Below are 576,716 nucleotides of genomic sequence, written 5' to 3'. Positions count from 1 at the left end.
GATGTTGTCGCCAGTGGTCGGCGGAAGGTGCACGTGCCCGTCGACCTGGGACCGGACCGCAGCGACGCACGGATGCACGCCAAGACCGTAGGATCCTACGCAGTGCCGTAGGGGACCGCACCGCCACTTCCCAGCAAATTAGGGACACTGTTGCTCCTGGGGTATCGGCGAGGACCATTCGCAACCGTCTCCATGAAGCTGGGCTACGGTCCCGCACACCGTTAGGCCGTCTTCCGCTCACGCCCCAACATCGTGCAGCCCGCCTCCAGTGGTGTCGCGACAGGCGTGAATGGAGGGACGAATGGAGACGTGTCGTCTTCAGCGATGAGAGTCGCTTCTGCCTTGGTGCCAATGATGGTCGTATGCGTGTTTGGCGCCGTGCAGGTGAGCGCCACAATCAGGACTGCATACGACCGAGGCACACAGGGCCAACACCCGGCATCATGGTGTGGGGAGCGATCTCCTACACTGGCCGTACACCACTGGTGATCGTCGAGGGGACACTGAATAGTGCACGGTACATCCAAACCGTCATCGAACCCATCGTTCTACCATTCCTAGACCGGCAAGGGAACTTGCTGTTCCAACAGGACAATGCACGTCCGCATGTATCCCGTGCCACCCAACGTGCTCTAGAAGGTGTAAGTCAACTACCCTGGCCAGCAAGATCTCCGGATCTGTCCCCCATTGAGCATGTTTGGGACTGGATAAAGCGTCGTCTCACGCGGTCTGCAAGTCCAGCACGAACGCTGGTCCAACTGAGGCGCCAGGTGGAAATGGCATGGCAAGCCGTTCCACAGGACTACATCCAGCATCTCTACGATCGTCTCCATGGGAGAATAGCAGCCTGCATTGCTGCGAAAGGTGGATATACACTGTACTAGTGCCGACATTGTGCATGCTCTGTTGCCTGTGTCTATGTGCCTGTGGTTCTGTCAGTGTGATCATGTGATGTATCTGACCCCAGGAATGTGTCAATAAAGTTTCACCTTCCTGGGACAATGAATTCACGGTGTTCTTATTTCAATTTCCAGGAGTGTATTTTGCCTCCCTTGTGGGAGAACACTTGTACGAAAAATACGCTCTATAACAAAAAAGACGCTCGACGAAGAAATGATCCGAATGGGACGGAAAGGAGTAGATGTGACGTACGTGTGCAAACAAATGATTACAGTTTCAGAAAGACTGGATGATTTATTTAGGAGAAAGAGTTTCCCAAATTGAGCAAAATAACGTGTTGATCCGCCTCTGGCTCTTATGCCAGCATTTACTCAGGTAGTCGCTGATTGATACAGTTGTTGGATGTCCCTCTGAAGGATATCGTGCCAAATTCTGTCAATTGCCACGTTGTGTAGTGAGAATCCCGAGATGGTTGGAGGGCCCTGCCCACAGTGCTCCGTACGTTCTCAACCGGGGAGAGATCCGGCGACCTTGCTGGCCAAGGTAGGATTTGGCAAGCACGAAGACAGACAATAGAAACTCTCACCATTCGATGTCGGGCATTATCGTGCTTAAACGTAAGCCTAGGATGGCTTGACATGAAGGGCAAGAAAACGGGGCGCAGAATATTGTCGACGTACAGCTGTGCTGTGAGGCGCCTCACATGCGAACCAAAGGGGTTCTGCCGCAGACCAGCACTCATGGTTGTCGGGCCGTATGGCGGGTGACAGTCAGGTTGGTATCCCGCCGTTGTCCGGGGCGTCTTAACTCGTCATCGGGGTTCAGTTCGAAATGGGACTCATCACTGAAGACAATTATATTCCAGTCAATGAAACTCCAGGCCTGACACTTGTCTGGAGAAGCACCTGACTGTAGCCCGTCATACGACCCGACAGCAAGGAGTGATGGTCTGGGGTACATTCTTCTTTTTTTTTTTTTTTTTTTTTCCTCCACGGCAGGTCCCCTTTGGCTACTATCCGTGGCACAGCGGTAAGTCGACGGTATTCTACGCCCCGTTTTGTTGCCCTCTAATTTCAGCGAGATAATGCACACCTGCACACGGCTGGAGTTTCTACTGCCTGTTTTCGTGCTTTTCAAACCCTAAATTTGCCAGCAAGTTTGCCGGATCTCTACCCAGTTGAGAAACGTTTGGAGAATTATACGCAGGGCCCTCGAAACTAGCTCCGGATTTTGATGACCTAACACACCAGTTGGACAGGATTCGACATTATATTCCCCAGGAGGATATCCGATCACTCTATCAGTCAATGACGAGTCGAATCATTGCTTGCGTAAGGGATACAGACTGATGAACGCGTTATTGACTTGCCCAATTTGTGAATATCTTTCTGTTGAATAAGTAATCAAATTTTTATGAAGTTGTAATCCTTTTTTTGTCTTAGAGTGTAATTGGTCCTCATGAAACATTTGCAATGTGCCATGACGTCAAACAAACAAATAAGACTTAAGAAGCCAAAAAACACAAAATCCATTCGGCCTGCTGTAACACGAGTGAGCGCGCCGATAGTAGATTAACTTACGATGTTAGGAGACGACGCCACAGCCCCCCCCCCCTTCTCCCCCTGCTCCCATGCACGCGGATTCAACAGCAACCGCAGGATTTTAGGCTCTACAGTAAGCACAGTCAGTCGATCATGACGTTACTCATGATGTGGCTATCGGCTAACTTACACGCAAACACTGGACACCCATCCACGACCAGTGGAGAATTTTGATCAGAAAGTTACACTTGTAAATCGAGCCTAAAACACTTTTAAAGAACGTTCTAATTTTTCTTATGAAACCAAGTCCATTATTCTTCTGTACTTTTTATTCTTACCCTGTTAAAGTTTATGAAAACTTTAATGCCTTGTATCCTCGTCATCGTTAGAAGCTAGTTAGTGGGATGGTCACTCATGTGGTCTGCTTTGACTGTAAGCGGTCAGATTACGAGACAAAATTCCTGGATTTTTCCGGCAACAGCGACCGCTGAACAGAATACGCCCTTACGTGGCTGATCATTTAAGAGTTTGGATTGGAAGACACATCGGAAAATCGTATTCTCGAGGATGTGTTCCTCACCACTGGGATACACTTACTATTTCATTTGCTACAGTCACTCAAGACTCGGAAACTTGGTGCTTCGTGTGTTTCTACGTGCTTGCCCTTTACTTAGGTCCATACATCTGCAGCTGTGAGCTGGTCGACTTCTCCTCTATTCTGATCTTGTTGGTAGTCCCACTTTATCGTCGGCGATGGCACTGCTGCCATAGCCAGTGACTTGGTTGACTGCCAGACTGTAAGTAAGGTGAAAAATTCCTTGCTTAAATAATACGACGAGACAATGTTACGAAAGTGTCGTGCTGGTTTAACAACATATTATCCTCAGCCCTAGTGGAACGTATGTTTACAGCTGTAAGTATTACCAAAAGCGCTACATGTTGTGATCGTCGATAACTGACCATTGCATTAGCGATTAAGTAGAGCGCAACGTCTTTTCGTTCTGGGAATATTTATTGTTACGCTAGATCGAAATCCTCTGCGATGTAACTGTTGGTAAGCTTCTCTTCTTATGACACCTTTTCTTTACGGCTACTCTCTACTGACATCACTCCTGATCTATACGTTTCGTTCCCTGATTTGGTGCAGACAACGGGCTGTATGAGACCTCGATCTATTGGCTCGGATCTTTTCAAACGGATCGCAGTAAACTGACTTTGTGTAGGGATAGGGAGGGTCAATTGGGAGATAATTTTTAATTCCGGTAGCCGGCCGGTGTGGACGAGCGGTTCTAGGCGCTACAGTCTGGAACCGCGTGACCGCTACGGTCGCAGGTTCGAATCCTGCCTCGGGCATGGATGTGTGTGATGTCCTTAGGTTAGTTAGGTTTAAGTAGTTCTAAGTTCTAGGGGACTGATGACCTCAGAAGTTAAGTCCCATAGTGCTCAGAGCCATTTGAACCATTTTAATTCAGGTATTTGTCCTTCTTTCAAGAAAAATCTCCTGGAAAGTTTACTTAGAAATAGGGGCTTGCTTCTGTTGCTAGTACAACGCTGTTCCAACAAAAGTACGTAATCCTAATAGAAGCATATCTAGCTGTTCGTATATTCAACACTTGAAGTGGATGACTTGCTGTGCATATGTTCAATGGTTTTTATTTAAATGCAAGAGAAAAGCAGACGCGGAGATAAACAGTAAGGAGGTTTTCGGACATAAAATCCGAGCCGAGATTTGAGAGAGACTATTTCGAACCGCACTACGTAAGAAAGTGCCCTCCAAAATGACGTAATCGAGCAGATTGCTGTCGTAGTTCGACGTAATCGACGTATCACAATCAGACACCTCGCTGCACAACTGGACGTCTCTGTTGGTAGTACTGTCACATTCGTCCACTGTTTGGGGTAATCAGAGGTTTCCCCCCCCCCCCCCCCCCCCCTATGTTCCTCGCCCCCTAACAAAGACGATCAAAAGGAACGGAGAACCATTTCTGCGGAATTGTTTGCGCATAACGAGGCCGATCGTGACAATTTTTTGTGGAACATGATCACGGGAGATGAAACAAGGGTTCATAACGTCGAACCGAAAACAAAACAACAATCCATTGGGTTATACCAAACCATCTCTCCTCCGAAGAAACAGTTCGAAGTAGCACCCTCAGCCGGTAAACTCATGCCGATGGTCCTTCCTCATGGTGGAACGAGCAACTCGGAAGTGTATTGCGCTACTCTCATGAAACTGAAGAGACGATTTCAACGCGTTCGTCGCCACAAAAAATGGAAACGAACTTCTCTTTCTTCGTATATCCACATTTAAACTGGATGAAGTGGGGCACAGCTGGTATAATTTTTATTAAAATGAAATTCCTTCAGCTGTACTTAAGATTTTTTATGTACTTCGCTACTAGTTTCGGCGTTGCGTCAATGCCATCTTCAGGCTGCCGATGTGGAGCACGTGTTGACCTCACCGCGGACTTCTAGACTGAGCCACACACAACTGATTTCATCAAAGTGTACGGACCTGAAGATGGCGTTGACGCAACGCCGAAACTAGTAGCGAAAAAAATAAAAAAACTTAAGTACAGCTGGAGGAATTTCATTTTAATAAAAATAACTTCTCTTTCTTCAAGACAATGCGAGGCTTCACACTAGTCTGCACACCCGAGAGGAGCTCATGAAACTACATTGGACTGTTTTTGGTCGTCCAACCTACAGGCTGGATCTCACATCTTCCATCTTTTTGGCCACTCCGCGGGAAGTAGTGTGTGGAATGATGGGGAGGTTACTGATACAGCAGAACGTTGGCTCCGACGTTGACCAGTAGAATGAGCAAACAGGCTCTCGCAGTAAGGTGACATAAGACCTTCTAATTGAACGGAGATTGTGAGGAAAAGTAGCGTCTGTGTAATGGGAAATAATATGGTGTAGTGGAATCCTGACCAAAACCAACATACTTTTGGAAAAAAAGTGCTACATTACATATTGAATCCCTTGTACAATAAGTAAGAGCGCTGATGGCCGTGCTGTTGAGTGGCCAAGTGTAACACCATCATCGTGGTTCAGGGAATGGGTCGAAGTGTACAGGTGAACGTAGTGGAGGTTGTGCTGGAGGTAGCAGCGACCGAGAGCACAACAAGGGAATTTTCCGGCATTTGCATGGCGGCGGCGGCGGCGGCGGGGGAATGAATCAGAGCAGGGGAGCCAGGCCGGCGGCCACCTGCAGCGGCGGCAGGAAGAGGAAGCGGCGGCGGCGCCCCCGGAAGCGGCGGCCGGCAGCCACGACCGGCGGCCCACAATTACGGCCCAGCAGAGCACGGCGGCCGCGCAGGCTCCGCGTCTCCCTGCAGTCGCCGCCGCCACCGCCGCCGCCACAGCTTACCTATGCAAATGCGTGTTGACTTTGAAATTAGCCGGTACGTACGTGCAAATGTGCTCAAGGTCTCGATCCTGACGGCTCGCCACTCCACTCCGTGCTCTCCCCGCTGAGTGTGGACACAGTAAAAAGCCGCTTTCAGTCCCATTTGCACACATACAAGTGTCGCGCACTCAGTCGAGACTCGATAAAACAAAACCAAAATGGTTTCGTAGACCGGAGAAGCCAGTATATCCTGCGAAGTTACACTGATATTAAAATTACATCATCCACTTACATACTGCGTAAGCCACGGTGTGGCCCATGGCGGAGGACACCTTCTACCACTACTACTCATTACCTTCCCTGTTCCATTCGCAAAAGGAACGAGGGACGGTCTTTATGCCTCCGCAAGAACTCCAATTTCTCTTATCTTCGCGGTCCTTAAGCGAAATGTACTTTGGCGGCAGTTGAATCGTTCTGCAGTCACCTACAAACGGCAATTCTCTAAATTTTCTAAATAGTATTTCGCGAAAGGATATCGCTTTAGTGATTCCCATTGACTTCACGAAGCATCTCCGTAGTACTCGCTTGCTTATCGTACCTGCCTGTTACTATTCCACGCCTCTGCATTGCTTCGATGTTTTCCGTTCATCCGACATGGTGGGGATCCCAAATACTCTAGCAGTACTCAAGAATGGATCGCACTTCTGTTCTGTTCGCCACCTCCTTTGCAGATGAGCAACAGTTTTTCTAAAATTCTCCTTATAAACCGGAGTTGCCCATCGACATCCTATGTGCTCGTTCCATTTCCTATTGCTTTGCAACGTTACGCCTAGATATTTAGCCGACGTCACTGTGTCACACAGGGCACCACTAATATTCTACTCGAACATTGTAGGATTTTGTTTTTCCTATTCATCTGCATTAACTTACAAATTTTGTGGTAAGGACTATGGGACCAAACTGCTGTGGTCATCCGCCCCTAGGCTTACTCAATAATTAAATTAACTTAAACTAACTTACGCTAACGACAACACACAAACACACCAATGCCCGAGGGAGGACTCGAACCTCCGCCGGGGGGCGCCGCACGAACTGTCACAAGAATTAACTTACATTTTTCTACATATATAGCAATCTGCCATTCATTATACCGAATAAAATTTCTGTCTAAGTCATCCTGTATCCTCCTAAGGTCACTCAGCTATTACACTTTTCAGGACACTCCAGCATCGTTAGTAATCAGATGGTGCCTACCTTGTCCGCTAGATCATTTGTGTATGTAAAGAACAAAATGGTTCAAATGGCTCTGAGCACTATGGGACTTGACTTCTGACGTCATCAGTCCCCTAGAACTTAGAACTACTTAAACCTAACTAACCTAAGGACATCACACACATCCATGCCCGAGGCAGGATTCGAACCTGCGACCGTGGCAGCCGCGTGGTTACGGACTGAAGCGCCTAGAACCGCTCCGCCACTTCGGCCGGCTGTAAAGAACACGATCGGTCCTGTCACACTTCCCTGGGTCACTCCGTACGATATTGCTGTCTCTATCACTCATCCATGCAGGGCAACGTACTGGGTTCTACACTTAAAAGGTCTTCTAGCCATTCACAAATCTGGTAACTTTTGTCAACATGTGTCAAAACCTTAACGGAAACGTATGTATGTGTAATCTACATATTGCCCTTCATCCATAGTGCACCAACTCGAGGAAGCATACCAAATAACTGTATTTTATTTATTGTATTGTGCATCTACAGTATAGTAGGAAGAACACTTTCTTAAATATGTAGGTGATTTGGGGCTATGTAAGATTCGAAATTCATTACAAATAACTGCTACCTCTGACAGCAACAGTACTCTTATTCAGACTGGAGATCGAATCGAACTGAACATGGGCAGCAGATACTTGTACGTCATACCATCCTGCTTCAACTCTACGCGCCGAGATAAGTAAGAGCATTTTAACTGCTTCAATTATTGATCGATGTCCTCTGAATGCGTCTCTAAACTTGGATCTTACGATAAGTGACTACTATAGTGAGAAATGTTTTTCCTGCACACCCACCGGCCGCTGTAACCATTTGAACCTGCACCCCCGGTGTAAGTTCTCCACAAAGATTGATCGCGACTCAGATACTCTAAAACAGAAAGTTCCAGAAGTCACGCTTGAAGATATCGTTTTAGTTCCGGTGTTTTTATTTCAGGATCATGCTTTTTTCGATACTGAATCATTGTTGGATCGATCTGAGACAAAGTTTTAGGTACAGTCTTTTTTGTTCCATATGATTGTAAAATTTATGAAATTAATTTAAATCTCGCAAAAAAGGCATAAGGATTTAACATCCTGTCCACAGCGAGACGGAGCTTAAAATCGGATTGGAGAAAGATGAGGAATGATATAGAAGCGAACTATCTCGGTATTTCTCTTAAAATATTTAGGAAAATACGGAGAATTTCAGCGCCGCTTCTCACGAATGTGGATCAAATGTTTTAACCATTGGGTTACTTGGTTATGTTTCAAATCTTATACGTTTGCGTACAAGAAACACAATATACAACCGGAAAACCAACGTCATTATTACTGGTATGTTAATGATCGATGGCTCTTCGTTGACCCGTAGGCTGTAAGCGCATGGGTATGGAAAGCTTATTGTTTAATACGCCTTCTCAGTCCATCAGTGTAAAACGTGGTTCACAATAACTGTTAGCCCCTAGTATAACTATTCTTATCAATCCTTGTAAAAGCATAGGTCAATGTTCCGTTATTTTTTTAACATTGAGGCAGTGTGAAATCTTATTTGCGCGGAGGAAATTGTCAAAGAAGAACATCGGAGCGTAAGTCGTTTTGAGCATACAGACCTTTACGTCTTGGTACTCGAAGCTGCCATAACACGATGTCATCCTTTCTGAAGGACAAAGTTTCTCATTATTCTAGTGAGAAACAGGGCAGTTGCAGGATATGTATTGTTTAATCACAGCGTATGCTACAGATTATTGGGCAGGTCAAAATCAGAAAAATTAAGAAAAATTATACCTAGACCCGAATAGAATTGAATCATGGTTCCTGTCACACATCTGATTTGAGTGTTGCTAAATAAATTGTCTTTCTTTGTCGTCCGTTGCCTACCAAAAACATGTACGGGATTAATTTTTTTCCGAGCCATTTTTGTGCTGTTAGTATGCCATGAGTCGAATAGGCTGTTTTTCTGCGGTAAAAACACGGTTCGTATTGTTGTTATTAGGAGTGATTATAACATTCAGACCCCATTTACGACCAATATTCTCACAAAATATCTATTATTTATATGTAATTAAAGCTTAAAAATTATTAAGTATCAAGACGTGGCCACGCGATCAAAAACGCTCTATTATTGGCTGAAGCTCTGGTGACGTCACAGACTGGGAGTAAGACGAAGCTATACGTGTGTTACAGGAGTGTTAGTTGAATTTATTAGGGTTTTAAGTAATTTTTCTTCAGATAGTTTAGGCTGTTTAGTGACGGAAAATTTACAACTTTTAAATAACAACAGAATGAAATTTTGTGAACTCTGACAGTGGAAACCTAACTAAAGCTGATGAGTTTATGCTCCACTCATGTAGAACGGCGGTATCTGCAATGACGGACATTCTTTTGTCTGCTCCATGCAACATTGTCAAATCCGCTCAAAAATAAGTAATTGTGGAACTTTCACAAATGGGTCTCTGTCTTACTTCTAGATTGTCGGCTGTCAGTCATGAAATACATCCCAAACGACAATAAAATTATTCTTGGCAAATCGTAGTGCTAATTTCCAGTTTACAAGATCCGTAGCAGAGGTATCAGATTCAGTACTTGCTCTGTGGCGCAACGGATTGTGTATGCGACTACGGGTACGAAGTAAATAGTTTCGAATCCTGCAGGGAGGTCACAAATTTTTTAAAGTTTTATACGAAGTATAAAAACTGCGTTAGCAAGAACTCATTGCAGCAGTTGTTTCGAAGGTGGGATGTGTTACATGCTTCACATTAGTCTTAGTTGAGAAATGGATAACTGAGGAAATATGCATATACTTCGCTTACAAAAAATTACCTTTGCTAGGAGTGAAGATATCACCATACACCCACAGTACAACGAGATGTAGGACGGTGAGGTTTTTGTATGTGGAGGGATACACTGGTGATCAAAAGTATTCGGACACCCCCAAAAACATACGTTTTTCATATTACGCGCATTGTGCTGCCACCTACTGACAGGTACTTCATATCAGCGACCTCAGTAGTCATTAGACATCGTGAGAAAGCAGAATGGGGTGCTCCGCGGAACTCAAGTTCTTCAAACGTGGTCAGGTGATTGGGTGTCACTTGTGTCATACGTCTGTACGCGAGATTTCCACACTCCCAAACATCCCTAGGTCCACTGTTTCCTACGTGATAGCGAACTGCAAACGTGAAAGGACACGCACAGCACAAAAGCGTAGAGGTTGACGTCATTTATTGACTGACAGAGACCGCCGACAGATGATAGTAATGTGTAATGGGCAGACATCCGCCCAGACCATCACACAGGAATTTCAGACTGCATCAGGATCTACTGACAGTTAGGCGGGAAGTGAGAAAACTTGGATTTCATGGTCGAGCAGCTGCTCATAAGCCACACGTCACGCCAGCAAATGCCAAACGACGCCTCGCTTGGTGTAAGGAGCGTAAATATTGGACTATTGAACTGTGAAAAAACGTGTAGAGTGACGAATCACGGCACACAATGTAGCGATCCGATGGCAGGGTGTGAGTATGGCGAATGTCCGGCGATCGTCATCTGCCAGCGTGTGTAGTGCCAACAGTAAAATTCGGAGGCGGTGGTGTTACGGTGTGGTCGTGTTTTTCATGGAGGGGGCTTGCACCCCTGGTTTTGCGTAGCACTATCATAGCACAGGCCTACATTGATGTTTTAAGCATCTTCTTGCTTCCCACTGTTGAAGACCAATTCGGGGATGGGGACTGCATCTTTCAACACAATCTAGCATCTGTTCATAATGCACGGCCTGTGTGTGTGTGGGGGGGGGGGGGGGTCACACGACAGTAACATCCCTGTAATGGACTGGGCTGCACAGAGCCCTGACCCTCAGTGCAGCACAACGTGAAGAATGGGCTGCCATTCCCCAAGAAATTTTGCAGCACCTGAATGAACGTATGCCTGCGAGAGTGGAAGCTGTCATCAATGTTAAGGGTGTGACAATACCATACTCAATTCCAACGTTGCCGATGGAAGGCGCCAAGAACTTGTAAGTTCAAAAATGGCTCTGAACACTATGGGACTTAACTGCTGAGGTCATCAGTCCCCTAGAACTTAGAACTAATTAAACCTAACTAACCTAAGGACATCACCCACATCCATGCCCGAGGCAGGATTCGAACCTGCGACCGTAGCGATCGCGCGGTTCCAGACTGTAGCGCCTAGAACCGCTCGGCCACTCTGGCCGACAACTTGTAAGTCATTTTCAGGCTGGTGTCCGGATGCGTGTGATCACGTAGTGTACGTAGATGGCTTGGCGGTCTTCGTACGGAGCATAAATGGAAAGCACGCTGGCGATATTGCCGAATGACCGTATGGCTTTCAGCGCAGACCAAAGTCAACCAATTATACACAAACGTCGGAACTGTGAAAAACAGTAACTGTCAACGTTCATCGAAGTGCACTGCGATGGAGCATAACAGCACGTTACGTTTTGAGTCACACTGGAGATTCAGTTAACGGAAAACAGCAAGTACAGGATTTGCGGAGGAATACTCTGCGTCGGCTCGAGGTCCTGTATACGTTTGTGATCCCTGAATCAACGTTAACAGCTCTTCTCGGTGTAATGCTGGACATGTCGCAGCTCCTAATGGTTCTGGGAAGCTATCATCGAGGCAAAGGCTGGGCCAACACCATATTGAATTCCAGCATTGTCAGTGGAGGGTGCCAAGAACTTGTCATTTTCAACCAGGTGTCCGATTACTTTGGATCACATAGTGTATAAGGCACGTACAACATGGAGGTAACACAAACGTGAGGACTGTGCTGAAGCAGACTTAATTTCAGTTTGTGTAACAGGATGAAACTTCAAAAACTTAAATAGTAAGGGTCGTAGCTAGACAGTACCTAGATGAAAAAAGACATTGTTTCTAGTAAAGTAAGAAGTATGTGGTCACAATAAATAGAAAATATATTTTTGAATGCGGCGTGTGTGAACAGGTATTGCAAATATAAGGGCATGTAAACGCCAAGAAAAACGCAGTAATTCTCTGTTTGTAATCGATGTGGTGAAGTTTTGTAATTGTGATTTGGTTTTCATATGAAAGGAGAGTCGATTTGTTTTATAAATCAGTTAAAATATCGTTTCACGCTAGATTCGAACCAGCAAGCTATGTATATCATCTTTTAATATTAGAGGGTCCATCGGTCGCCCAACCGAGCTACCAATGATGTGCAAGGAAACGGGTATAACCATAATTTTTACTAAGAGTTTAATTTCGCCGACTGACGCTATCCTTCTCTGTAACAGTGGGAAAGCGTATTTTGGAGGTAAATGAATGTTAACTTCAGAGTGTAAAACATTTTTATTTAAGTAAGGGAATTTGGACATCGACATGGTGGCATTTTTCCGGTGCAGTGCAATCAATGTTCACGCACCTTCTTATCCTCTGAAACATTTTTGTAGAGTTTTTATGGATTTATTTATAGAGTGTGGTACTACACACCATTTGGAGTCAATTTTTCGAAACATAAATTCCTAAACAAGACATCACTGCGAATTAGCTTTATGAAAGAAGCCAGTGACGTCACATGACTTGAATGGAGCGTTTTAGCAGAATTTCAAATTATTTGAATTTCTTTACCGCTTTTTTAAAAGAATACTGAAATTCAGGAAGGAAAAAAAGCATTTTATGTTCATAAATAACAATTTAAGACGATTTCCAGAAAACAGTAAAATACTCTATTCTAGCACGGAATGAGCGAATTTTGGTTCACCTTGTATCGACACTAGTGCGAAAAACGTAAGGACGAAAGTAACTTTCGCATGCTATGTCACTGATAAGTAGTGTAGCTATATAAAAGTTGGACCATACAAAGAAATAACTGCTACAGTATAGTACAGAAAGTAACTGTAAGAAATACGCGAAGAGACGAACAGAAATGAAGCTTTTATTCAAAGACAATATTTACGCTGAAGTCACTCAGATTCATGTTAGTCTCCGGCCCATTGTTGTTACTAGGGTGCATGATCATCACGGGCAGCAGTACACGCTCTGCAAAGTGCTCCGATGCTGGCCACAAGTTTGGTAAGGATTTCTTATAGTAGGGCTTTCCTATCGTCCACCAGCGTGGCTGACAACTGAGGACGGTCGTTGGTGCACGCCGACGTGCAGCAATACATCTCGCCAACGCGTCCCATCGTGGTTGATAGGATTTAAGTGCAGGGAACGGGCAGGTAGTCCATTCGCCGAAAACACTCCCGTTCCAAGAGCTCTTCCATCCTTCGCCGTATGAGGGTACGTAATGCACCGGAAACACGATAGAAGATGATCGTTTTGGTGGTCCAGGTTGTATTGTATGAGGACCCATCATGTTGCCTGGGTGTGCTGACCTTCATTCAGCTCAGACTTCCTTTTTATCGACGACAATGCGCAAGCGCATCAAAAAGTGCAGATGGAGGACCTCTTGAATGTGAGGATATTCCGTGAATATGGAATTTTTGGAAATTTGTGGTAAGTTACTGTGGGACCAAACTGCTAAGGTCATAGGGCCCTAGGTTTACACACTACTTAATCTAACTTAAACGCACTTACACTAAGGGCAACACACACACACACACACACACACAAAACACACACACACACACAGCACACACACACTCACACACACACATGCCCGAGGCAGGACTCAAACCTCCGACGGGGGGAGCCGCGCGAACCGTAGCAGGGCGTCTCAGACCGCGCGGGATTCCTGCCCGGTCACATGACTTAAATCATATCCGCCACGTGGGGGTTGCGTTGGGGAAACGTACTGCAGCACGTAGACATGCACGAACGACTATCAAGCAGTAGTCAACCCCGTTGGTGGGGTATTGGAATGTCCTACCGCAAGGACTCCTTACCGACCTTGTGCCCAGTACGGGAGCAGCACTTCTGTCTGTAGTGATCACACACCCTATTAAGAACCATATCTGGAGGATCATCGTAAATCGGAGTGACGTAAGTGTAATTGTTTCCTTTGAATAAACGAGTTGGCGGCCGGGTTGGCATAGCGGTTCTAGGCGCTCCAGTTTGGAACCGCGCGACCGCTACGGTCGCAGGTTCGAATCCTGCCACGGGCATGGATGTGTGTGATGTCCTTAGGTTAGTTAGGTTTAAGTAGTTCTAAGTTCTAGGGGACTGACGACCTCAGAAGATAAGACCCATAGTGCTCAGAGCCATTTTAAATTAACGAGTTGTTTCTGTCCAACTCATAAAGTATTTCTTTCAGTTATCTACTGTTCTAGCTATAGCAGTTCTTTCGATGAGAGTCCAAATTTCATCGAGTAGTGTAACTTAAGCAAGCAGTAAAGGAAACAAAAGAAAAATTTGGAGTAGGAATTTAAATCCATGGAGAAGAAATAAAAACTTATAGGTTCGCCGATGACATTGTAATTCTGTCAGAGACAGCAAAGGACCTGGAAGAGCAGCTGAACGGAATGGACAATGTCTTGAAAGGAGGATATAAGATGAACATCAATAAAAGCAAACCGAGGATAATGGAATGTAGTCGAATTAAATCGGGTGATGCTGCGAGAATTAGATTAGGGAATGAGACGCTTAAAGTAGTAAATGAGTTTTGCTATTTGGGGAGCAAAATATCTGATGATGGTCGAAATAGAGAGGATATAAAATGTAGACTGGCAATGGCAAGGAAAGCGTTTCTGAAGAAGAAAAATTTGTTAGCATCGAGTATAGATTTAAATGTCAGTAAGTCTTTTCTGAAGGTATTTGCAGGAGTGTAGCCATATATGGAAGTGAAACATGGACGATAAATAGTTTAGACAAGAAGAGATTAGAATCTTTCGAAATGTGGTGCCACAGAAGAATACTGAAAATTAGATGGGTAGATCACTAATGAGAGGATATTGAATAGAATTGGAGAGAAGAGAAATTTGTGGCACAACTTGACTAGAAGAAGGGATCGTTTGGTACGGCATATTCTGAGGCATCAAGGGATCACCAGTTTAGTATTGTAGGGCAGCGTGAAGGGTAAAAATCGTAGAGAGAGACCAAGAGATGAATACACTAAACGGATTCAGAAGGATGTAGGTTGCAGTAGGTACTGTGAGATGAAGAAGCTTGCACAGGACAGGATAGGGTAGCATGGAGAGCTGCATCAAACCAGTCTCTGGACTGAAGACCACAACAACAGTGTAATTTAACAGTAACACATCATGCGAAAGTTACTTTCGTGCTTATGTTTTGCACAGCAGTGTAGCATAAGTTGAGTGTTTCGATAACGGCAATCAATTATTCAAAATTGCGGGACCTGTGTTCCACATGATGCTTTTGATTTGTTTGCCCAAAGGCGGACGTATGTGGACGGATTTACTGTCTGGCCACTTGCAGAACACATTACAGCCACTTAAAGGCACCCACTCAGGAGTCCGCTACAAATGCGACACGATTCGTATGTGCGCTGGTAGAACTGATAAACCACAATACTGTGAGTGAGGCAAGAGGGAAAATTAACATAATGACTGACCTTCTCGACAGTAATCGGAAGGTACAGTATTCCCTCCATTTACAAGTTCGCATGTTGTCTGCGCACCTGTCTTCACAGTCATAGTGCTCATTTAAACAGTGAAGAGCGCATATTTCGATTTCACATCGTATAAATTACAAGGGTTAGTCATAAAGTCTTAATGATTAACTACAAAATTTAGAGTTACATAGTTAATGTTTTCTTCATCTGCTGGTACACACTGATATATTTGCGCCGCAGAACCGTACCATGCCATTAGACGAGCGGTGATTATGACGTAGCATACTGATAAAGCAGAGTGTTGCGGATTATTCGTTTTCGGTGGAAGCGAAAATGTTGCACCTGTATCAGAGCACTCAGATATCTTGTTTTTAATGTTACTGCAGGAAAAACTGTAACCAGCCACACTTTCTGAATGAATAATTTATTGCGCCGTAATCAGTTCCTGGCCTAAGTCTATCATGAGGTAGCATCGACGATTCTTCTCAACATTTCAAATTTTCGTCCTTAGGAAAGGTTTTGCTTTGTACAAGATGCGTCTGAAAAATTCGGTGAATGGTCTCAGAAAATAAAGGAAACAAGAGTTAGTAACAAAATACCTTTACTGGCCTTTGAAGTAGTCGCCATTACCTACAACACATTTCTGACATCGATTGTAAAAGCTGTTGGAGGCTGTCATCAAAAGCTTCTTTTGAAATCGCTCAAAGCACCGTGGTCACGAGTTTGTGATGTCCACATCGTTACAAGAGGTGAGACGTGGTGCCAGCGGTACGATACGGAGACCAAGCGACACTCAGTGGCATGGTGCTCATCGCCTTCCCCACCTCTCTCGGTTAGAAATTCATGATGGATCAAGTCCTTACCGTCGAAGAAGGCAATCGACATCGTCTTAGTCTTGCATTTTGTCAGGCGATAGTTTTGGGGGGTGGGGAAGAAGTTCGACACCATGCCACTTGCTGCAGCATGGTCTCTGGATCATATTGTTGGTACCAGGTCCCATGTTCTATTACGAAACGAATACCCAACAACGGCAGCTCACAGTGCTTCGAGTAGTTCTACAAGAGGCACTTATAGATAGTTTCGAACAGCTATGCAGCCTATGTCATAAGTGTGTTGTAGCTAGTGTTGATTACTTTGAAAACAATTAAGGGTATTTTGTTTGTAACTCCTTTCTTTTATTTCCTGAGAACAATGATCGAACTTTTCAGACGCGCATTTTACATAATAGAGATCCGCATGATTGATATGTTCTGAACTTCAGCTAGACTAATGACAAGATGGAAGTATAAAGCAAAACCTTTGCTCGAGACAAAAATAATAAATTTGTACGAGTCTGACGAGGGAGCCCAGGCCAGAAAGTGTTACGATAAAATAAATCGTTCATTTAAAAAGTTTGTGGTATGATTAGGCGAAACTACTATCGCCCGGCCATAACTGTGGGTTCTTTCATTGCGCTGGGACGTGACTCATCGGAACTATAACATATGAAATATTAGTTCACTTTACTAGCTGAATGAAAAAAAGATTTATTTAACCTGATACAATCCTTTGACACAGGAGTGATTTATAATTTACAACTTTCATTGACTATGTAAAGCGGCACATGATGCACTAATTGACAGATAGTTCTCTTGAAGTACAATGTTCAGCATTTACAACAGTACCTTCCATCTGAGACTTGAATTACTATAGTCCTACTCGATGATGCTGACTACTTTAGCTGAGTTGACGAGTTAGGCTGAGCGCTTCCAGGCTTGGCTCCATATTGACTATTTTGTGAAGGTGCTACCGTGTTGAGAGAGAGCACATATCTTCTTCAACGTCTTCCATTTGTCGTTCCGGATTGCAGCGAGACATCGGTATGCCTGTGGCATCGATGCGCTTTGCCGGCTGCAGTGTGCCACCGCGATATTTGGACGATACCACAGTTTGCGTCGTTGCAGCTTCAATGATTTTTTCGGAAACGCCTGCGCTATTCTCAAACCATCACGGATTAGGTAATGAACTTATTGTTACTATCAAAATTCTAGGCATGAGAGTGACAATACTTTATACCTGGAGTGGGGGGAGACACTGTAACAATCTCTAACCCCTTACTAGAGGTCAGGAACGGAACGAGTACGAGTTTGCTCCTGAGGACTGCATACATTAGAAGTCAGGGCGCCGCTTTTACGTCAGTGCTACACTGGTTTCCTTCCTTCCTGCTGTAGTTCCGCGAGTCTGACGCGTCTGATAGTGCTGCGGTTACTTCGTCCCCTTAGACTCGTTCTCTCATACTGGAGCGTGCAGGAGTGTAAGGCTAGTCATGACTTAGTAATGAAGTTGAGTGCCCGACCTTGCTGTTGAAAAATTGGTCTGAAAGGACGAAAATGATCGATTCTCGGTGTCAGATGGTCTTTAACGAACCTGTGTTTTCTGAGCCTGTGGAGGATGTAAGAGGAAAATTAAGTGATGCATTTTGTACAATTGGAAATAAGCCTCATAAGAGGAAGGGCAATGTCTGGAAAAACTGTGATGCCGTAGTCCAGACTACAGACGAAAAACTTACGAGGTTCAACCAATGTGAACAAAAGGTTGTCTTTTTGTTCACTCGACTTCCACCACGAAGAAAAGTAAGTGCCTCGTGAACACAGAGCAACGTCACTTTTATGTCTCTGCAACCAAGAAGCGCTATTTTTGTATTCTTTTAGCTATGGCAACTACTGTTTATGGGTTAATAGCGAGATGTGTAGCTTATCATTCACTTCTTTAACTTTTTCGAAGTGAATGATAAGTTACACAACTTGCTATTAACCCATAATCAGACGTTATGACCAAAAATTACACAAATAGTGCTTTTCGGTCACAGAGGCATAAAAGTGACGTTGCTCACTGTTGTCTCTGCTGCAAAATGTGGCGCTACAGAACAATGCCGAAGATTAGATGGGTCAATCAGGTGACTAACGAGGAAGTACTGAATAGAACTGGAGAGACAAGAAATTTGAGGCACAACTTGAACAAAAGAACGGATCGGTTGATAGGACACGTTCTGAGACATCAAGGAATCACCAGTTTAGTACTGGAGGGAAGTGTGGGGGGTAAAAATCGTAGAGTGAGAGCAATAGATGAATACAGTAAACAGAATCAGAAATTTGTAGGTTGCAGTAGTTACTCGGATATGATGTGGCTCGCACAGGATAGAGTAGCATGGAGAGCAGTATCAAACCAATCTTCGGACTGAAGACCACAACAACTGCAGCAACTACTTCGAAGACTGCTGTAAATTTATTTTAATAATTACTCATCATTTGGAAAATATACTTCGTCCTCGTATTCGTTTTTCTCGCACTGTTACTACAGTGTTATTAAAGTGTCGAAAGTGAGTGTATGTCAACGTAACTCTTACACCCAAACCTTTAGATGTCAAACAGTCGGATGGATACCAAACGTTGTATTTCGATAGAGTATCAACGAAAAGTCCGATTTAGTTCGTACTACGACTGTCGTCCAACTGAACGGGTGTAAACGTTGATTAAAAGTAACACCAGAACAACCTGGACGTAGGAAAAGTGTAACTGTAAGTAATCAATACATATTGCAGCTGTCGGTGATTCAGTAGAGCAATGAGTCATCGTACGAGGGTACCGGGTTCAAATCCCAATGACAATAATTTCCTTTTACTGTATTATACGTTTTCTGAGCTTAATGTAATTATTACTACTATTAGTTTTATTATGTCTATTATTATTATTATTATTATTATTATTTTATTACTCCCGCACGTGTTATCCAATTGTTTCTTTATTTCTCTGTTCTGATTGTTATTCTGTGAGACTACAAATGCGCTCGGTAGATTTAATACTTTCAAAGAAACAAAGCGAAGCAGACTGTAGAGAATGACTTTGCTGTAAACTTCAAACAGCCCTTTTATATATGATAAATATGTTGCCCCCATATAACAGTTCCGCGCTTAATGCAGAAAAAAGAAGGAACGTTATGCCCTTTTCTTAACCAATGAAAACAACTAGGAACGATAAAGGTGTTCCGTCGTCCTCACTAACCATGTCAGTACGCAGTTCACCTGCGCATGGTGCACTTGTTTACCTCGTCTCAGTCCCACAGTGCTTGTCGTAATACACGGCACTGCAGTGTTTTTACGTGAACAACGAACACATGCCATGGATCTTCACACATGTAGAGTATGCTGACATGGTGTTTGTCTATGGCTTGTCCAATGGGAATTCCAGAGCTGCTGTGCGAGAATACCAACAACAATTTCCGAATCGCAGAGTGCCAGATAGCGGGGTGTTTAGCAGGGTGTTTCACGGACTACGTGAGCGTGGTACGTTTCCCAGCGTAAATGTTGCTCTGAACGTCCCGTACAACAATCTCTTAATGAAGTTGAGAACGTTCTTCAAATAGTGGAACGCAGCTCTACTACTAGCCCTAGAAGAATTGCTGCCCTACTTGATACTCCAGAAACACGAGTGACACGCACAGTACACGAGCACGGTCTGTATCCCTTTCATCGGCAGAGTGTACATCATCTGCATGCAGGAGATGCTGCCACCCGGCAAGAATTCTGTCAATGGATCGTTGCCAATGAGCGAATAATTCCACGTATTCTGTTCACTGATGAGTCAACATTTACCCGCAACGGAAACAACACGCGCAACTCTGATGTATGGGCAAATGAAAATGTGCACGCTACTGTGAAAACGAATTTTCAACATTTCTGTCACGTGAGGTACGGTATTATTGATCACCAGCTCATCGGTCCAGTTGTTTTAGATAACCGTCTTACTAGAACATGGTATCCTGAGTTTCTTCAAAATGTTTTACCAGAATACTTGGAGAATATCCCTTAGGCAACACGAGCTCGTTTGTACTTTCAGTTTAACGGAGCTCCTACACATTCCGTACGGCTAGTGACACAGTATCTCAACACAACGTCACAACGTACCCTGGTCGTTGGGTCGGTGGCCTTGGAGTCAGAGTGGGCACAAGAGAGGAACTTCTCGCTCGTATTTTACATTCTTGCGCCCAGGTAAAAGAATGAAAAACTGAGCTCCGATTGGCGACACAAGACCTCTCTATAAGAGCAGCAACATGCACTGAAGTTGACGGTGGACTGCTTGAGCATGTTCTGTGAGAAAACGTACACAATTAAACAAACCATAACATAGCAGCATCTTACCGTCATCTGTACCTTTCCCGTTCCTAGTTGTTTTGATTGGTTTACCCAGAGACAGTTAAGAAAAGGACATATGTTTATTAGGAGTTTTTTGTTCAGAACCACCAGTAGTATCACCCGTCAAAGCATGTAACCTTCTTCCTGACTCACCCTGTATATACACAGACAGAAATGCAGGTATGTGTGCGCGCGCACACACACGCACACGCACACGCACACACTAACACAAACACACAGATACATATATTATCGATATGTATCAACAGAAACAGTGAAACACGAAGAATAATCAGAATAACTAGTACTCGAGCAGCTATAGCGCTGTCCTGGCCCTTGCTGACTGCTACCGCCATGCAGCAGTGCTGCTCAGTCGCTGCTGGAGTACTGGTTATTCTTCCTGTTTGACTGTCTCTGTAAATACATATAGAGAGAACAAACATCAGACAAGACTAATTTCAAATGGCTCTGAGCACTATGGGACTTAACTACTGAGGTCATCAGTCCCAGCCGGCCGAAGTGGCCGTGCGGTTAAAGGCGCTGCAGTCTGGAACCGCAAGACCGCTACGGTCGCAGGTTCGAATCCTGCCTCGGGCATGGATGTTTGTGATGTCCGTAGGTTAGTTAGGTTTAACTAGTTCTAAGTTCTAGGGGACTAATGACCACAGAAGTTGAGTCCCATAGTGCTCAGAGCCATTTGAACCATCATCAGTCCCCTAGAACTTAGAACTACTTAAACCTAACTAACCTCAGGACATCACACACATCCATGCCCGAGGCAGGATTCGAACCTGCGACCGTAGCGGTCACGCGGTTCCTGACTGAATCGCTTAGAACCGCACGGCCACACCGGCCGGCCAAGACTAATTTGGGACCGCTCTATCGGATGGGCATGTAAAAATTTCACTTCGAAAATCATTTTGTTTCTGTCGACACTAGGCATAGTATGAAACACATGAAGAGCATTATTTGTCTGGGCTGGCTGCAGCTACACATTGCAAAAACGAAATTGAAGTTTGTGGCAAAACACCGGAGAAAATGCGCCTGACGACTCCTAGGTGGGATATCCAGTACATAGAGTGACACAGGGATATGACAGGAAAGATCAATTTAAGCAAAGAGTTTCGTGATCATGGATTGTAAAATAAATATGTTGAATGTTAGGGCACTTGTTCGTCTGTGAGACAAATCTCTACTACAAGCTCTTTGGTTTCCATATTTTCAGAGATGTTATTACGGAGCAAAACAAAGAAAAAATATCCAGTAAACACTAAGAGCTGTGAACACTTGTTGAGTGGTAGAGATGTGTTTGACGGTATCGAAGATGAACAAGTACACATAGCTCTTAAGAGAGGACTATTCATTTTAGGGCCCATGTTTGCAAGACAGTTTTTTCTTAAAAAATCAAATGGCTCTGAGCACTATGGGACTCAACTGCTGTGGTCATAAGTCCCCTAGAACTTAGAACTACTTAAACCTAACTAACCTAAGGACAGCACACAACACCCAGCCATCACGAGGCAGAGAAAATCCCTGACCCCGCCGGGAATCGAACCCGGGAACCCGGGCGTGGGAAGCGAGAACGCTACCGCACGACCACGAGATGCGGGCGTTTTTTCTTATTTTTGTCCTTCTGCCACCACTTAAAATGTGAATAGCAAAGTGCTTTCAGCGAAAGAGATGTGTCATACAATAGCGAAAATGGAGAAGTGCTCATAGCTGTTAAGATATGCATTTTAGGGCCCATGTTTACTAGATTTTTTTCTTCTTTTGTCCATACTACCACCTCTAAAAGTTTTTCGGTGGAGTTCTGATTCACGCCACAATATTTACTGGCAGTCATCGGTATACAGCAATTGTCGTGCCCAGTGGCAGTGTATGTCTTGGCAATGCCGCCAGTCCAAATGGTTCAAATGGCTCTGAGCACTATGGGACTCAACTTCTGAGGTCATTAGTCCCCTAGAACTTAGAACTAGTTAAACCTAACTAACCTAAGGACATCACAAATATCCATGCCCGAGGCAGGATTCGAACCTGCGACCGTAGCGGCCTTGCGGTTCCAGACTGCAGCGCCTTTAACCGCACGGCCACTTCGGCCGGCGCCGCCAGTCCACTGTTATACTTGCCAACTTGGGTACTCGCTTTCCTTCCTACACGAGTATATATAGTCCACTTGTATCCGAAAACAGACCAGTCAATAGAGTGCGCAGCAGCGGGAATAGGTGACTCGAGTCTGCGAGCGTACGGAGACGGCAAGTCGACGTCATACGGTCCGCTGAGGGACTCACGAGTAATACAGACCCTGCAGAAAACTTGTGACGTCACACTAGTTGGTCTGTCCGCTACACTTCGTGAAAGTTCGGTTCCATGCGGGACTCACAGCAAATCTATATGTAGCTGAAAAGGTACTCGCTAAAAGTCTCAACTTTGTCGTGTGCTATCGAATACTTGCATACATTTAAACGCGCAGCCAAGAATTATTCAACTCGTCTGAAATAGTCATTCGCTCCACGTAGGAGATGGCTGCTAGCAGTGTCATGTGCTGTGACGTACGCGCAACAGCCTGTCTTTCTCGTGAGCCTCTACCGCCTGACTAGTTTAAAGCGAGTACACAGAGGTCATTTGTGACCTCTTTCCCTCCCCCCTCCCCTCATCTTCTCCAGAAGCGGAACCGCGCCTGGCAAGACGGAAGGCGACTAGCAGGCCCTGAGCTGAGCTGCGGGCTAGCCGCTTCTCTTGGCCCGCCAGTCAGCCGCCTGCCGCTGGCCAGCTAGCAGCTGTGCGACCAGCCGGCGCCGTGGACGCCTCGCCCACGCCACGGGGCGATCGGCAGCCTTGCAGTTTCTCGGAGAGGAAAGCAGGGACATCTGTCGCATCCATTCCCTCCGCCCTCGTCTACGAGCCCAATTATATTTAATTGGCAACATCCAAGAGAACGAGCACCGAACAATATTCAAGGGAGGACCCTGTTTCATTCTTTTCCCTTTCTTCCCTCGCTGTTACCTTTTGTGTGACGCACGACAGCGCAATGTAACGTGAACCACATATGGATGAGCCTTATGGGTAAATACCACTATCGTGGTAGCCACAGTTCTCAGTTTTCATGCATAGTCCGCCGCGGCCGGCCACACAGTCCATGACTGCAGCGTCTCAGATCGCTCGGCTAATCCCGCGCGGCCACTGGAAAGAATTTCTTGTTAAACGAAAATATTGTGCGTGTCGTAGAAATATTCAGCTTCGTGAAGTATCTAATCTTATGTTATCAATAAATTGTTACATATATCCTTCGCTGCTGAAACCACAGATTAGTAGAAATTTCAAAAAATTATTCAATTTATCTATCCGTGACTGCACAATGAATTTCAACTCTCCATTATTGTCTAAACATTCCTGACCTCTTGAACGACGAAAAACGTTTTACGAACTTAGGAAGCGAAATGGGAGCTTGTGATGTTACAGATCTTAATTTTTAAACAACAGCGCGTGACTACTCGAAGGAAGTCGACTATCTGATGGTTTAGCACAACACAGTCACAGGAAAAGTCATGGCTTTTATTTGGGCTTGTTTCCTGCAGCTACTTCTTGCGAACAGGTAACACTGTTTATCGTTGTAATCTCTGTCAGAAAGTTTTTAACAGTAGGATAAATTGTTCCAGGTGCTTTCATTAATCACTTTCACTGAAGAGTCGTGTGATTTCACTATTTTTGCGTTGTCATTGTCGTATTGGGCGCACTGGGAATGGAAGCCTGGCAAGCATTATTCTCACTCATGCCCTACGGTTGTGCTGACGCTACTAACCCACTCGTTACGAGCAAAACGTTGTGCAATCCATCAGAATGACCTGGATATTCCCACAGGATCACACTGCGACCTCTCTGAAGTTCAGTTAATTATACGAATTGCCCTCGTCGACGCTGTTTTCTCACATCTTCAGCCGTAATCCCTTGAGATACTCCAAACGAACTACTCCAGTGCCAGTGGGGGATTACTCGTGCAGGGCCGGTGAGATCTTGCAAGGCGTTCAGAAAGGCCCCTCTGAACCCAGTCAATTCCGTATTCTACATCTACATGGATACTCTGCAAATCAGATTTAAGTACCCGGCAGAGGGTTCATCGAACCACCTATTCGTATGACAATCGTGTGATTCCGACCAACACGAACAGCAATAGCGCGGAGTGATAGTCTACGGTCCTGTTGCTGATGTATTTTTTTCTCTTTCTAGTAGTCGTTTCTCATTCTCAAACGAGGCGTAACACGTTCTTCTCACATACAGCCAACCGGCGTGCAGAAGTTGCCCGACACTAGTGCGTAGCTCCCAGAGAGATTGGAGGGATATATGGCCCTCAAACCGTGCCAGGCCAGGCCAGACGGGCGGAGTAACCGTCGTATCCGGGCAGCGGTGAAACTTTGATGCGGCCTCTGGCCAGGGACAGAGAGACAGGAAGAGCACGGGAAGAGCAGGGCTGACTGGTTCAGCGCCTGTTCGGCTGTCCGGCGCTCTGCGACTGCACCTGCAGAGCGTTTCTCTTGTTGGCAGAAGCGACTGCCAGTGTGAGGAAAATGAATCTCCTGCACATGTAGCTCTGTCATGTGAGCGGTACTGCCACTTATATAGAAACTTACGAGTACTAGAGATTACCACAGGCGCACTACAAGAAACTCTAATAGATGCAGACAAGTGGGAACTATTAAGGGGGTAGACAGGGTGACGCTCGATTTTGCAACCGATAGCCATGATTTTTTCAATAAAATAACAAATTATAAAACCTTACACTCTTAATATCGTATTATATAGTTTTTTAAATAACTAAAGACTTTCACCCTGAGGACAGTAAAAGACATCGTCGAATGGCTTTCGCGAAGTCTGAGGGCAGTTGGTGGGAGCTGTGAACGCCGCAATTCTCAGCCTAGAACTTAATTTCAAAAACTGCTTTGAAACTGATGATATTGTCTAACGTAGTACGTGGGAACATTTTGTTAAGAAATGGTTTCTAACAAAGAAGCACCACACTCAAATAAAATTCAAGTTTTTCGACCCAAAAGTCGTTAAAAAACTTACACAGAAACTGGAAATTAAAGTATACGTGCTACAGAAGAAAAAACAGCCGACTCACAAATTACAAAAAGGTATAGTGTAAGTGCATGTATATTTCGTTAGTTATAGAAAATGTTGTTTTGAGAAAACAAGCGTTTAAAGTTTCAACTTGCGTTTTTTAATACTGAAATTCAACAAATTTGTATAACTGGAATGCCAGCATCCTACAGTTGCCCTTTTTTCAGCGATGTCAACACACTCTCATTTTGACGAAATTATATCGATTAACTGGCTTCCGCTTACCAAAGAAGTGCATTTTGGACGACTGGGATTACTTTTAGGATCATATAAATACTTTTATTTGTCATTTTTCAACAATCACGTTTTAATTCTTATAAATAACAAGCGAAATGGCAGTTTAAGCAGACGCGAGACAAACACGTGCTTCCGGACTGTTTAACATAAACGAATTATATTATGAAAAGAAACCTTATTGATAATATTGTTTTAATTGAAACTAATGCCATCTGCGATACTATCCGAAACCAACCGACTCCTATTCCGTCGGTAACTATTCGGCGCACTGGAACGCTCGTATGCGCCACACCATCATGCAGTAAATCACGGTTTTAACATATTTACGGCATACTTTATATAAATGAACCTTAAAAGTAGACTCTCTAAGGAACATTTTAAGCCTATAAAAATTGGACTAAGAAAATTCTTTCCTGGCCTAACCATTTAAAAAAATACACAGATCAAATCTCCAACATTGAACACGCTATTTACAAAGTGATCAGACTGTAGACGACAGCGAGACGAGTGGGTTAGTTCAGATGAAACCTTCAACACAAACACAACGGACTCCTCCGACACTAACACCAACGACGGAACAAACTGAGAATAGTATGCGCATAACGCGTACACGATACTAAATAATTAAATAGTAACATACATTCAAATTAGAATGGAAAGCTCTTAATACATTAAGTAGAGCAGTTGATGGTCGGTTATTGTACCAGGCACCACGTAAAACATTTATGTAGACGTGTAATCAGACTAAATTAAGTTAAAAGAAATGCAACACATGTCCTGCAGCAAATTAACACAAATACAATTCAGAGCAAAAGCAACACTCAACAGACACAATAAACAATACTAAATGTAGAAGTAGTAACACACATATGAGGTTGAACAGAAACCTGTCAATAGACTGTGATATAAATCGTGACCAGTTATTGTACCAAGCGCCATGTTAAGCTCGTGAGTGAACTAAATTAGCATATAATAAGTGTAACACATATAATTTAGCTAATTAACACATGTATAGTATAAGAACGCTATCAGAACTTAATATTAGAACACTTATCCGTGAGATGAATCGAGTCGTAACATCCGAGACGTGAATTACCTCGCGTTATAAGCTAACATTGGGATGCACTGCCTAGGGACATAGGGCTCGAGCATACATTCCGAGACCACATCCCTGAGCAGCGCTGGTGAAGGAATAGCTATCTCCAGCACTAATCTGTTCAATCTTTTTATTCTCTTCTTAAAAATTAAAATTTGCATAATTTTGAATTTCAAAATTTCGTGTATTATAATTTCAAGAGGTAATCACAGCTGTATCTTATTGTACAAAACGAACAAAATACCTCCAAGTAGCCCCACTTCGACTTGGCGCTGCATGGGCGCCGGCCGGTGTGGCCGAGCGGTTCTAGGCGCTTTAGTCTAGAACCGTGCGACCGTTACGGTCTCAGGTTCGAATCCTGCCTCGGCCATTGATGTGAGGTGTCCTTAGGTGAGTTAGGTTTAAGTAGTTCTAAGTTCTAGGGGACTGATGACCTCAGATGTTAAGTCCCATAGTGCTCAGAGCCATTTTTTGAGCTGCGTGGGCAACGGTGTCTGCATGCCTCAACTCAGCAGTCAAATTTCGCTGCCCGGTGAGGGCCGTGGGTATCGGCTGAGTGGAGAACAATGGTCCGCGCAGAATTTATCAGGTGGCGGGCCCTAGTTATCTGTATGCCTTGCAGCCGTGCTGTACAGCTCTGGTCCAGCCAATCCACTGCTGCTCTTATAACCACATTGCTGGCCACCGAAGCGGCGACGCTGTGAAGGGCAGAAACTAGATAAGTTTTACTTGTTATTCTTATAGCAGAAAGAATACTTGATTAAATTTATAGTTGAGCTCGGGTTGTAGAGGGTGGAAAATTGAGTACAGAGCCAACACATCTGACAGCTATAACAGCTTAACTCAGCTGGACATCGAGTCTAACTGAGCTTGGATGACCGATTACGATTCGTCATCCCTTGATGCTTCAACTCCTTGCTCGCGTTAAAGAATCGTGGCGGATGGCGAGCGGTTGGAAGATAAAGTCTGGGAAGCCTCGAAAATAGGATGCTGCGACCGACCTTAATGGGTCAGAAATTTGACGGATACTGTCAAAGTTATCGACTATGCGACCCAATGGTAATTGTGTTGTGCACCCAGTGGCTCCCTCTCCACACCGTCACTGCAGGAGACGGGTCATTTCGACGAAGAAGAAAGAAGTCTGGTAAGGGTGCGGTCACAGTGGCACCGATATCTGTGGATTCCGCCGAGAAAGGACATCGGCCGAAGACGGCCGATCTTTTCAAAACAGTAAGCCACTTCGCCCACAGACACACTGTAGCCGATCTCATGGTCCGAACATATAGATTTGGATTGGATTGTTTGGGGGAGGAGACTAGACAGCGAGGTCATCAGTCTCATCGGATTAGGGAAGGACGGGGAAGGAAGTCGGCCGTGCCGTTTAAAAGAACCATCCCGCCATTTGCCTGGAGCGATTTTAGGGAAATCACGGAAAACCTAAATCAGGATGGCCGGACGCGGGATTGAACCGTCGTCCTCCCGAATGCGAGTCCAGTGTGCTAGCCACTGCGCCACCTCGCTCGGTCCGAACATATAGACTTCCGACGAAAATTAGTGAAGGTCAAGTCAGTTTGTTTTCTTCGATCAAGTCTGCCGACGTTCTCACACACGAAATATGGACTGTGAGAAGCTGATAAGTTTAGTCCAAGAAAGAGTGAGTTCATAGGAATCTGAGGATGAAGAATTTTGTTTTTGAGATACAATTTGGAATCTCTGGACTGAAATGGTGGGATTATTAAAAACCACAAGTAGGCAAAAATCTTCTTCGGATGTTTTATGCGTAAATTATAACCTCAAAAAATAATTTGTTCAAAGAAGAATGGCGTATCTTATGCTTATAGCTACTATTGTAGACTTTTTTTTGGTTTTGGTAGATCGGTATTAGCAGTCAAAAAATTATTGTTGCCGCTTACTGTCGTTTTTATGCCAGTACGGTGGCCATTCTGTTACATAAAGTGGTTTACAAATGGTTCAAATGGTTCTAAGCACTATAGGACTTAACATCTGAGGTCATCAGTCCCCTAGACTTAGAACTACTTAAACCTAACCAACCTAAGGACATCATACACATCCATGCCCGAGGCAGGATTCGAACCTGCGACCGTAGCAGCAGTGCGGTTCTGGACTGAAGCACCTAGAACCGCTCGGCCACAGAGGCCGGCGAAGTGGTTTGCAACCGTGCTGCATGTGTTCCCACTTTTCAGTGCTTTAGGTATTAATAGTATCTTATACTGAACTCTATGCTTGCCTGGCACATGTGTGCTGAATGACAGTGGTGAAGGTTAACCCTTTAATGGTTAATATTTATTTTGCACATAAATGATAAATGCTGTCTTCCTTTCTGAGAAACAATATGCTCCCACTAACAAAAAAATTTAAGCTGACCGATTTTGAAAGTCGGTGAAACGGGACACATGTGTCGCACGACCCTAACTGTATCCATGTTTTCATGTGAACCTAGGATTTTGAGAGTCACATTTTTAATTTTAGGACGATTTTATCATGTTGGGAAATATCGGAAACAAGTATAAGACATCAGTACAAAAGCGCATTTATTCTCCGGACAGTGAAAAAAACGAAATACTGCATGCAAGTTTTCAACATAACATTTCAAGACGGCTTTGACATAACACACACCTATATTTTTTACGTTGTGTGACATTTTCTGCTGCGTATACGTCCCACTACATACAAACCAACAGAATTACTGAGGTGTGTAACAAGGTTTCAAAACAAAGTCTGTGATGTATAACAGGACAGAGTTAGTTCCTTCGGACATTCTTGGAATGGAGAAGATTGTGATTCGGTCTGATTTTTGTGAAACAAATGCACAGTGCCACTTATAAAAATACGACCCCGCATTTGATTAATCACAGCCGTCTATATATCCATCACATCGTCTGTAGTATTCTTCTCCAAATTCCGAAAACATCTCGCTATATTCCATCACTAGACAGATACGAGATGTAGATATCCTAACTTTTAACACTCCATATTGCTCTAGCGTGTCATATGTATCCCATCAACCGAGAAAGGGTTAATTGACGCATGCCTGCACAACTTCAAATACACTGGGGTCCAAAACTAAGGTAACAAAAGGAAATTTTGCAAGGTTGCGCTTATTTTTCCACAAAACTGTATAAGCAGGGTGATAGTAAAGTAGAAACAGTGTAATGAATACATAACGTAAACAAATGCAACGTGCATATCGGTAAACAAAAATGTTTTTTATTTATTCTAACTTAACGGATTTGCACGCACATTCCGAGAAGTGCTCAGTACGGGGTGTGACTACCTCTGGCAGCATTACAGGCCTGAAAACGACGGGGAATGCTGTGAATGATGTCATTAGTCTCATGTTGAGGCAAAAACGTCCATTCTTCCTGCAGCTGTTCGCAAGTCTTGGAGAGTGTTTCGTGGATGCTGACACGGTGCAACTCGTCTCCCTAGTGCACTATGGAAAGCAAGCAGGCCACACCATATGTGCAATTTCTTTCCAAGAAAACATGAACCGGCATTGCTCTATGAGGTCGAGTATTATCGTCCATCAATGCAAAGTCTGAGCCCACCTCACAACAACTGCACTTGATGTCCCAAGATTTCGTCACAATACCTGACAGCAGTCAGACCTTGTCGATTCACCATACAATTTCGTGAAGAGGTGATCGAGTGGCCAACGTAATCCCTGCCCACGCCATTACGTTCAAATGGCTGTAAGAAGTATGGGACTTAATATCTGAGGTCATCAGTCCCCTAGACTTAGAACTGCTTAAGCCTAACTAACATAAGAACATCACACACATACATGCCCGAGGCAGGATTCGAACCTGCGACCGTAGCAGCAGCGCGGTTCCGGACTGGAGCACTTAGAACCGCTCGACCACAGTGACCGGCACGCCATTAGGGATCCTCCTCGATATCGGTCTCTTTCCACAACGTTTTGGACCCGAAATGGTGTTCACGTTCCCTGCAGATGCGAATCACTCGACGGCTCCACTGTAGAAGTTCCCTCCTGTGAAGATGCGGCAACAAAGGCCACTCTGCCGTAGCTTTATGTACACCATTTGCCTCGATTTAACAGGTCCAGTGGGAGCTGCGAGATCAGATGGCAGTTGCCGTGCAGTGCTATGGCGGTACCGACGCGCCCTTGTAGCCAAATAATGGTCCTCTCTTTCTGATGTCAGTCTTGGTGGGCACTGCCCAGGCCTTCGGAATACAGTTTCGGTCTCTCTAAACTGTCGCCACATCCGAATAGGGACTGAACGATTCACACTACACCATCGGTCCATATCAGTTGGTGACTGTCCTGCTACCATTCTTCCTATGGCCATCCGCCGTCTTCTTGTGCTGTACTGCGCCATCTGTGACTGTGTACATAGCGATTTTGGATATGACACTAAACGACAAATACCTCGTCTCTTAGATGCCGTGGCGTGGCTGTCCGTTGACCAGAATGCTATCTTCCGTACAAAACACGGTCGTACGGACATCTGTTGACAGTTTGTATAATTACTCGTACGTCGTGAATTAGACAAAGGACGGGGAAATAGCGGTTTATTGCTTGTTTTTGGACAGTGTAAATACAGCAAAAGAGTGTGTTTGTAATCTTGCATTTCAAGATGACCACGAATTTTCCCGAGTATGTAACAGAAAGTTTCTCCCTTCGTCTCGTATATTTGTAAACCCAATCTTATTATTCCGATAAGTCAGAGAGTACAGTACTCGCCTTATTCTTTTTGAGGCAGATATAGCTCATTCACTTGCATTTGCCAGGTGTTTAGTAGTAAAAGCCGCAATGCAGTACTCGTCTCGAAGCGCAGTGACGACGTGGTATCCATCTCTAGGTTAAAATCAAACCTACTTCGTTTCATAGAACAGATTCTAATCTAACATATCCTCCTTGACTCCTACAGAAACTGACGAAGGAGATGGAACGCAATGTGACCGAGTTGTCGGCTAATGTTACCGGGCGACTGATGTCCGTGCTACTATGACCGCAGCGCCGGTCGGAGTGGCCGAGTGGTTCTAGGCGCTTCAGTCTGGAACCGCGTGACCACTACGGTCGCAGGTTCGAATCCTGCCTCGGGCATGGATGTGTGTGATGTCCTTAGGTTAGTTGCGTTTAAGTAGCTCCAAGTTCTGGGGGACTGATGACCTCAGATGTTAAGTCCCGTATTGCTCAGAGCCATTTGTCAACGCAGCTTAACACGCTTCCCTGGAACACGCCTAAGGTTACCTATGCACCCTCCGCACGAAGGAATATTCAATCCGTCTCGAATGAAATTTGGTAGCCCATTCGATCGTGCTTTCGTACCTGCGGACACGAGGGTAGCGCTGGTGGGTGAACACTGGCGCCAGCAGTGTGGATACGGGCGCGGGGAGGCAGTGCGTGGGAGCGGGCCGATGCGGGCGGCGCACACCGCGAAGCCAGTGTGGGCCGCGCCGCCTCTCGCCGTATATTAAGTGTCGCTTCCGCCCCTACGGCGCGCGGCGCCGGCGCCCGGGGCTGGTTGCGTGCCGGCCGCTGTAGGCGAAATGGGATAGCCGGGGGCGCTGGCTGCGTTGTGTTATTACAGCGAGCCACACACACGCGTGCGCCACGGACGGCCTCGGGCTGCGGCGCGACCTTCTCAGGTTGACAACTGCGGCCAAATCCAGGGGACGGCGCCACAAGGAAGCTCGCCTCTGCGTGTGCCATGTGCTGCAGCCGGAATCTCTCAACTGCAGCCTTTCACCTGCACAGGAGCTTTAATCAGCGAAGCCACAAGTACGACTGAGTAAACAAATCCTACTAAAAAGGAAGGAATTTTCTGATTTTTCATGATCTTCTCTACTGCTTGTCAAGGAGAATATTACTCGCGGGAACGTAGCTGTTAAAAGTATTTGCATTTGAAGTAGAAGTTCCACAGTGCCGGGTCATCCTTGCTGTGTGTGGATAAAAATGAGAGCAGATACAGCCTCTGTGTGATATGAAAACCTTTAGCTAGACATCTCTGGATTCAACGTCGATTTTCACGGTTGCAGTGCCGGCCGTGTGTGGCCGAGCGGTTATAGGCGCTTCAGTCTGGAGCCGCGAGACCGCTACGGTCGCAGGTTCGAATCCTGCCTCGGGCATGGATGTGCGTGATGTCCTTAGGTTAGTTAGGTTTAAGTAGTTCTAAGTTCTAGGGGATGACCTCAGATGTTAAGTCCCATAGTGCTCAGAGCCATTTGAACCACGGTTGCTTGTTTCCAAAACAAATGGCTCTAAGCACTACAGAACTTAACATCTGAGGTCATTAATACCCTAGACTTAGAACTACTTAAACCTAACGTAAGAACATCACACACATCCATGCCCGAGGCAGGATTCGAACCTGCAACCGTAGCAGCAGCACGGTTCCAGACTGAAGCGCCTAGAACCGCATCGACCACTGCGGCCGGCTTGCTTGTTTCCAGCGCGACAGTTGTTAAAACGGAGTCTGCAGATGCAGTCCGTCACTAACAGTCTCTTTGAGGAAGCAGTCGTGTAATAATCGCCGCGCGGAGTGGCCGTGCGGTTTGAGGCGCCATGTCACAGACTGCGTGACCCCTCCCGCCGAAGGTTCGAGTCCTCCCTCGGGGATGGGTGTGTATGTTGTTCTTAGCATAAGTTATTTTAAGTAGTGTGTAAGTCTAGGGACCGATAACCTCAGCAGTTTACACGTTTGAACATTTTCGAATAATATTCGGGCACTGAATTTTTAGGTCGCGTGCCAGGAGGTGTGTAATAATATTACCGAACAGCAAGTTGCAAGTAAAGAAACAGTTCCATCCACGCAGAATTAATTGTTGCAGAAAACGAATTACAGTTTCATGCTTGACTTTTATGAATGGAGTGCGCCATTTTGTTTTAGCTTCTCTTGCGGCGTGCTATGACTCCGTGGGAAGGGGATTTGAATGCGTGTGACTTCAGACATGTACCTACAAACAAACAACAAATTAATTGCGTACTTTTACATTATCGAATTGATGATTAGAAACTTGTGGCTAATTCTGTTAACTATTTATACTAACAAAAACACTGTTTATTAAATCAACATAAATGTTGTTTCCCTGCAGTTGTTGCGGAAGTATTGGTTGGAATCTTGGACATTATGCCTTTCTAAATAGAGACTTCGAATAACGCGAGTGTTATCATACTTTGAGGACGAGTTCGACCATATCACCCAGGTACTGGAAATCCATATTCAACGGGACTACTCTGAGAGCCCAGTAATTAACAACAGTAATTTAGGCAGGCTTTTAGAACAATGGCCAATTGATGTTGGTATGTACACTGGTTCAAATGGCTCTGAGCACTATGAGACTTAACTGCTGAAATCATCAGTCCCCTAGAACTTAGAACTACTTAAACCTAACTGACCTAAGGACATCACACATACCCATGCCCGAGGCAGGATTCGAACCTGCGACCGTAGCGGTCGCGTGGTTCCAGACTGTAGCGTTAGAACCGCTCGGCCACTCGGGCCGGCTGTACACTGGTGGCCCTGAATACAAGAGCTCCGTCGCCCATGCGTATGTCTATATAAGAAAATTAAAACATTGAACTATCACTACGATACGGTATGATCATAGCAGCTAATCGCCTTCTAACACTCACGCACTCACTGTCCGTGGTGGAAACTACATCAGTTGGTAAGGAATAGGGGAGATGTTACCTATCATACTGAATTGCTGCTGCTGTATCAGAGATGTTCAGAATCGGTATCGGGTTATCGTTTGTGTGGATCAAGGAGCATGGTAGAATTCTCGGGAATGAAAAAGCCGACCAACCGGTCGAATCAGATGACATCAATGCTTTGGCTGGAGACTTGGGCAAAAGCGAATGGAATAATACATGGGGTCCTAAGATCTGCACAAAGCCACCTGGTACAAACAAACCAACTCGCAATTACCGAAGGACAAATGTTGGAAAGCGGGCCCTGAAATGCACCTCAACTGAGGTAGAGAACAAGATAAAGTTTGTGAAGCTCGTTGCTAGATTAAAATTCAAACCACGATTGCTACAGACAACACCTCTATAGAGCAATCTTCACACTACCGTCATACTGCGACTGTGGGCAGATATAGGATATATGCCGCATCAATTGGGTGGTTCTCTCCCAGGAGGCACCGCTTTATCGTAGCACTGTCCGTGCAGGCGGGAGAATTTGCGTGCTCCGGGGAAGCTGAGAGCTATGCCGGCGGTAGCGTAGTTACTGGCAGGTGTAACCTAGCCGGAAAGGTCTCAGCAGAGGAGCCAGATGAAGTGTGCCTCACAACGACCCATCTTATATCCTACATATGCCCTACACTACCTTTTCCTCAGTTACTATTCCTTTCCCCATCTTACATACCACTGCCTTGTGGTTAATCTCGGGAGTGATGAAGGCTAAGGGAGAAAACCCTGAAAGAAAATCTGGAGTGTGGCCCCAAAGGCGGTTGGAAGGCGTACTACGTTCCCTCCAGGCAGCTCCAGCAACCGGACGTATTGGCTTGCCTTTCCTCTCGACACTATCATTTAGGTCGAGAGCGAGACCATGATGCATGGGCGACTTTTGCGTCTTCATGTCTATAGCCCAGGCATGTAGCATCCTGGAGAGGACACTTTAGCGACGTCTAAAGACATCGGTACAACACGGGAAGAGGCTGTCACCGGTTATAAGCTCTGCCTGATTGGCGTAAGACTTGAGCGCCAGGGGCCACTTCCGACGTTGGGTGAGATCATCGCATCTCTTTGGACTTCTGCCGCCCGCCTCAAGCTGGGCAGCCCCCAGCCAATAATGTGCGGTCCCGCCACTACCCGCCTGCTTCATAGGGTGTGTGGAGCTTAGAAGTGATCTTCAACAAGCGGGTAGATAAAGTACACCTGCGAAAAACAAAAAGGAAATAACAAAGAAACCGCCATTTCGTATTAACACCTGCAATGTCAGGACCATGTGTCCAAGGTATGTTGACGATACCCAGGAGGTTGGTTTCATTCGTAAGACTGCAGTTACTAACAGGGAGCTCCATCACTTGAATTTGGACATTGTGGGGCTGCAGGAGATGCGGCTACCAGACACCGGCTCTATTAGAGATGCCAATTACACGTTCTTCTGGCAGCAAAGGTCACATGATAAGCCAAGACTTCACAGTGTAGGATTCGCGGTTAAAGATACCCACCTGAACAGTATTGTGGAACAGAGCGGATTCTTACTTTACAAGTATGCTGTTCAAGTGGAACTATCAACATCTTTAATGTGTACGCTCCCACCTTATCATCCAGCGTAGAAGAGGAGGATATGTTTTATGATTTACTCAGCGACAGAATAGCCAAAGTACCTGGCTCAGAGTCACTATATATTCTAGGCGACCTTAATGCTCTAGTTGGGTCAGATAACGACATGTGGCTGACTTTTCTGGGCCATAATGGAGTGGGAAAAATGAATGATAATGGCCAGAGACTGCTAGAAGTGTGCTTCTTTCAAGGTCTATGTATCACAAACACATATTTCCAACTTAAAGATCGACACTAGGTGACGTGGAGACATCCTCGCTCTCCTAACTGGCACCAACCTGATAATGTCAAAGCTAGGCGTACAGATCTAAAAAATGTCCTGCTGACACGAAGCTATTATCATGGCGCTGACTGCAACACTGACCATACTTTGGTGGTGAGCAGACTGAGGCTCACCCCTAAGAAATATCACGCTAAACAGAGGGGTCAACCACGGATCAACACATATCATGTTCATAGCTCGCAACGAAAACAAGAATTTACCAGTAGTTTTGGAAGTGTTTGATCAAGAAACGCACATACAGAAATGAATATTGATAAAAAATGGACACAACTTTCTGACGCCATCTACAACTCGTCAGTATTGGCTTATGGAATGAAAGAGAATAGAAACAAAGACTGGTACGAGCAAAATTTGGAGATGGAACCAGTCACTGAGGCAAAACGTAAAGCCCTGCTTGCTTATAAAAGAATGACTGGCGAGAAGCAAAGAATAGGGCAAAACAAACATCTTGGAGATGCGCAAATAACTACTGGCGAAATCTATGTGCAGATATAGAGAAAGCTGCCGATTCTGGGGACATTACGGCAATGTACGATGGTATTAAGAAAGCAGAAGGTCCAACTGTCAGGAAAACAGTTCCTCTGAAGACGAAGACAGGAGAAGTTGTTACTGATGAGGGGAAGCAGATGGAGCACTGGGTTGAACACTACCTCGAGCTGTAAGCAACTGAAAATGAAGTAAGCAAGAATGCACTTGATGCCATCAAACAAATGCCAGTTATGGAAGAGCTTGATGCAATGCCCACTATGGGAGAACTTGGCAGGGCGATAGATTGCCTAGCTAATGGAAAGGCTCCAGGTGAAGATGGGATCCCTGCAGAGATTATTAAGTATAACAAGCCTGACCTACAGCACCGACATTCACTTGTCACAACCATCTGGGAAGAAGGCTACGTCCCACTAAGTATGAGAAATTAAAAATATTGTTACTTTGTATAAACAGAAAGGAGACAGAAATGATTGCAAAAATTACCGAGGCATTTCACTGTTGAGTGTAGCTGGGAAGGCGTATGCAAGATTCATCCTAATGCGATTGCAATTCCTAACATCTAGAATTTACCCAGAATTTCAATGTGGCTTCAGACCTGGCCGAGCAACCGTGGACTTGACTTTTTTCTCTATGACAACTGCAAGAGAAGTGCCGTGAGCAGCAGAGGCCACTGTATATTGCTTTCGTTGACCTCGTCGAAGCATTTGATTTAGTGAGCAGAATTGGGCTCTTCAAGTGGCTGTAGAAGATTGGATGCACACCTAAACTACTACGAATAACTGTCTCTTTCCATGAGAAAATGCAAGCAGCAGTCTGTTTCAACGGCAAAACATCGGAATCATTCCCTGTAAATAGCGGTGTAAAGCAGGGGTGTGTGTTAGCTACTACTCTGTTTGGCATTTTCTTTTCCCTTCTGCTGAGTTTTGCTTTTGAAGACTGTGAGAAGGGAGTGTATTTACATACAAGGTCTGATGGAAATCTCTTCAATATTTCCCATCTCAAGGCCAAGACCAAAGTCAATACAATTGTTATTCGCCAGTTGTTATATGCAGACGATGCAGCTCTGGTAGCAAACTCAGAGGATGAGCTGCAGTATTTAATCAACAAGGTATCACATGCATGTGGAAAATTTGGTCTTGCCATCAGACTCCAAAAGACTAAGATCATGGCGCGGGCCACCACCAACCTCCCCTTCATCAGCACTGACGGCAATACTCTCCAGGTAGTTAATAATTTTACCTACTTGGGATGTACAATGTGTAGCAACTTGTCTGTGGACACTGAGATTACCAACAGGATTGCAAAAGCATCAGCTGTCATGGGTAGATAGAAAAACAGTGTATGGAAGAATGAACTACTCAGATTAAAAACTAAATTGCAAGTATAAAACGCTTGTGTTACCAGCACACTTTTGTAGAGCTGTGAGACAACTCTTGCTAAACACGAACCCCGACTGAACAGCTTCCATCTCCGTTGTCTCCGGACGATCCTTCAGATCTGTTGGAAGGATAGAGTACCCAACACCGAAGTATTACGGCTCGGAAGCACAACCAGCATTCATGCACTCCCGAGCCACCGACGTCTAAGGTGGCTGGGAAATGTCAGGCGCATGGATTCTGAGCGAATACCGAAAAAAGTGCTGTACGGAAAACTTCGGGAGGGTGTGAGGCCAATAGGAAGACCGCGCCTTCGCTTCAAGGATGTCTGCAAGAGAGATCTGACCAAAGCCAGCATCGATCCAAGTGGTGGCCGTGTCAAGTGGCGGCAAGCTGTGCGCAATGGCGTTGAGCTTGCAGAGAACGAACGCATGCAAGAATACATCAGGAAGAGGGCAAGGCGGAAGGAGAGAGCGGCCTCTGGTGGAAGTCCTTCACATTTCAAGTGCCCAAACTGCAGTAGAGACTGCCACTCTCGAGTGGGACTTTTCAGACATTGCAGATGTTGCAGAGTTTGAACCAATTATGCTACACCATCATCCTTCGAGGATGGACGGATGCATATTATAGGGTGGTTACGATTAAGCTTCCACTCCTTCAGCTACTTGAGAGGGTCCCCGTGAAAACGAGTAATCGTAGGACAATGATAATTTCTGGAAACGTTTGTGATGGCGTGCGGAAGAGAAATGACCAATAAATCATTGAAAGAAACCAATTTTAATTTCTGCATGAGAGTGCAACATTTGTTAGCTGCGCTCAGTCTGAAGACCATCTGCATCCACGATAGCGTGGAAGTTTGTACAGATAGAGTTTGACAGCTGTTCGTAGCACTTTTCAAACGGTGGATCGTCAAATATTCCACTATCATGACACTTTTCGCACACTGCACACATCGCGTCCAGGATTCTCAGCCATGCCAAACATAGCTTTCTCAACAATTTGTTACGCAATTGGCCGTCGGCCTCTCCCAGGAGCAACTGCCAAATCGAAAGTTAATTCTAACTTCCAAATCATGTTCAACACTGGTGGGGAAAGAGGACTTCTCCGTATTCCTTTAATTGGTCGATACTCGCGAAGAGCAGTGGCACTATTGCTGATGTTTTGATAAAATAGCTTTACGAAAAAAGCCCTGCTCAACTGGTCCAGATCCATGTTGACCGTCAGCAACTATAATGCACACCGCCGCTTCTGTTTCAATTCTCCATCACCAGCGCCTAACGGCAAGTTATGATACTAACACTAGTGACAACGTCAGTCCTGCAGCGCACAGTCTGAACATCATTCCTGGAAAGTTGGGTACCAACTGCGGTTAATACTTTGCCGCTTACACTGGCTCAAGGAGCGAAAGTTTAATGATAACTACCCTGAATAGGGGCAGCAGCCTTTTCAGTAGTTGCAGGGACAACAGTCTGGATGATTGACTGATCTGACTTTGTAACAATAACCAAAACGGCCTTGCTGTGCTGGTACTGCGAACGGCTGAAAGCAAGGGGAAACTACAGCCGTAATTTTTCGAGAGGGCATGCAGCTTTACTGTATGGTTAAATGATGATGGCGTCCTCTTGGGTAAAATATTCCGGAGGTAAAATAGTCCCCATTCGGATCTCCGGGCGGGGACTACTCAAGAGGACGTTGTTATCAGGAGAAAGAAAACTGGCGTTCTACGGATCGGAGCGTGGAATGTCAGATCCCTTAATCGGGCAGGTAGGTTAGAAAATTTAAAAATGGAAATGGATAAATTAAAGTTAGATATAGTGGGAATTAGTGAAGTTCGGTGGCAGGAGGAACAAGACTTTTGGTCAGGTGAATACAGGGTTATAAATACAAAATCGAATAGAGGTAATGCAGGAGTAGGTATAATAATGAATAAAAAAATAGGCGTGCGGGTAAGCTACTACAAACAACATAGTGAACGGATTATTGTGGCCAAGATAGACAGGAAGCCCACGCCTACTACAGTAGTACAAGTTTATATGCCAACTAGCTCTGCAGATGATGAAGAAATTGATGAAATGTATGATGAGATAAAAGAAATTATTCAGATAGTGAAGGGAGACGAAAATTTAATAGTCATGGGTGACTGGAATTCGAGTGTAGGAAAAGGGAGAGAAGGAAACATAGTAGGTGAATATGGATTGGGGCTAAGAAATGAAAGAGGAAGCCGTCTGGTAGAATTTTGCACAGAGCATAACTTAATCATAGCTAACACTTGGTTCAAGAATCATAAAAGAAGGTTGTATACACCGAAGAATCCCGGAGATACTAAAAGGTATCAGATTATATAATGGTAAGACAGAGATTTAGGAACCAGGTTTTAAATTGTAAGACATTTCCAGGGGCAGATGTGGATTCTGACCACAATCTATTGGTTATGAACTGCAGATTGAAACTGAAGAAACTGCAAAAAGGTGGGAATTTAACGAGATGGGACCTGGATAAGCTGACTAAACCAGAGGTAGTACAGAGTTTCAGGGAAAGCATAAGGGAACAATTGACAGTAGTGGGGGAAAGAAGTACAGTAGAAGAAGAATGGGTAGCTCTGAGGGATGAAGTAGTGAAGGCAGCAGAGGATCATGTAGGTAAAAAGACGAGGGCTAGTAGAAATCCTTGGGTAACAGAAGAAATATTGAATTTAATTGATGAAAGGAGAAAATATAAAAATGCAGTAAATGAAGCAGGCAAAAAGGTATACAAACGTCTCAAAAATGAGATCGACAGGAAGTTCAAAATGGCTAAGCAGGGCTGGCTAGAGGACAAATGTAAGGATGTAGAGGCTCATCTCACTAGGGGTAAGATAGATACTGCCTACAGGAAAATTAAAGAGACCTTCGGAGAGAATAGAACCACTTGTATGAATATCAAGAGCTCAGATGGCAACCCAGTTCTAAGCAAAGAAGGGAAGGCAGAAAGGTGGAAGGAGTATATAGAGGGTTTATACAAGGGCGATGTACTTGAGGACAATATTATGGAAATGGAAGAGCATGTAAATGAAGATGAAATGGGAGATGCGATACTGCGTGAAGACTTGGACAGAGCATTGAAAGACCTGAGCCGAAACAAGGCCCCAGGAGTAGACAACATTCCACTAGAACTACTGACTGCCTTGGGAGAGCCAGTCCTGACAAAACTCTACCATCTGGTGAGCAAGATTTATGAGACAGGTGAAATATCCTCAGACTTCAAGAAGAATATAATAATTCCAATCCCAAAGAAAGCAGGTGTTGACAGATGTGAAAATTACCGAACTATCAGTTTAATAAGTCACAGCTGCAAAATACTAACACGAATTCTTTACAGACGAATGGAAAAACTGGTAGAAGCGAACCTTGGGGAAGATCAGTTTGGATTCCATAGAAATATTGGAACACGTGAGGCAATACTGATCGTAAGACTTATCTTAGAAGAAAGATTAAGGAAAGGCAAACCTACGTTTCTAGCATTTGTAGACTTAGAGAAAGCTTTTGACAATGTTGACTGGAATACTCTCTTCCAAATTCTAAAGCTGGCCGGGGTAAAATACAGGGAGCGAAAGGCTATTTACAATTTGTACAGAAACCAGATGACAGTTGTAAGAGTCGAGGGGCATGAAAGGGAAGCAGTGGTTGGGAAGGGAGTGAGACAGGGTTGTAGCCTCTCCCCGATATTCAATCTGTATATTGAGCAAGCAGTAAAGAAAACAAAAGAAAAATTCGGAATAGGTATTAAAATCCATGGAGAAGAAATAAAAACTTTGCGGTTCGCCGATGACATTGTAATTCTGTCAGAGACAGCAAAGGACTTGGAAGAGCAGTTGAACGGAATGGACATTGTCTTGAAAGGAGAATATAAGATGAACATCAACAAAAGCAAAACGAGGATCATGGAATGTAGTCGAATTAAGTCGGGTGATGCTGAGGGAATTAGATTAGGGAATGAGACACTTAAAGTAGTAAAGGAGTTTTGCTATTTGGGGAGCAAAATAACTGATGATGGTCGAAGTAGAGAGGATATAAAATGTAGACTGGCAATGGCAAGGAAAGCGTTTCTGAAGAGAAATTTGTTAACATCGAGTATAGATTTAAGTATCAGGAAGTCGTTTCTGAAAGTATTTGTATGGAGTGTAGCCATGTATGGAAGTGAAACACGGACGATAAATAGTTCCGACAAGAAGAGAATAGAAGCTTTCGAAATGTGGTGCTACAGAAGAATGCTGAAGATTAGATGGGTAGATCACGTAATTAATGAGGAGGTATTGATTAGAATTGGGGAGAAGAGGAGTTTGTGGCACAACTTGACGAGAAGAAGGGATAGGTTGGTAGGACATGTTCTGAGGCATCAAGGGATCACAAATTTAGCATTGTAGGGCAGCGTGGAGGGTAAAAATCGTAGAGGGAGACCAAGAGATGAATACACTAAGCAGATTCAGAAGGATGTAGGCTGCAGTAAGTACTGGGAGATGAAGAAGCTTGCACAGGATAGGGTAGCATGGAGAGCTGCATCAAACCAGTCTCAGGACTGAAGACCACAACAACAACAACCCTGAACTTTGGTTGCCATATACACAGAGGGGAATGAGGCTGGCTGATTACGGAGCTAGTCCGCGTGCATCAAGCGCTTCCTCGTGTTTATAAAGAATGTAGACATTTATAGAGTATTTGTGGCATTCGTTTTAAAAGTAGAAACTAACTTGTAAGTGTTAAAAATTGTTCACATGGCTCTGAGCACTATGGAACTTAAGATCTGAGGTCATCAGTCCCCTATAACATAGAACTAATTAAAACTAAATAACCTAAGGACATCACACACATTCATGCCCGAGGCAGGATTCGAACCTGCGACCGTAACGGTCGCGCGGTTCCAGACTGAAGTGCCTAGAACCGCTCGGCCACAACGGCCGGCTGTAAGTGTTCAGTTTGGGTTTGTTTGTTTGTTGTGTGTGTGTGTGTGTGTGTGTGTGTGTGTGTGTGTGTGTGAGAGAGAGAGAGAGAGAGAGAGCGTGTGTAAGTGTTTATTTCGATCTGTTAAAAATATGATTAAACTAAGAGAACGCCGTGTTGTTAGCATCAGAGACCAACGTATTTATTTCTGTGTTTTTTCAGCGTGTACCTGGAATTTGTTTTAAATTTCCAAGAAATTCTATGTTTGGACCTGGTATATGAGCATCACCAAAGGCCAGTAAATAAATTTGAAAACAATAGAGACTCGAGCCGTCTGCCGGCCTACCTAGAAGGATTACTATGGAAGAGGAAGGCCACATTCATCTCGTAGCGCATGGACGAGCGGTGCGTGTTGATTAGCAGCGGCGGCGCCTTAGGAAGCCCTCGTGTTGCTGCCGACCGCAGGTGACAACCGGGGCGGAAGTGGAGCCCGCTGCGCGCTGCGCGGAAATAGCCGCGCGACGTAGCCTGCCACGCAGTACTGAAGTGAACGCTGCACGCCTTCTTCTTCTTCTGCGTCGAATTTGCCACCTGCGACTCTCCAATCAACTTCGTTAGCAGTTGAAAATAGAACTCGTGACTGCGATTACAAGAAAGAAAAATCGTCATGAATAAAAATAGCTGCGGAATTGCTTAAAGGGAGCGTTGTAGAACAGTTGCTGTCCGCGACTGTTGGAAAACATCCGCAGCTCCATTTTTCCCTTTATAGGCGGTGTTTACGGCTTAATACGGAGTCGCCACGGCAGAAGATTGTAGCAAATTGTATTGTGGGTAACATTGGAAGTTCACTGAGGCTGTTTGTGGATGATGCTGTGGTATTTCGAGAGGTTGTAACAATGGAAAATTGTACTGAAATGCAGGAAGATCTGCAACGAATTGACGCATGGTGTAGGGAATGACAATTGAATTTCAATGTAGACAAGTGTAATGTGCTGCGGATACATAGAAAGAAAGATCCTTTATCATTTAGCTATAATATAACAGGACAGCAACTGGAAGCAGTTAATTCCGTAAATTATCTGGGAGTACGCATTAGGAGTGATTTAAAATGGAATGATCATATAAAATTGATCGTCGGTAAATCAGATGCCAGACTGAGATTCTTTAGAAGAATCCTAAGGAAATGAAATCCGAAAACAAAGGAAGTAGGTTACAGTACACTTGTTCGCCCAATGCTTGAATATTGCTCACCAGTGTGTGATCCGTACCAGAGAGGATTGATAGAAGAAATAGAGAATATCCAACGGAGAGCAACGCGCTTCGTTACAGGATCATTTAGTAATCGCGAAAGCGTTACGGAGATGATAGATAAACTACAGTGGAAGAAGTTGCAGGAGAGAAGCTCAGTAGCTCGGTACGGGCTTTTGTTGAAGTTTCGAGAACATACCTTCACCGAAGAGTCCAGCAGTATATTGCTCCCTCCTACGTATATCTCGCGAAGAGACCATGAGGATAAAATCAGAGAGATTAGAGCCCACAAAGAGGCACACCGACAATCCTTCTTTCCACGAACAATACGAGACTGGAATAGAAGGGAGAACCGATAGAGGTACTCGAGGTACCCTCCGCCACACACCGTCAGGTGGCTTGCGGAGTATGGATGTAGATCTAGATGTAGAAAATATTAAGAAGACCTGCAGAAGACACACGCGTCGTGGAAGGAGTGGCAGGCGACGCTCATAAGTGAAACTAACACATTGTGAGTAAGAACCTGAAAAACTGCGTCATCTAGGATCTTCTTCTCCGGTCAGTTCCAGTTCCACACGGCCCAGTTACAGTAATGTAACCACCGCCAGTGTTCGATGGCAACGTGCAATATAACTACTCACAGACGGCTGTGGCAGAACGAGCAGTGGAGGATACATAAAACGCGTCAGGGGAACGCGGGAAAGCAGTAATCCTTGTCGTAAAGCGGAAACGGAGCGATTTATCTGACGTCCAAACTGGCATGATCGTTGGCCTTCTGGCCAATAGTCGAACACGGGTTCGCGTGCCCTGTGGTTAAACTATACCGTCCATGGCAAAATGGCTCTATCCAAAACCGGCACCGAGGGAACTGTGGTGCACCACAGATCATAGATACAGAGGTGAACAACGGTTGCGGAGATGTGCACGGGTGAATAGACGTGCAACTGTTGAACAGCTGACCGCCCAGGTGAACCAAGCGGCTACCAACGTGTCTCCTCAATGGCCGTTCAGCGAACGTTGCTGCGTATGGGCCTTTGCAGTAGGAGCCTTGTACGTGCAACCATAGTGACTGCTGGCGAAGAAGGTTCATATGGTTCAAATGGCTCTGAGCACTATGGGACTTAACTTCTGAGCTCATCAGTCCCCTAGAACTTAGAACTACTTAAACCTAACTAACCTAAGGACATCACACACATCCATGCCCGAGGCAGCATTCGAACCTGCGACCGTAGCGGTCGCTCGGTTCCAGACTGTAGCGCCTAGAACCGCTCGGCCATTCCGGCCGGCGGCGAAGAAGGCGTCCACTGAGTAGCGACAGGTGGCTTCTTCAGATGAAACACGTTTAATGTTCCATCGGACAGATGGCCGCTGGGCGTGTACGGCGTGAAACATCTGAAAGCAAATACCTTGCAACAATCGTCGGACGGCTGGAGACCAGAAGAGGAAGTGTTATGGTCGGAGGAATGTTTTCGTGGCATTTTCTGGGTGATCCTGTCATTCTGGAAGGCACAATGGATCAACACAGGTATCATCTATCCTTGGGGACCTTACCCTCAGCTGTATGCAGTTTGTTCTTCGCCGCCACGATAGCGTCTACCAGCAGGACAATGCAACGTGTCACACAACTCAGAGTGTACGTGCGTGGTTCAAAGAACACCAGGATGAGTTTACCGTACACTTCTGGCCACCCATCTCCCCCAGTTTAAACCTAATCGAGAATCTATGGGACCACGTGGATCGGGCTGTATGCGCCAGGGATCCTCGACCGAGAAACGTTTCTCGGTACCTTTCAGAATCTCGTTGGCTCTCTTCCTACCTGTCTCGCAGCGGTCCGTGCTCGAAAAGATGATTACTCAGGCTTTTGACAGGTCGTCACATTAATGTGGCCGAGCAGTGTAAAATGCATGTACAACAATTCATTTGTGGAACGATGATATAAAATTATTGTAGCAAAGGCAGATGCCGGACTGAAATTTATTGAATGAGTCCTTGAGGAGTGTAATGCGCAAACCAGATAGCTTGCTTGGCCAGTACTTGAAGACTGGTCCACAGTCTGGGGCCGTAACGAGATTTACATATTCTCTTGCTCGCTACGCTCAAACTATTAGTCCTACAGCAAAATGAGCAACCTTCTTATAGGACATTAAATGTAGTTAAATTCTGTTCTGGGATACGCTTTTGCTGGAGGCCACACGAAAGTGAAATTCTAGGGGCTCTTAAATGGGAATCCTTTGAAGAAATACGACGTAATTCTTCAGAAAACGTGTTACGTAAATTTAGAGCAAACTATTAGTCCTACAGCAAAATTAGAAACCTTCTTATAGGACGTTAAATGTAGTTAAATTTTGTTCTGGGATACATTTTCGCTGGAGGCCATAGTTTTCGAGTAAATCAAGAAAAACGTACAAAAGTGACCTTCAAACGTATCCCTACTCCTGCAGTCAGCCCCCACAGGTCAGGATTTGTAGTATGTTGTTCATGGCACTTCATTATACACTGTACAAATTTCTGCGACTCCTCGAATTCTTTCCCACAGTCGACTTTTTTGATCTCTATTGACTGGCCTTATTATGCCACCCGCTTAGCCTAGCACTTACGAGTTGTGTAATTTTTACGTAACAATTTTGTGAATTTTAACACCATAAAATAGTTACATCGTTGTATTGGTCTAGCTTTCTCACTACGAATCTTCTGAACTCGTAAGGGTTAACTTTAGATCGAAGTCAACGTAATTAGTTTTAACGTCACGTTTACAGAAGTCTATTTCCATTGCTTATCTACACGGCTACGTTTAAATTAATAATGTAACGCAGTAACCGACTATGCTGGTGGAGTAATAGCCCAATCAATAGAGACTAAAAAAGATCGAATATTGTTAATTGTTTGTGTAGACGGTAATTTTTGTACAGTGGTAAGAGGGTGTGCCACGGGCAATACACTAGAAATCCCGACTTTTGAGCGATGAGCATGGAGTGGAGGTCCATTTAAGGTCACTTTTGTACGTTTCTCTTGAATAACTCGAAAACTACAGCCTCTAGCGAGTAGAAAATTTAACTATATCAAATCCACAAAAAGGTACTGCTCATTTCGTCTGTAAGACTAATAGTTTATGCTCAACGAGCGAGAGAATATGAAAATCTCGTGCGTGGTTTATGGTGGTCAGCTATAGCATTGCGGGTTGTATAAAACGACAGCGGTAGGGACAGCTGTATAGTCCAGTACACAGGGCACCGGCACTATTGCCGGTACTGTTGTTGCCGAGATTGTAGGGTAGGTAACTTTCAGAAGCGACAGTATGGATCAAAACAAGGAACAAATGTCTGTTAAACATGGGCTCTAAAATGCATAAGTTACGTTAAGAGCTAGGAAACCTTCTCTAGTAGAAGATATGTGTTTCACAGTAGCGAAGGTTCACAAGTACTCAAAGCTCTTAAGGTACGTCCTTTTGAAGCCCATGGTTCCTGGTAATTTTTTTCGTGTTTTGGTCCATACTACGTCCTCCAGCAATGTGGAAACCAAAGAGCCCACAGTAGAAGAGGTGTGTCTCACAGTATCGAAGATGAACAAGAGCTCATAGCGCTTAAGATATGCATTTTAGAGGCCATATTTACTGGATTTTTTTCTTATTTTGGTCTATACTGCTACTTCTAAAAGTTGTCTACCCTACTGTCTTAGTAACAACAATATCGGTACGTGTATTCTACTGTCAGAGCTATCAGGACGATTTTGGCTTATAAATTTCAAATCGGTTATTTCCAGACTAGGGTTCCTTAACTCAAAGTGATACATCTATCCTTCTCCATCGTCGCACGAACTTTGTAACAGGGCACTCTATGTACGGATCTGCCACCAGAGAGTGTAAAGCGACTGGTGGAATAAAAATTTAGTATACATAGGTTTCATTAGATAGGTCAAGTGTATAAGTGTTCATTCTGATAAGATCTAAATGTTTCGGAGAATTTTCTCATAGTCTTTTTATAATACATAAATTTTCATTTGATCTAGATTACACCTGTGCATGCTAGGTTTTCTGTCCGTGCCTAAATACCTGTAATAAGTAGTACAAAGCATATACAAGTTATTAGGAATGCTTCGACAGCAATTAGTCCAAGTGTGCTTATTTCCAGTAAGTCTGTAATAAAAAACAAGTCGTCTCTTTCAGTATTAGTAGACACTAAGGTAGGCTGAGAACGTTGGATAGAAGAACGTAGAAGCGAGGGGTGATGTTTCCAGCTTCGAGCTGTCACAGGTTTGGTCTACATAACTCAATTCCGTCGGCACGCTCGCACAGGCGCTGCCGTCTGCTGGAATATTGCGTCCACATGTTCTCGCATGCTGTCGGAATCCCTATTTTCTTTATGTATCTGTAACTAGCAATCAGCCGACAGTAACCAATATTTCTGGAGCTTGTAATGTGCAGGATTAGTGTTTTAATGTCTTAGTTTTGAGTTTTCAGACAAATCTATTGGCTTTTCCTAATTCACATGCCTCTATTATCTTTGCGATAAATCTAAGAGGTGGATGATTTTACGTAGGTGTTTAGATTTAGAAAACTGAGTTTTCTTGCTTGATTCAGCCACTAAAATATAGTCGTCCATGTATCGTGAAGATTCTTTCATTTATTGTGCCTTCGTATATAAAATTTGGATATGAGTTCCAGTTGGAATTTGATTGGAATGTTGGAGGAAGTGGTTAACTTCTTGTCTGTCCTCGGAAAAGTTTAGCCATTTCTATACAGCTTCTCAGTCAACTATGAAGTTAGGTTATTGTAATGATATAGTCTCATATGGTGAATATTTTTACTACGATTCAGCACAGCTCATGCAAAGAGATGTAATTATAAGATAGGATCACGTGAAGTCGTTTATTTCTTTTTTTTTTTTTTCATTTCAGTAAATGTCACAAAGACAGTAGTAAATTCTTACAACAGATAGTAGTAAATTCGTATACCATGCGGCGCCAGCTCTACCCCACAGGAAGAACGTGCTTAAGCTGAGAAATCATTAGTAATAAAAATATATCTATTGCTAAACAACAGTTAACCGCCGGCCGGTGTGGCCGTGCGGTTCTAGGCGCTTCAGTCTGGAACCGCGTGACCGCTACGGTCGCAGTTTCGAATCCTGCATCGGGCATGGATGTGTGTGATGTCCTTAGGTTAGTTAGGTTTAAGTAGTTCTAAGTTCTAGGGGACTGATGACCACAGATGTTAATTCCGATAGTGCTCAGAGCCATTTTTTGAACAATTAACCGCCCCGACAGCCGCGCGGGTTAGCACGTCGCTTACTGGATACGGGGAGGAGCACCGGTCCGGGATCGAAGCCGCCCAGCGGACGAGGACCGGTGTGCCGGCAAACCTGGGAGTGGTTTTTAGGCGGTTTCCCACATCCCAATAGGTTAACACCGCATTTTCTACGCCTCGCCCCACTCGATTCGCAAACATTTTGAACGCGTCCATACGGGCTCACTATACGGCACGCGTGTTGAAAATCCATTCCGGGGAGAGGGGGGGGGGACGGGTGATGTAAGGAGGGGTATCTGGCCACCCTCTTCCGCTAACATTGTTAAATCCGTATTAATACGTTGACCCTCTGCAGATACGAGATAAGACCAAGAAAAAGAAGAAATTTCAAATGGTCGTAGCACTGAAACGGTACGTTTCTGGACATAGGCTGCAATTCATGTTATCATCTACTCACTCCCCTCTACAACCCCTAGAAGTTTGCAACAGGAATTTCCGAACAGCGTGTAGAAACTGGTCACGGCGCACACCGTCCATAACAATGATTACACTATGCAAATACATCGGCAAAACCCAATTAGGATATCAAAAATTCTGAAGATATCAGTTGACAGTAGTAGGAGGTTTTCAACTTTTTTTGATATGCTACATCTACATCTACATCTACATCCATACTCCACAAGCCACCTGACGGTGTGTGGCGGAGGGTACTTTCAGTACCTCTATCGGTTCTCCCTTCTATTCCAGTCTCGTATTGTTCGTGGAAAGGATTGTCGGTATGCCTCTGTGTGGACTCTAATCTCTCTGATTTTATCCTCGTGGTCTCATCGCGAGATATACGTAGGAGGGAGCAATATACTGCTTGACTCCTAGGTGAAGGTATGTTCTCGAAACTTCAACAAAAGCCCGTACCGAGCTACTGAGCGTCTCTCCTGCAGAGTCTTCCTCTGGAGTTTATCTATCATCTCCGTAACGCTTTCGCGATTACTAAATGATCCTGTAACGAAGCGCGCTGCTCTCCGTTGGATCTTCTCTATCTCTTCTATCAACCCTATCTGGTACGGATCCCACACTGCTGAGCAGTATTCAAGCAGTGGGCGAACAAGTGTACTGTAACCTACTTCCTTTGTTTTCGGATTGCATTTCCTTAGGATTCTTCCAATGAATCTCAGTCTGGCATCTGCTTTACCGAAGAACAACTTCATATGATCATTCCATTTTAAATCACTCCTAATGCGAACTCCCAGATAATTTATGGAATTAACTGCTTCCAGTTGCTGACCTGCTATATTGTAGCTAAACGATAAGGGATCAATCTTTCTATGTATTCGCAGCACATTACACTTGTCTACATTGAGATTCAATTGCCATTCCCTTCACCATGCGTCAATTCGTTGCAGATCTTCCTGCATTTCAGTACAATTTTCCATTGTTACAACCTCTCGATATACCACAGCATCATCCGCAAAAAGCCTCAGTGAACTTCCGATGTCATTCACAAGGTCATTTATGTATATTGTGAATAGCAACGCTCCTACGACACTCCCCTGCGACACACCTGAAATCACTCTTACTTCGGAAGACTTCTCTCCATTGAGAATGTCATGCTGCGTTCTGTTATCTAGGAAATCTTCAATCCAATCACACAATTGGTCTGATAGTCCATATGCTCTTACTTTGTTCATTAAACGACTGTGGGGAACTCTATCGAACGCTTTGCGGAAGTAAAGAAACACGGCATCTACCTGGGAACCCGTGTCTATGGCCCTCTGAGTCTCGTGGACGAATAACGCGAGCTGGGTTTCACACGATCGTCTTTTTCGAAACCCATGCTGATTCCTGCGGAGTATATTTCTAGCCTCCAGAAATGTCATTATACTCGAACATAATACGTGTTCCAAAATTCTACAACTAATAGACGTTAGAGATATAGGTCTATAGTTCTGCACATCTGCTGGACGTTCCTTCTCGAAAACGGAGATGACCTAGCCCTTTTCCAATCCTTTGGAACGCTACGCTCTTCTAGAGACCTACGGTGCACCGCTGCGAGGAGGGGGGCAAGTTCCTTCGCGGATTTTTGCCAGTAAACACGTATAGTGTAATCATTTTTACTGACGGGGTTCCTGTAATTAAAGATGTCTACCACAGGCAGAAATTGTCATTGAAATTTGTAAATAAATACACAACCACGAATGTGTTTTTATCTCCAGTTCGTATTCTTTTCTTCAACTTTGAACAACCGTTGTGAGATAGACACGTTTCGTCACGGGAGAATGAGGGATATTTTTAATTTTTTTGATGGTGGTAGATAGCTAGCACCTTGCACGAGCAAATGACTAGGCGGTGTTGCCGATGCGCACTGCCTGAGAGAAATACGCTAGAGGCGCCTGGGGCAGGTAGAGGCGGCAGGTGGCGCTGGGCAGGTGGTGCGGCTACGCTTGGCAACATCGCCGCGGTGCGGCTGCACCAGCTCCAGCTCCAGCTCCAGCTCCAGCCAGCACCGGCATTCCGGCGGACCCCACCAGAAAGGGAAGGCGAGGCAAGGGTTACTGCTCCAGCCGCGGCTGCGGCGCTTTTTACTGTCGCCGCCGCGCCGCCTGCAGCGCGGGATGGGGGCGCGCGGCCAGCTGGCTCCTCTCTCACCGTGCACCCCCCCCCCCCCCCCCCACCCCGGTCTGCTGTCGATTCCGCTGTCCTTGCTGTTAGCCGCCCTCACTACTCCTCGCCAGGCAGTGCGACAGCACGGCTGTTTGCATTTGCTCATCCCTGCGAACAGTGATCATTTTCCTCTGCACGGAAAACAAAATATTGAAACTTCCTGGCAGATTAAAACTGTGTGCCGTACTGGGACTCGAAGCTGGGACCTTTGCGTGTCGCGGACAAGTGCATTACCGAGTGAGCTATCCGAGCACGACCCACGACACACCCTCACAGCTTTACTTCCACCAGTACCTCATTTCCCACTTTCCAGACCGGATCGTGAGTTGTACTTGGGTAGTGGGATAGTTCAGTCGGTAGAGGACTTGTTCTTGGAAGGCAAGGGTGCCAGGTTCGAGTTACAGTCCGATGGACAGTTCTCACACGGTAGAAAGTATCTACTCGGCGCAAATTCCGCTGCAGAGTGAAAATTAACTCTGGAAATAATCTCCTCCCGCCCCTCTCCTCCGTGCCACGGCTAAGCCATGCCTCCGCAGTGTCCTTTCTTCCAGCAGTGCGAGTCCCGAAAGGTATGTACGAGAACTTCTGTGAAATTTGGAAGATAGGATGTGATGTACTGGCGGAATAAGAACTGTGAGGGCGGTTCGTGCGTCGTGCTTGGATATCTCAGGCAGTAGAGAACTTGCCGGCGAAAGGGAAAGGCCGCAGGTTTGAATCCCTGTCCATCGCACAATCGTACAGGAAGTTTGAGATCAGCGTACGCGGCGCTAGAGAGTGAAAATTCATTCTGGAAACAAAATTTTACTGTACCTGAGCTGCATGTAGTCGTTTTTGTTATCTCTTCTGACAACTAAACTAAAATATGTATGCCTACTATTAATGAGAGCGACAGAAGATTGAAAACATCTAGTCGAAAATATTTTTCTTCTTTCTGTATTTACAATGACACTAGACAACTACAGAAGGCCTTGAATAGCTAACATCCAGGTTAAGTAAGAACTGGGTTCTCATTTTATTTCCAAGATACGGTATGTGGAAGATCTGACGACAGAGGGCAGCGCTGGTGCAGGCACAAGAGTTTCGCAGCGCATTTTTTAAAATGCTGCTCCTCAGCTTACAACCTCTACTTCCAGATCCTAAGTCCTCGTCAGTTACGACTGCAGTGGACACGTACCACAAATCCAAGGAAACGCGCGGCGTGGTCGGTCGTATGATGTTTCTTGTTACGGATATGCCATAATCCAGTAGAACGGCTGCTCGGAACATGTACCGCCCCTCTGACGCAGGTAGTTGTGGAAAATATAAAGCCGTGGGGAACAGTAAACGAGGACTGTACGGGCCCTGTGGTAGTAACTGAAAATATCGTGAGAGCAATGGACTATATGAACATTATTGCGGCCCACCTGCATTCCATAATGCTTCCCCGATGAAGCTAGTATCTTTTAGCAACGCAACTGTCCATGTCACTTTCCCAAATGATGCTAGTGGTTTGAGGAGCATGGTACTGAGCTCTCGTTGATGTATATTGACCACTAAATTCATCTGATCTGAACCCGATGGCTTAAACCTGGAGTTATGTGGAGCTCCAGCTCCTCGTCTACAAACCACCGGGAAAATGTGTGACATGTCTGTAGACGCCTGGTGCCACACACCCCTAGAAATCTGTCAAGGACTTGCCGAAGTAATGCTATACCCAAATGTGGAGCAACGCGCTATCAATCAGGAGTCATAATGTAATGGCTTATCAGTGTATTTGTTATACAAAGGTATTTGTCCTTTGTAGAGTTCATCGAAGAGAGTCGAAATTCCTAATATGCTCCACTTAGTGGGCTTCTGACAGCCGTAAAACCCCAAAGATCTGCATGTAACTAAAATCTCTTCGGAGATGATTTCATTCCAAACCCAGATGGGGGCAGGGATGTGGAAGGAAGTTCGCCATGTTCTGTCCAAAGAAAACATCCTGTCAGTCATCTTCAATATCTTGCGAAAACATGGATTGCCAGTGACGATTGAAACACCGCTCTGTTCGAATCTCAGTCCAGTGTGCTACCCGCCATTCGACCTCAAGTCGTACCAATCGGAGAAGCGCGATGCCCATCACCACCAGAGTTTGCAACTTCCCTCCTCCCTAAGGCGTGCACTCCCAAAAATCTTCATTGTTTGCTAAAATTAAGGCTGTTGGTACGGCCGTATTATGCGTTTAGTAGTGAATTCCAGGGACTTATTTGGTGGTGTTGAAGATGTCGGTGGCACTCTATCGACAATGCCAATACACTTTCAGTTTCATTGGCCTTGTAAGTTTCTTCAGCGTTCTCTGACCGAGCGAGGTGGTGCAGTAGTAAGACGCTATACCGGAATACAGTATTATGGAGAACGGGGGTTCAGATCCCCGTCTTGCCCTCCAGATTAACGCTTGCCGTGACTTCGCTCTAGGTGAATACTGGGATGATTCCTCCGAAAAATCACGGCCGGTTTCCTCCCATATCCTTACTCAAACAGGACTTGTGTTCTAACTCTAACGACGTTAAATCGTTATCTTCCTTTCAGTGCCTCCTGCGAAGTCTGCAACAAACACATCTTGATGACAACAATATCCCGTTCACATCTTAATTTGCAGCGTTGCAAATCATTACAAAGTATGATATTAGTTACTTGATCAGGGCCAGCGGACATTAAGAGAATTTTTTAAATATTAAAGAAGATCACCATTACCATTGAAACCATCTCTTACATCGACGTTAAAAAACTGTGAATATCAGTAGACTTACATAATAAAATACGAAAAAACGGCTTTGTAACAGCGAACGAAAAACATCCATATCTGGGATCACTAACGTACATATGATGGCACTCCAACCAGAGGTTACTGGTTCTAATTTAGGGGAATCGAAGAAATTTTCTTTACTTTTCCTAAATAATGGTGGAAGCAGGTTTTTATAACTAGACTGAGCGAAGATCTCATTAAATGCAGCAGTACCTCAAGAACTAATGACATTGGAGAGTGCTGAAGCTGATACATCTGTCGGAAGGGGGCGTTTGCCTACGGCTCTCTTGTTTGGCGTTGTTCTAGAGGAGCAGGCAATAACTGCACTTCAGGCATCAACATTTTTCTCTTTCAAACTCAACTCAATGATATCATTGCTCTGTGATGAAAGTCACGTACGTTTGACAGTAACACTATCAAAAAACAAGATGCTAAAGTGTGAGGATACTATTACAATAATGCGGCTGAACCAGTCACAAGAAAACTTTCAAGCTTAAGCCACTGAACCTACGACAAAAAAGGCTATGTGATCAGGTGGCTGTACTTAACTCACGAACCGAAGGAGGTGACACAGTGGTAAGACACTGTACTGGCCATCGAGATAATGGTAGTTAAAATCAACGCCAATTCATCGAAATAGGTTTTCCATAACTACACACAATTTCGTCAGAGCGATGCTAGGATGGCTCCTTTGAAAAGGAAGCGGGTGACTCCCTTCCGTACCCTTCCACGACCCGAGCTTGTGTTACGTCTCTAATGGCCTCGTCGTAGTCAAGATTTTAAATCCCACGCTGCTTCCGTTTCTACATCTCAGTGTCTCTCATACAGTAGTCTTCAGAGCCCAAATTTAAAGTTTACACGTTCTTCTTGTCAGAATATAAAAGGCATCCTGAAGTAAGTACACCACACCTATTTCATATTGTTCTCCTGCTAGTGTAGTAAGCATTCATCAGCGGAAGTACCAAGGTCGGACCAAAATTACGTCATCAAATCAAAGCTTACAAGGAGGAGGTACGACGCTGGCAAATAGTGATGTCTCCGACTGAATCGACTAGTGCCTCACTTGTAGCCGTTATTGCTCTCACATTAAACGACACTCTGACTGAGCAGCTAGGTAGGAGATCAAGGTAGCGCTCTCTACTTTGATCTGTCACTAACAAGAGAAGCCTTCACTGCCTCTCAGCCTCCAAGATCCGGGCAATCACAGAGGGTGGGGTTATTGGTAGTTGGGAGCTCCAATGTTAGGCGTGTTATGGAGCCTCTTAAGGGAATGGCTGCCAAGAAGGGGAAGAAAGTCAATGTGCACTCCGTATACATACCGGGAGGAGTCTTTTCCAGACGTGGAACGGGTCCTCCCGGATGCAGCCCACTGCAGATGGTGGCTGACGTCGATATCAATGAAGTGCGTCGCTTTGGATCGGAAGAGATTCTCTCTGGTCTCGAGCGGCTAACGGAAGTGGTAAAGGCTGCCAGTCGTGCCTGCGAGATGAAAGCAGAGCTGACCTTTTGCAACATAGCCGACAGGACCGATTGCGTACCTCTGATGCAGAGCCGAGTGGAGGGTCTGAATCAGAGGCTCAGACAGTTCTGCAACCGTGTAGGTTGCAGATTTTCCGACTTGCGCCATAGGGTGGTTGGGTTTCGGGTTTCGCTGAATAGGTCAGGAGTCCCCTATACGCTGGAGGCGGCTATACGGCTAGCAGGGGCTATGTGGGGTGGACTCGATGGATTTTTAGGTTAGAGGGTCTCGTAGAAACATAGAAAGGGCTTCAGTCTCAATTGGTGCCGGCCGAACATAGGAAGAACGTAGAAATAGGATCTGTCTGTGTAACAGTTGTAAATTGTCGTAGGTGTGTTGGGTAAGTACCAGAGCTCCAAGCGCTGATAGAAAGCACTGTTGGTCAAATAGTTATAGACACTGAAAGCTGGTTGAAGCCGGAGATAAGCTCAGCCGCAATTCGAAGAACCTAACGGTGCTCCGAAAGGATAGGCTAAACACAGTTGGCAGTGGTGTGTTTGTTGCTGTTAAAAGTAGCTTATCTTTTCGCGAAATTGAAGTAGATAGTTCCTGTGATTTGGTATGGGCGGAGATCTGTTTTGGGAACCGGAATTAAATAATAATAGTATCATTTTACCGGCCTCCTAATCCAGATGATACAGTTGCTGAAAGGTTCAAAGAAAACTTGAGTTCAATTTCAAACACATACCCGACTCATACAATAATAATTGGTGGTGACCTTAACTTACCATCGATATGTTGGCGAAAATACATTTTTAATTCCGGAGGTACGCATAAAACATCACCCCCTAAATTGTGCTCCAAAAATTATTTCGAGCAGTTAGTTCATGAGCCCAAGCGAATAGTAAACAGTTGTGAAAACACACTTGACCTCTTAGCAATAAATAATGCTGAGCTAATAACAAACATCAAAATGGATACAGGAATTAGTGAACATGGGGTTGTCGCAGGGAGAGTGGATATTGTAATCCGTAGATCCTCCTAAAATAAACGAAAAATATACTTATTCAAAAAAGCAGATAAAAATTCACTTAACACCTTCCTCCACTCCTTCCAAATTAGCTATATAATTGTAGACCCGTTGTGGCTTGAATTAAAAAAATAGTATTGGCAGCAACTGAGACATTTATGCCAAATAAATTAACAAACGACGGAGCTGATCCCCCTTGGTACACAAAATGGATCAGAGCACTACTGCAGAGACAACGAAAAAAACATGCCAAATTTAAATGGACGCGAAATCTCCAAGAATTGCGTTCTTTTACAGAAGCTCGAAATTTGTAGGAAATTTGAAGGACGCTGTATTTAGAGCGAGCTGGCCACTGTTGGTTAGGTGCCGAGTACCGCTTGTGATGCGCGGCTGTGGCAGGCGCCTCCAGAGCTGGTCCAGCGGGCGAGGACTGCCTGTTGCCTGTTGCCTGCTGCCCGCCACGGCAGAGTCTCTGGCGAGCGGAGGGTTCCCGCCGCCTCCACCGCCGCCGCCGCCGCCTGGGCGGGAGTTTTTTTCTTACCATTATTATTTGTGTCTGAGGCGGTCGCCAGACGTACAGCGCGGCGCGCCTGGAATGCATCACACACCAGCTCACGCCGCCCTTTCCCTTTCGCTGGACCACACCACACCTCGCTGCACGAAAGTGATGTCCCAGCAGGGGGCTGTAACCCGCTGCAGTTTATCAGGGACTTCTCAAAGCTTCAGTCGCGAAACGCAAAGTACTGTCCTCTAGCGTTATTGTTGACTGTTCATTACGTGAGGAGTCCAAGAGCAGTGAAATTCGAAATGACCTGCTCCAATCAAATTAATTGCCACTGACACAACTACGGATGACATTACAACACTGAATTTAGCAGACTCCTCTCAATCACCAGTCGCAAATAACATCTTCGAAAACACACAATGAAGTATGCAGATAAGAAGAAATGAATAGTGATCTCCATAAAATGGTTCAAATGGCTCTGAGCACTATGCGACTTAACTTCTGAGGTCATCAGTCGCCTAGAACTTAGAAATAATTAAACCTAACTAACCTAAGGACAGCACACAACACCCAGTCCCCAGGCAAGATTCGAACCTGCGACTGTAGCGGACGCTCGGTTCCAGACTGGAGCGCCTAGAACCGCACGGCCACTTCGGCCGGCTGTAAAGAACAGGAGCGGTCCTGTCACACTTCCCTGGGTCACTCCGTACGATATCGTTGTCTCTATCCACTCCGGCCGGCAGTGATCTCCATACTTTCGCGGTGTATGAAATAGTGAAGGATAGGAATCTGTAAGAATCATATACAGCTTCTCATAGACGGTATTGTGCTGCAGCAGACAGGGGTGACTGGCTTTATTCTTTTACTGTAACATCCGCTTTCGGCGGACATAGGCCCTCTTCAGATACAAAATTTGAATAAACAATGAAGTATTGACTATTCTCTAAGTTGTTCAGACTGGAAGATCAAAATTGTGTGCTGGACCGGGAGTCGAAGCCGTGACCTTTGCATTAGCAGGCAAGTTTTGTTTCTAGACACGCCTCATTGTCAATTTTTTGTGTCTTTCGGTGTTTACTTAACTTGAGATTAAATAACTTTCTTTTGGTAAATCAAAAATAGTATAAAAAAAAGTTGCCTCTGAAGTACGTTGTAGGATCCTTCTTTGCCGCATTAAATTATAAAAATTGCGCCGGCCGGTGTCGCCGAGCGGTTCTAGGTGCTTCAAGTCTGGAACCGCGCTACCGCTACGGACGTAGGTTCGAATCCTGCCTCGGGCATGGATGTGTGTGATGTCCTTAGGTTAGTTAGGTTTAAGTAGTTCTAAGTTCTAGGGAACTGATAACCTCAGATGTTAAGTCCCATAGTGCTCAGAGCCATTTGAACCATTATAAAAATTGCAAAATAAAACAAAGGAAGTTGCTTCTCCTTAAATCATCTTTAGCGGCGTGATGCTTTTTTCTCATTATAAGAGAAAAAACGTCTTAGTATGACAGCCCTTGCTCGAAAGAATACTTCCTTCTTCGTTAAAGTAATTTGTTCTGTGTGTAGCAAAAATTGGTTCAAATGGCTCTGAGCACTATGGGACTAAACATCTGTGGTCATCAGTCCCCTAGAACTTAGAACTACTTAAACCTAACTAACCTAAGGACATCACACACATCCATGCCCGAGGCAGGATTCGAACCTGCGACCGCAGCGGTCGCGCGGTTCCGGACTGAGCGCCTAGAACCGCTAGACCACCGCGGCCGGCTGTGTGTAGCATTTTGAAGTTTTTCTCTCGCTTTAATCATACCTACGTCTCATTGAGTTAGTATCTCTGAGTTATTTAACCATCAGGTTTGTTAACAGCATTTCGCCATTCATGTCTGTCTTCGACCTTCCTCTGGAGAACGGTATAGGTGGTGCAGCTGGTATCGTCCATGATCTGGCCTACGTATTCTAGTCTCGGTCCACCTCTTGCATTTTTCTGTTCTACCGCCCCTTCCATGATACTTTTAATGATATCATCATGTGTCAGCAGATGGTCGACCCATGTCTCCTCTGTGTTCGGTTACTTTCAGGAAATAAGGCTACTGTTCCTCCACTCTTCTTTTGATATCTTGTCTACCCAGAAAATCTTCAGCATTCTGCGGTAACACCTTATCTAGGAGGCTGTTATTTTATGTTTTTCTGATTCTCCAAGTGTCCATGGTCCACTTCTGTACAGCAGCGCACTCCACACAAACGTTTTTATGACTTTTTTCCTGAGATGTTTATCTATGCTGCTGGATGTGAAAAGTCATATTCTCTTGTTAAAAGCAGCGTTTGCCTGGTGGACTCGGCTTACAGTATCCTCCCTTGACCTACCGTCTGATGTAATATTACTCCTTCGGTAGGCAAGGCATTCGACGGTCTCCAGTCGCTTATTGTTAAGTGAGCATTGGGTAAAGGTGTTTTGCCTGCTCACCAGTAAGATTTTTTTGCACCTTTATTAATTTTTTTACTACAGGAAGAGCTAAGGATGGTTTTCATCTGGGCCATTGTTCTGCATCTTCACTTAACACTGCGATATCATTAGGAAAGCCGGCCGCTACGGTCGCAGGTTCGAATCCTGCCTCACGCATGAATGTGTTAGTTAGGTTTAAGTGGTTCTAAGTTCTAGGGGACTGATGACCTCAAATCTTAAGTCCCATAATGCTCAGAGCCATTTGAACCATTTCATTAGCAAACCTCAACATGTTTATTTTCTTACCATTAATTTTGATTCCTCCTATGTCTCCTAGCTTCTACCCAACTTCATCTAGTGCCGTCTGAATGTATTTATTGAACAAGACAGGAGAGACTGAGCAATCCTGTCGCACACCCTGCTTAATTAAAGCTTCTTCTTGATGTTATCCACATTTCACCACAGCCAGCTCTTCTCTACACAGTGCTCTGCATTACTCTTCTGTCCTTATACTTTATGTCAATCTCTCTTAGCATCTTAAAAAACTGACTCCAGTTTATCCTGTCGAATGATTTCTCTAATTCGATGGAGGCAATATGTGTCCCTTGACCCTTCTTTTAGTCTTGTCTCAAGAACCGATCGTAAGATTACTGCTTCTCGTGTGCCTACAACTCTTCTAAAGCCAAACTGTTCGTCTGTGACCATCGCACCTTGTCCTGCCTTCTATCCGCCTTAGAATGATAGTGATCTCTGAGGCATTTGTAACCAAACTAAGGTCCTAAATTGTTCACATCTATTTGCAGGCCAGTTTTTTGATACTGGCACGGTGATACCTTTTTTTAAAGTCTGCTGGGAGCTCCACGATTTCGTATATAACTTGTATGAGACGGAACAGTTCTTCATGGTTCTTCATGTAACCGTTCTCCAGCAGCCTGGATGAATCTGCTGGTATATCATAAATTCCAGTCGCCTTTCCATGTTTTAACTGCCTGACTTAATTAGTACAGTAACGTTTATATTAGAAAATGGCTGAAATTTTCTGTGTATTCACTATTTTAAACTGTTTTGTGATGCTCCACAGTGGGAATGTACCAATAGTCATCGAAATGAAGGAAGATAGGTTAGGGTTTAATGTCCCACTGACATCAAGGTCATTAGAGACGGAGATCAAGTTCGGACTGTATCGAGGATGAGGTACTGTTACAAAGGAACCATCGGCATTTGCCTGGAGCAATCTAAATGGCTTGTCTTCAGGAATTCGAATGAGGTGTGCTAATTAATGCACCATCTCGTTCGGTAACAGTCATCGAGGCTTATGTCAGTTCGTTCGTTGATTACGTAGTGTGTCTAATTCGCTACTAGGCAGTAGTGCTTGCTCATTAGTTCCCGTTTCGGAAATAAAATGTCTTCTGGGCTGAATGTATTTCTCAAGGTTCATGTTATCTCGTCAGATTTTAGGTTGTATCGCAGTGCATTGGTTGGTAACGATGTGAAACCTACTGGCAGATCAAAAGAGTGTGCCAGACAGCGACACTAACTTTGGGCCCTTGACTCTTGCTCGATCTATCCAAGCATGGCTCACGAAGCCCCCCCCCCTCCCCCCTCTCAAGTTTACTTCCATCAGTGCCTCTTTCCGTGTCCTCCAGACTTCACAGAAGGTCACCTGTGCAACCTACAGAACTAGCTCTCCTGGAATGAAGGACACTGCGGAGACAAGGCTTAGCCACAGTCTGGGGTATTGTGTCTGGAATGAGTCTTCGTTCATCTGTCTATCCAATAAAGGGCACTTCCCGTGCAATCATATGAAACTTCCTGGAAATCAGGACCTTTTCCTTTCTCAAAGAATTCTTCGTACGTCATGTTCTGATCACTCAGTCGGCAGAGCACTTACCAGCGAAAGGCGAAGGTCCTGGGTTCGAGTCAAGTGTGACTTGCGAAGTAGTCATATACAGGCTTCTTTAAAGTTCTTGCGACAAATGTCTAGATGTGATCACGCCATGGGGGACAACTTTTGTTAGTGACTAAATGTCTACTTACACTTCCCAGCAACGCTAGTCGTATTTTAAGATTAGTTATGCCCCTGAGAGGCAGCAGCGTGTAGACACTCTGCCAGGTTTGTATGTAACATGTTTTGCCTATCTATTAGCCACCTGCTCTACGTGAAATGCGGTAGCCGAAAGAAAATTGAATTTCCCGATTCTCTTTTAAAATATCTTTCTCCGTTTAGGGACACTCATTGTCATGGTATTCTTGATCAAAACCACCCTGCCAATTTCCCGGGGTAGGTAGTAAGATGCCCACCTGGTTAGTAGATCCTGTTACTTCGGTGAAAATTCATCGTCCCATGGCTAGCGAATGCTAAAGGGTACTTAGTGTAGACCCTATTAGAGTTTATTCAACAAAGACTACGAGTAGAGGTAGTCATTCTGACTGAGAATCCGGAATTGGCATAGGAGAGAAGGAAAGGTATGTCCTAGCTAGACGAGGACCGCCAAGCAAGAGAGGAGGGAAGCCACCGGTTCCGCTCCCTGCCGCGACCGCGTCCCAGGCACCACGTTAACTTTCCGCCCACCCGTATTGGCCGAGAATCGTGAACAAGGTCCATCTCAAGGCGTCCTTTCTTCAGCATCCTATCGTGGGAGCAATGACAGCTCAGCAACACGTGCTGAAATCGTGGACCGTCTTTAACCGGTCTCTACAGCTTCTTAGCTCTCGACAAGTACTGGAAACCTAAAAGGAAACAAACTGTTCCCAACAAAAATGTTTAAAGAGTTAACGGTTTCTACCTCTTCCGAGCAGGTGTCGTCTTCCTCACTACATATTTCTGTGCGGGTTCTGATTTCTCTCGTTTGCTACCATGGACATTTCTCCTTATTTAGTTGGGAGCCAACAAAATATTCTGCCATTCGGAAATGAAAGTTTGGGATAGACATTTCATGAAAAGATCTCGCCACAGCGAAAAAAGCCTTTGTTTTAATTATTTCCAGCCCAGTCCGCTAATGGTAACCGTGACGCTTTTCTTCTTGCTTTGCTACAAAACATAACTGGATCCCCACCTTCGAACTTTTTGAATCCTATCTTGTAGGGATTCCATACGCTCAGCACTGTCTCCTGCAAGCTACATACATCTGAACTTGCTTACTGTAGTCAGGATTTGATCTGACTCTTAACATTTTACCCCCACCTCCACTTTCATTTATTACCAAATTTACATTTCCTTTATACCTCAGGATGTATCATGTCTACTGATATCTCTCTCTCTCTCATATCCCCTCTCCGATTCAGTATCTGTCCATTACTTATCCGATCTGCCGAAATAATCTTCAGAATTTTCTGTAGAGCCACGTTTCAAAATATTCCATTCCTCCGTGTCTGAAATGTTTATTGTTCACGTCTTACTTCCGTATAGGGCTATATTGGAGACAAATATCTTCAGAAATTTTTGAGTTTATATTCCATATTAACAAATTTCTCTTTATCAGAAACGCTTTTCTTGCTATTGTCAATCTCCGTTTTAGTTTCTCTCTGTCTCGACCACTGTCACTTATTTTACTGACCAAATAATAATACACATCTACTACTTTTAGTGTCTCATTTTCTAATGTAGTTCCACCAGCATTTCCTTATATGACTTAACCTCCTTTCACGAAGTTATCTATTTCATTCAAGTGATCTTCCAAATCCTTTGCCGTTTCTGCCTCACTTAAAATATCTTCAGCAAACTTCAGAGTCTTTATTTCTTCTCCTTGACTGTGAATTTCCTTTCCAAATTTCTCCTTGATCTCTTTCACAGCTTGTTCAAATCACTTACTGAATGACATGGGGGAATATAGTACAGTCCTGTCCCAGCCCCTTCCCAACTACTGCTCTCCTTTTATGTCGTTCGACTCGCATAATTGCAGTCTAATGTCCGTACAACGTGTAGATAACCTGTCACTCTCTGTATTTTATCAACTCATCTTCAGAATTTCAAAAAGTCCATTCCAGTCAGTATTGTGTCACGAAGAAAGATTTAAGCGCTGTCGGGTGTGGCCGGCACTTGGATGGGTGACTATAAGGACAGCCATGCGCTGTTGTCATTTCTCGGGGTGCACTCAGCCTCGCGATGCCAATTGTGGAGCTACTCGACCGAATAGTAGCGACTCCAGTCAAAGAAAATCATCGTAACGGCTGAGAGAGCGGTGTTCTGACCAGACGTCTCTGCTATCCGCATCCTCAGCTGAGGATGAAACGGCGGTCGGATGGTCCCAATTGGCCACTTGTGGTCTGAAGACGGAGTGCTCTTTTGTGTACATATGTTTATTGGGGTTACTGGTACATTTAAAACAAACGCTAAAATATCAATACAATACAGAGTGCAACAGGCATAAGTGCAAATATTTTTATATATGGTACCTTAATGTGTACAGATATCAGTGTGTTGGTTGCTTTTTCTCTGCGTCGAACAATCTTCCCACAAATACATCACAAACTTTAGAATCTAATACTTTCTGTTTGGTCCTAACTGCACAACTAAGTGGACTACTCCTTCAAGTATAGACTAACAGTTTTGACTAAATGTGTCCACATTTCAAAACCTGACCTCCTGCCCAGGGGACAATAAACATTAATGGCTTGCTATTCCCACATGTACTTCGAGGTACTGACGAACTTAAAACATGCGACATGTAATGGCTATAGTTTTTAGTCTGCAAATGACGTGAATACTGATATAACGTCATTCTCTACACTGTTCACAGTCACCAGTAGAATTATCTGAACTTACATCCGTTACATCTTACATATTAAACTGTATCAATTAAAAGACTAAGGCTAACACTCTACAAAACAGTACTGTAGTTATTACGACTCTCTGAGATGGCTATATTCAGTAAAATGTTAAATATACAGCTTAATTTGGTTGTAATGAGAATCTTCTAACGTCATTCAATATAAGACAGAGCTTCATGCTATGTTGTTGTTGTTGTTGTTGTTGCGATCTCCAGTCCGAAAGCTGGCCTGATGCAGCTCTCCGCACTACTCTATCCTGTCCGAGCCTCTTCATTCCCGAATAACTACTGCAAATTATATCTCTCTGAATCTGCTTACTGTATTCGTCGCTTGGTCTCCCTCTACGATTTGTAACACCCCCCCCCCCCCCCCTCACACTTCCTTCCAGTGCTAAATTGGTGATCAGTTGACGCCTCAAAATACACTCCTGGAAATTGAAATAAGAACACCGTGAATTCATTGTCCCAGGAAGGGGAAACTTTATTGACACATTCCTGGGGTCAGATACATCACATGATCACACTGACAGAACCACAGGCACATAGACACAGGCAACAGAGCATGCACAATGTCGGCACTAGTACAGTGTATATCCACCTTTCGCAGCAATGCAGGCTGCTATTCTCCCATGGAGACGATCGTAGAGATGCTGGATGTAGTCCTGTGGAACGGCTTGCCATGCCATTTCCACCTGGCGCCTCAGTTGGACCAGCGTTCATGCTGGACGTGCAGACCGCGTGAGACGACGCTTCATCCAGTCCCAAACATGCTCAATGGGGGACAGATCCGGAGATCTTGCTAGCCAGGGTAGTTGACTTACACCTTCTAGAGCACGTTGGGTGGCACGGGATACATGCGGACGCGCATTGTCCTGTTGGAACAGCAAGTGCCGGCCGAAGTGGCCGTGCGGTTAAAGGCGCTGCAGTCTGGAACCGCAAGACCGTTACGGTCGCAGGTTCGAATCCTGCCTCGGGCATGGATGTTTGTGATGTCCTTAGGTTAGTTAGGTTTAACTAGTTCTAAGTTCTAGGGGACTAATAACCTCAGCAGTTGAGTCCCATAGTGCTCAGAGCCATTTGAACCATTTGAACAGCAAGTTCCCTTGCCGGTCTAGGAATGGTAGAACGATGGGTTCGATGACGGTTTGGATGTACCGTGCACTATTCAGTGTCCCCTCGACGATCACCAGTGGTGTACGGCCAGTGTAGGAGATCGCTCCCCACACCATGATGCCGGGTGTTGGCCCTGTGTGCCTCGGTCGTATGCAGTCTTGATTGTGGCGCTCACCTGCACGGCGCCAAACACGCATACGACCATCATTGGCACCAAGGCAGAAGCGACTCTCATCGCTGAAGACGACACGTCTCCATTCGTCCCTCCATTCACGCCTGTCGCGACACCACTGGAGGCGGGCTGCACGATGTTTGGGCGTGAGCGGAAGACGGCCTAACGGTGTGCGGGACCGTAGCCCAGCTTCATGGAGACGGTTGCGAATGGTCCTCGCCGATACCCCAGGAGCAACAGTGTCCCTAATTTGCTGGGAAGTGGCGATGCGGTCCCCTACGGCACTGCGTAGGATCCTACGGTCTTGGCGTGCATCCGTGCGTCGCTGCGGTCCGGTCCCAGGTCGACGGGCACGTGCACCTTCCGCCGACCACTGGCGACAACATCGATGTACTGTGGAGACCTCACGCCCCACGTGTTGAGCAATTCGGCGGTACGTCCACCCAGCCTCCCGCATGCCCACTATACGCCCTCGCTCAAGGTCCGTCAACTGCACATACGGTTCACGTCCACGCTGTCGCGGCATGCTACCAGTGTGAAAGACTGCGATGGAGCTCCGTATGCCACGGCAAACTGGCTGACACTGACGGCGGCGGTGCACAAATGCTGCGCAGCTAGCGCCATTCGACGGCCAACACCGCGGTTCCTGGTGTGTCCGCTGTGCCGTGCGTGTGATCATTGCTTGTACAGCCCTCTCGCAGTGTCCGGAGCAAGTATGGTGGGTCTGACACACCGGTGTCAATGTGTTCTTTTTTCCATTTCCAGGAGTGTATGTCTTATCAACCGATCCCTCCATGTGGTCAAGTTGTGCCGCAAATTTCTAGTCTCCCCAATTCTGTTCAGTACTTTCTCATTAGTTACGTGGTCAACCCATCTAATCTTCAGCACTCTTCTGTAACACCACATTCTGAAAGCTTTTGTTCTATTTCTGCCAAAACTGTTTATGGTCCGTGTTTCATTTCCATACACAGGCCCTTCAGTCTGGAACCGCGCGACCGCTACGGTCGCAGGTTCGAATCCTGCCTCGGGCATGGATGTGTGTGATGTCCTTAGGTTAGTTAGGTTTAAGTAGTTCTGAGTTCTAGGGGACTGATGACCTCAGAAGTTGAGTTCCATAGTGATCAGAGTTATTTGAACCATACACGGCTACTCTCCAGACAAATATCTTCAGCAAAGACTTCCTAACACTTAAATCTACATTCGATGTTAGCAAGTTTCTCTTATTCAGAAATGATTTTCTTACCATTGCCAGTCTGCATTTTATTTCCCACCTCTTCAGACATCATTAGCTATCTTGCTGCAGAAATAACACACCTGATCAGCTACTTTAAGTGTCTCGTTTCCTAATTTGATTCCCTTAGCATCACCTGATTCAATTCGGCTTCATTCCATTATCCTTGTTTTGCCTTTGCTGATGTTCATCTTTTATCTTCCTTTCAAGACACTGTCCATTCCGTTCAACTGCTCTTCCAAGCCCTTTGTTGTCTCTGACAGAACAACGGAATTATAATGTCTTCGGCAAAATTAAAAGTTTTTGCTTCTTCTCCCTGAACTTCAATTCCTACTCCAAAGTTTTCTTTGGTTTCTTTTACTGCTTGTTCAGTGTACATATTGAATAACATCGCGGATAGGCTGCAACCCTGTCTCACTCCCTTCTCAGCCACTGCTTCCCTTTTGTGCCTCTCGACTCATAACTGCTGTCTGGTTCCTGTACAAGCTGTAAATAGCCTTTCGCTCCCTATGCTTTACCCCTGCTACCTTCATAATTTGAAAGAGAGTATTCCAGTCAGCATTGTCAAAAGCTTTCTCTAAGTCTACAAATGCTACAAATGTAAGTTTGCCTTTCCGTAACCTGTCTTCTAAGGTAAGCCGTAGCGTTAATATTGCCTCGCGTGTTCCTACATTTCTCCGGAATCCAAACTGATCTTCCCCGAGGTCGGCTTTTACCAGTTTTTCAATTCTTCTGTAAAGAATTCGTATTTGTATTTTGCAACCATGATTTATTACACTGATAGTTCAGTAATTTTCACAGCTGTCAGCAATTGCTTTCTTTGGAACTGGAATCACTACATTCTTCTCCAAATTCGAAGGTATTTCACCTGTCTCATACGTCTTTCACACCAGAAGGAGCAGTTTTGTCATGGCTAGTTCTCTCAAAGCTGTCAGCAGTTCTGACGGAATACCGTTTTGAGTTTGGGGAAAAAAAACAGTCTTTTGTATGCTAGCCAATACGCTATGGGATGGTATGCGCAGTAGAACAGACAGAGTTGGGCCATAATATAGGTCGAATCTGATATTTATTTACATAAATTCTTCATTTATACTAATTGTACAATTTTTCAACATAATACAGACTTATTCACATCAAGTACCACACAAACAAATCTTCGTCATTCGTCACATTACAAGAGTTTTCGGTTTTTTTTTTCATAGTAATTAGCAGTTCTTTCGTTTATAGTCTACCAACAACAGTCTGATCGCCTTCTTATTCTTTCTGTTCCTCTCCTTTTTGTACCTTTAGTTCGCAGAATGTTGTCAAAGCTTTCCATTTATTTGGCATATATCGTGATTTTTCACTGGTAATTTCCAGTTTATGATAAATAGTCGTAGTACCTTGCTACTCGGTGACGTGTTGGAGAGCTGTTACCTGGAACATGGGCATCAAAGTCCCTCAGCATGTTGAGAATATACTGATCAACACTGTCCAAGGTGGAATGGAGCAAAACATCAACAGAAGGGTTTGACGACCTGCGAACTTCGATATCATTGGATACAGCTGATTAGGCATTGGAGGTAACGTCGGCTATGGGCTACTTGACGGATACACATCAATGTGGGAACGAACAGCTGAAATACTGGAAAACCTATATGAAGATGAATCATTATGGATTTCAGCTGCTATTTAGTTAGTTACTGTGCCATTTAAACTAATTAAATGTTATACCAAACAAATATGAATTTCAGTTACTCTCGTTTTCATTCGTTTCTCTTATGTAAGTCCTATCTTATTTACCCATGCCCGCATCTCGTGGTCGTGCGGTAGCGTTCTCGCTTCCCACGTCCGGGTTCCCGGGTTCGATTCCCGGCGGGGTCAGGGATTTTCTCTGCCTCGTGATGGCTGAGTGTTGTGTGCTGTCCTTAGGTTAGTTAGGTTTAAGTAGTTCTAAGTTCTAGGGGACTGATGACCATAGATGTTAAGTCCCATAGTGCTCAGAGCCATTTCTTTTATTTACCCATATCCAAAAAAATGGTTCAAATGGCTCTGAGCACTATGGGACTTAACTTCTAAGGTCACCAGTCCCCTAGGACTTAGAACTACTTAAACCTAACTATCCTAAGGACATCACACACATCCATGCCCGAGGCAGGATTCGAACCTGCGACCGTAGCGGTCGCGCGGTTCCAGACTGCAGCGCCTTTAACCGCTTGGCCACCACGGCCGGCTACCCATATCCCTTCCGAATTCATTCAGTGAGCAAAATACGAGCTTACCATGTATCGGTCCATATTTGTGACTTGCTGAGTATTCGGCTTTGTTCTGGTATGTATTTATTTCACATCTTTTAGCCCATCTCTCTGTTTACCTCCTTCATACCGCAGTCGCTGTCCAACTCGCCCTACCCTCTGTCTGTACATCTGCTACTCCCCTCTGGCCGGCCGCTGTGGCCGAGCGGTTCTAGGCGTTTCAGTCCGGAACCGCGCTGCTGCTACGGTCACAGGTTCGAATCCCGCCTCGGGCACGGCTGTGTGTGATGGCCCTAGGTTAGCTAGGTTTACGTAGTTCTAAGTCTAGGGGACTGATGACCTGAGATGTTAAGTCCCATAGTGCTTAGAGCCATTTGAACCATTTTTTTACTTTCCTCTGTCTCCACCCACTACCTCCTCCTCCTCCTCCTCCTCCTCCTCTTTCCTCCACCTCTCCCTATGCATCTCCTCCTCTTTCCTCTGTCCATCTTCCTCCCCCCCCCCCTCCGTCCATCCCCTCCTTCCCTCATATCTCATGAACTATGTATCGTACAATGATGTAATTTGGTGGGTACAGTCAACGTCATATGTGGGAACTGGCTGCTAAACGTGTTGCGAATAGAGTTAGTAGAACAGTATAAATAAATTTAAATGTCATGACATCGTGCCTGATGATGCGACAGTCTTACTGCGTGAACAACAGAAATGAAGTAAGCGATGAAATTTTCTCCTTTCATCATTTTGTGGGGGTTGTCAGTGAAAAAATATTTCACAAGGGTTTGATATGATGCGTAAAGTTTGTTACAAGTGACTAAGTGCTCTCGTTCTCAGTTACTGGATTAATAAAATCTGGGTATTCGCGCGTCGTGACCTACACTTCTTTTTCACCCCCATCTCACCCATTTGGTAAGTAACTGGTTTTCACCGCCACAGCGGTTCTTTCCAGACAGAGAGTGATATGTGTACGCAGTTTCACTGAAATCGATCCAGTGGTCTCGGAGGAGGTGTGGAACACATACACACATTCGTAGTTGCACGATTACATTTTTGTAATATATATGAATATAGTTTGATGAAATAAGTCCTATACGGTGCCCCAGGCTATACTCAAGCTATCTACGGAAACCCCATGAAAATTCGTCTTGTGGTTTTGAAGATTAGCGTGTTCAAAGAGAGACAGACAGACAGACATGACGGTTCACGGATTTATTACGAGTGTAGATTGCACTGGTGCATACTACCGCAGTGCTGCGGTGTCACTCCAACGTCGAGTCGATGTGACAGTTGACGGTAAACAGTGAATCGGACGACAACGTATTTTTTAGATATTGTTTGCGTGGCTTGTTTAATCCACGATAGGGATCCTGCCTGTTTGTCAGAATAAAATAAGATCAGTAACACTACACACGGTATGTTTGGAATTTTTAACTAGTGTAGTTATGTATATCGACTCCAAACTAAGCTATTACCGACATTATCCTAAATCATTGGGTATAAAATGTCCCCTGCGTTGCTCCATTTCTGTAAATGGCTCTCCTACTACCTTAATAGTAGTTAACAACTTCAAATGTATCTGCATGCTCATATTTTCACATCTTCAGTGGACCGTCATTTTTCTACCGTGCAGCAGTGCCACACGTTAACAATGAGCCCCTCATTAGTGCAATTCTCTCTTAAACTGTTATCTGCACAAAAAATGTCTTTAGGGTTTTCCGTAGAATCCTTGGGGAGCTATTCGGAATTGCGGCCACAATTTTTTTTCACAAATTGCCAAATAATTTTTTACAATATAAAAATTTCCCCAAATGTATTGGATGTTTTTTCTTTTTTTTTTTCGCGAAATGTTGCATGCTGCAGAACTATTCAGATATTATACAGAGAACTCTAGAATTAAAACAAATATATAAAGAACTCTGAAAAAATCTGTATTTCTTGAAAGTCGGGCGCTAGTTCACCGTACTCAAAATATTCTGGAACAATGCCCAATGTAGACATCAGTCCATATAGTTCTGATATACTATAATCGAAGCTGCACCGTTGCCGATTGGTCGGCTGTCTGAGAATGCGCAGCAAACTCGGAATAAGGATACCAGATAACGTTGCATGTCGTATTCTATCGTCTTCTGGCTTGTTCGGATCCATCCATCTCGAGGGTCGAGAAAATGATAATTGAAGAAGATAAACAGATGCTACCTGAGGTAAAAGATCTGCTTTTCGAACTGTCTCTCAGTGGACAACCGAAAGGACCCTTCTGGAAGCAAAAATGACACAAGCGACGAATGTGACTGTGATCTCGACTAAAAATGTAAGATATCGAGTAAACCATTTAAATGCGGCAATTTCGATTTCTAATTCCATATCGCAATACTTTATCCCGAAATTTTTCTAGAATTCGCTAAATTTATAATTTTTGATCCGCCAAATTGTATCTGACATTTTGAATTTTGTAATCCCGACATCTGATTCTTAATCAGCGATCCAAAGAATCTAGGAAGTACACAGTTTTATAGGATTTTATATCACTTTTTCTGCTACATCCAAGTTTTGGAGCGAACTGTCCTGCTGTGCCCCGTACTAAATGGCTACAAGTGATACGCCATTTCTTGTAGAGGCGAGGCGGCGAGCAGTCTGCATTATCATACCAGCAAATTGGTGTGGTCATGGAAACGTCCATACACTACAATCCTTTCTGCCATTCTGTCTCATCTTCATGACAACCATCTTATTGTGCCGTTTCATAGAACCGACTGGCACAAATACACTGCCTTACTGCCATGACTGTCTTCAGCAGTGGAGGATCATGTGACTGCCTGGTACACTAAACTTTTTGCAGTCAGCTTACAGTGAGTCATGGGATACATCCCAAAAATCTTTCGGACCTCCTTTTCCCGGCGTAGTGCAGCAGCTCGGCGAGGCATAGACTCAACAAGTCGTTGGAAGTACCCTGCAGAAATACTGAGCCACATTGCATCCATAGCCGTCCATAGTTGGGAAAGTGTTGCCGGTGCACAAACTGACCTCTCCATTATGTACCATAAATGTTCGATGGGATTCATGTTGGGCGATCTGGGTGGCCAAATCGGATTGTCCAGAATGTTCTTCAAATCAGTCGTGAACAATCGTGCCCCGGTGACATGGCGCATCGTTGTTTGGGAACGTGAATTGCATGAATGGGTACAAATGGTGTCCAAGTAGCCGAACATAATCATTTTCAGCCAATGATCGGTTCAGTTGGTCCAGATCATCCAGTACATTCCCCGCAAACACAGCTCACACCATTATGAAGCCACCACCAGCTTGCTTAGTGTCTTGTTGACAACTTGGTTGTTTTGGCATCGTGGGATCTGCGCCACAGACGAAATCTACCATCAGCTCTTACGAACTGAAATCGGAACTCATCTGACCAGGTCACAGTTTTCCAGTCTTCTAGGGTACAATCGATATGGTCACGAGTCCAGAGAGTCTCTGTAGGCGATGTCGTGCTGTTAGCAAAGGCATTCGCGTTGTTCGTCTGCTACCATAGCCCATTAACGAGAAATTTCGCCGTATTGTCCTAACGGATGTGTTCATCATACGTCCCACAACGATTTCTGCAGTTATTTCACGCACCGTTGCTTGTTCAGATGGTTCAAATGGCTCTGAGCACTATGGAACTTAACATCTGAGGTCATCAGTCTCCTAGAACTTAGAACTACTTAAACCTAACTGACCTACGGACATCACACACATCCATGCCCGAGGCAGGATTCGAACCTGCAACCGGAGCGGTCGCGCGGTTCCAGACTGAAGTGCCTAGAACCGCTCGGCCACATTGGCCGACCCGTTGCTTGTCTGATAGCAACGACAACTATACGCAAATACCGCTGCTCTCGGTCGTTAAGTAAAGGTCGTCGGCCAGTGCATTGTCCATGATGGGAGGTAATGCCTGAAATTTGATATTCTGAGCACACTTTTGGCGCTGTAGCTATCGGAATATTGAATACCCTAACGATTTCTCAAATGGGATGTCCCATGTGTTTAGCTCCATCAACCATTTCACATGAATCACCTATGCAGAAATGACAGCACCACCAAAGCACTGTCCTTTTACACCTTGTGTACGTGATATTACCGCCTCCTGTATGTGGGCATATCGCTAACCCATTACTTTTGTCCCGTCAGTGTATATGGTAGTATGTAGGAGCGTAAATATTGCTTTACATTTCGAGAAACGGACGAGGAGAGGACGAGACGTGGTTGGGACGCAGTGAGCTCGGCGCCGTGGGAGGCAAACGGCAGTGCCAGCGGAGGCCGGCACCGCAAGCAGGTAACGGGACGTGAGGCCAGCTGAGTGGCGCCAGCTCGTTATGCGGCGTACATCTGCATTGCTAATGGCACTTCCCCAGCCCGCGAATACGTCAGGCACGCGCCGCCGCGCTAGGCACGCACAGGAATGTCCCGTGTCTCGCTCTGGACTGCTCCACGGCCCCGCCCTCCCAACGTGCAGACTGGACCTATCACATTCGTACGCCCACCAAAGAGCGTCAACACAGCGGATCGGAATCCTTGATTTTGTCTTTCGTACTTGCTTCACGGGAGTAGATCCTGAAATAGTTACTACATTTGATCGTCGGAAGGATTCGGAAATGACAGCTATAGAAACAAGTGAGTTAGGATGTGGAAAGCAGCTCCTTGATAGAGCACTGGACCTACATCTACATCTAAATGTACATCGATACTCTGCAAATCACGCGTAACCACGGTCACAATAATTCTTTATTATTTCACTCTCGAACAGCGCTCGGAACAATTAAACGCCTATAGCTTTCTGTGTGAGCTTTGATTTCCCCTATTTTATTATGATGATAGTTTCTCCTATATACACTCCTGGAAATTGAAATAAGAACACCGTGAATTCATTGTCCCAGGAAGGGGAAACTTTATTGACACATTCCTGGGGTCAGATACATCACATGATCACACTGACAGAACCCCAGGCACATAGACACAGGCAACAGAGCATGCACAATGTCGGCACTAGTACAGTGTATATCCACCTTTCGCAGCAATGCAGGCTGCTATTCTCCCATGGAGACGATCGTAGAGATGCTGGATGTAGTCCTGTGGAACGGCTTGCCATGCCATTTCCACCTGGCGCCTCAGTTGGACCAGCGTTCGTGCTGGACGTGCAGACCGCGTGAGACGACGCTTCATCCAGTCCCAAACATGCTCAATGGGGGACAGATCCGGAGATCTTGCTGGCCAGGGTAGTTGACTTACACCTTCTAGAGCACGTTGGGTGGCACGGGATACATGCGGACGTGCATTGTCCTGTTGGAACAGCAAGTTCCCTTGCCGGTCTAGGAATGGTAGAACGATGGGTTCGATGACGGTTTGGATGTACCGTGCACTATTCAGTGTCCCCTCGACGATCACCAGTGGTGTACGGCCAGTGTAGGAGATCGCTCCCCACACCATGATGCCGGGTGTTGGCCCTGTGTGCCTCGGTCGTATGCAGTCCTGATTGTGGCGCTCACCTGCACGGCGCCAAACACGCATACGACCATCATTGGCACCAAGGCAGAAGCGACTCTCATCGCTGAAGACGACACGTCTCCATTCGTCCCTCCATTCACGCCTGTCGCGACACCACTGGAGGCGGGCTGCACGATGTTGGGGCGTGAGCGGAAGACGGCCTAACGGTGTGCGGGACCGTAGCCCAGCTTCATGGAGACGGTTGCGAATGGTCCTCGCCGATACCCCAGGAGCAACAGTGTCCCTAATTTGCTGGGAAGTGGCGGTGCGGTCCCCTACGGCACTGCGTAGGATCCTACGGTCTTGGCGTGCATCCGTGCGTCGCTGCGGTCCGGTCCCAGGTCGACGGGCACGTGCACCTTCCGCCGACCACTGGCGACAACATCGATGTACTGTGGAGACCTCACGCCCCACGTGTTGAGCAATTCGGCGGTACGTCCACCCGGCCTCCCGCATGCCCACTATACGCCCTCGCTCAAAGTCCGTCAACTGCACATACGGTTCACGGCCACGCTGTCGCGGCATGCTACCAGTGTTAAAGACTGCGATGGAGCTCCGTATGCCACGGCAAACTGGCTGACACTGACGGCGGCGGTGCACAAATGCTGCGCAGCTAGCGCCATTCGACGGCCAACACCGCGGGTCCTGGTGTGTCCGCTGTGCCGTGCGTGTGATCATTGCTTGTACAGCCCTCTCGCAGTGTCCGGAGCAAGTATAGTGGGTCTGACACACCGGTGTCAATGTGTTCTTTTTTCCATTTCCAGGAGTGTAGATCGGCTTCAACAAAACATTTTCGCATTCGAAGGAGAAAGTTAGTGACTGAAATTTCGTGAGAAGATCCCGCCGCAACGAGAAACGCCTATGTTTCAATGATTTCCACCCCAAATCCTGTATCAAGTGCTTTATACTCTTTCCAATACTTCCTGAAAATACAAAACGTGGCGCCCTTCTTTGATCTTTCTCTATGTACTTCACATTTATATCTTGTAAGGATACCGCAACGAACAGCAACACTCCAAAAGAGTATACACAGCCGTAGTTCATGCTGTCTCTTTAGTAGATCTGTTGCGTCTTCTAAGTATTGCCGGCCGCGGTGGTCTAGCGGTTCTATGCGCTCAGTCAGGAACCGCGCGACTGCTACGGTCGCAGGTGCGAATCCTGCCTCGTGCATGGATGTGTGTGATGTCCTTAGGTTAGTTAGGTTTAAGTAGTTCTACGTGACTTATGACCACAGATGTTGAGTCCCATAGTGCTCAGAGCCATTTGAACCATTCTAAGTATTCTGCCAATAAAACGCAATCTTTGGTTCCCCTTCCCCCACAGCATTCTCTGTGTGTTCTTTCCAATTTAAGTTGTTCGTAGTTGTAATTACTAGCTACTTAGTTGATTTTACGGCCTATAGTTTTGATTGATTTATCATGTAAACGAAGTTTAACTGATACCTTTTAGCACTCATGAGGACTACCTGACACTTTTCATTATTTAGGGTGAATTGCCAGTTTTAGCATCAAACAGATATCTTTTCTAAATCGTTTTGCATTGGTTTTGATTAGTGCTGTTTTTCTGGCGGAACGCTGGGGGATGCGTACCCCTAAACTTTTTCGTCGACAAAGTAATTTTTTTACGATGTTGAGAACGTGGAAGAGTGCCAAAGATTTATTTCACGGACGTACATTTTTTGTTTAATTTTTTCGTGTTGGTAATTGCAATACGAACGATACCAGTGCAGGTTTTGGTGGGAAAATCGGTGTGATTGACTGTTTCAAGCATTTCGAAGCTGCAGCGATCGTTCTCGACAACTGAACCGCTGGCAGCCAGTTCGACCAGCATGTAATGCCTTCGCCCGCTAATAGTGAGCGATGGTAGTACTAAACGGATATGCGTACGCTCAAATCGCATGCTTCATTTGAGGTATGTAAACTGAAGCGTTCGATACCACTTTCTCTTGTATGTTTGTGTGTTTCTCGGTATCGCCTGCTTCATTTGAGCTGTAAAGTCAACTGAAGAGTTCGATACCATTTCTTTCGTAGTTAGACATGTTGATGACGTCATGGCTAAAAGCCGACGAGTGGTATCCCATGCTTCAGTTATAACTGATTTTCGTTGCATTATATCCCATTCGGAGTACCCCCAAACTTTTTTTTAGAAAAAAGCACTGGTTTTGATCTTCTGATGACTTTACTAGACGGTAAATGGCAGCATCATCTGCAAAAAAAGTAAGACATCTGCTAAGGTTTTCTCCTAAATAGTTTATATAGATAAGGAACAGCAGAGGCTCTGTAATACTACCTTGTGGAAAGCCAGAAATCACTTGCATTTTACTCAATAACCTCCCGTCATTAACTATGAACCGCGACCTCTCTAACAGGAAATAAGTAATCCAGTCGCATAACTGAGATGATATTTCATAAGCATGCAATCTGATTACAAGCCTCTTGTGAGATAGGGTATGAGAAGCCTCCTGGAAGTCTAGAAATGCGGAACAAATTTGAAATCCCTTGTCGATAGCACTCAGCACTTCGTGTGAGTAAAGAGTTAGTTGTGTTTTAAAAGAGCCTCATTGCGCAACTGTTAGGTTACAGCGGGAAACTCTCTTTCCTTTAAAGAATCTAACTTCCATGTACAAAGCAGCTTCAAACTTTTGTTGAATTAACGTGATAATATTTAACATTAAGGATCTGAGCGAAGAAAAGCTTAGAAAAGGTTTGAAATTATGTTTAGAATTTGTTAGAAGTGGCTAATGCTGTCATCATCAAAACTGGATGAGCATAGTCAGTGTAATTTGCTCTCTGTTTCAAGCAAAGCTAGTTTTCACGAATATCAGTGCTTATGACGTCATTTCTTTTCACTAAGAAAATCAAAGCGTTTCGTTACAGGTTCATTTAGCAATCACGAAAGATTCACGCTAATGTTCAATCAACTCCGGTGGCAGATTCTGCAAGAGAGGCGTTCGGCATCACACTGTGGTTTTCTGTTAAAGAGTTTCGAGAGCGTACGTTACTATAAGAGTCAACAGATGTATTACTTGCACACATATATCTCGCGAAAAGACGACGAACATAAAATCAGAGACATTCGAGCCAATGCAGAGGCTTACCGGCAATCGTTCTTCCCGCGAACCATTCGCGACTGGAACAGGAAAGGGGGGAAATGACAGTTGTACACAAAGACCCTCCACCACACACCGCAAGATGGCTTGCGCATAACAGACGTAGATTTGTCGTAGAATGATACAATTTTGCAAGTAAATTTGGCAGCATACTGTCTGCAAAATGTGTTGCAAACAGTTAGTAGTAAATTATTGATAAATTAGAACGTATTGCTTGATGCTGTAGTATTACTATATAAACAGCGAAAATGTAGTAAGCAATAAACTTTTTCCGTTTCTCTTTTTGCGGGTGGTGTTAGCGAGAAAAACGTTTCGCAAAGGTTTGAAATAATGTGTACAGTTGGCTGGAAGTAACTTATGTTCTCATTCTCAAAATATAGTGGTTAAATATAGTCTGGATATTTGCACTCCGTGAGTTACACAGAATTAAGACATATACACAGTTTCTTCGGTATTTATCTTACTGAGTTAAACCTTTAACGTAAGATTATAGCTCTTAATGAGATGCAAGACAACATTTTAATTTTTTACATTCACCAATAATTACATGAAATATCAAAAATCTTTTTTTTTTTTTGGCGCTGGGTGCCTTTACATAGGCAGCCAGTAACTAGAACCGTGCACCATGAACTATGAACCGTTGACTATGACACATGAACCGACCAACATATAACATGGGGATGTACTGTTCCCTCGGTAGTGCACCGTCAGATTGCGGAGGTTTGCCGGAGGAGCAACTGTTCTGTCCGAAGAGTAACTTTATCTGCCTGAATTGCGGTGCCACGGATCGCTGTTTTCTTTAACACAAGCGAAATTCCCAGCTGGACTGTTATCAGAAGGCGTCACGAACTGCAAGGAAGCTAGCTGCTCGGATATTCCTAAGGGGGGAGCTCTTTCCTCTAATCAGAGCGCAGTGGAGCCCTGGGGAATGCCTTCGTTGCACGGGCTACTCAGAGTGCTTCCTGTGACGACACAGGCTCTTTTATTGTCATTATTTTGCTAAATTTGGTCAAGAGTGAGGTTTCGTTGTTAGTTGTAGACGTGGCTTGACCAATGAGGACACCTGTAGAGGAGAAACAAGCCAAGCTGGTTAAGGAGCTTAATCGCTTAAAAATTCTCGAGTATTGAAATGAGCTAGTTCCAAATCGACAAGAGTATAAGAAGGGGACCTGAATACGAAATGCTATCAGCATTTCCAAGACACGTATAATTCTTAATAGTTTTAGTGAGGAAGCTCGTGCTTTTATCGCTGCAGCTGTGGGTGGAAATAGTGGTCCACTATGACTCAGTCCAAATTAGTATTACTATTTGATAGGAATTGTATGGTGGTGTAGGGACCTAATAGTTAATCGATCAGGAACTAGTCGAAGAAACAGACCCAATGTGGTTTATTCAGATATGAGAATTGAAGTGTTTGCTTTTGACATTGCTCTCTGACTTTTGTATATATAAACTATCATCCCTTGATCTTATTTGTTTGATAAGATTACTGGATAAGTTGCAAGTAGCTACCTGATGTTTATGTTCCCAGTCCTGATGCCAGACGTTTATCAGAGTGCAGTCAGATTTCTAGTGGCAGTTATCAGTGACCAGCACTCACCAGCGAAACAAAGACTATTCAGTTATATAGCAGTTTTAAAGGTACATTTGAGGCTCCTTCGCTGACACTGGTGCAGTTACGCTATGTAGCTGGATCGCGATTTCTCATTGTCAAAAGCCTAGGCTGAGAGGACAGTGGTACTGTCTTGCTTACCAGAGAAGAAGCGGATCATTGCATCTCTTCTGGTAAGTTTGTTGTAGGATGTTAAATCCACGAAGCAACTCACTTGATGGCAAGAACGTACAAGTCTTTCCAATCTTGAAGAGGGGCTGCAACATACACTCATGGAAATGGAAAAAAGAACACATTGACAGCGGTGTGTCAGACCCACCATACTTGCTCCGGACACTGCGAGAGGGCTGTACAAGCAATGATCACACGCACGGCACAGCGGACACACCAGGAACCGCGGTGTTGGCCGTCGAATGGCGCTAGCTGCGCAGCATTTGTGCACCGCCGCCGTCAGTGTCAGCCAGTTTGCCGTGGCATACGGAGCTCCATCGCAGTCTTTAACACTGGTAGCACGCCGCGACAGCGTGGACGTGAACCGTATGTGCAGTTGACGGACTTTGAGCGAGGGCGTATAGTGGGCATGCGGGAGGCCGGGTGGACGTACCGCCGAATTGCTCAACACGTGGGGCGTGAGGTCTCCACAGTACATCGATGTTGTCGCCAGTGGTCGGCGGAAGGTGCACGTGCCCGTCGACCTGGGACCGGACCGCAGCGACGCACGGATGCACGCCAAGACCGTAGGATCCTACGCAGTGCCGTAGGGGACCGCACCGCCACTTCCCAGCAAATTAGGGACACTGTTGCTCCTGGGGTATCGGCGAGGACCATTCGCAACCGTCTCCATGAAGCTGGGCTACGGTCCCGCACACCGTTAGGCCGTCTTCCGCTCACGCCCCAACATCGTGCAGCCCGCCTCCAGTGGTGTCGCGACAGGCGTGAATGGAGGGACGAATGGAGACGTGTCGTCTTCAGCGATGAGAGTCGCTTCTGCCTTGGTGCCAATGATGGTCGTATGCGTGTTTGGCGCCGTGCAGGTGAGCGCCACAATCAGGACTGCATACGACCGAGGCACACAGGGCCAACACCCGGCATCATGGTGTGGGGAGCGATCTCCTACACTGGCTGTACACCACTGGTGATCGTCGAGGGGACACTGAATAGTGCACGGTACATCCAAACCGTCATCGAACCCATCGTTCTACCATTCCTAGACCGGCAAGGGAACTTGCTGTTCCAACAGGACAATGCACGTCCGCATGTATCCCGTGCCACTCAACGTGCTCTAGAAGGTATAAGTCAACTACCCTGGCCAGCAAGATCTCCGGATCTCTCCCCCATTGAGCATGTTTGGGACTGGATGAAGCGTCGTCTCACGCGGTCTGCACGTCCAGCACGAACGCTGGTCCAACTGAGGCGCCAGGTGGAAATGGCATGGCAAGCCGTTCCACAGGACTACATCCAGCATCTCTACGATCGTCTCCATGGGAGAATAGCAGCCTGCATTGCTGCGAAAGGTGGATATACACTGTACTAGTGCCGACATTGTGCATGCTCTGTTGCCTGTGTCTATGTGCCTGTGGTTCTGTCAGTGTGATCATGTGATGTATCTGACCCCAGGAATGTGTCAATAAAGTTTCCCCTTCCTGGGACAATGAATTCACGGTGTTCTTATTTCAATTTCCAGGAGTGTAGATGCGCTGAACTTTTGATCAAACTGACTGAATTCAGAGAGCGAGAGAGCTGTGTTGTTAGGACACTGGACTCTTATTTGGGAGGGAAGCGGTTCAAATAGCATCCCAGCTACCTGATTCAGGCTCCAATTGGGTACACTGAATCGATTAAGCCAAATGCCGAAATGTTTTTTTCCTTTATTTTCTTTCTTTTTCGTCTCAAGAGAATGTGGCCAATTCCTTTCCTATCGCTCCCAATTCCGTGCTTGTTATCCATCTCTAATGATGGAACGTAAATCTGTAATGCTTCTTTTTCAGTGATGTCGATTTATTTTGGAATTGTGGAATAGGGCTGTAAAAGTAATGACTAAATTTTGTACCCTATGTATTGGGTATTGTCAAGAAACATATCCATTACAATCTATTTGTCACTCATTACTTTAATGTGTGAACATCATCACTGATGTAGCCGTTGCACATAAACATGTTTTCGATAATCTATCAAATTGTGTGGGAAGGGTATCGGCCTCCCAAATCGACCTGCTATGCAGGGCAGCCTATATTTCGGAGAGAAGAAATGCTTTACCAGCCCCGACTTGTTATCTGCCCTGTACGACGTAAGTGCTGTGGAGTAGTATTGGCCTGCTTTATTGAATTGTGCTGTAGAGGCTACATGTGCATTGAGTATGGCTGTGGACAGGATGATGTGGATAGAGGAGTGGCGAGACAGAGCGAGACGGAGGAGAAAGTGGACAGAGAGGTTGTGAGGGGGAGATGCATTAGGAAGGTGGAAAGTGTATAGGGGTGGTGGGCAGGTGGAATAGGAAGAGGGGGAGGAATATATGGTCAGAAGGGGGGAGGGGTGGGAGGTAGATAGGTGGTGGGCGAGTGGAAAAGGAAGAGAGGGAGGAATACATGGTCAGAGGCAGAGGGAAGGAAGATATGGTCAGAGGGTGTGGGGGAAAAGGACAAAGAGATGGGGGAAGGATATAAAGAGCAGAGAGAGTAAGGAAGAGGAGGAGATACACAAAAGGAAGAATAGTTGGACACACAGAGGGGAAGGAGCATGTGTGTTCAGTATGCATATCGAACGCATCCCTTGGTGAAGCCATAGGAAAGAATCTGGAATCAAAATAATTTCAAACTGAATCGGCACGCTACTGCCTCGCAGGCGTATCACGCTACGTAACAGGCAGAGACAGCAATCTGACGTACTGCGGCCGATCTCTGCAGCTGCCAGGCACGGCGGCGTAACACCGTCGGACGACACTATCCGTGTTCCGGTCCCTTACCGTAGCCTTGTTCAAATCCCCTTTTAAAGCTGTGGGATATTCAAATGCCGGCGATCTGCCGTACGACGGTAGGGTGAAAGATAGCGTGTAGAAGAGAGGAACAGGAGGATAACGGAAGTTTCTAACTCCGGATGAGTCAGATGCGAATTACATAAGGGGAAAGAAAACACGGCAAGTGACAAAATGTGTTAGATACTCCATCTCGCAAACAATTTGCTCTGCAGAGAATAAAAAAACTGGAGCAACGAGAAAACTACCGACTCTGCACGAAAGAAGGCAGGCGAGTTACGAAACGTTTACATTAGTATGAGTCCGTCGGAAATAACGAATTGGACGAATACGAGAAGTAGCGGTTTGGGCCGAGTGGGGCACGACCTGCGTTCGTGGAAGACAATACGCGAGTAACGAAGCGTTTCAGGCGGTAACGATGTGGTTCTTCGAGTCTCTCGTCATATACGTTATTCAGTGAGCAACACAAGGGGCAGTCAGATGACAACGAGACAGGTAGGCAGGTGGAAAAAATAATTAAACTGTTTATTATTTCACTAGTAACTGCCGTAACTGTTAATACAGTTATCCCATTGTGAGACAAGACGGTCAGTGTCTTGATTGAAATGTTTGTTGTTGCTTGCAGAACCGTGACTGAACCCAGGCGCGCACCTCTTCGCCCGAAGCAAATCAACGGCCACGAATGTCTTTCTTCAGAGCTCCAAAAATATAAAAATCACGTGGGGAGAGATCAGGACTGTTTGGAAGATGTCTAAGGGCTTCATAGTGAACGTTCGGCATTGTATTCGAAACGGCTTTGGCAACATGTGAGCGGGCACTACCCTGCAAAAGAATGATGCAGCCAGCCAACATTCCTGGGCGTTTGGACTTGATGACGTGCGTCAATTTTTAAAGTGTCCACTTTCCGCTGTGCGTTAAATTGTAGCGGCGCGTTCCAGAAAATCAGCGAGCATCGGGCCCTTGTAGTCAAAGAAAAAGTTTATCATGACTTTCCCGGAGCTGGCGTGCCTGTTCTTTCGACTTGGCTGCAGATGTTTCGCTGGGAAACCCTTACACATCCTCCATACAGTCCCGATCTGTAACCATGCGATTTCCATATTTTTGGAGCCCTGAAGAAAGACATTCGTGGTCGTCTATTTGCTTCCGTCGAAGAGGTGTACGCCTGTTTACAATCATGGTTCCGTAGACAAACAAACATTTTTCCATTTTTCCATTAAGACATTGACCTGCTTGTCTCTCAAAGTCGGATTATGTATTAACAGCTATGGCGATTATTTCTGAAATAATGGAGTATTTACTTACCTTTTTCCATCTGTCTAGCCGTCCGTTGTGGCCGAGCGGTTGTAGGCGCTTCAGTCCGGAACAGCGCTGCTGCTACGCTCGCAGGTTCGAATGCTGCCTCGGGCATGGATGTGTGTGATGTCCTTAGGGTAGTTAGGTTTAAGTAGTTCTAAGTCTAGGGGATTGATGACCTCAGATGTTTAGTCCCATAGTGCTTAGAGCCATTTGAACCATCTATCTAGTTTTCACTTGTCTGTGCCTTATACATAAAATATGTAACAACACAATTGTATCACATATTATGTGACTTCTATCAGGAATACTGACGCGACATTAAAGAAACCGGACAAGTGAGACTAGCACTTGCGTTTTCCGTACTTAATTATAAGTATAGATAGTTGATGTGTAGGTTTGGTGAGTGATATAAATAACCGTATCTTTGACTGCATTGGCTCAGAAGTTTAAACATTTTTACATCGCGAAGAGAACGTACTCTTTACTACTTGACATTAAGTTCAATTTGATACTTCAACCTATTCTGAGAAAAAATGAGTCTTAATAGGCGGATACACAGACAAGGGGGGAACAGAGTGAGCCTAAAAAGGATGTGTTTTTACCAATTGAGATACGAAACTATACGAAAGAAATACTTCACAGTGTGGCTGGAGTCGTACAATGAACACACTCGCACACACACGAATCATCTGAAAAAGAAGGGCAGACCAGTCGGCGACATACTATGCGCGGAAATGAAATCGCCAGATCGACTGGAACCCCATCACGTGACATCGACTCTGACATTACACTACTGGCTACACCAAGAAGAAATGCAGATGATCAATGGCTATTCATTGGACAAATATATTATACTAGAACTGACATGTGATTACATTTTCACGCAATTTGGGTGCATGGATCCTGAGAAATCAGTACCCAGAACAACCACCTCTGGCTGTAATAACGGCATTCATAATAACGTCATTCATACGCCTGGGCATTGAGTCAAACAGAGCTTGGATGGCGTGTACAGGTACAGCTGCCCAGGCAGCTTCAGTACGAAACCACAATTCTTCAAGAGTAGTGACTGGCGTATTGTGACGAGCCAGTTGCTCGGCCACCATTGACCAGACGTTTTCAATTGGTGAGAGATATGGAGAATGTGCTGGCCAGGGAAGCAGTCGAACATTTTCTGTATACAGAAAGGCCCGTACAGGACCTGCAACATGCGGTCGTGCATTATCCTGCTGAAATGCATTGTTTCGCAGGGATCGAATGAAGGGTAGAAATGTAACGTACACTGTTCAAAGTGCCGTCAATGCGAACGAGAGGTGACCGAGACGTGTAACCAATGGTACCTCATACCATCACGCCGGGTATACGCCAGTATGGCGACGACGAATACACGCTTCCAATGTGCGTTCACCGCGATGTCGGCAAACACGGATGCGACCATCATGATGCTGTGAACCGAACCTAGATTCATCCGATAAAATAACGTTTTGCATTCGTGCAACCAGGTTCGTCGTTGAGTACACCATCGCAGGCGCTCTGTCTGTGATGCGTCTTCACGGGTAACCGCAGCCATGGTCTCCGAGCTGGTAGTCCATGCTGCTGCAAACGTTGTCGAGCCGGCCGCAGTGGCCGAGCGGTTCTAGGCGTTTCAGTCCGGAACCGCTCGACTGCTACGGTCGCAGGTTCAAATCATGCCTCGGGCATGGATGTATGTGATGTCCTTAGGTTAGTTAGGTTTAAGTAGTTCTAAGTTCTAGGGGACTGATGACGTCAGATGTTAAGTCCCATAGTGCTCAGAGCCATTTGAACATTTTTTGAAACGTCGTCGAACTTGTTTGTGTAGATGGTTGTTGTCTTGCAAACGTAGCCATCTGTTGACTCAGGGATCGAGACGTGGCTGCATGATCCGTTACAGCCATGCAGATAAGACGCCTGCCACCTCGACTGCTAGTGATAGGAGGGCGTTGGGATCCAGCACGGCGTTCCGTATTGCCCTCCTGAACCCACCGATTCCATATTCTGCTAACAGTCATTGGATCTCGATCAACGCGAGCAGCAATGTCGCGATACGATAAACCGCAATCGCGATAGGCTACATTCCGACCTTTATCAAAGTCGTAAACGTGATGGTACGCATTTCTCCTCTTTACACGAGGCATCACAACAACGTTTCACCAGGCAACGCCGGTCAACTGCTGTTTGTGTATGAGAAATCGGTAGGAAACTTTCATGTCAGCACGTTGTAGGTGTCGCCACCGGCGCCAACCTTGTGTGAATGCTCTGAAAAGCTAATCATTTGCATATTACAGCATGTTCTTCCTGTCGGTTTAATTTCGCGTCTGTAGCACGTAATCTTCGTGGTGTAGCAGTTTTAATGGCCAGTAGCGTATAAGCGTGCTGCGAACACAGCGCTGCAGTTACCACGAACACTGGATGATGACGCTCGGTGACGTCAGGCATGTGGACACGTCGTCTGTCTCGGCGCCGTCGCCTGCTTTTGTGTGGCGGCGATGTCCACGCCTGGCGGGCGTGGCGGCCCCTGGGGACCGGCGGGAGTGCAGGCGTGCCGCACGCGACGCCGACGCCGAGTTGTCCAGGCGGCCGCCTCTCGTATGGGGCTGCGAGGGCGCGGCTCCTGCGGGAAACACGCGCCATACTGTGACACAGCACAGCACAGCACAGCACAGCACAGCACCAGGCGTTCCATTCTAGTGGCCATCACAACCACCTCTAATGCTAAAAGACAAAGTAACTGCTGCTGGTAGGGCACCATCACTGTTCAGTACCTGATAATTAATTGAAACCCTCAGCCGCCGACAGGTGTTGTTGACATACCTTGATGGGGACAGCTGCAAATGTGTGCCCCGACCGGGACTCGAACCCGAGATCTCCTGCTTACATGGCAGACGCTCTGTCCATCTGAGCCACCGAGGACACAGATGAATAGCGCGACTGAAGGGACTTATAACTTGCACGCTTCCCGGGATACCCACATTCTCATACCGAGCGAGGTGCCGCAGTGGTTAGCACACTGGACTCGCATTCGGGAGGACAGCGGTTCAATCACGCGTCCGGCCATCCTGATTTAGGTTTTCCGTGATTTCCCTGAATCGCTTCAAGCAAATGCTGGGATGGTTCCTTCGAAAGGGCACGGCCGACTTCCTTCCCCATCCTTCCCTAATCTGATGGGACCGATGACCTCGCAGCTTGGTCTCTTCCCCCCAAATCAACCCAACCAATCCAACCACATTCCCAACTGTACTCAATCTACATACGTAATCTTCCTAATAGATACTTTGCCCACCCACTCGTTACTCACAGCCACGTATGTTGACGATTCCCATAAGAGTTCGGGCAACTTGTGCTCACTCGCACAGACGAAGGTCAATGTCCGGATAGCCATTTAACTATACATGAAGATAGTAACTGTTCTCGAAAGAACGGATATCATTGATGACCGTGCAGCTTCTCTAGAATAAATGATCATTAATTGAAACCCTTAATTTATTCTAGAGAAGCTGCACGGTCATCAATGATATCTGTTCTTTCGAGAACAGTTACTATCTTCATATACTGTTCAATACGGTGCTCACTTTTTTAGACTCTGCCAGGGACAGGGGCCGGCTTAAGACACAAGCGACAGAAGCCGGCACTTTGGCCGCCGATCTGAGAGGGCGTCAGGGGACCAAGTGCAAGATTTGTATAGGCTGCGCATGACGGTTAGTTGCGAAAACTGGCACGCTGGATGTGCACAAGAAGGCGCCAAGTGCAGGTATTGTTATATGTGGTACCTTAATATGTACACACCTCAATGTCTTGTTTTTACTGTGTGTCGAACAGTCGTCCCACAAACACGTCACAAACTTTACGAACTGACCGTTTTCTGCACGGTCAAAACTGCATCACTAAGTGGACTACCCATGTCAGTATAGACTAACCACTTTGCGTCCATGCATGCACACTTCAGTCCATAACCTGCTGCGCAGGGAGAATTAAGCATTAATGGCCTGCTCTTGCCACAGGTTCTTGGAGATACCACCAATCAAAAAACATACGACTATAATAGCTGTAATTTTTAGTCTACGAATGACGCAGATACCGATGTAATGTTATCCTGTACATCGTCATCAATCTTCGATAAAAATGTCTGCACTTATACTCATTACATCCTGCAAACCACTGCGAAATACATGGCAGATAACTATATCACATGTTAGGGATTCCTCCCATTCCATTCTCCAGTGGATGAGATACTACTGGGTGGTTTCGTCACATGCATTATCTTACATTTATACGACACCTAGAATTAATAGGGGCAACTTTTACTCACAACGTGCACGAAACACGTACATCTTTCACAGTTTTACTGTCCTTCAGAGCTGTCACCACATTGTGAACAAACCGTTGCCACCGATGTGGAAGTCGTAGTATACACTTAGCATCGCAAGTAATAATGACAGCTCGAGTGCAGCGGTCTATTGCCCGGTGACTCTCTCTAACAGTTCTAAAGCAAATACTATAAAGAGCTTCCTCCAGTTTATAGTTCACTTTTTGGAACACAGCCAGCGACCAGCTTAGACAGAGCAGCAGCGGCTCTCTGCAAGACCAGCTCGTCATTTTGCAGGACGATGCTCGGGCGCATATGGCGTAAGTTGTGACTGATTTGTTCAGTCGGTGGGGCTGGGTATGCTGCATCACCCACAACACTCCTCGCGCTTAAACCCCTCTGACTTCAGCTCGATTCGTACACACTGCTGGTGACTACTTTGAAGGACGCAAAACTTTGAAACAAGCATCTATTTTGTATAATTTGTAAATAAATCACTAAACTCCGTCGGAACAGGTCTCGGAAGATTCTAACGGTCCTGACCGACCGCCATGTCATCCTCGGCCTATAGGCGTCACTGGGTGCGGATATTGAGCGGCATGAGGTCAGCACACCCCTCTCCGGCCGTTGTCAGTTTTCGTGACCGCAGCCGCTACTTCTCAAACAAGTAGCTCTTCAATTTGCCTCACGGGAGCTGAGTGCACCGCGTTTTCAAACAGCGCTCGGGAGAATGGATGGTCACCCATCCAAGTGTTAGCGAAGCCCGACAGCTCTTAATTTCGGTGATCTGACGGGGACCGGTGTTACCACTGCGGCAATGCCGCTGACGTGTAAATAAATAGTTGCCACTATGAAAGTTACAACCCTCATAGCCGGCCGTGGTGGCAGAGCGGTTCTAGGCGCTACAGTCGGGAACCGCGCGACCGCTACGGTCGCAGGTTCGAATCCTGCTTCGGGCATGGATGTGTGTGATGTCCTTAGGTTAGGTAGGTTTAAGTAGTTCTAAGTACTAGGAGACTGATGACCTCAGAAGTTGAGTCCCATAGTGCTCAGAGCCATTTGAACAACCCTCATATACAGGGTGTTACAAAAAGGTACGGCAAAACTTTCAGGAAACATTCCTCACACACAAAGAAGAAAATATGTTATCTGGACATGTGTCCGGAAACGCTTACTTTCCATGTTAGAGCTCATTTTATTACTTCTTTTCAAATCACATTAATCATGGAGTGGAAACACACAGCAACAGAACGTACCAGCGTGACTTCAAACACTTTGTTACAGGAAATGTTCAAAATGTCCTCCGTTAGCGAGGATACATGCATCCACCCTCCGTCGCATGGAATCCCTGATGTGCTGATGCAGCCCTGGAGAATGGCGTATTGTATCACAGCCGTCCACAATACGAGCACGAAGAGTCTCTACATTTGGTACCGGGGTTGCGTAGACAAGAGGTTTCAAATGCATCCATAAATGAAAGTCAAGAGGGTTGAGGTCAGGAGAGTGTGGAGGCCATGGAACTGGTCCGCCTCTACCAATCCATCGGTCACCGAACCTGTTGTTGAGAAGGGTACGAACACTTCGACTGAAATGTGCAGGAGCTCCATCGTGCATGAGCCACATGTTGTGTCGTACTTGTAAAGGCAGATGTTCTAGCAGCACAGGTAGAGTATCCCGTATGAAATCATGACAACGTGCTCCATTGAGCGTAGGTGGACGGAACTAAAATGAGCTCTAACATGGAAATTAAGCATTTCTGGACACATGTCCACATAACATCTTTTCTTTATTTGTATGTGAGGAATGTTTCCTGAAAGTTTGGCCGTACCTTTTTAACACCCTGTATATCTAAGTACGTCCAAGGTGTCAGAAGATGAATGTGCGAAAACTACAAGACATACAGAAGAATGACACACGTCAGTGATAGATCATGTCTCCCAACTTTCGATTCGTAATAAGCGCCGTAGCGTACTTGAAGAACATACCATTAGCGGGCAGGTATGTCAGAACAAGGCTTATAATAGAGCGATGCGTCGGCTTTGTGTCTTCGAATTCGGCAAATGTGATACAGTTGTGTCTGTTTATTGATAGTTTCGTACCGTGTAAACTTCAACAGACGAAACAATGAGTGGCTGGAACAACACATTTCGACAAACTGTGTGCGAAGAAAACAGCCCGGCGAGGATGATCAGCAGATAAAGAGGGGTGTCTGGGGAAATCATTCGTCAACAGCCCGAACAAGTCGACGACACGTGCGAGCAGAGAACTGCAGATGCCGCGATCAACTGTCTGGTGCGTTCTACTCAAACGACTGCAACTGAAACGACAGCAGCTGCAGTTGTTATGTGCGCTGATTATCTGGGACAGTGCGCTCCGTTCTGACTTTTGCAATCACTTGCAGCGGCTACAGGAGAAAGACGGTTTCTTACAGAGGTTGTATTTCAGTGACGAAACCAGGTTACATGTGTCTGGAAAGGAGAGTATTCATAGCGTGCGTGTTTGGGAAACACAACGTTTACACGATGTTGTCGAACACTCTCCAGATCCACCTAAAGTTAACGTATTTTGTGCCAAGTCCTCTTCAAAAGTTTATGGACCATTTTTCTTTGCGGAGAAGAGTGTGACTGGTCTCGTGAACGTGCATATGCTGCAGCAGTTTCGTATGCAACAATTACAGCAAGACAGTGGAGACTTCATATAGCAAGACGACGCTGTACCACCATATTTTCTTTCAGACGTTCGTGATTTCCTTGATGCCACTCGGCCTCAGCGCTGGATTGGACGTCGTGTCTCTCCTCTAGCTCAGTACCGCTCCACCCCCCCCACCCCCCACCCCCTCCTCGCTCTGGTTATCTGACTTAAATCGATGTTATTTCTTCTTAGACGGTTGCTTCCGCAGTCACTTAATTTGGAAGAGCTGCAAGGACGGATAATTAATTAACGTAGGCGCTGGTAAACACGATGGCATGTTTCATATGTATGGAGGACTTTGAAGTACTGGCGTTCGCTGCATCACAAACGGTGGCCACTTTGAGCACCTGTAATGTGAGTTAAAACTCAAAAAGCTACTATGTCCACTGATGTGTGACAATTTCCTGTATGTCTTGTAGTTTTTGCTCAGTCACCTCTGTTCAAACCGTGGAGGTACTTATCCACGACCTTTTGTTTAAAGAGAGCTCCCATTCAGTACTCCAAGTAAAAATTCTGTCCAAGTCTTTTTTACAATTCCTTACGGTCGTCCAACATTTATACTTTTCTTGACCGCAACATAATTGTCAGCGAAGACTTTTGTAATGCAGCTCTGCTATCAAACAAATTTCGTTTATCACACTCTTATGAACACTGTTACATGTTTCAGTGGAATTACTACCTGCAGTCCGTGTACCACTCTGTAATTTACTACATGAGGTCTGTAATTATGAGGTCTGTAATTACCCTTGTACCGAGACCACAGAAGCCGCCCTTTTAGTCACTTCCCTGTACTTACACCCAGCTGAAGAAGAAGAAGAAGAAGAAGAAGAAGAAGAAGAAAAGAGAATGCTTGAAGTATAACGTGTAAGGGATGATAAGCTTGTTGAATAAAACTTTAACTATCGCCTGAAGTTAAGTAGAATAGAGAGGGCATAGAAAATATAAATTTTTACTCAAGCAATTCCAGGTACGAGGCCAGTATGTTACCTATTCTGACATCTCGTTCAACGTCCGCTACCAACAGTACTGAGTCGCTGAAGAAAATAACGGCACTAGAACTCCTATTTACGAGAGCTCAAGCAAGAAGTCTTAATAATGTACCGTTGGTAACAGCTGATATATTATAAAACGTTCTTGCCGTTAGTTCTGCTACTTCGTCACAACTGCGAACTGTGGATTCACTTAAGCGGCAGAAGAGCTGCCGAGACTCATAAACACAGGATTTGAATGGACAGCGCCGGTATTTACATATAATTATTTAGCTGTAGCTGTCAGTACTGAGACGAAGAGCGTTTAATTATTCATTCGGCAGTCTGTGGGCGTGCGCACGAGTGGGAGAGCGGAGAGTGGCAAGGTGACGTGCCGTTCGCCGCCAGCGGCCGACATAAAGTGTGAAACGGCGTAATTCCATTAATATTTAATGAAGCGCCGCTTAGGCCACTCCGGGCGACAACAGCGCCCAGTAAATCTTGCACCGCTGACCGCTGTACCTGACACCGCCTCACCCTACCGACTTTCTGCTCGCCTCTGTCTCGAGACCAGTCACAGCCGGTCAGTGATTACAGCACTGAAGTCCCAGTCGGAAGGAGGAGGGCACAAGTCCCTGTCCGCAACACAAAACGCGTTTTCCCCCAACGACTTCAAGGAAGTGTGTAAGTCCTTTGTCCCACAACGCGTGAGTCAGTTTCACCTAGTCTGCATCTACATGACTACTTTGCACTCCACACTTAAGTTCCTGGCAAAGGGTTTATCGATCCACCTTCAGATTATTTCCCTACCTTTCCACTCTCGAACAACGCGCGGGAAAACTAACACTTAAATCTTTCCTTGGAAGCTATGATTCTCTTATTTTATTACGATGATCGTTTCTCCCTTTGCTGGTGGGCGTTAGCAAAACATTTTCACGTTCGGAGGAAAAAATTGGTATTTGAAATTTCGTGAAAAGATCTCGCCGCAACGGAAACGCCTTTAATTTAACGATTGACTCTCCAACTCGCGTATCATATCCGTAACACTCTCTCCTCTATGTCGTGATAATACAATACGAACTGCCCTTCTTTGATCTTCTTCGATGTACTCCGTCAGTCCCATTTGGCTAGGATCCCATTCTGCACATGAGTTCTCTCGAGGAGGAAGGACAAGCGTTGCGAAGGCAGTCTCTTTACTAGACCTGTTGCATCTTCTAAGTGCTCTGCCAATAAAACGCAGTTCTTGGTTCACCTTCCCCACAACATTAACTATGTGATCATTCCAGTCCACGTTGTTCAAATGGTTCAAATGGCTCTAAGTACTATGCGACGTAACATCTGAGGTCATCAGTCCCCTAGAACTTAGAACTACTTAAATCTAACTAACCTAAGGACATCACATACATCTATGCCCGAGGCAGGATTCGAACCTGCGACGATAGCGGTCGCGCGGTTCCGACTGTAGCGCCTACAACCGCTGGGCCACCCTGGACTGCCACATGTTGTTCGTTATTGTAATCCTTAGGTATTTTGTTGAACTGATAGCCTTGATTGATTCCGTTTATCGCTCATGTTGATGATCGCACACTTTTCATTATTTAGAGTCAATTGCCACTGTCCGCACCATACGGATATCTTGTCTAAATCATTCTGCAATTGACTCTAATCTTCTCATGTCTTTACTACACTTAAGTATCAGCACCATCTGCAGTGTAAAAGATCTGCTCAGATTGTCTCCTAAATACACTCCTGGAAATTGAAATAAAAACACCGTGAATTCATTGTCCCAGGAAGGGGAAACTTTATTGACACATTCCTGGGGTCAGATACATCACATGATCACACTGACAGAACCACAGGCACATAGACACAGGCAACAGAGCATGTACAATGTCGGCACTAGTACAGTGTATATCCACCTTTCGCAGCAATGCAGGCTGCTATTCTCCCATGGAGACGATCGTAGAGATGCTGGATGTAGTCCTGTGGAACGGCTTGCCATGCCATTTCCACCTGGCGCCTCAGTTGGACCAGCGTTCGTGCTGGACGTGCAGACCACGTGAGACGACGCTTCATCCAGTCCCAAACATGCTCAATGGGGGACAGATCCGGATATCTTGCTGGCCAGGGTAGTTGACTTACACCTTCTAGAGCACGTTGGGTGGCACGGGATACATGCGGACGTGCATTGTCCTGTTGGAACAGCAAGTTCCCTTGCCGGTCTAGGAATGGTAGAACGATGGGTTCGATGACGGTTTGGATGTACCGTGCACTATTCAGTGTCCCCTCGACGATCACCAGTAGTGTACGGCCAGTGTAGGTGATCGCTCCCCACACCATGATGCCGGGTGTTGGCCCTGTGTGCCTCGGTCGTATGCAGTCCTGATTGTGGCGCTCACCTGCACGGCGCCAAACACGCATACGACCATCATTGGCACCAAGGCAGAAGCGACTCTCATCGCTGAAGACGACACGTCTCCATTCGTCCCTCCATTCACGCCTGTCGCGACACCACTGGAGGCGGACTGCACGATGTTGGGGCGTGAGCGGAAGACGGCCTAACGGTGTGCGGGACCGTAGCCCAGCTTCATGGAGACGGTTGCGAATGGTCCTCGCCGATACCCCAGGAGCAACAGTGTCTCTAATTTGCTGGGAAGTGGCGGTGCGGTCCCCTACGGCACTGCGTAGGATCCTACGGTCTTGGCGTGCATCCGTGCGTCGCTGCGGTCCGGTCCCAGGTCGACGGGCACGTGCACCTTCCGCCGACCACTGGCGACAACATCGATGTACTGTGGAGACCTCACGCCCCACGTGTTGAGCAATTCGGCGGTACGTCCACCCGGCCTCCCGCATGCCCACTATACGCCCTCGCTCAAAGTCCGTCAACTGCACATACGGTTCACGTCCACGCTGTCGCGGCATGCTACCAGTGTTAAAGACTGCGATGGAGCTCCGTATGCCACGGCAAACTGGCTGACACTGACGGCGGCGGTGCACAAATACTGCGCAGCTAGCGCCATTCGACGGCCAACACCGCGGTTCCTGGTATGTCCGCTGTGCCGTGCGTGTGATCATTGCTTGTACAGCCCTCTCGCAGTGTCCGGAGCAAGTATGGTGGGTCTGACACACCGGTGTCAATGTGTTCTTTTTTCCATTTCCAGGAGTGTAGATTAGGAACGGCAGTGGGCCTATAACACTTCCTTGCGGAGCGCCAGATATCACTTCCGTTTCACTCGATGACTTTCCGTCACTTACTGCGAACTGTGCCCTTTATGATTGGAAATGACGAATGTAGTCGCATCCTTGTTTATATGGACTATATGGCATCATAAGCCCTCGCGATTATCGAATATCTGGTAATCATTCAATTCAGAAAAAAGCTTGAGAGTGATTGCCAACTCCGTTATCTAATCCATCATCATCATTGTCTTCATAGTCTACATACAAAAATGGCGAAAATTTTGCCATTAGAAATCATACTGCAGCCAGGATCATTGTCATTCCGTAGTTAGTCCGTTAAGCCATTAACACGTATGTCCTAGCATTCTAGATTGTTTGCAAATGCTTCGACAAACTCAGACGGGTTGACAATATCACCAATTTCTTTATTTACTTAGAAAACCGTTTCATCTGACTGACAAAAGGCAGAACACACTTTTCCAGTACTTCATGAGTACTTCCTCTGTAACGTGATTGCATTTGAGATAAATTACGTCTTTGACATTTACATATTTGGGAAATATTATATGTAATTCCACGATCCTACAAAAAGTTGTCACGAGTCGGAACACGCGCCTGGGTGTTCGTGATAGGTCATTAATAGAGAAAGATATCCCAGACGATTAAAAATCAATAATTATTTTGGCGGATTACGGATCCAAGTTTACTGTCTGGCTCACTGGTGAATTTGTTATCGCGTCATCAGTTTTGTTGGGAAGTTCCCCAAACATTAAATACAAGTTGGCACTTGATTAAAAATTGAGATGGAAGAAAGACTGTCATACTGAGAAAAGGTATGATGGAATCTAAATTCGGATGCGAATTTTAGATAGTTTTATTATTTGCTCAAGTTGGCAGAAACTATTAAATTCAGACAAAAATTCGAACGGCTCTCATTCTTCAAATAGGAGTCGCTGTTATGCAAAAACTCTGTGTTTCGACGGTATGAGACAAGGCAGGATGGGAAACCTCTGTGTACAAAAGACAATGTATGTTCTGTAAGTCCCAGCAGACAGTGGTTGACTACTATGCCTCGCTGTTGGTCCGAGCCCTATTATTTGATTTCGGAACCTCACCGAAATGATAGAGCAGATGACAGAATTAATATCGATCGCATATAGGCACTACTGTCTGAAATAATCAAGCGTTACTACGTTGCGTTGTCGCCTTGAGACAGTGCACCCCACTGTTGTGTGATCAGTCCTCGCAACCACACACTTCTGTCATATCGCTCGCTACCTCGTGGTTTCAGCTCTCTCTGTTATATGTTAACTCCTCTCAAATGAATTCAGCACTTTAAAATACGGGGGGCTTTTAAGTTCTTTTGATAAAAATGTATCTTGATTTCTTCATCCATTTATAACCATCTCTTTGGCTCTGTGGTTCATCTTGTCAGGGAATAAGCTTTCTGCAATATTTTTATAAACTTTAGAAGAAATGTTAAACTTCAACCTGTTTCTATTAGAATTGTACACTCCTGGAAATGGAAAAAAGAACACATTGACACCGGTGTGTCAGACCCACCATACTTGCTCCGGACACTGCGAGAGGGCTGTACAAGCAATGATCACACGCACGGCACAGCGGACACACCAGGAACCGCGGTGTTGGCCGTCGAATGGCGCTAGCTGCGCAGCATTTGTGCACCGCCGCCGTCAGTGTCAGCCAGTTTGCCGTGGCACACGGAGCTCCATCGCAGTCTTTAACACTGGTAGCATGCCGCGACAGCGTGGACGTGAACCGTATGTGCAGTTGACGGACTTTGAGCGAGGGCGTATAGTGGGCATGCGGGAGGCCGGGTGGACGTACCGCCGAATTGCTCAACATGTGGGGCGTGAGGTCTCCACAGTACATCGATGTTGTCGCCAGTGGTCGGCGGAAGGTGCACGTGCCCGTCGACCTGGGACCGGACCGCAGCGATGCACGGATGCACGCCACACTGTTGCTCCTGGGGTATCGGCGAGGACCATTCGCAACCGTCTCCATGAAGCTGGGCTACGGTCCCGCACACCGCTAGGCCGTCTTCCGCTCACGCCCCAACATCGTGCAGCCCGCCTCCAGTGGTGTCGCGACAGGCGTGAATGGAGGGACGAATGGAGACGTGTCGTCTTCAGCGATGAGAGTCGCTTCTGCCTTGGTGCCAATGATGGTCGTATGCGTGTTTGGCGCCGTGCAGGTGACCGCCACAATCAGGACTGCATACGACCGAGGCACACAGGGCCAACACCCGGCATCATGGTGTGGGGAGCGATCTCCTACACTGGCCGTACACCACTGGTGATCGTCGAGGGGACACTGAATAGTGCACGGTACATCCAAACCGTCATCGAACCCATCGTTCTACCATTCCTAGACCGGCAAGGGAACTTGCTGTTCCAACAGGACAATGCACGTCCGCATGTATCCCGTGCCACCCAACGTGCTCTAGAAGGTGTAAGTCAACTACCCTGGCCAGCAAGATCTCCGGATCTGTCCCCCATTGAGCATGTTTGGGACTGGATGAAGCGTCGTCTCACGCGGTCTGCACGTCCAGCACGAACGCTGGTCCAACTGAGGCGCCAGGTGGAAATGGCATGGCAAGCCGTTCCACAGGACTACATCCAGCATCTCTACGATCGTCTCCATGGGAGAATAGCAGCCTGCATTGCTGCGAAAGGTGGATATACACTGTACTAGTGCCGACATTGTGCATGCTCTGTTGCCTGTGTCATGTGCCTGTGGTTCTGTCAGTGTGATCATGTGATGTATCTGACCCCAGGAATGTGTCAATAAAGTTTCCCCTTCCTGGGACAATGAATTCACGGTGTTCTTATTTCAATTTCCAGAAGTGTATCTTCTGTCCAAGTTCCTCAGTCTCCTAATTAACTGAGGTCCCTTTCAGGTAGGAACTGTATGGATTGCCTTCGATGGTCGGAACTGAGTTAAATTCCGAAAGTTTGCAGATTTACAACCCGAGAGGCAGAGTTAGTTGCTACTAGAGCTAGAGAACTTTGTGGCGAGCTGTTTACGAGGACCTGCCTGGCGTTTTAAATGACACAGTAGGAATAGGTCGGGAGCCACAATCACATTCTTCAACAAGCTTGCTCAGCAGATGTGTCTTACACACACGCTTAATATTTTCTAGAACTCGTTGGTCTATTGGCTGCAACACAGCTGTCACATTAGACAGAAATTTCACTCTGGTTCTACTACTGACCTGTTCTACAGTCGACTGTGAGAGAGTATTGTGATCAACAGTATGGTGTTCAGAGCAGACCTCCTTCTTACAGATTCACTGTTACACTAGGCACAACTTCAGTGAACTATTTTTTAAAAAAACAAACTATTCAACAACGCCTTCTTTCGTGATGGTGAAGGAGATCAAATTTCTCGGCGCTGTAAACCGAAGTGGAGTCGTTAAAGAAAAACAGAACTTCGAATTTTTTCAAATGGTTCAAATGGCTCTGAGCACTATGGGACTCAACTGCTGAGGTCATTAGTCCCCTAGAACTTAGAACTAGTTAAACCTAACTAACCTAAGGACATCACAAACATCCATGCCCGAGGCAGGATTCGAACCTGCGACCGTAGCGGTCTTGCGGTTCCAGACTGCAGCGCCTTTAACCGCACGGCCACTTCGGCCAGCGTCGAATTTTTTGAAATTTTCAGCAGCTACTGACTCAACTGAGAGGCTTTAACCAGTCAGTAACATCTGACGCATTTTATGTCTATCTTTTCACCTTTGTAATGAAGTACATCTGGTTATGATGCTAGAATCACCATTAGAAAGCGTCTTGTTTAAATTCATCCTTTTTACTGCAGTATTGGGCCTGAAAGTGGCAGCCACCGTCCCTGTCTTCGCATTAAATCACACCATCGTCGTCTAGACATCCATTCTCCGCTGTTTTGTTTGTCCAGTGACTCCGTAAACCGTACTCCGTCAACATTTTAAAACGAAAGTCTTCCATTTCTATCCCGTTATTCTTCCAGCCTCACACTCTTGAAGTTCTAACACCGAAGTCAGTAGCAATGTTTTTCAACAATTGTTCCTTATGCATCCTATGCCGTGCAGATAACTTTTTGTCCATTGACACTACCATCTTCCTACTCTTTGATGTCATTTTACGCTCGCAACAAACATGGGCAATGCTCTACAATACAACTCAGTGTTAACTTGTTAACTGACCCCGTGGCCGGAAACGTGTGTAGCGATTGGCTAAAATTAGATTTAATGGTTGTCGTAGTCGTTCGCTGCCGCTGTTAATTCCGCGGAATCAAATACTGTAGAGTTACATTTTAAAAATAAATAAATAAATACACCAAAAGGTGCGGATACTAAAAGGGGGATCCGGATTACTGAGTGCTGGATATAGGAGATTTTGAGGTTTCAATGTGCTGCTGCTACGATATTTACATAAACCCACGAACAACAGTATTTTATTCTTCCGTCGGTGTGTTTTTCCACAGGATATAGTGCGTTCGTGATGCTTGTCGTATTTGTTACCTCGCTTCTGCTTGACAGTGCTCTCCAAATTTCAGCCAGCCTCATTATTACTGTCACTGTTAATATGCGGCACTTGTGCCTGTCATTATACACTCCTGGAAATGGAAAAAAGAACACATTGACACCGGTGTGTCAGACCCACCATACTTGCTCCGGACACTGCGAGAGGGCTGTACAAGCAATGATCACACGCACGGCACAGCGGACACACCAGGAATCGCGGTGTTGGCCGTCGAATGGCGCTAGCTGCGCAGCATTTGTGCACCGCCGCCGTCAGTGTCAGCCAGTTTGCCGTGGCATACGGAGCTCCATCGCAGTCTTTAACACTGGTAGCATGCCGCGACAGCGTGGACGTGAACCGTATGTGCAGTTGACGGATTTTGAGCGAGGGCGTATAGTGGGCATGCGGGAGGCCGGGTGGACGTACCGCCGAATTGCTCAACACGTGGGGCGTGAGGTCTCCACAGTACATCGATGTTGTCGCCAGTGGTCGGCGGAAGGTGCACGTGCCCGTCGACCTGGGACCGGACCGCAGCGACGCACGGATGCACGCCAAGACCGTAGGATCCTACGCAGTGCCGTAGGGGACCGCACCTCCACTTCCCAGCGAATTAGGGACACTGTTGCTCCTGGGGTATCGGCGAGGACCATTCGCAAACGTCTCCATGAAGCTGGGCTACGGTCCCGCTCACCGTTAGGCCGTCTTCCGCTCACGCCCCAACATCGTGCAGCCCGCCTCCAGTGGTGTCGGGACAGGCGTGAATGGAGGGACGAATGGAGACGTGTCGTCTTCAGCGATGAGAGTCGCTTCTTCCTTGGTGCCAATGATGGTCGTATGCGTGTTTGGCGCCGTGCAGGTGAGCGCCACAATCAGGACTGCATACGACCGAGGCACACAGGGCCAACATCCGGCATCATGGTGTGGGGAGCGATCTCCTACATTGGCCGTACACCACTGGTGATCGTCGAGGGGACACTGAATAGTGCACGTTACATCCAAACCGTCATCGAACCCATCGTTCTACCATTCCTCGACCGGCAAGGGAACTTGCTGTTCCAACAGGACAATGCACGTCCGCATGTATCCCGTGCCACCCAACGTGCTCTAGAAGGTGTAAGTCAACTACCCTGGCCAGCAAGATATCCGGATCTGTCCCCCATTGAGCATGTTTGGGACTGGATGAAGCGTCGTCTCACGCGGTCTGCACGTCCAGCACGAACGCTGGTCCAACTGAGGCGCCAGGTGGAAATGGCATGGCAAGCCGTTCCACAGGACTACATCCAGCATCTCTACGATCGTCTCCATGGGAGAATAGCAGCCTGCATTGCTGCGAAAGGTGGATATACACTGTACTAGTGCCGACATTGTGCATGCTCTGTTGCCTGTGTCTATGTGCCTGTGGTTCTGTCAGTGTGATCACGTGATGTATCTGACCCCAGGAATGTGTCAATAAAGTTTCCCCTTCCTGGGACAATGAATTCACGGTGTTCTTATTTCAATTTCCAGGAGTGTAAATTTATAGCGAAGCGTAACGGACAAGTCTATCTTGTAAGTTATGTGTAATAGTGTAGCACTGGAAACCAAATCTGTACAGCCACTCAGACTTTTTGACTGTTATTTTAATACATAAAAGCCAAAATGCACTTCAACACCGTTAATTGCACCATAAGTGAAATAATTTTGTCTCTGGTGATGGACAGTGTCATCGGGCAAGATGGCACTTCAAAATTCAAGCTCAGAGCGTTTTTATGAATTTAGTAATGCTCTTTGACTATTTCTTATAAACTAATAAAATGTCATTAAAAATTGTTCATGTGGTCGTTTCCCGCAAAATTTTATAAGCATTTGCTTAGAAGTTCAAAACGCCATTGTGTCGCTGCAGTTTATTTATTTGCCTTCGAGATGCATTTGCCTGTTATCTTAAAGACATATGCAGATGATGCTTTTGTATAAAATACTATTTTGTTTTTACGTGTGATACTTGTAGCTTTCAGACGTTTCGCCCTATTATTTTTCCACGAATAAATGTCGCTTACAGTCACTCGTCATTCTTACCAAAATCTGCGTTTTTTCTCATGTGTTCATGGGTTTGAGGGTACGCTTCCACTACACCCTTGAAAAATCGGTACAATTTTCATATTTCGTTTTTCGTAAGCTAAATGATTTGAACCAGTCGACATGAAAGTTTTCTGGGTGTGGTGTCGCGTCATATTGTGTACAACTACTGCTGGAGAAAACCAACGTTTCGGCCACCCAGAAGAAGGCTGCTGCAACCGTGTCCGAAACGTTGGTTTTCTCCAGCAATAGTTTTACACAATATGACGTGGCACCACACACACAGAACTTTTATGCCGACTGATTCTGGCCGCGGAAGCCTACGTAGCTACGATTTGAAACACTTCACAACTGATTTGGCGAGAATGATATTTTCTTGAACAGTTGGTTGTTGAGTTGTGTTGCTGTCGTGGATTCTCTGGTTGTGTATACAACAGCGGTTGACTTTTACCTAGATTCTGTGTTTGCTCTCTTTCTCATCACTTTTCTTTGCCTTTTTAAAGTGCGATATTAAGTAACGTACGCTGTTCGTCTTGCTACTTGGTCTGGATTTTCGATACTTAGTGCCTCCACAGGTTTGAGTACCGCGTCCTGTCCATTGTCTCCCTGTCTCCACACAATTTTGGAAATCCTCAACACGGTTTACCACGATAACTCTTGAGGCGATTTTGTAACTGATTTATTTATTAAGAAAAAGTTGTACACACTGAAATGACACGCCACTGGTGATGTAATCACGAAATGATCATCATCCTACGCACATGATGCTGACCGGTGAACTTTATCTGCATGACAGTAAAAGATGATTGAGTTTCACCTAGACAGCAAAGAAACCCATCAAGATAACTTGCCTTCTACTAGTGTTCGCTGTTCTTACCGGGACTGGTAATTTGTATAACCTGCATGAACAGCTTCGATGTCGAGTTATGACTGTGAAGTATACAGAGACGCCGCGTAGTCTTGTGTGGCAGCGTTATCAACACATGGCAGAACCAGTGTGGGTCTGCGTTTCGCCGGCTGGTCAGATCGTGTAATACCCAGATTTCAGGGGCATTCAGAAGGTAAAGTGGCCCGAAACTGGTCTAAATGAGAACGTGAGGGCAGGCTAACTTGTCATCAAGGAGGATCACCATAATGTGCAATAAGCACATAGTAAACTCTTTACACCTGCGCCTGCCATCCAAAAACAAGTAATGATTAACTGCAACATCCTGTGTCACTCTGTGGCATTGCTCAGAGGCCAGCAGCAGCCGAACTGTGCAATTACAGTGCCATGCGCAGGTTGCCTTAAAACCATAACACAAGCGTGTGCACTTGGAGCGATGCCGTGACCAGAAAGCATGGCAATGCTGATGAATGCCGTCGCATTGTATTCAGCGATGACTCAAGGTTCTGCACTACCCCGGATGACCATCGTCTCAGCGTCTGGTGACGACCCGCGGAAAGGTCCCTTTCTTGCAGTGTTTTGGAGAAGTACTGCGGTGCTATTCCTTGTGTCATGGCGTGGTGAGCCGTCGGATATGGCTTCAGATCATGGCTGTTGGTAACTGACGGAACACTGATGGGACAACGGTATGCCACTTCCATCCTGCTTCCTCACGTAAGACCTCTCATGCGACAGTTTCGTGGTACATTTTTCAGCAGCACTATGGTCGTTTACACAAGGCACTGTCTCCTCGAACCGTTGATGAATTACCTCCGTTGCTAGGAAGAGCTCCAGATAGACAAGAGTGAAACCGGTTCTGACGTCAACTCCGTCCCAGTGACAGTATGCGGGATACGAAGGACCAGTGAACAAAAGCTGTCAGCCAGCTTGTCTCAAGAGTAAATACGATGGCTTTCGGGGCACAGTACGCGACCGTATCAGAACATGCATCTAGGCAACAGGGAGTGCAACGCATTACTGATATATGGGCTCATTCTGCCTAGTTTTTTATAAACTTGACTCGATATTGTAATCACTGAAATAACTCTCTCGGAACTCATGAAGTTCACTTCGTTTCCTCAATCCCTTCTGGGTGCGTCATTTTTCTTGATGGTAGTGTATATCACATCGAACTACAGAAGACATTCAAAGGCGGCCGATGGCATCGCATATGGTCGCAGACTTGTCTAACTGATGATAAAGAATAACGAAAACACTTAAAAAGCTTAGTTGGCAGACATTCGAAGAAAGTCACTGTGTCACTAGAAAAATTGCTTGGAAAATTCCAACAACAGGAAACTAAAAATCTCCTGCCCAAGCCGGCCACGATGGCAGAGCGGTTCTAGGCGCTTCAGTCCGGAACCGCGTGGCTGCTACGGTCGCAGGTTCGAATCCTGCCTCGGGCATGGATGTTTGTGATGTCCTTATGTTACTTAGGTGTAAGTAGTTCTAAGTTCTAGGGGACTGATGACCTCAGACGTTAAGTTCCATAGTGCTCAGAGCCATTTGAACCATTTGAACATAAACAGTTATGAGAGATATTAAGAAGAACAGGCCCATTTCATGTCAATACCGTCGTAATCCACGTGAAAATTAAATTAAATTAACAAGCCGCAGAGATAAATACAAGGAATCGTTCTTCCTAAGCTCCTTCTTTGAACATATCGTCGAGAAGCTTTAATACATGATGCAATAATAAGTCTGTCTCACACTCTGTAGCGACTTGTTGAGTGTAGGTGTAGGTTTAACTTGTTCAGCGTTTAAGCTCTTATCCGAGTGGGCGAGCAGTGAGCGAGGTCGCCAAGTTGCTGATCTTTTACAAGAGAAACGCCAGAATGGATCTCGGGACGAATTAGTCTGACTGGACTAGCTCGCTATCTCTAACGAGAAGATCGCAGCAAGCGCCATAACCTGATTTCCCAGGGCTCAAAACAAGCGAACACGTATCTCGACTTATACATAGATACTTGACATTTTCTGAGAAAATGACGGAAAAGAGTTTTCGAGGCGCTTTATGTGCCTTTTAGAGAATAAACAGTACAACCGAAGGATTGGCGCAGAGGGTAGGGTGACGGCTTCACTTATACACTCCGTGTTCGAAACCCGATCATTATTTTTATTTTTGTTTTTCGTTTACCTACCCACATCCGTAGTAGATTACTACACAAATGTTGTCCAGTGTATACTGAAATAACGTTATTCTTATTTGTCTACGAATTGTATGTCTGCTGATTGAATTAAAGAAAAAAACAATAAATGAATGAGAAAATTATTTGAAATATTTTCCGGTGAAATTCCTGTAATGTATCTTGGTTCATAATTAATTGCAAGGGGCAGTTTTGGTTAAACTGGTCCGTCGTGTTTGGTTTGCTCCTAAATTAATGCCAACACGTGAAATGTTCTGCAGTGTTAACAACGTTCCTTTTTTGAATGTCACCAATGCGAGGAAACTTGACTGTGGTAAACTTGGCTTCGCTCGTAGTGTTGGAATTTCTCTGTTTCAAATGTTTCTGCGATCGGTATCATCCAAGAGAATGCACCAAATCTCCTTGAAGAATAAATGTATAAATTAAGAACTGATATAAAAATGAAATATAATAGTATAGGAAATTAAGAAGACTCTAAATCCTAAAAATACATAGTGTATCAAAAAGAATCATCCGACTTGGACCTTCTATATTTCTGAAACCATTAAATTTATACAATGAATTTTGTTTTTTGATGAGCGGAAAACTCAAAATGTTTTTTTTTTTCATATCTATTCTTAGGCGTTTAATATGCTCCCCTTCCTCCCGCCGGAGGTTCGAGTCCTCCCTCGGGCGTGTGTGTGTGTGTGTGTTGTTCTTAGAATAAGTTAGTTTAAGTAGTCTAGGAAACGATGACCTCAACAGTTGCAAGTAGGCTGTTTAGGTTTTTATGTTGGTAACGTCACGTAGCGCTCTGTATGAAAATCACTGACTGTGCTGTGTGCAGTCTGTGGCTGGTTGGACTCATTGTTGGAATATCCGGTTGTGTAGTGTTGGGCGGTTGGATGTGAACAGCGCGTAGCGTTGGGCAGTTGGAGATGAGCCGCCAGCAGTGGTGGATGTGGACAGAGAGATGGCAGAATTTTGAGAGGTTGCTATAAGTGGACGATCTAGACATGCGTCCGCCAGAAAAAGGAAATTTGTAAAGATGGATGTCATGAACTGATATATATATATATATATATATATATATATATATATATATATATATATATGTGGACTTTCGAACATTATTAAGGTAAATACATTGTTTGTTCTCCATCAAAATCTTTCATTTGCTAACTATGCCTATCAGCAGTTAGTGGCTTCAGTAGTTAGAAGCCAGCCGGTGTGGCCGAGCTGTTCTAGGCGCTTCATGTCTGGAACCGCGCGACCACTATGGTCGCAGGTTCGAATCCTGCCTCGGGCATGGATGTGTGTGATGTCCTTAGATTAGTTAGGTTTAAGTAGTTCTAAGTTCTAGGGGACTGATGACCTCAGTTGTTAAGTCCCATTGTGCTCAGAGCCATTTGAACCATTAGTAGTTAGAATCTTTTACTTAGCTGGCAGTATTGGCGCTCGCTGTATTGCAGTAGTTCGAGTAACGAAGATTTTTGTAAGATAAGTGATTCATGAAAGGTATAGGTTATTGTTAGTCAGGGCCATTCTTTTGTAGGGATTACTGAAAGTCAGATTGCGTTGCGCTAAGAAAATATTGTGTGTCAATTTAGTGATGATCAGAATAAGTAAGAGAATACTGTTTGAGTACGTTGAATTTTGCTTATCTGTTTGAAAATCATTAACGTAGAAGTTTACTAGCACAGTCATTTTTAAGTTTCAAAGGGGACTTTGAAAAGCAATGATCGAGTTTCCACCATTTCGGCGGAGCTCATCGCGCGCCAAATGGCTTCTAAATTATGTCGAAAAGCTGGACCATCGTCTTCTCAGAAAAGGACGAGTATCTACTGATAAGCCGAGATATGTATTCGTTTATTATGATTCCTCTTCGACCGAGTGAAGTTCCTGGGAGATCGCGTTATGGCACTTGCCGTGTTCTCCTCACGAGTTGTATATATTGTAACACCAATTGTATATATTGTAACACCCCAGCCGTCTCTTACCTGCTTTTGGCGTGTGTTCGCCCTAGCTAATTGAATGACAGTTCAACAGAGAGTCCAAAACTGCCGCAATATCGGATAACGCAAAATAAAGTAATAAGGCCCTGTGACTCCTGATTGAACTGCGGTCGCAGTGTTGACATTAATTGATTCAGAATTGATCACTTTTAATTAAAAAGTGGTGCACATTGATGTTATATTCAGCTATTGAACACCAGATGCAAATGTTGAACATAAAATTAATTAAGAAAGTGACTTGGGGTTTCAACTACTTGATTGAAAACAGATGCAGTCGATTAGCACAAATTTATTTTAACTCCCGACCTTCAATCATCACATTACAAGACTCTCCTATCAGGCAGCGGTAATAAATTGCGTGTGCGTGGAGTAAAGCGCGATAACTCAAAAGTAATTCCTATCGACTGACCCAGGTGTAATGCGAAGTGCGAGGAGAATTCTACAATACATGGCCCATGAAACCCTCGAGGAAACTTTGCCGACGTGATCCAACAAATTAATCAGTGGCCGGAGCGGGCGCAAATCACCGAATACAGCGTGGCGGAGCGGCGTCGTTGTGCAGACGTCGGCCGACCTCGTGGTGCTGCAAGGCTGCGCTCGTCTATTCACTCCTAGCTATCTTGCTCAGTACATAGCTGAACCAAAACTTCCTATCTCCAAGCTCAATCGTTCCATTTGCTAAGTCCTAAACTGCAGAGATGCTCACTCTTTCTCAGGCAAGCTGAGTAAAGAACGCCACGTCCGCATTCTAGGCAAGCTCGGAACGGAAGACTTCCACGGAGACTTCTCCCAGTCCGCTCTTCGCCTCGGTTTCCCCTCCAGCAAAATCACTTACGCCAATTGCAGCGCAAGTCGCGTTAATTATGCGTTGCTTCCCAGCGCCGACTAATGCCTGCTCTGGGAAATGAACAAATTTCCACAAAATTTCCTTTCCTATTCAGCTTCTCCCAGGCCACCCATCAAGGTTAGCGTCTGCACAAAACACCAATTTTTCCGGAATTCTGACTCCCTGGAGAGTACTTCAAATTCCTCGGTCTTAGTTCCCATCGGAGGCCGGCGTATTTCATTCTGTCGCTCTTCACCTGATTTACTTCAGACTCTGCGGACTGTGAATTCAGCGTGAATTTGCTATAGTCACGAACACGCATATTTTGGCCTCTGTTGGCCGCACCACCGTAGCTTTGCGCGGCTTTCCCGCACGTTTCACTGAAAACGGGACGACGGACATTTATCAACAGGCGTACAAGTTCTCCGTCTGCTTCACGGTACACCAGCATGGGGTCAACCACCCACTCACTATCACTCATCTTAAGGCAGCAGGAGGCCGCGCCCCGTTACCGCTTTCTCAGAGCTTTAGCCGCCCTATGCTTCCTATTGTCGCTTCCCTTCGGCGCTCCGCAGCCGGCCACGGTCAACTCGAATACTTCCCTGGGATAAAATAGCCTCCAGTAAATCGACGCGTTTCCACAGAGTTTTCATGTTGTGTGAATTACTTTAAAATTATCACCCGACATTAATTATTCCAATACGTCCATACTATACCCTCTACAAGATGTATTGTGCCTTGTCAGTCATTTTTGTTCAGCCCTACTGTTCGCTCAACGTGAGTTAGGTGATCTTTAATGACTTCATGTAAGGGGCATAGTTCTTGCCATCTTAAAATATATTTAAGCTTCCTTGCTTCCACCTGGCAAGCATGACAGAGAAGCGTCGAGGAGGTACGAACGACAGTCACCTAGTTTCGCCAACGGGTGAATCGGAGCTGGAGTCGCGGGAAGCGACCCAGTGCGCGGGGGTCGGCACGTATCGCGAGCGCCGGCCGCCTTCCAGGAAGCGGAGCGCCACAAGCGACGGAGAGCGCCGCTGCCTCTCGGCGGTATTTACGGAAGGAGCGGTTCCCACGACCCGCTTCCCAGTAGCGGCGGGAGGCGAGTCGCGGCCTTCCGCGAAGTGCTCGCCAATTTACGCGCTCTCGTTTTGTTACACCCTCTGCAGCCAGTCATTTGTTCATGTTCTCACAGGTAGCGCAGAAAATGAATGCCTTTAACGTTGCGAGCCCGAGAGAAAAGCTCGCCGCTGGCGGGGAAAAAGAATTCGTGCTTGTGCTGAAACTTCTAACAACGAACGGGTAATGAATATAATATTCGAGTCACCGTAGTCGCGAAGTTAAGGTAGCCATTACTGTTTCTCAGAGTTAAGACGGGTAGTGTTCATGTGGACACACTTTCTGCTTCACTTTTCTGAAGTATACCACGGCTTCTAGGGGGTTGGGTTGTTTGGGGGAGGAGACCAGACAGCAAGGTCATCGGTCTCATCGGATTAGGGAAGGCGGGGAAGGAAGTCGGCCGTGCCCTTTGAAAGGTACCATTCTGGCATTTGCCCTGAAGCGATTTAGGGAAATCACGGAAAACCTAAATCATGATGGCCGGACGCGGGATTGAACCGTCGTCCTCCCGAATGCGAGTCCAGTTCAAATGGTTCAAATGGCTCTGAGCACTATGGGACTCAACTGCTGAGGTCATTAGTCCCCTAGAACTTAGAACTAGTTAAACCTAACTAACCTAAGGGCATCACAAACATCCATGCCCGAGGCAGGATTCGAACCTGCGACCGTAGCGGTCTTGCGGTTCCAGACTGCAGCGCCTTTAACCGCACGGCCACTTCGGCCGGCCTGCGAGTCCAGTGTGCTAGCCACTGCGCCACCTCGCTTCGTACGGCATCTAGGGCTGGAGTTGTAGCAGATGTCGGAATCGTATGTTTTTTGTTTTTTTTTTTTTTTTTGTTTTGGCACATGCGCATGAACAAGATAGCTTGACAACTGCGTGGCAGAGTGTACCGGAAACGGTAGTGACTATACAAAATGAAAGTGTGACTGTTCTTTTCTTAACGGATCATTCTGCTAGACTCTTCTTCAGTTCATACTGTTCTGAGTTTATAAACTTATCAGCATTTCAACATAATTTTCCTGGAAACTTCAGCTATGCCAATTAATTACGCCAGTTATTTGTTATATTCGCTTGTAGCGTAGTTGCTATAATTTTTAAAAAACAATGAGCAGCTTCAGAAATGTTACAAGTACAGTAGAAATTATACGTATCCTGACGACCTATGTAAATTGGCATTGACCTCTAGATGTCACGAACAACAGACCCTCCAGTAAAAAAGGCGGTAAGCGCTGCTGCAGTCGTTAGAGAAGCAGTGACAGTAGAAAGAGTCGGTCTGGAGAGCTCAGTTGTTTCGGGGCATTGTCTTGTCACACGAGTATTACATCCACCAGGGACGTTTCAACCGTTCCACATTTGCCGAGGTCGGCTGTTGGTAGTGTGATTTTGAAGTGGAAACGCGAAGCAATGGTCACAGCTAAACCGATACCAGGTAGACTTCACTCATGTACTGATGACAGGGACAGTCAAGCATTGCGAAGGGTTTTTGTAGAAAAAATTAGGATGAAATCAGCGGAAGGAATCACTCGTGAGTTTCAAGTTACTACTAAGTGTCCAGGTAACTAATGGTTCTAATGGCTCTGAGCACTATGGGACTTAACATCTTAGGTCATCAGTCCCCTAGAACTTAGAACTACTTAAACCTAATTAACCTAAGGACATCACACACATCCATGCCCGAGGCAGGATTCGAACCTGCGACCGTAGCAGCCGCGCGGTTCCGGACTGCAGCGCTAGAACCGCACGGCCACCGCGGCCGGCCGTCCAGGTAACACTTTGACTGTGCGTGGAGAGTTAAAATGAATGGGTTACAATGGTCGAACAGCTCATCATTAGCCACAGATTTCGGTAGTCAGTGCTTAAGGTCCAGAATGAAATTTTCACTCTGCAGTGGAGTGTGCGCTTATATGAAACTCCGTGGCAGATTAAAACCGAGACTCAAATTATAGACCTTTGCCTTTCGCGGGCAAGTTCTCTGTCATTGACATACCCAAGAAGGACTCACGACCCCTCTTAACAGTTTCAGTTCTGCCAGTACCTCGTCTCCTACCTTCCAAACTTCACAGAAGCTTTTCTGCTGCAGAGTGAAAATTTCATTCTGGAAACACTCCCCAGGCTGTGGCTAAGCCAAGCCTCCGCAATATCGTCTCTTCCAGGTCTGCAGGAGAGCTTCTGTTAAGTTTGCAAGGTAGGAGACGAGTGCTGGCGGATATAAAGCTGTGAGGACGGGTCGTGCGCCGTGCTTGGATAGCCCAGATGCTAGAGCACTTGCCCGCGAAAAGCAAAGATCCCGAGTTCGAGTCTCGATTCGGCACATAGTGTTAAGAGCGACGCCGGTGGATACCCTATTGCAAACCGAAGGAAGCGTTTGGGTTTGACGAATGTATGGAGAAAGTTACCTACCATGAGGTGTAGTGTCACCAGTGACGTACGGCGGAGGTGCTCTTTTGGTAGGGAGTGTTTTGATGGTTAAAGTGCAGTCCTCTTATTGCGCCAAAGAAAATGCTAACTGTGAAATTATATGAATATATTGTACAGCACTGTGCACTGCGTACACTAGAAGAAGGATCCACAGACGATGATTGTCTCATCATGACAATGCACAGCGTTGTAAAACTACATCTTTGAGGCAATTGTGATTTGGGAATAATAAATTTCCTAGAAGGACTGACTTGCCCAGAGCCCCAAACGAAACCGAATGCAACAGCTTTGAAATGAATTAAGAACGTCGCCTTTGGTCCAAATCTCAGCGTTCAATGTGACAAGCTTCCCTGGTTTCGGCTATTAAGGAAGAATGGTCTGCCGTTCATCCATAGACATTCAGACACCACCTTGAAAGTGTTCCCAGAAGAATTCAATCCGACATAAAGGCGAAGGGCGGACACAGCCAATATTAATGTGCACTAACGGTTGTCCGAATATTTTCGATCAGATAATATAGATTGAAATCCTCGCTCCACAGTGGAACAGCAAACTGCTAGAGGAACCAAAGCACTGTGGCAGAGTCCTTCATAACGTTGAATATTGCGCTGTAATTCGTTGGAACGATCTGTGCTGAGTTATGGAAATGCACAGCAACAGTGCATTGTCCTCGGTAAGTGGCACAGACGCTTCTCCAGTTGTCAAACAGGTAGGAATGACGAAGAATGAAATGGCAGACCATCTCCCTGCGAGGACCCGGGAATCTCAAGAGAAGTGTTGGCCGTGGTGCTCGAAGAACGAACGATTACAATTTAGGAAAGAGATCATCCTTTGGGAACCATGTGCCGCAATGAAGGATGAATACATAGTGCAGGTTCATCAGATCACCATCTGATCCACAGTCGTTGTTTTTATTTGAGATGACAAAGCTATAGGGTAAAATATGTTACATGTTTTAGCGAAAGTTCACCATCATCAGTTTGTATCCTTCATGTTTCTTAATAGTTCAAAGTGTTGCTGTAAGGCAGCTTAAGTGCAGCCGATATTTCGGCACTATTTGTCGTATGCAGATGTGGTGTGCTCGATGTCATGCCTCTATGAAACTTCATTCGCAAACACAAACAGTTATTACTGATCGCGAAACATTAAACTGTTCAGCCATCTTGTTTTGTACTGCAGGTGACTGCTACATAAATATCGGTATATGCTATTAAAAGAAGCAAAAGGAACCCACCGATGATGTTCAGACGTCGTTGACACTTGTCTGGATGGAAAAAGAATAAAATTGTCGTTGATGAAGACAGAATCGTTCTCCAAAACGAATACAGGTATATTCTCAACATTTGCACTTGCTAAAACTAATATGTGTTTGTTTTAGTTTTGTACCACAACAGAAGTGCTGCTTTGAATATCACTACAAGAAACTTACACCAGTGGCTCACCAATAATAAACTGATAAATTGCTTGGTTTGGTAGCAACAAGGAACGTGAGACCAGTCCGTAAAGCCGTCTTCGGACGGTACACGTTTCTCATCGCGAAGCACTCCAAACGCGGTGCCTGTCCTGCTGCGCGCTCTGGAACGCCCTGCCACATCTCACGGAACGTAACGTGCTCCTCACCGTGAATTGCGACAGCAGCGCTCTCCAGCGGCGGTTGTCAGCCGCATCCGGCGCACAAACCACACGGTTTCTTTACGAAAATGAGCGCGCGTAAACTAGGTGCGCTAACTCTGTTAGTGATTGTTAAAGAAGAGCGGAGGACACTAAGACGAAAATTCTGGACTCGTTGCTGGCTTAAACAGCGAATTGGTTCAAAAATGGCTCTGAGCACTGTGGGACTTCACTTCTGAGGTCATCAGTCCCCTAGAACTTAGAACTACTTAAACCTAACTAACCTAAGGACATCACACACATCCATACCCGAGGCAGGATTCGAACCTGCGACCGCAGCAGTCGCGCGGTTCCATACTGTAGCGCCCAGAACCGCTCGGCGAGAAGGGCTGGAATTCGAACGCCAATACCGCAGTTGGACGTGACGACAGGTGGCCTTGCCTGTTGAATCACGTTTTATGCTCCACCTGTACGGCATGTAACGTGTGAAACCAAACACTGTGCATCAATTGTCGGGAGGCTCGTGGTCGGAGAGCATTCCCTGGCAGATCTCGTCATTCTGGAAGAGACAGTGAATTAACAGATGTAGACATCTATCCTTGAGGACCGTAAGGACCCCTTCTTGCACTTTGTTTCTCCTCGGCCTTATGGCATCTACCATCAGGATAATGCATCACGTCGCACTGCTTGCAGTGTATGTGCGCCGTTTGAAGAGCACACGGTGAGTTTACCGTATTCCCCGTGTTTAAACAGAATCGGGAATCACTGGGACCACCTGCATGCGGCTGTTCGCGCCACGGATCCTCAACTGACAAACGTAGCGCAGCTGCCCATGGCACTGAGGTCGGCATAGCTCCACATCCCTGTCCGTACCTTCCAGACTCTCTTCCCGCACGTCCCGCAGCTATCCGCGCTGCAAAATGTGATTATTCGGGCTTTTGACCGATCATGTGCTGAGGCTTTGAAACAACTTACTGTCTCTACTCTCTACAAAGAAATTAACACCGAACATGGAGTTTAACACCATACATGTGGCGTGTCCCCGGTTCTCTTGATGACGTAAAACTGGTCGCTTCTCATTGGCCACTTCGTCCGCACTAGGCACATATCTGAGATGACAGCTTGTTCCTTTCATACTTCGCGATGTGGTGGAACGTGTAATTTCACGCTTTGACGTCACCAGCTCCTCATACACATATGCTTTCACGTCCCGTGAGAGGACGGCTTGATGCGTGGTAAGGTAAGACCGTTAGAAAAAAAACCACTGCCCGTTGGAATTTAGAGATGCTAATACGACTGGTGATCGCGTTCAGAGTTTTAGCTAGTCGTGGATGTCTGCTTGCACCTAACACGGAGTCCTGCCGCCCAGCGCCTGCTTGAGCCGCGAGTTCTGGAAGACGCCTGGCGCAGGACCCTACAGCGTCGCGTCGCATCGCCCGGCCGTCCCCCGCGCCCGCTTCCTAACAGCTTGTTCTGGCGCTGCGCCGTCCCCTCGTTACGGCTGCTTTACAGCTGCCAGTTAATGACGGGCCATAAACCGGGGCCCCCACCACCCGCCCGCCGCCACCGCCCACGCACATGTTGTGCCGATTGAAGTAATGTGACACCGGCCCCGGGCCCCGGCGGCGGCTAGCGAGCCAGCAGTAACCCGCCGCCGCCGCCGCCGCCGCTGCCCCCCTCGCCCTTATGTAATGTGGCGCCATAAATTTCTTTTATACTGAGCGCCCCCGTGGCCCTGAGACGCTGCAGGTCGCCGCCCTGCACCGCAGCGACGAACTCTCGCCTCCGCTTCTCCGACAACTTCTACCCCAACTGGGCGACTCGGATACGCCCTCAGCGCGCTCGGCGATTTACATGTCGTGGTGGTGGCCTTTTCTGTGTAGCGTCTGCCTAAAGACAATGAATTAAAAAATTAGGAAACAAAAAATCAGCAATAACCCAGAAACCACAAAGCAACTGACAGAAAAACTTGTTAGCACTCACTTAATGCAGCACAAAATTAGCATACGGAGTAGTTCATTTTTACCAATCCTGTGTTTCACAACTCCAGTTTCAGACACTGCAAGAGAGGCTTTTTGCATCATGTTATAGTCTACTGTTAAACTTCCTGGAAGTGTCAACCTATTTATTGCTTCCTCCTACGTATATCCCGCTGAAAGACGACGAAGATAAAATTAGAGGGATTCACATCCACACGGAAGCTTACGAGCAATCGCGAACCATGCGCGACTGCAAACAGGAAATGAAGGAATTGACACTGATACACAAATTACCATCCGTGACACATCATAAAGTAGCTTGCCGATTATAGATGTAGATTTAGACAGATTTGACAAGGGGTGGCAGTTTGTGCTGCGAGGGTGAAAAATTTTACCTGGGGCATCCAATCGAGTCGATTCATTGTTTCCCGGGGCAGCTGCGAAGTGACAGTAGATGTCGAAAATACATTTCCCGTATTTGCCAAAGGGGAACATTGTGAAGTTTCACAATACTTCTCTGAAGGAACTGTCCCACATTTTCAAGTGCTTACAGTACTTATTGCTGCAAAATGCGACTTCCGTCTGTTGATGTAGAACAACAGTTGCTTTGGAAAAATACATCCCTTATGATCAGATAACAATTGCTGTGGAGGTGATATCCTCCTACCTGTTATAGTCAGGAGATATCACGTCATAAACAACGAGATGCTAGAAAAACTGCCGCACCATGCATGAAGTTTTAACACATTTATTCTTTACTACTAACCCACTCCTTCAGTTGAGCGAACTTAAGGAAATCTCTGACACCAGGTAGCACTTTTGACAACTTTTAACTGCGAAGCGCAAATGACTGCAGCCGAAGACATTAATCATCTATAGAGCTATGTAAAGACGTTGCCTGGGGCTACCGCATACCGAGTGTGCTGCATAATTTCAAAGATGTTTTCGCGAATACATGGAAATGAGATTTTTTTCGTTTTTTTTATATTACACTACAAACAAAGCTCATATTTGTTCTCGTTTCTAATATAAAACTGGCAAAATGAATACCTGGGTAATACCGTACGTATACGACAAAAATATGAAAGTGTGACAAAAGTCCATCGAAGTTTTGACGCAAGCGATGTTCAGAAACAGTGTTCAGATTGCCGTGTGATGAATATCATTTTAAAGGTGTTGTTGAAATTGTCATCCGTTTACATTAAAGCAGAAGTGGCATTAGCCTGCTGAATGAGCGTCTGCTGTACGAAATACCGATACATACTGATGTGGAAAAGCGGAGGACCAACTACAGCTAAACCAAAGCCTGGGAGACCGCAAGGCATGACGGATAGACACCGTCGAGCACTGCGGAAGGTGGCTGTAAATCCCGCATGGAATCACCTGAAGGCAACAATGGCGAATTCCAAAGTGCGACCAGTAGTACAGCTAGCGTAAGAAATGAAAATGAGAAGGGGTACAATGATGGAGCAGCTCCTCAACAACCACATAGTTCTGTTGTCACTGCTAAGGGACGCTTGCGTTTGTGTAAAAAGCGATGCCATTGGACAGAGCTTGATTGGAAACGAGTCGTTTGAAGTGGTGGAGCACGGTATATCTTGTAGCCATCCGTTGCAAGGGTTTGAGTTCGGCGAACATCGTCATCATGTATGGTGCCTTGCTTACTCGTCATCATGTATGGCGGTACCGTATCAGGGACGTCCAGAAGAGGTGGAGTTGCTGTATGGTGGTGTTTTCGTGGTTGGGCCTGGTCTCTTTACTGCGTTCAACAAAACGTTAAATACGGAATGATATGAACACATATTACAGAATTATGCAGTGCGTACGGCAGGGAAACAGTTCGTAGAAAATGACTGTATCAGCATAACAATACACGCTGTCACAAAACGGCATCTGTGAGGAAATATTTTGGACACAATAACTTTAAGGTAATTGAGTGGTCTGCCTAGAGTCCCGAGCCGAACCCGATGCGGCACCTTTGGGATGATTTACAACGTCTACTCTGTCTACAACTTAGCGTCCAAGATCGCTATCTTTTTTGGTTTCGGCTGTTGAGTTACCATTCCTCCACAGACATTCGAACACCTCATTGAGAGGCGTTATAAAGGCTAAGGAAGAACAGTTCTACATTAATGTCCAGTAATAGGCGTCCATATACTTTAGATCAGATGATATAGTTCAATGTAGTCGAATTAAGTCGGGTGATGCTGAGGGACTTAGATTAGGAAATGACACACTTAAAGTAGTAAAGGAGTTTTGCTATTTGGGGAGCAAAATAACTGATGATGGTCGTAGTAGAGACTGGCAATGTAGACTGGCAATGGAAGGAAAGAGTTTCTGAAGAAGATAAATTTGTTAACTTCGAGTATAGATTTAAGTGTCAGGAAGTCGTTTCTGAAAGTATTTGTATGGAGTGTAGCCATGTATGGAAGTGAAACATGGACGATAAATAGTTTGGACAAGAAGAGAATAGAAGCTTTCGAAATGTGGTGCTACAGAAGAATGATGAAGATTAGATGGGTAGATCACATAACTAATGAGGAGGTATTGAATAGAACTGGGGAGAAGAGGTGTTTGTGGCACAACTTGACAAAAAGAAGGGACCGGTTGGTAGGGCATGTTCTGAGGCATCAAGGGATCACAAATTTAGCATTGGAGGACAGCGTGGAGGGTAGAAATCGTAGAGGGAGACCAAGAGATGAATACACTAAGCAGATTCAGAAGGATGTAGGTTGCAGTAAGTACTGGGAGATGAAGAAGTTTGCACAGGACAGAGTAGCATGGAGAGCTGCATCAAACCAGTCTCAGAACTGAAGACAACAACAATATAGTTCAAATTCTATTTCCCTTTCTTGTCTGCCTTACTCATAATCCAGTGATATCGTTATTTACTTAATTTTTCTATTTTGTCATTTTTTTTGTTTTGGTCATTTAAAGAAAGGAGTTTCAGTTCTTTCACCCCGAGGTGTTGACGTAGTTACTCACTTCGGCGAGCGGCGTGTTTCTTCGCAGTGCCTTTTGCTAACCTGTTCGGTGTTTCGGACCCCAGGGTCGGTTTCGAGTAGTTGCAGGAAGGAGACTTTTGTTTTGCATGGAGTTGACGGATCGGTCTCTCCATGGCAGGTTTTGCAACGCCTGTTAAGCTGGATGAAGGACTTGTGAGCTTCCCATGAAAGCATGTGTTTCTCAGTACCCCTGGGAAAGAAATTTCGGAGAGTCCTGATACTAAGCATCATTTTACAGAGTATTGGTATGGGTGAGTGCAGGAAATGGCTAGATGAATTGAGCGTGTATTCGGCTCCTGAGACTGAATGGCCAAAGTGCTAAATTTTAACTGATTTCGTGGAAAGGGCTACAGGCAGGTACGAAGCAAGCATGCTGCCAAGTCCGGACTGTGTGGCGGATGCTCGATGACAGTGAGCCCAAGTCGTCGGATTGTCGCAGTGCTCCTGTGTCGTCTGGCATTCCCATGCTGAAGGAGAGGGTGCTCCATGTGTGGTCGAACTGTTCGAATTCGAAAATGTTTCTGTCATACCTACATAGTTACGTGAGACACCGCCATGATAGACGCTACAATTCGGATCCCTCTAACGGCAAACATGTAGATATGAAGCTTGAACAGTCTTCACATGTGCCCGATAAGACTACATGTGAAACTTCCTGACAGATTAAAACTGTGGGACAGATCAAGACGCGAATCTAGAACGTAGAAGGGAAGCTGTGAGAGCGGGTTGTAAGCCGTTCTTGGATTGCTCATTCGGTAGAACACTTTCTCGCGAAAGGCAAAGGTCCGGCACGCAATCGTATCTGCCAGGAAGTTTCAAATCATCGTACACTCCGTTGCAGAGTCAAAATTCGTTCTAGAAAACAATATACACTGAGGTGATAAAAGTCAGGGGATACTTCCTACTATATTGTCGGGCATCCTTTTTCCCGGCGTAGAGCAGAACACGACGTGGCATGGGCTCAACAAATCTTTGGAAGTCCCCTGCAGAAACACTGAGGCATGCTGCCTCTATACCTGTCCATAATTGCGATAGTGTTGCTGACGCAGGATTTTGTGCACAAACTGACCAATCCATTACGCCCCATAAATGCTCGATGGGATTCATGTCGGACGATCTGGATAGCCATATCTTTCGTTCGAATTGTCCAGAATGTTCTTCAAGAACCAATCGCAAACAGTTGTGGCCCAGTGATACGGCACAAACTGCCATTTATATATATACAGGGTGGTCAGAAAATGTGTGAAATGCTTGTAGGGATGTTACAGGGCAGGTTGTACTGAGACTACATCTACATTCTACATTTATACTCCGCAAGCCACCGAACGGTGTGTGGCGGAGGGCACTTTACGTGCCTCTGTCATTACCTCCCTTTCCTGTTCCAGTCGCGTATGGTTCGCGGGAAGAACGACTGCTGGAAAGCCTCCGTGCGCGCTCGAATCTCTCTAATTTTACATTCGTGGTCTCCTCGGGAGGTATAAGTAGGGGGAAGCAATATATTCGATACCTCTTCCAGAAACGCACCCTCTCGAAACCTGGCGAGCAAGCTACACCGCGATGCAGAGCGCCTCTCTTGCAGAGTCTGCCACTTGAGTTTGCTAAACATCTCCTTAACGCTATCACGCTTACCAAATAAACCTGTGACGAAACGCGCCGCTCTCCTTTGGATCTTCTCTATCTCCTCTGTCAACCCGACCTGGTACGGATCCCACACTGACGAGCAATACTCAAGTATAGGTCGAACGAGTGTTTTGTAAGCCACCTCCTTTGTTGATGGACTACATTTTCTAAGGACTCTCCCAATGAATCTCAACCTGGTACCCGCCTTACCAACAATTAATTTTATATGATCATTCCACTTCAAGTCGTTCCGCACGCATACTCCCAAATATTTTACAGAAGTAACTGCTACCAGTGTTTGTTCCGCTATCATATAATCATACAATAAAGGATCCTTCTTTCTATGTATTCGCAATACATTACATTTGTCTATGTTAAGGGTCAGTTGCCACTCCCTGCACCAAGTGCCTATCCGCTGCAGATCTTCCTGCATTTCGCTACAATTTTCTAATGCTGCAACTTCTCTGTATACTACAGAATCATCCGCGAAAAGCCGCATGGGACTTCCGACACTATCTACTAGGTCATTTATATATATTGCGAAAAGCAATGGTCCCATAACACTCCCCTGTGGCACGCCAGAGGTTACTTTAACGTCTGTAGATGTTAAGAAAGAAATTCTATACGTTGCTCCGTTTCCGAGTTATTTAGCATTGAAGTTAGCCAATCGGGGCGTCGCGCGCTCACATTCAAGCGGCCTGCCAGGGACGGTGTTGCCCAACGAGTGCTTTGACTCGTTAGCTGAAACTTGAATTTACGCGCGCGACGCCCTGATTAGCTAACTTCGATGCTAAATAACTCGGAAACGGCGCAACGTATCCAATTTCTTTCTTAACATGTATGTCTAAGTACAACCTGCCCTGTAACATCCCTACAAGCATTTCACACATTTTCTGACCACCCTGTATATAAAAATTCGTCGTTTTGGAACATGATGTCAAAGAATGATTGCAAATGGTCTCCAAGTACCTGAACACAACCATTTCCAGTCAATGATAGGTCCACTTGGACAAAAGGACCCAATCCACGCCATGTAAACACAGCCCACAAGCTTTCACAGTGTCTTGTTGACAATTTGGGCCCATGGCTTCGTAGAGTCTGCGCCACACGCGAACTCTGTCATCAGCTCTTATCACCATAAACCGGGACTCGTCTGACCAGCCCACGGTTTTACAGTAGTCTAGGGTACAACCGGAAAGGTCGCGAACCTAGGAGAGGCGCTGCAGGCGATCTCGTACTTTTAGCAAAGGCACTCGCGTTGGTAGTCTGCCAAATTTCGCTGTACTGTCCTACAGATTTCTGCGGTTATTTCACTCAGTGTTTCTTGTCTATTACGACTGACAAGTCTATGCCAACGCCGCTGCTCTCGGTCGTTAAGCAAAGGCCATCGACCACTGCGTTGTCCGTGGTGAGAGGTGATGCCTGAAATGTGGTATTACGGCACACTCATGACACTGTGGATCTCGGAATATTGAGTTCCCAGACGATTTCCGAAATGGAATGCCGCACTACCAGTCCCCGTTCAAAGTCTTTTAATACCCCTCACGCGGCGACAGTCACGTCGGAAACTTTTCACCATTAATCACCTGAGTACAAGTGACAGCTCCGCCTTTTATACCATGTGTGCATGATACTACCGCCGTCTGTATACGTTCATGTCGCTATCTCATGACATTTTCATCTTAGTGTATGTTTCCAGTCTCTGTGCTGAAGCCTGTATCGTGGTTCCTGTTACTTCTCGACTATCACATTGGATGACATGCTTTCTTCTGGCGTAGTTCGCGCGCGGAGAAGATCGCGAAGGCACCTTATCTCTGGGATGCGGTCGGTGTGGGAGACGTACGGACGGCTGTTTTCCGCAGTGAAGTGCGCGACCCGCCGCTGTTTGTGTGGCGCGGCCGTCTCCGTCATCGTTGATGGATGCCCGCCGGCAGCGCTTCCTAACGATGCGCCATCGATCTTGCGCCATCAGCGAACTGTGCCGTGCCGTGCAACACCCAGGGTGCTCTTCTTCTTTTCTTCTTCTTGTAACACGTCATCCCTGATGTCTGCACAATTTCCATTCTGGAGTGTCCAACACAACCAGGGTCCATATTTCCCACCTCCAGACAAAGTGCGATCAACAACTATTATTAAGAGGTACTCCCCACATAAAGTTTAAGTGTAGTGTCAGTAAGTTTAATGTGCTGCTGTTATGGATGGATGCCATAGACAGTTCCAGACAACTTTAAGCGACTTTCCAGAAATCATAGAACATTGGTAGCGAGGAAGAACCCACCCGGAAAGGCGCGCTTGTTAGTACGCCGATTCTGGAATCGGGGAGCCGCACCGCCACCGCAATGCCCGGTGGATAAACGACGAGGCTCGGTGTGCCGGCTAGCCTGCATGTGGTTTTTCGGCGGTTTCACACAACCCAGTAGGTGAACACTGGGCTGGAATACACGTCCCGCTTCAGTTACGTGATTCACAAACATTTAGAAAACGTTCCCACGTGGTATTACACTGGAGGCAAACAGTTAGGGTGCACAAATTCTGCCCTTGGAGGGGAAGGGGTGGCGACCAAATCCACTAATTAACTCGCCAACCCCGTGAGGATACGGGATAAAAGTCAGGAGCAAGAAGAAAAGAATACTAGTAGGGGCAATCTGAAACTGCTTCAACAACAAAAACGGATAAAAATATCGAAAAAGTACGTAATCTGATTGTACGTTATCACCGGTTGACTATTCGATCGATTGTTCAAGCTGCAGGAATTGACAAAGAATGCTAAAGGTAAGTATTACATAACCAGTTTAACATGAGAAAAATGTGTGCGGAACTGGCACCGAAAATTCTCACGATCGAACAAGAAGAAGCTTCTGAAAATGCCTGTACTGTCACTTTGAATACCATTGAAAGTGACCTTAATTTCCTGGAAAGGGTGATGATATGTGACGAAGCTTGGTTTTTCACTTACTATCCAGAAACTAAGCACCAATTCATGCACTGGAAGAGCCCAACTTCACGAAGAGCGAGAAAAGCTCCAATATGCAAATCAAGATTCAAAGCGATAATGGTTGTTTTAAGTCATGGGTTCTGCATCAAGAGAACGCATGTGCTCAAACTGCTTTGTTTGTTCAGAGGTTTATAGTGAAATACAGCGTTACAGTGTTAGATCGCCCACCTTTTCCGCCTGACGCAGAACGACGTGACTTTTACCTATTCTCCAAGGTCAATGCTGCATTAAGAGGAACAAGACTTCAATCATCAAAGAGCTCAAAGACTTTCAGCACTGTTTCCATCAATGGAAAATTCGCCTGGAGCGTTATAGGAGAAGGAGGGGAAAGTATGTTGAGGGGGGAAATAACTAAACATGTATGTTTCTGAAATAAAATATTTTACAGCGTTACTTTATAACCACACCTCTTACAGTGCCGTGCTCCAAACGTATTTTTTCAGCAATTTCTTACTCACGTTAAGGTCCGTGGCTGATATTAGTAAACTCATCTTGGCCAGGAATGCCCCTTTTTACCTGTGCTAGTCTGCTTCTTATGTCCTCCTTATTTCGTTCGTCATGGGTTTTGTGCTTCCAAGGAGGTAGAATTCCTCAACTTGGTCTATTTCCTGACCATCAAATCTGATGTTAAGTTTCTCGCCGTTCTCACTTCTTCTACTCCTACTTTTGTCTTTTTTCCGGTTTACTCTCAATCCATATTCTGTACTTAATAGACTGTTCATTCCATTCAACAGCTCCTCTACGCCTTGTTCACTTTCACTTTCACTGAGACTAGCAATGTCATTACTAACTCTTGTCATTGGTATTCTTTCGCCCTGAATTTTAATCCTGCTCTTGAACTTTTCCTTTTATTTCCGTCATCGCTTCTTCGACGTATAAATTCAACGGTAGTGACCAAAAACTGCATTCCTGTCTTACATCGTTTTTAGTGAAATCTTAAAAGTATGAAGAAAATCGAAGACGGCTGTAAGGTCTGCTTGCGAGGAGTGAAGTTGAAGCGGAAGAGGAGCCTCTGCGTGTGCAGTGGGGAAAGTTGTGAGTGGGCAGCAAAACGTGGTCCAGAGCGACGGTGGGAGCGCTATCTGGCGGCGTCACGAAGCAGTAAACACGCAGCGCTAGTGGTGTGGTCGCGGCTGATAGGGCAGCCGGCGTGTAGCGCTAATGGCGGCCGCGCTCTGCCCATTACTTACAGGTAGGCTCCGCCGAGCCGCGCCGTCGCTAACGACCTCTGCTGTGCATCTCGGCGCCCACCTCGGCCCAGTCGCAGCTCGCTCAACGAGAGCGGCATTGCCTCCCTGTCCCAGGGCACCGATCACTTGCACAGGCCACATCGTAATTGTCACAACAGACCTCCATTCCAGATACATTATCTGATGAAAAGTTCCCAGACGCTCCTATGTGATGCGGAATTGGCTACCAGACGTCACGATAGGCGGATACGCCAGTATAAAAAGAGGCGGAGGCTATTGTGTTGTCAGTAGCGAAGCAGTGACAGCACAAGAGATCAAAAGAGATTAATGACTTGCAATGTGGATTAGTCACTGGATGTCACCTGAGAAACAAATCCATCAGGGACATTTCAGCCCTTCTCAAGCTGCTCGTGTCGACTGTTGGTTATGTGATCGTAAACTGGAAACGTGCAAGAACGTCCACAGCTCGGCCAAGACTAGATAAATCTCGTGTACCGACGAATAGACAGCGTCGAGTATTGAGTATCGCATGAAATCATTGGAAAGAATCACTCATCTATTTGAAAGTGCTACCAGCAGTCCAGTTGGTATAACGACTTTGTGGGGACCGCACAGTATGTTGTTGAGCGAGAACGCCGCAGAGATTTGTATCACAGCCACCAGCTTTGAAATGCCAGAAATAAAACGCTGTTTGTCGAAGTTACCACCTATGGGATCAGTGGCGACCATGTTAGGTACCTAGTGGCACTCCTTACCATCACTCCAGACGCTATCTGGCAACAGTCGTTCCATTACATCCTCCACACAAGTGTATGATTACCGTAACGCCGTCGGGACGTAACTGGTTAGTCACATATTGCTAAGCGACCATGAATGTAATTAATACTGTTGTATTATCCGAAATTTTCTGGATGGAGAAACAGGACTTTAGAAGTTTAAATTCCCTGTTGTTGGAACGCAGTGATAAATTCCAACTGCAAGTCTAGGACGTCGGGTGGACGGGGAGCAGATCTTCAGGACCGCCAAGGACACTAGAGCCGCCTCAGAAAGCTGGCGGAGGTAAAGCCACCCGTTCCCAGGCCGAGTAGTTGGCCTATCCCCTCTGCTGAGCTGGTCTGCCCCAACGCGTTCGCCTTTGTACGTACGATTTTATAGTGGTCTGGTTCAGGTTCCGGATGCGTCGGCTCCACCAGCACACTGCTACCTCATGGCCCCAACATCAACCTGCCACCTGACACTCTGACCTCATCGCTCTTGTTTTGGCATGGTGAAAACTGCTACGCAACTGGAGGCAGGTAGCGTCCGCCATACAGTCGCAGTGTGCCCACGCACAGTCAGACTGCCGGCCGGAGTGGCCGTGCGGTTCTAGGCGCTACAGTCTGGAACCGAGCAGCCGCTACGGTCGCAGGTTCGAATCCTGCCTCGGGCATGGATGTGTGTGATGTCCTTAGGTTAGTTGGGTTTAATTAGTTCTAAGTTCTAGGCGACTCATGACCTCAGAAGTTAAGTCGCATAGTGCTCTAGTGCTCAGAGCCATTTGAACAGTCAGACTGGCTGGCTGATGGCACAGCGGAGGAGGGACTACGTGGCGGACTCGTCGACCTGGCCTACAGGATAGCATAAGGAACTGTAAACAATTGGTCTCTGAGGGGGAGGGGGTATATATGAAATGCCCTTGGTCTTTTCTTGAAGCATTTGCACAGAAAGACCCACCGTCATATTACGGTACACAGCGTGGGAACGAGCTGTATTTTGCGCTCAGGCGAATTTTCTGCCTATCAGGGTGAAAGCCCATCCAGTACCATCTTGTAGTCAGTTTGTGGAAATACAAGTAGCCTTTTTGGAGAAAATTCTGCAGGCTGTCCCTGAATCTTGAAATTGAGGGAAAATTCTCTGTTATCTCAATGGTAAAATTCGGGATTCCTCCCCTCCTCCAGGAACATAGACGAGCAGTGAGGAACATACGACAGGACAGTCAAACGGAGTCGAGTTAGAGGTCGTGGGATGTCTCATCGCCGAGATATCGCGAGGTTGCGGCGCAGGTGGCGCTTCTTTTGCTGTTACTTTTAAGTAAATGTCGCTGTTAGCATTTGCTCTACTTTCCCTCTGAGCAACTCACAATTTGCGTTCTTATTTCACGACATTAGTTTCTTTCCTGGAGTGGCTTTCTTGTACTGGGGTGGTGAATAGATCTTCTCCAGTATTATTGCATTTGCGAGATGCTCAGACTTTGAAAGGTTATTGGCCTGTCGACTAGCAGTCTTTCACAAAGCATTCAGGTGCCTTTAGCATTTATTCAGTGCAGTCAATCTAGACAGGAATTTTATATCATGGCTGGGTAATTTCTTTCTGTTTATGCCTCCATGGGCAGTAATATTGTTTTCCATGACATGGTGAATTGTTACATAGTTTCCCTTCATTTTTGAATCAATAAACTTTAACGAATGTAATTGTTCATTCAGACATTCAACCATCTGATGAGCTGATCATTTATTCTGTAAATACATATCATCATACAGGTCAATATATGTGAATTGTGCACTCTGTGACAACGTTCCGGAGTAAAAAAAAAAAAAAAAAAAAAAAAAAAAAAAAAAAGGCTATTAACTGGAACATTCTTTTATTAATCAGAAAACATAATTGTTTCATTCCCTTCGTTTATGGGTTTTTGGGGTGTGTTTATTGGTAGTTAAATATCACCTGCATCTGCACTGAGTAGCATCAGTGTTTAGCAATGCAAGTTCCGTTCTGTAGTGGTGTAAAGTTACAAGATTTCGAACATGTCCTACAATGAAAAGTGTTTTGAGTTAGCAAGTGTGGCAGGCAGATTTTATTGACTACTGCCGAACCCCAGATGGCTCACACCAACCTTGAAGCACTACACACACGCAGAGATCCCAACATTACACTGTACGTAGAACTAGGACTAGTCTGTAAAGATGATATGGTGCCAGTGCTGTGTCCAGTGTCACGGTTGGGCATACCACTGTTGGTACAACCCTCTGCGTCCAAGAAAGCCCTAAGAGTGCTCGCTGTTCTCCTGACACTGTCGCCATACTGTCCGTGCGGATAAGTGTCTTGCTGCAAACAAATCCATTTCCCGATACATAGTGCATGACGTGGCTGTACGATTCAGATGATCAAATGAACATTAGGTCTATCCTATCGGGCGCAAGTTCGGTGTGATCTTACTCGAACCCGTCGATTCGATATTCACACTACAGTCCTCAGCTCCCAACCAAAGCGACCAGAAATATCAGGAGCGATATACTCCAGTCTCCATAGGCCACGATTCTACTGCTGTCGAATTCCGACATGTGCTAGTAAACGTTTCTACACTGATGGAAAGAAATTAAGATATCAAAGAATTATTAATGTACAGTAATGAAATTTCGGGAATACGTTTCTCTAGGTAACATACGCATTTAAGTGATTAGCATTGTAAGATCACACGTTAATGGAACTATGTGATAAGCCATTGCAGATCTGAAACACTGGTACATTAATAACCGGTGTAGCAGACAGAATGATGAATGCAAGCACGTAAACTTGCATGCATTGTGTTGTACAGGTGCCGGATGTCAAGTTGTGAGACGTAGTTTCATGCTTGTTGGGCTTGGTCAGTCAATACAAGCATGGTTAATGCGATTTGTGGATGACGCAAGAGTTGTCGTTCGATGATGTCCCCTATGTGCTCGGTTGGACACAGATCTTGTGATCGAGCAGGCCAAGAAAACACCCCCTGGAATGCTGTTCACGAATGGTAGCACAACAGTTCCAATCACCACACTGATGAACATATTTGGATTCAGGGTGCGTGCGATAACGACAGTACTGCTGCTGTCATACAAAATCGCACCTCAGACCCTAACTCCAGATGCAGGTCCGGTGTGCCTAGCAAGTAGACAGGTTGTTTGCTGGCTCTCGACTGGCCGCCTTCTTACCAACATATAGCTATCACTGGCACCGTGGCAAAACCAACTTTCATAAAAAAAAAAAAACGCAATAGACCTCCACCATGTCCTCCAATGAGCTCTCGGCTGACACCGCTGAAGTCGCAAACGGCGGTGGTTTGGGGTCAGTGGAATGCACGCTACAGGACGTCTGTCTCACGTCTGTTGCTGAAGTAACCAATTTGTGACAACTCACTGTGTCATTGTGGTCCAACTGATGTTCCCATTGTTTCTGCAGATGCAGTACTATGCGCCAGAACCAATCACCGAGCACGGTGTTCTCTCCTCGCGGTAGCGTTTTTGGCCATCCGGAGCCCGGTCTTCCTGCGACCGTACATTCTCGTGACTACCACTACCAGCAGTCATCTACACTGCTTGCATTCCTGCCGAGTCTTTCTGCAGTATCGCAGAAGAAACATCCATCTTCTCGTAGCCCTATTACACGAGTCCTCTCAAACTCGGCGAGGCGTTGATAATGGCGGTTTTGTCGCCTTCAATGCATTCTTGACTAACATCAACTCACCACACCCGGTTACGAAGCTATCTAACGCGCACGACCGTTACAACATGTATTTAAAGCAAACCTGATACGCATCCTCGTAGCGGCGCTCCTAACGCCACTCTTACGCGACTGGCGTGAAATTTGAATAGACATCATCTTTCAGATGTAGAAACACGCCTACTATCGCACAACTTCTCCTTGGCTTTGCTATTTTTTTTCCGTCAGTGTAATTGTTGCAGGAGGCACAGCACAATCTTTTCGCAATCAGCCAACACTGAAATGCGATTTGTGAACGAGAAAGCCACTGCGTGATCTTTCCTTGTACAGAGAATGTAGATATCCATACCCTCCCCATCCCCGTCCACCCTACTTTGTGTGGTTGCGCATATATTATGTCACAGTAGGACAAAAAAATGGTTCAGATGGCTCTAAGCACTATGGGACTTAACATCGGGGAACTACTTAAACCTAACTAACCTAGGGACATCACAGACATCCATGCCCGAGGTAGGATTCGAACCTGCGACCGTAGCAGCAGCGCGGTTCCGGACTGAAGTGCCTAGAACCACTCGGTCACAGCGGCCGGCTACAGTAGGACATTATGCAAAAAATTGGTAGAGCAGCATGCTGCTTCATATTTTATGTTTTGGTTGGCAGGAGAGCCAAAACCGTGTTACTAGAGGAGGCCGAAAGGCACGCGTTTTAGCTCACGCAGGCTGGCGTGAGGTCTGGAACAGGACAAGGAAATTAGAATTTAGAAAAACGGACGTAGCTGGTGGAATACTTAACTTTAATCCGTTAATGGTGAACGTCGGTCTTGACGGTACATGCTTCAATATCAATAGTAACTGATAATGGCGCCTTGCTAGGTCGTAGCAAATGTAGCTGAAGGCTATGCTAAAGTATCGTCTCGGCAAATGAGAGCGTATTTTGTCAGTGAACCATCGCTAGCAAAGTCGGTTGTACAACTGGGGCGAGTGCTAGGAAGTCTCTCTAGACCGGCCGTGTGGCAGCGCTCGGTCTGCAATCACTGATAGTGGCGACACGCGGGTCCGACGTATACTAACGGACCGCGGCCGATTTAAAGGCTACCACCTAGCAAGTGTGGTGTCTGGCGGTGACACCACATTTTATTTTAGTATTTAAGTTTATTTCAGATTTATTGGCTTCATCAGTACATCTGCAAACAATCGAATTTACTTATAATCTACATAATATATAATTTATAAAGCTTTTGATGTTATATCCACGTTCTGACGTTGTAGATGGACATACGTCAACTTTGAGTAAACAATTGCTGTCTGTAGTTGTTCGACGTAATATTTCTTTCAGTGACGTTTTAAAGTTGTTCGACACTTTGATGTTGCATGTATGTTATAATATATTTTTATTATTAATTTATTAACCCAGGGTTATTGTGCGGTTCTGTCCCCGGTGGTCCCCCCAAGGGAACGTCTCACACCAGATGAGTGTAACACCTATGTTTGCCGGCCGGAGTGGCCGTGCGGTTCTAGGCGCTACAGTCTGGAACAGAGCGACCGCTACGGTCGCAGGTTCGAATCCTGCCTCGGGCATGGATGTGTGTGATGTCCTTAGGTTAATTAGGTTTAAGTAGTTCTAAGTTCTAGGGGCTGATAACCACAGCAGTTGAGTCCCATAGTGCTCAGAGCCATTTGAACCATTTTTTGCAGTACAGATCGTGCACAAAATCCCAAAAGGTCCAATTACATACACTATGGCGGAATTAGAAATATACACGCACACCAGGGATCATTCGTACTATATACAAAATGAACAAACCGACTTCAGTTACGCACAGTTTAAAAAAATTGAAATTTTGTTTATGGATAACGGGTAACCAAAACACCAGAGGTTAGAAACATATCAATAACATTTTTAAAGGTACACGACCGACATTAACATAAGCAACTCTGAGTAAACAACTAGCTGTCGAACTTGAATTTCTGCGACTATTAAATAATAAAAAGAAACATAACACAAATGCAACGGCAAGTTGTTGAACAAATGTAAAACACCGCTGAAAGAAATATTGCATCCAATAACTACAGTCAGCAACAGTTTACTCAAAGCTGACATAGGTCCATCTACACCGTCAGGACATGGGTACAATATCATATGTAAAAAATATTCATAAATTATAAAAAAACATATTATAATAGAAATGCAACGGCAATTTGTTGAACAATTGTAAAACATCGGTGAAAGAAATATTGCATCCAACAACTACAATCAGCAACAGTTTACTCAAATCTGACATAGGTACAACATCAAAAGCAAAAATCTTCATAAATTATATATTACGTAGCTTATAAATAAATGCTATTGTTTGCAGATGTACTTCTTCTTTCGTTTTGGCCTCCATAGGACCACGTTAATTCGCTTCAGCTTCGTTTCTTCTGGTCTTTCTTCTTTCCCAGTATTCTTTCATTCTCATACTTTGCAACCTTCTTCGTTCTTCTGTCCAAGATGATTTTGTTCTGGGTCTTGTTATGTCCTCGAAAACTTTGAAGGCTTGAATGTTTGATTTAAAAATCACTCTGTTGTATATCTCTGGTTCCTGTATTCTCATTTCCTCCAGATCTCTCTGTATCTCTTGCATTCATCGTACTTTGGTTGTCTTGTGCATCAGAAATTGTGCGATTCGCCGTCTTAACCTCCCGGTACTGTAGATGTACTGATGAAGGCAATACAGCCGAAATAAGTCTACATACTAAAATAAAATACGAAGTTGCATACTGTCTACCAATTCTTTGCTAATTACTTTATTTATTCTTTGTGTCCACCTCCGTAACTGAGCGGTCAAAGTGTCTGACTGTTACACGGAGGAACCAGTTTTATTTCTTGGTACTGCCAAGCATTTTTCGTTGGTGTGAGGCATTGAAAGGGGTTCACTCAGCCGCATTTGCTAACTGAGAAGCTGCGTGGATGAGATGTATCGTCCCCAAATTGCTGAGAAACCAGTGTGCTAATTCCATGTCTCTCCGTACGGCTTCAAGCTGATGTTGTTGGCATGGGATCTACATGGCGACAGATCAACATCACTTCGTTATCAGCGCCTGATCACGGAGTTACTTCTTTATCTGTTTCTTCTTATTGTTTAAAAAAAGATAAAAACAACTTTCATTTCCGTTCACCAGAGGAAATAAACCTCAAAGAATGAAACAAAATACAAAAACGAACAAAACTTTCTGTATAGTTGTAAATTTCATACAGACTGCCCATGCTGTAAGGTTAAGCATATCGCTTTTCCTCTTCGTACGGGTAGCTTATAATTAAACTTTTGCTTCTTGAGCCAGCGTGGACGAAGAGACCGTACGGGTACCTAATTTTGTAGGTGTGATGTTCAGACTGCGCAGAATTGGCGTTGATAGTAGTGGTAGTGTCATGATTGCCGCGAGGCGCCGGTACTGGTACGGCGACGTACGGTTGAAACACAAGTATCGGTGTTCGTTACAGTTGCAAACATTCAACATGGGTCTGGATAAGGTGAACAGGGATTTACTCCTAAAGCTGTTTTATTAAATAAAAGCAATACTTCTGCGGCTCTTAGCGAGTATCGACGAATAAAAGGAATACCAAGAGTTCTTCGTCCCCACCTGGGTTGAAGAACGTGATTCGGAAGTTCGAATTAACTGGCGATTTGGGAATTACTTCTGAGAGCGGCCGACAGCCATATACATGAGCCACAAGTAGTTGGAGAAAGTACTGTTTTCTTGGGTGAGAATGCTGGACGAAATGTGCGATCTTCAAGCAGTGAACGAGCTGTGACACGACACCTGAACATTCCATGGTCCACCAGTCGTAAAGTTCTACTGTGAAATGGTGTCTGTAGTGCGGTTCCAGGTCGTCGTGGATGGAGATGGTCGTCACATTGAGTGACGTTTGTAACGTGGATCGTAAATGTAGTATCCAATTAACAAATGTTACCTTATCGTGTGGAAATTGTTTCTTTCGGTGGTTGAATCGTCATTTCTCTTCCGCTTGCCGTTACAGATGTTTGCACAAAGTTTCATTGCTCTGCGATCATTCGTTTTTAATGGGGGGGGGGGGGCTCCCAAGGCGGGGACGGGGGGGGGGGGCTCCCAAGTAGCGAAAGTTTTGTTGTGACTACTCCGTACTACTCATTGTCAACTTTGACTTACCTTTGGCTACCCTTAAGAGGTTTTCTATCAAATATATAGTTATTCCACTCCATTCAGTTAGTGTAAGTCTTTCACTGCCACGAGGTCTGTGACATTAGGAATCTTGAGAATAATATTTGTCTCTAGTGACTTTCACCTTTCAGCGGTTAGAACGTGCAACGTCACTTTGCACCTTACTTAACACGGATTTGTGTTTCTCAGTATCTTCCTTCTGTTGCTTCCATTATGTATTGGAAGATGCTTTAGACTGCCCTGTTCCTCAAATTAAAGCCGATGTTTTGGTACTAACAGACTTCTTTTGGTCAGGAATGCCCCCCTTTGCTTGTATTAAACTTCCTGTGATGTCTTCCTTGCTTCGTCCGTCACGTGTTATTTTGCTTCCAATATAGCAGAATTCCTCCGTGTAATTCGTGGTCCCCAGTCCTGGTGTTGGGCTTATCGCTCATGCGTACTGTTCCTCATTACTTTGATCTTCCTTAGGCTCACTCTCAATCTATACAGTGTGCTCCTTAGACTGTTCATTCCATTCAACAGTTCCATCAGTTCTTCCACACTTTCTCTGAAGATAGCAGTGTTCTCAGCGACTTTCACCATTCATACGCTTTCACTCTGAATTTTAAAACTATTTCTATACCTTTCTTTTATTTCCATCATTGCTTCTTCGATGTATGGATTGAAGAACAGAGGCGAAATACTGCATCCCTGTCTTGTACTTTTTCTAATCTCAGCACTTGCTCTCGGTCTTCCATTCTCATTACTCACACGTGGTTCTTGTATAAATTGTATATTACCAGTCTTTCCCCATAGGCTGCACCTCTTTTCCTGAGTACATCCAACTTCTTGCACCATTTTACATTGCCGAAATCTTTTCTCAGGTCGACAGATCCTATGATCTTGTCTTGATTTTTCTTTAGTTTTGCTTCCATTATCAAGCGCAAAGTCATAATTGCTTCTCTTTTGCCTTTATCTTTCCTAAAGTGAAACTGATCGCTATCTAGCACGTATTCTTAGGAATCATGAAGAAAAAATTAGACTAGTTGTAGATAGCAGACAGGCGTTTATGCGATCACTCTTCTCGCGCTTCATATGCCACTGGAATGTGAAAAATCCCCAATTACTGTTGCTGTAGAAAGTACCTCTCATACGTTTCACAGTGATTGGTAGAATATGAATGTAGATGTAGAACCTCAATTTTCTTTTCCGTTCTTCTGCATTTTATTCTTACCAGCCACTTGGATGCATGAGCTGTTAAGCTGATCGTGCGATAGTTCTTGCACTTATTCGTCCTTGCTACATTGTGTACTGTATGGATGGTTTTCCGAAAGTCTGGCAGGCGCCGAAGCCTATAACATCGACGCTCTGTAGCGTCGCTGGATGGCATTTCCGGACACTGGTTCCTATCCTCAATTTATTCCGCAAGACACCCTCTACAACCCTTCGAATTTTGTCGATATAATTTTGTAACACCATGCATACTGTAAAAAGTAATGGGCCTATAACACTCCCTTTGTGTGCGTCCAAACTTAGTAATACGTCTGAATACTCCTCTCTCTTAAAAACTACATGTTGTATTCTGTCTGCTAGAAACTCCTCAGTCCAGTCACACAGCAGGGCTATTGGATACGCTAGTAAGTTATTCATTACGCCATAACGTGGAACTGTATCGAAGGCTTTCTGCAAATCGAGGAAACAAGATACATCGTAATATGAGAGTATAAAACATGTAGGAGGGTTTGGTAATGCAACAGGTTCTTCTCTGGGTCTAAGTCGAAGTCTCCGTTAATTTCAGTGCTGCTAATACCTTTCTGTGATGAGAAATAATGCTACACACCTTTGTCACTACGTACTGGACGATAATGAGTCTCAGGTCAAATGAGAGCCTTCCTACACTGAAGCGCCAAAGAAATTGGTACAGGCATGAATATTCAAGTAACAAACCTTTACGCCTCGCCTGGGAGCGTCAATACCGACATTGATGACGAGTCTCGTTTCGAATTGTATCGAGCGGAATGACGTGTACGGCTATGAAGACAACCTCACACCTCAACACCAAAAAAGGGTGCAAAAAAAGGCAGCTCGTTTTGTATTATCACGTAATAGGGGAGAGAGTGTGGCAGATATGATACGCGAGTTGGGATGGAAGTCATTACAGCAAAGACGTTTTTCGTCACGGCGAGATCTATTTACGAAATTTCAGTCATCAACTTTCTCTTCCGAATGTGAAAAATTTTGTTGAGCCCAACCTACATAGGTAGGAATGATCATCAAAATAAAATAAGAGAAATCAGAGCTCGAACAGAAAGGTTTAGGTGTTCGTTCTTCCCGCGCGCTGTTCGGGAGTGGAATGGTAGGGAGATAGTATGATTGTGGTTCGATGAGCCCTCTGCCAAGCACTTAAATGTGAATTGCAGAGTAATCATGTAGATGTAGATGTAGATGTAGATGACTCCATGGACCCTGCTTGTCAGCAGACGGCTGTTCAAGCTGGTGGAGCCTGTGTAATAGTGTGGGGCGTGTGCAGTTGGAGTGATATTGGACCCGTGATACGTCTAGATACGACTCTGACAGGTGACACGTAGGTAAGCATTCTGTCTGATCACCTGCATCCATTCATGTCCATTGTACATTCCGACGGATTTAGGCAATTCAAGCAGGACAATGCGACATCCCACACGTTCAGAAATTGCTACAGAGTGGCTTCAGGAACACTATTCTGAGTTTAAACGCTTCCGCTGGCCACCAGACTCCACGTACATAAACGTTGTTGAGCATAACTGGGATGCCTTGCAACGTGCTGCTCTGAAGCGATCCGCACCCCTCGTACTCTTTACGGATTTCTGGGCAGTCCTGCCGGATTCATGGTGTCATTTCCCTCCATCCTCGCTTCGGACATTGTACGATTCCATCCCACGTCCTATCGTGGCACTCCTGCGTGCTCGCGGAGAGGCCCTACACGATTTTAGGCAGGTGTACCAGTTTCTTTGGCTCTCCAGTGTAGAATAAGATAATGGGAAATCTGGGTTTCGTTCCCCGGCGAGCCACTTGGCGTATTTTAAGTCGTCACTGAAAACCTTGTCTCTCGTTGTGGCTGCTGAGGCTTCCAGTCACCGATGCTGGCATGCGGCTCTGCACGTGCAGACGTGCTTCGGGCTGCTGGGGGTCGGATTAACGGCGGCGGGCTGCAGCGGCTGCGCCAGCGCCAGTGCCTGCGCCTGTTGTCGGCGCTATCTCGACGCGGACGTCCCACAAATCGCGGGCGCGGCAGCTCGGCCTGCGGGGCGGCTAGCTACAAGCGACCGGCGCTGCGAACGTTGTACGCCTGCGAAACTCGTGTTGCGTACTGGCCAGCGGTATCGCGGCCGCTAATCCGCGACATGATCAGCCGCGTGTGTCTGGCTACCAGTTGCTACAGCTCAGGCAACAGGCCAGGAGGTCACGGGAGGGATCTCGAGTAGGGAGGCGATTTTTCTCGTCCAGACTGTGTGTACACGATACTGACCTATGCGCTATCTGATCAGAAGTATGCAGACGATTATTAGTGGACTTTAATATGGGATGAGTCCATCCTTCACCTTTATGGTGGCTCGAACTGTGGCTGGCTCAAATGGCTCTGAGCACTATGGGACTTAACATCTGAGGCCAACAGTCTCCTAGAACTTAGAACTACTTAAATCTAACTAACCTAAGGACACCACACACATCCATGCCCGAGGCAAGATTCGAACCTGCGACCGTAGCGGTCGCGCGGTTCCAGACTGAAGCGCCTAGAACCGCTCGGCCACACCGGCCGGCGCTCTAACTGTGCTGAGGACACTTTCAATGATGTGTTCTGAATGTCCTTGGCGGAATGGCTGCCCACACTTCAACAAGAACCGAAAGCAAAGAGGGCAGTGATGTCGGACGCTGCAATCTGGAGCAAAGGTGACGTTCTATCTCTTCCCAAAGGTTTCCCGTTGGATTCAGGAAGAAATTCTGGACAGGTCAGTCCATTTCGGGAGGAGAATCTGGCTGAATAGCGATTTGGAACACAGGCACAAGAGATGCAATAGGATTGCCAATTTTGGGTTGGGTTGTTTGGGGAAAGAGACCAGACAGCGAGGTCATTGGTCTCATCGGATTAGGGAAGGACGGGGAAGGAAGTCGGCCGTGCCCTTTCAAGGGAACCATCCCGGCATTTGCCTGGAGCGATTTAGGGAAATCACAGAAAATCTAAATCAGGATGGCCGGGATTGAACCGTCGTCCTCCCGAATGCGATTCCAGTGCGCCACCTCGCTCGATGCGAATTTTGGGAGAGAGTATTATTGAGAAGGGAGCAGACTTATAAAAGCGTTTCATACTCTGAAAAAGGCCTTTGATAATGTGGCATGGTGTAATCTTGCAATTATAATGAAGGAAAATAGGGTGGACTGAAAATCCAGACGACTTATCAACTTATTATATATAAACCAAAAAGCATCAATAAAAATGAGAGGGGAAAGTACTAACTGTCTAGAAAAGGAGTAAGACAAGGATAAGGACAAGCATAATGATAAGTCTCATTTTCAATCTGTACTTACAAAATGTGGTTGAGCACTGTGCACTAGATGATGAGGGGGTAAAAACTGGAAGAAGAAGAATATGGTGTGCGAGGCTTGGAGACGACATGGTCCTCCTAGCAACAGGATACAGTGAATACCACTGAAGCTAAAGACAAGATTTATGGAATGAAAATCAGTACAAAGAAAACAAAACGAATGTCAGTAGGAGGAAATAAAAAGTTTAACATAATGCTGAATGCAGAAGGGTTAGAACATTTGCAAAACTTTAGGTACCTCGCAAGCAGGATAGAAGCTGAATGGAAGAGCAGCACAGAAATTAAAAACTGAATAGCAGTGGCGAAGGAGGCGTTTTATAAGAAGAGGAGAATTTTCTGCAGCAATATGCACAAAGATTTAAAGAAAAGGCTAATAAAATATTTTGTAATGGCTTGTGCTCCAGTATGCTGCCGAAATGCGGACATTCAGAAAGAAGGATAGAGCAATGCTATGTGGACACGGTGGTGGATGGTAAGACAAAGTTGCATGGAGTGAAAAACGAAGATTTACGTAGAAGAGTGGGAGAGCAAAGAAAATTACTGGATGTAATAAAAAGAACGAAAAGAAGCTGGTTTGGAAATACGTCAGAGAGATGGAGGGGCCTTACGAAGAGAGACTTAGACGGGTATGTAGAAGGAAAGAGGAGAACTTTCTCCGAATGCTGAGACCAACTTTTAACAACCCGCTAGACTTTTTTCGCCCCCATATTGAAAAAGAAAATCTATTTCAATTGCTCAACGGTTATGTATAACGTTGAATGGCTAGCAACTGGAACAGTTTTTGAAAATGCCAAAATTTTGTTCTGCATTGTACAGTCAGTGACATTATTATGGAAACATGAGAAGTGATAAATGATTTATCAAACGATAAAATTTGTAAAATTTCAGTTCATTAAGGTATTACAACTTGGGAACATACAAATAATTGATGGAAGAACCGGACACACATGATCTCATAATTTCGTTGGACACCCACTTATACGTCATACGTAGAACGTTATTTTGATTCATTATGTCTTCCTTCTGTGATACATGTACCATTTTTGTAATGGCCTATTATCTTCTTTCCTTGTCGCATTGTTTTACTATTAGTTTCCACAACTGTGGGAAATTACGATACATCGATCTGAACTACAACACAAATACTTTCTCGCTCAAGCTGTGCGCCGAAACATCAACATGCGTACGGTCCGACTTCTCCGAAGTCTGACGAGCAACTGGCTTTTGTTTGACAAATGCAAGCGTAAGTTTTATTTGAAATCGGCCACTAACCATAATTTCTCCACCACACTCTTCGTTAGACGAACAAGTCAAACAGCAGCACATTGCCAGTTAATTTGATAAACAGGCGAAATTAAAAAAAAAAAATTGTTTGATCGTCTACATGGGCCTTTACACACTATACGAATGTGAGTGAGAAACGCTCTGTTACACTGGTTGTACTCTTTGTACGACCATAATCACCGTTTTTTATTCGTGTCACGAGCATCAACTTAAAGAAACACAAAAAAGAAATTACAGAATAGGTAAAAACAAGTAATTTAAGCATATCTGATATAATTGCATGGAAGATAACACCATGGATGATCGAAAGCATGCAGCCTAAAGAGCATTTTTTGGAACACAGCCTACGACCACCTTATAGAAGTGATGACACTTTCTGCAGGTCCTGACCATCATTTTGCAGGACAATGCTCAAGCACGTACAGTGCAAGCTGTTCCTGATTTGTTTGACTTATGGGGCTGCTAAGTACTATACCATCTACTGCACTCCCCTGACTCAAGCCCTCGTGAGTTCAACTCGAGTTCTAAACTAATGGAATCACTTCGCCGGCCGTGGTGGCCGAGCGGTTCTAGGCGCTTCAGTCTGGAACCGCGCGACCGGTACGGTCGCAGGTTCGAATCCTGCCTCGTGCATGGATGTGTGTGATGTCCTTAGGTTAGTTAGGTTTAAGTAGTTCTATGTTCTAGGGGACTGATGACCTCAGAAGTTAAGTCCCATAGTGCTCAGAGCTATTTGAACCATTTTTGAAAACTTTGAAACACGTGTCTGTTTTGTACGAGCTGTAAATAAATAGTTGCCACTATTAAAGTTCCAACCCTCCTCTATGTGCTTTTAGGAGAATACCGGCCGCACCACTGCGAATTATTCGAAGATTCTTCATGTCGGATAAAGTCCACGAGGAGAAACGCGGTTATTATTTTAATCGTTTCAGTACTAGAGACGGTAGTGGAGAGCGGGGCTGGCAGGGTATTCGATTCATTTTGAAATGGATTACGACACAAACGAATTACCGACATTTGCTGTGAGTGGGTGTTGATTGAAATCATCGGGGAAAGTTGAAAATTTGTGGCGGATCGGGATTCGAACCCAGGTCTCCAGCTTACTAGGCAGACGCTCTGACCACTAAGCCATCTGGACACAGCGGTCATTGCATCTGGACAGACTATTCTGTCACCCCTGCCGTCAGATCCAAACTCTGAACTTATCCACACGCTACTGACGTAGTACTCCTTGCCCATTATCGTAATTACTCGCAGCATTTTGCCGATTCCCGTAAGAGTTCGAGGCTGGCATACATCCGCAGAGATCAATGAATGTCCTCGTCTGAATTATATATATATATATATATATATATATATATATATATATATATATATATATATATATATATATATATCTTGAAATGGATTAAATATCCCCATGTTGATGTTTATGTGCCTATTTGTAGGCGTAATCGGGTCGTTTCTTGCATGATGCACTGCAATATCTACGTTTGTGTGCTGGTTGAATCAACATGTAATGAATGTTGTGTCGGGGCACGCCTTAGCCCGTGTGTACACAGTCTACGCGCTCCTACGATGCTAACTCACAAGTCAGTCACCTGTTCGGTCAAATCGCAGTTCACTCCAAGCACCACGACGTTGCGATTGCTTTTCTATTGATGTGATTGCATACTTATACACTAATCAGCCAGCACATTTCCTAACAGCCGGTATGTAAACCTTTGGCTCGGATAACAGTGGCGGCGCGTGTGGCTTGGGAGCAATGGAGGGAGTTGGAACGACATCTCCACACACAAAAATCCGGGCAGGGGGGCGTTGAGCTCTGCCGCCAGGTTCAGTCACATTCCTGTGTTCGATCGGGTTCACACCTAGCGAGTTGGGGGGCCAGCACATCAGTTGGAACTCGCCATTGTGTTCCTCGAACCATTCCATCACACTCCAGGCCTTGTCACATGGCGCATTATCTTGCTGAACAATGCCACTACCGTCAGGGATCAGCATCGTCATGAACGGGTGTACATGGTTTGCAACCAGTGCACGATATTCCTTGCCCGTCATGGTGTCTCGCACGAGCTCAACTGGACCCATCCATGGGATATTCCCCAGAGCATAATGGAGGCGCCGCCAGCTTGACTCCGTCCCGCAGTACAGCTGCCAAAGACTCCCGCCCTTCCATCGCAATGATGAAGAAGGTAGCGGGATTCTTCAGGTCATTCAACTCTCTGCCGTTGCACCAACGTCCACTGCCGATGGTCATGTGCCTATTTCAGCCATAGTTGCCCATCTTGTGGTGTTGACATTGGCACATGCCTGCTTCGTCGGTTGCGGAGGCCAATCGTTAGGAGTGTTCGGTACACTCTGTGTTCAGCACACTTGTACTCGCCCAGCATTAAAATCTAGTTCCGCCACAGTTCACCGCCTGTCCTGTTTTACCAGCCTGCCCAGTCTACGACGTCCGGCATCTATAATGAAGGGTGGGCGCCCAACCTCACGACGTCCGGAAGTGGTTTCGCCACATGTTGAAGACACTCATCACAGCATTCGTCGAACACGTAACAAGTCGTACAGTTTCCAACATGCCCGTGCCGAGCTTCAGAGCCATCACATTCTGCCCTCGGTCAAACTCAGATAGATCGCGCGCCTTCCACATTGTACAACGGACAGCATGCATGCTCACTGCTGGTACTACATGCATCGTGCGTGTGGCTGACAAGTTGCTATTCCTCACCAGGGGACGCTGCTATCGCTTCGACGGGTTTATTTCGATAGTAGGTCGGAGGTGATAATTTTCTGCTGATCAATGTACTTACTGCATCTGTAAACTTGCTCTTCACTTTGGAAATACCGAATCGTTACGGTATGCCAAAAATATGTTATTATCAAACAATGATGCAATGAAAAATTAAATCCCCGCTCTACACAAAAACGAGCGAAACAATTTATTCAACAATTACGGACGGATGTGCAGCTATGGCGATAGGCTCACAACTTAAAACTAATTGTGCTCCATTAATGGAACGCCCTTATATATGCCACACATAAATCTGTGTTTCAAGCTTCTTTAATGTGTGTCGTTGTTACTTTATCTTCCCAATTTCCTGCTCGATCTAGCACCCTACCCACATTCCATTAATGTTACTGCTAAATTGTCGGCTACAGCATGTGAAATCTGATGATATATAGCATCACATTGTTTCTGTAGTTCACGGTCGCAACGTTTCCTGCGTGAACGTAGAGCCTAGGGACAGGAAAAAAATAAAAAAATAAAATAAAAGCTGTTTCTGCCTTGGTGGCGTAGATAGCCATCTCCTTTTGTTTCTTAATGACTGACCTTTGTATGGCCAGCGATAGCTGTGGACTCGGCTGACGTCAACCTGGAATTTTCCTCGACACACTGGCTGAGCACACAGGCCCTGCGGCGCCTGCAGCGCATCACAAATGGCTGTCCCCAAGACACGCTACGTGGCACTCTGTTATGGGAAACTGACGCTCTCCGGGTACTCCCCTGCAAGGACGCTGGAGTAATACAACATTTTAGTCACATTACGAGGTAGTTCGAGGGCAAGTGTGGATCCAATATACGACAATGTACTAGCGCTTACACAAATATGGTGCGCTACGAGCAAATGAAAAATGACCATCTCTAAGACGACAACGAACTTTTGGAGATTTCGCTGGCTAGAAGGGCAATGATTACCTTGACAACACATCTTTAAAATACGCAACGGTAACTTTACCCCGTCAGTCCATAAATTTTCTATGCGGGATTAATAAAAAAGAGAAAAGTTAAGATGGTTCCCCCCGGCCCCCGTACTTGAGTACAACACACATGCAGTCCATACAATCACAAGAAACTGTCAGAAACGTCCTTCTTTGGGATAGTGTTCAACTCACGCGTAACATTTGTTTGAATGTTAGTTATGTCGTCGGAGTGTTGATCTTTCATGCAAATTTCTGTCTTCGATCGTTTTGCGGAAGCTTCATCTTGATGAAAACACCAAGTCTTCGTCCCCGTGACGAACTTTTCCAGAAAGGAATTATCCGGGTCTTCCATTTAAATCAAGCCGCTGAAGGCGTGTACACGTTGATGCTTTTGTTGGGGGCAAGGTGTACGGTGCAAGCTTTGGACACACTTTCCGTCTTCTCCAAAACATTCTGGAGTACGTCTTCAACACTCCATTTACAGATGTGGCTCCATAGTGACTTGTGACGCAACAACGCTGTCACGCGTCTGCCGCACGTACGCTACTTGACGTTGCCAGCTCGCAACTGATTGGTCGAATGCACATTTGTTGTTTGCAGTTGTTAATGGCTCTGAGCACTATGGGACTTAACAGCTGAGGTCATCAGTCCCATAGACCTTAGAACTACTTAAACCTAACTAACCTAAAGCCATCACACACACCCATGCCCGAGGCAGGATTCGAACCTGCGACCGTAGCGTTCGCGCGGTTCCACACTGTAGCGCCTAGAACCGCTCGGCCACTCTGGCCGGCTGCAGTTGTTAGTTCGAGCTGCCACCGTAGTGACTGCGCCAACTCATCTTATATGCCAGCAATAATAAAATCAGTCTCGGAACTTTCTTCATGGTCAGTATATTTTTAGCGCGGAGTAATGAGCTTATCATAACATGAGGGTCTTCTGAGGGCCTGCCTCGTTTTGTGGTGTCACTTGCTCTTTGAACGCATGAAAAATGGGTGAGTTTCATGATTTATTTTTCAAGCGGAATAAACAGTAACGGTGAATCTGATTACACAGTTCTATTCCTTACATGTTTGTCTTTAAGAAATCATTTTTGTATCCACATCGGACGCTTCCTGTAACCGATGCACCAGGTGGAAGGACCCATCGCAACCGGAACACTGGACACCGGCGGGAAATCCGGAAGCGCTCCTATCGCACGTGCATAAAAATATTTTTTTTCCCGTATATTTTCTATGAGCATACATACGGTAATTGAAAAATAGTAAGTTCTGACTAGATGGTGATGTGGTGAAAGAAACGTCATTTTAGGGTTATATTTTTGTAGGTAAGTTAAACATGCCTCTGGTTAGCGATTCCTAGATCATAAAGCAAACCTTCCAGATCCAAAAAGAGGTCCTTCTCCATCTTCTTTTACAAAGAACCCATTGAGTGCGAGGTCGCAAGTTTAATCTTTAGTAAGGCTGATTTGAAAGTGTTGTGTTAACAATTATGACATAAAAAAAATTAGCTGCTAACTCATCATGTGCTTGAGGAGGGCGACAGAAAATGAGTGTCCAGGAGGTGGAGAGGTCAACCTTCTACGCGATGTACGTATTACACTTCACAAAGTTGACATCGTCGACATTCAAGAAATGTTTTAAATAAACCATTAGCTTGCACCATGAATACCGAATGAAAAATGGCGCGGGGGTTGGTGGGATTAGTCATGGGAAAATTCCTGCAGTAATGGGTGTTAGAGCTGCACCTTTTTTAGATTGAAGTCAGCTGATAGGTATTCCTGCTTAAGGGAAGTCTCTCTAACAAGGGAATCACTTTTGACAAAGCTTAGGTATCCGAGTAATGAGGGAATTAGTATATTTCATCAAAATATACAAGGTATTAGAGATAAAGGTAGTGAACTGCTTATAGATGTTGACTCTGAAATTATTGGTATATCTGAACACTTCTTAAATAAGGAGATAATTCAGAGGCTTCCTTTACCAGGATACAGGTTGGCTGGCAGCTTTTCGAGGAGCTCTTTGCGGTGTGGGGGAGTAGCCATGTATGTGAAAAACGGCATCCCATTTGAGTCAATTGATGTTTCAAAGTACTGCACTGAAAAGCTGTTTGAATGTTGTGCAGGTGTGGTTAAATTTAGTGGAGCTAAACTTCTAACTGTTGTTATTTATAGATCCCCAGACTTCGATTTCACAAAATTTTTGCTAAAGCTAGAGGAGGTTCTTGGATCACTCTATAGGAAATACAAAAAGTTAGTTATATGTGGTGACTTCAATATTAATTGTGTAAGTGATTGTGCAAGGAAAAGGATGCTGGTAGACCTCCTTAATTCATATAATCTTATGCAAACCGTATTCTTTCCAACGAGAGTGCAAGGGAACAGTAGAACAACCATAGACAATATTTTTGTTCATTCCTCATTACTAGAACGGCATTCTGTTAGCAAAAAGGTGAATTGCCTTTCAGATCATGATGCACAGATTTTAACTCTACAAGATTTTTGTGCTGCAAAACATGTTAAATATAGTTATCAACTTTTTAGGAAAGCTGATCCAATTGCTGTAGAGACCTTTGTAAACCTCATCAAGGAACAAGAGTGGCAAGATGTTTATAGTGCTGATACACTAGACAATAAATATAATGCTTTCCTCAAGACTTTTCTCGTGCTCTTTGAACGTTGCTTTCCGTTAGAACGTTCAAAACAGGGTACTAGCACAAACAGTCAGCCTGGGTGGCTGACTAGAGGGATAAGAATATCCCGTAGAACATAGTGGCAATTATATCAAAACGTTAGAAATAGTCAAAATCTGAATGCAGCAGCCCATTACAAACGGTATTGTAAGGTGCTTAAAAAAGTTATTAGGAAGGTAAAAAGTATGTGGTATGCAGATAGAATAGCGAAGTCTCAGGATAAAATTAAAACCATATGGCCAGTCGTAAAGGAAGTGGCTGGTCTGCAGAGACAGGTCGAGGATATAGAATCAGTGCGTAGTGGGAATGTCCGTGTTACTGATAAGTCGCATATATGTACGGTATTTAATAATCACTTTCTGAATATAGCAGGTGAACTAAATAGAAACCTACTCCCAACAGGGAATCATATAGCGCTCTTAGAAAAAAGTTTTCCGACACTGTTACCTGAAATGCTGCTCCATGATACTGACAAGAGGGAGATTGAGTTAATAATTAAATCACTAAAGACCAAGAACTCTCATGGATATGACGGGGTATCTAGCAGAATACTGAAGTATTGTTCTATGTATGTTAGCCCAGTTCTCAGCCATATCTGTAACTTTTCCTTTAGGAGTGGTCGGTTTCCTGACCGATTAAAGTACTCGGTAGTGAAGCCACTTTATAAAAAGGGAGACATTGATAATGTTGACAATTTTAGACCTATTTCTATGCCATCGGTGTTTGCTAAAGTTATCGAGAAGGTTGTATGTACAAGGTTACTGGAGCATTTAAATTCACATAATTTGCTGTCAAATGTTCAGTTTGGTTTTAGAAATGGTTTAACAACTGAAAATGCTATATTCTCTTTTCTCTGTGAGGTTTTGGACGGATTAAATAGAAGGTTCCGAACGCTAGGTGTTTTCTTTGATTTAACGAAGGCTTTTGACTGTGTTGACCACAAAATATTACTGCAGAAGTTGGACCATTAGGGAGTAAGGGGAGTAGCTTACAATTGGTTCGCCTCTTACTTTAAGAACAGAAAGCAGAGGGTAATTCTCCGCAATATTGAGAGTGGTAGTGATGTTCAGTCCCAATGGGGCACTGTTAAGTGGGGCGTTCCCCAAGGGTCGGTGCTGGGGCCACTGCTGTTTCTTATTTATATAAATGATATGCCTTCTAGTATTACAGGTGATTCAAAAATATTTCTGTTTGCTGATGACACCAGCTTGATAGTGAAGGATCTTGTGTGTAATATTGAAACAGTAACAAATAATGTAGTTCATGAAATAGGTTCGTGGCTTGTGGAAAATAATTTGATGCTAAATCACAGTAAGACTCAGTTATTACAGTTTCTAACTCAAAATTCAACAAGAACCGATATTTTGATCAGACAGAATAGGCATATTATAAGCGAGACGGAACAGTTCAAGTTCCTAGGCGTTCGGATAGATAGTAAGCTGTTGTGGAAAGCCCATCTCCAGGATCTTGTTCAGAAGCTAAATGCTGCTTTATTTACCATTAGAACAGTATCTGAAATAAGTGACACTTCAACACGAAAAGTAGTCTACTTCGCATATTTTCATACGCTTATGTCGTATGGTATTATTTTTTGGGGTAATTCTTCTGATCCAAAAAGGGTATTTTTGGCTCAAAAACGGGCTGTTCGAGCTATATATGGTGTAAGTTCGAAAACCTCTTGTCGACCCCTATTCAAAAATCTGGGAATTCTGACATTGCCCTCACAGTATATATTTTCTTTAATGTCGTTTGTTGTTAGCAATATTAGCCTATTCCCAAGAGTTAGCAGCTTTCACTCAGTTAATACTAGGCAGAAATCAAATCTGCATGTAGAATGCACTTCCTTGACTCTTGTGCAGAAAGGAGTGCAGTATTCTGCTGCATCCATTTTCAATAAGCTACCACAAGAACTCAAAAATCTTAGCAGTAGCCCAAACACTTTTAAGTCTAAACTGAAGAGTTTCCTCATGGCTCACTCCTTCTATTCTGTCGAGGAGCTCCTGGAAGAGCTAAAAAATTAAGCAAATTTCAGTGTTACATTGTTGATTTTCTTCATTTAAACTTACGACTTGTCTCCTGAATATGTTTTTTTATATTTCATTTTATCTGTTTCTAATATCGTGTTATAATTTCATGTATTGACTCGTTCCATAACCATGGAGACTTCTCCTTAATTTGGTCCCACGGAACAATAAATAAATAAATAAACAATGATCACAAAATTCACACCATCAAGATCGAAGGCGAACTCTTTGGGAGTAACAAACCGGGCAGGACGTTCAACTAGGCGGCCACTCTTAAAAATTGCATATCGAATCATACTGGTGTTATGGGTTGATGAGAACTGATGGAATGTGACGGCATGCAACCAAATGCGAACAGTGTGTCTTGGAGCTTATAGTGAAAGTAGCTGCTGCCCTTTGAGGCATAGGTGCAGAAGCCACAGGCTAAATTTGTCCAGTGGTTCCAGGTGATAGGAACTGCAATGTGATACACTTTTCAGGACTATGATTTTTATAGGCAAATTAGAATTCAAGCAAAAGAAAGTTATTTTAACCAGCTGCTGGCCAAAAGCAGTGCTCATACGGTAGTTATAGTTCTCTGAAGCCTATTTTCCACTCTTGCTTGGTGCGATGTAAATATGCCCTACTGTTCTTGCAAGATCACGGACACGAGAAAGAATTGTAGGGGCAGAGCACCTCCAAAGTTTCACAGCACAATAAATAACTTTCCAGCCAGTATGACATCCAAATTAAGAGTCGTCATAATTGTATACGAAAGCGTTAAGGTATTGATATTAACTGATCTTGATAGAACTCTCTTGGTACATCTAATTTCCAGGTCTTCTTTCATATGAATTTCCTCTTTAAATCGCGAGTCCTTACAGAAAGATGATATAAGTTTGTTTATCTCATGTGCAAATTTTTCGACCGATTCCGCAGTTTTTTGTGCATCGTCAAGTTGGCGCTTTGTTTCAGATTTCGTTATCTTACGTCTTCCACTTCTGAAGCGCTGTTTGAAGTTACGCTTTCATCGACTCCTTGAAATCACTGTAATCTATGCCGCGTACAATTTGATGAGCATAACGTAGTAGCTCACTATCATGCACGTCGTGTAAATTGCATCGAGCATCCCTCAAATGCGCAGACATGAGTTTTTGTAACAAGTGGGCCTTGTCCTCCCGTGAATATCCGTACGTTTTTCTTATGCACAGCGCGGTCATATTGCTGCAGACCTATTCGAAATCTATTCATTATTGTTTTCTTCTATACTCTGGATGTTTGTCCATGTTCCTAATTATGTTTAATACCAATTTCTTGGACAACGGCTTTCCTTTAGTGCATTTCAGTGGAGACGGGATTTGTGGCTCCCTGTCTGACAAGGTTAATGAACTAAATGGCTCGACTCCTGTTACAGTACCACTGTAGTTCACTTGTTAAGCCGTGTCGTCATCATCGTACCCCTCATATACATTGTCCGCACAATCGAGCGTATGCGACACCTCACAGTCCACTGACTCATCTAGCAGAAACGCCAATATTTCATCTGCTACTTCCTTCTCAGTCAGCGAAATTCTTTGAGTGCCTTTCTGACGAAATGTGTACTTCGGAAACTGTTGTTATAGATATAATGCAATGTTTGCTATGTTTATCGTTGCCATTGCTCTGCTTTGTACCAACACCACTACCACTGTTGCATGTCGTGAGTTACTCGTCGACTAAGCTCCGTAGCCTCATGCTGTACCCACTATAGCTCCAGCCCCGCCCCCTGTTGCCTTTAGCAGCCAATATGGTGGCTGCATGGTAGACTCGGGGCGTCGATGCTGTAAACATCACTGGCCCTTTGCGACCTCGTTCTCAACGGGTTCCTTGTTAGTGAGCATGATGGTCGTGCGGGCCTCTTTGGCAGCTTCTATCATCCACTGCTTTGCTCGCTCGATGCGCATTCATCCGCTTTTGTACTGAAGAAGTGACAGGCTAGTCTGATCTCTAGTTCAAATGGTTCAAATGGCTCTGAGCATGATGGGACTTAACTTCTGAGGTCATCAGTCCCCTAGAACTTAGAACTACTTAAACCTAACTAACCTAAGGACATCACACACATCCATGCCCGAGGCAGGATTCGAACCTGCGACCGTAGCGGTCGCGCGGTTCCACACTGTAGCGCCTAGAACCGCTCGGCTACCTCGGATGGCGATCTCTAGTTCCAGGAAGCTCATAATTTCCATAATGTCTATTAGGGCGTCGCTGGAATTACATGTTGACTATTATTTTACCCGCTATATCGTTTTCGGAGACTGTTTTTCACAAATAACCTCGTAACTCGATAACAGACTACAATAAATTAGCCATCCTAGACATCGTTTTAAGCCAGAAATTAATAAAAATCAACGTTCTGAAATTTTCAAATAGGGCTACCCCCTTAAGCCCCGACAAATACATTCAGACACAGCTGCGCACGAAATGCAGCGGGAATAACTCCTAAGCCTCTCAGAGACAACATTCGAAGCACTTCTTGCGATTCTGTGATGCTATCATATTGTACTAGTAATCAGAAAGCGTTGAGTAAAGAACTGGCTGCCTGAAATAAAGAACTGCCTGCCAAGAAAGACACGGATATAGCGAAAGCAGTCTCTGGACAGAAACCCCACCGAAAACAGGAGTTGCCGACAATGATACACTTCATCGCTGTTCATGACCGACAATCCAACGCTCTTGCCTAAACTAAGTTGATTTTCGTTAAAGCGCTGACGTTGAAACATGAGAGAGCACGGTATTTCAGTGTAACGATCACAGTGTAACTAAAATGGCTCTGAGCACTATGGGACTCAACTGCTGAGGTCATTAGTCCCCTAGAACTTAGAACTAGTTAAACCTAACTAACCTAAGGACATCATAAACATCCATGCCCGAGGCAGGATTCGAACCTGCGACCGTAGCGGTCTTGCGGTTCCAGACTGCAGCGCCTTTAACCGCACGGCCACTTCGGCCGGCTCACAGTGTAACTGCTTTGACGGAGTAGGATTAGGAGTTCTTGAGAAGCAAAAGCTTATACAACATTCTGCGTCAGAGTGAATTATGCGAATTGTTAAGTGTTCTAAGAAACAGGAATTCAAATGAAGAGCTACAGCTGTGCTTGTTAGCCCACACAGCGACGGTAATGATTAACTACCGCAGCTGCGCGAATCGCAAATCACCCAAGAACCGACAGTCACAACCACGCCTCACGCAAGAATGCAACACTAGACAGCGACAGCGACGGAGGAAAGTCTCTTACATCAAGTGAAAAGTCAGTACCGCCGAAGTACTGTCTAACATATTTTATCAATTAAGCAAATAGGAAATGAACTAGGGCCTATGTAATTTTAAATTTAGGGCAAATTTAAGTTTTGTAGTGAATGTATGATGAAAATTAATTTAAGTATAATCCAATAAGCTGTGAAAAGACGCAAATGTGTCTCTCCTGATTGTAGGAGGGTTGGAACTTATATAGTGACAACTATTTATTCACAACCGACACAAAAGAGTTACATGTTTGCACCTGTTACTGTCCTTCAGAGAAGTCACCAGCGTTGTGTAGAACCAGTTGCCAGTAATGTGGAAGCAGTAGTATACCGTTAGCAGAGCGTATTCTGTTGATGGTGCGAATGGAGCGGTCTGCTACCTGTCGAATCTCTGGAACTATTATGAACCAAATGCAACGAAGTGGTTCCTTCAACTTCGGGTCCGCAGCTCGTGGTCTCGCGGTAGCGTTCTCGCTTCCCGAGCACAGGGTCCCGGGTTCGATTCCCGGCGGGGTTAGGGATTTTCTCTGCCTCGTGATGACTGGGTGTTGTGTGATGTCCTTAGGTTAGTTAGGTTTAAGTAGTTCTAAGTTCTAGGGGACTGATGACCATAGCTGTTAAGTCCCATAGTGCTCAGAGCCATTTGAACCATTTTTTTTTCAACTTCGGAATCAAATCAAAGTCACAAGAACTTAGGTCCGGGGAGTAGGTGGATGGTACAGTACTTCCCAGTCCCATCGACCGAACAGAGCAGCCACAGCTTGCGCTGTATGCGCCCGCGCATTGTCGTGCAAAATGATGGGTGGGTTGCGCTGAAAGTGTCGCCGCTTCTTTCACAAAGCTGGTCGCAGGTGATGCTCCTAATACGAACACTGATACTTTGCATTGACGGTCTGCCGTGGAGGAACTTAATGCGGTAGGGTAACAGCATCACAGTCGTACACGAGAATCACCATAACTTTAGACCGCTCCATTCGCACCATCAACAGAACAGTCTCTGATAACGGTATACTACGCCATGCACATCTCTGGCAACGGATTCTATACAACGCTGGTGACTACTTTGAAGGACTGTAACAGGTGCAAACATGTAACTCTTTTGTATCGGTTGTGAATAAATAGTTGCCACTATTTAAGTTTCAACCCTCGTAATTTTAATACCAGTCAGTGAAGAACTGTTCTTTAAGGAAGTGTCGTACTACATAATATTGAATAGATTGCCAGAAAACTGCTTCGAACAGCTAGTGTGACAGCTTATACGTGAAAGAAATATCTTAGACCTCCTGGCCACAAACAGACCCTACCTTTTCGAGAGCATCACCTGTCAAGAGAGACTGCTATTACGATAGTCGCCAGAAGCAAAAAGGTCGTCAGGAAAGGTCATCCATAACGACATACTTGTAAGAAGAACAGAAAACATTTTTGCTACAAAAGAGAATACAACGAAACTTATCTAGAAATGTTAACTGCAACTCGTGCGGCGGTAAGAGGGGCTGTGCACTAAATCTACAATAATTTATATGTTAATATTGTGGCGAAACATCTGTCCGAAAATCCTAAGCCGTTCTCGTCATATATAAAGCCCATGAAGGATTCCAAACCTTCTCTTCTATCCCGCTTGGATAAGACAGATACTGAAACTAAAGAAAGCTCCCCGAAAGCCCAAATACTAAATTTTATACATGATAATTTATTCGTATATGATGAATACTGCCATGCCCACATATAACGGGCAGTCAAAAGAAAACCGAACACCCGCCGCAAAGGGATCATGGAATTTTTCGATTCAAAAGTAATCACCACGCGCATTAAGATATTTATCCCACTGGGAGAAGAGAGGATCAATTCCTGTTTGAAGGTCGGCCGCGGTGGTCTAGCGGTTCTAGGCGCTCAGTCCGGAACCGCGCGACTGCTACGGTCGCAGGTTCGAATCCTGCCTCGGGCATGGATGTGTGTGATGTCCTTAGGTTAGTTAGGTTTAAGTAGTTCTAAGTTCTAGGGGACTGTGGCCACAGATGTTAAGTCCCATAGTGCTCAGAGCCATTTGAACCAACCTGTTTGAAGGCGGTCGGCTACTGACGAATCCACAATCGCACCCAGTCTTAAACAGTTCCTCGTCCAACAGAAACAGACATCTACGCCTGTCTTTCTTCAGGTCGCCAAAGACGTGGAAATCACACGGTGAATGATACGAGCTGTAGGGAGGATGTAGCAGTGTTTCCCAAACAAATTACCCAAGCCTGTACCGTTTATCCGACTGGCAGTGTGGGGCCGGGCATTATCGTGCAACAGGATGAATGCGTCCGACAGCATTCCTTTGCGCTTTGACTTTATGGCGCGTCACAGTTTCTGCAAAGTGTCTTCATTGCATTGCGCATTGATTGTGGTTCCACGAACGAGGAACAGGACGAGCAGAGTACTCCTGTCAGCGAATTGGTTGGGAGACACTGCAACGTCCTACGTACAGCTAGGATCTTAGTCCGTGTGGTTTTTACATCTTTGGCGACCAGAAGAAAGTCACGTGTGAACGCCGGTTTCAGTCGGACGAGGCGTGCAGAAGTGGTTGCGGTTGTGGATACGTCAGCGGCCGACTGCGGTCGTTCCAGGAATTGATTGTCTGTTGTCCCAGTGAGATAAATGTCTTAAGGCGTGTGGTGATTATTCTTGAATGGAACCATTCTATGGTCTCGTCGTGTCTCGGGTGTTCGGTTTTCATTTGACTGCACCTCATCCATGTAAGCAACCGTCCCCTCTCCAGTATTGAAAAACAGAGCGAGAGAGTCACTACTTGCTGATGGAATTCCTATAATAGTTCAGATGGAGTCCTTTTCGGCCCATAATATCGAGAATCTCTTGCGCAGCGTGATTCCAAAGAAGCACAGATCACTCGCATTTAAAAAAAAGGGTAGAAGAACGGATACAGAGAATAAAAGGCCAATATCGCTAAGTCCATCTGTTGCAAGATTTCAGAGCATATTCTGAGATCAAACATTGTTACATTCCCGGAGGGAAAAAAAATTTCAAAAATGAGCAGGAATACAGTACAGACCAGTCGCGTGAATAACAGCTTGGTTAATATATAAACGATGCCTTGAAACCAGTAGATTCGGGTGAATAAGTAGACTTCATCTTCCTAGATTCCCTAAGGTGTTCGATACTGTACTAGAAACTGAGATACGATCATATCGAACTATTTCAGATCTGTGCTATTGGCCTGATGAACTGCTGAATAACAGAACTGGACGGCGAATGTTCAGCAGAATCCAAAGCAATGAGGGATGTGCTCTATGCCTGACGGGATGTCTACTGCCCACAATACAATACAACTTCTGAAATACAGTCAGCGGGCAATAACATTGTCTGTAAGAAAGTACTGTCGTTGGGCGAGCACATGGAAATGCAGAAAAGACTTGCACAAAACTTTCACTTCGCGTAGCGAATGGCAACTGTCTTTAAAAGTAGATAATACAAGACAATGCCAATAAAAAAGAGACAGAACCCGATAGAATCGAATTATAAGATTAATGATGAATATCTTGAACATGTCACATTGCATAAGTATTAGTATTAAGGGTAACATGAAGAAACGATAAGAAATGTGACTTTTCATTCTTTCTTCTGGTCTTTATCCTCATCTTCACGTGATCGACTTGTTATTTATTGGATATGGCAATGGTAGTGGTAGAGAGAGGGTGATCGAATGTCCTTTGGCTCTGAGCACTATGGGACTCAACTGCTGAGGTCATTAGTCCCCTAGAACTTAGAACTAGTTAAACCTAACTAACCTAAGGACATCACACACATCCATGCCCGAGGCAGGATTCGAACCTGCGACCGTAGCGGTCTCGCGGTTCCAGACTGCAGCGCCAGAACCGCGCGGCCACTTCGGCCGGCGAATGTCCTTTCTGTCCCCCCCACCCCCACCCAAAAAAAATCCCCCTCACCCGCCAGGTGCAGGAATTTGTGGACCTTATGTCGCTGCAACTACTGTTGCGTCCCACGTGAAAGTGTGCGAACGTTCTCTAAATATTTGTTAATCGTGCAATTGAGACGGATCGTTTTTAGAAGCCGAGTATTCACCTATTACGATGTGGGGAAATCGTCTAAAATCCACATCCAGACTTGCCGGAACACCAGCCCTCGGTGTTATTCCGGTTGGCGGATTCAGTCCGTATCCGGTGCGACTCCCCGAAACCCGCAAGAGACGTGCTACCGCGCACGGTCATCCGGGCGGGTCCGATAAGAAATCGATCACGTCCAGATCAGAAGTAAGGAAGCCGAAAAAAAATTATTGGAAGAATGCACGGAAAGTGTAGTTAATCACTAAAAATAAAAAGGAAGGAAGATAAGAATTTAAGGTCTCGTTGGCAGCGGGGTCATTAGAGACGGAGAACAAACTCTGATTACAAAACGCTGTAGAAGGAAATTGGCCGCTCCCCACTGAAAGGAACCATCCCGTCGTTCCCCTCGAATGATATAGAGGAATCACAGAAAACGTGAATAATGCTGAACGGATGCGGATTTGAACCGTCGTCCTCCCGAACGCGAGTTCAGAGTGATAACCATTGCGCCACCTCCCTCGGTGTTTTCATATGTCAAGGAAATGTATAACACTCTAGTGCAACCAGTTCTGTAATATGTTCCAGGCTTCTAAGTCCTTATTAAGTAAGCGCGATAACACAACCCGAACAAATTAAGAGACGCGCTGACAGCATCATAACAGGTTTGCGTAACTAAATAAAAGTGTAAAATAAGACCCTCGGAGAACTTAAATAGGAATATTTGGAAGTAAGCCGACATGACTGTATCTAAACCCCTTATGTGGCAATATCCAGAACCGGTAATCATGGACTGTGTAGCACTTCTACTGATACCACCGTATATGTCGCTTACGGACTATGAGAGTACAGTAAGAGAGATTAGGGTTCAAAAATGGCTCTGAGCACTATGGGACTTAACTTCTGAGGTCATCAGTCCCCTAGAACATAGAACTACTTAAACGTAACTAACCTAAGGACATCACACGCATCCATGCCCGAGGCAGGATTCGAAACTGCGACCGTAACGGTGGCGCGGGTCCAGACTGTTGCGCCTAGAGCCGCTCGGCCACTGCGGCCGGCAGAGATTAGGGTGTTTACAGATGTACGCAGAGGTCACAGATATTTGCTCAGGTCACACATGGAATAGAACAGAAAGTAGAACAGAAAATCGATAATATTGGTACGAAGTACACACTACATTGACTTCAAAGTAGGTATGTACGCTTAGCTGTAGATGTAGAAGCGTCTATTTGCTGTAAATCACCAGCTTACGTCACTATAGCTTGTACAACGCGGTGCGGCATATCCCTAATGTGAACAGAGAAATGAAATAAAAAATGATATTAACTTGCTTATTTCATAACAAACTGGGAGAAAAAAATTCTTTAGCCTTGCGGAAAACTACGCAGACTTATAGGATTCATCTCTTTAATTTTTGAAAAACTAATGGTCGCTTTCATAGTATCGATGGTTTTTCTTCCTTGTGTGGGCTTGGGTATATAGTCTTATGTGGTCTACCCGTGCGGAGGGTGTGCTGGGCTTGTGGGAACGCAGGCGCCTGCGAAGCGCCGCTGCTGATGACCGGGTGCGCTTCTTCACAATAGCCACTCCACTGCGTCTAATTCCATTCCTGCGTTGCATGTCTTGCAAATAGGGAAATATCGCGCGGCGCCCATCCGTCTCGTCTCGGGGAGGCGTCCGCCGACAATGGGGCCCACCCCGTGGCGTTATATATGCGACCGCGGCCCCCGCGGCTCAGCCGGATAGGGAGGCTGGTGCCATACGGCGGCAGTCTACGCCAGATCATTACGGCGGGACAGTTGCAGTAAAAAAAAGTCTCGGGACCGTGATAGACTTGGCATTCTATGTGTGCTGCTGGCCATTGGAATAACAGCACCATGAAGATGGCGTGAGACGGACGTCACAGTGTCATGAAGTACATTTAGATTTAATGTATATACATATGGGCTGAAGCGACGAATGAAAATTTGTGCAAAGGCCGGGGTACGAATCTGAGTCTCCTGATCACTAGGCAGGTGCACTAAGCACTACGCCACCCTCGCTTGCCTAGTTCGTCGCTTTAGTAAGCACATGTATACATCACAAATGTTTGACACTTGAGAAACATCTCTGGAACAATATAGTTTCACTCATTTAGATTTACTTAATCTTACGTTATTTGCTCGCATTTTCATTTGACTTTGAATCTTGTGACTAAGACATGACCTGTTTTCGCAATATTAAATGGTACACGACCATAAAACGAAGATTATTTCGTTTCTCAGTGTTAAAAATGTTTTCCCAAAATTGTACATTTATATACTTGGAAACATAAAGCTAATTAAGAAACGTAAACGCTTAAAAATCAAGAATTTGGGTACTAAGCACACAGGAAAATAGGAAGAGAGGAAAGAGTGTAGACGTACGAAATGAGCGCAATCGAAAAGCGTAGGTATGAGAAACGCCATCTACATTCTGTATACAAGGGATGATTACGCTGCGGCGTTCTCATTCTAAAACCGCATTTGAATGTTGGTTGTTTTTGGGAATATCGAGGCAAGTTCGCGTAAGAAAGATAAACGTCTACTAGCACCCTACAGGTGTAGGATCGTGAACTACCGGGACTGCGACGTAAAGATCCGCGATGTTGCTGCTCGTGTTTCTCTGGATCCCACGACTGTTATGCAGCTATGCAACCGATGTGTCCAGGTGGGCGATACTCAACGCCATGCAGGATCCCGAGGGTCACACCAGCACCCACGAGGAGGGACTTATTGCTCACTCGGCCGAGCACGATCATACAGCCACTTGATGTGCCTGAATCAGGAAATTGGCTTGTTTGCAGCCAGATACGTCCGGAGTACAACGAACGGTCAGCACGGTAAACACTGTTGCAGTTTGTGACCAGGGGTTCTTACTGTCCTCGGGGTTAGCTGTTACGGTCACCAAATGGCCCACCAGAATCTGAGAACACTAAGACCACGTTATCGTCTCTGGAAGATGTCACGCGTTAGGATATTAATATACAGGGTGTCCCAGCTATCTTGTCCACCCAAAATGTCTCTGGAACAATAACAGCTAATGGAAAACGACTTTCACCGGTATCAATGTAGGGCTGGGGCCCATGAATGTACATATTTGGAAACATTCTAAAATGAAAGCATATGTGTTTTTTAACACAAACTTATGTTTTTTTTTTTTAAATGGACCTCCCATATTTTTTCTCCAGCAATCCATAGCATGACAAAGCACACACACAATTGCGTTGATTGCATCGCAATATTCCCATTACATCCCGAGATATTGATACGCGAAGTTGACGCTTGAAACACCCGACATGCGCTGCTAGCGCACGTCCTGAGGCTCAGGCGTGAACCCCATGCTGCCCGTAATCGCGATGTGATTGACAAGTAAGTGACCCTCTTGATAAGTATGGAGGTGTGATTACACATGTCAATCACATCGCGATTACCGGCAGCATGGGGTTCACGCCTGAGCCTCAGGGCGTGCGCTAGCAGCGCATGTCGGGTGTTTCAAGCGTCAACTTCGCGTCTCAATATCTCGGGATGTAATGGGAATATTGCGATGCAATCAACGCCATTGTGTATGTGCTTTGTCATGCTATGGATTGCTGAAGAAAAAATATAGGAGGTCCATTTAAAAAAACATAAGCTTGTGTTAAAAAAACATATGCTTTCGTTTTAGAATGTTTCCAAATATGTACATTCATGGGCCCCAGCCCTACATTGATACCGGTGAAAGACGTTTTCCAATAGCTGTTATTGTTCCAGAGATATTTTGGGTGGGCAAGATAGCTGGGACACCCTGTATACCATTTAAAAGTAGCTAGCGATACAGGAAAGCCGGCCGCGGTGGTCTAGCGGTTCTGGCGCTGCAATCCGGAACCGCGGGACTGCTACGGTTGCAGGTTCGAATCCTGCCTCGGGCATGGGTGTGTGTGATGTCCTTAGGTTAGTTAGGTTTAAGTAGTTCTAAGTTCTAGGGGACTTATGACCTAAGATGTTGAGTCCCATAGTGCTCAGAGCCATTTGAACCATTTTTTTGATACAGGAAAATCACGGGAAATATAAATCTGGATGGCCGTATGCGGATTTTAACCTTTGTTCTCCCGAATGCCAGTGTGTTAATCACTGCACTCCCTCGCTCGGTACATTTCAGGTATTTCGCTGTCGGAAACATATTTTTTTAATTTATTCGAGATGGTTATTTTTTGTGTTTATTACTTATTTAGTGGATGCTAAAAGCTCTTTACCATTAAAAAATGATTATAAATATGTATTACAAACACAGGATGTTTGCCTATGTTGTATTTCTGAAACGAAACATACATTCCATTTTTCACGTAATCAGCCTCTTCTACATATCACAGAAAAGTCTTGCATAAGGACCGATCAAAAAGGTTCCGTCTGGGCCGTTGCTGCAGCTTGTAAGCAACGTAGCGTAACTACGATGCTGGTATATAACCACTGACATTTAGGCAAGGAATTAGCGTTGAATTCGTATGTTTCCGGCATGCGGTAAATGCCGTTTTTCTTTTGTGTCAAAGGATAAACAACGGTAGACATGCATCGGAGAATAAAGAATGTGTACGAGCAGCATGTCTGCCGAAAATCACCGTTGAGGAATGGTGCGCCGTTCCAATGCCATTTTGACGGTGTCCTTAAATCCATATCGCTTCCAGTTCAAGTTCACCGGCACTTTAGACTGCAATGGCGCATCATAGACTGGGCAGTGTTCCGGGTTTGTGACGGCGGGGCGGGAGAGAGGCAGTTTTAGCAAGCTGTGGAATCCCGGCAAGTCATATTCGTCGTATCGGTGCACTGCACTGCCAGTTGAATCCATTGTTGCCAGACAGATATAGGTTGCCCGCGGCATCGACTACATGGCCATTTTTAAGACACGGGATTTTGACGTATTTATACTAATTTCGGGTATAAGACGCACCAGAATTTTAGAGGTAGTTTTTGGAAGAAAAAAAGTGTGTTCTACAGTCGTTAAAATACGGTATGCTAAAGCACGCCTTTAGTCGTACACGAGCCACAACACCGCAAGAGGATCGATACGTAGCCCTAGTGGCAAAAAGGATCAGATATCTCACTGCTAGGCCGATCGCGGTAGACCTTGCAACAGCTACCGGTAAACGTGCCTCTGCCGAAGCCATTTCGCGGTCATTGAATCAGGACAGTTTTTATGCTCGGAGGCCTGTTAAATGCTTCCCACTTCAAGCACACCATCGTCGAGAAAGAGTTCGTTGGTGAAGTGAACATGTTGGTTGAGGTCAGCAACATTGGTCTACAGTTATGTGGCAAGTGATTCTGAGCACGAGTTAATGTGAGAGGAGAAGTGAAAAATGTTACACACCACAGGACGTTCATAGATGTCACCGTTATGGCCTAGGCGTTATGGGTGGGCAGGCACTATTCACAATGGCCAAACAATGAAAAAATGTCCAAATGTGTCTGAATTCCTAAGGGACCAAACTTCTGAGGTCATCGGCCCTAGACTCACACACTACTTAAACTAACTTACACTAACTTGTCCTAAGAACTACACACACAATCATGCCCGTGGGAGGACTAGAACTTCCGGCGGGAGAGGCAGCGCAATCCGTGATATGGCGCCTCGAACCGCGCGGCCACTCCGCGCGGTGCCAAACAACGCTCCGTATCTTTGCACGACGTACCGTTACAGCAGAGCGGTATTACAGGGAAATTAATCCGGATCATGTCTGTCTGTTTAGCAGTACGGCAGGTCACCAATTTCTGTTTATGGACAACAATTCCCGCCCATTAAGGACCGCTGAGGTGCCGGACAGACTGGAAAATGGAGATATTGAAGGTATTTTGAGGACGTACACCCCGTAGAACAGGCCTAGGATGTTCTTGGCAGGTGTGTTTTTTAACAACTGAAAACAGTTTTGAGAGAGGAGGGGACAGTAATCCTCCAAAGATTCCTTAACACTTTGGTAGCCAGCATGAATAACAGATGCAAAATGTGCATCAGTGCCCGAGAACGCATGTTCCTTACGAAGAATGCGATGTCGACCTTTATGATGGGAGTCTGACCTGTGTCTAACATGAACTTTATTTATGTCTGCTCTCCTAATGTGTAACTTTCTCATTATAAACATACCACTCCACCTCTACTACCTATGTTCTGTGTTCCATGTCGTCCGTCATTGTCTGTGATTATTCCTGCCCAACAATGTCCCTGTTCGTTATCAGCGGTCAAGCAGTGTAGTTTGTCTTTAATGTTTCGACGTAAACGGAAGTTAAACACTGACCTCCATGCGTTGCCTTCCAGATATCTGCGGACCTGTAAAAGGATGTTATCTTTACTACGCGCAAATGTTATGTGTGGCCTTTTCTGCTTGCTTATTTGGTACAGCTGTTAATGTATTCAGGCCAGAACCATTACTGAACTTCGGAGAAACGCATCGGCAATCAGGGTTAACGTGGTCGCTGATGAATATGTTAGTTTAGGGTCTGCGCTGATTAGCTGGCCATTTCAGATGTAACATTTCACTTTGTGGTTTAACTTTAAAGCGTTGTGCGCCTTTTCTTCACTTCTGAATCAGAAGGAAATCGATTATAACGAAACGGCACACCAACTACTGCGGTCTCTCCCTTGCGCTAAACGCTGAATTTTTTACGGCCCTACTTTCGGCTTGTGGCGCGGTAACCTCTTGACGCCTGTCCAGCTAACTACCATCCACCGTCGGCAGATGAATACTGAGAAAGATCTGTTATACCTCGCATGCAATCGGACGCTTTTGGCACACGCGAGCCTCGCAGTGACCGTCACATTAGTTTGACTTGAAACGGCGGGGGAAAAAAAAGTGTTTGGGGAACCGACACCGTAATGAAGAATCTGGAAGAGTGGTAGTGAGAAGAGAACAAGCATGGAGAGAGGGAAAGAGATAACGATGAGGGACATGTCAGTGCTGCGACAGGAAGTGCGTGCCCAGATATGCGAGACAGGACGGGAAACGAAAACAGTGTTATGCAAATGAAGTTCTTTGTATAAGCCGAGAGGAGGTGTTTCAGGGATTTGGGAGGAGGGGGAAACGAAAACAAAAATAAAAAAAAGAAGCAGAGCGGAAGGTAGTGTAGGTGGAGGCAGCTCACCCGCCGTTAATGCTGGCGCCCGACATACTCGTATAATGTGCCTCTGCGTCTAATCACGGTAGCCAGGAGGCTGCATCGATAGTACATGTGAAACTCGAAGTTATTTACTAAAAGCCACTGGTGTAGCTTGTTTTAATAGACAGGATTTGTTGACAGTGAAGTACATGACATGAACTACGCTTAAAAGTGGAGTGTAAAATTTAATATTTACATGAAAATGGATTCGTCACATAAAAAGTGGGGGGAGACGGGAGGGGGGGGGGGGAGGGATGCATCTTCCATAATCGATGCTCCTACTCTGTGACGTCACATCACAAAAAGTGAGAAAGGTGTTAAATTTCAATTTGTACATATACGTAAGCTCCCATCCACGTCACATACACTGCCTGTTATGCTTGCATTTCAGAATGATTAATATTATCGAATATGGCCCGCCAAACAGGGCAATAATGATTTTGTAGGACGGATAACTCGAATGTAGCGGAAGGTAGCATGTAGGGAAGGTAACATACTGAAGCTTCATTATAACTGACTAGTCTGAATCTTGGTTTCTTTCAAGACACCTCTGCAGTTCGTATGCATCGATCTTTCGGGGTTAGGTATGTGTAAGTGGGTAGAAATCGCAATGGGTAGTTCAAATCTCGTTTGAAAAAGCGAAAAAATAATTTGATAATGAATGCTGACAATTTAAAAATGGTTCAAATGGCTCTGAAAACTATGGGACTTAACACCTGAGGTCATCAGTCCCCTAGATCTTAGAACTACTTAAACCTAACTAACCCAAGGACATCACAAACATCCATGCCCGAGGCAGGATTCGAACCTGCGTCCGTAGCGGTCGCGTGCTTCCGGACTGAAGCGCCTAGAACGCTGACAATTTATTTAAAACGATTACCATTGTCACCGAAAAACACATAAAAACTCATCTGTTGTACAAAATATTCAAGTCAATGGAACTACAAAGCCAACTCGACTTTGGAACTATATATTAAATTGAGAGTTCCTTAGCACATATAAAAATGGATATCAGAGAATACGTTCAAGTCGTGTGGTAAGACTCATTTAATCCCCAAGCATTCTCACAGTGAATAAATGGGCAACGTTTGATTCTACAATCTACTTACATTAATTCATGGAACGCGGAAACAGAGGGGACAGTGAGTGGTATCATATCAAGGACACATGGTCACCATAATTTAGTTAAAAATCAAGTAATCGTTAATAAAGAATGTTCCGTGCATATGTCGGTGCTCCTGGGTACATAATTTTACGCTCTAAAAATACATAGCGACTTTAACTTAACGTTATGATATCACGATCACGTGGGCGCTAACAGCCAAACGCAATGGCATCAGTTAAAATAACTATGATATTTACACGTTCTTTGCCATTTCATTCATGGGGTAGCACATAATGTAATTGGCACGAAGGGAGTTCACAATGTCTATTGTTACGGACAAAGTTTAAACGTACGTTACTGCAGTGCCTGTGTTACTCTGATTACGATGCAAAGCATGTTTGGACATGCATGTATGTCTAAAGGAGCAGGCACTGCGGCGACTACGGCCGTTATGAAATACATTTAATGCATTCTCAACTGCGAATTAGGACAACCATCAGCTGTAGAATGGAATGACGACAAAGAGAATTTGTGCCGGACCGGGACTCGAACCCAGATTTCCCGCTTATCGCGGGCGGTTGCCTCACCATTTGGCTATCCGTTCACGACACACGGTCAGACCCAAACTTCCATATGTCGTGAACCATGCGTCTATTACCTGTACTCGAAACATCTGTAACGCATGTTCCCGTACAGGTCAGACGTTGTACTGGAAGTCGCTTGCCCGGTATCGGAAGATAAATGCATGCATGTCCAAAGGAACACTTCGCATTGTAATCAGAATAACAGAGGGACTGCAATATGGTATTTATGTGCCGATATCGGACAAGCGACTTCCAGTACAACGTCAGACCTGTACGGGAATCTGCACAGTGGAAGTACGAGTACAGGTCATAGACGTATAGTTGACGACATATAGGAGTTTGGGTCTGTCCATGAATCGAGCACGAGTAGCCAAACGGTAAGGCGGCTGCTTGCTATAAGCGGGAAATACCACTTCGAGTCCCGGTCCGGCACAAATTTTCAGTGTCGTCATTCCATTCTACAGCTGACGGTTATCCTTATTCGCATTTCCGAATGCATTCAATGTAAGTTTATATGTAGTAGCAGTTTGTAAGGAACAAAGCGCGTCGGCCGCTGTGGCCGAGCTATTCTAGGCGCTTCAGTCTGGAACCGCGTGACCGCTATGGTCGCAGGTTCTAATCCTACCTCGGGCATGGGTGTGTGTGATGTCCTTAAATAGTTCTAAATTCTAGGGGACTGATGACCTCCGATGTTAAGTCCCATAGTGCTCAGAGCCATTTGATCCAATTTGATGAAAGCGCACAACGTCAAGCTAAACTTTATAAAATGGTTCAAATGGCTTTAAGCACTCTGGGATTTAACATCTGAGGTCAACAGTCCCCTAGACGTAGAACTACTTAAACCTAACTAACCTAAGGACATCACACACATCCATGTCCGAGGCAGGATTCGAACCTGCGACCGTAGCAGCAGCGCGGTTCCGGGCTGAAGGGCCTAGAACCGCTCGGCCACAGCGGCCGGCTAAACTTTATACGTGAAACTAAATTGATTATTGAGAAGAAGGGAATCATGAACGTTTCCCTAACGAAGCTGAAATGGAATGGATTAGGCACTTCTACTAATTCCGCTACCACATTCAAGTACTTGTTTAATTAACTATACAAGACTGGTCAGGAGAGCATCGTGAATTCAGCACCGTGAGCACGCTAGACGCTTTCCAGACGTGAAGTTAATGAAATGAAATTGACTGACCTGTTTCACACTGATACACAAATTTATTGGGGAGCCCGCTCAAGCATTTGGGATCCCCAGAAGCTTGGATTAAAGAAAGACATCGAAGCAATTCAGAGGACTGCTGCAATATTTGTTGCCGGTAGGTTCGATTAGCACGCGAATATTATGTAAATGCTCCGTTAACTCAAGTGGGAATCGCTAGAGGGAAGAAGACGTCCTTTTCGCAAAAGATTATTGAGAAAGTTTAGAGAAGCTGCATTTACCACTGATACATTTGGCGTGTGGAGCATGAAGACCAGATAAGAGATGGACAATCGTCTCTCCCTCGTTCATTTCCGAGTGGAATAGGGAAGGGAACGTCTAACGGTGGTCCAAGGTTGTCTCTGCCACGTGCCATATGGTACCTTGCCGAGTATGTATGTAGCTGTAGATGTAGAGAGTAGGGTCATCCATGGACTGAGAAAGTTTACAAATCGGAGTTCACGTCAGCGTCTTAAAAGACGAAAGAACTCTCTCGCACTGAACAAACGTTCTGTCACCTGTGGTATTCGTTCAAGGGAAAAGGAAGTAAAGAAGGCCGTTATCGTTATGTATTAGTGTGACGCCATTAGCTGCATTTTTTAGTCTTATTTTATTTTTAGCCAATTTCTGTATTACATTACAACATTTCTAGGCCCGTCTAAAATACCAATTGAGGATGTGGATACATGTATGCACATGATCAACAGATATCATTCAGGGATATGATGTAATTTAACGCTGAATTCGATTGCAAAGAAAATAAGAGCTATGAATGCAGCTGCAAGTGTTCTGCAACATCAATACATAGTACCAGCTGTCGATCATGATCTGTCGCAAACTGCATGTATGGAGGTTAGAGTAGCAGAAAAAGGAAGGTTGGTTAGAAGCTCTGTTGTCTTCGAGGTCATTACGAAAGGACTTTTTGCTGAATGTAGGGTTGCTCCCTTTGTGTCTCTAGTTCCGCTCAGGTACCCTTCAGGGACTCCTCTGCTCATAGCACCGTAAGAGCATCATTCTCTTTCAGTGCAATGGCTGTTGGTCAGGATTTACGTGAAGCACTAGGCGGGGTCTTTACCGGATCCGCATGAATCCTTTTTTACGAAGTTGTTACTCCATGCCCTCCTTTTTCGTACCTATATGATTAGTATTAGCTCTAAGAGTCACGGGAGTGACCTTCGATCAAAGGTTGAGCTTCCTTACCGACATAGATGAAGAATGTTCAGGATACTTCCGATCTACGACTAAAATGTACGTATTGCTTCGTTTATGTCGGAAGTTACTGGCAGCCTTCAGACATTCGTTCCAGCAGTGCATGCTAGTCTGTACTTGGTTTCTGTAAACGCCGCTACACACATTCCAGTATACCAGTCAAGAGTGTCTTAACTGGAGATAAGGCCTGCGTGTGCCAGGAAAACTGTGCAAGCGGGCGCGATTGTACAGTCGACCGGAAAAAAATCGAAACTCGAATCTTTCTACCTCTGCAGTTGTGCGGTCCACAGCCTGTGTTCGGGGGTCCATAGGGCAATGTTTGTTTTGAAATAATATGTTTATATACATACAAGTCAAACTGTAAGAGGAACAGGACCACTCAGGAATTCATTGAAATTTAGTAGTTACAATCTTGTTTCTGAAAAGTAAGACGCAAGAAGTACACGGAAACGAGAAAAGCGGGAGGCTACTTATACATAACTAAAAGAGTCAGAGGACGGCAAGTGCAGCATTGTTAAAACGGTAAAGAGTTTGAGAGGCAATAAATTCACACTAAGTAAAATTTAAAAATTTACAAAGCTTAACTGAAAATTGGAACACCTCCATACAAATATGTTGTCCATACTGGACTGTTCGTCAAGGGCTGCGAGTCATTAGTAATGTAAAAAAAAGGGATGCTGCATCAGTCACCATTATTTGTACTTCTAACCACACCACGCTCTTCGACTGTCACCCCAGCACTTTAAATTAAAAAAAATGAAATTGTTATGTAAGTTAGTAGTTTGAGTCTACTCACTTTGGAAGGTTTATGTTATTGCATCATGTACTTAACACATTATCTCGTGATCATTAGAAATAGAAGTGGCTGTTTTATCTTATCAGTCACGTGACAGGCAGTATATTATGAATGATATATTAAGGGATGGACCATGTGAGTCAACTAAAGACGCTGAGAGATATAAGTACTAGAAGCTGAATCTTTTTGAAATCATTGCGTAGAATAATTTGAACAAAGATTAACAAATGCATGGACAAATACCTTAGTAGATCAAAGTTAAAAATCACCCAGAACTCAAATTATGCCAACATAGTTCGTAAAAAGGTAGGGAAAGTGTGGTTAAATACAGAGATTTAAACACTATTAGGAAAAGAAACATACGCTGTATAGGTAATTGTACAATGAGACTGCAAAAAAAAAAAAAAAAAAAAAAAAAACTGCCTAGATATGCTTCTAATCATATCTTGCAAAAATAAGAAGTGAGATTAACTGACAGTATCTGAAAATTGTAAATAGGCAGGCAGACACATTTAGTACATTGAAATGTAAACACAGCAGACATATACACACATTCACTGATAGTGCTGTAAACTATACAAATACGTTTAAAAAGGAAGACTAAACTTACTCTGTACGGGACTAAAGTGCAGTCGAAAACATATCGGTAGTACTAGGCACGTAAAGTACTTAACAATTGCTACCAAACTGCAACAGATGACATCAGTTTAGAAAACAACACAAAGACTGAAAAAGTTGGTAATGAGAACGAAATTTTCACTCTGCAGCGGAGTGTGTATTACTGTGAAACTTCCTCGTGAATTAAAACTGGGTCTACGACAGCTTCTCTCCCACCACTCTTGCTACTGTAATTTCTGTCCGTAACGCGGGAGTGTTGAATCCAAGTATATCTAACCGACCATATGTTTCGCTACTGCTTCAATTTGACAGCGATATATTAGGCCACCAACGCCTAATTGACTATCGTTCTGACGTGAGCCTCCATCAGATGCGGACTTCAAATACCTGTTCCTGCAGCCAGATAGGCGATACAACCTGGCGCGCCGGGAACTTACTTATTAATCTACAATCGGTCATAAATCATGATAACATCGATATGAGGTCGAAATTGTTAATTAGCCGCTGAACGGCTGCTTGTCTGCTGTAAGAAACCCGAAGCCTATTGCGAAAAATAGCTTTCGCACATTTTCTACGCACCAGGCATTGATTATGGGGCAGGCGTAACAATTTTTTGTCAAGTTCTTCCTCAGCAACAGCCTTATAACAATTCTCCTGAATGTAGCAATCGATAACCAAAGCGTTCACCACTTCAAGGATATCCAGTATGTAGAACATACTCTAGCGTCTTTGAAATTAACTCGACAGAAATTTGTATAGCAGTTTCTTTATCGCAGCATCGTTAATATGAAAGTGAAATATGTTCTAAGTCAGACTGTCAAACTGCATCTGTCAGTTCAGCAGGAATATATATATATATATATATATATATAGAGAGAGAGAGAGAGAGAGAGAGAGAGAGAGAGAGAGAGATTAAAACTTTGAATTACGCTATAGTTCGTGTATGAACCTCAGTCGCGAATTGACTCTAGTCCCATTCCGAGATAAAGTAGTAAGGTGCTCAAAAATTTCCAGTTGCCGTTCTTCAGTAAGCTAATTTACCTACGTAGAGTACTTACATAATAGTCATTTAAGAATTCGCTGACATTCTAGCTCACCAGACCCTCCATTCTTCTTGATGCTATGGGCGTCGACTCTCATCAACATGTGTCATGCCCATTGCGGATTCAGTTGTTTTAGATCAGAACAGTCCGTCATTTACTCCTGTTTTGTTTCTTATGTTCTTATTTTAAATTTTATATTTACCATTCTTCTTTCCTTTGCTTTCTTACTTTTCCTTTTTTCCTTGCTCTGTGCTGACGCCTATTCCAGCGATCTGTTTAGGAGGTTCGGTTGATATAAGCACTAAACATTGTGTCTTTAATATGTGTTGGTCACCGTTTATGTAAGTTTCAGTTGTATACAGCTACTATATGTGTATTCAAGTGGTGTACTATTTAACTTTAATATCGGCTGTAGTAATTCTTGATAGTGCGGTTAATGCGAAGATCATCGTGTTTATTCATTTTGTTATGTTTCTTCAACGGTTCGCTTAATGCATCTACATTGCCTGCCAACAGGACAGTGTTACAAAATCTCTTCTTACGTCTTATTTCCAGTTTAGTATCAGGGGCTTGCAGAAATAATCGACAATGTGGCCAATTTTTCACATATAATTCAATAAATATTAATTTTATCGTTTATGGCTGTGATTTTTGTCAAAGATGCACAGTGTGTATCTACTTATGGAGGTGCGTAACATGTGTATTTTATCACTGCTTTAAACAGCATTTTTCACTTTTCCACTTACACGTTTACAAGCTAGTCACAAGACGATACGATTAAAACAAAATATAACTGATTTTGTAAAAGCTACTTAGTGGTTCGAGACGCAGTTGTACAAACTTGAGGCAAAGATAATCTCAATTTCAAAACAGAGGTGATACATATTACAGTGGACTGCTCGCACATGTAACGTGATAGAAAATGTAACCTTATCAGAGAATACCTTCACAGAAAACTATTTCTTTTCTGTATTAAGATGTTTTTATCGATAAGATGACAACATTCTGAAAACTCCAGTAGTCCCCGTGTGCTGTTCATGGTTGTTGTTGTTGTTGTTGTGGTCTTCTCCTGAGACGGGTTTGATACAGCTCTCCATGCCACTCTACCATGTGCAAGCTTCTTGATCTCCAAGTACCTACTGCAACCAACGTCCTTCTGAATCTGCTTAGTGTATTCATCTCTTGGTCCCCCTCTACGATTTTTACCCTCCACGCTGCCCTCCAATACTAAATTGGTGATCCCTTGTTGCCTCAGAACATATCCTACCAACTGATCCCTTTTTCTAGTCAAGTTGTGCGACAAATTCCTCTTCTCCCCAGTTCTATTCAGTACCTCCTCATTAGTAACGTGATCCACTTATCTAATCTCCAGCATTCTTCTGTAGCACCACATTTCGAAAGCTTCTATTCTCTTCTTGTCCAAACTGGTTATCGTCCATGTTTCACTTCCATACATGGCTACACTCCATACAAATACTTTCAGAAACGACTTCCTGACACTTAAATCTATACTTGATGTTAACAAATTTCTCTTCTTCAGAAACGCTTTCCTTGCCATTGCCAGTCTACATTTTATATCCTCTCTACTTCGACCATCATCAGTTATTTTGCCCCACAAATAGCAAACTTCATCTACTACTTTAAATGTCTCATTTCCTAACCTAATTCCCTCAGCATCACCGGATTTAATTCTACATTCCATTATCTTCGTTTCGCTTTTGCTGATGTTCATGTTGTATCCTCCTTTCAAGACACCGTCCATTCCGTTAAACTGCTCTTCCAGGTCCTTTGCTATCTCTGAGAGAATTACAATGTCATCGGCAAACGTCAAAGTTGTTATTTCTTATCCATTGTTTTTAATTCCTACTCCAAAGTTTTCTTTTGTTTCCTTTACTACTTGCTCAATATATCGATTGAATAACATCGGAGATAGGGTACAACCCTGTCTCACTCTCTTCCCAACCACTGCGTCCCTTTCGTGCCCCTCGACTCTTATAACTTCCATTTGGTTTCTGTACAAATTGTAAATAGCCTTTCACTCGCTGTATTTGACCCCTGCCACCTTCAGAATTTGAAAGAGAGTATACCAGTCAACATTGTCAAAAGCTTTCTCTAAGTCTACAAATGCTAGAAACGTATGTTTGCCTTTCCTTAATCTTTATTCTAAGATAAGTCGTAGGGTCAGTATTGCCTCACGTGTTCCAACATTTCCACGGAATCCAAAATGATCTTCCACGAGGTCGGTTTCTACCAGTTTTTCAATTGGTCTATAAGGAATTCGCGTTAGTGTTTGGCAGCCGCGACTTATTAAACTGATAGTTCGGTAATTTTCACACCTGTCAACACCTGCTCTCTTTGAGATTGGAATTATTATATTCTTGTTGAAATGTGCGAGTATTTCGCCTGTCTCATACATCTTGCCCACCAGATCGTAGAGTTTTGTCATGGCTGGTTCTCCCAAGACTATCAATATTTCTAATGGAATGTTGTCTACTCCCTGGGTCTTGTTTCGTCTTAGATCTTTCAGTGCTCTCTCAAACTCTTCACGCAATATCAAATATCCCATTTCATCTTCATCTACGTGCTCTTCCGCCTCCATAATATAGCCCTCAAGAACATCGCCCTTGTATAGACCCTTTCTGCTTTCCTTTCTTTGCTTAGCACTGGTATACCATTTGAGCTCCTGATATTCATACAAGTAGTTCTCTTTTCTCCAAAGGTCTTTTTAATTTTCCTGTAGGCAGTATGTATCTTACCCCTATGCCTCTACATCCTTACATTTTTCCTCCAGACATCCCTGCTTAGCCATTTTACGCTTCCTGTTGATCTCGTCTTTGAGACTTTTTATTCCTTTTTGCTTGCTTCATTTATGTCATTTTTATATTTTCTCCTTTCATCAATTAAATTCAGTATCTCTTTTGTTATCCAAGGATTTCTACTAGCCTTTGTCTCTTTACCTACTTGATCCTCTGCTGCCTTCACTATTTCATATCTCAAAGCTACCCATTCTTCTTCTGCTGTATTTCTTTCCCCCGTTCTTGTCAATTGTTCCCTAATGCCCCCTCTGAAACTCTCTACAACCTCTGGTTCTCTCCTTAAGTTCCTACCTTTTTGCAGTTTCTTCATTTTTAGTCTACAGTTCATAGCCATATAAATTGTGGTCATATTCCACATCTGCCCCTGGAAATGTCTTACAATTTAAAACCTGGTTCCTAAAGCTCTGTCTTACCATTATATAATAAGTCTGAAACCTTCCAGTGTCCCCAGGCTTCTTCCATGTATACAACCTTCTTTCATAATTCCTAAACAAAGTGTTAGCTGTGATTAAGTTATGCTCTGTGCACAATTCTACCAGGCGGCTTTCTCTTTCATTTCGTATCCCCATTTTCATATTCACCTATTACTTTTCCTTCTCTTCCTTTTCCTTCTATCGAATTCCAGTCCCCCATCACTATTAAATTTTAGTCTCCCTTCACTATCTGAATAATTTCTTTTATCTCGTCATACATTTTTTCAATCTCTGCGTTATCTGCAGAGCTATTTGACCTATAAACTTGTACTACTGTGGTAGGCGTGGGCATCGTTTCGATCTTGACTACAATAATGCGTTCACTATGCTATTCGTAGTAGCTTACCCGCGCTCCTATATGTTTATTCATTATTAAACTTACTCCTGCATTACCCCTATTTGATTTTGTATTTATAACGCTGTATTCACCTGACCAGAAGTCTTGTTCCTCCTGCCACTGAACTTCACTAATTCCCACCATATCTAACTTTAATCTATCCATTTCCCTTTTTAAATTTTCTAACCTACCTGCCAGATTAAGGGATCTGACATTCCACGCTCCGATCCGCAGAACGCCAGTTTTTTTTCTCCAGATAACGACGTCTTCTTGAGTCGTCCCCGCCCGTAGATCCGAATGGGGGACTATTTTACCTCCGGAATATTTTACCCAAGAGGATGCCATCGTCATTTAACTATACAGTAAATCTGCGTGCCCTCGGGAAAAATTACGGCTGTGATTTCCCCTTGCCTTCAGCCGTTCGCAGTTCCAGCACAGGAAGGCCGTTTTGGTTAATGTTAGAAGGCCAGATCAGTCAATCATCCAGACTGTTGCCCCTGCAACTACTGAAAAGGCTGTTGCCCCTCTTCAGGAACCACATGTTTGTCTGGCCTCTCAACAGATAACCCTCCATTGTGGTTGCACCTACGGTATGGCTATCTGTATCGCTGAGTCACTGAGACACGCAAGCCTCCCCACCAACGGCAAGGTCAATGGTTCATGGGGGTGGGGGCGTTCATGGTTAAACTCAATAAAATAATGGAAGAAACTGTGCACTTTCACTCATGTTTATTCTTTTAAAATCGTTTTGTAAATTTGTATTTTATGGAAAAGCATTTCAAGTTGTTCTAGGAAGTAAAGTTAATTTATGTTGTGGACGTTAATAACTACATTTGTGATACGTTATGCATGTTGAGTTATAAGAGACTGTACGTAGTGCTTAATCTTGAAAGCAACATTATTTTCTCTGCAGTTATTTGATAAGTTCTTGCCGTATATCACCTAGGAGGCATGATATAACTGTTGAGGTAAGTCAGAGTCCTTGTTGGCGTAGAATGGCGTTTTACATTAGTAATCTGAAAGAAGTTGATCTTTTTTGGGGCGTTTTGCCGGTCGTGAGCTAGTGCGGATCTGCGTTGTGCCTGCCATCTTTCGGTAGTGTTCTTCTTTACTCTTGTTGTCAGTGTTCCAGTTGAGTTTGTTGAGGACCCATTACTAATTTCAACTCTTAATATTCCGGCTTCCATGTGTCGATGCATCTGTTTTCAAGACAAAATATGTGACCTATCTAGCAATGACCCGAATGCAGCAAATTTGTGTTTCTTAGGATGGTGTGATTAATGTTGTATTATTATGTTGGTGTAGTTTGCTTTCCTGTATAAATAAAAGCTGTCTCCCCGCTATTCATTAAGAATTGCTAACCGTAGAAAACTTACGAATGACTATTCTTTTAACAAAGTTCTTTTCCTTTTTGTGAGAGCCGGACATACTGTTGTAGAATTTCCTTGATCTGAGCCAACTATCCGAGCAGGCTAGGAGTGAGGTAGACGGGTTCCCACATGGGAACACTTTGGACAGCATTTCCAGTTCCATCACTCGCCTAGTAACTAATTTCATGTACTTCAGGGTAACCGTTACCCATTGTCTCAGACGAAATTAGAATTTCATGTGTGTATGTGGAGGGGGGTGGGGGGATTATGTGCGTGCGTTGTGTCATTGTATTAAATGACCTGTTCCATTTTCTGCTACGAACCATCTGTTATTGTATGACAAATTGAATGTTGTGAGAATTTCATATATGTATTTCTCCTCCATTAAATATCGTCTCTAAGTTCAAGGAAAATGTCACCGCCAGGGAGAGCTTTTTGCTGATCCGATGTCCCTCTATGCCGCATCCAGTTACACTATTGGCAGAGAATGACACATGAGTTGGTCTATAATGATTGGTTCGTCAGGTCCAGAACACGGAGATTAAATATAAAAGAGATGTTATACGTCTTCTGTAATAGAAAATGTTTTTCGGTTATGTTTGTTGTTTCTTTGAAATTTGTTTTTATTATTGTTAATTAGTATATAAAACCTCACCATGCCAATGATCATTGTTACACTTTCTTCCTGATCCTACTCCTTATCTGTAAATTAGAAGTAACTGTGAGATAGAAACATTATAAATTCTGGAATCTCAGGGACTGTCTTCTGTGTTAAGTTAGGTTGCTTTATCTGGTAATATCTACTCTTTCGTTTATAGGGATATTTGTCAATAAAATAATACTGGATGTGACAAACCTTGCCTGTGTTGAAGTTTTGCACCCATTTGAATTCTGAAGCTAGGTTTATTGATTTTAAAGTGTTCCTGGAGTTTGGGGGCTGTGGGATCGTCATAGTTTCTTATCTATTAACTGGAAGCTACCCTGCCTTATCGTCTTCATTATTTTTACAGACTGTAGAGGATGGTAGTTTTTGGGATTTGTGATGTTCTTTGTGTTTCCATGTTTTTTTTTTTTTTTTTTTTGTTTTTTTTTTTTTTAGCAATGTGGCCATATTTGTATACAACTACAGTTCATTTCCCTTTGTCAGCTTTACCAATCACGTCATTATATTATTTGAATGTTTGGTTCAATTTCAAATACGAGATTGTTGTCTCATCTAAGTTTGAATTGGATGTCTGTTTCACATGTTATTCTTCTTGCAGGATTAACTCCGACAGTGCGTGCTAGACAATGTGTACGTTACCTGTAAGGGTGATCATCATAGCAGCTTACTTCGTGCGTATCATACTATGTGCTGTTCTCTCTGTGGTGGTATAGGTTTTGCTGATGTGTTTTATACCTTCGGTAAGGAGGACTATTAAATCCACCGCTCTTGTTGGAAAGTAAACAACTCAATGTATTTCTCTGAATCAATGTCGACAGCTCACATCCATCAAACTTTAAGAATGTGGTCAGTGTGCTGGTTGAAGTAGTAAATGTTGCATAGTATTCTTTCCCCTGCCTTCGTGAAGACTGAATCCCAGTAGGTTAAATGCATGTGACAAAATATTTGTTTTCTCTAACATAATTTTTTACCTGTTTCAAGAGTGTTCAGAGCAACTACTGATGTAGACCTAGAAGTAACATCAGATGTGCCCCAGTGTGTGGGACCCATGCTGCTCGTGTCCACAATATTAATAGTAACCTCAGACTTTTCACAGACGATACCTTTATCTGTATAATGAAATACTGTCTGAAAGAAACATAGCAAATATTCAGTCAGACCTTGATATGATTTCAAAATTCCAACAAAGATATGGCAACTTGCTCGCTTTTAAAATATCTGTGAGTCACAGATGGAATCGGCTGTTTCATACAAATACTTGGTTGTAACAATCGGTGGGGATGTAAAATGGAATGATCACATAGCTTGAGTCTTAAATAATGTTATCGACAGACTTCGACTGAAATATCCAAACAAGACTCACGACTCGTCCTCACAGCTTTACTTCCGCAAGTAGTCATATCGTACTGGCTGAAGTAAAGCTGAGATTACGGGTCGTGACTCGTGCTTACCGCGAACGGTAAAGGTCCCAGATTCCAGTCCATGTTCGGTATACAGTTTGAAAACTAGCCAGAAAGTTTCAAATCAGCACACACTCCTCTGCAGAGTTAGCACACTGGACTCGCATTCGGGAGGACGACGGTTCAATCCCGTCTCCGGCCATCCTGATTTAGGTTTTCCGTGATTTCCCTAAATCATTTCAGGCGAATGCCGAGATGGTTCCTTTGAAAGGGCACGGCCGATTTCCTTCCCAATCCTTCCCCAACCCGAGCTTGCGCTCCGTCTCTAATGACCTCGTTGTCGACGGGACGTTAAACACTAACCACCACCACCACCATCCTCTGCAGAGTGAAAGTTAATTCTAGAATGTTATTGGAAGTTTCATGGGTTTATTGGGCGTATTCAAGGAAAATGTAGCTCGTCTATAAAGGATATCGCGCACAGAACATTTGTGCGACCGATTCTTAGTTGTTGCTCGAGTGTTCGGGATCCCCATCAGGTCGGATTAAGGGAAGACATCGAAGCAATTCAGAGAGGTGCTGCTGGTAATTTCGATCAGCACCTTTGTCTTACGGAAATGCTACATGAACTCAAGTGGGACTTTCTAGTAGGACGATCACGTTTTTTTCACGAAACAATATTGATAAGTAGTGATTTTTGAAACAGAATTTGCGACAGACTGCAGAATGAGCCTAGTGCCACCAACATACATCCGTCATAATTATCGCGAATACAAGAAAAATGAGAGCTCATAATGAAGCATATAAATAGTCATTTTTCCATCGCTCCGTTTACGAGTAGAAAAATGAGTAGTAGTACTAAAAGATACCCTCCGACATTAAACGTATGGTGGCTTGCGGAGTATGTGTGCAGATGTAGACGTAGATGTGCACACTACTGTGCAGCACACTCTCTACTTTGTAATGAAACTTTGAAATGGAACGTAGAAAGTTATTTAGAAGACGAAAGCAGACGGACGCGTATTGCGCTTGTTTCGGTGCATATGGGAACTGGTGCATCCGTGGGTACTGCGTGACCGCAACTAGAGAGAACTGAGTGATGCACGCAGAAGATACGTAAAACGACGGCCAAGCTGCAGTTTCTCGAGGTCTACCCTATTAGATCGTGCCCAGATGACGCGTAAATGGTTGCAACACGCGTTTCTCCATACACACTGCTGTAAAAAAATTAGTACAAGTGAAGGACGACGTCGATTTTGATCCGATGACGTCATATGCCAGCTGGGGGGGGGGGGGGGGGTTAGTAGAAGTACCGATAACAGTTCCAAAGTTGCCCGCCAGCAAATATGCCCGAGCGCCATTTGCGAACGTGTGAAGCAAGGAGGCAAGCATGCTTCCTGCAGCCAAATGAGCGAGTCCCAGTGGCAGGGTGGTCCTTTCGAAGAATTATCACACAAGTTGGAAACATGAACATTTTTCACTCTCGTAGACAAACGTTCACTCAGCACAGACCCTCGTTGGCACCATCGTATTGTAAGGGCAGCAGCGGCATGTCGTACAGCTACCAAAGCACAGGTAAGAGGGCTTGTGAGCCGAGACGTGTCAACTTGAACTGTTGCGAACCGATTATTAACAGTGGGACTGAGGACACGCACACTTCTATTCCGCCTTCCACTTACAGTACACCATTGACGTGCGCGACTCAACTGGTGCCTTCAGAGGATCACTCGGAATGGCGCTCCCTTATGTTCAGCGAAGAAAGCAGATTCTGCTTGGATACTAGTGATAGTCCACTGGGGGCCGAACCGCGCAATAACTCAGTGTTTGACGTGGGGCGGCGGTGGGGTGAGTGGACTGCTGTAGCCTGATGTGGGGTTGTGTACCACTGAGGGCTACGGCGGGGACGACGCCTCTCCGTCGTTTCTAGGTCTCCAGTTCCACACAATACAATACAATACAATACGTATTGACAATGCTGAGAATATTTTGATGGCTACCAGTACCGGTCGTCAATATTTTAAGTGCCGACAAAACGTTGTGTTGACACTGGTTTGCCACATGCTGCTAACTGACTATATATATATAAGTAAGCAGCATGTGGCAAACCAGTGTCAACACAACGTTTTGTCGGCACTTAAAATATTGACAACCAGTATTGGTGGCCATAAAAATATTCTCAGAGTTGTCAATATTATACGAGAATATATTACGACAATACAACATAGAATTTTATAAAAAATGTTCAAATGTGTGTGAATTCCTAAGGGACCAAACTGCTGCGCTCATCGGTCCTAGGCTTACGCACTACTTAAACTAACTTATGCTAAGGACAACACACACACACACACACACACACGCCCGAGGGAGGACTCGATCCTCCGGCGGGCGGCGGGAAGGGCTCCGCAATCCATGACATAGCGCCCTAAACCACGCGGCAGCTTCGCGTTGCTAAAATTTTATGTATAATATTTTATGTTGTATTGTCCTAAAGTTTCTGAAGGGGAAAGCAGAGAATGTGAATTGAAGCATTCTATTTTGTGTTTTCCTCAGTTCACGGAACGCGTTGAGGTGTGGCACCTGCAAGTTTTCGGCAGTGGGTTGACAATAGCGGAATTCCGGGAGGTTTTCCAGCAGAAGTTCTCACAGGCAGTGGTTGCGCGAGTAAGCCCTGTGAATGTCTCTAGAGCCAGAGTGCTCATGCTCATAAATTAAGACTAATGCTGATACATGGTGAAACAACGCTCTCGTGGGCGGTTTGCGGGCTTTCACCTCGGGGTATGACGATGCGGTGCATTTGACGTGCGGTGGCGCTGGCAGCAGTCCACATACGCAGAGGTGTGTTGGTGCATGTCAGAGTGCGGTGCAGCGAGTAAGTGTGCAGACGTTTTCAGACGTGCTAATGGTGACTGTGTGTTGAAAATGGCTCATAGAACACATATTGATTACGTTATGAGGGGTAGAGTACTAGGGGTCAAATACAGCAGGTCGTGCCGGCCGAAGTGGCCGTGCGGTTAAAGGCGCTGCAGTCTGGAACCGCAAGATCGCTACGGTCGCAGGTTCGAATCCTGCCTCGGGCATGGATGTTTGTGATGTCCTTAGGTTAGTTAGGTTTAACTAGTTCTAAGTTCTAGGGGACTAATAACCTCAGCAGTTGAGTCCCATAGTGCTCAGAGCCATTTGAACCATTTTGAACAGCAGGTCGTAGCACGGGCCCTCCGTGTGCCACAAAGTGTGATCTGAACTTTATGGCAACGATTCCAGCAGACAGGAAACGAGTCCAGGCGCTACAGTACGGAACGTCCACAGTGTACAACACCACAAGAAGACCGATATCTCACCATCAGTGCCCGCAGACGGCCACGGAGCATTGCAGGTAGCCTTCCTTGGGACTTTACCGCAGCCACTGGAACAGTTGTCTCCAGACACACAGTCTGCAGACGACTGAACAGATATAGTTTATTCGCCCGGAGACCTGCAAGGTGCATTCCACTGACTCCTGGCCACAGGAGAGCCCGTAAAGCCTGGTGTCAAGAACACAGTACATGGTCATTGGAACAGTGGTCCCACATTATGTTCACGGACGAGTCCAGGTATAGTCTGAACAGTGATTCTCGCCGGTGAACCAGGAACCAGATACCAACCCCTTAATGTCCCTGAGAGGGACCTGTATGGAGGTCGTGGTTTGATGGTGTGGGGCGGGATTATGATTGGTGCACGTACACCCCTGCATGTCTTTGACAGAGGAACTGTAACAGGTCAGGTGTATCGGGACGTCATTTTGCACCAGTATGTCCACCTTTTCAGGGGTGCAGTGGGTCTCACCTTCCTCCTGATGGATGATAACGCACGGCCCCACCAAGCTGCCAACGTGGAGGAGTACCTTGAAACAGAAGATATCAGGCGAATGGAGTGGCCTGCCTGTTCTCCAGACCTAAACCCCATCGAGCACGTCTGGGATACTCTCGGTCGACGTTATCGCTGCACGTCTTCAAACCCCTACGACACTTCAGGAGCTCCGACAGGCACTGGTGCAAGAATGGGAGGCTACACACCAGCAGCTGCTCGACCACCTGATCGAAAGTATACCAACCCGTTGTGAGGCCTGTGTATGTGTGCATGCTGATCATATTCCATATTAATGTGGGGGTACATGCGCAGGAAACAGTGGCGTTTTGTAGCACATGTGTTTCGGGACGGTTTTCTCAACTTATCACTAATACCGTGTACTCACAAATCTGTGTCGTGTGTGTTCCCTATGTGCCTATGCTATTAGCGCCAGTTTTGTGTAGTACCACATTGTGTGACAACACATTCTGCAATTATCCTTAATTTATAAGTGTAGAAAAAATCCGTTCTAAGCTGTGCTAGCCGTGAGAGGTCCTTAGAGATTTCAACAAAGCCCGTAGATGGTCCGGAGGACGAAAGTAGAAAAGCAGGGCCATCGCTAAATTCCCATTAACAGCATGGAAAGTGAACTGCTTTTATCACCAATTGTAACTCGAGGGTAAATACACTGCCAAGTTGCCGGCCGCTGGTGGCCGAGCGGTTCTGGCGCTACAGTCTGGAACCGCGCGACCGCTACGGTCGCAGGTTCGAATCCTGCCTCGGGCATGGATGTGTGTGTGTTGTCCTTAGGTTAGTTAGGTTTAAGTAGTTCTAAGTTCTAGGGGACTTATGACCTCAGCAGTTGAGTCCCATAGTGCTCAGAGCCATTTGAACCATTTGAACACTGCCAAGTTCAGCTTGTTGACAGAGAATACAACAAATGCTGAATGAGAAAATTCTGCAGTGTTTCCTTGTATTCAGAAAGAGAAAAGGAGATTTTCAGTTCTCACTGGAACAAAGTTCACAGTTTCCTTCCCGCCTCAGATAATTTTGTGAAGTGTTTGGGAGACAGCGTCGTTGATGTTTGCTTGGTGCGAGGAGGTGTCGATTTCTGGGAGAGCACAAGGCAGCTGCTCAATTCCTCATTGTTGGAGAGTTGCTGTTTGATGCATGGCTGGAGTTTGGTGCGTCTTTAATAGTTTACGAGTAAGTGTCGTGTTTCGCGTTTGCGTTGTCTCGCTATTGCACAGCTCACGATTTGCGAGTCTGTTTCGCAGCTAGTGAGAGCGCTTGATCGTCATTTCTTTATCACACTGGGATCTAGAGTTGATGCTATCCAGTATATTCGCGTTTCATGAGTTGCACAGACTTTGGAAAATGATTTGGGTATCAATCTACAGTCTTCCAGAGAGGTATTATGTGCTTTCTGCTCAGATACTGTTTTCATTAATTTAAATATTACCATGTTGGTGATGCAGAGCAACCTAGGAATTGTTAACGTATTGCTATTACGTTTATGATGAATGTAATTACAACTTCAATTTAAATCAAAGTAATTGGAGACCGTATAAAGGAATATATCTTAAATAACTTTTCTCACTTCATTTTCTCCTCCCCCAAACATTTTGATGAGGCGAGCTATACAAACAAAAATCATCAGAAGATTATTGGTCACTGAACTGCAGTCTACGATAGTGTTTCCACTCTTATGCGAGTGCCATAACGAGAAACATATTGTTTTCTCTTAATATTCAAAGTTAGCTGGGCCATTTTTTAATTATATGAATTTAACTAAAGTTTTATTTCGTTGATAATGAACTTTCAGCTGCATTAGTACGTAACAGCTTGAACAGTTAACAACTTAATAGTTGTGCGATCGTGTTCGATTCTTCCTGAACACAGAATCGGTTGCTTGATCTTTTGCGTTTTAAGTTCGCGACTGTGGCAGGCAGCTTGCATTAACGACTGCTGATCCCATGTGGACTCGCACACGTACGTACAACATCAGAGGTATCTTGGTTCAAATGGCTCTGAGCACTATTGAACTTAACTTCTAAGGTCATCAGTCCCCTAGAACTTAGAACTACTTAAACCTAATTAACCTAAGGACATCACACACATCCATGCCCTCGGCAGGATTCGAACCTGCGACCGCAGCTGTCGCTCGTTTCCAGACTGTAGCGCCTAGAGCCGCTCGGCCACTCCGGCCGGTAGCAGAGGTAGCTGCCAGGTGTCAACGTCAATGCTCGTCCTCAGATAGTCAATATATTGAGGGTAAGACAATATTGTTGAGCCGGCTGGTGTGGCCGAGCGGTTCTAGGCGCTACAGTCTGGGAGTGCGCGACCGCTACGGTCGCAGGTTCGAATCCTGCCTCGGGCATGGATGTGTGTGATGTCCTTATGTTAGTTATGTTTAAGTAGTTCTAAGTTCTAGGGGACTGATGACTTCAGATGTTAAGTCCCATAGTGCTCAGAGCCATTTTTTGATATTGTTGAACGTGTGAGGGGCCCCCTTTGGGAGGGACATCCGGTATACGCACCCTCTGGGTAGTGTTGAGGATGGCCGCTGTAGAAGCGGAAAGCATTGCTGTGACTCGCGGCGCCAGCGGAGTGTGTCGTGGTGACCAGGAAGAGCAGCGGCGGCAGCGGCTGGTGCTGGCAGCCAGCAGCAGGAGCGGTCGTCCTTGGCGCCTCGCCGCCGCCGCCGCCGCCGCTTCCTGGTCTGCTGGGGGAATGCGCGTGGGCGCCGCACCGCCAGCCGCGCACGCCACTCTCCCCGGCCGCTCGCTCACTACTCGTGGCTCATCGCGCTTCGCGTTTTCTGCTGCGCCGGCTCGGCAAAATACAACGTACCTACACCGCGGTACGAGCAGCTCGTCTGCCTAATTAACTTGCAGCGCACTGCTCCCACCTCGCACTGCAGTATCTTCGGAATTCTTCTGACCCACCAGTGTGTCTGTGATTTCTCCTGTTCGACCTTGCCTGACTCCCAGCAAAAGCAGCCTGTCGCTCCACTCTTCACTGTTGCAGCCGCTGAGAAGCACAGTTTATCTTCTGTGGTTATGACGACCCCATACAGAGTTAATGGACAGACCACTCACTCTGAAGAGCCAAAGAAGCTGTCACACCTGCCTCATATCGTCCAGGGCCCCCCTGAGCACACAGAAGCGCCGCAGCACGACCTGGCATGGACTCGACTAATGTCTGAAGTAGCGCTGGAGGGAACTGACATCACGAATCCTGCAGGGATGTCGATAAACCCGTATGAGTACGAGGGGGAGGAGATCTCTTCTGAACAGCACGTTGCTAGCCATCCCAAATGTACTCAATAATAATCATATCTGGGCAGTTTCCTGGCCAGTGGAAGTGTTTAGCTCAGAAGAATGTTCCTGGAGCCACTCTGTAGCAATTCTGGACGTGGGGGGTGTCGCATTGTCCTGCTGGAATTGCCCAAGTCCGTCGGAATCCACAATGGACATTAATGGATGCAAGTGATCAGACAGGATGCTCACGTACGTGTCACCTGTCAGAGTCGTATCTAGATGCATCAGGAATCCCATATCACGCCACCTGCACACGCCTTACACCATTACTGAGTCTCCCCCAGCTTGAACAGTCCCCTGCTGACATGCAGGGTCCATGGGTTCATGAGGTTGTTTCCATATCCGTACACGTCCATCCGCTCGATACAATTTGAAATCAAACTCGTCCGAGCAGCCAACATGTTTCCAGTCATCAACAGTCCAGTGTAAGTGTTGACGGGTCCAGGCGAGGCGAAAACTTTGTGTCCTGCAGATATCAATGATATACGATTGGGCCTTCCGCTCCGAAAGCCTACATCGATGTTTCGTTGAATGGTTTGCACACTGACACTTGTTGATGATCCAGCATTGAAATTTCCAGCAATTTGCGCAAAGGTTGCAATTGTGTCACATTCAACGATTCTCTTTAGTCGCCGTTGGTCCTGTTCTCGTAGGATCTTTTTCCGGGCGCTACGATGACGGAGATATGAGGTTTTGCCGAATCCCTGATATTCATGATACACTCGAAAAATGGTCGTACCGGAAAATCCCCACTTGATTGCTACCTCGGAGACGCTGGGTCCAATCTCTCGCGCGCCGACAATAACACCACGTTCAAATTCACTTAAATCTCGATAATCTGCCACTGTAGCAGCAGTAACAGATCTAACAACTGCGCCAGACACGTGTTGCCCTATATATGCGTTGGCGACAGCAGCACTGTATTCTACCTGTTTACATATATCTGTATTTGAATACGCACGCCTATACCAGTTTCTTTGGCGCTTCAGTGTGTATTAAACACACTAAGGAAGGAAAACTCGTATAACCGAGAAAAATGCAACTAAAACTTATCCCTAGACCACTGCCAAGAAAGAAACTGAGCTTAAAACGCTCAATTTTCGCTGTTGTATTTACAGTCTATGCCTGAATCGATATTCCCAGCCCATCAATTTTTCAGAATATCTGTTGTTTATTTGAATGCTGCCTGTAGCTCGGCTGTTCTGATTTCGTAACCACCATGAGCTGAGGTTATCAGTAAGTAAGTACTATTTTTAATAAGAATATGTTACGACTTCCGAACAGATTTCAGTGAAGTGATCAGGAAGAGGGTACTGTACAAAAAGAGGTTTAAAAATCTTATTAACGTCATTTTGACGAGTACGAATCTTCTATTATACCCGTCTAGGTCACGCCCGTTGCTGAGAAAAGTGCGTAGTGATCACTAGTGGAACATTACAATACTACAACATTTTGGAGACTTTAAATAGATGTAAAACTTTCCGAATGGTCAGAGACACTTTTAAATGCCGCGGGGAGTGGCCGAGTGGTTTGAGGCGCCATGTGACGGACTGCGCGGCCCCTCCCGCCGGAGGTTTGAGTCCTCCCTCGGGCATGAGTGTGTGTGTTGGCTCAAATGGCTCTGAGCACTATGGGACTTAACATCTGAGGTCATCAGTCCCCTAGAACTACTTAAACCTAACTAACCTAAAGACACCACATACATCGATGCCCGAGGCAGGATTCGAACCTAAGACCGTAGCAGTCGCGTGGTTCCGGACTGAAGCGCCTAGAACCGCTCGGCCACCGCGGTCGGCTGTGTGTGTTGTTCTTAGCATAAGGTAGTTTAAGTAGTGTCTAAGACTAGGGACCGATGACCTCAGCAGTTTGGTCCCTTAGAAATTCACACACATTTGAAGATTTTTGAACACTTTCCGAATGGCCAGACACACATTCCCGCTCCTGTGCAGAGAATGTTTCGTCACCTACCGTTGATGATGTAGGAGACTCTTTGCCGCTACAAGAGAGAAAACAGAGTGTTAGTACATCTATGCCGAATATACCGCTGTTGCCAATCAGTTTGATTTTGCAAATTCGGCAAATGCTTCAAAAGTTAACTGTTTCGTCTAATAATGATAAAATGTTCTTCTGTTCAAATAAACAAATCGAAATGAACAGTATTCTGCAGATTTGATTAGTGCGAGCAGAAGTCCAGTAGGCATTTCCAGATTCGATATGGCCTGACCAACCTGAAGCGGTATTGTGTAATCTGCTTACGGAAAACAGAATTTTGGTCCAGTGTAATGGTTGTGATAGGGGTAAAAACACTACGACGGAAAATATAGAAACAGAACAGTTGTAGCTAAACCGTAGTTGCTAAGACTCATTTGAACCAGTTGAATGCACACGAGAGGATTCAATGGTACAAGCAACATCACATCTGGATTTCCTATCAACGGAAACTTGCGGAATGGTTTCAATAACTCACTCTGATGTTGTCTGAGTGTTTACGAATCTAGAAGATAGTATGAAGCGAGTCATTTAGAATTTCTTCTTCTAGCTACATAGCGTGACGGATGTTCTGCTATTCTTTAAACGAGTATATAGTCTAATTTCTGTGTTTCTGATCCCCAAAAACTAAAGATAAGTTAAGTATTGAGATTCATCACATTGCTTTAGCTGTGTTATCATGTGAGGCAAGCACTGGAGTCTGTAGTACATTACATCTACCAAGAGTAACAACAAATTTATAGTACGTCTAATTTGGTAGTTATATTTCCTAACCCTCGCAATGCCAGCTTATTATCCATAATGCACATTAGCAAGGGGAGGGGGGGGGGACTTTATTATAAGAACAATTCGTCATCTGCTGTTGACATATGATGAGAACATAGTTTTTACAGAGATACTGATGTGTAAACAGCGTCCAGAAACTGAAAATATCTTGTAGCACACTCTTAGCAAAAACAACGCAGTTTCTTTTACATGAACTATCGACGGATGGTCGGAGAGGGAGGGGGGGGGGGGGGCGAGGGACTTCATGCCCACCCTAAATATTGTGTTAGCTGTTCTTGACTTTTTACTCACAGCATAATTCTTAAGCAGAAACTGATGTGTAAGTGAGGATCTGAAACTGAAAATAATGAATATGCCATTCATCGGAAAAAGTGACATCTGCTACTAAACATAAATTTTTGGGTTAGATTTAACTGAAAAACTTAAAACATTTATGGAATCTGGCGGGATAATTCACTAAAAATACTAGTTTTTTTTTTAATTTTAGTATGTAAAGTATCATATTATATTCCAATATTTTCAAAAAGTGGGCATGAAGTTCAAACCCCGCCCCCATCACTTTGTTACTGCGAGGGTTTCTCTTCTTGCTGCTTACTGGGAAAGTAGAACGACGCCATCCTGTGAGATACAACACCTCGTACAACCTCTGAATTTTCTCGAACCTCGAGTGAACGCAGTTCTCATTACTTCATTTACAGACAGATAATTCTTTTTTCTTTGTCTTGACAATAACTCATTTTGTTGTGAGGTTTTAACTGATTGAGGTTCTGATATGTATACCACAGAGGTCGATAACGACCCTCCCTAAAATCATAATAACTATTAGCACATCTTATACCATTAGGCATAAACACATATTCTCTGTAGGCTTGCCTAAAATGTCTTAACAACTGTTACAAATTAGATCTGTAGTACCACAGTTCTTATAATACAATAACTGCCCTAGACGTATTTGTTTTGTTTCCATAAAACGTTTTTTTTAGGATGTCAATTCGTGTGTCCCTGTCGGGTACCAGGAATGCAAGCCAGAGCAAATCAGGATAGTGTCTGATGTGCTCCCAGTTTTTGTAAAAAATAAGAACGCCGACATCAACTGGAACAATACGCTTTTATTTGGAAAGATACATTTCGGTTTCATCGAACCGTTTCAGAATATTGGTGGAGGTGGTGCAGGAGATGATTGAGATAAATAAAAAGGTCCATGTCTGTACCAAGATGATTATAAGAGAGCCTTACTTGGATACATCTACAAGAGGATCTGGAAATCTGATTTCACGAGAAATCCTTTTAGGTACTCGCGGCTGTATATTCTGGACATTCATAATTCAGTACGCCGAGCTGCCGCCTCTGGCATCAACAACGGCTGCCAACCAGCTGAGCGTCGAATCGAACTGTACTTGGCAGACCGATACAGGTACATTCCAATGTGCTTCCCTTCTACGACAGAGTTCATGAATCGTGGTGGTTTGCTACCGGTGGCGAGCCATTCGCTCAACAACCGTTGACCGGGTGTTTTCAGCGCATGAGAGATCTGAACAACGTGATGGCCAGACTGATGGACGAACACCGTCTCTATCTCTGTCGAGGCAGGTTATGACAGTACAGTAAACACGCGGCCCTGCGTTGTATTGTTGAAAGATAACGCGACGGAGATCTCGGACGTAGCGTACCGCTACTAGCCTTAACAGTAAAAAAAGGGGGGAGGAAGTTGATGTGCAAATGAAGCTACATGATCGTGTTGCTTGCTCATAGGCACACGACACTGTTAGGTGCAGGTGCTTGCGTCTGTATGATGGCGATGAAAGCAGTCTGGCAACATTCTTTCTCCTCAGAACCCTCACACAGGAATGCGTCCATCATCACGCTGTTCACAGAACTGGAACTCTTCTGAATCAACGTAATGGTCCCATTCCTCTGTCCAATGTTGTCGTTGGTATCAACACTGCTACTGCGAGAAATGAAGCCACAACACAGGTCGTCGTGCTGACTGTTGTAAAGGAACACCTTCCTCCAGCGTTACTTTTCCTCCACAGAACTAGTCGACACCAGAAATACTGTATTTTAGAATTTTGAACAGGTTAACATTATCTCAGATGTTTTTTTAAAAAAATTCATATTATTTTGTACACGATGTGTTATATTTCAAGCTAAAATCTATAAAAAGAAATTACTTTATTTTCTTTGTTACAGTCGATTTGAACTATCTCTGAATGTACAGTTAAAATTATATTTTTTAGAGACATTTGAAATTATGAAATATTTGGCACACTTAAAATTTCTTTTATTGATTACGCATTTGGTGCTATTTATTATGTTAATGTTTGGAATCGGTTATAAAATAATAATAGAAATTCATTTGTCAAGAATATTTGTAAAGTCTTTGGAATATTATTATTACCGCAGAGTGAAGTAGTAGCGGGTATGCCTGTGATGTGACCGGACGTGTTTTTGTATTTTGTAAGAACAGTGTAATTTCGGCTTCGTTAATGTGAAAATTCAAAAGACAGTGTGATGTAGAAAAATGTGAGAGAATAAATTATAGTGAAAACAAAACATTTGCACAATCTTACTTCAAAATTATTTAAGTCGGTTGGAATCATGAGAACCGAAAATGTCAAAAATTTCAGCTTCAAGAATCGGCTTCTGGACATGAAGGACTGGAGCCATCTACAAGAAAAGAAGATAAGTAAAAAGTTTAACGTAAATCTTACTCCACTCGTATTTTTGAAAAAAAGATACTTTACCATCGAAAATAGTTGAGACACAACAACAAATTACGGGAGCGGGAGATTACACAGTCCACGCAGCCCCAGACTTCATCGCACTTGTGAAGCCATAACGGAATTAAATATGGAAGTGGCAAACAGGAGTGGAAGTCCTCCCATATGTGAAGGGAGAGTCATCACAATAATTAACGAACATGCGGTCAGGAATGTTAGGACCTTATAAACTGAAAGAGACCTCACCACGAATGAGCACAGCGTTATAATCTTTAGTTGACTCTTACAGAATTGAATTCACGGGAAACGTTGCATTAAAGACGTTAAATACGTGGTACTACATAAGGAAAGCCGATTGGAACCATCTGAACAGTATTATCCACTGTCCGGAGCCGATAGAAGCAGGTGGCAATATGGGCACAAATGCTCATGAACTCGTCACCGCAATACAAGACACCGTGAAAGGTGCAACATTAGTCAAAAGACTAAATGGCTGGAGTTCACAAGTACCATGGCACGGGAGTACCCAGACTGAGAATAGAAGCCAGACAGGCAACGAGATCCTACCAGAGAGGCTGCACTGCGGAAGAAAGAGCTCGCCGACTGGGGAGATACAGGGATCTTAAGTAGCTATTAAAAGGCCACCTGCGACAGGTAAGAATACAGAACTGGGACCGATTCGCCGCATCGAACCTCCATCTTGGCCGATGGGGTATGCCATATAAAATCGTCTGTCAAAAGACAAAATCTCTGACAATATTATAAACTGTAAAACGAGTAGACGTCAGCATGGCAGGGAAATGGCGAAAATCTGCACAATCACTGATGGACACTCACTTTCCAGGCGACACTGCAAAGGACGAATTTGATGAACCCAGTGAAATGCGGAAGAAAGGTGTAACCTCCCCCTCACTTATTGACCTTAACGACAGTAAAAATTAAACCTCGTGTACCTAATGGAAATTTGGGAAATGAAAGGAAAAATGCAAATGAAACTGGTGGAAATTAATTTTGGAAAGGGGTAAAGTTAATAAAGAAAGTAAATGTGCGGTCGTTACGTTAACAATTAACTGGCGTTAATTAGATATTTGAGATTTGGGGAAAATTACGGTGACCAGTCCTATGGACAACTACTATAATAACTAAAAAAGAAAGGTTATTGCACATATAATTAGCACTAAAAGCGTGGAAACTGAAGGTTGACACGTGTTGTGTGAAAACTGAATGTTTGTCAGAAGTAACAAATTTCGCTACACTCTGACTTTATTTAGCAAAAGAATTAATAAAACCGGAAAATTGAAAGTTAATTTAGTGACTGAAATTAATAGTGAACTTTGTTTCTGAAGCACTACGAAATTCAATAACATAAGGTTAGTCTTGGGCTACATCAACAATCATTTCAAAAGCTACTTGAATCTACGCAATTTAGAAATAAGAGATTTAACTTTTGAACTTGAATTAAATGATTCTGAACAATTAACAATAGAAAAATTTAGTACGCACCTAGCTGAGCTGCAGTCACAGGTAAGCTAAAATATGGTAACAAAATGCGCACTCTTAATTTGTGCTTGTGTAATCTAAATATTGTAGCCAGCTATGAATACTTTAACTGAACTCTGAAATTAAAACAGTGAAATGGAATGATATTACTTTAATGCTGGCGTTTGAATTTCAACAAAACTCGGGTTCATTCCGGAAAAGGAAGGGACCCTGCTTGGTAATGCACTTGGGACAATGAGCAACAAAGGTTAATGCTACGTTGCTGTAATTTTGTGAGGCAAATGGAACAGTTTGAAAAGCTGAGGTCAACTATACAGTTCTAAAACTGTGCGTGCTTCCAGTCTTCCTTGTTGGTTGATTGAAGGTTTGAAGTCGTCGATCGAGGAGGTGGCGACAGTCACTCATTGTCGGCCGTCGCTGTTGCAGAAGCTGGATGTTGGCGCGCCTTCTTCTCGACACGGTCACCAGGCGAAACGGGCTCTTGATGTGCGTCAGCTAATGCTTCCCGTCTGCGACACCGTGTCAGAAAACTATCATGGCAAGTCGAGCGCAATTACATGCTGCCAAACGCCGAAAGCGCGGCAACTCGCGGAAGCGTCACACAACACACCTGCTCCACCGCCTACTCTAACCAGACTCTCCTCCGCCCGCGCTCCACGCGGCCGAGTTCACACTACCAAAGATCCTAAACACTTTGGTTCTCCACACGACATATCGATGTATTCGTTCGATAGCATAGTTTTCCCTAGGCAAGACCCAGCGTAAAAATACAAATAATATTTACGAAACAAACCAATTATACATCGACATAAATGCATAAAGATAAAGATATATATATATATATATATATATATATATATATATATATATATATATATATATATATATATATACACAAATAGTAAAACAATTACAATATATAAAGACACAGAAATGTCATACCTTCAGGTAACAAAATAAGGAAAAAATTCATAGTACAATAGATGGAAATAAGAGGATATGCATTTCCAGCGTTACAAAGGTAATGAAGCATACGATGGAGACAGGATGGTTTTCCATTTTCGGAGGGGATCTGCGTAAAGTAATCCTGAAACAGAAAATAAATGAGTCACCTGGTAATGACGGAATCCTTGCTTAATTTCTACATGGCCGATATATGTACCTAAGGCTACATTTGTGCCAACTTTGTAACCTGTGTTTATTGCAGGGAACAATACGAGACACATCGAAGAAAGCAAATTTGAGGCTCACCTAGTTCCAAAGTCCTACATAATAATTTGCTTTCTCGATACCTTAGGTATAGAACAACAGAGAAAAAAACTGTTTATGGAGTGAACTCCCTACAGTATGCATACGTAAGTCATAGGTCAAGAGAAGACGCTGTAAAGGAGACGATAAGACTTGAAAGTAAGCTGGAACCTCCAGAAGTAACCTGGAAGAAGGATGTAACGTAGCACATCAACAATTACATTAGTGTCGACACCCGATCATGAAATTAAGCCAGCAGGTCCATAAAGAGAAAGGTAGCTACGCGACTTCTTGGACGAGCGACAAAACTGCAGTGCACATATTGAAGAGATGAACAAGAGGGGCAGGAAGATGATGAAAAAAAAATTATTAGTCTACGCAGCTACGATAATTAACTATCAATACCAAAAAATAAGTACGTATCATAACGCTATCCTAACGGCGATCATGGAATACTGTGCGAGTGCTTGGCCACAAAGGCTTCGGCACGTAACACTAGCGCGGGGAATTAACAGGCTGCAACGGTGAATACTTCTTCCGTTGATGGGAGCTTTAGGTATTGTGTCAGTCGAGGCGCTGCAGATAACAATTGGAATACGCCCACACGAAAAACAGAAGCAATGTATTGGCTGAAGAAAGAAGGACGTCAGGAAGTGCGTAACTTAGTAATACAGGTGACAAGCGAGCAGAAAGCGCATGAATTAGAACCGAAGTGCCATTGGCCGTCATGTGGCTACGCTACTGAATGGCAACAGATGGTTCAAATGGCTCTGAGCACTGTGGGACTTAACTTCTGAGGTCATCAGCCCCCTAGAACCTAGAACTACTTAAAACTAACTAACCTAAGGACATCACACACATCCATGTCCGTAGCGGTCGCGCGGTTCCAGACTGAAGCGCCTAGAACCGCTCGGCCACCCCGGCCGACTGAATGAATGGCAACAGCGATACTGTCCCGGAACAGAGTAGTCGCTCCGTGCAACAAGTGAACCGACAGAAAATGGAAGAGGCAGATGCAACTACGGCGCCTGTGGCAGCGTCCAAGGACCCGGAAGGGTGTACCTACGGTTAGGGGAGCGATTTGGATAAGGGGGGGGGGGGCGGAGTTGTAGAATGTGCAGCCAAAAACTGTGTTATTACTACATCTGCATCTGCATCATACTCCGCAAGCCACCTAAAGGTGTGAGGCACAGGGTACTTCCGGTACCACTAACTGATCCGAATCCCCCTATTCCACTCGAGAATGGCGCGTGAGAAGAATGATGGTCGGTAAGCCTCTGTATCAGCTCCAATTTGTCGAATTTTCTGGTAGTGGTCATTTCGCAAGATGTATGTGGGGGGAAAAATTATTTGCTATTTACGATCTGTTGTATAGTAGTAACAGATCAGAAAAGAAATTAAAGGGCAACAACAGTGGCAGACATACATATGGTAGCAGGTGGAGTCTTCATTAATAGTAGAAATAGTTACCGTAGTGGGAAGCAGTATTTTGTCGGATGTAATAACGCATACTGTTTGATTATTTGCGGATGTATAGGAAAAACATTGTTGTTGATTGTAATAATCGGCGTAAGAACGAATGCAGCCTGCGTTTAATTTGTAGGTAACAGACTACAATGTAACAACTAAAATAAAAATAAATGATTACCTTGCTGCAAATAAGCCTGTTTTTTTATTGTTTTTTTGTTTTTTTGTTTTTCTAAATTCAAGGTACACGTTCCTGCACTGCATAGCGAACAATATGCCTATCCTCTCGGGCGCTAGTCGTGAGAGGATGCTGAGGTCATACATGTTACTGACTAAAGGCCTCCTGAGACCATCGATTCTATGGGAGCCTTGGGATCTCGACCAATGCAACTAGCAGTTATCACAGATCGACGTATCACTGTCTCGCCAGGCTACGATTCTCCCACTACCGAATTCTGACACGTGCCGGTACGTCTGGAATGAAATCACAAAGTGTACAGGTTCTTTTTCACAATCGCGAAAGAGGTGTAGGAATTCTGTATGGGCTGAAAAGAAAATGTCCACATACATGACGAGTGACTAACTCTCGGCTGGCACAATGAGTAGACTTCTCTTGGCTTTTGAGTATTCCCCACACAGCCATCTACGTAAGTGAATATAATGACATATAACTGGGAGAGATAAAAAACCAAATTGATAAAAACAAACAGCAGTGACCCTTACGTAAAAAAAAATATAAAAGCAACTTGAAATAATATTCTAAGTTTACGCAAAGTTACTTAGTTTACGTGAGTTAGTTTCTATATCTCTTTAAGCTTCCATTGGAAAAAAAGTAAAGTTCTTTATACACTGCAAAGTCTGTGGTTGCCAGTAATGTTGGAACAGATGTTGGTAACTTGCATTTCTTGCTAAAAACATTCCTTAGCAAATTTGATGTGATGTCCCACCGACTGACCATCCAAATTTGTGCCTCTTGCTACAAGAGGCTCAAGATAATCTTCAGAGAAACAGCCAGTAGACTAAAGCGATTTCTCAACATAAATCCTCTCCAAAATCTTTATAAAAAATGAAATTCCTCCAGCTGTACTTAAGATTTTATATTTACTTCGCTACTAGTTTCGACTTTGCGTCAACGCCATCTTCAGGACCGTACACGTTGATGAAATCAGTTGTGTGTGGCTCAGTCTTGCATCCCGCGGTGAGAACAACACGTGCTCCACATGGATGGCTGGCAGTAAGTTTCCTCATATACAGAATGTCGATAGCGTTGCTGCTACCTACTGATGCTAGTCAGTTGCAAGTGCGAGCACGTCAGTTCGTCCCAAACCGCTTTCATGGTTTCGCAGTTTTAACGGCGAGCAGTGTACTAATGCGTAGGTGGAAATATCGGTCGTCTCGGTTGTCAGTTGGCAGACCTGTGTCCACCTGTCCATTCTTCGAGGCTACAGCAACCTCGCGCACGCGAGTACGCCTGAAGGAGTGGCTAGGCGCGGGCGGTTGCCCAACCCGCGGCGTCACGCAAAACAAATGTGCTTCCTTTCTCCTCTCCCGCAGGCGGCACGTGCGCTGCGCGCGGACGTACATGGAGGAGAGGCGAGCTTGCAACATGCCACGGGCCGCCCTGCCCACCCACACATGGCGACGCCCACGGCGAATGCCGTACTGCGCTTCACCCACTGCGGAGCGCCGTTTCTTCTGTTCCGTGACGTCTGCGGGTGCATTGACCGCTCCGGTGAAAACTGATATGAAGAACGAAGTGTCGGTGACATGAAATAACTACAATTTCTAATGTCTACTATACAGGTCATCCGTTGTCAAAAGACGACATCTTCTACATGAATGAAGACAGAAACTTGCGATGTATTTTAAATTACGCATCGAAACTTAATATTTACTTTGACCTGAATTGCAAGTTGTCGGTTCACATGATTACGGGCAAGGGTCTCCTTGGTGTAGCTAGCTCGTTGGTCGCGTTTAGGTTACGGTAGTACATTCTACGGAACCGTACTATAAAAACTTATACGATACTATACAAAGCGCGCAGAATTTGTCTTGGTACCAGGAATGCAACATCAACTTATTTGTGGAAAATAAAGAACCGCCCCTACACTTGTGGCGCAGATATTTAAGCATAAAATTTTCAATGTAGAGGGGCCGGCCGCTGTGGTCGAGCGGTTCTAGGCGCTTCAGTCTGGAACTGCGCTGCTGCTACGGTCGCAGGTTCGAATCCTGCCTCGGGCATGGATGTGTGTGATGTCCTTAGGTTAGTTAGGTTTAAGTAGTTCTAAGTTCTAGGAGACTGATGACCCGAGATGTTACGTCCCATAGTGCTCAGAGCCATTTGATCCATTTTGAACTATGTCCTGGACAACGAGATCCCAGGTAGTCTTGCTAAGGAAGCGGGGACCACCGGTATACGCAGATTCCGGCAGAGGATCTCTTACCGTCGTACAGGAAGAGAATTTGAAACGAGCGGAACAAAGAATGCCAAGCTTCCCAGACAACTACAGGAAAATACTATGTGCAAATAACTCAAGTGCTACCAAACAGGCGTCGGTGCAGTGGACTTAGGTGCCCACGTAAATTTGCATTACCACAACGCGGTTGAAATTCAGCCACTCTGTAGACATGCACAGCTCCTTCATCGCATACTCAATGAGCCATCTCTACTTTGTGGCGAAGTGGAGGGCAGAAATTGTATATTTTTTTGGATGGTCAGTCGGTGGCACATCACATCAAATTTGCTAAGGAATGTTGTGAGCAAGAAATGCAAGTTACCAAAATCTGTTCCAACATTATTGGCAACCACAGACTTTGCGGTGTATAAAGAACTTTACTTCTTTCCAGCGGAAGCTAAAAGAGATATATAAACTAACTCTCGTAAACTAAGTAACTTTGTGTAAACTTACAATATTATTTCAAGTAGCTTCTATGTTTATTTTACGTCATGATCACTGGTGTTTGTTTTTATCAATTTGGTTTTGTATCTGTCCCAGTTATATGTCATTGTCATTCACTTACGTAGATGGCTGTGTAGAGAATACTCTAATGCCAAGAGAAGTCTACTCATTGTGCCAGCCGACAGTTAACCACTCGTCATGTATGTGGGACATTTTCGTTTCAGCCCATACAGAATTCCTACACCTCTTTCGTGTTTGTGAAAAAGAACGTGCAGACTTTGTGATTTCATTCCGGACGTGGAGGTGTAACAAACAATTTCCTTTCATGTGTAATGTTTCGTGCTAGGGCAACGTTCCATTGAAGTGGATAAGGCCACCTTTACAACGTAAGAATTTGGGAAAGACAGCAGTCAGACACAACAGTTAAGCTTAGGGGAGACTCTCCAAAGCTTCGTGTTATTTTCGCCGTTGCCCGATGGAAAAAAAGGTAGTGCCGGGCTGTTCTCTTTTGCGGAAGCAAACTTTACATTTATCACTTATAGTTGCGATAAAATCCAGAAAAAGAAAAATAGTATTTCATGTGGCATTTGAGTGGAAGAGCATTTCTTAACAATGCTACGATTCAGTGATGGATCCGCGGTAACGGACATACGGACCTCGCATTTCGCCATTGACCTGTAAGGGCACCTCACGCTTCTTTTTTTAAATTTTATTATTTATTTATTTTTAGTTTTGGTAGTGACCGTGAAAGGCTCCATTTGTGTACCTTGCATGGGGGCTTAATTATATTAGAAGGCAAATAATTTTAATTTTTTGATTCAGTAGCTGTCTGTTCGGTTACGAAGTCTCGTAACGGTTGGCCCTGACTAGTATTATTACGCTATCTGACTGCATAGAACAACAACAAAGAATGAAATGGAAATTTTCATTAACACAATTAATTAATTAAGTCCCCAGCAACTATAAAACCTACGAAACCAAAGCACAAGTGTATCTGTTCTGTGTGTGGAAGTATGACTCAACGTACGCATCTGGCACGGTTCTTCTTCAACAACACAAGAAATTTTAAATATCATTTATACTGAATTAATTAAAGGAAATAGAAATACCATAATTACTCAAGAAAACCAGAATTACACTCTAATCCAAGAACACAAGCCAGATGCTTTGTTGACTGAACCTGTAATGACGTATTATTCAGGACATTGAAATAATGAGAAAGAAAAGAAAAGTAGTTTGTTACCTTAATTTATATTGATGAAAAGCAATCTAGACATTACAATCTCTCCACACCGACTCGCTACTATCACATCTCAACAAGAACTTTTCAGTATCACATCTCAGCAAGCACTGCCTACTAGCTCATCTCAACAAACACTCCTCACTACGACATCTCAGCACTGACTACCACGAGCTCTCCCCAACCACTGCCCACTACGAGTTCTCAATAATCACTGCCAGTGGAGGCGGCGGAACAATGCTCTCTAGCGCGATCTCTGGCGCTGTGGCTCAGTGTAGCCACCTTTCAACCTCCCCTTACAATTTTGAGCGAAACGCGACGCTGCGTAGCAACTATAGTGGATGCAGTAAGTTTTGTTGTGGTATGGGTAAGAAAAAATTCAACCAGTTTTATTCATATAGAAGATATAGTTTTTCGTAGCACCGCGCGTCGTCACAATATGACACACTCTACTGGTGATAAGGTCTATCAAATGCAAAGCAGAGATGGAATGATCGGGAAATGTCGCCATTCACACCCGGACGTTCCCACGGGAAAGTTCTGAGTTTTCGTGTCGTGTCCAGTATGATCATGAACTGTGGTCGGTCAGCGTTTGACGACTGTAGCGTGTACACACAGCGACCGGTGCACTGCAGAGATACACATCAGTTTCGACATCCTAGAGATTTTATAGAGATACACATCAGTTTCGACATCCTAGAGATTTTATAACTGAGACGCATGTCAGTTTACATGGACGTGTACAGTATACGCTACTGATCGTCTCTGTGCCGAATCGCCGCCTGGCAATTAAATATTTTACATGCAGCTTATTGCGTACAGCAAGACAGCTTTTAATACATTATTAAAAACTGCGGAACACCAGGCATACTAGATTTTCATAAGTCGAAACTTCGGCGTTGCCCTGGGAAGAGACGATTTCTTGTTGCGCGGAGAAGGCGGAATTTAGTTCCACCTCCATCTGACTATCCCATTCTTGCGTATATCATACATTACAACAAGCAAGCAGTTTACGTTGTCTAATATATGAACCAACTGACTGTGTTCTCAGTCATCTCTGCCTTCTTTAATGCTGTGTATCTGTGACAGATGGGAACCCCAGGGTGTTAACGTGAAATGTAGTGTAAGACTGCTGACAAGCCACACTCTGCTGCCCAGTTGAGCCAATGACTGAACGCTTTCTCTCCTTGCTTACATATTTATTTCGATTAGAATGGCTTAACGCAATATACTGCCAGAGAAAGTGCGACTGCTAACTAATGTGAGTGACGTAACTTCAAATTTCCTCGTCTGTCATATTCCCCATCAGGTTGTAGCTGAAAGGAAAAGTATTCCCAATTCTTGAATAACTGTGTATTAAGTGTGTTTTGCTGAACGAAATTAGAGAAAGGTTAGATTCTTGAATCGTCAACGGTATATCGTCCTCTCTTCACATTTGAGAAGAATAGGAAATCGTGAGATGAGCTGTTCTACAGCCATAATTGGTTTTTGCTACGTGACTGATTCTCAGATATCTCCGGAGTAAATTAATTCCACGTGAGAAAATCTCTCAGGAGAAATTCTGAATGTATAAGTAATCAATCTAGCACGCTAACCTTTGTTGATGCGAGGATGCGAATGGTTGTGCCTGTATGGCAATGAGATGACAGGGTCTGAACATCAGTATTTTACCATCTGATAGCTTCCAAAAAGCAACAGTCGGCATCCATGACTTCACCCCAGATGCGTCATTGAAATGCGCAGCGGTTCCGCTAATGTCTGTCTATTCGATTCTTTGAAGATACAAGGGCGTACTGAAAAGTAATTCCCAATTTTTTTATGTGAAGGCTCTTAAGACTTTTTGAATAAAACAAGCCTTATTAACATTCAAACATCTTTATTCTTCATATCTAAATATTTATTTCTCAACATAGCCACCCTGGCGACGAACACATTTCTCCCATGAAGAGACCGGTTTGTTGATACCGTAACTTTAGAATGTTTAACTTTGTTAACGGGGCCACCTCTGCTTACTCCGCTTCATCCCTATCAAAGTCCGCCCCGATAGCTGAGTGGTCTGCGTGACAGATTGTCGTCCTACGGGCCCGGGATCGATTCCCGGCTGTGTCGGGGATATTCTCCGCTCAGGGACTGGGTGTTGTGTTTCATCCCCATCCGGCGCGCAGGTCGCCCAATGTGGAGTCGAATGTAATAAGACCTGCACAAAGGCGGCCGGACCTGCCCCGCAAGGGGCCTCCCTGCCAATGACGCCAAACGCTCACCATCACTATCAAGGGAAGTCCTCGAAGGTGTTCGTTAAGATTTGGAAACAGATGAAAAGCAGATGGGACAAAGTCGCGACGGATAGAGGATGCTCGATACGAGAACCCACGGCGTTGGATTGTTGCAGATGACGTAGCGCTCATGTGTGTTTTGGCATTGTCATGCTGAAGGGCAGGGGCTCCATGTGTGGACGAACTCTTAGGTTTCGTGCTTTCAGTTAGAAACTCGATTACAGCACGCTGTTTCTCACGCAACGACAAAGGTACGTTACACACACCGCCATGTTACACGTTATAATTCGAAGGCTTATAGTGGCATAGGATTGCAACTTGCGTCGGCGAAGCAAGAAAGTCGTCCGTGTAATGTGCATGACATGTAATTCCTCAACCGATGCTGAGAACTGAATAGAAAATTCGGAGGTGTTACTTTTCAGCACGCTCTCCTAACATCACACAATTAGCTTGTAGTGCGCAAAGTAAACTGATTCATCTATCGGACCTAAATGAATGACGAACATGCGCTTCAACGCTTCCGTTACGTGCTTGAGACGTTTCTGAGCTCACAAGGACATACAGGTGCGTGCATTTCTGTCTCTGCCTATTTCTCCCCCCCCCCCCCCATCTCTGTCTCCTCTTTCTCCTTCCCTCCCTCCCTCCCCCCCTCTCTCTCCCTCTCTCTCTCTGTCTCTCTCTGTGTGTGTGTGTATGTGTGTGTGTGTGTGTGTGTGTGTCTGTGTGGGGTGGGTGCATGTGTAACAAAAAAAAGATATAAACGAAGCTGTGCAGTTATTTGTCCCGCACGTTAAAACAGCATTTGTCTAGAATAAACTCTTCAGTTGCAGATGCAATTATGACTACAAGAAGCAGAGGATCTTCCAGAAATGTCATGTGAATAGTGACTTGAGATAAAAAACTTGTTTAAGCGATTAGCTCAGTAATCGGTATTAAGAGCAGGAGAGAAAGGAACCAAGCAAGTAAAAAATAGCTAAATCAAGCACACACGTGACGTACGACAGGCAAATGCCGTTTTTGTTTCTGCGTAGACGTTGGTGAAAATTTTCTGAAAGTAGTTACTACCTGAGACGAATACGTCATTATGATACGATGGGGATCCGAGGACATAACGTTGTCGCGGTTCTGATTAAATGCTGATTAAATTCAGGCCGTGTTAGGAATGACACAATACACGTTATGTAAGTCTCAGCCATTCACTTACTTCGAGGTTCGCTTTTCTTGTCAATGCTTCTGTTGGATAAAACTGATTACTGACAAATGGAGATTGTGGTAGATTATTAGGGTACAATTTGCATCGTTAGTATTATACGCTTGTTCTTATGAATTCATTTTGCTTATAGTAAAATGTGTTATGCTTTTCCAGCATGTCTAATAACAGCTATTAATATAAAATAAGGCGAGATATATAAATGCTAATTAACTACTTGTCAGGAGACATCGGTTTTGCCATAATTTATCAGCAAATTGCGTTAATTACAAACTGATGTAGGACGATAATTATCGGAATGTGTGTTGCATATTTTTAAAAAAAGGCTTGCCTGCTAACAGCGTTTACGTCTGCATAAAATTATTCAGTGCTTACTAAGTACCGAGCGAGGTGGTGCAGTGGTTAGCACGCTGGACTCGCATTCAGGAGGACGACGGTTGAAACCCGCGTCCGGCCATCATGATTTTGGTTTTCCGTGATTTCTCTAAATCGCTTCCGGCAAATGCCGTGATGGTTCCTCTGAAAGGGCACGGCCGACTTCCTTCCCCATCCTTCCCTAATTCGATGGGACCGATGACCTCGTGTTTGGTCGCCTCCCCAAATAAACTAAACTTCTTATTAATGTCTTGGCGAAATGATGGTTACATATTAGTCGATGAATTGAAATACTTGATACATATGAAATGTAAAAACATTATCCCAAGTATTCGCATTCTCAAATCAGCAAAGTCCACATTCAGCCTGCTGTACGCGTAATTCGGTTCTACATCGACCCTACAGTCCCGCCGGCCGAAGTGGCCGTGCGGTTAAAGGCGCTGCAGTCTGGAACCGCAAGACCGCTACGTCGCAGGTTCGAATCCTGCCTCGGGCATGGATGTTTGTGATGTCCTTAGGTTAGTTAGGTTTAACTAGTTCTAAGTTCTAGGGGACTAATGACCTCAGCCGTTGAGTCCCATAGTGCTCAGAGCCATTTGAACCTACAGTCCCAGTTTGGGCAAATCCAGATAAGAGTGATATACAAAAAAATCTTCATTTCCCAAAGTAGTAATCTTAGAAGTAACGGTGACAAGGCGTATTATCGAACATTTCGTAAACACTCATATATTCTGAAGGAGTCAGTAGACTCACAGAAATACGCATCTCTCAAGAGTCTATAATATGGGAGAGCAAGCAAAGCAGTTCCCCTTGTAACGGGCACATTAACAACTTTAGTACAGTTCTTATTAAAGAGGACATCTTCCATAAACAGTGCAGTGGGTCAGGGATCTATAATATATAGATGATGTGTTGAAGCCTTATCTGAAGATCGGTTTGACGCAGCTCTGTACGCTACTCTATCACATGCATCTGTGTATATCTTTTGCAACATGCATCTTGCCGGCCGATGTGGCCGAGCGGTTCTTGGCGCTTCAGTCCGGAACAGCGCTGCTGCTACGGTCGCTAGTTCGAATCCTGCCTCGGGTATGGATGTATGTGATGTCCTTAGGTTAGTTAGGTTTAAGTAGTTCTAAGTTCTAGGGGACTGGTGACCTCAGATGTTAAGTCCCATAGTGCTCAGAGCCATTTGAACCATTTTGAACATACATCCTTTTGAACAAACTTACTAAAGTCAAGCTTTGATCTCCTTCAGCAGCCCCTTCCCTCTTCACAAATTCTCTTAAGTGACCAAACTGACTATTCCTTGATGACTCAGTGTGTGCCCCATCGGCCTGTCTCTTCCTTTAGTCAAGTTGAGCCATGAATTTCTGTTCTCTCCAATTCGTTTTAGGACCTCATTAGTTATCCGATCTGTACCTCTTATTTTAAGCTAGTACCACACTGGGACAACGGCCTTGCCGCGCTGGTTGACACTGGGTCCCATCAGATCACCGAAGTTAAGCGCTGTCGGTCCTGGCTAGCACTTGGATGGGTCGCGGTCCTGGTCTGTCGAGTTGGCAAGCGGGATGCACTCAGTACTTGTGAGGCCAATGGAGGAGCTACTTGATTGAGAAGTAGCGACACCGGCTACGGAAACTGACAACGGCCGGGAGAGCAGTGTGCTCACCACACGCCTCTCAGTTTCCTCATCCGGTGAAACCTAAGTGTGAGGAAGACAAGGCGGCCGGTCGGTACCGTTGGGCCTTTAAGGCCTGTTCAGACGGTGTTTGTTTGTAGCACCACATTTCAAAAACTTCTGGTCACTTGTTGTCTGAAATGTGTATAGTCCACATTCCACTTGCGAACATGGTTACAGTTCGCATAAAGACCTTCATAAAAGACTTCCTAACGCTTTAGATTATGTTTCACTTTAACAAATTTCTCTTGTCTGAACCGCTTTTATTGCTATTGACACTATTCCCTCCTCGGCCATCATAAATAATTTTACTGCCCACATAGCAAATGTCTAGTACTTTTAGTGTCTCATTTCCTAATCTACCTAACCATCGGCTGATGTAAGATACAGACGATACGTAATTATATATCAAAGATGGTAGTAATCGCGCTGATTATAACCTCACTTATATCCAGCCAAGTCTTGTGCAAAATATTAAAATGTTCAGCATTAACTGAAGGCCTGAAGTCGAGTAATACATTATGAACGGAATAAATGATATGCTTCGGAACATACAAAAATAACAGCCAACTTAATAAAACCCATACTGCCCCTTGAGGAGCTACGTAAACGAGCCGACAATGATGAAGAGAGAGTCATTCTACGTTCTCGTACATACTAGAGCGTACTAGACTAACACACGACGACTATACTGTTTGTTATTTCAAAAAGATATAAGGGGCGACGAAAAAGTTTCCGTTCTAAGGCCGTACAGCTCAGAATCGGTTTACCAATCAGGAAAAATCGCCTTGAGCTTTGAGGCAATCGTCCCGACAACGCCCCAGGTTGAAGATACCTGTCTGATAAAACACCTTGTCGTGCTGTGTGATCAAGTCCGCATATGCCTGCTGTACATCTTCACACGACAGGTATCGTCGACCCTTCAGGGCCTTTTTTAAGGATCCGAAGACATGATAATCGCATAGGGAGAGATCAGGAGTATAGGACGAGAGCTAGAGTTCTTCCACTTGAGTTAACTAACTTCTGCGTTACGATATTTGCGATACGGGGACGTGTGTTATTGTGAATCAGAAGCACCTCTTGTTGCACCATTCCACAAGAGTAGTTTTCAACAGACAGCTGCCCCATACACATTCTTCATAACAATGAAATGAACACCCCTCGCTGCATACAGGCGTTGATATAAGTCAACGAGGACAGTTGAAAATGTGTGCCCAGATCTGGACTCGAACCCGGGATCTCTTGCTTACATGGCAGACGCTCTATCCATCTTTTTTTTTTTTTTTTTTAAATCTCATTTTGTTCGCTATTGGTCGTTGCATGTTCTCGGGGCGGACGTCGTAAGACATCCATTTATGTTCGTTGTTGATCGATTGACTCAGTTTTTTTATTACAGAGAGCATGTAACCCACTGACCGAACACGCTGAGCTACCGTGCCGGCTGAAACGTCATCCACTGCACCTTTTTTTTTTTTTTTTCTTTTTTTTTTCTTATTGTTCATGATTGATCGTTGTGTTTGGTCGTTGCGGACGTCGCAGGACATCCTGTTCAAGTTCGGTGGTTGATCCTTCCACTCAGTTTTTTTATTACAGAGGCCAACCGGCTCTCTGACCGAACACGCTGAGCTACCGTGCCGGCTAAACCATCTGAGCCACCGAGGATGCAGAGGATAGTGCAACTGCAGGGACTTATCTCTGGTACGCCTCCCGTGAGACCCACATTCCCAACTTATTGTCCCGAACTATATTCATAGTGCCCCTGCCCTTTAGATTCATTACTCGCGGCTTTTGGCTGATTACCGTAAGAGTTCGTACACTGTTTGTGCATTCGCACAGAAGATGATGGTCAAATGGCCAATGAGTCTTAACTATATGTATATATGAAGATGGTATCTGTTCCTTCGGACATGTACGAAAGAACAGATACCATCTTCATATATACATTCTCCGATAGATATCTACTGGTGTTTGTCCTTAGGTAGCTAAGAGAAGAATAACAACGCGGCAGTCCTGTTCGGAAGCATTTGATAGTAATATCGCCATAGTTCACGTTTCCGCATTCACCGCATGCACGTCGGACAGACACGAATGCCAAACTAATCCCTTGCCTACATGTCGGTGCCTATATACCCACATCGGAGTCTTGCTACTTTCCATATACGCTGCAGCAACGCCCTCAAACCGCAACTTTTTGAGCAGTCTTTGTATTCCACATTAAAGCTACATTTTGCTTAGCTAGGGCAGCACTTATGACTTTTGTGTGTGTGTGTGTGTGTGTGTGTGTGTGTGTGTGTGTGTGTGTGCATGCGTGCGCGCACGTTTTATCTGAGGCAGTTTTTGTTCGAAATAATCACGGACAGGACACCGGGATGCACCTAGCTATGAATTTACTTTGTTTGATAGCGTACCTCGTTGTCAGCATCGCCTATCGCTACCAGAGCGTCAGTGTAAGCAGAACGGTTATTTTGCACCTTAAAATAGGCTTGTGGGTAGCCATTATGCACTGGAAAGTGCACCTACGGCAAGCATTAATTGTGTAACTGACCTGATTTTATCCTAGGAATAATATTTACTGCAATGTTCTAGTGGTCACTATTTACTACTCCTGTATTTTGTGCCTTGTCATGTAGGAATATGGGGCAATGAACAGGCCGATCGGTCTGCCAAGGAGGCCTGCAGAGAGCAGGATGTGGTCCAGTGTCCTATTCCCTTGCGGTCTGTCATTTCTGCACTCCACAAGAAGTGCATGGAGTTGTGGGAGGAAGAATGGCTGGCGGTGACGGCCAATAAACTGCGGTTGACTAAGTCAACAACTCGACCGTGGCGTTCCTCCTGCCGGGTGCTCAGGCGGGAAGAAGTGACCGTCATACGTCTTCGGATTGGGCACTGTCCTCTCACACGTAGCTTTCTATTACGGCGCGAGGATCGCCCGTTTTGTGATGCTTGTGGTGTGCACATCTCTGTCCGGCACATTTTAACGGACTGCATTTTATACCATGATGCAAGGGCAGAAGCACAAGTTGATGGGGATCTGCCCTGTGTTTTAGCTAATGATGAGACGTGTGTGTCTAGGGTTTTAAAGTTTTGTGATGTGTCTGGACTCTGGCCTAAACTTTTAGGCTGGAGGTTTTAGTGCATTGCAAAGTGGCTGGCTCCTCCTTCTTTTCCTTGCGGTCAGCCAGCCACTTACATCTGCTACATTGTTTTAGCTCCCTCTACAACTTTATTCCTGTGTTGTCCATGTTTTACTGCTGATGGCATGCTTCGTCCCACGTTTCGGTGTGAGTAGGCACATATTTTTCCAACCTTGTTACTTGTGTTTTACGATCTGTTTTATCTTAATGTTCTGAGTATTTTCTTGACACCTGTCTCAATCTGTTACTGACAAGGGAACATCCCCATCGCACCCCCTCAGATTTAGTTATACGTTGGCACAGTGGATAGGCCTTGAAAAACTGTACACAGATCAATCGAGAAAACCGGAAGAAGTTGTGTGGAACTATGAAGAAAAAAAAAGCAATATATATATATATATATATATATATATATATATATATATATATATATATACTGAGTAGTCCATGCGCAAGATAGGCAATATCAAGGATAGTGTGAGCTCAGTAGCGCCGTGGTACCGTGGTTAGCGTGAGCAGCTGCAGAACGACAGGTTTACTTTCTTTATTTTCTCAAAGTTATGATCTGTCCGTTCGTTCATTTACGTCTCTGTTCACTGTAATAAGTTTAGTGTCTGTGTTTTGCGACCGCACCGCAAACTTACAGTTCGGAAAATATTCATTGACCTCGTTATTGAAGTCGCGAGCTATAATTTCTGGATTCATATTTCCCACGTAATACATCTCACGTATTTAATGCACTCTCGTCCAAAGTAGCGAACAGTCAACTGCCAACCAGGGAGCCTCGTTTGCAGGAATACTCTCTCTTCCGTGTGCTGTAGTCGACTGACGTCATGCGTTTCGATGTTTGTTTAGATGTAGCGTCCCCATGCTACGGCGCAGTTAGCTCGCATCGGACGCACGGACGGACGGACAGATAATACTTGTCTGAAAATAAAAAATTAAAATTTTCACTCGAGGGAAGACTTGAAGCAAGGACCTCTCGTTCCGCAGCTGGTCACGCTAACAACGGCACCACGGCGCTCCTGAGCTCAGATTATCCTTGATGTTGCCTATGTTGCACATGGACTACTCACTTTGTATATTTTGCTTATTTGTTCATAGTTCCACACAACTTCTCCCTGTTTTCTCGATTATTCTGTGTTCAGTTTTTCAAGGCCTATCCACTGTGCCAACTTATAACTAAATCTGAGGGGGGTGCGATGGGGAGGTTCCCTTGTGAGTGGGCGCTGAAGACCTTGCCGTCGTGCGCCCATACAACCCTCTCGATCCATCCATCCATCCATCTTAGTATCTTCAAGTGACTATGGTTTTACTGTCCTCTTTCTTACTTTCCGCGGTCACGATACGTGCCACCTGCTCTGCCTTCCCGGCATGCGTGAACATTTGTTGGTTCGGTGTTTTGCAGGGTGACGAGCACGGAGCCGTACTTCGTGAGCGAGGCGCTGTTCTGCCCGGAGGCGCAGCTCGTCAACTCGCGACCAGTCCGCCTGCACGTCGCCACGCTCGGCCGCTGCCTCGAGCAGCCTCCAGAGGTAAGTCTCAGCTGCCGCCACGCGTCCGCGTCAGCGCAGCGCAGCCCGTCTCTGCCACTCTGTGAGGCCGGGTGGTACAATTATCGCGTGCTCTCGTTACCTTCAGTCCACCACTGGAGCTGACTGAGCATCACCTGGAACTAACTAAGTACCATGTCCCAATAAATGTGTTCTTGGTGTGTGACAACGTCAGATTAGATTATTAACGACAGTTATCTCTACTACAAGTGGTCGCAGTCAGGTTGGTAGTATATGCATTGTGTCCGGAACGTTGTCTAATGTTACAAAATGTCAGCGTCACTTACTGAAGAGGACTTTTTGACACTGGCAATGGTCGCAGATACACACCTCCTGCAAGGTGATATTTGTCAATTCTGGTCTATAAAATGTGGGGCCTTTCTCAATTCATTTCATCTACATACACATCTATACTTTGCAACGCATGTTACTGTCTTTGGCGGAGGGTACGTTGTGCACCATTGTCGCTTCTTCCTCTTTCCTGCTGCAGTCGCTAATGGTCCACGAGAAGAACTGTTGTGTTGGCAGAAGAGCCAAATCCGTGTTACCAGTGGAGGCCGAAATGCACGCGTTTTAGCTCACGCAGGCTGCCGTGAGGAGGGAAGAACTATATTGGCGTGAGGTCTGGAACATGACAAGGAATTAGAATTCAGAAAGCGGACGTAATTAGTTTGATGCTTAACTTTAATCCATTAATGATGAACGTCGCTCTTGACGGTACATGATTCACAATATTATCTGTTCAGAATACATTCATAGTAAGTGAATATGGCGCCTTGCTAGGTCGTAGCAAATGACTAGCTGTAGGCTATGCTAAACTGTCGTCTCTGCAAATGAGAGCGTATGTAGACAGTGAACCATCTCTAGCAAAATCGGCTGTACAACTGGGGCGAGTGCTAGGGAGTCTCTCTAGACTAGACCTGCCGTGTGGCGGCGCTCGGTCTGCAATCACTGATAGTGGCGACACGCGGGTCCGACGTATAGTAACGGACAGCGGCCGATTTAAGGCTACCACCTAGCAAGTGTGGTGTCTAGCGGTGACACCGCAAGAACTATTATTGAAACGCATTTCTGTCAGCTCGGATCTCTCTTAATTTTACCATCATGACCTTTTCGCGAGAATTACTTACGTGGAATCAATATATTAGGGCCTGTTCAATGAATTTAACGCTCTGGGAATTTTGACAGTAAACTACAGTGTAATGTACTATGCCTCTCTTGTAGCATCCATCACTGAATGAATTTGTCACAAAACGCGCTGCTCTTCTTTGGATATTCTCTATTTCGTTTACCAATTCTGTCTGCTACGGACTCTGAAGGACGACCAATATTGAATTACTGGTTGAACGAATATGGTATAAGCCACTTCCTTCCTGGTTGGACTCCACTTCATGTGGATTCTTCCCATAAACCGCATTCTGGCATCTGCCGTATCTGCGTATAGATGAATGTGGTCGTTCCACTTTAAACCACTCCGTCCGCTTACTCCCAGACATTTAATGTATGTGACTGAATCCAGTTACTGTTCCGCAATAGTGCAATCATGCAGTAATAGGTCTTTCTGCCTGTTTATGCGTAGTATGTCATATCTTATTATGTTAAGGATGAACTGCCCATCCCAGCTTAAAACGTCGATTCCTTCCAGGTCTTCCTACATTTCGCTACAATTTTCTGATATCGCGACTTCTTTCTATACAACAGCATCATCCATAAAAACCTTCAAGGAATTTCCGACGTTATCCACGTGGTCATATACACAAAAAGTTATGCTCTCACAGACGCTCTCATCACACCCAAAGGAGGAAGTACAGCAAGGAACTAGGAACTAGCTTTAGATTTCGTTCGCAGCAGTTTGGCTATCAAAATAGGGATGTGACGCGGGGGTGGGGGATTAGGGGTGGGGAGGGGGGTGGTCGGGGGGGGGGGGTTGGAGGGGAACAACTGAGAATGACACTTTACTTCAGAAATAAAATGACTTTCCACCCTTGGTATCGATCTCCCGTAGTCAGCTGGACTTGCTGCTTCACGAACCAAAAAGTTAGCTGTTTACCTAAGGCTTTTATACCCTGCAAGGCTGCAATTTGCATGGTGGTACATTCCTTACTCATTTACACATGCAGTGATGGAAAACTATTGGTCTACATATCTCGATCTATGTACCTAATTGTATCCTTACCGTTCATGGTAATGGCACAATCGTACTACTATCTGTCACAAACACTGTTTCCTTAGATATAGCGTACTGATTTTCGGGAGAAGAAAATTACCGTAGCCTGAATGTACATCAGTAGTTTCGGTATCAGTTTTCAAGACGTGTGAGAGGAGAATGGGCTATGTTTGATAAGCATGTACCAAATTTTTTCCAACGAAAATTGTTCTATTAGGACCTGGAATATCTTTGAGCATCTCACACCTGACCAATTTCATTAATATAGGCCTGTAATGTGTTGCATCTGTTCTTTCATCATCGTTACACACAGGAGGGATCAGCTTCGGTATCGTGTCTGATTGCCACATACAGTGAATGAAGCACAAATCAGCAGTCAGTCTGCATAGTGCCTTCAGCTGGAGGTGATCGCAGAGCTGGTAAGTTTATTTGGTTGGGAACAGCTTAATACCACGTCCCGTCACCCGAAGCAGGTCATTGTGAGATGAACTCAAACATCAGCTTTTAAGAGCTGACTTAAACGTGGATCGCCGGCCGCGGTGGTCTCGCGGTTCTAGGCGCGCAGTCCGGAACCGTGCGACTGCTACGGTCGCAGGTTCGAATCCTGCCTCGGGCATGGATGTGTGTGATGTCCTTAGGTTAGTTATGTTTAAGTAGTTCTAAGTTCTAGGGGACTGATGACCACAGATGTTAAGTCCCATAGTGCTCAGAGCCATTTGAACCATTTGAAACGTGGATCTTCTTATGATCTTGGTCTCTTACTCTTTCCAAGCAGCTTCGAGTACCTTCTTTGATTGAGATGCTTCACTTCTTCCTTTTTTCTGGCTGTCTCCCACTTATTTTTTGGGTTCATGAACAATTACTCTTTGATCACCACGGTACTTGCATTTGAGTCTAAGGTGGGATTTCCATCCTGAAACCACAGCCTCACTTTAACTTGAGAGGTACTTCAACTGAAAACCACACAATTTGGTGTATTATTCTTTGTGTATTTGTGTACCATATATGCGGAAATAGTCAGGCATTCACCTAAACAGGTTTGGAATACACCTAGTATCCATAACCTAATTGGCTCATGTATTGCTCATTTTAAACACTCATATGAAATTTTTTATTTTTAATTTTTTAAAATATTCGTTTGTGGCTACGAGTTTGTAGATAAATGTAGATCACAGGAGAACGCTGGTTTTACTGTATGCTGTCTGGTGAGTCGATTTTGGGCAATACCGTTAACAGTCGGAGTCAGACTGTCTTCAATCGGTTTTACAAGGCGGCCGCAGAGGTAATAAAAGACGTGACAGATCTAAGGTGGGAAACAACTATTATTTTCGTAAAATTCATATTATGTGGCACCAGTGTCTGTTATTTTTGTAGCGAGATGATGTGTGAAATCCTCAGTTGCTGAGAAGTTGGAAATCGTTGATCTGACTCCTCTAAGAGTGGGTACGGCTGATCATTTAAATTCTGTCTGTAAAAAGAATACTATGTGATTATACCGGCTTTTCACCAGCATAGTTGCTAGGGTTATTGACAACAGGTGAGCGTCACTTCAGTGAGTGCCAAGTTGGGCCACGGTCAACTAGTGCGGGGTGACAATAGTTCCCGCGGCAGCAAGGACGTCTTCCTTTCCTCGGCATGTTACCATCCCACGGGCATTGTGTGTTGAAGGACACACGATAAGCATACCTTAGATGTGCATCCACTCTGCATAAAACATGAGCAGGTTATATGTCATAAAGTGCTTTTCTACTGAAGTACGTTTCTTGCTTCAGTACTGTATAGTCATCTGTTTTGCTCACATTTTCTACTGTGTCTTCAACAGTTAGTCTCATCTTTACAGCTAAAAATTATCTGCGTCGTCTTTAGTTTATTCTTGAACCAAATTTACTACCTGCGCTATCTGAGTCTATTAACTTTTTTGGTTTAACATAAATACTGTTGAACATTTTTCGCCGTTTACTGTCTGAAAATAAAAGAACTGATGCATCTCTCAAAATTTTAAACATGACTGAAGCAGCAACTGTAGAAAATCTTCACGGTAAATCGTAACACCCAAACAGTTGCAGGATAAAGATTTATTGAAATCCTTGACCACGGTTTCAGTATATCTAAATATACCTTCATCAGAAGCAAAAATACAGTAAAATCACATCCTGCAGGGGAGATACATAAAACAATCGTGCCAAAGGCGTCCACTCCATTTATACAATTATACAGTGTTCAGCAGTCTGTAGCAACTGTTCGAGTTGCGCTGGTGTTATTATTTAATAACCCCAGATTAATTTAATAATTGCAAACTATCCTAAGTTTCTTAAGTCCATTTTCGTTTTTTCTTCCGAGTCTCTTCGCAAGGGTATCTTCTATTCAGTCTGATGTTTCATTTGCTATCACTTCTGTTTAAAATATCGCTAACCGCAGGTATTGTGAGATCCATCAATGATCTTCCATAGAAAAAAAAAAAGAAAAAGAAAAACTGCTGGTGTGAACTATGACCTTAACTTGAAAGTTGGCTGTTACATTGCAGCTTTCGTATTTCAATTCGCTATTTTTCACCTTTTAATTATTTCACTTACTTTAATCGCAGGGCTACAGCAAAGATGCCACATATAACAAGTGACGACTGCGAACAGCTTGGTCACCTATAGGCAAGTCTGCAAGGTTTACATAAACTAAGCTTTAGGTTTTTTGAATAATAAACTAATCACATCGCAACACAACATGCTAGGAACACTGGGCTTCAGTTTTCAATAGACTACGCCTGTGTTCCACTGGGTAGGTGAAGAACGTGTTTTGCGTGTCGAATGTCACGTGTCGCTGGTCGGTGAGGTGGTGAAATGTTGCTAGGCTGCGTGCACAAAATTCACACATGCGATATGATCTTGTTAATTACTTACGACGAACATGTGGTTCGTGCTTAACTATTTTCTTGACTCGTCTCGCGAAACCGCTTTAACTCTCACGTTTGGACTCGTAGTCACACCTCTTTTGTTCAGCTCTTAGTGTTTTGGTGAGGCCAGTTCATTTAGAGGCTCGATACAGAACCTGCATGTTATTAATTCATTGCGATGGTAATACGGTCAGTTTAGTCACTCTCTCTATCAACGAATCTTTGTAAATAGTTTCCGATGTATACTGGATCATACTTCGTTCACTTCTCTTGCACTTCGGCTAACTGTGTGCCACGCGTCCTCCAGTTACAAATAAAGCTGTATTGATGTGAATTATCCACTTCGCTGAGTCCAGTTCTATGAATTTACATGTAAAGACTCTCTACAATCATTCTCCTTGTAAGGCATTTTCCTTTTTAAACGAATTAGGCCTATTAGTATTCAACAGTTGATACACTACCACCTGATCTGAAAACATGTTGCTTGGCTACCTCCACTGATAGAACTTCATCTTTTTTTCATTGCAGTTTACGTTAACACCTATAGTAATAACTGCGAATATAATTATTTACAAGCCGGCCGCGGTGGTCTCGCGGTTCTAGGCGCGCAGTCCGGAACCGTGCGACTGCTACGGTCGCAGGTTCGAATCCTGCCTCGGGCATGGATGTGTGTGATGTCCTTAGGCTAGTTAGGTTTAAGTAGTTCTAAGTTCTAGGGGACTGATGACCACAGCAGTTGAGTCCCATAGTGCTCAGAGCCATTTGAACAATTTTTTAATTATTTACATTTATGTGTAAGTCTTTCAGCAAACAAAGTAGGTTGTAGAGCTGATGCAGGAAGCAGACATGGAGTGTCCGGACTACAGAAAGTGTGCTCATTTTATGTCTTCTGTTTTCTATGTTGTTAACATGCGGGAAAAACATTCCACTGCACCGCAAACGGCTATAAGCCACCTTGCTTAAACAGTTTTGTGCTTGTGAGATACACTGATGAGCCAAAACATTGTGACCACCTGTTTAGTATCTTGTTTGTCCGTCTTTGGAACGAAATACGTTCTGATTCAGCGTATCAGGGATCAGACAGTTTGATGGTATGTTTGTGGAGGTACGTGGCATTAGATGTCTATGCGCAGGCCATGTAATTCGCGTATATAACGGGCCGATGATCTGTGTACGCGATGATGGTACCCGAAAGCAGGCCAGATGGGTTCCATACCGTTTACATCACTCAAATTTGGTCGCTAAGACATCAATGCGAGTTCACCATAATTCTTCTGAAAGCACAGTAGCACGGTTTTGGCTCCGAGACACGGACGATTATACAGCTGAAAGATGACATGACCGTCGGGGAAGGTATTAAACATGAAAGAATAAAGGTATTCCGCAGCTGTCAGCGTGTCTTAGATCACTACCACAGCTCCCATATAAGTGCAGCATAATGTCTCCCATAGGATCGTGCAGCTCCCACCAGCTTGCGTACGTGACGCGCTGCGCGTTTCAAGCTGCCGTTCACTTCGGTTAGGACGTTTGTGGAGACGACTATTGACCTAGTGTAGCAGAAACGTGATTCGCCTGGAGACCCGACACGTTTCCATTGATTGACTGTCGATTCCCGATGATCCCGTGGCCACTGCAATCGTGACGGACTATGCCTTGGGTCAACATGTGAAAACGTAAGGGAGGTCTGCTGCGGACCTCCAGTGTTTTGACTATATACGATGAACGGAGTGCTCCGAAACACTTGTGCGTACACCAACATAGTGCTCTTTTGGCAGAAATGCCGCAGATCACCATCCTATTTTACAGAGCATACAAGCCTCTGTGAAGAGTCGTGGACGTCCAACAATTTAGCGCGTAGTGGTAGTTTCACTATCCTTCTACCTCTTTCTGTAGATGCTCACGACAGTAGCACATGACCATTCGACCAGCTTCGCCGTTTTCGAGATACTCGTTCACAGGCTTTGCGTAATAATAATCTCCCCTTTGTCAAAGTCGCTTATCTCAATAGATTTCCCTATTTGCAGCCCACATCTTCGCTAGGGTGATCCCCCCTCCGTGGCTGCTCCTCTTACACACTTTTGCTATCGCGTCACTGCCCACAACGCCAGCAGGCGGCATCCAACGTCGCGGTGGACCGTGGACATAATGTTTGGGCTTATCAATGTATTTGTTGTGACTGTTCATACCTGAATTCAGTTTTATTTTGCTAAGCCCAGTATAAATCGTTCACACTCGTAAGGTAGTGTTTACTCGCTAGGTACTTTTGCATAAACTCTTTCCGTCAAATTCCGATGTTAAACTTAATTCTTAGCTCAAAAATGTATATAGGAAGGGGCATAATTTTGAACTCGGTGCTTATGCAATTTACTCGCACTGGTAGTCACGTTATCTAACCTAGCAGTACCGTTACAAAATTAAGAAGACATTTTAACATTGTCAGTCGGGAATACAGTCTCATAAGTGGACGTGTTAGTCCCACGTATAAAGATCTTAGATAAATACTTCAAGTGAAAATGTTTGATAACCGCACTGTTTAGCGCTCACGTCAAAAACATTCTGGAGAAGACTAGGTGGATACCCCATACTTCCGCTTCCAAGAAAACCTGAACTCACAGTTGCAGCTGTAGCTATGAAGTGAAACGACAGAAAACTTAAATCAGAATGACTGAACGGGAATTTGAACATCACTCCTGCAGAATTTGAGTCCGGTGTCCAAACATCGACATTGCCACAACATACGATGCCAACAGAGAGACAAACCGGGAAAATTTCCGCTCCTCTTCGTACAGCAATATTGCTGATGAATTGGATGGGTTATTCTTGCAACCGAATTGTGTTCAGGTCTGAAGATAGTTCGTGTGGAACCAAAATCGTCCACAATTTTAAAAATACATGCTGTCCAGACGGACAATAAAATACGTTGTACAGCAACTGAATGCGGAGTTTCGGCGAAAAAAATATGCTAATTTTTGCTGTATTAAGAAGTGATAGGAAGAGCATTTTTCAGTTTTGTCACGTAAAATCAGGGTTAGGGAAGGCTAATAGAAGCCTTAGATTTAATAGAAGTGTTCTAAGAAAATGCAATACATTTTTAAAAGAAATCTACTAGTTTTAGAGTATTCCTCCAGTGTTTGGAGTCCTTATCAAACCGGCATGACAACAGACGTCTAACGAGTTTAGAGTTGTGCATCAAGGTGATGTAACAGATCGTTATAGCCAATGCTAAAGTATAACATAAATACTCGTGGAACTTAAACGGGAATCCGTGGAAGAAACACGACGTAGAATTCGCGAAACGCAGTTTAATACATGTACATAACCTTTGTTGGAATGACCCGCCCGGATAGTCGCACGTGTTAGAACGCCGCTTCCGGGATTCGGGGAGGAACGCCGCCCCGACCGAAGCGGCCCGGTGAATGAACGACGAGAGTCGATGTACCGGCCAGCCTGGATGTGGTTTTTAGGCTGTTTCCCACATACTATTAGGTGATACTGGGCTGGAACCCAAGTACCACCTCAGATACACGATCCATAGACGTTTACATACAGTCACACTCTTTCACGTGGGATAAAACTAGACATAGACAGATGATAGGGTACAAAAATTCCGGGGGGGGGGGGGGGGGGGGGGAGGGTGCGATGGCCAAACTTCACCACTAAAATTGCCAAATCTAATAATTAACATGCCGACCCTGTGGAGATACGGGATAAAAGGCAGGAAAAAGAATAAAGAAATAACCTGCACTCGAATATCACTTGTCGTCCATTATGCTTTCATCATCGTAAATACGGTGTTTCCGTAAGAGCGTGCAAAAATGTAACAAAAATGGTTCAAATGGCTCTAAGCACTATGGGACTGAACATCTGAGGTCATCAGTCCCCTAGAACTTAGAACTACGTAAACCTAACTAACCTAAGGATATCACACACATCCATGCCCGAGGTAGGATTCGAACCTGCGACCGTAGCAGGCGCGTGGTTCCGGACTGAAGCACCTAGAACCGCTCGGCAAAAATGTAACAGTACGTAGAGAATGCTCCACTGAACAATTTGAGGTAGGGAACCTGGAGTAGGAGAAGCCAGCTTAAGAAGATATGGAAGTAAACTTGTCTACCGCTTTGTCTAGCATTAAAGTTTTCCAACTGATTTACAACTAACATGCGTACAAGTTTACAAGTACTATGCTGTTAATTTACTTGAACATTCTTTATTTCCTCTAAGGAAACAAGGAGGACGAGCCTGACTACCAGGAAATCATGGTGCAGGCTTTTTTACTTTACTTGTCCATAAGATGGTTGTGTTGTATCGTATTAATATTGTCCCGTGACAGAACGTGCTATGAATCTACGACAGACCCATTCCTTATTCAGTGCAGCAGCACCGGTACAGTTTCGCTGAACTCACTGCATCTTGTATATGGGGAAGTACGTTGCAATGCTCTCGTTGCTGAAAGGCTGTAGAGGGTATTATTTCCTAACAGGCATCATCCGTAACGACGAGAGTTTATTTCTCTCGATCGACGAATGCGGGAGATTGGTTCATTGGAAAGAAGAAACAGTGACCTCTCAACATGAGGACCACTCTCACACCCGTTTTTGAAGAGTATTTGCTGGAACATGTAGCACCGGACCCCACTACATGTACTCGTCGTGTTGCACGTGAAATGGGCGCTGCTCGTACTAGCGTGTGACGAATACTCCTCGAACAACAATTATATTCATGTCATCCACAACGAGTCCATGCAGTGCTTGGACTGACTTTGCACCAAGGATCGCGTTGTGTCAGTGGATTGATCGACCACATTTACTCCAGATTGTGTTGTTTACTGACCAGGCCTCATTTGATTGTGTTAGTATTTCGAACAGCAGGAATAGCCATGTGTGGGATGAGGAAAAACCTCACGTTGTAGTAGTGTCATTCCATGAAGTCCATTTTGCTGTGAATATCTGGGCTGACATTATAGGCGGCAATCTCATTCTGAATAGCCACCTGTACTTGAGTCTCGTGAAAAAAGTTCTACCCGAGTTGGAGAACGAACCCTTGACTGTTCGTGAGAGCATGTGGATATAACATGACGGTGCAGCGCCTTACTTCCGTGCGAATGTTCGCAGCCATCTCAGTGCTGTATTTCTTGGTCGCTGGATTGGCAGTGGTGGACCTATTCCATGGCCTGCGAGGTCACATGACGTGAATCCCCTTGATTATTTTCTATGGCGATATTTACTGTCACTTGTGTATGAGACCGCAGTGGATACGGAGTTGGAATTAGTTGCCAGAGTTGTAGCTGTCTGTGATATGATTCGAAACACACTAGGGAGGTTGAGGTTAATGGCAGTCAATTTCTGCTCATTTTGTAAGGTAGAGTACAAATAGTACGTTCATTGTGTCATTGATGGTATTTGCAGTTAACTGTAACTAATGTAAATAAAAAATACACTAATGTGATTTTATTCCCATTACATCCTTAAGCGGGCTTCTCCGATCCCAGGTTCCCTACCTCAAATTGTTCAGTGGATCATCCTCTATGTCCAGTTAAATCTTTGCACGCTCTTATGGAAACACCTTTTATATCGATAGGGATCAAGACAATAAATAAGAGAGATATATGAAATCGATAATACTGATACAATGTTACCTTCACCGCGCACTTTACAGTGGTGCGCAGATTATGCCTGTAGAAGTAGGTGTTACGTAGCTGCAGATTTCGGGAAACGGGATGGTCACAAGGAGATTTGAATCCCGCTCTTGCCGAATATTTGCGAAGTCACATTTTCAGCAAAGTACACCCCTCGCTGGCCTTTCAGAGCTGCTTTCAGAAGCAGCCTGCTGAAATACGAACGTGCCGAGGAAGTCGCGTTCTTGTTTGGCGTGCGCTGGGGCGGTACGACGACGAGCGCGCATACCGGGAGGTCTGTACGCACGAAAAAACTCGCGCGGAAAACGCGCGGCTGGTGAAAGCCTCGCTTGTTAAGTTTCTCGGAGAATTCCAAGGAGACACCGGAGGAAACGGCATCTGGGAATGTCGGCTTCCGTGAATGGAAAGTGCTGACCTAATAAGGCTGGTTAGTGGCAGGGAACGCAACGCCTGGGTGAAGGGACAAGCTGCGGAGGCGCGCCGTAGCACCTAACCATATACGCCAGCGGACGTCTCGTGGGGGGCCGTGGAGTATCTCCACGAAACCGTGTACGCAGACACATCTACTTGTTGAATCATAAATGCTACTGCCGCATCACACAACTACATGCTTAACAAAAAAGTTAGTCACACCCTTAGCCTCCATATCATCCTCAGTTGGGTGAGGGAGAATGTCTACAAGTTTCGTCAAGTTTGTCATATCCAGCTGAAGGTAATCGTTGATTAGACCCCGCAGCGCTACCAAATTTCGAGCATGTGTTTTCTACGTTTTACCCGCTGTTCAAAATAGCCCCAGACACTTCCTGTAGTATTAATGGGGTGGTTTATTGGGTCAGTCGAGTTGCGACGTGGTACCTAAGTGATCATCAAACCAGAAACGTACGTCTGCAGCCCTGTGAACACGGCTGTAGAAATCTTAGAAGATGGTAGTGTCAAAGGCCTTCTCATCGTGAAGATGTAGTGATAGGGCAACACTTGGTCAATGAGAAAGATGAAATAAACTTTCTGGATCGTATTCTCGGTACTGTAAATGAACGAGTCCATGTCGTGTTAAGAAAAACCGCCGTAAAATACCAGAGAACCACCTCCGGCATGCCTCACTGGCCATTCGTGCTCTCTACGCCCTGCTTCATTTGAAGAGAGGCAAAATCACGACTCATCAGACGACGCTACACGCCTCCAGTCACCAACTGTCCACTTCTTGTGTTGTTTTGCCCACTGAAGAAGAGCAGCGTTATGTGCTGCTGTGAACAATGGCTTCTAAGTGGTACCAGAGTCCAAAACTCCGTTGCACTAACAAGGGGAGGCCACGACTTCAAACTTTGTACACCTTTAGGAGGCCATTAAAACAACATAATGCACAAGTAGTAAGGTGCACAACTCTGGCAGTTCCGAGAAAATCGCAAGAGAAGATTTACGCGTCTATAATGTCAGTGATGTATCTGTACGTAGGTGCCGGACGTTTGACTTCATGACGGTCAAGTTAGCATTCGAGCTAAGTATGACGAACGTGTATGAGGGGACGGTTCGAATCCCGCTGAAACTTAATTAATCTATTTTTTCATCACTGGTCATATTATTTAATTTATATGACATTTGAGAGGTAATATAATGAAAAAAAAACAGGTGGATTTGCATGAAGTTGCAATGTATGTTTTCCATGATGAAATTTTCACTCTACAGTGGAGTGGGCGCTGATATGAAACTTCCTGGCAGATTAAAACTGTGTGCCGGATTGAAACTCGAACTCGTGACCTTTGCCTTTCGCGGGTAAGTGCTCTACCAACTGAGCTACCCAAACACGACTCACGTCCTGTCCTCACAGCTTCGCTCGCGGAAGGCAAAGGTCCCGAGTTCGAGTCTCGGTCCGGCACACAGTTTTAATTTGCCAGGAAGTGGTTCAAATGGCTCTGAGCACTATGGGATTTAACTTCTAAGGTCATCAGTCCCCTAGAACTTAGAACTACTTAAACCTAACTGACCTAAGGACATCACACACATCCATGCCCAAGGCAGGATTCGAACCTGCGACCGTAGCGGTCGCGCGGTTCCAGACTGTAGCGCCTAGAACCGCTCGGCCACCACGGCCGGCAATTTGCCAGGAAGTTTCATATCAGCGCACACTCCGCTGTAGAGTGAAAATTTCTTTCTAGAAACATCCCCCAAGGCTGTGGCTAAGCCATGTCTCCGCAATAACCTTTCTTCCAGGAGTGCTAGTTGTGCAAGGTTCGCAGGAGAGCTTCTGTGAAGTTTGGAAGGTAGGAGACGAGGAACTGGCGGAATTAAAGCTGTGAGGACTGGGCGTGAGTCGTGCTTGGGTATCTCAGTTGGTAGAGCACTTGCCCGCGAAAGGCAAAGGTTCGTAGTTCGAGACTCGGTCCGCACACAGTTTCAATCTGCCAGGAAGTTTTATGTTTTCCATGTCTGTATGACAAATACCATCCTGCAACGTGTGATGTCGAGAGCTCACCCGAGGATTAATTGTACATTACTCTTGTTGTCTGACACATTGTGATTTACTATATTACTGATTGTGAATACCGTCATTCGCATAATTATTTATCGAGGTTTGAGTTGGGCTTTCCAGGCCTACCCTTCGTCCTTGAAAATTCAAATACAAATAGTAAATAGTCAAATGACATACGAGATTCGCTACAACTTCATGAAAATGCACGTGTTTTTTTTTTCGTTATATTACCTCTCAAGTGTCGTATAAATTAAATAATGTGTCCAGTGATGAAATAAATATGGATGAAAAGTAAGTGTCAACGGGATTCGAAGTGTTGCCTCGTCCACTGCCTTATTGTAAAACGTGAAAGCTAACGACGTAACCGCAACGACTTCTTGCAGCGAACACCTTCGCGCAGATACATCAGTTACATAATAGACGCGCAAAACTTATGTTGCAATTTTCTCGTTATTGACAGATTAGTGCAACTTACTTCTTGCACATTATGTTGTTTTCGTGGACCACTAGAGGTGTGCAAAGTTTGAAGTAAATCAGTGATCTCAACGTCGTTGCCGCCCCTTGTAAGTTATCCACGAAGCCGGCCGGTGTGGCCGAGCGGTTATAGTCGCTACAATCTGGAACCGCACGACCGCTACGGTCGCAGGTTCGAATCCTGCCTTTGGCATGGATGTGTGTGATGTCCTTAGGTTAGTTAGGTTTAAGTAGTTCTTAGTTCTAGGGGACTGATGACCTGAGGTGTTGAGTCCCATTGTGCTCAGATCCATTTGAACCATTTATCCACGAAGTGTTCGCTCGGAAACTGGTAGGGAAGGACCTGCATTTACTGACAAGAGTGGTTCCAGACGGATTTCCAAGCAGTTTTCACTGACAATGATGATGATGATCGATAAAGATGTCACTGACACGACGTGACACTCGTCTAGGGTTGGAGTCGGTTAGGATCATATCACGAAGAGCCCTTGTGCCATTCTGTCACGTGTCCACGCCGACCCAAGTTACTGCGCTAATTCGATACAGAAGACTCGCACACAGACGCGACTTCAATGCTATGAGGAACGTCAACTATGGAGGGCCAAACAACCGCGGAGTAGCACTTCTACACCATCTACAGCGCTCCAAAGCGTGCATGAGCTCATTACATTCATCACGGACAATCAATCACACATTTTTCGTGCGACGTACCGACCATCAGCGCCGCTTTGAATTTGTAAAGTTGGTTGACGTTTCTCAATTTGGAGCAGATACATGTCTCTCAATATGTGTTCATATTTCGGCCAAGCGTTCCTATCGCTTAATATGTTGGCTTGGAGTGCTCATATTTTTCCATCTTATCGCCTTTTTATGTAATTTTCCCCCCTGTAATACTCGTTCGAGCGTCAAGTTCTTTTTCTATAACGTCACTAACGAGTCGCCTCTTCTGGTATGGGCCTCCCACATACTTCTTTTCCCTAACTTTTGTTTTTAGTACTTTTTTATTTCGCACTGCAACTATCCACTTAATGTTCAATTTTCTACGATAGTATCAAATTTCAAACGATTCCAGTTTTTTCTTCTCTGCATTTCCATTGATCCACGTTCCACTTACATAGGGGATACCGGGGCGAAAAGACCCGCCTAGCATTTAGAGCAAATTTTCGAGGTCTCAGCGATGACAAAACTTCTTATAAAAATTAGGAACCGATTATTCAAACATTTTTGTCATCCAACATGCAAATGAAGACAACATAAAATAGTATATTTAGTTTGTTATGTCAATAAACTAGTAAAGTGTGGGTAAGTCCGTTCCGTTCCGTACACGTGGCAGAATTGACCCCGTTTTTTTCAATTTTTTTATTTCTTCGATGACACATCTTAAAAATAAGCTCGGCTTCATCGTTCTCACTGTCTATGCCAGCATACGAGTTATGATGCCACAACTTGAACTTCTGACATGAAATCAACCCTCAGTTGAAGTGGAATCTAATTTCTCGCGATGTATTCATGTCGCATCTTCGTCGTCTTCGGATGTTTCATTTTCTGTAGAGTCAGTTTCCTTTTCTTTTGTCTTTCTCTTCTTGGCTTGAAGACCTTTTCCTTTCTCTTTATTCTTCTTTTCTCGACATAGCACCTGACTTCACCTTATTCTCTTTAGCTTCCAGGAACTTTTTGACAGATTCTCGTAGTTCACTCATGTAGGGAGAGGATCTGAGAATAATAGTTTTATCTCTCTTGCTTGTCGCTCGTTTCAGCCCTGGTGTAACTTTGGGCATTGTTGTATTACTTTCCGGGCCAAAAGAAGGGGAGCTTGACCCAGTGGAGTTACTGATGGATGCATGTTTTTCGTGGACCAATTTTGTCTCTCTGTTTCCTGTACACAATGAAGTACGATCTGCAAACGAGAAAGACAAAACATACGGTTGAATCTGCCAATGTGGAATAAAAGGCGAACGAGGAGAAATGGCCTACATCAGTAGGCCATTCTGGCCCAAACGCATGTCTGTTCAGGAAATACTCAGTGACCACTATAAACAGTTTTTTTAATGCATTGTATGCAAAGGTACCTAAGAACATGCTGATTTAGGTGAACTGAACGTTGACTGTGAAGAAAAAGCTATGAGAGACTTACCTTAGTTGTAAACGGAACGGTAAATTATAACAGAACAGTGAATTTTATTGGAAGACTACGTAACTGACGCGCGACGACCGTAGCAACCTTACTAAACCCTAGCAGACATTCTATTGGTAAACGCTCGTCATACTGAACGCACTCTAACACCTCTAGACGAAATTGGAGGACCGCGACCGTCATGCCCCGTCATTCCCTACAATGCTGTGCTCCACACGCACATTCCGAGGAACCTCTTCGTCGAATTCACATCACCATCTGATACTAGTAGAACTCCTTTATTGAAGGAAGTTTTCTTCGTCTTTGCTAATGTGTTTCTGATGTCACTTTGGCTACGGCCATCCTGTGTACACGATGCTTCCTAGATAGGAGACTTCTCTCACTTCTTCCACTGTTGTATCATTCCTAATACAGATGTTCAGCAAGTCTTTGCTATGTTTATCCTTAATCCAAATCCTGTGGCAAATATTCGGTTCTGCTAGTCTTCTAAACCTTTCTTACATCGGGCCTGTGAGGCTATGTCATCTGCGAAGCTTCCCACCAAATTAGTCTATAATAAATACGGTTGTTTCGATACATTTAAACTTCCTAATTTGGCCAACTTAGAACATAAGTAGTAGGTTCTCTCGTTCACTGTGTGACTCAGTTGTCTCATGTAACATGCTGAAGGCCATAAACGCTAGTAGAGCACATTACATAAGCAGATTTATTATAATTTCAGATATGTATTTTATTTTTCACCTGCCTCAACTAACTGAAAGGCTTATTGACCAACGAAACACGGAAAGTTAAAATGGTCCCATCTCCTGCAGTACCAACTGACTCTCTGTTACTATGTGTGTGCACTCAGACTGGAAATTAAACACAGCAGAAAGTCTTCTCTTCCCTTCTCAACTTTTTCCTTGAAAAATCCTTGGAGTCATAAGAAAGACCAGGAAATGTATCTAAACGTATGAGAGCCGAACAATAACAAAAAACAAACTCTTCAATTATCACTGAAATTATACAGCCCATTTCCCCTTGAAACAATACATTCCATTTACATTTCATAAAAGTAGCAAAGTTCGTCTCTTCAACTGTAACCTTCTCCGGCGTGCAACTAGCCGTACAGACCGAAAGGGCCAGCTCTGAAAATTAGCACATGGCAGAAATGAATTACAGCTTTCGCCCTGCAGAACTCTAATCTGTGTTCTCCGTTAAACACGCGTATCTTGCTGACTACTCAAAATCCCCTGCCTGGAGAAACCCTGCAAAATTGCCTAAGTATTCTGCTTCTTGACCACTTTTTGCCTCTGCCCTTCATCCGCTAATTGCACTTCCCTTCGTTGCTGAACCTCTTCTTACTATTACTTACAGCTTAACTTTAAGAAAATATTGACACACACATCGGTTAGATCACGCGAGGAACGCGTGAAAACTTTACCATTCACCCAATCTGATTTGGGTGAAATACACTTATTTTAGAGTCAACCGCTCCATCTCTTAATGGAATCGCGACGAAGTAGATGAGATGTCCCTACAGACCAGTATCACTGACCCACCCCTCTAACGGTGATACAGGGTGTTTCAAAAATGACCGGTATATTTGAAACGGCATTAAAAACTAAACGAGCAGCGATAGAAATACACCGTTTGTTGCAATATGCTTGGGACAACAGTACATTTTCAGGCAGACAAACTTTCGAAATTACAGTAGTTAAAATTTTCAACAACAGATGGCGCTGCGGTCTGGGAAACTCTCTAGTACGATATTTTCCACATAACCACCATGCGTAGCAATAATATGGCGTAGTCTCTGAATGAAATTACCCGAAACCTTTGACAACGTGTCTGGCGGAATGGCTTCACATGCAGATGAGATGTACTGCTTCAGCTGTTCAATTGTTTCTGGATTCTGGCGGTACACCTGGTCTTTCAAGTGTCCCCACAGAAAGAAGTCACAGGGGTTCATGTCTGGCGAATAGGAAGGCCAATCCACACCGCCTCCTGTATGTTTCGGATAGCCCAAAGCAATCACACGATCATCGAAATATTCATTCAGGAAATTAAAGACGTCGGCCGTGCGATGTGGCCGGGCACCATCTTGCATAAACCACGAGGTGTTCGCAGTGTCGTCTAAGGCAGTTTGTACCGCCACATATTCACGAAGAATGTCCAGATAGCGTGATGCAGTAATCGTTTCGGATCTGAAAAATGGGCCAATGATTCCTTTGGAAGACATGGCGGCCCAGACCAGTACTTTTTGAGGATGCAGGGACGATGGGACTGCAACATGGGGCTTTTCGGTTCCCCATATGCGCCAGTTCTGTTTATTGACGAAGCCGTCCAGGTAAAAATAAGCTTCGTCAGTAAACCAAATGCTGCCCACATGCATATCGCCGTCATCAATCCTGTGCATTATATCGTTAGCGAATGTCTCTCGTGCAGCAATGGTAGCGGCGCTGAGGGGTTGCCGCGTTTGAATTTTGTATGGATAGAGGTGTAAACTCTGGCGCATGAGACGATACGTGGACGTTGGCGTCATTTGGACCGCAGCTGCAACACGGCGAACGGAAACCCGAGGCCGCTGTTGGATCACCTGCTGCACTAGCTGCGCGTTGCCCTCTGTGGTTGCCGTACGCGGTCGCCCTACCTTTCCAGCACGTTCATCCGTCACGTTCCCAGTCCGTTGAAATTTTTCAAACAGATCCTTTATTGTATCGCTTTTCGGTCCTTTGGTTACATTAAACCTCCGTTGAAAACTTCTTGTTGCAACAACACTGTGTTCTAGGCGGTGGAATTCCAACACCAGAAAAATCCTCTGTTCTAAGGAATAAACCATGTTGTCTACAGCACACTTGCACGTTGTGAACAGCACACGCTTACAGCAGAAAGACGACGTACAGAATGGCGCACCCACAGACTGCGTTGTCTTCTATATCTTTCACATCACTTGCAGCGCCATCTGTTGTTGAAAATTGTAACTACTGTAATTTCGAAAGTTTGTCCGCCTGAAAATGTACTGTTGTCCCAAGCATATTGCAACAAACGGTGTATTTCTATCGCTGCTCGTTTAGTTTTTATTGCCGTTTCAAATATACCGGTCATTTTTGAAACACCCTGTATGTGATGTATAGCGACGAGCACTACTCCAACTCAGCAATGGCCGAAAAAGTTACAGTATTATGCATGTAATCCTTTCCGACCTGATAGCTGGCAAAAAAAAGTACTGCTGATGTATCAGGTCAGGCGGATGGAACTCCTGCCCACGGTAATAACGGCAAAAAGATCCTACTTATCAACATATCAAAGACTGCTACATATAGACGCCTAGATTACGAAGAGCTCCCTCCCTACCCCTCATCCCCCACCCCCACCTCCATACCCCAAATAATGCAAGCCAAACGAGGCAAGTGAGGTGCCGGTAAGGTATGAAACTTACCGATCCGTCGCGGCCGGCACCGAATCCCTGGCCGCGAATGAGAGAGCTTCTCATGTCTGCCCAACCCAAAACCAGACCATTCCCCCTCCCCACCTCCCAGCTTGGTAAAGAAATTTGAATTATTTAAACGCGTAATCATGTCCCACGAGACCGACCTGGTGGCTGGCGCAAAATGCACTGCTACGAAATCTGGCATCCCACCACAGTAGACCAGTCATAAGTCGCTGACGCCTATGCGTCCACCAGCGCAAATCTGTGGACGCCTTTGCAGATGACCGTTGCTAACAGATTAAGAGCCAAGCACCCCCCCCCCCCCCCCCCCGCTCCCCTGCTTCACTCTGGACCAGTCAGAATGAATGTTTCAACAAGAGCGACTCTGCGTGGGCGGTGTCAGTCTTTCGGCCGGAGCTCCCGAGTGGAATGAAGACACGTAACATCATGTAAACTATTCCAATTATTAGAGTGTGTGTGACATTGCTAGAAGGCATGTAAAAAATTCGAATAATATTAGAACTACCAAATGCTTGAACATCACACTGGTCTGAATTTCCTTCAAATGACGGCAGGACTGGCACAACTGCTATTTCGCCCCCCCCCCCCCCAACCCCCCCACCCACCACCGCCGTCCTGCAAGTGGACCATACTGGACACATGAGAAAAAATTCGACTGTGGGCGAGAGATATGCTAGAGCTCCCAGACAGGGCAAAATAGACATGTAACCCTTGCAATATTAGTGTGCAACGTCAGTACAAGATTCGTAAACTGATACGGAAATAAACGAAGTATGTACATCCTTGCCACACACACAGATGGGATTGAGCAATGGCCACAGAGAAAAAAGACAAAAAAAAAACTCTGTTCCTGCATAAAAAGTCAGTGACTCACAGATGTCACGACACCTCTCTTGTTATATGATAAAATACGATCTTAGCAAACTGCAGAGTTTGCGTACCGTCTGTCGATTAGCTGGTTCTCCAAAGACTCAGTTACAATTAAGCTACCTTCAATGGAAGCAAGTTGTGAACAACACACGCGCAATGATAGCTGGAAAAAAGGCTGCACACGCCTCAAACCAATGAAATCACAACCATTTCTTCTTGCAGACAATTCTGTCGGAGGAAAATCCGCAAGTGAGCATTATACCAGAGGTTTTGGTTAGACCACGACCGGTTTCGGGCTCTTATACGTCCATCTTCAGGTATTGTAACTTGGTGCTGTGACCCCGAGCGCCGCGGCGAGCGAGTATAAGACGCGGTGCGCTACCAGCGAACGCAGAGCACTTCGTGCACCAAGTAAATAAAAGAACCTTCCATTGAACCTCTGGCATTTCTTCTCGATTCCTGCGATCACCGCAATGATCTAGGTTGGCCAGAACTGTTGTCGCAACAGTACTCTATGTGTAAACGAAATGGCTAGTTTCGGGGAAGGGCCACCACAGTCCCAAAGTACAGTCATTAGCTGAAGGTAAACACGGGAAAATGTCCGAAGCAAACTGATAAACGGGGGGATTCACTCACCAGTGCGCTCGTCTATTTAATGGTCCAGAATTCCTTTTATCGGCCCACAACACGAGCATCTGCTTTCGTCAGATAACTCGCACAGCCTCTAAGACAGGGGAGCCCATGCGCTTAGAGTCTCCACTCCCCGAACGCAAAATGAAGATAACCTTAAGAAACGTTCTATAATTATTTCCCTTACAAGGAATATGTATCCTGTTGAACACGTCTGTGAGCTGTGCTATATGTCCATACAGTCTTATTAACAAAAATCTACTATTTAGTAGCAGAAACACCCCTATTACTACTCGATACGTAATATAATCAGGTGTAAAGTGTGGGACATTAAGATTTTACCATAAAGCCACTTCTCTTATGGTTCTTGTACATCGTCAGAGTTCCAAAAACGTCCAAAATAAAGTCATTGATGACAAAGAATAAATTACGTATAATCGGAGTCACGTTCAGAGACTTACGCTGCCAAGAGGAGAAGCTTGTAGGTACGAGTAAGATGATACTCGATCTTTTCTTTCGTTCGTTGCAGAGTGGTAAAAGTGGCAACTCTTTTGCCAAAATGTCCTTAATCCATTCAGGGATGTTTTCCTTTTATAGCACTCTGCTTGGCAATTTGTTTGGGGCCATATGTTTAAGATAGGGTCCAAAGTAACTATGTCCCACATCTGTTAATCCATGCTGGTATAGGCCTCAGACTGAGGAGAAAATCCCATAATGTGGCTTTTTTTTTAAGGTTTCTGGCCACACTTTGTAGCAACTAATCTTTTGTTGGTTCTGGAAATGCTGTAACACACCAATTATTAAATAGGATACTTCTCGCAAAACGAATAACGTGATGCTGGATTTGTTACCAGTTGGGTCAATTAACCTGCTCTTTTTGTTGGAACTGTTTTGAGAACTGACATTACAGACAACGTAAGATAATAGAAATTAGCACTCGTACAGATAGATGCTTTCCTTCGTCCTCCCGCCCCCCCCCCTCTCTCTCTTTCTCCCCCTCCCCCCCCCCCTCTCTCTCTCTCTCTCTCTCTCTCTCTCTCTCTCTCTCTCTCTCTCTCTCTCTCTCTCTCTCTCCCCCTCCCTCTCCCCCCTCCCCCTTTTCTGTCTCGAGCTCCGTTTTCGGAAGTGACACATGGTACCATATGAAATGTGCGTGCGTGTGAAGTTAATGCAGAGACCTTATGATAGCATCGTGAAGAACTTACACACTTTTGTTATTTCCGCATCTATTTCCGAGTCGTACAGTGACGTTGCACACTAATATTCTGCCTCGAATGATGAAATATTATCCAGTTACGAACAAATACACCTCGAGTGACGTTATTTAATGTAATTTGTCAACAAATAGACACAAACTGATCCTCTCACTGTCCTGCGCATATCCGGAGTGAACCCCAGCCACTCAAGTGCCCCAGTTACAGAAGAGAAAAATGCCATAAAATACAGAAAAATGAGAAAATGGTTGGAAAATTCTTAGAATTTGGGGTAGATACGAAAACTGTGGAAAGCGGGAATAAATACGTAAAATTATGGAAGAATGACAGTATTTATAAATCTTGCAGGGTGAGGTCTCTGCTGGTGCCTCGAAGGACTTAATATTAATCAAGTGACGCGACTTAGCATAATTTGTTATTAACAAATAGACACAGCTAATCAAATTGTTCAAATGGCTCTGAGCAACTATGAGACTTAACTTCTGAGGTCATCAGTCCCCTAGAACTTAGAACTACTTGAACTTAACTAACCTAATGTCATTACAAACATCCATGCCCGAGGCAGGATTCGAACCTGCGACGTAGCGGTCGCGCGGCACCAGACTGTAGCGCCTAGAACCGCTCGGCCACTCCGGCCGGCACAGCTTAATCCTCTCCTTCCGCTGCCCAGCTTCAGAGTGAAGCCCTCCCGCTCATGCCCAGTAGCAAAAGATGAAGATGGGGAGGGGGGTGCTGGAATCTATTTGGTCCAGGGAGGAGGCGAGGACAGTGAAGAGGTGTCGTGGTTGGGTTTCCCCTGGGTGACCTTGATCAGTTCTCGGCGGTTTTTCAGAGGGAGGGGAGTGGGGAGTGGCCTTGAATACATGAACCCCGAGAGGGTATACCGTAAACATATGTGTAACTTGACACCAGATATGATAAGATAGTTATCTAAGACAGACCTGGTGCTGAATAACTACTTATATCTACGTAATAAAAGCTGGGAAAATTATCATGTACCTCTCTCTTGGTCGACAGATTTAGTTAAAAATCTATTCAGAACAGAGGATCTCAGAAACTCAGAAAATCATAGAGAAATTACTATCATTAATACGAGATACAAAACCTGTATAAAAGCAGTAAATAAAAGATCAAAAACTAATGCAGATTGTTTGCTGGTAGAAGAGCAAAGGGGATTTAGGAATGGGAGATCGTCCATGTGTAACATTTTCACATTGAACAAGTAACGCCAGAAACAAGAGGAAAGTATGTGGAAACACTTCTCTCTTTTTTGAGGCGTTTGACAGGGTAAATTCAATGAAATTACGGCAAATACTACGAAGTGATGGATTTGCACCTCCCCTAATTTTGATAATAAGGAGTCTGTATGGATATATTAATTTTATGATAGATACGGGAAGTGGACGAGCATGGCGGGGTGGCCGAGCGGTTCTAGGCGCTACAGTCTGGAACCGCGCTACCTGTACGGTCGCAGGTTCGAATCCTGTCTCCGGCATGGATGTGTGTGGTGTCCTTAGGTTAGTTAGGTTTAAGTAGTTCTAAGTTCTAGGGGACTAATGACCTCTGAAGTTAAGTCCCATAGTGCTCAGAGACATTTGAACCATTTGGGAGGTGGACGGATTCTACCAAATACAGGACTTAGACAAGGGTATATTTAATCATCCACTCTTTTTTTAATACACACATCGACGACATTTTCAAGAGATGGAAATTCCTAGTAGATCCACAAATTAAACTGTCACGCAGTGTCTACTCAAACGCACTTTTGTTTGAAGATGATCAGATGATCGAAGAAAATGAGACAAGGATACTTTTAAATAGTCTATGTAGATCTAGTAATTTTAAAATTTCAGTTAATAAAACGAAAATTACGACGCTTAGAGGAAAGGATCCTATCAGATCTAAGACTATAGTAGAAAACTATCGAATTTTAAATATCTTGACTGTGACATACGTTTTTTTGAATGACAACGACATTGAGCAAATAGTTAGCTGTTGGTGGAACCTATCAAAGGTAATTTAAAAATACCGTTACAAAAGTTAGGAGGATTAAATCTTATAAACTAATGGATATACGTATCATTCTTCATGGTAGCGAAATATGGGTGCCGACTCAAAAGCAACTGAGTAAAATAGAATGCGCAGAAATGAGATTTTTACTCAGTGTTAAACGCTGTGTGAGGATAGGTAGAATACCAAATGAAGATGTTAGGACATAATGAAGTATAGAATCAGTACACGTAAGCTATTATATAGTAGACATAACAGGGCCGATCACTTAGAATTAGTGAAGAATACTAGACTTCCCAAGGCAGCGTTGCATTACAGGCGATGGGAAAAAAAGAAATCAAGTATGATCCAGAACAGGTCGGAGATAACTATGAAGCCGGAACGGACAAGAATGTGTAATCTACGAAGTGGAGAAGGAGAAGACACTGACCTGAATGCATGAGGAACCCAGCCGTCGAAGTAAAATATAGGGCACGCTGTTCACTAATACAAATAACTCAGTGATGAAATACACAGAAAATTACGATTCGGAATGTGTCGCAAATGCACTGAGGTAACAAAAGTCCTGGAATAGTGCAGCGACCGACGTGGTATGGACTTAAAAGGTCGTTGGAAGTCTCCTGCAGAAAGGTTGAGCTAGTTTGTGCACTAACTGACCTCTCGGTTATGTCCCATAAATGTTCGATAGGATTGTTGGGGGGGGGGGGGGGGGGCGGGCGATCTGGGTGGCCAGATTATACGCTCGAATTGTCCAGAATGTTCTTCACACAAATAACGAACAGTTGTGACCCAGTAGCATGACATGGATGTTGGGAAACGTAAAGCCCATGATTGTCTGCAAATGGTCTCCAAGTAGCCGAACATAACGATTTCCAGTCACTGAACGGTTCAGTTTGACCAGAGGACCCAGTATGTTCCATGCAAACGCAGCCCACACTATCACAGAGCCACAACCAGCTTGCACAGTGCCTTGATGACAACTTACGTCCGTGGCTTCATGGAGTCTGTCCCACACTTATCCCTGAAATCAACACTTAGCGACTGAAATCGGGAATCATCTGAGCAGACCACCGTTTTCCAGTCGTCTAGGGTCCAATCGACATAGTCACGAGCTCAGGAGAGCCGCTGCAGGCGTGCTGTTAGCAAAAGCACGCACGTCGGACCTTTGCTGCCATAGCCCGTTAACACCCAATTTCGCTGCACTGTACTCACGGATACGTCCGCCATATGTCCCACATTGATTTCTGCGGTTATTTCACGCAATGCTTCTTGTCTGCTAGCACTGACAAGTCTAAGCAGAAAAGCTATCGGCCACTGCGTTGTCCGTGGTAAGAGGTAGTGCCTGGAATGTGGTGTTCTCGGCACACTCTTGATACTGTAGATCTTGAAACACTGAATTCCCCGACGATTTCCGAAATAGAATATGCCATGCATGTAGCTCCAACAACTATTCCGCATTCCAAGCCTGTTTATTCCCGTCGTGTGGCCACAATCACGTCGGAAATCTTTTGACACGAATCAGCTGATTACAAATGTCAGCTCCGCCAATACACTGCCCTTTTATATCTTGTGCTCGCGATACTACCGCCAGCTCAAGAAATCTTCCCATTGCTGGACTCTCCGGGCCTCGGTGTTTATGTTGACGACGATTTAGCAGCCTCGGGCATACGGCGACGTCTGTCAGGTATCACGGTAGTCGGTGGATGTGCAGCCCCACGCCTTTCGCCCGGCCCGTCAGATGAGAGCGTGTCCGCGACTGCATCTAATTGCTGTCGTGCTGATTGCGACGCGCCTAATTTGCCGCCGAGGCATCGCTCGGCGTTGCGGTGCCGGTGGCTGTGGCGTTGGTGCGGGATTGGCTCCGCCGGGGCCTCCGCTTCCAATTACCAGCCTCCGCCGCCTTCCGTTATTTTACTCCCATTTTCTCATCTTTTCCTCTTTTATATCTGTCTGTCACCGCGTAAAGGGAATCCGCGGGGATATCGCAGCGGCGTGAGATTGAGAAGAGGGTACTCGAGGGGGCGAGAGGGAGCAAATGGAAGGGTACTACGGCGGCGCGGCAACTCAGCTGAAAACTGCCGCTAGAGTGAAATCCGGATGGGGGCGGAACTTTTTCACCTTGTTTCCCCATGTTAGGCAGATCCCCACAAGTGGGATTTGGGGGCAGATTGCTCGCCGCCGAGGCCTAACGAGCGCTTGATTGCGGCGTCCGCGGCTGCAGCGAGAGGCGACCATCCAATCCGGCCACCAGCGACTCTGAGCTCTAGACTGGCACCGTACATCTAACGCCTCGTATCCTGCGCTTCCATCAGACCGTGTCGCCACCGCATCAGGGCCGAGTATTGAGAGAAAAACTGACTCCCGTCTTCATTTCACCCTCTTCCCTCCATTATTTATTCCATCGAGAAACAGTACCGGCATTCGTATGTTCTAGTACACTGAGGTGACAGAACTCATGGGACAGCGATATGCACGTGTGCAGATGGCGGTAGTATCACATACACAAGACATTAAAGGGCAGTGCTTTGGCGGAGCTGTCATTTGTATTCAGGCGATTCATGTGAGCCCGCATCTCGTGGTCGTGCGGTAGCGTTCTCGCTTCCCACGCCCGGGTTCCCGGGTTCGATTCCCGGCGGGGTCAGGGATTTTCTCTGCCTCGTGATGGCTGGGTGTTGTGTGCTGTCCTTAGGTTAGTTAGGTTTAAGTAGTTCTAAGTTCTAGGGGACTTATGACCACAGCAGTTGAGTCCCATAGTGCTCAGAGCCATTTGAACCATTTTTTTCGATTCATGTGAAAAGATTTCCGACTTCATTATGGCCACAGGACGAGAATTAACAGACTCTGAACGCGCAATAGTAGTTGGAGCTAGACTTATGGGACGTTCCATTTCGGCAATCGTTATGGAATTTAATATTCAGAGGTCAACACTGTCAAGAGTGTGCTGAGAATGCCGCATTTTAGGCATTACCTCTCATCATGGACAACGCAGCGACCAACGGCCTTCACTTATCGACCGATAACAGGGCTTTTGTTTAGAGTTTTCATTGTGTACAGACAAGCAGTGTGAGTGAAAAACCCGCAGAAATGAATGTGGGACGTACGACCAACGTATCCGTTACGACAGTGCGGCGAAATTTGACGTTAATGAGCTACGGCAACAGACGAGCGGTGCCAGTGTCTTTAGTAACACGATGACATCGCCTGCTGCGCCTCTCCTGGGCTCGTGACCATAGAGGTTGGACCTTAGGCGACTGGAAACCGTGGCCTGGTCACATGATTCCCAAATTTCAGTTGGTAAGAGCTGATGTTTGGATTTGAGTGTGGCGCCGACCCAACGAAGGTATGAACCAAAGTTGTCAACAAGGCTCTGAGCAAGCTGGTGGTGTCTCCATAATGGCATGGTATGTGTTTACATGGAATGGACTGATCCAACTGAAGCTCTCGTTGACTGGAAATGGTTTTGTTCGGCTGCTTGGAGACCATTTTCAGCCATTTATGGATGTCAATTTCCCAAACAACGATGGGATTTTTATGGATGACAATGCGCCATGTCACTGGGCCAAAGTTGTTCGCTATTGGTTTGAAGCGCGTCCTGGACAGCTGGAGCGAATGATTTGGCTACCCAGATCGCTCGACATGAACCTCATCGGGCATTTATGGGACATAATCGAGGGATCAGTTAGTGCACAAAATCCTACACCGGCAACACTTTTGCAGTTATGGACGCCTACGGAGGCACCATGGCTCAGTACTTCTGCAGAGGACTTCCAGAGACTTGTTGAGTCCATGCTGTGTGAGTTGCTGCCCTACTCCAGGCAAAAGGAGTCTGACAATATACAGGATGTGTCCCATGACTTTTGTCATCTCAGAGTAAACAGAAGAGGGAGAACAGCAAGAACGATAGTGAACCAAGGTTGGTGACTTGTCTAGAAAACGTAGAAAATTGGGAATTCTCAGGGAAATTTAATTTACTGTAAGAGTCAACAAAATATCACGGAATTCTGAAAAATTCCTAGGGTTACGAGGGACTGTCCGTTAACGCAAAGAATTTTGCATCAAATCTCTCTGAGATTTTGATTGTAAATTGTTGTAAAGTTGCATGAGGAAAGGTGAAGGGGGGCACTGAATTGTTGTATTGTTTGTAGCTCGATCGCGGGTACCTATTACACACTCGCCAAACTCGAGACTCTTAAGCTACTGTCCGTTGTTGCTCGAACTCTAGGTCCGTTTGCCATTGCATGATTGTGACCTCGATGGAATGTAGTGTTCATGTCGGAGTCTGTGACGTAATGTTCAATTCGTTCATCGCACAGAAGCAAGGGTGAATTATTTATTTATATAATTTATTAGTTCAGATCCATAAGTTGAAAAGCAAAAGTGTAGATTTGTGTTGTATACAGGGTGGTCAGAAACATTCTCAAAAGCTTGCTAGGGTGTTGCATACTAGGTTGTCCTGAGAAATAATTGTTAAGAAAAAAATTTCATACGTTGCGTCACTTCAGAGTTAATTAGCATTGAATTTAGCCAGTCAGTAGCGCGTGCAAATTCAAGCGGTCCGATTGCGACGGTGTCCCCAAACGTGCTATTCTTTCGGTTTCCTCAAATCAGACAAGAGGGCAATACAGATGTTGGACATGGGACCGTAGAAAGTATCGAACCCGGGCGAAAGGTCGAGCAGTTTCGTGCGCTGTCATCTCACTATGAGAACAACGCACACGTTGTATGCTGGGGGAGGGGGGCCGGCGCTTGCATTTTCGCTCGCAACGGCACGAGTGGCTAACTTCAATGCTAATTAACTCGGATACGATGCAACGTATCGATTTTTTTTTCTGAACTGTTGTTTCTCCGCACAACCTAACCTGCAACTCTCTCATATGCTTTTCAGTCGCTTTCTGATCACCTGTATACAGGTTATCTGTTCTTAATTTTCGTAAAATGTAGTTCTTTGCCTATCTTCTCGCAGTGCAATGCCTCAAGTTAGCAATGATCATAGTTTGAAACGTGATTCGACGTTGCTATCAAAGTCTGTTAATATTATACTGCAGTCGAAATAGTTCGAAGTCTGTTCTCATGAGGAGTTCTTTTGTACTTACGGGCATCGCACGACGACATGACATAGCGCGGAATGGTGTCGGTCGTATTTCTACTGACGGAAGAGAACTTATAAATTAAAGAATTGTTATTAAACTGTAAATGCTAGCTCAACTTCGGGTAACCACTAACAAAGGACGTGGAAACTTATAAACTTACAAACTTTCTTTGCAGGCATGGAAATGAGTAAAGTAAAGCTTTCTGTCACTTACGAAGTAACGGGATCAGAGTTATATGGAATTGGGATCTGGAAACCTTGGAAATCTCGGGGAAAGCTTTCGAGAGACGGAGAGACGATCTATTGCACGCACCATTAGAAAGCGGGTAGTGTATCAACTGCGATCTTTATGTTTGTCATTCTATGACCAATATTTGCTTACAAGTCATTGTCCATTGTCTCCGGCCGTCAGATTTTTTAAATTTTTTAGTTTTTTTTTTAATTTCAAACTACTCCGAATAGTGGTTCAATTGTTACATAACACGTCATAATTCTCAGGTCGTATTTCATAATCCCTTCGGGTAATGCCGATATGATACCATCTACAATGAAGAGCCAAAGAAACCAGTACACCTGCGTAATATCGTCAGGGCCCCCGCGGGCACGCAGAAGTGCCGTAACACTACGTGGAATGGACTCGACTAATGTTTGAAGTAGTGCTGGAGGGAACTGACTCCATGAACCGTTGGGGAATACTTGCAAGGAGTGTTTGTCGCAATGGAAGGCAATTTGAGATGGTAAGTGAGCTGAAAATTGCGATACGAGCAGAGTGGGCGACAAGTTCACTGCAACAAGAGAATTTTTGAAGAATAAAGAACAGCAGAGATTGGACAAAGTGCTAACAGTACAATAACACAACAGCACAATCAGAGCCTTTATAACCAATTTCCACCCAGGAAATGCAACGCCTTATTTTGTCACCCGTATTATGAAAGGAACTATGTAATTTCACATGCTTGTTTATTCCTTATTTGTGTCTATTAATTTCATAATAAATTCGATACAGCATGCAACAGACATTTTACTATTACTTTCGTAGGAACCCTTTCTTTAGACTGATTTAAAGTACTGTACCCGCAGTAATAGCCTTAAAATTGAAGAAGCATGTTACTGAGCTTCTCATACAGTTAATTTCAGCTACTTGTTCTCTTCGAAAAATTATTACTAATCTTGGAAACAAACGTATCAACCTCCTGACATACTTCTTCTCAATAATGTTGGTTGAAACAGCAAGCTAATCGGTCCCATCGGATTAGGGAAGGATGGGGAAGGAAATCGGCAGTGCCCTTTTACAGGAGTCATCCCGGCATTTACCTGAATCGATTTAGGGAAATCACAGAAAACCTAATACAGGATGGCCGGACGAGGGTTTGAAACGTCGTCCTGCCGAATGCGAGTCCAATGTGTTAACCGCTGCGCCACCTCGCCCGGTCTCAATAATGCATTACGGAATAATTTTCTAGGTTAACTCATCATAGAAAGAAAGAAAAAATGCGAGCAGTAAGAATAACACGGTGTTCACCCATGGACGTTGTCTCGGTACCTCTTCAAGAAGACAAGTATCTAATTGCGCCATCACACTCCTTGTGCAAAATTCGCCAATGCAATTTGTCATAAACAATTTTTCTCTATTAGAGAACAACAGTGATGTCTGTTCCTACGACATTTAAGCATGCTTTCCACTGTGAAAGCGGCGAGTGTCTAAGAAAGGCGTTCAATATGCACCAACAAAAAATTTTAATTATATGCCCAATTACCTAAAATGCGCGACAGGTAGTCAACCAATTTTTAAACATAATTTAAAATAATTTCTCATCGACAATTCGAATTTCACTAAAGGAATTATACGTAAAAACCGGGAGCCAGCGGAAAAAAAGGTTGTTGCATGAGTAGAACTAAAAATGAAAGTGTTCATTAATGTTAACATTCCAGAATGAGATTTTCACTCTGCGGCGGAGTGTGTGCGCTGATATGAAACTTCCTGGCAGATTAAAACTATGTATCTGACCGAGACTCGAACTCGGGACCCTTGATTTTCGCGGGCAAATGCTCTACCATCCTTCGCAGAAGAGCTTCTGTGAAGTTTGGAAGTTAGGAGACGAGGTACTGGCAGAAGTAAAGCTCTGAGGACGGGGCATGAGTCGTGCTTGGGTAGCTCAGATGGTAGAGCACTTGCCCGCGAAAGGCAGAGATCCCGAGTTCGATTCTCGGTCCGGCGCACAGTTTTAATCTGCCAGGAAGTTTCAATGTTATCATTAATTATTTATACATATCCTCTAAACTGACTCGATCCACACACTCCTCGTGCAAAATGTTTACAAGATTGTGCGCTATAAATCTTACGGTGTTTATGTTTTGCTTTTATGACTCTTTTGTGTGAACTTTAAGCCTAAAGGTAGTCATGTCTCTACAGGGGTAACATAAATCATAAAGACCTGCAGTGGGAATCATACAGAAAATTACATTGTTGTATTATTTACATCTCTTGCAAAGAAAGTGCGATCGCGGTATTATGTGAACTGAAATGTATCATTTCCATTTTTCTCTGGCTTGTATACCAGTATTGTTAATTCTTATGCTGCCAATGCTACTGCTTAGTGCCTAACCAGGAGCTGTTCCTTTCTTCTGTGAACGGACAGTACCCAACAAACTACTAATGTGTGATGGAAGAACATTAATTATATCGACAGCGTATTACCTCGGATGTCAGGTGCCCAATTTACATATCTGCTGTCGTTAATTCGCCAGTCACAGCAGTGACGAGGCCTCTATTCTTCTGTACGCTCCCTGCTGACAGATTTAAATGACAGAGGCTGTATCACGTACAATGTTAGATCATTTGGAGGTGAGATAGGTGCCAGCGTTAGTCAGGTGAGTGTCAGTTCAGATTTTTATGACAGCGCTTTACAAATTATGCGATGTAACGAACAGAGGTTTTTAAATTAGTATTTCCTCGTGCTCTTAGTGCACGTACTGCGTAACATATCAAGGCTTCATATTTCCTATCACAAGTTATACCTTGCAACGCCAAAATAGTAAGGAAAATATCTGTCGCGTAAGAAAATAGCTACACTAATCTTGCACCACATTGAATGGTGTAACAGTATTTTTAAACGACATTCACATGTTGTGTTGTGGAAAATCTGCATATAATGACATTCAACAAATTCGGCCGTACAATTTTTGTAACGACAGCTGACACTAGAGATCTACGTTCTCCCCTCCAAACCGCGATGAATCACTACCAACAGGACATACGTTATACTCCTTTACTTTAGATCATTGATGTTTTTCTATTATTCCGCACACACACACACACACACACACACACACACACACACACACACACGTACAGGGTGGTCCATTGATAGTTACCGGGCCAAATATCTCACGAAATAAGCATCAAACGAAAAACCTAAAAAGAACGAAACTCGTCTAGCTTGAAGGGGGAAACCAGATGGCGCTGTGCTTGGCTCGCTACATGGCGCTGCCGTAGGTCAAACGGATATCAACTGCGTATTTTTAAAATAGGAACCCCCATTTTTATTACATACTCGTGTAGTACGTAAAGAAATGTAAATGTTTTAGTTGGACTACTTTTTTCACTTTGTGATGGATGGTGCTGTAATAATCACAAACGAATACGTACGTGGTATCATGTAACATTCCGCCAGTGCGGATGGTATTTGCTTCGTGATACATTACCCGTGTTAAAATGGACCGTTTACCAATTGCGGAAAAGGTCGATATCGCGATGATGTACGGCTGTTGTGATCAAAATGCCCAACGGGCGTGTGCTATGTATGCTGCTCGGTATCCTGGACTACATCATCCAAGTGTCCGGACCGTTCGCCGGATAGTTACGTTATTTAAGGAAACAGGAAGTGTTCAGCCACATCTGAAACGTCAACCACGACCTGCAACAAATGATGATGCCCAAGTAGTTGTTTTAGCTGCTGTCGCCACTAATCTGCACATCAGCAGCAGACAAATTGCGCGAGAATCGGGAATCTCAAAAACGTAGGTGTTGAGAATACTTCATCATCACCGATTGCACCCGTACCATATTTCTCTGCACCAGGAATTGCATGGCGGCGACATTGAACGTCGTGCACAGTTCTGCCACTGGCCACAAGAGAAATTACGGAACGATGACAGATTTTTCGCACGCGTTCTGTTTAGCGACGAAGCGTCATTCATCAACAGCGGTAACGTAAACCGGAATAATAAGCACTACTGGGCAACGGAAAATCCATGATGGCTGCGACAAGTGAAACATCAGCGACCGTGGCGGATTAATGTATGGCGCGGCATTATGGGAGGAAGGATAATTGGTCCCCATTTTATCGATGGCAATCTACATGGTGCAATGTATGCTGATTTCCTGTGTAATGTTCTACCGATGTTACTACAAGATGTTTTACTGCATGACAGAATGGCGATGTGCTTCCAACATGATTTATGTCCGGCACATAGCTCGCGTGCGGTTCAAGCGGTATTGAATAGCATATTTCATGACAGTTGTATTGGTCGTCGAAGCACGTTCACCAGATCTGACGTCCCCGGATTTCTTTCTGTGGGGCAAGTTGAAGGATATTTGCTATCGTGATCCACCGACAACGCCTGACAACATGCGTCAGCGCATTGTCAATGCATGTGCGGACATTACGGAAGGCGAACTGCTCGCTGTTGAGAGGAATGTCGTTACACGTATTGCCAAATGCACTGAGGTTGACTGACATCAAATGGTTCAAATGGCTCTGAGCACTATGGGACTCAACTGCTGAGGTTATTAGTCCCCTAGAACTTAGAACTAGTTAAACCTAACTAACCTAAGGACATCACAAACATCCATGCCCGAGGCAGGATTCGAACCTGCGACCGTAGCGGTCTTGCGGTTCCAGACTGCAGCGCCTTTAACCGCACGGCCACTTCGGCCGGCTGACTGACATCATATTGAGCATTTATTGCATTAATGTGGTATTTACAGGTGATCACGCTGTAACTGCATCACAAAGGTACATGTATCACATTCGAACAACCGAAATAAAATGTTCAAACGTACCTACGTTCTGTATTTTGATTTTAAAAACCTACCTGTTACCAAGTGTTGGTCTAAAATTGTGAGCCATATGTTTGTGACTATTACAGCGCCATCTATCACAAAGCGAAAAAAGTGGTCCAACTAATACATTCACATTTCTTTACGTACTACACGAATATGTAATAATAAATGGGGGTTCCTATTTGAAAAAACACAGTTGATACCCGTTTGACCTATGGCAGCGCCAATTAGCGGGCCAACCATAGCGCCATCTGGTTTCCCCCTTCAAGCTAGACAAGTTTCGTTCTTTGTAGTTTTTTCGTTTGATGCTTATTTCGTGAGATATTTGGCCCGGTCACTATCAATGGACCACCCAGTATAAGCAGGAACAACGTTTATCATTTAGTAAGATTAGTTGCCTTCATTATACATTTATGTTAAGACTGTAATTTATAGAATTATTAGATCGTAATATCTGCTTCAGGGGGTAATCAGACAGGGCCAAATCTTCATTTTAGCGTTTATTATTTTCCGTTGCGCACATTCATTTTACTCCCGCGTCGAACATCATCTTGGAAACTGTCGTGGAAAGCCGGCGTTGAGGATCTTGTTCAAAGACTTAATGCTGAAATTTTTACTATTCGAACGTTATCTGCAGTGAGTGATCGTTCGACACGAAAATTAGTCTACTTTGCTTCTTTTCATTCGCTTATGTCGTGTGGTATTACGGCTCTGAGCACTATGGGACTTAACATCTATGGTCATCAGTCCCCTAGAACTTAGAACTACTTAAACCTAATTAACCTAAGGACATGACACAACACCCAGTCATCACGAGGCAGAGAAAATCCCTGACCCCGCCGGGAATCGAACCCGGGAACCCGGGCGTGGGAAGCGCGAACGCTACCGCACGACCACGAGCTGCGGACTATGGTATTATGTTTTGGGGAACTCTTCCCATTCTAAAAGGATATTTTTGGCTTATAAACTGGCGTTTCGGGCAATAAGTGGTGTAAGTTCACGAGTCTGGGTATTTTGACATTGGCCTCTCAATATACATATTCCTTGCTGTCATTTCTTGTTAACAATATTAGCTTATTCCCAAGAGTAAGCAGCTTTCACTCAGTTAATACTCGGCAGAAATCAAACCTGCACTTGGATCGGACCTCCTTAACTCTTGTGCAGGAAGATGTGCAGTATACTGCTGCATCCATTTTCACTAAGCTACCGCTCGAATCCAAAAATCTCAGCAGTAATACACGCGCTTTCAAATCGAAATTAAAAGACTTTCCTCGTGGGTCACTTCTTCTATTCTGTCGAGGAGTTCCTTGAAAAATTTAGCTGATTCTTGTTGCATCGTTGACTGCGTTTACTTAAACTTAGGACTAACTTTTCGGGTTGATAAACATTTTATTTTTATCTGTTATTATTTTTATGTAGTGATTTCATGTACTGACACGTTCCATGACCTTGGAGATTTGCTCCTCAATTTGGTCCTACGGAACTTGACGTGTAAGTAAATAAATAAACTAGGTCGCCTAAGTGTTCTGTACGCAGTCTTATTTTATATGAACGACACTTTTCTAGAATCCCAATAAACCGAACTCAACCATTCGCCTTCCCTACCGTCAAACTTACTGGGTGAACCTATTTCATGTCGTCTTGCAACGTTACTCTTAGGTATTTCACAGACCTCCCTGTGTAACACAGAACACACGACTAATATTGTAGAAGAACATCTTCATTAATTTACATGTTCTGACATTTAGAGCAAGTTCCCATTCATCAAATCAAATAGAACTTCTATGCAAGCAATCCTATACCCTCGAACAGTCACTCAGAAACATTTTTCTGTACGTTACAGTGTCATCAGCAGAAAGCTGCAGAGTGCTGTTCTCCTTATCCATCCCATCCTTTATGTATATAGATGTCAAGCTTGGTCTACAGTACTTTCCTGCGGTACTCCTAACTATACCTTTGTCTCCGGCGAATACTTGCCGTCCAGGACAGTGTAGTGGGTTCTGTTACTTAAAAAATCTTCAAGCCACTCTCACACCTGAGTATCTATTCCCCACGCGCGAACCTTCATTAATAGTTTTCAAAGTGACACTGTGTGAAACGCTTCCTAGAAGCCTGGGAATACGGAGCTTGCATGTTGGCCTTCATCCATGGTTCGTAGACAAAAGAGCAAATTGACTTGAGCGATGTCTTCTAAATACGTGTTGATTAATGGATGTAAACTTTTCTCCCTCAAGGTAATGTATTGTACACAAACTTAGAATATGATCAAGAGTTCTGCAGCAAATAGGCGTTAAATTTTGCGTGTCCTTTCCTTTACCATTTTTATATCCACGAGTCAGCGCGCTTTTCTCCAGTCGCTTGAGATTCACGATAAATGCAAGCTAAGAATGGGGCCAATGCCGGGGAATTAGGATTCTATCTGGACCTGGCCTCTTATTTGTTCTCAAGACTACAGGTTTTTCAATGCCAGGGATGCCTATTTGAATGTCTTGGAGTTTCTGCGGTGTTCAAACGATGGTACATCTCTGAGATCGTCCTGCTTGTATGATTTTTTACACGCGAAATTTAAAACTTCAGATTTTCTTTTGCTGTTCTATGTTCTATTGTCACGCCAGACTGATATACGAATGACTGAAAAGAAATCTTCGACCGCCTAAGGGATTTTACATACGATCAGAATTTTCTGGGTTCTCGGCAAGGTCCTTCGCTAAGATATGACGAAAGAAACTTTTGTGAGCTTCGCACATCGATCTTTTTGTAGACACGCGAATTTCTATTAATTTTTGTCTGTCGACATTTCTGTATTCTTTTTTGAACCGGGAGTGCAACAATATCTGTCTCCACGGGATTTCCATAAATTTTATTATTGAACCACTCTGGATGCTTTTCAGTTCTTAATCGATTTGCTCGGTATGTACTCGCGTGATTTGCAAACTATACCATGGCGCAATGTTCGTTCCCCAATAGTGGTGCAGTGTTCCAAGACGAGACAGGGCGTCTGTCGCCTTGGAATGAGAACGAGAATGAATTTTTGCGTATTCCCTGGCCACCACAGTCAAAAAAAAAAAAATGGTTCAAATGGCTCTGAGCACTATGGGACTCAACTTCTGAGACCATCAGTCCTCTAGAACTTAGAACTACTTAAACCTAACTAACCTAAGGACATCATACACATCCATGCCCGAGGCAGGATTCCAACCTGCGACCGCAGAGGTGTCGCGGTTCCAGACTGCAGCGCCTAGAACCGCACGGCCACTCCGGCCGGCGCCACCACAGTCACCAGATCTCGATATTACTGAGCCTTTGTGGTCTGCTTTGGAGATAAGTGTACGCGATCGCTATCCATTTCCATCGTCGTTTGCTGAACTTGCCACTATTTTGCATCAAGAATGGTATAACATTCCCTTGACAATCACGCAGGACCTATGTATATTCATTCCGAGACGACTGAAAGCTGTTTTGTATGCCAGCGGGTTTCCTACACCGCACAGGTCATCGTAATGCTTTATATGTGTGGTGTTTCCATATTTTACGTTGTTGGCAGCGTAGTCGCACAGTCTTCTTCAAATACAAGTTCTCTAAATTTACCCAATAGCGTTTCGCTAGAACCACGTCATCTTCCTTCATATATTCTCATTTAAGTTACGCGAGCTCTTCTGTTACACTTCCGTATGATTTATATCGACATGTTAGAATCCTAACAACAAGTCTCTGAACTCCAAATCTGTAATCGTCTCTACGTGGTAAGAACTCCAAACACAGGAACAATGTTCTTACAGTTTCCAAGACTCTTTTACTTCTATTCGTCTTTTAAAACACAGTGTAGGTGACTGGCGTATTTAATATTGCTTACCCCTAAATATTTATGCATGTGTTTTTACAAATTTCTCCCTCCAGTCAATATCTATGTCTGATACTAGTAAACTTCCTCCTCTTGGTCAAATGTTCAAATGGCTCTGAGCACTATGGGACTTAACATCTGAGGTCATCAGTCCCCTAGAACTTAGAACTACTTAAACCTAACTCACCTAAGGACATCACACACATCCGTGCCCGACCTCCTCTTGGTCAGGAATGCCCTCTTTGCCTGTGCTACTCTGCTTTCTATGTCCTCCTTGCTTAGTCCGTCGTAGTTTATTATCCTTCCAAGGTAGCAGAATTCCTTAGCTTTGTCTACTTAATGATCACTAATTCTGATGCTTAGCTTCTCGCTAATCTCATATCTGCTGCTTCTGATTACTTCTTTCTTTCTCCGATTTGTTCCCAGTCAACATTCTATACTTGTTAATTGTTCATTTCATTCAACAGATTCTGTAATTCTTCTTCACTTCTATTGAGAATTGCAAAATGTCAGAGCGAAACGGATCATTTATATCATTTCACCCTGAATTTTGATCTCACTCTTGAACCTTTCTTCAATTTCCATCTTGCTTCTTCGATGTGTGGATTGAATAGTAGAGGTGAAAGACTGCATCCCTTTTTCACAGCCTTTATTAATCCCAGCACTTCGTTCTTGATCTTTCAATCTTATTGTTTCCTCTCAATTCTCGTACATGTTCTACGAGGATTAATACCATCTTCCCGATGACTTACTCCTATTTTTCTCAGAATTTCAAACATCTTGCACCATTTTACATTGTCGAATGCTCTTCTAGTTCAACATATCCAAGCAGCGTGGCTTGATTTTCCTTTAGTCTTGGTTCCATTAACAAGTGCAACGTCTGATCTGCCTCTCTGGTACCTTCACCTATCCTAAAACCAAACTTTTAGTGATCGCACAGATTCCCCGTTTTCTTTACTATCCCCGTCAGTAAATTGGATGCATGAGCTACTAAGCTGATAGTGAGATATTTCTCGCACTTATCTGCCCTTCGGAATCATGGATGATACACTACGTGATCAAAAGTATCCGGACACCTGTCTGACAATGACTTACAAGTTCAGTGCACCCTCCATCGGTAATGATGGAATTCAAAATGGTGTTCGCCCACCCTTAGCCTTGATGACAGCTTCCATTCTTGCAGGCATACGTTCAATCAGATGCTGGAAGGTTTCTAGGGGAGGGGCAGCTCATTGTTCACGGAGAGCTGCACTGTGGAGAGGTATCGATGTCAGTCGGTGAGACCTGGCACGAAAACGGCATTCCAAAACATCCCAAAGGTGTTCTATAGGACTGAGGTCAGGACTCTGTGCAGGCCAGTTCATTACAGGAATGTTATTGTCGTGTAACCACTCCGCCAAAGGTCGTGCTTTATGAACAGGTGCTTGATTGTGTTGAAAGATGCAATCCCCAACCCCGAATTGCTCTTCAACAGCGGGAAGAAAGAAGGTGCTTAAAACATCAATGTTCCAATCCTGCCTCGGGCATGGATGTGTGTGATGTCCTTAGGTTAGTTAGGTTTAATTAGTTTTAAGTTCTAGGCGACTGATGACCTCAGAAATTAAGTCGCATAGTGCTCAGAGCCATTTGAGCCAAAACATCAATGTAGGCCTGTGCGGTGATAGTAACATGCAAAACAAAATGGGTTGCAAGCCCCCTCCATGAAAAACACGACCATTTCATAACACAACCGCCTCTGAATTTTACTGTTGGCACTACACACGCTGGCAGATGACGATCACCGGACATTCGTCATACCCACGCCCTGCCATCGGATCACCACATTGTGTACCGTGATTCATCACTCCTTTCACAAGGTTTTTCCACTGTTCAATCGTCCAATGTTTACGCTCCTTACACCAAGCAAGGCGTCGTTTGGCTTTTACCGGCGTGATGTGTGGCTTATGAGCAGCCGCTCGACCATGAAATCCAAGTTTTCTCACCTCCCGCCTAACTGTCATAGTACATGCATTGGATCGTGGCGCAGTTTGGAATTCCTGTGTGATGGTCTGGGTAGATGTCTGCATATTAGACATTACGACCCTCTTCAACTGTTGGCAGTCTCTGTCAGTCAACAGACGATGTCAGTCTGTACGCTTTTGTGCTATACGTGTGCCTTCACATTTCCGCTTCACTATCACATCGGAAACATTGGAGCTAGGGATTTTTAGGAGTGTGGATATCTCGCGTACAGACGTATGACACCAAGTGACACCCAATCACCTGACCACGTTCGAAGTCCGTGAGTTCCGCGGAGCGCCCCATTCTGCTCTCTCACTATGTGTAATGACTACTGAGGTCGCTGATATGGAGTACCTGGCGGTAGGTGGCAGCACAATGCACCTAATACGAAAAACGTATGTTTTTGTGGGTCTCCGGATACTTTTGATCACATAGTGTATTTTTCTGAAAACTGGTGGTATTCTCATAGATTCTACACACCAGTTTGAATAGTCTTTTCGTTGCCACTTCGCCCCAATGATTTTCGAAATTTCATTGGTATGTTATCCATCCCTTCTGCCTTATTTGACATCAGAACTTTCAGAGGCCTTTTTATTTCTGACTCTGATTTCATCACATTATCGGACAAGTCCACTCTCTCACAGAAGTCTCCAATGTACTATTTGTATCTATCCGCTGTCTCCTCTGCATTTAACAGTGTAATTTCGATTGCACTGTTATTGTTACCGCCGTTTGTTTTATCTCCTCCAAATGTTGTTTTCAGTCTTCTGTACGCTGAATCAGTCATCACGACGGTCATTTCGTTTTCTATTTCTTCATATCTTTCCTGCAGCCATTTCGCTTTGGCTACCCTGCATTACTTATTTGTTTCATTTCCAAGGGATTTTTATTGCTGTATTCCTGTCTTTCGCTGAACATTTTCGTACTTCTTTAGTCGATCAGTTGAAGTATTTCTTCTGCTGCCCAAGGTTTCTTTGCCGTTTCCTTCCTTGTACCTATGGTTGTTTGTGCGACATTCTGATATTCGTTATTGCAGTATCCAAATCCTCTATAGCTAGTATTCCACTTTTTTCCAGACTGATTCTTTCAGGAGATTCTCTTAGTCTACTCTCCACCAATATTAAATTGTGATCTGACTCTATATCTGCTTCTGGGCACTCTTTTCAATCCAATATCTGGTTTCGAAATCTATGTCTGACCATGATGTAATCCAACTGGAACTTTCCCGTAACTTCGAGTCCTTTCCAAGTGTACCTCTTCGTCTTGTGGTTCTTGCACAGAGTATTCGCTGTCATCATCTGAAATTTATTGCAGAACTCAACTAGTTATCCTCCACTCTCGCTGCTTTCGCCAAGCCCATGTACTCCCGTAAACCTTTCTTCTAGTACTTCGTCTGCAACTGCATTCCAATCCCCCACGATTATTAAATTTCACAGTGTCGGGCGTCCTGGGAAACCTGGAAAAGAGGTCAAACTCAGGAAATTTGTTGCTCTGGGAAACTAAGGGGAAACTCAGGGAATTTTTACATTTTTCCTAAGAACCCTAGAAAGGGCGTGGTATCCGATTTTATTCTAGGAATATGCAGCAGCCAACCGGCTAGCCAGGCAGCCCGGCCTTGCGGAGTCCAGACGAACAGTGCGGAGGTTCGTTGTTGTCCATATGGAATGGCTTGCACGCCTGTCATTGCACCCTGGCCTTGCTACCCTAGTTTGATGTGTGCCTCGTTTTGACGCACTATGACTGGCAAGGATCTCTGATGAGTATTTCGTGTTGTTTACTTATGATCCGTTCAAAAATGTGTGTGAAATCTTGTGGGACTTAACTGCTACGGTCATCAGTCCCTAAGCTTACACACTACTTAACCTAAATTATCCTAAGGACAAACACACACTCCCATGCCCGAGGGAGGACTCGAACCTCCGCCGGGACCAGCCGCACAGTCCATGACTGCAGCGTCTCAGACCGCTCGGCAAATCTCGCGCGGCATACATATCCGTTCAAATGTAAGTATTATCGTGTTCGCTACCATGATGTAATCACAAAGAAATGTGCTTTTATGAGAGTTTGTGGCCTATTCGAATCCATTTATTTTGAATCAGGGGTAATGTGTAATACGATATGATAGGTTTTGAAGCGATACGTTTTTTGTATACACAACGAAAAATTATTGTTGTACATGCCGATCTGATTGCGCTGTGTAAAAATAAGAGCTCTTTAGCGGCAGGAATAAAACAGTGTAATTGGAACACTGAAAAGCAGTCACTGGGCTTTGAAGTGCGATTATTAGTTTAGTTAACATTGAGCTGAAGCCCACCGTGGGAACAGTGCAATACAGGTGAGCCCGGGCAAATGGTGACTGTGTAAGTAGTTGGTTGTGGCACGGCCGGTGAGGCGAATCTTTGTGGCATTTCTATCCTCAGTGGCTAACATACCTTATGCTACTGTGGATCTTAGTCAGTATAAACTACTTTTAACTATACACACGCAAGGAAGATTTTATTGTCTGCTTTTGGACCCGGCCATAGAGAGATGGGGATGAAGGTGTGGGATGGAATCTGTTCGTGAGAAAGAAAGAGAGAAACAAACAAACAAGTGCAGGTCACAAGAAATTGCGTTTCAGTAACGAAAAGTGTTTCCGATTAGCCTCCATGTATTTTTAGTCTCTTGTGGCACAGGCAGTTGTGATGTCCCAACTACTAAGTCCTGCCCCGAGGCAATCGCATCAAGCGCCTACTCCAGCCGATGGTGGTAAATTACATGCAGAGGGATGCCGTAACGAAGAGAGAGATCCATTTGTGTCTGTCTGCCGCTGTGAAACACCTATTTTCTCGGGATATTTGCAGCTTGCTAATCTCTTACCAGACGTGCTCCCAGTCAGTAACATTGCGACCAAAATGCAGCTTCAAAACTCAAAAGTAAGTTATAGCATTGTGTTCGCACTGGAACCATTTGTCACTAAACAATTGAAGAATACTGTTGCTGCCTGTGACATGGTAGCTATTGAGTTTGATCTGTTAACAATTTGGTAATAGTGCATTCGACCAGGTTTAGAACAGGGACCTCATCTGAGTGTTTTTGAGAAAAAGTGCTGCAAAACGTTTAGTTGTATTTGAGGAAAGTCTATCCAAATGTAAGGTAAATCTGAAAAGCCAAATTGGTCAGGTATCCACGGATGTTCCTACTGTTAATGAGGCATTCCTAAGATAGTTGGAAAGTAACCTCAACGTCGAAAGTAATCCAGAGGGTTACTTGTGTTTTGATTTTGGGACATGTAGCTTACTTACAGTGTACGGTGACTTTGAGAGGTTGTACGTTCTAGCATTGGTTGGAATCTTGTTCAGTTTCTGAGAGCTTCATATAATCTATTTAAAAATTTTCCTTCGTGCCGAATTGATTTCGGCAATATTAGAAATACTTCTGTTTTCCTACAGAAGTTTTGCACTGTTTGGTTTGCAATAAAATTAGATCAATCTGTGTAAAGGAAGTAGGAACAGAAATAAGTAAAGCCAAAACCTAAGGTCACTGCTGGAATCGTAACTTTTATAGCTACCAAGTATTGTGTGACTCTTTGAGGGAAAAGATGCTGATAACTCATCTCGCCTTTTCTGAGATTATGGCTGCTCAGGTTAAGTCGTTGCTGACTAAATATCAGCCAGATGCCCCCTTAATTCCATTTTTCTATACTTCTCTCTGTTTTGTGGTCAGAGATTTAATGAGAAAATTTGTCAAACAAGAGGTTTGTAGAAGCAGAATACCTTGAAAATAGATATAAATGACAACATTAATTAGCTGCAAAATGGTTCAAATGGCTCTGAGCACTATGCCACTTAACTTCTGAGGTCATCAGCCGCCTAGAACTTAGAACTAATTAAACATAACTAACCTAAGGACATCACACAAATCCATGACCGAGGCAGGATTCGAACCTGCGACCGTAGCGGTCGCTCGGCTCCAGACTGTAGCGCCTAGAACCGCACGGCCACTCCGCCCGGCAATTAGCTGCAAGCTCACAAAATTGAAATGAGGTACATAGCCAAAAAAGATCTATGTCACAGAGCGAAAAAAGCTATAGGTCAATGTGGCGTTGCAGAATATGAGCGCCTAAATTTACGAAGAGTATGGTGTCCAAAATTCTGGATAAAGTGCCTCTGGAATATTCCTTTAGGATTGAAATTCCATGTTTGGACCCAGAAGTGGAAATAAACGCTGACCATGAGAAAAGACAGTCAGGCGTGCGTGACGTTAACATTATCTCACTACCTTAAATCATTTTGGTGGCCTTGAGGTTGATGCCAGTGTCTATGAATTCCAAAATCTAGTAGAAACCGCGATAGTAAAGAAAATCTTCAAAGAAGTAGAAGAGGATCGTGTTCGCATCAGTCAATTCTAGATGATGGTCGTTGGGGTGAAGTGTGGTCATCAAAATATGAAGAGATTTATCAAGGTTACTCGCAGTCCCTTTCATGGCAATTCCAGCTTCCAAAGAGGTTTCTCTGACAATTTTATTATGGTCAAAAATTTGACTGAAGCTGCTTTCATAGCCTTTTGTGCCGTTCGTGGTGCAGTGAAGGTGATAGGAGGTGATATAACGATCACAAAGCAGTACATAGAGTGGCGTGCTGACCTCCACGTCCTTCCATACTGCATTCAGTGATGTCTTTGGAGGAGGATGACACGGCGGTCGGTAGTTGCCGATTTACCTGGCAGGGTCTGTGGGCGGAATTTACGTTTATTCTTTTGATCGTCAGCATGCGTTGAGAACAATGAAGACTCTACAGGAAAAGAGTTTCGTTGTCGAGACAAATATTTTCCGGCGTGTCTTTCTACGACGTCGTGACGTGGCTGGGGCGCCTGTGGGCTGCCGTTCGCTGGCAGGTGGTCCCGCAGTGCGCTGTCCGGCCGCAGATGCCGGCGCCGCCGGCGGCCATCGCCTGCTCCACTAACCGGGTATTTATGCCCGGAAACATTAATTCGTCGCCATATACGAGCGCGCCGCCGCTGCGCCTCGCCTCGCCTCGCGCTGGTTCCGGCGGTCGGACCTGCTGGTTTCTCCGCAGCTGGCCGCTGCAGCCCGCCGACATCTGCCGCCCTCGTATGAGCGCACTCGTAACTTGCCTTCTCCTAGCCCTGTTAAAATGTGTCAGTCAATAACACCACTTAAGGCAACCATTTGTGCAATTACATGTATATACATACTCTGTAAACCACCGTACAGTCCACCGGAGGCTATCACGTTCCACCATTAATGATTTCCTTTCCTGTTCCACTCGCAAACAGAGCGTAGGAAAACGGCGCTCTACATGCCCCCGTACGAGCCTTAGTTTCTCTTGTCTTACTTACGTTCGTGGTCCTCAGGTGACATGTATGCTGGCGGCAGTAAGATCGCTCTGCAGTCGGCCTCAAATGCCGATTCTCTAAATTCCGCAGTAGTTCCTCTCGAAAAGAGCATCGTCTTCTCTTCAGTGATACCCATTTGAGTTCCCGAAGCACCTACGTAATAACTGCATGTTGTTCGAACAAAACGGTGACAAATTTGGCAGCACACCTTTGAATTTCTTACAAGGGAACCTCCCCAACGCACCCCCCTCAGATTTAGTTATAAGTTGGCACAGTGGATAGGCCTTGAAAAACTGAACACAGATCAATCGAGAAAACAGGAAGAAGTTGTGTGGAACTATGAAAAAATAAGTAAAATATACGAAGTGAGTAGTCCATGTGCCAGATACGCAACAACAAGGCGAGAGCAAGCTCAGGAGTACCGTGGTCCCGTGGTTAGCGTGAGCAGCTGCGGGGCGAAAGGTCGTTGGTTCAAGCCGTCCCTCGGGTGAAAATTTTAACTTTTTATTTTCAGTTTATGAAACAAACGCTTAAATTTTCATCAATTTTTTGGCAGTGATTATGACATCCACAAGAAAACCTAAATCGGGCAAGGTAGAAGAATCTTTTTACCCATTCGCCAAGTGTACAAGTTAGGTGGGTAGAGAACATATTCCTGTCATGTGACGCACATTCCGTCACCAGTGTCGTATAGAATATATCAGACGTGTTTTCCTGTGGAGGAATCGGTTGACCTGTGATCTTGCGATCAAATGTTTTCGGTTCCCATTGGAGAGGCACGTCCTTTCGTCTACTAATAGCACGGTTTTGCGGTACGGTCGCAAAACAGTGAACAGAGACGTCAATGAAAGAACGGACAGATCATAACTTTGCGAAAATAAAGAAAGTAAACTTTTCACCCGAGGGAAGACTTGAACCAAGCACCTCTCATTCCGTAGCTGCTCACACTAACCACGAGACCACGGCGCTCCTGAGCTCACACTCTCCTTTATGTTGCCTATCTTGCACATGGACTACTCAGTCTGTATATTTTGCTTATTTTTTCATAGTTCCACACAACTTCTTCCTGTTTTCCCGATTGATCTGTGTTCAGTTTTTCAAGACCTATCCACTGTGCCAACTTACAACTAAATCTGAGGGGGGTGCGATGGGGAGGTTCCCTTGTTAGCTGCCTTTCTTTAATCCGACCTGCTGACGATCCCAAACAGTCGAACAGTTCTCAAGAATGGGTCGCACTGATATTCTACGTAGCGTCTACTTTACGGATGAGCTCCACGTTCCCAAAATACTCTCAATGAAACGAGGTCGAGCATTTGCCATGCCTACTACCAAACTAAAGTCATTCCATTTCATATCATTTTGCAACGTTACACCTAGACATTTAATCGATCTGTGTCAAGCAGCATCTTGCTAATGGAGTATTCCAACGTTACAGAATTCATTTTTCTGCTCAAATCCATTAACTTGTATTATTATTCATTTAGAGCAAAGTGTTATTCATTACACAAATTCAGTCGCTCAGCGGCGACACCTTCCCGCATACCATAACGTCATCAGCAAATAGTCGTAAATTGATGCTCACCCTGTCAATCATATCATTTACGTATGTAGAGAAAAGAACGGTCCCAACACATTTCGCTGTTGACCCTCCTGACGATACCATTGTCACTGACCAACACTCGTCGTCTGGGAGAACGCCGCACTGGGTTCTACTACATGAAAAGCCTTCGAGGCACTCACATATCTGGGAATCTAAGCCTTATGCTCGGACCTGCGTCAGCAGTCTGTTGTCGGGCACCGTGTAAAGCGCTTTGCGAAGTTTAGGAATATGGACTCTGTTTGCTGTCACGTCTTTGTATGAAGCATTTGTATATCGATTTGAATTCACCATATCCAGTGTTTATGGCTCTATGCGATAAGTTCATTTATTTGGATAAAAGCGTATGGTGCCTGAAGCTGGCAAAATGAATGGTCGAAACTGGTTGCTTTGAGAATAAAATAAAATATCTTTAAGTATACGGCCGTTGGTGAAGTGCATTGACATTGAAAAGTACTTACCAGCCGCTGTCCCCTGGCCATGACGGATCAACACACAAACTTTCATATGTCGTCAGCTATATGTCTGGAACCTGTACATGCATGTCCGAAGGAAGTTAGCATCGTATTTCGCAAAATGTCTCGTGTGTAAGAGAATATACATACTGTATGTGGGAGTACAGGCTCTAGACACATAGATAACGATACATGGAAGCCTGGATTTAGCTGTGAGTCGTGCACGAGTACCCAAATAGTAAGGCGACCGCTCGCGATAAGCTGGAAATCCGGGTTCGAGTCCCGATCCGGCACAAATTTTCACTGTCGTCATGGAGCTATACAGCTTAAGGTTGTCCATATTCGGAACTGCGAATACATTTCATATATTTCGTAACGCATCGTAATTCCGAGTAACATAGGCACTGCAATAACGAAACCATTATTTGTGAACAGACTATTCAAGTCAGAGGAAAACTAAAGACACCTCTCGAAAGCTGAGGAAATTTACATGTAAATTCATTTATCATATACGTATTTAAAATTAAATTTGCAGTTTTAAGTATGTTTCAGAAGTACGAAGTGTGTGAGTTGAGTCATATGAATGTGAGGGTTTAAATAGTGGCAGCCATTTTTGGCAAGGCTCTTTGGTTTTTGCCATTCGTCTGGCAGTCACAGCTGCGATCTAGACCAGACAAGAAGTACGTGTAGCAGTAGGTCGCCTCGCGAGTGAATCGGAGTATTTGGTCGTAGACTTGTGACATTCGCGTGTGTCGATAGTCAACACTCCAAAATATTTTCAGATAGGGGACTTAGAAGATTTCGTGTGAGGCGAACTGATTGTGTGTCGCTGGTGAATGCTCTAAAATATTTTTAACGTTTGGATTTCGAATATTTCACGTTAGGCGATTTAGTCTCAAGTTTATAAACTTTCTGCGGTTAATTCTGAGAGCGATGTGCATTCGGAATTTAGTTCGCAATTGTGGAACTCTAACTTTAGACTTCCACTAAAGAAACTTTAATAATGTTTGCGTGCTTTTTCCTACGCTTACGCAAACGTGAAAACTGTTCTATTTCATTTGAGTCCTCACTCAGGCGGTCATTATTACTCTGGCAGTCCATCCAGGACAGTGCGACAGCAGTCGGACTCGAACTACGTGAATAACGTAAATTGAAACCAGCAACTGTATTGTTTTCCAACGCCGTTTATTTGTAACAAGCTACCCGTTTGGACGCGAAAAAGCGTTGTCTTCAGGTCCCAAACGTAATCTGCCATCAACGTACTAAACACAAACACAAGGACCAACGGAATTGTCGTCTGATCATTGGTGGCCTTGTTACTGCAACGGTGATACGGAATCCAGTTGGCTTTGGCCCTTCTGCACTCGACTTCGTTGGTTGCATATGCAGACGTACCATGCTTGATAAGTTGTACTGTTTCCAGACTTGAAGACTTCGTTGGTCTTTGTCTTTGTGGTTCGTACGTTTATGGCAGATTACGCTTTGGGCCTGAAGACGACGCTCCTTTGGGATCGAAACTGGTAGCATGTTTTGAATAAACGACGTTGGTTTCAGATCATTATTTCGATGATGAACGATTATTTAACTGTGCTGTTACTGTATTCAAAATAAAAATAGTTTCATAAAATTTAAAACACTTTACCACCGTAAATTCATGCCTGCGTTTATCTGAACTTGTGACTGAATTTTCTTAATGTGACAGGTGCGTTGGTTAACCCCTCGACTGTCGTGTAACCCACACTGAAGAATGCAGTCACGCGTTTCGGCGGCCGTGTAAAGTTCTTTATTTACAAGATATACAATTTATTATTCATGCAGGTGCACATTGGGGCTCACGAATTACTGAATAAACAGTGCTTTGGTGGAAGCAACAAATTTTAGCTCCTCCATTCGTTAATTATTTATTCGTCAAGTCGCATATTTTGGTGTCGTCCGGGAACAACTAAAGTTAGCAAAGAACACAATTTTTTATCCATATATCCTAGAATGAGCTTTTCTTGTATGACGTAACTGGTTCTATTTATAACTGATTAGCCCCGTAACCAAGGGATACGTTTCGTGTAGTGTATAACTTCATAATTTTCTACGTTAAGAGTTAGTTGCCAGTCTCTGCTCCAGGTTGATATTTTTGTGGCTATCTAACTACGCTTCACAACATTTTTGTCGGATAACACTACGCATTATCTCCGAAAACTATCAGACGTTAAGTAAATGAAACGGAAATGAACAATAATGGTTTCATTACACTTCCTTGAGGTGTACGAGACGTTACTTGCATGTCTGTACCTGATACCCATCAAAGACAACGTATTACCTCAACCTTTGGAATAGCGGTTCTGCGTGACATGATTTCCGCGAGGCCTTGGTGGTTTCCCGGAGGTATGTGGCGCCAGATGTCTGCGCACAACTCATGCAATTCCCCTAAGTTACGTGCCGGTACTGTGTCATTACCGGGCTGGCGCCAGGTAGTTTCCTCCCGGGTTCAGTTCAAGCGAATCTGGCCTGCAATACATCACCCACTGCAGCACGACTCTAGTCTTGTAACATGTGTAGTTATCCCATTGGATGATGACATCGTCATTGGCGAAGACATCAAACATGTAGGGATATAGGTCATCGGCAATGATGTTCATGTAGTCCTTAGACGTCATGGTGGCTTCGATTACTATCAAAGGTGTCATCATGAAAGCAGAGGCAAATGCACTCCGTGGAATAACACAGCTCCCACCGGGGCCTGCGTCAGTGGCGCTGTGAGTGTTTCGAGCAGAAGTTCACCTGGATGTTGACATACCCGACAGAACGTCGACTTGGTGTAGCAAGAAACGTGATTCAACCATCCAGGCGACACGTTTCCACCGATCGATGGTCAAATCTCGATGATCCGTTGCCCACTGCTGTCGTAACTGACAACGTTTTTGAGTGAGCATAGGAACGTGAAGGTGGTCATGTGCTATAACGGCCCATGTCACACAATGTATGCAAAGTGGTCAGTTACGAAACACTTACGGCTTTAGCAGCATTATAAGTACTTTGTAATCCGATCTGCCATGGACCACCGACCATCCTGCTTCATACAGCAGACAAGCCTCCTACTTGCACGTTTTATAAGCGCGCGTGGATGTCCAACTCCTTGTTGGCCTATTAGTGGATTCGCCGTCTCTTAACCACTTTGCACAGATGCTTACGACAGTAGCACGCAAACAGCCGATTCCGAGTTGCGTTTCCCCGGTGCAGGGCGATAGCAGTCTTCCATTTTTCAAAGTCGCTTATATCAGTGAATTATCTTTTTGGGGCCTTGTATATTAGCTAGGATGGCAGACAATGTTTTAAGATCTCTGAGGCCGTTTGCAGACGATGGTGGTGTATACAGGTATTGTTAAGAAATGCTGGAGCACGTGTAGATGATAAGCGCTTTGTCTAAAGGCTGGCAAGTAAACAAGGAGACTCGATATCGCTTTACTACGCAGTCGGCGCTGCGTTACCAGAAGGAGTGAAGCACTCTGAAGTATGTGTAAAGAGCGATTTAAGCTGGAATGCCCTCGGAAACTAGTTTTGAGAAATGCCGGGACCTCATTGACACCTGTCAGAAGAATGCAAAATGGCGTCTAGTTGGTGGGTTACATAGTATTAGAAACTACAGAGTAATCGCTGGACGCATAGTCTATTAAATACGTCTAGAGCGATTTCTGGTGCTAACAGAGTGCCTGATTTATTTTGATTAGCTCTCTGCTTCTGCATTCACGCGTCTGTAGACAACAGAACAAACGATCCCAATCTGTGGAGGCATTATAGTATGCACACACTATTCTCTCTGCTTCACAACAGGAAAAAGAAAGGAAAGGGTTTTGTTCTTGTCATTGGATCGTACAAAAGCAGCGGGAAATAAATAATAAAGAAAACGACTGAAAGATGGCACATGAATTTTATACCTAAATAATTGAATTTAAAAAGCTGCGAAGTAATCATCAGTCCTCTACGTCCGCATCTCGTGGTCTCGCAGTCGCGTTCTCGCTTCCCGAGCGCGGGGTCCCGGGTTCGATTCCCAGCGGGGTTAGGGATTTTCACCTGCCTCGAGATGACTGGCTGTTTGTGTTGTCCTCATCATTTCATCATCATTCATGAAAGTGGCGAGATTGGATTGGAAAGTTGTACGTGTGCTGATAACCGCGCAGTTGAACGCCCCACAAACCAAATATCATCATCATCAGTCCTCTATAATACAAGCTTAACAACTTGGCAGTTCACCAACTCAGCATTATCCCGATGTCATGTTTCAGCAGGACTGAGGGCCACGTTGTTGGTCTATTTCGAACAATACCTGTAATGGAACATTTCTATATTTATTACGTTCTGTTCCGCACGCTGACAGAACAGGCTGAACACAGTACGATAAAAGTGTGTTTCATCTGAAAGTTGTTTTAATATTCTGTTTTCGTGTTGTATATTTTTGTGATTGCATGTTACAGGGTTATTCACTATTGTGAAGATTTTTTCGCAGAAATAAAGATAAGCGGGGTAACAAACAGGATAAATCATAATTACATTATTAGTCTGGTTCCTCACACTAAAATACTCCAAAAATACCCTTCGAAGAATTTTCACATCTTATCAGTAGAGTTGGATTTCACCCTTTTCACCTTACTATCCACCAGAGGTGTGCAGGTGGAGACGTTGTGAATGTGTTGTGCAAAAGTCTCGCTTATCGTTCGAGGGCGTGCTGAACAGCAATGCAGTCGAATCTTTTATGTCCGTAATTTTTAAATAACACAAACATTATTAACATTTGACATCTTTATTGTTCATGAGCCGGCCGGAGTGGCCGTGCGGTTCTAGGCGCTACACTCGGAACCGAGCGACCACTACAGTCGCCAGCCGCGGTGGCCGAGCGGTTCTAGGCGCTTCAGTCCGGAACCGCGCGACTGCTACGGTCGCATGTTCGAATCCTGTCTCGGGCATGGATGTGTGTGATGTCCTTAGGTTTAAGTAGTTCTAAGTCTAGGGGACTGATGACCTCAGATGTTAAGTCCCATAGCGCTCAGAACCATTTGAACCATTTTTGAACCACTACAGTCGCAGGTTCGAATCCTGCCTCGGGCATGGATGTGTGTGATGTCCTTAGGTTAGTTAGCTTTAATTCTAAGTTCTAGGCGACTGATGACCTCAGAAGTTAAGTCGCATAGTGCTCAGAGCCATATTCTTCATGTCCGCATGTTTGCAACCCTCTGCCCCCTAGAGGGCTTCGAACTGTAGCGAGTAACATAGCAGTGTCGTTGTCTAAGAAACAGCCTGCTGTAAACGAGTTTTGAATTCATAAAGTTCGTTCACACATGGACCATCCTATACTTCAGCATGACAACGCCATATCACACACAAGCCTTACAATATATACAACAATCCGTCGCCTTGGGTACACTGTCATCGACCATTCTCCATACAGTCCCGACTTGGCCCTATTCGATTTTCTTCTATTTCTGAAACTTAAAGGGCAACTTCGAGAACTTCACTTGGATAGTGACGAAGCGGTGCAAGCAGAGATGAGGTTGTGGCTTCGTCAACAAAGTCAAACATTCTACAGTGATGGTATCGAAAACTGGTCTCTCGTCGGGAGAAACGTGTTCGTCGCCAGGATGACTACGTTCAGAAATACATATGTAGACATGAAGAATAAAGATGTGGAACGTTAACAGAGTTTGTTACTTAAAAAAAGTCTTAAGCGTTTTCACATAAAAAATTCGGAGGCATTATTTTTCAGCACGCCCTAGTATATGATTTACCAATAGAATGTCTGTTTTCCCCGTCATTGCTCACATTTTACAGAGAGAGACACTTTTATGCATTATTTTTGGAGAGCCTGTATAATAAAGACCGAGGTAGCGAGGTGGTTATGACACTGGACTTACGCATTCGAAAGGACGGCACTTCAAATCCGCGTCGGCCATCCAAATTTAGATTTTCCGAGGATTTCTTTAAATCGTTTAAGTAAAATGCCAGGATAGTTTCTTCGAAAGAGAACGGCTGATTTCTTTTCCCATTCTTAAATCAGAGCAAGTTTGTGCTCCGTCCCTAACGGCCTCGTTGTCGATAGGACGTAAAACACTAATCTTCCTTCCTTCGTTTTTTACGTAAGAAAGAAAGAGCGTTTGTGTTGGGAACGTAGGTCATTTAGTAATAATCCTTGATGTGGTCAGTACTTATATAGTATACTGTATCCCCGTCCTCCGCCCCACTTCCTGTGTGGGAGGGATGGAAGATGACAGTTTGGTTATGAAACTAGCAAATGTGAAGGCGAAAGACTACCTGAACAGTCCTGGACTATGTAGAAATATCAAAACATTCCATATCCGCATAAATATCACATTTCACAACTGTTACAAACTTTTCTGGGATCATCATTGACGATTACAATATCTATGTTTATGCAATGTCTGTATCTTCACAATACACTGTCTAAACACAGACATTGTAACCTTCAGTGATGCATTCAAGCCTCTACGGGCTAAAATGACGGTATAATATTTGGGCCGAGCGGTTCTAGGCGCCACAGTCTGGAACCGCGCGACCGCAGCGATCGCAGGTTCGAATCCTGAGTCGGGCATGGGTGTGTGTGATGTCCTTAGGTTAGTTAGGTTTAAGTAGTTCTGAGTTCTAAGGGACTGATGACCAAAGAAGTTAAGTCCCATTGTTCTCAGAGCCATTTGAACCATTTTTTGTATAATATTTGTCTCTCCGTGTGGGCATAATGAATTGTGCGAGCATAACGAATGTGATTACGGGAGATGTGGAAGTTTGGATCGGTGCTAGAGGCGTACTGGGATAGCCGAAGTGGTCAGGGCGACCGCTCGTGATAAGTGGAAAATCCCAGTTAGAGTCCCGTTTCGACACCAATTTTCATGGGCCACTGACAGCTAACGTCAATGCGTAGTCTCGGAATGTGACTTTATTTCGTAATAATCTGGGATCACTCACAAGGCTGACGAGGGAATGGTCCAATCCGACATGTCGAAACCTACCCTGAAATTTTTCTCACAGGAAGAAAACACAGAAAGAAATACACTGCCAGAATTTTATTTGCCAAGGTGCACTGCGAATATTTTTGGAAAATGTTGAAGTCACTCATTTTTCCTGCACGAAGAACCGCTTGCAACAACAATTTGTAGTGACCTTCCTGCCTGACGCGAGAGTCGGCGAATAAGTAGACGCAGCCGTGACAAGAGAATGTATCGCCGCATAGCGCGAAGTCCAACGTGCAAACCCGCAAAATCGAAACACTTAAACCATACCAAAAAGTCTCAAACCATCGATTTTTTTAATAACTTGCAGATCACTCGTCAGCTAAGCTATTGCAGATGTAATTGTCAGACAAGCCACTACAAAATCAAGGTATTGTCTGATGTTCCAATTACAGACGATATCCATCAATCAGGACTGTAATCTGTTGAAATGAAATGTTTATACCAGTTCCTATAGCACAGTTCATAAGATAATTTTTGTGTAATGTATACTTTACTACCAATAAAACAGTTCTTTGTTTGTTCCTTACAGTCGTCACAAAACGCGACGTATCCACTTGGTGACGAAAACAAACATTTTCCTTACATCAGGCACACCTGATAACAGAAAAATTAATGCAATCAGGCACGTCACTGTAATTATTACTTTTATTTAGGTATAACTGAGATGCAGTAAGAAATAGTGATCGCAGTTCTGCGTGTACTGCTGCGTATCAGCCATACTGGATCAAATTCATAAAACATACTGACGCGAACTGACAATGCACAAATGATTGAAGTTCAACAATATTTTCGGAAATTATATTTGTCCGACAATTTTATAAAAGAGTGCTTTACACTGTGGATACTATTCTTTACCGACAAGCTGAATTGCACTACTATTTCCGGGTGGAATCCGAATCATATTAACAGTCTTTTCGTCACCCATGTAAGAACAAAGGTGAAGTTATGCCCAGCCCATGAGTCCAACAAAAGCAATGAATTAATTTCTACTTCTGGTAAGAAGACGATTCGGCTGTAATACTGAAAATTATGCTATCCCATTTTCCAGAGTTTGCTACGTCGATTACAAATTTTTACAACTAAACAGTTCTTCTCAAAATTTTTAGTCCTAATGTGCCTTGATTCGTGAAGATAGATATAAAGCTGCGGAAACATTAACCCACTGATACGTATCACTGGTATTGTTGTATACGAATGTGGCATAGCTTTCATCGACTGCACAAGCGACTCTGCGTTTTCTTTTCGATCGAAATAATAAAGTGCGGTTTGCACGTAGTTCTTGCTCGAAACCTGTCTGATTGCCTTTCTAGACAAAATTTCAAGAGACAAAAGGAAGCTTTGTCTTGACCCGGCTACAAATTTCTCTATAGTGTTTCCTATTTATGACATCTCCTTTACCTTAAGTAAACACAGTAATTTTGCGATTTCCTCTTCCGTATAATTTCCTGTGTCTGTGTAAACAGAGGGCACAGGCTCGTAGGTCTCACTTGGTAGCGGTGCATTGACTATCACGAGCAGTTCTAAATCTTTCTAATACTTCTTCTTTCACGATTTTGCGAGTTTCATTTTGAGGCATATTTCATACTTCGTATAAATGTTTCTTCAATTTTTATTACTTAAGTTTAGATTTAACAAAACGTAACCAGCTTTGCACACTGCTTAACTTTAAGCGCTTTCTCTCTCCTTCGTTTAACCAAAAAATTGGCAGCCTTTTATTTTCTGCAGAGAAGCTGTTACTCTACGTGTTTCCTTTCGGCTTGGAAGGTATTTTATTTTTTATGGACGTTAATTAGCACAATAACCGTCGTTCGAACCACAATCCACAGTATCGTGCGAGGTATTCCTGTTTCTTGTAATGTTTACGTAATTTGTATCGAAATGTCGACATCGTTCGAATGTATTTCCAAGGAATTAACTAATAAATAACACATATGTAGCTCCTCAGGAGAAAAAGGTGATTCCGGTTGCATACTATGCCCTTCACATTTCATTTTTGCACGGTTTAAAAGATTATTAGATTCCACATTACTGTGAAACTCTGGAACCCGTAGAAAGACTGGTAACGTCAGCAAGCGTATGCGAAAAAAATCCCAAAGGCAATTAATTCAGTTTCACCTCCATTGTTGACACTTAGTGAAACCACAAAGGGAACTGCTAATTATTGTGGATATTAAATGAGTTGTGAATTTTGATGTGAACAGTTGTGATAGAGAAACTATAAACGGAAACTGAAATACGCTTTACGAATTACGATCAGATCGTACCGTGTTATTTGTTTAAGCAATGTGCCGACAACCAAGGACATGCGCGTGCAGTGTTGCGCATGCGTTTGCTACAATTATGGTAGAAGTGTACATTTCTCCAACCGCCTAGCGAACTACGAATTTAGCGATTTCCAGCATTAGCAAAAAGAAACAAAAAAATACTTGCAGTATGTCTTAGCACCTAAAATTTTTACGTTGTGTTTCTTTCGTCGATTACAATTTTTGCAAATAAACAGCCCTTTTCAAAATTTTTAGTCCTAATGTGGCTGTATAAAAAATTTCAGGACAGGTTTTGACACCTCGGACTGGACCATTCATTTGTGAGATCTTTTCCTAATCGTAGCTGAGGTACTAAATGTCTCGATCGGCAGGACAGGAATAGCCACCAGCCGCTGACGCCTTTTGTTTTGCAAGTGGATCTGAGCCAGCCTGATGAAATAGCGACACGAATACGGAATAATATCCGGACGGCGGGCCCGCCCGGAGGCGGCTGGTGCGCCCGCCGCATTCCGCCGCCGCCGCCGCCGCCGCCGCCGCCGCCGCATTTCTTCCCCCGGAACGCGCGCCCGCCTCCCGATCGGATAAAACACCCCGCCCAGCCGGCTCCTGCGAGGTTTTATTAGCAGCGGAGGAATTCATTCCATTTGCTCGGATTACGCCTGCTCCTCCCCCTCCCTCGGAAATAGCAGGTATATTGGTTCAAGACGGCCGTTCCTATCACGGACTCATTTAAAATATTCGAGAACGCGGTGTATCTTTCTTATTTATTTTTTTCTTTCGTAACAAGAAGCGCCTTACAGTTGCCTGCCGTTACTGGCCCTGTGTCACTGCCGTCAGAATCATCTGTGCCAATACCTAATATAGTTGTTTTCTAGTTCGCGTATTGCTCTCTTTCCCTACCCTCCTTTCTTAGGTTCCTTGCAGATTTCAGTTTTCTTCTCCCTAAGTGCAATGTCTCGGTAAGAATACACGAACTAGTGACTGGCAGGAAAATACTATTACCAGTACTTTCTTCTGTAAGATGCGTGTTCAGACAAGCCGCTGCCTCCGCTTTGACTGCAGAGCGGGCGGAATGGAAGAATTATTTAAATAAAAGTACATTTAGACTTTCTTAATGCTTTATAAACAGTTCAAGATACCAAATGAATTTTCCGGCAAGTATTCTCTAGTTCTCCAGCGCTGATTCGTGGCATCGTGGAAAACCTTCTGACTTGAGCGAGGTTCGGCTGTTTGCGTGACAGATTTGTGATATTTGCTAGCAAATAGTATGATCGTCTTCCTGTTTCCGAGACAGTGAGAGAGGAAAGGGGGCGGAGGGGTGGGGGTGTGGGGTACGGCCAGTGCCTGGCGCATAGCCTTCTCCTAGCCGAACTTAATATCCCTGCACAAAGAACTGCTCACCATCAACGGCAGTACGTGTTTTCACTCACTCTATAATACGCTAAGGAAAAGTTTGCATTTAAGCCATCCGGCTACTGTGGCCGAGCGGTTCTAAACGCTTCCGTCTGGAACTGCGCTGCTGCTACGGTCGCAGGTTCGAATCCTGCCTCGGACATGGATATGTGTGATTTCCTTAGGTTAGTTAGGTTTAAGTAGTCCTAAGTCTAGTGGACTGATGACCTCAGATGTTAAGTCCCGTAGCGCTTAGAGCCATTTGAACCATTTTCGCTTAAGCCAAAACACTGGTGCACTGTCATTTGTGTACCGTCACATCTGGGAAAGGACCTTCAGCCATAAGGATTCGAACCCGCTACCTCCCGATCGAACGATGACGCTCTGGAAAGCGAATATTTGTTTCAGTTATACATACGAGAGTTTTGAAGACGTAGTGCTGGAAAACGAAAATGGGAGCATTTTACTGATAAGTTAATAACTTTTATAATACTCTAAAAGATATAAGGGGCGATTAAAAAGTTTCCGTTCGAAGGCCGTACAGGGGAGAATCGATGCCAATCAGGTAAAATCGCCGTGAAGACTGACGCAATACCCCACCGGCTCACCAGGTTGAAGATAACCGTTTGGTACAACACTGTGTCCTGTTATGTGAAGTAGTCAGTAACTGCCTGGTGCACACCCTCGTCCGACGCTTCAAAGCCGTTTTTAAACTAACGAATGCGTGATAAATGCATGGCGAGAGATCAGGACTATACGGCAGGTCCTCGAGTGTCTCCCACTTGAGTTGTAACTCCTTTACGACTATGCTATATGTGTACATTCATTATCACGAAAAAGCGACACCGCTTGTCGCTGTTTTAACGAACGTTTCGCCTTAATTGCACGCCGTAATTTCTCCAGCGTTGCACAGTGCCGTTCCCCTGTGGTGAAGACACCAGGATTCTTGAAAGCAATAAGGAATGGGCCCTGGCAATCAAAGAGTAGGGTGAGCATCATCTTGGATCTTGAACCTCTTGGAACGAAGGGACGATGGGTGACACTAGTGCATCGTCGCCGCTTTCACGATGAGGCTGGCGCCACAGATCGGTCGGCATCCTGTGGTGAAGCGCGACCAGCACGGAAATTTTTGTTCAATTCCACAGTGTCAAATATACATTCATCATTCGCCGGTGGATGTCTACCGGTGTTTGTCCTTCGGCAACCGAGAAAAGAATAACAGCACATTGGTCCTGTTTGGAAGCATTTGGTAATAACGTTGCAGTAGTTCACATTTCCCCATTTACTGCACGAACGTCGGAACGACTCGAATGCCATACTATCCTCTTGCCTACATGTCGGTGCTTATATACATTCATAGGGGCTGTACTACACTACTGTCCATTTAAATTGCTACAGCAAGAAGAAATGCAGATGATAAACGGGTATTCATTGGACAAATATATTATACTAGAACTGACATGTGATTACATTTTCACGCACTTTGGGTGCTTGGATCCTGAGAAATCAGCACCCAGAAAAACTATCTCTGGCCGTAATAACGGCCTTGATACGCCTGGGCATTGCGGCAAACAGAGCTTGGATGGCGTGTACAGGTTCAGCTGCCCATGCAGCTTCAACACGATACCACAGTTCATCAAGAATGGTGACTGGCGTATTGTGACGAGCCAGTTGCTCGGCCACCATTGACCAGACGTTTTCAGTTGGTGAGAGATCTGGAGAATGTGCTGGCCAGGGCAGCAATCGAACATTTTCTGTATCCAGAAACGCCCGTACAGGACCTGAAACATGCGTTCGTGCATTATTCTACTGAAATGTAAGGTTTCGCAGGGATCGAATGAAGGGTAGAGCCACGGGTCGTAACACATCTGAAATGTAACGTCCACTCTTCAAAGTGCCGTCAATGCGAACAAGAGGTGACCGAGACGTGTAACGAATGGCACCCCATACCATCACGCCGGGTGATACGCCAGTATGGCGATGACGAATAAAAGCTTCCAATGTGCGTTCACCTCGATGTCGCCAAACACGGATGCGACCATCATGATGCTGTAAACAGAACCTGGATTTATCCGAAAAAATGACGTTTTACCATTCGTGCACCCAGGTCCATCGTTGAGTACACCATCGCATGCGCTCCTGTCTGTGATGCAGTGTCAAGGGTAACCGCAGCCATGGTCTGCGAGGTGATACTCCATACTGCTGCAAACGTCGTCGAAATGTTCGTGCAGACGATTGTTGTCTTGCAAACGGCCGCATCTACTGACTCAGGGATCGACACGTGGCTGCACGATCCGTTACAGCCATGCGGATAAGATGCCTGTCATCTCGACTGCTAGTGATACGAGGTCGTTGGGATCCAACACGGCGTTCCGTATTACCCTGCTGAACCGACAGATTCAATATTCTGCTAACAGTCATTGGATCTCGACCAACACGAGCAGCAATGTCGCGATACGATAAACCGCAATTGCGATAGGCTACAATCCGACCTTTATCAAAGTCGTATACGTGATGGTACGCATTTCTCCTCCTTACACGAGGCATCACAACGTTTCACCAGGCAATGCCGGTCAACTGCTATTTGTGTATGAGAAATCGGTTGGAAACTTTCCTTATGTCAGCACGTTGTAAGTGTCGCCACCGGCTCCAACCTTGTGTGAATGATCTGAAAAGCTAATCATTTGCATACCACAGCATCTTCTTCCTGTCGGTCAAATTTCGCGTGTGTGGCAATTGTAATGGCCAGTAGTCTAGCATCCATACGTCACAGCAGTTTGGTACCTCTAAGGGATCTGATGATCAGTGAGTGGGTTGCGTATGGCATATCTGAATGTCTTGTGGGCTCTCATTCCCACCATTGGCTAGGCTAGTGGCGACATTACACGGTGTCGTCATGACGTCTCGCGGGGATGTGCAGTTGTTTTTCAGCCTGGTTGCTTATATGCAGCATTAGGTGATAACATTTTAACGTTTCTGGTCTTCGGTGTCGCCAGGACGGACGCAGCACGCGTGCCGGCGCTGCTCGCGTATTTGCGCAGGCGGTGCGGCACCGAGTACGCTCGTCCCCGTAGCGGGCGGTTCGTGTTGCTGCCGCCGCCGTCCCTGCCGCTGCCGCTGACGCAGCGATTCCCGCGCGATAACCCTTCGGCTCGGCCGTCGCCCACTCTGCTCTCCGTCAAGCCGCACTCTCTGCACGGCACTCCACATTATGCAGACGAGCCATACCGCCGAGGTCAGAAGTCGTTAAGCCCCCCGTCATTAAAAATGCAAGATGTGCAGCTCGGCAGCCTCCAGACACATGCTGCCGGCAACACCGAATCCATGTCGCTCCCACTCCCAAAAGGGACAGTAAAACATGTTCATTGTGTCAAATTCCGAAAAAAAGCGTACTTACCTTTCAACAAATGGGAACATTTCTTTTACTTTTTTGCTTCCTGTAAGCAGAGTACTGGGTACTGTAGCCCACAGTTTCTACAAATTGAGGAGGCAGGAGTCTCGACTACTCTGACCTGACCCGTAGTCCAAGTTATTGCCTTTTCACTAGCTTTGCCGGCATATTTCACCTAAATTAAATGTACACTGCTGGCCATTAAAATTGCTACGCCACGAAGATAACGTGCTACACACGCGATGTTCAACTGACAGGAAGAAGATGCTGTGATATGCAAATGATTAGCTTTTCAGAGCATACAAACTAGGTTGGCGCCGATGGCGACACCTACAACGTCCTGACATGAGGAAAATTTCCAACCGATTTCTCATACACAAACAGCAGTTGACCGGCGTTGCCTGGTGAAACGTTGTTGTGATGGCTCGTGTAAGGAGGAGAAATGCGTACCATCACGTTTCCGACTTTCATAAAGGTCGCATTGTAGCCTATCGCGATTGCGGTTTATCGTATCGCGACATTGCTGCTCGCGTTGGTAGAGATCCAATGACTGTTAGCAGAATATGGAATCGGTGGGTTCCGGAGGGTAATACGGAACGCCGTGCTGGATCCCAACGGCCTCGTATCACTAGCAGTCGAGATGACAGGCATCTTATCCGCATGACTGTAACGGATCGTGCAGCCACGTCTCGATCCCTGAATCAACAGATGGGGACGTTTGCAAGACAACAACCATCTGCACGAACAGTTCGCAGCAGCATGGACTATCAGCTCTGAGAACCATGGCTGCGGTTACCCTTGACACTGCATCACAGACAGGAGCGCCTGCGATGGTGTATTCAACGACGATCCTGGGTGCACGAATGGCAAAACGTCATTTTTTCGGATAAATCCAGGTTCTGTTTACATCATCATGATGGTCGCATCCGTGTTTGGCGACATCGAGGTAAACGCACATTGGAAGCGTGTATTCGTCATCGCCATACTGGCGTATCACCCGGCGTGATGGTATGGGGTGCCATTGGTTACACGTCTCGGTCACCTCTTGTTCGCTTTGACGGCACTTTGAACAGTGGACGTTACATTTCAGATTTGTTACGACCCTTGGCTCTACCCTTGATTCGACCCCTTCTAAACCTTACATTTCAGCAGGATAATGCACGACCGCATGTTGCATGTCCTGTACGGGCCTTACTGGATACAGAAAATGTTCGACTGCTGCCCCGGCCAGCACATTCTCCAGATCTGTTACCAACTGAAAACGTCTTGTCAATGGTGGCCGAGCAACTGGCTCGTCACAATATGCCAGTCACTACTATTCACAAACTGTGGTATTGTGTTGCTGCATGGGCAGCTGTACCTGCACACGCCATCCAAGCTCTGTTTGACTCAATGCCCAGGCGTATCAAGGCTGTTATTACGGCCAGAGGTGGTTGTTCTGGGTACTGATTTCTCAGGATCTAAGCGCCCAAATTGCGTGAAAATGTAATCACATGTCAGTTCTAGTATAATATATTTGTCCAATGAATACCCGTTTATCATCTGCATTTCTTCTTGCTGTAGCAATTTTAATGGCCAGTAGTGTATTTCATGTGGATAATGGCCAGTAGTGTAAATTAATGTTATCATTCATCCGCGACTCTTATGGATGATGTTAAGAAGCCGTTGAACTATTATTGTCACATATCATGGCATGGTCATCTATCTTTAACTTTTTTTCCTTTCTGTGGCATCAGTCTTCTGACTGGCTTGCTACGGATCACCACGAATTTCTCTGCTGCGCCAACTTCTCAATCTGCGAGAAACAATTTCACTCAGCGTCCCCAATCAATAAATCAACAGCTGTATTTTCGTCACTGATTTATTCCAGAGGCTGTGTTGGTTTATTTATTCCTGGTTTACATTTATCATAACACGATAACTCGCAAACGACTCACACTAGAATCCTGCAGTTAACATCACTGACTTTCTAATTTGCCCAACTTCTAGTCTGTTAATGTCAATACGTATTGTTCCATTTAAAAAAGTGTATGTGTGTATGTATGCAAAAAATGCACTTTCTAAGTATTACTGCAACATGTTTATTGGCTAACAGTACGAGCCGTGGACTACCAGTCCATTCAGTGAAACCGCACATCAATGAAATAACTATTGAGATACATGGCATGGAAGATATTCTTTGATGAATTACTTCTTGTCTTGTCGTTGTACCCCTCCTTCTCCTCCTTTTTTATGTAGTAAGTATGGTAACTTCAGTTGTATTTATTGGTATTATTTTTCTTACAACTGATTTCAGTGTTTCACTACATCATCTTCAAGCCTCGATATGGATCTCGGGGCTCTATATACTCCGGAGAGTGTGTGTGACGGAGAGTAGGTTCTGTATCACAGTCGCCTCTCCTCTTTCCTGTTCAAGTCGCGAACAGGTTCTGGGAAGAACGGTCGCCGGTAAGCTTCCGTGTTGTCTCGAATCTTTCTCCCTGGACTTTTCGCAAGCTACACGTAATAGGAAGCAATATATTTGTTGACTCTCCTAGGAATGTACGCCCTTGGAACTCTGAGAATAAACGACTCCTGAGGTAAAGCGCATTATACTTCTCATGGACGTGCGCTGTGCTGAACATAATCTGTCTGATGTGCTGCCGACACACTACAAAGGCGACGCAGGTTCATTATAGCAGATATCGATTTCTTACACCGTGATAGCTTAAACCAGATGATCACCAGGTATATTGGAGGGCCCTGGAACTCCGAAATCGACTACAATAAAAATAACACTTGTAAATACAGCTGAAGGTGTCATCCCTACCACATAGAAACATAGTAACAGCTGTCATCTCACGATCCATCTCGAGATGGATGTCAATATTTTCCATATGATCCTCTCCTTGCCGATTCTCCGGAAAACCACCTCCTTTCTTATCTTGTCAGACCAAGTAATTTACAACATCCTTCCACAGCAGCGCATCTCAAAGGTTTCGATTCTCTTCCTTTCCGGTTTCCCACTTCCCTACGATGCTGTACTCCAGATGCATATTCTCCGAAATTTATTCCTGAACTTGAGGCCCATGTTTAATACTAGTAGACTTGTTTTGAGTAGGAATCCCCTCTTTGCACGAGCTAGTGTGCTTTTCGTCCCCATTGCTTCATCCATGATATACCATTTTGCTTCCACGGTAGCAGAATTCCTTCACTTCTATTTCGTGGATATTTATCGCTAAACTAGTTTCTGCTACTCCTCGTCACTTTCCTCTTTCCACGGTAATCACTCCTTTCAACAGATCTTGTAATTCGTCCTCACTTTCACTGAAGATAGCAATGTTACCAGTGGATCATATCATTGATTAATTTTAATCCTATTCCTGAACCTTTCTTTTATTTCCGTCATTGCTTCTTCGAAGTATAGGCTGAACAGTAGGGACGAAAGACTACATCCCTGTCTTACAAGGATGCGAGGACTTCGTTCATGGTCTACCACTGACACTTGTGAATGTGCATGAATCTACTGTCGCACGAGAATCCGTATTCATAGCTGAAAGGTTAGCGTGGCTGACTGCCATGCAGAGGAGCCGTGTGCAATCCCGGTTACTGTTCGCGATTATTCCTTGGCAGGAGGACACGAGCGGAGTCCACTCAGCCTCGTGAGGGCAACTAACGAACTAGTTGAATAGTAAGTAGCGGCTCCAAGGTCTGGAAAGCTGCAACAGCCAGAAGAGAGATGTGATGGCGCCATGCCCCTCCATACAGCATCCAAATGACGCCTTGTGACAGAAGATTGCGCGGCGACCGCTCGGCATTGCACAGGGAGCAGTTGTGAGGTTTCCAGAATGAGATTTTCACTGTGCAGCGGAGTGTGCGCTGATATGAAACTTCCTGGCAGATTAAAAATGTGTGCCGAACCGAGACTCGAACTCGGGACCTTTGCCTTTCGCGGGCAAGTGCTCTACCATCTGAGCTACCGAAGCACGACTCACGCCCGGTCCTCACAGCTGCACTTCTGCCAGTGTCTCGTCTCCTACCTTCCAAACTTTACAGAAGCTCTCCTGCGAAACTTGCAGATCTAGCATTCCTGAAAGGAAGGATATTGCGGAGACATGGCTTAGCCACAACCTGGGGGATGTTTGCAGAATGAGATTTTCACTCTGCCCGCGAAAGGCAAAGGTCCCGAGTTCGAGTCTCGGTCGGGCACACCGTTTTAATCTGCCAGAAAGTTTCAGTTGTGAGGTTGATTAAAGGAACTACTTCAGCCTTTCCTTAAATGTGACAGACTGTTGAATTCTGCGTAGAGTGCATTGTAACTTATTCCAGAGGCGAACGACAGCAACAGAGAAGATGTTTGGAGTCGCTTTTGCTTTATTGCTGAGTACAGCTTGATGAGCGGGACGTTGTGTTGCGATTATGACAAGGTAACGGACAGTTTCTCAGTGACGCAAAGCACTGCGGTGCTTGTGCACTGCTGAGCCGGTGAACTAGACACAACATACAGTAGTCATGTAACTAGCAACAACTCAAGGGAGGGGGCGTTATCTATGCCTACCACAAACATGAGTTGAAGCTTGTGCTCCATCATGAGGAGTCTTACAAGGGATACTCCGCATAGCACACCCCTCACATTTAGTGGTAAACTTACCCTGTGGATAGCCCGTCAGAAACTAAACGCAGATCAAGCACGAAAATAGGAAGATGTACTGAACTGTGAAAAAGGAAGCAAAATCTAAACAGTGAACAGCCCAAGCTGAAGATGTGCAACATCGAGCGCACCGGAAGAACCACGGCACGGTGATTGCGTGGTCACGGTATTGGAATGCAAATCGGGAGATCCGTGTTCAAATGTCTGTCGTCCACAATCATTAATCACAAAATTATGAATTGTCCGTCCGATCATTGGCGTGCCTGGTCTCCTTCTGTAGTCTTGGCAATTGTCATACCATACATTGGTTACAGAACATGAGTTATGTGGTAAGAATACAAGTATATTACCGGCGCAAGTAAATGTGATTAATAGTGAGATCTCTCACAGAAGTGAAAACAACAAATAAACGGGTTTGAACTGTGTTACAACAAAGGAATTCAGGAATAAAAACTTCGAAAACGGGATGCAAGAATCATAACATGTGGTACTTTTGTAGAACAAGTAGGAGGTACGTACGCTTGCAGGTTCCGTCCTTACACTTCGTTGTTGGAAACGGATATTACATAACGACACAGGCATAACTTTGAATACAGCGAGCGAACAGACATGTCAGCGACCGGACGGACAGTTCATAATTTTGTGAAAAGAAAGGCCTACTAGGGAAATCTATTTTACTTTTTTGTTACAGTTGAGTACACCTTCTTCCTGTTTTCATGCGCGATCTGTGTTCAGTTTTTGACGGTATATCCGCTGGGTCATCGTACCACTAAGTGTGAGGGTGTGCGATGTGGAGTTCCGGTTGATAGAAGACTGTTTCTTCGTTAAAGTCTTGTGTTAAACCTACCCTATTAGCAATAATGAATTGAACTGACAGTCAATTCTGAGTATGTATTTTCGTGGATGAATAATTATTAGGCAGTTGAAAACTTTTTTTTCTTCGCACCAGTTGTCATTCGTCGAGCATGGTGTACATCGTGGCAAAACAGCCGAACGTTCTAGTGAGATCGAAGAGCAGCACCGTAGTACGAACACTTCAACACTCACTAATATGGCCGCGGTAGGCTTCAATTTTTAACCGTTAGGGCGTCCCCCTATATTCTAACTTCCTTGCAACAACCCTAATCTTTTTTCGCTCACAGCAAAAGAATCACGGAGAGGTTTGCAATCGCAGCGGTGGTTCTGAACCTTTGGCACATAGGATCCAACGTGGTGGCGGTCTTTCCTCTCTGGCTATAGGATTCAACGTAGCGACGATCTTTCCTCTTTGGTTAGTGACACGAGATTCATATGAGTACCCACTGCACGTTCCTTCGTGTTCTCTTTCCCATGGAGTAAGGAAACGGGAGTTCCTTGTTGCGCTACTCTTGTATACAAAGGAAATTATAATCCCAGAAAAATTATCTTCCTGTTAAGTATTGTCTGTAGCCTCGTATCAAATCGTCCTTTTATGGTTGCATCTGCTGACGGCAGACTTCCATAGTCTATCCGGAACACAACGCTGGCGTTGTTTCGTCAAGCGATTCAGCGATGGTACACCGCTGGCCATGAAAATTGCAACATCAGATAACGAAATTGTAGTTACTGTGCGCAGAAAGAACAATAGAAAAAATGATTAAATTTGAATGTTATGTCAGTACATACAGTGATCGAAATTTTGTTCTGCCACCTGGGACAACAAAAATGATCGAATGGACCCTAAGTGACAAATACGACTACGTCATTGCTAGCTGCTTCAACTCTGTATGGCTGGCTCTGAGCACTATGGGACTTAACATCTATGGTCATCAGTCCCCTAGAACTTAGAACTACTTAAACCTAACTAACCTAAGGACATCACACAACACCCAGTCATCACGAGGCAGAGAAAATCCCTGACCCCGCCGGGAATCGAACCCGGGAACCCGGGCGCGGGAAGCGAGAACGCTACCGCACGACCACGAGCTGCGGACTTCAACTCTGTACCACAGATCACCAACCGTAGTGGCTGGTGATTGGTGGCGAGCCAGTGTCTTGACATACCACGGCCAAATGCTTTGAAAGGCTGAAATATCTGGAGGACTTGCGGCCCAGGAGAAAAAGCAGTCTTACGTTATCTTGTTGAAATATAACTGAGACACTGAACTTACGGCACAGCCACGTCAGAAGTATAAAGGCTGCTGTTGTATAGCCAAAGGCACCACGAAACGTCACGTGACGGACATGTGTGACCAAGATGAATGAAATCTCGAAACGGCCATTTTCCTCGGAGCCTCCACGTACGATAAACCCGTCGCGAGACTGTATGCAGAACCAGAACTCAGTGTTGTTGAGTGGGCACACAACTGTAGCAGCCGCTTTTTTTGCTGCCTCGCCGATGGAAGACGCAACAATAGCCGCCAAGCTGTCCGTGGAAAAAAAGAAAGGCACCTGTTTTCTAATCCAGCGTAAGTGGCGTGCCTGTACGGTCCTGTACTGATGAGCTGACAACGTGTTTGTTCTCTCGGGTGTTAGTCGGCTGGGCCTCATCACACTCTGCGTGTTGTGGGCCGGATGTGCGAGCCACAGCGTTGCTCGGTTCTTATCGGAGCTACTTGCTACAGAGCGACATTTCATTCACTACTGAGGTAAGGCATTTTTCGGTCAGTACAAATCTCCTAATTTTGGGCAAAATGGTGGTGTCAGCGCCTTTTACCCTTCACTGGAAATTTGTGGTAAGATCGTACTGGACCAAACTGTTGAGGTCATCGGTCCCCTAAGCTCACACTCTACTTAATCTAACTGAAACTAACTTACGCTAAGGACAACACACACACCCATGCCCGAAGGAGGACTCGAACCTCAGACGGGGGAAGCCGCACGAACAATGACAAGGCGCCTAATACAGCGCGGCTACCCCCCGCGGCTTACCCTATACTGTTTGTTCATGGTATGAAGGAAGTTCACAGATATTTTCAGTGATAGAGACAATCTAGCGATCAACGGTTACGAGCATTTAAAATAAAACAGAAGAGAGGGATGAGGATTCTCAATTTCTATTACGCAGTCGCAGGTAATGCAAATTTGCTATGTAACGATATTGCTGTACCTTCCAAATAATTGACAATGAAAGAGCAAATGATTACAATGATCTCTAGACGGGATTTATTGTTCTTCACATCAAGAAGCACTTTGAACACAATTTTCAGGGGTGGAGCACGTAAAGAAACTGGTGATAACGAATAGTAAAAGGCCGCGCGGAGTGACCGCCCAGTTTGAGACGTCATGTCACGGACTGCGCGGCCCCTCCCGCCGGAAGTTCGAGTCCTCCCTTGGGCGTGAGTGTGTGTGCTGTTCTTAGCATTAGTTAGTTTAAGTAGTGTGTAAGTCTAGGGACCGATGACCTCAGCAGTTTGGTCCCTTAGGAATTAACACACATTTGAACATTTGAATAGTAAAATTTCTGAAGTCGTAAGTATTATTCCACTGTCAGTTGCTGCAGTTTTCGACTTATTTGAACGAAGAGTATGGAACTTTATATATCCATACTGAGGAGCCAAAAGAATTGTACACCTGCCTAATATCGTGTAGGGCTCCCGCAAACAGGCAGAAGTGCCGCAACACGACGTGTCATGGACTCGACTAATGTCTGAAGTAGTGCTGGAGGGAACTGACACCATGAATCCTGCAGAGCTGCCCATAAATACGTAAGACTACGAGGGGGTGGATATGTCTTCTGACCAGCACGTTGCAAGCCATCCGTGCTCAGTCAGGTTCATGTCGGGGGAGTTTGGTGGCCAGCGGAAACGTTTGGAGTCAGAACAGTGTTCCTGGAGTCACTCTGTAGCAATTCTGTACGTGTTGGGTGTCGAATTGTCCTGCTGGAATTGCCCAAGTCCGTCGAAATGCAAAATTGGTATGAATGAATGCATCTGATCAGATAGGATGCTTACGTAGTCCCATATCACTCCAACTGCACGAGCTCCACACCATTACAGAGCCTCCGCCAACTTGAACAGTCCTCTGCTGACATTCAGGGTCCATGGATTCGTGAGGTTGTCTCCATACCCGTACGCGTCCGCTCGATACAATTTGAATCGATACTAGTCCGACCAGGCAACATGTTTCCATTTATCAACAGTCCAGTGTCGGTGTAGAGACGCCAGGCGAGGCGTAAATCTTTGTGTCGTGCAGTCATCAAAGATACACAAGCGGGCCTTCGACTCCGAAAGCCTATATCGATAATGTTTTGTTGAATGCTTCGCACGCTGACACTTGTTGATGATCCTGAGTTGAAATCTGAAGCAGTTTGCGGAAGGGTTGCACTTCTGTCACATTGAACGATTCGCTTCAGTCGTCGTTGGTCCAGTTCTTGCTTGATCTTTTTCCAGCCTCAGCGATGTCGGAGATTTGGTGTTTTACCGTATTCCTGTTATTCACGGTACACTCATCTCTTCATCGCTACCTCGGAGATGGTGTGTCCCATCCTCGTGCGTGGACTATAACACAACGCGTTCAAAGTCACTTAAATACTGTTAACCTGTCATTATAGCAGAATATCCCGATAGAAAACCTGCGGCAGACACTTGTTGTCTTATATAGGCGTTACCGACCGCAGCGCCGTATTCTACCTGTTTACATACCTCTGTATTTGGATACGCATAGCCGCGCGGGACTAGCCGAGCGGTCTTGGGCGCTGCAGTCATGGACTGTGCGGCTAGTCCCGGCGGAGGTTCGAGTCCTCCCTCGGGCATGGGTGTGTGTGTTTGTCCTTAGGATAATTTAGGTTAAGTAGTGTGTTAGCTTAGGGACTGATGGCCTTAGCAGCTAAGTCCCATAAGATTTCACACACATTTGAACATTTTGGATACGCATGCCTACCAGTTTATTTGAAGCTTCACTGATATATATTGCAAAGAAGTACGTTCGTTAAGTAAAGGGGCATGCCTGGAACAATTTTTCGATTTAAAACCGCTGTTTTGGAGTTTATGCAGGGTAAAGAAGTTCAGGAGCGAAAATCAGAACATCCATAGTCGATTGCAGAACTCGAATTTTAGGTGTATTTGACTCCACACTGTCCACAGCAGGACACTGCAAAGTGAGAAACAACTAATTTCTGACCTGATGGGGATGCAAGTAGAAAAAATTGCATTGTGGAAAAGACAAATTCCACACACGCCACACACCATTTCCCTAAATTCACTGACGTTAAAGAAAAGCGAAGTTTGAAGAATTAATTGTGACCTTGAAATAATTACAAGTATAGTTTTCTCACCGTTTTGAGGACACTGCCAATCTTACGTCTAATTCCGAACTGCTTTCGAGACCGTTTGCTGTTTCGGTTGAAATCGCCCTTGTGCATGTGCAGATGTAACTGATTAATGTGCAATGTAGTTCCCATTTTAAGGCAAACCCACGTCCGCATGATGTTACAAAGCTGCTACAATATCTCGATCAATATACTTGTGTGAAAACCTTTCTTCGATTATAAAATTAAATAAATCACGATTATGTGGCAACGTGAGTGCAAAAGTCTGTGAAACTGTGCACACCTGCTCATATGCCGACAGTTTGTACCAGGTAAAAATTATGTCTTCAGCATGACAAAAATAATTTAATAGCCCTGAAAATTTGCTTCGTTTGTGATCTGCGTTATTGAGAAATGTGAACTATAAAACCAAGTCCTAGGCATTGCGATTTAAATGTGACGCGTTCGCAGTTTCTCCCACCTCACACTCAGACAGCGTTCTGTGGCAGTGGGGGAAGTGTTCAGCTAAGCTGAGTGGTGTGGCATTCGTATCAGCGCTCGGCTCGCGGGCCGAGTTTTTGGCCGCTCCTGGTGTTGCGTATGGCCCTCCGGAAGCCATCGAATCCATGTTCTCATGCGCCGCCCGGTGTGGCCGAGTGGTTCTAGGCGCTACAGTCTGGAACCGCTCGACCGCTACGGTCGCAGGTTCGAATCCTGCCTCGGGCATGGATGTCCTTAGGTTAGTTAGGTTTAAATGGTTCTAAGTTCTAGGGGACTGATGACCTCAGAAGTTAAGTCTCATAGTGCTCAGAGCCATTTGAACCATGTTCTCATGTCAGTCTTGCATCCGCGCCAACACAAGCGACAGCATCACGGAATGATAAACAGCAGTCTTGGTACGCCACGATGCTGCCGCTGTCAATTTTCGACAAATGTTGGCAGACGTTTCTACTTCTTGCACCAGGAGTGACGTGATCTTGTCACAAACAAATTCAACTGCAATTTCTGAATGAGAAACTCTGTGTACCCTTTCCGTATACGCAAAAGTAGATAGCAATACTCCTACTTTCTTTGTGCTGCTGCAGTGAATTGCTAATCGTTTTCGTACTCCATGCCAATTTGTTGCATCGCCCTTCATGGTTTTGCAGTTTTAATGGCCGTATTTTCAGAGACAAAGCAGACAATATGCACCGTGGCATACTTTCGTTTCTGGCAGGTGGATTCAGCGGAGGCGTTCAAGAACTATAATGACCCGACATGCGAAGCACGTCCCACAGTGGGAAGATACAAGCGTGTGTCGGTCACGCGGTGATTACGCGAGGCGTGTGCTGGTGCACGTGAAGACGTTGATTGGTGGCAGGCCGTAAAGAACAGCAAAGAGACAAAGAGCTGGCTGCCGCTGTCAGGGTGTGGCCTCTTGAAAGCCGTCCAAGTGTCCGGAGGCTCGGCGCTGACCTTGCAGAGCGCCGCCTGCCCACCACTGTCGGCATAGACACCTGCCGCTGGTGCTCACCTATGCGGCGCACGTCGTCGCCATTCGCGTCACCACACGACACACCGGCCGCTCAGTTCCAAATCTTCTCCTCTGCTGAGATCATCCTAGGTGACACATCTTCATTTTCCGGTACAACAGTGTTACAATGACGTAGCGACTGACGCTCGTCTCCCCGTTTTGTTCAGCACGTCGGCTGATACGCAATCATTCACTTGCGACATGGAAAGCACTCGTGTGGGCCAATCTCAGTAGTACTGGCGAGACTGGAAGGGGTATTTCTATGAAGTGGGCCTTATATTTTGGACTAAGAGTAGAAAGCCACTGGACTCGCACTCGAGGCGACACTGGTTCAGATTCTTTCCGACCATTGAGGATTTTCCTGTGTTACCTAAATCGCTAAAGAAGAATTGCCCGGTAGGTTTGTTGAAAAAACACAGAGCTGATTTTCTTCCCCGACGTTTCCCGGTCCAGGGTTGTACTTGGGCAGGTTCTAAACTAAACTCCGTCCGAACATGCCTTGGAAGGCCCAACGGTACCGATCGGCCGCCGTCTCATCTTCCACCCACAGGCGTCACTGGATGCGGATGTGGAGGGGCATGTAGTCAGCACACCGCTCTTCCGGCCGTTTTGTCAGTTAACGAGACCGGAGCCGCTGCTTCTTAATCAAGTAGCTCCTCAGTTTGCCTCACAAGGGCTGAGTGCACCCCGCTTGGCAACAGCGCGCGGCAGACTAGATGGTCACCCATCCAAGTGCTAGCCCAGTTGACAGCGCTTAACTTCGGTGATCTCACCAGACACGAACTCCTCAATTCAGAAACTTCTGAAGAAGTGTTCCACATTTTCCTACTTACTTCCAAGTTCTTTATTAGTTTCAGGTGAAGTTCGTTGCACGAGGTACAATTACGTCACATAGTGATACAACCGCCGGCCGTTGTGGCCGAGCGGTTCTAGGCGCTTCAGTATGGAACCGCGCTACCGCTACGGTCGCAGGTTCGAATTCTGCCTCCGGCATGGATGTGTGTGATGTCCTTAGGTTAGCTAGGTCTAAGTAGTTCTAAGTTCTAGGGGACTGATGACCTCAGATGTTAAGTCCCATAGTGCTCAGAGCCATCTGAACCATTTGAAGTGATACAAACAAGACATTTGTCTGAATTGATTACAAAATATAAAATACAACTTTCCTCTCCTGTGCCAACCTATTCGTTTCAGAGTGGCAACTGCACCTAACGTCCTCAATCATTTGCTGTATATATTCACAATTTCTGTCTTCCCCTGTAGTTATTATCCTAAAGTTCTTTGTAGTACCCTGGAAGTTACTGCTTGATCTCTTGCAATATATACTATTAACCTGTCCCTCCTTCTTCTGAATGTTTCCCACACGTTTCTCTCCCCTTAGAATCTGCGAAGATTCTCCTCGTTCCTTATCAGTCTGCCTAATTTTCAACATCCTTCCATAGCATCACATCTCAAACGTTCCGATTCTCTTCTTTTCTGGTTTTCCCACACTCCACGATTCACTACCATATAATGTTGTTCTCCATACCTACATCATCAGAAATTTCTTCCTCAAATTAAGGCCAGTGTTTGATACTAATACACTCGTTTTAGCGAGAAATGCCCGCTTTGCCAGTGCTAGTCTGCTTTCTGTGTCCTTCTTGGTTCTTCCGTCATACGTAAGAAACTTACTGAAATAAGAAGTTACTGTAAAGTGATGGACGTATGCTGTACGCGGTGATCGTGTTATGTAGCCAGTGGTACCACATGCCATGACACTACCTTGTGGGCCAGTATCACGATGATTAATGCAATCCTCTTCTCTCACCCCTTTTTTGTGGTTCCGTACACATGTATGTCCATCTGTTCTCTGCAAAGAGCCGGAACTCGTCTGAAAGAAATACTTGGTGTCGCTCCTGTGCGTACTGTTTCCGTTAGCCGCACCACGGAAGGCGCTTCCTGCAAATAAGATCAGTTCCGAAAGCAAGGTACGTGCCGTGTTTGTACGATCAAGTACGGCTGAGCAAATAATATATCTATCCTTTCGCATGCTAGTCGCGTCGGGTGCTGAAATCCTACGTAACGTTGATTAAGACACTCCTGAACAAATATTCCGCTAAAAGCCGCTATGTACTAAACAAACGGTACTAACATTCCACATCTTTCTTTGCATCGCTTTGCCGCTAGAGGGCTCGGATATTGTAGCGCGTAACATGCGGGTGTGTAACGTAACAATGTCGTTGCATGAGAAACACTATGTTGTAATCGAGTTTCGAATTTGAAGAGCTTAGCCTTAATAATTGAACTCTTTCAGTTTATCCTACTAACCCTCCTTTTGTGGAGAAGAAAGTATTATCTTTGTACTAGAATTCTTAACCATTATGTTCAAATTAACGATGTACTTCAGTTACGTATTGTGTTGGGTAACAGCAATATTACAAAAAATTACACTGAAGAGCCAAAAAAAAAAAAAAACTGGTAAAGGCATGCGTATTCAAATAGAGAGATACGTAAACATGCACAATACGGAGCTGCGGTCGGCAACGCCGATACAAGTGTCTGACGCAGTTGTTAGATCGGTTACTTCTGGTACAATGCCAGGTTATCCAGATTTAAGTGAGACTGAACGTGGTACAGTCGGCGCACGAGCGATGGGACACAGCATCTTCGAGGTAGCGATGATTTTTCCGTACGACCATTTCACGAGTGTACCGTGAGTACCAGGATCCGGTAAAACACCAAATCTCCGACATCGCTGCGGCCGGAAAAAGATCCTGCAAGAAAGGAACGAATGACGACTTATGAGAATCGTGCAACGTTACGGAAGTGCACACCATTAGCAAACTGCTGCAGATTTCAATGCTGGGCCATCAACATGTGTCAGCGTGCGAACTATTCAACAGAACACCATCGATATGGGCTTTCGAAGGCCCACTCGTATACCATTTATGACTGCACGACACAAAGTTTCACGCCTCGCCTGGGCCCGTCAACATCGACATTGGACTGTTGATGACTGGAAAAATGTTGCCTGGTCGGACGAGTCTCGTTTCAAATGGTATCCATTGGCAACCTCATGAATCCATGGACCCTGCATGCCAGCAGGGGAATGTTCAAGCCGGTGGAGACTCAGTAATGGTGCAAGGCGTGTGCAGTTGGCGTCTAGATACGACTCGGACAGGTGACACGTACGTGAGCATCCTGTCTGATCACCTGCATCCATTCATGTCCATTGTGCATTCCGACGGACTTCGGCAATTCCAGCAGGACAACGCGACACCTCACGCGTCCAGAATTGCTAGAGAGTGGCACCAGAAACGCTCTTCTGTGTTTAAACACTTCCGCTGGGCACCAAGCTCCGCAGACATGAACATTATTGGGCATATCTGGGATGCCTTGCAACACGTTGTTCAGAAGAGATCTCCATCCCCTCGTACTTACGGATTTATGGACAGCCCTGCAGGTTTCATGGTGTCAGTTTCCTTCCAGCAATACTTCGAACATTAGTCGAGCATATGCCACGTAGGTGCACCAGTTTCTTTGGCTCTCCAGTGTATTTCAACTGTTTTTATTACGTAGCCATTCATTTTTTCCTTGTTTATCTCAGATGAGACAAACGCACACACTCTGGGGCCTTCCCCATTTTGCGCAGCAACCCCCCTCCCCCCCCCCCCCCAAATTAGATAAAACATAAATTTCTCTACAACTAATAGACGGGGCTAGATTTTGGATGCATTATAGGTAATAACTCAACCGATGACTTCAATTTGGAGTAGCGGGAAGATCTATCCCTCGTTGACAACAATATTAGAAAAACTGAAAATTGCGGGGATTAACCTCCACCTACCCTAAGTTATTATTTCTCATTCTATCTGCCAGATACATTTTACGAAGAACAGATAAGATTAATATAAATCACAATAAACGTTTCGAACTTACAATGTGAAAAAAAATTATATCAGTTATTACATTACAATTATGTCAGGGAAACAACATTATTACATTAAATGGAACAAAAATCACATAATAGAAGACAATTAATTACACAGTAACATCAAGATTATGGAGCCATTTCCTGGCATTGTCCGTTAAATTGTGGAGCGACATCAGAGAGCCGTCTCTGAAACCATGATGTTACAAACCAGAAGATGGTCCATTGTTTGTACCTCGCCACAGTCATAACAGGAATCGTCTGTATAGCCCCATTTGGTTGTTTGCTGTCTGCATCGTCCAAAAATGGCTCTGAGCACTATGGGACTCAACTGCTGTGGTCATAAGTCCCCTAGAACTTAGAACTACTTAAACCTAACTAACCTAAGGACAGCACACAACACCCAGCCATCACGAGGCAGAGAAAATCCCTGACCCCGCCGGGAATCGAACCCGGGAACCCGGGCGTGGGAAGCGAGAACGCTACCGCACGACCACGAGATGCGGGCTCTGCATCGTCCAACTCCCGTACGAAACCTGTTTAGAGCCGACCAGTGTTTCCTGTTGAGATTGAAGCCTTCAACCCTTTTGGTTGGGTCGTAGATTAGGTGATGGTTTTCCACGACGCCTCTTCTCAGACCCTGTCGTGCATTCTTCCATTTAGCATCGAGACCCTCTGTTCCCAATGTTCTGCTCCAGACGATAGGTTTCCTGGACTTGAGTCTCGTGGGTCCTCCAATGTCGGCATGTATGGGTAGCCTTGGGTTTGCTTCATTTTTTTCTACTATGTCCTGGGTTGCTTTCTCTCTACGTATGGAAGCAGGAGCGATGTTTGCCAGCGCCGGAAGCCACTCAACGGGGGATGGCCTGAGAGTGCCCGTGACGGTTCTCAGAGTGGTATTCAGTTGTACATCCACTTTTTTGGCGTGCGGGCTTCTGCTCCAGACTGGGGCACAGTATTCTATCCTAAGTAAAATTTCGTTACTTGCTGTTCCTTATTTCGAGTTGAGTAGCCGGCGGTGTATTCGTCTGCTGAGACGCTCGGAGTACTGGCAGACTGCTGGGCCTGCTAGGAAGCGGCTCCCGCGGCTCGTGCCCGCCTCTTCCCTGTTTAAGGCTTTGCAAACGGCACGTCGTGTGCGTCCGCCAGCTGTTGGCATGTGCGGCTGACTCGGGATGCGGAACGCGATAGCGGAGCGGCGCTGAGCCGGGGGCAAACACGGCCGCGGCCACGTTTCGCGGAAAGCGCTCGGCCGGCCGTGCTTTGTTCGCCTTTTGCGCCGAGCGCGCCTTCTGTGAACGCGGCCTGGCCCGAGCGGGTCGCCGCTCCCGGTTGTGCCCCGGAATCGCGGGCACGCCGCTTTCTACGCGTGCTCTGACGCCGGGCTTCTCCCCACTCTTTGTTCTCAGAGAAATGCAGCATAGCTGTCTTACGATGTGCGTGTACGCAGTATGGGTTTTACGTGGTATATTGCCTCAACAGCTGGCTGGTGACCGGCTCAGCACAGCAGGAATCGACATTTCACTTCCCAAACAGAAGACAGGCCTACAGAGCTAGGCACGTTATTGACGTCCTGTATCAGGTGTGTTCACACTGGCCATAGAAAATTGCATATTGCCAACATTATTTCCCGACAATGTTGTTCAGCAACGTTACGGCCACACGAATTGCAGCCGTGGTCTACCTCCACAGTTTTTACCTTCCCAATCTTTCCTTTATTGCCAAATGCATTATTCTTTGTCGTCATGGTGTGCCCTATCAACCTGTACCTTATGAGGGAGTAGGCTTGTACGGAAGTGAGATCTGGACGATAAACAGTTCAGGCAAGAACAGAATAGAAGTTTCTGAAATGTGATGTTACAGAATAATGTTGAAGGTTATATGGCTAGATCGAAAAACTAATGAGGAGGTATTAAAACGAAATGGAGAGAAAAGAAACGACACCCTCATTTTATTTGAACTGCTCTTTCAAGGCCTTTGCTACCCTGTAAGGCTTTGAAAACGGCACGTCGTGTGCGTCCGCCAGCGAAACTAGGTCTAGATTGAGTCTTGGGGTCGATTGCACAATGACAGGTGTTGTAGGCGATGACATCTCGGTCGGTGAAAGATTCAAGTCCATGAAGGGAGGCGTTTTCACAGCGGACAATGGTAAGTGTAAACCACCCACTGCCAGCTGCTCCAGTTGCGACATCAAGTGAGGAATTAACTCGACAACCACGAAAGAATATAGGTCCATTCAGAATAACAGATTGTGCAGTCCCATTTGTACCAAGTTTATTCTCCAGGCTAATAATGTGTTTGTAGACTGGCATGCGGTGGCGGCGTTGACGATACACACGTCGACGAGGCATAGTGTGTGTGAAATCTTATGGGACTTAACTGCTAAGGTCATCAGTCCCCAAGCTTACACACTACTTAACCTAAATTATCATACGGACAGACACACACACCCATGCCCAAGGGAGGACTCGAACCTCCGCCGGGACCAACGGCACTGTCCATGACTGCAGCGCCCAAGACCGCACGGCTAATCCCGCGCGGCACGAGGCATAGTGCTTCAATGCTGTTGCAGACAGAGCTCACAGTGGAATGGTTCCTCTGGCTAATAAGTTGAAATATAAGGACCCCGTTCTCTATACAAGCGGGCAGTGCACGCCAGAGGAACCATTCCACTGTGAGCTCTATCTGCAACAGCATTGAAGCACTATGCCTCGTCGACGTGTGTATCGTCAACGCCGCCACCGCATGCCAGTCTACAAACACATTATTAGCCTGGAGAATAAACTTAGTACCAATGGTACCGCTCAATCTGTTATTCTGAATGGACCTATGTTCTTCCGTGGTTGTCGAATTAATTTTTCACTTGATGTCGCCACCGGAGCAGCTGGCAGTGGGTGGTTTACAATCGCTGTTGTCCGCTGTGAAAACGCCTCCCTTCGTGGACTTGAATCTTTCGCCAACGGAGATGTCATCGCTTACAAGACCTGGCATTGTGGAATAGATCCTAAGAATTCAAGTAGACCTAGTTTTGTTTATAGTAATATGCCTTTTACTTTGTATACCCGCTCCTGTAGAAAAGTTAGTAATGATGAAAAAATACATGTGTGGATTAAAGGACTTGGTGTACTTGCTGAAAATTTAACTCTAACTGGAGTGTTACTCTGTACTATAATTATTAATGAAGTGTGATCCTTGACCTCTGTAACTGGGGGCGTCAGCCGAGAGCCGCTAGATGTACATCTAGTGAACGGGGGCTCAAGGATGCAACAGTTTGAAAAAAATCGAAAACGTAGTGCGGCACTTATTAGCACTTAAATGCGAGATACAGTTACTAATAATCAGCTGTCTAAGTATCACCCAGCTATACTGACAAATAACGAACTTATTAACAATTGGCAAACCTCAAACTTTTTATTTATTCTTCCTGAATTTTAATTCTGTGTCTCAATATACCCTTGGTTCTCCAGTACTGCTTGTGTATAGACATGTACACATTGAATAACAACTGGGACTGGCTTCAACCCTGTCTCACTTCCTTCACAGGTACCTTTCGCTGTATTTTATCCTTCATAACTTCAGGATTTCAAAAAGTGTACTAGAGTCAACATTTTAAACTTACTCTAAATCTGTCGGCCGCTGTGGCCGAGTAGTTCTAGGCGCTTCAGTCCGGAACCGCGCTGCTGCTACGGACACAAGTTTGAATCCTGCCTCGGGCATGGATGTGTCTTATGTCCTTAGGTTAGTTAGGTTTAACTAGTTGTAAGTCTAGGGGACTGATGACCTCAGATGCTAAGTCCCATAGTGCTTAAAGCCATTTGAACAATTTGAGCCACCTCATTGGGAGATGTGTGTTCGTCGCTAGAGTGACTATGTTGAGAAATAAATACCTACACATGAACAATAAAAGTGTAGAATTTTAATAACGTTTCATTTAAAAAGCTTGAAGAGCTTTCCCATAAATATGCGAGGGCACTACCTTTCAGCACGCCTCGGTTCGCGGCATATTTGTTCTACTGCTGTACAAAAAAAGAAAAAAAAGCGGACTATCATTTCATTACTGCTTTTTTAATGTACTAATGTAACTTTCTTGCCTTAAATTAGGTTCACCGTAATTTTCAACTCCTATCTCGATTACTATTTTCTACTGTTTGAGTTGAAATATGGTTAATGCGGAACAACGGGTGAGCGTTAACGTAACGACAGTCCTACTGGGGAGAGGGATGTTTAGCGGTAAATAGCGATAAATGCATACACACATGTTTTTCTGTATTGTATTTTTGGAGATTGCCCAAAGAAGCTATGCAAACGTTCGACCCATATTTCTCTTTTGGCTGGTACATTCATGATTTTTTTTGGTCATGTTGATCACTTCGTTATGGATCCTTGTTCTTTACGTTTTCCACAGGTGCACAACCTGCCGTACATGTCCTTCTTTGGACACATTTGTGATGGCTTGCTGCATACCGCGCTAGTTGAACTGTGTTAACCTCAACGTTACAACACACGACTGTATCGTTGCGGAGATTGAAATGACGCAGGCCCCAGTAACACCGTAGTCCGCTAAATGGTCAGCGGCATCGGCAGCTGCCGTGACCCCGGTAGGGGCGAACTCCCACGCGATGCAGCTAAACGCGACCCTACACACCTTTGCTTTTAACTGTTGTCGCTCGGGTAGCCCCTGTGCCGGCAACCAGCCACTCTCCTTCTCCGTCAAGGACATCACACTGTCGGGACGTTTGGTGTCAAAAGCCTCACAGTTCCATTGCATTTCCTGGGCGGCGAGCACGGCGATTTCTTCACTGACGCTTACTGCGAAGGGTATATATGGTTGCATAGTGAGTTATACAAGATGTTAAGAAGGGTGTCCCATTTTATTATACGAGCCAATAGATGAGAAAAAAAACCTGTAAACATATATCCGGAGACATGTATTTGTAGAGATGTGCGCCATTTTACTTGTGTCAATATTGAGTGGTTAACCTGTCTTGCTTTTGTTCGGTGCTGGGCTGTCTATCACCAGTTCCGAGTGACTAATTATATGATATGTTGGAGAACGTTTTCTCGTATATGGTTTCTGTACGATGGGATGGCATTCCATTTTCTGTATCTCATGCGGCAGTACTTAACTTAAACAGTTAATGAGCGGTGGATTGGTCGCAGAGGTTCAGTAGCATTTTCTTCACGTTCACATGGATTTAATAGCGTAGGTTTCTCGCTATGGGACATTTAAAGGTATTGGCATGTTTGAAACGGCAGGAAGTGTGGGAGTAGGGTAGTGAATGGTGCTGGTGGCTCTACTGGACAAATTTCAGTTTATAACTTTTTCATGAAAGGACCAAATCTAAAAGTTACAAATTGTTATAAGATCAACTTCACGCTGGTTGATCTCAACAATTTGATCTCAAAGTGCGCTGTATCGCATTTGGCCATAATACAAGAAATGTTAACAACACAGCTTCGAGACTAAATTTAATTAATAAGATTTTGTTCTTGTGGGGGTCCACAGCCTCGACATGTTTTAAGAAAGAAAACATGGTCCATACAGGCGGTAATATATGTATTGCCCATGTTACTAGCTAATAATGTCTAATACTCGAAATTAGCTAATGGCACGGACAGTAAATGTACTACAGCCTGTTTGGACCATGTTTTCTTTCTTAATACTTAATGACATTTAGACCTAACCAACAGAAAATGAATATTCCGCCATACAACTGGTAGCAAAATATGCGTGGCTGCAGTGCCTCATACACGTTACGTAGGAAACATAACAAAACTCGGACAATGTTTCACCAAAGGTGACGACGAAACTGAATGAAAATGATCAATATAAAAACAAAGACTGTCATGACAAATATTGAAATTCACGATTACTGCAGCTTCGCAACCAGTAGTACTTTCTGCTAGTGAATCGTGAAAGTCATGTACAAGCAATCGCAAAATTCTTTGAAAAAAATTTTCACGGTAAAACTACACAGAATAAAAGTATATATAACCCATAAACATCAACTAGATGAAAGTTAACGCATCTGGCGCACTAATCTTTATAGAATCAGGAACACACATCCACACGCAGAGACGTTCTTTAAAATATATATCCAACAGAAAACTCTGCAGAGAGAATATATACAGTGACGTGACAAAAGTCACGTGACACATTCCAATACCGTGTCGAACCTTCTTTGGCCCGGTGTACTGCAGCAAATTGATGTGGTAAGGAGTAAACAAGTCGTTGGAGGTCCCGCGCAGAAATATTGAGCGATGCTGGATTTATAGCTGTCCATACTTGGCGAAACTTTTACTGGTGCAGGATGTTGTGCACGAACTGACGCCTTGATTACGTCTCATAAGTGTTCGACGGCGTTCTTGTCAGACAGTCTGCGTGGCCAAATCATTCGCTCGAATTGTCCAAACTGTTCTTCAAACCAATCGCGAAAAGCTCCAGTAACATGGCGCATTGTTATCTACATATATATTCCATCGTTGTTTAGTAATATGAAGTGTGTAATGGCTGCAAATGGTCTGCAAGTAGCCGAACTTAACAATTTTTAGTCAGCGTTCCACGTAAACACAGTCCACACCATTATGGAGCGACACCAACCTGCATAGTGCCTTGTCAACATCTTGGCTCTATGGCTTCGCGCAGTCTGCGGTACGCTCAAAATTTGCCCCCAGCTCTTATCACCTGAAATCGAGACTCATCTGACTAAGCCACAGTTTTCCAGTCGTCTGTGGCCCAACTTATATGGTCACGAGATCAGGAGAGTGGCTGCAGGCGATGTCGTGCTTTTAGCAAAGGCACTTCCAAAGGTCGTCTGCTGCCATAGTCTATCAAAACCAAATTTCGCCGCACTGTCTGAATGGATACGTTCGACGTACGTCTCACATTTATTTCTGCCGTTATTTCACGCAGTGTTGCTTGTATTTTAGCACTGACAGCTGTACGCAGATGTCGCTGCTCTCGATCGGTAAGTGAAAGTCGTCGGACACTGCGATGTCCGTGGTGAGAGATAATGCGTAAAGTGTGGTATTCGTGGCACACGTCTCACACGTTAATTTCGGAATACTGAATTCTCTACGATTTCCGAAATGGAATGTCCCAAGCGTGTAGCTCCAACTACCATGCCGAGTTCAACGTTTGCTAATTCCCGTCGTGCGGTCATAATCACGTCGGAAACCTTTTCACATGAGTCGCCTGTGTACAAATGACAGCTCCGCCAATACACTGCCCTTTACGTACCTTGTGTATATCTCCATATCTCTATCCCATGACTTATGTCACCTCAGTGTATGACATGTACAAGAGCCTCATCACTATCCTTTGTAGCACATAAAAACACATCGAAGCCTTTGCGTAGCCTTGGCGCAACTGACACTTTAAACCATACAGAATCGAACGGTAGTCACCCGAGATCAGTTGTTTCACACATTTGGCACCATCTAACAAATAGCCTCAGCGCTATCAGCGACATAAATATTCAACGATACTGGAATTGCGTGAAGCTTCGCAGTTTAACCTCTTAATAAAACATGAGTTTCCTTTGTAGCACAGAAAAACACATTGAAGCAGACACAGGTTGGCACATAACAAATCAGGCTAAACACTAAATTCAGCCAATAGGGGCAAAGACAAGAAAGTTTCACACTCCAAAACAGGCCACTTACTTGCAGCAGATCCGACAGATGCGTGGCAGCCAACATAACTCGATAACTAGACAAGCATGACGTCAGCGACACCAGGAAGAAACACAACGCCATACGAAATAGAGTGGGCGACAAAACAACGTCGCCCTCACACATTATCGACTTCTTGTAGACGCAGCTTAGCACCATTCTAATGTCCCCCAGTCGGCCGGCGTGGCCGAGCGGTTCTACGTGCTACAGTCTGGAACCGCGCGACCGCTACGGTCGCAGGCTCTAATCCTGCATCGGGCATGGATGTGCTTGATGTCCTTAAGTTAGTTAGTTTTAAGTAGTTCTAAGTTCTGGGGGACTGATGACCTTAGAAGTTACGTCCCATAGTGCTCAGAGCCATTTAAGCCAATGTCCCCCAGGCACCGTTCTCCAGACACGCATAATAGCGATAAGATGGCAAGCCGACAGCTTACACCCATTGCTAGTAAATGCACAGTGTACATATGGACGCCGTATTCGATACAGTGCACCGACAGGCTATACATGATTCCGGGCCCGCATCTCGTGGTCGTGCGGTAGCGTTCTCGCTTCCCACGCCCGGGTTCCCGGGTTCGATTCCCGGCGGGGTCTGGGATTTTCTCTGCCTCGTGATGGCTGGGTGTTGTGTGCTGTCCTTAGGTTAGTTAGGTTTAAGTAGTTCTAAGTTCTAGGGGACTGATGACCTCAGATGTTAAATCCCATACTGCTCAGAGCCAGAGCCATGATTGCGGTTACTCCGCAACATCCATGCGACACCCATGCTCTGTGGATGACACCGAGAAGTGGCAGACGAATACACAGCCTGCAGCCGTTGCGTACAACTCAAGAATTCCATCTGTGCTCAGTGGTCGCGGGTTCAATAGATCGCCCGGACGATACCCAAGGCACTGCATCGGATCCTGTGATCTCTTCCTTGTTCGTAGATTGACTCCAGACTGAGAGATTGCACCAGTGAACACGACTGCATTGCCGGCCGCGGTGGCCGAGCGGTTCTAGGCGCTACAGTCCGGAACCGCGCTGCTGCTACGGTCGCAGGTTCGAATCCTGTCTCGGGCATGGATGTGTGCAATGTCCTTAGCTTAGTCAGGTTTAAGTACTTCTAAATCTAGGGGACTGATGACCTCAGATGTTAAGTCCCATAGTGCTTAGAACCATTTGGACCATTTTTGAACTGCTGCATTTTGCTTTGGTCACAGGTAACATGCCGCGCAGTACACACACAGCAAGGCTATCTCATACTGATACCCAGAGACGTTCTGGTACGGATCAATTTTCTTATGCCAGTCGACGACTTTCCCACCTTGTGGGATAGTGTATTCCAGGCATGTGACCAAATATGAAGGCATCCAGATGGGTTCGATTGAGTTCATGATTCTTTGAGAAGTAGTGCTGAAGCTTGTGTAAGAATGATTGGTAAACACGTTTAGCATCTCCCATGTATCAAGAGACAGATGGTTATCATAGAGCTTTTTAAATAAAACAAATGCTATTAACATTCTACATCTGTGTTTTCCGTGTCTACATATTTGCAGCCGTCTGTCGCTAGAGGGCTCCGAATTGCAGCGTGTAACGCGTGGATGTGTAACGTGTCCATGTAGTTTCGTCACAAACAACGTGCTGTAATCGAGTTTCTAATTCGAACTGTTCGTCCACATTCTGAGGACCCTCTCCTTCAGAATGACAATGCCAGACCACACACGAGCTCTGCAGGATCTGCAATAATCCGACGCCTTCGCTTCACCGTCATTGATCATCCTCCTTACAGTCCCGACTTGGCCCCATCGGATTTTCATCTGTTTCCAAACGTAAAGAACACCTCCGAAGGATTCACTTTGATCACGTGGATAGTGATGAAGCAGAGCAAGCACAGGTGAGGTTGTAACACTGTCAACGAAGCCAAGCAACATACAGTGGCGGTATCAACAAACTGATTCCTCTTTGGGAGAATCATATTCGTCGCCACGGTGACTATGTTGAGAAATAAATACATAGACATGGAGAATAAAGATGCAGAATGTTAATAACGTCTGCTTAATTCAAAAACCTTTAAGAGTTTCCATACAAAAATCCAAGGCGTTACTTTTCAGCACGCCCCCGTATTCGTTTCCGGACATATTGGTCTAGGAACTTCTTCTCTAGTTTTCGTCAGTTTTATTTCCTTGAAAACAACGAGTTGGTCTGTGGTTAAGAATGCACGTCTGCTGTCGCTGTAACTGCTGGATAAGTCACCTCGAAGATCGAAGAGAGACAGTGGCATTGCACCCCCCATAGGACCTCTCGCCGGCCGCGGTGGCCGAGCGGTTCTAGGCACTTCAGTCCGGAACCGCGCGACTGCTACGGTCGCAGGTTCGAATCCTGCCTCGGGCAAGGATGTGTGTCATGTCCTTAGGTTAGTTAGGTTTAAGTAGTTCTAAGTTCTAGGGGACTGATGACCTCACGTGTTAAGTCCCATAGTGCTCAGAGCCATTTACACCATTTTTTGGACCTCTCTTACATTGCACCAGGGTTTCACATATACAGTATGCTTTTTACGTCATAGTTACCTAGTTCATCTACACTCTGCAACGCCGTTAAGGTGTGTAGTGGAGGATCCCCCACCCCGTTCAGTGCGCCATTCGCCAACGCCGCGTTGGATGAACACCTGTGTCTGAGATTTCTGATTTTCTCATTTTGGAAGCCATATGCATCGAATTAAATACGAGGGCGTGCTGAAAAGTAATACCTCCGAAATTTTTATGTGAAAACTCTTAAAGCTTTTAAAAAATAAAACGAACTCTGTTAACATTCCACATCTTTGTTCTTCGTGTCTACATATTTATTTCTTGAATTAGTCACCCTTGTGACGAACATATTTCTCCCAGCGACGCATCCGTTTGTTGATACCGTCACGTCGCACTTAACTGATGTGGATGCACTTGATCTTCTGTGGATTTCAATTGGAGAAACGTTATCTGCAGTTAAAAATAGGTTGATTTGTTCCTCGTGCACCGACATTGTTACGCTACGCACGTTATCTACCTCTACATCTACCTCCATACTCCGTAAGCCACCTGATGGTGTGTGGCGGAGGGTACTATGAGTACCTCTATCGGTTCTCCCTTCTATACCAGTACCGTATTGTTCGTGGAAAGAAACATGGTCGGTATGCCTTTCAAATGGTTTTGAGCACTATGGGACTTAAATTCTGAGGTCATCAGTCCCCTAGAACTTAGAACTACTTAAACCTAACTAACCTAAGGACATCACACATATTCATGCCTGCGGCAGGATTCGAACCTGCAACCGTAGTGGTCGCGTGGTTCCAGACTGTAGCGCATAGAACTGCTCGGCCACCTCGGTATGCCTTTGTGCGGGCTCTATCTCTCTGATTTTATCTCCATGGTCTCTTCGCGAGATATACGTAGGAGGGAGCAATACACTGCTTGACTCCTCGGTGAAGGTATGTTCTTGAAACTTTAACAAAAGCCCGTACCGAGCTACTGAGCGTCTCTCCTGCAGAGTCTTCCACTGGAGTTTATCTGTCATCTCCGTAGCGCTTTCGCGATTACTAAATGATCCTGTAACGAAGCGCGCTGCTCTCCGTTGGATCTTCTCTATCTCTTCTATCAACCCCATCTGGTACGAATCCCACACCGGTGAGCAGTATTCAAGCAGTGGGCGAACAATTGTACAGTAACCTACTTCCTTTGTTTTCGGATTGCATTTCCTTAGGATTCTTTCAATGAATCTCAGTCTGGCATCTGCTTCACGGACGATCAACTTCATATGATCATTCCATTTTAAATCACTCCTAATGCCTACTCCCAGATAATTTATGGAATTAACTGCTTCCAGTTGCTGACCTGCTATATTGTAGCTAAATGATAAAGGATCTTTCTTTCTATGTATTCGCAGCACATTACACTTGTCTACATTGAGATTCAATTGCCATTGCCTGCACCATGCGTCAATTCGTTGCAGATCCTCCTGCATTTCAGTACAATTTTCCATTGTTACAACCTCTCGATATACCACAGCATCGTCCGCAAAAAGCCTCAGTAAACTTCCGATGTTATCCACAACGTCATTTATGTATATTGTGAACAGCAACGGTCCTACGACACTCCCCTGCGGCACACCTGAAATTACTCTTACTTCGGAAGACTTCTCTCCATTGAGAATGACATGCTGCGTTCTGTTATCTAGGAACTGTTCAGTCCAATCACACAATTGGTCTGATAGTCCATATGCTCTTATTTTGTTCATTAAACGACTGTGGGGAACTGTATCGAACGCCTTGCGGAAGTGAAGAAACAAGGCATCTACCTGGGAACCCGTGTCTATGGCCCTCTGAGTCTCGTCGACGAATAGCGCGAGCTGGGTATCACACGATCGTCTTTTTTGAAACCCGTGCCGATTCCTACAAAGTAGATTTCTAGTCTCCAGAAAAGTCATTATACTCGAACATAATACGTGTTCCAAATTTCTACAACTGATCGACATTAGAGATATAGGTCTATAGTTCTTCACATCCGTTCGACGTCCCTTCTTGAAAACGGAGATGACCTGTGCCCTTTTCCAATCCTTTGGAACGCTACGCTCTTCTAGAGACCTACGGTACACCGCTGCAAGAAGGGGGGCAAGATGGACATGGCTATAATTCGGAGGCCTCTGGCAGCTGAGGGTTGCAACTTGCATCAGCGAATAGAGTAAGTCTACCAATTAATACACGTGACATGTAATATCTCAATCAATATTGAGAACAGAATAAAAGGTTAAGGGGAAATGCTTTCCAGCATGCCCTCGTGTATTGTTCGCTCGGAATTTCAACAGTAAAGCTCCTCGTGATGCACAACGCCTCAGCAATTCCCATTGACCGTAGTCCCAACCAGTGCCATTTCGTTCGGACGACCAAACTCCCTGGCAGATACTATGTTGAGTGCGACGCGCTCATATTGCGACGTGGGAATCACGACTTTCTCTTTAGTGTTGACGGTTCACTTGTAGCTGATTTACTAAAAGTTACTAGGAGGGCATTCACGCAGTCACCGAGCAAAGGAACGTGCGTGTGGCTGGAGCGACACTTATTGATTGGGCAATGCCCTCTGTGGGCGACCCGTTGTAAAGGAGTGCCTGTCAGCGAGAGCGCCTTCCGTCGGGGAATCGCGATGACAGGGCGTGGGCGGGACGGGGCGGGGGAAGCCCCGGAGCGGCCATTGTGGCGCGGCCTTTTGTCCCCAGACGCGGTCCCAGACCTTTGTCAGCCGGCCTTGCTGACGGGGGGTCGCGCAACCTGTCGCCCACGACCGACGCAATCGCCGTTAATTCACGTCCACTACGGCTCCCGCAACCGCATAATGAAGATTGAGACGCTAACACACACACCCACACACACTCGCGCGCGGCAGCGTGGCATGGTCTAGATTTAAATCTAAACTCCCTTACCCGGATATATGAAAACTCTACGCAGCAAATTTGCACCCGTACAGTAGTATTCCAGTATCGCTGGAAACTACCATCTCCCAAAGGCGCCCATTCACAAGCGGACCGGTCGATCCATCAATGGGTTCTCTGTATGTCCATCTTTCTACAGATGGTTGCGGGGCCTTGGCTTTCAGTACAGAATATCGGATCAAAACACCTTTCAGCCGTCTAAATTTCCAGATTGATATTTTATTGAGCTACCAGTTTCGGCGATATATTACGCCATTTCCAACATCTCTGACCGACGTGTCCAGTCAAAATACAGGCCAGTATTCAATGACTGGTATCCGTAGGTTTTTGAGACAGCAATCACTTCAGTCATCACCGGCCAATTAGGCAAAATGGATGGCGTAATGTATCGCCAAAACTGGTAGAACAGTAAAATAACAATTTGGAAATTTAGACGGCTGAAAGATGTTCTGTTTTGGCATTCTGCATCACTGAGGGGGTAGCTGGGTTTTGCTGATCACAATAAAATAACAATTTGGAAATTTAGACGGCTGAAAGATGTTCTGTTTTGGCATTCTGCATCACTGGGGGGTAGCTGGGTTTTGCTGATCACGTCACGCTTGAGCAAGTCTGCGGACGCCAATCTTGGTTCCGTTGTATGGCATGTGTACAGTGCGCTGTAGGAGCACTATTTGCCAATATAGAGGCCTGATGTCGGTGCAGTGGACCGCCGAAATAAATAGATACAGAGACACAGCTGATGCTGTTCTCATTACTTCTCGTATATTTATCAACTGTTGTCATACTACCCATCTGACGTTGAGGATGGAAATACAAAAATTGTCTGTTGTTTACAGTTATTTGCTCAGTCTCCCGCCGTAGTTTCTGCGTCGACTTCGGTTACACGCAAGGAATAAAATTAATCTTGTAACTTTTTGGCCCGGCGGTGTAGTTGAGTTATAGTATGGTTCGTCCTGAAAGGAAAACATCATACAAATATATTCTCTGTGTTCAGGTGCTTCTAAGGCATATATAAGGGGCGATCAAAAAATTTACGTTGGAAGAGCGCACAGTGCAGAATCGGTATGCCAATCGGGTAAAATTGCTGTGAACAGAGAGGCAATCATCCCACCAATGCACCAAGTTGAAGATACCGTTTGGTAAAATACTGTCCCCCGCTCCGTGAAGAATTCCACAACTGCCTGAGGCACGTCCTCGTCCGACAGGAACCGTCGATCCTTAAAGACCTTTTTTACGCGACCACAGGTTTGATAATGACACTGGAAGAGTTCAAGACCAAAGGGTGGATGCTCGAGCGTCTCCGCCGGCCAGATTGGCCGAACGGTTCTAGGCGCTACAGTCTGGAACCGCGCGATTGCTACGGTCGCAGATTCGAATCCTGCCTCGGGCATGGATGTGTGTTGTCATTAGGTTAGTCAGGGTTAAGTAGTTCTAGGGGACTGATGACCTCAGCAGTTAAGTCCCATAGTGCTCAGAGCCATTTGAGCCATTTCGAGCGTCTCTCACTTAAGCTGACGTTACAACATTTGCGATATGGGAACGTGCGTTATCATGAAGCTGATCACCCAGAAGGTAACTCGGCGCACAATTACACAATGGTGGTTTTCGATAAATACACAGTGTTCATTCTCCGATGCATAATCTACCGGTGCTTGTCATTCGGCAGCCAAGGAAAGAATAATAGCACGTTGATATTGTCTGGACGTATTTGGTAACAACGTCGCCATACCTCACGTTTCTGCATTTACTGTACACACGTCGGAAAGACACGAATGCCACACTGTTTCCGTGCGTGCAAGTCGATACTTATATACTGGCATGCTTTTTGATCTCTCTCTTTATGTTTTTGGATGTCAGATAATTACTTGTGGCATTTTAATGTCCGTAACGCAATACATCTCATTAAATGTGCGAGCGCCAACTTAACCCGTTGTTGCCTGACGGTACTTAAAAGTACCAGTAAGTTTTGACTCTCATTATTTTCTCGCGGTGCAGTTTCTTGATCTGAGAGCCTGTCGGTACGTAACAGTAACTCTGCTCTACTGTTTCATAGATGTTATTGTGCAATACATAGACCTCTCTGGCGGTCAGAGCTTGAAATTGTTTTTCGCGCGCTGCTGTGAAAACAGAAGATTGTATCTGCTTGTTTCCATGGTGTTGCCTGAATTTGTGCGCAATTTATTGAAACTTCCGTTGAGTTTTCCATTGTACGTACTTACCTTCTTTGTTTTTTTTATAATAGTTTGAAGCATTACGTTACAAGTGAATGAGATAAAGTGGAAAATATAAGGCGGACTTATAGGTACCGTCAAGTTGTGCGAACACTTTATTGTAGCAACAGTGCGTTACCTCTCACTAGTTGTTCTGTCCACTTTTTCTCACACAGAAATCTGTAAACACATTTGCCTGTGGAACAATTAGAACAAACAGGAAAGGTTTGCCAGGGAATTTACCTAAAGAAAAATGTCTAAATCAAATCACAGAGAGTCATCTTTAGACCTAACAATATTTCAATGGAAGGAAAATAAAGTAGTGTATTTTGCGTCAAACTTCCATGGCACTGAACAGAGGGTAGTGACAAGAAAACAGAAAGATGGAACTAGTATGACTATACCATGTCCAATTATTGTATGTGATTACAATAATAACATGGGTGGTGTGGATCATGCAGACAGATTACGTTCAACTTATGGTCTTGACAAGCGATCAAAGAAATGGTGGCACCGTCTCTTCTGGGGACCAATAGAAATTGCTTTTGTCAATGCTTACGTCATTTTCAGTGATCTACATGGGGCACTGCCACTGCTGGAATTCAGGCGTGCTGTGGCACTAGGGCTGATGAATGAACAGCAAGTGCCAAATCTCAAAAAGAGAAACTCTGATAAAGATGAAATAACTCTTCCAAAGAGAAGGAAGGATAGCTTTTCTGTTCCGAAGGATGTACGTCTTGGCAACAGAGGGAACCATTTTGTAGTATTCAGTTGTAAAAGAGGACGATGCGAAATGAGTGCGAAAAATAAAATTCAGTCGAGACCACATTTTCAGTGTAGTACATGTAAAGTGTATTTGTGCTGCAATGAGAAAAATAACTGTTTCCTACAATTTGATGAGGTGTCACTAAATATGTGATATGTATAAAATGTCAAAAATGTATAGCTAAGTTACTATGTATTGTGAAGTTGCTCTAGAATAAATTTATGCGAAATTTAAAAAAAAAATTCAGAAATATCATATTTCTGTTAAATAATTTTCTAATGTAAAAATATTTAATATTTATGTGGCATAAAGTACAAGTTATAAAAATTGGAGCATTTTTCTGCGCATGTTGTGATTCTGTCCATGGAGTCTGACGGTACTTCTGAGCAGCAGGAGAGAAAAAAGTTGTGAAAAATAAAATAAAATTTTACAAAAAATCCTATCATCATTTGAGGCCACAATAGCATAAATTCTGCAAAGAAAATGTTAAAAAGTAAATTTTATCTTATGTCAGGAAACAAAGGGTTAAATACATGTTGCGACTTATAAATACAATGTAGCAAAAGATATTCTACAAGTCAGTGCCGGTATCTACAGTCTGTAGAGTGCGCAGAAGAGACCTCGCTCGCTGTGCAGCATCACGGGTGTGCCACGTGGAATTCCAAGGACGGACTTCATAACAGTTCTGTCCCAGTGTTAGAAAGGTATGTGCAAGGACCCCACCCTATTGTAAACACTTGGCAGTCCTTGTTCCCAACAGACTTCCCACGAATTACTCTGCAACAGTTTCTATACAGTCATCATTGCCAACAACTTCCAAACGGTATCTGTCGACCCTGATGAACAGTTTAATTAGACAAATGCAGTGAGTAATTGCTCTCAGTGCTAATTCCGTCGAATCGTGGAATGGACTCCATGAGCCACAGAGACATCGGAAGTTTTGGGAGGCCACGGGTGAATGATGTATTGCATGTGTGAGACTTTCTGCATAAAGAAGAACGCAGAGTAGCCGTAATGACATATACAAATGGTACTATTTTATAACATCAGCATCTGCAATTACAAAATTTATATTTTCCTGTTTTACCAATTGCAAAAGGACCATAAAAAGACACCTGCGAGGAAGGAAAGGCATAACAACGCGGAAATCACGTACGGTATTCACGTAACCTCTCACAGCACTTGAAACATAGTGAAATGCGCCCTTAAACGCGTGATAAAACGTAACTGGTGCCCTATTTCATAACTTAAATCGTTATTGACGAACATTAAGGCTTTCGAAAAGACCTCGTTTATGACGGATGAATCGAAGCAAGACATGAAATCCATATCACTAAACGGCTAACCCGCTGCACGATGCTTACTGCACTGTATCAGTTGCAGGTTGCCTATCTAACGGCTTCCAGGGTCAGACACAGCTAGATTTTCAGTGTTTCATATAAGTATTGGCTGAATTTAAAATTTTAAACTACTGTCATAATCACTCATTCTCATTAAGAGGTATAATCGTGCATGCGAACTTGTAACCTCCCCACACGAAATAATTAAATGAATTTTAAAATATGAATAATTAATGTGATTCTAATTTAATGTAACCTCAGAACAAAACTAGTTCCCATTTATAATCACCGTGCAGAAATGCATTCACATTTAATGTACCGACAAAATTCTTTTCTCATTTAATGTAAGCTCGAAACAGAAAAATTCTTAAACCTCATAATGAAAAAATAAATTCAGTAACCTGGTAAAATTTGGACGACAGCAGTGCTGCGTCGTGGCCCTGTAAGATCATTCTGAATAAAAAGCAAAAATTGTTACTTCAATAAAAACGGCGAATATATCTGCTCTTACCTAAAAATTTTTCGGCACAGCTCCGTGCAATGCTGGCCTATACATTTGTGATTCGTGAAAGGAATGATCATGAATTGGATAAATTCTTTAAATTGAAATGAATGCTTTTTTGAAAAAAATTACTTTATATTACAAAAACTATTATTAGGGTATTTTTTTAAAACATTTGGATGACAGTTCACATACATTACTAGATATACGCGAGGCTGCTTCTTTACCTTATAGAATAATACTCAGCCTCCAGATTCCCGACCAGAGCAGACTGCAGACAAGCGCAGACAACATCAGACTAGCGACTAGCAACAACTAACTGCTACAGTTACACAGTTCGTACTGCAGTCAACACTGCTCTCTGGTCAGCGATTCTCATATCGCAGGCAGCGCATACCTCTTACATAACCCTCGACTGGGGGGGGCAAAAATTTGGCAGCGATGGTGAGTGAATTGGACTTGCCATGAGCAACAAATTTTTCTTAATTAACTAAGTTTACAGTCACAAAATATATACATATATATAAGTGCCGAACATGAAATAAAATATAGTGCACATACACTGAGTACAGAACATATCAAGAAATCACAAAATGTATACGCAATGAGTACAAATCATATTAACAAATGACATAAAGTGCACACGCACTGTAGTACAGAACATATCAGGCAATGACAAAATGTATACGCAATGAGTACAAATCATATTAACAAATGACATAAAGTGCACACGCACTGTAGTACAGAACATATCAGGCAATGACAAAATGTATACGCAATGAGTACAAATCATATTAACAAATGACATAAACTGCATACGCGCTGTAGTACAGAACATATCAGGTAATGACAAAATGTATACGCAATGAGTACAAAACATATTAACAAATGACATTAAGTGCACACGCACTGTAGTACAGAACATATCAAGAAATCACAATATGTATACGCAATGAGTACAAAACATATTAACAAATGACATAAAGTGCACACTCACTGTAGTATTTTTTTTATCATTTTACAAGAACTAGGATAGGAAAGGGAAGGATTGCATCATGGTTGTAGCACGGTAGGTTGCACGTAGCTGCACTGAAAGTCCATATCTTTCTACAGAAGCACAACACCAAGTGAGACAATCTGAAGTTCTCTTTCCTGAAGTGTTAATCAGTGTAGCCAAGACACTGAAATGTCATATGGTTCAAATGGCTCTGAGCACTATGGGACTCAACTGCTGTGGTTATCAGTCCCCTAGAACTTAGAACTACTTAAACCTAACTAACCTAAGGACATCACACACATCCATGCCCGAGGCAGGATTCGAACCTGCGACCGTAGCAGTCCCACGGTTCCGGACTGCGCGCCTAGAACCGCGAAACCACCGCGGCCGGCCTGAAATGTCATATTAATATTCAATGTTATCATTTTGGTAGTACATTAGGTACACCAAACAGTGGGACCATAATAACATCTCCATCGCTCAAGGTGGTGGACAGCATGTTGTGTCAACACCACGTTCTTGTAAGGTACACCAACGTAGAATTAGTGCAAAAACCAAATATAGTGCTCCATGATCATGAGGATAGACAGGACAAACGGATATTGCAGTAATTTATGATAATTAGGTCAGAAGGTGAAGGACATTAAGTCTTATGCCAGTCATCATTGAGAATTACACTAGTCTATCAACTGATTTAAGTAATTGGTGGCACTCATCGCCTAGTTACTGAACATTTCTGTACTATGTATGAAGTATTACAGAATAATGTTCATAAGTCATCTGATTATAGTGAACATTGGCACTCATTGGCCAGTTACAAACCATTTTTATGCATTATTCAAAGGTGATCATTCAAAACAAGAGTTAATTAATGGCATACTATTTACATAATTCAGCTAGTTATAGTAATCATTGGCACTCATTGGCCAGTTACAAACCATCAGAACCCATCCTTCAAAACAGGAGCTAAAGAGTGTAGCATCAAGCTACTAGTATTCATATATATAGCATGTAAGTGACATAATACAAATATAAGAAACAGTGGCATTCATTGGCCAGTTACTAAACGTATAGCAAGTATTGAATATTACAAAACATTTTTCATCATTCAAGTGACATACGACATATTTAAAATAATTATTGGCACTCATTGGCCAGTTACAAATCATCAGAAGTCATCATTCAAACGGGAGCTAATGAGTGTAGAGCATGTATGCATTATTACAAAATATCATTCACTATTACGCCGAACTCTCTTAAACTGGTAACATTATTTGGGACTGGTAATACATTTTTTTTGTGCTAGCAATGCATTGCGTTGGGATCGATAATTAATTGCTGGGGCATAACAATATTTACTCTTGACTTATTGCTGCAAATGAGGATAGGTAACGTCTTTCGTCATGAGTCAGCTGTAGCAAGGTTATGAAACAAATAGAGTATATGTGATCACATTCATGAATGACACACACAAATGGGTAAAAAAAGTGCAAGTACTAGAACAGGTTTAATGACCAACTGCTTATAGCACATTAATTTCATGAATAGCTTCTCCTGGAAAAAATACAAAATGGATTATTAAGCTGAAAGAAGAAACGCATATTATGCTGAAAAGTAGTGAACTTCGAATTAACAGGTAATGAAATGTGTATTCAATATATATGTTCTCTAGCTGTCTTTTCCAAAACCTTCAGTCATTATACCATGCGACATAAGACATACTGTCAAAACGAACTGCAACAAATACTTAAATAACTACATAGCATTTCTTAACTAACAGTAAATATATAAACTTCATCATTATCCTCACCTGCAAAGAAAAACTTAAAAGTGGTGCGTTTAGTGGCCATATAAAATTTATCACTATCATCACCTGTAAACAAAAACTTCATTATTCATATCACCATAACTTCATTATTATCATCACCTGCAAAGAAAAACTTCATTATTCATATTACCATATTCTTCATCACTATTCATCACCATTCATTATCATCTGCAAAAAGACACTTCATTATTCATTATTCATATTACCATTTACTTCATACAACTATTCATAGTATAGAGTTTCTTATTTCTAGCATATTTCATCACTAAAACTAAGATGTATAGTTCTGTCTGACAGCGTGCATCAATCGCCTCGTATTCTGAAAGAAAAAATTAGTTAAGACCGCTATCACACGATGTGTATAGTATATTCTTATTAATGCTTGTTAATTCTGATCCATTTACTCTTCGTGACGAGATATTGCATCTTCTTTCGTTCATTCCGAAGGTGAAATTCCCATATCATAGTAATCCACTGTGGTTTGTTTAATTTATTTCTTTTACACGTTATTGCTTTCTGAAAATGACGAACAATGATTAATGTCTTGCATTTAAATCATATACCCATTAAATAAAACTGGTTTCTAGTGATATAATTGAGCATACAGCATAGCATGACAGAAAACGTAATATGTCAAAAACATAGATAGTGTGCAGGTGCAAAAATGTACGCAGAGTATCACAATGTAGCAGCAAAAAAATGTAAAATAGTCACGATGTTGAGATATCATAAGGCAAAATGTCAAAGTCAACTGGTGTTTGTTATATCTTAAAGATTTCATAGTGCATACAAACAAAACAGGAAAACAATCATACATACATGAAGAATGGAAAATGTGTACGGTCTGATGTGTAACGACAAGAAAAGCGACCTGCTAACCTTACCTTGCCAGGCACTTGCCAAGAAAAAATACGATAATCATCAGTAAGTGCTCATATAAATATAATTGCATAAGTGGTCATAAAATATGTAAGTTTATCTGGAAAAATATGCACGGTCTGATGTATAACGACAAGAAAAGCGACCTGCTAACCTTACCTTGCCGGGCACTTGCCAAGAAAAAATATGATAATCATCAGTAAGTATTCACATAAATATAATTGCATCATTGGTCATATAAAAATCAGGAAATGGCATACAGTATGATAAATCGTAAAGTATATTCATTTAATAAAGGGTTTAATATTTTTCTGGTTCTCAAAGTTTCGACGTGTACTACATTGGGGTGAGGAATGCTGCGAATTCGATATGGACCTGCGTATAGAAGCTCAAATTTACTACACCTATTCTTTCCTCTGTTGGATAAATAGTGTGTACGTACTAATATCTTCTGCCCAATGTGAAAGTCACGGCGCGTACAAACCTGTTTTTGCTGTCTTCTCCGGCGCTCTGCGGCACGTTTGATGTTGTTCAGCGCAGTGTCAATTATTTCATGGTGTCGTAGTCGACGAGATGTAGGAAAGGTTACTAATTCTTTAATTTTGTTAGGTGGTTCAACATTTTTCAGTATAACAGTCGGAGATAGCATAGTAGATTCATTTGGTATGGAATTAATTACATCCTGGAATGAGAGTATGAGTGTGTCCCAATCAGTATGTTTTTTATGGCAGTACATTCTACACAGTTTACCAATTTCTTTCATTAGTCGTTCACAAGGGTTCGAAGAAGCATGGTACCTGGATATATAGATCGGAGAAATGTTTCTAGCTCGTAATATATGTGTCCATATAGCAGATCGAAACTGTGATCCATTGTCGGAAATTACTTTCAATACATGCCCTACATGAAATAAAAAATGTTTTACAAATGCTTTCGAAACAGTTTTAGCAGTAGCTTTGCGTAACGGAGTGAAGGTAACAAATTTTGAAGTGAGTTCAACAGCGGAGGAGGAGGAGATTAGTGCTTAACGTCCCGTCGACAACGAGGTCATTAGAGACGGAGCGCAAGCTCGGGTGAGGGAAGGATGGGGAAGGAAATCGGCCGTGCCCTTTCAAAGGAACCATCCCGGCATTTGCCTGAAGCGATTTAGGGAAATCACGGAAAACCTAAATCAGGATGGCCGGAGACGGGATTGAACCGTCGTCCTCCCGAAGGCGAGTCCAGTGGAGTTCAACAGCGACAAAGCTGTAGCAAAAACCTCTATTAGTTCTGGGAATCGGACCAAAAATATCTACAGCGGCCATGTGTCTCAGTTTAACAGGTACAATGGGATGTAACGGAGGAATATGTGAAGTCGTGTCTGACTTAGCTTTCTGGCAGATTTTACATGACGCTAAAACTCGTCGAATAGGTTTCTCCATGTTGGTAAAATAACAGTTCTGTCTCAATATAAGAAAACATTTTCTGGCTCCATAATGTGCATAACTTAAATGAGTATACCAAATTAATTTGTTAACAAGCTCGTCAGGAATACATAATAACCAATTGTTGCTGTCAGGGTGAGAGCGGCGAAACAGAATATTATTCCGTACAGTGTAATGGTTTCTAATGGTAACATTATTCCTATCTTGCCAAAGGTGTTTAATTTCTTTCCATACGTTGTCTTTACTCTGCTCTTGTGCTATGTCTTGTTTATGACGACGAAATGAAATTTTCAAATGCAACTTGTTGAATGGACATGACGCTGAAATTTGTTTTGCAGAAGTTGGTTGCGATGTCTTGCTGATTTTTGCTGAGAGAACGGGATAGTGCGTCTGCTACAATATTTTGTGTGCCGGGAATGTGAACAATTGTAAAATTAAATTCCTGTAAATAAAGTTTCCATCTGCTTAATCTGTCGTGTGTAAATTTAACGGAGAGTAAAAACTGTATAGCTCTTTGATCTGTGTAAACGGTAGTGTGTCTTCCATAAAGAAAATGCCTAAATCTCGTAAATGCCCATACAACACATAATGTTTCAAGTTCTGTAACAGAATAATTGCGTTTCTGCAGATGACAGAATGCGACTTGCAAAGGCGATGTTTTTAATTACTGTAGTGTCATCTTCTTCAATTTCCTGAAAAATGTGTACGCCTAAAGCGGTGTTATAACTGTCGGTGGCAATGGAAAAATTTCTAGTAAGATCTGGATGTGATAAAAGTGGTGCATTCAACAAAGCTTGTTTCAGGATCACAAATTCAGAATGTGCTTGCCTATCCCAGGACCAAATAGTGTTTTTACCTGTCAATTGACATAACCTAGGGGTGTCTAAAGCAGAGTAATGAATAAATTTACGAAAAAAGTTAATTAAACCCAAAAAGCTGCGTAGTTGTTTCTTCGTCGTAGGAACAGTAATGTCACGTAAAGCTTGAAGTTTTTCCGGGTCAGGCGCAATGCCTTCTGCTGAAATTACATGTCCAAGAATTTTTATAGAAGTTTTGCCAAAGTGCGATTTACTGAGATTAACTGTGAGTCCTTGTGCACGAAAAGTTCGTAACAGTTGTTCAAGAATCAGATTGTGTTCAAACCAGTTAGCTTCTGCAATAAGAATGTCGTCTACGTACGTTGTGATTCTGTCTTTAAGTTCTGTCGAAAGTATAGTATTCAAACCGCGAATAAATGCTGCTGAAGAAATAGTTAAACCGAACGGTAATTTACAAAATTGATAAGTCACCAAAACAGAGAAAAGCCGTGTACTTTCTGCAGTCCGGGTGGAGTTGAATTTACCAAAATCCCGATTTCAAATATAATGTGGAATTTATAGCAGTACCATGAAATTTCTGTAGAAGTTCTTCTAGTGTCTGTGGGCGATCTGTTTCATTAATAATAATGTCGTTGATGTGACGCGAATCAAGTACGAGACGATGTGAACCATCCTTTTTCTTAACAATATGGTGCGGGTTTATGTACGGACTAACTGCCGGTTCAATAATTCCTTGGTCAAGCATAGCTTGCAATTCTTTCTTAACTTGTTCTGTGTGAATGTATGGAATAGGATAATGTTTGCCTTTAAATGTATCGTGCTGTTTAACTTGAAATTCATACATAAAACCGGACATAGTACCAGGGAAGTTGTCAAAAACTGGAGCTTGCTGTAAAAGAATTTTGCGCAGTTGCGTGCGTTCGTCGTCTGTATTTGCACTGCTCTGTTTAACTTTATCAGAAATCATTTGCATAACGTCATAGTCGGCTTCGTCTGGAGTATTATAGTTGTGTACGTACGTATCTGTGAACAATGTGGAATGACAGTCTATGTTATGTGATGCGGAAATGACCTCTGTACGATTAATTGTTTGTTCTTCTGCAGATAAAGAGTGCTGATATTCTAAAGCCAGTTGTACATTTTCATCCTTTAACATTAAATAGGAGTTTTGAAAGTCAATAATTGCGTCGTGTTGTACCAGAAAATTCGTACCTAAAATAACGTCTGCCGTCAATAAGGGAACAATCCAAAAATTTGAGTGAAATGTATGACCTGCAATACAAAATGATAAATGTGTGTGTAATTTTACATCTACTCCTTTACCAGATACTGCTCCTTTTACTTTCGTTTTGCCTAATGGTAATGTAGGATAGGTATATTCGTTGAAAGTTTCCTCATTTATAACTGACATAGGTGATCCAGAATCGATTACTGCTGAAAATCTGGATGATCCAATCTTTACTTCAATGACAGGGCGTGAAATGGTTTTTTGAATAACTAGTCTTTCCTGCAAAAGAGTGTCTCAGATGTCGTCAAAGTAATAAAATTTTCGTGAACAAGATTATGCGTGTCAAAAGCATTGCTTGCGTTACTGTAAGATGCAACCTGTTCTGTATCTAGTCAAATTCTATCTGACGTGCTATTATTTTCGGGAGGATGCTGTGGCATTTCCACTATTTGTACTGTTCTGTTATTTCTTCCTGACGTATTACGTTCGGGATGATATCTACTATGTGGTTCATTCATGATAATTTGTTGTTGCGGATGATTTTGCTGCTGATAAGACCGACTGTTATTAAACGTACGCTGAAAATTGTGCTCATTATTTTTACGTCTGTCATGATAGTCATTGCTATACGGTGCGTTGCCATAGGAATTGAAATGGTGTGTTTTCTGTACGTACTGATTTCCTTGTTGCTGTGCGTTACTATTTGTTGGAGCTGACGCTATACGTGTAGGCGGCAAAACATTAAAGCTTGGTTGACCTTGCACTGCATTGTTGGTTAGGTATGTTAACCGCCTAGTTTTGTTGTTGTTGTGGTGAAAACCGTCTATTGTTGCCAAAATGCGTTTGCTGTTGCTGATAATTTTACACATACTGATGATTAAATTTTTGTCTGGTATTAAAGTTCTTGTGGTTGTCATTTCTGGAGCGTCTAATGAAAACTGTCACTTTCGGTCAAACTTGTCGTATCAGGTTTCTTTACTCATTCTTAATCCTAGATAGACCGATAGTTGAAGAGCTGTTTTGATAGATATAAAGGATAGTAAAAGAGTAGGCTGCAGTGCAGAAAACTAAAGCTGAAATAGCACTACTACGGCTCGGGGCCCTGTGCACGCTACGGCACATATTCATTGAAGCGTAATGAATCCCCAGAGGTCTATTACACGCTGCAAATAAATTTTAGCTTCTGCGTTACAGGCAATGCCGATGAAAATTCAAAAGTAAATTGTTGTATCCAGGCCAGTTCTAGTTTCTGCATTACAGGCGATGCTGTTGAAAATACAAAAGCAAATTGTCGTATCCAGTCCAAGCGATGTATTTGTGTTCTGTCATTTATAAATACCTTAGATTTTTTTACGGATAAAAATTGCTTATAATCAACGTTATCGTCTCTGAATGTGTGAAAAGGTTCAGGTTTGTGTAACAATCTGTTTGTCTGTGACTGTTCGGAGTCTAAGTCACGTACTCTCTGTAAATGACTTAAGTTATACTGGCTGTGTGAGTCTGACAAATGTTCGCCAAGTGGCGTATGCTGTGCCGTGTTAGAGGCTGAAATATTTTTCATTTCTGTCACTTTAATACGTTCGTCAATTTGGCTGATCTGTTGTTCAAATTTCTTATCGACTACCGTATCCAGAGTGCGTGAAACTTCTGCTGACATTAATTTAAACTCGTCGCGTTTTCTGAACATTGTTCAGTGACTGCATTAATTTCATCTCTAAGTGATTCTGTTGTGGCTACATGTGTATTATTTAATTCTTGTGCAACAGATCTAACTTCTCCACTACTGTTCCTAGCACAAGCCTCAATTTCGTCACGTAATTGTTCTTTAGTATCATGACGTTGCACGGTAACGGCTGTAATCTGTTCACTAAGTTGTTTGTTCTGTTCATTAAGTTGTTTGACAAGGTCGTCTTGTTCTTTCTTGATTTGTAGTAATAATGCTAAAACTTGATCCCAGCCAAAATTAGCGGCTCTATTCTCTGTACTGTGTGATGGTGTATCTGCATGTGTCACGCTTTTTGTAACCATTTGGTTATTCTGTGATTCTTGAAAATGTTTGCTAATCGGATGTGCACTGTTGGTCACTACACCGGAATTAAATAAATCTGACGTATTCTGATTACACTGTTCATTTTCGTTAGAAAAATTTGTCTGTTCGTTACGTAAATTTTGCAAACCGGGTGTGTCAAACTGGGCAGCGTTCATTGTAATGGAACGTGCCGCGTCATCAATTGTCGTTAAATTAACAGAGGACACAACTGAATTTGTTTGTTCATCATTAGGATCAAAATCAATATTAGTGATCGGTACGCACTGATTGTCTGTAAATGGAGGATTATCATTAAGACACTGAGTGTCGCTAGTATTATCAGTCAAAATATTCGAATCGGCTATTTCACTCATTGCACATCGCGATGTACTGTTAACAGTTTTTCGCGGCATTTTTCACAAATCAAAATTAAGCACAAAATGAAACAAAGACAAAGCAAAAATGGAACAAACCCAATTACAACAAAGAGCAATAAATTGCCGATGATCTGTGAAAGAAAGAGTGACAAATTAGTGAATGCGTTGCGCCAGATGCAAACTACATTTAAGTAAATAAGAGCAGATATATGACTACTTCTCAGAGATTCACAAAGAAATACGATCCTGGCCGGATGTCGCCAAGTGTAACCTCCCCACACGAAATAATTAAATGAATTTTAAAATATGAATAATTAATGTGATTCTAATTTAGTGTAACCTCAGAACAAAACTGGTTCCCATTTATAATCTCCGTGCAGAAATGCATTCACATTTAATGTACCGACAAAATTCTTTTCTCATTTAATGTAAGCTCGAAACAGAAAAATTCATAAACCTCATAATAAAAAATAAATTCAGTAACATGGTAAAATTTGGACGACAGCAGTGCTGCGTCGTGGCCCTGTAAGATCATTCTGAATAAAAAGCAAAAATTGTTACCTCAATAAAAACGGCGAATATATCTGCTCTTACCTAAAAAATTTTCGGCACAGCTCCGTGCAATGCTGGCCTATACATTTGTGATTCGTGAAAGGAATGATCACGAATTGGATAAATTCTTTAAATTGAAATGAATGCTTTTAAAAAAAATTACTTTATATTACAAAAATTATTATTAGGGTATTTTTTTAAAACATGTGGATGACAGTTCACATACATTACTAGATATGCGCGAGGCTGCTTCTTTACCTTATACAATAATACTCAGCCTCCAGCTTCCCGACCAGAGCAGACTGCAGACAAGCGCAGACATCAGACTAGCGACTAGCAACAACTAACTGCTACAGTTACACAGTTCGTACTGCAGTCAACACTGCTCTCTGGTCATCGATTCTCATATCGCAGGCAGCGCATACCTCTTACAAACTCTAACACAGTAAGACAAGTGTTGCAGTTAGAAACAGTGTATACGTCTCGAAGCAGCGTAACGTAACGGCCTGCAGATTCCCCAAACTTATTTTTGCCCAGTATTTGAGATTGAGAGCTCTCGGCAGTTTGAGGTAAACTTGACACGTAATTTCAAACCAGTACGAAAAATTTTTCTCAGGCACACTCCCCACATACTATGTAAGGAAAAAAAAGGTCATAGATTTCGCTCTTCATGGAGCAAAACTTCAGCACCAGGTATTTGTTGTTGTTGTTGTTGTTGTTGTTATTGTGGTCTTCAATCCAGTGACTGGTTTGATGCAGCTCTCCATGCTGCTCTCTCCTGTGGAAGCTTCTTCATCTCCCAGAACCTACTGCAGCCTACATCCTTCTGAATCTGTTTAGTGTATTCATCTCTTGGTCTCCCTCTACGATTTTTACCCTCACGCGCTTCCCTCCTATACTAAATTGGTGAGCCCTTGATGCCTCAGAATATGTTCTACGAATCGATTCCTTCTTCAAGTCAAGTTGTGCCACAAATTTCTCTTCTCCCCAGTTCTATTAAGTACCTCCTCATTAGTTATGTGATCTACCCATCTACTCTTCAGCGCCGGCCGAAGTGGCCGTGCGGTTAAAGGCGCTGCAGTCTGGAACCGCGAGACCGCTACGGTCGCAGGTTCGAATCCTGCCTCGGGCATGGATGTTTGTGATGTCCTTAGGTTAGTTAGGTTTAACTAGTTCTAAGTTCTAGGGGACTAATGACCTCAGCAGTTGAGTCCCATAGTGCTCAGAGCCATTTTTTTACTCTTCAGCATCCTTCTGTAACACCACATTCGAAAGCTTCTATTCTCTTTTTGTCTAAACCGTTTATCGTCCACGTTTCACTATACAAATACTTTCAGAAAAGACTTCCTGACACTTAAATCTAGACTCGATGTTAACAAATTTCTGCCGCGCGGGATTAGCCGAGCGGTCTTAGGCACTCCTATCATGGACTGTGCGGGTGGTCCGGCGGAGGTTCGAGTCCTCCCTCGGGCATGGGTGTGTGTGTGTGTGTGTGTGTGTGTGTGTGTGTTTGTCCTTAGGATAATTTAGGTTAAGTAGTGTGTAAGCTTAGGAACTGATGACCTTAGCAGTTAAGCCCCGTAAGATTTCACACACATTTGAACATTTGAACAAATTTCTCTTCTTCAGAAACGCTTTCCTTGCCATTGCCAGTCTACATTTTATATCCTCTCTACTTCGGCCATCATTAGTTAGTTTGCTCCCCAAACAGCAAAACTCATTTACTACTTTAAGCGTCTCATTTCATAATCTAATCCCCTCAGCATCGCCCGATTTAATTCGACTACATTCCATTATCATCGTCTTGCTTTTGTTGATGTTCATCTTATATCCTCCTTTCAAGACACTGTCCATTCCGTTCAGCTGCTCTTCCAGGTCCTTTGCTGTCTCTGACAGAATTAGAATGTCATCGTCGACCCTCAAAGTTTTAATTTCTTGTCCATGGATTTTAATTCGTACTCCGAATTTTTCTTTTGTTTTCCTTTACTGCTTGCTCAATATACAGATTGAATACCATCGGGGATAGGCTACAACCCTATATCACTCCCTTCCTAACCACTGTTTCCCTTTCATGCTCCTCGACTCTTACAACTGCCATCTGGTTTCTGTACAAACTGTAAATGGCCTTTCGCTCCCTGTATTTTACCCCTGCCACCTTCAGAATTTGAAAGAGAGTATTCCAGTCAACACTGTCAAAAGCTTTCTCTAAGTCTACAAATGGTAGAAACGTAGGTTTGCCTTTCCTTAATCTGTTTTCTAAGATAAGTCGTAGGGTCAGTATTGCCTCACGTGTTCGAACATTTCTACGGAATCCAAGTACGACGTACTAATTTAGCACTTTTATACTACTAACTCTGCCAATGACCTTGAAATAGTGGCAACACCGGTTCCCTTATATCGTCTACGTTAAGCGCTGTCGAGTTCGGCTATCATTTGGATTTGTGACCATCTGGGCTGCCGCTGTTGGAAAACGGGGTGCTCTCAGTCACTGTGAGGCCAGATGAGGAGGTGCATGACTGAAAAGTAGCAGTTCAGGTCACAAAAACTGACAACGGCTGGGAGAGCGGTGGGCCGACTACGTACTCCTCCATACCCGCATCCAGTGACGCCTATCCGCTGAAGATGACACAGAGGCTGGTCAGTACTGTTTGGCCTTCCGAGACCTGCTCGGACTCAGTTTAGTTTAATTCAGTACTAACTCTGTTCGCTACACGTTTTGGAGGCAGTATCCAGATACCCCAATGAACGTACTTGCACAATCATGTCACTGTACGAAACTTAGCGATATGACTTCATAAACATTGAGATATGTGAGAAATTAGCCGTTGCTTAAAAGGGAGCGCAAATTAACCAGACGATTCTCATACATTGTTTACTAATGAGAGTATTCAGCGACATTCAACATACTTTAAACATTATTTCAAACCTTTTCTAAATGGTTCAAATGGCTCTGAGCACTATGGGACTTAACATCTATGGTCATCAGTCCCCTAGAACTTAGAACGACTTAAACCTAACTAACCTAAGGACATCACACAACACCCAGCCATCACGAGGCAGAGAAAATCCCTGACCCCGCCGGGAATCGAACCCGGGAACCCAGGCGTGGGAAGCGAGAACGCTAGCGCACGACCACGAGCTGCGGGCAACCTTTTCTAAATTTGTTCTCTCTTACGTGCTTATGGTTAAATATTTAACGCATTAACTCACTTTTGATGTAATCAGATGTTTGAATCTTTTTTTTGTACAAGGAAGTTCGATTTCTTAAAGAATCAGTGATGGTAACTCTTAGTGAAGTCGTGGAATGGAAACTTCATACAAAGCAGCATACGCCGTCGACGACGAGAGAGATGACGAAGGTAAAGAGGAAGACATTTTCTTATGATGACGATAATGAAAAACTGGGTATGATTTTGTGACTCATTGATAAAGTGACAGACAACTGATCCAAACATTCGACTCTCGTTCAGTCCTAGACAGTGTCAGTAATGAGCGTGGCAATGCTTATGAATGTGAAAAATCCGAGCTGCACCGTGGTTCAAAACACACGTTGAAATCTGCTTCCCCTGTTTTTGTAGGGGAAACAGATAGAGCTGGATGAGTTAGTTCAAAGGTCGGAGGAAGGTAAGGTCACACCACCGCACGCTTTCTAAAGAACTAACCTTCGAGACGATGGCAGTTTCCTTACTTACTAATCAACAACTTGTGCAATTCCCTGTTACATAATGGTAGCATTATGTACGTCCCAAAAACGAATTTTTCAAAGAACAAAGAAGCAAAGTAAAGGAAATATTCATCGAGTGTTTTGATTTGAATTAACTCAAGATGTAAACTTTGACGTCATCTCTGGATAACAAGAAAAAGGAAAGAATATCACGATTTAATCTTCCGTCAAGTATGTGGTCATCAGAAGTGGAGCTCAATCTCGGCATGACAGCCAGGGGAAAGGAAATCGGAAATCCCACCATGATTTAGGCCTCAGGTGGTTTGCAGCCCAATTTCTAAGCAAACGAACAGGTTAAAATTGACTGCGTATGAATAATCTGTTATGGTAATCTGTTATCGATTATAATTTTTTTACATTTTACAGGTTGTGAGGCATAAATTAGTTCACCTGCGTGTTATCATTCGTCGTCACATATCCAAGTCGTGCCGTCATCCTTCCGCATTCATGGCGTCTTGACCACTGCCTGTTTTGCAGTTGACACTTACGATGCGTTCCGCGTCATCCCCGTATCAACAGGCCTGCCTCTAAGCTTTAATAAACACATTACAGCTATGGTGGAATAACAGCAGTTTCAAGACATATTGTAAGGTGGCAGGCAAATCCAACACCTTCCATGAAAACCCTGACATGATAGCAAATCCGGCAGTATGTCACATAGCTCCGAATAAATCCTGACATTAAATTAACCAAAGTAATACGATCAACGAGTGAGCAAATGGAATACCACAGACTAACACAAGAACGCCTAAATGCCTGTCATACCTTCCCACCGTGAAACAGACGCAGTTCCGAGGGGAGAAACGAGAACTGAAGCCGAGAGCAGAGTCGTGTAGGCTAGGAGGCCATACGATAAGGGTCGGACACCCACGTCGCCAGCCGACCGCCAGGACCACCCCCCAGCCCATGTTAAAAGATAGAGCCCTCCAGAAGAACAGTATAGATCTTACGATAACACTAAAAGGACCACAACAGCTGAAAGTTTTAGCGTGAGACTACACGCGTCTCTGTTACGTTGCAAACGTTAAAAACATTGCCCCACCACAAAAAGTATAACGTTTCTCATTGGATAGACTGAATTTTTGTAGGCGGAGCTTAAGGTTAACATTGAGACCCTGATTGGTCAGTTGAAAACATAGCCAGATACCTTTTTTTTTTTAAACCAACTTGGGTAAATTGTAGTAAGAAGAAGTCAGGAGAGAGTTGCTGCCTAAACATCGACAAGGTAATGAACGTACGCGGTGCCGCCATAAGGCTTCACTCAGAACTGCAGAAGTCTCATCTGTTACACCCCCTTTTTACGTAATACTGGTGTCGATCGTCAATTAAACTTCGTGGTATTCACATTTGCTACTAGAAGTTAAAATCTGAAACGCGATGATTTTTCTGTTATATAATTATTGAGAAGCCACATCAGACACTGTAATTTATGACAAGTTAAATAAGTAATTAAAGATAATTGAGGGTCACTGTAGACCATTTTGATAGTTTTATCTTTTATGAAACTTAAATCTAGATTATAGATGTGATATGGCATAGGTCATCCTTCGATCTATTGTAGAACTTGGAATCCCATTCAGGGAATATTCGTTCACATTTTTGTTGAACGCAGTTGGTTTTTATCATCCTGTATTACATATTTCCTCTTATCAAAAGTGCAATTTATAAACAATGTCTTGTGAGTAGAATAAAAATTCCAATGGTAAACTTAACTACCTTTCGGACGTTGTTTTACCAGCTGACTAAAAATAGGAAAGCCTTGAACACCTTCCACTAAATTTTGTTAGTATTAAGATTCTTTTACAGGGAGTGCAGTGGAGCTGACACTGAAATCATTAAGTATTTGATTATATCATCGCTAGTCTCACTGAACTCCTCTGAACTCTACATGTCATGTGTGGTCTGGCGTCTCCTTACCAGCAACAGGTCCCACGTTCAGACTAGTCAATTCCCTAAAAAACACGCTCAGAGCGTCGTTGCGCGAAAGTGGTAGGGAGACACGACTTAGAACAAACAGACACCACTCAGAATGTTAGAATATTATGAACAAACCTACTTCGGATTGTTTTCCAGGGAAGCATAATTCCGAAGTACGTATTACACTGAAGCGCCAAAGAAACTGGTACAGGCATGTGTATTCATTGTACCGTGTACCGTGAATATCGGGAATCCGGTAAAACATCAGATCTCCGAAATCGCTGCCGCGGGAAAAAGATCCTGCAAGAACGGGACCAACGGTGACTGAAAAGAATCGTTCAACGTGACAGAACTGGAATCCTTTCTCAAATTGCTGCAGATTTCAATGCTGGGCCATCAACAAGTGTCAGCATGCGAACCATTCAACGAAACGTCATCGATATGGGCTTTCGGAGCTGAAGGCCTACTCGTGTTCCCTTTATGACTTCACGATACAAAGCTTTACTCCTTGCCCTGGCCCGTCAACACCGACATTGGATTGTTGAAGACTGGAAACATGTTGCCTGGTCTGACGGGTCTCGTTTCAAATTGTATCGAGTGGATGGACGCGTACGGGTTGGTAGAGAGACAACTTCATGAAACCATGGACCCTACATGTCATCAGGGGACTGTTCAAGCTAGTGGAGGTTCTGTAATGGTGTGGGGCGTGTGTAGTTGGTGTGATATAGGACCCCTGATACGTCTAGATACGACTCTGACAGGTGACACGTACGTAAGCGTCTAGCTGATCATCTGCATCCATTCATGTCCATTGTGCGTCCCAACGGACTTGGGCAATTCTAGCAGGACAATGAGACACCCCACACCTCCAGAATTGCTATACAGTGGCTACAGGAACACTCTTCTGAGTGTAAACACTTCCGCTAGCCACCAAATTCCCCACACATGAACATTATTGAGCATATCTGGGATGCCTTGCAACGTGCTGTTCAGAAGACATCTACACCCTCTTGTACTCTTACGGATTTATGGAGAGCCCTGCAGAATTCATGGTGTCAGTTCCCTCCAGCACTACTTCAGACATTAGTCGAGTCCATGCAAAGTCGTGCTGCGGCAATTCTACGTGCTCGCGGGGGCCCTAACAATATTAGGCAGGTGTACCAATTTCTTTGGCTCTTCAGTGTGTATTTCTTTCGAAAACTGATTCCTGAGAATATTATATCTGAACTGTAACCAGTCATGGAAAAGAAAACGATAAAAAAAGCAATATACAGCTTAAACAGTTTGTAAATCACTGACAATTTTGAACACTGCTATTCATGGAAGTAAATATTAGCACGACTGCAAGCAGAATTGAAAACTCAATGGAAACAGAGCAGCAAATAGACTTTTCTTTTCTTATAAAAGAAACTTAGTCTTCAGTCGAGTTTCTCTGTTTTGTTGTTACACTTTCGTTTAAGGAGAGTGTACAGGCAAACAATAACTCGTGTCTACATTTCGCCTCTCGTAGTCTCGTTACTCAGTCATCGCGTGTGTGCTGACGTGACGAAACAACAAATTAAATTCGCGCCAACCGCACCACATTAGATAAAAACTGTTGCGTGAGTCACAGACGACACGTGCGAACTTTTAATTAATGAAGTGGGGGAAGCGCCAGTTGCCCAACGGCGGCAGCCAACTTCCGTCGTGAGCTGCGTCGCCATTTATAGCCGTGACGTCAACCAACAGTTTCTCGTAGAATTCCTGTTCAAAGTCAAGGCCAGTTTGCACTCACACCGTGCACGCATCTGCTACCGCCCATAGTTGGAGATGTCCGTTTGCTTTCGTGTTGCTCTGTAATAGCGTTGGTTTGAATGCAGACATTACAGGTTAGGTTGTCTGAACGGCAGTTGGAAAACGAACGAGCTACATCTATCAACTTCATCGTTTATACAGGGTGTTACAAAAATGTATGGCCAAACTTTCAGGAAACATTCCTCGTACACAAAGAAAGAAAATATGTTACGTGGACATGTGTCCGGAAACGCTTACTTTCCATGTTAGAGCTCATTTTATTACTTCTCTTCAAATCACATTAATAATGGAATGGAAACACACAGCAACAGAACGTACCAGAGTGACTTCAAACACTTTGTTACAGGAAATGTTCAAAATGTCCTCCGTTAGCGAGGATACATGCATCCACCCTCCGTCGCATGGAATCCCTGATGCGCTGATGCAGCCCTGGAGAATGGCGTATTGCATCACAGCCGTCCACAATACGAGCACGAAGAGTCTCTACATTTCGTACCGGGGTTGCGTAGACAAGAGCTTTCAAATGCCCCCATAAATGAAAGTCAAGAGGGTTGAGGTCAGTAGAGCGTGGAGGCCATGGAATTGGTCCGCCTCTACCAATCCATCGGTCACCGAATCTGTTGTTGAGAAGAGTTCGAACACTTCGACTGAAATGTGTAGGAGCTCCATCGTGCATGAACCACATGCTGTGTCGTACTTGTAAAGGCACATGTTCTAGCAGCAAAGGTAGAGTATCCCGTATGAAATCATGATAACGTGCTCCATTGAGCGTTGGTGGAAGAACATGGGGCCCAATCAAGACATCACCAACAATGCCTGCCCAAACGTTCTCAGAAAATCTGTGTTGATGACGTGATTGCACAATTGCGTGCGGATTCTCGTCAGCCCACACATGTTGATAGTGAAAATTTACAATTTGATCACGTTGGAATGAAGCCTCATCCGTAAAGAGAACATTTTCACTGAAATGAGGATTGACACATTGTTGGATGAACTATTCTCAGAAGTATACCCGTGGAGGCCAATCAGCTGCTGATAGTGCCTGCACACGCTGTGCGTGGTACGGAAACAACTGGTTCTCCCGTAACACTCTCGATGCAGTGACATTAGGGTTATCGTCAACTGCACGAAGAATTGCCTCGTCCATTACCGGTGTCCTCGTCGTTCTAGGTCTTCCCCAGTCGCGAGTCATAGGCTGGAATGTTCCGTGCTCCCTAAGACGCCGATCAATTGCTTCGAACGTCTTCCCGTCGGGACACCTTCGTTCTGGAAACCTGTCTCGATACAAATATACCGCGCCACGGCTATTGCCCCGTGCTAATCCATACATCAAATGGGCATCTGCCAATTCCGCATTTGTAAACATTGCACTGACTGCCAAACCACGTTCGTGATGAACACTAACCTGTTGATGCTACGTACTGATGTGCTTGATGCTAGTACTGTAGAGCAATGAGTCGCATGTCAACACAAGACCCGAAGTCAACATTACCTTCCTTCAATTGGGTCAACTGGTGGTGAATCGAGGAAGTACAGTACATACTGACGAAACTAAAATGAGCTCTAACATGGAAATTAAGCGTTTCCGTACACATGTCCACATAACATCTTTTCTTTATTTGTGTGTGAGGAATGTTTCCTGAAAGTTTGGCCGTACCTTTCTGTAACACCCTGTATATACCCCGACAGATCACGGAGTGTAAGTCTCCATCGTTACACCTATTGAGCATAGGTGATTATATATTGTTGTGTGAGGGGTTATAATGTACTCATTACTTCGTTATGTTTTTTTTCCCATAAGATTAAGAGTTTCTGTTATTCATGGTGTGTTCAATGAACTGACACATTTTGCTGCCCCCTAATGTGTTGTGTTTTGTTCTTAGTGATTTTTTTCGGACTATGTTTCGTATTTTTCCTTACAAAGTGTTTTTTTGATCACTCTCTTTTTGAGAAAACGGCGACGCTGTTCTCTTTTGTACGATTCATTTGGCCAATTAATTTTGTGCTTATGGAATGTTATTTTGATTAACAGATTTTCAGAACTTGTGTACGAGTATGATGTAGCATTCTCAGTTCTTCTCTGATTCATGATGTAAACTATCCATATCACCTTTTTAGCTTTCGTAAGATTCTACTTGTCTTCATTTCCACACGAACGCAGAAGCGACAGGAGTATTGACATGCTTCTTGTAACGAAGGTCAGAGTCAACAAATATGAATAGACATCTTTTTACCTAGAAATTAAGGCCCACCATCACATTTTTATCGCCCAATGTGTGCGCAACATACAGACCTTAGAAAACTATAACACTGGACTTGCGTTCTGAAGGGTGGAGGCTGAAAGTCAAGTCCAGTTATACTGATTTCGCTTTTTCCACGGTTTCCTTAAATCACTTACGGCGAATACTGGAGTGGTTCCTTTGAAAACGACGAGCCCGAGACAGTTGTGTGATTTTTCAATTTCACCTGGCGTAATAGTTCACAGGTGAACAGACGTATGTTAGCGTCCAACGGGCACGATATTTCGGCAAGCGGACACTGACATCCGGCCGTTCACCAGTGAACTATTCCGTCAGAACCGTTGTAATTTCCAGTCAGAGACACAGATAAATTTCGTAACTTATATTACTGATCAATTGTCCAAATCTGCTCCATTTAATGACTACGCGATATAATATAAATAACGCGAAATGACTGACATCATCTACGTACCAAACACTAGAAGATAATTCTTTCAAAGAGGATCTACAGTGGTGTGCAACCTCAGTGGAAATACAACTTACGAGATCACGGCTGTTTAGCTTTATAGCCCTAATTAGCAGAAGCAATTAGCAATATCACCCTATGTACTGCGTCCGGTGCGTCTGAGTGATGGTTCTCGTACATGTCTGCGACGATGGAAGAACTCCAGCCACAAAATAAAAAAACTCTTTCAAACACTAGGACGGCAGAAGACGGTCCTCTGACTAGTATGATCTAATACTGTCTTCTCCTCTCTGTGTTCTACAGACAAGAAACGCGATCTCCCAACCACAAGGACGGAAGTAAGATAACGTCTCTACGTGAGTATAGACAGAGGGAGTGCTCTCAGTCACTGAACGCTGCATACTCAATGACGACTCCCTACCCGGAGGCGAAGTCCAGAATTGTGTAAGTTCGCAACAGTACAGTGCCTAACCGGTCTAACTATAAAATCTCCTGAGAGCAAAGACAGCAAGTCCGTCTGTACCAACAAAAGCTGATACTAAGCGACCGTCAAACACGGGCGCTCACAACGGAAGACCTAAGACCTCCGTCTGTCAACCTCTGGCTTCCCAGCAAAGCTCGGCTCCCCTCCCCGGCAGAAGGCGAATCATATTCTTGAAACCATGGAATATTCTCCCTCTCTACAGATTCTTCTGAACGCCGACCAACCATATTTTAGTCTTTTGTCGTCCAGCGCGGAAAGTTTGCGAGGAAATACCTATCTCCGTTAATTAGGAATTCGTACAATGGTACGCTGCTCAGAGTAAAAATCCTTAGAAATAGCCCAGCCTGCGTAATTTCCGAGGTAACGCTTCTTTGTTCCTCTATGCTGCGTCCAAGATTTTCAGAGTTTCTGGTTATCCTTCCGGCCTAGCTACAAAACCGGCCAGCTGCCACTGTATTATGCTTCAGCGCTTAGGTACCCCGACCGTCCGTCTTGGGGTACTTCCTGTTTTTAAGCAGAACCAACACACCTGTGCGGGCTTTTCCACCCAGTGCCTGAGTTACGCCTGCTTTTCATTTCCACTGGCATTCCAACCTTTGCTAATAAAGGCAATCATTCATTACGCCGTTTTGATAGTAAAGACAATTCATCACCTCTCATGCAGTAAGCGTTGGAAGCTATTTACAAGGTGTGTTGGTTCTGCTAAAAACAGGAAGTAGCCCAAGACGGACGGTCGGGGTACCTAAGCGTTGAAGCATAATACAGTGGCAGCTGGCCGGTTTTGTAGCTAGGCCGGAAGGATAACCAGAAACTCTGAAAATCTTGGACGCAACAGAGAGGAAAAGAGATGGAAAAGAGCCACCGTGGTACAACAACCGAGTTAGAAAACTGCTGCGGAAGCAAAGGGAACTTCACAGCAAACATAAACATAGCCAAAGCCTTGCAGACAAACAAAAATTACGCGAAACGAAATGTAGTGTGAGGAGGGCTATGCGAGAGGCGTTCAATGAATTCGAAAGTAAAGTTCTATGTACTGACTTGGCAGAAAATCCTAAGAAATTCTGGTCTTATGTCAAAGCGGTAGGTGGATCAAAACAAAATCTCCAGACACTCTGTGATCAAAATGGTACTGAAACAGAGGATGACAGACTAAAAGCCGAATTACTAAATGTCTTTTTCCAAAGCTGTTTCACAGAGGAAGACGGCACTGTAGTTCCTTCTCTAGATTGTCGCACAGATGACAAAATGGTAGATATCGAAATAGACGACAGAGGGATAGAGAAACAATTAAAATCGCTCAAAAGAGGGAAGGCCGCTGGACCTGATAGGATACCAGTTCTATTTTACACAGAGTACGCGAAGGAACTTGCCCCCCTTCTTGCAGCGGTGTACCGTAGGTCTCTAGAAGAGCGTAGCGTTCCAAAGGATTGGAAAAGGGCACAGGTCATCCCCGTTTTCAAGAAGGGACGTCGAACAGATGTGCAGAACTATAGACCTATATCTCTAACGTCGATCAGTTGTAGAATTTTGGAACACGTATTATGTTCGAGTATAATGACTTTCCTGGAGACTAGAAATCTACTCTGTAGGAATCAGCATGGGTTTCAAAAAAGACGGTCGTGTGAAACCCAGCTCGCGCTATTCGTCCACGAGACTCAGAGGGCCATAGACACGGGTTCCCAGGTAGATGCCGTGTTTCCTGACTTCCGCAAGGCGTTCGATACAGTTCCCCACAGTCGTTTAATGAACAAAGTAAGAGCATATGGACTATCAGACCAATTGTGTGATTGGACTGAACAGTTCCTAGATAACAGAACGCAGCATGTCATTCTCAATGGAGAGAAGTCTTCCGAAGTAAGAGTGATTTCAGGTGTGCCACAGGGGAGTGTCATGGGACCGTTGCTGTTCACAATATACATAAATGACCTGGTGGATGACATCGGAAGTTGACTGAGGCTTTTTGCAGATGATGCTGTGGAGTATCTAGAGGTTGTAACAATGGAAAATTCTACTGAAATGCAGGAGGATCTGCAACGAATTGACGCATAGTGCAGGGAATGGCAATTGAATCTCAATGTAGACAAGTGTAATGTGCTGCGAATATATAGAAACATAGACCTCTTATCATTTAGCTACAATATAGCAGGTCAGCAACTGGAAGCAGTTAATTCCATAAATTATCCGGGAGTACGCATTAGGAGTGATTTAAAATGGAGTGATCATATAAAGTTGATCGTCGATAAAGCAGATGGCCGGCCGAAGTGGCCGTGCGCTTAAAGGCGCTGCAGTCTGGAACCGCAAGACCGCTACGGTCGCAGGTTAGAATCCTGCCTCGGGCATGGATGTTTGTGATGTCGTTAGTTTAGTTAGGTTTAACTAGTTCTAAGTTCTAGGGGACTAATGACCTCAGCAGTTGAGTCCCATAGTGCTCAGAGCCATTTGAACCATTTGATTTGATAAAGCAGATGCCAGACTGAGATTCATTGGAAGAATCCTAAGGAAATGCAATCCGAAAACAAAGGAAGTAGGTTACTGTACAATTGTTCGCCCACCGCTTGAATACTGCTCAGTGGTGTGGGATCCGTACCAGATAGGGTTGATAGAAGAGATAGATAAGATCCAACGGAGAGCAGCGCGCTTCGTTACAGGATCATTTAGTAATCTCGAAAGCGTTACGGAGATGATAGATAAACTGCAGTGGAAGACTCTGCAGGAGAGACGCTCAGTAGCTCGGTACGGGCTTTTGTTAAAGTTTCGAGAACATACCTTCACCGAAGAGTCCAGCAGTATATTGCTCCCTCCTACGTGTATCTCGCGAAGAGACCATGAGGATAAAATCAGAGAGATTAGAGCCTACACAGAAGCATACAGACAATCCTTCTTTCCACGAACAATACGAGACTGGAATAGAAGGGAGAACCGATAGAGGTAGTCAGGGTACCCTCCGCCACACACCGTCAGGTGGCTTGCGGAGTATGGTTCAAATGGCTCTGAGCACTATGGGACTCAACATCTTAGGTCATAAGTCCCCTAGAACTTAGAACTACTTAAACCTAACTAACCTAAGGACATCACACACACCCATGCCCGAGGCAGGATTCGAACCTGCGACCGTAGCAGTCCCGCGGTTCCGCACTGCAGCGCCAGAACCGCTAGACCACCGCGGCCGGCTTGCGGAGTATGGATGTAGATGTAGATATAGATGTAGATGTGAACGTGACAATGTCAGTCTTCTTTAAATATTCATATATACGATGTACAACCTATCAAACGATACCTAATTCCTGTTTTAAATCACGGCAGTGTATGTAGACGAGTGCTCCTAAGGTGCGAAATTATAGCCACCTTACATGTATGGTCACAGTTCCCATTATATATTCTCCAACTGATGTTTTATATTCGAAAATGACGACGTCGTTCGTTGAAACCGGTAATGTAACCGCTTTTTTTAAAGAAAGATTTTATGTGGTGTGACTAAGGGCTTCACTATTGTAGTGTCAAATAAATATTTAACTTACGTTATAGTCACACTCCTTACAGACAGTTATCTCGGAATATAGAATTTTCCTTCATTGCTAAATCCTGTGGCGGCGACAGATTAAAACTGACGCTCACATAACAAGAAGACTACGTCGCTGAGGCGGACGTGACCGGCATGCAGGGTTAAAAAAAATGGTTCAAATGGTTCTGAGCACTATGGGACTTAACATCTATGGTCATTAGTCCCCTAGAACTTAGAACTACTTAAACCTAACGAACCTAAGGACATCACACAACACCCAGTCATCTCGAGGCAGAGAAAATCCCTGATCCCGCCGGGAATCGAACCCGGGAACCCGGACGCGGGAAGCGAGAACGCTACCACACGACCACGAGCTGCGGACGGCGTGCAGGGTATCCCAATTTCTACATTTCCTGCAGTGCGCCCAAAGATCCTGAAGGTCGCCGTGAGAGTCATACCTTTTAAAATGAGGCCAGAAGCGGAGAATGAGGAGCTCAGACGTCTTCGTTTTGTGGCCAATTCAGTCGCAAGAATGAATAAACCAGGCACGCAACGTCTTGTCCCGGTTTTGGTGGTGATCCTCAATGATACGTCAGATCATCGGCAAAACTGTCAGATTACGAGAGTTTACGACTTATCCGTCACAGTGGAGAAGTTAAGAGCGCAAAGAGGGCCAGTCCAGTGTTACAGTTGCCAAGAGCCACGCTAACGACGCGCCGGGATACGACTCGGGACCCCGCGGACATAAATACCACGGACACAGCGCAGACAGATCATTCCATCAGCACCACCTGATGATGGCGGAACGGTAATTCGCCGATATATCGCGGAACTTCGACGATCGGATCCGGCTGGACACCCGATAACCTTGGATACAGCACATTCGCCGGGAAAGTCTCAGATCACAAACCCTAATCTTCCTTCCTTCCACGTGAAGTTAACGGCGTAAGTCTGAAAGCGCGGTCCCCATTTAAAGAAAACACTCTTGTGACCAGTGGTGTGGCTGTGCCACGAGGCCAGCCTAGCACCCAGTGGCTGGTGCCCAGAGCCTCGGTGCAGCGCGCGGCAGCGCAGTGCGCTGCATTCCTGCGCGCGCCGGCGCTGCAGCTCGCTTCCTGCCGGCCAGGCCGGCCGCCGGCTCCCCACACCGCGACTACTAATCACTCAGCATTGTATGGAAATGCGGCTCGGTGTGCAGTATGAATAATCTATCATGACTTTTGTCGCCGGCCCAGGGTCGCGTATGGGTGGAGCCGGCCGGCGCGGCGTCTGCACGCCGACTGCGGACGCGTCGCGCCGCGCCACGCCACCCTGCACGTGGACACGCGCGCTGCTTGTGACGTCACGGGACGCGTAAAGTGCCGCCCGCCTGTGCCGCCAGTCGCTGCTGTCTTTCCCGTGGAGTACACACGTGCTGATTCCGTGATGATCTTACAAACTTTCAGGGATGATGGACAAGGAGAAACGTTCCAATTTGAGGCAAGCGACCGTAGTCCAGAAACGATCGAGTCGAAAGCTATAAATGAAACTCGTTGTAGCACCTCTGACAGTGGAATACACGTACCAGTACCGTTGTTTCTGAGACTGTGCGGTTGACAGCTTTCAGAGATGAAAGTACGGGCCAAAACAAGGAAAAAATTCCAGTAAAAATGGGCTCTGAAGGCATACCTTAAGACCTATTTGCACTTGTTTATCTTTGCTACTGTGAAACACATCTCTTCTACCGAACAAGTGCTAGTAGTTCTTAAGATACGCATTTTAGAGCCCTGTTTTGGTCCACACTACCACCTCTGAAAGTTGCCTACTCTGCAGTCCCAGCGACAACTTTACCGGAATACGTATTCCACTGTCAGAGGTATGAGAACCGTTTTCTCTTATAAGTTTCGACCCGATCATTTCCCTACCTGGAATTGATACGTCATCCCTAAAAGTTTGCAACATCATGGCGAAATCACTCTGTATTTTCTGACTCCCCTTATATAGTCTCCAGCAATTAATTTCGAAGGCTACAATGTTCTAATATCTTGGAAAAATTGTTAATCTACGACCACGTACCTACATACACACTCCACAAATCACTGCAATTGCATGGCTGAGGGTAGTTCGCATCTTAGAGATTGGTTCACATTGTAGAGCGTGCTAGGGTTTATTCCCGTTCCAATCCTGTATGAAGCGCGGATAGACCAACTGCTGAAATGGCTCTGTGCGCACTGTAATTGGTGTTATGTATTCACGGTCCCTACGGGAGCGATACGTCGTTGACTGAAGAATATCCGGGAAGTATTAACTAAAAAAACGCCTTCAGTCACAACTTTTCGTGTTTTATTAAGTTAACGATGCATTTCGGACCCTGTGGGTCCATCATCGAGTGTAATTTGTCTTAATACATGCTTTATTTTTTCTCTTAAGTGAGGTGAAATGCGTGTTCCTGTCATGAAAAGGCTTGATGTTAGGTTATGAATTTTTTAAGTCAAACGCGAAAAATATGTGCGAAATAGTGGAAAAGATGAAAAGTGTAAGCTTACCACATAATCTAAAAAAAGCATTTTTAACGTTTTGCCACCAGCATTCATTCTTTTCTCCATCATTTTGGCACACATGAACCTCAGACCTTAGGTTGATAGCCTCCTACTAGTCGATTGAGCCACTGTGACCTGAGATTTATATGTTACATGCGTTAGATTGTGCTCTAAGGCACGTTTCTGTTTCAAAATTTTTGTCTCCTAGCGCTGGACACTCCCTCAGAGGCTATAAAAACCAAGTTAGTTAATTTTCAAACTTAAACGAGCTCAGCAGGCTGAACTGTTTATTGTAATGGTGCAACAGCTGCATGGTGATGACAACGGTGAATCGTTCTGTCTTGTGTCGTGGAGTTTGTAGAGGGGAAGAGTTGGTACCATTTCCTTTATTTAGCTATAATGCCTTCTTTACTGCTAAAGTTCTTTTTGAGGGTATTTTTAAATTTCTATGGCATCTCTGTGCACCATAGGGCAGTAATAATTTGAACTTGCTAACACTACAGTAGCGGAGAATCTAATTTGGGTGGTGCCCTGATGCCAAGCCCGATCTTCTACTGTCAGTTTGTGCTCGTTGTCCAGACGACAGTTGCTACTGTGTTCTTTAAGCCAGGTGTCGACGCTTCTTTTAGACGTTCCTGCGTACACTTGACCGCAACTGCAAGGGATTACGTATACTCCTGGCGCGGTAAGCGGTAGGCGTTAAGTCCCTTGCATTATTCAAATATTCACACACCTTTCTTGCCAGTATAAACAGTGCGTCAATACGGTGTCTTCTCAGTTCTCTGCTGATGCGACGTGTGACTGTTTTTACGAATGGGCTCGTGAATATTTGAATACCACAAAGGAGCTGCGCTCAGCGCTTGCTACGGCTCACTGCCACGTTTCTTCACTGCTCAACCATGCAGGAGAAGACCGAAATCTATTTCTTTATTCTTGAATATAGACTTCTCTATTCTGTGATTTGGAATCAGTTGTATTTAACACGTAGTTTTTACTTTATTACACAACACAGCGCTGTATACATGCAGCAAATTCCATGTAGATTGTTTTCCCTTTCCCCCCGTAAAGCTGTAATTCTGAAAACGCACTGAAAACAAATCGGCCGCTCGTATATTTTATTTGAACTATGTAGTCTGCACTGTAATCTCAGGGTGTACGTGTTTACCTTCCGTGGAAATAATCGGAACAAACACTACGTGCAAGCTGCATTAAGTTATATCTGCCTCTCTGAGAGATTTTTCTGTTAACTGGGCTTTTGCGTCACCATTGTTTCACTAACGATCGTTCAGCCTGGTGCAGTACAGTGCTTTGAGGAGGATATAAGCCCTGGTGAGACACTTAAGACTGTTCCAGGAAAGGTTTCCTTAACAAATTATTGCGGGATTCCACCTACAGCCAACTCACGACATACATGGTGATTATAAAATTAAACTTTCGCTACTTAAGCCAGTGTAGAGAGAAAAGTATTTACCGTATAGGTACCCAACTGCATAGTGATGCTGATCAGACTGTGCGCTGAAACATTGGCGTTGTTTAGTGGGGCTAGTCTCACGAAAACATTGGTTACAGAATATGAGTCATGTGGTAAGAATATATTACCGTCGTAAGTAAATGTGATGAATAGTGAGATCTCTCACAGAAATGAAAACAGCAAATAAACAGGTGTGAACTGTGAGGAGATACGTACGCTTGTAGGTCCCTTCATTACACCTCGTTGTTGGCAAAGGACATCACATGTGGCCGAGCGGTTCTAGGCGCTTCAGTCCGGAACCGCGCGGCTGCTACGGTCGCAGGTTCGAATCCTGCTTCGGGCATGGATGTGTATAATGTCCTTAGGTTAGTTAGGTTTAAGTAGGTCTAAGTTCTAGGGGACTGATGATCTCAGATGTTGAGTCCCATAGTGCTCAGAGACATTTGAACCATTTTTGACATATGCATTCAGGGTGACAAACAGTACTTACCATACATTAAGTAACTTGTCGTTTGTCAGATAAATACGGATTCAAAAGCACTCACATTCTGACAAGGGGAAGCCATGACGTTGGGATCACGGATTTACTTCAAAGTTTTTTGAATATCACAGAATTTACACTTGTAGTACAAAATTCATACACGTTCGTTTCACGTTGCTCGAACGTTAGCCACTTCACCACCATGAACGTCCGGCACTTACGCACTGATACATCACTTAGGTAACAGACGAGTAAAACTTCCCTTCCGATTTTCTCGGCATTGCCAGAGTAGTACACCTTACTACTTACAGATTATGTTGTTTTAATGGCCTACTGAAAGTGTACAAAGTTTGAAGTAAATCTGCGATCTCATTGTCGTGGCCTTCTTGTGAGTGTAAAGTGGCAAGTACGGGAGGAAAAAAAATGTCTCCTATTACATTTTAGTATTAAGTAAGGTGTTCGTTCCGTCGAAGAATTACAGCGACTGTTTATCTACAGAAACAGTGCTAAGAATAGATTCAACAGAAAGGAAAATCGTGTGGAAAGATAAAAAGGAACACTCCGTATTATACCCTACATCTGTTGCAAAAGGTGTCACAGAGAAGAATGATTAGAGCATGACTACTGCTCGACGTGAATTCCGACGCCATTAACATTTAGGGAGTAACTGCCGCTTTGCATCTTGCCACGCCATCAAGACTTGGGTTAAGTATTTCGAGAAGACAGAATCAGCTCTAGTAAAGAATGTGCCCAGACGTCAACGCGCACCATAATCCCAGAAAGTGCTGTAGCACTTCGGGCGTCCTCAAGGAAGAGCCTACGGCCACCGGCAGGAAAACACGCAGCAGAATTTAAGCAAATGAAGAAAATGCGAAATAATGGTCGCTGGAATCTCTACAGAGAACAGAAGTTTCGCTTTTGCAAAATTCAAGTTGCACAGCGATTGAAACCATGAGACCACATGGTGCGACAACACTTCTGTGAAAAAATACTGGTGAAGATCAATAACGACTCTAATGTTGTTGACAATCTTGTCATGTCAGGCGTGGCTCAATTTCGTATCAGCAGATAGACAAACAAGGGGAATTTCAGATATTGGGCTCATCAGAACTGTCTCAATTGCACGAACGACAATTAGACAGCATATAGGTTACAGCTAGAAGTGCCATAGAAACTTGAAGTGTGTGTGGCCTTCCTTCTTTCAGGATGTAAGAAGAAATGCACTGACAGTAAGGTGTGAAAGATACCTGGAAACCCTCTAGACGTTTGTAACAGAAAAATTTCAAAAATTTCCTATTCGTCCCTGTCCTTGGTCTTAGCTGGATGGAGCAAACGGCATTCCTGCCAGAGCTTCAATGACAGTCATTTGACAGCTCTTTGGCGACCACGTACTTTCATGGTTTGGCGATGTTCATTGGTCTCAAGTTTTACCAGATATATCGGTGTGCGATTTCTTTAATTGTGTTGGCACTTCAGTAAGAAAATTGTACAACACTCACCGAATGAGAATTACTGACAAGGAGACCACACGACAAACGAGTTTTTGTAATTTTTTTTATATTTATGGTACTTAAAGTTCAGAACTCAAATATCAATCCGAGAAACTTTCTCCATGCAACTCTCAAAAATCCTCGAGAAAGTCGACTTTGAAGTTTTTCCGAGCCTATTTAATACACTGAAGCGAGACGGAATTTTCGACAGGCAGTATGGCGCTCTCGTAGAATACTTGCCATTCCCGTGGGCGACTTCGTTTATAACCCGTGCTGTGGCAAATTTTTAAATAAAGGTGCAGGTTCTACATGCACTTCCGTTAAGAGTCAAATACACAATGATGAAAAAAAAAATTAATTTGTAGTGTTTCTCCTTATGTGAATCGAACTTTATTAATATAATCATTTATAAAAGATGGATAATTAAGAATACATGCAATGAAAACTGGATTTTGTGTGCGACATGTAATTAGGAATAATAGAGGTGCATTTTTCATAAAAAAGATTGAGTTGTGTTAACTAGCATAAATTCGTTGAATATTGTATTTAAGTTGAACTGTACGGAAAAAGGCGGGTAAAAGACAAAAAAGATACTCGAACCAGTGATAACCAGTGTGGAGCGTTACCGACTTGTTTCCATCCTTATGTGTTTTTCACTTCATGGAAATGCGTGTAGGGCACGCAACTTAGTTTAAAAATTTGCATCAGCCGGGAATCGAACCCAGACCGCCCTCTCTATAGACGACCAGTCTTCCACAGAGCCGTACTGGCCGTTAAAAAATATGTTGTGGACTGAGGGCGTCCACTTTGATGAAAACCTCGCTGCAGCTGAAACAGACCAATAAAGGTGTCCTGGTAGGACGGATGCGTGGTTTCTAGTGCAGCACACACACACACACACACACACACACACACACACACACACACACACACACAATGAAAGTAACACGGATTAGTGAACAGTGAAATACATTAATCAATTTTCGTACCGCTGGTTCCAGCAGTTCTGGGGGTTTAGTCTATCTGTCTTGCATTGACTGTAGTTCAATGGATACAAACTAAATAACGTTATCTGAACTAAAGCCAGAAAAAAAACTAATCTTCTGTTTTGATTCGAAGAACAGTACTAATAGTACTCAGTTAAATTTCTATGCACGCGTTCTCTGTCCATACATGATAATTCTATTCACTGTTCTGTATCTACCGAAGATAAATCGTCCGCAGCTCGTGGTCTCGCGGTCGCGTTCTTGCTTCCCGAACACGGGGTCCCGGGTTCGATTCCCGACGTGGTCAGGGATTTTCACCTGCCTCGAGATGACTCATTATTTCAGCAACATTCATGAAGTGGCGAGATTGGACTGAGCGAAGGTTGGGACTTTGTACGGGTGCTGATAACCGCGCAGTTGAGCGCCCCCACAAACCGAACATCATCATCATCATCGAAGATCAACCACTGTCTACCTGTGGGTCACTGTCTCTGTCTTACTCGACGAAGACTTGAAGAAACGACGAACGTTCTGGAGGAGCTCCCTAGCAAGACTCCAACTGAATTACAACTTGCAACTCACACCTTCAGGTAGCTAGTGAACGGTTACTTAAGGGCGCTTCTCTGCTTCTCTCTTCCTGGTGGCGATGCCGCTACAGGGGGCGTGGTTGCTTTGAGCGCAGCGATGTTCTTGCTGCGGTCGGCCGTCCATGGTACTTCTGCTAACAAAACTTCAAAGTCTGTTTTCTCGAGAATTTTCCAAAGTTGCGTCTAGCAGCTTCTTGTGATTGGTATTTGAGTTCTGAACTTTTCCTACCATAAATGTAATAAATATAAAAAATCCAATTGCCGGGTGGTCTCCTTGCGAATTTAAAACAATTATCGAAGAGGAAGCGCTGCAATTCCTAGGGAAGTGATTGAAAGCGCCATGGAAAACTTTTGCACTCCACTCCAGGGAAGAATACGGTTGAATCTCCATCATCTTACGGACCCTATATTTAGAAATACACTGAAGAGCCAAGAAACTGGTACCCCCGCCCCCCTCCCCGAGCACGCAGAAGTGCCGCAACACGGCGTGGCGTGGACTCGACAAATGTCTGAAGTAGTGCTGGAGAGAATTGACCCTATGAATCCTGCAGGGCTGTCCATAAATCTGTAAGAGTACGAGGAGGTGGAGGGCTCTTCTGAACAGCACGTTGCAAGGCATCCCACATACGCTCAATTATATTCTTGTCTGGGGAGTTTGGTGGCAAGCGGAAGTGTTTAAACATAGAAGAGTGTTCCTGAAGCTACTCTGTAGCAATTCTGGACGTGTGGGTGTCGCATTGTCCTGATGGAATTGCCCAAGTCCGTCGGAAAGCACAATGGACATGAATGGATGCTGGTAATCAGGCAGGATGCTTATGTACGTTTCACCTGTGAGAGTGGTATCTAGATGTATCAGGGTACCATTTCACTCCAACTGCACACGCTCCACACCATGACAGAGCCTCCAGCGTATTGAACAGTCCCCTGCCAACTTTCAGGGTCCATAGATTCATGAGGGTGTCTCCATACCTGTACACGTCCATCCGCTCGATACAATTTGAAACGAGACTCGTCCGACCAGGCAACATCTCTCCAGTCATAAACAGTCCAATGTCGGTGTTGACGGGCTCAGGCGAAGCGTAAAGCTTCGTGTCGTGCAGTCACCAAGGGTACACAAGTGGGCCTTCGACTCCGAAATCCCATATCGATGACGTTTCGTTGACTGGTTCGTACTCTGACACTTACTGATGGCCTAGCACTGAAACCTGCAACAATTTGCGGAAGGATTGCAGTTATGTCACGTTGAGCGATTCTTTTCAGTCGACGTTGGTCCCAAGCTTGCAGGATCTTTTTCCGGCCGCTGCGATGTTGGAGATTTGATGTTTCGACGAATTCCTGATGGCCGCGCGGGATTAGCCGAGCGGTCTGAGGCGCTGCAGTCATGGACTGTGCGGCTGGTCCCGGCGGAGGTTCGAGTCCTCCCTCGGGCATGGGTGTGTGTGTTTGTCCTTAGGATAATTTAGGTTAAGTAGTGTGTAAGCTTAGGGACTGATGACCTTAGCAGTTAAGTCCCATAAGATTTCACACACATTTGAACAATTCCTGATATTCACGGTACACTCGTGAAATGGTCGTACGGAAAAATCCGCACTTCATCGCTACCTCGGAGATGCTGTGTCCCATCGCTCGTCCGCCGACTATATAACACCACGTTCAAACTGAGCTAAATCTTGATAACCTGCCATTGTAGCAGCATTTCCGATGTAACAACTGTGCCAGACACTTTTTGTCTTATACAGGCGTTGTCGACTGCAGCGCCGTACTCTGCCTGTTTACACATATCTGTATTTGAATACACGTGCCTATACCATTTTCTTCGGCGCTTGAGTGTGGATTTTTTTGTTTCGTTTTCCCTTGTTTTATTGCGATACTTAATGGGAGGGAAATTTGCTTTGAACAATAAAACTTGGAGATCCGTTTTCTGTACTATTGTAAAAGCTACTTCATTGTTCCCCGCTTCGTTATTACCGTTGTGCACTAGACATGTTCAGTAGCTACACGGTTATCGGAGTAGGGGCTCATGGAAGAGACGTCGCGGTCGTACCCGTGTGGGGAACCGGTCGGTGCCTGGCGGCTGGTCCAGGAAACGGCCGCTCTGTGCCGTGTTTACGACCGCTGCCGCCGCCGCCGCCGCGCGCCGTGAGCGACCCGTCCCGGTTGCGACACCTCAGCCTGACCTTCACAGACGACCTCGTCCCCCGTAGCAGTCCCCCGGCAATGCCTGCAACACGCGGCTGCGTACCCGGCCGCAGCGTTTCCACTCTTTCCCGAAACGTCACAGATACCGATTCTTCTGAACGACAGTTCAGCCACCTGGACGTACCATTTTTGGGCCTATATTGACGGGGTTTTTATAGCAATGTAGATTTCAATTTGAACAATGGTTACTAGTATTTAGAGTGCAATAACAGAGACTGCTGCAGTCTGAGATGTATTTCCTTGTCACTGTTGGCATTTCCGTAGACTATTCACGCTTTTGAAAACTCTTTATGTGACAAACATCTCCATTGTCAAAACACGCACACGGCCTTGCCGCAGTGGCTACACCGGTTCCCGTGAGATCACCGAAATTAAGCGTTGTTGGGAGTGGCCGGCACTTGGATGGGTGACCATCCAGCCGCCATGCGCTGTTGCCATTTTTCGGGGTGACTCAGCCTCGTGATGCCAGTTGAGGACCTACTCGATCGAATAGTTGCGTCTTCGGTCAAGAATACCATCTTAACGACCGGGAGAGCGGTGTGCTGACCCCACGCCTCTCCTATCCGCATCCACCTCTGAGGATGACACGGCGGTCGGATGGTCCCGATAGGCCACTCCTGGCCTGAAGACTGAGTGCTATGGTCAAAACACACACACATTCTGACGAACCAAAACATTGTGCTTTACAGCGTGATGATCCCTAACTCAAATGCAGTATAGTACAGATTCCGTAGCACGGATTCGAAAAGACCTTGATAGGATTCAGAGGCATGCCGCACCAGATGTTTGCGTGCAATTCACGTTATTTATAAATTACGGGCCGGCTGGCTGTGGGCGAGGATATGTGGTCCACCAAGAGAATTAAAATGGCGAAAATATCAGGGTGAGTTGACTACCATGTTCCTAAAAGCACTGTAGCACGACTTTAGCCTTGTGCCAAGGACAGTTATCCTGCTGTAACATGCCATGAGACATGGTGGGTGCAGATGATGCGCATAATATTCCCGTAGTCCACAGTCGTCACGGTGCTTCAGTTATTACCACATGTCCCGTGTAACCCCAGACAAATGGCCCCCCATAGCATAACACTGCCCCCAGTGGCCTGCGTAGGTGGCGCTGTGCATGTTTCGAGCAGCCATTCGTCTGGGTGACGACACGGTCTCGGTAATCGACTTGGTTTAATAAGAAACGTGATTCGTGCTACCAGGTGACACGTTTCCTTTGATTCACTGTCCAATCTCGATGAATCTGTGCCTATTGAAATTATAAGTGACAATGTCGTGGGGCTAACATGGGAAAGTGTAGGGGTCATCTACTGCAGAGTCCCATGTTTAACAACGTGCGCTAAAAGGTGTGCTCCGAAACAATTTTGCCGGCGCCAGCGTAACACACCGTCGTTAGATCTACCACTTACCGCCGCGTATCCTGCATTATAGGGCGGGGAAGCCCCCGGTGTCAACGTTTGGTGAAGTGTGGTTTTCAACCAACTTGTCGCTTACTCGTGGTTTCGTCGTTCTTCAATCACTTTCAGTAGATATTCACGGCAGCAGCACGCGAACGGTCGACCGTCCTCTCCGTTTCCGAGATGGTCGTTCCCAAGCTTCCGAGCACATAAACTCCCCTTTGTCAAAGTCGCTTATGTCAGTGGATTGCCCCATTTGCGGCCCTTATCGTCGCTAGAATATTCCCCATTCGTCTCTGCACCGTTTATATACTTTCGTCACCGCGTCTTGTGTTGACAATGACGGTATTCAGTCTGGCTGTGGCCAATGTTTTGGCTCATCAGTGTAAACTTAGCGTTGGGGTGAATTTTCCTTGATACCAGCATCAGTGAGAAATACAGTTTCCATTACTTACCCAGCGTTGTTACTATACAACGTTCGAAGGTAAAACCAAAACGATAACATTCGACAGGAGTTGGTTACGCCATTTCACAACTTCTACAGCACGACGGTTCAAATCCCACTCCACCAACCAGTGTAGGTTTTCCTTGGTTTCCGTAAATCGCTTAAGGCAAATGCTGAAATGGTTCCTTTGAAAATGGCAGGGCCTATTTCTGTTCAATAAGAGTTGTACTCCGTCTCTAATCAATTCGTTGTCGACAGGAATTTAAGTACTAATATTTGTTCTTATAGTTCAAAAATGCGAACAAGAAGCTAAGTTATGTTCTGTACACGGAGCCTCTTTGATTTTGTTTTTCTTTGTGTAATACAATGTATTAGGTATATAACAAAACTGGATACACTGGCTGTATAGACGCGCTTTGAAATTATATTGTGCCTGAAGCCAGAAGTAGAATAAACAGCTGAGGTGGCATATTAAAGTTTTGGCAATAAGTAAATAGTCTGAGTGGTTCTGCCAGAATCAACACCAGAGAAAGGAGGGGCAGTTCCGAAAGAGGTGGTCAAACAATGGTGACTCTCATTACTGGAGATAAAAAAGAAGTTCAAATATGTGTGAAATCTTATGGGACTTAACTGCTAAGGTCGTCAGTCGCTAAGCTTACACAGTACTTAACCTAAATTATCGTAAGGACAAACACACACTCCCATGCCCGAGGGAGGACTCGAACCTCCGCCGGGTCCAGCCGCACAGTCCATGAGTGCAGCGCCTTAATCCGCTCGGTACTGGAGATAAAGCCAATCAATCTATAACATGGCTTAAGTCGTGGAGGATAAGTTTAAGCGGTGCCACAGGACGCAGAATGCGGAAGCTGTGGTCCGTAGGGATCAGCAAAGTAGTGTTTAAAGTGTGAAGAGTAATCCCAAAATTTCATTCACATTTGCTTTCGCTAACTTTAATCTATAGGTCAGAGTTTGGAAGGCGAGTGTGCCTTGATTCAGCCCAGACAGCTGCCATTCGCCGGCGGCCTTGTCAGATTATGAGACCAGCAGGTAACTAAGGGAAGGGTTGATCAAAGGAATCTACCTGGAGAGGTTGGTTGAAGTGGAATCAAGTCTTTCATTCATGTACTCCGGATGTCGGGTCTAGCCTTGTCTACTCGACAGGAGAATATGCTTTTCCCGTGTGGTACCAATGCTGCTACTCGAAACATGTTGATATTGCTTCGCCGAACTTGCCGCCAGGCGGTAGGATGCTTGACATCAACACCAGTCGAGAAGATACAGGTTCTGGCAGGAATATCAGGTGGATAGTGACATTGAAATCCGAAAGGAGAAGACTCAACACTAATGAGAGACATCCACTTCATGGGTATGCACATGTTGTTGGACGTCTTTTCTTGAATAATTCGAAAACTACGGCTTCTAGCGAAAATGCATCACAACATAAAGTTTAGCTACCTTAAATTGTCTACAAAGAGATCCTGTTCATTTTTTTCTGTAAAACTAATAGTTCGTGTGTAGGGAGTGAGAGAGTATGAAAATCTTGTACGTAGTATTTGAAGGCTTTGCGGGTTACATAATACCCAGCTGAATATCATTACATGTATATGGAGATGCGAGTGTTATCAGTGATAAGATTCGCTGGTGACGTCGCTATCCTCAGTGAAAGTAATCAAAAATTATAGGATGTCTCGAAAGAAATGAGCCCTCTAATCTGTACAGATGAGGGTAATTCGAAGAAAGACGAAATAACGGAAGCAGAAAAAAATGGTTCAAATGGCTCTAAGCACTATGGGACTTAACATCTGAGGTCATCAGCTCCTATGCTTAGAACTACTTAAACCTAACTAACCTAAGAACATCAGATACTTCCATGCCCGAGGCAGGATTAGAACCTGCGACCGTAGCAGCAGCACGGTTCCGGGCTGAAACGCCTAGAACCGCTCGGCCACAGCGGCCGGCACGGAAGTAGAAGAAATGAGAATTGTGGGAAACTTAACATCAAAGTTGAGGATCACAAAGCAGTCGAATTTAAGATACTCTGCTACCTAGGCGCCAAAATAACACATGATGGATGGAGCAAGGAGGACATAAATAGCAGAATAGTACTGATAAAAAGGACATTCCTGGCCAAGAGAAGTCTACTACCACCAAACAGAGGCCTTAACTTGTGGAGCCTGTATGGTGCAACGTATTGTATGGCAGTGAAACGTGGACTGTGGGAAAATTGCAGCAGAAGAGAATCGAAGCACTAGAGATGTGGTGCTACAGACGAATGTTGAAAATCAGATAGACTGGTAAGGATGGAATGAGGAAGTTCTCCGCAGAGACGGCGAGGAAAGTAGTACATGTAGAATACTAACAATAAGCAGGGTTAGGATGATAGAACATCTGTTTAGGCGTCAGGGATTAACTTCCATGAGTATGTGGAGTTTTAAAATAATGGAATGGAGGTGATGACAGGTTGACGCTCTCAGTCGACCGATGAAGCGTAGCCTTCAGCCTCAATCACAACTGCGCTTCCGCCAAAGGCAAGGTATCTGGATTCGAGTCCCGGTCTGGGGCGTAGTGTTTACTTGTCACAAACGTTGTATCCAATGTACACCTCAAAACAGAGAAAGAAAAAAATCTGTTGTTTTTCTGTTCCGAGAACGTAGTAAATCTGTGGTGTCATGTAATGAGCTATTTTTCGGTTTCTCTTGTAACTCATTTACTTAATTTCCCTTAAATTCTTCTAGGTTGTAACCTCTTTACAAAATGACACAGCCTACAACCCAGAAGACTTTTGCAGAAACAATTTCCGATGGTGAAAAATATACGAACATCAACCATTTATTTAAGTTTACACAGTTTACAACATATATAATAACTGAAGAAACTACACTAGTGTGCCAAAGACCAACTGTCCGAGACTTTTTTCTCGAAAACTAGACGCACGGATCTCTTCGTGAGAAAAGCGTTTCAGGTCAGTCACTAGTGACAAATTCAGCCACTGGTTCATGTTGCAAATTTGGGAAACGTGGGCAGCTCTTCATTGTCAAATGGGAATGGATACAAAAGTATTACAGTAGAACAGAACTACCAAAACAGTACATTTAATGTATAAAAGGTTTTTGATAAGTAACCTCGATTCGATGATCACCATCAAAACAGTCTTCCTGGCACTGATGATTTGGAAAATGCTTAAGCTGAGATAATTCCGTTTGTATTGTCGTGGTAATAAAAAAATACTTTTTACACTCAAGATTTCAAACAAAATCATTTTTAGCTTTTTTAAAATGTAATTTTCGTCGTTTTAAACTGTAAATAATCTTCTTGCATGGAAATTATGACAAACTCATTTGCCTGTCTGAACTTCGCTATAACAAGTACTTAAAGTCCTTACAACTTGTTCTAATTATGTTCATGTCCTGTCTTTATCCTGATTAGGTTGCTGAGGTACGTTTGTTTGCAAGTCGTAGTCGTCAGAAAGCTACATGGTTTCATTCTACAATTTCATGTTTAGTTGTAAGTCGCTGATGGTGCGATTTGTCTTTCATATGTCTCCGCAGAAGAGTCAGTACCAGTTAGATAAATGTGTGGCACCCTTTCCCAGTCCACCAATGAAGAAAGCGTGTTTTTAAAATGCAACTGTCACGAAAGGACACATATCTGTGCACAGCAAGTGAGCAAAAGTGTGATTTCCTAAAAATTTCAAAGCAAAAGGATTAGTTCCAGCTGAAAAATGATAAACCTTCGACTATAAAAATATTCAAACACATTTATTTGAAATGTCTAGTAAAACTGTTTTCATCGTTCCAATGTTAATCACATGTTTATAAGTAAATAAAATACTCAATAAAATTTCTATTTCTTGACCTTGTTCATCCTGTCAACGCCAGGAAATTTGTTTCGATGATACCACCGAATGGGAGCAACATTGTAAAAAACTTCCTAAACATAAAATGTTTACGAACTTAGTGATTTCTTACCGTTTCTCATTTATCGTTCTGGAGCTGATCCGATAAACAAAAAAATAAAGGAAAAATGTTGTCAGTGCCCCTTAAGATTATTCACGATGTATTATTCTTCCACTATCTGAAAATTTCACTTTGGTTATTTGTTCACATTACTGATGATGAAGGCGTTAGTGTTAAGATTTATTAGAATAAAATTATTCATATTTCTCGAATACAACGTGAATTTCTGCGTTCTCTGTGTCGCCATTCAAACAGAAAGGTCTTTGAATGCTTTTATCCTTTTCTAAACTTTTTTTAAGCAATGACTCATCTGTTACTCTCAGATGAATTCTTACGCTTGTTCTCCCACTGTCTTCATACGTTTCACCTGTCAATTCACCAAGTCTTCAATCTTTCTCTTGTCGCTCACTAGAATCATTTATTACAAAAGTATATTTCGATACTGTCTGCACCGCTAATACCGAAGTTGCGCACTCTAGACAAAGACCCACGTGTTTTCTCAACGTGCCTCTATTTGTCTTTGCTGTCAACTTTGTACTGGGAAATTCACTGCCAGCAATTTATATCGCGTCCCATATTCAATCTCATGAAGGACGTGTAACTGCCATGCATGCCTTTTGAACCAACCGTCCTGTCGTTCTTTTTTAAGCAATGCTGCTTAAGTGCTTGGACACGAAAGAAAAACAAATACCTCGTTAGTCGCATGCCGTTTACAAGTCTACAAGACATTTAGCTCTAATGTGTGCTTAAGCTCGTACAGCAAATGTATTCTTTGAGCCTGCAGTATAAGGTATTCATAAAACGAAATTAATACCCTACAGCTGAAAAATGTTATTTAGCTACCCACTTATCTCTTAACAAGGTTTATGTGCTTCAGCTGTTGGAAAACATAAAGTAACTAAATTCTTCACACCAATTTACGCGTTACAAACTTGATGAACGAGGCTGTATGTACGTAAGCAATAAATCACTGACATATACGCAGCAAGTCACTATCGTAAACTAGAGGGAAGTAATGCTATGCAGTGCACCTTACGTACATAACGCTTTACTGAGTAGGCCGTTCTACGACATAATACCCTTTGAGACAAAATAAACGACGCACCGCGGCGGAATTATCCGAATGGGACGGAAATCGGCAGATGTGATGTACATATACAGACAAACAAATGATTACAATTCAGCAGTTGGTCCACCTCTGGCTCTTATGCAAGCAGTTATTCGGCTTGACATTGCTTGATAGAGTTGTTGGTTGTCGTCGTAAGTGATATTGTGCCAAATTCTGTCCAACTGGAGAGTTAGATCGTCAAAATCCCAAACTGATAGGAGGGCTCCGCCCATAAAGCTCCAAACTTTCTCAATTGGGAAGAGACCTGGCGACCCAGATGGGTATGGAATGCACAGTAGAAATCCTCGCCGTGTGCAGGCGGACAGTATCTTGCTGAAATGTAAGCCCAGAAGGGCTTTCCATTAACGAAAACAAAAAGGGGCGTAGATTAATGTCAGTCTACCACTGTGCCGTAAGGGTGCCGTGGTTGACAACCAAAGGAGTCTTGTTGTGAAAATAAATGTTACTCCAGGCCATCAGTCTCGGTCGTCGGGCCGCATGGCGGGCAACAATCAAACTGGCATCCCACAGCTATCCGTGTGCCTCCAGACACGTCTTCGGACTGGAATCTCATTGACGGAAATAGAATTGCATTCAGTAATGACTTCCGCTTCGAACTGAGCCCCGATGACCAGCAAAGACGTGTCTGGAGACGCCCCAGACAGTGGTGGGTTACCAACCTGACTGCGATACGCCACACTGTCCGACAACCAGGAGTGATGGTCTGGTGGGTCAATTCTTTTCATGGCAGGACCCCTTTGCTTGCAGCCTTACAGCACAGCAGTACGTCGACGATATTTTACGTCCCGTTTAGTTACCATCCTGGGCTTACATTTCAGAAAGATAACGCCCACCCGCACACGGGGAGAGTTTCTACTGCTTGTCTTCGTGCTTGACAAACACCACCTTGGCCAGCAACGTCGCCGGATCGCTCCCCAGTTGTGAGCGGCTGGTGCGCTATGGGCATGATGGCCCTGCAACCAGCTCGGGATTTTGACGATCTAAGGCGCCAATTGGACAGAATTTGGCACGACGTCCCTCAAGAGGCTACCCGACAAGTCTACCAATCAATGTCGAGCCGAATAACCTGTAGCACGAGGGCAAGAGGTGTAGCAACGCGTTGCTGACTTGCTCAGTTTTGTGAAATTCTTTCTCGTGAACAAATCATCCAATTGCTCTCAAATTATTATCATTTATTTTTATTTTTTCAGCCTTAGAGTGTAATTAGCATAAGAGGAACTTGGTCACTGTTGATCACCAGGTCACCAGCCCACTAAAGTGGTTTCTTTCCCTGCAGATGACTAGTGGAAACTGCATTTCTTCAGTCAGCTACAGCTGGACGAGGGCTCGAGCAGACGTTGACATACAGGATGTTTGATTCAGAGTTAATGTGTGGCCTACAGGTGCCGTTTCTGGGGGTTCGTCAAAGTCTTCAGAAATCCGCTTAGTGGTTCTCAGACTGAATCGTCCATTCAACTGCAGTTTATATTGTTTTAAAGTAGCTTGAAACTTACTAGCATCACGGATAGAGCTGGAACCCAACCAGTTAATCTCATAGTATTTTATACACAATGTGAGACACAGTTCTGCGTTGAAATTTTTGCCCGTTAAACAGTATGAACTCTTAGGAAATGTTACTGATGAATCAGCTGCAGTCATAAAAGTTCTAAATCTGTCGTTCATAACGTTTTCTCCACGAGACACAACAAACATGCTTGAAATATGAACTGTCCCCTTTCGAATTCGGAAGACATCGCCTGTATCTTAGACCGAAAATAGGTGGTGTAGTGATCGAGAAAGTGCACACTTCTGCAGAAAAAGTGGGATTTAAATCCTTGTCCAATCAACACGACAACTTCTCCCTAAACCATATGAGGACACAACTGTGAAGTTCACGTTCACGGACAATTTACTCCCTTATCTCTGCAAACTAGTGGTCCGCGTCTATGGACATCGGTGCTGATGGAAAGATCAAATGTATCCTTACTTTCTTTTTCACATTTCGGTCACTTTAGAGTTGTCTACTTTGAAACGAAACTTAGTTATGGGAAAACATTGATGATGTCTGTCAATCCTCATACTGTATAGAAAGATGGAATGCGGTTTCAATCCCAGTGTGCCGGCCGTTGTGGCCGAGCGGTTCTAGGCGCTTCAGTCCGGAACCGCGCTGCTGCTACGGTCGCAGGTTCGAATCCCGCCTCGGGCATGGATGTGTGTGATGTCCTTAGGTTAGTTAGGTTTAAGTAGCTTCTAAGTCTAGGGGACTAATGACCTCAGATGTTAAGCCCCATAGTGCTTAGAGCCATTTTTTGAATTCCAATGCCATTTTAATCCCTAAAAAATTCATTCGGTTTCTAGTTAATACGAGTACTTGTTCGTGAATTAATAATAAAATATTCGGTCCAGTTTGGGTAGTCTTTCCTAGTTTGATGGTCAAATTACAATTAGATTTCCAAGCCACGGGCCAAACTTAATCATAAACATTAAAAGAAATGTAAACTAATTTTAAAAAAGATCTTTCACAAATGTTGTTGCCCGGTCTGTGGTTCAGGCAGCTACATGGCGATTTCTGTCATATTTTGAAATCTTATTTCACAATTTATTGCTTCAAAATATTTTTGTTAGACATCAAATTTTCAGCCATCACACAGACTTCCACGACCATGCCAAAGCTGATGCTCGAACTTGTGATGTCATTGTCAAGACGCAATGAAGCTACCTCGAGACATAGCATGTCAGTATTATATTGGGGCTTCATACTTTCATCATTTACAACATAATTTTGGTAACAAATTTTCGTTAAAGTCGCGATACAATGAATGAATAAATGGTGACGCGTTATGCTTGTGCAAGTTATTTGTCTACTATAAGTTTAAATGGCTCTGAGCACTATGGGACTCAACTGCTGAGGTCATAAGTCCCCTAGAAATTAAAACTACTTAAACCTAGCTAACCTAAGGACATTACACAAATCCATTCCCGAGGCAGCATTCGAACCTGCGACCGTAGCGGTCACGCGGTTCCAGACTGTAGCGCCTAGAACCGCTCGGCCACTCCGGCCGGCATAAGTTTAAAAATTTTGATACATTTGTGTTGCTGAAAAGACATGCCTAGTATTTATTTTGAGTAGAGTTAAAATTCATATTTTTGTCTTTCAAATTAAATTCTTGAAACGTATGTCAGTGATTAGTGATCAGGTACTAAATCCGTCGGAAGATCAGCAAATTCCATCTCTTCATTTTCTGGCCTATTTTTTACGTTAGCATCTATTGAAAAGCCAAATTTACGGAAAGCGGACTCGTTGTTTTATTAGTAAGGAAACTTTGGATCAGAATGTTTTCTAACTCCCCCAAATCAAAAGGTATATTTTATGAGTTGCTGCAGGTGGAAAATAATAATTTTAGCTCTTATCTCAGTTTTCACCAACACAGTTTTACGACAAAAAGGTATGACATGTCCATACACTTTATGAACTACTTGCTTTTATTTTTGCAATTTAAAAGTCAGTTCGTTTAAGTATCCATTCACACCTGCAGAAAATCACACACCCACACCGAATCTTTACTTGACTTGTTGTTTCTTTTCTTGTTGATAAGAGCCTCAATTTCTTCTCTCAGAACGCAAAATCGTTTAAACATTTTACATCAACCCTACTACCTAATAACAACTTATGCTAAAAATTTGCATATAGCTCTGTTGAATAATCCTTGAATTAGTGATTTAATAATATCAATGTTAATAGTTCCAACTCTCACAAGATTGTGAAGCTAATCGATTCTAAACAAAAATGTTGTCAGTAGATATTTCTCTGAAAGTATGTAACACTTCCTTTCTATGGCTCTTTAATTAATTATTCAAATTCTTTCAGTGACTGGGTAAGGGGCCTGATGGTTGCCCATATGCGTCTCGTGTAGTCTCTAACACTAGAATTCAAGGAGACGTGGAGCTAGAATAGGAAACAAATTTAGAGAAATTTGTAGTTATAAAACTCGCAATAAGAGTAAAGACATCGGACATCTCCCGTTGGAAAGTAATCGCACTTTAATCGTCAGAGAAATTCCATACTATTGATGAAAAGCCGACGAGAAACGAGGCCACTGATAACTGACTGCCTAGCATGAAGCCTAGTTGCGTCGTAAAACAGAAGTTATGGTGTCCCGAGTCGGTTTTTTTTTTTTTTTCCCTGCATCGATTATACGATATGAGGCTAACCGCTCTCCATTGCAGCAGGATGTTAATCGTTCGCTGCCACCAACGGCTATGCTTCCCTTGGCATAGTCAGAGGACGCAGGGCGTGTCTCGGTGCACTCGGCAGGTGGAAGAGGCGGGAGAGAGCCGAAGTTGGCCGCCACCTGCTGCCCCTGCTGTGGGAACTCGCTGCAAGTTCTTGAGCATCTGAGCCAGACGCAAGGTGCTCCAGGGAGGCATAGCGGTACCACAGGTGGCTGCGAGAGTGTCGGAGGTAAGGGCATGATTTGTCCTAGCATCTCCCTGGAACCTTAAGTGATTCTCAGCTACTGAAATGTTTGGGAATCTGAAACAAAATAGATCTACGGCGTGATTCGGATTCTACGTTAACGGCCTGAATCAGCCGTGTCCCATTTTGAATAAAGCAAGAGTGTACCATTGCTAATAGAATCGTGTCCAGTAAAGTATTCTGAATTTAAAACCGGCTTCGGGTTGGCAGTTGCTTTACTTCTTCCAGACTAAGATTTCTTGGTGGTTGCTTTGAAACACATTTTTCCCCAATGAGCTTCCGGAAGAGATGCCGGATACGACAGGCCATTGAGTTATGAATCAGTCGCACAATATAGGCCCGGACCTGACAAGACTCACCCAGTACATTGTCTTGGATATTAATAAACCGTTCCAACTGCTTTTAGTCCTTCATTTTTAAACCTCTATCGGTTTTATTGCGCTAAGAGTCACATCTTAAGCTGAACATGCAACTAAAACGTTATAGGTAAAGAGATTGGAACTTGGTACACAACATTCGTTGTCCGTCAACATGAAACACCACTAAAAGCCGGTACGTCGTTCGATAAAACAGCCGGATGCATAGATTCCAGTCTGATCAGATGCAATCGGGGGAACAGGGGTCGGACAACGAATGCTGGGGTTGCCCTGTCTACAAGGTTGTCCCAAAATTTTGATCGAGAGAATTGTAATTAAAATTTAAACGCCGTGACCACAGCACGGAACGCCTGCTATCTAATCCGAATGGTGGGATAAAAGCAAACTACTTTGTCTGTAGTGGTTTTGCTAAATACTACCTTATCTACGAACACTGGACACCATGCAAATAATTCTGACGTTGTTCACCAGTCGATATTCATTGGGACACTGTTTTAGCACCTCTAACTTTATTAACGGAATTAACGAAATAGTAGGATGAGAAAAGCATCCATTGATAACAGACTGACGAGCATGAAGAGGGCATCGATTAAGCGTAGATGCCTCATAAAGCTGAAGTTACGGAGTCCTGCGTCGGGTATGGGATTTGGTTGCTTTTATTTATTTATTTTCGTTAACTTGCCCCTGCTCTGAATCTCCACTATTGTAGCTCATATAGCTACGTATTTGCTTGCAAGAAAGTTAATAGGGCGACTCAATAACAAAGTAATAATTGACTGAATGGTTCAGATGCCAAAAGGCAGCTTTAATAAAAACAGTACGGAAAGCAACTCCAAGATGCACAGGTGCAACGCCGGGTATGTTACCTGTTTAATCATTGACTGTTCCAATAAGCAGCACTATATGACATGTATATGGCTACCGCTGTGTCACGCAGTCGAAACTAACCAGGACAGGCACAACAATGCTGGATTATATTGCATGACATCTAAACAACCATTTGATACATAATTGAAAAACAATAAACTTGTAGCACGCTCTGTACATCTTTGTCAACACTGTAAAAATACTATGCCAATTTTATGGTTCAAATGGTTCAAATGGCTCTGAGCACTATGGGACTCAACTGCTGTGGTTATAAGTCCCCTAGAACTTAGAACTACTTAGACCTAACTAACCTAAGGACAGCACACAACACCCAGCCATCACGAGGCAGAGAAAATCCCTGACCCCGCCGGGAATCGAACCCGGGAACCCGGGCGTGGGAAGTGAGAACGCTACCGCACGACCACGAGATGCGGGCGCCAATTCTACGCATCAAATTTGTGCTTTTTTTGTTTCTTGTCGCCATTAATTAGGAAAAACGACGGAACATCTCAGAAAGCAATTTCATCTCATGACATCCTTGCTTTAACTTAAAGATTCTTAGCCACAGTTGATATCTGCACCAACTGCAGTATTTATTTAATTTTGCAAGCACTCTGTTAGTACTTTGACTCCATAAAAGGATGTCAAGTAAAACGCGAGTTACCAGGTAACGTAGAGATAAGAGTTATTAACTGTAGTGCCTCTGTTGTTATTGGCTTCAGTGGGAAGGCAGGTTTCATGAAGCGCTGCTGCTCAAAATGGTTCAAATGGCTCTCTGAGGTCATCAGTCCCCTAGAACTTAGAACTACTTAAAAAAACGCCTAGAACCACTCGGCCACAATGTCCGGCGCGCTCCTGCTACTCTATCCTGTGCAAGTACAGCTACTTCAGTCTACATCCATTTGAAACCACTAACTGTATTCGAACAATGGTCTCCTACACTTTCTGCCTCCTCAAACTTCCCTCCATTGCAACCTATTTTTTGGTGCCGCAGGATGAGTCCTATGAAACATACCACGACCAGAGTTCATTTCAGTAAAATTCCTCTTGACGTATGACGGTGTCATGATGCGATGAAATTAATTATCATATCTCGACGCGGTCAAGGACGCAGACATTTTTTTATTGAAATCTGTAACTTCTTTTAGTGAAACTGTACCATGAAGCTTTTTTTCCCAGATTCGATTGGGTACCTCTTCATTAGTTAGCTGATTTATACATGTAATCTCCAGCAATGTCCTGTAACAGTACATTTCAAAGGTTTATATTCTCTTCTTGCCCACGTTGTCTTTTGTTCACGTTTCATTTGCATATATGCCACGCTCTCGACAAATAGTTCCACAAATTACTTCCCAACAACTAAATTTACATTCGATGTTTAAATATTTGTCTCACAAATCTGTTGTCGGCACATTTTCATGGAGTGCTGCAATAAGGAGAGGTATCGATGTCGGTGGGTGAGGCCTGGCACGAAGTCGTCGTTCCAAAACATCCCAAAGGTGTTCTATAGGATTCAGGTCAGGAATCTGTGCAGGCCAGTCCATTACAGGGATGTTATTGTTGTGTACCCAGTCCGCCACAGGCCGTGCATTATGAACAGATGCTCGATCTTGTTGAAAGATGCAATCGCTATTCCCGGATTGCTCTTCAACAGCGGGAAGTAAGAAGGTGCTTAAAACACCAATGTAGGCCTGTGCTGTGATAGTGCCACGCAAAACAACAAAAGGTGTAAGCCCTCAACATGAAAAACACCACCGCACCATAACACCACCGCCTCCGAATTTTACTGTTGGCACTACACACGCTGGCAGATGACGTTCACCGGGCATTCGAGATACCCACACCCTGCCATCGGATCACCACATTGTGTACCGGGATTCGTCTCTCCACAGAACGTTTTTCCACTGTTCAATCGTCCAATGTTTACGCTCCTTACACCAAGCGAGGCGTCGTTTGGGATTTACGGGGGTGATATGTGGCTTAAGAGCAGCCGCTCGAATGAAATCCAAGTATTCTCACGTCCCGCCTACGTGTCATAGTACTTGCAGTGGATCCTGGTGCAGTTTGGAATTCGCGTGTGATGGTCTGGATAGATGTCTGCCTATTACACATTACGCCCCTCTTCAACTTTCGGCGGTCTCTGCCAGTCAACATACGAGGTTGGCCTGTATGCTTTCGTGCTGTACATGTCCCTTCACGTTTCCACTTCACTATCACATCAGAAAACAGTGGATCTAGGGATGTTTAGGAGTGTGGAAATCTCGCGTACAGATGTATGACGCAAGTGACAACCAGTCGCCTGATCATGTTCGAAGTCCGTGAGTTTCTCACAGCTCCCCATTCTGCTCTCTCACGATGTCTAATGACTATTGAGGTCGTTGATATAGTGTACTTGGCAGAAGGTGGCAGCACAACGCACGTAATATGAAAAACGTATGTTTTTGGGGGTGTTCGGATACTTTCAATCACATAGTGTATGTTGAGTGATGGATCATAGCTGAGATTGCTTAGTATAAAGTAAAACTTTTCACAACATACTGGACACTATATAAAATCGTGAAAATTTTTGTTTTCTCATTATGATCTATCTCCATACTCTGCAAAACACCATGAAGTACACGACAGAGGGTACTTCCCGCTGTAGCAGTCATTAGTCCTTCTTCCCGTTCCATTCACGCGTGGAAGTTGGGAAAAATGACTATTCAAATTCCTCAGCGCTTGCTGCAGTTAATTTAATCTTGTCATCAAGAACACTATGGAGGCGACACCAAGGAGGCCGTAGTACATTCCTAGAATCATCATTTAAAGCTGGTTCTTGAAACTTGGTAAATAAGCTTTCCGGAATAGTTTGAGTCCATCTTCAAGTGTGGGCCTGTTCCATTTCTTCAGCCTGTCTGTGACACTCTCCCACACGTCAAACTAACATGTGGGTTCTCTGTATCGGTTAAATATTCCGTATTACTCCTATTTGGTACAGATTCTACACACATCAGCAGTTTTCTGGGATGATATGCGCGAGTGATTTGCAGGCCATCTCCTACGCAGACTGACTGCATTTTTCTAGTATTCTACGAACTAACTAAAGTCTGGCACTACATACGACTTTGCCTATGTCGTCATTTCATTTGCATATTCTTAAGAAGTCTTGCAACGCTATTTATATGAACTGACCAGTTCCAAATGTAACGCGTTGAAACTGTAGTCATGGGTTATTCATCATTTAGATTCGCATCTCTTTCGTGTTTGCAGTTAAAATGTTTGGATGTTAGGTCCGCCATTTGTGCAAAACACCGTTTTTTTCACAATTCCCAAACATGTTTCAGCACCTCTGTGCCATCGTTAGTGGGTTTTGGTTTTATTTGTTATGTAATGTGAACATTTTTAATAAATGATTACAAAATTACGGAAATATTTAGCTCAAACAACTATTTGTTTCTGTTAGTTAATACCTTTACATTCATTTTGCATGGTTTTGCAGGATCATTTGCGTATTATTTCGTACTGGTACCTTGTCATCTGCAACCAAACGATGTTGATGAGAAATGTTTTTGCGAGTTAACCTATCATTTTATTCTTTAAACGTAATTAAGTTTGTTTCGGAATCCATGGTGGTTGGCGTGGAAGAGGTCACTGTGTTCGAGATACCTCATCACGTTTGAGTACAATATATGTTCTAAAATTCTGTTCCTCAACTTTCAACGTAAGTCCCAGCCAGCGCTTCGTTTGTAAAAATTTAAGGAGTCGGAACGCTCTTCCGTACAGTCCCCCTTCCCCCCCCCCCTGCTCCCCCCTCCACCCCCTCCAAAGACATAAAAATCGATTTTGAAAACATGTGATCATACTTGCAATGATACTTGTTTTTTTTTTTTTTTTTTTTTACAAAATACTGTTCTGAAATTCAGGTTTTTGCCATCGTGTCCATAGTAGTGTACTTTGGTCCCTAGTCAACTAGTCAACTCATATGTACCGATCACAACTTCCGAATGAAGCTCAACTTGACTTAGGTATACTGTAAACACACACACACACATACACAGTACCTTGTGCTACCACCTGACCGCCGCATCACTTTGGTCACCCACTGTCACGTTCATTGGTGCAGGTGCAGCGCAAATTGTAGGTATTTTGCGATTTAATGCATGTGTACTACTTTAAATCTAAGGTGCCGACTTGTTCCAGAACAATTCTAATGGCTCTGAGCACTATACGACTTAACTTCTGAGGTCGTCAGTCGCCTACAACTTAGAACTAATTAAACCTAACTAACCTAAGAACATCACACACATCCATGCCCGAGGCAGGATACGAAGCTGCGACCGTAGCGGACGTTCGGTTTCAGACTGTAGCGCCTAGAACCGCACGGCTACTCCGGCCGGCCAGAACAATTCCTTGGGAGGTGCCGGAACGCCGCTCCGGCGCGTTCTGCCGGAACTCGAGCCCTCGTCGCAGCTTCTGATGTGTCTTGCTGAGTGCATTTGGAGTTGCGTGTACTCTTACTCTGTCTCAGTATTAGCACACGTAATACGACAGTTTCTAAAATGTCTGCTTTCAAAAGGATTGCAGGCTTCTATCCTTTTTATCCCCGTTTATATGGTGCTGCACATTATCTTTGCAGAACTCCATCACGAGTGGAGCCGAAAACCAGCAAGACACTTTAGCCAGAGACGAACGCGCCACGCAGCAGGCGGCTTTTGCTGTGACACGCCGCTACGTCTTTTGAACAACTAATAAATTTTGCTCGGCTCGACAACGTCGAATATGAAATTTGGAGGCGAGCAGCGGCGGAGAACCCTCGTGTTTAAGACGAGAGCCGGCGATAGCCTAATAACGCGCCAAGTGCGCCAGCTTGTTAGCGGGGAGCCCCTTTCGCCTTTCTCTCTCCTCGCCTCTCCGGCGCCCCACTGTCCCTCGGCCGGCGGCCGGCGCGGCGACAGAAAAGTCTGCGGCTCGTTTGGCGCAGTTATCTCGACTCGCACGCCGTCCCTTTGTGCGCGCCGAGCAGTTGCGCTCTGCCGGGCGAAAAAGCGGCTCACGTGCCGCTGTCGAGAAGGCGCTTATCTACCACTTCCGACTGAAAGCTGCCGGGGTTTCGGCGGTAAATGCAGCGCCGCCGTGTCGCCTTCGCGCCTGTGAGCGTCTCTTAGCGAACAACAGCAGGGGACGACGTTAGCGCGAGCGGCGATTATAAACATAAAGCCACATGCGGCGCACACGGTCTTCTCAGGACGGACTGACGTGCCTGTCACCTCTCGTGCAAGGAAGACTTCCGCTTGCCTCTATACCCTCTAAAAATTTCAGCCAAAATATTGTGAACACATGTAATCGAATTAAGTCGGGTGATGCTGCGGGAATTAGATTAGGAAATGAGACAGTTAAAGTAGTAAAGGAGTTTTGCTATTTGGGGAGCAAAATAACTGATGATGGTCGAAGTAGAGAGGATATAAAATGTAGACTGGCAATGGCAAGGAAATCGTTTCTGAAGAAGAGAAATTTGTTAACATCGAGTATAGATTTAAGTGTCAGGAAGTCGTTTCTGAAAGTATTTCTATGGACTGTAGCCATGTATGGAAGTGAAACATGGACGATAAATAGTTTGGACAAGAAGAGAATAGAAGCTTTCGAAATGTGGTGCTACAGAAGAATGCTGAAGTTTAGATGGGTAGATCACATAACTAATGAGGAGGTATTGAATAGGATTGGGGAGAAGAGGAGTTTGTGGCACAACTTGACTAGAAGAAGGGATCGGTTGGTAGGACATGTTCTGAGCCATCAAGGGATCACCAATTTAGTATTGGAGGACAGCATGGAGGGAAAAAATCGTAGAGGGAGACCAAGAGATGAATACACTAAGCAGATTCAGAAGGATGTAGGCTGCAGTAGGTACTGGGAGATGAAGAGGATTGCACAGGATAGAGTAGCATGGAGGGCTGCATCAAACCAGTCTCAGGACTGAAGACCACAACAACAACAACAACAACATGTCAAATAGGGTGTCGGTCCACTTTGGAAAACAATATTGATTTGACAGATCTTAATACAGGTCCGAAGTTACCTGAACTGTATTAAATAAAATCGTTTTAAGTTCTGAACGGTTTGCGCGTGTGTGTGTACCAATTCCTAAGGGATCAAACTGCTGAGGTCATCGGTGCCTTCACTTACACACTATTTAAACGAAATTCCGCTAAGGACAACACGCACACTCATGACCGACGGCTGACTCGAACCTCCGGCGGGAGGGGGTGCGCAGTTCGTGACATGACGCCTCTAACCGCGCCGCCACTCTGCACGGCAACTGTTTGCGTTAGGACGTTCAAACTGCACAGTTGGCCGCGGGGCACGATGGGAATTGTATGCGCTGCATGGTTTGATTAGCGAAAAGCCCACTTTATTTGGATGGGTTTGTCAATAAGCAAAACTGGCGCTTTTGGGGGGTACTGGGAATCCGTATTTCGCGATCGAGACGTCTCTTCAGCCTCAACGGGTTGACTGTGTGGCGTGGAATGTCCAGTCACGGAATAATCGGTGCGATTCCTTGATGGCATGGTCACTACCGAACTGTACGTGAAGGTTATGGAAGATGATTTCATACCCATTATTCAAAGTGACCTAGATTTCGACAAGATGTGGTTCATACAAGACGGAGCTGGACCCCACGAAGCAGGAGAGTGTATGATGTCTTGGAGGAGCTCTTTGGGGACCGCATTCTGGCTCTGGCGTACGCAGGGGCGACTGGAATTCAGGTTTTTAAAACATTATTTGATATACTCAAAACGATAAAACCACAAGATTTAATACAAAGAACGTATGCTAGCGTCTGTGATCATAGCAGTGTACTTTGCTCCCTAGTTGTACTCCGTTCAAAAGACGATCAACACGAAGGTTACTGGCGTGTACCGATCACAACTTCGGAACTAAGTATATATATATAAAACCATGAAAGGATTACTCATCACTATAACGTGGGTATGATGGTCTACGCATTTAACCGAGGGGTCCGATTTTTGCTAAAAATTTTGGTGCAGTGAGTAAAGGCACTGAGCCTTAAGTGAAGGAGACCTAACAAGGCGACCACACCTACTCATCGTCACCGATTTCATCCAGATTTATGGCACATGAGCAGCTTGGCGAGAAATAAAAGTGACAGAAGTGGAAGCTCCAGATGAGCAAATGTCTAGAAAAAAAAATACAATTTCTGGCGCTTGGCTGGAGAAGTATGAGCCATTTATGTTAGCGTCAGAATCGGGCACCGATTGGCGCAGCGAAAAGTTTGCAGCGCGCTAATACGAGGAACATGGGTCGCAGTTCCTATGTTGAAAGTTTAGTTTTTACTTAACTTAAATTATAAATAAACCATAATCATCCCGGTTGTATTGTATTAATATTTTCATAAAAATCATGAAAAGCAAAGGCAAATAAATTTCTGAGAAAGGGTTGTACTTACAGCGTGCACGAGGACTCTACGAATAACATTCCAAGAAGGGGTGGTAACTGAAGAGTACAGGACTTCCTATTCCGTGGCAGGAATATCCATACGTGGGTTCGATTCGAGAAGTCCTTGGTTGGTCCCCGAGGTATGTGGCGCCAAATGTCTGAGTACAGGTTCCGTAAATTACGGGGCAGGGGTTTGCGGGTGCGGAGCTGGTGTCCAATAGTGTCCCAAATGTGTTCCATCAGGTTCAGACGGGGTGAATCTGCTGATTAAGACTTCAACGTGAGTTCGCTATCATGCTCTTAAAACCGCTGTTGCACGATTGTGGCCTCGTCAGACGTACAGCTGTCCTCTTGCAAGATGCCATCGCCGTTACGGAAGATATAAATCATGATGGAATGCACGTGGTCCACAGTAATGTTCCGGTAGTCCATAGATACTTGTGGCTTCAGATACTACCACCAGTCGATGATAGTATGCGCACTGCGGTCGTAACTGACTATGTCGTTGGGTCAACGTCGGGATCATGACAGCTGCAGAGCCCCATGTACTGCAAAACGCCGAGTGGTGTTCTCCGAAACATTTGTGCCTGCACCACCATTGTACAGACAGATGTGCCTGCACCGCCGTTGTATTCTCTAGTCAGATCTGCCACGGATTGCCGCATATCCTGCGTTAGAGAGCGGGGAAATCACCGACATTCATGTTTTGTGATGGGACGTGGCCGTCCAACACCTTGTTACATCCTTGTCGTTTCACCGTGCTACTACCTACTCAAGACAGTAGCATGCAAACAAGCGAGTAGCTTCGTCGTTTCCGTGTTCTTCGTTCCCAGGCATCGAGGGCCATATAACAGTGTGTCCTTTGTCAGATTAATTTACATCAATGGATTTCCCCATCTCTGGCCCGCAACATCGCTCGAATTATACCACATTCGTCTGTGCTCCGCTTAAATACCCACATCAAAAAAAGTTTTGCATCACCCCAGTTACCAGAACCCCTGAAGATAGACGTTGACTGTGGTTATTGTATCAAAGACACATCCCATTTGACTGTTCAGGGATGTCACTAAACCCGACCAAAGATGTAAAGAGCCATGCATGAGCAGCACTTATTAGACGGAGGGAGTCCAACAGCCAATCAGTTCCAGTCATTCCACCAGGAAGAAGGTACACGGCTCGTGGTGTCTGTAGCTCAACCATGCCTAGACGGTCAATACCGCGGTTCCGTCGCGTCCGCATTGTTACTTTGTGCCAGGAAGGGCTCTCAACAAGGGAAGTGTCCAGGCGTCTCGGAGTGAACCAAAGCGATGTCGTTCGGACATGGAGGAGATACAGAGAGACATGCCTCGCTCACGCCGCCCAAGGGCTACTACTGCAGTGTATAACCGATACCGATAGCTAGGAGGAACCCTGACAGCAACCCCACCATGTTGAATAATGCTTTTTGTGCAGCCACCGGACGTAATATTACGACGCAAACTGTGCGCAATATACTGCATGATACGCAACTTCGCTCCCGACGTCCACGGCGAGGTCCATCTTTGCAACCACGACACCGCGGTATAGATGGGCCCAACAACATGCCGAATGGACCGCTCAGCATTGGCATCACGTTCTCTTCACCGATGAGTGTCGCTTATGCCTTCAACCAGACAATCGTCGGGCACGAGTTTGGACGCAACATGGTCAGGTTGAACGCCTTACACACACTGTCCAGCGAGTGCAGCAAGGTGGAGGTTCCCTGCTGGTTTGGGGTGGCATTATGTGGAGCCGACGTACGGAGCTGGTGGTCATGGAAGGTGCCTTGACGGCTGTACGATACGTGAATGCATTCCTCCGACCGATAGTGCAACCATATCGGCAGCATATTGGGGAGGCATTCGTCTTCATAGACGACAATTTAAGCCCCCATCGTGCACATCTTGTGAATGACTTCCTTCAGGATAACGACATCGCTCGACTAGAGTGGCCAGCATGATCTTCTGACATGAATCCTATCGAACATGCCTGGGGTAGATTGAAAAGTGCTGTGTATGGACGACGTAACCCACCAACCACTCTGAGGGATCTACGCCGAATCACTGTTGAGGAGTGGGACAATCTGGACCAACAGTGCCTTGACGAAGTTGTGGATAGTATGCCACGACGAATACAGGTATTCATCAATGCAAGAGGACGTCCTACTGGCTATTAGGGGTACCGGTGTGTACAGCAATTGGGACCACCAACTGCGAAGGTCTTGCTGTATGGTGGTACAACATGCAGTGTGTGGTTTTCATGAGCAAGAAGAAGGGCGGAAATAATGTTTATGTTGATCTCTGTTCCAGTTTTGTATATATGTTCCGGAACTCTCGGAACCGAGGTGATGCAAAACTTATTTTGATGTGTGTATTTTCCTAGTGCGTCGCATGCCCGCAACGGCACCAGGTGCATTCAGTTCCGTGGTGGGTAGTGGTCAAAAGTGTTTGGTTCATGAGCACATTTCCACAGAATGTGAAACGTACTCTTGTGCTGTGGCTCTTTCTGTCGACCTCCACTATTGCGACCAAAAAGTCACAAGCTGTGAAAACTCTACACTGTTCGAACTAAATGCGAGTTCTTGTGTGTGCTACGTTTTCAATATCGGTCTGCTTGACCGTGTTAAAGCTTCATAAGCCGAATTTTGACGGTTGCGGCCAAACAACTTACTTGAGCTTCACTAAATATATTATGTAATTACAAAACCCTATGTCTACTTCATCAGCTTCTCACTTTGCGTGCACATTACTCACATTAGAGATCAAGCACCTATTATCTCATCATAATCGCAACACAAGCTCTCACTTGTCTAGCATCCTAGCTGTGCCCTCGCTTGGAACAACGATCGCGAACCATTCTGTTGCTGCTGTTCTTCACTGGAACAAGTTACTCTCACACGGCACACAATTCAATGCCCTCTTGCGTTTGAGATAAAGCTGAAGCACTTTCTTTTGTCAATCTCTGAACTTCTTCCAAATAAAAATTAACGCGTATGACTAGTTTCCTCCACCAAACAATAAAGCAGTTACTTTCGTTTTCTCACTGTTATTCTTCTTTTCCTTTTCGTTTCTCAATCATTCATGCCACTTTCTCTGCCCCTTCTTAATTACATGTGTTTCAGCACGTTTTTCTTTCACACCATCTTTGACCCCCCCTCCCCCCACCCCTCATACTACCATCTCTGCCTGTGCCCTCAGCTTAAATTCATTTTACTCTAGTCTTTGCTGCCTCAGCTGCTAGTGTTTTCCACTAAATTGTGTAATACCAACTTCTGAGTACTGTATCCCATATTAAATGTGAGTCTTCTTGTAATTATGTGTCGTTATGAAGATAGAGTAGAGGGGGTACCCAAGAAAAACCGGAACTATTTTTTTAAAAACTATGTATTTTGGAAGTATTTACAAAAGAACCTTATCCCCTTCAAAATACCTTCCATTACAATTAATACATTTGCCCAACGCTGCTTCCGTTGCTCAAAATATCTTTTGTAGTCACATCTCTGACAGTTGATCAATTGTCTGCCGACGGTCTGTGAACACGAGCTCTCGAATTTTTTCAATATTTTCATCGATTTGGGCAGTTGATGGATGTCTAGAACGAGGTTTGTCATCAATCGACATGTCGTTTTTTAAATCGAGCAAACCACTCGTACACTTGAGTTTTTCCCATAGCGTCATGTTGATAAGTTGTTTTCATCTTTAAAACAGCTCCATCAGCATTTTTACTCAGTAGAAAACAAAATTTCACAGCTGCACGTTGTTCACTTAAACTTGCCACCATAAAAAGCGAAACAAGAACGAAATAGCGCTAGCAAAAACAATCACTGCTGATGAACAGAACAAGCCAGGTGGACAACACAGGCGACACTGAACTGGCAATGAATTGCGCTACATACGCCTAGCGGCAGAAATGCGTACTACACAAGCTCCGCCAAGCTTTCTCTTTTTCTTTTCGGGTACCCTCTCGTATGTAAATTGCCCGGTTAGATTTAACAGAGGCCCAGGTAGTCTTAATCTTGCCAAGTAAAAAAGATTAAACATTCTGAAGAAAGAACTTAGAGGTGGTTGTCTGACTGACTGCGTGTAAAGTGGCACGATATTTGAGCACCATACAAAAAAAGTCACTGTCAGGCAATCTGACACACTGAAGTACTCGCTATGTTTACATGCCGCTCCCGAATACCCGATTTCGTAAACCGATCTCTCAATACCACTTCTGGATGGTCATGTAAATATTTCAAAATCTGTTCAGAAAATTTGAGTTTAGATGCCAAGCGTGCTTAAGTTGTTAGGTTACGTCTTGTTTTTAAAAATTTTCGGCTAATATGGACGGAGCGACTTTTTGTGTAGTGAAGGAGAAGGATAAATATTAAACTGGGCATGAAGCTATCTACACTTCATATATTTGATTGAGGACAAATAGCGGTAGTCTAGATTAAATCAGAAACCAACGTCTGTTTTTCAGGCGCCAGATTTGTTTGGTCTAGCAAATCCGCTTCACGTGCTAACATGTTAACACAATAAGGAAAAAGGATTTCTGAAATTCGGTTTTCGGCCTCCGGAAGTTGTGTCACATGTAAACATAGTGATTGTCGCATTATCCGTTTTTTATATGCTATCTTCCGCCATTCCTGCGTTCCGTACAGAGGCGGGGCTATGGCGGTTTTGAGGAGGATTCGATTCCGAACGCCGGCGCTTCGTAGTGAAGTTCGTGAGATTCTCCACTACCGTAGATCAAATTATCGCATGTAATCAAGCGCTGACATACAGAGCCAACAGTGGGAAAAAAGTCACATCGCTGTGCTTTGATCTCGGAAAGCAGCTATCACGGCATGATTGTCTCTGTAGAAGAAGCGAAGTTACCATCTTGTGAGGTGGTACCGTAAGTAACGTACTGGATTGATATTATAGGCTGAAATCCCCATTAGCCACCAAAAAAATGGTTCAAATGGCTCTGAGCACTTTGGGACTTAACTTCTGAGGTCATCAGTCCCCTAGAACTTAGAACTACTTAAACCTAACTTACCTAAGGACATCACACACATCCATGCCCGAGGCAGGATTCGAACCTGCGACCGTAGCGGTCACGCGGTTCCAAACTGTAGCGCCTAGAACCGCACGGCCACATCGGCAGGCTCATCAGCCATCCTAATTTAGGTTAACTGACCTCTTCTTCAGTCATGTGAGGCGACTGTCTGCGCGGCGCCTTTGTTAAGGAAACCCAGTTCCTTCCACTACCTTTGTCTAATGTAGAGAGAGCTCCATCTCTTATGACACTACTGTTAACGAGACATTAAACGGAAACTTCTCTTTCTTCGAAGTACCTCTGAATCGATTTCAGTTTATAACACACCACGAGTTAATACACCCCACGTAAAAATAAAGTACGAGGGTTGAATGAAAAGTAATGCCTCCACCTTCGTTAATTGGGTGTGGGTGGGAATATTTTAATAAATCAAACGCAGAAATAATCCTTAGAATGTGATCTTTAATTACCAATATTCACTTTTCCACATAATCACCAGCCAATTGGATAGATATCTTCCAATGATGAACAAGTTTTCTGAAGCCGTCACAGAAGAAGTCGGCACTCTGGTTCCGCATCCACAGACCCACAGTTCTCTCAATGTCTTCATCAGAAGCATAATGATGTCCCCGCACATCGTCTTTCATTATTGGGAACAGATGGAAGTCAGACGGTGCTACATCTGGACTGTTTGGAGCATGCCGTACGTTGGTGAGATTCTGCGAATTGTGCTTGCAGTATCTCTCTGAGTGATACGACGATCGTCCTGAATCAATCTGTCAACATTTTGCTGTTACAGGACGTCCAAACCTTTGTTTGTCACGCAGGCCAGATGTTCCCGTCTCAACATCTTTAAACTTACTCACCCAACGACGCACAGTTCTCACATCAACACAGTCACCATAAACTGCTTTCATTCTCTGATGAATCTCCTTTGGGGTGACACCTTGTGCTGTCAAGAGTTCAATGACTGCGCGTTGCTTAAACCACATTGACCGACCGAATACGCAGGGTTCCATACTTTACACTCTAACAACACAACTGTTCAATTATGCTTATCCATTACGGATATTTTAGAACCGTGACTGTATATTAATGTAAATAAATTATACACAACTGTAACCAGTCACTTTTTTCAAGTGACTGGTTGCAGTTGTGTATAATTTATTTACAACTGTTCAATCCTAAGGCTTCCCGCCAACTGGAGCTTTAGAGAAGAGGCTACGAAACAAGCCCGTACCTGCCACTTACCAATGCTGCCAACTATTGAAGAGTTACGAAGGTGGAGGCATTACTTTTCAGTCAACCCTCGTAGAACGAATTAATGTTTCTCTGTAAGCCTGATTAGGTTAATTCAATTTTTCTGGAACTGTGACAGTTTGTTTGTCTGTACATATACATCACATCTACAGATTTTCGTTCAATTCCGATAATTCCTTCGTGGTGCGTTTGTTTCCTTAGAGTACACAATTCCAGAAACTGAAGTCTTCTACGTTCCTTAGAAAAATACATTACAACTGGTCCATTATGCTCATGCAATTAGTGTGAGCGTCTCTTATTTGTAGACACGTCGTTACTTGATTGGAAACAGCTGAAAGAAACTGTGTTCAAGCACAACAGGAGGCATCGCTGCTCTGTAACACGTGATCGAACGTAATCGGCACTATCACGCACTGGAAACCTAAGGGTGTATTTGTGGCGCTCCAGCTGCCCGCTTGGCATTTCACATTCATCTTCACGGACACGTGAAGACATACGCGAGCAGCTTTTAAGGGCCAGTGGAAGACGAATGGCCGCCTCGTTCCGGATCGACACGTCACATTGTATGCAGAAATTCCAGGCGCACGGCCCGGCAATTTCTGTCAGAAACCGGTCAGCGATTTCGACGCAGGCAAAGTATCTGATGTTCCGAGTTCCACAGTTACAACTTGATGTAGTCAGAGCGTCGGGAACCGAAAGCACCATTCCCGACTTCAAAACGAATACGCGCTATTCTCCTGACATTTGCACTTTTAAGCTGCAATTACTATGGCAACAATAACATGTCTGATTGTGCTGCTGCTCTTCTTCGTATGTGCGCATCCATCTTCATGTCTCCTTCGCTAGTTGGCATCTCAAGGTGAAAGGCGGTATTGAGAGCACTTCATTCCTGTCCAACGTAAGAATCTTTCCAATGCGGTTGCGACAAAGGAAATGGTACTTCAGTTCCTGTATTATAATTCTGCTTCTAATATTTACTGTTAAACTCATTGACACACACACACACACACACACACACTGCCATCGGGTTCAGAGATATTCTTTTTTAATAAATGTGGCGTAGCCGTCATAAATTACAAGAAGGGTTCAAATGACTTATACACACCGCCAGTCACAGTATGGTTATTTAGGATAATAGTTCCGTTGTTAGCACATCTGTTCCAGTTCAGTTTTCGTGTGAAGCTAGTGAAATTTGACACACTGTCTCTATGTTTCTGAAAACACTATGACATATTTAAGAAATGGGATAGCAGGGAAGAGCTATGTCGTCATCGGGAGATATTGTAGGACATGGAAAGAAAAATCTGTGTGTCTACGAATCCGACGCTGGAGGAGTAAAGGGGTGCTCAATTAAGATAAAACAGAGGAAATGCAAAGAAGAGCTTCGCATTTCCTTATAGTTGCGTTTAGTAAGTGTCGGTGCTCAGTCAACTCTAGTGGCAGACACTACAAGAAAAGCGTCCTCCACCATGGTGTGGTTTGCAGTTGAAACTCCCAGAGCGTGCGTCCATGGAGGTTTCAACTATTGTAGTGCATCCCGCTACGTATGTCTCGAGAAATGACCTTGAACATAAAATGTGAGAGATTCGAGCTCAAGCGAAATCATAGCTCAATCGTTCTTCTCGTGAACTTTTCACGACTGGAAGAAGGAAGATGGGAAGTACCCTGGACCACACACTGAAAGATAGCTTAGGGAGTATAAATGTAGGTGCTGAAGCAAAAGGTGGATTTAATGTCCCGTTGACAGTAAGCCGTTAGAGATGGGGAACATGCTCCAACTGTTTTAAGGATGGGGAAAGAAATCGGCTGTGCTATTTCAAAGGAACCATCCCGGCATTTGCATGGAGCGATTTAGGGAAATCGTGGAAAACCTGAATATGGATGGTCGGACGCGCATCTGAGCCGTTGTCGTCCCGAATGCGATTCTATTGTGGGAACAACTGCGTCACCTCGCTCGCTTGTAGATGTAGATGTTGATTCCCAAGCAGTGATTTTGATATGGCCTCTCCTGCCCGGGACATAAATATTTACCTTTAGTTTCGCGATTCATGTGATTATTATTATTATTATTATTATTATTATTATTATGAATTGGCCCACTCAGCACCACATGAAACAGCTGACTCATGACATTAGGTTATTTTCTTTTTTCTAGTTTCCATGTACTGTGTTGTTGTCTTCCTTTTTCTTTCCATGTCCCTACTCTCTTCTTTTGTGTTTTCTTCTAGAAACGAATGACTTTTTGTACGTTTTCCCTTAATTCATATCTGTTTTTTATGTCTTTGTTATTCCCAACTCCTGTAGATCTTTCTTAACCCTATAAAACATGAAATTTTGTTTACTGGAATTTTGTCAAATAATTAGAATATTTTTTGTCAGGTTATTGTCACTCATTCGTTTTAAGTGGCCATAAAACATAATCTTCTGCTTTTTCATTTCACCTGTTATACTTTCAGTTGTGTCATACACTACCTTTTTGCTTCTGTTTTCAAATTATTCTTCCTTCTCTCTTCTTCGCGTTATTTAATTTTTGGGCTGTGTTTATGATGTGGCACTCTGAAGCATAGAGACCCGGTTTTAATCGCCACATTGTAATGCACCCTGGGACGTAGAACCCCAATTTTATGTTTGGGATTGGTTTATAACAGTTTCCCCAAAGACAATTTTAAATAGCTGATACATGTGGTTATTATTTAATTATTTGGATTATAATATGTTTTTGCTATTGATCAGAGAAGTATATTTGTGCCAACATCGCTGTTGCTCATTCCACTACGAGCTGTCACAATGAATGTGAAATCTGACAATTCAAACAAGAAATCTTATATATATATATATATATATATATATATATATATATATATATATATATATATAGTCGATGAACTTGACGTCCACCTTGCTTTGTTTGGCCCATGCATTTACACCATTTTCTAACGATATTATATAGTAACAAAAGTACCACTTACAACAACATATTTGTACGAAAGTAGTTTTATTGGCTACATGATATAGTCTATTTTAAAGACTTTTCCTCAGGTGTTATAGAATTCTCACATCGGAACTATCGAACGACATTCATCTCAATATGTGTATGAAGGAGTGAGTACATGTATGTAGCCAAGTAGTCGACGAGCGACAGTTCAGAGAACCGTAATCTTGAAAGTTTTTCATATTATCGAATGAATTTTGACAGTAGGACTTGAATTTTAGGCATTTTATTAATCTATGTAAACTTCATTGTTCACTTAAAATGGCTTGCGAGAGTCAACTGTTTTGGGACTGGTGAACATTAAATTGTAGGAAGGGCCGAATAATAAGAATTCTGTTGAGTAGCCTGCAGAAGAATCACGTAGCGGGCGGCGGTGTTACAAGATCTTTGATAAAAGTTCTTGTCACTCCGAAAGAACGTGGAATGCTCGTCAATCAGCCTTGTCGTTTTTTCCCCTTGGACTGTTCTCGGAAGATCTGGCTTGTTAGCCATAAATCTTGACGATTGCGATTATATTCCTGGCACGTAGTTGATGGTACATGTTATCCTGAAGCCCCACTTAAATAAACAACATAATCTTCTAATCTTGATGTATCTTCCACGTTCTTAACAAAAACTATTGGCAGTCAGGACCTGAACAATTGCTGACAAGGAAAATGCTCAGGAAATACACAAATGCTTTTACAGTGGTCTTTTTACCTCTTCGTCAAAATTTTCTGCGTTTCTTCTCTCATTTTGTTCGACATTCCGCATTGAGTGCGGGCATCGAGACGTGTTGGAGGATCAAATTTCACAGATATTCCAGTTGACTAATGTATATCATTACTGATTAAAAAATATGATCGGTGTTCAGCTGGAGTGATCAGGTTTCTTGAATGCCCAGACTGTGTTGAGCACTCAGAATTTTCTTACAGTAGGGGTACTTTCGCTCCATAACAGTATCTGCTCTCACTACAGTAAATATGTAGATCTTACGCAACGTCCCCTTCTTTCGGGTGAGAAGTACCAGTGGGCTCGACAAGAATCGACGTCCCCTTCTTTCGGGTGAGAAGTACCAGTGGGCTCGACAAGAATCGGTTATTACAGGAGAGACAAAGAACACTCAACAAAGGGGACTGGAATGTTGTGAGCCAACAGCACTGCCTGGTCGGCGAGAGCCACACTGGAGCGGAGCCAGTGCCGCGTGTGGTTCGTAAGCCACTTTGTGGTCACTCCTGACATACAGAGATGTGTGTTGTAGATTACTGGCATTGGGCTCAGTCGCGAAACTAGGTGCTGTGACGTCATTCTCTGTTCGTTGCATTGCAAGTCGTTTAACTGACTGCTTCCGTACAAGTATAAGACGAAACATCATTTTGACAGTAAGCATTTAATTTTCTGACGTTTCTTCACCAATAACGTATCAAATGGTTTATAGTGCCTTTATGAGGAATGAAATCCGTTTATGTCAGTAATTTCCGGTTTTTACACAAAATAAGTCTCCATGATTAATGAGTCTTACTTAATTTTGCATTTTTTTTTCGTTTTTAAAATAACCTTACTTACGGAACGAAATATTACTTCCTTTCACACACAATAACTGATCTAAAGTATCTGTGCATCTATTGGGAGGGGGGGGGGGGGGGCAGGGGATGTCCGTCCTTCGCCTTTACGACGGTTTAAACTCTACTGTGGACACTTTAAAGTACGTGTCTGAATGTCTGTGGGAGAATGGCAGCCCATCCATCCGCAAGAGCCGAAACTAGCGAAAGTAGTGATGTTAAACGCCGGGGACTGTGAAGCGAAAGCTGTTTGTCTTATTTTGCCTGTAGAGTGGATGGAGTTCTTTAATCGGATACCTTAATTAAATGAATGAATTTGACCCGGCAATATTTGATACTAGTGAATTATCACTCATGGAATCAATGATTAAGGAATGCATCTTATTACTCAATCAAATAATGACCGCAATTAACTGTCAATTATTCTCAAGTAATCAGATTTCAGAAGGAATGCATTTAATAATAAACAAAATTAATAAACTAATGCCTTGGCTAACTTGGAAGAAGGATATGCAGTGATAATTCAAAGCTAATGCATACCTGAATAAAACATTTATTTTCACAGAGGTCGTAAGCCGGCCGGAGTGGCCGTGCGGTTCTGGGCGCTATAGTCCGGAGCCGAGCGACCGCTACGGTCGCAGGTTCGAATCCTGCCTCGGGCATGGATGTGTGTGATGTCCTTAGGTTAGTTAGGTTTAATTAGTTCTAAGTTCTAGGCGACTGATGACCTCAGCAGTTAAGTCGCATAGTGCTAGAGCCATTTGAACAGAGGTCGTACTGTGACTGCCGTATGTTTGTATATAGATACCAAAAATACTGTAGAAGGATATTCATGTACATATATAGCATGTAGAATTTCTAACTGCAAATAAGTCTTCGAAAATAAGATTGGAATTATTGAACATCGTTATGTAAACTTCGCCTTTCTCTATGGTCCGCTTTGCTGTGTTTCAACATACATACAATCTGCAGCTGGTTGCGGCGTTGGCTGCTGAACCAGTATTGTCTCCGTACCAACAACTCGTCTCTGCCTGTACCCAAGTTCAAATTCGGACCGAAGAGAGAGACCCTCGCTCCTAATCAGCAGAAGTTTAGGTTAAGCCTGGAAGTGGAGGTCTGGCTTTGAAATCTAAAAGTGAGGGTCCGGTAGAAAAATGACTACCTGCAGAGCACTGCCGGGGAAAGCTTTGAGCTCTGTGTTTTTCGGTGTTCGGTAATTTTGATTATTAGAATACCGTTATTCTTTCAGAATGCCGACCGCTAAGACGTTGTCTTACAAGATACTAGCCGACCTTCCTTACTCGAATTTCAGATGGTTATCCAGTTAAAAAACTTGACAATGCCGGGGCTTCAAAATGTGTACGATTTAGTCAGTCTCTTTGTCATCCTACGTGGCTGGCCAAAACAGTTAGATCTCTGTAAGCATAGTTGCACTGTCTCCTCTCACTCATATATTACTTGTATGAACCAATAGGAGCTGTCTTTACGTTTCTTTAAACATTCGTTCAGCTTGTCATCATCCGGATAGGTGTCGGCATCTTATGCACGACAAAGGAGTCCCATATTCCTGTTGCCGTTCCACCCCCTCAGGTGTTACCTCAACAGCCCGAATTTTTCGGTGAAGTTCGCCTTCCGACTGTTGCTTCCAACACAAGCAGTTCTTCTAATACTCTGGCCATTAGGCGGCATGCATCCCGAGGTCATGGCTTGTTAAAAACAAACTCTGTTGTTGTCCTGCGCATTCCTGAGATGTACTCTGTATTGCCTGACAGCCGACGATCGGCGGACACATCTGTGCCGGTGCTGCGTTTTTTTTTTTTTTTTTTTTCTCTCTTCCTCAACAAAACACTGCTTCGGCGGATTTCAACTACCTCGCTTTTTCCTTCACACAGGGAGGGGAGCGGCGTCTCTGTGAGTAGTGCAGGAAAAGATCTCCCTGGGATTTCATGAGTTACACAAAGTCCTTCTCATTTACCTACGTTTTCAATTTAACGTTGGAATCTAAGTAGTTGCCTGTTTTAAATCCCTAGTACTGATTCAAATTTCATTATTTGGTGGGGATTAGTTTATTCCAATTTAATTTGATTATCTTTTACAGGTTTTACAAAAGTTTCTTGACGGTTTGGTTAAAATGGTCGCCTAATATATGGTGTGATGTTGGCGTAAGCCATCCCAAAGATACTCCATTCGGTTCACGTCATGACTAGGCGCAGGTCAGTCAGTTTTAGGAATGTTATTGTCCAGAAACCATTGCCTCACAATTGCTGATTTATGACAACTTTTTGAAGTAAATAAGGGGACCACACCCTCTCCATGGAAAGTACCCCCATATCAAAGCATCCCCCACGGTTCATTGTTGGCATTACACATGCTCCTTGGCATTCAACAAACCCAAATACTTCCGTCGAGTTGCCACTGGAAATAGTGATTCGTCACACAAAATTAGACCTTTCCAGTTACCCACTGACCAATGGCGTCACTGTTTACACCGCGTGAGGCACAGCTTATCACTGACTCCAGAAATGTGGAGCAGCTCACCACTGTAACACATTAGGTGTATTTAACTCCCTACGCTCGGCAGGTGCGCCAGCTCGGCTGCTGGTGGCACATTGGAAATCAAGAGAGATTCATTGCACTGATTTCACACGGGTTTTTACAACCACATTCCGCAATGATCGACGGTACCTGTCTGTTAGTTCATGACGTCTACCTGGTCTTAGTTCAGCTGTGGTTGTTTTTCCGCATTTTCACTTCGCAGTCACATCACCGATAGTCGACATGGGCAACTTTCAAAAAATGGTTCAAATGGCTCTAAGCACTATGGGACTTAATATCTGAGGTCATCAGTCCTCTAGGCTTAGAACTACCTACACCTACTAACCTAAGGACATCACACACATCCATGCTCGAGGCAGGATTCGAACCTGCGACCATAGCAGCAGCGCGGTTCCTGACTGAAGCGCCTACAACCGCTCGGTCACAGTGGCCGGAGGGCAACTTTAAAACAGTTTGATGCCCCTGATGTATTGGTTACTTACGTGACATCCAATGACTAGTCCGGTTTCGAAGTCACTGAGATCTTCTGGATGGTTCATTCTGTCGTCAGTGCACAGAGCAATACTCCCCACCTCGTTTTAGACTGGCAGGTCCGCCTCTCGTGGCATCTAGTGGTTAATTCCGCACTGCTTAGGGGTGTCCGGATGTTTTTGATCAGATAGTGTTTCTTTCGGTAGAACCTCTGCACAAGATTTCACCATTGTAATAAAGAAACTTTTATTCAAAATACGACAGTAAAGTTCACTGAGGTGTCCTAAATCATGGGATAACGATATTCACATGTGCAGATTTCGCGTACACAGGGTATAAAAGGGCTGTGCGTTGGCGAGCTGTCCTTTGTACTCAAATGATTCATGTGAAAAGGTATCTGACATGGTTGTGGGCGCAGGGTGGGAATTAACAGACTTCGAATGCGGTCGCAGCTTCGAATCCTGCCTCGGGCATGGATGTGTGTGATGTCCTTAGGTTAGTTAGGTTTAAGTAGTTCTAAGTTCTAGGGGACTGATGACCACAGCAGTTGAGTCCCATAGTGCTCAGAGCCATTTGAACCATTCGAACGCGGGGTGGTAGTTGAAGCTGGACTCATGGGACATTCCATTCCGGAAATCGTTAGCGAATTCAATATTACGAGGCCCACAGTGCCAAGAGAGTGCCGAGAATACCAAATTAAAGGCATTACCTCTCACCACGGACAACGCAGTGGCCGACAGCCTTCAGTAACGACCGAAAGCAACGACTTTTGCGTAGAGTTGTCAGTGCTAACAGACAAGCAACACTGCGCAAAATAACTGCAGAAATCAATGTGGAACGTTCGCCGAACGTATCCGTTAGGACACTGAGACGAAGTTTGACATTAATGGTCTATGACAGCAGACGACCGACGTGAGTGCCTTTTCTAACAGAACGACATCGATTACAGCGTTTCTCGTGAGCTCGTGACCATATCGGTTGGATGCTAGACTCTTGGAAAACTGCGGTCTGGTCAGACGAGTCCCGATTTGAGTTGTTAAGAGCTGATGGCAGGGTTTGAGTGTGGCACAGACCCCACGAAGCCATGGATCCAAGTTGTTAAGAAGGCGCTGTCCAAGCTGGTGATGGCTCCGTAGCGGAGTGTGTCTACATGGAGAGGACTGGTTCCCACGAAGCCATGGATCCAAGCTTAAAAAAAAAAAAAACTGTGGCAATCTGGTTGTGACTCTATGGAATGGGCTGGGTCCTGGTTTTGTTGGATACATGGAGACCATTTTCAACCGTTCAGGGACTTCACGTTCACAAACAATCATAGAATTTTTGTGGATGACAATGCGCCATGTCGCCGGGCCACAACTGTTCACGATTGGTTTGAAGAAGATTCTGCACTATTCGAGTCAATGATTTGGTCACCCATCTCGCTCGACATGAATCCATCGAATATTTATGGGACGTAATCGAGAGGACGGTGCGTGCACAAACTCCTGTACCGCCAGCACTTTCGCTGTTACGGACGTCTATAGGGTATAACGGTACTTTGCGGGCAGTCGTGTCAATTAACATCATATTAATTAAAATCGGGGAAGAATTAAAAAGGGTAAAGTAATACGAAACTTTAATAACTGCACAGTATTACTAAGAAGCAATATAATGAAAAGTAATTGTGGTGTCACCGCTAGACACCACACTTGCTAGGTGGTAACTTAAATCGGCCGCGGTCCTGTAGTACATGTCGGACCCGCGTGTCGCCACTGTGTACTCGCAATCCTAGCGCCACCACATGGCAGGTCACAAGACACGGACATGACCTCGCCCCAGTTGTACGGACGACATAGCTTGCGACAAGACGTATCACGTCTTCCTCTCATTTGCCGAGAGACAGATTAAATAGCCTTCAGCTAGTCCATCGCTACTACCTAGCAAGGCGCCATGTGTATCATTGCTAATTGCTTACTACTATGCAAGAGATGTATTTCAACAAGAACAAGACTACATTAAAGTTAAGTATATTAACATCTCTCTTCTTTTCTTTATAGTTTTCATCCAGTCTCCTGTTTCAGAATTTACGCCCGTCTGCGTTAGTTTCGCGTGCACCTAGCCACTCATTGTGTCGAGACCTTAGGGAATCGACACAACAGTAATAAAAAGCAAAGTAGCTAAGACCAAGCGGGACAGGAAGATATAGGGACGCGTTTGTTTTTTGATACATATAAAAGAACATGTAACACATTATTGAGCTCTCTACCTTCAGTTATCGCGATCGGGCTAGTCGACGAAAAAGTGGTACGCGACCGCGAAATTCGTTAAGGAGATTATTTAAAGACTCTTCAAGAACGTTTAAAATACATTACGTGTGACGAAGTGACCAGAGGCGTTTATTGTCGGGTGAAGTGAAAATGATTCCGACAACATAATTCGAACTTTTTGTTAGCTGGTAAAAATACTCTTGGGAAACTATTATGGTCGTGGAATGCACGAAAGTTGTATGCAACGGAAAGCTATAGTTTACGTTATTCTGCATTTTTTAAAATTGTGAAACGCGTGTGCGCGGAACATTTAGAGAATCTTCTCCTTGGACGGTTGCGGGGGTAATTGATACAAACAACGCGCCAGCATAAAAATAGTTTGCTTATTAACTACCAGATATGAAGGATAGGATCATCACCTCCAATCCCGATTCATATTTCATATTTAGTTAGTGAAATGAATAGTGATAATAAACAAACTACATTTCAATTTTATCCACGATTTTGGCTTCATTACGTAGTCTTGACTACATGATAGACAATATCTGTGGAAGTTGTGTACAACGTATCGTCATAACATTTAGCCAACCAATATTGTGGGACATCAAAAATGTAAATGCATGAAACTGTTCTTACAGCGGATGTATAATGTGTGAGTGCGACGAACTATATTGAGAAACTGAACATCCATTACGTACTTGCATGTTTATCTTCGAAAATGGTCCTTGTCAGTACATCAACATAGAGTTCGAATAGAATCGCCGGAACAATGCAAACCATTCAGATTAATCGAACATCTAAATACGCATAATGCTGGTATCACCAGGATGTGTTCTTTCTCCTCACCCCCGTCGCAGTAATTGAATTAAGAGTCAGCCGAAGTGGCCGTGCTGTTAAAGGCGCTGCAGTCTGGAACCGCAAGACCGCTACGGTCGCAGGTTCGAATCCTGCCTCGGGCATGAATGTTTGTGATGTCCTTAGGTTAGTTAGGTTTAACTAGTTCTAAGTTCTAGGGGACTAATGACCTCAGCAGTTGAGTCCCATAGTGCTCAGAGCCATTTGAACCATTTGAACCAATAACATTTAAATCATTTGACGACCATTGAGCTAGCGTCACGAATTTTCAAACGTCCACTGCCATGTATGAAGTCGAGTGACACCACGAGTGCTAACGTCGATCGAGGGGTGACGTCGTGATCGTATTGAATGACATTGAGCGGTCACAAGGCGCAGCGTGGCTCACCATCTCTGCAGGGGACGTCCAACGACTTGTTGAGTCCACGCCACATCGAGATGCTGCGTTACGCCGGGCAAAAGGAGGTCCGACACTACAAGGAGGTATTCCATGACTTTTGTCTCAGTATTCCAGAAGACGCCTGTAAATTGATTCCACCACTAGTCAGCTGATCGAGGTGTTGGTTTCAACGTAATGACGGCATGCGCGATGTGAATCAGCTGCGGTCCGAGGTAGTGTAGATGTGCAACCAGCCGTGCAGCAGGCAGGAGGCGGCAGGCGGTCGCGTCATGTCCGAGCGCGTCCAGTTTGGGTCCCGGGGGCGGAGGGCAGCGCCGCCCTAATTGAGGCGGTTTTTTGCGGCGACGGCGGCGTCGCTAACGAGGCGGCAGCGTCCCAGCGTCCGCGGCGCGCCGCCAGATAGCATCTGCCCGCCGCCCGCCGCCGCGGCACACAGGAAGCGCTACTTTAGCGGCCGGCTCCGCTTACCCGGGAATTGCCCTTGTCGCCAGGGGTCGGCCACTCGCTGTCACCGCTGGCGCTGCCAACCGGGCGCTCGCCGCTGCCATCTCTAGCAAAAACATTCGTCTCGATGCCGAACTCCCCTTAACACGGGCCGCATGTCATCCTCTGGCTTCAGGAGGAAGTCACCAGCGTACTTGTCATTCCGATATTTATCTGCGTGTCTATAAAACACGTCCTGGAGTCAAATGGACATTGACATGAAAGGAACTACAAGTATTTCTGCTATGGACTTACAATAAGCTTCGTACATTGACTGGCATTAAGAAAAAAGGTACTGTGTTGTCACGAACGGTAGGCAAGCGAGAGGAGTTTTGTTCATCAGAATCTTTGCAGATAACATTTTTTCATGGGCCATTTGTAAGATTGTAAATCAACAAACATCGAAAATGAGTTCTTCTCAGGTTAACTTCAAATGCAAACGTTTCAGTTAGGCCTTATTGTGACTGTTATTGATACTGAATAAAACATCACATTTATTGGTACCAGTCAAACATTATTTATTTCCAAAACGCGTTTCGCAGATTTAAACCTCCATCAGGGAGATTTATATCTATTAATATGACATGTATGTGTTACATTACGACTTTCGGTAACATATACAGGGTCGTCCATTGATAGTGACCGGGCCAAATATCTCACGAAACAAGCATCAAACGAAAAAACTACAAAGCACGAAACTAGTCTAGCTTGAAGGGGGAAACCAGGTGGCGCAATGGTTGGCCCGCTAGATAGCGCTGCCATAGATCAAACGGATATCAACTGCGTTTTTTTTAAATAGGAACTCACATTTTATATTACATATTTGTGTAGTACGTAAAGAAATATGAATGTTTTAGTTGGACCACTTTTTTCGCTTTGTGATAGATGGCGCTGTAATAGTCACAAACGTATAAGTACGTGGTATCACGTAACATTCCGCCAGTGCGGATGGTATTTGTTTCGTGATACATTACCCGTGTTAAAATGGACCGTTAACTAATTGCGGAAAAGGTCGATATCGTGTTGATGTATGGCTATTGTGATCAAAATGCCCAACGGGCGTTGCTATGTATTCTGCTCGGTATCCTGGACGACATCATCCAAGTGTCTGGACCGTTCGCCGGATAGTTACGTTATTTAAGAAAACAGGAAGTGTTCAGCCACATGTGAAACGTCACCACGACCTGCAACAAATGATGATGTCCAAGTATGTGTTTTAGCTGCTGTCGCGGCTAATCCGCACATCAGCAGCAGACAAATTGCGCGAGAATCTGGAATCTCAAAAACGTCGGTGTTGAGAATGCTACATCAAATCGGTTGCACCCGTACCATATTTCTATGCACCAGGAATTGCATGGCGACGACTTTGAACGTCGTGTACAGTTCTGCCACTGGGCAGAAGAGAAATTACGGGACTATGACAGATGTTTTGCACGCGTTCTATTTAGCGACGAAGCGTCATTCACCAACAGCGGTAACGTAAACCGGCATAATATGCACTATTGGGCAACGGAAAACCCACGATGGCTGCAACAAGAGGAACATCAGCGACCTTGGCGGGTTAATGTATGGTGCGGCATTATGGGAGGAAGGATAATTGGCCCCCATTTTATCGACGGCAGTGTAAATGGTATGTTCTACCGATGTTACTACAAGATGTTTCACTGCGTGACAGAGTGGCGATGTACTTCCAACCTGATGGATGTCCGACACATAGCTCGCGTGCGGTTGAAGATGTATTGAATAGCATTTTTCATGACAGGTGTATTGGTCGTCGAAGCACCATACCATGGCCCGCACGTTCTCCGGTTCTGACGTCCCCGGATTTCTTTCTGTGAGGAAAGCTGAAGAATATTTGCTATCGTGATCCACTGGCAACGCCTGACAACATGCGTCAGCGCATTGTCAATGCATTACGGAAGGCGAACTACTCGCTGTTGAGAGGAATGTCGTTTCACGTATTGCCAAATGCATTGAGGTTGACGGACTTCATTTTGAGCATTTACTGCATTAATGTGATATTTACAGGTAATCACACTGTAACAGCATGCATTCTCAGAAATGATAAGTTCACGAAGGTACATGTATCACATTGAAACAACCGAAATAAAATGTTCAAACGTACCTACGTTAAAAAACCTACCTGTTACCAACTGTTCGTCTAAAATTGCGAGCCATATGTTTGTGACTGTTGCAGCGCTATCTATCACAAAGCGAAAAAAGTGGCCCAACTAAAACATTCATATTTCTTTGCGTACTACACGAATATGTAATAAAAAATGGGGGTTCCTATTTGTAAAAACGCAGTTGATGTCCGTTTGACCTATGGCAGCGCCATCTAGCGGGCCAGCCTTAGCGCCATCTGGTTTCCCCGTTCAAGCTGGACAAGTTTCGTACTTTGTAGTTTTTTCGTTTGACGCTTATTTCGTGAGATATTTGGCCCGGTCGCGATCAATGGACCACCCTGTATATTAGAAGACGACAGAAGCAAAACACTTTTTCAGTCCATGGCTCAGAGTTTTGTGGAGGTCATCGGAAGGATGAAAAAAATATAGTTGTAAAAGCAGTGCTAACAACTTCCTTTTTCTGTTGTGTACACCATTGCATTTCGTAAGCACTGAAGGGATCAAAGATGGCGTCAATAATTTAATAAGTGAAAAGAACATATAACAAAGCTAGATATAGTTTTGGAACAAGTCTCAAAGCTTTGTGTTTTAATGGCAAAAAGGGTTGATATCAATGAATTAACCAGTTCTTCAAGAGCATCCACGAAAATTTTAAGTTCCAGTTCAGTACCAAATAGATGTACGCATAAACTTTGACATAGCATTCGCTGCAGAAGAAGAGGTGCTACTCACCGAAGGATTACAACACGACACTGAGGTTTCACTGGCCCAAAAGAACCGACGGGAACTCTTCGCCAGTTTCACACAAATTTTAACCACGATCTTTGACAAGGAAAATGATAGGATAGCAACCTGATACAAAATCTACGAAATTATAGAGAAGGAAATCATCAAACTTCCTGCATAAGAGAAAAAAAACCCTCACACGTAACATACAGACTACTACAAATAATCTGATAACTGCAAATGCTGAAAAACGCAATACAGCTGAAATTAATAATTGGCAACCAGTGTTGTACAATCGCAACAAAGTCATGAGATGTTCAATTGACTCTTTTATTAGAACATGTTACGCGTTTCGGGATTACACCCATCTTCAGACATCACAAACTTCAACTCGTTCCTAACCAACCAGGCGTACAGCCTTGTCAACTTAAAGAATGTTCGAATAACATATGACTGCGACGCAAGCAATGTGCTTCAAATTGTTGGTAATAGAGAGGTATAGTCAAGAGCTTTGGATAGCCCGTGGAGTAGGGACCATTTGTATCTCCAACAGAAAGATCGTCTTAGTGTCACTGCTTTATACTACAGGGTCAAACTACGAATATTACAAACTTGTGCCTAATTAGACAAATGGATCAAGTCGGTTGGTTCTTTTTTGCGATTGATGTGGTCTATGGTGGGCCTTAAGAGGCATAAGGCGGCACCATTAGTTTATGGGCGGTTCCTTAGAAAAACCAAGAAAAAGGATTTTTACTATTTTTTGCAGCAAAAGCGAGCCCCAGATTCCAACACGGCTATGCACAGCAAGCAGCTGAAACTTTTACAATGTATTCCCGATGTGGAACAAACTTGAATATTTTCTTCACGTCTTTATCCGTTTCCGAGACACAGTGTTTCAAAGTTACCCTACTTGCACGAGGGAAGTATGGACGTAAAACCCAATATGATGCGAAAACGCAGTTCATCAAGTGTAGCACTGAGAAATGTGCTGTAAAGTGTCTCCGTTTTCATCAGAAGCATTCTGGGAACCCAGTGTTGTAGTATTGTTTTGTATGGAACTGTGGACCTAGAAACGACGGAGAGGCTTCGTCCCCGCAGTAGGCCGCAGTGGTACACAACCCCACATCAGGCTACAGCAGTCCACTCACCCCACCGCCGCCCCAGACCGAACCCAGGCTTATTGAGCGGTTCGGCCACAGTGGATATCCCCCCCAGCCCCGCGAACGTCTCACATCAGACGAGTGTAGCCCCAATGTTTGCGTGGTAGAGTAATTATGGCGTAGCGTACACGGAGAAAGTGTTTGCGCAGCAGTCGCCGACATAGTGTTACTGAGGCGGAATAAGGGGAACCAGCCCGCATTCGCCGAGGCAGATGGAAAACCGCCTTAAAAACCATCCACAGACTGGCCGGCACACCGGACTTCGACACTAATCCGTCGGGCGCATTCGCGCCGGGAACCGGCACGCTTCCCGCCCGGAAAGCAGTGCGTTAGACCGCATGGCTAACCTGGCGGACAGTGTTATAGTACTAAAGCTCATGCGGAATTTGTGCACGTAAACCGGGGTCTGAGGAGTAAAATTAGTTCTGCATTATTTCAATTTCACCTAAATAAACTATTAAAATTTTACTTACCCATAAAGTTCTTTTCGTGTGACGCGAAAAAGAAGAGAACCTGCGGACAAATGCTGCTATGCGAGCACAAAAGAGGTCAATACGATCCTGTTTAAAGGACTCTGACTGAAATATGGGTTACCCGCTGCCTCATTCTGTCTTCCTCAGCATATTTAAAACTTCTCCCAAAAATTTTGGTATGCCAACATATTAGCGTTTTTTATGCAGAGTGAGAAGTAGACAATGATAATTGTGAAGAGAAAGGAATGTAATAAATACTGGACGACAACAGGCAGTGGTTGTGGTATAGAAAGAGCGAAGGCGACAATGCGTGTGTGTGAATTCCTAAGGGACCAAACTGCTGATGTCTTCGGTGCCTAGACTGACACACTATTTAAACTAGGAGGAATCGAACCTCCGGCCGGCGGGGGGGGGGGGGGAGGAGATGGAAGGGGCGGTCGCAATCCGTGACATCGCGCCCTAAACCGCGCGGAAACAATAGCAGTGAGAGAGAAAGAGAAAGACACAGTGGCTGTGAAACAGAGTTGACAGTGACAGAACAGTGCTAGGAAAAGTGTCAGGGAGACGGTTCCAGTGGGAAAGGAATGAAGAGAAGGAGAAAATGTAAGTGAGTGAGAGCCAGTGATAGTCAGAGAGAGCGTCTATGACAATGTCAAGAAGGAAGAGAGAGGTAGTGACAGTGCAAAGAGGCAGCTGCTGTGGGAAGGCATGAATGAGATATTAGCAATAAGAGAGAGCAAGAGGGAGATAGTGACAGTGAGAGGAGGAAATAGCAGAGGACAGAACGAATAGGACTATGACTGTGAGACAGGAGATAGTGACATTTAGAGAGAGACACAAAGACAATGAGTTGGGCTGAATAAGTGAGTGAGAATGGGCAAGTGGAAGTGGACAGGTATGAACGACTTACAGCGAAGAACTAATGGGTGTGAGCTAGTTGCAGGTAGGGGAGTTTGTGGGAGAGATGAGTGAGTTGCTTGTTAAAAATGGGCTCTGAGCACTATGGGACTTAACTTCTGAGGTCATCAGTCCCCTAGAACTTAGAACTACTTAAACCTAACTAACCTAAGGACATCACACACATCCATGCCCGAGGCAGGATTCGAACCTGCGACCGTAGCGGTCGCGCGGTTCCAGACTGTAGTGCGTAGAACCGCTCGGCCACCCCGGCCGGCGCTTGTTAAAAAGAGCACGAATATGTTCACATGCCAAAACTTTTGGTAAAATTTTTAAAAGTTCTGAGGAAAGTAGAATGAGTCAGCTGGTACACTCATTTTTGGCCAGAGTCTTTTAAAACAGGAGCCTATTAGCCTTTTTTGTATTCCATTAGGAGCATTTTTCCGCTAGTGAATAAAAGACACCAATTTGTATTTTATCTGGAAGCTACCAAACACACATAGCATCCACAACACAGCCTGTCACCCCAAAGCCCAAAAAATGGCAGCATTCTGCATCTGGTCAATAGGACAGTATAACTGCAACTCTCTGAAGTTAAATACAAGCAAGAAACGGAAATAACGCAAATTGCTATAGCAGCTCTATAATTCGCACACTAAAGCACTCAATAATGGCGAAACAGATACAACACGAAAACACACACAGAGAATAAGATTATCTTCACGGTCACAGTCCTTGGCAATATTTCATATGCGACTCCTAAGATCTTAAAATGCAAAGGCAAAAACACATGTTTCACCGCTGACAACACCACTTGACAGAAATTACATCGTAGCAGCAACACAAGGGCCTCACTACACCACATGGGCGTAATGCATTCATTGGGAACAATGAAAGAGAGTACATATTTTGCCTATGAATGCGAAAATACTTTCTGTGATTACCGTTACTGTGTTTAGTATACATTCTGTTCTAAATCTGACGCTTTCACGTAAATGTGCTCGCTTTCATACTGCCACGCCCACTGGTAGATAATCAGCTGTGCTACGACATGTTGCACTTCGGTAGAGAATGACCTGTGAGGCCGAAACATGCTAGTCGTGTGGAATTAAATGAAACAAATATATGTAAACAACAGCTGAGATGAGTCTTCAAAATGACCTTCGCCGGCCGGTGTGGCCGTGCGGTTCTAGGCGCTTCAGTCTGGAACCGCACGACCGCTACGGTAGCAGGTTTGAATCCTGCCTCGGGCATGGATGTGTGTGATGTCCTTAGGTTAGTTAGTTTTAAGTAGTTCTAAGTTCTAGGGGACTGCTGACTTCAGATGTTACGTCCGATAGTGCTCAGAGCCATTTGAACCATCTGAACAATGATCTTCAACTAATGAAGATGTACTCAAGCGAATTAAGAAGAAATGATATTCATGTCACAATTCGACCCTGAGAAGTGACTCGGTTTATAAGACACGTCCAGAGTCATCAATGAATAGCCACTTTGATAATAAAGGGAAGTTTGGAGGCTAAAAGCTGTAAATCGAACCAAAGTTTCACTATAGTCGGTCGGCTCAAATGGATGTCGGTTGCAATAATACTGTATGTAGACGCGAAGAGGTATGGACGAAATAGACTAACCTGGAGAGCTGCATGAAAGAGTGTTCGGACTGAAAAGCATAACAGCAACACACCACAACTAAAGAATGTTGAATAAATAATTAATGTATCTCGTTTAAACTGCCCATGCATCAATGTCCTTATGTAACGAGTAATTAGATATAATACTGAAGTCTGGAATCCAACCCAGGACACTGGGCACAATGGTCAATAATTGTTCGTGTCTACCTCTCCACTTATGGCCATCTAAATAGTATGAATGGAAGATTTATTTGTCCAGAAGACTTCGAAGCGCTAGGTCCCGCTAGAAGTGCCCATATCATTGCCACAAAGTGATGCATAATAAATCTCGTATGAGGTTTAGAAACACGGTTTTGTAGTTTCGCTAAAACGTCCTGTATTTTTCTAACTGGAAGAGGCTGGGAGCAACTTCTACATTGATAAAGATTTCGTAATTTTAATTTTTAAAATTTGTTCAGTTTATAACTTTTGCAACAGCACTCGTCTCTTTTGTTAATGAACACCTGCAAACCAGCTACTTTCGTATTTTTTGGAAGCAAAATTATTCAGATCTCTTGTTAGACTTTTGACAGGAATTATTTCGTACGAGCCATAGGATGAAACGCTGCTGAAACTACCACTGAACAGAACTCTTTAGGTATAAGATAAACAATTTTGGATCTATGTACTACTGTGAAAACTGCCAAACAATAAGGAAAGTGACCCAAATGTATGAAGCAAGTTGTGATGAGATCTTCAAGAAATAAAGAACTGGCGGTCATACTGTTTACTATTTCTGAAAGTCGACTGGTGAGTGTGTTCGGAGCGTTCACTCACTCGACGTCGGTGAGTTGCTGGTCAATCTTTTCTATGGACAGTCGCTCTCAAAAGGACATATTGGACTGTTTATGGTAGGAGGGGCCGTGTGGGGTGAAGGATGAAGACAAGGGGATTCGGGATTTCATAAGTAACCAGGGAGAAATTTTTATTGTCGACTAAGATTCCACCACTGTCTGTATTTAGTCTCAGAAATATAATGTTAGTGCGTTCGAAATCAATATTACCTTCGTGCATTTGCTAGAAGTTTATAGGCAAATCAGTGTACATTGCCATATTTTCGAAAAGTCAGATGTTATAAAACAAATTATTCAAGTACTGAGATATATTTCTGGCAAATCAGCATCTCCCATCGCTACAGTCATGAATAGATCTTTCCACGGGTAGAGTTCTATCATAATGTCCGAATTGAAAGGTGCAAATGTATTTATATGGTCGAGGAATTTTCCATAAACCGCGTGGAATGACAACAAAACTAAGTCTTTCTCTAATGGCATACAGGTATGGAGCGACGCCACAGAACTGTACAAGAATGGTAAAATAGTATTACTATAGATTAATCGGCTCGTACCAAGGAATACAGCTGGTCTAAAGAACACTCTGGCTAGGGAGTTACCGAGGGGTTGTTCGTAATGGAGAAGCGAAGCTATCTCAGTGTCACGGGCGAACATTGCTGGGATGCCTCACCACGTAGCAGCTTTCTGCTGTGGAATTCTCTCATAAATGACCAGATACCGCATACAAATGAAGGATGAACTGCAGATGCAGCTTCTTTTTTCAGGACTGAGTCATATAATAACGAAGTATGCACCGGTCGCTGAATTACTATGTAGTATTTCACTTTACAAGGTATGACTGAGCATTTGACACCTATTTTAGTGCGCCGAAATACTGCTAGACCAAATCAATACCAACCAATACTACAGATTTCCTCAGAGGATGCGTAAATATTCTCCATAAAACCTTTAAGTACTTCATGTAAAATTGGATGTTGCTACAAAACTAAAGGGTCGATTATCGCCACTTTAAGACACAGAGAAAAAGTCATCAAATAATATATGGGGCATAGAATGTGACGGCGTCTGCATATCATTTGTTGAGTTTTGTATGTTGCTACTTCTTAAAGCGGATCCCTTCCAAAATGACGCCAGACATTAGGATATTGTCGACGACGGGGTCACTGGAGTCAGAGCCCAAAAAACAGACCGCCTCTTTCTTCAATGAAACACGATTTACCACCTAGAACCTATATCTGGATGGGCAGACGGGGACTGCACTTCCACCAGAAAGCGAGTCAAGTGTTCTCAACGCTATGGCAGGTGATACAGTGCCGTGTATTCTGGGTGCGCAGCATACGTCGTCGTTGCCTGCAAATGCGGGTCAATCTCCCATCCTTTCTCGATTAGAGGAAGTCGTACCCCGATGCTTTAAGTTAGCTAACTTTTCAGTTACTTCGCAATGGTGACGAGGCACTGGAATCCCACATTGGGTGCAACAGAGATTGAAAGCCGGCCGGCCGGACCCGCGGGCACAGCCACCGCCGACAGTAATCGGGTCGGCTGTTTCCTGCGCTCGCGCCTCGCCAAAGCTCGCGGCTAACAGTGACGTAATGGAGTGATTACTGAGAAGCTTGCGTTACAACGGCAGGCGACTGCGCCGCCGTTGTTGTTGCGAGAGAACCAGTCTGACGGCCTGCAAAAGGCGCGCCCGCCGCCCGGCCTGTCATTGCCGGTAGCAGCGAACGCCTGTCGTGGACAAGCCGCGGTGCTGTCTGCAGTCTCCAGGTGCTACCAGGTGCCTACTGCCTGCAAAACAAAAGTACTGCACTTCTTTTGGATTTCATCCCATAAGCAGATAGGAACAAATACCGGCGCGAGAGTTCCCAAACAGCAGACCAAGAAATCTTCTCGCTTCAGGAAACAACGACAATATAACGCTATAAGAACTGCAAAAACACACGTTTAGAAGTCTCCTAACATTCCAATTTTCGCAGCATTGAAGTATTCCCGTGCTTTTATCTAAATGTCCTTGACCATTTGCCTCTGGCAATGCCTTGTGTATCTCGAAAATACACTGCTGGCCATTAAAATTGCTACACCAAGAAGAAATGCAGAAGATAAACGGGTATTCATTGGACAAATATACTAGAACTGACATGAGATTACATTTTCACGCAGTTTGGGTGCATACATCTTGAGAAATCAGTACCCAAAACAACCACCTCTGGCCGTAATAACGGCCTTGAAGCGCCTGGGCATTGAGTCAAAGCTTGGATGGCGTGTACAGGCACAGCTGCCCATGCAGCTTCAACACGATACCACAGTTCATCAAGAGTAGTGACTGGCGTATTGTGACGAGCCAGTTGCTCGGCTACCATTGACCAGACGTTTTCAGTTGGTGAGAGATCTGGAGAATGTGCTGGCCAGGGCAGCAGTCGAACATTTTCTGTATCCGGAAAGACCCGTACAGGACCTGCAACATGCGGTCGTGCATTATCCTGCTCAAATGTAGGGTTTCGCAGGGATCGAATGAAAGGTAGAGCATCGGGTCGTAACACATCTGAAATGTAACGTCCACTCTTCAAAGTGGCCAAGCGGTTAAAGGCGCTACAGTCTGGAACCGCGCGGCCGCTACGGTCGCAGGTTCGAATCCTGCCTTGGGCATGGATGTGTGTGATGTCCTTAGGTTAGTTAGGTTTAAGTAGTTCTAAGTTCTAGGGGACTGATGACCTTGGAAGTTAAGTCCCATAGTGCTCAGAGCCGTTTGAACCATTTGATCCGTTACAGCCATGCGGATAAGATGCCTGTCATCTCGACTGCTAGTGACACGAGGCCGTTGAGATCCAGCACGGCGTTCTGTATTACCCTCCTGAACCAACCGATTCCATGTTCTGCTAACAGTCATTGGATCTCGACCAACGCGAGCAGCAATATCGCGATACGATAAACCGCAATCGCTATAAGCTACATTCCGACCTTTATCAAAGTCGGAAACGTGATGGTACGCATTTCTCCTCCTTACACGAAGCCTCCAACAACGTTTCACCACGCAACGCCGGTCAACTGCTGTTTGTGTATGAGAAATCGGTTGGAAACTTTCCTCTTGTCAGCACGTTGTAGGTGTCGCCACCGGCCCTAACCTTGTGTGAATGCTCTGAAAAGCTAATCATTTGCATATCACAGCATCTTCTTCGTGTCGGTTAAATTTCGCGTCTGTAGGACGCCGTCTTCGTGGTGTAGCAATTTTAATGGCCAGTAGTGTAGTTCCAGGCATTGCCTATAGCATTAACATCGAGTGGGTTAACCGACTGAGATGCGATTGTATGCCTGAGTGATCGTCAGAGCAGGAAAGCATGCATGCTGCCCTGTGAATATGACTGTTGCCATTATATTGGAAGACTGTTGTGTCTTGAGCATACTCACTGTGGTATCGCCCAAAGACTGTCGGTGCCACAACGAAGTCGTCAATACACATAGATACCACAGCTGTTAATGAAGTCTCGCTGCAGTCCCCGCAACGACGAACTGGAGGCACTCCTGAAGGCACACCCTCTCTCTCAGCACCGTAGCCACATCGCACGAAGGTCGATATAGAGCCGAGCATCAACTTGTTCAGAACCAGTTCGTGAGCGAACAAGCAGTCAGCTCCATCTAGTTAGCACACTAGTGCTGTTCAAGCCTCAGATGAAACTGTACTTTGTAAATGTTGAACCTGTGCTTCAAAAGAAGAGTCTGTAATTGTGTGCATCAAGTGATGCTTTGCTGTTCAAAGACAGCTGTAAATATTCAGCTCATTCCCATGGCGATGGATTGTACAAAGTTAAGTACATTTCCTTCTCATTCTCGTATAAAGTAAACTAATGTTTCATGTATTGCAGTGCTGTTGGGCCATCTCCAAGACTAATGAAAGAACCCACAACTGCGACTGGAGGATTGTAGTTTTCCCACCATGTACAAGACAGGGCAACACTTGGTCAACAAGAGCCTCGGAAAAAACCTCATTGTTCATCTTCATTATAACATGAATGAGTGAGACCAAGTCTTGGTACGAAATCATCCCCAAGACATAACGGAAACACCTCCGACCTGAACCCACTGATGGTTAAACGCCTCACTTGGCCATTGGTGCACTCGACGTCTTTCCTCATTTGAAACTCACAACTTGGCGGACCCACTATACACCTCCAGTCAGCTACTGCCGAATTACTGCGTTGTTTGGCTCATTGAAAATGTGCAGATTTATGTGACGCTATGAGATATGGGCTTTTGCGAGTTACTCGACTCCGTAAGTGCACTGTATGCAGTTTCCTTCACACTGCTCGCTGGGGAAATAAGGTGCGACGCTCGCCTCTGGACCCTGACGTTAAGATCATTCTGTGACCACTCTTCTTAAGCCGTGTTAATGCCTGCGAGTGGCATGCCGTTCGTTGTAGATACACGGAGAAGTCCGCTTTGACAGAGCAACAAATTAGGCCTCTTCATTCACCGTGTGGTCATATGCACGTCCAAACAGATGAGCTTCTTACTTAAATTCCGTCACGTCTCCTCGACAACCAATCTTTTTCCACTGATTCTTTACAGCCAACTGACATATACACTACTCTTTACTGCCTTGCCTTACGTCAGCAGCTGAGGGTCACATGGGCGCCTGGTACCAGCTCTACACCATCCACAGCGTTCCAAGGTGATCAGTGTGGGGGTGACTGATATTTTCTCTGGCCATCTCCTTTTTTCAGTGTCTGCTACCAATCAGAACATCCTCGTGATTCCCTTCATAGTGGGGATCGACAAAAATATGGGAACACCACGGTCACGACACATCACCATGCCTAATACGGTGTATGGAAAGGGTTGGTATTCGAAACAGCTTCCAGTCGTCCCGGAACACGCAGATATAGGTTCTGTACGGTTCTCAGCGGAATCTTATATTATTCTTCCTGAAAAATGGTGACAACTTCAAGTAACGATGATGGAAGCGGATAGCGACCACACACCCATCTCTCCAATGTAGACCACAAACAGTTAATAATTTTGAGATCTGGTGACTGTAACGGCCGGGGGACAACGAAATTTCACCCTCTTGCTCATAAAACCAGTCCTGGGCGACGTGATCTGTATGAATAGGGGCCCAGTCATCTTGGAACACAGCGTCATCATAGGGAAATAAACATTGTACCATGGGATGGGCCTGATCAGCCAAAATGGTCACATAATCCTTGGCAGTAATGAGATATTGCAGAGTAATAATGGGGCACATGGAATACAAAGATATGACCTCCCAAATCATCGCCAACCCACCCCCTCCCCCATGTTTTACTCTTGGAACGTAAACTTGCTAGAAGTTAGAAACACTGTGAAAGAAGACTCATCCGACCAAAAGACTTTCTTTCATTGATTGCTCCGTCTACGTTTTATGTCTTCGGCACCACGAATTCCTGTTAGGGCATTTGCATCACTGATGAGCTGGTCTGGAATTCCAGTTCGTCCTTTAGTTCCTGCTTATGGAGCTCCCTTCATGTTGTTTTGGTGTTGACAGGCTGCACAAGTGTAATATTCAGTTCAATACGGTGCCTCTTGAAATGGCAAACACTTCAGTTACCTTGGTTACTATGGTATCGATAGCCACGACGCCACGGCGCAGGTGCAAGTTCTTAAGTTGGCACTACGACAGTCACCGACGGCAGTGCCCTCTAGCCGGCATTGTGGAGCACTACGAGCTCCGCTCCAGATTCAGCCCATTTTGATTCCGAGGAGACGATCTAGCCGCATTATTTCTATTTCGCAGTGGGCGTACCACTACTTGTACGCAAAGTTAAGTAAAGGTGATTTTAGTTCACACGGCAGTGCCGAGAGATTTTCACCTTTTCCTGCTCCTACTCACTTCCTACATTCGGCCAACCTTTCAGTTTTCAGTAGCAGACCCACGCGCCGCCTTCCAGGCGGGATACAAAAGTTACACTACCACCAACTTACGAGCAACAACAACAACTTGCCCCTGTTCGTATTCATTGCACTCACAGATACATAGAAACTGTTCTGACCACTATCGATATTTGGAACGTATTGTGAACGTGTCATGGGTGCCATTCGTGGTCAAGTACAACAGCGCAAACTTAGCTAGCATCTGAATTTATGTTCAAGCATGCATTTCCCATGGTAATTCCATATTTTTGTCCAACTTCTGTACATCTCAGCCCTCTTGCCATTTCAGTACCTTCAAATCCTTTTCTTTCTTTCTTTCTTCTTCTTCTTCTTCTTCTTCTTCTTTTTATTACGTTTCCTACTTCCCCTTTCTACTTCTTGGTTTCTTTGCCCTTCTTCATTTTCTTAGACTATGACAAAACCAAGTCCTCAAGGAAATTACGCCCAGAGCACGGGTTCAGAATGTCATCCTTAGTTATGCCACTGGACCCATGTAAAGAAGGAAAATGATTCGCAGATCGTACCTTCTAGAAGATTTCCAGAACCATCTTTCATAATTTCAACCTAGCAAAACACTTCATTTGACTTGCCGATTTTACTATTTTTTCTATTTTTGATGTTTCTCTATTTTTTCATTCTTTTTCTATTCGTGTGCCTTGTCGTCGGCATCCCTCCGATGCCCTAGCATAGGTATAAACTACTGCTATTGCCAGATCTCTTGAATTATGCGGTGATTATTTTGCGCATGTGCTCTAAGAGTAAACAGATCGCTACGAAACGAAGCTCTCAACAATTCAGATGCCCCTGCAACCCATGCCGTTGCTTAGCATCAGTTTGAGACGGGACGATTAGTTAGCAGCAAGAGTGTGTACGTCAACAGCTAGCAAAAGATTAATAAAACCGTGAACTGCAGGAAGAGCATGGGGCAACGATAGCAGTCAGAAGGTAAGTCAGCAACAGACCAGAGCTCTGCCAGTTACTAACACCCAAACCACGGGAATCAAATCGCATAAAAAATTCTCGCAGGCGTATACGTGTAATTTACATGGAGATAGACATTGCAGTTACTTTCAAAATGATTAGGCTCTGCAGAACCAGTCATCCAGACTTTTTATCACAGCTTGCCTGATGCAGTTGTTGTTGCAAAAGCATGAATTTTATAAATCTTGTAATTACAGGAAATATCGGAGTATTGCAAATTATTCATTCCCCTCCGAAGCTTCCATACCAGGGGCATTTTGCATTCGCTCGAGCAGATGATGTTCTCGAGCCGAACGTATCACCATGGCATCTAGAAATACGTGTTTTTGTTGAATATATTATGAGAAATAATACATTTTACAAGAATTAATTACGCCTTGTAAACTGATTATGCATTCAAGTTTTTTGTCAGTAAATTGATTTGCCATTTAAATCACAGGGATCTTAAAAATTTCGGACTTTACCCGAATGAGATGCCATTTGAAATTATTTCTGCTGTCGTATAATTAAGTTGAGCGGATCAGCTTTATCGTCTTTGTGCCAATGGAGTTGGTATCCTCAACCTCAGTAACAGTGCTAGCATGTATACTTGGCCTCTCGTCTCCCTGACATTGCATCAGTAGGGATCGTTAGCTTTAGTGTCTTTTAGCATTACCTAGGAAATAATCACAGAATAAGTTTTTAAATCCTACCAACGCAGCTTCATGTGGTGAAAACATTTTTCAGAAGTTGTCAGAGATGTTTGTTCATTAGCCTCTGTAACGATTTTAAGGAATAAATTTAAATAGTGACTTGATTTCCTTTCACGCTCTTTGTATACGATCGTCGTGATGGATTCTTCACTAGAGCCTTGATCACAACATTTGCTCACATCTAGGCCTTTTCGATCTATCTATTCAATTAACCCTCTACTGCCCACCGTGACTCTGAAGTCACGTCAAATTTTATCGTTATATTTCGCATTAGGATCGTTATTTCTTTCTTGACCAGTGTGACTTGAGTGTTACAATATGACTGCTTTATACACAAACAATGTAACTGCCCACTGTGACCTCAGAGTCACAGAACTATTTTTAAAAAATAATTTTTTTCAAAAACAAAAATTCACCTGATATGTGTTAAATACATTATTCTCTAACATTCTGTGCATATAAATATTTTTTTCTACAGGAAATAATAATTTGGGCAATAGAGGGTTAATTGACGTTCGAGTCCTAATGCACATTGTTTTTTGTGCTGAGTAAAGAAAGTATTTGATTTATTTTATTTATCTGTTATTTACACGTCACGTTCCGTAGGACCAAATTGAGGAGCATATCTCCAAGGTAATGGAACGTGTCAGTACAACATAAAAGTAAAAACAGATAGCCGGCCGCGGTGGTCTAGCGGTTCTGGCGCTGCAGTCCGGAACCGCGGGACTGCTACGGTCGCAGGTTCGAATCCTGCCTCGGGCATGGGTGTGTGTGATGTCCTTAGGTTAGTTAGGTTTAAGTAGTTCTAAGTTCTAGGGGACTTATGACCTAAGATGTTGAGTCCCATAGTGCTCAGAGCCATTTGAACCATTTTTTTTTTTAAAAACAGATAAAATTAAATGTTTATAAACCCGAAAAAAGTCAGTCCATAAGTTTAAATAAACGCAATCAACAATACAACAAGAATCACCTTATTTTTTTCAAGGAACTCCTCGACAGAATAGGAGGAGTGACCCATGAGGAAACTTTTCAGTTTCGATTTGAAAGCGCATGGGTTACTGCTAAGATTTTTGAGTTCGAGTGGTAGCTTATCGAAAATGGATGCAGCAGTATGCTGCACACCTTTCTGCACAAGAGTTAAGGAAGTCCGATCCAAATGCAGGTTTGATTTCTGCCTAGTATTAACTGAGTGAAAGTTGCTTATTCTTAGGAGTAAGCTAATACTGTTAACAAGAAATGACAGTAAGGAATATATGTATTGAGAGGCCAGTGTCAAAATACCCAGACAGGGTCGACAAGAGATTCGTGAACTTACACCATTTATTGCCCGAACCACTCGTTTCTGAGCCAAAAATATCCTTTTAGAATGGGAAGAGTTACCACAAAATATAATACCATACGAAATAAGTGAATGAAAATAAGCAAAGTAGACTAATTTTCGTGTCGAACGATCACTCACTTCAGATACCTTTCGAATAGTAAAAATGACAGCATTACGTCTTTGAACAAGATCCTGAACGTGGGCTTTCCACGACAGTTTAGTATGTATCAGAACACCTAGAAATTTGAACTGTTCAGTTTCACTAATCATATGCCCATTCTGTGAAATTTAAACGTCAGGTTTTGTTGAATTGTGTGTTAAACACTGTAAAAACTGAGTCCTACTGTGATTTAGTGTTACTATATTTTCTGCAAGCCATGAATTTATGTCATGAACCGCACTATTTGAAACCGAGCCAATGTTGCACACAACATCCATTACTACCAAGCTAGTGTCGTCAGCAAACAGAAATATTTTAGAGTTACACGTAATACTAGAGGACATATCATTTGTGTAAACAAGGAACAGGAGTGGCCGTAACACTGATCCGTGGGGCACCCCCCCCCCCCCCCCCCACTTGACTGTACCCCACTCAGACCCCACATCACAGCCATTCTCAACATTGTGAATAATAACTTTTTGTTGTTTGTTGCTAAAGTAAGAGGTGAACCAATTTTGAGCTACTCCCCGTATTCCGTAATGGTCCAACTTATGGAGAAATATTTTGTGATCAACACACTCAAACGCCTTAGTTAAATCAAAAAATATGCCTAGCATTCCAACCCTTTTGTTCAACCCATCCAGTACCTCACAGTGAAAATAGAATATAGCATATTCAGTTGTTGAACGACTTCAAAGCCGAACTGTACATTTTATAGTAAATCGTGCGATATAAAATGATCAATTATCCTTAAATATACAGCCTTTTCAATAACTTAAGCAAACACTGATTGCGTAGGAATAGGTCTAAAGTTGTCTACGTTATCCCTTTCTCCCTTTTTATAAAGTGGCTTTACTACTGACCATTCCTAAAGGAAAAATTACAAATATGGCTAAATACAGGGCTAAATGTGCAGCACAGTGCTTCAATATTCTGCTAGGCACTTCATCATATCCATGAGAGTCCTTAGTCTTCAGTGATTTAATTATTGACTCAATCTCCCCCTTCTCTGTATCAAAGACGAGTATTTCAGACATCTGTATCGGAGAGGCATTTGCCAAGGAAGTTATATGATTCATTGTATAAACTAAATTTTTATTTAGTTCGCCAGCAATGGTCAGGAAATGATTGTTAAATACTGTGCATATATCTGATTTATCAGTAATAGAGATATTTTTACTACGAACTGATTCCTTCCTGTTAAGGACCTCCGCAATCAGCGTTGACTATTTCAGTATAGCGAAAGACTACAATTCGTTGTTGCATTTCGATACTCTTTCCTTTCTATGATTCCTGACAAAAAAATAAAGCATATGTGACTTTGTACATGTAGACCCCATAGGGGGCGGGGGATGGGTATTTAAATAATAAGAGTTTCAGTGACAAGTAGAATGGCCATCAAAATGCATTGGCGTTACCCGTCTTTAAGGGTATACAACGGACGTGAGCGGTGTCAGCTGCTGAGTGATCACTATGAATGACACAGAGATGCCGCATACTTGTGCTGTACACTGGACCTGACAGTTTGAAAGAGGCCTCATTGTGGGTCCCCATTTGGCCAGTTGGTGGAATTATGAAATACCAATATTTGTCGGACATTTAGATTTGACAATAGCCGGCCGCTGCGACCGAGCGGTCCTAGACGTTTCAGTCCGGAACCGCGCTGCTACTACGGTCGCAGGTTCGAATCCTGCCTCGGGCATGGGTATGTGTGATGTCCTTAAGTTAGTTAGATTTAAGTAGTTCTAAGTCTAGGGGACAGATAACCTCAAATGTTAGGTGCCATAGTGCTTAGAGCCATTTGAACCAGTTTTTAGATGTGACAATGGTCCAATTCTTGACTGCATAGGAACGTGAGGGTAAGTCTACTCCTTGTCAAAATTTCTGTCGACAATGCCTGAAGAACACAAGGGGGCACTGCCGTATTTGGCACCAAGCACATTTGCCTACCTCTTCGCATCCACACTGTAAGTAACGAACCCCGCCAACATTGTGTGCCATCGCGCACCGTTGGTCGGAGGCTGGCAGCATTCGGACTAGGGAATTACAGGGCCATGCGTAAGCTGCCGTTAACGTCACAACACCATCGACTGCGTTTCCAGCGGTCATGGTGTGGGAAGTCATCGCGTGTGACTTCAGATTACTGCTGGTAGTGACTGAGGGAACTCTGACGGCACAAGAGTAAGTCAAGGGTATCCTGCATCCTCAAGTGTTATCTCTCTTACGACAGTATCGTGGTGCCATTTTCCAACAGGACAATGCTCATCCACTCATAGCATGTGCCTCTATGAACTGTCTGCATAATGGTGAGGTAGCCTCGTGGCCAGCAAGAGCCCCATAGCTGTCCCCGATAGAACATGTGTGGGACTAGCTTGAACGTCAAATACCCACCAGTCCCAGTGTCCTGGATAACAAGGACTGGTTACGACAGCACTGTGTTACCTGGCCTCAGGAGAGGATGCAACGGTTTACGTCAGCCCTCTCAACCCGGATCAGTGCTTGCATCCAGGGCAGAGGGTGTGTAACAATATATTGATAAGTGGGCTCACACTGCCAAGTACTCGATTTTGTAAACACTGAAGCAACGTGACATACCTTCTCAACCCGTTAAGTTTTGTTTAATTTCCTCCTACCTCTCTGGGTGCTTCACTTATTTCAGGCTGCCTATTTCCATTTTTCTTTATTTGTTCCTTTTGTGTGCCATGTGCCCTTTGTCGTCGGATCCCCGGGAATTTCCCTGGTTGTCCAAGCGTAGTAAAGGCCCTGCGCCAACGTTGGTTAACGTGTCGTGCACATTTCCTCCAGGTCTGTTTAGCTCCCTATCTTGCAAGCTTCCACACTGTGGTTTAAGCTGTTCCAGCAGGGTACCCACATCACTTGTAAAGTAATAAATACAGCACTGCTATGATTATGTACCGATATGTTTATTGAGGTTACAATATTCTTATCGCAGCTGCTGGATGACACTGAAGCTACGTCAACTATTATGAGAAAGCAGCACGCCCTTTCAACACCTAAACATAAAAGCATTATAGGCAATAATGCAGTTGTACGCTAAGACAGGTTCGTTAGGTTGCTGGGTGCTTGAATTCCACGTATCCACGTGACGCCGCCTGTCCAGCGTACTAGTGTTCAGTCGCTTGCCTATGCGCAACCTCGTTCAACGTTGTCAGGGTGTGCATATCAGTTCTTCATTATTGTAACGCGAAACAAGTTTTCTATGAATAGTACATGTGCTGGAATAAAAATCACACTGTATTATCTTCATTTCTTAGAAAGGCGAAATCTGTTGTCTCATTCGGGTGGCTGACCGAACTGGCTGGTTAGTACAGTACATAACAGTACAGTGAACTAGATAATAAATGCAATGCATACAGTCCTGTGCCTACTACTGATGAGAAGCTCCTGAATTTGCAACAGGATAACAGCATTACGATGTACGACGTTTCGTCGAGGGTCATATTCATCGTCTTCTGGCGAAGTCAGATGACGATGGGAATGCCACACTTCGAAACGCCGCGGTATCTCAAAGTTACCATCCTGCTGGAAGCCCTAGATTTGGATGCAGGTTAGGTGTTTTGGGCACCTCGTCACAGCTGTGGTTTTCACAGCTTATTTCGAATAAGTTTAGGAGCCTGCCAATGCCAACGTATACTGCCGTTACATGAAACGTATTCGTAGTTGTCAAGATGGAGAACCATCAGCTGTATAATAGAATGACAACAATGAGAATTTGTGTTGGTCCGGGACTCGAAACCGGATTTCCTGCTTATACTGGTCCGGCACAAATTTTACCTGTCGCCATTCCATTGTACAGTTGAGGTTGTCCATATTCGCAATTTCGAATACATGTCATGTACTTCACAACGACACTCCCTTATAGTACATACTATGTAATAATTCAGCAAACTTGACGCCCAGTCAAACCTAAGACAGTGATTCATGAAAGTATATCGGATAGTATTAGTTTGGTTTTTTAAGATACTGACACTTTTGATAAGCAGTGTCTTTTCGGAATAAGGAAAATACCGTTAGCAATATGGTAACTATATCCGTGTTTGTTGCTTCCTTACTGAGTACTGGTTCCACGCAACTTACCTGAAAGACAATTTTTTTTAAATCTTTATCTGTACTCCGACAATCATCCTATTGTGCTTGGTGGAGGGTACTTCTAGTACACCATCATTTTGCCTCTTTCCCTGTTTCAATCGGGAATACCAACTACCGCAAGCCTCTGTGAGGGTACCGATGGTCATTCTTCAACTTCAGATTTCTCTGGATGTTACCCTTAGACATTCCGCTGTATTTACTGTTCCCAGTGTTTTGTCGCCAACAGTGTAATGTAACGACAGGTTCTTCACCTGTTTACGCGCAATACATTAAATATATTTATGTACAGGATCCATTGCTATTGTCTGCAACAAGTCTCTGACATAGAGGGTGAGCCAGAACTCCACCGACAAACTTTCAGAGGTTGTTCAGCGTTATCTTTTAAGTACACTACTGGCCATTGAAATTGCTACACAAAGAAGAAATGCAGATGATAAACGGGTATTCATTGGACAAATATGTTATACTAGAACTGACATGGGCTTACATTTTCACGCAGTTTGGGTGCATAGATCCTGAGAAATCAGTACCCAGAACAACCACATCTGGCCGTAATAATGGCCTTGATACGCCTGGGCATTGAGTCAGACAGAGCTTGGATGGAGTGTACAAGTACGGCTGCCCAATGCAGCTTCAACACGATACCACAGTTCATCAAGAGTAGTGACTGGCGTATTGTGACGAGCCAGTTGCTCGGCTACCATTGACCAGACGTTTTCAGTTGGTGAGAGATCTGGAGAATGTGCTGGCCAGGGCAGCAGTCGAACATTTTCTGTATCCGGAAAGACCCGTACAGGACCTGCAACATGCGGTCGTGCATTATCCTGCTCAAATGTAGGGTTTCGAAGGGATCGAATGAAGGGTAGAGCCACGGGTCGTAACACATCTGAAATGTAACCTCCACTGTTCAAAGTGCCGTCAATGCGAACAAGAGGTGACCGAGACGTGTAACCAATGGCACCCATACCATCAAACCGGTTGATACGCCAGTATGGTGACGACGAAAACACGCTTCTAATGTGCGTTCACTGCGATGTCGCCAAACACGGATGCGACCATCATGATGCTGTAAACAGAACCTAGATTCTTCCGAAAAAATGACGTTTTGCCATTCGTGCACCCAGGTTCGTCGTTGAGTACACCATTGCAGGCGCTCCTGTCTGTGATGCAGCGTCAAGGGTAACCGCAGCCGTGGTCTCCGAGCTGATAGTCCATGCTGCTGCAAACGTCGTCGAACTGTTCGTGCAGGTGGTTGTTGTCTTGCAAACGTCCCATTCTGTTGGCTCAGGGATCGAGACGTGGCTGCACGATCCTTTACAGTCATGCGGATGAGAAGCTTGTCATCTCGAATGCTAGCGATACGAGGCCGCTGGGATCCAGCACGGCGTTCCGTATTACCCTCCTGAACCCACCGATTCCATATTCTAACAGTCATTTGATCTCGACGAGCAGCGATGTCGTGATACGATAAACCGCAATTGCGATAGGCTACAATCCGATGTTTATCATAGTCGGAAACGTGATGGTACGCATTTCTCTTCCTTACACGAGGCATCACAACGACGTTTCACCAGGCAACCCCGGTCAACTACTGTTTGTGTATGAGAAATCGGTTGGAAACTTTCCTCATGTCAGCACGTTGTAGGTGTCGCCACCGGCGCCAACCTTGTGTGAATTCTCTGAAAAGCTGATCATTTGCATATCACAGCATCTTCTTCCTGTCGGTTAAATTTCGCGTCTGTAGGACGTCATCTTCGTGGTGTAGCAATTTTAATGGCCAGTAGTGTACTTTGTTGCAAGGGGCCTGTGGTCTCCAGCGGTTCACTACAGCGGAATAATGTATGTATAATTTATTCGATTTGTTATCCTAGTCACCTTCGTTTCGGTAAAAATGCCTTCATCTAAAAGAAAATTACTGTAATATACGGTCATTATAACTTGTAGGCGCCTGTGTACTGTTGCGTGGTTGAGTTCTCTGTATGAACAGCTCAGCATGGTGTTGTCGTGCCGCTCTTACGCACACGAAGTGTACTTTTCATCGTAAAGTCTATTCCTACTGTTGAGTACTCTTGTTAAAATCGCCGGAATGGCAAACGCGAGACAACCGGGCAGTGCTGGCGTAGTAGGGCGCAGATTAAGTGTTCGTTATTGTTGTATCGTGAGTGAATGCAACAACTTTATTTCCAAACAAGACCGAGAGCACAAACCGTCGATATTTGGACTGTTGTGCACTATTTTCAGTGCAATACAGATACAGAGCTAGTTGCGGGAAGAAACTAAACGAAATGCAATAACTCATGAACGAGCCATCACAGGCCATGCGTCTCTTCCACCAAAATAGTCAAAAGGTAACACTGAAGAACCTCTGAATGTTTGTCAATGGAGTTGTGCTTTAATCCGTCACATCAAACTAGTTACAACATTCTGTCCGGTGCGGGTATGGGACGACTAGTGTTTGTGTGTGTAGCTGTGAGAGTTTGCTACGGAGTCGATATGTTCTGCAATGTACCTTCATCCGCTGATCCTTCTTTTGTAGGTGGAATATTTCGCAGTATTACGGGTATTACGATTTTTCTGAGGCTTGTTTCATTCAAAACGATTATTTCACTTTCGTATTTGCTGTGCGTGTCTTGATGTTGTTCGTTCCATATTTTACCTTATTTTTACACGACGACTTCACAGTGTGGGTACCCGGTAATCTGATATGTCCTGAGCATGCCTGCCGTTAGGGGAACAGCTTTCAGTTGATGCCGGTAGATGGCAGTTGCCTCACTGACGTTACTTTCCCGGCAACCACACCACCTTGATAAGGAGCGGCTAGCTGCCTGCGTAAAAACTTCCAGGAAATTCAGAATTCTTTAAAATTCGTTACATAATTAAAAACTTCCTCCGTAATAACAACAATACTGTTTTCTGTAGATTATAAATTTCTCGTTCAGCTCAAATGGCGAAAGATCTTCCAGAGAATTATGCGTTAAAGTGATGGAGTCCGCAGCTCGTGGTCGTGCGGTAGCGTTCTCGCTTCCCGCGCCCGGGTTCCCTGGTTCGATTCCCGGCGGGGTCAGGGATTTTCTCTGCCTCGTGATGACTGGGTGTTGTGTGCTGTCCTTAGGTTTTAGTTAGGTTTAAGTAGTTCTAAGTTCTAGGGTACTGATGACCTCAGATGTTAGGTCCCATAGTGCTCAGAGCCATTTGAACCATTTTTTTTTTATGGAGAATGCCTCCAGTAGGAAAAATAACCATTTCTCATAAATGAAACACGAACAAAGAGGTATAATAAATTGAAGAATAAATATACAGTGCCACGCTAACACTCCAAGAGCAAAGCGAGAGCTGTTGGAGGAGGAGGAGATTAGCGTTTAACATTCCGTCGACAACGAGGTCATTAGAGAAGGAGCACAAGCTCGGATTATGGAAGGATAGAGAAGGAAACAGGCCGTGCCCTTTCAAAGGAACCATTCAGGCTTTTGCCTGGAGTGATTTAGGGAAATGACGGAAAACCTAAGTCACGATGGCCGGACGCGGCTTTGAACCGTCCTCCTCCCGAATGCGAGTCCAGTATGCTGACCACCGCGCCACCACCTGACCGGTTGAGAGATGGTCCCACGATGTATACAGCAGAACATCTGTGAAATCTGGAAGGTAGGAGATGAGGCACTAGTTGAAAGGGAAAAGGTACTGGGTTCGAGGCCCTACCAGGAACGTTGGGTCGCTGTATACAGTTACGTGTAGGAGCAAAGTTTTCATTAACCATTTTAGAAATGTTTAATGATGCCTCCACAAGACGCACGAAAAAAATCCACACTTTTGCGAGGGTATCTACAGTTACGCCATTCACTACTGTATAGCGTCGCATTCGCCCAGAGTTGTAGGAAAGGGAGGCCCATAGATGGAGTCTTTCACACACCCAATCCACTCCCGGAAAAAAAAAAAAAAATCACGTGGCGTGAGATTAAACCAAGCAGGCCAACAGTGCAAAGCGATAGCGTTACTCCCCTTACGGTCGATGCATCCACGAGGTAGCTCACTGTCGAGAACTGCTCTTACAGGCAGATACCAGTACAGCAGCACCCCGTCCGATTGCAAAATGAAATTTTCAACGTGTTCTCGCTGTTTCGGTAAAACTCAAACGAATGAGCGATGAGCGAGAAAGCTAGGTTCACCCGAGAACTCCCTACCGGCAACCACATGACCTTACAACGGGTTCCAAGGTAAAGGTTAGTTTTGATGCGTAAGGTAAAATTCACCTCAAGTTTCTATCTTCATTATGAAGAAGATACGGTTTTGTGAAATAAAGTAAAAAATGTCTTCGCTGATCATCCAGGCTCAGATCGAAGCAGGACTCATCATTGAAGACAATTCTACTCTAGTCAACGAAATTCCAGGCCGAAGACGGTTCTGGAGGTTCCCCGGACAGCGGCGGAATACCACCTGACTGTTGCCCGCGCCCGCATCTCGTGGTCGTGCGGTAGCGTTCTCGCTTCCCACGCCCGGGTTCCCGGGTTCGATTCCCGGCGGGGTCAGGCATTTTCTCTGCCTCGTGATGGCTGGGTGTTGTGTGCTGTCCTTAGGTTAGTTAGGTTTAAGTAGTTCTAAGTTCTAGGGGACTTATGACCACAGCAGTTGAGTCCCATAGTGCTCAGAGCCATTTGAACCATTTTTTGAACTGTTGCCCGCCATAGACCACGACAGCCAGGAGTGGTGATCTGGGATGCCATTTCTTTCCGTAGCAGGAGCCATTACGTTGTCGTCCTCAGCGCTCTTATGGCAAACCAGTACGTCGATGATATTCTACGCCCAAATTTGTTGCCGTTCATGGAGAGCCATCCTGGGTCTACATTTTAGCAAGATAATGACAGCCCGCACACGGCGAGAGTTTCTGCTGCTTGTTTCGTGGTTGCCAAATACTATCTTGGCCAGCAAAGTCACGGGACCTCTCCCGAATTGAGAACGTTTGCAGCAGCTCGGAATGATCTTACGCATCAGTTGGACAGAACTTGGCGCTATATCCCTCAGGAGGACATTCAACAACTCTATCAATCAATGCAAAGCCGAATAACTGCTTGCATAACGGCAAGAGGTGGACAACCCATTACTGTTCTGCTGAATTTGTGAAACTCTTTCTCTTGAATAAATCATTCGATTTGTATGGAATTGTAATCATTTGTCTGTGCATGTACATCACATCTACCGATTTCCGTCCCATTGCAGTAATTCCTTCGTGATGCATCGTTTTTCTTTTTTTTCTGTGTGTACCTTACGGTGCATACCTTCAAGTTTGAGACCTTTCTGGGATGTATAACACTCGTGGAGAAGCCTTCGCAGTTGTACAGGCCGGTCCCATACGAAGAAATACTCTCGTATTAGGTAAAAACGTGCTTCCAATCACAGATTAATTACGACTGCAGTTATAATAAGAACGATCCTGTTGCATAATTAATTCACAGGCAGAGAAACTTAATTGGCAAACTGATAGTTTAATATCAATTTCCCTTATACAACTGGACGCACGGTGTGTTGTCAAGGGAAAGGATCATCGGAGTGTGGGGGCGGATCATTTTTCGTATTCTCTGATGAATTAAATTCAGAAAACTACAAGATGGCGTAAATGGGTAAGGTTGGGAGCCGTAGCGTTCAAAATGTTGCCTATAGGAACTAAGTTTAAGCAGAGCAGGCCTCCTTCTGTGCTTTGTCAGAGTCCACAAAAACACGGAGAGACGCTCTCCGAATCCCTTGCCATTGAAGGTATCACTTCGTTATGGACATTAGCGCGGAAGCTGCCGCCATATTTATTTTATATGTACTGGCTTCCACATCTCAGAAGCAATCTTATTTACATTCAGAGTAGCAACAATTAGGTCGCGATAGCATGCTCGTGCCTATTTCGTGCGCCTTCATTTCGCGAGTACACGGCTTGCCCTGCAAGCTACCAGTACCATGCATTCAACGACGCTCACGTGATAGGAATAGTGTGGCGCTGTCCCGTTTGCAACCGTATCCGATATTTCTCATTCTCTCGTGATATTTATGGTACCTCCAATGGTTCATCTCATTTCAGTGAATACAACTGTCTAGGTACTGGACGATTTCATATTGTTATTTTATAGTCTTTCTTACGTTATTATTGTTGATTCATAATATTTATTATGATATTATGCATTTGGAAAGTGGTTCTATAGAATAATGCCGAAGATCAGAAGGGTGGATAATACGGCCAATGAGAAGGTACTGAATAGAATTGGGGAGAAAAGGTGTTTGTAACATAAGTCGACTAACAAAAGGAATCGGTTGACAGGACTCATTCTAAGACATCAGGGGATCACCAATTTAGTACTGGAGAGAAGGGTGTGCTGTAAAAACTGTAGAGGGAGACCAAAAGAGGAACATAGTAAGCATGTTGTAAGGGATGTAAGTTGCAATAGTTACTTGGAGGTGAAGCGGCTTACACAGGATAGAGTAGCGTAGAGAGCTCCATAAAGCAGTCTACGAACTGTTGACCACAACAACAACCACGTTATGTTATTAACTTTCCCTACCGAGGAACTGCATACTGGTGGTTAACCCAGAATTGTAAGTTGATTTAGTTCCACAGTGTAACAAGGCTACGGCACATTTAATTTGTTTTTGACAATCAGTATATACTGCCTGTTGTTACTTGTTTGTAGCTACTCCCCTCTGTCCGTTTTTTAATAGAATTTACTGTTGGAACAGATACATCTCCTTAAAGAGAAGGAGTCAGCTGTCGATACAATTAGTGATTTATACATAGCAATTCTTTTACCTGCTTACAGGGAAACTGTGACAGTCAGTGTAGCTGATACGGTACTTAATTTACATCTGTTCAAGAATCGACATCGATGCCTACCGGAGAAGCTTTCCTCTTGAAACGTCCTATTAGAAAAATTAATGAATTACTGTGCTGGAAAACCCGTTACGTTATTTGATTTTCAAACAGCTGAGCAAAAATGAAGGTACTCAGACATTTCTCTCTTTACTTATTCTGATCATCACTAAACTAACACACAATATTTTTAGCGCAACGCAATCTGACTTTCAATAATCCCTGCAAAAGAATGGCCCTGACTAACAATAACCTATAGCTTTCATGAATCACTTACCTCACAAAAATCTTCGTTACTCGAACTACTGCAATACAGCGAGCGCCAATACTGCCAGCTAAATAAAAGATTCTAACTACCGAAGGCACTAACTACTGATAGGCATAGTTAGCAAATGAAAGATTTTGATAGAGAACAAACAATGTATTTACCTTAATAATGTTCAAAAGTCATAATATAAATATCAGTTCATGACATCCAGTCTTACAGATTTACTCTCTCTGATGGACACACGTCCAGATCATCCGCTCTCAAAACTCCGCCATCTCTCTCCCCAAATCCACCACTGCTGGCGGCTCGCCTCCAACTGCGCAACGCTATGCGCTGTTCACATCCAACTGCCCAACACTACACTGGAGAATATTTCAATAATGCCAACCAGCCACAGACTGCACACAGCACAGTCAGTGATTTTCATACAGAGCGCTACGTGGCGTTACCAACATAAAAACCTAAACAGCCTACTTACACTCTGAACACTGTACTACCGTCTTACATTCCGCTCGTTGCCCAACACGAGATTCTGCTGTACCACTAGTGACCTTCGTCGACAGTGTGTTAAGCTGTCATTTTCCTTTTTGTGTCAAACAACTTTCGCATCAGTTCACTTATCTTGCCTTGAATTAATGCTCTTTACTCCGGTTTATAGAAACGGCAGTGTTTCACTGCCCGCTGAGATTTCACAGACTCGATAGTGAGACTGATAAAAATGGCAGTGCTTATGCGAGGGTGACAAGAAGCCTGCAGAGGGCCATACAGACACCAGACATCTCCGCAGGAACTGCTGGTCGGCATCCCACAGCTACTAAGTAGGTTATGGTGCCGCGAGGGGGAAAACAGACACGGGGCATCGTTCTTGATAACGCGATGTGCCGACGTACGAGACGAGAAGGGGCGACGGCGGACGCGTTAGCAGATTTCTTTCCTCGGAGGCCCCAGAGGTGGCGCCGCCCCCACTGGCCATTTCTTACGATTACCCGCCGCCGACCCCCGCGCGGGATTTGTGTGCCGGTAATTCGCTCGCACCTCATATCCGGCGACTGCAGCCTGTTCTGCCTGCCCTGCCTGCTGGAGTAAAGCCGGCTCCGGGCCCCGGGAGGCCCACACGCGGCGCCGCGCCTTCGCGGGAGGCCTCCGGCTTGCTGCAGCGCGCCTCACGCCACGGGGCAGAGAGGTGCCTCGAGCGAGGCGTTCGGGCCGCGCCGCGGCAGCTCGCTAACGCGCGCGCTGTCAGAGCGAGTTGCTAGAGCGGTGAAACATCTACTTATACTGAGGTGGCCGAAGTCACGGGATAGCGATGTACACATTTTATTTAATCGTATGGCTAGGGCCCCCCGGCGGGCAGACCGTTCGCCGGGTGCCGGTCTTTCAGAATGCCGGACATTTGCCACGCCGGACATTTGCCACACTTGCCCCTTCGCCAGGTAGCGATCCCTCAGGTAAGGGACGCCCTTCCTCGTACCTCTTCTGTCCGTTTTCAAACCGCCGTCTCCACATCTTACTCGATACAACCAGTACGTAAGGGACCTTCTTCTTCGACATCTTAGCGAAATACAGAGCTTCTTTTCCGAAATCGAAATATTTATAACTTTTGGGAAATGAAAGCAATACCGACGATTATGTCAGTATGTAATTAGTTCTGCCAAGTATAAATATAGATTCCTCTGTCTGTACGGTAGCTTCCTTTCACGCTTACTGATTGCGATAGAAACAGTCCATCGTCATGGGAGCAACAAGAAAGGAACGATGTAACGAGAATGCGAATGTACGCTAATCATTTATTTTTGATCACTGCATTTGTGCCTACTTTAATTACTACAACTGCACACCCAAAAGACAATAGGGAAAGAATAAATGGGTATGTGAATGTTTGAAAAGAAGAACGACATACTCCATATTAATTTACTCTCTAAAACCATTGGTTAATAAAAGTGTAGCGGGACAATGTTCAAAACATAACTGAAAACACGTTCACTAAATAGAGATAAGAACATCTATGATTGACATGTCATCTAAAGTCGACTTACAATTTTAAAATGTTAGAAATAAAGAAATGAAGTAATACAGAATGCTACGCTTGTAATGTACGTTGTTGTTCTACATTGTTTAGCTGTGGTATTTACAGGGTCACAGAGAAAGCATCTTAGGTTCTGGAGGGAAAAGCCGTAATTGTAATTATCTGCACTACAACAGAAACAAGGACAACTTAAGGAAAAATAATGTAAGCTCACAATCGACTTTGAAGCAGATAGTTCCTGTGACTTAGTATGGGCAGAGGTTATATTCGACAACCGGAATAAATTAATAACTGGCTCCTTTTACCGACCCCCTGTCTCAGATGAAACAGTTGCTGAACAGTTAAAAGAAAATTTGAGTCTCATCACAAATAGGTACCCTACTCATACAATTATAGTTGGCAGTGACTTGAATCTACCTTCTGTATGTTAACAAAAATACATTTTCAGACCCTATTGTAGATAGAAAACAACTTCCGTAATTGTTCTAAATGCTTTTTTTAAAATTGTTTTGAACAATTAGTTCACGAGGCGGTTCAAATTGTAAATGATTACGAAAACACACTTGATCTCTTAGCCACAAATAATCCTGAGCATCACGACGGATACAGGGATTAGTGAACACGCAGTCGTAGCGAGGCTCAATTCCGTAACAAATAAATTCACCAAAACTAAACGCGAGTTATATCTATCTATAAAAGCCGCTAAAAATTCGAGTGACGTCTTTCTAAGAGATAGTCTCCAATCCTTCCAAACTATGTAAATGAAGACCATATGTGGCTTAAGTTCAAAGAAATAGTATCAACAGCACTCGAGATATACCAAATAAATTAATAAGAGACGGAACTTATTCGGCATGGTACACAAAACACGACAGAAAGCTGTTGCAGGAGCACCGCAAAAGGCACGTATAATTTAGACGAACGCAAAATCTCCAAGATTGGTGAAGTTTTACTGAGGCTCGAAATTTGGTGCGGATTTCAATGCGAGATGCATTTAATAGTTTCCACTACGAAACTCGGTCTAGAAATGAGGCGGAAAATCCAAAGAGATACTGGTCCCATGTTAAGTACACCAGCGGAAAGGCTCAGTAAGTCCTTTACTGCACGACAGCGACGGTAATGTTACTGATGACAGTGCCACTAAAGTGGAGTTAGTAAATGCATTTTCCGAAATTCCTTCACCAAAGAAGACGAAGTAAATATTCCAGAATTCGAAATGAGAACAGCTGCAAACATAATTTAGAAGTAGATATCCCTGATGTTGCAAAGCAACTGAAATTACACTGTCAGTGACAGAGGAAATGATCAAATATCTTTTCAAAAAGTCTCTTAATGTATAAGAAAAGTAGGTCTAATACATTTGTTTCTGACGTTCTTTAGTAACAATTAATTTTCAATAGTAAGCTCCTTGCTTTTACTGACCTGTTTAAAGATAATCAACAATTTAGTAAGAAATTTTAATTTTTGGAGGACTATATCTAAATGTACTTAAGTAGATTTACATCTACTATAAATTTTTGCAGCTAAACTTAAATAAAAAATATTTGAGGTGCCAAAATTGTCAACCTTAGGATCAGATCAGTTTTGGGATGTCAATTAGGTACAATTCAAAGGTTCAGTTCCCATTTTCTTTTACAAAAACGTATACTATCAGTTTAACAAACCATGATATTTTAGGTGATAATTGCGATTCTGAAGCTTCATAAAATTATTTTAGAACTCACAATTATTTAATAGTATGGCCATAATATTGGAAGGGAGAAAAAAGTTATCTTAACGTGATAACAATAGGGATACTTTTGTGAGGCTTGAAACACTTTTTAATTTTTACATTAAAGGCTGATTCGCATCACACTTTGGACAGGTTTTGGACCGTGAAAATGATAAATGACCATCTACCATTCTGGCGTGTGTAAAATCAGCGTAAACACGCTGAACTAATGTACACTCTATTTACAATTACAACTTAATATTAGCTCCGATAATGCTGCTTCAATGTTTTAATAATTTTATCTCAGTAATCTGCGAGGACTCAGTGGTCTTCATAGTTTTTAACACATTTTTTTAAAAGTATTTTTGTCCGGTTTCTGAATATGGGCAATGGCTTTCAAGCAAGGCCTGATGTTGCCAGTCTCTTCATAATTATTTACGATTCTCTCTATCCTGTCGTTCAGCTTCAAGTACTTCTTCTTCCTCTTCTTACCTTCAAGATTCATTTCCAATTTCATGTTCATGCAGTTTGTGAGCTCTGCTTCCTTTTACAAGCACTCCACCAAATACTTGATTCTAGGGTGAGGTTTTCCAATAATACTATTTATTTTGTTGTGCCACCCTTCAACAGCATTCGTCGTTCGATACCTTTTTCCGTAACAATCCCACATTTCTATTGCGATATCCTCATTCTCTAGCCAGTTATCCACAAAGTAGTCAAAAAATTGAGAGAACCTTCCGTTATCAGGAGCTTCTACATGAATCTCAATCCATCCATTGCTTACGTCCTCCGGTTTTACAACTACCAGCGCTGCACACATTCTGACGTGAAGTCTTAAATCCTCGTTCTGGCGGTACTCCTCAGTTAGACCGATAACTCGAATTCTTCTCCATAAACTCTTCTTCATATGGAAATAGAATCCATTCATTTCAGTTGTGGGAAAAACGTGACGAATGACCGATATCTGCATCTCTTAAATATTCCATCCATAACAAAAATGGGAACATGTTTTTAAACTTTTTTTTCCTTTGCGTCCACTAAAAAATCATTATTCTCACCTCTAACCTATCGTCTTCCAGAAGAAAACTACTGCCATCTCCCATTTTTAATAGATCTTCATGAAGATCAATTTCATAGGAGTTCTTAGGCTGTTGTTGGTTCCTCCGCTCTTGACTCCATCGACGACGCATGGTTCTCTTCATAGATTCTGAATTAGGCATCACTGTAACTAAGTCATAAACTTTATTATGTAGATTTCCCATTTCATCCGCGTATATCTCCGATAACTGTGTAGTTTCTTCTCGATACCATCTCTTCGCTCTTACCACTTGCTTTCCCACATTCAGAGCCGCATCGTCAGGTGGTCCACAGAGATGTTCCAATACACTCAACACTTCTCCGTTCCTCGAAAGTAGCTTTGCCTTGCAATGATCCGCTTTTCGGCTAAGCACATCCATGTAACAACACCTTCTTTCTATTCCCTCTGTTTAAGATACGCGTAACCTTTCTAATGAGCAGGAGGCCTGCACTTTTTCGCTGTAATAACTTCCATACTGATGGTCGCGTTAGGAACTTCGAAAGCAAACTGGGCGGCGGGTGAGGAGGAGGAGGAGGAGGAGGATGGGGGGGAGACAAGGGACCCAACCCCTCGGAGCCGTTAAACCCGTGGCAAATGTCCGGCGTGGCAACTGTCCGGACTCCGGTCTTTCAATGTGACGCCACTTCGGCGACCTGCAGTCGATGAGGATGATAGGATGATGATGAGGACAACACCCAGTCCCTGGGCGGAGAAAATTTCCCGACCCAGGCGTGAATCGAACCCCGGCACAGAGGATTGACAATCCGTCACGCTGACCATTCAGCTACCGGGGGCGGGCACACATATACTGATGGTGGTAGTATCGGGTACACAAGGTATAAGAGGGCGGTGCATTGTCGGAGCTGTCATTTGTACTCAGCTGATTCATGTGAAAAAGCTTCCGATTTGATTACGGCCACGCGACGGGGATTAACAGATTTGGAATGCGGAATGGTAGTTGGAGCGGAACGCACAGAACATTCCATTTAGGAAATTGTTAGGGAATTCAATATTCCGAGATCCACAGTGTGAAGAGTGTACCGAGAATACCAAAATTCAGGCATTTCCTCTCATTACACACAACACAGTGGCCGACGGCTTTCACCTAACGACCGAGAGCAGCGGCGTTTGCACAGAGTTGTCAGTGCCAACAGACAAGCAACACTGTGTGAAATAACCGCAGAAATGAATGTGGGGTGTATGACGGACGCATCGGTTAAGACAGTGGCACGAAATTTGGCGTTAATGACCTGTGGCAGCAGTCGATCGACTTTAGTGCCTCTGCTAACAGCACGTCATCGCCTGCAGCCTCTCTCATGCGCTCGGCGCTCGTGACCATATCGATTCGACCCTAGATGGCTGGAAAACCGTGTCCTGGTAGGATGAGTCCTGTTTTCAGAAGGTAATAGCTGTTCGGGTGTGGTTCAGACCCCATGAAGCCAGGGAAACAAGTTATGAACAAGGCACTGTGCAAGCTGGTGGTGGCTCCATAATGGCATGGGCTGTGTTTACATGGACCGATCCGATTAGTGACTGGAAATATTCGGCTGCTTGAAGATCATTTGCAGCCATTGATGGACGTCATGTCCCCAAAAAATGAGGGAATTTATATGCATGACGATGCGCCATGTCACCGGTCCACAATCATTCGCGATTGGCTTGAAGAACATTCTGGACAATTCGAGCGAATGATGTGGTTACCGATATGAGCTGACATGAATCCCACCAAACACTGTACATATCGAGAGTACAGTTCGTGCACAAAATCAGGCACTGGCAACACTTTCGCAGTTATGAGCGGCTATAGAGGCAGCATGGCTCCATATTTCTGTAGAGGACTGGTCGAGTTTCTGCACTACGCCGGTTAAAAGGAGGTCCGACGCAATATTATGAGGTATGCTATGACTTTTGTCGCCTCAGTGTACTTCTCGTAGTCATGAAGTCACGATGCTGGCATATAGCGCCGTGTCACGTTATTATAACCACCCGCCAGCATCCCGGACAGCTGTCATCCAACTTTTCTGTTTAAGAGCCAATACCGAAAAGGTGTGGCGGCACCTCCGGTCGCATATGCACCGAGCTGACTTCTAATTGGTAACCTGCATAATTAGCATGTCATTAACCTCCTAACACAATAGCTAAACTACAGATGCGGTAAGTTGCCTGCAGTACCATTCGGAGCAGTTCGTGTCGACTGTCTCCTGTTTGATATTGTTACCATCTTTAGCGTAACCCAGCGTTTGTGACACTTTTCTTGCCTGGCGAAGTGTAGCGTTGTTTTTTTGAGCGGATATTTAATTGATTAATAACAGTAATATTACGGGGACTCTTTGCTTATTAAGGTCCGATTGGTCGCGAGACGGAAACCACAGTGAGAATAAGGCTTCGCGTATATGTGTTGAGCAGTGTCTCTAGTATGCCTTGAAAGTATCTAACCAAAATTGTGAAAGTATCAGTGATAAGATTGTTCTAAATTAATTATTTAGCAAACCTGCATCTGACTGCGTCTGTGAACTTGTTTCTTGCACGCCTCCATTTTGCCAGAAATGCAACATGTATTTGACTCAGCAATCAAGTTTAAGAGAATAATGCCTTTTGTGCAATGGCATTGAGATGGTACTGGAAAATTAACTTTTGGCCCTGATGTTTACTTGGTTCTTTCATTGGTGGGTAACTTTAGTTTACTACTCATTTTCATATTCAATACAAGCAAAGGATGTCCATTATGATTCAGGCTGTTAGATTTAAACACAATGTTGATCTCAATATATATATTGTTAAAATCTTAAGTCATACACAAAACCTACTATTTCAAACATTTTCGTAGCACGAATCACTCTTACAAAAAATTTTACAAAATCCCTACTGCGTCAAACCTTGGACATACAAATCCTAACTCTGAACATTATCTAACAAAAACCAATTTGAAATGATTATATATCTTCTCTCATTTACGTGTTAAAATTTGGTCCGGGGCAGCGACCTACCTTAACGCTGTCACCACACATCTGCTTCCTCCGGGCACCTAGCTGCGACTCTACCTTACAGCTGTCTGCACACGTCTGCTTCCTCCGGGCACCTACCAGTGACTCTCCAGGTTTCTAACTGCGTGCGCGCGGCTCTCTTAACCATCAAAGATCCTCCTACTCAGAAATATTGTACTCGTTCCACCTTGCGGTTGGCAACTACCGACTATTTTCTGGAGCTACCCTGATCAGACCTTAGCACATACCTTTCAGCCTGTCGATGCGTCGCATCGCTCTTTGCAGTTATGAGTGCTCAGCGAACATGTAAAGATGCCTAGAAAACAATCTCTCCCGCCAAGTAGGAGTGCTTGTGAGAGATTTCGCCTTATTGCATGCAGCCCACACAACGTAACTGTCACGCACTTCCTTCTTCATGACAGTTCTCGGCCACCACACTGCAGGGGCAATGAAGACGCTCCTGCAGCATTTACGATGGGCCGTGTTTGATCACGTGTCATACTGCCCCGAACTTGGCTTCCTCTGATTTTCATCTCTACTCACGTGAACCGCTGGCTATGAAGAAAATATTTTGGCACAGACAACGATGTGAAGACCAGCGTAGAGAATTGGTGGAAGGCACAGGCGGCTGCCATCTGTGACGATGGTACTGGAAAGTTGCTGCAACACTATGGCAGATATCTTAGAGCAGCGAATATGTTGAGCAGCAGCTCAAAGATACGGCTAACTGTCGCAAATAAAACATTTTTGATTTTCACTGTGGTTTCCATTTCGCGACCCATCGCATCTTAATAAACAAGTAGCCCTCATACATGTAGAATGAGACACAACCACTGATTATTAATAAACGTTTTGAATGTATTTTCTTCCAGTCATTGCATTGTATTATCACGGCCTCAATTAACATAATGTATTTGAAGATGACCATCTCTGTAATGCGCGTTCACGACTCCATGTTACGTCCATGTCAAAATTTATACCGTAGCAGTTGATTGGTAAGAGTCGCGCATGCTCGTGATTTGTCAGTACTGGAGGACAAAGAATATAATATTCTCCTCTCACATCTCCTAACCCCGCAATGGCCGCTGACATAAGAGGCCAACTTTACTAATCTTACGCCCAAATTTACTAACGTCAGTTAAAATTGAGCTTATGTTTAAATATTACTGTTTCTGTAACTATTGTTCTTTGTTGTTGATCACGCTTATTAGTCTCCTAAGGATAGTTAACGTTTTTGTGTTCGGGTGTTAGTTTTCAGCTATGCAGTAATACTGTTCTTGTGAATGAGAAAGTAACTCTGACACGATATCACGACTAAACTGCTAAAACGATTTAGATTAAATGTGATATACAGATACCTTGAACGCTGATGAGGAACATAGGCTGCATCAGAACAGGTATAGCACAACAGATATTTGATTTTCAGAATACAACGCGAAATATGGAGCAATAATTACACTTTGAAAATTCTGTTTAGTCTTTGACTTTCTAACTTCATCATATTTGCGAAAATGCATTTATTGTTTGAAATTTTGTACGTAATAAAATTCGATGTAGTGAACACAGTGCTTATATAGTCCTCAAATTGTTTAATACATTCTTCAATACCAATATCAGTCACAAACCCACCGCATTGTAGCCACGGGTAGTCAAGCGGCTATTATAGCTTCTTAGGCACTTGAAAGCTGACAACGACGGTGTCATTCAAATGCTGTACGACAAACAGAGAGATGTCGTCACTCTCCATGCAGTGGTGAGGGGGGGGGGGGTGGTAACGCAGAGACACATGAGGACAGCTGTCAGCCACGTCAGATTTTCTCTGCCCTGGACTGCGTGTTTCTGTTTTGTCCTCATCATCATTTTATCATCATTGATCTGCAAGTAGTGGAAGTGGCCGATTATCCCGAACGGGGTCTCCCAGCCAATAAATCTACACACACATTTCATTTCGTTTTACTGATATGCGAGCACAGCGTAGGGTAACGGGTAGAATACAGTGTCTATACAACCCTCAGAATACTAAATCTATACTTCCATACTAATATTATTAGATGCGAGTGTAACTGTATCGCTTACATTCCCGCCGAATCGATTTACATACAATTTGGTGTGGACGTAACTTGAAGTCTGAGGAAGAACGTCGGCTACTTTAATAACACAAAAAAATCGACCGCTAAGAGTATCAAGTTAGGAGTGGAACATCTTTTTCTTACATCAGTGTACATGAACCACGTTGAAAATTACTAAAACTGTTGCATAATTTACGCGTTCTATAATGTATAAATGCCTACGCCCTTCCACATACAGTTGGGCGAGGGTGTACATCACGAGCTACACTTACCCAAACAGGCAGACACATGAGTGCAGCTGACGTTATTGCATGTACATTACCTTAATTCTCACCACTGTTATCATAACAAAACTACTGATAAGCGAGTGCAGCCGCAGGTAACAACTAGTATTAGAAAAAATACGGTTCAGGTATTGTTTAAGAAGAGATTTGTCAAAGCGAACTACTAAGGAGGTGAAATACAGTTCGTAGACCACTGATCTGGAGGAACAGTCGTCAGTAAGTCACACAGCAGTTGGAAACGCTGTAACTCAATAGGGTCCGCCGGCAGCTGAGTGGTCAGCGCGACAGAATGTCAGTCCTAAGGACCTGGGTTCGATTCCCGGCTGGGTCGGGGATTTTCTCCGCTCAGGGGCTGGGTGTTGTGTTGTACTAATCATCATCATTTCATCCCCATCGACGCGCAAGTCGCCGAAGTGGCGTCAAATCAAAAGACTTGCACCCGGCGAACAGTCTACCCGACGGGAGGCCCTAGTCACACGACATTACATTACCGCCTGCATGTGCAGCCATGCTGGCTGTAGTGCTTCGACGGATAATTGAAGTTGCTTACCTGACGCACGACCGTCGTAGGGGCTGAAAAGGTGCTCGATTGCATTGGAATCTGGTGTATTTTGGGGCCACAGAAGTACATTGAAGTGTTTATCGCGTAATTTCAGATAAATACATCGAATAAAAACGTTACAACAGCGCACTTGTCACTTTATAATGCTGTAGGTGGTGTGAATCAGATACAGGCGGCCATGTGATCCTTCATCGCTGTCGTATGTCGTAGCAGTGAAGCGATGAATTTGCGCCAGTTGACTGTATGCAGTAAGATGGCTCAACGTGGAGAAGTTACGTAATGGCAGACAGGAACTAGAGTGTTTGGACGTGCCCATGACCGCACTGTCAGTCAAATGGCACGATTTGTGGTGCAGGCTATTTTGTGTATCACTGTCACCTTCAGCCTTTTCTGATCCACTCGCGAATGGTTCAACACCTCTCTTGCAGCGTCTGCCCCTGGTGTTGACTGAGTATCTCCGTGACGCTTTCGCGCTAAATACGTGAACCTGTAATGAAACGCGCTTCTCTTCTTTGTATCTTCTCTAGTTCCTCTATCAATTATATTTAGTACGAATCCCACTCCGACGAGCAATCTCTGTATTTAAAAAGAAATGTCCTGACTGACTAATCATCGCCCAGCCCAACCATCTGAGGAAGGGAACTCGAAATGTTTGAAGTCTTCATCTTCTACCGTAGGTATTGTTTAAGAAGAGATTTGTCAGAGCGAACTACTAAGGAGGTGAAATAGAGGAGGAAAGGTTTTTTGAAAATATATCATTATTATCGCAATTTTGAAGGTAGAATTACGAAAACTGGTATTTGATTTCTCGGTCACAAGAAAAAAAAAATACATGTTCGAGTATTTTTGGAAATTTAGCCCGTATAGAGGTGAAATATTGGTTGAAAGTTTTTTTGAAAATTCATTATTATTAAGTTACTATTAAAGCTTTTTAAGGCTACATCTACGAAAACTGGTTTTTGACTTCTCGGTTACAGATAAAGAAGACGATTGTCAAGCCTTGTCAATGACAACGTATTTCAAGCTGGACACGAGTTAATGCAGCTGCATCTCAACCAGTTTCCGACTGAATTTCCAAGGATAAATGGATGCAATAAACATTTTGAGTTGGGTACTTTGCAAAATGTCGTTACTCACATTAGCACATAAATCTAAACATCTTCAATGGTCCAAATGACACACAAACTTGACAGTAGCTTTCCCGATGCTTGTAGTGTGTCTGAGCTGCGACTTTTACTTCTTTTCAAACGCTGCGAAGCGTTTATTTCAGACCGAACTAGGTGGCGCAGTGGTTAGCACAGTGGACTCGCATTCGGGAGGAAGCCGGTTCAAACCCGCGTCCGGCCATCCGTGATTTCCCTAAGTCGCTCCAGGCAAATGTCGGGATGGTTCCTTTGAAAGAGCACGGCCGATTTCCTTCCCCATCCTTGACGCAATCCGAGTTTGTGCTCTTTCTCTAACTACCTCAATGTCGGCGGGTCGTTAAACCTAGCCTTCCTTTCTCTTTCTTGGTTTAATTCATACCAGAGGTGGTTCTGTCACGTTTTGGGAGTGTTCGTCGCAGCATGTCTTGGGAATACTCATCTCAGTCTACCGCGAGTATGAACCAAGAAACTTTCTTGGTGGTCAGGAGTAGCCCTTTCAAATGGTTCAAATGGCTCTGAGCACTATGGGACTCAACTGCTGAGGTCATTAGTCCCCTAGAACTAAGAACTAGTTAAACCTAACTAACCTAAGGACATCACACACATCCATGCCCGAGGCAGGATTCGAACCTGCGACCGTAGCGGTCTCGCGGTTCCAGACTGCAGCGCCAGAACCGCGCGGCCACTTCGGCCGGCCAGTAGCCCTTTCGTCTAAAGCTTTATGCTGGTATAGATACCATATCAAGACGATAACATCAATGAGGAGCTTCAGTTGGATATCGAAAACCTCCAAAAAATTCTAGACACTCATCCTTTGGAAAATGACATGATCCAGACAGACGAGGGGTTTCAGGATATTAGCGTGATGTGTCCTGGGATATTACTGTTTCGTTCCGCTGTGATCATATTGAGGTACATACATGTTGTAAGTAACATTATCTTGCCGAAAGACACGGTACTTCGCAACAAGACAATCATGTTGAAGGGGATGTCATGTGTGGAGATCTATAACTAGTCTTCTCTTGCGGGCCTGTGATCCAAGAGGCGTCCTGAAAAATAACGTCTCAAACATTTTTAAATAAAATAAACGTTATTAACATTCTATAGCTTTATTGCTTATGTCTACATATTTATTGCTCAACATACTCTGGCGACGAACACATTTCTGTCAACGACAGACCAATTTGTTGGCACCTTCAGTGTAGAATGTTCGCCGGCCGTTGTGGCCGAGCGGTTCTAGGCGATTCAGTCTGGAACCGCGCGACCGCTACGGTCGCAGGTTCGATTCCTGCCTCGGTCATGGATGTGTGTAATGTCCTTAGGTTAGTTAGGTTTATGTAGTTCTAAGTTCTAGGAGACTGATGACCTCAGATGTTAAGTCCCATAGTGCTTAGAGCCATTTGAGCCATTTTTGTAGAACGTTTGACTTCGATAATGGAGCCACAACCTCGTTTCTGTTAGCACCGCATCATAACTATCAAAGTTGTGCCCCGAAGATGTTTCTTAAGTTCTGTAAAGAGATGCAAATCGAATGAACCCAAGTCGAAACTACATGTAGGGTGATGCATGACAGCGAGCCCAAAGCTTCGAATTATTGCAGATGTCGCAGCACTCGTGTATCATCTAACATTGTCATGCTGAAGGAGGAGTGTGGACCAACACCTGGAATTCGTGCTTTCAGTTTCTCACGCACTGACATAGTTACTTTATACATCAGCATCATATGTGGTACAATTCGGAGTTCTTTAGCGGCAGAGGGATGGAACTTGTATCAGGGAGGCAAGAAACTACCAAGTAATTTGCATGACTGTCAATACCTCAACCAATATTGAGAAAAGAATAAAAAAGTCCGGAGGCATTACTTTACAGCATGCCCTTGTATTTGTGCAGTTCATATGAAGCTTTCTGTAGTCCATCTTCACTGTTCGAGATGAAATTCTATCATCTGCAAATAGCGTCGTTATTACGTAATCTTGTTGGTTAAATGGTATGTGTAATTCTGTAGCTTCATTTTCCATTGCCGTATATTTTGGTCAATGTATACATAAAAGAGCAGTGGCGAAAGGCTGGAACTTTGTCAAAAGGAGACCACTTATAAAACACTAATACGACCTATTCTTGAGTACTGCTCGAGCGTTTGGGATCCCTATCAGGTCGGATTGTGGGAGGACATAGAAGCAATTCAGAGGCGGGCTGCTAGATTTGTTACTGGTAGGTTTGATAATCACGCGAGTGTCACGGAAATGCTTCAGGAACTCGGGTGGGAGTCTCTAGAGGAAAGGAGTCGTTCTTTTCGTGAACCGCTACGAAGAAAATTTAGAGAACCAGCATTTGAGGCTGACTGCAGTACAATTTTACTGCCGCCAACTTATATTTCACGGAAAGACCATAAAGATAAGATAAGAGAGATTAGGGCTCGTACAGAGGCATATAGGCAGTCATTTTTCCCTCGTTCTGTTTGGCAGTGGAATAGGGAGAGAAGATGCTAGTTGTGGTACGAGGTACCCTCCGCCACACACCGTATGGTGGATTGCGGAGTATGTATGTAGATGTAGAAACGCCTAAGTTATCATCCTCCGTTCTCACCTCATTATCCCAAATTATTTGTATTTTTGTATTTTTGCAGATAATCTAAATTATCGGTGTAATGTGAGTTGGTATGCCTCTTCTTCTTAATATCTATCGTAATAACGGTTTATTTACTTTTTCGAAGACGTTTATGTAACCTGTGAAAAGGACGTTTGTTTCTTTGTTGGATCTCTTACGTTTCAATGTAATTTGTTGTAGTATGAACTCATTATCGCCGGCCGTGTTCTGTATACTGGTAAATCTTAGTCGAGCGAAATGCAAGGACCAGACTCGCTTTCGTCTAGAGGGGAACGTTGCGTCACTGTGGCACAACCTCAGGTTAGTCTGCAGTGTGGGAACCGGCACCCTCGGGCCAAGCTGCCGAGTCGTGCAACCATAAACTTCGGCGTGTAACCTGACTGAGGGTCGCTGAGCGGACAGCAACCTGCCGAGCTGCTACCGGTCAGCCGCGTCAGCTCGACTCGACCTGTGAGGTGAGGCGAGGCGAGGCGAGGCGATTTGTCGTCTCCCAGTTGCAGCAGCAGCGGCGGCGGCGACGGCGTGCTAGCGCGGCGAGTGTGGGGCGGCGTGCTGAGCCGGCGCTCTTTTAGATGTGGCATCATGGCAGCGCCAGACCTCCTCTGTGCCGCTGATGTCATCTCGTAAAAACATCGTCGCCGCATCCTTCCCTTCCCTTCCCTTCCCTCTGCAGCAGGCGACAGGCCGCCGCTGCCGTCTTACGCAGCCGTCTGTCGAATGCCGCGTCTCCAGCCAGAGACCAGCGTTCACCAGACACTTGGACGATGGTTGTTAAAACTTAACAGGTACTGAGAACATTTTAACCGAATTTGAGGCCTTTCGATAGATCTTGAGGATTTGACTTTGTTGCGTCCTTTTAATGGGCAGTGGAGAATTTGAACAGATGGAGGAGAGTTTGAATGAACTTTGTGAAATTTCAACCTAAGTCGGTGACCAGAAGGATCGAAGTTAGAGGTTTCACTGCTGATGGACCGAGGATCGTAACACGGAACTGAAATGGTAGGGAGGTAAAATTTGGAAGCAGTAAGGTGCTGAACATAAAGAAAATAGCCCTCAAACATACTTACCACAGTGGGCAAATTTTAAATTAAATCAACAAGGATGAGCAATAGTTGTTCGCCACAAAGCGAAAGATGCGTGGTATCTGTTGCAGAAATAGGTTTGCAGAGAGTTTACAAGTACTACTGCGGAGATTCTCGTAGGTTTCCTGCTCGAAAGGCTGAGTGTTCTCCGACATGAAAATCGAGAGGAGTGACATTTAGCTACTGGGCTGACCATCGAACTGAATCAAATCCGGGTGTTGGGTAGTCATATTGTAATATCATTGTAACTTTGACGTGGTCGTCCACTTCATGTCATTCCGCAGAGTCATCCCAACATACTTATTTCGTGATTTATCGTTGACAGCACCTTGTGACCTCTTTTAACTATTTAATCATCTTGAAAGTTACAATCTAAACAAAAATTCACTTCAGATGTGGCCCTAACATCCCTGCGTTGCAAATGACATGATGTATAATTTAGACTTGTGGCTAATTACTGCTTACAGACGCAAGGAATACATAACATAAAGTAGTAAAGTAATATGTAACATAAACAACAACAAAAATCTAATGTCAGTATAATATGTCCGCCTCCGTAACCAAGTGGTTTCAGTGTCCTTCATAACCCATCCCGCTGTTAGGGTGTTACTGCATTGAGGAGTTGATCCACATTTTTTCCACGCTTCGTACCCGTTTTTTCTGGGCAGTGGAACGTTCCTTTCCGTAAAATTATACGTCGATAATCCCACCAACTGAGGCGCGACGTCACTTTCCTGCTATGTTCTGTGTTGTAAAAAAAAAAAAAAAAAAAAAAAAAAAACGATGTGCGTTGTATTTTGTACCTCTGTACCTCTACTCTACTTTCGCTCTGCCAACCACGGTTCTATCCACCCCTCCTCTTAGGCGCCAGGAAGGTCCCATCGAAAAAAAAAAGGGTCAATGCGACAGGCCCTCATGCGGAGAACCCTGGTTCGATTCCTGGTACTGACAGGAATTTTTCCTTGCTGGGACAACTGGACCGGGGTGCACTCAGCCTCGTGATGACAGTACAGGAGCTGCCTGATTGAGAGGTAGTTGCTCCAAGGTCCATCGGAGAGTGAAGAAAGTGTAAGCGGCAGCATGTCTGTTGAAAACACGGCTGTAGAGTGGTGCGACAAGGCGTGTCGCACGTCCCCATGTAGCAAGTGTCCCAACGCAGAAGTTACTCCCCCTCAAGTGGGAGACACTCGCGCACCCGCCCTATGCAACTATCACGCCGTCGGTCACCTGAAGAAGTTCTTGAAGGATCGACTATTCCTGTCGGACGAGGATGTGCAGCAGGCCGTTCCGGACTTCTACACGTAGCAGGATGCGGTGTTTCACCAAACGGGTATCTTCAATCTCGTGCTTGGATAGGATGATTGTATCAGTGCTCAAGGAGATTTTGCCTTATGGCTATACCGATTCTCGATTGCACGGCCTTCGGCCGAAAACTTTTTTATCGCCCTTTATATTATAGTTTAAGTATTCTAAATCTTTTAATCCAAGATACGGACACTGACCATTATCCTTTACAATGCCGCATGTTTTACAGTCGCCATATGAAGTTCCGTTCTTCTGTCACTCGCCCCGTACAGGACAAACGTTCCCACAAATCATTTCCATAGAAGACTGCATCGTCCGCAAACAGAGCCCCTGACACAATCCTTTATATGAACCAAAGTCTTCAATAGTTTGTAGCTGATACACGCCAAGTCCGTAACTGCGTTATCGCACTCAACACTCTCTTGCCTATATTGTATTTTTCGTGAGAGTTTGCAGTTTTTCCGCTCTGTTGTTACCCATTTTCTTTGTAATTTGTATACTCATGCAAACCTAGATTATAAAACATATGCCGGACGCTGTGGCCGAGCGGTTCTAGGCGGATTTTTAATTTATTAATAACAATAATTATACGAGAACTCCGCGCTGCTGCTAAGGTCGCAGGTTCGAATCCTGCCTCAGACATGTATGTGTGTGATGTCATCAGTTTAGTTAGGTTTAAGTAGTTCTAGGTCTAGGGGACTGATGACCTCAGGTGTTAAGTCCCATAGTGCTTAGAGCCATTAATCTTTTTTTTTTTTTTTTTTTTTTTTTTTTTGGGAAAGGTATGGTACTACAAATTTTTCCACACGACAACCTTCAGCCAGCTGATAGCTCCTTTATATAACTGTCGCAGCGACTCAGGATTTTGCAAGACCCTGTGTATGCCAGCTACAGTTTACTTCTACTCGTGACAGCCATTCTATTGCTTACACTGAAGAATCGAACCGATTGTCTCACATACCAGTCGGAGAGACAAACCAACTCGTCTTTTGCACAGAGGACGTGTGTGTCAAACTGCTTTCTCTTGGTTCGTGGTATATAGTGTATCCGTGATACCGGTAAATAAAGCTTTTTTTTCTAAGAGCTCACAGCACAATTATTCTCATTGACATTTATCTTCTTTAAGTAAAACAGCAATAGATATTGCCGCCGATTGCCGTAAATCATGTAGTATGCTCTATTAAACATGAAATTATTCTTTTTTTTTACGAGAAGTTGGAAATTTCAAGGGGCGATTGGCCCTTGAACTATCCGGAAAGATCCGCAGTAACACTTTCAATGAAAGCCTGCAGCGTGCTGGTAGACACAACTTTTTCTCATCTATTTCGGTAACATCTTTATAAATAGTCGTAGAGGTTCATTGAGTCTGTCTACTATGAAATACGTTATATAAGAGAGCACTATACCGCATCAAAAATAAGTTGCTCCATATGCACAAGTAACAGAGTAGCAATTAAGCCTTCGTGAAAATAGTATGCCTCATTGTGATATTGAAACCGCTACAAAATGAAATGCAGCTACAATGATAAATGCATGAAACCGAGGCTGGCTGGCTCTGAGCACTATGGGACTTAACATCTATGGTCATCAGTCATGAAACCGAGGAACGTGATACAATCCTTACTACACTGGGCACGCATTACCTCCGACACCCGAGTCTGTACTTTGTCTCTGATGACCTCGTCGTCGACGTAACACCAAACCCTACTCTTCCTATCCCTTTTTTTTCGTTATCTGTGAGGAGGACACGAGCTAAAAAGTTGTGAATGTTGCAATAGACACACGCAATGTGAGGCCGACGCAAGGTGATGGTCAGCTAATCTGCATGGCTGTAAAGGATTGTTAAGTTGTATCTCTAGTGCAGGCAGTGTTCAAGTGCTGCTGCAGGCGTGCTCCAGCGTTCCGTGTCGAGTCGTCTGGTACGCCATAAACTGCGTCTTTGTACGCTTTCCGTGTAGCGTGCTGTCGGCTCCAAATGAAAGACAACTTCGTCTGCAACTGGTTCGTCGCAGAAAAATAACGTACCACCCGGCAAAAACTCATCATTTCCTGCGAGCCTCGCAGCACTACAGTGATCACCGATTACGTAAGAGACGTTTCAGATGTCCAAATTCATTCAGTCTTTTTCTCCGCTGTGATTTGGAAGTGCTCCCATTATTATATCAATAAAATTCTGAATAAATAACGAGACGTGAATATCAAGTGGCGAATCGTTCGACTCACATTTTACAGAGCAGAAGAATTTACCAAATATAAGCTAATACACTACTGGCCATTAAAATTGCTACACCACGAAGATGACGTGCGACAGACGCGAAATTTAACCGACAGGAAGAAGATGCTGTGATATGCAAATGATTAGCTTTTCAGAGCATTCACACAAGGTTGGCGCCGGTGGCGACGCCTACAACGTGCTGACATGAGGAACTTTTCCAACCGAGTTCTCATACACAAACAGCAGTTGACCGGCGTTGCCTGGTGAAACGTTGTTGTGATGCCTCGTGTAAGGAGGAGAAATGCGTATCATCACGTTTCCGACTTTGATAAATGTCGGATTTTAGCCTATCGCGATTGAGATTTATCGTATCGCGACACTGCTGCTTGCGTTCGTCGAGAACCAATGACAGTCAGCAGAATATAGAATCGGTGGGTTCAGGAGGGTAATACGGAACGCCGTGCTGGATCCCAACGGTCTCGTATCACTAGCAGTCGACATGACAGGCATCTTATCCGCATGGCTGTAACGGATCGTGCAGCCACGTCTCGATCCCTGAGTCAACAGATCAGGACGTTTGTAAGATAACAACCATCTGCACGAACAGTTCGACGACGTTTGCAGCAGCATGGACTATCAGCTCGAAGACCATGGCTGCGGTTACCCTTGACGCTGCATCACAGACAGGAGCGCCTACGATGGTGTACTCAACGACGAACATGGGTGCACGATTGGCAAAACGTCATTTTTTCGGATGAATCCAGGTTCTGTATACAGCATCATGATGGTCGCATCCGTGTTTGGCGACATCGCGTGAACGCACATTGGAAGCGTGTATTCGTCATTGCCATACTGGCGTATCACCCGGCGTGATGGTACGTGGTGCCATTGGTTACACGTCTCGGCCACCTCTTGTTCGCATTGAACAGTGGACGTTACATTTCAGATGTGTTACTACCCGTGGCTCTACCCTTCATTCGATCCCTGTGAAACCCTACATTTCAGCAGGATAATGCACGACCGCATGTTGCAGGTTCTGTACGGTCCTTTCTGGATACAGAAAATATTCGACTGCTGCCCTGGCCAGCACATTCTCCAGATCTCTCACCAATTGAAAACGTCCGGTCAATGGTGGCCGAGCAACTGGCTCGTCACAATACGCCAGTCACTACTCTCGATGAACTGTGGTATCGTGTTGAAGCTGAATGGGCAGCTGCACCCGTATACGCCATCCAAGCTCCGTTTGACTCAATGCCCAGGCGTATTAAGGCCGTTATTACGGCCAGGGGTGGTTGTTCTGGGTACTGATTTCTCGGGATCTATGCTCCGAAATTGCGTGTTAATGTAATCACATGTCAGTTCCAGTATAATATATTTGTCCAATGAATACCCGTTTATCATCTGCATTTCTTCTTGGTGTAACAATTTTAATGGCCCGTAGTGTATGTTTCTACCAGTATTTTTGACTGAATGTTCGTAACCTATCCACACGAAGTTCAGAAACTGTAATCGCTGCAGCATTTTAATTCGATTAAGTCCATCGCGATGGACGTACAGGAGCACTATGGTTAAGAAAAGAGTAGATGGATGCCTGGGTCACAGTCGCTAGGGTGAGTCCAGTCATACCAGTCTCCATTCACGAGCCATCACCTCGCTTCATGGAAAAGTTCCAACCTTGAGACACTGGTCCTCAGAACGCGAACGCTGGCTGGCAAAGAGAGTGTAGCCGAAGAACCGTGACTTCTCATTGATGTTAAGGGTACCAGTCCATCGCGTTGCACTACACAAGTCAACAGAGCTAGCAGAGTAGCACAGATTACAGGTCCAAACACAGTCTCCGATAAGATCGGGAGAGTAGTTGGAGTATGTGGTTTCCTATGAATAACGATGCTTCCCACAAAACTATGTGTGCTGCACGTTATTGAAGCCAAAAAGAATGACTGGGAAAGACCATAGTTTACCGCTTTTATAATAATAAAAGAAGAGGTGTTAGAGAAGGGTGACGTCTGTCGCCAACGATTTTCGATACTCATGCTGAGTAAATAACGGTCAAAGGATTGGCAAAAGCAAGAGGCATAGTAGTACGGGGAGAAATGCTAAAGATGATTAACATGCAGATGATTAAGCAGTGATGACTGAATCAGAGGAACTATTACAATTTATGATGGTGATGACGGTAAAAATGGGGAATGTGTGTAGAATTAGGATAAATAAAGGAAAGAGCAAAGTCATCACAATCAGCAAACATCAAGATTCTATCAAAATACGAGGGGGCATAAAAGAGTAATGCTGCCTGTGTCACAAAAAACTTTAATAATGAACATATAAAAGCTGAATTAGTACAGATCTTAGCCTGAACTGTCCTCTACACAATACTACTTCATCATAGTCATCATGCGTCTGAACACATTTGTACCTTGTTGAATCCAGGCATTAAAGCCAGTCTGGAGTAACTAAGGGTTTTGTTTCTTGATACATTATTTTAGGGCTGTTTTAACGTCATTCATGAATAAAGCATTTGAGGATGCTGTAATGGACATCAGCAAAGTGCGGCGTTAGCTGACAGTATTTGGTGACGGAGAAACTGACACGGCAGATAAGCTGCGCAGCTACCGGCTGCTAACATCTGCCACAGATGCCAATAGAGGACGTGCTGATTGGGGAGCCAGACGCGTTACAGTTCACAGTCAACAGCGAGAGCTATGTAACCACACTTCAAATGGTTCAAATGGCTCTGAGCACTATGGGACTCAACATCTTAGGTCATAAGTCCCCTAGAACTTAGAACTACTTAAACCTAACCAACCTAAGGACATCACACACACCCATGCCCGAGGCAGGATGCGAACCTGCGACCGTAGCAGTCCCGCGGTTCCGGACTGCAGCGCCAGAACCGCTAGACCACCGCGGCGGGCAACCACACTTCAGGAACTTACGGAGCAAAACCCAGAATTTTTTAAAACTGGTTTTGACACCGGGTCGGTCAAGAATACCAAAGAATACCATCTTACGACCTGGAGAGCGGTGTGCTGACCCCACGCCCCTCCTATCCGCATCCTCCACCGTGGGTGACACGGCGGTCGGATGGTCCCGGTAGGCCACTCGTGGCCTGAAGACGGAGTGCTTTTTTTTAATACCTGGGTTCAAGGTCTCAGACAAGAAAATTCTTTTATGTACTTAGGAAGTTTGGTGACAGAAGACTACAGTTATGTGGAGGAATTAACAAGTAGAATATGTATGAGTAAAAGTGTTTTTTAGAAGGAGAAAGCCCGCATCTCGTGGTCGTGCGGTAGCGTTCTCGCTTCCCACGCCCGGGTTCCCGGGTTCGATTCCCGGCGGGGTCAGGGATTTTCTCTGCCTCGTGATGGCTGGGTGTTGTGTGATGTCCTTAGGTTAGTTAGGTTTAAGTAGTTCTAAGTTCTAGGGGACTTATGACCACAGCAGTTGAGTCCCATAGTGCTCAGAGCCATTTTAGAAGGAGAAAGGCTTTTTGACAAGAAAAAAAATTCCGGCAGAATTGGTAAAGAGACTGTTTTGTCTTTAATGTAGTATTGTAAGGAGGTGAATCATGGACGATCAAAAAATAAAAAATAAAAAAAAATCTGTGTCATTAAAAATTATAAGACATGGTAAGAACGAGGAAAATATGTTAGCATTGGCACATACTGCGAAGAAATCGCCTGCCACCAGGAACTATTGTAGGCAAGATTGCAAGAAGGGAGGGAAAAGAAGAAAGAGACCTGGAATTACGCCGACATTAAAAAAGAACGTGACATCCAGAATAGAGGAAAGTCTAGAGCGTCGAGCCGGCACCTATGGTATGGTAACGCAGCAAAGAAGGATAAAATGAGGTCGTTTAGTTCTAGAAGCATCACAATCTTTTTTTTCTATTTATTTTCCTTCCTTTACGCAATCATTTCTATTTTTAAATTTAATTTTTCGTACGTTTATTACTTTTATGCTAATTTCTTACATCAGAAACACTCCATACTTAGAATTTAAGCCAGGCAGAGTCTCCGGGCACAGGAAGGCTGCTTCCTGTTACACGGAGAGGAAAGTGTTTCAGGATAACCAGAGAGAGAGAAACAGGCAACATATCAAAAATGTCTAACATTAAAAATTTAATCACCATATATATTTATAAATGTGTCATCTCCAATAGCATCAAGAGTGCAGCGTATTTGGATATACGTCACTGTACCAGTCTACTACGTAAAACATGTAGCTGTAATTTTGAAAAAGTACCATCTTAATCATAATCTAAATCTCTGCGTATCGGGTATAAATACCGGGTGATCAAAAGGTCAGTATAAATATGAAAACTGAATAAATCACGGAATAATGTAGATAGAGAAGTACAAATTGACACACATGCTTGCAATGACATGGGGTTTTATTAGAACAAAAAAAGTACAAAAGTTAAAAAAAATGTCCGACAGATGGCGCTTCATCTGATCAGAATAGCAATAATTAGCATAACAAAGTAAGACAAAGCAAAGATGATAATCTTTACAGGAAATGCTCAATATGTCCTCCATCATTCCTCAACAATAGCTGTAGTCGAGGAATAATGTGAACAACACTGTAAAGCATGTCCGGAGTTATGGTGAGGCATTGGCGTCGGATGTTGTCTTTCAGCATCCCTAGAGGCGTCGGTCGATCACGATACACTTGCGACTTCAGGTAACCCCAAAGCCAACAAACGCACCGACTGAGGTCCGGGGACCTGGGAGGCCAAGCATGACGAAAGTGGCGGCTGAGCACACGATCATCACCAAATGACACGCGCAAGAGATCTTTCACGCGTCTAGAAATATGGGGTGGAGCGCCATCCCGCATAAAACCCCATGTCATTCCAAGCTTGTGTGTCAATTTTTACCTCTCTATCTACATTATTCCGTGATTTATTCAGTTTTCAAAGTTATACTGACTTTTTGATCACCCGGTACATATTGTGCCACAATGACATGTTATGCGTTGGTCAAACTGTAAGAAGTGTCGAAAAAGAACGTTAAAAGAATACCAGTGTTACATCCGACTCAAGCAGCCAAGTAAATTAGCTTTCTCCGCACGCTGCCGAACCTGTAGCAGATGGATGCCGATGGTAAGCTTCTGGGGTGGTGAACTGAAGAAGACCACATATACCGGGAAATAAAAGTTTAAGTAGAAAACATTTTCATGTAACACATTTTTCGAACGCACTGAAAAGTATAAAATAATTTCTCTTGGCCCCATATACATCTATAACCTCAAAAACGTAGTCCTGAAAACTCGTGTTTATGGATTTTTAATAGCTACAAAAATACTTGCAAAATTTAAAAGGAAAAACGTGGGCACGTGCAACAGATATCTGATAAATGAATAGTTCACTAAGTGACTAACAATTTTATTTCACAACAAATAATATGAACTGTCTACGATTTTCCCTAATGGCAGTTACCCTCAACACTCCTTAGTATTACCTATTGCTTGCACCCCACGTTCTTCATTTTAAATATCACAAGTATTGTCGCAGACACTAAAAATTCACAAGCACAAATTCGCAGGACTACTTGTATGAGGTTAGAAATCTGTTTGGGCTAGGAGAAATTATTCTATACTTTCAAGTTCGTTTTGTAAACGTGTTACATTAAAAAATTTTTATTTGAATAATTACTTTCTGCTACTTAGTGTTGTGTGTATGAAATTTTTCAATCGATTTCAAACATTTTGATGAGATTATAAAAGAGGCATGTGGTATATTTGAGGTGTATTGATTCCTCCGACGTATATTGCGCGAAAAGACAGTGAAGGTAAAAATTAGAGAGAATCGAGCTCACACGCAGGCTTGCCAACAGTAGTTCCTATCACGAAACGTTCGCGACTGGAACAGGAAAGGGGGGAGTAGCAGTGGTGCATCCGCCGCACGCCAGGCAAGAAACCGAGTTAATATTGCATAGTTATCTAATTCTGAGCTATGTTGAAAATTTCAAATCTCTATCTCATCGGGAACATCTAAATCAACTGAAAAATCTGCGCTGAGGAGACAACAGACAAGAAAGCGACCTAGTAAAAACAGTACCGATAGAGGCCAACAGAGATCTCCCCTCTACACACTTGAAAAAGAACTCTAGGCAAGCTGTCAGAATATCATGTGAAATTGCAACATTAACACATTCGAAACTGTTATCTGCAGTCTTCGATTGCGTAGATGTACTGGGAATTTTCTGAAAAGTTGAAAGCATAATTACGCAACAGTCACGCATCTTGGAGGGATATGGTGATGGTGATGAGGTCCTATACTCCGAGGAGCGTAGGGGACGATGCGGGAGACCCGCACGCCGACTAGGCAAGGTCGTAGCGGTGGTGGTTTGCCATTGCCTTATTGCCTTCCTCCGACCGTAATTGGAATGAATGATGATGATGAAGACGACACAACAACACTCAGTCATCGCGAGGCAGGGGAAATGCCTGACCCCGCCGGAAATCTAACTCGGGACCCCGTGCGCGGGAAGCGATTTAAACTTCATACTTTACACATTAGGAAATAAGCTTGCTTATTTATATCTTCGCATCAGTACTGGCGTATTAATGTTGCAACTGCCATCTGCTTTCTCTCCTGATCTGCTTGCCAGTCTCTTTCTTTCGTTTGTCAGAACAAACTTCACAGTAGCACGTGGCGTTTACGTTTTTATCAGTGAGTGCTACTTTTCCTGGAAAATGACGACGGAAGTTTGTACCAAGGTTTGTGGCTGGTGTTGGTTCCAATGATCGAATATATTCTCCTGCAGCTGCCGAGTCTGCGCCAAATTTTTTATTTATTTTTTACCATAAATTCCCTTAGAGATGTGTTTTCCTTTGTAAACGTAAATGAGCGTTTGGCGTTATCGGCCGGGAGGCCCCTTGCGGTGTTGGTCTTATTACATTCGGCGCCACTTTGGGCGACCTGCGCGACGGATGGGGATGAAATGATGATGAAGACAACACAACACCCAGTGCCTGAGTGGAGAAAATCCCTGACCCAGCCGGGAATCGAACCTGGACCCGTAGGACGACAATCCGTCACGCTGACCACTCAGCTGTCGAGGCGGACTGTTTTCCTTGGTGACATCCTTGTACAAACACCAAAAAAGGCGATTCGTAGTAGTCAATAGGAAAACACAAAAGAAAAGTTTTATCTGCAACGTCATTGTTTTGCCTAGAAACGGGTAATAGCTGTAAAGATGACTGACATGGTCAACACCAGTTTTGTTCGTGTCATAAGCTATGACTATATTCCGCTTTATTGTTCTTGTAAAACCTCTTTTTGAACATACAGAAACATCTTGACTTCTGATGTTTTTTGGAGAGCCAGTACATACGAGACGTTCATTTTTCCATTTGAGTGCCAGAATAGGAGCCTTCATCAGAAAAAAAAATGCTTCAGCTTCCTTGTTTTTGAAGCTTGATGGTAGGCCCTTTCTGTTCTTCATCACAGTTTTGACGGACAGTGTCTGTCTTTCCTGCAAGATGTTCAGTTTTTGGTGCACTCGTAAATCGACTCCTGCTGCATCTAGTGAACAAAATATGGACAGTTAAGGCCGTCTTACAGCCAGTAATTGCGTAGCTTGCAGGAAAACACATTTCAGCGAATGGAAAAGCTGTACCCGTACGGGGCATGGGCACCGTCCACACGGCCCATACATGCGCACCGAGCGAGGTGGCGCAGTGGTAGCACACTGGACTCGCATTCGGGAGGACGACGGTTCAATCCCGCGTCCGGTCATCCTGATTTAAGTTTTCCGTGATTTCACAAAATCGCTCCAGGCAAATGCTGGGATGGTTCCTTTGAAAGGGCACGGCCGACTTCCTTCCCCATCTTTCCCTAATCCGATGAGACCGATGATCTCGCTGTTTGGTCTCTTCCCCCAAACAACCAACCAAACATACGCGCCCTTATGGCGTATGGGCATAGTGCTGAATGTGTTATCTCAGTTCGTAAATGAAATGAATAGGCAGTAAACTAAAAACCAGTAGGGACTGGCGTCCCTATGGGACAAGAGAGTGCCAGCGACGGCTCGTGTCCGCGGTAGCTGGTTGCGGTTCGCGTGGCGGTAGCGGCGCATTCCTGGCCGCGTCGCTTTCTCTGCATTCCGCTGGCGGCCGCGGCTGCCGTGACGTAGGTCCAGCGGCGGCGCTCGGCGCTGCTCTACTGCTAGTGTAGGTGTGCCGGGGAAAGCGGCCTACGTGACGCGGCAAGGACAGCCACAGCCGCCGAGCTGCCAGCTGGCGTGTCGTAACCGGGCGGCGCGTGTCTTCACCGCGCGCTCCGCTCTTACACCGTCTGGAACACCATCGACTCGACGGACGCGGGCTGCCTCTTTCATTCCTGACCTCAGCCAAAGTTTCCTCCCCCGCTACGGAATCACTAACGGTCTCGAGTCAGCGACGAGCCGTATACAGCGGAAATCTCTCTTTGATGACTAGATTCCGCAGAGCTACAGAATTACGGGGAAGTTGATTGCTGCATTTCATTTGCAATTACAGATATTGGCCAGCCGGGGTGGCCGAGCGGTTCTAGGCGCTACAGTCTGGAACTGCCCTACCGCTACGGTAGCAAGTTCGAATCCTGCCTCGGGCATGGATATGTGTGATGTCCTTAGGTTAGTTAGATTTAAGTAGTTCTAAGTTCTAGAGGACTGATGACCTCAGAAGTTAAGTCACATAGTGCTCAGAGCCATTTGAACCATTTTACAAATATTGCCAGACATTTTCTATGGATAGGCTGTATGCTGACTTCATTCTCCGGTACGGCCGACGTTTGTTTCACATAATCTCTGACGTTTCGCCATCGCGAGTGGTTGGCACTGTCAGAGCTTCACATTCCATTGCTGGTGGCGGACTGGAGTCGAGCTTAGGGTCGCAGATTATACACGGTCCTGTGCCATTAATGTGAGCAACGCGTGTTCGACCCCAGCGTGCAATAACCACAAATACGTAACGCGACACCATTACCAATATAGGGTATATAAAGTGTATCGGGGAAAGGCGGAAAATAGCGCAATGTTGTAATCCGGGACGGCGCGATTTATCTGACGTCCAAAAGATTGTGATACTGGGTGTCGGGCCAAGGATGGAAGCATTTCCGAAACGGCTAAGTTTGTAAACGAATTTAGAATTAATTTTGGTACCTTCAGCTGCTGAGGGGCGTTGATATACAGGGTGTTACAAAAAGGTACGGCCAAACTTTCAGGAAAAATTCCTCACACACAAAAATAAAGAAAAGATGTAATGTGGACATGTGTCCGGAAACGCTTAATTTCCATGTTAGAGCTCATTTTAGTTTCGTCAGTATGTACTGTACTTCCTCGATTCACCGCCAGTTGGCCCAATTGAAGGAAGGTAATGTTTACTTCGGTGCTTGTGTTGACATTCAACTTATTGCTCTACAGTACTAGCATCAAGCACATCAGTACGTAGCATCAACAGGTTAGTGTTCATCACGAACGTGGTTTTGCAGTCAGTGCAATGTTTACAAATGCGGAGTTGGCAGATGCCCATTTGATGTATGGATTAGCACGGGGCAATAGACGTGGAGCGGTACGTTTGTATCGAGACAGATTTCCAGAACGAAGGTGTCCCGACAGGAAGACGTTCGAAGCAATTGATCGGCGTCTTAGGGAGCACGGAACATTCCAGCCTATGACTCGCGGCTGGGGAAGACCTAGAACGACGAGGACACCTGCAATGGACGAGGCAATTCTTCGTGCAGTTGACGATAACCCTAATGTCAGCGTCAGAGAAGTTGCTGCTGTACAAGGTAACGTTGACCACGTCACTGTATGGAGAGTGCTACGGGAGAACCAGTTGTTTCCGTACCATGTAAAGCGTGTGCACGCACTATCAGCAGCTGATTGGCCTCCGCGGGCACACTTCTGCGAATGGTTCATCCAACAATGTGTCAATCCTCATTTCAGTGCAAATGTTCTCTTTACGGATGAGGCTTCATTCCAACGTGATCAAATTGCAAATTTTCGCAATCAACATGTGTGGGCTGACGAGAATCCGCACGCAATTGTGCAATCACGTCATAAACACAGATTTTCTGAGAACGTTTGGGCAGGCATTGTTGGTGATGTCTTGATTGGGGCCCATGTTCTTCCACCAACGCTCAATGGAGCACGTTATCATGATTTCATACGGGATACTCTATCTGAGCTGCTAGAACATGTGCCTTTACAAGTACGACACAACATGTGGTTCATGCACGATGGAGCTCCTGCACATTTCAGTCGAAGTGTTCGTACTCTTCTCAACAACAGATTCGGTGACCGATGGATTGGTAGAGGCGGACCAATTCCATGGCCTCCACGCTCTCCTGACCTCAACCCTCTTGACTTTCATTTATTGGGGCATTTGAAAGCTCTTATCTACGCAACCCCGGTACCAAATGTAGAGACTCTTCGTGCTCGTATTGTGGGCGGCTGTGATACAATACGCCATTCTCCAGGGCTGCATCAGCGCATCAGGGATTCCATGCGACGGAGGGTGGATGCATGTATCCTCGCTAACGGAGGACATTTTGAACATTTCCTGTAACAAAGTGTTTGAAGTCACACTGGTACGTTCTGTTGCTGTGTGTTTCCATTCCATGATTAATGTGATTTGAAGAGAAGTAATAAAATGAGCTCTAACAAGGAAAGTAAGCGTTTCCGGACACATGTCCACATAACATATTTTCTTTCTTTGTGTGTGAGGAATGTTTCCTGAAGGTTTGGCCGTACCTTTTTGTAACACCCTGTATACCAACGGGGACAGGTGAAAATGTGTTCCCCAACGAGTACTCGAACCCGGGATCTCCTGCTTACATGGCAGACGCTCTATCCATCTGAGCCACCCAGGACAGAGGTGAATAGCGCGACTGTAGGGACTATCACACGCCTCCCGTGAGACCCACATTCTCACCTTGTATGTCCACACACTAGATTCGTAGTGTCCCACCCCAACACACTCATTACTCGTGGAAGACATTCTTACCAAGTACTGTAAGAGTTCGGGGAATATGTGTGCATCTGCACAGAAGAAGAAGATCATGGCCGGTATTGCCTGAACTATATCCTTATATGGTATAAGTATAAAGTTTGTAAACTGTGCGCATGCCGCCGAGGTTAATGTATACCGTACATGGCAAAATGGTGCTATCCTAGACCCGCTCCTAGGCGACTGTGGTGCACCACGGACCATGGATGACAGAGGTGAACGACAGCCGCAGAGACGTGTACAGGCGGGTAGGCGTGCATCTGTTGAGCAAATGACCGCCCGGATGAACCAAGGTTCAATTGGCTCTGAGCACTATGGGACTTAACATCTAAAGTCATCAGTCCCCTCGAACGTAGAACTACTTAAAGCTAACTAACCTAAGGACATCACACACATCCATGCCCGACGCAGGGTTCGTACTTGCGACCGTAGCGGTCACGAGGTTCAAGACTGAAGCGCCTAGAACCGCTCGGCCACACAAGCCGGCTATGACCCAAGGGCTACCAACATGTCTTTAACGACCATTCAGCGAACGTTGCTGTGTATGGGCCTCCGCAGCAGCCGCATTATTCATCCAACCTTACTGAGACTGCCGTTCACTGGCGAGGAAGGTCGGAATTAGAACACCAATACCGCAATTGTGCGTCACAGAGAGGCGAGAGGTGGCCTTTAAAGATGAATCAGTTTTATGCTCCATTGGACTGGCGGCCGTTGGCATGTACGGCGTGAAACATCTGAAAGCAAAGCCCTTGCAAAAATCATCGGAAGGGTCCAAGCCGGAGTAGGGGGTGTTATGGTTCTGGAAGGGAGAATGGATCAACACAAGTATGCGTTTATGCTTGGGGACCATGTCTACCCCTACTTACAGTTCGTATTTTCTCGACACGATAGCATCTGCCAACAGGACACGAGAAATTTGGGAATCACCTTGGTCGGGCTGTCGGCGACATGGCTTCTCAGTTGAGAAACGTAGCGCAGCTGGCCACGATCCTGATTTTGCATGGCTCCACATCCTGTCGGTACCTTCTAGAACCTCACTGACTCTTTTCAAGCACGACTCGCAGCGGTCGGCTCTGCAAAATGTGGTGATTCGGTCTTTGGACGGGTGCTGACATTAATGTAAGTGGAGAGTGTATGTACGCGTCGCGCCAACGCCTGATAAGTATCACTGTGCCTTCGCCTTGCCATCCGTAACGGTAACTCTCGCAGCACAGGAATCAAGCATCCATTCACGTTGAGGCTTTCCTCTTTCTCGTTGAGGCGGTTGTCATGCTTGCTGATTTCTGTGGCATTCCTGAACAAGCGAACGTGGTATCTCTTCATCACAGCAAGAACTTCAGTGTCGGCGAATTTTATTATGTGGTCGTTTTCATACAGCGCCTACTCTCACACCGCCGATTTCTTCACCTGTCCAATCCTGTGATACTATTTGTGTTAGGTGATCCTGGTGCTGCTGGATCGTCCGGTTATACCAACAATGATTTTTTCACATCTACCTGATGTGCGATACATTCCCGACATTGTGAGTGGACTCTTGGCGACCTGAGATACTGTTTGATCGACTGTAAACAGTCTTTACACCGTATTTGAAATTTCTTCTTGCGACGAGTCGCATCGCCGAGTGTTACATTCTATTACACTTTTTATGCATCTTGTAGATTACCCATTACTTCTCCTAACGCTTTCCAGGTGCTGTACCTCGCGTCCCAGGTACTGTGGCTGACATTCGTGTTGTGCGCATTACGATCATGTTAATCAACCCTCTTTTGTGTCTCGGGTGATGATTTGACACCTTTTGCTGGTATCCGTCCGTGTGTGTCGGTTTTCGATAGACGTTGTATTCCAGATTTTCGTCATTCTCCGTAACCAGCGTTTCTAGAAAAGGTATCAGTTGATTTTCTTCTAGTTTCATAGAAAATTTTATGTTGGCATGTAAACTATTCAGATGTCTTAGTAATTCTCCGACACGGAACTTCTCGCCTTGTAGTACAGAGACCACGTCTGCTTGTTCAGGGAAACCGTGGAAATATACATGGATGACGTCAGCTTCAACAAGAAAAAGGAAAGCCTCATGGCAAACGGATTCTGGTTTCTCGTGCTGTCGAGAATGACGGTTGCAAATAGAACAGCAGAGAACCACATTAGTAATCACCAGGGAGAAGCCCTCAGAAATTGGTGCGAGAAGTACACGTAATCTGCGGCCGTGAGCTCTACTCCAGTCCGCCACCATCGATGGCAAGAGAAAACAAACGTTGGCCGAAGAGCCCGAGACAGAAGCCAACAGGCAATATGTCAACAAGTGGCCAAGAAAGCCGGAGGAATTTCGCATTTTGTATGGAATTAGGATCACGTGATTTAGTGTGTCTTTCGAGATGTGATACGGAGCCTGAGTGTTTGTCGAACCAGTAACGACCGAGTATGTGCGTAGCCTTGTAAACGTGGCTGTTGTGACCTTGCAAGACAGTAGCGTGGAAGAAATATGTAGAAGAAAGGCAACAAATGAGTCATCCATAATGTCCAAATAAATTTCGTGATTAATATTCAAATGTGAATGAGGGGAGTAAGTTACTGTACGAAAAACACCCATAAAACATCAAAGAACTTCACTCTCTACATCTCTGGCAATGCGGTCCACGACTTAAATCATTTGAAAAAGAGGCAAAATAGCGATCACCAAACCACACCATATCTACATCTACACTGCGCAAACCACCTTACGGTGTGTTTAAAAGGGTATGTATGTATGTGTGTATTAAACCGGAGACCTAGAAAGGATGGAGAAGCTTCGTCCCGCCGCACACAGCCAAACTCAATTCAAACCGCGCGCAGCCCACACAAAACACATAATTACAACATAAGTATTCAAGATGGGTTCTTTGGGATGGGTCATTCATACTGACCCAACTCAGTGGTTCTCAACCCCAGAAGAGCCCACAGCAATCCACCCACCCCACCGCCGCCCCACACGAACGTCTCATACCAGACGAGCGTACCCCTAAATGTTTGCGTGGCAGAGTAAGTATGGTGTACGCATACGTGGAGACAGTGTTTGCATAGCAATCGGCGATATAGTGTAACTGAGGGTGGAACCAGCCTGCATTCGCCAAGTTAGATGGAAAACCGCCTTAAAAACCATCCACAGGCTGGCTGGCACACCGGACCTCGACACTAATCCGCCGGCCGGATTCGTGCTGGGGAGCGGCACGCCTTCCCGCTCGGGAAGCAGCGCGTTAGACCGCACGGCTAGCCGGGCGGGCCGTGGCAAACGGTACTTCGTTTATCAGTAAGGACGATCGTCAACTGTAGAGCGTCAATGAACAGGGGGAGTGTTGTCGTGGAACACAGCATCACCAGTGGTGAACAAACAGCCAACATGGTCACATAATCCTTGCAGAGTAACCATGGGCCCATGGAACACCACCATATGGCTGCCCAAATCATCAACGAATCTCCTCCATGTTTCACTCTTCTGATAAACACTCGGCCAGAAGTTGGAAACATTGTGAAACAATATATATCCGACCAAATTACTTCCTTCCATTGCTTCGTAGTCCATGTTTTATGGCTTCCTCCGTCCGCGTCACTGATGAATGGTTTTGGAATTTCAGCTCGCCCTGCAATTCTGTTTATAGTGGAGCTCCCTTTCCGCTGTGTGGCTGACAGCGTTCGTGCTTGTGACATTCAGTTCTGCAGTGACTTTTGCAGTTATCGTCCACTTACGTTTCGTGCAATCCTCTTTACTGACCGTCTCTCACAGTCACTCAATACGCGCTTTTGACCGCATGGTGACTTAGCGGATGATGTTTCTCCGCTTTCCCTGTACGTGGCACAGATCTTCGGTACGGTTAATCTCGAAAAACTTCGCCTACCTTGGTTACGGAAACGCCCACCATACGAGCACTAAAATTTTGCCCAGTTCTAATTCACTCAGCTGCAACATAAGGCACTCGCAACCACACAGAACACTGTTGTGGTGGCCACGAGTGACGCTTGTAACTTGCTGAGGGTATTCCAGAGGCGCAGTTCGTGGACAAATAGAACAGCGCAACCTCCGTCTTGCCTAGAACTGCATTATCCGCGGTGAATCCATGTTTTTATCCAACCCCCGCATGTCACCGTTGATGGTGAGCAGTTCTTTCCACAGGGACGTTAAGCTCGGAGAGGAGAAAGCTGTGTGCCAGCAGCTGGTTTTACCTCTACTTTTCCCTGTCGTCATAGGGAGCACGAAGAAGATCGTGCCGTCTACGAGCAGGCATCACAGTCAGGTGTGCTAGAAAATAATACGTCAAGCAAACAGCCGAAACGGTCTCAAACACCACACCTCGCTCTTGCCATTGTGTGAAGTCTCCAAGACGACCATCTTACTGCTCTGATCCCGCAACACCGACTGGGACGTACACACCACTTCAGTGCTATGACTAACTTCAGCGGTGGAGGGTCGTATAGCCGCCTGATACCTGTTCAACAACATCTACTGCGCCTCTGACCTACTACTGTGCTGTTTCTGTGGGTGACTAGCATTTTGTTCAAAATGGTTCAAATGGCTCTGAGCACTATGGGACTGAACTGCTGTGGTCATCAGTCCCCTAGAACTTAGAACTACTTAAACCTAACTGACCTAAGGGCATCACACACATGTATGCTCGAGGCAGGATTCAAACCTGTGACCGTAGCGGTCGCGCGGTTCCAGACTGTAGCGCCTAGAACCGCTGGGCCACACAAGTCGGCAGAAGCCTTGTTGAAACATAGTTCAGTCCACATTACTCAGTAATAATGGACACAGCTGTTATCCGAAAACAAATGGTGAAGGGTCATCAGGACCTGAAATGCATCCTCAGCTCTGTTTGCATTTACAGAAGTCGTTTGTGCTGAAGACTCGCAGGATACGTCGTCGGATTCTCGGAGAATATATTTGACTTAATTATAACCATTATTTAAGCAAATATAATATCAGTAACACACAAAATGAATTATCCAACAAATAATAATAATAATAGTAAAAGTAGTAATTACAATTAGTAAACTCTATTATTATAACTGACATTGATTCTCGTACTATAGCGCTCCCATCAGATCGGGGTAATGATGTGTACTAGCGAAATTGCGTGACTGCAGCATGGAAAGAAACCTACACCAGAGGCTTGACTAAAACGAAAAATAATGATGAAAAGTCGCTAAAGAAGATACTGAAAGAAAGATTAATAGGAAGGGGTAAAAGAAGAGGAAGAGATAAGGACGACGAAAGCTCTGAGAGGCTTTGGCAAGGGAACAATGATTCTAAAATGGATGATCAAATACATTCCGTTCAAGGGCGTTGCTGCACGTATATGCAACGTTCCACGACTCCGATATGGGTATATAAGCACCGAGATGCAGGGGAGGAACTAGTATAGCTTTCGTGTCTTTCCCACGTGCGTAGGTAAATATGGAAACGTGAACTAGAGCGACGTTACTACCAAATGCGTCCAAACAGGACCAATGTACTGTTATTCGTTTCTTGGCGGCCGGAGGACAAACACCGACATACGTATATCGGAGAATGAAGAGTCTGCGTGGGACTGCATGTCTATCGAAAGGCACCGTTGTGGACTGGGAGGCCAAGGGGTGTCGCTGCTTAATGATAACCCACGTCCCCATATCGCAGCCGTCCGCTGTCGCCGAACGGTTTTAGGTGCTCCAGTCCGGAACAGCGCTGCTGCTATGGTCGCAGGTTCGAATCCTGCCTCGAGCACGGATGTGTGTGATGTCCTTAGGTTAGTTAGGTTTAAGTAGTTCTAAGTCTAGGGGACTGATGACCTCAGATGTTAAGTCCCATAGTGCTTAGAGCCACTTGAACCATTTGAACCCATATCGCAAATGTCGTAACTAAGAAGTTACACCAACTCACGTAGCAGACACTCGAGCAGCCGCCCTATAATCCTGATCTCTCCCCATTATTACCCCTCCGATCTCTTAAAAGAAGGCCTTGAATGTCGACGATATCTGTTGATCGACGATGTGCAGCAAGGAGTTACGGACTTCTCCACGTTTTATCAAACGGGTATCTTCAACTTGGTGCGTCGGTGGGGTCGTTGAAATCCTCACGGCGATTTTGCCTTATTGCCAAAGAGAAGAAGAAAAATTGTAGCTTCCTCTTGAGTGCGCTGTGACTTTAGATAGTTCGTTCCTGTGATGAGTAACTGGATTAGAGTTTTTTGTTGGCACAACCAAGCTGCTGAATGTATCAGAGTTTTTATTACAATTACGGAATTATTCATCACAGTTTAACATTTGAGGAATGACATCATGAAACAGCTGAATGCTATGTAAACATTATACTCAAGGATTTGTGGCTAGCTCTAGTCTAGTGGTTCCCAACATGCGGTCCGCGGACCCCCAGGGGTCCGCGAGCTATGCCAGAGGTCTCCGCAAGATGCTATTAGAATAAAAAATATATTAAATATATTTCGTATGATGGCCGCTTCCTGCATGAGCAGTTTTAAGCTCGATATTTTTTCAATAATGAATATGTCAATGTTTTTCTAAGTACCAAAAATAGAAAACGTATTAAAAGACTCTTAATTTGGCTTTTTTAGGTACTTGATACTGTGATATGACAAGATACCAATCATACTCGATGAGGGGCTCCTCGAGAAAATTTTGTTGGGAACCCCTGCTCTAGTCGACTGAAGTGTGCGTTCTTTTTAGCGTATTGGACCACATCATATTAGTACACATTCGGCAGGGATAAAGACCGAACTAGTTTTTATTTTAGCTGGAAATATTAACCCCTTAAATGTTGATAAGTGAGTGAGTGAGAGAGGGAGACGGGGGGAGCGACGGAGATTTTCTGTATGCTGACGTAATCCTGCAACAACTTAGGTGCTAGCCCAGCACCATTTACAAGACGCAGTTAGTCACTGTTTTACCATTTACCTCGATGGCCATAACATCATTCCGGTCCTACCTGACTGACGAGTCATAATTTTATGTTTATGTGTCATATTTATACTGCTGTTTCCCAATTATAAATTAGTGTGTGATTTTTAAGTTTCTCCTTGCGTATTAGTTCATCGAACGGTCCACGGATGTATTGCTGGTACATAATGGACTCTGTGAACCCTCAGTGCACAAGAGGACTGTTCAATATATGTATTTGTGTCCCTAATTGAGATTTTTATCTTTTAGAAAGTGGGAATAGAATTGCACTGAAGACCCAAAGAAACTGGTACATCTGTCAAACATCGTGTAGGGCCCCGCCAGCTCGCAGAAGTGCCGCAGCACGACGTGGCCTGGACTCGACTGATGTCTGAAGTAGTGTTGGAGGGAACTGACACCATGAATCCTGTAGGGCCGTCCATAAATCTGTAAGAGTACGTGGGGATGGAGATCTCATCTGAACACCACATTGGAAGGCATCCCAGATATCCTGAATAATGTTCATGGGCCGGCCGGGGTGGCAGAGCGGTTCTAGGCGCTACAGTCTCGAACCGTGCGACCGCTACGGTCGCAGGTTCTAATCCTGCCTCGGGCATGGATGTGTGTGATGTATTTAGGTTAGTTAGGTTTAAGTAGTTCTAAGTTCTAGGGGACTGATGACCTTAGAAGTTAAGTCCCATAGTGCTCAGAGCCATTTGAACCATTTGAATAATGTTCATGTCTTGTGAGTTTGGTGACCAGCGGAAGTGTTTAAACTCAGAAGAGCGTTACTGGAGCCACACTGTGACAATTCTGCACGTGTGGGGTGTCGCATTGTCCTGCTGGAATTGCTCAAGTCCGTCGGAAAGCACAATGGGCATGAATGGATGCAGGTGATCAGACAGGATGCTTACTTACGTGTCACGTGTCAGAACCGTATGTAGACGTATCATGGGTCCCGTATCACTCCAACAGCACACGCCCCACACCATTACAGAGCCTCCACCAGCTAGAACAGTCCCCTGCTGACATGCAGGGTGCATGGACTCATGATGTTTTTTCCATATCCGTACACGTCCATTCGCTGGATACAATTTGAAATGAGACTCGTCCGGCCAGGTAACATGTTTCCTGTCACCAACAGTCAAATTTCGGTGTTGACGGGCCCAGGCGAGGCGTAAAGCTTTGTGTCGTGCAGTCATCAAGGGTACACGAGTGGGCCTTCGGCTCCGAAAGTCCATATCGATGATGCTTCGTTGAATGGTTCGCATGTTGACACTTGTTGAGGCCCAGCACTGAAATCTGCAGCAATTTGCGAAAGGGTTGCACTTCTGTCACGTTGAACGATTCTCCTCCGTCGTCGTTGGTCCCCTTGCTGCAGGGTCTTTCTCCGGCCGCAGCGATGTCGGTGATCTGATGTTATACCGGATTCCTGTTATTCACGGTACACTCGTGAAACGGTCGTACGGGAAAATCCACACTTCATCGTTACCTCGGACATACTGTGTTCCATCGCTCGTGCACCGACTATAACACCACGTTCAAACTCAAGTAAATCTTGATAACCTGTCATTGTAGCAGCAGTAACCGATGTAACGAGTGCGCCAGACACTTGTTACCTTATATAGGCGTTGCCGACCCCAGCGCCGTATTCTGCCTCTTTACGTATCTCTGTATTTGAATACACATGCCAATTCCAGTTTGTTTGGGGCTTCAGCGTATATTGCTTCTTTAACAACGTGAGTCACGAGATACGATTTACGAACGAACAGGTGCTATGACAATGGTTGATTACGTTACGGAATTCAGTGACGCGACTTGTGGAAATTTTTTGATATGTTATATTACTTTCTTCAAATTGGTTCAAATGGTTCTGAGCACTATGGGACTTAACTTCTGAGGTCATCAGTCCCCTAGAACTTAGAACTACTTAAACCTAACTAACCTAAGGACATCACAGACATCCATGCCGGTCGCGCGGTTCCACACTGTAGCACCTAGAACCGCTCGGCCACTTACTTTCTTCCTCCCGAAGACAATAAGCTGGCCCGCTGGTATTTGCATGTTACACACTCTTTTATCATTTCTTTCCTTTTGTAGAGCTTTAGATCGATATATACTTTCCACTACAAGAACATTCACAGTTATAAGTTGTCATCCATAACAGTAATTAGAGAGTACGTAAGAGATTCAAATATTCGAATTACAGATCAGTGGTTTATAGATACACACAGAATGAGTGTTTATGGGTACAAAATGTGTCTGTCTTAAGTGTTTATTACAAATTAATGGCGAGGATAAAGTTTTAACCACTAAATATTATAGAATATTAAAATTACTCTTATCTGACTGAACAGAGTTACGCTGGAATCCCTTTGAAACGTCTCTGATATTTGTCAGTAATTGTCTCTTTCCCAGTTCATCAGTTAAGCATAGTCCGTGGTTCTTGCCAAGGATGGAGATTTCTGCTTCCTCCAAGACATTTAGATACGGACTTCTGTTAATATAGCGCGTAACATGATGATTTGTTTCAACAGTAATTAGTTGTGAGAAAAACGTTATCTACGCGATGAAGGTCCCAAAAGCGAATGCACAAACCTGAATTCCTGACTTCAATAATATCAAATAACATTATTATAGGCTACTATAGGCAGCTCCTAGACGTAACACCATCACGGAAACCACTTGATGTGCTCTAGTGAAGAACGTGTAGAAAAACCTCTGTTGAACAAACTTCGAGGGACGATGGACTATTGTCGGAAAGGTAGCATCCATTTGAACTGATTAGTCGCTTTTGTGGAAGTGATGTAGTTCTTGCATGTTAGTAGCCCACAGATCACTATAATTCAAAGTAGTCGACTACTTTCCGCGGGACAGTGCCGAGATTTTGGTGTCTTTAAAACCTGCGGAGAGACTGCAAAATCTCGTGGCTCTTTCTTTCGAAGCTGAAAATCAAATTTCATGAATCTATTATGAAGTCCATCTTTTGCGTTCTCTGGTCAGCTACTGAAGAAGTGTCAGTAAAGTAAACACATTAAAATTATAACTGCTGAAGTCATTAGTATCATATTTCAAACTAAAAACAGTCTCGGTTGCAAAGTTTTGCAATTTGAAATAATTCAATACGGTTGCTGTACCAGCCTCCCAGAATGCAATGGAATAAACTTTTATTATTGTCATTCATTCTACCATTACGACATTCAGTTCCCCGGAGAAGCGACAAATAATTCTCGACCCCCGCTTTATTACCTTATGTTGGCGCATTTAATATTATCCATTGTTCGGATGTAAGATACTTCTTTTGTATAGTGTGAAGTACATCTGAAATGTGTTGAATGGTGCTAATTGTTACTGATAAAGTAGAAGCGTTTTGAGTACCTTTTAATCATAGAAGTCTGGCAATGTATTTTTTTCCTCCACACCCTATGCAACAAAACTGGCAGGTTGTGTGTTAGCAGTTCACGTCTTGCTGTCATTGATAAGTGTTAGAAGAAGGCCTAGAAACAACTGCTGCAGTATTTATGTAATTATGATTTTATAAACTATTTCCTTGCGTTTGTGTTGGATGTGTGTCGTGACTAGATCAACAGCCGCACTCTGAATATCCATCGTGGGACCTGTGGACCTCGGCGCAGCGTTCACGTCTGATGTGACCATTGCCTGTGGCAGTGCGTGAATGCCAGGCACTACAGTAGACAAGATCATTGTCCAAATAAATTAGCGGCTACCGTGCTCCTGCATTTAACATAACACTGCTGAGTACGGAGCTCTGAAACAGAGCCAGATGGCGTTGCATCCATACTAACGACGGAAGCACTGGAGGTAGCGTGCAACCTGGCTTCCCCTGCAGACGTGTCAGCGCCTGATGGAGCCCCCTCCAGTTCATGTATCGACTGTGTGCTGTATGACAGTGACTGTCGCTCTCCCTAGATAGAGCGAGGATGTGCGCCGTTTTATTTTTACCAAAGTGTCCCAAGCTGTGATGAACACATCTGCTGCGATACTAGTAAGCTGGCTCTGTGGGTATGTTCCGCTGCACCCGCAAGTTTTTGAATTATTCAGCTATGCCGATCTGGAATCTAGCAATGTCTCATAACAGTAGTTGTCACAGTACCTTATACGTAATATTTGATTTGTAATTTTAATTAATACTAGCTGACAAAGCCGGCATAGCCTGGGTATTGATTTTGCCAGTTTTCTGTTAGAAACGAAAAAAAGTGAATTTGTAGTGCAATACCGAAAAAATTTCATTTCCATGTATTTGTGAAAAAAACCTTTGAAAATATGAGAAAGTTTCTGTACGCTGGACGCAGCTGCTTCGCGTGTCTACGCCGCGATTTTGTAAACGTCTCTATGGCAACGCCTCTTCATAGCTCTATAGATGTCTACTGTTTTCACCTACAGTCGTTTGGGCTGCCGAGTACGAGGGATTTCCTTAAGCTGAGTCGACCGTAGGAGTGTCTTACAAGGGAACCTCCCCATCGCACCCCCCTCAGATTTAGTTATAAGTTGGCACAGTCGATAGGCCTCGAAAATCTGAACACAGATCAATCGAGAAAACAGGAAGAAATTGTGTGGAACTATGAAAAAATAAGCAAAATATACAAACTAAGCAGTCCATAGGAAACATAGGCAACATCAAGGACGATGTGAGCACAAGAACGTCGTGGTCCCGTGGTTAGCGTCAGCATCTGCGGAACGAGAGGTCCTCGGTTCAAGTCTTCCCTCGGGTGAAAATTTTTTATTTTCAGACAATTATCAGAGTTCAGGCACTCACACATAATTAACTTCGCTGTGCAAAATTCCAGGACATGTTCAGATTTCCTTGGACATATGCAGGATTTGACGGTCTACACACGGAAAAATTTGAAAACCTTAAAAACATATGTTTTGACAGAGCACAGAGAAAACTGTGCGACTGTGAAACTGTTGCATTCATTTGTTGAAGTTTATGTGACACACTCTTATGTTTTCATCAATTTTTTGGAAGTGATTATCACATCCACAAGAAAACCTAAATCGGGCAAGGTAGAAGAATCTTTTTACCCATTCGCCAAGTGTGGAAGTTAGGTGCGTCGACAACATATTCCTGTCATGTGACGCACATGCCGTCACCAGTGTCGTGTAGAATATATCAGACACGTTTTCCTGTGGAGGAATCGGTTGACCTATGACCTTGCGATCAAATGTTTTCGGTTCCCATTGGAGAGGCACGTCCTTTCGTCTGCTAATCGCACGGTTTTGCGGTGCGGTCGCAAAACACAGACACTAACTTATTACAGTGAACAGAGACGTCAATGAACGAACGGACAGATCATAACTTTGCGAAAGTAAAGAAAGTAAAATTTTCAGTCGAGGGAAGACTTGAACCAAGGACCTCTCGTTTCGCAGCCGTTCACGCTAACCACGGGACCACGGCGCGCCTGTGCTCATATCATCCTCGATGTTGCATATATTACCCATGGACTACTCAGTTAGTATATTTTGCTTACTTTTTCATAGTTCCCCACAACTTCTTCCTGTTTTCTCGATTGATCTGTGTTCAGTTTTTCAAGGCCTATCCACTGTGCCAACTTATAACTAAATCTGAGGGGGGTGCGATGGGGAGGTTCCCTTGTTAGTAATGAAGAATAAATATATTAAAACTTCATCCATGATGCGGCATTTTTTCGCTCGTCTCAGTGTTTATGACGTCATATCTCCTGAAGTAGGTGTGGTGCCGTGATGTAATTTTGTAGGAGCGTTTAGCGGCGTTTCTGAATAATGTCCACAAAATTTATTGCGAATAGAGTGAACAGCACAAAGGTAATAAATTTAAACGTCATGCGAGATGCGACACTTTTTCACGCATCGCATTGTTCGTGACGTCATATCTCCTAAACTGTGATAGCTAGGCGGTTCTTAGCCGCACAGAGATCTCCTTCCAGCCACCCCCATTCACATTTTCCATTATTTCCTTAAATCACTTATGGGAAATGCCGAGAGGGTTCCCTTCAGAACAACACAGTTGATTTCCGTCCTTGCACCGAACAAGGCGGCGCAGTTCTTAGCACACCCGCATCCGGGATGACGGCGTTCCAAATTCCCGTCCAGCCATCCAAATTTAGGTTTACCATGATTTCCCTAAATCGCTCCAGGCAAATGTCGGGATGGTTCCTTTTAAAAGGGCACTGCCTATTTCCTTCCCCATCCTTTCGTTATCTGAGCTTGTGCTTCGTCTCTAATAGCCTCAACGTCGACGAGATGTTAAGCCTTAATCATTCTTCTTTCTTCTTTTTTACCAAAAAATAGTCATGTTTATTGACGAGCAGAGTTCCATCGACGATATTATGCACTCTCTCTGGGCATTCTGTCAAGATATGATGCATTAACTTCAGCAGTCCGACGAATATTGGGCCTGGCTCAGCTTTGTAATACGTGGAGTCGTATAGTAAGCGGTATGCAATTGCTTTGTCGGTTTTTAGCGATTTCAGCGTTTGTAATACTGAGCGATATTAAGACGATGTTTTACGCATGTAATCCGCCATATACCCTCACTGTATTCATTAAAAACTGTTACTGTTTCTGTTCTGGCATTAGCGGTGATAAAAAGAAGTTTATGTTAAATTTATTGCAAGTTTTTACCACACAAGGTACATTGCGGTTTCTCTCTTCCAAATACCCTCTATAAACCATAGAGGAAGCAAAACCGGAAAAGAAGAGAATGAAGCGTTTAAGATGTGGTGCTATAGAAGGAAATTGAAGATAAGATGGACTGATCAGGAATGATGAGGTTCGCTGCAGAATCGGTAAAGAAAGGAACATATTGAAAAGGCTGGCGAGAAGAAGGGACAGGATTATCATGTGGTACGACAACAGGGAATAACTACCGTGGTACTAGAGAGAGTTGTAGTGAGTAAAAATTGTAGAGGAAAACTGAGATTGGAATACACCGCGCAAATAACGCAGAACATACGTTAGAAGTGCTACTCTTAAGATGAGGAGGTAGCACAAGACAGGAATTGAAAACAGAAGTAAAAAACTTCAAACAACACCATCACTTTTGTAGAGCATTTATTTAGATTACGGGTTTCGGCAAACTACGTTGCCATTTTCGGCTCTTGAGCACTACACTTCAAAGAAACTCGTCCCTGTGTACAATATATTGTGTCACAGCGTAAAAAGCCATTTCAAGAACACGCAAGGCGTATTATATCGTTATGTTATAAGCAAAACTACCATTATTAAAGTATATAATACACGGAGTATACATGCTCATCTTAGCTTAACGGCTTCATTCAGATGTTCCCACCTAATCAGGAAGCAATTATTTCGACATAGTCTGCCTTCTGATGATTGTGTGTATCGAAATGTGTCTTAGTGTACCAACTTCAATTTATTTTGTGCTGCGAACGTTAATTTTGTAATTGCTACAGTTTGCGGACTTGGGTTATCAGATGCTTACAGTTCTTAGAAATGAAGGCAGGTTTATTTCTTTTTTAGTTTCATTGCTGCAATTATTTGACAGAAAAACAGACAACACATTATCGATTCAGTACATAGCACTGATTTATCCAGAGTGACTACCTGGAAACGCTTCCATCAGTAAAAATCTCATGACTGTCATTTGTTAGCTCTTCCATGTAAAAAGACTTCTCATTTTTTTATGAAACCTTCCGATTCTGAACATCATTCTGCTCTAATGGACGAGCGCATCCGGCTATGACGCCAGGACTCCGTTACCCAGATACTGTCCTTTAACAAATGGTGCAAATGGCTCTGAGCACTATGGGACTTAACATCTGTGATCATCAGTCCCCTAGAACTTAGAACTACTTAAACGTAACTAGCCTAAAGACATCACACACAACCATGCCCGAGGCAGGATTCGAACCTGCGACCGTAGCAGCAGCGCGTTTCCGGACTGAAGCGCCTAGAACCGCTCGACCACAACAGCCGGCTGTCCTTTAACAATTCATAAATATCACTCTACGTATTTCACCGAAACGATGTGACAGAAAGAGAAATCACAGGCGCTGTGTCTACGGTTTAGCCACGAAATTAAACTTGAACTACGAAAAAATATTTCTCCCCTCACATTATGCACCCAAAAGTGTGTCTGTTCTTTTCAGAAATGAATTTTGTTTGTATTGTGCTTCCAAAATTTAATCTGCAATTTCAGGAAAGAAACAAATAGCACGCAGCTCCTTCTTTTGTTAGTACTCCAGTGTTTGGGAAACGCTCTTCTGAAAGTTATTGGGCACTGAAGGTACTGTTTGTTTCTCTTCTTCCTGATGCACGGCGAGAAATTCAATATTTTTGCGCAGACTCGATTTACACACAATATAGACGTTATATGGGGTTCGAGGTACTGTCTTTGAAATTGGAGGTGCAGTAAATTAAAAACTGATACAGCTTTGTCGAGAGGAGTATTGTTAGTCCGGTACAGAAACGACTGAGTTGCAAAATGCTTCAACATCACGTTTTTTTTTTTTTTTTCGCTAATCGTCTGTTGAAAATCGGGACGAACACTTGCACTGTATTTCGGTCCCGCCACTAACAGTCAACTAAATGTCCTGCAAACAAACAGCTGAAGGTCTGAGCTGTAACCCAGTTTGGCACGGAATTGAAGGCATTGGTACAATAACCAGGTAAGTCACGTTTACATCTTTTCGAGTAAAACACAGAAAACTGTCAAGGAATTAGGGAATTTTATGAATCGGTCATGTCTTTACCCAACATTTGTTTAAGCCTCCGGCACATCGTAGTAGCTCATTGCATAACCAAACAAAGATTACTGAATTAAAAAAAAGAGGGGGACTCGTCTCGCTCATGCACCAAACACCTTTGTTTCTTCAATATGACGTCAAAAAATAAACAAGTAACTGAAAAAAAAACAACTATTAGGACTTCATAGGTTACTGAATACATTTAGGAGTCTGAGAATTACAACAAAAATAATAAGTGCGGAAGGTTAATAAGAAGTTCATTGTGCTTTTCCTTCTGACGAACTATATGTATCATCCGTAAAAGTTCTGTCAATGTCTTAGGCTGGCACATACTTATTAGCAAGATGCATGACATTTTTATATTTGTCAGATTTAACTGCCAGAGGCGTATTATAAAGTTTTTCTTCAGGAAAAGTCACAATAGTCTTGGGCTTCTGAATGACGAAATCATGACAGAGAAGTTAGAATAATAAAGCGCTATAGCGAACTATATGCTTGAGAACAATGGAGTACTCAAAGAACCTATACTTTGGAAGAGAAAACTTTTGATTTTCGGCACTCTTAATGTTACACCTAACAGCGTTTTTTTGGTATAATCTAACTACTGTTTCATGCAATGATAAAGCTAGTTCTGGAGATGTCTTGTTCATGTACCAAACACCTAACGTCTACAGGTCCATTCCGTATGTTATTCTGAATCGGTTCCATGGACAGGTCTCATTCTTGCATCGCAATATAGAAGAATTTTCGAATTATGCAATGGTAGTAAAATCTCATTTTCGGCCCAAAGTGAACATACCTGGGTATTGCACGTATGACTTTAGTTTCATTTGGGTCGGCATATGGTTCGGCATATGCAGCTGCAGCATTTCTGAGCGGATTTCTTCGACATTCTTTCCTGCCGTTTAACTTCACCGATTTCATCCTCACCGATTACACACATTTCATTTCAGTTAATTTGGTTAATATGACAAAAATTCTTCGTCAGACCAGTACGATGCCACACACGCTCATTTGAGTAGCGCATTGCATACTGTGTGTGACTCACCATCCAATAAAAACGTCTTCGACGATTTTACAGCCAGATGACGGCGTCGTTTGCACCACTCCTAGCGACGCCGCAGAGTCGTTTGCACGGTCACTGGCTTCTGGCAGCACAGCAGTCATAAAAACCGAATGGTATCGCCTGCTTTGTCACTGGCCTTTGCACTTGAGCAGGGCGTAGGCCCCTCCGTTATTTAGATACCGTGTCTGATAGATGGTTCGCACTGTACGCTTCAGAAATGGGCCGTTTTTTAGCAGTTAATTCTCTAGGCATAGCAGTGAGATTGTTGGAGGTAGCACTTCTCTGCCACTTCCAGATATTCTTCGCTGCCGGCCGGTGTGGCCAAGCGGTTAAAGGCGCTACAGTCTGGAACCGCGTGACCGCTACGGTCGCAGGTTCGAATCCTGCCTCTTGCGTGGATGTGTGTGATGTCCTTAGGTTAGTTAGGTTTAAGTAGTTCTAAGTTCTAGGGGACTGATGACCTTAGAAGTTAAGTCCCGTAGTGCTCAGAGCCATTTGAAACATTTTTTATTCTCTGCTTCATTTGCAGCTACATGCATATACTGCAAACTACTGTGAAGTGCACGGCTAAGGGGATTTCCGATCTTACTACTTACGAGGTGTATTAAAGTCATAACGTCTGCGATTTTTTCTCTCTCAAACTTATCACACGAAAACAGTGAAAAGTGTGTCATTTGTCGATCTGATCTGGGAGCCGTACGCATTTTTCACAGCATCGACACTATGACTCCAAGGCCCCGACGAACGCTCCTTTAGGAGTCTGGTTCGATCACTGGTAAATCGCTGCTAGCTTCCATTGAACTGAATGTTCGCCTCCTGCGGCGACGCGGCTCGGAAGCGTGTTAACGTCCACGGCGCGTTGCGCGCAAGAGTTTGTTTACCTCTTGTACATCTTGCGAGTAACTGCGCTATAAGCACAACAAGGCTCACTCCTATAGAAAGACAACCATTAAGATCAGCTTAGCTACTGGATTCATACGACCCGAAGCCTTCGAAATAGAAATCTTTGTACGAGAAGAGATCAGAATAGATCCACAGGACCTACTTGGCATCCACATCTCTGTTATTGTGCGTGACCGTACGAATGAGCTAAAATCACACATTCTGATGGCAACGTGGGGACGGTGTCAATCGATCACATCGGACTTCACTCCGCACTATTTGGGTTTTTGAACTTTCCTTCGAGTCCGGAAGACATCGTGGTCAATGCTTTACAACCATACGGAAACGCCCTCGCCCCTGTCGTCGAAGACTGGACCGCTTTTACGACATATCCCGTTCTTAACACGGTGATGAAAGTTCTGATCGAACTTAAAAACATGTCCCATCTTACCTTCTTAGGCCGGCCGGAGTGGCCGTGCGGTTCTAGGCGCTACAGTCTGGAACCGAGCGACCACTACGGTCGCAGGTTCGAATTCGAATCCTGCCTCGGGCATGAATGTGTGTGATGTCCTTAGAATAGTTAGGTTTAATTAGTTCTAAGTTCTAGGCGACTGATGACCTCAGAAGTTAAGTCGCATAGTGCTCAGAGCCATTTTTTACCTTCTTATTGGTGGCTGTAGAGCGATAATTATTTGCGACAGGCAGCCCAAGACCTCCTCGGGTTGTGGTAAGGATGGCCCCGTGCGCCTGGAGTGCGTCCAAAAGAGAATAATTCAAGTACCGATGGGCGTACCCCCAACCACGACAGCATCCATGTTTGTTTCGTACTCTGCCGCCTTCCGAAAAGAGTGCCCATTACACGTTCCGCAGTACCAAATGATGGTCGACCTCACGCAACAGACGACACAAGTGTATGACGATGCGTCCAAGATGCCAAGTGAGGAACGCCCCTCTCTGCAACATAAGCCCGACGTAGCGAGAAGGGAGACGAGTATGCAAATCGGCTGGCTGGTGGCACCGACACCCGTTATTGTCCCCGACTTCCAAGACGACGGGGCTTCCAGACAGCATTCGGATATGGAGATGGATGTGCGACAGCGCATACAGAGGTCACTAAACCGAAGAAAGAAAAGACGTCGCACACCATCGGGCGACTGCTTTCTCCGTACTGGAGAAGATGACTAGAACACACAGATAATGATAACGCCACAGTACAGAGTTCTGTGGTCTTCGACGACGACCGACATTATGCCATCGAATGCGAAGCTTTCTCTCCACCATCGAGTCCTTTCAGGCAGATCCCCAGGATGTCCCAGAATTAGGCACAGTAGAGAAAGTCATGGCCACAATAGCAGAGGCTGAAAAGGTCCGTTCGCAGGAGTAGTCTTGGTAGAACTGGGCCTATGACAGTGAGGATATCCAGCCGCCTACAACTGCCGGTGTCACGACTGAGGCAACACCCCCCCACCCCCCACCCCCCCGCAGAGCCCACTTTATGACTGATGACCGACTCACTCACGCCACCGACGTAGAGCGCACTGAGAAGGAAAATATGCACCTAACATGCACGCCCCACAACACACAGGATGTCAACAGGCGTTCCACATATCATCCATTAATACTAATGCCATACGATCACAGATCAAGACGGCCATACTCGCAGACATCCTGCATGTGGCAGATATAGATATCGCTTTTTTACAGGAAGTACACGTCGATGAATTGCCGTCCCTCTACGGCTACGACAACTTGTTGTCACGAGCTTCAGACATCAGTAGTGGCATAGCGGTACTTCTTACGGAAGGCATCGTAGCGGAGAACGTCACCTGTCTATCATAGGCACGTGGAATGGCTGTGACTGTACTTAAAGAGTTCGTCTTATCAATATCTACGCACCGTCAGTTATGGACAAATAAAGAGAACGATGAAGCATTTTCGCTGAAGAAATAGCCCTACTCTTCTTGCATCGGCACGCTCATTGCGTCTTCGGCAGCAACTTCAATTGTGTGCTGGCGCCGGAGGATCAGTTCCCACTTTACAGCCCGTGGCCGTGTAAGATCTGGTGTCGTAGAATCGTGGGAACATATCCATGGAGATGCAACCGGCTATACGTACGTAACTAGCCACTCCGCCAGCCGCATCGATCGCGTCTGCCGCCACCTCCAACTTGACATACATGATGCACAACTATGGCCTGCACCCCTCATCGACCACTCCGTATATATCCGAACGATCGCTATCAAAAGACTGCAGGTGTGGCGAAGCTGAGGCCTATGGAAAATAAATGTAGCCCACCTTAAAGCTCCAGGCAGTGACCAAGTTATTGAATAGGTCTGGCGATCTTGTAACGAGCGACGACGGATATACCCTACGACTTAACGTTGGCGGTTGGAATGTACCAAACGGGCGAACGGCGTGCATTGATTGCGTTGGGACACGAACAGTCGCGGTAGAGACAGCAGACTTCAAATTTCTGTTTCCAACCTACCCCCCCCCCCCCCTCGCTTGAACGATAGATGGTGGCACATCGAGCCAAGGCAAGAATCAGTGCTATTCTGCGTTCTTATCTGGAAGGAACGGCAGTCCGCGCGGAAACACTAGATCGGGTTGCGGGCGAACGCCCATCGATGCACACTGCATTAATGAACATACGTGGCGCCGCAGAGCCCTAATAGACGCCACTGACACAGAAGATGGCGCACATCTGACGACACAAAATGACGACATAGCAAATGCCTCCGATGAACATTATACCCTTTTATACACCGAATAAGAGCACGACAGGACGGTCCTACAAGATGTTACTCACACATGTTACTCCGATCAACAGGCGGAGGCTGTACTACTGGAGATAATTAACGAGGACGAAGTGGTAGAAGCTATAGGCAAGAGGACGCCCAATAAGTCCCCAAGGCCAGACGGAATTCCTTGGAGTTCTATCGCAACTTTCAGCGCTTGGTAACTCCCTGTTGGACTGAAATCTGCCGCGAACTAACGTCTGCCGACGTGTCAATTCCGTCTGACCTTGCCCAGGGGCTGATCATCCCAATACCAAAACCTTCAGGCGGCACAAGACTTAGAGACTACCGCTCAATAACAAGAATTAACTGATTTTAAGATTTGTAACAGACTGATGGAGGCACAACTTACAAGTAAACTGTAGCGCGTGGTGTCACCTGGGGAGGCGACGATAGCAACATCTAAACGGCACTCTGAGTTCGATTGTACCGGCGAAAGCATGTGGACTACGCCGAGCTCTGCTTATCATAGACTTCGGCCCAGCCTTTGATAGGGTCAGCCATACCTATATTACGGAAGTGCTGACATAAATGAAGTTCCCACAGCTCTTCATCGCCACGATGGTGCGGTTACTACACGGAGCCACTTCTAAAGTGCTTATTAGTGGCTACTTGGTGAGGCCCCTTACTATTAAGAGATCGATACGACAAGGTTGTTCCTTAACCACCATCATTTATGCACGCCAAAGATTAACAGGACTTAGCGATATGAGGAAACACTTTTCGGTGCAAGGCGTATGAAGACGACCCATTACTGGTGGTGCGGACTGGAAACGACACACTTGCGGCACTGGACTGAATCAGTAGATATGGCGCTGCTAGGGGTTTCCGTATAAACATATAGATATCGGTCGCCCTGAATATTGGCGTTGGACTACCTACTGACTGCGTTGCACCCTTCCAGATATGGGACAGTATTAAATGTTTGGGGATCGTCTTTACAAATGACGTGAGACGCACTGCGGCGATCAACTCCAAGAGGTTGCTTCAGGTTGTCCGGAATGGTGCCAAAGAGAACGGCTTGCTCTCCTTAGACATGATTCAGCGTGTCGCCAAAATAAATACCTACTTGGCTTCGAATGGTTCAAATGGCTTTGAGCTCTATGGGACTTAACAGCTGAGGTCATCAGTCCCCTAGAACTTAGAAATACTTAAACCTTACTGACCTAAGGACATCACACACATACATGTCCGAGGCAGGATTCGAACCTGCGACTGTAGCGGTCGCGCGGTTCCAGACTGAAGCCCCTAGAACCGCTCGGCCATCCCGGCCGGCTACTTGGCTTCGAGTATCCCCCACTACACACAGATTCTTCCGATGCCGAAGACAATCGCTCGACGCATACTGCAGCATTTGGATACTTCGTCAGCGCCTTGACCCTACCCTTTAATAGAGAAAGACTCGGGCCCGTACACATTCACGATCGTACGGTGGGCGCATTTCCGAAACGCATAAGTCGCGTGTGGCCGTGCTCAAAGTGCACCGAGCATGACAAAAAGCCGCTGTCAAAGACCGGCACCGAGGGGACTGTGGTGCACCACGGACCATAGATGATTGGGGTGAACAACGGATCCGGAACTGTGTACAGGCGCAACTCACCCTGCAGATGAACCAAGGGGCTACCAACAGTGCCTCCTCAACGATCGCTGAGCGAACGTTGCAGCGTGTGGGCCTCCGCAACAGGCGCCTGTTCCCTGCACGCATGCTGACTGCTCTTCATCGATGGCAAAGGCTGGAATTTCCACGCCAGTACGGCAACTCGACGTCCGCTGAGTGGCGACACGTAGCCTTTTCAGATAAATCACGTTTTATGCTCCATAGAACAGATGGCTGTTGGCGTGTGTGGCCCTGCGACAATCGTCGTAAGGATCCAGGCCGGAGGAAGGAACGTTATGGTCTGGAGAATGTTTTGTAACGTTCCTCGGACGATCTCGTCATTCTGGGAGGCACAGTGGATCAACACAAGTATTCCATTATCACTGGGTACCATGTCCAACCCTACATTCAGTTTGTTTTTCCTCCGCACGATGGCATGTACTAGGTCTACACTGTAGCGTGTAGTACAATTCGCAGTTTACGTCCATGTTTCGATGAGCACCAGTATGAGTTTACCGTACTCCCCTGGCCAGCAGACTCTTCGGATCTAAACCCAGTGAAAAATCTGTCGTACCACCTCGATCGGGTTGTTAGCGCTATGGGTCCTCAACCGATAAAGCCAGTGCAGACGGCCGCAGCACTGGAGTCAGCATGGCTCCATATCCCTTTTTTCAGTACCTTCCAGAAGGTCATTGACTCTCTTCCTGCAATTGTCGCAGCGGCCTACGCTGCATAAGATGGTTACGCAGGCTCTTGTCAGGTGGTCACATTAAGGTGACTCCATACTGTAGAAAGACGTGCAGCAGGCGACCGGACGCCCCAGAAGGGGTTTTTGGGCCGACAGTGTCACACGCACCTTTTTTTTTTTACAAGGGTCTGATGATACTGACACATTGTATGTCACAACATCATTAATATAAAACGTGAACAGCAAGGGTCCCAACGCACTTCCATTCCAAAATCTGTAGATGACAATCGTCGTAAGGATCCAGGACGGAGGAAGGAACGTTATGGTCTGGAGAATGTTTTGTAACGTTCCCCGGATGATCTCGTCATTCTGGGAGGCACAGTGGATCAACACAAGTATTCAATTATCACTGGGTACCATACTGCGTCGTCCTTACAAAGAAAATCTCAATCCAGTCACGAAATTCTCTTGGTATCCCATAGAAAAGTACTTTTATTAATAAGCATTCTTGTGGTACAGGGAAAATAAGTTTCCGAAGTCGAGAAATGGTGGAGCCACCTGTCTGCTTAGACCCGTGGATTTCAGGATCTCTTGTGAGAAAAGCCGAGCTCGTTTTGGCTTAAGGTTCAAATGGTTCAAATGGCTCTGAGAACTATCGGACTTATCATCTGAGGTCATCAGTACCCTAGAACCTAGAAGTACTTAAACCTAACTAACCTAAAGACATCACACACATCCATGCCCGAGGCAGGATTCGAACCTGCGACCGCAGCAGTCGCGCGGTTCCAGATTGAAGCGCCTAGAACCGCTCAGCCACACCGGCGGGCTTGGCTTAAGGAAGTTTTCAAAATACTTACTGATTAACATAGAGGAATTTTGGAAATTTGCCGGCCGTTGTGGCCGAGCGGTTCTAGACGCTTCAGTCCGGAACTGCGCGACTGCTACGGTCGCAGGTTCGAATCCTGCCTCGGGCATGGATGTGTGTGATGTCCTTAGGTTAGTTAGGTTTAAGTAGCTCTACGTTCTAGGGGACTGATGACCTCAGATGTTAAGTCCCATAGTGCTCAGAGCCATTTGAACCATTTTTGGAAATTTTTGGTAAGGACTATGGGACCGAACTTCTGAGGTCATCGGTCCCTAGGCTTACACACTAGTTAATGTAAGTTAACTTAACTTACGCTAATGACAACACACACCCCCATGCCCGAGGGAGGACTCGAACCTCCGACGGGGGGACCCACACGAACCGTGGAAAAGACGCCTCAAACCGCGCGACTACCCCGCGCGGCTGTCATAGAGGGATCAACTTTTCGAGATACCTTATTTCGTTTGATCTCAGCGAATATTCTAAGACTCTACAACTGATGGATGTCAATCAGACTAGACATTAATTCAGCAGATTGCTTCCGCCACCCTGCTTGAATACGGGTGTGACAAGTGCTTTCTTCCAGCTAATAGACACAGTCTTTAATTCGAGAGATCTACGGTAAGTTATTGTTGAAAAGAGGGCACACATTCGCAAGTTCTCTATAGAATTTAACAGGGATTTCATTGTGCCGTGGAGCGACATTCAGTTTTAGCGATTTCGGCTATTTGTCAACGCCTTTGTCCTTTGTGGTGCGAGAATGAAACGAGGGCAACATTCCTGGAATTTCCCGTAGATTAGACGAAAATTAATGGCACCTACACCATTTTCCGACCGACTGAATAATTGACATAGACGTATTTATTACGACAGTTGAATGTTAAAGCAGGCTACCGCTTCGGTTTTTGTTCAGTGACTCAGACCTGCGTAATACAAGGAGGCGACTCAGCGCAGTTGCGATACTGCTGGTGTTTAAAATATGTGCTCAGGTCATTGTTTGGAGCTGGTCGACATGTTACGACATGCTATAAATTGCGGGAGAAGGACCGCGTGACGCGTGCAGATATCGCGGCCCGTGGCAGCCTTCCCGTCGCGGCGCTTCGTTGCGCAGAGCCGTAACACAGTGGCAGTGAACTGTGGAACAGCGCCGGCAGTCACGTGACGCTTGCAGCAGGTGCTCCCACCTCCGCTACACACTCGCTGCAGACGTTGGGGAACACGAAATACTTCTTTCGAGGTTCCCTGGTGTACTGCCGGATCCAATCGTGGAAGGTTCATAATATTTCGGCTAACAACTGTTACGCCACCGTGAGCTGGTGCTGAAAGAACGATGTGTTTGCCGCGTGCTGGCGATGTTTATACCTGCCGGTCCAGAGTTCGGGCGTCGTCGGCAAGTCCCGAACTCGGGACTGACAGGTATAAAAATCGCCAGCACGCGGCAAACACATCATTCTGGCGCAACCGTTGTTCGCCGAAATACCGTGGACCTTCGACGATTGGATCCGGCAGTACACTCGATTACCTTGGAAACAACATATACGACGGGAATGCCTCAGATCACCGGAAATACTTAATACTTTTGCCAAATAGTGATGGAATGTCCAGCGAAACGATCACGATGAGCCGAAACCTTTTCATCAAGTGTTTAACAACGTATCGGAACACATTTAGAACGCAGTGCAACGTCGATTTTGCATTCGACTAGTCCTTGCCAAGTTTCCGGAGTTATGTGGCAATAGATGCCTACACACAGGTGACGGAAATCCAGTAAATTACGATGAGTCGGTTCGACTGCGCGGAGCGCGTAACTGACACCCAGTAGCGTCCCGGATGTGTTCCATCAAGTGAATTTGGTGGCTAAAATGTCAACGTGCGTTCACTATCATTTTTTCCAAACCACAGAAGCACAAAAAAATGGCTCTGAGCACTATGGGACTTAACTTCGGAGGTCATCAGTCCCCTAGAACTTACAACTACTTAAACCTAACTAACCTATGGACATCACACACATCCATGCCGGAGGCAGGATTCGAACCTGCGACCGTAGCGGTCGCGCGGTTGCAGACTGTAGCGCCTAGAACCGCTCGGCCACTCCGGCCGGCTCAGAAGCACAATTCCGGTCTTGTGACACACACTGTTCTTCCTGAAAAAATGTCGTCACTGTCGAAAAAGAGATAATTAAGGGGTGCTGGTGGTCCGCAATAATGCCCGCATAGTTCAAACAGGCTTCGATTACTGCCACAGGTCCCATGGAAGCCCCCGTAGTATGACACCACAGCCGGCCTACGTTCATATTGCAGTATATGCTCCAGCAGCCGTTCTGCTGGATGATGGCGTGTCTGAACACAACCATCGACCTACTTTTATAAGAAACGTGATTTATATGACCTGGCGACACATTTTCATCGATCTCGCATCCGCTGCAGTCGTACTTAACGATTTAGTTGATCCAACACGCAGGAGTCGTCTGCTGCGGAGACGCTGAAGGTCGTGCTCTGAAACACTTGTGGCTGCACCAGCGTTATACTCTGTCATGAGATCTGCCACAGATCGCCGCTCATCCTGTTCCAGGGAGCAGAAAAGCATCTAGTCATTAAGTTTTGTGATGCGTGGCCGTCCATCCTTCAGCCACTTTCCATGGATGCTCACGACGGTAGCACGTTAACAGCCGCCAATTTCTCTGTTTCCGAGATGTTTGTTCCCAGGCAAGGAGCCATAACAACCTCTCTTCTGCCGAGGTCGCATTATGTCACTAGATTTCCCCGTTCGCTGCTCGTATCGTCGCTACAGTGATTTAAAATTTTAGAAAGCAGAGATCGGTATAAAATGCTAAAAATCAAATAGAAATGGTCTGGATGATGTGTTTTTTTATTCGTTAGCAACCGATTTCGGCCCTTTCCTCAGACCGTCTTCAGGCTTTTTCCCGCCATTATGGCTGCCAGCGGCTGCAAACGGAGCGAGATCCGCAGAAGCAAGTAGAGCAGTGATATCCTTACTTCTACGGATCTAGCTCCTTCTGCGGCACCTGCAACCATAATGGCGGGAAAAAGCCTGAAGATTGTCTGAGGAAAGGGCCGAAACCGGTTGCTAACAAATAAAAATCTGAAAACGCCATCAGCACTGTTTTTATTCGATTTTTAGGTGCAGTGATTTCCCGTTTCTCTTTGCTCCGCTTACAGCTTTTCCTTACCCCGCCATGTGTCAGCTACGCCACTAGGCGGCAATCAGTCTCGAGGTAGGCAGTGACCATATGTTTTGTCTCTTGAGTGTATGTACAGTATCTCATAAAAAGTATCTGCTAACCCTTATGTAAAGCTGAATTGACCATTAGATGTCACAAGTGGCGGAGCCGGCAGTACAAAAGGAGGCAAAGAGTATTGCATTGTCCGTAGAGGAGCAGTATCAGTAGACTGGGTCGGTCGAAAGAGCTCTGTGACGTGGACTAGTGATGGGATGTCACCTGATTAAGAAATCCATCACGGACATTTCAACCCTGCTAGTGTTGTTCAAGTCGACTGTTGGTGATGTGATGGTAAAGTGGAAACGTGGCAGATCACAGTTTAACCAAGATCTGGCAGACCTCGTTTAGTGTCAAACACGGACAGTCGAGTACTGCGAAGGGTGGTGTAAAATGTTGCATGAAGTTAGCACAATGATTGCGAGTAGGGAGTTAAAAGAATGGTGGCTAAATGGTCGCGCAGCTACTCAAAGCCACACATCTCTGTAATCAGCGCTAAACGACGGTTGAGGTGCTGTAAATGGCGATGCCACTGGAGATTGGATGACTGGAAACGAGTGATTTGGAGTCATAAGTCGCACTATACCCTGTAGCAATCCGATGACTGGCTCTGAGTTTAACGTCAAATATTTAGCCCCAACAGTGAAGTACGGAGGAGGTCACGTTACGATATGGGTGTCTTTTTTCGTGGTTAGGAAGTGATCCCCTCTTTAGCTTAAGAAAACGCGAAATTAGGAAGGACACGAAGAGATTTTACGGCATTGCGTACCGAAAACTGTAGAGGAGCAGTTCTGAGACGACGGTTGTTTCTATGAGCAAATGGTTCAAATGGCTCTAAGTACTATGGGACTTATCTGAGGTCATCAGCCCCCTAGACTTAGAACTACGTAAACCTAACTAACCTAAGGACATTACACACATCCATGCCCAAGGCAGGATTCGAACCTAACCTGCGACCGTAGCAGCCGCGTTGTTCCGGACTGAAGCTTAGAACCGCTCGGCCACAACGGCCGGCTTCTATGAGCATGAAAATGCACCCTGTCATAAAGCAACGTTTGTGAGGAAATAGATTGTGGGCAATAACATTTCCTGAAATGGAGTGACCTACCAGATTCCCGCTCTGAAAAGAATGCAACACCTTTGGGGTGAGTCAGAAAGTCAACTTCGCATCCGGTATCACTATTTTCTCTGGTCTCGACTCTCATAAATGACTGGGCTGACACTGTTCCACAGACATTCAGACACCTTACTGAAACTGATCCCAGCAGAGTTAAGGTCATCATAAAGGCAAAGGGTGGAAACAGCCCATATTATGTCCACTAATAGATGCCCGAACAGCGTATACACAAGCTGATGATAAGGTCATAGCAATGCGTCGAATCGAGCAATATTTTTCCTGAAAATCATATGTCGGAATTGCAGCTCTGTGAGTTACCGGCATAAAACGACAGCTATCAGTGACTAGGGTGCAGAAGTCTTTCCGGTAAGCAATCGGTATGAATGTGTCTAGTAATGCTGTTCTTCATTTCTTCAACGGTGTCAATTTTCTATCTATGTTGGAGTTTGTAATTTCGAACATTTGCTATAAAAATATGATTCGGGAAAAAGAATGTTTAAATTTCGCCATTGCCTTAGTCTACGTTTACTGACCCACTCTACTAGTTAGAATAAAAGTTCATTAAACTCTCTGGATACAAGCAAAAATTTAAACATGTGGCCTTTGAATTTCATTATTAGAAACATTGTTCTCCTCGTTAACTTATATCGACTTTTTATATCCACAGTATACCTTGTTATCCTTACACATTGATTTCATATCGTACTTTTAATGTAGCTGATTTACGTTGGTACTCCACCTCACATTCCTACATTGCGGAGAGCCTTTAACGATTGGAGGCGTAACTCTACCAATAGAACACGAGAACCTACGAGACATGGTTTTTTTGGATCTGATAGTTGCTAAAATTGAAGATAAGTGAACTCGCCCATGATGTAGCCGTACAGCATGCGGACTGGCTCGATCAGCGCGAGCGTTGTTCTAACATGATCGAGTTCTCGCTCACTTTGCGCACCTTTGTCAGACATACCCTGAAATATGGTTAGGTAAAGACTGTTGACTTCCAATTACTTTTTGCGCAATGATAACCCAACACGCCTTGATGGCTCCACTCTGCGGTTTTACCACGATAAACGAGTGTAAGCTTGTAGCAGAATACCGCTAAGCGCCAGTGTTACCTTCAGAATTAACAGAGATAAACACAAGGGGCTGTTTGCCATTTTTTTGCCTTTCAGTTTTCTCAGTAGTCATCGGATGTACTTCATCATAGGTTTATTACAAACCAGTCATTTCCTGGCGGCATGCAACGAGAATATCCAGCCGGCAAGCATCAAAATTACTTTCCACTACTTCTCTGTTTCAGAATATTAAACCAGTGATCGTAGACTTCACTTTCCCTGTTACTTAAAATTATTTGTGTAAAGCCCCCAGAGGCTTAAAATAACGTTCTCATTGAATTTTGAAAAAGTAAATTGCTATGGAAAACTTCTGTTGTGCATAGCAAAAATGGGTTTTACCGTCAAGCGGTCTCGGGTAACAATTTTATTATTAGGATGGTTGCAATTTTTTTTAATCGCTACGCCTCTGTTTAAAAGCTAAACATTTAACTAACACACTTGCGGATCTTAAGCCTCAGGTCTCTTTTTTTAGCCTGTTATTGTATGTTCACGTGGTAATTTTTTCAAGTACAATAATAACAAGAAAATTTCTTTTAAATATATATCATTTATTGCAAAAGCTATTTACATGTGTTGCATTGCGTTCTGAGTTCCTAAGTTGAAATAAATTTCGTTTTCGCTATACCCTACGACCTTTGTGTTCACATTCGCTACAGAAGAATAGCAAATAAAAGAAAGTTCAACTGGAAGCCGCCACTTTTGTCCTACAAAGCAAAAATTATGTCTGTTCAGTTTCAGGCGCAATCTGGTTACTCATAAGGGAGATCTTTGACCTCGAACACTCACAACCGCACGAAACCATGCTTAAAATAACACTGAATCACAAAAAAAGACAGTGCTCTGTGTCATTTCCATGCAAAACACTGCAGTCTACCACAAGTGACATTTTACTAGAGAGAAACAAAGCAACAAGATGTCAATGTCATAGGAGGGAAAATACACGTAATTCTTTGACATCAGTGTATCATTACATTTCCAATCAACAGTGCCAAAAACCCTAAGTATTACAGCACGAAACACACGATGCTACTCACGTGATAGTGCTTATGTTAGTCCTCATAGTGGAGAGGCAGGGTTTCGATGAAGTGGGTAATACAGAGTGGAAGAGAACAATGTCCGCACCTCACTAAAGCCACATCTTTAAGTACAAAATCGCTTTCGCATTCAAGCAGTTCCATATCAAAAGACACACTACTTACATTTTTAAATGATGGTATGGGTATGTCAATGTCATGAACAGCCTTTCGCCAAGCATACTGCAACACAGGCGTATACTTCGGTGCAGAAAATTGATTGTGATCACAGAGTGAAGTTTGATGATGAAATAACGAACATGTATCTTCACTAGTGGTGTGGCACAATGTAGTGTTGCAAAATCGGCAGTCCTTCGGATTTAGAGCTTGTATTGCCGAAGGAAGTAAAAATCAACGGGTGTGCAATATTTTGTCGTTATCGGTGGCAATATTTTCAGTATAACATCTTTGTTTGGAAAACTTGCATCTAGGAGGGTACAGTCTCTATGACAAGACCAGGCATCACACAGCGATAGGTTCTTTTCACTTGTTACACGTTCGCCAAGGGATGAAGGTAGTAAACGTTTCATGGTATTCTTTAACCATGCTTTCCCACTCATGAATATTTCGTGGACAAGTTGATTCAAGTTTCTTTGAAATATTTGGGCCGAAAGTGTCTTGTGCCTCTTGAAAACAGATGTACAGCTTGTTTGGTAGTCTGCCTGTCACTGATAAAGCCACATCAATTATGTAGCTGTGGGTAGAGCTATGGACAGCTTCAGATTACTAGCTGTAGTTTTCTCTTCTTTGCGAGACAGTGTTGATGATAAAGGCACTTCAAACTGGAATTGACTTTGGTCACTGTTGCAAATATTTGTTTTCTCCACACCATGCTCTGTCATAAACATGTTCACTTTGTCCACAAACTGTTGTGCCTTGTGATGTATACTATAATCATCTTCTATGTCCTTAATTGTGACAAATAAAGTAATATGCCTGGGTGAAATGCCATATTCATCCTTAAGATTATCGATAAAAGAAATCGAAGCTTTGAAATCGTCCTAGTCAACCATTTTACACACTTCCATTGCCCATATCTGCAGATGCCAATAGTTAACTGTAGACCTAGTTCCATCAAATTGCGATATTAGATGCTCTTTTATAGTTTGTAATTGCGACAGTCTGTTTCCTTTGAAATGAGCTGCTGCTCGTCTTTTGCTGAACTTACAATTTAGAATTAATCTGTAATGTGATTTAATTTTAATGCATTTATAACGCCTTGTTAGCTGGATATAAGAATTGAAGCCATGATTGCAATAATCTTCATAAATGTTCTCTAGTACGCTGTCGTCATTTCTTGTAATACACTGGGCCTCGACTGTTTGGGTGGAGACAGTTCGTACTTACGTTGACTGCCGCTCTAGAGATGAACATCGTGTACAGCTTGAACATCCACCTTCAGATTCAGGTTCTTTCTGTCCTTCAGAATCAGTATATCTATATAGTACAACGTCATGTATTTCTATGTCATCCCCATTATTTTTCTGAATTATTACGTTATATAATATATCCGCAATCTCTCTATCTTAGATTCCGATTTCATTTCCACATTCAGCATGTCGTAACTTCGTCACTGACACTTGTACCATATTCGTAGAATTAATTCTCTTCATGATATCACTGTACACAGTTTAAATAGTAACTCGCATGCGAACACTCCAAGAGACATATTCGTAGAGCAGATACACCATTCACGCTGTTCGAGCACTTGTTAGTCTAGGTACTACATACCATCGGCTGATGACGATAGCAGACAAGTACGGAGTTCCGCATGGAATTGACACAGGTCATTGTTTATTTTTATGATCGAGCCTTAGCATAAGCATGGTTTCGTGCTGTTCCGAACGTTGGAGGTCAAAGGTGTCCCTTGTCAATTCTGATCCCAGAGCGACACACCTCTTCCGTATACATCAAACAACTCAGACGCTATGCCCTCAAATTATGCGAGAAAAAACGCTCTAACTTACCATAATTCCTGTAGAAGGTGGATTCTCTCTGAAAATGCACCCATTCTGAACAATAGCTAAAAGAAGACCCCAAGTTTCATCAAAAAGACAAAGGAACGACGATTTTTCCCTTTACAATAATGTTGGACATCGTCGCATATGCATATAAATGTACAGTTTTTTCGCAGCAGCTCGATCCTTCATTGGAGCTCGCATCGTAGCTTAGTTGCGGCGAATTCCGTGAGGTGTCACGCACCTCACACTGATTGATCTGGATGGGTCCAGAGATGTCACTTTGCACGTGTCTCGGATCTTGGAATTTTCACTTACGTAACACAGAGTAACCGAAGAGCTACATAATCACACCGGACAAAAATTTGTCACCCGTAGCAGACACATGCTAATATCGTGAAACACCGCATCTAGTCTTAACAATGGCCTCATTACGTCGAGAAAGAGGGCCCAAAATTTCTTCAGGTATGAGGTATCGAGCAGAAGCCAATCACTGATGAGTAAATCCAGTTAGGGCTATCAAACTGAGGGTATGTTGATTGTTATTCATCTCTTGCTATTGCAAGGAGCGGGTCAGCCTGTGTGCGATAGGCTGTCCGAGTGTTCGTCAAACCAGGAACGGATGAACACGGCTGTTGTCATCTGGGGAGTGTCCGCAGCATACTCATCGTGAAGACGTAGAAGAAAGGCAGAACTTGGGTAACGAGAATGTAGAAATAGCTTCCACAGTCATGTTGACGATAGCGTGAATGCTTAGGCCCAAGCAACGGTGCAAAAAAACACCTCCAAAACTTCACCGAACCACTTACGTCCTGACGTACACCCTCTACCTACTGCGGGTCAAACACTTCAACTGGCCGTTCTTGTGCACATGACACCCTGTACCACTGGAAAGAGGCAAAATCGTGACTCTTTGGGCCACACTATACGCCTCCAGTCAGCCACTGTCCAGTTTCTATGTTGTTTGGCTCCCTGAAGAGGTTCAGGCTTGTGTTCCGCTGTGGACATTAGCATTTGAGAAGCATCCAGTCCCAAATGTTCATGTAGGCAGTTCCCTTCGGAATGTTTGCTCGAAAACTGGTTGATACCGATCTGCAGTGACCGACAACAGAAATTTCTGTCGCATTCAAAACTGACAGTCGTTGACTGGCGTGGTACTTCTTTTCAGTCCATTCCGGTTAGGGTCTTTTTTAGACCTCTGGTCCTACGCCGTGTAACATTGCTGTGAATGGTACACCAGTCCGCGTCAACATGTGGTCAGTCGGCGTTAACGCACCAACGGGCAACTGCACTGAAATGTGATCATGGGAGCGTCCAAACACCACAGTTCATTTTATCCATCCTTCCTGTCTCCAAATCGACCATTCTTATGGTACTGATTCCATGCAACTGACTGGCAGATACACAAAGCACATGCACATCAGATCCCATAAGCCTCAGTTATGAATAGTCAGACGACTGCCCGCTACCATCTTTATACCGTCAACAGCGCTCCCGAGCGACGAGTATGCTTGTTTTTGGGCGTTGGAGGGTGATTATATCTGTGTATATATATTAGGGGCTATCAAAAACTTTCCTTTCGAAGTCCGTACGGTTCAGAATCAGTAATTGGTATGCCAATCGGGCAAAATCGCCGTGAGCATTGAGGCAACCATCCTACAGACGCACTAGGTTGGTGGTACACGTCTGGTAAACCACCGTGTCTTGCTGCGTGAAAAAGTCTGTAACTACCTGCTGCACACCCACGTCCGACAGGAATCGTCGACGCTTCAAGGCCTTTTTTAAGGGACTGAAGGCGTGATAATTACATAAGGAGAGAGCAGGGCTATAAGGAGGGTGGTCGCGGGTCTCCCACTTTAGTTGGTGTAACTTATGCTTACGTCATCTACGCTATGCGGACCTGCATTATCAGGATGCAGCAGCACTCCTTGTCACACCATTCCACAATGGAGATTTTGGCGCACATGCTACCCCATGTACATTCTTCATTCTGCCATCGATATCGACCGGTGTTAGTCCTTCGGCACCAAAGAAAAGAATAACAACACGTTGGTCCTGTTTGGACGCGTTTGGTAATAACGTTGCCAGAGTTCACGCTTCCGCATTTACCGCACGCGTGTCAGGACGAAATAAATACCACATTAATCCATTACCTGCTTGTCGGTGCTTATGCATCCTCATCGGAGTCACGCTACGTTGTGTATAAAAATGGTTCAAATGGCTCTGAGCACTATGGGACTTAACATCAGAGGCCATCAGTCCCCTAGAACTTAGAACTACTTAAACCTAGATAACCTAAGGACATCACACACATCCATGCCCGAGGCAGGATTCGAACCTGCGACCGTAGAAGTAGTGCGGTTCCGGACTGAAGAACCTAGAACCGCTCGGCCACCGCGGCTGGCTATGTTGTGTATACGCTGCAAAAACGCCCTCAGAGACAAACGTATTGATAGCCTCTTACATACAAATAAAAATATTACTCAAACTTTATGCATTCTCGGCTGGATCGGTTGGTACAAACAAAACACTGCAGGTGTCCTACAGCATGTAAATGTGTAAAAGGAACGTTTCAAGACACCATCATCTTACTCGAAAATATTTCCGGAAAGCTTTTCTACCGGTTGTTATTTCTGTTGTTCAGCTGATAAAAAAGGAAGAGTAACGTTTAGCACTGCGTCGATGAAGATGTCATTAGAGACGAAGCACAGTAAACAATTTGACAGGATGAGGAAGGAAATCCGCCATTTTTTTAAACCACGAAAATGTTTATGGCCTGAACGAGAGTCGAATGTTGCTCCTCCTGAATATATGTGCGTAGAGTTTTACTCACTGCCTGTAAATGGATTTGGCAGAGCTATGAACGCTGATTTGCGTCATCGCTTTGCTGTAAAATCTAATTTCACTTACGGCGCCACTGTTGATCATATTCACCTGTCAGCAGAGCGATTATTGAGTGATAGCGATCAGAAATCATCTCATTGTCGAACGAACAGTAGTGGCTACAAGAGAGAGGATAAACAATTAGCGTCCAAACTTTCCACTGGCAGACCTTGTACAGCTGTCAGTGTGCCCACGCAACTTTTTCCGTCGTTTTTTTGCTTCTGCACAGCATATGCTAATCGCTCACCTGGACGAAGTCGCCGCAGTTTTTTGCAGTGACGCAAAAAATTCCGGCGTGTTTGTCAGAGCGAGTGGGATGGTTCTCCGCCTATTCATATCGCCCCTTTAGCAGCCGCGCCTGCAGAGATCGTAATAACTTCCGGCTGTGTCGGCTGGCGCCCGCCTCACACAGCTGTGAGCCGCCTGCCCAATGGGTAGTCGCCGGCGTGCTGTCTGCATACTTCACCCCTTGGCCGTCCTTTGTCTTTTAGCGGGTTCTTCTTCGCTGCCCCACCCTCCGCGGGCACCCCCCGTCCTCGGCGAGGGTGTCGTTCTGGACCAGTGAGCGGCGTAACTAGCTCGTGCCTCGACGCCAGCCTCCCATATTGCCACTTGAGCAGAAAATGTGAGGACATCTTTCATGCTCCTCTGATGAGAAGTAGCTGTCGCAATAAAAGAGAAACAGCGGCAGCCTCTGGATGGCGTGTAGAGGCAACTTACGGGTGCGTCCAGAAACGGAAAATTGCCGTTACGTTATAACAGCCTATTACCTGCATGCCGTAAATAAAGTATCGCAAATCGAGGACTAATAATTCCCTCGGCTCCCATTCCGTGACTCTTCTTGCCTATATCACGCATAATAAAATATCAGTTGTTCTTGGGAGGGGTCCACATAATTTCTAGATTGCATCCAGTGCAATTGATCTTACGATTGCTGGGATACCTAGGACATCAACAGACGCATTTCTTTTTCTTATGAACTTGGGTCTTTTAGATTTGATAATTAGACGCGAAAAGAAAACTCTCCTAACTCACAAACACCTGTCATTTATCGCCCGCATCTCGTGGTCGTGCGGTAGCGTTCTCGCTTCCCACGCCCGGGTTCCCGGGTTCGATTCCCGGCGGGGTCAGGGATTTTCTCTGCCTCGTGATGGCTGGGTGTTGTGTGATGTCCTTAGGTTAGTTAGGTTTAAGTAGTTCTAAGTTCTAGGGGACTGATGACCATAGATGTTAAGTCCCATAGTGCTCAGAGCCATTTTTTTTTTGTCATTTATCAAGTTGCGCTCGATAATGGAACCAAAACTTAAGAAAAATCAAGACACTTCGATAGGGATTTTTTGACCAAGAAAAAGTTTTCGATAACGTAAAATGGTACAAGATCTTAAAAATCTCAAGAAAAATAAGTAACTTATAGGCTATAGGGAAAGACTAGTAACATACTACATGTACAAGAACCAAGAGAGAACAGTAAGAATGGAAAACCAAGAATGAATTGCTGTTATCCATCTAGATGTAAGACAGGAATATAATCTTTCTTCCCTACTGTTTCATCTGTCCATCGAAGAAGCAATAACGAAAATAAAAGTGTGGGATTAGAAATCAGAGTGAAGATATACCGTCGATAAGACACTTTGAAGCTGTTGCTATCCTGAGTGCAATCGACAAAGATTTATAAGACACTTTAAGTGCAATGAATAGTCTAATGAGCACAGAAGGTGGATTTAGAGTAAAGAAAGACGAGAGTAATGAGCAGCAGCAGGAATTGGACTGACGATAAACTTAACGTCAAAATTTGCTACCACGGAGTAGAGTGAAAGAATTCTGCTACCTTGGAAGCACAATACGAAATGACGGACGAAGGTAGGGAATTCCCCGCTAAGAGAAGTCTGCTGGTACCAAACATACGCCTTCATTTGAGGAAGAATTTTCTGAGAATGACCGTCTGGAGCACAGCTTTTTATGACAGAGAAACATTAACTGTGGGAAAAAATGGTTCAAATGGCTCTGAGCACTATGGGACTTAACTTCTGAGGTCATCAGTCCCCTAGAACTTAGAACTACTTAAAGCTAACTAACCTAAGGACATCACACACACCCATGCCCGAGGCAGGATTCGAACCTGCGACCGTAACGGTCTCGCGGTTCCAGACTGTAACGCCTAGAATCCGCTCGGCCACACCGGCCGGCAACTGTGGGAAAACCATAAAATGAGGATATCGTATCGTCTGAGATATGCTGTTGCAGAAGCGTTTAATACTGACTAGAATAAAGGATACAATGGTAGATGTGTCCAGTCATCGGAAAAAAATCTTCCATTGTTCTACAGGGAGCTCTAAAGGGTAAAAGCTGAAGGGAAGACTGGAATATTTTATTCAGCGAATAACTGTAAGATATTGAGTGTAAATCCTACTCTAAGATGATGATGGTGGCATAGGAGAGGAAATCGTGGCATTCCCTACAGTTCTTACCTTCTACGGCTCTCTTTAGCAGCATGGAAGTTATACCCCGCGGTCTTATCATCTTATCACATGTCCTGTCGTCTTGTCTCATATTGTTGTCAGTTTTTTCCATATATTCCTTCCTTCGCCAATCCCGCGGAGAACCACCTCATTTCTAATCTTATCACACGACCTAATTTTCAACATCCTTTTGCAGCACCACGTCCCAAGCGCTTCGATTCTCTTCTGTTCCTTTGTTACCACAGTCCATGATTCACTACCATTCTGTGCTTCAAACGTATATTCTCAGCAAGTCTTCCTAAAGTGAGGGCCTGTGTTCAGTCCTACCCTTTGCCCAATATTGTCCTCTTGCCTATGCCAGTCTTCTGTTATTCTCGTCATTTCGTAATCTTGCTCCCAAGGTACTAGCAGAATTCCTTCGCCTCCTTCTTAATCACCAATTTTGATTTTAACTTTACCGCTAGTTTCATTATTTCAATCTTTCTTCCGTTTACTCTCAGTCCACAATCTGTACACAGGACCTGCAATTGTTCTTCACTTCCACTGAAGATAGAAATGTCATCAGCGAATTTTATCACTGATATCCTTTCACCCTAAATTTTAATCCCACTCTTTCATCTTTCTTTTATTTCTGCCATTCCTTCATCGCTGTATAGACTGAACAATAGGAGCCAAAGATTTCACCCGTGTGTCGTGTGTTAGGCCCCATTTTAGCCATCTTACACTTGTCGAAAGCTTTTTCTAGGTCGAAAAATCCGATGACCGATGGATTTGTCAGAATTTTTATTAAGACTTCCTTTCATTATCAAGCACAAAGTAAGACCTGCCTCTCTGGTGTCTTTATACCTTCCGAGAGCCCAACTGAACACCACCTAACTTCTTGACTTTCTTTTCATACTTCTGAATAGTATACTTGTCAGCAATTAGGAGTTCTGAGACGTTAATCTGATTGGGCGATAATTTTCGCATTTACCTACGCTTGCTATCTTCGGTATTGTGTGGATTATATCTTTATGAAAGTCTGACGATTTGTCTCCATTCGTTTGGTTACCACATACCGCAATGACTTTAGAAATTCCGAAGGAATTTTGTCCTTGCATTCTGCCTTATTTGATCGAAGGCCAGAAGACTCTGTTGAATTCTGTCTCTAATAATGGATTTCTTTTGTCTTCCACCTCGACTCTCATTTTTTCTTGTCACTTCGCCAGACAAGTCATCCCCCGCGTAGACGCCTTCACTGTACTCTTTCCACCTACAAGCTCTCTCTTCTGCGTTTAACAGTGGCATTCCCATTGTGCTCTTAATGTTGCCACTCTTGCTTTTAATGTCGCCAAAGATTTCTATACGCTGAATCATTCCTACCAATTAACATTTATTTTTCGATTTCTTCACGTTTTTACTTGAGGCATTTTGCCTTGGCTTCCCTGCATTTACTAAATATTTCATTCCCAACTAACTTTGTTTCTGTTTTCCTGTCTTTTCCTGGACATTCACCTTTCATCGATCAGCTGAAGTATTTCTTCTGTCACCAGTGTTTCTTCACAGTTACCTACCTTGTTAAATCACCTACTGTGGTATTCACTATTACCGCATCTACAGCCTTAGAGAACTACAAACGCACATCATCATTCCTCAGTAGTTCGGTATCTCACTTCTTCCCACTTACACTTCAGTCTGCGCAATACTATTACTTGATTCTGATTCGAATCTATACGTGCTTCTGGATGAACCTTACAATCCAAGATCTGATTTCGGTATATTTGTCTGATCATGAAGTAATCCAGCTGGAATGTTCTCGTATCTCCAGGCCTTTCTCAAACATAGCCTCTCCTCTTGTAATTTTTGAATGGTGTATCCGCTATCATTAACTGAAATTTATTGCAGAATTCAATTAGCCTTTCTCCTCTATCGTCCCTACTATCAAGCTCATATTCTCTCGTAACTATTCCTTTAGCTTCTTCACCTCCTAGAGCATTCCAATTCCTCATGATTATCAGAAAACCATCTCCTTTTACATACTGAACCATCCGTTCAATATCCTCGTATACTTTCGTTATTTCTTCATCTTCCGCTTTCGACGTCGGGACTTACACCTGACCTATTATTTTTGGCGCTGGTTTCCTGTCGATTCTGATGAGAACAACCCAGTCTCTGAACTTTTTACAGCGCCTCACTCTTCGAACCACATTTCCATTCACAACGAATCCTACTCATTTTCTGCTCTTGTTGATGTTACCCAATCTTTTTCTGACTAGAAATTCTTATCTTCTTTCCGCTTCACATCACTGACCCCATAGTGTCTATAAGGCACAGTCAATTGAAAACGAGACAGATGGAAAAAAGTAAGTAGACTGATTATTATTTCAAAGGTAACAGTCATAACTGTTACTAGATTTAACCCACTGTGGTACAAGATGGTCAGTGCCTTCATGAAAAAAATATGTTTGCGGTTCGCTATGGAATCATGATTGTACCCAGGCGCGCACCCCATCGTACGAAGCAAATCGAAGCCCACGAATGTCTTTCTCCAGGGTTCCAAAACTGCGGAAATCCGTGGGGAGAGGTCGGTGTTATGGAGGATGTTTAAGAGCTTCCCAATGAAAATTCTGCAGCGTAACCGAAACAGCCTTGGTAACATGTGGACGAGCAGTTCGTTGGCAGGTTGTATTAACAGTTCTGGTGATTACCTTTGAAATAATAAACAGTCTACTTACACTTACTTTTTTCCATCTGTCTCGATTTCGTTTGACTGTGCCTTGTAGATTGAGTGTTTCCATCTACATTTTTCAGATTTTCTACCTTTCCTACCATGTTCAAACTTCTGACATTGCACGCTTCGATTTCGCTAGTTATTTCATCTTTTTGTCACGGCCATCTCACCGTTGGCAGTCCGCTTCCGGCGATCCGAATGGGGGACTAATCCGGAATCATTTTCCAATGCAGAGGTCATTATGACACTTTTTCAATTACAGGGATGAAGGGGGTCGTGGTGTGAGTTACATCGCTGTGACTGAATGGTCCACACATGAGCGACCGCCACAGTACGTGTTCCCTGGTACTGGAAGCGCCACGACACTGGACTGCCAGCTGTGCCTAAAGATAAACAAGAAGCGTCAGTCTCCGTATTCTTATAACGTACTGGGATCTGGATCAGGATATGTGGTGTTCTTAATCTGATCAAATTCTGTGTTGATGGTCCTGAGGATTTGCGTGTGGCAGTAGCTGGGTGGCCACCGCCGTGTATACCCTGAAATTAATAAAGAAATAATAGCCTCGCCACTGGCGACCAATCGTATCAAATCCAGAGATTTCAAATAGGAGCCTCACTGTTGGCCTCGCGGTAGACGATGAAACTACGCTCACCCTCGAGGGGACAGTATTTGTTCAACCTTTGTCTAACTTTAATCGTATAATTTATTTCGTTAATTATAGGCGTTTCCCAGAAACGGTCTGGAGGAAATGCTTTACTAAAGACTAGGCGTTCCCAGAAAGTGTCTGGAGGAAATTCTTTACTAAAGACTTGACGTATGAGTAATATCAAAGTCATTTTCTGTGTATGACGACACGCCATTCTCGTTACGTGTCACGGGAGAATGCTCTGGACAGAGGCAGGTCTGCAAGACCCCTACAGCACCTGTCGCAGCTGGCGTTAGGTAATGTGCCAAACACGGTCTGGCTTTATGCGCAGTCTCTCGGCTGGGTCGGTAGTGGTACAAGTGAAATTATACGTTCTGAAAACGTTCTTGATAGAAAAAAAAGAAAAAACTTATAATAAAACAAATTATTGAGGCTGGTCGTGTCGTACTCTCCATCAAAGGGAAGACCACTGTGCGTCTGGAACTGTTTCAGATCGTAGCAATGAAAGTTCAAGACATTCCAAAGTCTATCGTGTAGCCGGCACGGTAGCTAAGCGTGTTCGCTCAGAGGGTTAGCTACCCTCTGTAATAAAAAACTGAGTGAATGGATCAACGAAGAACCTGAACGGGTGTCATCGGACGTCCGCCCCAAATAAATTCAACGAACAGTACAGAACAAAATGAGATTAAAAAAAAAAAAAGACATTCCAAAGTCTATCGTGAAACGCCAATTAATATATTGCTGCATTAGACATTTGTCAGAAAATCTACTGGTTCCTTCATCTTTGCTGTTTACCTTGTATTCCATCCTCATTGTTGGCAGTAGCTGCATGTTCGTCTTCCTTGCTTACCTGATGTCCAATGTGCAATCACATTGAGAAGATCAAAATTTCTGCGCTGCGAATTATAACGCTAAAAGCGATGGTCAACACGATTTTGGAATAGATGACTATCGGTTACCGAAGTTAGCACTCGCGCGCCAACCAGAGTAAATACAGGAGACCTGGGCGAATGAAGTGGAAATTTTCTACACGGTTTAATCTGTATTAATGATGATGATGATGATGCTTATGGTGCTGAGGTGATGATGGTGAGATGCTTCATGCTGTTTCCTCGAATACTAAAATAGATTGTATCGTTTATTAAAGTATATTTATTAATAGTGCACCGTAAATATTGATGTGCTTAGAAATAGAGTTTTGTATATGATTCATTTGTATTTCTTTATGAAGAAGACAGTTGGTCAGTGGTGAAAATTTTTAAAGTATAAAATGGCTATATGCGAGTGCAGGCTTTCTCGGCGAATTTCATATGTGAAGTCTTCACGGGTTGTCAGCCGAGTAGCATCGTCGTCTCGTAGCAACGTTTCGATGGAATGTGTCTCCATCATCTTCAGGCGAAGTGAGCTGACAACCCGTGAAGACCTCATATATAGAATGGCTATATGCCATTATGACAATAAATGTGAATTTAAACCGTTACCTTTAGTAAAAGTAAACGGGCTAATCCTGTCGAATGTATGTATTTCGAATATTCCGTGAAGTTAAGGTGAGATTTTTCACGCCACTAAGTCTTCCAAAGTTCCAGATTAAGTTTGTGTGTTTGTGTGTTCCTATAGCTCTCGCGCTCCGTCTGCCAGCTATAAACCTGGAGCCGCTTCGTGTATAGTATGTGCGTGTCTGAACCGTGAATGGCGCAAGGGTGTGGGAGAGCACTTTATCTTTTGACAACATGCCACTTGCTTTATATATATATATATATATATATAGAGAGAGAGAGAGAGAGAGAGAGAGAGAGAGGGGTGTGTGTGTGTGTGTGTGTGTGTGTGTGTGTGTGTTGGCCTAGCTGCGAACGAACGTGTGTACATTTACCTCGTGAAAATATTAACTTTCACTGCTGGATATGTCACAATTAATAACATGTTCAGGGCTATTCATCTTAAAACCAACGTTTTGTCTACATCTGCAGAGGACATTTTCAAGGGGGATCGTAGCTTCTTTGAATGTACGATCGGCGAAGGCTACTCGCCAGCCGCTGCAAAAAGCAGGAATTTATTGGATTGTGAGGAGGTGTACGTGGGTGCTACAGAAAGAACAGTCAGAAAACGACTAGATGAGCACAAGGGAAATTGCAGAAGAGGGTATATAGACAGATCAGCTGTTGCGGAACATGCTTTGCAGCCAGGAAACGACAACATTTATTTTGATAGGACTAAGTGCTGGCAAACACAAGCGGATAACGTGAAAGGCTATACAGGGAGGCCATGGAGATTATGACACACCCCTGGAATTACAGTAGGAAAGAGGATGGCGTGATACTGAATGACATCTGGATTCTGGGGCTGAAGAACATGTGTACCAGTCATCCTCCATGGGGTGACGGCTGTCGAAAACGGCCAACTGAGCTCAGATATGCAAAACATCTGAGGTGACGCCAGTGCGGACTTTGCTGTAGCCAGTAGCGAACCGAGTTGTGAATCGGACATTCAACAAAGCTACGATCCCCCTTGAAAACATCCTCCACAGATGGGGTCGAAACACTGGTTGGTTGTTTGTTTCAGGGGAAAGAGACCAAACAGTGAGGTCATCGGTCCCATCGGATTAGGGAAGGAGTGGTAAGGAAGTCGCTCGTGACCTTTCAAAGGAACCATTCCAGCATTTGCCTGAAGCGATTTAGGGAAATTACGGATAACCTAGATCAAAATGGCCGGAGGCGGGTTTGAACCGCCAATCTCCCGAATGCGAGTCCAGTGTGCTAATCACAGCGCCACGTCACTCGGTCGAAACATAGGGTTATAAGATAATACCACGAAACATTTTATTAACTGTGACATCTCTCTCTCTCTCTCTCTCTCTCTCTCTTTCTCTCTCTCTCTCTCTCTCTCTCTCGCTGTGTGTGTGTGTGTGAGAGAGAGAGAGAGAGAGAGCGTGTGTGTGTGTATGACTGTCGTTTATCAACGGCATCAATATAATACCCTTTTCATAATTGCAATTTTATAGTTGACAATGAGGACTCCAACAAAGAAGTATTTTATTGAGTGTGGTAACCTTTCTCTAAACTACTGTTCTTGTCCTCACTCGCTTAGAAACACACATCTCTCAAGGAAGAACAAACGTAAATACATGTATACTGCCTTACTCAGCCCGCATCTCGTGGTCGTGCGGTAGCATTCTCGCTTCCCACGCCCGGGTTCCCGGGTTCGATTCCCGGCGGGGTCAGGGATTTTCTCTGCCTCGTGATGGCTGGGTGTTGTGTGCTGTCCTTAGGTTAGTTAGGTTTAAGTAGTTCTAAGTTCTAGGGGACTTATGACCACAGCAGTTGAGTCCCATAGTGCTCAGAGCCATTTTTTTGCCTTACTCAGTGGTCGACCTTCTCCTGAAGTTTGCATGTGATAAACTATTTATGTCCAAAGATTGTATGTGACTCTTAGAGCCGGCCGCGGTGACCGAGCGGTTCTAGGCGCTGCAGTCTGGAACCGAGCAACCGCTACGGTCGCAGGTTCGAATCCTGCCTCGGGCATGGATGTGTGTGATGTTCTTAGGTTAGTTAGGTTTAAGTAGTTCTCAGTTCTAGGGGACTGATGACCTCAGATGTTAAGTCCCATAGTGCTCAGAGCCATTTAAACAGCCTACTTACACCATACAGGGTGTTACAAAAAGGTACGGCCAAACTTTCAGGAAACATTCCTCACACACAAATAAAGAAAAGATGTTATGTGGACATGTGTCCGGAAACGCTTAATTTCCATGTTAGAGCTCATTTTAGTTTCGTCAGTATGTACTGTACTTCCTCGATTCACCGCCAGTTGGCCCAATTGAAGGAAGGTAATGTTGACTTCGGTGCTTGTGTTAACATGCGACTCATTGCTCTACAGTACTAGCATCAAGAACATCAGTACGTAGCATCAACAGGTTAGTGTCCATCACTAACGTGGTTTTACAGTCAGTGCAATGTTTACAAATGCGGAGTTGGTAGATGCCCATTTGATGTATGGATTAGCACGGGGCAATAGCCGTGGCGCGGTACTTTTGTATCGAGACAGATTTCCAGAACGAAGGTGTCCCGACAGGAAGACGTTCGAAGCAATTGATCGGCGTCTTAGGGAGCACGGAATATTCCAGCCTATGACTCGCGACTGGGGAAGACCTAGAACGACGAGGACACCTGCAATGGACGAGGCAATTCTTCGTGCAGTTGACGATAACCCTAATGTCAGCGTCAGAGAAGTTGCTGCTGTACAAGGTAACCAGTTGTTTCCGTATCATGTACAGCGTGTGCAGGCACTATCAGCAGCTGATTGGCCTCCACGGGTACACTTTTGCGAATGGTTCATCCAACAATGTGTCAATCCTCATTTCAGTGCAAATGTTCTCTTTACGGATGAGGCTTCATTCCAAAGTGATCAAATTGTAAATTTTCACAATCAACATGTGTGGGCTGACGAGAATCCGCACGCAATTGTGCAATCACGTCATCAACACAGATTTTCTGTGAACGTTTGGGCAGGCATTGTTTGTGATGTCTCGATTGGGCCCCATGTTCTTCCACCTACGCTCAATGGAGCACGTTATCAAGATTTCATACGGGATACTCTACCTGTGCTGCTAGAACATGTGCCTTTACAAGTACGAAACAACATGTGGTTCATGCACGATGGAGCTCCTGCACATTTCAGTCGAAGTGTTCGTACGCTTCTCAACAACAGATTCGGTGACCGATGGATTGGTAGAGGTGGACCAATTCCATGGCCTCCACGCTCTCCTGACCTCAACCCTCTTGACTTTCATTTATTGGGGCATTTGAAAGCTCTTGTGTACACAACCCCGGTACCAAATGTAGAAGCTCTTCGTGCTCGTATTGTGGACGGGCGTGATACAATACGCCATTCTGCAGGGCTGCATCAGCGATCAGGGATTCCATGCGACGGAGGGTGGATGCATGTATCCTCGCTAACGGAGGACATTTTGAACATTTCCTGTAACAAAGTGTTTGAAGTCACGCTGGTACGTTCTGTTGCTGTGTGTTACCATTCCATGGTGGTTGTTATATGAAGAGAAGTAATAAAATGAGCTCCAACATGGAAAGTAAGCGTTTCCGGTCACATGTCCACATAACAAATTTTCTTTCTTTGTGTGTGAGGAATGTTTCCTGAAAGTTTGGCCGTACCTTTTTGTAACATCCTGTATAGTGAGTCCGATAAATATTGCGACGAACTTTGAGGGGTTGTAGATTGTGTCTTGAATAACAAACCGAAGATAGGAATCCATGTCCGGAAATATCATCCAGCGACGTTACAGAGCGTCGAAGTTACACGTGCTGGCGGCTGCCATTAAGCTGCCGCTTTGGTAGCAACGTGTCTTTGTACGCTGAGACCATCGAATTCATAGGAAACAAGGCCTTTCTGCGTAGCAGTGCTCCTGCTTCTCCACTAGCGATCATAGCAATCTGTCGCTATCACCGAATGACAAACAACATTGCGAGACGTTCCGCCTACAAACCATCAGCGTAGAAAGGCGTGTCTGCTACCTAAGGGATGGCCTAGTTGCGGACACTTTGTAGTTTGGTTGAATGACGTTTGCGGACACGGGTTCCCATCCTCAATTAGACACCCTTTATAACCTCCCGAAGTTTCTCGCAACATCTCTGGGATACGCCTTGTACCTTGGATGATCTTCTCAGAAATGCATTCGATTTTTTTACTGTTTCGAGTCGCATTTCACTCGATAGGCCGATGTTTACACGATCAATGCCTTGTGTTCTCGAAGAGTCAAATGCAAATGGCTCTGAGCACTATGGGACTTAACATCTGAGGTCATCAGTCCCCTAGAACTGAGAACTACTTAAACCTAACTAACCTGAGAACATCACACACATCTCATGGCCACTTCGGCCGGCTCTCATGATGCCAAATGTAATGTAATAATGTACTGTTTTACCTATACAGTAATATATATATATATATATATATATATATATATATATATATATATATATGTGTGTGTGTGTGTGTATCTGTGTACTATTGTAAAAGGCATTACAGTTGCGTAAATGAATATATGAGCCTTTCCAAACAGAATACATTATCGTCAAATGTTACGATATATCATAGCATCTTTGATACTCAAATGTTTGTAAGCTCTTTGTATGTATCAAAACATGTGGTGCGTGGTAGAAATCTTCTCAGTGACAAATCTAAAGTGGTCAGTGAGAAAAATTTACGTGTGCAACAATAAGAATGCAGTGGGAATGTTTTCACATCTGTTGGACGAACGTTATGAAAACAAACACTCCAAACCGACATTTCATGTAAGTCACATGCAACGAAAATCTGTAACGTAACCATCTGTGTGTGGCGTGTTTATAATTACGTATTATTTACATTTTAGGACAATTAATCTGTAAAAACAACACACCATATGTCATACAGAAAGCGTGTAAACCGTCTGAGGATGAATCACAACGATTCTAAACCGGTAACGGTACCCTTTGAATAAAGGAACTGAAAGTAAATTTGTGGCTGGTTGCTGTCCCAACACCTTCAAGCCGGCCGAAGTGGCCGTGCGGTTAAGGGCGCTGCAGTCTGGAACCGCAAGACCGCTACGGTCACAGGTTCGAATCCTGCCTCGGGCATGGATGTTTGTGATGTCCTTAGGTTAGTTAGGTTTAACTAGTTCTAAGTTCTAGGGGACTAATGACCTCAGCAGTTGAGTCCCATAGTACTCAGAGCCATTTGAGCCAACACCTTCAACATTTGACTAGACGGAATAGTTTTGTCGTATTATTTTCTCCCTTGGACTTCAACAATTCTGAGAGGATGTCGTCTGCTGTACGTTAACTGGGTGTAATGAGTGATGACATCTAATTTAATGCTTTGCGAACTCACTCGTGATTACAAAAAAACGGTGCTCTGTATACACACAGTACGCTTTCTCGGACGGTAATTCGAGGACACGTGAAGTAGTGCAGCAGGCAGTTGGCCGCCTGGGAGCTGGTGTGAGGCGCACAGAGCGACGTTTGTTGGGCAGACCGCGGCTCTGGATGTGGGCCCGGCTGCGGCTGCGGCTGCGGCTGCGGCTGCGGCTGGACGATAACCCTGAGTCGGCCTGCCGCCAGCCGCCGGCCACGGATAACGGAGCGCCTCATTAGGGCCGGGCTGGCGCGGCAGGTTCTCAGCGACACAACACTCGCGTCATCCACACCCCGGCCCAAAAGTTCTCACACTCGCCGTCTGAGCGCGCCTTCCTCGGGGCAGAAGGCGCTGGAATCTTCCGAAATACGGTCCGCTGTAAAACCGACATTCGCCGTTCACTGCGTGTTGGCTGTGCCGCCAGATTTCTCCGTTGGCGGCAGTGTGAGTAGGGAAGAGCCAGGCAAAGTGCCAGTGGCGGGCAAAGTTGTTATTGGGGTACCGGACGCTATCGCGCCGGAAAACCGTCCCTGAAGTTCCCTGTCACCCCATGAAATCTAACCCGTTTGCTGTAGCGCTCTTGGGAGTTCGTGAGATACCCGTTCTGTTCAAGACACATTTTCCAATTTTATAATTTTGTATCGCGTCTGCAGATACACTACTGGCCATTAAAATTGCTACACCACGAAGATGACGTGCTACAGACGCGAAGATTAACCGACAGGAAGAAGATGCTTTGACTTGCAAATGATTAGCTTTTCAGAGCATTCACACAAGGATGGCGCCGGTGGTGACACCTACAACGTGCTGACATGAGGAAAGTTTCCAACCGATTTCTCATACACAAACAGCAGGCGACCGGCGTTGCCTGGTGAAACGTTGTTGTGATGCCTCGTGTAAGGAGGAGAAATGCGTACCATCACGTTTGCGACTTTGATAAAGGTCGGATTGTAGCCTATCGCGATTGCGGTGTATCGTATCGCGACACTGCTGCTCGCGTTGGTCGAGATCCAATGACTGTTGGCAGAATATGGACTCGGTGGGTTCAGGAGGGTAATACGGAACGCCGTGCTGGATCCCAACGGCCTCGTATCACTAGCAATCGAGGTGACAGGCATCTTATCCGCATGGCTGTAACGAATCGTGCAGCCACGTCTCGATCCCTGAGTCAACAGATGAGGACGTTTGCAAGATAACAACCATCTGCACGAACAGTTCGACGACGTTTTCAGCAGCATGGACTATCAGCTCGGAGACCATGGCAGCGGTTACCCTTGACGCTGCATCACAGACAGGAGCGCCTTCGATGGTGTACTCAACGACGAACCTGGGTGCGCGAATGGCAAAACGTCATTTTTTCGGATGAATCCAGGTTCTGTTTACAGCATCATGATGGTCGCATCCGTGTTTGGCGACATCGCGTGAACGCACATTAGAAGCGTGTATTGGTCATCGCCATACTGGCGTATCACCCGGCGTGATGGTATGGGGTGCCATTGGTTACACGTCTCGGTCATGTCTTGTTCGCATTGACGACACTTTGAACAGTGGATGTTACATTTCAGATGTGTTGCGATCCGTGGCTCTACCCTTCATTCGATCCCTGCGAAACGCTACATTTCAGCAGGATAATGCACGACCGCATGTTGCAGGTCCTGTACGGGCCTTTCTGGATACAGAAAATGTTCGACTGCTGCCCAGGCCAGCACATTCTCCAGATCTCTCACCAACTGAAAACGTCCGGTCAATGGTGGCCGAGCAACTGGCGCGTCACAATACGTCAGTCACTACTCTTGATGAACTGTGGTATCGTGTTGAAGCTGCATGGCCAGCTGTACTTGTACACGCCAGCCAAGCTCTGTTTGACTCAATGCCCAGGCGTATCAAGGCCGTTATTACGGCCAGAGGTGGTTGTTATGGGTACTGATTTCTCAGGATCTATGCACCCAAATTGCGTGAAAATGTAATCACATATCAGTTCTAGTATAATATATTTGTCCAGTGAATACCCGTTTATCATCTGCATTTCTTCTTGGTGCAGCAATTTTAATGGCCAGTAGTGTAGCATGCAACATTCAATATGTCAATCGGCACTGTAGATCACACACACTTGAGAGTAAGATTTCGTTTCCACACTGACTGAAGGAGTCGATGAACCATACGACGTTGCCAGTGGACGTTGGTGCGAAGCGCTGTGGCTAGACATACGAAAGACCGTTACGTCAACAGCAAGGTACGTAGAGAAACCGCAGTTATCCTGGCGTGAAGCAAGTAATCTTGTTTAATAAATATTTGCTAATAAAAGTCGCTTTTTCCGGTATAGGTCTTAGGAGAAGTCTGCAGGTCATAAGTACTCTTCCACAACACTATTACAACGCCAGAAATCGATTACCGTAATAAATAGATGACTAAACTAACGAAAATATACGAACGGCTACGAAATAGCACGAGGGTAAGTACGAGGTACAGGTTGTGCGCCATAGTCGCTAGTCGGCGATAGGATCCCTCCATTGGTTCAAATGGCTCTGAGTACTATGGGACTTAACATCTGAGGTCATCAGTTCCAAAGACTTAGAACTACTTAAACCTAACCAACCTAAGGACATCACACACGCCCATGCCCGAGGCAGGATTCGAAGCTGCGACCGTAGCAGCATCGCTCTTTTGGACTGAAGAGCCTAGAACCGTTCGGTCATAGCGGCCGGCGGATGCCTTCGGACCTAGTTCTGCATAGCGGCCGGTGGATGCCTTCGGACCTAGTTCTGTTGTATGACCAAGCTCTCAGGAAATTGTTAGTTTTCAATTAACCATTCTTAATTGTGTCGATATTATGAGTTTTTGCTGTCTAATAAATAAGTACATCATAGTGGCATCCTCTTTGAGCGTTATTCCGAATAATATAGCTTCCTGTTTCATCACTTAGACTCACAGGAAGTAAAATTGTACTCTACAGAGAACCCGACAGTGCTGTTCTGCTTATGCGTGGGACTTGAACTCTAGAGTTTCTCGGAAAAGCAATTAGAAGGAAACATACTCGACGATTCAGTAAAATAGTCCCAGGACGGATTGTCTTACTCTTTGGAAAACTCAGATGAAAAAGCACGGGCAGACATGATGTGTGCCTCGTTACCATATTCTACGGACTCACTGGCTGAATTGAGACATTTATTTTGGTTTAGTACAAGTCGTGTGTTCTTGCAAGATATAATTAAATGTGAGGATTTTAATTATCCTGATGTAAGGTAAATGGTCTGATTGTATATTTATTATCTTAAGGGATTGAAATTGTATTGAGAGCGTCTTATCTTGACTCAATAGTTCTACTTTAGTTACAGAAAGTTCGGTAATGTAGTTAGAGACTGTACTTTTATATAATATCGTCATTGCGGACAAAGTGAGCATCTCGGCAGTGCCTTCTGGCCACTTTATGTAGAGGGACAGCCTAAGAGCATCGACCGAAAGCAGGGCCCCGCGGCAATACTTTGCAGCAACAAAGTAACCTAGAAGTGGCAAATTAAGAAAGAGAATAGAAAGAAATTAAAAAGAAAGAAAGCAGCCCTTGAGGAAAGAGACGGCAAAAAGAATAGTGCGAACTGCAGGAAAACCATCCCTACAACAGCTCTTTTTGACGACAACGGCGAAGGCAGAGAGTGCATGTAGTGCGAAGAAAAATTTTCAAATTCAAGGCCACAAGAACAGTGGATTAAGTACTAGTTGCGTTTCCTCTGGGCTCTCGAACTCTGTACAGGAGTTTGACTTTCATTTGTGAAAAGCGTAATCGAATCATGTTTCACAATGAAATATGTTAAGTTCTTTGTTAAAACAGTTTTTATTCCTTACTTTTCTGAGTTCAAAACAAAGAGCCATTTTGGCACTTCGTCAAAATTGAGTTGTTTAAAGTAGTTAATTTGATCCTAAGACGATTAAACTATTCCATATTATACTCCAGTTGTTGCAGATTATAATCACTCATTTTCATGCGTTTTCGTGTACGCTACTAAGCGTAAAAATAGGAATTCCTTAGCGTGGCTGCTCTGCCCAGCTCTCCTCTGCCCATCTTGAGAAGGTGAATAACAGGTTGTACGCGGCTGTGTTCGTGAGATTAAATCAAACTGGATGAAACGTGATGAGAAGCGAAACGAAGTTAGTAAACTGTCTGCCGCCAATGCTTTATTGGTTGGAAAATTAACTTTCACCCAACATTTTTTTTTTTTTTTTTATCTCATGACATTGGTGACGTAGGACTTTTTCACATCTTGCGGGGGTTTCAGTAGCTAAATGAAATATTTTTTGAAATAGGGAAGTAGGGTAATGGTACAGACCAGCAGTCAGACATGGAAAATAATTCAGATATATTCACCATACAGCATATAAAATGTGATATAACCTGTTACATTCTACAAGAGATCGATCCACTCAGGTGTTGATAACGCTATCTGACAAGAATAAGCGGCATCTGCGTGTGCTTCACAATGATGATTCAACATCTGACGCTGTTCACTCTCCTTGTATTCCCTACCATGCGTGGTAACAACACTAAATACGAAGAAGACTAACGTACTCCAGTGGCTGTCCTACTTGGGACAGAGAAGTGCAGTTCTGGTGCTTCACTTTTTCTCTCAGGCAGTGTAACTAACTCGGCGCGGGAAGCAGCACTGAAGCAGGAAAGCTGTTGGGGCAGACTATGACTGAAATATTCACGGTAGATAAGAGACGATATTGAGTGCAGTAGTTACGCAGAGCTCGGATCATTATCAAGAGAGGGAGACAAGAATAAACTAGTCTAAAGACTGATGACAGAAATGTTGAAAAAACTCGTCTCAGAAGATACGTACCCAGTAAACTAGAAACGATTCACTTGTCTATGGACGACGAAGGAGAGTGGAAGATTTCAATGACGGTACAAAAATGACGTGTTTAAACGTTTATCGGAGACTTTACCTGTTGTGCTGATGAAAATATGGCGCAAAACAGAGATGGGGCCAAAAGAAATTAATCGGTACACTAGGTAGGTTTTTAGTGGCCAGTATTGACCAGTTTTAGTTGACACACACACTGTTTCATCAAAAGTACCCAGACAATCGTACCGAATGCGGAACTGACCACTGGATGTCACGAGAGGGAAACGCGCCAGTGTAGAAAGAGGCGAGGAGTGTTGTGTTGTCAATAGAGAAGCAGAATGGATAGACTAGGAGAGCTTTCTGACTTCGAACACGGATTAGTTGTTGGATATCATGTGAGTAACAATTGCACAAAGGACATTTCAATCCTTCTAAAGCTGCTCAATTCATTTGTTGATAATGTGGTTGTCACGTGGAAATGCGACGGAACAGCCACAGGCTATTACGTAAATTGAAGGTGGGGGGCTACACAAAGGGAAGGGAAGCGAAGGGAAGGTTTGGGAAGGGAAGGGAAGGGAAGGGAAGGGAAGGGAAGGGAAGGGGGACGAAGGGGAAGGGAAAGGGAAAAGGAGAGGCGTAAGGCAAGGCAAGGCAAGACGGTGTGCTGACCATAAGTCCCTCCGTATCCGTATCTCAGTGACGCTCCTGGGGTGAGAGGATGACACGGCGGCCGGTCGGTACCGTTGGGCCTTCCAAAGCCTGTTCGGACGAAGTGTAGTTTTAGGCAGTATCACCCATTGCGGTATGGGACACAGTGTTTATGGCAATTGCGTTGTCTGTCTCGACACGCCACATTCTCACCCAGCGCCACCTATCAGTAGTCAAATGGTTCGAATGGCTCTGAGCACTATGGGACTTAACATCTGTGGTCATCACTCCCCTAGAACTTAGAACTACTTAAACCTAACTAACATAAGGACATCACACACATCCATGCCCGAGGCAGGGTTCGAACCTGCGACCGTAGCGGTCACGCGGTTCCAGACTGAAGCGCCTAGAACCGCACGGCCACAACGGCCGGCTATCAGTAGTCCCCGTCCATGCCCTCCATGCTCGCTGTTTTCAGATTCCCGCAGGAGGTTGAACGTAACTGTACATGCGCAATGAAGGCGGTGGATTCATTGCTCTTCGAGGTGTTTCAATTATATGAATTCGTGGTATCTGTTCTCTCGGAAGAACAGAAGCCACGCATTGATGTAACCACAACACAGGCAAGACGAAGCTGAGCCGACCGGAGTGGCCGAGCGGTTCTAGGCGCTACAGTCTGGAACCACGCAACCACTACGGTCACAGGTTCAAATTCTGCCTCGGGCAAGAATGTGTGTGCTGTCCTTAGGTTAGTTAGGTATAAGTAGTTCTAAGTCTAGGGGACTGATGTCCTCAGAACTTAAGTCCCATAGTGCTCAGAGCCACTTTTTTACTTCGGAAACGATGATTTTATTAGCATGACAATTCACTCTGTCGAAAAGCAGCTTCCGGGATGGTAAAGGTCTATGGGCAGTAACATTCTTGAAGCAAATTGACCTGCTCGAAGTCTCGGCCTGAACACAATGGAACACCATCGGGATGAGTTAAGACCCCGGCGTCGCTCCAGGCCCTGACGTCAAACATTATTACCTACTGTGGTCTCAGCTGTTGGGGAAGAGTGGTCTGCCATTCCGCCACGGACATTCAGACAAGTTACTGAAAGTGTCTCCAACCGAGATCACGGTATCATGAAGGTGAAGGGTGGACACACCATATATCAATGTCCACTATTAGGTGTCTGGATACTTTTGATCAAGTATTGTAAGTGTGTACGGATACACACACACACACACACACACACACACACTCACTGGTCATACCGGACTTGAGAGTCCATTACCGCAGCAACGTATTTTTGCCATCTGTCCCTGTCTTAGGCTATTTCCTTCCATTCACCTTCAATACCTAGGCTCCTCAAATCAGCCTTCACATTGTCCTCCCACCTCCCCACAGGATGTTTTCCCTCTAAGTGCCCTACCAGTACTCTGCGCTCTGCCCTGCCCTCATCCATTCGAGATACGTGACCCGCCCATCGCAGCCTACGTGATTTAATAATACTGATTATGTCAGGGCTTGAATAGAGTTCGTGAACCTCTTCGTTATGCAGTTTTCGCCACTCTCCGCTAATGTCACCCCTCTTTGCTCCGAAAATGTTCCTCAAAATTTTGTTTTCAAATACTCGAAACGGCTTTTCATTTTGCACAGTGAGAGACCAAGTCTCACACCCATACAGCATAACTGGTAGAATAATAGATTTTTATATTCTAATCTTTAAATTCCTAGAAAATATCCGTGATGAAAGTAATCTGTTCAGTGAGAAGCAGCACGCATTTCCCGCCCGTAATCTCTTAATCAGTTCGGATTCAATCTCATTTCTCGAAGTGAAGTCCACGCCTAGATACTTAAATATGTTCCCTTTTTCAAACTGCGTGTCTCCAACTCTTAACATTTCCTGGTATACTGCTGTTGGCATTCTAGTAGTAACCAGGTATTTAGTTTTGTCTTCACTTATCCCTAGACCTACATCTTCACTAGCCTTGATTAACGCATCCGTATTTGCTGTTACAGATTCTTTCCTATCGCTAATGATGTTTAGAACACCTGCGTACCCTAATATCTTAATATTTCCATTTAACTCCACACCCTCTGAAATATCTGCTGCCATGCGTACAATATACAGGGTGTTACAAAAAGGTACGGCCAAACTTTCAGGAAACATTCCTCACACACAAATAAAGAAAAGATGTTATGTGGACATGTGTCCGGAAACGCTTAATTTCCACGTTAGAGCTCATTTTAGTTCCGTCAGTATGTACTGTACTTCCTCGATTCACCGCCAGTTGGCCCAATTGAAGGAAGGTAATGTTGACTTCGGTGCTTGTGTTAACATGCGACTCATTGCTCTACAGTACTAGCATCAAGAACATCAGTACGTAGCATCAACAGGTTAGTGTTCATCACGAACGTGGTTTTGCAGTCAGTGCAATGTTTACAAATGCGGAGTTGGCAGATGCCCATTTGATGTATGGATTAGCAAGAGGCAATAGCCGTGACGCGGTACGTTTGTATCGAGACAGATTTCCAGAACGAAGGTGTCCCGACAGCAATTGATCGCCGTCTTAGGGAGCACGGAACATTCCAGCCTATGACTCGCGACTGGGGAAGACCTAGAACGACGAGGACACCTGCAATGGACGAGGCAATTTTTCGTGCAGTTGACGATAACCCTAATGTCAGCGTCAGAGAAGTAGCTGTTGTACAAGGTAACGTTGATCACGTCACTGTATGGAGAGTGCTACGGGAGAACCAGTTGTTTCCGTACCATGTACAGTGTGTGCAGGCACTATCAGCGGCTGATTGGCCTCCACGGGTACACTTCTGCGAATGGTTCATCCAACAATGTGTCAATCCTCATTTCAGTGCAAATGTTCTCTTTACGGATGAGGCTTCTTTCCAACGTGATCAAATTGCAAATTTTCACAATCAACGTGTGTGGGCTGACGAGAATCCGCACGAAATTGTGCAATCACGTCATCAACACAGATTTTCTGTGAACGTTTTGGCAGGCATTGTTGGTGATGTCTTGATTGGTCCCCATGTTCTTCCACCAACGCTCAGTGGAGCACGTTATCACGATTTCATACGGGATACTCTACCTGTGCTGCTAGAACATGTGCCTTTACAAGTACGACACAACATGTGGTTCATGCACGATGGAGCTCCTGCACATTTCAGTCGAAGTGTTCGTACTCTTCTCAACAACAGATTCGGTGACCGATGGATTGGTAGAGGCGGACCAATTCCATGGCCTCCACGCTCTCCTGACCTCAACCCTCTTGACTTTCATTTATTGGGGCATTTGAAATCTCTTGTCTACGCAACCCCGGTACCAAATGTAGAGACTATTCGTACTCTTATTGTGGACGTGTGTGATACAATACGCCATTCTCCAGGGCGTCATCAGCGCATCAGGGATTCCATGCGACGGAGGATGGATGCATGTATCCTCGCTAACGGAGGACATTTTGATTATTTCCTGTAACAAAGTGTTTGAAGTCACGCTGGTACGTTCTGTTGCTGTGTGTTTCCATTCCATGATTAATGTGATTTGAAGAGAAGTAATAAAATGAGCTCTAACATGGAAAGTAAACGTTTCCGGACACATGTCCACATAACAAATTTTCTTACTTTGTGTGTGAGGAATGTTTCCTGAAGGTTTGGCCGTACATTTTTGTAACACCCTGTATTCTATGATTAAATTAAAAAGTAGCGGAGACAGGGCATCTCCCTGCCTAACGATATACTCGAAATAATATGGGGTGAGTATGAGGTGATCAGGGAGTATTCCGCTCGTGAGCTGTGCAGGAGTTACAAGTGCAGAGCAGTGCGCAACTCGGGCTGGGCGCTGTAGCGTGGCAGCCATCAGCCTGCTGGCAGCGGAAGGCGGTCCTGCCCGGCTGTCCCTGTCGGCTATCAGGCAGGCGTGCGCTTATCTGCCGCCGCCGGCTGTCCAAACAGCAGCCGGGCCCAGCGCGCTCCTTACGTAACGCGTCGCGCGCCGCACCGAGCTCTCAAATTTCGCTCAACTTACACGGGCTTCTTTTGGAAACGTGAGACACACAGAAGTGTTACTTCCTGCGTCACAAAGCCACTGTGCCTCGCTTTTCTCTCGAGGCATTGTTATTGCTGTAGTCGAGTGAAGCAGTGGTTACTGAATTGTTCAGGCATGTGGGAAGACAACGGGTGAAAAACGTGATCGTTCTCAGAGATCGAATCGAAAGACTGAATATTTATCACGCAACCCAGGACTAAGCCTAGTGTATACCCTAAAACTTGCACCCCTTTTGTCTTGTCACCCTTCAAGATATCGAAACGATGTACGCAGAGAAACACATAATTCTGCAAAACTTCCAAGAATGAAAGTAAGTTTCACATGACGTAACATAACTTTGTGAAACTTAGAACACACATAGAAACTACTCTGTGCTACAGAAGGTAACTTAAACAAATAGGCCGGCTGGGTGGCCGAGCGGTTCTAGACGCTACAGTCTTGAACTGCGCGACCGCTACGGTTGCAGGTTCGAATCCTGCCTCGGGTATGTATGTGTGTGATGTCCTAAGGATAGTTAGGTTTAAGTAGTTCTAAGTTCTAGAGGACTGATGACCTTAGAAGTTAAGTCCCATAGTGCTCAGAACCATTTGAAACAAATAAGCAGTGGGACTAACAGAGATGACTCTTCGATTCAAAGACAAAAACGCTGAACGTAGTCTCATGTGACGAGAGATGGGAACACATAATGTACCGTGTGACATTGTCGAACATGATTGTTTCGGTGGTCCGTGTGTTATGTTGTGGGGTGGCATAGTGACGCATTGGCACCTCCAGATCTTTGAACACTCTACAGTCAGCATTATTGTGATATTGTACTCCCCCCGATGTGCGACTTCGAGAGGTGCACGTGGCTACGACTTCAGTTTTTTTGGATGCGGATGTGCGACAGCATCGGACAGCGCAGACAGAGGAGCTCTTAAGAGGACTGGCCTACCCGTTACCCTAACTTAAATCCTCGGGCACGAGTGGGGTACGTTGGGAGCACGTATTGCAACACGTCGACATGCAGAAATGACCGTCCATCATTTGTCAACAGCTCTGGTGGGGGAGTGGTCTGCCCTACTGCAAGAACTCCTTACTGACCTAGTGGCCAGTACTGGAGCACGTTGCAGAGTATATCTTGCCGTCCGTGGAATATCATCAGATAAAAAGTCTGTAGTTTTCTACACTGAACTGCCAAAGAAACTGGTACACCTGCCTAATATAGTGTAGGGCCCCGCGAACATGCAGAAGTGGAATCGACTTGTGCCTGAAGTAGTGCTGGAGGGAACTGACACCATGAATTCTGCAGGGCTGTCCATAAATCCGTAAGAGTACAACGGGATGGATATCTCTCTGAACTGCAAGTTGCAACGCATCCAAAATATGTTCAATAATGTTTATATCTGGGGAGTTTGGTGGCCAGCAGAAGTGTTTAAACTCAGAAGAGCGTTCCTGGAGCGACTCTGTAGCAATTTTGGACGTGTGAGGCGTCGCTTTGTCCTGCTGGAACTGCCCAAGTCCGTCTGAATGCACAATGGACATGAATGGCTGCCTCTGAGCACTATGGGACTTAACTTCTAAGGTCATCAGTCCCCTAGAACTTAGAACTAATTAAACATAACTAACCTAAGGACATCACACACATCCGTGCCCGACGCAGGATTCGAATCTGCAACCGTAGCGGTCGCGCAGTTCCAGACTGTAGCGCCTAGACCCGCTCGGCCACCCCGGCCGGCTGGACATGAATGGATGCAGGTGATCAGACAGCATGGTTACGTACGTGTCACCTGACAGAATCGTATCTAGACATACCAGGGGTCCCATATCATTCCAACGGCACAGGCCCCATACCACTACAGAGCCTTCACCAGCTTGAATAGTCCCCTGCTGACATGCAGGGTCCATGGATTCATGAGGTTGTCTGTACACCCGTACACGTTCATCCGCCCGATACAATTTGAAACGAGACTCGTTCGACCAGGTAACATGTTTCCAGTCATCAACAGTCCAATTTCGGTGTTGACGTGCCCAGGCGAGGCGTAAAGCTTTGCGTCATGCAGTCATCAAGGGTACACGAGTGAGCCTTCGGCTCCGATAGTCCATATCGATGATGTTTCGTTGAATGGTTCGCACGCTGACACTTGTTGATGGCCCAGCATTGAAATCTGCAGCAATTTGCGGAAGGGTTGCACTTCTGTCACATTGAACGATTCTCGTCCGTCGTCGTTGGTCCCGTTCTTGCAGGATCTTTTTCCGGCCGCAGCGATGTCAGGGATTTGATGTTCTACTGAATTCCTGACATTCACGGTACACTGATGAAATGGTCGTACGGGAAAATCCCATGAGAAATTACAAGATTACAATGTTCTCTGAATGACACGACTGAAAATTACTACGAGTAAAAGAGTGCAATATGATGATAAAGTAAGCAAGGATAGCAGTGACGAATAAAGGTATGCAAAACATACTGCAAAATGAATTTATTCGAGGAATATTACAAACGAGTCAACGAGCATATCAGTACTGAATCATGCTGAAGAATTTACGTGAAATTTGTTCTTGTACTGGAGATGAGAGTGATATGAGGAGAATGTATTAGGAAGATAGCAGCGACGACCCATAACAAATATTTTATTCGAAGAGAGTCGTGTACTAAAACGCAATCTCTATTCGAATCTGCCATCAAGATAGAAGCGGTAAGAGAAGATGCTCGGGAAACGATCAACTATTAGCTATCAACGAAAGATCAGCAGGCACGCTTAATGTTGGTCTTGTGCATGGGGTAGAAGCGGTGGGAAGCTAAACTGCAAAGATTTATGGCGGCTGAATGAGCGGTTGCATTACGTAAACAGTAATAATGTAAAAACAGAATAATATAGCCGATTTAAACTAAAATTTAATAACGGCGTGTGTGAGTATTTTTAGAAGTTGCATACGCACTTCCACGGTAGCGGAAAAGTGAGGATATGGCCGGCTGTAAACTTGTAACTGATGCTTATGTCTGACTGGAAAGCAGTAAAATTACACAGCCGAGATTACTGCATCCTGTGCACGGAAGTAAAAGGCGCGCTTTCTTCCTCGTGCTGGGATTGTTTGCTGTGTATGCTTGCGTTCGTTCCTGGTACGTCCGCTTCGGTACTTGCGCGGCCACGGACTCGACCAAATAAGAAGGCAAACACTCGTAGGTGTATGAGGATTTACAGAACTGCCGCGTATTTTACGCGCGACGTCTTCGGACGCTAACTACTGCACAGAAGAGATAACGGACACCGTTTTTGCCTGTCGCAAGTGTGTGGAATCGACTGCCGACTCGGAACGAAGGCGAGCCCGTAAAAAAAGGGCCGTAAAATACGCCAGCGACGAAGTTCTGCGAGCCAAGTGATAACGAGGCCCGCCACGGCCGCCCGTTAAGTAATGCCGCAGTGGAAAAGAGGCGCTTCCCAAGGAGCGAGCAGACAGCGCGCAGCATTGAAGCCAACGATCTGGGAGGGGGGATGTCGGCCGCCGCCTCTGCACTCACGAGCAATCAGGACTCGCATCTGCGGCACACACACACACACACACACACACACACACACACACACTGCGGGTGGAATTCCGAGACGAGGAAGCGTCGTATTTGCGTGTAACATCCCACTTACACCCAGCCGCAGGGTGTGGTGGTCATTGGCGGAGGGAGAGGGGGAAGAGGGAAAGGCCTGAATCTTCCGAAACAAATTTGTAATAAATACTACTACTACTACTGTAAGACGTCGCGGTCTCCTGACCTTCATTGCTAACATGTTCCGCCCTCACAATCATATTCCGCACATCAAGACGCTTCATTCGAACCCAAACTCGATAAGACAAAGTCAGTGTTGTATGAATTCATGTAAACGATATGCAATTGACAAGTGAGCGCACCATGGTTGAAATACTCGAGGCTGGCGTGCACACATACATTCCAGACACGACGGTCACAGAGGCTTTTAGTTTGAGAGAGAGGCCGCACAGTGGGACACCAGGCCCTTCAGAGGACGACCCAGCCCATGTCGGCTGGTGACCACCCGTAGCAGACAGCGTGGGCCCGAGTGAAAAGGGGGAACGACCCTGTGTTCGGCTTAAAAGCAAATTCCGCTACATTGTGTGGGAGCGGCCAGCCTACGCATTCTTTATACATAGCACGCAGTTTCAGAGATTTTCACAGGGAGACAGCAAACGCCAAACGCCAAAGCTATAGGTTTCTGGATTCGTCGCCTTAAACGAAACGTCATTCTCCCGTTTTAGAAGAGCAATGCTGATTGGCATACGATATTTCTGACGCCTTGAGCTGAAGGAATAATGGAAAAGACCGAAAGATATACCCCTTCACGTCTGGCTTGGAGAGACACGATTCCATTGTCGCTCTTGGAGCGAGAACACGTAACGAGAGCGTGCGCGCTCGTACGTGTACTCGAAAGAGCGAGGAACAAGTCTCTCCTCAGTACTTCACTGGGAGAGCACCTCTGTCGAGAGCGAGTCAAAGGGCGACTCTATATTGAGTCCTTGCGATTAAGCGTTGTTCACTGCGTTGGCCAACACACTTATTGTGCGGTGTGAACGGACAGAGTAATAGTGAAACGCCTGCGAGCGAATTTTGAGTGACATCACAGTGGACTGGTTATCTGACCGGTGTACCACGCCAATAGTTAGAGTAGGTGCGAATAGGAATCCTTGACTTCATCAAGGCATAGGGAGAGTTTGATTGGTGAAGGTCAATCCAGATAGAACGAGAGTTATCTTATTTGTCAGCAGCGAGCGACGCAGACAGCAGTCATCGCAGCTTAGGGTATTGTGCGCTACAGCTATTGTGAGCCCCATATTTCCTCCACAACAGTACACTTCACTGCATTTCACACGCGACGGCCTCGACCGTACCTAGCAACATTCTAAAGGATAATTATTCAAGTTGAGTAGGCGTGCCTCTCAGCCATTCTGCCAAGTTAACTACCACATTAAACTTTGTGTAGAAATTTCATTAGCGAATCCCATCCTTGAAAGGTAACTCCACATTCCGTAAAGAACCAGGATATAACTTGTTCAATTCATAACTAAAAGTGTCGTTGTGATTTCTCAGAATTTTTACAAAATAAATAATAACTTTCGTTAGTTCCATGTTTTTCTTACACTAACTAGCACTACTCCAGCACCCAAGTATCCTACTAGTTACGTAAGAAATTTTGTGAATTTTTGTGTCATTTCCTTACAACTGACGACTACAGAAGATATTTATTGCTGAAAGTTTTTCAGGAATTTCTCTTTAGAACGTTAGGAGCGTCTGTCTGACTTCTGTAGTAGTGTGGGGGTGGAAATTGCATCTTACAGGAGCCACAGTGTAAAGGGTACATTTCAGATTAATCCGTTGCGCAGAATGACAGAATAATAGATCAACCGCACACCTCAGACTACTACTACTACTACTACTACTACTACTACTGCGTGAACAGGCCCAGTGGACCGCACGCATCTACAAGTTTCCTCCTCCACTGTATTCTGTCCATTGCTGCTATCCGCCATCCGTTCACATCTATTGCCACTTGGTTTAAATCTTCATGGAGTCCATCCTTCCAACGGTTCTTGGGTCTCCCTGGCAATCTCTTTCCTGTAGGTGTGAAATCCGGGAGCTTCCGACGCCATCTGTGATCCTCCATCCGGGCCACATGGCCGGCCCACTGCATTCGTTTGGCTTTGACAGTTCCTGCTATGTTGGGCTGCTGGTACAGTTCCTCAAGCTCTTGGTTGTATCTGATCCTCCATTCCCCTGTATCTGCATCCGGAACCGGACCGAAGATCTTCCGAAGCACTTTTCTCTAAAAAACAAGGAGCTTATGGAAGTCCTGTTTCCGGATACTCCATGTCTCACAGCCATATAGAACAACAGGCTGGATCAGGGTTTTGTACAGTCGAATCTTGAACTGTCTGGAGAGATATTTGGACCGAAGCAGTTGTGCTAGGCTGTGGTAAGATCGGTTTCCTGCTTGTTTTCTGGCATTGATCTCTGCTTCACATGACGAGTTCTTAGTCAAAAGTGCCCCTAGGTATTGGAATTCTTGCACTCTCTTGTAGGAATGGTCCCCAACCTGCAGTGACTGTAGATGATAAGCAGTCTGACAATGACCACGCGTCATAACGAGGTACTCTGTCATGTAATAAATAGTTTTAGATTTTTATGTCTATTAATTTTCAAATATTTGAGGTGACGATCGAAGGATACATTTCAGTTGCGTTCGTCGGAAGGAGAGGCTGTAGGAAACATTCCAGTCAGGAAAAGGCTCCATTCGCGGAATTACCATACCTGCCGCCAACTACAAACGTGACAGGGTTCGTAAATCCACAGGTGGTCCTGACAAGCAGTTGAGGGAAGGCAAGACAGAAAACCAATGATGTTGAGCTAAGAAATAATAAGAGAAAAAAATGATTTTCCTCAACGTAAGTGGAGACGATAGAAAGATACAACATTTCTTTTATTAAATAGTCGCAATGTCATATTCTGCAGATCTGTGTTCGCAGTCTTAGTTAAATACTGGTAACGGGACTACAAACTTCGATTTTATGTCGTATAATTGTGAAGTTGTCAGAGATGAGGAAGTTTGTTGTTATTTCAATCCTTAAAACAGTTGCGCGACACATGTATTTCTCAAATTTTTGGTCAAATACTTTCCACGTTATTTATTTATCTGAATTGCAAAAGCAATGTACTAAGCGTTGTTGTAAACACGTTCTGTCAATTGTTTTAATGTAATTTTCATAATACTACGCGTGACAAAAAAAGTGGAGTATGCAGAAGACATTGTCAGATATAAGTGTAATTTCGTACACACACACACACACACACACACACACACACCATCGGCGGGTGTGTAAATAATTGGAGCTTCAATTCTGTGTGACATGTAAAAAGGGCATCAGAGCGAACTAGTGTTGGTCATGTTTAGTGTTTTTACCAGGCTTGGTAGGGTACATAATGGGAGTGATCAGCGTCAGATGTTGACTGACCTCTGTGATGGACACAGAGATGCCGCGCACTCATATGACGAGACGTTATCAGCACCTGACAAGGTTTGAATGGTGCCGCATTGTGGGTCTCCAAGCGGCTTGATAGTCGAATCGTACAATATACGATTTCTGGAATACTCGGGTGTGACAGTCGCACGATGTTGGACTGCTTGGCACCGTAAGAGCAGATATTTTCTAGGTTATTGAAAAAGACCGTTAATGGACACAATAATTTCTTCGCAGTGTTCGCGATCAGTATTGTATTAATAAAATATCAATGATATAACAGATAGATTATACATAGCCGAAAATAATTAGTACACCTTTTTAGTAATTTCCAATTAACTCACGATTTACTGTTGACAGTGCATATGGATCAGATGAAATGATTACATTTACAGATCAATGGCATAAGCATTTCTATGATACGAGGTATTGACCCATGCTGAAACATCCGTATTGGTACTTGGTGTAGCCTCCACCGGGAGGAGGGGGGGAGGGGGGCAGTGTAGGCGTTGACTCTGGCATTCAGTCGATCGTACAGGTTGCGAATACTTTTCTGGGATACCATTATGCCCCACCTGCTCGACCTTCTCACATAGTTGGACAATAGTTGTTGGTGGATTAGGCGCATGAGTCACTTCTTGTCGCATCATATCAAATACGTGCTTGATTGGAGACAAGTCGGGAGATGGTGCTGACCAGGAAACTTTCTGCACGATTTGCAACACACATTGAATTTCACGAGCAGTACGTGTAAGCGAGCGTTATCCTGTTGGAACAACACATCACCTTCCTGTTGCAAGAATGGCAAAAGAACGGGTGTAACAATGTCTTAGACGTACCGAGGGCAGGTTAATGTCCCCACCAGAAATATCAAAGACGAACGAGTGTTGGAGCTTATCGCACGACAGACCATGAGGCCTGGGTTGGGGCCACTGTGTCATGGACGAATGTACTCTACAGGACAGTGCCGGCCGCTGGTGGCCGAGCGGTTCTGGCGCTACAGTCTGAAACCGCGCGACCGCTACGGTCGCAGGTTCGAATCCTGCCTCGGGCATGGATGTGTGTGTTGTCCTTAGGTTAATTAGGTTTATGTAGTTCTAAGTTCTAGGGGACTTATGACCTCAGCAGTTGAGTCCCATAGTGCTCAGAGCCATTTGAACCATTTTTTTCTTACAGGACAGTGATCACTTGATCTACGTCGTACGCGCAAACGACCATCACTTACGTGCAGGCAGAATCTGATTTCATCGCATAAGAACACGACGCGCTATTCCATCTTCCAAGTGATCCTCTGACAGCACCAGTCGAGCCGTGCACGTCGATGGTGTGGGGTGACAGGAAGAAGGGGCTAGAACTGTGCGTGCCCGTAGTCCCACCTCTAGTAACCAGCTCACAACAGTTCGTGTTGACACATCTGGGCTCACAATCTCTCTTCTCTGTGCTGCCTTAGCTGTACTATCTGCCCCTGTTGCCCATTCAATACGGCGATTCTGGCAGGCGTCTGTGCTTTCTGGACGTCCAGAACCTCGTCCACAGGTGTGAGAATGTTCACTTGGTTACTGATACCAGTATAGTTGCACAACTCACGCAGCTTCTCCAACCTGTGTGGCAGTTCTCCGAAAGGTCTGTCAACCAACTCGGAAGGCCACAATTTGACACCTTTCAATGTCGCTCATTTGGATGTAGGAAGCATGAGTGCATCTCTGTGGCATGGTTGGCTACTTGCTTCGCATGTTTGCATCGCAATGAGCCTTCTAGCTGTAATTATTCCCTCTTACAGGTAGACACAGATGGCGCTCTGGTAGCTATGTCCCTACGCTATCTGTTGGCGGACGACATTGAAACCATTATCACCCTACATCCACCATCCCTTAGGTGGCATATATTATCATTGGATCAAAATTGACGTCTTCTTTCCAGGTGTACTATTTTTTTCCCGCCAGGATACCTGTCTTACATTTAAGTTGCTCCATCCGTTGTAAGTGTTAAAACTAGTGGACATGGCAATTAGAATGAAATCGTCACTTTCGCGATGATCACCAGCGACCCGCCAAGTCAAACAACTACCGTTTTCCCAGCACCTGACGGAGCCCCTTTGTAGAAACTTCCTCTCGACCGGCCTGAAAACAGTGTAGCTCTGTGACCTGTAGCTATTTGTAACAAAGAGTGTAAAACAGAAACCCTCTTACCTGTCCCACCAGCCACAAAGCACTGTTAGTACTACTCCAGATTAAACGTTTGACAATCAGTTTCTGGATCTTAGTCGAATTACAGTGAGACGCAGCATGGTTCTCATATAGACATAAAATCATGTTAATACATATAAAGACATTTTCTTACGGATTTTGCTTCATCCTTTTCTGAAGTTACCACTATCAACACCTTACCGGCCCACCGAACGCCCGTCTCCTTGGCCTGCTCTGATGGAGGTGACAGAAACTTGACGTACTAGCAACTGTCGACAGTTTACAGCGTCATCTAATTCACAGACTTCCATGTAATGTAAACATCGATTCATTCTAATGTGTGAGAGATGCCGCAACTGCCCTCTCCATTCATTGAAAGTGCGACGAACGGGATGTAGAAAACCATGTGTCGGTCGTGTGAACAGTTTAAAACGCTATCGGACAAAGAAGTTTACGAGCTCCGCATCATGACACACAGAAAAAAGCGCGCTTGTTGGCGTTACTACTGCCTTTGATGCTCGTAGATGACTATTCCCTTCCTCGTTTCGTTGGAGAAAAAGTTCTATCTTTCCGTTAAACCATATTTGCTTTCGTTTCGTCTTTTGTTAACACTTTCCTTCGATTCAGTTGGTATCTCTCTTTCTCGTACAAGCTACAGTAGCAACACAAGTGAGTTAGCAGTATGTTGGTAGCACTGTGTCTCCTTTCCTGTTATGCAGTGTAACAGGCAGTAAAGCTTTGCAGTTAAGCTTAACGAAAAGGCGATGGGTCTCGCGAATTTTGTCTCCGATAGTACCTGCAAACAAACACATAGCGTCTTAACCTTTTGCCTACTATCAAAACATATGTGTCCTACGATATGTTATCAGAGAACCAACTGAAAATTGCTGCATGTTACCGCTATGTATCAGTGTCCCACTGGTAAAGCGAAGCCTACTAATAGTTACCAGAATTCTTACAATTACATACTGCACCTATGTCGTGTGCTGTTCTCATGTTTTGGTGTTAATCCTCGTCTCCGTATTGCTATCCACATAACATAACTGTAATGCGTTTCGTTCTACACGGCAATTCTTGGCCGCACTATGCATGGGCAATGAAGATGCTCCTGCAGCATTTTCGATGGGAAGTGTTTGATCACCCACAATACAGCCCGCAATTGGCTACCCCTGAGGTTCATCTCTCCTCAAATGAACCGCTGGCTATCATGACAATATTTTGACACAGAGAACGAGCTGCAGTCCAGAATAGAAAATTGTCGAAAAGCACTGGCGGCTGTCTTCTATAAGGAGTCTAACATTCTGCGTGGTGTATGTTTCTTCTAAGTCGTGTCTCCCTACCACTTTCGCGCAACGACGCTCTGAGCGTGTTTTTTAGGGAGTTGACTAGTTTGAACCTGGGACCTGTTGCTGGTAAGGAGACGCCAGACCACACATGACATGTAGAGTTCAGAAGAGTTCAGTGAGACTAGCGATGATATAATCAAATACTTAATGCTTTCAGCGTCAGCTGCACTGCACTCCCTGTAAAAGAATCTTAATACTAACTAAATTTAGTGGAAGGGGTTCAAGGCTTTCCTATTCTTAGTTAGCTGGTAAAATAACGTCGAAAAAGCAGTTAAGTTTACCATTGGTAATTTTATTCTACTCACAAAACATTGTTTATAAATTGCACTATTGATAAAAGGAATGTTTTAATACAGGATGATAAAAACCAACTGCGTTCAACAAAAATGTGAACAAATGTTCCCTGAATGGGTTTCCAAGTTCTACGATGGATCGAAGGATGACCTATGCCATATCACATCTACACTCCTGGAAATTGAAATAGGAACACCGTGAATTCATTGTCCCAGGAAGGGGAAACTTTATTGTCACATTCCTGGGGTCAGATACATCACATGATCACACTGACAGAACCACAGGCACATAGACACAGGCAACAGAGCATGCACAATGTCGGCACTAGTACAGTGTATATCCACCTCTCGCAGCAATGCAGGCTGCTATTCTCCCATGGAGACGATCGTAGAGATGCTGGATGTAGTCCTGTGGAATGGCTTGCCATGCCATTTCCACCTGGCGCCTCAGTTGGACCAGCGTTCGTGCTGGACGTGCAGACCGCGTGAGACGACGCTTCATCCAGTCCCAAACATGCTCAATGGGGGACAGATCCGGAGATCTTGCTGGCCAGGGTAGTTGACTTACACCTTCTAGAGCACGTTGGGTGGCACGGGATACATGCGGACGTGCATTGTCCTGTTGGAACAGCAAGTTCCCTTGCCGGTCTAGGAATGGTAGAACGATGGGTTCGATGACGGTTTGGATGTACCGTGCACTATTCAGTGTCCCCTCGACGATCACCAGTGGTGTACGGCCAGTGTAGGAGATCGCTCCCCACACCATGATGCCGGGTGTTGGCCCTGTGTGCCTCGGTCGTATGCAGTCCTGATTGTGGCGCTCACCTGCACGGCGCCAAACACGCATACGACCATCATTGGCACCAAGGCAGAAGCGACTCTCATCGCTGAAGACGACACGTCTCCATTCGTCCCTCCATTCACGCCTGTCGCGACACCACTGGAGGCGGGCTGCACGATGTTGGGGCGTGAGCGGAAGACGGCCTAACGGTGTGCGGGACCGTAGCCCAGCTTCATGGAGACTGTTGCGAATGGTCCTCGCCGATACCCCAGGAGCAACAGTGTCCCTAATTTGCTGGGAAGTGGCGGTGCGGTCCCCTACGGCACTGCGTAGGATCCTACGGTCTTGGCGTGCATCCGTGCGTCGCTGCGGTCCGGTCCCAGGTCGACGGGCACGTGCACCTTCCGCCGACCACTGGCGACAACATCGATGTACTGTGGAGACCTCACGCCCCACGTGTTGAGCAATTCGGCGGTACGTCCACCCGGCCTCCCGCATGCCCACTATACGCCCTCGCTCAAAGTCCGTCAACTGCACATACGGTTCACGTCCACGCTGTCGCGGCATGCTACCAGTGTTAAAGACTGCGATGGAGCTCCGTATGCCACGGCAAACTGGCTGACACTGACGGCGGCGGTGCACAGATGCTGCGCAGCTAGCGCCATTCGACGGCCAACACCGCGGTTCCTGGTGTGTCCGCTGTGCCGTGCGTGTGATCATTGCTTGTACAGCCCTCTCGCAGTGTCCGGAGCAAGTATGGTGAGTCTGACACACCGGTGTCAATGTGTTCTTTTTTCCATTTCCAGGAGTGTATAATCTAGGTTTAAATTAAGTCTCACAAAAGAGAAAACTATCAAAAAAGTCTACAGTGACCCTCAACTATCTTTAATTACTTATCTAACTTGTCGTAAATTGCAGTGGCTGATGTGGCTTCTCAATAATTATATAACAGAAAAATCATCGCATTTCAGATTTTTACTTCATGTAGAAAATGTGAATACAATGAGATTTAATTGACGATCGACACTAGTATTACGTAAAAAGGGGATGTAACAGACGAGACTTCTGCAGTTCTGAGTGAAGCCTTATGCGCTCAAAAATGCGGCATCGCGTGCGTTCGTTACCTTGTCGGTGTTCAGGCAGCGTCAGGGGGTGGCGGGCGCACAGCTCCACGTATCTCGCCGTCTCGGAAGCAACTCTCTCCTAACATCTTATTACTACAATTTACCGAAGTTGGTTTAAAAAAAGCTATCTGGCTGTGTTTTCAACTGACCAATCAGGGCCTCAATGTTAACCTTAAGCTCCGCCTACAAAATTCTGTCTATCCAATGAGAAACATACTTTTCGTGGTGGGGCAATGTTTTTAACGTTTGCAACGTAACAGAGACGCGAAAAAGTCTCACGCTAAAACTTGCAGCTGGTGTGGCCCTTTTAGTGTTATCGTAAGATCTATACTGTTCTTCTGGAGAGCTCTATCTTTTAACATGGGCTGGGGGTTTTTTGGCGGTCAGCTGACGACATGGGTGTCCGTCCCATATCGTAGGGCCTCCTAGCCTACACGATTCTGCTCTCGGCTTCTGTTTTCGTTTCTCCCCTCGCAACTGCGTCTGTTGCACGGTGGGAGGGTATGACATGCATTGAGGCGTTCTTGTGTTAGTCTGTGATATTCCATTTGCTCACTCGTTGATCGTATTACTTTGGTTAATTTAATGTCAAGATTTATTTGGAGTTATGTGACATACTGCCGGATTCGCTTATCATGTCAGTGTTTTCATGGAAGGTGTTGGATTTGCCTGACACCTTACACGAGGGAATTGAAAAGTTTTACAATGCTACGACAGTTGTCTAAGTCTGAGCTGCGACTGTGTAGAGAAGTAGCTGGAAGGTGTAGCAAACCGTTGCAAATGAAACAGTTTTGATTTTCTCTACGGTTTCCATTTCGCGAACTATCGTTCCTTACTTTCCGAATAGCCCTCGTACATCGAATTAATATGCACCTGCAAATAGGCAACCCAATTACCGGATTCGCAAGGCGGGCTGCCTCCGCTCCTTCCCGAACACCTCGTGTCAACGACTGGCACCTACGGATTGATGCTTGCCACATCACAAACGAAGCCAATATTGAGCACCTGTAGCGAGAGTTACGAACTTGGAGAGACGCTCTGCCCACTGATGTGTCTCTGTTTTCAGCATGTCTTGTAGTTCTTGTGCCGTCGTCTTCTGGAACCCTGACGTACTTACGAACAATTCTGTATATCCAACGCCCCACCCTCGACCCCCTTGGAAAATAATACTGCGGGAAATGTTCTTTTCATATTGTTACTTAACAATAAGACATTATTAAAATAACCATAGGTTAATATTTTTGAAATAAAATTTGTAGTCAAATGTTTAGTGTAAAAAAGGTTCCAAAACGGAAGTTTTATTGGAGGAAGGAGGAGGAGATTAGTGTTTAACGTCCCGTCGACAGCGAGGTCGTTATGGACCGAGCACAGGCGTGGATTAGGGAAGGATGGGGAAGTAAAGCGGCCGTGCCCTTTCAAAGGAACCATCCCGGCATTTGCTTGAAGCGATTTCGAGAAATCATGGAAAACCTACATCTGGATGGTCGGACGCGGGCTTAACCGTCGTCCTCCCGAATGCGTCTCCAGGATGCTAACCACTGCGCCACATCGCTCGGTGGAAATTTTGTTGCCCAGAACCCATTTGATACATATCCTGATCACTAGCTTCAGAAAAGTTTCGTTGCCATCTTCAGATCATCAGATACGTGAATTATAACGCCCGTAGGTGTGCCATCTGGCCATTGAAAACATGAAGGTAAAATCACAGAAAAGATATTCCCACGCGACATTAAGTACACTAAAATAAAAGCCACAACTGTATCGGCAAGGAACATAGCTCTCAAATACATCAGATAGTGTACATACACCGTTGTCAGATTTGTGTATGTTGAGTATGGAGTCGGTTATCAACATACACAGATCTGACAGTAGCGTTTATGCGCTATCTGACATATTTGACAGCTATGTGCCTTGCTGATACAGTTGTGGCTTTTATTTTAGAGTATTTTAGTGTATTGTATGTTAACCGGGGACCCAGAAACGACGGAGGGGCTTCGTCCCTGCCGCAGCCGCAGTGGTCCACAACCCCACGACGACTACCGCAGTCCACTTCACCCCTCCACCGCCCCACACCGAACCCGGGGTTATTGTGCGGTTCGGCCCCCGGTGGACCTCCCAGGGAACGTCTTACACCAGACGAGTGTAGCCCCTATGTTTGCGTGGTAGAGTAATGGTGGTGTACGCGTACGTGGAGAACTTGTTTGCGGAGCAATTGCCGGGCGGATTCGTGCCGGAGACCAGGCGCTCCTTCTCGCCCGGAAAGCCGTGCGTTAGACCGCACGGCCAACCGGGCGGGCAGTTATTTTAGAGTACTTAGTGTTGCTTAGGAGTATCTCTTCCGTGAGTTTACCTCCATGGCTTTGTAATTCACGTATCCGATGACCTGAAGATGGCAATGTATCTTTGCTGAAACTGTTAATCAGGATATGTATCAACTGCGATCTGGGCAATAAAACTTTTACATTGGAAGCATTTTGACACTGATATAGAGGTCACTCTCCTACTGGTTGTGTCAGGCAATTACAAACGAATATTAATTAGTGTTAGTTTACTGTATAGACGTGATAATTAAAGCTTTATGAGTACGCCTGCGCTGCTGAGCCGCGTGTCGTGTGCACTCCAGGAGGACGACCTGGCCGGGCTGGAGGCGTCGCTGCGCGGCTACCTGCCGCAGGCGGACGCGCCCTTCATCCTGGACATAGACCTCGACTTCTTCAGCACGCGCAACCCTTTCCTCGGCCTGTACGAGCGCGCCGGGCTCTACCATCGCCTGCGGCACATCTACCGCTTCGAGAAGCCCGACGCCACCGACGCCGAGGTGAGTACAGGCCACATTTCTGACCAAATTCTCTCTACAGGCTACCGCACGAGAAGCCGCAGCATGAGCCGCTGGACATGTCCAGTAACCTATCAACAGGCGAAGTAAGTTGCTCGTTCGGAAATATGGTGACTAAACTGTTCGCTTCTTGGTCAGCTGTCCGTACTATCAGTAAATCAGACAACAGTAACTGTAGAGGCGAAGAAATCGAGGATAATTTGATGGTGTACTAGGAAGTCAGTATGTTAATGAACTGGGTCTTTCAAAAAGATTCGTCCCATTTCACAAGTCATTATTTTTAACTCGAATGCAGATAGAAGCTTGGGATGAACTTCACTTGACGTAATACCACAAGGTTTTTATTTTGGGATGAATCGCCCGATAACACGCACGAAATATGCTACCATTTTGTTTTTGAATATAAACTTTATTGACAATACAATCTGAAAGGAACATATACTATAATGAAGAGCCGTCCATGGAGATTTGTTCAAACTCAGCACATGCTCAATATGTCCACCATTTCGTCTCCTAACTTCCTTCAAACGAACACTGAAGTTAGTGATTACCCAACGGCACATGTCTTCCGTAATTTCACTGAAAGCTTGAAGAATAAGTCTTCTGACCTCCATTAACGTGGACGTTTCGGGAAAATTTTTTCCTTTAGGTACCCCTAAAGAAAAAAGTCGCATAGATTGAGGTCTGGACTATTGGGGTGGGGGGCAATTTTGTCCGTCATTGAAGCGACCTGGAAACCTGAGTGAAATGATCCGCATGTCGAAATGCTCGTGTAAAAACTCCAACACTGTTTGCAGCATGTGGCCTTGCTCCATCTTGCATGAACCACTGCGTGTCGAGGGGCAAGAAGCTGTGGAATGAAGCTATTGCGAAGCATGCTCTTCTAACGCTCGCTGTTCACAGTTTCTTCAAAGAAAAACGGTCCAATAAGTCCGTGGCTGGAAATTGCTGCCCACGCTGTAATCCTCGGAGCATAATGTTGTCGTGCATGAAGCACTTGTGGGTTTTCAGTGGCCCAAAAGCGTACATTTTGTTTATTAACCACACCGTCTAAATGAAAATGCGCCTCGTCTGAAAACCAAACGTTGTTGAGAGTTTCTTCCCTATCCTCCGCCCACTGAGCAAACAGTAGTCTTTGTTGCTTGTGTTCTTCAGTGAGCTTCCGTGCACAGGTCATCTTGTATGGGTACATATGGAGGTCACTTTTAAGAATGCGTTGAACGGAGCGTCTGGATATTCCCAGTTGCACTGCTGCCTTTCTACACGATTTCCCGGGTCTTCTCTGTACAGCAACTCGTACAGCTTCAATATTCTCCGGCGAACAAACAGGCTTAGGCCGAGGTCGCTTCGCTTCCAATACTGTTCCTTTGGGTACAAATTTATCGTACAACCTGTGGATGGTCTTCTTGCAAGGGACCCATCGTGTGTTAAACTGTTGTCGAAAACGCCTCTGAGTCACAACAAGGCTTTTCGTTTCATGAAAAAGTAACACAATTGCCGATCGTTGCTGTGTCGTCAGTCTTCCATTGTCAGCCATTGCTGTTTACAAGTCTCCTGGTGGCAGTATCGTGAATTACACGTCATTTCGTAACTCATTTGTTTTTCCAATCTCTGCTGGTACTGCTGTAGAGATCCCAGCGGGATATCTAATGTGCGTCGTAAATTGTGAAAGAAACAATTGGCAACACATTTCGTGCGCTACCGTGTATATACAAACTTGTGATGCCTTTTACAATTACGTTTAGGATAAAAGTAGTCATTCATCTCTGACAAATTTTCAGTAAGCCTTCCACCAGACGCACAACAAACATGAAAAGGTTAGATTCGCCCAGTACTTTTGCAAGCGTGCCTGGAGTTACTACACTTACGTTTGTTGCTTGGCTTCGCGGTGTCGCAGTTCACTCGCAGTTGTTGATGGGGAGACACATAGACAGAGTCTTTAATGAACAGCGTGTTTCAGAATCTTGGCGACAGAGGTCTAGGGTCGATAGCTCACGTTGGGAGGAGCAGCTGTTGTTACAGACAAAATGTTCGCTGACGCTTCCCATTGATGCTAGGCGTGCTTTAGTACTCGCCTCCCGAGAGAGGGTCTACTAACCGGATGTGCTGTGTACTGTTTACCCCAGCAAATTAACAAACTGACAGAGTGGTTTTCAACAGGAAAATCTTGGAATCTGTGTCTCTAAAGGAAGAAAGATATTCTAGAAGCGAATCAGGAGCCTCAGTTTTAGTCGGTCTGCTGCCTTCACACGGAGCAGGTGCCTGAATGATAGGCAATACACATTGCATACGAACGCCGCGAAGTGCCTATGCCCCATAACCATTCAGGGGCATAACGATTCTTAAAAGACTCCTAGAGTCTCTGGGAAGCCTCACCAAATATTTCGCCTCTAACAAAAGTTATCCCCCATTGAGTGATCTGTCAAAATGTGTGTGTGTCAAAGGCTGTCTATATGTCTACTTCCAACAGCTTTGAGAGAACACTACCGCTGATGACAGGATACGCAAACTCAGTTTTCAGTTTTTGGTTATATGATCAATAACGTCACATTTATGTGAATGGTACACTGTAATACGTCATTGAATAGGTCTTAAGGAGAGAAAGTGAATTACCAAATAAAAACACTGGGTTCTGCTTAAAAAAAAGATGGATTGCTATTCTTATCTTTGTAGCAAACAAAGTTACAAGAAAGGTAATCATGGTACTTAATATTTCATACATTTTTTTTATTTTGCTTCTGGATAAAAAACTGTTTGAGTCAGTGAAGATAAATGAGACACCGTGTTTGCAGGGTGTATTATACTTAATAGCGTAAACGCGTACAGTTGAAAGTACACGATATAGAAGCAAAAGAGTCTAGTAAAAATTGAATTTGAAGTACAAACATTAAGAGCTATGAGGACTTACACAGTCGAAAAGATGTGTTTCACAGTAGCGAAAATGAGCTCTTAGGTATGCACTTCAGAACCCATGTTTCCTGGACGTTCTTCCATTGTTTTGGTTCGTACTACCACCTCTCAAAGTATGGAAAGCAAAGAGCTTGCAGTAGAATATACAGAATATGAAGAAGTGCTCATAGCTCTCAAGGTATGTATTTTAAAGCCTATGTTTACGGAGACTTTTTTACTTCTAGTATCGTGTAGCTTCCACTGTATACGTTTACACCATTAAATATGATACATCATGTATATTGCATAGAATGAGAGCAGACTATCGTGGAGGCCAATGGTGCAATACGAGGTCCACACGCCTCTTAATTTGTAGGCAGTGCAGTGCTGAACACTCTATGAAAATCACTCCTCTTAGTTCAGAAATGCTCTTGCATGCTGTTGCAACGTAAAACGTCAAACGCCTTTTGTTGCTATGTTATCATCAACACGACTTCTCAGTTCCATCAGGGAGACCACTACCGGTAACCATATGAACTGGTAACTTCCAACGGTGCAGAGGTAAATTTTCAGTTTAGTATTGTTGAAACTCACCCCATGTTTCTATCTTCATTGATGTAGAAGATATAGTCTTCTGAAATATGATCTTTCCTTTTGATACACACTATACATCTGAATGAATTTAGGTATAGGATTTTAACGTCCATATCTGCTAGACATCGTACGCAAAAAAGGTTAGTAAGTTGACAGCTACAAGTAGATGCAGAAGAAGAAATTCTTATCCAGGGCCTCAGGAGTCATTTTCTGGCGGCTACCTGAATTCAACAATAATCTAAATTTATGATGTCCAGAAGCTGCTGCTAGAGTTTTTATACACGAATCTTTCAGTTAAGTTTATTTTTTCGTATTATCACATTCTCTTAAAATAGTATCTGGAAGATGATATTGAAGCGGGAGCTTTCCGGACCGAAAGTACATTAAATAGATAATATTACCAGTCATTGGTCCTATTTCCTTGTTAACGCTGAGATGAGATGAGTTTTGAGGTTTTATATTCTTTCATGTATTTTCATTCACTGATCTCGTGGAAACTATGAGCCCATTTTTGAGTTTGATTCTTTTCAGCCAACTGCTAGCCAACCGAAGGTGAGCAGGGAGGTTTTCGGTTTCCAGATGTTGGAACTGATAGACTGGAGTTAGTTTAGTATTATTAATATAACTTGCACAGTAATGTTATTTAGATGTGCATTTGCTGACATGTGTAACAGAGTGGAGTTGGTGACTTCCCCGAGTCGTACAGCTGTGATCTGAACGACAACTAAGCATGACTTTAGAATTCTTTTTAGCACTTGTCATTCTTTATTCTGAAGCACAGAGCGACGTCTTCGATGGATGAATGGGTAGTTGGGGTTTGGAGGCCTCGGAACCATGGAGCTGGATCTAATTTTAATTATTTTGTGGCACAAACTCCAGACCCACAGGACAAGTCCGTATCTTCAAACAATTATTTTGGGAAATTTGCTGTTTACTTGTGATACATCCAACTCTTTCTTTTGGACGTTATTTCTTCTCCGTAAACATAACTCTGTTATCTTGAAAATCTCAGTTTGTGACAACTCTTGTTTTGGTCTCTGTCACATTAAGAAGTGCTGTTCTGAAATGAACACGGCTGATATTAACTGAGTCAGCAGCTTGTTGTATGCACACCAAAATGAGATACGTATTACACCGAAAGTACAGGTAGCGTTGATTCCTTAGGGCTGTTGCGGCACCCTTCCCCTGGCCAGTCTTTAAACTCAATCAGGAACTCGCAGACGACATTCCTACGTAATTGTATCGTACAAGACAGCTGAGTTAAATAAAAGCTCATCACCCAGAGTATACTGCAGGATAACAAGGACGGTAATAAAACACTGTATATCGCATGAGAATATAACATGTAGTCATGCGAGACACTTGGTACTAAAGAATATGAATGTTTCACTTATGAAAGAAGCCATTTTTAAATGAAACTCTACCGATACATACGGTGATAACTATTGTTATTGTGATCTAAAGGTGACGAATGTTGCTTCAAAATAATATGAGCCAAATCTGCACGTACGAAAGTATTTCTGCATTCGTGTAATGATGAATTCATTATTCAAAGACTCCTTATTACGGAAGGAAACAAAGATTAGAATAGCGATATTACGAAGTTTCATAATCTCTGAGAACAGTACACTTTCTCCATTTCTTATTTCTTTTTCCCGTCGTGTTTTAATAAATGTGCAGTTTTGTTTTGCACGTACGTCTTCATAATGCTTGATGAAACTACGTTAAGTCATTAGATGATGTCGTAAGATGATGATATAATTTTAGCTGATAGTCATAGTTGGACCTGAATTTACTCGTAGTAGCAACTTCACAAAAACTCAATAACTTCACAGTATAAGAAACTGGACAGAGGTTAATCCGCTATCACAGTTGCTTCTTACGATTAGATGTGGTATCAAACAGCCATCTGCAGTGACGTTGCTCCCTTAATCGACACACAACAGGAAACGAATATCATAAAATTGGAACGTATAAGAATACGGTACTACTCGATTAAAGGGTTAGTGTTAGACTACCCTTGACGTGCTGTGCTTCTTATCGTCCAGTGAAGTTTTCAATTTCCTAGTTTTTATTTCACTAAATTTTAGACTGAAGTAACGTATGCGAGAGTTTTCAGTTACCGTGTTCCACACTGTATGTACCGCCCACCTTAGTCACGTGTGCTGGTTTCTCTCCAGTTGACCCACGCATGGCACCGACTGCATTTTTTTGTTATCTGTGTGCCAAGTGACGGCAAATATATGGCAGGATGAAACTTGAGGTATAGAGACTTAATTGGTACCTGTCGTCCTACTATAAGACAACGACTTTGCACCTACAATTCCCTGCTGGTAAAAAATGCCAAATCTTTATTCCCCAACACCTGCTGGTTATTTTAGTTTAGAGAAATCGTGTATTTCAATAGATTTGTTATTGGTATTTCTTATCCCCTTGTTTATGCCCTGCCTAACGCTTTGAATGCTAAAAGATGGTGCTGGTCGCAAGAAATGGTCTGATTCTTTCACCTTCAGCTGAGTATATGCTGTTGTGAAATATCCAGAGGAAAGGGTGTGTGGTCGTATATCGGTTGATCGCACAGATTTAACTTTCCGAAAGTTCTTGTTTTCATCTCAACTACGAGTGTCATAATGTTGATACTGGCAACTATTTATTTACAAATTACACAAATAGATACAAGTTTCTAAGTTTTACTGTTCCTCAGAACAGTCACTATCATTGTGTATAACTCTTCGTCATTAGTGTCGAATTCGCAGGATACACTTAGCAGCGCCAATTGTGTAGATAGTTCGAGTGGAGCGGTCTATTGCCCAAAGAATCTCTGTAACAATGCCGAAGTGAATGTCATAAAATGCGATCTTCAATTACGGATCAAGTTTAGGTCAAAGAGGCTTAAATTCAGGGTGAGCGGTGGATAATAGAGCATCGGCCCCATCGATCGAACTAATCGGCCACAACGTGCGTCCCTGTACAACCCCGAATTCTCCTGCAATATGATGTGCGGATCCTCGGGAAAGTGTCGCCTCTTCTTTTTCTAAGCTGTTTATTCTTGGAACACAGTCTGGGATTATCTTAGAGAAAGAAGCGGCGGCAATTCTTCCAGGACCAGTCAATAATTTTGTAGGACAATTCTAAGGTGTCCAAAGGCGCAACTTGTGAGCGATTAGTTCGATCGATGGAGCTGGAAAGAGTTGTACGCCACAGCGCAGTTCCCGGGCTTAAGACGTTGTGATTTGAACTTGATTCCTAAAATGAGTGAAGCACTGCATGGTGTTCGCTTCAGAAGTGTTATAAAGATTCCACTCGAACTATCAACAAAACTGATGCTGCTAAGGCCACGATTTATGAACAAATTATATACAATGCTGGCGACTACTTTTAAGGATAATAAAACTTTGAAAGATGTATCTATCTTGTACAGGGTGTTTCAGCACAGACGTTACGAACTTTGAGGAGAGAAGGATTACGCGTAGGCGATAGAAAATCACATAGCAACTCATTGTCGGGAAAACTTTCCTGGCGCAGTAGAGACGACACAAAACAAGAAAGGAAGGACGCGAACAGGATGAAAAACCATGTTTATTATGCTTTAGTATAGCAAAAGCCAAGAAATACGAACAAAAGCAGAAATATCGTCCTCCAAGAAGGTATTCGAAATTACGACTGCGGTCCTCGAGGCAAGTCTCAACTCTCCAGAGCATGGAAGCGAGATCCCCAGGCCTCACTTGCTTGACTACTTACTCTGGGGATACGCCAAGACACTGGTGAATGAACTCCCCATCCCCTTTTAACAGTGCTAGGGAAGTTGCGCGCACCGTGACAACTGCTGGGAAAGGTCGGGACACGCCTTATATTTTTCAGAACATCGAATCTTCCATGCGCCGGGGATGTGAGACGTTCATCATCGCCCGGGGCCGTTAGGTACGATCCACAAACGATGGCGGTTCGTCATGTCAAGAAACGGAGGGGGAGTGTACTGTTGACGATTCCAAGCGACAGTTGCGGTACGCCCATTCGAGTGCTTTCCGCTTGAAGAAAGCGTATATCCTGCAAATTATGTCTCCCGCTTATATATGCATAATTTATCAATTACTACCACAATCAGCGATGACAAGTCGCAACAAATGGAATCGAAATTCATTAAACGACTCACTATGATGACGTTTAATGCTTGCAATAGCTAAGGCATTCGCAGCAGAGGGCTCAGAACATAATGAACGCTCATTTACTGTCGGAGCATACATAATATACACTACCTGATCAAAAGTATCCGAATAAAAACATAAGTTTTTCATATTATGTGCATTGTGCTGCCACTTACTGCCAGTTAATCCATATCAGCGACCCCAGTAGTCATTAGACATCGTGAGAGAGCAGAATGGGGCGCTCCGCGGAACTCACGGACTTCGAACGTGGTCAGGTGGTTGGGAGTCACTTGTGTCATGTGTCTGTAAGCGAGATTTCCACACTCCTAAACATCCCTAGGCACACTGTTTCCGATGTGATAGTGAAGTGGAAACGTGAAGCGACACGTATAGCACAGCAGCGTACAGGCCGACCGCGTCTGTTCACTGACTGAGACCGCCGACGGTTGAAGAGGGTCGTAATGTGTAATAGGCAGACATCTATCCAGACCATGACAAAAGAATTCCAAACTGCATCAGGATCCACTGGAAGTTCTATGACAGTTAGGCGGTGGGAGGTGAGAAAACTTGGATTTCACGTTCGAGCGGCTGGTCATAAGCCACCCATCACGCCGGTACAGGGCAAACGACGACTTGCTTCGTGTGAGGAGAGTCAACATTGGACGATTGAACAGTGGAAAAACGTTGTGTGGAGTGACGAATCACGGTACACAATGTGGCGATCCGATGGCAGCTTGTGGGTATGGCGAATGCCTGGTGAACGTCATCTGCCAGCGTCTGTGGTGCCAACACTAAAATTCGGAGGGGGTGCTGTTATGGTGTGGCCATGTTTCTCATGAAGAGGGCTTGCACCCCTTGTTGTTTTGCGTGGCACTATCACAGCACAGGCCTACATTAATGTTTTAAGCACCTTCTTGCTTCCCACTGTTGAAGAGCGATTCAGGGATGGTGATTGCATCTTTCAACACGATCGAGCACCTGTTCATAATGCACGGCCTGTGGTGGAGTGGTTGCACGACAATAACATACCTGTAATGGACTGGCCCGCACAGAGTCCTGACCTGAAACCAATACACCTTTGGGATGTTTTCGAACGCCGATTTCATGCCAGTCCTCACCGACCGACATCTATACCTCTCCTCAGTGCAGCATTCCGTGAATAACGGAGAGTCGTTCCCCAAGAAAGCTTCCAGCACCTGATAGAACGTATACCTGCGAGAGTGGAAGCTGTCATCAGGGCTAAGTGTGGACCAACTCCATACTGAATTCGAGCATTACCGATGGAGGGCGCCACGAACTTGTATGTCATTTTCAGCTAGTTGTCCGGATACTTTTGATCACATAGTGTATGTGTGCAGAACAAGCCTATAATCGGCTGCCACCGTTCGTGACTCCAACTGTAACGAATGAGAACTAGATCTGAGGGACAAAGAAATTGGAGCAACCGAGCGAGGTGGCGCAGTGGGTAGCACACTGGACCCGCATTCGGGAGGACGACGGTTCAATCCCGCGTCCGGCCATCCTGATTTAGGTTTTCCGTGATTTCCCTAAATCGCTCCAGGCAAATGCCGGTATGGTTCCTTTGAAAGGGCACGGCCGACTTCCTTCCCCATCCTTCCCTAATCCGATGAGACCGATGACCTCGCTGTTTGGTCTCTTCCCCCAAACTACCTACTACTACCAAATTGGAGCATTCGGCAACATGCGCTCCCGTACCGGTCTTCGTCTGCGTTAAGCGCACAGAGAGGAATCCAGTAACGCGGGCTGGGAGCCGCAGCCGGCGAGCACAGAGCACCGCTTGTGCGGCAGATAGGCTATCGCGGCACGCCCACCGCGATAGCGGCCCGCTCGGCCCAGCTCAGCTCAGCTCGGCTCAGCGCTATTCTGGGGATATCTGCCAACAGCTGCCCCGCTCGCTGCCTACGCTGCAGCCCAACGCTCGCAGCCGCGTTTTCCCACGCGTCAGCTTACCAATACAGCAGCGCATTTTCTTTACTGTCGTCAGGCATCTCGTTTGATGCGGCCCGCAACGAATCCTCTCTCACGCGAACTTCTTCACCTCGGGAAAGAACTTGCACCACACGTCCTTCACTATACAGGGTTCAAAAAAAATGTACGGTACAAATTGCAGCACACAATCACACGTAGACGAAGAAATTATGTTACGTGAACATCGTTCTGTAAACGCTTTGTTTCCGTGTTACACCCCAGCTTATCCAACGAGTTTCAGGGACATCAGGTTGCCAATTTTCACAATCTGCATGTATTGTCACACGTCAGTCCTCAAGCACCTATTTAAGCAAGTCACCAACAAAGATTTTCTGTCAACGCTTGGGCCAGCATCGCTGGTGACTGTTTGGTAGGGCCTCCTTTTTTCCACCCAAACTCAACGGACAAAATTATCGTACTTTCGTAGAGAATGGTCAACCTGATGTGTTAGCAGATATGCCTGTAGCTGTGCGAAGAAAACATGTTCTTCATTCAGTATGGAGCACCTCTTTATTTTGCTGTTAATGTCCGTCGTCTTCTTAATAACAGATTCGGTGACAGATGGAAGGTAGAGAAGAACCACTTGCCTGTCCTGTACGCTCTCTGGATCTAAACCCACTGGACTTTTATTTGTGGGGGCATTTGAAAACTCTTGTGTACAGAACCCGAGTCCAAGATGTTCGAAGTCTCCTTGTGCGTATTTTGGAAGCTGCGAAACAATACACGATACTCCAGGGATGCATCACTGCATCCGAGATTCACTACGTCGGCGTATTGACGCACGTATCAATGCCCATGGGAGACACACTGAACATATCCTGTGGGGAAAGAGTTGCTTATGTTATCGTGGTGCGTTCTGTTCGTGTGTGTTTCCTATGAGTAATGACTTGAGGAAAATGAGTTGTAACATCGAAACAAACCACATTCACATAACATATTTTCTTTGTACACGTCTGAGGAATGTGTCCTGCAATTTGTGTTGTACATTTTTGTTCCACCTGTGTGTTGGATACGTTCCAATCTCTTTCCTCCTCTACAGTGTTTACCCTCTAGCTCCCTCTAGCACCAAGCAAGTTACTCCCTATGTCTTAACACACACCTGTCACTCTGTCCTATCTTCTTGCTGTGTTTTCTGTATGTTCTTTACTTCGCCGATTCTGCTTGCAGCTCTTCATTCCTTACTTTACCAGTCCACCTAATTTGCAGCAACATTCAATAGCACCACATCTCAAACATTTCGACTCTTTTTATTTGCAGTTTTACCACAGTTCGTTATTTACTTCCGTACAATGTTCTGCTCCGAACGGCCATTACTAGAAATGCCCTTCTCAGATACTTCAGGTAAGGCCAATGTTTCATGCTACACTGCTCTGCAAAGCTTAACAGTGGCATGGCGACGTCATAGAGGTGGTGTCATGCCCGACAACCAATGTATTCTTTTCCGCTGACATCCACCTATCGGCGGCTGCGTTTGCTACGGCGCCAAGGGCATCGAGACTGAACCAACAAAGAATGGGTCCGCTTGCTCTTTTCGGATGAGAGCAGATTCAGTCTGAGTAGCGGTTCTGAATGCACCCTCATGTGGAGAGAATAAGAACACTTAATGACCCAGGAACATTATCGAACACAATTGTTTAGTTCGTCTGGGTGCTATGGTGTGGGGAGTCATAACATTGCTTGGGAGTACTGGTCTCCAAATTTCTGAACCCGGTACTCTGACTGGTCAACATTATAGTAACACTGTAGTACTACACCCTGTGCGTCTTTCTAGGGGTGCATTCAGCGTCGACATCATTTTTATGAATGATATTGCGCAACCGCATCGAACAGCGCAGATGTTGAAGCTCTTGAATGAGAGGACATTCAGTGGACGGACTGGCCTGCCGATTTCCCCAACTTAAAACCCATGGGATGCGCTGGGGAGATGTATTTTGTTCATTAGGCGGCAGTGCAGAAATGCATCGAACGCCTTCCAAAAGTCAATTAACACGGCATCTGCCTGGGTGTCTGCATCTCGTATTTTGTTCATTAGGCGGCAGTGCAGAAATGCATCGAACGCCTTCCAAAAGTCAATTAACACGGCATCTGCCTGGGTGTCTGCATCTCGTATTTTGTTCATTAGGCGGCAGTGCAGAAATGCATCGAACGCCTTCCAAAAGTCAATTAACACGGCATCTGCCTGGGTGTCTGCATCTCGTATTTTGTTCATTAGGCGGCAGTGCAGAAATGCATCGAACGCCTTCCAAAAGTAAAGGAAAACGGCGTCTGCCTGGAAGTCTGCATCTACTGCTTTGTGGGTCTCGCGGACGAATCGAGCGAGCTGGGAACCCATGTTGTTCCCTACAACAGTTTTTCGGTCTTCAGTCCGAAATGTTGCAGCTCTCCACGCTACTCTATTCTGTGCGAGCCTCTTCATCTGCGAATAACTACAGCAACCTACATCTTTCTAAATCTGCTTACTGTATTCATATCTTGGTCTCACTCTACGATTTTTACCCCGCACACGTCCATCCAATACTATATTTGTGATCCCCTTGGTGTCTCAAGACGTGTCCTGTCAACCGATCCCTTCTTTTGGTCAAGTTGTGCCACAACTTTCTTGTCTCTCAAATTCTGTTCAGTATCTCCTCATTATTTATGTGATCTGTCTATCCAATCTTCAGCATTCTTCTGTAGCACTACAGTACAAAAGCTTCTATTCTCTTATTGCGCAAACATTTTGTCGTCCATATTTCACTTGCATACACGGCTATACTCTACACAAAATCTTTCAGGAAAGACTTCCATCTGTATCTGATGTTAAAAACTCTCTCTTCTTCAGAAAAGCTTTCCTTATCATTTCCGGTCTACATTTTACGTCTTCTCCACTTCGGCCATCATCATCTATTTTGGTACCCAAGCATCAAAACTGATCTACTGCCTTAAATGTTTTGTTTCCTAATCTAATTCCCTCGGCATCACCTGATTTAATTAGCCTACATTCCATTACTGTTATTGATGTTCATCTTGTACCCTCCTTTCATGACACTGTCCAAGTCTTTTCTGTCTCTGACGGAATTACAATGTCATTGGCAAGTTTGTATTTCTACTCCTTGGATTTTAATTCCACCTCCCCATTTTTCTTTTGTTTCCCTTACTGCTTGCTCAATATACAGATTAAATAATGTTCGGGGATAGGCTACAACCCTGTCTCACTCCCTTCTCAACCACTGTTTTCCTTTAATGCTCCTTGATCCTTATAACTGCCATTTGGTTTTTGCACAAGTTGCAAGTAACCTTTCGCTCCCTGCATTTTACCCCTGCCAACCTTAGAATTCGAAAGAGAGTATTCCACTCACCATTGTCAAAAGCTTTCTCTAAGTACACAAATGATATAAACGTAGGTTTGCCTAACCTCAAACTATCTTCTAAGAGAAGTCGTAGCGTCAGCATTGCTTCCCGTGTTCCTACATATCTCCTCAATCCAAACTGATCTTCCCCGAGGTCGGCTTCCACCAGTTCTTCCACTCTTCTGTAAATAATTCGTGTTAGTGTTTTGCAACAATACCTTATAAAACTGGTAGTTCGGTAATATTCAGACCTTGCCACCACCTGCTTTCTTTGGAATTGGTATTATTACACCCTGTTAACAAAAGTATACGGAATCCTGGCTGAAAATGACATACAAGTTCGTGGCGCCCTCCATCCGTAATGCTGGAATTCAGTATGGTGTTGGCCCACCCTTAGTCTTGATGACAGCTTCCACTCTCTCAGGCATACGTTCAGTCGGGTGCTGGAAGGTTTGTGGGGGACTGGCACGGAATGCTGCACTGAGAAGAGGTATCGATGTCGGTTGGTGGGGCCTGGCACGAAGTCGGTGTCCCAAAGGTGTTCTATAGTATTCAGATCAGGACTGAGTGCAGGCCAGTCCATTACAGGGATGTTATTGTCGTGTAGCCACTCAGCCACAGGCCGTGCATTATAAACAGGTCCTCGATCGTGTTGAAAAATGCTATCGCCATCCCCGAATTGCTCTTCAACAGTGAGATGCAAGAAGGTGCTTAAAACATCAAAGTAGGCCTGTGCTGTGATACTGCCACGCAAAACAACAAAAGGTGCAAGTCCCCTCCATTAAAATCACCACCACACCGTAACACCACCCCTCCGAATCTTATTGTTGGCACTACAAACGCTGGCAGATGACGATCACCGGACATTCGCCATACCCACACCCTGCCATCGGATCGCCACATTGTGTACCGTGATTCGTCACTCCACACAACGTTTCCCCACTGTTCAATCGTCCAATGTTTTCTCTCTTTACACTAAGCAAGTCGTCGTTTGGCCTGTACCGGCGTGATGTGTGGCTTATGAGCAGCCACTCGACCGTGAAATCCAAGTTTTCTCACCTCCCGCCTAACTTTCATAGAACTTCCAGTGGATCCTGATGCAGTTTGGAATTCCTGTGTGACGGTGTGGGTAGATGTCTGCCTATTACACATTACCATCTTCTTCAACTGTCGGCAGTCTCTGTCAGTCAACAGACGCGGTCGGCCTGTACGCTTTTGTGCTGTACGTGTCCCTTCACGTTTCCACTTTACTATCACATCGTAAACAGTGGACCCAGGGATGTTTGGGAGTGCGGAAATCTCGCGTACAGACGTATGACACAAGTGACTCCCAATCACCTGACCACGTTCTAAGTCCTTGTGCTCTGCGGAGAGCCCCATTCTGCTGTCTCACGATGTCTACTGACTACTGAGGTCGGTGATATGGAATACCTGTCAGTAGGTGGCAGCACAATGCACCTAATATGAAAAATGTATGTTATTGGGGGTGTTCGGGTACTTTTGATCATATAGTGTATATTCTGCTTGAAGTCTGAGGGTATTTCGCTTCTCTCATACATCTTGCTCTCCAAAAGGAAGAAGTTGGTACCCTCAAGGCTACCAGATGTTCTGTCGGAATGTTGTCTACTCCCGGGGTATTGTTTCTACTTAGGTCTTTCGGCGTTGTGTCAAATTCTTCGCATAATATCAGATCTCCCATCTCATCTTTATTAACGTTCTGTTTCATTTCTAATATTGCCCACAAGTACATCTCCCTTGCAGAGACCCTCTATATACTCCTTCCATATTTCCGCTTTCCGTTCTTTGCTTAGGACTGGTTTTCCATCTGAACTGTTGATATTCATACAAGTGGTTCTCTTTTCTCCAAAAGGCTCTTTAATTTTCCTGTAGGCAGTATCTATCTCTCCCCCTAGTGGCATATGCTTTTAAGTTCTCACATTTGTCCCCTCATCACCCCTGCTTAGCCATTTTGCACTTAAGTCAATCTCAATATTTATAAGTTTGTATTCCCTTTCGCCTGCTTCATTTACCCAAGGATTCCACTAGCCATTTTTTTTTACCTACTTCATCCTCTGCTGCTTTCACTATTTCATCTCTGAAAGCTACCCATTCTTCTTGTACTGTATTCCTTTCCCCTGTTCGTGTCAATTGTTCCCTAATGCTCTCTCTGAAACTCTCAACAACCTCTGGTTCTTTCAGTTTATCCATGTCCCATCTTCTTAATTTCCTACCTTTCTACAACTTCTTCAGTATTAATCTACAGGTCACTGTCAATAAATTGTGGTCACAGTCCGCAACTGCCCCTGGAAATATCTTACAATTTAAAATCTGCTTCCGAAATCTCTGTCTTACCATTACATAATAAATCTGAAACGTGCCAGTGCATCCAATTCTCTTCCACCTATACTTCCTTCTTTCATGATTCTTAAACCAAGTGTTAGCGATGATTAAATTATGCTGTCTGCAAAATTCTGTCAGGTGGTTTCCTCTTTCGTTCCTTTCCCCCAGGCCATATCCACCTACTATTTTCCTTCTCTTCCTTTTACTACTATAGAAATCCAGTCCCCCATGTCTATTAAATTTTCGTCTCCCTTCACTATCTGAATAATTTCTTTTATCCCATCATACATTTCTTCAATCTCTTCATCATCTCCGGAGCCAGTTGTCATTCACTACTGGCCATTAAAATTGCTACACCAAGAAGAAATGCAGACGATAAACGGGTATTCATTGGACAAATATATTATACTATAACTGACATGTGATTACATTTTCACGCAATTTGGGTGCATAGATCCTGAGAAATAAGTACCCAGAACAACCACATCTGGCCGTAATAACGGCCTTGATACGCTTGGGCATTCAGTCTGAGTCAAACAGAGCGTGGATGTCGTATACAGGTACAGCTGCCCATGCAGTCTCAACACGATACCACAGTTCATCAAGAATAGTGACTGGCGTATTGTGACGAGCCAGTTTCTCGGCCACCATTGACCAGACGTTTTCAATTGGTGAGATATCTGGAGAATGTGGTTCAAATGGTTCAAATGGCTCTGAGCACTATGCGACTTAACTTCTGAGGTCATCAGTCGCCTAGAACTTAGAACTAATTAAACCTAACTAACCTAAGGACATCACACACATCCATACCCGAGGCAGGATTCGAACCTGCGACCGTAGCGGCAGCTCGGCTCCAGACTGTAGCGCCTAGAACCGCACGGTCACTCCGGCCGGCTCTGGAGAATGTGCTGACCAGGGCAGCAGCCGAGCATTTTCTGCATCCAGAAAGGGCCGAACAAGACCTGCAGCATGCGGTCGTGCATTACCCTGCTGAAATGTAGGGTTTCGCAGGGATCGAATGAAGGGTAGAGCCACGGATCGTAACACATCTGAAATGTAACGTCGACTGTTCAAAGTGCCGTAAATGCGAACCAGAGGTGACAGAGACGTGTAACCAATGGCACCCCATACCATCACGCCGGGTGATAGGCCAGTATGGCGATGACGAATACACGCTTCCAATGTGCGTTCACCGCGATGTGGCCAAACACGGATGCGACCATCATGATGCTGTAAACAGAACCTGGATTTATCCGAAAAAATGACGTTCTGCCATTCGTGCACCCAGGTTCGCCGTCGAGTACACCATCGCCGGCGCTCCTGCCTGTGATGCAGCGTCAAGGGTAACCGCAGCCATGGTCTCCGAGCTGATAGTCCATGCTGCTGCAAACGTCGTCGAACTGTTCGTGCAGATGGTTTTTGTCTTGCAAACTTTCCCAACTGTTGACTCAGAGATCGAGACGTGGCTACACTATCCGTTACAGCCATGCAGATAAGACGCCTGTCATCTCGACTGCTAGTGATACGAGGCCGTTGGGATCCAGCGCGGCGTTCCGTATTACCCTCCTGAACCCACCGAGTCCATGTTCTGCTAACAGTCATTGGATCTCGACCAAGGCGAGCAGCAGTGTCGCGATACGATACACCGCAATCGCGATAGGCTACAATCCGACCTTTATCAAAGTCGGAAACGTGATGGTACGAATTTCTCCTCCTTACACGAGGCATTACAACAACGTTTCACCATGCAGCGCCGGTCAACTGCTGTTTGTGTATGAAAAATCGGTTGGAAACTTTCCTCATGTCAGCACGTTGTGGGTGTCGCCACCGGCGCCAACCTTGTGTGAATGCTCTGAAAAGCTAATCATTTGCGTATCACAGCATCTTCTTCCTGTCGGTTAAATTTCGCGTCTGTAGCGTGTGATCTTCGTGGTGTAGCAATTTTAACGGCTAGTAGTGTATAAACTTTCACAACTGTGGTGGGTGTGGACTTTGTGTCCATCTTGGCTAGAATAATGCGTTCACTATGCTGTTCGTAATAGCTTTTCTGCTTTCCTATTTTCTTATTCATTATTAAACATTCCTGCCTGTTTCATACGATCTCCTTATTTACGTTCTTTATAGTTTCAGTACGGAAATTTGTGGCCAACTCAGTTCATGGTTTGCATTTAATAGCCTCGATGTTGGCGGCAAGTTAGACCAAACATCTACATCTACACGATTATTCTGCAATTTACACTTAAATGCTTGGCAGAGGGTTCGTCGAACCTACACACCTTTTCTCTGTTTTTCCGCTTTCTAACAGGGTGTGGGAAAAATGAATAGTTTCATCTTTCTGTACGAGCTATGATTTCTCTTATTTTATTATGACGATCATCTCTCCCTATGTAGGTCGGCGACAGTAAAATAATTTCACATTCGGAGGGCAAAGTTGGTGATTGAAATTTCGTTAAAAGATCCCGCCGCAACGAAAACTGCTTTTGTTTTAATGATTGCGATCCCAGTTCTCTTATCACATCCGTCGTTTTGCGGTAATAGAGAACGAGCTGCCCTTCTCTGAACTTTTTCGATGTCGTCCTTCAATCCTATCTGGTAAAGATCCTATGCGGCACATCAGTTCTCCAGCAGAAGACGAACAAGCGTAGTGCAGGCAGTCTCTTCAGTAGATGTGTTGCATCTTCTAAGTGTTCTGCCAATAAAACGTAGTCTTTGGTTTACCTTCCCCACAATATCATCTGTGTGATTGTTCCAACTGAAGTTGTTCGTAATTGTAATTTCTTGGTATTTGGCGGGATTAACAGCCTTTAAATTATTGTTAGTTAACGTGTAATCGAAATTTAGCGGATTCCTTTTTGTACTGATGTGGAAGACCTTACACTTTTTCTTATTGAGAGTCAATTTCCACTTTTAGCTCTATTCACATATCGTGTCTAAGTAATTTTGCAATTGAAACTTGAAACTTCCTGGCAGATTAAAACTGTGTGCCGGACCGAGACTCGAACTCGGGACCTTTCCCTTTCGCGGGCAAGTGCTCTACCAACTGAGCTACCCAAGCACGACTCACGCCCCGTCCTCACAGTTTCACTTCTGCCAGGGTTCGCAGGAGAGCTGTTGTAAAGTTTGGAAGGTAGGAGACTTGGTACTGGCATAAGTGAAGCTGTGAGGACGGGGCGTGAGTCGTGCTTGGGTAGCTCAGTTGGTAGAGCACTTGCCCGCGAAAGGCGAAGGTCCCGAGTTCGAATCTCAGTCCGGCACACAGTTTTAATCTGCCAGGAAGTTTCATATCAGCGCACACTCCGCTGCAGAGTGAAAATCTCAGTCTGGAATTTTGCAATTGGTTTTGATCTTCCGGTGAAGACAGCATCAGCTGCAAGCAGTCTAAGAGGATAGCTCAGTCTATCACCTAAATCATTTATGTAGATGAGGAACCTTAGTTATTTCATTGGCTTATGTGACCGTCGAGGTGCATGTGATTTCTGCTTTATTTCTATACAGTACACCGTTCTCGGTGACTGCGGATCTTCCTATGGTAGGTCGATCGTTACCCAGCCGCCAGTATTTCCCAGGCATCTTATCGATACTCTCATACATAGTGGATCCTTCACCGTTAAATGCGTTCTTCGCTCGTGAAGTCGCAGTTGGCCGTTAGCAGGTAAGAAATGAAAGTGATTTTCTAGTGCAGCACCGTTTCCTTTTCCCGACCAAATGACTGGGCGTCGCCGAGGCTTGGTTACTGTGCAGCGCGACGATTGTCCACGGTCTCCGTGGCTACCTGCGCTCGCACCTGGCGGATGCTGGCGACGCATTGTAGAGCGCGACCAGTGCATCTGTCTAGGCGGTATGCAGACGAAGAGCCGGACCGGCGGCCGCCTTCCCACGGGCCGTCCAGAAAGGGGTGCGACGCCCGGCCGCGACAACCCCCAAAGAATTTTCGGCCGGCCCCCAGCCGGAGCGCTTCCTTCCTGCGCTTTGGTTTTCTGATTTGAATATATGCAGATAGTTTTGCATACGTTATATTCAGAGCAGCGGCGCTGAGGGACTCTTTTATTTTCATCTCCCTCGGCCGCCCTCTTTTCCCCCAGGCTGCCGTGACCCGCACTTACCCCGCAGGCCCGTCTGAAGGGTTCAGGGCGGAGAGGTTAATATGCAAAGTCACCGCGGGACGCCGCGCTGTGGGAAAAACCTTCTCCGGCGCCCCGAGCGCGCCGTCCTTCCGCCGTAGTTTCTCATGCGGCTCCCAGGAGCACCGCGCCTGCCCACAGCTGCCGAATCCTTCTCCGCACTCCTTCCGACACCTTCTTATGCAGATCTGCTTCAGTTCGGCGCCCAGAAAATTTATTGAAAGATTCGGCGGTGCCGTTGCTGCTGGATTCGTACAATAGTGGTGGTGCATTCGGGGAAAAAAATCGTTGTCGTTCATTTACTGGAGTCCCTTAATACCGTTGCTCTTCAGATAACGTCCTGTGTGTCGGTTGCAGGTAATCTATATGACAAGAGAGCTGAATTCGTATTACTTGTTGCTCTGCGACCCTTGCTGAGTTAAATTAATAAAGGGGATACAGCAATTCGAAGGAGAGGGGTGTGATTTGTCACGTATCAAAGTGACAGCACAGGGTGTTTCAAAAAGAATGACCTGATTTCAAAACTACAAATTTATTGATAAAAACATACTACAAACAGCGGATGGATTGCAAATTACTTAAAAAATATTAAAATTTTAGCTGTGCTATCACAAATGCTGTTTGTGTTCACCAGCAGCAGCACTAAGAACATCTTTTTACATTTTTACCACGTTCAACTTAGTGACGAAGCAACATTTCGTATTATCAGTAACGTGCATATATGCTGGCTCCAGAACTCTCGTGACGTTATCGACTACGAAAGAGACTCACCTAAGGTAAACGTTTATTGTGGCATTTCTCGTGAGAAAGTATACGGTTTCTTCTTTCTTGAGGAAAAGACAGTAACTAGAATGAGTTATCTTCAGCCGGCCGTGGTGGCCGAGCGGTTCTAGGCGCTTCAGTCCGGAACCACGCGTCCGCTACGGTCGCAGGTTCGAATCCTGCCTCGGGCATGGATGTGTGTGATGTCCTTAGGTTAGTCAGGTTTAAGTAGTTCTAAGTCTAGGGGACTGATGATCTCAGATGTTAAGTCCCATAGTGCTCAGAGCCATTTGAACCATTTGAGCTATCTTCAAGTGTTGCAGAATGGGATTTTCCCCCACAACTTCAGGAAGACTCTGATGACTTCATTTTTCAACAAGATGGAGCTCCACTAGACTGGCTCAACAACGTACGCCAGCTTCTCAATGACACTCTGCCTCAACGCCGGATAGGGCGCACGGAACCCCCAGAGACAATGTCTTGCATTCTTGGCCTCCAAGGTCGCCAGACATGACCCCATGCCATTTTTTCTTCTGGGGATATGTGAATGGAAGTGTGTTCGTCTCCCGTTTACTTCGTGACGTAGAAGATGTAAAGAAAAGAAGAACAGCCCCCATAACTTCTGTAAAAGCAGATACATCGTGTAAAATTTATGACGAATTTAGCTATCGTCTAGATCTTGTTCGTGCTGCTGCTGCCGTTGGACACAGAGCATTTGTAATATCGTAGCTAACACTTGTAGGTTTCGTGAATATTTTGCAATCCATTCCATGCTTGTAGGACGTTCTGATCAATAAATGGAATTTTGACATCAGGTCATTCTTTTTTAATCACACTGTATTACAGGAAAACTCAGTCGCGTGGAGTGCAGGAAGATAGGGATGGATGCTATGAGTTACGTTATTTCTTACATCTAAAATTCCGAGAGTGATCATCGGTAGTCACAAATAATTACTTCCTCTCACATTGGTCTTGTGTACTTCCATATTTGCACACCTCGAGACACCACACGTTGAGTCCGGTGATGGTTATATGGTATAACAGAATCATTTTCCTCCATTTAGTGCTCCATTTGCACGGCAACATTCTGTACATGGTCAGGTTCTCTAATTTTGCGCTCGGAATCATTATGTGAAATTCCAGGTGCAGGAAGCGAACCTCTTTCTACAACAGCATTGAAACATCGCCTCTCGGTATAATGAGAGTAAGATTGTCCGTGATGCACAGTGTATTTCTCGCGGCGTCTTCCATTGTAGTTTGATAAGCATTGCTGTGACGCACTCGAACTGATTGAACTAACCTGGAACGAAGAGCTTTGAATCATTTCTGTCTCTACCGTCCGTCGTATTTTAACAAAGTCGCAGACCGACCAACAAAACGCTGGAATTGATGTAATGAGGTTTTCTACGTCACATGCTTCCTCGAAGATTTACGCTTCTTCAGAATTATTTTGATGAGTCCGTCAGAATTTGCATTTCCCAGTGGTGTAGTAATACAGTGATTCCACCTTACAACATCCCAGTCAGATACTCTGATATTTCAGTGTTCACATTTACACGCTCTGACAAAAACAGTGAAGCACCCAGAAGGCATGTTCCACGTACACGTAGACACCATCGACGAGTATTTAAATGAATGGATTTACAATTCTCCGTGGCAAGTAGAACAGACACAATAGTGCTTTACTGTTGTACGTTTTTAGAGTTTCCACCAGGCCTGTTAGGATATTTAAGAGGCATGAACAGCCTCACATGTTGAGTGAGCTATCACTGTAAACGACGCGGAGATGCCGCGCATTCATGAGAGTTGTTTCTTGTACGGCTAATGATCTGGGTCCCATACCACTACCGCAACACCGATGACCTTCGGTGGTAGTGTATCAATGAATGTGTCATCCCATTACGAAGCAATGGAAGCCCCTGGTCGTTGGAGGGCACGCAAAAGAAGTACCATAATGATTCAAAAGTTAAGAAAACGAAGTTATTCCTAATTGTCGGTGTCACTGGACTGCTTGTATTTCGAGCTAGGGCCAAAGTAGACCATTACATTGTGGACATAACACATGAATTCATAATATATGAGTGCATAAACGTACAAGACATCATTAAAAGCAGAAACTGTGGTGGTAAATGGAAGACGTGACAGTAAGTCTTCGCTGAGTTCAGTGAAGTCATGATTAATTAGCATCAGCGTGAGTCCTACTCTGTACGTGTGTAGTGTAGTGATTCTCACATGCGACTTAGCGATAAAGCTTACACACTCAACACCTTCGTGTGAAACTTGCATACTGCCGTTCGTGCGTAATATTCTCGCTGGCTGCCAAGATAGCCTACAGAACGCCACAAAGCCACTGAGGCAGGTTTGTGTGTTTTACACCGCATGCGATGTCACGAGGCTATTCCTGTGCTTTACGTTAAAGAAGATACATCGCGGGTACAACATGTGACACCTGACACCAAGTTTCCGTAGAAACACAGCGTGCTTTAAAACAGATCCATTTTGTAGTCGAGCGTTTCTAGGTGCTTCAGTCCTGAACCGCGCTGCTTCTTCGGTCGCAGGTTCGAATCCTACCTCGGGCATCGATGTGTGTGATGTCCGTCGGTTAGTTAGGTTTAAGTCTAGGGTACTGATGACCTCAGATGTTAAGGCCCGTAGTGCTTAGAGCCATTTGAACCATTTTTGAACTAAGCTTTGTGACACTACAGGGGCTTCTTTCTGGTTGGTTTCCTCACTATGGGAGCAACAGTAAATGCTACTAGCTGTACTGACTACGAGAACTGCTCTGACAGCGCAGATTACAGAAGACTACCCGAACTTCTCTCACGCACCGTGTCGCTACTAAAGCTCACTCTCGGCCGGCAATATAACTGAATTGTTCTGTCACTCCGCTTGTCAGCTAATGTGTCATCCTCCTTGCATCTCTTATCAGTAATCCAGTAGCTTTGAGCTCTTTGAAACAATGAACGAGCATGAGCTATTCACCGCCGGTAACTGATATCTACATGCTATGTGGTTCAGCCATCAGCGGTACAAGAAACATAGCATGTGCAATTTAGCATTTCAACACTATAAGTGTCTTGTGTCGCTCTGCCCTGCACGTTCTCACCAAATTAACTAACTGCATAGGCTTCTGGATGAAGGCATTGACCGTCTTGTCTCACAGTGGAATAAATATATTAACAGTTGTGACGATTACTTGTGAAATAATGAAAAGTTTGCTTACTTTTTCCCCATCTGTCTGGTTTTCATTTGAGTGTTCCTTATGTTTCTTATATAACCAGCGTTTTATGCAAGTAGTATGGTCTTTTCATGCTTAAGCAGATAAAATAAAGTCATTTCAAGATGTTAAGTAGGATTAGTATCTCCATCCATTTGCGCAACGGAAGTACTGCAATACAATTCAGTCTCGCACATTTACGTACCGAGAATGTCTTTCTGGCACAGTGAATCCTTTGTGCTCCAAAACACAAGGCAACTGTGGTGTCGCAGTAAGAACCTTTTGAAAACAGGCGTTGTTCTGCACCTATGGATCTTTCCCCCTTCTAAGAGGCATTTCATCCGCTGAATGCCCAGGTCACATGAGTGAATATAAACATAGTTTTCCGTGTTGCCTTAATGGAACTGGCATTACAAAGAGTCCTCATACAAGTTGAGAATTATCAAGTTGAGAATTATATCGTTGCTTAGTCGTAAAGTATGTCGGGTTCTTGTAATTCACTATAGACCCAGTGAGACAGCAGTTGTTATGTGCACACAACTCTGGTCACCTTGCAAGCAGTTCTTTTTCCGGACAGTTAATCTAGATGGCTGTGACAGTAAGCCAAAATTACAACTGACAAGGAAGCTTCTGTATTCAACTGAATCTGCGTTTTTGTAAGGATGAAGCGACGTCTCTCAGTACCATGCATTACATGGGCTGTTTTCGGCGAGTACACAGATTTTCTGCCAGTGACAACTGCAGCACATTAATTTCAAAGGAAGCGTTTAGAACACTCTCACTTACTGTCAGACTAGTTGTATACACTCCTAATCGTGTCTTGGATACATAAATACTGTACAGGTTTTTTCATTTTCTGCTACTACAACTACTCGCCGAAACCAGTAACACACTGGTGTATCGTTTGAATAACTAAATTTGCATTCGCCACTTAAGGACTATAATGAAAATGTAATACAGTACATATTGAATAATCTTCCGCATTGGCTGTTGAATTGGTGTTATTAAAAATTTACGACCTGTTTCGCATCCGTGGAGTAGCGTCTTCAGGTGGATTGCGCTGCACCATGCCCAAGACATCATAAAAGTGTGCACGGCGCCAGCGTAAGCAGTACTAATGGGTCAGTGTTAGTAGTCACGTATGTTTGACGTTGAACGATGGGACTTGGCTCGTAGCATTTACTTTGCCGCTCCATGACTGTTAAGAAAAATAAAGAAACTTGAAAGTATCATAGATAAAATTGTTACACGGTTGGCAGCTATCGACTTTATTTTCTGGCTCTACCCTGATCAGACCTTTGCACATACCTTTCAAACTTATCACCTGAAAAATCGTCTCCACTGATGCGGAAGAGGTCGTCACTTTTATTAAAAAGTATTTTAACATCCAGTGCGGAAAATTATTCACCATGTGCAACTCCGGCTGCGATTGCCCGACCTTCTAAACAATAAGTAATACACTAGTCTGGAAGGGAAATCTCATATTGTCTGAGCTTGAATCATTAACCTCACAAAACGAGGCAGCGTAAGTTTCAAATAGATGTGTTCCGAAAAAGTTTGAGAATAGAACAGCCCCCTTCCAGAAAGGTCCATACTATCATCTATTGTGAATAGATCAGCTTTACTGGGGCAAACCTGTTGCGTTACAGCATGCATTCGTCCTATGAGATTGCGTTTCAAACACGATCCATAAACGATGGGAAAAATCACTCAACAGCTAGATGATAGTATGGACCTTTCTGGAGGGGGGCTGTTATATTCTAAATTTTTTTCGGAATACATCTCTTTGAAAATTATGCTGTTTGCAATGTTGGCAGCTTGAGCAGATTATTATTTCAGCAATCGGAGGATGTTCCTTTGATAAAAATGTCTACAGAATGCTTGCAGTAATATGGGGCCTTAGCAGATTCCTGACAACCAGTGGCGCGGTACACCACTGATACCTGTTCTGCGGGTTGAAGAGATGGCGGCAAGGGAATCGTGTGGCTGCCAAGATCATCTGACCTTGTCTTAGCGGGACTAGTCAAAGCGCGAAGTCTAAATGTGTGAAGCACAAAGAAGGAACGCTCTGCCTCGTCGCAGTCTGAACACTTCAGCTTGCGTTAAAGTCGACTACGAATGCCAGCTCCGATTAAGCACATAGCATCTATTTATACCAATCCCACAGGTGTACTGAAATTAAGTTTATATTTTCTTAACTACAGCTGTGTACAGCATTTGACGATAAATACAACGTGGAATTATCTGTTAATTTTATTTCACTCGCAGAGTCCTAGATTCCTGATTTTTTTTTTCAACTCCCTATACCCTGAATTCTATACAGTATAACATGTATTATCGTCTTTGTTGTCTTCAGAGGGGCGGGTGTGTAAGATTACTGTCTAATAATTCTACATGTACTCTTGCACTCCATAAGACGGAGGATACATCATGTAAGTTCGTATTCCTTTCACGTTCCTTTATTGAATGGGGCAGAGGAAGAACAACCGTCAGGAAACCTTGGAATTGCTGTGATTTTACACTCATGGCCTTCTCGTGAGATAAGTGCTTGAGAGACAGTGCGTTTGTAGAAATAAAATGTTGCTTGGCTCTTACTGGAACGTGGACTGTCATAATTTTGTAAATTAGCTTTTCCGTGATGTACACCGTCTCTCTCTTAGCTTCTGCTACTGCGGATGGATGAGAATACCCTTCACGCTGTCGTGCCAAATGCATTCGTGACAAAACGCACAGTTATTATTAGAAAATTTTCCTTCACAGTTTTAATACTGCCTAGCGAGAGTCCCCGGTTCACAAATAATACTTAACGATCAGTCCAACCTAAGTTATGCAAGCTACATACTTGTTGAACGGATACATTTCCTTTCGAGTCTACAATGAATATGATTCTGACGTCTGCCTTTCCTAAAACTAGCTGTATGCGACTGTTCCACGTTAAACCGACGGACATGCATAATTCTAAATATTTTAAGGTTGTGATTGATTCTAGTGATTTCCGCAAAACAGTAATTGGTGTTCCCTACTGTTTACGCGCAACATGTTATATTTGTTTATGTTGAGGGGCAATTTCCAGCTCTTGCGTCAAGTGTCGCACACCTACGGGTCATTCTGCACTGAGCTTGGTCGAAAATTTCAATTCGCCCAAATATGCTTCGGCATCATCCGCGAACGGTATTATGGAGCTCCCGACATTACCCACCGCTTCATGTGCGCGTACTGTGAACACCAACGCTCCTGAAACACTTTCCGAAGATATTCTCACACGTGACGATTCCTGTCCGTGAGAACGTCGTACTAAGTTTTGATTCATAGGAAGTCTTCAACGTAGTTCCGCAAACTTGTATTTTATTTATTAGACGACAGCACAGAATCGTATCGAATACCTTCCGGAGATCAAGGAACACGTCTTCATGGTGCTGTGTACTGCCCCATGGATCTCATAGACACGCAGATCGAGTTGAGTTTATATAAATATTGTGGTTTCAAAGTTCACTGTTTTAATTTCCCAGCGATATTCACAGAAATAATATGTACAGTTTTTCTGTTCCTCCATCTGCAAGCGAGGAACATTCATGTGACAACGAGAAAGACAAGCTATATGACCATTTAAAGAAGTTCCCATAAAATCTTACCTTCTGAAGACTAAGATCTCAATAAAATATGACACTGATGGTGGCACCAACGTGTGAAATGTGTATGGGCAATAGAAGGGACGAACAAAAAACTCCCGTTGAGGGGGTTGCTAAAGCATATACACTCCTGGAAATTGAAATAAGAACACCGTGAATTCATTGTCCCAGGAAGGGGAAACTTTATTGACACATTCCTGGGGTCAGATACATCACATGATCACACTGACAGAACCACAGGCACATAGACACAGGCAACAGAGCATGCACAATGTCGGCACTAGTACAGTGTATATCCACCTTTCGCAGCAATGCAGGCTGCTATTCTCCCATGGAGACGATCGTAGAGATGCTGGATGTAGTCCTGTGGACGGCTTGCCATGCCATTTCCACCTGGCGCCTCAGTTGGACCAGCGTTCGTGCTGGACGTGCAGACCGCGTGAGACGACGCTTCATCCAGTCCCAAACATGCTCAATGGGGGACAGATCCGGAGATCTTGCTGGCCAGGGTAGTTGACCTACACCTTCTAGAGCACGTTGGGTGGCACGGGATACATGCGGACGTGCATTGTCCTGTTGGAACAGCAAGTTCCCTTGCCGGTCTAGGAATGGTAGAACGATGGGTTCGATGACGGTTTGGATGTACCGTGCACTATTCAGTGTCCCCTCGACGATCACCAGTGGTGTACGGCCAGTGTAGGAGATCGCTCCCCACACCATGATGCCGGGTGTTGGCCCTGTGTGCCTCGGTCGTATGCAGTCCTGATTGTGGCGCTCACCTGCACGGCGCCAAACACGCATACGACCATCATTGGCACCAAGGCAGAAGCGACTCTCATCGCTGAAGACGACACGTCTCCATTCGTCCCTCCATTCACGCCTGTCGCGACACCACTGGAGGCGGGCTGCACGATGTTGGGGCGTGAGCGGAAGACGGCCTAACGGTGTGCGGGACCGTAGCCCAGCTTCATGGAGACGGTTGCGAATGGTCCTCGCCGATACCCCAGGAGCAACAGTGTCCCTAATTTGCTGGGAAGTGGCGGTGCGGTCCCCTACGGCACTGCGTAGGATCCTACGGTCTTGGCGTGCATCCGTGCGTCGCTGCGGTCCGGTCCCAGGTCGACGGGCAAGTGCACCTTCCGCCGACCACTGGCGACAACATCGATGTACTATGGAGACCTCACGCCCCACGTGTTGAGCAATTCGGCGGTACGTCCACCCGGCCTCCCGCATGCCCACTATACGCCCTCGCTCAAAGTCCGTCAACTGCACATACGGTTCACGTCCACGCTGTCGCGGCATGCTACCAGTGTTAAAGACTGCGATGGAGCTCCGTATGCCACGGCAAACTGGCTGACACTGACGGCGGCGGTGCACAAATGCTGCGCAGCTAGCGCCATTCGACGGCCAACACCGCGGTTCCTGGTGTGTCCGCTGTGCCGTGCGTGTGATCATTGCTTGTACAGCCCTCTCGCAGTGTCCGGAGCAAGTATGGTGGGTCTGACACACCGGTGTCAATGTGTTCTTTTTTCCATTTCCAGGAGTGTATGCAACACATCGCGACCCCCAATGCGGACATATAAGCACCGACATGAAGGCAAGGAACGAGTGTGGCACTCGTGTGTTTCCGAAGTGCGTGCGGTAAATGCGACGTTATTACCAAACAGGACCAAACAGGTCCAACCCGTTGGTATTCTTTTCTTGGTCTACGAAGAACAAACACCGATAGATATCCAATAGAGAATGAAGAACATATAAGGAACAGCATGTCTGTAGAAAACAATCTCTGTGGAATGGTGCGCCAAATACTGTGCCCACATCGCAAATGTTGTAACATAGAAGTTACGCCACCTTAAGTAGGACACACTGGAGCACCCGCCCTACACTCCTCATCTTTCTCCATGCTATTATCTCATCTTCGTTCCCTTAGAAAAGGACTTTAAGGGTCGAAGACTGTTGTCGGTCGAGGATGTGCAGCAGGCAGTTACGGACACGACGTTTTACCAAACGCGTTTCTTCAGTCTGGTGCGTCGGCGGTGTGGTTGCCTCAATGATCACGGTGATTTCGCCTGATTGGCATACCGGTCTTGGACTGGGCGGCCTTCGAAAGAATGCTTTATTATTGCCACTTACAAGAAAAATTTGCTGTTCGCGTAATCTGGCGGCACCCACTTCCCAAAATTTAGTCCACACACACGTCGTCTATTAGAGCATCAAAAACCAAATGTCGATGAAAGATTTGTTCAATAGAAGACCTCTACTAGTAGCAGATATTGTTATTGACATGAAGAAGTAGTTCCTAAAAGAGTACATGCGCGCCACCGCATTGCATTCGAGTGTAACCTGGATCGTCAGAAATTCGGAGAAGAAGAAATTACGTAGAAAAATTTGAAATGTGGTGCTCTCGACGGAGGTTGAAAATTAAGTAGTCAGATAAAATACGATATGGGGAGTCCCACAAAGAATAGGTGAGGAAAGTAATCTATGGACGACTCATACATACGAACTGGGAGGTCTGTGGTATATCTACTACGTCTGCTACATATCATTTTATCGGCCGCCCCTGTATGTTCTTCCTGTGGGTATAGTGTATGCTAGAGTCGGTATTGGGGAAAGAAGTTCTCTTGTCCGGAGACAATGTGCTGTTCTCCCTTAACCATCTTAAACGGGTTGTATTAGAAGCTTTCGAGTCTGACTTAAAGAACTGTTGATTATCTCAGGATGCCAGATTTTTCCAAGCAGATGTTGGGAATAATCTTCTGAAAATCCTTGGCAGGAAGCGGTATTCTGCAGTGGACTGGTTGGTGCGATGACGAAGTGACCAGTGAAATTATCTGCTTTTGCCTACAAAGGCTGATTGGCTGAATGGCTGTTAAAATAATTTCGATGCGAATTTTCGGAGTTCCCGAAATCGGGGGATCGGCGGGCGGCCCATGTGTTGTTCAGGTAGGGGCCCTATAGAACGGTAGTGGCCTTTAGAGGTATTTAACTGCCGTCGTGTGTTACTCATTCATTCATTCATTTCCAGACCACAGCAACTCCAATGGCATTGTTATTTGCCGCGATCAAGTTCTGTGTTGCGCAAGGTTGTTCTATTAGGGGCCATACGAGCAAGTGGCCCAGATCTTGTGGTGTTCCGCACTCGTAGGATACGTCTTCATTAGCTGGAAGAATACCCCATTTTCAAATGTTCGTTTTCCATTGGGGGACACCCACCCTAAGACGACTGAATGACCTCCAAACAGTGTAGGGCAGATCGCTTCCTAGGGCTAACTCTTCCTTTGCAGTGATATCCGGCGGCAGCTTTCTCTTCCATTTGGTAATGGTGTTCCCTCGAGTGGTCGACCGCTAGACAACAGCTTGATGACGAGGCTCTTTGATCTGCTATGCCCTCTCAGCAGCGGCTGCCTTTCTGACAGTGGGAGGAATTATTCCAGCAGCTGGGCAGAGTTTGCCGACTGGAATTTGCTTCATACATCCCGACAGGATTTGAACAGTCTCTTTGACGGCTGGACTGCTGTGTCAGTCTGCTTAGTGTGAGCACATGCAAACAGATGAGGCGTACTCAGCAGCTGACACACATAAAGCAAGAGAAGAAGAAGTTCTCGTGACTTGAGACTAGCCGGCCGGTGTGGCCGAGGGGTTCTAGGCGCTTCAGTCTGGAACCGCGCGACCGCCACGGTCGCAGGTTCGAATCCTGTCTCGGGCATGGATGTGTGTGATGTCCTTAGGTTAGTTAGGTTTAATTAGACCTAAGTTCTAGGGGACTGATGACCTCAGAGCCATTTGAACCATTCTGAATTTGAGACTAGCTCCCCAGGTGGTGGCTGAAATATTGCTCCCGGCACTCGCCTTCAACCTGGTCCAGTGAAAATTTTTCTTGAAAGACAGTGAACGATCTATAGTAACACCAAGATGTACAGGTGTTGGACAATGTTTATGTCCTTTTTCTTACAATTTAATGTCCATTTCGCGCCGAACTTCTCTGTTCTGTAAGTGAAATGCACAAACCTGAGTTTTTTTGGGATTTGACTTGAAATGATTGACTTCATTGTAAAGGCCAAGCATATCCAATGATGAAGTCCAAAGTTTTTTACTAATAGCTGCACTGTTTAGTGTCAGCTTTTCTTCTACCTCTTCAGATGTCTTCCCTTCAGCAGCCACTGCTGTAGCATCAGCATAGATTAAATTCCCGGGCTGTTCTGTAATGAGCTGATCATTGGTGTGATTATTAAAGAGCAAAGGAGCGAGCACACTACCTTGCGGTAAGCTGTTCTTTTGTACGAGTAGCCAATCAGCTCTTCTTACCGTGGACAAAACCTGGAATATTGTATTGTGTAGGAGAGTTCAAATGGTTCAAATGGCTCTGAGCACTATGGGACTTAACATCTGAGGTCATCAGTCCCCTAGAACTTAGAACTACTTAAACGCAACTAACCTAAGGACAACACACACATCCATGCCCGAGGCAGGATTCGAACCTGCGACCGTAGCGGTCGCGCGGTTCCAGACTATAGCGCCTAGAACCGCTCGGCCACCCCGGCCAGCTGTAGGAGAGTGCTTGTGAGAAATGTTTGCTGGCAATCACCGGTGAGATGGTGAAATTTCTTCAGCAACTTTCTGTGGCTGGTAGCTTCGTAGACAGCTGTTGAAGTCGACATTGTGAGTTATTGATCCTTGGCAATCAAGAAAGTTAGGTGTAAAATACGGAAAGAGTACAAGAATCGGAAGTGCGTTTCCTGGTGCAAGCGTGCAATTTTGTTTAGTCCTTTTCCGGTTTTGTAGGTGGGTGTTATGTATCAGGGAGCGTATAGGTGCTGATACAGAAATGTTATGTTAATCAGATAGTGAAGACGTTAGCTACTAGGAGGTAGTATTCCCTCAACGAAGTGCGCTTGTCGAGGTTTCAAATGGTTCAAATGGCTCTCAGCACTATGGGACTTAACATCTGAGGTCATTAGTTTCCTAGAACTTAGAACTACTTAAACCTAACTAACCTAAGGACGTCACACACATCCATGCCGGAGGCAGGATTCGAACCTGCGACCGTAGCGGTCGCGTGGTTCCAGACTGAAGCGCCTAGAACCGCTCGGTCACACCGGCCGGCAGTCGAGGTTTAATAAAACCAAATAAATTCCTGATGCATATGTGCAAACTGAAGCAACGAATGAAAATTGGTGGGTAGGTCAGGATTCGAACCCGTGTCTTCTGCTCACTAGGCAGATGCGCTAGCCATTACGCCACAATGGCACAGTGCTTTCCAAAACAGCACAGATTACTCCAGCCGGCCGGGTGGCCGAGCGGTTCTAGGCGCTACAGTCTGGAACCGCGCGACCGCTACGGTCGCATGTTCGAATCCTGCCTCGGATGTGAATGTGTGTAATCTCCTTAGGTTAGTTAGGTTTGAGTAGTTGTAAGTTCTAGGGGGCTGATGACCGTAGAAGTTAAGTCTCATAGTTCTCAGAGCCATTTGAACCATTTGATTACTCCAGCACACTTCCCTCCTCAATCCACGTTCCCTTTCATGCCCCAGCCGCCTTAGCATGTCCCCAATCTCAAACAGCACTCTTTACATGTACTCATCCTGACAATGTTGTAATTAATGAGAAGCTGAAATTTGATATAGAGTTGTCATTTCTCAGTGGAACCATCAGTTAACGTGAATCAAGCACACCACGTCCCATGTTTTATATGCGATAACTCTGTTTCTCATCGAGTATCCCTTACCACTGGTTCATCCGAGATCTGAAATGTAGAGGATACATGGAGACATTGTAACAACCCCTATTTTGAAAGACGATATTAATTGCCAAGGATCAGTGTGCAGTACAGTCCGCCACTCCACTATCATCTAAATGGGAGGATGAAGGCGCGAAAAGGCGTCACGTCAAGGTCCTTCGTGGACAAGAAGTTTAATTTAATTTAATCTGATGTGTCTCTACCTTTGTGATCACACCCAGAAAAAAGATGACTAACCTTAAATTTGCCGTTAGAGGTTCCCAAAAATAACTTCTGTTGATCTGATTCATTGCACTCTGGTTTTAGCCGAATTTCATTCCGGAACACCCTGTACTAGCCGAACGAAAACGTAGATCTGGCGGAAACGATGACGGCGGCGTATTACAAATTTCTTCAGACACACAGTACGAATGTTTGGGTGTACCCCAGCCTCGAGGGCGGGAGAATCGCCGAAACGTCGAGAACGGCTGTACGTGGTGAGCAGTAAATTGCTGTCAAATTGTTCTCTGGCCACACGGCGGACGCTGCTGAATTATGCATGACGGCATGCGTGCCTGTGGTAAGCTCGCCGGCTATTATTAACCGAGCACATGGCGTAAGGAGTCGCGCCCGTGGCGCTCCGCGAGGCGTCACTGCCCGCTTTCCGTGAATCACTGCGCCAAACATATTGTTCGCTGCGTAATCAGTGGAATAGATTCGATTTGAAACTGTTCTGGAAAACGCCTGAGCTGCAATTTGGCGCGGCAAACAGCAACGGTGTTCCGTGACGCGCTCGCCCGGAGAATCCGACTGAATCATCGCCCGTCCATTGTGTTCGGGAGATGGTACCCAGCAAATCAGCTAACAGTACTGGAGGAAATGGGTATATGGCTATTTTACAGTGCCAACTGAACAATGAAGAAATCTGCATAATTGTAGCCGTGCAACTATGTTTCTCACCTCGCCCAAGTCGTATTCTCTCTCTCTCTCTCTCTCTATTTCTCTCTTTCTCTTTTCTCCATCCGCCCTCTATCTTTTTCTCATTTCTTTCAGTCTCTCGCGTATACATATGCTTCCTACGCATCCGTCGACTACGATTGCGCGCGCTTTCGTACATATACATTGAAGAGCCAAAGAAACTGGTACACCTGCCTAGTATCGTGTGGGGCCCCCGCGAGCACGCAGAAGTGCTGCAACACGACTTAATATGGACTTTACTAATGTCTGAAAGTGCTGGAGGGAACTGACAACAAGAATCCTGCAGGGATGTCCATCAATCCCTAAGAGTACAAGGGGGTCAGGATCTCTTCTCAACAGCAAGTTGCAAGGCATCCCAGATATGTTCAATAATGTTCATGTCTGAGGAATCTGGTGGCCAGCGGAAGTGTTTAAACTCAGAAGAGTGTTCCTGGAGCCACGCTGTCGCAATTCTGTACGTGCGGGGTGTTGCATTGTCGTGCTGGAATTGCCGGAGTCGGTCGGAATGCACAATGGACATGAATGGATGCAGGTGACGAGACAGGATGCGTACGTATGTGTCACCTGTCAGAGTCGTATCTATACGTATCAGAGGTCCCGTATCACTCCAACTGCACACACCCCACACCATTAGAGAGTCTTCACCAGCTTGAACAGTCCCCTGCTGACATGCATTGTCGTTGGATTCATAAGCTTGTCTCCATACCCGTACACGTCCATCCGCTCGATACAATTTGAAACGAGATTCATTCGACCAGGCAACGTGCTTCCAATCATCAACAGCTCAATGTCGGTGTTGACGGGCAAGGCGCGAGGCGTAAAGCTCTGTGTCGTGCAGTCATCAAGGGCACACGAGTGGGTCTTCGGCTGTGAAAGCCCATGTCAATGACGTTTCGTTGAATGGTTCGCACGCTGACGCTTGTTGTTGGCCCAGCATTGAAATCTGAAGCAATTTGCGGAAGGGCTACACTTCTGTCACGTTGAACGATTGTCTTCAGTCGTCGTTGGTCCCCTTCTTTTTCCGGCCGCAGCGATGTCGGAGATTTGATGTTTTATCGGATTCCTGATATTCCCGGTACACTCGTGAAATGGTCGTACGGCAAAATCCCCACTTCATCGTTACCTCGGAGACACTGTGTCCCATCGTTCGTGCGCTGACTATAACACCACGTTCAAAGTCACTTTACCGATCTAACTACTGCGCCAGACACATGTTGTCTTATATAGGCGTTGAAACCGCAGCGCCGTATTCTGCCTCTTTACATATCTCTGTATTTCAGTAAGCATGTCTATACATTTCTTTGCCTGCGTGTGCATGTGTATGTGTTTGTGTGTGTGTGTGTTTTGTCCGTGTGCGTGTTTTGTACGCCAATACATACCACACAACTCTTCTCTCACCTGTCGATGTAGTGTTTGCCACGCTAAAAGGTGTGCCTTCTGAAGGAGAATAGACGTCCTCAGGCAAAAACACGCATACACAAGTTTCTGCTTTGTCTGAACTATGCGCAACTTTTTTTTACCGCGTTCTGTAGTAGCGTTCCTCCTTGCGAGAAGAATCTTTTGCGAGGTGCAAGTAATTTGCGTTTATCTGTTGTAGCCGTCATAGTAGGAATACTTTTTTAACTGGATAGCGGCGTCCATACAAATACACAACATATTACTACGAGTATATTCTTTAGGAATTCTGTTCAGAATATTTCATTTTAATGGTGTAAGACATAAAATCTCTGTAGACATCAGCTGTCATTATAATATGTACTTAAATAATTACGGCAAAGTCTTGATCGCACAATCAATTTATTAAACACCACATCACGCATAGCAGTGAGGTCACACTCCTACGATTCTGTGGTACTTCCAAACAATTCAGTGCGAAATAGTTACGTAAGAATCGAGAATTATGAAAGGTAACCTAAATGAACATTGAGAATAGCATCGATTTTTAAAAAGACAGAACATTAAGAAGGTTGCATGAGACAAGATACTCACCTCGCGTTGCACGAAACTATCCTTTGAAAAGAATACATGTAATTAGAGTGTTCAGAATGTTCAAATGTGTGTGAATTCCTAAGGGACCAAACTGCTGAGGCCATCGGTCTCCAGACTTACACACTACTTAAACTAACTTAACGCTAAAGACAACACTCACACCCATGCCCGAGGGAGGACTCGAACCTCCGGCGTGAGGAATTAAGAGTGTGCAGCCTGAATGGAACACAAGGGCTACTATCTTAGTATAGCGTAACATCTAGATAGAAGACCTTGTTTTCCACCAAACAGCACACCGGATGTCAACCGATCAAAAGAAACAATCATCTCAGTTTCACAAGAAGTAATTAATCTAGGTACTCATATAAAAAAATTGAAAATGAATAAGTCATAACTATTGATCGCCTATTCAGTACAATCTGTGCATGAACTACGAATGACTGAAACGCACTGCTATAGCAACACTTAGAAAGTTTATTATTGTCTACTGCGACAAACGAGAACTAGGCATGTCATTGTCAATACAGCGTTGCTTCGCCGAGAAAGCACACATTTTCATCCATTGGTTATTGAGCTCGTCTAGCAATCAGAACCGGCTGCCACAGATACACGATTTTCTAGGAGCGCAAGATGAAAAGTTATGCTTCCAAATTTTTTACGTGAAAACTCTTAAAGCTTTTTAAATACAACAGTCTATTAAAATGGTATATCTTTATTCTTCATGTTTACCTATATATTTCTCAACACAGTCACATTGCTCACACGGAGAGACCAGTTTATTGATGCCGCCACTGTAGAATGTTTGACTTCGTTGACGGAGCCGCAACCTCACCTCGGCTTGCACTGCTTCGTGACTATCAGAGTGAATCCCCGAAGCTGTTCTTTAAGTTTTGGTACCAGATGAAAATCGGATGGGGCCAAGTCGGCGCTGTATGGAGGATGATCGATGACAGTGAACCCACGGTGTCGGATTGTTGCAGATGTCGTAGCGTTCTTGTGTCGTCTGGCATTGTCATACGGGAGGAGAGCGTGCTCCACGTGTGGAATAACTCTTCGAATTCGAAACTCGATTGTAGCTCGCTGTTTCTCACGCACCGACGTGGCTGCGTTACACACCGCCCTATTACACAGTGCAATTCGGAGTCTCTAGCGGCATAGGGCTGCAAATACATATTCTGTAGACTTGAAGACTAAAAACGTCGATAGTTGTTCTGTTCATAAAGCTGTAAGAGTTTTAACATACAGCATTCGGACGCATTGCTTTTCAGCACGCCCCTCGTATATCGCTAAGAGACTATCTCGGAACTCATACCGATTACAGGTTGCCTATCCAACGGCTTCCAGGCGCTACAAAAATTTGTATTTCGCGTCATTATTGGCCGAATTTATATATTTTAAATGATGTCACAATCTACTTATTAAGATGTACAGTCATTTGTTAGAAATTTGTTACAGGAAGACAAGTGTTACAATTAGAAAGTGTGTGTTTGTATTGAACCAGCGTTAACTGATGGCGTCCAAGTACCCCGACTGTGTTTATTCAGTATTTAACAATGAGAGGACATAGCGAGAGGCAACAGACTTTGCACATGATTTCACACCTTTATGAAACTTCCTCTTGCCGGCGCCCGCCACAAAATGATGAAACGCCGAAGTTTCATTGGTTACTACACTTTCGCTGTTCATTCAGTAAAATTTCAGCATAAGACATGTCATTTTAATTTATTATTTCTGTATTACCGAGTCTATTTGCAACACAGTTTGCAAACAGTATCTACATATATCACTGAATGTACTTACAAAATTATATAATTGTAAGAAACATATTTCATATGTAAGACGTCTTAAACATTGAGAGGCGACGAAACCTACTTTCGCTTAAAATGGAGCGCAAATTACCCACTTTGTATTCATCTAGCGATTCATAATGAGGACACTTAGCAATTTCTAGCAAACTTTAAATATAATTTCAAACCTTTCCTAAACTTCTTCGTGATTAGATGCTTAAGGTCAAATATTCATCACATTAACTCAATCGTGAAGTAATCAGACATTTGAATCCGTTCTATACATGAGAGCTCAGTTCTTTAAAGAATCGGGGGCTTAATGGTACTATTGAAATCACTTGGCGATGTTGCAGGATACTGTCAAGAAGAAGCATCGCCAGAAATTGCCAAAGAGGCGCTTTTACTCCACGACGACGACCCAACTCATTGCGCACAGTACTGTTACTCATGCGGCTTCTTTGGGCTATCAAATTTTATCTCCCCCCTCCCCCCCTGTATTCTTCTGACGTGGCATGGTGACTTCTTCCTCTTTCTAGGGTGAAGAAACAATTGGTTGGCAGGCTTTTGGAGAATGAGGAAGATACGATTTTCTTCATGAAACTTTTCCTGGCTTCGGGAATCAAAGTGTCTGCCAAGTCGTCCATCTTTGGGAAGATCGTGTCGCATTTAAAGGTGAATGTGAAGGGGAGTTGCACCACTATGGGCACAGATTGAGTTTTTTCGAAGTAGAAATCAAAACTTGATGGCGACCCGTCGTAACAGATAGTCTCTATACCTTGTATTGTTATGTTTTGCAGAGATTTCAGAAGAGGTAAGAATATGGGCAGATTCATGTCGAAAGAACCAATAACGTTTCTGAAAGGTAGAACGCTTCAAATGACCGGAAGAACAGCATTTTTTTGCATTGACAAAGGGGATGTGTGATCTCATGCACCTACAGGTATGGACAAAAATATGGAACCATGACGAGAAATGCATGCTTGAACAAAAATGAAAATAGCCAAACATGCAGATGGCGCTATTGTATTTGATCACGAACAGCACCTGTGCAATCTCTCAATACGTTACAAATGTTAGTCGTGGTCAGAACAGTGTACCTTGCACCCGTAACCGCGTTATGTCGAAGCTACGTGAACTTTAACGCGGTCAGAATGTCCGTACTCATAGGATGGGCGTTCCATAAGTGTGGTAGCCGAAGGGAGGCACCGTTCAACGAATTATGCCGCATACAGGGAAAGAGGAAAACCATCATCTACTAAATCACAACACAGACGAAAGTATGTGTTCAGTGATCGTGAGACATGTACAATGAAGAGGATTGTGACGAAAACAAAGAGGACAACACGTCAGTGATGCAAATGCCCGTTATAGGAAAATGTGACACCGAAGCCTTAAAACACGGACTAAGGAGAAATGGAAGAAAGTCATTTGGTTGGCTCTGAGCACTATGGGACTCAACATCTGATGTCATCAGTCCCCTAGCACTTAGAACTACTTAAACCCAACTAACCTAAGGACATCACACACATCCATGCCCGAGGCAGGATTCGAACCTGCGACCGTAGCGGTCGCGCGGTTCCAGACTGCAGCGCCTAGAACCGCTCGGCCACACCGGCCGGCCGAAAGTCATTTGGTCGGATGAGTCATGTTTCACACTGTTTCCAACTTATGGCTTAGTTTACGTCTGGCGCTTGCCGTCCCAAGCCTGCGATTGCTTGCTGCCAAGAGTGAAACTTGGAGGACGTTAGCTGATAACTTGGCTGCCATAACGTGCTATTCCATGAGCCCGACGGTTAAACTGTAAGGTTCAACTACTGCCAAGGACTCTGTGACCACAATGCCTGGTCAGCTCCATTCTATGGTACGATAAGTGTTCTCTGTTGGTGATGCTGTGTTCAGAGACGACAAGGTCCCTGATTACGCAACTCGCATCGTCTAGGACAGGTTTCATAAGCACGAGGATGAAGTTTCTCAGATCCGCTGGCCGCCACAGTCGCCAGATCTGAATATTACTGAGCATTTGTAGTTTACTTTGTAAAGAAGGGTGTGTGATAACGATTCACCTCAATCGCTCTTACCTGATCCTGCCACTATTTTGTTGTCAGAATCGTATAATATTCGAAACTTCCTGGCAAATTAAAACTGTGTACCGGACCGAGACTGGAACTCGGGACCTTTGCCTTTCCCGGGCAAGTGCTCTACCAACTGAGCTACCCAACTGAGCTACGCCCCGTCCTCACAGCTTTAATTCCGCCAGTACCTCGTCTCCTACCTTCCAAACTTCACATTCTTCGTATAATATTTCCTTTGAAACCGTGCAGGACCTATATTTCTCCTCCGATACGACTGGAAGCTTTTTGATTGCCAACTGTTTCTCTACACCTTATTAGGCCGGGTGCAAGTCTTTCGATTTGACGCCACTTCGGTGACTTGCGCATCGATTGGGATGAAATGATGATGATTAGGACAACACAGCATCCAGTCCCTGAGCGGAGACAATCTCCGGCCCAGCCGGGAATCGAACCCGGGCCCTCAGGATTGACATTCTGTCACGCTGACCACTTTTTTTTTTAGGAGCTGGTTCGTGGTGTGCTACTATGTTTTTATAGAGTAGAGTGGTCAGTTACGAGCAGGTGGAGACAAGGCGGGCAGGCGTCGGAACCCGAGGTCTGGCCCCTCCCATCCCTGAATTACTCACTCAAAGTAGCTTTTTGATTTTTTTATTATATTTTATTTTTATTTTTTTGTTACTAGGAACAGGGTAAATGAACAAAATATCTTTATTGGTACAAGCCTAAATACAACAGAAATGCCATACTTCTGGCGGAAATAACACTAGACATTACATTAGTACAAGGTGAGCAATTTTTTTATTAATAAGGTGTAGGGAAAAAAATAATAATGCTGATGTAAGCTAAGAGGGGTGAAGCAATAGACAGCGCGTTCTGGTATAGTGCATAAAATAATGGAGGCGCGTGTCCATGCGCCTACTCCACTGTGGGTACCATTCGGCTACCGGGGACGGACATTAGGCACAGTGATGTGATTTGTTGTGTTTTTGGTTCAAAAATGGCTCTGAGCACTATGGGACTTAACTTCTGAGGTCATCAGTCCCCTAGAACTTAGAACTACTTAAACCTAACTAACCTAAGAACGTCACACACATCCATGCCCGAGGCAGGATTCGAACCTGCGACCGTAACGGTCGCGCGGTTCCAGACTGTAGCGTCTAGAACCGCTCGGTCACCGCGGCCAGCAGTCTTTTGGTGTTTCCATATTTTTGTCAGCGCCCTGTATATCATTTCTTAGTATCCCTGTAAAATGTCTCTTGTTAGCCCCTCAAGTTGGCGCAGAGAGGTCGACTCGATTTCGGTTAAGTCGACGGAAAGACAGTTCAGCAGAGGTGGGCAGGTGAGGCCGCTTCGATAAGGAGTATCCTTCCCACGATTTGAATCACAGATAAGAGCAGAGGACGCACTGCCGCCTTACGTAATTCCCGGGGCCGGTAGCGCACACGAGACACGGCGGCCTCCATCGCGCCACACTCTCTGCCGCACGTCGCCCCGTTTTTCACGCGGCCGAGTCGTGGCGGAATAAAAATGAGCAGCTCGTCGCGCGGGTCTGAGAACTCTAAACGCGGCCCGGTTTTTGTGATTGTGTGCCTAACCGATGATGTGTTTTTGTAGTGCCCTCGGCGGCGCGGCCGTTCCCATGGTCAGGTAGCGGCAGCACTGTATGCAGATGAGCGGCCGAGGGCAGGGCAGGGCAGGCGACGCTTTGCATACGCGCAGCCAGCCAGCCCTTCAGCCCTTCCTCTCGCTACCCTTCCGCTTGCCGCTGCCCGCCTCCTCGGCCCGTATTTTCGTTGAGCGGCAGCTGCGCTTCGGTTATACTCTGGAGCCAGCCGATGTCTTCCACTGGCCGCCAGCAGGCCTGGACCGGTGCATTCATTCTGCCGGGTGATCGGCTCTCTCCTCGAGCGATTGCCTGCTGCCCGTGGTGGCTTAAGTGGACACACGTCTTATACGCTCAGCGCTGCTTCAGACGCAACAAGGATTTGTGTGATGTAACTCTAACTGAGTCACTGAAGGAACTTTAAGAAGAGGAAAGGTTGTCCTGGGCGCGATAAATTAAATCTTACATTCACTCATTGGAAAGGCAATGTCAAATCACTTTCATCTACACATATCTACATGCAGGCTGACTGTTATTGAACTACATGAAATAAAATCGTCATAACTTCTGAACGGTTTGCGTCAGGACGTTCAGACTGCACGGTTGGCCGCGGGGCATGACGGAAATAAGTATGCGTATGGGTCGCTTCGTTTAACGACGAAGCCACTTTAATTTGGATGGGTTCGTCACCAAACAAAATTGGCGCATTTCGGGGACTGAGAATCCGCATTTCGCGATCGAGAGGTCTCTTCACCCTCAATGGGTGACCCTGCGGTGTGCAATGTCCAGTCACGGAATAATCGGTGCGACATTCCTTGATGGCACGGTGACTACGAACGAACGGTACGTGTACGTTTTGTAAGATAATTTCATCCCTATTATCCAAAGTGCCCGTGATTTCGACAAGATGTGGTTCATGCGAGACGGAGCTCGACCCATCAAAGTAGGTGAATGTTTGATGTCCTGCAGGAACGCTTTGGGGACCGCATTCTGGCTGTGGGGTATCGAGAAGCCACAGGCATGGGTCTCGATTGGCCGCCATATTCTCCAGATCTCAACTCATGAGACTCCTTTTTGTGGGGATATATTAAAGACGAGATGTACAGCAATATCCCCAAAACCATTGCTGACCTGAAACCAGCCACTCAGAAGGTCATCGACAGCATCAATGTTCGGACACTTCAGTGGGTGATGAAGAATTTCGCTATTCGCCTGCGCTACATTATCGCCAATGATACCAGGCATATCGAACAGGTCATAACCTTAAGCTCAATATCTGTAGTCTCCTTTAGATTTTGAATAAATGGTGTGCACGTTGTAGTTTGTAACTAGTTTACGTTTTTTTTTCATATACTTCAATAATTGCCACCTTGCGCACACTCCACAAGCCACCGTATGGCGCCGGCCGGGGTGGCCGTGCGGTTCTAGGCGCTTCAGTCTGGAACCGTGCGACCGCTACGGTCGCAGGTTCGAATCCTGCCTCGGGCATGGATGTGTGTGATGTCCGTATGTTAGTTAGGTTTAAGTAGTTCTAAGTTCTAGGGGACTGATGACTTCAGAAGTTAAGTCCCATAGTGCTCAGAGCCATTTGAACCACCGTATGGCGCATGGCGGGAGTACCTTGTTTCACTACTTCGCATTTACTTCTCTGTTCCACTCACAGATAGAGCGCGGGATAAACGGCTGTCTATGTTCCTCTATACGACCCTTACTTTCTCGTATCTTATCTTTGCGGGTTCTTTATTAAAACTAGGTAAAGTCCCCTCTACAGCTCTTAGGAGCCCCTAACGGCAGATGTGAAACAAATGATTGTACTGAGTGGTGTTGTCTTCGTGTTATTATCGGTCATCACAATAAACGATATGGAGATAGTGATACCCAATGCTTACATATGGCTTTCCCTTCTCCAAAGGAGCCGCTGTCCCTAGCGTTCCTACCCAAAGGATGCATCTCCGTTAGTAACGTCACATGGCCTCACTCGACGTGACAACTCAGGGAGTGTTGGCCGTTAGCCCAGCACACTGACACACAGTCTGATGTTCAGGAAGAGTACTCTCCCTCCTCCAGTTGCTGCTCCAATACTTTGATGAAAATCTGTTCAACCACCATGGACTACGAGGGTGTGGTGAAAAGTAATGCCTTCGAATTTTTTATGTGAAAACTCTTAAAACTTTCTAAATACAACAAACCTCATTAACACTCTACATCTTTATACTTCATTTCTCAACGTAGTCATCCTAGCGACCAACACATTTCTCCCAGCGAGAGACCATTCTGTTGATACCGTCACTGTTGAATGTTTCTCTTCGTAAATGGAGCCACTACTTGACTGCTGCTTGCACCGCTTCATCACTATCAACTAAAGTCCTCGTCTTTAAGTTCTGGAAACAGGTGAAAATCGGATGGAGTCAAGTCGAGACTGTACGGAGGATGACCGATAACAATGCAGTCAAAGCGTCGGATTGTTGCAGATGACGCAGCGCTCGTGTATGGTCTGGCATTGTCACTCTGAAGGAGAGGATGCTTCGAGTGAGGACGAACTCCTCGGTTTCGGAAGTCGATTGGAGCACGCTGTTTCTCACGAACCGACATCGTTACGTCACTCACCGCCACGTTACACGCTAGAATTCGGAGCGCTCTAGTTGCAGAGGGTTGCAACTTGCATCAGCGAAGAGGGGAAATCGACAAACTAACGTGAATTACATGCAATATCTCAGCAGATATTGAAGACAGAATAAAAAATTCGGAGGCATTACTTTTCAGCAAGCCTCGTATATCTGTGTATCTAGTCAGCGCAAGCCCCCGTACAGAGTAAAGTGAAGAGTCTTTCGTAATAGTATTAACGATCTGCTTTCCTACTGCGTTCGCGTATTGAGCGAGCCCCTGTACGTGCCACAGATATAATCCACATCTCAATGTCCCTGAACAAGATATACGATGAGTGCATCATGACCTTCGAATAAAGGTTCTCTGAATTTAACAAAAACGGTTTCGTCTTTCTTCCAAGGAATCCGTTTTAAGTTCGTTACGGTCCTAGAAGAGCGTCAACGCCTCGAATGTATGCCTGTTGCGATGCCTACTTCATAAGGACACCAAACACTGGAAGAGTACTCTAGAATTGGTCGTACTAGCCATTTGTATGCGATTTCCTTTAATGATACACCACACTTTCTTAGAATCCTTCCTTCAAATCAGTCTTCAATTTGCTTTCCCAAATACTAATTTTACAAAGTTTTCACTTCTCATATCACTCCTCGCTAAATAGTCACATGATGTAGCTTGATCTAGATGTTCACCACTAATCTTGCAATCACATACTACACAGTTGTCTTCTCTTTCTTAGATGCATTATTGTTGTGTCCTGCCCACTCCTCAGATATGGGATGCCTTGGAAAGCTGCTTTCTAAAATCGCTAGCCGGCCGAAGTGGCCGTGCGGTTAAAGGCGCTGCAGTCTGGAAGCGCAAGACCTCTACGGTCGCAGGTTCGAATCCTGCCTCGGGCGTGGATGTTTGTGGTGTCCTTAGGTTAGTTAGGTTTAACTAGTTCTAAGTTCTAGGGGACTAATGACCTCAGCAGTTGAGTCCCATAGTGCTCAGAGCCATTTGAACCATTTTTTAAAATCGCTAGACAACAATTGAAGCAAATCGTATTGATGAAGTTTAATACAAAAGGAAACGACAAAATAAGGGCGACAGACAAAATAACAAACCTCTTCAGTATAGACAATGCTACATAGTAGAAGCGAAATAAGTAAACTTGATGCTATTCTTGAACTCGCTGCTGTAAAACTTGTAGAAATGGGCCGCGGTCAGGCAGAGTGGCACTTATGTCCTCTTCGTGTAGAGGGCGATGCCGTTGCATTGTCGTTCTGAAAAGTGTCGGTCAGTGTGCAACTGGCTGATGTCGGCTCTCAGTCCTCTCAGCTCCTCACGTTCCCGCCTGACGTGCCGGCGCTGGACTTTACGTTTATCTACATCATCCAAGTGTGTCTGCAATTCGTAACGATGTTCCAAAGACAGTACTTTGCTGTTCACAACAGCATCATAAGCGAACATTAGTTTATTGCTGTTAGCCCTATCTGATTAACCTTTTACCAAAGTTGAGAACATCAGAGGTTTTATTACCCTTCCTTGGGCCACACCAGATGTTACTTTAGTTTCTGTAAAACAGTCGACTCCCAGTACAACGTTATATTAGGCAATTGCTTCTCGAGCAAATCACATATTTCCGAAGATCCTTTGTATGGTCGTGTCTTGGTTGGTCGCCGACGTTGCGATACAGTGTCGAATGCTTTTCCGAAATCCAGGAATTCTGAATTTATCTGTTTAACAGTGTCTGCTTTCTGTAAGACGTCGTGTATGAACAAAGCAGACTGTGTTTCGAATGAGCTATTTTTTCTCGGCCTGTATTGATTGTGTTTGAGATGTACTGTGATTTTTCTTCTGGCGGCGGCTCTGAACTAAGCTGATCCCGTCGCCACAGAGTCCCGCAGTAGCACCAGGCTGACTGACAATGTTATGGAACGGAAACTGCAAAAAAGGAAATAATTGTAACGTCTGAAGTGTATTTGTTGGTGAGTCAAGCCGTACTCTTGCTAGGTATTTAGGACTCGACTGTGGACTGGTAAGATGCCCGCCCAATACTCCAGGGTTTTGCCTGTAAGTCTAGTCTTCCCTTTCTTGACTGGTCTAATAATTGACAGGCACTCCTAGTAGAATACCCCTTAACACTAGGGGACCGCATGCAGGCCACTACCTATAAGGACCGCAAGAGCCAAATTGGCCCCATGTTTGTTAATTGCTTGTATGGTCACCTTGTTTTGCTTTGTATGGTCAGACTATGACAGACAATGTAATGTAACACACTTATATACGAGGGTTGGAAGTTTAATAGTGGCAACTATTTATTTACAGCTCATACAAAATAGATACATGTCTCAAAGTTTTACTGACTTTCAAAGTAGTCACCAGCATTGTGTATAACTCGTTGCCAGCAATGTGGAAGTCCTAGGATACTCTTAGCAGTGGCATTTGTGTTGACAGTTCGAGCAGGGCGGTCTATTACCCGACGAATTTGTAGCAGTTATGAAGCGAATGGCGTGAAGTGTTTCCTTCAGTTTAGAAATCGAGTTGAACTCACGAGGGCTTAAGTCAGGGGAGTGCAGTAGGTGGTATAGTACTTAGCAGCCCCACCAGTCAAACAAATCGGTAATGGCTTGCACTGTACGTGCTCGAGCATTGTTCTGCAAAATGATGGTCAGGTCCTGCGGAAAGTGTTATCACTTCTGTCTCTAAGCTGGTCGTGGGTTGTGTTCCAAAAATGAACAGCATAGTCGAGTAGAGTGGTTGTTTTCCTGTCTTTGCAGTAGGTGGCACTTCCCATCGATTGTGGTTCAAAGAACCTACTAAAGTTGTGAATGCTTCCCTCAGTAGGTTTGCAAGGCTGAGCGAAATAAGGTAACTGTCAGTAGTGACACTGAAACTTTTGCCTCAATATGTTTCTGTAAGCCTAAGAACAACATTTTCACCTACGGCTTGGTCAGCTGGTCTTAGGGGATCACCGACAATGTATGGGAATCCATTCAGTATGTATTTACTAGAACCACATACAAATAACCAGAACGTTATACCAACCATGTCTGCCTTGCTTGCAATATATTGTGAATGGGCATCTTCTTTTAGACGACAAAAGTTTTTCATCCCTTGTGAGATAAGGTTCTGCTTTACAGCGTGACGCGTTGTTTTATATGAAAGCATTCCAGATATCTGAGATAAGAGCAAATTTGTCAATTCTGAGGCGTTCAGATCTGGTGCACTTGGAGTCAAACCACACATACTTCATTATTTCGATAACTCTGTTTCCCCCATAATTTGTCTAAAAATGGAGGACCCCATACTGTTAACCACAGGCCAAACGAAACTTCCTTGCCACTTACCTCCTCTTGCATACATTATGGTGACAAAAGCATCCAATTCTTGAGTGTCTACCGTCCAGGAATCGTTTGGCGTTCGACGACGAACCTCAGCTGCAGTTCAGTCTTTGATGTGGCGCATCATGGAAGCACTGAAAACTAACCGCGAAACACCAAGAAGGTTCCCACTTTGAATTTTCCTTTTAGCGTATGATGTTGGTCCTGGGCTGTCCTGCAAAATGTTATGACTTTTCAGGCGACCTGAAAACATATGACAAAATGACTATTTTTTAACGTGTAATGTACTGAGTATATCTGTTATTGTATTGTGTGGTATCCTATTGCGTTATACAATAGCATACTATTTATTGTACAAGCTTTTTATTGTGTTAGTTTTTATTCCAATTTTACAAACTAAAACTCTACACAAAGAGCAGAAATATTGCTGATCTGCATTCGAACTCACTGGTACAATTTGCCACACAGTCCCATCTTTTGCTGTTTCTTTTTTCTCAGTGGTTTTTGTTGCCCAGAATCAGACTCCCTTGACTCCCTGGAGAAGCAACACTTGTCCGGGTTGTTCATCTTATAAAGCTATAATTTGGAACATCAGGAGACCTACTGGATGTAGAAGCTTCATTTTTCCCAAATTTGACGAAATCTACCCTGGACCGCGTTTATATCCTCACTTTCGTTGCACGAATCACTTTCTTCATCTGCAGACACTGGAACTGCTACACTTTCTTCATTCTTCTCTTCGTTGTCAGAAATCTTAAATTCTTCACTTGACCTTTCACCTTCTATTTTTCTCAGGCCTAAAGGCGCTTCCCATATTCATAGTTCATGGTTGCGGGGACGACTGTCAGATCCGACATAACATACAATAACTGAAATCCCATGAACCATGGACCTTGCCGTTGGTGGGGAGGCTTGCGTGCCTCAGCGATACAGATGGCCGTACCGTAGGTACAACCACAACGGAGGGGTATCTGTTGAGAGGCCAGACAAACATGTGGTTCCTGAAGAGGGGCAGCAGCCTTTTCAGTAGTTGCAGGGGCAACAGTCTGGATGATTGACTGATCTGGCCTTGTAACATTAACCAAAACGGCCTTGCTGTGCTGGTACTGCGAACGGCTGAAAGCAAGGGGAAACTACAGCCGTAATTTTTCCCGAGGACATGCAGCTTTACTGTATGATTAAATGATGATGGCGTCCTCTTGGGTAAAATATTCCGGAGGTAAAATAGTCCCCCATTCGGATCTCCGGGCGGGGACTACTCAAGAGGACGTCGTTATCAGGAGAAAAAAAACTGGCATTCTACGGATCGGAGCGTGGAATGTCAGATCCCTTAATCGGGCAGGTAGGTTAGAAAATTTAAAAAGGGAAATGGATAGGTTAAAGTTAGATATAGTGGGAATTAGTGAAGTTCGGTGGCAGGAGGAATAAGACTTTTGGTCAGGTGATTACAGGGTTATAAATACAAAATCAAATAGGGGTAATGCAGGAGTAGGTTTAATAATGAATAAAAAAATAGGAGTGCGGGTTAGCTACTACAAACAGCATAGTGAACGCATTATTGTGGCCAAGATAGACACAAAGCCCATGCCTACTACAGTAGTACAAGTTTATATGCCAACTAGCTCTGCAGATGATGAAGAAATTGATGAAATGTATGACGAGATAAAAGAAATTATTCAGGTAGTGAAGGGAGACGAAAATTTAATAGTCATGGGTGACTGGAATTCGTCAGTAGGAAAAGGGAGAGCAGGAAACATAGTAGGTGAATATGGATTGGGGGGAAGAAATGAAAGAGGAAGCCGCCTTGTAGAATTTTGCACAGAGCATAACTTAATCATAGCTAACACTTGGTTCAAGAATCATAAAAGAAGGTTGTATACCTGGAAGAATCCTGGAGATACTAAAAGGTATCAGATAGATTATATAATGGTAAGACAGAGATTTAGGAACCAGGTTTTAAATTGTAAGACATTTCCAGGGGCAGATGTGGATTCTGACCACAATCTATTGGTTATGAACTGCAGATTGAAACTGAAGAAACTGCAAAAAGGTGGGAATTTAAGGAGATGGGACCTGGATAAACTGAAAGAACCAGAGGTTGTAGAGAGTTTCAGGGAGAGCATAAGGGAACAATTGACAGGAATGGGGGAAAGAAATACAGTAGAAGAAGAATGGGTAGCTCTGAGGGATGAACTAGTGAAGGCAGCAGAGGATCAAGTAGGTAAAAAGACGAGGGCTAATAGAAATCCTTGGGTAACAGAAGAAATATTGAATTTAATTGATGAAAGGAGAAAATATAAAAATGCAGTAAATGAAGCAGGCAAAAGGGAATACAAACGTCTCAAAAATGAGACCGACAGAAAGTGCAAAATGGCTAAGCAGGGATGGCTAGAGGACAAATGTAAGGATGTAGAGGCTTGTCTCACTAGGGGTAAGATAGATACTGCCTACAGGAAAATTAAAGAGACCTTTGGAGAGAAGAGAACCACTTGTATGAATATCAAGAGCTCAGATGGCAACCCAGTTCTAAGCAAAGAAGGGAAGGCAGAAAGGTGGAAGGAGTATATAGAGGGTTTATACAAGGGCGATGTACTTGAGGACAGTATTATGGAAATGGAAGAGGATGTAGATGAAGATGAAATGGGAGATAAGATACTGCGTGAAGAGTTTGACAGAGCACTGAAAGACCTGAGTCGAAACAAGGCCCAGGGAGTAGACAACATTCCATTAGAACTATTGATGGCTTTGGGAGAGCCAGTCATGACAAAACTCTACCATCTGGTGAGCAAGATGTATGAGACAGGCGAAATACCCACAGACTTCAAGAAGAATATAATAATTCCAATACCAAAGAAAGCAGGTGTTGACAGATGTGAAAATTACCGAACTATCAGTTTAATAAGTCACAGCTGCAAAATACTAACGCGAATTCTTTACAGACGAATGGAAAAACTGGTAGAAGCGGACCTCGAGGAAGAGCAGTTTGGATTCCGTAGAAATGTTGGAACACGTGAGGCAATACTAACCTTACGACTTATCTTAGAAGAAAGGTTAAGAAAAGGCAAACCTACGTTTCTAGCATTTGTAGACTTAGAGAAAGCTTTTGACAACGTTAACTGGAATACTCTCTTTCAAATTCTGAAGGTGGCAGGGGTAAAATACAGGGAGCGAAAGGCTATTTACAATTTGTACAGAAACCAGATGGCAGTTATAAGAGTCGAGGGGCATGAAAGGGAAGCAGTGGTTGGGAAAGGAGTGAGACAGGGTTGTAGCCTGTCCCCGATGTTATTCAATCTGTATATTGAGCAAGCAGTAAAGGAAACAAAAGAAAAATTCGGAGTAGGTATTAAAATTCATGGAGAAGAAGTAAAAACTTTGAGGTTCGCCGATGACATTGTAATTCTGTCAGAGACAGCAAAGGACTTGGAAGAGCAGTTGAACGGAGTGGACAGTGTCTTGAAAGGAGGATATAAGATGAACATCAACAAAAGCAAAACGAGGATAATGGAATGTAGTCGAATTAAGTCGGGTGATGCTGAGGGAATTACATTAGGAAATGAGACACTTAAAGTAGTAAAGGAGTTTTGCTATTTAGGGAGTAAAATAACTGATGATGGTCGAAGTAGAGAGGATATAAAATGTAGACTGGCAATGGTAAGGAAATCGTTTCTGAAGAAGAGAAATTTGTTAACATCGAGTATAGATTTAAGTGTCAGGAAGTCGTTTCTGAAAGTATTTGTATGGAGTGTAGCCATGTATGGAAGTGAAACATGGACGATAACCAGTTTGGACAAGAAGAGAATAGAAGCTTTCGAAATGTGGTGCTACAGAAGAATGTTGAAGATAAGGTGGGTAGATCACGTAACTAATGAGGAGGTATTGAATAGGATTGGGGAGAAGAGAAGTTTGTGGCACAACTTGACTAGAAGAAGGGATCGGTTAGTAGGACATGTTTTGAGGCATCAAGGGATCACAAATTTAGCATTGGAGGGCAGCGTGGAGGGTAAAAATCGTAGAGGGAGACCAAGAGATCAATACACTAAGCAGATTCAGAAGGATGTAGGTTGCAGTAGGTACTGGGAGATGAAGGAGCTTGCACAGGATAGAGTAGCATGGAGAGCTGCATCAAACCAGTCTCAGGACTGAAGATCACAACAACAACAACTGAAATCCTTGCCTCAACTTACCAACAGTCAGCGCTGGATTGAATGGCATTGCTGTCGTATATTTGAACAAGAAAGGGGCAACAGTTGATGTGATTTCATATGCAATTCTGCAAGAAAATAGCCTAAAAAATACAGAGAAATGTCGTGTGGGGGCCAAATTGGCCCCTCCGTCAATCTAGGTAGTAAGCTTCATATTTCAGAACTTGAAAATAGAACACTCCAAAGAATGGTGGTTAATATTACATATACGAAAATTTGGTCCCCAGGTCGTTTTAGTGTTTAATAGTCCTCTCACGGAACGTGAAAACGTACGTGAACAAGGAATTGAGGACGTCACATTGTCGAATTACACTTTCGACTACATTGCGAAGCGAGAAATGAAGAATCTTACAGGTCAGATTTTACCTCGTGGAGAGGAACGTGGACAACAGATACAGCATCGGTTTTACATCACAAGCAGAACTTAGACGACGCAATACTGTCGTAAGTAATATGGAGTTCAACTCCGTATTTTGCGGTTTTTATGTTATAGCGTAGTTAGTATGAGTATAAGATGTTTCAGAGCATCATCAGCACACTGAGGATCTCTCGCGAACGCGTTGTGTTAGGTACGATTTATTATAACAAAATGACAGGAAATTACATATCGGTAGTTAAAGGCTTTTCATATTTGATTCTTTTAGTATTACGACTGGAATCTTAGCGTCAATGACTGTCTGTGTCAGAAAGTGAACACAAATTACACACTGGAGGTATCTTGCTATTATGAAACTTTATGTGAAATATGTGTATGTTATCTCTTAGTTTTATGGACTGAAGCTTTGTGTAAAATACTTGTAGCTACCTCTTCGTTCTATAAACTGCCTCGTGTTTTTATTTTCCTGGTAAATATCTGTTTCTATGATGGTGGGCAGCTTCGGAAAAATATCTCATCTTCCATTCGTATGAAATTATGAAACGAATCCCGATCTTGAAACCTGTGTAAAGTACGTTACTTCACAATGACGGCAGATAATACAACATCGAGAATGTGCATGTTATGCATTTGAAAACTGACATCAGACGCTTCACTTTAAGTGTATTCCGTTAAAAACCGAAAATAAGATGGACATTCAAGTCATTTAAAGCATAACTTCTATTAGTAAATATTTCATATCGTTGTATGGCAGTATTTGGTGTTCCTCTGTCAGAAATTCGCTATTCAAGCCGTCAACGAGTCCAGAACTTTCTTCACGATTTTGTCAGTTCCTCTTCGTCAGTCGCTAACATAGTTAACGCAGCTAAAAATTGGAGAGGAATTGCGCCTTACGCTGGACACCGTTCGATGTCTTGCATAAGGCGGAATTCCTCTCCAATTTTTCTTAGGAAGGGCGGAAGTAAGAAGAACTACATTCGTAGGATGATTATTAATTATGGATAGGAAAAACCGGTGTTTTAGTTCTGAATAACTGGTATTTTTCGGTATTTAGACTATGTGGTCTTGGTTATAATAGATATTTTTCTTTTTTACAAATAACGATGTATAAAATCGCTGTAACAGTACAGTAGCACTAATTTTTTTTTTCAAAAACCAATTTTTCAAATCGTTCTGTTGATTCTGAAAGATTCATACCGTCATCGAATGATACTGTATCTGATGAAAGGAGTCAACTTACGGATCAACACATTATACGTAGAATGAGTATTGATGAACAGACTGGACAATAAATATTCGCCGTTGGATTAATTCATTACGGACAATAAATATTCGCCGTTGGATTAATTCATTACAGAACTTTGAACTATTGTCATATAATTGATACCGATAGATGTTATATTTTGCCCACAATCTAAATTGTTCATTTGAAAGTTTTGAAAGATCATTTTTGGTTTTGCCGGCAACAAAACTATTCTATTCCAATTACCTTTAAAAGTAAAGACATGTATATTGGAGCAGAAAACGACTTTTCATTCGGATAGTCGAAGAAAAAGAATGCTACAAATTTTATACAAAAGCTTCTTGCTTGGCTGCGATTTCTATTAAATAATAAAAGAGAAAGATCTTATAGCAAGAGTAATAAACTAAAAATTTAATATTTTATTCATAGTTTATAACAAAAATAGAAAATATCTGATAGCTGCCTGTGTCTAAATAATAGGCCTTTATGTGCTTGTAGCCTTTAGAAACGGGCAACTTATGAAAAACAGAATTCTCCAACCTCATTTTTCACCCTTTGGCACTGACTATTCGTAATGCCCAAATAGTGGTAATGATGCTCAATTACAAAGTGATTTTTTAACAGAGATTAAAAAAACTCAGTAAAAGAATACTGGTGAACTTTTTGTAGTATTCAACCTCTTACTAGTTTTCGAGAAAAGCGGCGAATGGTGGACGGAGCAAGTTAACTTTTATCAACCTGTTTTATTTTATGTTTAGATTCTGTGTATCTTGAAATGTTTTATGCAAAAGTCTGAGCCGTCGTAGAATTTTTCAGTCTTTGTATGATGTCTACGTTTATAGCTGGAAATGATAATAATAGAAACCGAAAGTCGTTTATTTCAGGAACCGTTTATTTTGAACCATTTTTTTTACCACTCAAGTCAAACTCAAGATGGAAAAAAACCGGTGTAACCGAAAAGCTGTTGTTCCAGCGATAGCCGCCATCCCTATTGTTAATGCAGCTGTTGTACGCGCGTTCATTTTCGTAAAGAACCTGTGTGATCTTCGCGCCGGATGGAAGTCACGGCGAGAATCACGTTCCATGAGATGTAGGAGGTCATTTCAGGGTGTGTAGGAACCACGGCGGACACGCCATTTGGGGTGTTTCGCGATAAGAAACACGTTCTGTGTGAGGACGGCTCTAGCTGTGTTATCTGAATTAAACCGGAACAGTCGTAAGTCCAACAGACCCCTCCTTTCACATTACTTCATAGAGTTCTTAAGCTACGTTTTAGTGTGTCCTGATCGGATGCACAAGTGGGTGGACTCGGTGTGTGAAGCTGTCGTGACGGAAGCGAACTCCATTACGGAATAATGCTCGGCGTGAACGCAGAGGACGCATCGGGTCTGACTAAGCGAGTGACGGCCTCCAGATGCGCAGAGCGTCGGCACGTGGCCGGCTGAATCAGCACGAATGCTCGTGTGCTCACCCAGGCCGGCCGCAAGTGCCTCCGGTGCGAGTCACAACTCTTGCGCAGCACCGCCGACGTGACCCACAGTCATTACCACAGTCTATCCGCTTATTTACGGCCTTACACCAGCGGTCGGGTCTCCTTTAAAAAGCTCTAATCCGTCCATTGTCACTTGACACTGGAGATTTATCACCGGTTATTGCTAACCTGATTCTGCACTGCTACTTCTTCCCCGAATTCGTACGTTACCTACTTTCAAATTTCCACCAATCATTATTATTTTTTGGATGTTGCAACTCTTCTTATTTCCTGTGCTCGCTGCAAAAGAGTGGAGAGAAATTCTGCGTTATGCAAGACATCGTTTATTTAATTTTGTTTTATTCAAACATACTCTGATAAGCCTAAACTTTATGAGCAATTCCTTACACTGTCCACTCACATTAATGTAACCACCGCCTACGTTTGACGTCAACGTCCAAAAATCACTTGCAGACGCCAAGTGGCAACACTAGCAGTGGAGGGTATATAAAGCGTGTCGAGGAGAAGCGGAAAACATTGCAGTTGTTGTAATGCGGAAACAGGGCAATTTATCTGATGTCCAAAAGGACATGATCGTGTCTGTCAGGCCAAGAGTAGAAGCATTTCTGAAACGGCTAAATCTGTAAACTGTTCGCCTGCACCTGTGATTAAAGTGTACCGTGCATGGCAAAATGGCACTATGCAAAACCGGCGCCGAGGCAACCGTGGTGTACCACAGACGATACATGACAGGGGTGAAAGACAGTTGCGGAGATATATATGGGTAAATAGAGGTGCAACTGCTGAGTTCCTAGGCACCCAGATAAACCAAGAGGATACCAACACTGCCTCCTTAGTGACCATTCACCGGCTGTTGCTGTGTAGGGGCTTTCGCTGCAGGCACCTGGTTCGTGCAGCCATACTGACTGCTCTTCACTGGCGATTGAGGCTGGAATTTGCACGCCAGTACCGTGACTGGACGTCTACTGAGTGGTGACAGGTGGCCTTTTCAGGTGAATCATTGTAACCTCCCAATAAATGGCGACTAACTTCTCAATAACATTGTGCCTCATATATGTTGTTTTTGTTGTTGTGGTCTTCAGTCCTGAGACTGGTTTGATGCAGCTCCCCATGCTACTCTATCCTGTGCAAGCTTCTTCATCGCCCAGTACCTACTGCAACCTACATGCTTCTGAATCTGCTTAGTGTATTCATCTCTTAGTTTCCCTCTACGATTTTTACCCTCCACGCTGCCCTCCGGTACTAATTTGGTGATCCCTTGATGCCTCAGAACATGTCCTACCAACCGATCCCTTCTTCTGATCAAGTTGTGCCACGAACTTCTCTTCTCCCAATCCTATTCAATACATCCTCATTAGTTATGTGATCTACCCATCTAATCTTCAGCATTCTTCTGTAGCACCACATTTCGAAAGCTTCTATTCTCTTCTTGTCCAAACTATTTATCGTCCATGTTTCACTTCCATACATGGCTACACTCCATACAAATACTTTCAGAAATGACTTCCTGACACTTAAATCTATACTCGATGTTAACAAATTTCTCTTCTTCAGAAACGCTTTCCTTGCCATTGCCAGTCTACATTTTATATACTCTCTACTTCGACCATCATCAGTTATTTTGCTCCCCAAAGAGCAAAACTCCTTTACTACTTTAAGTGTCTCATTTCCTAATGTAATTCCCTCAGCATCACCCGACTTAATTCGACTACATTCCACTATCCTCGTTTTGCTTTTGTTGATGTTCATCTTACATCCTCCTTTCAAGACACTGTCCATTCGGTTCAACTGCTCTTCCAAGTCCTTTGCTGTCTCTGACAGAATTACAATGTCATCGGCGAACCTCAAAGTTTTTATTTCTTCTCCAAGGATTTTAATACCTACTCCGAATTTTTCTTTTGTTTCCTTTACTGCTTGCTCAATATACAGATTGAATAACGTCGGGCCGGCCGAAGTGGCCGTGCGGTTAAAGGCGCTGCAGTCTGGAACCGCAAGACCGCTACGGTCGCAGGTTCGAATCCTGCCTCGGGCATGGATGTTGGTGATGTCCTTAGGTTAGTTAGGTTTAACTAGTTCTAAGTTCTAGGGGACTAATGACCTCAGCAGTTGAGTCCCATACTGCTCAGAGCCATTTGAACCATTTTTTGAATAACGGCGGGGAGAGGCTACAATCCTGTCTTACTCCCTTCCCAACAACTGCTTCCCTCTCATGTCCCTCGACTCTTATAACTGCCATCGGGTTTCTGTACAAATTGTAAATAGCCTTTCGCTCCCTGTATTTTACCCCTGCCACCTTCAGAATTTGAAAGAGAGTATTCCGGTTAACGTTGTCAAAAGCTTTCTCTAAGTCTACAAATGCTAGAAACGTAGGTTTGCCTTTGCTTAATCTTTCTTCTAAGATAAGTCGTAAGGTCAGTATTGCCTCACGTGTTCCAGTATTTCTACGGAATCCAAACTGATCTTTCTCGAGGTCGGCTTCTACTAGTTTTTGCATTCGTCTGTAAAGAATTCGTATTAGTATTTTGCAGCTGTGGCTTATTAAACTGATAGTTCGGTAATTTTCACATCTGTCAACACCTGCTTTCTTTGGGATTGGAATTATTATATTCTTCTTGAGCCTCATATATAACCTTTCAATAATTAGCTGACTGTGAATCTAAACCGGTAAATCTGGACGTCAGCAATGCTGCGTCATGGCCCTGAAAAATCATTGTGAATAAATTGAAAATTATTACCTCAATGAAGTCGCCATATAACGAGTATATATCTGCTCCAATAAGAAAGTTATCTGGCACAGCTCAGTGCAATGCTGGCCGCTTGACTTGTTATGTATAAAAAGAAACAACTGATTTTTTATGATAATTGGGATGACCATGGATAAGAGAAATTAGTAAAATCTTTAATTCAGGTGAATTATTGTCAAAAGTTATTTTTATAAGAAAGATTATTATCAAAAGATTTTTTAAAAACATTTGCATGGGACTTGATATAACAATAGTACAAAATCAGTTGTTACAAATTACATATGCGCGCGGCTATAATAGTAATTTTTGGTTTTACCTTGTACTACATCGCTCAGGCACCGCCACCGCTCCCCACGACCGGCCTTTGTAATTCCATACAGGACACAAGTGCTCTCTGTGAGCTATACGACTCGACAACTGCTCTCTAAGAGCGACCTGGCCCAACCGCCCGACTGCGAGCTACTACTCCTACTGCTACCGACACTGCTCTCTCGTCTGCGATTCTATTGTAGCTTACATATCACAGGCAGCGCATGAGCAATCCACCGAAATTACATCTGCTCCAGTGTGCTAGCAATAAATTCCTTAGTCATGGACCTCTTACATCATGTTTTATGCTCCATCGAATAGATGAGCGTTAGCGTGTACGGCGTGGTGGTGGTGGTTAGTGTTTAACGTCCCGTCGACAACGAGGTCATTAGAGACGGAGCGCAAGCTCGGGTTAGGGAAGGATTGGAAAGGAAATCGGCCGTGCCCTTTCAAAGGAACCATCCCGGCATTTGCCTGAAACGATTTAGGGAAATCACGGAAAACCTAAATCAGGATGGCTGGAGACGGGATTGAACCGTCGTCCTCCCGAATGCGAGCGCGTGTACGGCGTGAACCGCCTGAAAGCAAACACCGTGCACCAATCGTCGGAACGGTCCAGGCCTAAGGAAGAAGCCTTGTGGTCTGAGAATCTTTTCGTGATATTGCCTGGGTGACCTCGCCATTCTCGATGGCATAAGTACGCATCTATCCTTGGGGACCATGTTCACCCCTAAACGCAATTTGGTTTTTGCTCTGCATGGTGGTATCTATCTGCAGGACAATGCAACGTGTGAATCGCTCGCAGTGTATGTGCGTGGTTCGAAGACCACCAAGATGAATTTAACGTACTCCAATGATCATCAGACTCTCCGGATGTAAACCCAGTCGAGAAACTATGGGACTAGCTTGATCGGGCTGTTAGCGCTATAGATTCTCAATCGCCAAACCTAGCGCAGCTACGGTAGTGAAGTCGGCATGGCTCCGCATCCCTGTCGATACCTTCCAAAACCTCAATAACTCTCTCTTTACGGGTCTCTCAGCGGTCCGCGCTGCGAAAGGTGGTTATTCAGGCTTTTGACAGGTGGTCACATTTATTTGACTGGACAGTATAATATAATAGCATGTTGGCCCATCTTTGGAACGCAATACAGCATGATCCTGCCTCGCGTGGATTTGACAACCTTGCGCTTCTAGAGGTATGTGGCACTAAATATCTACACAGAGATCACGCTACAACCCCCCCCCCCCCCCCCCCCAGAAATTACGGACCGGTGGTCTGCGGGCGAGAAGGTGGCTGGCGCCAGATAGCGCGCCAACTGTGTTCCATCAGATTAAGATGAGGCGAATGTTTTGGTCAAGATGTCAAAGACAGTTCATTAAAACGCACCTGACGTAGGCTCTTACCCTACTGGAAGATACCATCGCCATCGTGAAAGACATCAACCATGAGGGGATGCAGGTGATCGTCTGTGCGGAACCCCGTGTTCAACAGCGGCCACTGAACGGTGTGCTCCGAAATATTTGTTCCCACACCAGAATTGTACTTCCTAATCACATCTGCCACAAATCGCAACCTATCTTGCTTTGCAGAGCTGGCAACGCTTCAATCTTTACGTTCTGTGGTGAGGCGTGAACGTCCAACACCTGATCGCCTGCTCGAAGTCTCGCCGTCCTTCAACCAGACTCTACCCTTTGTCAAAGCTGTTCACATTAGTGTGTCTCCCTATTTGTGGCCTACAACTTCGCTAGAATAATTCCTCGTTCGTCTGAGCTCCATTTGTATACATCCCTTACTGCGTCATGTACCGTCAGCGGCACGAACCGGCATTCAGTCCCTTGATGGACAGTCGTCACACTGTTTGCTGCATGAGAGTATTTACGCATAATGTGAAACGTACACTTCTGCTATGACTCGGTCTGCCGAACTTCCGACATCCCTTCATGCTTGATGTCTTCCTCAACGGCGATGGCATCTCCTAGTAGGATTAGAGTCTACATCAGGCATCAGAAGGCTAGTGTTTGAGGAGCGTGTTAATGAACTCTCGTTGATGTCTCGGGCAACAAAACGGCACGAGCAGTCGACACTCTACGCTGTGAGAAACAGCCATAAATGCTTATATGCGTTACACCTGCAATATCCTTCTATTTGATTATGATAGTGCTTCAATAGCCCAGTTTGGATGGTTGCGGCCAGACAAATTACGTAACCTTCACAAAATATATTACGTAATGACAAAAATCTGTCTACTTTACCAGCTGCTCACTGTGCATCCACATGCCGCGCATCAAATTTTAAGCACGTTTAGAGCCAGAAGATGAGCGCAGTCTGCCATAAAGGTCAATACTTCGCTGCGGTCCAAACGGTAATTAGAAGCACCCCCCGGCTTTGAAAATTTCAGGCCGGTTGGAAGCTGATAAGTACAATGGTACCAACACATACCAACCACGATTCAATTCCTTATCTCTTATGTAGTATTGGTATAAAGGATAACCCTTTCTGCGAATGTCAGAAGAAAGAAGAAGGTGGTGACAAATACTTGCAGTTTTCCAGCAGTTTCTTCAAAGCACAGCAAAACCACGTTCTGCACATTATGAAATTGAAGGTGCGCCTTCTAACAAGTGCTCCTGTTTTATTAAGTCATGGTGATCATTCAGAGGGATTTTCTTGTTTTCTGTGAGACTGTAACGTGTTTATATGAAATTTGGTTTTTTATCTGTGGCTGTCGAAGCACTCTAATCTCCAGGTGTATGCATCAAATGGCTCTGAGCACTATGGGACTTAACTTCTGAGGTCATCAGTCCCCTATAACTTAGAACTACTTAAACCTAACTAACCTACGGACATCACACACATCCATGCCCCAGGCAGGACTCGAACCTGCGACCGTAGCGGTCGCGCGGTTCCAGACTGTAGCGCCTAGAACCGCTCGGCCACTCCGGCCGGCGTATGCATCCTAATCTATACTTAGTTCTTTTTGTTTCCCGTTTTGTCTCGAGTTAATAAGTCAAATTTCCATAGCTGTGTGTTCTGTACCAGTGGGGAGAGCGTAAAGTAATTTAAAATCAGTGTTCTAACTTTTTATACTGTGATTTGTGTGTATTAAACCGACAAACTCTGGGATGATAGATGAGGCAATAAAAAAGCTTTTTCTAATGTGTTTTCCTGTGAAGACACAAAGTAACACAAACAAGTTTTAATTTTTTATTACCAAAAGATACAACACAATTACTTCATTTACAGAAGAGGTTCAAAAATGCCTCCTTTGTAACGGAGGTTACACCGAAGGGTCATGTTCTGCCTAACATGGTCAAATACTGCATGATTGTCCTTAATCCTTACTGCTGCAGCTGCTATTATCCGGGCAGCCTGATCCTCTTCTGATTCAACAGGGCTTTTGTAAACAAGATCGTACATCTCTCATCACACCAAAAGCTGCATAGGCGTCAAATCAGGGAAGCAAGTAGGCTACTGTACAGGACCACCGCTGTCAATCCACTTTTCTGATTCAAAAATATACGCACAGGATGAGTGAAATGTGTGGGCACCCTTTGATGCTGAACCACACGTGCTGTCTTGTAGCGAGTGACACTTCATCCAGCAATTCCGACAACGCTATGGCGGGGGAACTGTAATACTGCCGGTCATTCAATGGCCTAGGTAGAAGACATAATCGAAGAAACAGTCATCAGAATCATCTACCCACACATTCACGTAGAACCGCAATTGGTGAGTGGGAGTAAATGTGCCATGTGGATTAACCTTACTCAAAACAAGCGAGCTACAGTTGTTGAAGATCCCATCACGCCTGAACGTTGCTTCATCTATACACAGCACAGAGGACGGACACGTAGGCTGCATTTAACGCTGTTCCACGCATCACTGTGCTCTGAGAGGGTAGTCATCTGATTACAGGTTGTGTACGTGCTGTAAGTGAAATGGGTTACCAGTTGCTCATGAAGCACATTTCTTACGTTCGTCGAATTCGACCCCGTGTTATGCGCAGTTGTGCGAGTGCTGAGAACGATTACATCTTCCACCTGATTGAGAAATGCTTACAGGTTAATTATGACATTAGACAAAGGAGTTCGTTTTGGTGCGCCGTGCAACCACCCAGAGTTTGTCGCTTTAAATAATTTCCACCCTCTACTTGTTTTACATTCGTACCAAGCCGTTGGCAGGACGGTTCAACAAACCAAAACCATTTATAAAAAAAAAGGAAGGTACCGCGTGCAGTGCTGTGGTGAGGCGGCTCGCTGGTGCAGTGGAAAGGCATCGCGGAACCGTGGCGTCACGCCGGCCGACGTTGATGATAGACTCGCGGTCGGCAGCGGCCGCGATGACTGACTGTCGGCGTGGTACCTCCTGCTACCGAAGCGAATGTTTTATATCCCCATAATATTTGCCTTTCAGATGCACAGCGAATACGGTGTCGAGGGAAAAACAAGGGAGACGTGTCACGACACGCAGAGTTTCGATGTGGTCTTTCGTCGCGCGGTAGAAAATAAAATGAAGAGGACGGGTGGTAAATTATCCTTTAAACAGGACTGTCATAAAAAGTGGAAGCTAAATGCTGTAGGAAGTAGCGTTCTGTAATTATATTTAAATTCATATGATTAGGAATAAAGCTAGTTAACAATCATGCAGGTTGCAATTTAGAAAGTAAATGTGCGGTGTGCTGCTGTTGGGGATGTCTTTTTTTTTTGGGGGGGGGGGGAAGGGTGTTCGTTTCAGGAGCTACAGAGATCGAGCGGCTGTGATTTGAATCTCATTCTGGCTCTCCGTGGTTCTTCACTCAAACAGTCACGGTCTGTTGTCTGCAGGTAGAGTAAAATAACTGACATCTAAGAGCGTTAGCAGTGTTATTTACTACCCCCAATACAACACCAAGCTTATCTTCACTGACAGAGATGTGTGGCAGTAACAGCTTAGATATTTTTAGAACGCTGCTTTGCAGATAATAAGATAGTAGTAATGGTAAAAGGGCGTCTTCAAAATTTGTTTTAGTGGCACCCATTGTAATTCGTAATTCACGAGAACGACGTCAATAGCGCACGGTTCCACTTGTCATAGCATACATTTTTTCAGATTCTTCCTGGCACATCACTGAATCGCCGATGCCTAAGACTATGTATGTGTGTTCAAAAAATGGTTCAAATGGCTCTGAGCACTATGGGAGTTAACTGCTGAGGTCGTCAGTCCCTTAGAACTTAGAACTACTTAAACCTAACTAACCTACGGACTTCACACATATCCATGCGCGAGGCAGGATTCGAACCTGCGACCGTAGCGGTAGCGCGGTTCCAGACTGTAGCGCCTAGAACCGCTCGGCCACCTCGACCGGCTATGTGTGTCTGCCTCAGTAGATGCAATGGCTTGAGGATTGACAATCTATATTTCCGGAAAGGACATCGTAGGTTAAAGTTATCGAGACATTTGTCAGTGAAAACTTTTACAACGATCGAACGTACAGGATGTCTCGTTAAGTGTGTTTTCAGAAACAAAGTACCCAAATAACAGAGACTCCGTTTGTATTGTAACGCGGAATGAAAATTAGCCTATGCCACCCCGTTTCCTACAGCACCGATCGCATGAAGCTTTATTCGTTCACGAGATCCAGAAAGGTGCACATAGCGGAGCCCAGGCTGTTGTTTTTCTTCTCGTCCCAAGAACCTTCGCTACAGCTTAGCATTGCTGCAAGTAAACAAAATAAGTGATTACTACGTATTGGAATCGGTATGCGACAGGACTGAAGACTTGCAAAAAGAAGGTATATCTTTGTTACAAAGCAAACATTGACAGAAGCTAAAGCAGCGTCCAGACTGTTTCACGTAAACGTGATATAAATGTTTATGTTTAAATATCCATAGTAATGGACGTTTCAGACAACGTACGTCGACGTGTGAGTTTATATGAAACGTAGGATGGCTTTTAGACGTTTACCGCTTGGTGCATAGACAAACAGTTAGCGCTCAGGGTAAACAAATCTAAAGTAAAGTGCGGAAAAAAGAGGAGGAGAACAGATATCGTTCTACTAGACAGTCGGAATCAGTCGCTAGAAAATGAAACATGCGTATTCTTTCAGAGCGGTTTTGGGTAAAGCGAGTCACAAGGAAGACACATAATGTTATAATATTTATCCTTCGGTCGAGGCTTTTTTCGAAGCACTTGTTCCACTAATTCTTGAGTGCCTTTTATTGGTCCGGAATCTCCCACCAAGTTTGATTACCAGAAGAGAGAGACAAAATTCGAAACATGTCTCCGCAGTTCACCCCACTTACAGAAACATTCCACAAATTACAGTAGAAGACGGCACAACAAAGGCGCTGTACATTGCGTAAAAATTTTACTCCTAGAATTCCGAGAGACCGCATTGCAACACAGGGTTAAGGAACATATTACTTCTTACATACTTCTTAACGAAAGTGAATGTGAACGTAGGGAAAATGTGGCTTTTTTTTCAGAGGAAGCCGACAGTCTTTCCGCCCACAGATTGTCTACTCATAGTTCAGTAAGGGGGAAAATGTGTGTGTTACACTACGCATATACATTCCACGCCGTAAAGTGGTTAGAAAAGTAAATTTGAAAAAGCTGTGTCAACGTGACGAATCTTTTGTTTTCTTTTAATTTGTTGATCTGATGTCCTCAGTCTGAAGACTGGCTTGATGCATCTCTCCTAGTGCGCCCTGCGCAAGTCTCAGCACGTGTACAGAAATCTTGCATCCTGCATCCTTACTATAGTTGAACTCTGGTGTCTCTCTACAATTTTTACCGCTTAAATTTCCTTTCATTACGAAGTTAACTACATTTTGATGCCTCAGGATGCTCAAATTGTGCCATAAATATCTTTTCTCTCCGACTTTATTCAGTAACTGTATATTGGTTATCCTATCAGCCTATCTTGTCTACTGTACCATCAAATTTCAAAAGCTTTTCTATTCTTTCCTGTACTGTGTATCGTCCGTGTATCACTTCTGCATACCGATAAACTCCAAATAAATACAGTCTGTATATACAGAGTCCGCCAGAAAAATGTATACAGACTTTAAGGAACGAAAAGTACTACTTACGTGTTTATTTTACATTTAATAATTGATCACACATGTTGTACAACCTTCAGTTTAGAATATGGCTACTTTAAATGTTCAAAATGTGCACCGTTGGCGGCTATACACGTAACAGAACGACGAGCCGTCGCCGCAACTACATCAATGTTACAATGGAGATCGTGCACTTGTCGCTGTAATCTCCTGGCGAAGTTCCTCCAGCGTGCGTGGCTTACGTCGATAGACGTTATTTTTCACAGTTCCTCAGAAGTAGAAGACCATAGGTGTTAGATATGACGACCGTGGAAGGAATGCAATGGGCCCTCTTCGTTCAATCCAATGCCCCGCAAAACCGTCATACAGGAAAGTTCGTACGGCTAGGTGGAAGTGTAGTGGTGCCCCGCTCCATAAAGCGCACGTATACCTGACAAAATTGATGTGCGTAAAATTTCCAGGTACACTTCTCCAGTGACTGTAGCATCAAAGAAAAAGGGTCCTACGAAGCTCCTAGGTGATACTCCACACCACGCATGAGCCGCTGGTAGTTTGACCGCTTGAGGACTTTCCGGTGCCCAGTACACACTGTTATGCCAATTCAAGGTTCCATTAAGTTTAAATTGTGCCTCGTCACTCCACACTACCTTCGTCACAAATTGTCCGCTATCAGTCACCATTTGCTGATACCATTCGCAAAATTGCATTCTGCCATCAGGATCATCATCATTAATCGCGTGCAGTAATCGTGGAATGTAAACTTTCCACTTTGCAGCTTTCAGAATTCTTCGTACACTTGTACTGCTAACCCCCACTTCACGTGCACATTGCGTAGCAGACTTCTGTGAAGGATTAACAAACGTTTCCAGCAAGAGAGTCGACGAAGCAGGACTTGTAGCTGTACGCTGTCTTTCTGATCTTCCTTTGTGAATATCACAAATCGTTCCATGCAATTCAAACTAATCAATGACGCGTTTAATTGTTAGGCGGGTTGGCGGTTCCGTTTCAAACTCCCTCCTCCATTGACGTTGGACTTCAACGGCATTATCAAACTTGAAAAACCACTTCACAATACATTAAAATACCGAGATGAAAGTACTAACATCTGTTGAGCCAAAGACCATACTACAACACACTCGTAACTCAAATCGAACGACAATATCGATATCCCGATAGAGCCTGACAAAGAGTGAATGCATTTTTCTGGCGGACTCTGTATTTCCTAATACAGGCACTTACACGTTAGGTATTAACAGATTGCTGTCTCTGAGAAAATATTTTGTTGTTATTGCCAGACTACATATTATGCCATTTTTACCTCTGCCATCGTTAAGCGATTTTGCTGACCAAATAGAAAAACTCTTCAACATTTTTAGTGCCTCACTTGCTCGTATAATTCCCTCAGCATCGCTTGATTTAAATTTGACTACACTTCATTACCCTTGTTTACTTTCCTTCATATTTATCTTTCAACTTCCACTCAAATGATCTTCCAGGTCTTTCCCATCTCTGGCAGAATGTCGTCAGCAAAGCTTTCCTCCCCAACTTTAATTCCGTTTCCAAATAACAGATAGACATGTCAAGTTGAAATTTATTTCACATACTCAGGTCTAGGGTCCCTTGACGATGTGAAACTTTGAAGCCTCTGAGATAATGCGACCGAAGAAAAACATCTGAAAATGTAAATGTGTAACTATGCAACAAGAAAAAAATTATTTTGTCATTTGTTATCCGACGTCAAACTTGAAATTGTAACAGTCAGTACCTCTGCATTCAAGCTGACTGGGTCGTAGTGGTAAAAGTCAAACATCAGGCAAGGACTGACTTTATTGCTAATATGATGCCTTTTGGTATTTATCCATCATCAGATAACCAGCAGCGATTACTGCACGTAGATGTGGCGTTTCAAGTTGTGCGTGAAACTAACATTTCCAGACTAATTGGAATGGAGAATTACTGATTATTATAATTATGGTCGCTTGCCTCCTGCATGGCTCTATGTCAAATTTGTTGTTGTTGTGGTCTTCACTCCAAAGACTAGTTTGATGCAGCTCTTCACGCTACTCTGTCCTGTGCATGCTTCTTCATCTCCGAATAACTACTGCAACCGACATCCTTCTGAATCTACTTACTGTATTCATCTCTTGGTCTCCCTCTGCAATTTTTACCCACCACACACTTCCCTCCAATACTAAACTAGTGATACCTTGATGTCTAAGAATGTATCGTATCAACCTATCCCTTCTTTTAGCCTAGTTGTGCCACAGATTTCTTGTTCTGCCTAATTCTGTTCAGTAGCTCCTCATTAATTACGTGATCTGCACATCTAATCTTCATCATTCTTCTGTAGTACCACATTTCAAAAATTTCTGTACCCTTCTTGTCTAAACTGTTCATCGTCCAAGTTTCACGCCCATACATGGCCACACTCCAGAGAAATATCTTTGCCGGCCGGGGTGGCCGTGTGGTTCTAGGCGCTACAGTCTGGAACCGAGCGACCGCTACGGTCACAGGTTCGAATCCTGCCTCGGGCGTGGATGTGTTTGATGTCCTTAGGTTATTTAGGTTTAATTAGCTCTAAGTTCTAGGCGACTGATGACCTCAGAAGTTATGTCGCATAGTGCTCAGAGCCATTTGAACCATTTTTGAAATATCTTGAGAAAAAATCTCCCAATACACAGATCTATATTCGATATTAACAGGCTTCTCTTCTTCGGCAGCCCTTTCCCCTGCCATTGCCATTCTACATTTTATATCCTCCCTCCACGAACAATACGAGACTGCAATAGAAGGGAGAACCGATAGAGGTACTCGAAGTACCCTCCGCCACACACCGTCAGGTGGCTTGCGGAGTATGGATGTAGATGTACTTTGGCCATCATCAGTTATTTTTTTGCCCAAACAGCAAACTCTTCTACTACTTTAAGTGTCTCGTTTCCTAATCTAATTCCCACAGCATCACCTAATTTAATCTGACTACATTGCATTATCTTTGTTTTTCTATTGTTGATGTTCGTCTTACAATCTTCGTTCGAGACGCTGACAAATTCCGTTCAGTTGCTCTGAGCACTATGGGAGTCAACATCTGAGGTCATCAGTCCCCTAGAACTTAGAACTACTTAAACCTAACTAAACTAAGGACATCACACACATTCATGCCCGAGGCAGGATTCGAATCTGCGACCGTAGCAGTCACGCGGTTCCGGACTGAAGTGCCTAGAACCGCACGGCCACCGCGACCGACGTTCTTTGCTGTCTCTGACAGAAGTACAATGTTATCGGCAAACCTCGGAGTTTTTATTTCTTCTCCCTGAACTTTAATTTCTACTCCTAATATTTCTTTGGTTTCCCTTACTGGTAGATGTCACATTTATATCATTGAAATAAAAACGTACTCGAAAATCATGGAATCCCTGGGATCGATATGTTGCCGGTATCGGTGTCGGTAACAGGCAAAAAGTGTCGAGATTGTCGATTCCCGGTATGAATGAACTGTCTATATATATATATATATATATATAATTAAGTTTTTCGGAACCCTAAGTGCTCGAGTCCCACTCGCAACTGGCCAGCTCTTTATTCTTATGTGTCACGGCTGTTATAGCTCATCTCACTCAGATGACGGTGGGGGAATTGTGAAGCGCAGCCCGGAAGGCAGGTGAGCGCGACGCGTTGCGTATGCAGCACATAGACGCGGAAGTGTGGCCAGCGCCGTCCTGAGCGGACGGCCAAGTAAGGTGCGAGTGGCCGCGTTCCTGCCCAGCCTTCCGGACAGAACCCGACACGCCTGCGAACGCCACCGCGTCCGAGCGCGTGACACCGGACACACCTCATTCCCCTACAGCCTGCTGACGGGAAGCACACACTCGCAAGCGTCGGAATGGCGAAGAAACTCTACGTTGAGAAGCATATTGCTTTAATGTTATTCAGTGCATACACTGAAGAGCCAAAGAAATTGTATACCTGCCTAATATTGTGTAGGGCCCCCGCGAGCACGCAGAAATGACGCAACACGACGTGGCTTGGACTTGACTAATGTCTGAAGTAGTGCTGGAGGGAACTGACACGATGAATCGTACAGGGCTGTCCATAAATCAGTAGGAGTAAAAAGGGGTGGAGATCTCTTCTGAATAGCACGTTGCAAGGCATCGCAGGCATGCTCAGTAATGTTCATATCTGGGGAGTTTGGTAGCCAGCGGAAGTGTTTAAACTCAGAAGAGTGTTCCTAGAGCCATTCTGTAGCCATTCTGGACGTGTGGATTGCCGCATTGTCCTGCTGGAGTTGCCCAAGTGCGATGGAATCCACAATGGTTCAAAATAGTTCAAATGGCTCTAAGCACTATGGGACTTAACATCTGAGGTCATCAGTCCCCTAGAACTTAGAACTACTTAAACCTAACTAACCTAAGGACAACACACACGTCCATGCCCGAGGCAGGATTCGAACCCGCGATCGTAGCAGCAGCGCGGTCCCGGACTGAAGCGCCTAGAACCGCTTGGCTACAGCGGCCGGCTGAATCCACAATGGACATGAATGGATGCAGGTGATCAGCCAGAATGCTTACGTACGTGTCACGTGTCAGAGTGGTATCTAGACGTATCAGGGGTCCCATATCACTCCAACTGCAACCGCCACACACCATTACAGAGCCTGCTGACATACAGGGTCCATGGATTCATGAAGTTTGTAATATTGTTGCTTTAATTTGTTATGAAAGCGGTGCTGATGTTCAAGACCATAAAAGTGGGTTAAAAGCTGTGAGCTGTCTGGGGATGTTAACCTTGCATTACTGCGCAACTGTTTCACCAGGTATCCAGTCTAGCTTACTAAATTCCCAACCAGACTAATATTAATTATGATCTTTTAATAGTCATACGACAACCGGTTATATATATATATATATATATATATATATATATATATATATATATATATATAAGAAAGAAATAAATCAGTTTATATTTGGAAATTTATTTTAACATTGTTCATTGAAATTTCAGCATATTAAACTTGATTCATAACTAAACTGGTGCCTTATTTAGGATTGTGAAAATGTGAGATTGTAATCTTACGGAACACATCAAATATGGAGCCAAGATTGGGAGACTGCATTCAACACTGCATTCGTAAAATAACACACGAAGAACGTTGAAGCATATGCAAGAGCAAATTAACCACAACCAACCGATTCAATTTTCACACAAAGAAGTTACGTTCGCAGCACAATACTGTCCGTCATGTAATTACCACACACTGGTATGCTAAATTCATACTAACTCTCTGTGAAATCTCCCCGAAAAGAATAGCTGAGGGCTACTTTGTTGATTACACCACATGCTTCACGTGGTCAACTTGGTTTACACAAAGAGTGTAACTCCACAATAATTTTGATAATTAAAATAAATTAGATCGAAAAGCAATTTACAAAAGAAAAACCTCGAACTGGTTACTATCGTCTTACTATTAATCTGATGGGTCAAACCATTGTATAAGCACGTGGTACTGGTCTCACAAAGTACACCCCACGTGGGTTGAACATAAAGAAAAGTTGCTATATTGAAAAATATTGTCAAGACAAGCTGTTATAATCTCACGCACATTCGCATTTAAGATTGATGATCTTAATTAGAGTTACTGATCAACACGTGGTTCCACTTTACTCACAAAGTAGTGACAAAGCAACTACCGGAATATATTATGAACATCACACTCGAATTACACTGTGTTGCAATTTAAGATAACATTAAATATTTTAGAGCTAAACCTGAAATAAAGGTGATTAAATTTTCAGTTACGCTGAAGTTAAGAAATCCATTGTCCTACGGACTTAGCAGACACGCGCTTAGCCGGAGATCTTACCACTTCAGACGCTCGCCGCGGACAGACTAACCCGGGCTCCTACCAAGGATGCTTCCGTATACAAAACGGAAGTGACCAGAGAGGCAGCTTCCTATACCAACATGACAAGGGACGGACAGGACCATACTAAGAATAGAAACCTCTCTGCTTTTAGAATGCGTAGCTACCTGTTCCGACGTTGGGCCTACTGTTCTCTAGCAGACAGGCTTGTCTGCTACCCTCAAGCATGCAACTAGAAATACATTTGCTCATTCATCCTCTCACACAGATGGGAAGGGGGATGACAGTATCTTATCATATACAGTATTTAAAAGAAAGCGGATGTAGGTTCCGTATGAGACTGTGTGACATGAATTACATATAAACTGTGTTTTAAAGTGTAGTAGTGTGACAGATCGTTCTTGTTTATGTGTAAAAGTAACACGTTCCACTACTCAGTCTCCTCCCAGATAGTCAGAAACGCCACAGTAGATTTAGAAGAGGAATTTATGCCGTAAATGACAACAGATTTAAGAAATTAACATGAAAGGAATCCAACAGAGACCTTTCATAACCCCAATGCTCCAGGGAATTTTCTGGCCATGCTAGGACATTCCCAAGCAGGCTTCTCACACCCAACTTAAACCAAGAATGTAAAGAAAAGGCAAAAGGTCACCAGCTACTTGCTAAAACACAATAATTTCAACACATCTTTAGAATCTACCAATTTCAAAGAGAAAAAAAAAACAATCTGTGACACCTATTTAAAAGATAGTGTAGACCTAATTCGGTCAGCAAGTAAAAACAATGGTTCCTGTGTCATTAATATGAAAACAATTTCTGGTTATTACCCTTATGGAGTTCACCAGTATTTGCTCATTGCAAGAGCTAACTGATCACAGGAAAATTTATGACTGTTCATTAACAAGTAAAATTTATGGAAATAGCAAAGGTGCCACAGCAATTAAAAAAACATGAAAATAATATCAGTATTATAAAGCAGAACATTGCAATGCACAATCCGCAAAGGCAGAAAAAAGATAAGAGAAAAAACATGTTTTACAAAGTGGTTATCGCAAAAAAATTCTGTATCTTATAAAACTAATAATTTGTAGAATTAAAATAACTTTGTGGCACTAATTTAATCAATCTACTATATTTCAGTTAGTTAGCAAACAATGATCACTGTGTCATTATACTGAAACTACACTTAATTATGTGATTGTTACCCTTATGGGGTTCGTCACTATAAATATGCCCCATGCAAAGGCTAATCGATCACAGTCCATAGAGAATGAATAGCTATCTGACTGATAAACGAAGCAATGCCACAGGAATGAATTTACGAAACAATACATCACAAATCTAATACATCACACAAGAACAAACATTGATCATAAAACAGCTCTTAAAGTACAATAGTCAATGTCTAAAAAAAACACCAATAAATAAAACACCTGCAAAATACAAGAGTCAAAGTCTAAAAAAAAACAATAAATAGAACACCTGCAAAATACAAGAGTCAGTCTAATAAACACCAATAAATCGAACCCCTGCAAAACACACGAGTCAGAGTTTCTCTGACAGAAACACACGTATATGCATTGGACTAAGAACCGTATAATCACTGTTCACTGACACACTCAGTAGTTCCACTGTTCCGAGGCACAATATATGGGGAGGGGGGCGGGGTTCGCCGCCGCAGCTGTCAGTAGGGATTTTTGTCCATCTGTTGCGTGCGATCCCGCCGTCTCTGCCCTCTCATGAAGTTTCTCTTGGTGGCCTGTGTCACGTACATCTCGATTTGGTTCCATGTTTGTGTTGTCAAATTCTTGCGGTATCCTCGTTTGACATGCCAGGTTGATATTCCTGGGCAAGGATGACACTTAATGGCTCTTCTTTGTGCCACCCTTAGCTACCAGAGAACATAGAACTATGATTTACTGTCGCTTGGCAGTGGGCATCCGCCAGGAAATGTTGATAGGCGTCGTTGAAGTCTGCCAGTTTCTCTGGACAGTATGTGTCAAAAGGCTCCACGCCCCTTGTGTTGTTACATTCTTGAGTTATCCTCAATTGGCTCGCCGGTTTGATATTCCTGGGCAAGGATGACACTTAATGGCTTTTCTTTGTGCCACCCTTAGCAACCAGAGAACATCGAACCATGGTTTACTGTCGCTTGACAGTGGTCATCCGTCAGGAAATGTCGATAGGCGTCGTTGACATCTGCAAGTTTCTCTGGACAGTACCTGTCAAAAGGCTCCACGCCCCTTTATCCCCTGTCTTTTGTCATTTCACCGCGGCCGTCTCGTCACGGTCGCGTGCGTGTGGTGCGTTGCCAGCAGATGGATTTCCACGCGGTGGACCGCTCGGCCATCTCAGGTCATCGCCTCCACAGGGGGTCGCACTGGTGCG

General features: G+C 44.5%; 1 protein-coding gene across 1 annotated transcript; it reads left to right on the top strand.

Moving 5' to 3' along the window:
- The first annotated feature begins 206,363 nt into the window (after positions 1-206,363).
- Positions 206,364-508,177, top strand: LOC126252332 (UPF0489 protein C5orf22 homolog). The gene is made up of 4 exons (XM_049953218.1): positions 206,364-206,374; positions 206,466-206,592; positions 503,754-503,948; positions 508,124-508,177. The coding sequence occupies exons 1-4, from the start codon at positions 206,364-206,366 to the stop codon at positions 508,175-508,177; spliced, it is 387 nt and encodes a 128-aa protein (XP_049809175.1).
- Positions 508,178-576,716: the final 68,539 nt, after the last annotated feature.

The sequence above is a fragment of the Schistocerca nitens genome, chromosome 4, assembly GCF_023898315.1.
Source record: "Schistocerca nitens isolate TAMUIC-IGC-003100 chromosome 4, iqSchNite1.1, whole genome shotgun sequence".
Classification (NCBI taxonomy): Eukaryota; Metazoa; Arthropoda; class Insecta; order Orthoptera; family Acrididae; genus Schistocerca; species Schistocerca nitens.
The sequence above is the reverse complement of the archived record's forward strand: the minus strand, read 5'-3'. Positions and strand labels throughout refer to the sequence as shown.

Excerpts from the sequence above, each read along its gene's own strand:
- LOC126252332 (XM_049953218.1), top strand. Across the intron at positions 206,593-503,753 it reads GCCTCGAGCAGCCTCCAGAG|GAGGACGACCTGGCCGGGCT; the intron begins GTAAGTCTCAGC and ends TGTGCACTCCAG. Across the intron at positions 503,949-508,123 it reads CCGACGCCACCGACGCCGAG|AGTGGAGTTGGTGACTTCCC; the intron begins GTGAGTACAGGC and ends CATGTGTAACAG.